This window comes from Dromaius novaehollandiae, chromosome 1, assembly GCF_036370855.1.
Source record: "Dromaius novaehollandiae isolate bDroNov1 chromosome 1, bDroNov1.hap1, whole genome shotgun sequence".
NCBI classification, from domain to species: domain Eukaryota; kingdom Metazoa; phylum Chordata; class Aves; order Casuariiformes; family Dromaiidae; genus Dromaius; species Dromaius novaehollandiae.
Genome location: NC_088098.1, coordinates 64,375,710 through 64,846,808, shown reverse-complemented (window position 1 = coordinate 64,846,808; position 471,099 = coordinate 64,375,710). Strand labels below are relative to the sequence as shown.

Here is a 471,099-nt window from a genome sequence, read left to right as displayed (position 1 = left end):
CTCATCCCTACAGCATGGCGAGGCTCATCCCTACAGCCAAGCGAGGAGCCATGCGAAGGCTGTGGGCACGAGTTATATTTAGTTGACAAATCTTGGTTCCGCTCTTTTCTCAGGCAGACTGCAGGCTGTTGCACCTTTCTCACACTGGGTCCAGCAACGGCTCTGCTCTGGATTCAAGGTGTCGTGTTTCTGCCAAACCAACACCAGAGGACCCTTCAGAAGGCAGAGTAGGAAGTGCAATTCGTGGGGCGTAATGTCATCCTTGCGATGGAGGATTTCGAAGGCTGGCCTAAACACACCAAGGGAAAATAGTTTCTTCTATCTGTGCTCATTGATTATTTGCACTTCTCATATCACTGGGGCAGGAGAATCAGGAATTTTACACTATTGTATGATTAGAAATAGTTGTGACAAAGTTTGCAGAAGCCCGAGTGGACTGAGCAATTTAATCTAGTTCTTATTATCTCCTCCTCAGTGACCAGCATCATCATTTGTCCCAGGGAAGTGTTTCCTCCATTTGTCACACCCACCTGATAACCTTGCACACCATCAAAAGTAACCAGCAAACCCCTCATGTTCAACAGTTTTGACCTTAAAGAAGATGATAAAAATGGGTGCTACTTTCTGAGACACACTGCAAGTTGGCATTACCGAAAAATTGGAAGCTGCTGCCTTAAAGCATTTTGTAAGTATGTCATCCAAACAGACAATACAAGCAATTGAGTTACTGCTGCTTAACAAATTGCTGCATGTTAGCTGAGCTTTAGTAATTGGTGGTTATGCATGCTCTTAGCCCAATGCAAATCTCAGTGAAGTATGTCAGCTTAAGTAGTAGCTGCCAGCTACCATTGTCCTCGCCTCTCTTGCTGAGTAGCAGAGAGACCTCACCATGGTCATATATCATCTTCAGTGGAGACTTTTCTTCCCCCCTCCCCCAAATCTTCTGTTGTAGGACCTGCTTTTATGTAGAGAATCAAGATAACAGCGTGACTTGCCATGCATGGGATGACTTCCTGGTTCTTTTTACATCCTTGGAACCCTAAGCATCTGTAGAAAGATGAATATGAACCAGTCACGCTAGGTGCAGTAAACAGACCGTCATGGGAACAAAGCCAAATTCTCTGCACAAACCAGTTAATATCTTTCTTATCACTTCATCTGCATTCTGCTAAAACATGTTTTACCCAAAAAAATGAGGAAAGAGAATATCCTGTACATGCATATTTCTGCTGGATTTATGGATAAGAGATTAATCCTCCCAAAAAACACATTAGAGTCAAAATTATACAGGAAAAAGCCATTCAGTACTGCTGGACTTTTCCTCCACATGAGATCAGGTGAGGCAGCAGCAGTGAAGACATCCATTTTTTTTATACTGCAAAAGGAAAACCAAGTGATCTAACTCCCATCTTCCACTGAACACTAACCTTCAAGAAAACCAATCTGCTTTGGGTATGCAGTGTACAGTACAGGCAAAGACAGTCACAAACTACCCTCTTTGGTCAGAATTTTACACAGATCCCCATCTAACACAAAGCTACATTATCTAAGAGGAGAAAGTAGAAGCAGTTTTTGTGGTGCCTGGTAAAAATCATGGTGTTTTCAGTTCTGCTGAAAGTGTTGCCAAGAAGGTTTAACATTTAACATCAAGCAACTGCTGATAAGGCTCAGGTTGCCAGCTGGCTGGACCAGGAGAAGTGACAGTTTTATTGTATTTGCATGTTTGATCTTACCTACTGTAAGTGATGTACAGAGGGCCTTCCCTAGGAAGAGCTTAGCTTACCTTGTCTCTGAGGGTGCCACAGGCCTACAGAGCTCCCCAGCTCTTCCAGCCCGGGCTGCTGCTGCTGAACCCTGGTTCCCTGTGAAAATAACCTTACAGAGTTACCGCTTGAATTGGGAAAATACACCTGAAGCCAAAATACACTACAGCAATGAACGATATCAACCCGGCATACCCCTAATCTCAAAAGTAGCCATTGTTCAAAATATCCTTAGTAGTCTCAATGTTTGCTTTCTCAAACTTTAATGACCAGCACCACAGAAGTACTAATACTAAATATTAATGCTAAATACTAGTTCATACCAGGAATGGTATGAACTGATGACTGAAGTCATGTGGTGACCAAAATAATGAGGAGCTGAAATCAAACTTGCCTGTTTCTACACTTTGCATCCAGCCGTTACATCACACGTGCATGTATTTCACATGCCCACCAGGTCATTAAATATCTGAGATAGCATCATGAAGATGTTAGTAATTGCATTCTACAAGCGGATACAGATACTTGCCCCCTCTGTAATATTTCAGTCACTTTATCTACCAGGATGAAGTCTCAAAAAGTTTATACAGAACTTTGTAGGAGACTTGCACTGCTGCCTGGAACGACCAGGCTGTGAAAGGCAATGCATTTTGTAGACAATAAGGAAGACCAGAGTAAGGACATTGCTACTAGGTCTCCTTCTATGTCTTTGGCTCCCTAGGAAGCCTCAGGCAATCTTTGCGGGGCGCTGGCTGCGGTGTCTGATCATAGTTAATGTTCAGCCATGCGAGGAGACAAGATTCCTTTTTGCTATGTGAAGATTTCAATTATCAAAACCATTAGAAATAAGTGGGGGCAATTGAAGTTCAAAGATTCGTTGCACAGGGAAGTGCCTGCATGCCCTGGGAGCCACTGCAGAAGCTGCTGCCGTGTTGGTGCTGGTCTGTGTTCAGCGAAGGTGTGACGGTAGAAGCAGAGTTATGCTCACAAGTGCTGCTAAATTGCAGGTCCTTTGTGGCCTTAAGCATCCTTAACAGATGTTTTGCACAGAAGGATCACATACCTCTGTCAGGAGAAGCAGATGAGCACATAAGCAAACTGAAGGCTTGGGCAAGTGGCTGAAGGGAATTAAATCGCATTTTTACCCTTGGAAAACTAAACTGAGCCAAGTAACCAAATAGGTGCTTGATGCACGTCTCCCAGGAATAAAAAGATTGTTCTAGTTAACTTAAACAAAGGAACACATATATAGATAGAAGAGGTGAACCAAAATTTAGCTCCGGATCTGGATGATATATATATCATATGTATCACATCATCATATATATATATATATATGCATGCTGTGCCAGACCAAATCCCCTGCTCCAGGCACTTGCAAACTGTGGAATTTGATGTATAGGTCTTCCTAAATGTCAGGATCTGGTTCATTTTAGAAACAAGTTAAAGCAGATATGAGCTCATGTCTTGTGAAAATATGGAAGGACTTCAGGGCTATACCTCCTTTATTGGAGCGAGTCCCTTGATTTCTAAGAGGTCACTAGTGTGAGGGACAATTTAAAGAATCAAAGTAACAAGAAGCTTGCAACAGGAAACTGGTGGTCTTGGGAAAGGCATGGATGACAGCGCTACTAGGATTTGTGTAATTACTGTTCTGAAGAAATCATTTCATCTTGCACACTTAATGAAGGAAAAGTCAAACAAAAAATAGTTATGTAAATACATCACTGAAAATTGCATCATAAGCCTATTATGCATGAAGTCATGTAGATTTTCTGATTTCCAGACCTTTGAATTTGCAAACTTTGTATTCTTTAAACACAGTTTTTAGTATTCAGCTACATATATATATATATATATATCACACATACAGAGATATATATGCATGCATGCACTTCAATACATTGGCCTACAAGATGATATACTGTTCAAAGCTAAAAACAGTTTCTATGCATTATATAATAGAGTTTAAGAGCATTCATGTAAATTCAAAGACTTGTGGTTCTCCAAAATTGTCCACCGTTACAGAAAATGAAAGGTTTACTCAAACTGAAAGAAAATCCTTTTAGGAGGGGTTTTGAGTTAGAGCAGCAACCCATTGTTTTTCTAAATACACGAAGAAACCAAATGTTTTTAACTTGACTTGTCACAAGGTTTGCTTCCATAGACAGTCCAGCAGCAGCATTCCCACTGAAATAAGTAACACATTCATGCAAACTGGCTGCATAGCAGAGGACTAAACGTTTCATCTACTTAGTGACTAATTTTTGCAATTATAACTCTTTGGTAAAAGCTACTGATCATGTACTTTAAAGCATCCAGGTTTAAGGCTCATACCAACAGGACCAATTACTGTAACCCTGCCACTACACCTAAGCTGGTCCCAGCCATTCCACTTACAAATTATAATAGATCATCAGAATACTCAGAAATACAATCAGCAACACAAGATTTGGCTCTGTGTGCTTGATAAGAAAATTTTGTTCATAATTCTTTTTGTTGTATATGTCCACAACTACAATACATTTAGTTTGACAGGGCATGTTCCCTTTCTTTGGATTGAGGTTTTTTTAAGATAGGAGAAGGAAAGAGGACTTTGGTCATTTGCCCAAGATTTCTAAATGTCCTGAAGCCTGGTGAAAAGAGTGGCTACTTGATATCTCAGTCTCAGTCTAAAGGTCACCAGGCACATGCAGATCACCTCATTAGTGCAGACAATTAGTTCGTAATATCTGTTTTTGGTAATCTTACATACGTGCAGGGGATCTTATGCAGCCTTATAGCATCAATCTGTGTAAGCAAGAGGCATCTATGCAGCACAGATATAGCACAGCCTGTTGGAAATGGGAGCCTAAACATGTCACAGGTCCCGGTGGATCACCAATACAGTTTCCGCACAGTTTCCTGGAGAGGTGTAATTTAGACCTACATCCCAATTTTATGCTAGAGCAGGTTTTTATCTAGTATAAAATAGGATTTACAGAATTATACTCACTAGAATGCTGAAAAACATGTTTAATCAGGATTCTGGATAACACAGAGGCTCCAACACACACACGTGGCTCTGAAAACCTGGTTGTCATGCTGAGTATGGAGCTCTGTGTTGGTGCTCTTTGGGGTAACTCACACTAGCACGTTACAGCGCGGTTCCCACCGCCTGTAAGAGCAGCAAGTGCTCGCTCGGTGGCTGCAGGTGGTCTGCTGCAATACAATGGATGGGAACAAAGGCGGCAGGGAACGGGAGTGTGTTGCACTCTGCAAGAACATGTGCATGTGGGATGTGAAAGGCCAGCCAGCAAAGACAGCAACCTTTCGCTATAACCTGTCTTCGCGATACAAGACAAAGATTAGAAAGGAAAATGTTTAAACCTGTGTGTGCTCGATCACGGGGTTGAGCATTTTCGGTTTTCACTGCAGTCTTGCCTGCTTTTTGTCACAGTAACAGCAGTCAACACAGACAATTTTATTCAGATGCCTTGTTGTGTTTTACTGCACAATACATAAAATGTAACCTGATAATACACAAAAGGGATTTGGCATCTTTGCTTTGTAGCATGAACAATGTTATTGTTATGGGCCATCCAAAATATGAGTCAGCCTGCAGGGATACAGCGGTACAATGTACCAAGTAGCGAGAGCCAGTTTGTGCTGCAAAGTTAATGGTCCTGCTCTGCTTGCAGATGTGCTCTCCCACTGATGGTGCCTGCGAATCTTGCCTTTTGATTGTGCTTGCATTTTGAAAGGACGAATCATTCGGAAATGGCACTTATATTGCCTTCAAACTGACAGATATCCCATTGTACAGTAATTGGTTAAATTTATGTGGCATGTGGTTTCATTCAGCTGATCTGGACTCCACTGTAAAAGCCAGGCACACCCTGGCCTGACTGAAATCATGAATTCTCTTCTCAGCCAAAGACACTAAAGTGAACATAAAACAGACTAGGAACCAAAAGGCCAATGGACTCTTCCTTTCAAAGCTCCTGAGACCCTTAATCCCCATGTATCCTTTCTCCACACACTGCTTTATGTGTTTGATTGAAGACCAAGTGATTGAAATCCAATTAGCAGAGGGAGTGGGACTTCCAGGCATTCAGATCAGGATGCCTTTTCCTGTCGCATGTGAAGTCACTGTTACAGAAACAGTAAGTATCTTAAGAGTCCCTTGAAATGATAAATCTACAGAAAGCAGAAAGGATATGGCCAGCAAGAAATTCCGGGGAAAAAGCTGCTGCGCAGATAGACAAAAGGAGAAAGAAACAGGGGGGCTTTAAAAGAGAAATTCATTAGAAAGCAAGTGTTCTGACTTAAAGAAGCCTATTCTCTCGGGGTTCAGTGATAGCTGGGGAGAATCTGGTGGAGTGTGTTTAAAATGCACATTTTTCTATCACCGAGACCCAGTGTTGCAATGCTATTCTCTTTAGAACAGTTAAAAATGCCAGAAAAAGGAGATTTTATAGTGACATTACTCAGGCAATTTCCTGTGTCCTCAAAATGCAGCTGGAAACTGGACACTGGGTGGAATCCATTTCCTTCAGTGTTGCAGTGGGGCACGGGTCATTTTATGTGACAAAGCTGTAACTCTCCTATTTTTATAGCATGCGATGCCTTGGGAACAGGACTTGCATTCTGGTTTCGCGTGGAACATGCTTGCTGGCCTTTGCACAGCGAGTCTTTCCAAACACATTACTCCATAAGATGCGATCCCAAAACTGACTCAACACTGGAGGCACATCTGGGATTCAGTCACTCTTTAGCAACCTTTAAGTCACATTTATTTGAAAAACAGGCAAGAGGGAGAGACAATAGAAACAGCTCGTTCTAAACAGCCTCGCTATATCCACACTTACCTGACCCGCGAGGTTTCAGGAGTAATTGGGACACTCCCGTGACTTGACACTTGCTCACCTTCACCTCACTGGCAGCCTGAGCTGAGGCCCGAGCGCATTGCCAGCCACATGGTGTGGCTGAGACCCCCCGGCAGGGTTGTCCCAGGGGCACCCCGGTGGTCTGCAGATGGGCAACATATCGCACCTCAAGCCTGGTCTCAGAGAAGTGCCACATGGCAGCGGCCAGGGCCACCCAGGGCTCCTCAGCACCTCCAATCCTGCCCACACAGGCAGTGGGCATGGAGCGAAGCACACTGAAATTGACTGAAAGGAAGACGCAGCACAGAGTTTTTAAATAATTTTATAATTTCCTGATGAACTTAGTCTGTGAATAAAAAAAGAAGAAAAAAATGAACAAAGTGTTTATATTATCAAGGCAAAGTTGAATATAACACATTTTCTTTGCAATTTCATTATCCTGTCAGTAACATGACTCCAGCAATAAAACACATACAAGTTGAAGGCAGCGTGTGCACTTGCATCATGGACATCAATGTCTCCCGCTGCTGTTATTTCAAAAAGGAATTCAAGTACACGAGATCCCACACCCAAAGCCTGGCTCCCCGTCCACTAAAGTGCAACGCGTCTCTTCCAAAGCAAATGAGGGATCCATGTCTGTACAGTGGATGCAGCACCCCACAGATTTTTTTTACTGCTTAGGGCAATCCCCTAGATTGTCCCCATAAACAATTTGTAAACCAGAACCTGGTGTGCGGCCCTCATCATTTACTGACTTGGAGGGAAACAGCAATATACTATTTCAGTGGGCTTGGAGCAGCATGTTAGACAAGCACAGAAATTATCCCCCTGTTCATGGTCCCATCTGATTCACTGTCCTTCAGAATTTGAATAGATAAAGGCATTTGCCAACACAACCTTCCCAGATATACCGTAACAAGCGTTTCAGTAAGGGCCAAATGCGACTGCCTCTGCGCAGGCGTGGAGGACAGACATCTTCCCCTCTATTGCTAAATGAAATGCAAAGAGTTGTCGCACTTTGCTGGGACTGAGATTTAGCCACAGCTGTGGAGAGCTGGGAAGATGGGGTAGGTTACAGGAGCAATGTCTACTCAAGACTGGCTGCAAATCTGGATTTTAGACAACCACGTTTTACAATGTACGAGACTACACACAGGTGATAAAGAGATCCCTTTTTTGTCAGTTTCCAAATGAAAAAAAAAACCACGTTTTGAACAAAAACCCACCATAGCATTCAGAACCTAAAGTGGAAATGCAAGAAGTTTAAAAGCAAAACTGATCCACTTGATTTTCAAGATCCAAACTAGAAGTGCAAAATGCAGACAAATAGCATGTGATAAATCAACTTGATATAAAAAATACATTCATTTAACAAAATTCTTTACCTAGCATCACAGGTAAAGTGATTTGCGTGGGTTTTTTGTTTACATTGCATGATGGTTTATCCTCACATTGTTCCTTTAAAGCAGTGCAGTCTTTGCTGTAACGGCAGCAGAGGCAGCTGCTAGTCCTTTAACGTAACACAATCAATTGTGGATATGCAATCAATATGGGACACAAAGAGATACAATTTTTTAAACGGGCATGCATGCAACTAATAACTGTATTATGCAATCTATGCTTGTACATGTCCCTGGCATTTACAGATGTAATGCAGAAAACAGTGAAAACTTGGCCAAAAATATTTGACCATTTTCATCAACATTTCATAGTTTAAGCGACAACCAGTGTAGATAATTGTCACTAGAAAAGACTGGTTTCTAAAATACTGTTTCATTTTCCCCATTTCTGTATGACATGTGTAGCATGTACAGTATAAAACTGGGAAAGCTTGAATTTAAACTACAGGGTTCGTAGCATTTCCTAAGAGGCCAAGCTGTCTTGGACCTCAAAAGCCTGTTAAAGGCAACTGGTTATAATTATGAGCCCACAAATCCTTTTCCGTACAATCCTGAGAGGAGGAGTCATGGCTTTGTTACTCTTTACTTGAATTCCTTTTGATGAAATTTATTTTTATATATTTTTAAAACACATCTTTTTCAGTTCTACTACTATCTTTTTTAATCCGACAACAGACACACATTGTTGGTAACTGCCCCAGCCTTAGGACCACACAGACAATATCGACAAGCAGAAAACAAAACAGGAAAAAAAAACCCTGCAAAAGTCAGGAGAGGTACTGATGACAGGGTTACAGCACTCACCACACACACTGGAAAAAGTCAGGATTTTTGCGTTTATGCTTTTGACACTAAAAAGTTTTGAAACAGTTTCTCTTTTTTTTAAAAAATAGTCAGCGGACACAGCCATTTTGTTCAGAAGGATTTGCTTGTTGTGTAAGGTTCCTTCCATTTACGTGGAAAAAACAATTAAAAATGTTGCTCTGTTTAAAAAAAACCCCCGGCACTTGTGTATTCCTTGCCACCCTGCCCGGACTGGGAGCTTGGCCGAGAGCTGCTCTTGCCAGCTGCAGCAGCCCAGGGCGCCCTTTGCCTGACCCTCCCACCCCACTGGCTTCACTGGGGCAGTGTTAGTTATCCATAAACCTCCGGTTCCTCTCTCTCGGTCCCTGTTTTCAGTGCAGATGGGGAGCTGAGCAGAGGCTTCGTTCGCTATCGGATGCCTTGTTTGTACTATTTCCCTTTTCATTTCATCAGTCACTGAGGAATACGTGCATTACTGATCTAGCAAAACTTGTACTTTACAAGGGGATCAGCACACTGATTCTTTACACCCTTGGTAAAGAACCCCTCAGTGGCCACCATTGGCAGTTAGTGCAGGAGTGGGGATGCAGCCCTGTTAACCCTTTAGCAGATGTAGAAATTTCCCAACATATTGAGCATTAGCAGCAGAACAGGTGGGAGTTACGGGGCTAAAGAAAACCGAGGCCCCTTGGTTCAGAAAATAGGGTTAAGTGTACAGGATCTTTGACATTAATGCTCCTTTGTGCAAAATACTGAGAGCCACAAAGTACCAGAAAATCTGATAGAGAAGGTATATTCCAGCAGTACAATCAGAAACAGCACATACGGCACGTGCATCACGTGACCATCACGTTCCATCCCCTGGACTTGGCAAAAAATAGATAATCCAAGGAGGGTTTGGCATTTCCTAGAGGGAAAGCTGGTTAAAGGCAGTCAAAATGAGAGATAATACCAGAAGCTTAGAGTTTCATTTGGGATGCACTCCAGTCAGTTCTTCTTCCAATCACAAAACAGTGCTAATGCTCTCACGCTGCAATTCTAGTGTTGTAAAGTCCTTTTAGTGTTTCTAAATGAGGTTTGATTCAGAGGAAAATATGACCCTGGACTCCTGGAGATCATGAACAAGCATAGTAGGAGAGTCAGCTTTTACACTGTACATGGGCTTCAGGCTTGAGTTATTTTTTAGCTAAAACCCAGCTAAAATAACCTACTTAAAATCTTCTACAGAGAGCTCCTCAAGTCCTTACATCTCTCAGGTTCTCTATAAATAACAGCTTGAAAGGAAAAAAATTAAAACAATTAAAACTTTCACAACTGTCTTAGCAACTGTAAATTCATTAAACAGGAGGAGAAAAAGCAAGTTTCCATAGATGCCCTGGGAACTGCACTCTGGGGTCAAGAAGCAGGAAAGGCACCTGAATTTCCTAGAATTACCACTGTGTTGTATGACTGTTGCTCTAGGAAACTGTCCGGGTCTCCCTGGCTGCTGACATCTGGATATAAGATTTTGAAAGAGTTGTGGTGGGCTGGGCAACTGGATGAGCATCCCAGTATGTGCACACACGTGCCCCTTCTGCCTTGTGCCTGATATGCCACACCTTGATGAATTATGATGACAGAGTCCATCACTTAACCTAAGGCCAATGGTGTGGTATTCCATGCAAAAGAAAAGAAAAACCATCACTTGTCATGTTCGGCATTAAATCATGGCCAGCAGCATCTCCCAAACCACATAGTTCCTTGAGCTATTCAACATGACAAGATCTCTATCTAAGCAGGATGGAGAGTGTATTCGAAATATTTCAATGGAGATCAAGTCAGATCAAGTCTGTTCCCAGATGAGATCTGCTTTCTCCATGCAAGCCCTTTACTGAGGTCTAAGATCAATGCTTAAGATGGTTAAGTCTAGAAGCCCTAGAAGATAACAGTAGTTAATGACAAAAATTGCAAAGGCCCAATAATCCAGATGGGAGGAACAGCAGGTGTGTGGCTTGGAGATAAAGACCAAATGGCCAGTGTGAAAACTAGCCAGGTTTGACAAATCCTTTCAAGGAAGAGGCTGGGAGACATGTAGAGTGTAAACAGTGAGATTCACCTGGTTTCAACTGTGTGGGTCTTGCACACGCTGTCAAGCCAGCAACATGCCCTTTGCTGAGGCACTTTTGATTCTAGAAATGTAGCCACAGGCTGGCAGCTGAGTTAAAGACCCAGAAGAACCAGCACTGAAAACCCAACTTTTCCTGTGATGTCTGGGCTAAGCAGCAAACAAGTGGAACTGAAATAACAGCCAGAAATGACCACCCCCGCCTCCCCTCCCCTCACCCTTCCCCTACAGCAGAAACACTATCGAGGACCATCTCAGTAAGAGGTTTACAAGCAGGAGTCATTTGAACCATCGATAAGGGAAATTCCACAGCCTCTCACAGAGGAGGGATTGTTTTACAGCAGGGAACCAGGGCAGCTGGAGATTTGACCATATAAGTTAATGAGATAGCCAGGACTGGTGGTGGTGGTGCGATGATGTTAGGCTGATGGCTGTGATGGTTTTACAGGCAGCATTAAATTCCTTGAGTGAGTAATTAGGGGTGATGAAGAAAAAGCAAGAGGAAAGATTTCAAAACAACGGCTTCTATCAAAACGTGCTGACTCAAATAATAAGGCCAAGGGGGTGGTTCTGGTATGAGGCACGGCTCACTGGTATGTACAGTCACCGTCTACATGCCTTCCGGTAGTTCCCCCTCGCAAATGTTTGGGTTCCCATTACTCTCCTGTTCCACGACAAAAAAAAGCTGCAGACAGAGGCTATTACTACAGCAAGAACTAAAGTTACATTTCCTGATTTGCAAAGCACTGGCAGTTCAAAACATGCCAAAGGTGTGAACCACTTCTGTTCTGGAGACTTAGTTATGGTTATTGATACTGTTTATTCTTCTGAAGAAGACTGCAGGTGAAAACATTCTTTTGGGTACCCTAGCCAGAAAGGATTTTACTGATGGTGTTGTTTATCGCAGAGTGTTGATGACCCACTAGATCCTTTGATAATCATTAAAGTAGAACAAATTTGGATGCGACTTACTTTAAATCAATTAGTTTTCAATATAGTCTATATAGGTATAAAAAGGATCTGCCAATCTTGCCCAATGTGCTGGTTTGAGAAAAACACGGTGCATTTAACTTAAACTTCTGCTGATCTCCTTTCCATTAGAAGAAATCAGTCATTTCTAAAGATAAAAATAAGACAAAGACATACAGGGGACCTCTGCTGTGGATTTAAAAAACAAAGAAATGAAGTTTTCCTGAAAGTGACTGAGACATTTTACTTAGCATAACAGTTTAGTGACTAAGCTCAAAATGTAGTAAGTTATATGAAATTAAACTGCAGGCTCTGAATGGGAGGTTTACTGAGAGATGGACTATGAACACTGTAATCAGCTGATATTTCTAGAATTTGTAAAATCAGTTAGAGCTACAGCAACAGCCGCAGGAGTCAGGAGATTCATAATTAGGAAAAAAAAGAGACTAGGAAGCCAAGATTCCTTCCACTGCCGTGTCAATGGTTGCTCTCCTTTCCTCCTCCTCTTGTTCTCTTAAGTAATATGAGAAAGTTAAAGGGGAATAATTCCTCTAAGGAGCACCTGGGGAGTTGTTAAAGGGTTCTGTCCTGCAGGTGCCCCCAGACACACACAACTGTTAGCAGCCGGGAAAGCATGCACCCCCCCCCATTAATGCAGAGTCCCAGAATGAACACCACGTCCTACTCATAAAATGGGATTCCGATTTGTTCCCCCAGTGACAAACCAATCTGCTCTTGGAGGTCATGTTACCTGTCAGCAGGGGCTTTAACAAGAGTCAAAGACTGATGAGAGCAAGACCATGGCCTCATATACATCAAGAACTGCATTGGTTTAACTAAAGCTGTGATGTTATACCTACGTATTCAGCTGGGTGCCAACTCCAGCAGAGATGCTGCTCTTTTTATGGATGGGTTATTGCTCTGAATTCAGACTGATTCCCTGTCAACCTAAGCTAAACCAAAATAAATTAAATTTTAATTATAGTAAGAACTATTTACCAGTTTACCTAAATTAGTTTTAAAATCATACTTTTAAATGATGCAATTATCTCCTGTAGGAAATGCCTAAGACTATTCTGATGGCAGCTAATGTTCACAAAGCTATTGCCTGAAAAATTATCAATGGGCAAACTATACAAGTTAAGTCCGGGGGGCGGACCTGCTGACCACACCTGCTTGAAAGAAGAGAGCTCTCTATAAAATAGGAACTTTAGAGATATAGGGGATGTAACCTACGATGGGAAAGCTCAGCTAAAAAACCCAAGAAGCCAACAGATGAAAACAATTACCTGAAAATATGCCACACTCAGCACTTCAGAGTCAGATCAGCGAACAATAAAAATCAAAGTTAAGTAAACAGAAAGTACCAATATGCCTACCTTCTTCCCCAGCTGCTAGATGAAGTAGCTAACAGAACCAAACAGGGAAGCTTTCCTTTCCTCTCTTTGCTAGTTAAGAACATAAGAACATTGAGATAGGCAGTGAGACCTGAGCTAGCTAGCTGATGCTGGCCAATTGTGAGCCATAATCACAGCACACTCGGTTTTAGGTTTTAGCACTACGAAATTTAGGCTTTCAGCTTTTATGAAAAAAAAAAGAAGCAATAAATGAATAAAAGGCAAAGTCTACCCTTCCGCAACCCGAATTAGAGCTACTTGGATTCAGTGGCTCACCTCTTTTTTGCTTAACAGACTTGGAAGAGCTCTGCTTAACTGTATCTGAAAGTCACAATACCAACAACAAAATCGACGGGCAAGTGGATTATAAAGTAGAAAGGCAGTGAGAAGATGAATGCAACCATGATTGACTAATCATAGACTGGAAGAACCTAGGGAGCACATAGTTTTTTGAGTTTTTTTTGCTTTTGTTTTCTTTGCAAAAGGTGCACCAGAAGTTTCTATTCCATTTTCTGTCTTTCATGTTCCTCTCCATTCTCATGACTCCTTGGACTGACTGGGTTTGGCCACGGGGTGCGCTGCTCCGCTGAGGCCGGTGGCTGAGGTCATGATGACTCCTCGAGTGCATTGACGACTTGCTCCAGGATGTCAGGGCAGTGATCAGCTATCTGCTGTAAGATGGCATTGGCAAACTCCTGCAGCTCCACGCTTTCCTTCTCACCCTTTTCTAACTCGTCGTGAAGCTGCAAGAAACAAACACAGCCCCTTTTATTCACTGATATTAAACACGCTCATTGTATCACAAGTCCTGCCCAGAAGGCTCAGCATTAAACTGAAACAATATTTTTAGAAAGGGAGCTAGCAGCGGTATAACATGCTGGACACTTAACAGGATTGATGTCTTTCCTTGGTGACTCTCTCATCAGCCTACAGAAACTGGCCAAGTCCCCCCTCTTTGTTTCACGTTATCACTCTACAGGGACCGGGCTTGTGACCTTCCCGGTTAAGGTCATGTCAACATGGGGAAACTAAGTGGCTTAACTGTTCCAGAATAAATTGTTTTATGATAACTATCTAGAAAAGCTTCCTCTGTAGAATACTCTGCTGAAAGCAACTGAATTCTGGAAGAAACACGGCATTTTGCTAGTATATTAATTATTTTAAACAATGTGACTTTTACTCGGGAATAACAGGATGTTTCACAGGATACTACTTTAGAATTACTTCCTACATGAAATCAATAAAAATGCCATATTCACTGTCAATCAGAATTCTAAGTTATATACAGAAATACTCATTTTGCTCAGAGACTATACTTTCTAACTCAGTCATAAGCATACTATCTGGGATTGTGCTGGGGCACACACATTTTTTGTTTACTAACTATAAGCTTCCTATTTGATTATTCTTTGTTCAGATTAGTACAATGCCAGTCAGAATTCAGCTCAAAATGAGACATGGAACTTTAAAACTTTGTCTTATTCATTTTTTGTATAGTCTATAAACTGCGTTTTTCCAGCAAGTGGTATTGCAAACCTGCCACCCATGTTGGAGTATATGTGAATACAGTGTCTAGCTCTGAGTCTAACACCACTGCCATAATTAGGGGCCCACAGAATCTTAATGAAGAGCAGGAAACGTCTGCCTTTAGTAACCTATTTATCCAACCAGGAACTGATAAAATCCATGCTAGTCTGTGAACTGTGCAGAATCCCAGGTAAGGCTGTAATTTGTGCAGGCATTTTAGGCATTGCTGTAGTCACAATGGTGTAAGGAGCTAACAGAACAAGGAGAAGCAGCATCTCTTATTAGACCATTATTAGATGATACAGTCAGATAAACTGGACAAGCTTTCGAGCATATACCTCTTTCATATACTATATATTCAAAACAAAACCCTCATCTGCTTTTCCAGGGATATAATTTGTTCTAATAAAATATACTCCCTATGAATGGAAGGCAAGCATGTTTGTAGCAGGTACATACAACTCTTAGATGGATTCTGAAGTTTACTGTAAGCTTTTGCATTCAAAGTTCTTTGTTATTTTGAGCAGCTGTAACAACTAGTTTATCTATTTCTGAAGCTGCATTTTTAAACTTCATTGTTTTGAGTTTCTAGTATTATCTGACCATCCTGCAACATTTTTTTACCCTTAGGTTAGTAATATGCTATTTCTACTGTTGCAATACATTTTTACTGGAACTGTACAGTGTCCACATGCGACATGGAAAGAATGTCAAATCGGAATTTTTCATCCATGAAGGGATAGTTGGTCATTGCTATATGAATTTCTTGATTTATATTTTGTACTTCTGTAACATTGCTCATTATATAAACAGAGAGACCTGCCAGCCATCAGGACAAGAGAGTTTTGTGTTCGCCTTAGTAAGAGTACAATGCAGTGGGAAAGGTTATAGTTCTACAGTTGAACTTTTAATCACATACAACAGAATGTCTCTAGTGATGGTATCAAGCAAGACATAGGAGATGGTTATGGGATTAACAGGGTTACTGCAAGAAATACCGCATAAAAACAAAGAACCTAAGAATGACTACAGAATAAATACAAGAGCATTTTAAGGAAACTATAGTATAGACTTCTATAGACAAAAGTGAGAGAAAGGAAATTAAAATGGTAAGCCTGCTGCACTATTCCCTTTACTAGGCAGAGTAGCATATAGTAAATTATTTGGGCTTTGCATGCAGAATGTTAGTTTAATGCGTTCTTATGTGCTTTGTTCCTACTGGCTGCTGTACTCACAGAACAGCTACATGAATTTGAGGGGCTTATGCCAAGAATCACAATGCAAGAGCAACCTGATCCTGCTTCTCAGAGTGACATGAGCTAGGGAAGTGGGGAAAATGAGAGGGAGGGGAGTACTCTGGGCTCTGTAAGAGCTCTCAGGGGAGAAAGGGAGGAGGGAGGGGATTCAGAAGTAACCCATAAAGGCTCAGAAACGGCATGCTGTGGATATGTGATTAGCTCAGTTCCAACAGCCTGGCAGAATTATTAGTCGGGAACTTGCAATGGATGGATAAGCCTAGGAGAGATCCCGTCAGCAAACAGGATTGAAAGAGTCAACACAGTCAGCTAGGAGCAGGGCTGAATATTAAAAGCCAGGAGACTTGGTGTCAGGAACTATGTTCCGAGTCTCAGGTTGCTCAGTCTAGCAAAACTCCAGCAGCTCACATGGCCCTGGCTGTAGCAGCCTGCAAACCACCTACTGCTGGTAAATTCACACGATTGGTTTTAGTATTGAACTACGAGGTACAGCTTCCTTGGCTTCTCAGGCCACAACAAAAGATTTCATGGTGATATTAATCAGAAGGGTGTAAGTCCATGGAGGTGAGGGAAGAGAGGAAGTAATGGGAGAAGAAGCAAATGATGTATTTCTCCTTTGCTTCCTCCATCCCCTTGCAGGAGTCTCTCCTCAGCTCTTGATTTGAGAGAGCAGAACCGGGAGAGGGCAGTGTTAGCAGGGAAAGCAAGACCGCGCTTCCGTCGGGCCGCCGGGCTCCTAGCGGGGATGTGTCCTCCAGGCATTTCAGCCACATCTCTCAGGTGAAACCCCAGGACAGGATAAAGCAGTTAAGTAATCAACAGAGAGTAATCAAAAGACCGCAAAGGGATTCATTTTCGAAACAGAAAAGAGACTGGTGGACACAAAAGGATCCTATAGGTTATCTTCTGCAGAGTAACACTGCAAAGTCAGTGATTCCTTGGTTTCTTGCTGTATTATTTATCACATGTGCAAATGTATGTGTAATACCAAGACTGCTTATAAAATCAAGATAAGCACAATAAAATGAGCCCATGCTGGAGCTAAAATAAATCAAATGAAACCAAAAGTAGCAAACTTAACCAGATGAAGAAAATGTTTCTAAGAAATAAGTTCTGGAGCATCAAAAAGGAGATTGTTCTGAACACTGAAGTCAAGCAGTAATGCTTTGCAAATTAACATATGCTGCCTTGCATGTGCCTGCGCAGAAACGCTTTTGAAGAAAGTAGCACTGAGGTTGCTAGCTTCAGAACACCTAAGTTTAATACTGTGACCTTCACTTAAACAAAGCCATAGTAATTCGCTGTGTAGCTGGTCACAGCATTTCTATATCATCCATATAATCTCCATTTATATCATTCATTTTAGAAACATCTGGGACCAAAATATGTCACTTCTCATTCAGACAAGCTTCTTAATGGGGAACATCCAGTTCTCCATGGTATAATTTGATTCAGTTTGCAGTCTGAAACGTTAGTGAACTTTCCCTAAAATTATTATAATCAATTCTGCTCCTGGTTTCCCAGATGATCTTGTTGTGAATGCAAAAGAAAGTAGTGTTATCCTCCCCAGGCCCTTTTTCTATGAAAATAAGGGAGTGTTAATACTCCATCTTTTTTGTTGGCTTTTTCAGCCCAGGATATGATGAAATTCATACACTTCCCTCATGGAAATGAGAAGAGAAAAGAAATCATAAAAATGAGAAAAGAGAAGAAAAAGCCAGGTATATATGTCTAGCTGATGACAAGTGAAAAAAGGCAACTCAGAAAGAAACAGATAGAAAGGACTCCAGAAGCAGCTTCATAGTATTTGTATTTTATCTACAGATAGAAGAACAAGAAGTACCTTCAGTGTCTCAGGGGAATATAAACTTTCAGATTATCAGCAATAGATTCAGACAGTTTGCACCACTGCTGCCTTCCTGGATTTAGAACAAGTCATAATAAGAATACCTTGCCATTTGCAGTTTCAGTGCATTAGTGAAAAAAAAATCACCATGAATTTAGCTTGCATTGTGCTTCTCTGGTCCAAGATATTTCAGAGACTATTTAAAGACTGAAGGACTGATTGACATTCATATTTCTTAGATGCATTAGGTGAATTAGAACCTTACTGACATTTGCTTATTCTATTATGCATTAGCAGCTTATGCTAAGAACCTTTTAAATGTACTTTTATGAACCTCAAAGTGTTACTTTCCTCCTATTAATAATTCTGAGCAAACACTGATAAAAAAAAGGCAAACAAAAATAAAGTTATATCCCATATAGAAGAGTTTGAGGCTTGGACAGTAAAACTCAATGTAGGACATGAAGTACTTGTAAGAGAGCAAAAAAGGAAAGTTTACTACAGGACTTCTGTAAGGCTACAATATAGGGATTGGAACTAGGTTTCCGCCAAAATTTGGGTATTTCTAGATCAAACTATGATTAGTCTGAAAAATATGTTTAAAGCTTAAAATCACAAAAATAAGTGACAGAAAGAAATTCAACTGATTTGATCTTAACCTCTTTTTTCTTTTAAACCAAAATAAATATAAGTCACACAACACTGTATCTTAGGCAAAAGGTCAACAGCTTTTCCATCTCCCCAAACCAACTTATGTAAATAGGTATGTATGAAGTAGTAAGAACCAATTACATACAATCCTTTTTTTCCCCTCAACTTTATTAGACATATAATAATGCCAAAAAAAGGTATAGGGATATTGAAAAAAAAAAGTTTGGGATTTCCATGTAAAAAGAAGAAGATTTTTTTTCACATAGTCTCTTAAATACTTCTGTTCTATCTGGAAATTTTTTTTCTTTTAGCTCTTTAAAAATATTTAACATGCTATTTAAAAAAATTTCAAAGTGAACATTTTGACTTGTCTTTTTAAAATAATGTAAATTTTAAAAATGTGTTTAAATTTTTTTGGTCAAAATTATTTACAACATTTGAATAGAATTCACAACCGATTTTGAGAAATAAACCACCAGAAATTGGTTGAGGGCTACTGTGAAATATATTTGAAATAATTTTGTACATGGGATTTATTCTGCATTCCTGAGCATCTCTAAGCCTTGCCAGTAGCAGAAATCTTATTATTTCCTTGCTAATTAATGAATTGCAAAAGGTCAAAAATGGGAAGAAGGAATAAAATAAGTATCTGTAAATCATATTTTGTATTTGATTAGGGAAGTTTGTGAATCCTGCACTTGCAAGTAATACAGCCATTCTCTGTAAACAACAGCAGTCATTTCAGAGTCAGAGGACAATTCTGTGTTCATGTGAATTCTGGTTCACATTATGCACTGAAAATAAATGCTGTTAACATGTACAGAAATGTATTATTCAGCGGATAAGCAAAATAATAATCATTGCCTGTATCACAGGGCTACCTGCTAGGACACCCCGCCCCACTTTGAACTAAGCATACATAATACAGGCAAACCCCACAATCCTAATCCTTAAAAATTCACAATTCTGCATGTTAAAGGGATTGTGAGAAAAGAGGTTAAGCAACTACTCACACTAATTTCAGTTTTCACATGTTACCTTGTATGTCAAGTCACTTTCTTGATGCCAGATTAGTAGACACTACAATCACTCTGTAATTTATACTTAGCACATGCTGCTTCATTTCTCTACTGGTGAATTAGGCATGTTTCCATAGGAACTATACATAACTATTCTAGGCAGTAGTGAAAAATCACAAGCTGGGGAGAGCTTACCTGTCTACAAGACAAATCTGAAAAACTCTCTTAGAAGTCCTAATTTACGAGTTTTGAAAAAGGCTTTTTAAAGGGTAGAACAGAGGGTGGGGGCCCAGCTAAAATTTTGTATCTGCACAGGGCAAAACACGTAAGAAAGAACAAAGCAGGAACTACTTAAATGAAATTACTATGTACTGTAACAACTTTGTGTTACATGCATCTGTTTACGTCAAGATCAGAACTTCAACTTCCAACTCTTTCCACACCATTTGTTTCTCTTTAAGAGAAAGGACAGATCCCAGCAGTTTGTTTATTACAAAGTGATGAAGAATCTTTTTAGGTCTAAAATTTTTGACAGATATTCCAAGAAGGAAATTTCAGCGGAGTATTTTGGTTTCACACAACCCAGTGAGCTGAACTCAAGCAAACAGAGGAGGCAGCTGCCCCTGCCTGTGGCTCCTTTTGCAGTCACAGGATGCCCACGGAGCCTCCCACATGGCCCCCTGGCACAACCAGCCACAGTCAACAGCGGTATCTCACACTTCCATCAACTTTCCAAAAAATTCCATGAGTACCGCAGCATCTGAGCAAAGTACAGAGTAACAGATGCTTCTCAAGAGGCCCTCTAAAAAATTAGGCTCAGGTTGGTATACCTCCTGCTTGTAGCAGCCACTTGAAATGACACCATGGTAAATTTTAGCCAACACACACACACACACACACACACACACACACACACACACACACACACACAGCACTTGACTATATCCTGAAAGCACTGTTTTTCTTTTCATACTGGTCCTTTTGAGTTAAGAATAATTAATGTTACTGATTGATAGTTATTACATTATTAATACTGATTGATATTTTATTCAAAATGAATAATAGCAATTCCATGGACAGATAAGAAAGGATAATGGTATGCTAGAGTCAAGTCAACTTAGGGCTAATGATTGATTTCTATTACAATTTAAGAACTGTCACACTGATCCCAGGTTCTTATCCTCACCTGTAAAGACAATTTCTTATGAAAATAAAAAATGCTATAAAACGTACACATTTTAGAGAGTTCCTGCATCAATTATTTTCTTCACTGAACTCAGGAAATACATTTGTACACAAAGTAGTATATAAATTGTTGTAATTATTACTTATAATTTCTAACAGAGTCCAGAAGTGGGCTGCTTAACTTTAAAATACATTACGCATTCCCAAAAGATTATAAATTAAAAGCAAATGACATAAATCAGGTGGGCAAGATAACAAGCTAATAGAAGAGAGGTCAGAGAAGGAAGACGGGGCAATATAGTAATTTAGAAAGGATAAATACAAAACAGCAGAGTAAGTAATTTCTTTAGAGAAACTAAGTAAGTTGAACAACTTGTCATAGATGATACAGAAGTAAGAACACGAGAAATCTGAACAAAAAAGCATAATAGAAGTTTATAAAATATCTATTTACAATTTAGAGTTAAGTTTATCCTGCTTACAATATGGCTTGCATAGCAAATCAAAATGCATGCTTAATACCTCCAAATTCAGTAGGGACATACACAATTTTAAAATTGTATTTTAAAGCCAGATATATGTGGTCTGGTGTCCTTTCATATGAAAAGCTTAGCAATGGATGTTGTTACAATAAACTTTGCTGACAGTGAAGTTAAGATGAAATGCAAATTATGCTTTTTGGAGCTAGGCCATCACTGCTTAGCCAATATTGCAGGTTGCAACTGATATAGGAAAGTGACATTATCACCTTTTTTCCTTCCTCTACTTTTGAGCAGCAGTGCAGAAAAGAAATTACTGATTTCTTAGGAGAAGATGAACAGCTAGGAACACTGAGACCATCCATGCTTTCTCTGAAGCTGCTATACAGGGAGAGGGAAGAGGAGCTTTCTTTCACTGCAAAGGCTCTTTTTTAGGACAGTGAAGATTTTCGAAAGAGCCTCTCTCTGTAACTCACAGCCCGAGCAGCTGCAGGATGTGCAAAACCACATCAGCAGTGGTATGAGACAAGCTCCTGCAGCAGGTGTCCGCTCAGAGAGCATCTCATGGAAATACACCTGCCAACATGGTACTGGCTGCCCTCAACGCGCAGGTCACAGCGCGAATGCTGCTGGAAACACACTGGGGAAAAAAGGGAGTAGGTTATGCAGGATGGGAAGAAAACGGTGCCTGGGGGCAGCCAGAAACAGCCAGGACGCCCAGCAGCCTGGCTGCGGCCAGGACCCTGTCTGACATGGCCGGCAAGAGCCACGGCTGGCAGGAGCCGGTCAAATGGAGCAAAGGGGACAGAGAGGGCAGGGATGGCTGTGTACAGTGGGCAAAATGTTTCCCACTACTACTCCTACACTAAAGAAAATTATTTTAATCCTCATCTATTACAGGAAAAATTTTTTAAGAGCCACCTTCATTTTATGACCTATTAAAAATAAAAAGCTCTCCCAAATACAAGGTTCCACACTTTTTCACAGCTGGATTGGAAGCAATGAAAAACATTTTTAATACTGGTTAAGCTATTAATAGAACAAACACGGTTGTATATTATTAATCTATCTGGTTGTCTCTGCCTTTAAACTTTCTCAGATTGCTGCCTTCCAACCACAATACAGCACACCAACAGCAACATTTAAATGTTGGTTTTCAGCAAGTTCCTTTTTCTTGTCTACTTTTTTCTTTTGTGACAATAAGAGAAAAACAAAAACTGAACTGTAAGTAAAATGCAGAATATATTATTATGTTCTTAATGTCATTGCCCTTCATACAGGAACAAAATCCCTCACTTAAAGGCAGCCATCTGAAATGTGAAACATAGTAGTAGTTCTACAGAGCCCAAGAATATTAACATAATGATACGTTTAGGACAAAGTGAAAGAAAATATTGTATTTAATAGAAATTGCTAGGATAATGCAATTATTTTTAATGAATGAAAGGAATGTTTATTTCTCTGTGTCAAGACTTGGAACATTCTTCCTCCTTTCTGGTAACTTCAATTTTATAATAAAAAAAGATGAACAAGACATGAACTGGTCAAAAGAGGACAGATCCAGAAACTGTGCTGGTTAACACATTTGGAGACACTGGGTCAGAATTGACTCAAAGAAATATTTTCCACCAAATGCATAACTTAATAACATGGTTCCCAAGCATGAGAGATTCTTTACTGTCCACAACTTAGTCTAGCGTACCCAGTTTAGATCAGTTTTTGAGATACCATGTATTCATAAAGTACTGGCTTCAGGCCTTCATTACAAAATGGACTGAAATTTTACTACAGTAACTCAGCTTTACAAAATGTGTTTGATAAAATGCCAACAAATTTAATTCAAAGAATTATATAGCACGTTGGCCACATATTTTGATTAAAATCAACTGAAGTCACTAAGGAACACAGTTGAATTCCATGGTAGCATAAAGAAAATATTATACCTGAAAGGTACCAATTATCAATCAGACTTCGAGAGTCCACAAAATTATTTATGTGGCAACAAATTCCCCCTAGAACCATGGTGTTGATGCTGGCAGACACTATTCCAACAACTACTTGTATATGAGATTCCACGGATCGCTGTGGTGACGTGCTGGAAGAGTGAAGAGCTTACATCTACTTCATATACTAGTTTTACCTATCAGAAGAAGCCACAGAAAACTCCTAGCTGAACCTCCCTCAGCAAATGTGAAAGACCTACAGAGTATTGGCTATGATGAAACACAGCAGGACCAACCTTTGCCAATAATAGTTGCTGCAATGGGAAATCACAGCTCTAAAAGCAGCTGTATGAAAATGAATTCTGAACTATTTATTAAAAAAAAAAAAACCAAATCCAACGTATTGGTGAGAAGTGGATACATTTGCATCATTCCTAAATACTATTGGTTTGCAATTTAATGTATCCTCCCTAATCATGTTAGCACTACTTAACATTCAAGAGGATTATTTTTTTCCCACTGAGGCTGGAGAAGCATTATCTACAGAAGATCATATTAGAAGGGACAGGAGTGAATTTAATGCACTGGATTTGAAGTAATTTACAAAACTCATTAAAATTCCAAAGTTGCAAAATAGGTATTCTATCATGGGCTCCTGTGAATCTGGAGAACTAACCCCCACCCCTCCCATGGGAATATTTTAAACACAGAGGAAATTGTACAGTTAGAAAGGGAAAAGCTCTAAGATCTAAATAAACAATGTGCTTTGTAAATCAAAATATATGATTAGTTTGCATTTTTCTACTTACGTTCATTAAATAAGATCTAGAGTGAGTGTGGGGAAAACTACTTAGATGGTAAGCTAGTTATTTATACATAGGAATCACAAATGGAGTAGTAATTTTAAACAACCGTGGGGACAGTAAGCAGAATTAAGACACTAATGGGAGAGGATAGAAAAATGTATTTCCTTCTTGTCTCCAAGACAACTTAGATAATTTTTTTTCCCCTGACAATTTGCACTTGATTTCTTTGCCATGCAGCACATGACTGTTGCTAACAGACTAGCAAAGTTTGAAAGAGAAATAATATATTTTATTAGACCAGTACACATCTGGAAAAAACAGACGATGTTTTGGGCATATTGTCTATTCAGGAGGACTATTTGCCAAAGAAAATCTTTTCTGTTTTCTTCACCTACATCTCTTGATCTAATGGAAGCTATCACCTATTCCCACAGACCCTGAATATATTTAAAGACCATCACAGGTATAATAGACTAGTCTGTCTATTTTAGGGATATCCAGACTTTGCCTTATTTTTACTTTCAGAGATGCCTGCCATACACGCTACAGGTTTTGGCATGCAGTGCTCCATCCCAGTCTGAAAGCCAAGGTGGTTCGAAATGGCATGCTTTATATTTTAATGTGTAGTGTAGGAGCTGTGCCTCTCTATTGTATGAAGACGGCATGCATTATACTGAAAAAATTCTAATCCCAGATCAGTGATTACAGACTCCATGAGGCACAAGATGCGGACTCGTTGGGCGCAGGGGCTAGCAGGCGCTGCAGGAAAAAAGAACGTGTCAGGTCTGTGGAGGCAAATGTAGATGTACAGTAAGGCAAAAAGCCTACAGTCATCCAAATAAGTGTATGGAGAAGACAGGTACAAAGACCAACTGCCTCGTACCATCTAGGTCCTGTTACAGACATATTTATCTCTAGAGGTCTGCTCTTCTTTCAGAATTGTTAGACACGCTTCTGCTACCTTCCTGTAATTTGGCTTCTGAGCTGCTGCCTCAAATTTTTGGATCACAGTTCAGCCTTGAGCTGAAAGTGCAAGGAAATGAGCAAAAATATCACAAAAGAAGAAAACCAGAGCTGAAATGTTCAGGCTAGAATCAAGATAGCGTTCACTGAACCACAAAACCACTTTTAACTACATAGGCCTTATATTGGTTTGTGTACGTACTTGATATAGTTCCATATATACATATGAAAATGAGTAATTTTGTGAAAAAATTGGCATTATAATCCACTGTGTCAAAAAGACAAATTAAGTCAAATTTATTTCTGGTATAAATTCCTTAGATTAGTTTAGCTAAAAAAGTTTATGCATTCTGTACTATAGCAGCAAAACTATAAATTAAAGAGGTGAGGAGACAACCAGGAAGGAGTGAGAAAAAAGGGTTGTGGGGAATCATGAATTACAGTAAGAAAACAGGAGATAAAAGCTGTCATTGAAGGGATTAAGGAAGGCATGACATCGTCAGAGTTGGGAGAAAGGAAGATTATTTCAGCAGCTGAATTATAACTAGCCTGACAGTCTCCATAGAGACTTGACCGGACAAGCCATTACTGAACCATTTCTCTCAGATCTGTATGCCAAAGCTCCTGGAAATACACTGTGAAGACTTCTGAACTCTGTGTTAGAAGACAGGGTGTATGAATGCATGTGTACGCATGTGCACGTGTTTATTGCATGTGGCACAATGGGTCCAAATCTCAGCTTAGGTTTCCAAGCAAGGTGGCAATACACAACCCTCCAAAATTAGTAGCAGAGCATACTGTTATGAAATATAAGAACATTTCATACATTTACATAGAGTATGTGACTCATAAAAATGCACCAATTGTAATTTGAATGATTAATGTCATTAATCATTAATTAAAGATGTAAGATCCCTAGCCTACATTAAGGTATTGACTACAAGTTCTACATTAAGCAGCTAAAATCTGTTAACAGATAAAATATGATAGAACTGGTATCTTGCAGTTAGATTCCCAATAAGCGTGCAGATGCCTGCCCTCAAATACTGTAGAACAGATAAAATTTCATAATAAACGTTAAATGGCAATGAGTCCAGAAGGTATTGTATCCTTCCATCAGCTGAAGGATGGATCCTTGCTATCTGTATTCACCACTTAGGGAATGATTTCACAACACCTCTTTGTCACATGTCAGTAAGATCTATGCCAACACTTCTGGCTTTCATTTAGAGCTTCAGACCACAAACTCACCTGCTCCTGAGTCATCTTCTGCAGCTCTTTCTCCCAAGCTGCCCGGTCATCATCCAGGTGGTAGGAAGCAGGTGGGGTGAGTCCACGCAGAATCAGGGGGTCACGGTCATGGCAGAGGGCTGTCAGATGTCCAATGTACAACTTCAACTTGCTGCGATTCTGATCAAGTTCTAAAAGGGGCTGAATTATCTGAAATAAGAGAACAGGAATAGTGAGGAACAGCCTGAGACCCAAGCAACAGGGAAGGCAGAGATCAACCACTAAGTTACAATCTTTATACTGTAAGAAACCTGAACACACAATATTCCTGCCCCACAATATTCCTGTGACCCAACAACCATCCAGCATTGAAGCAGAAAGAAATCAAGCACATTAGGGGAAGGGGACGTGGTGATGATAGCTGGCTTATTAATAAATGAAATAATGATGATATGAGGTGAAAAATGAAATAGTATTAATTGAATGAGTTAAATCTATTGATTGTCCAGCAGTGCTTCAATCAGCTATCACAACTCCTTGCTTTAATGAACATTAAATCTTCTGATGAAAGGTGTCTGTTCACAGTGAAGGCAATAGCAATGTAGATTCTACCGTGTTTTACAAATAAACGTTTAATTGTAACATACGTATGCACTACACGTGTTCTACAGACAGTAGTTTCTAATGATGTCAAGATGCTGGTTTCTAAAATGAACACATCTCTATTGTAGAAACTAGATGAAGACATACTTTAATCAAAAAGTCTTTTATAGTCTTGAAAAAGCAAAGATTTCTATTTATTATGCAGGCCAGATTCTATATTGTAAGACAAAAAAACTAAAATCAAAGAACTCTAATAAGAACTATTTTATTTCATTACATCCTGCCTAATCTGAATCTAATCCATGCTGCTCATTTCGATCCGTGGAATCATCCAGTTCCCGCAAAAAAGCATCTGAAGAGCCATTTTTCACTTGTTTTACCAAAAAGTAGAGTTCAAGTGCATATATACACACTTGGGAGTCCCTCATTATGCTCCAACAAGAATACTGTTCCAGGTGTTCATGGGCATATATTCAAAATCGCAGTATACAGAACTCTGGCTCTAAGGCTTATAGCTGATCAAAATCAAGGAAAAGTCAGGCGCTGTACCTCTGCTCCATGAGAGGAGGTGCCGAAGCTACAGGCATTGAAGTGCACCAGCTACAAGAGCCTGAAAGCCTTGCCATCATACTGGCAAGCGTCATCGTGCTGCCAGGCAGGGGCTGCACCTGCTGTTTGCTAGTGGGCCCGGGATATCTTTTCAGTATGGCACCTCTGACCCTGCTAATGAATGGGGAGCGAGATAATCTCTGAGTCAACAGAAACAGGGTGCTGGCATTACTTTCAACAAAGACTCTGGCTCCAACCCCTTCTAACAAGGCTGTCAGGGCTCACTTACTTTGTTTTTAACACTGTTCTACATGGATTAATTTCCATAGCGTGAGAGGACCTGAAAGCAATGGCTAAGCAGCTAATTAATGTTAAACTCCTTGTCCTCCAGAGAGCTGGCTGCACTCAGGAGCCTACACCACAACATTAGGTTGGCAGCAGCTGAGAAAAGCCCTGGTGACAAGGCGACAGGGGCACAGCGGATAGACAAGAAGCCTGCAGAGAGAGTAAGCTCACAGGCTCTATTTTAAATCCTTCAGCTATGTGCAGCCTTGGGGCAACATCTGTTTGAAGATACCTGCAGATATGAAAAAATGGTTTGATATAGCAAGACTGCAGTGTTGCAGAATACTTTCGTGTACAGGGCAGTAGGAAGGGTTATTTTAATAGCATCCACACAGTTACTCCCATTTCACTTTCACCACCAAGTACAACTGTTTTTAACCAATTATATCCATCAACTTTGGTTGTTTGGTGAGTATGCACTACCTACTCCTATTTCTGATAATCTGGATCACATGTATTATGATCTGAAAGTGTACTGCCTGTACAAGTGCAAAAACACATAGAGCATCTAATTTTCTTGACATCTTTTCTATCTTTCTGACTATTCCGCTTGCACACAGAGAGGAAAATGACAGATTGTTTCCTCACCCTGAGAAAACAATGTTTAATAAAAATGTAAAAATTAAGCAGTTAATGTCTAATAACTAGCTGTCCCACCAATGTACTAGCTATCCTGTATTCTTTCAGATAATAGAGTCTATTGAATATCTATCAGATGTGCAGATTTCAGTCCGAGAAGAATCTGAATCGCTAACCTTCCTAGCTGTCCTTTGCAAATGGAACCCCTCTCCGATGAAGAAAATAGCAGAACTATCTAACAAAAGTTACGGAAGACTTTAGTACAACATTTGAATTTGATAGCTCAGGGACAAGTTCCCTCTTTCTGTACCCTTCCCCCCTTACCTCGAGAAGCATGTTCCCCTCTCTCTGGAAATAAGCCAAATGAGGCGTGTGAAAGTTCTTAGCTAGCAGTGCTCCCAAAGCTGTTCAGGGAGCAATCATTCCTCTCACTTGGGATCCATTAAACCCTGCCAGTCAAGTAGGAAATGCCCTTATATCTGCGTTCCTGCCATATCTAATTTGAACTAGCCACTTAGCAAAAGGTGCTGTGCTTCCCAAACAGCAGAGCTGCCACCGCCTTATCTTGAGAGGGTGTAAGAGCATTTGCTAAGTGGGAAGGCAGAGCAGCACTGGATTCATAAAGCAGATCATGTTCTCATGACGAGCTCAGAGCTGCAGAGCTTTCTAGGAAAACAATGGCTGAACAGACTTCCCTACAAAACCGGGATTATCTTCCAAACCAGCCAGTCTTCATTAATTGTAGTGATACACTTAGGCCATCCTCATCAAAGCATGGAATGAAGTCTGCATAATGTATCCTCGAGCTCAGAGCAGTGTTACTGGCCGGTTAAGTTTGGAAACGTATTTCCCTAAAGAAGGCAATCACTGTAACGGTGAAGCAGAAACATGAAATGCCTGACACATCTCCAACATAAAAACAAACCATTTCTACCAACTGATAAAGACATTTGGGAATGTATTTCAAAACAAATTCAACTCAGAAACAGCAAGCTTTTTGAGATTTCACAGAAAGTTTTAACTTTGAGCATGAAAAATGTGAATGTGACTGAAGTTTTGCAAGTTATCAGGGGCAAAAATAAGCTTTAGAATGAAACTACTACTGCTTCTTCAACTATAGTCCTGCTTTTGCTGTAAAATGGCCAGCTTAAATATGAATAACTGTATTTATAATTTGTTTAACGATAAAAGTCTGTATTCAAACTCACGTATGTTCAGCATAGATAAGAAAAGGTACTTGTGCTGAATGCGGTTGGAGAGACCTATCTAAATGTTTGGTCACTTTTACTGTGAGAGATGAATACACCTCAGATACAGAGACTGTGGTGTCTTAAAGTTTGTCTGAATGGTGTCTAATGTAAATATGCAAAAACACGTAGGTGGTTATATGAAAAAGAAAACCAGTGAAGGGGTGGTATAACTTCAACAGCACTGAACTGAGACAAATGTGATATTGACTATCCATAAATGTCTGCAGAGTAAAGTATGGTTTTAATCAACATGTAATAGGACTCACTCACCACAACCACCAGCTTTAAATTATTGGTTCTCCATGCAGAAGGACTAATGACCTAGTCACCTTTCTCCCTGCTAACATCCCCTTCTTCTAAGAAGCAAGCAACCACTCTTTTCTTTCTTGGAACTATGTAATAAACGTTATTTAGCTATTTCAGAGTTTCTAAACTTCTACTTGGCTATAAATCTGCAGCTCCCATTTTGGAACTGAAGAAACTCTTGTATGCAAATCTAAAAGCTTGTCTGTTTTTTCTTTCCAGCTACATCAGTTGATATAATAAAAATTATCTCCTTACGAAACTTGCCTTCCGCATCAGAATCATGCATGTGGACCAAAATCCTTCTTACAAGCACATGCAGATGCTTCCTCTAGGCAAAAATAAAAAAAAAAAGGAGAAAATAGTATCTTGATATAGCAACTATATTTGCTGTACATACACTTGGCACTGGCAGGACTGTTCCCATACTCTCTTAGTAGCTTGACTGTCTTGCTTGCATGTATCTTGTGTGTACATATTCACTACAAAACACTAAGAGGCAAAGTAATACAGATAACTGGCTTTCATCTTACAACCTAATAATTCAGTAAGTTCTTCTCAACTTACTGAGAAATGATTAAATATTTGGAAAAATCCCAGAAAGAATAGAGTTATCAAAAAGGGAATAAAATGGAATTGAGATACATTCTGGGGGTGAAAGTAAATGAAGTGAGGATATAACTGGTTTTGTACCTTGTGTTAGAAAAAATTGTACACAAAAGGAATCAGAAAATTTCCAAGAAATGAACTGAATTGAGAAGTGTTCTAGCTTGGCCTATGGAACTTGACTGATCCCTGATTTTTAGAAGTCTTTGTAGATGCTGTAAAGTCAGAAAAAAGAAAAAAGAATTCTGCAAAAAATCCCCTAAACTTTGGACTGGACATAGCAAACACATTTTGAAAACAATCAAATTAAACTGAGCTAGGCCTTTACCATCTGTCAGTCACATCCTCACACTCTCATGTGAGGATAGGAAATTATTTTCAGCTCCAGTTTTCAAACTTTGTTGCATACAGATGCCAATTTGCTACCCAAAAAAACTTGCTTCCCAAACTACCATTGCACAAGAGAAGATGGGCTGAAAGTCTGGGTAAATATAGATACTTGTTAAAAAGAAATTATTCCAGGGAGGATCTGAAAAGTCTAGATGGGGTGGATCATAGTGGCTCCTCAGATGTCAAAAAGAAACCAACAGGAAAAAAAAAAAAGCCCAATCCCCACCAATTTCCCCCAATCTTGTTTTTATTATAGATACTATGAGACAAGAAAATTTTGCCTATAGTGCAAAATTTCCCATATTGTAAGTTATGGAAATAAGCTAAGAAACAGAATGATATAGTCTGGAAGTATTTGCACAGGAAATTGAATTACACCTTCTCCTTAGTTCAGGCCATTTGTGTTTGTTTGGCAACAAATGCAAGGGTTCAAACAAAACAACATGTAACCATTGAATGCAGTGGAGTTTTATGAGGCATGTATTTGGCTTAGAAAGTGCAAAGCTTTCCCAAATTCAGAACAATTTATCACTGATGTCTTCCCTTCATTATTTTAAATGGAAACAGAAGAAATTCTCAAAAGACACTGCCTGACCCCAGTTCAGTTCAGCTCTGTTCATTGCTGCCTAGAAATACTTGGTTTCTTCGGAAGACCAGAAGAGAAAAGCTCAAGGACAGGCTCAGTTTTCCTTAGATTTGTTTTAAAGACAAAAATTGATTTAAATCTACCCTTCATCATTTTGTCCTCATAAAACAAAACAACACAACATGCGCGAGGAGTTGAAAGAGATTGTGGCTATTTTGACAGAGCTGTCTCTTTCTCAGCTCATTCCTGACAAAATCAATTAGGAAATCATTTTTATAAAGCAATTTTTTTTGAAATTTTTATACACCATGAACAAATCCCATGGATTAATGATTTCCAGAGTTCACCCTCTTCACCTTGGGAGAAATCCAGACCAGAAAAAAAGAATGGAGAAAACACCAAACAGGGAAAGTAGTTTTTTCATTAGTTCCCTCCATTCAGATAAAAACTTTTCCCCATAATGTAGGTGAGAATCAAAGAATTGCAATGGTTTGGTAGGATTCCTAAAGTACTGAAAAAGCAGTTCACAAATATTTTTCAACATAACAAATCCAGACACTGGCAATTTTTGCTTACATGGGCTGTGGAGCAAAGTTTTGTGGGGAGCCATGTGTGAAATAGTAGGGACTACTGTATATCAGAAATGAAACACACTGGCAGGTCTGTATGACGACTTAGGACTGGGACATTGGGGAATGCTAATGTTCAGGAATGAGGCGCTTTGGCAGAGCTGAAGAGGTTGTCTACATAGAGCTAATACTTCCTGAATTTTACCTGTTTCCACAACTCCTTACTTTTAAGAGCAAGAGCATTCGCAAGAACCCTCACCCCTAAATATGACGAACTGCACTGTGCACACAACACATGGGGCCTCTCATCCCTTTCTTCTGCAACAGTCCATGCTGTTAAGGGAATGTCTCATTCCTAGCTGAGGCAAAGGAGAGAAAACTGTGACTTAATTGCAAGACGAGATCAGGACATAAAAATTCAAATACTGTTTTTATTTGTCAAAGATCTCTTTTGTTTTCAAAATTTCTTGGGAATCCAGCAACCCAGAAGCTTACTTTTAGAAAAAGCAGGTCGGACAAAGTGGGGTGAGATCCACAGAGATTCTGAAAGTTTACCCCGTTGTTAAATCTGTTAAAATCTCCTTCAATTGGGAATTGAATTCATTTCCATAAGTTGTGACAGTTATCAAGTTAAAATTTTCAACAATAAATTAAATTATACAAAGCTGTGAAACTGAGTAGTCAAACTTACGAGATACTGAGAATTAGAATATCAGCAAAAAAAAAGAAAAGTATTCCCCTAGCAAATGAAAATGATGCAACAAGTGTTTGCAGATTGTACAATGAAGCTACAAATTTAAAGAGTATTATCCTGATTGAACTTTTGCAGGTATAATTAATCAAGTGAAAGTTTTGATTGCACAAAAACAATTAGATTTGATGTTGATTCTTCTTTTTTTTAAACAAGAACATAGCAATTTGAGAATAAGTAAGAATACCAACCTGTTTAATTGTTTAATTCATTCAAACTTTCTACCACTTCTCTAAATAAGAGTGAAGAAAGCAGCACATCTCTTCCTTGCTGTTCTGTATTTCATTTTTTACATCTGCCTATTACAGGGGACAAAAAGAACCAGTGGCTAATATGCTTTTGTTTGAAAGCAGAAGAATTGTATCCTGTACATTGGGACAATCTGCCCACGTGAACGCATATATCAGTGGCCGCATTCTCTTGTCTCCCAACTGTCTGTTACATTGCTAAGGGAGAACAGAAAGTATTTCCTAAGTGCTCTACCAGAGCACACAATCAGCGCTCTTCTAGTCAGATGAACTATAACCTCCCTGTCCACAGGTGATACGAATCTTTGTCTTGTCCCTCTCTAACACTGAGTCCTCATACTGTCTCTCTCACTACCTGCTACATGACACTTTCAAAGCAAAGTCACCTGAAGCCATGGGATGTCTCGTGGCTCCTCTGTCTTCAGGAATTCTTTCTAGGGTTGTTTGCTCTACATTCAAATGCATAATACCATGAATATATGTATTTATATAGCTATAAATAATAGTTCTCATCTATGTATTGCATTAAACAAACATGTAGTTGGATTGCCTGTGGTGAGCCTACTATGAGCTGGAACTATAAATTCTGGCATCTTTCAGTAATTATAAACTTTACCAGCCAGGAAAATATAGCGTCTGGATTGGCTACATGCCCTTATCACTTTTTATTTTAGTCATATTTCTCTCAAGCTTTTACTCTTAGTTAACGCACTGGAAAGCAGGTTTGGGCTTGATTCTTTCTCTGTTCTAATACCATTCATCTCTCCACCACTTCCCAAATAATTTCCGCTCCTCCTAACTTCCAATGAAAAGGTACTGGCAATGACATCAACCAGCCTGGCTGCAGCTATTCCCAGTCTGATTTTATTTTTTCAGTGAGTGTCAGAGCTCAAGCCCACTCTCCTTTATGCTACCAACACTCTTCAATGAACAATAGTTCACAGAAACTTCTCGCTTTGCATGGTTGCATTCTGGCATGTGGATGAGGGCTACAAGAGACCTCAACAGCAGAGTAACTGGAAGATAGTACAGACTATCACATAATCTATAAGTGATACCTCTCATGGAAGTGGCCAGGTACAAATAAAAATGTCTGAATACAGAATTCCTAGTTGCTACAAAGACTAAGCCACTAGTGGAAGAAGAACATATTCAGCTGTAAATCAAAGAAGAAAATAAGATACAGACCTGAAATAATCTCATTTAGTAGAAATGAATGATGGCCTTTTTTGCAATTGTTTTGCTGAAAAGCCCAAATCTTCACAAAAAGAAACCAGCCATCTGTTTTGAATGTTTTAGACTATAAGTATCTATTTGTGTTCCTCTTTGATCTATAAGAATAATAGGAAGATAGTGATACAATCCAGTTACACCTCTTGTGATCACTTAATTCATCCCAGAAGTGAAGATTACAGAATTCCATCTGGAAATCTCAGCCTTATCATTCTGGGATCAGAACGAAGACTAACTATGTATCAAGATCAGCTCTTTTGTGCTGGTAGATAAAACATTCTTGAACAGAGAATATATTCTTCAAACACAAAATAGTCATTTAGATAGCAAAATAGTAGAGTTAAAAAACAAGCTAACAAAAGCATTGTTCCCAGAAACAGGGAAAGGACTGGGAGCAGAAGTTAGCAACATTTTAAGGGGAACATGCCTCTCTAGGCTGACAGTCTAACAATAATCCTTACTTACTGGGTACAGGATTACATGTGTGGGTACAGAATGAGAGAGAAGGTGCAAAGCTGTCTCCAAATCAGAAAGGTAGAAGATTAATCATAAACAAAATACTATTTAGTTTGATATCTGCATTGGTTAAGTTGGCCACTTCATCATAACGAGAGTATTACGACATAGGAAAAGCTTTGCATTATTCAGAGGCATTACAGTCAGAGAAGAAAAAGGCTATTCTCTGAAGAAAGGAAAACCTGGAAAAGGCTTGAAAAGAACACATAGTTGTATGATAGTAACTCTGGATTTTGAATTGCAGGCATCTCACTCTAACCGTATACTTCTTGAAAGCGGTAATTGTCAGACCATGCACTCTCTTTGTGTCTCTGCACTTGAGCTTAAAGGCACTGACGTCTTTCGATTGCATAAATAATTTTGGTGCCCAGATAAGCAAGGTTCCAGGAAAAGAGCGGGAAGGCAGGTCATATGATCAAGCAGGACAACTGCATTCAAAGTGCTACCCTTGTAGTGATTACTTAGTTATCTTATATCATCACATTCGAATGCATCGCATTATGGATCTTACTACAAGTTTTGCCCATCTGGGAAGTGGGATTGAGGAGTCCTGTCATCTGTACTGACAAAACAAATCTGGCGTCTTATCTCTCAGTCAGGCCAAGTGATAATGTTTAAAAAAAGTAAGATTATTTCATCTAGCTGCTTTCAAATTTTGGATATGATACATCTTTAAGCCAAACTGGATACATTTCTTTCACAGTGATTTTACACATATGAAAGAACTATAACAGACATATTATAACAGACATATCCACTACATAATTAATTTGTTAATTCTTCGAGAGGAAAAGCGATCCTTTAGAGGACAAAAGATGACAACGAAAAAGAAGAGGCAGCAGTCTAAAGAGCTTTGCTCAGTATGCTAGAATGACAGCTCCTTGAAATGTTTAACATAAGGGTTTTTTTCCTTCTTTTGGAAAGGATAAGGTCTTGGAAAGAAAAATAAGAAATATTAATAAATTGAATCAAATACAAATCTAACACAATTTTGGGAACAAATTCAAAATGAGGTATTAGAATCACCATCATATCACTGTAACAACACTATTTTAACGTATCGTGTAATAATATTACCTAGCTCTTCTATAGCACTTTTCCCAGGCAGCACTAACACTTTACAAAAAGTTCAGCTCATTTTACAAATAGAGAATTTGAGACAGAGAGAAGGAGAACAAGTGAGTGGTTAGAGACAACGCCAGGAAAGAATTTATCTTCTGAATCGTGGTAGAGTACTCTGTCCAATAAATTATACTGTAATACAAGTCAGGCATGAAAGCTTGGTGTTTTTTGACCTAACAATTAAAAAGACCATCTTGAAAATAAATTTGTTTAAAAAGCATCCATAGAGAAGCTTATGAGGTCACAATGTAATAAGTGACAATACTGAAAACCTAAGCAGAAGTGTGGCAGTAGATGAACTGCTCTCTACATACTGCAAGGATATAATGTTTCTCATGTTGAGAGAAAGATCACATTTATCCACTGCACAAATGCCTGTGTAATCACTCAAAAATGGAACTCATTATTCATATGTACTTCACTGAAAGAAATCACTATATTAATTTAAACACTAAATAATGTAGAAAAAAATCAGTATTCTTCTCAAACTTCCCAAACTGTAGACACTTATAGTTCTGCAGTGATCTCAGAAAAAGTTCATCGTGTTTGACAGCTGTGACAAAGGTTCAATTAAGTCCTGAGATGGCCGCTCCTATCTCCCTCAATGTCATTATTGCTATCCCTCTAACCTGATCATCATAGTAGTCACAGTTCTTCAGACTATGTTCAGTTGTCACCTACTTCTGCCACTTTCCTCTCCATCTGTTTGAATAGGCAGGTGTGCCGACTGACTACATGTCAATTCGTTGTGTATTTCCTTTAAGTTGTCAGATGGAAATAAGCAAACACCACCTCCAAAACAAACAAGAAGCAAATTGTGAATGTTTATTCTGGGCATTCCTAAGGGTCAGATAAAATTGCTCTGCAGACACTAGTTAGAAATACACGGTTTACAAACTTGAGCATTCAAGTTTTTTGCATAAGTCTACTAAGATCAAACTCTCTGTGAGATTTAACTGTTAATCTCATTCTTTACTTTAATTCTATCAACTTGTCCTAATAGATGGCATGCAGAAATGCTGTTCAAGCTCCACTACCCTTTAATAATCATAAATGGCTATTTAGAATGAGACTGTTCTCAGAAACAATTCATTTACTAAAGATGTCCTTCAGAATATTATAATTTCTCAATGAAAAGCTAGAGTTAGAAGACTTAAACTGAGTTCATCAGATGAGAAACATGCTTCTCACTGATGACTTTCCCTTTATTTCAGTTCTTAGGTTTAGAAGACCCTTGTCTACCGGGAAACTTAAAGTCAAACTACAACATTAAAAATGTAGCCTTTGTTACACAATGTATAGTGTATATCATTCCAGTGTTGCTGCAAATTACGATTTATAGTATTTTTGACATGAAATCCACGAATCTTATTTGAATTGACTGTTTCCCTGTTCTTAAAAAATTATTCAAATATTTTCCCATTGTGACTTAACCCTCTTTCCACCACAGACATCACCTCTGAAATCTTTGGAGACTTGCTAAATTATGCTAGTGTATTCAGCAGTCAATGCACAATACTTACTGTTTCTGTGTTAAAACCTGTAAAACTCAAGTATGAACAAAAAATGTCAAATGTAACAGGCATTTCCTCTTAAAATAGTTTTTACAGTAAGTAATAGGAACTTGCCAATATTTTCATCATCTTGAAAAAAATTTTTTTTTACACATTCCTGCTAAATGCTAGCTCTTTGACCATTCCACTGTTCTCTAAGAAGCATAACATTTGTTTTCAGATTTTAGTTCCTGGAATTCAAGCACAGCAAAACCAAATGTTTTGCTCCTTAAGAGGCATATCTGTGACTTTAGAGATTTTTGGCAGCCGTTAATACAAAACGCTTCCACGGACTGAGATCCAAAAAGCTTGTATGGTGAGGACACTCCTACTTCAAACCAGGAACTATGGAATATGGGAAGGACGGTGCTATACAACAGTGTGCACTTAGCAACACAGAGAATGTGCATAAATTATACATTGGGATAAATCAGTTCTCGGTGTTCCAGTTTTGCTTCTCTTCTGTTTTTGCCCTTAGCACTTTTACTCTTTTCTCACTTTCTCCCTGTGTCCTTTAATTTGTCTTTCACGTTTACAGCAGTTTGCTGTGATCCTATGCTCACTACACCTATTCAACAAAATCACTTCTTCTCATTTTTACGAACAGAGGTAATATGAGAAGATTTATGAACCATCCCCACACTTTCTCACATAGCAGATAGCCCGGCCATACTTAAGAAAACTAGATGGATTGAACAGCTTGAGAAGTTTATGTATGAAAGCTCTGTTTCCTCTATATTGTGTATAGCCCAGATGTAATACCTATGTACGTGGATATATACACATGCACACATATAATATATATTAGATATCACAATATCATTAAATTCCTATTATTTTTGATAACCGTGAATAATAATTAATTAAGCCATTGGCATTGGCCAGACTATTTTAGCATTTGAGAAATATGAAAGCGCATCCTCATAAGAAAGCATAGGTGAATATGCTTGAATATAAAGAAGCACAGAGCTCCATCTGGGGAATAAAAAGAGAAGTCATAAGAGATTCAGACAGCAAGGGAACGAAGCCGGAGAAAAAGGCTAGGAAAGACTATTCTAATATTTCAGGATGAAAAATGGTATTTACATTGAACTGAAATGTAAACTACCATACTCTGAGACTATAGGAAGTGCACATACATTTAGAAGCAGGGCTCCATTCCAGGGGAGCTATATACAATATTGTGGTCAAGCACAGAATTGACATAATATTAACACTTTGGGCCAATTCCAGAATGCTACAGGGAAAAAAACATAAAAATGCCAAAACATACAAATAAATTAATGCAGTTTGTTATTCTACATATTTCAGTGATCTCCACTTTATCTTCAGTACTGACCAGAGGTGACTGCCTCCTCAAATCTAAAGGAACTTTAAAAAACAAAGTTAGCTCAAAGCCTTATGCTATTAGTCTCTTCTTCACCACTGCAACACATACATTGTTGTATATGTACATTTAACTTAACACCTGCAGGTTATGGACTCTGTGGTTTATAATATCTTCTCCTTTTACAGAAGTGATGAGAAGGGCTTTTTCTTTGAATGGACATGGAGCAGCATGTTAAAAACATCTACTTTGTTGGGAATAACTGCACCTTTATGCTTTTCCCTGTTGACTGCATACAAGAGAGACCTGAGGCTGACATGTCTCTCGGATGGGATGCACATAAGGAGAGAAGGCCGGCTGCCTCATTACTTTGATCGGGATATTCTGTAGCACACTTGCTTTGCTTTGCTGCCATAGTGTGGAAGCTGAGGAAAATGTGTCAAGTAGAAAGTGGAGGGGTACACTGTGTTTAATTGGTATGTGAACCATCTCTGTCATTATACAGTAAACTAAGAGAAACCATACTTCTTTGCTCAGTTGCATTCATAAATGTGTCAGCAGTTGGGAGAGGAAAAGAGAAGTATCTTTCAATCAGTGTTTACTACACAACCTTCATTTTCGCCCTAGAATAAAAATCAGAATCATTCCTACCTTCAAAGTGAGCGTGCTCTTCCTTTTCATCATTTACTTACCAGGTCCTTCGTGTTTAACTGACATGCTTCAGCAAATCTTTACAAGCATCGTAAGTCTCTAAAACGTCTAACATCATATACTAACACACAACCCTTAAAAGAGCACTGACTCAAAAAAAAAAAAAAAAAAAAAAAACGTGAAATCAACAATGAGTGCAAATTAACGAAGCACATTATCATTTTTCCACAAAAGAGATTCTCTCAGTTCAAATCCCAAGGCATGAAATTCAAGTTTGACACTGCCACAGCTGGATTACATTTTTCAGATGGTTGACTTGAAAAGAGGGATCTGATCTAAGCAGTCAGACGGATATGTAACTCTGCAGTTAATTGAGCAAGTGTGAAGAGATAAGAGCATATCTTATTTTTTTATTTTAAAAAAACTCATATAAAGTAATGATTTTCAAAAATGCAAGGGTCCAAAATTTCCATGGAAATTTTCAGAAAAAATACTTCCAATGATTGATAAAAAATCAAATTCTGAGAAAGACCTCAAAGAAACTCCTGTGAAATATTTTTTCTTGCAAGGATAAGTGAAAAAGTGTCATATAAATTTTTAAATATTATTATATTGCAATCCCTTAAAATACTTTAAGTATTTAAAAAAAATCATTTTCCTTTAAAACCTATTCTGTAAGATGAAAATGAATCCTATGTATTGTAGCCTTATAATCCATATTTGATCTCTGTAATATGTATTGAGGCTCCTGGTCAGTAAAGGGCATTGGCTTTCTTACTAGAGAACAAGAGTGAGGACAAGGGTTCTTTCCCGATCATTGCCTTCTCTTCTGGAAATGGGGGTTGTTGTGGAGATAACTGGACAGCAGAAAAGGCAAATTATGGGGATAGATATAAAGAAACAAACTGAGGTTAAATGACAAATAGGTAGGAATTTTTTCCCATTCTTTTTTTCAGAGAACAATGGGGATGGGGAGAGAGGAAGGTTAAGGAGATGTTCTCTTCTGCCTTCAAAGTTTATATAAAATTATATTCCTAGTCCAGAATCATCTATTCTGAGTGGATAAATATCTGTGACTATTTAGGTCAGCTTATGTGGCAACAATCTCAGCGGCACATCTCAATGTACTTAAAACCAACAGTCTCCTGGAGGAACATTATCTCTGAGCAAATTCATTACTAACCAGAATCAAAAAAACATACATAGATTTGGCTACAGTGCAAACTGCTTTGAAAAAGAATCTTACTGAAAACATATCCTCCATGAAGTTAACGACAAATTATATGAGAGACATTTCCTGCTCTCTCAGATGCTTCAGCAGCTCGCTTTGCACATAAACTCAATGACATGCCCTGGAAAGTTCTCCCCACAACAGCATGAAACAGTGGCTTGATTATCAGAAGACAAAAATTCCAATCTACAAATAAATACACGAGAAACACCCACATGCAGAGGCGACATGCTCAAGGGAAAAGGAGCACGCTGGGGTTTGGCAAGCACACGGAAGCAAGGGGCAAGAGTGACTGGGGGAGGCTTTTTGACTGGTAGGAGAAGGGGATTCTCACCGTTCTGAACAAAATGGCTGCACTAAGAGCATCTGACTCGTTATGCCCAAATACCCTCCTCCTCATCCTAGCGGTGCAGAGATGGCAAGGGGAGGAAAGCCCCAGAGCAGCATGGGAACGAAATAAAGACTTGGTTAGTATTTAAAACACATAATGTAAGTACAAATAGTAGTAAAAAGTGTTCTTTTAATTCCTGAAGTAATATTCTGAGCCACCTGGAGGTGCAGCTTTCGTTGTTTCCTTGGAAGCTTTCTTAGTTTTTAAAATGTCCCTATGCACAGGCAAAGTGCATTTAGACCCTCATCCTCCCCTCTCGACTGCCCTCCCCACCCCCATGAGCTCCCTGCAATAACTTCCTTAGGGATTTAATTTTTTATCTTTCCATTTCATCTGTGAATGCTAACTGTACTACCTACTTAAAAATGAACACAGGTATGTTATGAAAATGATTTGATTTCACTACAGACTTGCAGTGTATAAACAATAGATACTCTAAAATTTCCTCCACATTAGGATTAGGAAATCAGTTTAACCTGCAGTATTAACACTTCTGCTCTCCCGAAGAAGGTATGACCAACATTTTCCAAAAACATTCCAGAAAATTCAAGTCAATCAATTTACAGGTCTTTATTTATAATCTAGTGGAGGGTATTAATACCAGTTGTGAAGGAAAGGTGATTTGAAACTGAGAATTTTTCTAATCATCCCTCTTTTTATACCCCATATTATTTTCTGATACAGACAAGAAAGGAGATTTTTAAATACCTGTTTTTGGAAGGTGAATATGTACTTGTTTGTTTGCCATCTTCCTCTCACACCTTACTCATAATTTCTGTATTTCACTGAGCTGGTGCTTAAAGGTCTAGAGTGAGATGCCTTCCTTCAGACCTCAACAATTTCTAGATCAGCCAGAGGGCAAAGAGGAGTGCCAAACACTCCTTTGCTTTGTCAAGACAGTGATTAATGATTGCTAATATTTTAATTAAACTGGACTGGATGAGATTACAACATGGGATATGCAATTATGTTGGTATTTTGTGTGCTACCCAAGGGATAGGTAATCTCTCTGATAGTTATCAAACACATGGCTGTGCTTTGTAAATGACACATGAGGCTCTACACTGCCTTGGAGATGGTAAATTGATTTTCCTTCAGTTCATGGCCCATTGACTTTGAGAGGGAGCAGTCTGTGCTTGTCTGGCACAGAGGCCAGGACTCGCTCCTGGGAAATGAAGGGAACTGCTCACATGCAATCTATAGATCAGAAAGCTGAACCTGAGCATGATTTCCTGCTACTCAAGACAAGAAACAGTCCTGGACACTGTGCGTACTCAAGCAGTGAACTTGAGTTTCTAAAATCCGAATATGCTAGAGAAGAGCCCAATCCTGCATTTTAAGACAGTAACATTTCTTTCTCTCCTTTCATTGTCTGCTCTTTCTTCTCCACCCACTTAATAACAGCTTGGTACTGGGAACAGTTCGTTCACATTTCAGGAGTTTTCAAGGAAGCTGACAAAACAGCAGCATCAATTTCTGTTTTATAACTCTGCTGCGGAATGTTATTTTTGTTCCAAGGTACTGCAAGCATGTCAGGGAAAATTACATATGACTCCAAATAATCAGACCCTGTAGTAAAAATTAGTTCAAAAGAGAAAAAGAGAGACATATTACCTGGTCTGGGGAGGGCCTGTGGTTGGTTTGGTTGGAATGGGATGAGGATTTGAGGTGATCATCCTCATAGTTGTCCGCCATCAGCTTCATGCGGTTTTGAGTCTATTCAAGAAAAAGAAGAATCTCAGTCTACCTTCTAATATAACCATAGGGACTAATGCAAATAGGATATTTATGCTATCCTGTATATCCAAAATCCATATATGCAAAAAATAGATATGTACATAAAACGTCAGTACAAATTACTACAGAGAATTAGCAAAAACTGGTAGACACATACGAACCACTTCACTTTGACGCTAAGTAAGCTTTGCAATTAACTGGCTCATCTGAATAGCACCTACTAAAACTCGTGCTGTCATGTATGTACAAAGAAACTCATTTCTTGTTAAAGAACCTTAGAATTAAGGTTCAAGCACCAGTCTGGAAAACAATTCATTGAAGACATGTATTACATGTGCAGGAATGAGTTGAAAATAAAGCAAATGATGCAGTTAGATTTACAAAAAGAGTAAAAGAATTGGTAATAATAAAAATGCTGAATATGACTTATTACATAAGAAAAGTTCATTCAGTATAAACATTCAAATCAGTTTTCAATGGATATAGCAGGGAGTAGGAAAAAAATCCTCAGACTAGGAAGAAAAATCTGAATAACAGAAAAGCCTTCATGTGAGGAGATTAAAAAGAGAGTAATACGGTGATGTAATTGAGATGTATAAAATTACAAACTGCATACAGTCAAGCTGAGAATTATCAAAATATGAAGCAAGTTTCTTAACTTGTTCTTAACTTTTCTTCAACTTCTTAGGAAACTGCAAAATTACAAGAATATATAATTTTTTAAAAACACAAAATATAAAATACATGTGGAACTCTTGACTACCAGATATGTTCCAGGCAAATTTTTAGTAAGTTTAAAATACAAATGTAAACTCAAGGGAACCTTGTGGTTATACAGGGACAGCTGATTGAATATATATTGTTCCTCTTCTCCTTGTTCAAAATAAATTGTTTAAAAAGACAGGTATGAATAAATGGAATACTACCTGAACAATTTGAGGTAAGCAATTGCAGTAAGCATTAAATTATACCACATAACTGTGACTGCGAAGGAAAGTGCTACTGACATAAAGCTGTGTTAAAATATACTACCCTGAAATGAGGTCCCCAAGTGCCTACAGACACACACACACACACACACACACACACACACACACACACACACACACAGCGCAGCAGGGCTGACAAGGCCCATTCAGACAGCAGTAACAGTATAATAGTAACATTAATAATAGCAGCAGCAGCTGCTGCGTAGAGGGTCCAAGATCCAGCAGAGTGAACAGTTGCCCCTGTGCATGTGTTAGCTGCTTCCCTAGAGCATATCTGGATGTCACTGTCATTGGGCACTCACACCTGGAGCAGACCCACACGGGAAAGGAGGCATTTCTCCTTGCACCTCAGAAAATAGACAAAGCCCCATTTTAAGCTTTGTGAAATCATTGAATTATTAAAAAAATAAAAAAAGCATAGACAGACATATGAGATATGATACGTAGTAAATTATGTATATGTAGACATATTAAATTATCAAAGATTCACTAAAATTAAATGTCTTAAAAAGAGTCCAAAACTTTCTGTAAAAATGCCAGTTATTAATTCATTCCCTTCATAACTTCATGGTTTCTCACCAAAAACTATAATTTTAATGTGTGCCTCGAGGCTAGAGAATGTAGATCCTACTTGACTGTATTCAGGTCATTATAGAAAAGGTCCAGGGTTTGAATCCGGATTTGATTTTATTTTGGATTAAAAAAAAGTTAATACCAAATACTCATTTCTTTAATAACTTCTTTGCAACAAGAGCTACAGATTCCAAATTATTTTACATTTTTTTCGGATTTTTTTTTCTTCATAATAAACAACTTGCTACACGATTTTCAAAGTATGTGTAAAAGAATCTATTAAAAAGTAGAAAAAACATCAGGCTAGTAGGACATTAGTATAGCACATTGACTTTTCTATGAGAAAAAATAGCTTTGTAAAGTTATTCCCAGAGAGGGGCAACACACTTCATGATACTGCATGTAAAAAAACTGTCTTAGCTCCATTACAGGAAGAGAAGAATATATGGACCCGAACATTTGAAGCATGGTATCTCTCACAGAACCTTCTAAAGTGGAATTGAAGAGGTTGCATACTTCAGTTACTTAATTTCAAGTAGATTATCCTACTATTAATACTTAGCAGGACGTATGAGGCTGAGAGAACTGGGCTGGTTTAGCCTGAAGAAGAGAAGGCTTCTTTAATTATGTTCTAGGAGAAAACAGAGAATATGGAGCCACACTCTTCTTGGAGGTGCACAGTGACAGGGCAAGAGGCAATGAGAGTAAGCTGGAACACAGAAAATTCTAAGTAGATATGAGGAAAAATCTTTTTCCAACGAGGATGATCAACTGCTAGAACAGGTGCCCAGAGAGGCTGTGGCATCTCATCTTTGGAGATGCTCAAAACCTGACTGGACATGGCTCGGGGCAATCTGATCTAGCTGGACAAACTTAGAGCAGGCATTTGCACTAGATGACCAAATCCAATCTAAATTATGCTTTAATTCTAATTATTTGGGCGTTTCGTCTTCAGATAATTTTACAGATAGGAAGGCTGGAGTTTTCAAAAGAAAAGGAAATTAAGTTGCCAAATTCCATTTGGTTGCACAACTGTGATTTAGGTCCATGACAGCCCGCTGAAAAATCTAATCCAAATGGATCCCTGCAACATCCCAATGATGATGAACACACAGGACCAGTTCACCTAGAAAGCCATTTTCTGTGCTCCCCTTTAATCCAGCCTGACTTTCCCACGGCTTCTGCTGGCAATCTCTGAGTGCCTGTTTGGCAGGTACAAGTCCTGGCAAGAAAATGCCACGTTCAACACTGAGATTTCACAACAGGAACTACTTACCACATATATATATATATATATTTGGAATTAGGCAAAAATCAAGGGGGGGGGGGAAAAGAAGTTTACTTACTGATAGATACCACTAAAAATTATTTTCCAACATTAAACTTCCAAGCGCTGTTGTAGAATGTAGGATATTTTTCTAATCCTCCTCCTGTCAAACATGGAAATAAAAAGCTGCTTCTTTGGACTCGAATGCTAACTGAGCAACTTCTAATTGGGAATTTTCAAAACAACTGGAAATATATAAACTGAGTTTCTCTCCTACTGCTCCCCTCCTAAAAAAATTTCAAAAGGTTGGAAATTTCTAGAATACTGGCATAAGGCTGTTGGAATGATTTAAAAACAAACAGTTTATTTTACTGCGGGGAACCACTCCAACATCCTGCAGTCCTAAACTGCTTTGTCATTGTGCTATTATACAAACTACTCCCACCTTATGAGGTTATGGCGCAGATTCTAGGGCAAACGTTTCTACATCGCTGTAAAAACTATGAACAACAGAGTGGTTTAACCACTGTTTTCCGTGTGAAAATAAATGAGCAATGCAGACAAATGGGCTGCGCAAGGAGTGCCTTTGTCTAAAACCTATAGAGCTTGTTATCAAAACTAGTGACGATAAGAAGTCGATGTCAGATCCACTGGGACCAGGGCCTTCTTTATGCATGTAAAGATAAAATGCCAGATGGAAGAAAAAGGGACAAAAAACTATAACTCAATAGGTTTCTTGATCTTCCCAGAGGGTTTTTTTTTTTTTTTGACAGAACAGACATCCTAAACTTATTTCTTGCCCTCCAATCACTAAAAATCCAGAAAGCAATAAGATAGATCTTTATTACATAAAGTTAAATAAAGCCACCTACCTCCACATTATAAACAGAGATTGCCCAGGTATAGTACTGTCATTCACTTGGGAGCATTTCAAAGCCTTTGAGACTTTAGTCTCCCAATAAATACTACACAGAGGAACAGTCCCCAAACCTTTTAGACTAGAGTCAACCCTCAAAATCACCAAAGAACCATTGCACACCCTTTTCAAGCTTCTGACTGAAAGCCTGGAATGACTGTGGATAACCTGCCACAAGACACTTGCAGAGCACAGCCTGTGAACTGCAGATCTAAAGCATAACATCTGAATGGGTATTGTATCTAAAAAAAAGTTTCCTCCACCTATGTGATTGTACCAGTATAGTGCAATACAGCTTGCCTCTTTTTTTTTCTTTTTTCTTTCTTTCTTTTTTTTTTTTTTTTTAAAAACCTTCTACAATCTTGCTCTTGCCTCTCTACACATTTCCCTATTTCCCTTCCTGCTTCTTGTCATCATGTAGCCCTGGCCTCTGTTCTGTCCCTTGCTATAGCAGGCTGTTATACTGAAAGAGAATGCCTCAGGAGAAAATATGAGATAAACTTGTTTTACTCATAAATGTGAATGCTCAGAATCACCACTTTTTTTAGACATGCTCCCTTCTCTTTTGCTGCTTTGTACACCTGCAGGGATTTCACATTTACTGTAATTATATTTTCCCCACACTTTTTCTCATTATCATATAGTTTACTTCTGCCTGTATTTTGTATTCTTTAGATGTTCGGGTAAACAAGGAAATTACCACGGAGTCAACTATTTCAATGCAGCCAATACCTGAAAATTTCCATTCCAAATAGCACTTGAATAAAATTTTAGCTGCCAAAACTGTAGCCATGGTGAATTTTGTTTGAGAACCACTAAGATCCTACTTCATGGATGTACTGCTTCAAAGCATAGTCTCACCTGGAGGTGCCTAATAGTAAGCTGTCTTATGTTCACTGCAGGCTACACTGGTAGCTTGTTTGTGCACCCACACCCTAAACACCAAATTCTATAGATTTTATCAAAGTTGAATTATGATATGAGAAAAAACCTGAACTGAAGCTGATGTACAGAGTGTAGAGAGAAAGTAAGGGAGATATGGTGGAACACAGCTGGTAAAACAGTCTATAGCAGTCCTGCCCAGGACTAACAAGCCCTTTATAGTGGTATTCTACATATAAATCTGAAAACCACAGATTTATCTGCATATATGTTGTTTATAAAATATTTTAGAGAATATTTTTATTTGAAAGCTTGCACTAAGTTAGATGTTATAATGAGAATACATACCTTTCTTAAGCATTTCTCCAGAACAGCTAGTATTACCACCAGTACCCTGGCAAGATTTTGAAATCAACTTTCATTTGTAGGTATAACACATTTCTGTATCTCTAGACAAGACCTCTAATAAAAAGCAGATACTAGCTAATTAGCTACGCATTCACTTCATTAATCTAGCCTGGTTCATACTGACATTAGTGTAACTTACTCAACCAGTTCTCATCAAATCTGTTTCTCCACTATAGAACACAGTGGAAATCATGACATTACAGGCTACTTTCTCATTTTTCGTAAAATATTTGAGTCGTGTAATTCTGGCTTTGCTAACCAGTCTAAACAAGCTTTATTAATCCTTTAATGTAGAGTTGAAAAAAGCCCACATTAAGTAAACATTAATAGAATGACTGTACTTGTGACAAATGGATATGTGGTGGAGACACTGTGTCAGTGAGTTAAAAAAGTCATCCCATTTCTCTCAGTTAGAGTTGCATGTTTCACCAAAAGCAGAGACATGCAAATGCAATATTCTAAAAAGGTTTTGCCCATTAAAAATGTAAAAATTAATGGAGAAACTGAAGCAATTTTTTTCCCCAAGTCCTGAGCAGAATTCATTATCTTTGAAAATTACACTCTTGTAAAGACTTTCAAATAGTCCTCGTTTTACTTTCTGAAAATATGCAGCAAGCCATACGCTCTGTAAATACACAACCATTGACCTACTGGAATCTTGCTGTCAGAAGGAGAGAGAGAATAAACCTCACCTGTTATTAGAGTATGATGCCCTCCATAACTACTTTGAATATATATTTACCTTGAACACAGGATCTCTGAAAGATTCTATAAACTATTTTACTATATGCACCCTTCACATTCATAGTATCCATGAGACATTTTTCAAGTTTGTGATGTTACATGTTACAAATGTTACATGCTGAGTTGTCATTTTTGTTCATAAGGTTTTAAAGACATATCATGGTGGCACTGGGATTGGGATGTGGAGATACTCAAAAGCCATCTGGACATGGTCCTAGGCAGCCTGATCTAGGTGACTCTGCTTGAGCAGAGGGGCTGGACTAGATAATCTCCAAAGGTCCTTTCCAACCTCAACCATTCTGTGATTCTGTGGTCATTAGTAAGGTTTGGCTTCCTTTTAGTGATGTTTAGCATTAGCAGCTAAGATTCTACTATTAACAGCAAATGAACATGATGTTCAGCTGAAAACAAATGCAAAATCTTCTCATTAACTACAGATGTTGCACATCCTGTATGCTGTGGTTTTATAACTCCAAAGAGTATGTGCAGCATGCAGCTGCTAGGATTTTCAAAACCTGCAAGATTTAACATAAATTCTACCTGAGATATAGGCTTCCACACCAACTATTGGCAATGCTGCAACAATGTTATAAAATGAAAGACTTTATCAACCCGGTTAATTTCATATTTAATTCTTTCATTTTTTCTGTTCACTTCCCCATGTGTGATAATTACCGAGAAACTTCATTCTGGAGAATGCACATTCAAAAACCTTTGAACTAAACTAAAGGAGGCAGATCATTTAGATATAGAGCTGTCTTGAGGCCTGACATATGTGGACACATGTGGATACATTTAAAAAAGCAAACTTTGAACTGAAATCTTACCTGTACAGGAATGTGTTGCTTGCTTGGAGCTTTATTAGTTCCTTAGAAGATGAACAAATAACTAACTACAGAATTGCCTACTGACAAATTTAATGAAATCTATTGTTCTGCATCCTGGATAGAGAAAAGCAATGGTACAAATGACAACCCGAATCAGATCATGTGTTTGGGAATCCTTATTGTGGTATGAACACTCTACTGTATGTTCCTTTAGTTCTCCTCTACTCACTTCAGAGTCAAGCTGTGTTTAAGACTAACAGAACAATGGTAATCCAACTGCCTTTCCCTTATTTGTTTCACAAGAGCTGGAATCTGCCCAGTCAAAGACTTAAAAGAGTAAAAATTGTGCTTTCAGTGCAACTAATTGTTAAAAAAAAAAAAGAAAAGAATCCCTTCTTTCATGACTAACTACTCAGGAAAAACCAAATATGTTAGTTTTTTGGTATCTTTCCTTGCACTACTTGCAAGGGTCCTAGGCAGAAAGATGGGTAAGGTGTGTTTTCCTATATCTAGAAAATATCTGAACAAGGGCTGAAGTCTGAAAACATTCACCACAGTATTGTATCACTGATTTATACTGACTGGGTGGCCTATCCAAGATCAAAGAACAAATGGTATCCTATTACAACATCCTGAAAGAATCCTGGATCCTTTGCCCTAAACCAAGCCATAAAATTTATTTATTGAAATTGATCTGAAGACAGCAACAGCAAGCAAAATAAACTGCATGCTTAATTCTTAGGATGAAATAAGAGAACTAGTTATATTTACCTTCCAATAGTAAGCATATAAAACCTTTATAATCTAGGTTTAAAGTATGCAGGTAAATGTTCTTTGTTTTATGAGCCTGCCCAATGGTACAGTTGCTGAGGGCAAGACTGATCCCTATTCCATGCCAAGGCAGGAAAGAAGGGCCTTACTATAAAATTTCCTGCCAGAGAATATAACATCAGTAGTATCCATGCCCTGAAAGAAAAAAAAAACTCATTTATTTAAATTAGCTTAACATTAACTGTTTGTTGCTAAATCACACTACTATTTCCATTTGCCATCTGTTGTGCCCTCTTCACTGCTATTTTCATCAGTGAAGAACTGATTTCTTTTGCAGACAGCATACCTACCCTTGAAGAGTATAGGAGTCCACTTTACTACCTATTTTGTACTGGCTGATGAAAACTGTGTGCTTCAGATTTGTGTCCTACATCATCTAAGCTTGGCCTTCCACCCTTATAACAATGTCCTTCCCCTGCCCTCCTTCCCCACAGTGCCTCCAGGCAAGAGTCAGCTGGGACCAGTGAGAGAATATGTATGCTCTGAATGGCCAGCCATATGCATATGCTATAGCCAAGCAAAATACATCATAGCTCAATTCTTATTGCCTTTCCCTGCATGGGAGCACTACTTTGGGTTCTTATTTTCTCCTCTACCCAGCTGTGGATGTTAAAATTAAGTTCCTATAAGATTCAAGATCTTTGAGGCTTCTTTCCCGCTGACAAATTTCATTGAAACTGGTCAACAGACTTAAAAGTTACTTGTTGAGGACTGATACTCAGATAAGCAGATGGATAGTGCTGTCATTTAAACTCTGCTTTGGATAATGTTAGGATAAATGCCTGGGCCAAATTAGTATATTTTGTTCAAGTTGTAAGAGTCTGGATGTGGTCTCTAAATACATCCCTGCATTAAATGCTGCAATACCCTAGAAGTGGAGTTTTCTGATATCTTACTTCATGCCTTTCTAGGATTCTGGGAGGCCAAATTGCTATAACTTCTCAAATGAAGAGCAGACAGCCTCTCATGTTTACTTCATATGTCTGCTGAATGTTTAATATATACAGTTCATTCAGTCTCTTTAACCAACTTTGATATACACTAAGAAGGACAATTCACTTGAACAAAAAAGTGCAATGCTACTTCTATAATAATGTAAAAGGAGAAAGCCATCTTTGTCAAGGTCCTGATTACTCAAACCGCAGCAAATTTCTGATTCTACTTCTTCCCGCTCATTTTTTTCTCTCACAGTATGTCTTTGGGTCCAAGTTAAAAATTTCATTACATGTTTTATAATTTGAGAGAAAAACAAAGACAAAAAACAGAGAGAAAAATGACCTGAAGCAGAGTTTGGAACATAAACACTCCTAACAACTTCGATAGGTTGGTGATGCATGTTATTTTACAAAACAAAATGTAAGCTCCTGGAAGAAAATGTCTAAGGGTAAGCTAACGTTGGAAATGCATGCCAACATTATAGGAATGTTGTGATTAGTTTAAAATTGTGCAATTTAAGAACTAGGGTTAAGCACCAGAGACAAGGTTAGTCTTACAAAATGCTCACATATCTGAATGCAAAAACCCCCTAAATTACCTACATTGTATCCCATAGATACAATATATGTCCATAGGGATATATTTTTATTAAAAAAAGATTTCTAGTTGACACAGTTGATTAGTCATAACAAGCTAGAAAGAGTCCATTTACTTGAAATTTCTTCTTCCTCTTTCACTTCAGCTTCACTCCACACCTTGCTCATCTTACTCTCTTCTACCTTACTCTGTCACTCTTTCCTACATTATTCTTTCCATTTGGCTCTCCTTTCTAAAGTAAACCCACTAGCTTATGCTCAGAGTAACAAAGCTGTTCATTTGACACAACTGCCTCATTCACTCTGCTTTTGTGTTACAGTCTTTCTCCTAATCTGCTTTCAGAAAATTTCTCAGTCAGGGATATCTATGACAACTGATTGGCAAAATGTCATCGAGGAGTTTGTACAGCAAGTTTCAGCCTACTGTAAATCTTAAAAGCTAGTCATGACCACCTGCTTTGACAAAAACCATTTGCAGACCATTTGCTCATGGATATCTACATACACCTTTACTAGTTGATACCATTAGAAAGTTTTCAAATCTCTGTCTATTGTGACTGTGTCTTTATTATAAATAACAGTAAAAGTATTCCTTTGTCCAGGTATTTTGAATTTTTGGAAGGTGCACAGCAGTGTTTTCACCACAGCTCTTAGCCTTGCATACTTTTTTTGTTATATGGCTCACCACTTGAACTGCCTTTGCCTGCAGCTTCAAAGAGTCCTTAATAGCAACCCCCCTCTATGCAGGCTGTTCTTGGCATCAAAAAAAAAAAAAAAAAAAAAAAAAAGAAGTTATGTACAGATACAAATTCCTAGATTCTAAAGCGATGTGAACTGCTCAGTATCATCTCAACACAGACTGTTTGTAACTGCCCAGAACCTAGGCTCTGGGTGTATACATGAACGTGTCTGTGTCTGCATGATATAAACAGTGTTGACAGAAACACTTCCAAAAAAGAAAAACAAAACCTCAAGACTATTTATGCCTGTTCTGAAATTAATTTTAAAAGCTGTTGTGTAAAAAAGATGGAAGAATAATACTATTCTTTTTCCACCTCAATTTCATCTTTCAGTCTGGCCAAAATCTTCCATGATAATTGTTGGAGGGAAGAATAGAAAGGGCATTTCCCTTGTCAACCAATGGAGCTTTGCTACCCTAAACTAAATTAACATTAAGAATTTACTTTTTACAGCCAATTATTAGGGTTAATATCCACGTAGAACAGCACTGCCTCATGAGTTTCATCCACACACACAGACATTACATTCCTGTCTGTCCACACCATCTGTGTGTGTGGTCTGCAGACACAGGATGCCTGTCCATCTACACTGTCCCTGTGTTTGGTCCAGAGAGGCAGAATTCCTGCCCAGGCACATAGCAGCACATGTGCGATACACAGAGTTGGACAGATGAGTCCTGTCCATCTGCTCTGCTCTTGCATGCAGTACACAAGCAAAGGGAATCACAATAAACCAACATTTTTTTTCTGCAGAGGTTGATTTTTCTTATTAAATCTGCATCAGAGCTTAGATAATAGTACTGACTGGAAAGACTGGAGAAACATTCAGGGTTTTTACTGTATTATGTCAAAAATATTCTTACCAAGGAAGGAAGTTCTCTTCCTCTCTATAAAATTCATGGCACGCAATGTGTAGGGATGTGCCAGTTTGGTCAGATGAATTTCTCCTAGGAGTCTGCATTTCAGACAGTATCTCTGTCATTACCTTCTCTATTCGTAATTTGTTGTTTTCTTGTAAATTATATTACATTATGCCATTTCATATCAGTTATGGTGCTGTTGGGCACCAAAAAGAGCACTGTGAAAGTTTAAGAAAATATATTTCACCTCTTGTACAGAACTGCCAACAGAAAAAGGTATGGGGGGCAAGATGAAAAACTGAACAGTCATACCTCTTCTGTTTTATCCTTAAATATTTTCTCAGTGCAACGTCAATAAACTTAGACAGGTGATATCACATATTAAACAGCTCTGACACAGCCAAGGAAGTAGTGGAGATGAATGAAGGAAAGGACAAGGGGCAACCTAAACAGGTTTATTTGCAACTAGAAGACCTAGGAGGAAACAAGGAAGCCTTTATACTTTTAAAGTCCTTTTTGTATCATAAAAAGACTGCTGACTGACAATGCAAGACTGGCTGGTTTTGGTAATAGCGGAAAATCAATCAAGAAATCTTCTGATCATCTGGCATTGATGAAAAGGAGAGATAGACAGTAAAGACTAGTCTTAGCCTATATTTTCCCACATCTCAATCTGGATCCTTCTTTTTTTCCAATCAAGCAGAACCCACTGCAGCCTTACCCCTGTCTTTGTGAGATATGGAAGAGACCTGAAAAGCTCACAAAATGGAGATTTGTGTATTGAAATTAATGTATTTCTCCTCAAAAAAAAAAAAAAAAAAAAACCCACAGAAAATAAAAAACAAAACAACCCAAAACAAGAAGGTACAGTACTTACTACTTCCACAGAGCAAATAAACCCCTGCAGTCTTCCAAGTTTTAAACAACTTATATATGTATGTTTTCTTAAGGATCATTATATTGTTTCCATTATTTTTTCAACACCATTAAGTCAGCAGTTGGCAGAAGTTTGGCATGCTAGTTCAAATAAGGGAGGCAAAGCCAAGGTTTTATCTATTAGTATTTTGGAGATGGAGGGCACCCTGGCTTGGTATCAGAAGTTACAGTTACGTTTCAGGCTAATGTGAAAAAGGCAGAAAGATTTGTTTTTTAAACTGTTAAAAAGATTAAGTGGAGTACAATGGTGAAATTGAGTGTTTAAAATTTTAAGTTCCCAATAAAAATAAAAATCCCACTGTAAAAACAAGAGAGATACCTAGGTTATTCAGCTCTTACGAAGAACTTGGCCAGGCTCAGCTGTGAGAGTTCCATTTACTTTTTGTTTACTCAATTACAGGAAATATTTGTATTTACACTAGGAAAGACAAGAATTGGTGGTAAACAGAAAGAAAGAGAACAAAAGACTAAGTTCTATTATTGTAAAGTTGTGATCCGGCAAAGAGAACAATAACCCTAACAAAATGGCTATCCCTTAACCAGGGTTGTATTCAAGACAAAAGACCATTCCTTCCTCCAGCACAAGTACTGTGATCACAGTTTAATACACATTCGGAGACAAAGCCGTTACAGAAGCTGAGATATTAATATTCAGCTATGATATCAGCAATTTCAAACTGTGCAAGACGTTAATGCAAAGGTCATTTTATTCATCCTTGAAACTGAGGGTGCTCATCACTGCTCATAACTGCTCATCACTGATCTTTTGTCCATATGATAAATGTTTGATTACACCAAGTAAAATCAGACAGCAATCTTTTGATAACTGAGTTTGAGACCTGCTTTGCCCTTAAGCACAATCTTGGACTAATCCCTAAAGCCATCTCTTGGTATTGAAAAAAATCAAACCTTTGGTGCCACTTTGTGTTCAGTAAGGGTCCACTCAGGGACAGCAGTACACAACTGCTGTAAAGATGATCTGTGAAAATCACTGCCTTGCATTTGACAGCATGGTCCACAGAACTCCATTCAAGGGATGGACTCGAGGCAAAATCACCACCACTATCAACTTTCACATCCTTATCTTTCAGAGTTGGCAGCTGTTAACAGAGTCATCACAGCTCCCCAAGCTAGAAATGAGCAGAAAAATCTCCATCCTCTCTGTACACACATTTGCAAGCGTCAAAAACATTACCTCTAGGGAAAAAAATACACACCTTTTCTTTGGCCTTGCACATTTTTTCACCTTACAGAAACAGGGTGAAGAGAATAGAATGTACTTATTAAAGAGGAAATCACCTAACTTCATTCAGCACCAACACATGAATGATAATTAACTAATTTTTTAAGACTTGGATTCTTTAGAACATAATACCATGAATTCAACAGAACTGGGAAGAGGCTGGAGACATCAGCTGCAGTCCATTTTCAGTAACTAACATAAATATCTGGCATCTAATTTCATAAACCTATGACTCCTTTTGATAAATCTGATATACTATCCTGTCAATTCCCAAAATACAATATGTAAAGCAATGAAGACTCAGTATCAAGAAACTCGTTCTAATTCACAGCATATATCTCAGTTTTCCAACTGCAATATGACACTTTTTCCCCCCCTGCATTATCATTTATTTGCTAGCTTGCAGTGTGGTGTATTGGACTAGACTCTTTTGCATTGATTCAAAAAGAATTATTTTCTATATTGGAAGGAGCTAAAAACAGTGGATGAGGAAAAACCTATAGACTGAGAAATATTTCAGGGCAGAAGCTGAAAATACCCAAGATCAACGTTTCTTAACACGTCACTGTTTACTGATGATGAAGTTCATTGTGAAGAACTAAGACTTAATTTTTCATAATCAATTCTTAAGAGAGTGGGGATTCCTCTGGATTAATGCTCTATTACAGCCACGTATTTTTCCTTTCTCAAAAGAATCATTGATTTACAATTTTATTCCATCAAAAATAAAAATCAGAATATGCAATATATGCCATCTTATAGATCACTAATTTTATTAAATATTTCTAGGTCCCTCATTCTTTCCACCATTCCTCCATCAAGTAAAGAAAACATTTTGACATGTTAAATTGTATAAGCATTAATCTACAATGTATTTGAAACCTTGTATATCTTTAGCTTATCTCTATAAAAGCAAGTAATCATCTCATATCTTTGACTTCGTCTTTTCCTTAAACGTTTTTGGAACACATATTGTATCATCTATCACCTCACCAGTTACAGACCCTATACAAATTAAAACCAATATTAAAGCTCGTAGAAAGGTTGTCAGCAGCCTTTCTGCTACTACCTTTCTACCAGCTATCAATATGTGAATTGCTTATCAGCTGCAATTCAATGATAGCCTTCACAACAGATTGAGAAGCCCTTCTCAAGGAATATCCTCTTGAAGACCAATGCAAGGAAGTTCCTTAAAGTCATTTTTGATTATTTGTCAATTCTTATTTAAAGTACTGGAAACAATGGGGCTTCTACCACTTCTCCTGCAGTCTGTTCATAACCATTTAATGCTGTAGTCGGAAAGTTCCCCAATTTTTCCTTTCAGTTTCTCTCCTCCCAGTTTTTGAAGCAATGATATTAGGTCTTACTTACTGATGATTATGACACGTTTTAAAAAATACAGACAATTGCCAAAGAAAGGAAAAAGTGGTTAGCTTAAACTAATAGGAATCATTTAGAAAAAGATGCCATCCAATCAATGAAATATTCAGTAAGGACGGTTACACACTTATCTTGGAAAAATCACTGAATTTTTACCAAGTTCAAACAAGTGATTAAAGCCTTGCTATATGAGAACTGAAATTTCAGTGTGAAATTCCTGTTTCTCAGGAGTATACTCATGGGTTTATTTCACCAAGATTCTTCACGAGTTTAAGTGAAATCCTCTCTGTCACCAAAACTTCAGAGCTCACTAAACAATTTGTCTGAATGAAAAGTTTTAAATCTATTCATAAACTCAATGTATTTTCCGGTCAGTGCTCAAGCATCATAAATTCAAATACTAAACCAGTGATGCCAAACCAACCCAACCACAAGAACTGATTGTGGGAAAGTTTCAGATATTTTATCCCTGAGGCACATCCTGTCAATGGCCAACAAACAGGAAGTCGTTGCACATGGATCCTTCCCAACTGTACCACACAAACTACAGACTTCAAGCAAAAGAAGATGCACTCATAATTTTAGCCCTTGAATTAACAAGGGATAAAACAATTGGCAGTCCTGAGCCCTTCTAAACAGCTCTTTTTGAGCTTCTGCATCTGTCTCATAAATTCATCTGCTAACAGAAAATAAAGACTGTCAGAAATTGATTGGGGATAACTGTTCTCAATATAAAATTTAGAACACAGAATTCTCATAACAACTAAGAAATGCTCTGTTTGGGGTCTTTTCTAATATATCCTCTTTACTTAGGTGAAAAATAGTGCCTATCAGATCAGTTGTCTGTGCAGAGATGACTACAGAAAACCACCATTAAATATAGTTATGGTGGGAAATGACAGTGACTATATTATTTACATAGCACTGGTGTCCAGAAATCCTACTCACAGACTAGCAAATTATTACTTTTCAGGCCCAACATCAGATTTCCTAGTGCAGTCTTCCGGAGGAATCAAGCTCATCTTCTAGTGCTCTTAACTCTTTGTTACCACTAACAAACCTGTTTCTCCCAGTGTAGGTTTAACAATTTTAACTGATGTCAAGCACAAAAAAGCTGGTTGCTACTTAATGGAAAAGGCATGAAAATGGAATACAGGATCTCTTAACTGCTGACTTAGACTTGTCCAAAAGCTAATCATATCATTGTCCTTGATTAGCAAATGAGGAGATACTTAAATAACTTTGTACAGAATTTTGTAATCTTTGAATGAGGGATACTTTAAATGTGGTAATGGATGCTGCCAACAATTATTCTATTAATTTACATTTATTCATGCAAAGTTTTAGAGAATTAAACAACTGTAACTAAAATGACAATATGAAAATCTTAATATAATCAATGAAATGGAGGAATGTTTCTAATAGACCAGAACAGTTTTTCAAAAACTGACATTGAACTTGGGAAATATTAGTCCATGGAGTATTTTGTAAAATGTTATGAATGCCCGGAAAGAAAGGATAGCAAATACTGATTTTGTCATCTGAATTTCCAAGTAATTTTATAGACCCTAAACCTCAATCTGTCAATGAAGTAATGAACCTTCCCCTTCAAACAAACCTGCATGGCCAACATTGCAACGCCCTAAAAATTACTGATTGAAATGCTAGTCAAGGTACTAACAGAAAACATTCACAACTGTTTAGAGCAGGGCCAACAGCCAGTTTATTTCTCTGGCACCATGAGGCCAGCTACAGTAAGAAACTAACCTGAACATATATTTTTACTATTCAGTAAAACAAGAGGAAAAGGCTAAAGGTAAAAGGAGGAAGGAAAGGGGAATGAGAGCATGTAATACCATAGGAAGATGAAATGCTGCCACAGAAAAGATTGCTGACACTGCCTTGAATGCTGTCACTGTGATAACTAATAATTAAAAATGATGGGAAAAAAGTCTGGAACACATGGCAGGGAGTGCAGTTTCTTTTAATCTGGAAATGCTTCTTATGTTGTGCTTCAGGAAGCTGTGTTCAAGGGCATGACACAATCTCACTCTGTGCCTGCTTGGCTGTTGCCAGGTTCCTCGGGTCCGTTTCTGGCACAGTTCCCTGCTTGACAGAAACAATTACTGAGGAGCAAAGACTGGCAAAATAAGCAGCGCTGTGATTGATAATCTGGGTGGATTACAGGACTTCGACAAAAGCCATGATACTTAAATTTGACAGCTGGCAATGCTTGATGAGAGCCAATTAGTGGATATATATTCACTTCAGCCAGAACTTTGTTCTGCTCCTAGTCTAATAGCTTCCTGAATGGGAAGTGTACAGAGTGCTTTCCCTCACTTCTGTCTGCTCACATGTATGACAGCTACACTGTCAGAAGAGCTAAAACCATACTAGAAAAACTACGTATTCTGCCATCTTTGTGTATACTAAAGATGGTAAACTCACGTTTTTTTAAGCTGTATTTGACCCTAAAGAAAGTGGTCCTACTGGTCCTGAAGAGAGATCACTATACCAACACTATACCCTGGGGAGGGTGTAGATAAGATTGTGACTGTACTATTTGGGTAACAGGTCCACTACATGTGACAATATTTCTCAAAATGCTTCACCATTTCCTGAAAATTTCCTGGCAAAGAATGTTAATATGTCCATGCGTATGTTGCTGTTGTGAATAGGTTAATGTGGCATTCAGAGGTTACCGAATGCCTTCTGTTCTGCTCCACGCACACTGGAACCTCTGAAATGTAAGTGCCCCCTAAAACTCTTATCTTAACTACTATCTTAACTTTCTCATCACATATGTTTTCTTTCCCCAGTTCTGCATCTATTTCCACTTTTGCTAGTGTAAGTATGCAGATACCATGATGATCCGAGGTCCCTGAATCACATCACTTGCATTTTAAACATTTACTTTTAACATGTTTTCCCAACTATGAGGAAGACTACAACAACAGTCAAACAATTTGAATACTTGTCCCTTCACTTCCTACAGTCCCCTCTGACAGTGCCATGATTTAAAAGGTACCTCCACTCATTTACACTTCAGTGCGCACCATTCCACTGCCAGGAACTCTTAGATGCTTTTAGGGAAAAACAATAGTTTTGTCGCAGAAACAGCAGCACTTTCAGTAATTACTTGCAGTGATTGCCTCCATGATACCTGAAGAAGAAATTCACTTGCTGACATGGTAATCACTCTCATCAGAGACAGTTTCAAACCAGAGCGGCTAAGGCAAAGCAGAGATTAACTGCCACACTTACGGAATCTGTATTGTTTCATCAGGCAGGGTGGTAATAAAAACTGGCAGAAGTGTGGTAATTCTGATACAGCTCCATGGTAGTCAGAGGAAAATGCTTGCCTGTCAGTCTCCCTGGACCCAATTTTACATTCTCCTCTTACAAAGAGAAATGACTTTAACCAGTGGAACTTCACTTTGGAAAAGTTCACAGGAGAGTAGTGTCAGGTGTCAGTGTGCCTGGGTTTCCAAGGAAACAAGTAACAGCAGAAAATGAGTATTTTGGGGGGGAGAGAGGCTATTCTAGAATTGAAAATGCTTTGCTTTTCCTCATGATCCAACGAGATGCTTTTATTTGAGAAACAAATCTTTGCAGTACCTTGGCTTCATAAGGAAATACAGCCAAAATCTTCACAGGGAGGAAGCACAGCACAGCACAGAGAAAATAATTTTGGGACTTGCATGGATAGGTGAAGACTTCTGACACTGTTTTACACGACACACTCACAAACAAGTACAGCTAAGGAAAGGCCTCATTTTGAGTTTTGTGTCCAGGTTTGGATACCACACAGAGAAAGAAACAGAGAAAGAATCAGAGAAAAATCCAAGAAAGAACAACAGGAATGATCAGATATCTAGAAAATAAGACACACAAAAACTGAAAGAACTGGGACTGCTCAGTGAAGAGAAAAACACTGAGGAGGCAACCACGACATTCACCATAAACCTAAAGCGCTGCTAAAAAGAAAAAAGAAATAATCTATTTTCTATGCTCGTAACAGATAGAACAAGTAGTAATGAGCTTAAACTGTAATAAGGGAGATTACACATGAACGATGACATTATAATGATAAGGAGAGCTGAGCAATAGAAAAGACTGTCCAAGAACTCAAGGCCTCCTTCACTAATAGTCTTTAAGAACAGATTATAGGTATAATTGGTTCTGCTTTGAAGTGAGATGAGTTTTCTGTGATTCAGCTACAAAAAAGCAGGTACAAAACTGTTTGGGAAATTATACTCCATAGCAGTTATCAACTGTTAACTAATAAAATAGATGAACGAATCAAGTGGGTTACACAGAATTCTGTCCCGTGTTCAGTACTATTCAATATTTTATAATAACAACCTGTGTCAGAGACTAAAAATATATGTTTATGAAATATGCAGAGCAAACTTAGTTGGATGATTCTGCAAGCCTGCTGAAGAACAGGATCAAAACTCAAAATGTTCTTGAAAGACTGAAGAACTGATCTGAAAATTATTTTTACTCTTACTTAAAAAAAGGTTGTACAGTACAAATGCACCCAGCATTAACACAATCTGGAGTCATACCACTTAAAAGTGAAAATTTTGAGATCCCATCATCAATAACACCGAATCAAACTTCTGCAAGAATATATTAAAATTGAATTGGGAATAATTATGAAATGTTTACATAATAATGCAAGTGAATACAGTGATTTACAAACAATTCAACTGAATAACACTCAAAGCTCTCAAACACAGACACTGATACAGTTCAGAGCCTCCTAACAATTTCATCCCCATTACTAAACATTTATAGCATAGTAGTGCCTAGAGATGTTGGTCAAATTGGACCCCCACTGTGTTAGACACTGTACAAACACAGAAAACGACAATCTTTGCTCCAAATACCTTCTTGCAGAAAACCCCAAATGTCTAAGTTTCAAAGCCCACAGACCGGAAAACCTCAGCCCATTCATATATGCCTTCCATTTACAACTCAAAGCTGCAGAGTAAACTTTGCGCTGCTGCAATAAATGTACGCTCATTGTTAAAACTTAGCTTGCAAAGAAAATGAATAAATGGCAGATAGGCTACTCTCTAACAGATGAGTGGTGGCTGGGCTGCCGTAAGGCAGGCCAGCGTTCCTTGGGTCTCTCTCAGTTCCGGCGTGACACGTTGCAGGGGCTTCTGTACGGCTTATAATCTGAACACACTGGCTGATGCTCGCCACAGTACATCTGGACTTTGTTAGACACCCTCCAGCTCTGTTTTCTTGCATCAGCCCCGGCCGCCTCTTTTGAAGCGGCCTCCCAACCACTGTTACACCATGAACTAGTCAAGGAGACAAAGTACTTGGGGAGGAAGTAAATTGGGACCACATTAGCTGGTGACCCTCGCCCTGCAATTGGCCTCCCTTTCTGACGATAGAGGAAATCCCTCATAGAGACTGACAACCAATATGAAACAGGCAGCTCCATTTACTGGAAAGCCTGGTCAATGCTGACTGCCTCATTAGGAAATGGTCTCTATATTGAGGCACATTCCTGCAGTTCAGAGCCTAGAAACTCTAAATTAAAACAACATTGATGCCATATCCTCTTTCTGAAACGCCTCTTTTCATCCAAACTTTAATATACATACTTAAAGAAATTAAAGAACCAAAATGTCTTTGGCAGGACTCCTTCCTTCTCTTTCACAGTAATACGCTTCCAATGTGAATCACTTGGAATGTGACAGTGTTCAGATGGGACAAAGGAGAGGTGAAATAAAGAATCACCATAAAATCCTCCAGATTCATCATTTCCTTGTGTCTTCACCGACATTTTTTAAATACACAAAAATCATGCTAAACTGCAGCGCTGACGAATTTTTTAGGAAGTTAATTGAGGCTCATCATTAGACTGAGTTCTTGTTTTAGGAGAGTTATATCTTTACACAATCTAAGACAGGTCAATTAGCAGTAAGCCAGTCCACTAACAGCGGTAGCTATTATAGCAACTGATTGATATACAGCACAAGTGATAGAAACGCATAATCTGAATCCTACACAGACAATTAGATCCACTCACATTCACTATTGCAGTGCAGATGGAAAACTTCTTCTGAAGAGGTATCTCTGTTAGAGGCTTTTTCCAGTTGGCAATGAGATTCAGAAATCAGGCCTATGGTACTTACCACAGCATACATAAGTCTTCATAAAAACCACCCCATTCCAATATTGCTCAGCATCTCTGCATCCTACGGACATGAAAACTGGAACCTTTCAGTCAACAGTGTCTGTCAGCCAACTGAAAGAGCTGCTTTCCCAACACAAACCGTAAGCATTTCCTAAAAGTGGGATTGAAATATGAAATGCTCAGCAGCTCTGAAACAATGTTAAAGACGCAAGGAAGGAATTGCTGAGGTCAGGATCCCAATTTTGAATCTGAAGGGTTGAATCAACTTCTAAAGTTCCAGAATGTTTTTTTAAAGTCTTCCAGAAGATCTTGATTAACTGGTATCAGTTGCCTTTCTGGGACAGTTGTTTTTAATACATCTACAAGTTGGTAAGATTTTTCATTCACAATTTCTACCTGAAATTTAGGAATAATAGCTAAACTTTTAGGAAGTCCCTGAAATCTATACAGTTCCTTGCAGCTACTAACACAGATGGAGCTTGGTTTTCTTCAGATGTAGAGGAGGATACATGTAGAGAAAGCTCAAGCTGATGAAACTGCTCTTTCTAAGAAGTACAGTGCTTTTGCTGGAAAGTATGAGGCTGTTGACCTGGATGAAATGTGTTAACTTAAGAAGACCATAAAGGCCCAAGTATACAGATTACTCGAAAAACATGTGGAAAAGTAAGATTCCCTTTGACTACCCCAGTAATGAGGATCCTGGAAAATCTCACAGCCCTTTCTTCCCTCCCATCTCCTATTTCTGAAGCTGTCAAAGTTGGCATGATTTGAATTCGTGACATCAATGTGGAGAAAACACATATCAAAGTTATTGGTAGTGAACAAGTAAATGTGATGGTAGATCCCCTGCAACCTATAGAGCTGCTGAGTTTTCTGTCGGTAGTATTACCATCCCATAATAAGTAACTTTGAGTGGCTCTTCTTTCAACAATATTGAAAGGTATACACCAAAAAGGATGAAAGATGATCTTTACATCAGTAAGATCTAGCATAGGTTTTAGGGAGGATGCGTGGAATCTCTGCTAGGTCAAATGAGTATCTCTCATGAAACATTTAAATATAGTTTATATTGTTTATATAAAAATACTGCCTTGGGGAATGAGGATGCACTGGATGATACCTTGCAGCTTCTTTATCTATGATGTTACATGTATACATAAAATTACTCATACCAGAGACCTAATAAGGATTACTACTACTTTTCTTTGAGCAAGTTCTTTTTAAGAGGAGGAACAATGAAGAGTTTTCACAGCTGATGGTGGTTTTGGAAAGAGAAGCTTCCAAAGCACCTGGACATTCCAGGTAACTTTTTGAAAAAGGACTGCTGTTCAGAAACGGTGTGTAAGTCCAGATTTGAAATTGGTCTCTCTTCAGAGCAAGAACAATTTCAAGTGAATCACCCTTGTATTTTAAGTCCATTTGGGAAACTGAAGTATATCACACCTAAACACAAAAGCATCATTAAGGACGGGCATCATTAAAGGAAAAGGCCATGTCTTTTTAGGGACAATAAATGCAATTAAATTTTTTAACAGCCATGAAAACTAATGATGCAAACTAAATCAATACCAAAAATCACCTAACTAAAACCTAAGTTACTAGTTACCACTACTAACCACAGTGATAATATATAAGTTAAATATATAGAAATTTTCAGTAGAAAAAAATTGCTAAAGATTATTCAATCTACCAGCTAAGGATAGTCAGAAACAACCTGGGAAGGGCAAGGGGCATGAAGGACTTAGAATTTATACTCAAGCCAGCAAGAACTGCTGGTAAAAAAAGTTTCCAATTTCTCTTGGAATGAGTGGTAACATATATTAAGAATGCTACACATACAGACAATTACATGAAGAGGAAAAGTACTTTACATGGCTATGAACACTTCTGAATCCTGTTCTAGCAGGAGGCCATCTTGTTGACAAGTGAGAGTAATTACAACTGTTGCTGAAAACTAAATAATATGAGACTGTAAACTACACTTCTAAATTGTTGTTTTAATACTTGTGTAGCTATCAAAATTACTGTTCTAAAATTAAACCTTAAGTAAGTGTTAGCTAAAAATTACATAGCCAGTAACATACTGCTGTTTCCTAAGGAATAAGCAGAGAAATCCCTTATCAGAAAGCAGAAATAATCTGGCTGACAACGTTGTACATAAAACTTCATGAAGATGGGATCAGGGTACTGAAGAAGCTGACACTGGATTGGCAGTGGCAGATGTGCTATTATGGGGAATATGGCATGGGAATAACTCAAAGGATCCACCAGAACTGCTGAAGTGAAAAATCTACACAGATTTTTCAGATCATATATCTTTTACTGCCCAGGATGCTTTTTGCTTCCTCAGTGTTTTATTAGCAATGTATTTTTCACTTTACATTTAATACTGAAATACAGTATTAAATATTTGAATATACTTTTTCTGATTATTATCCCTACATAAAAAGATCATAGAAATGTATTTTACAATTTCATAAGTCTGTTTTAGTTGGGAGAGGAACAGAACTAAGAGGGGACCAATCTCCTCATCAGCATGAGACCTCCCAAATTCAACTCAGCTAGCTGGCATTCCCTTAATGGGGCTCCTGTCACAAATCAGAAACCACAACAGAGATTGAGGGGTGTAATACATTTAAATTTGACCTTTACAGGAAGGAGAATTTTCTTCCATGTATGATTCCTCCCTGACAAGGCAAATACATCTTTTGGTGTTTTGTATCACTATACTTCTCTGAATCTGTGGTTATTTGTGTCTCTAGAAGATAAAAATTAATTCCTTTTTCATACACTGTTTCCTACGCATTCTATCAGACATTACTACCCAGGCAGTGACATGAAGAAACTTCCCTCAACATTGAGGCTGCTTCTTTCCCACAGTGTTTCATAGCTTTCAAGATCAGTAACTAGTTTGAAATCAGTATTTATGTACTTTTTGTCCCAACATACAAAGGAATTATACATTATTCATTTATACAGTTCCATAAATCAAGATCCTAATCTCACAAAACCAGATTATTAACTGTCTTTTATCCTGCCCACCTCTACCCACCTGCTGCTTGAGCTGTTGCACTAGGCGGTCTTTCTCTCGTTTCAGTGCAGCCACTTCATCTTGGGTCTTCTTCTTAGAGGATGAAAGTTCCAGCAGAGCAATATTGGCATCTTTTTCACTAATGGCAGCAAGAAGGGCTTCTTGTCTGAAAAACACATATAAATACGTGATTGTCTTGTAAAACTTAAAGGAAGCATCTACAGAGAGTTGAGCATACAACAAATGCTGTAGCAGTGTACAACTCCGCTATGTAGAAATAAATAAGATTTTCACAGCTATAGGCCTACCAGTTGTGCAGGAAGTCAATCTCTCATTCTTGGCTCCCCCAAACCCATTGTGCTGATTATCAGATTATTGCCTAAAGGATAAGGATAACATATAATAGAACCTCCTATTCTGCACTCACTTTCTCAGTTTTTAGTATCTATCATTGTTACTTTGAACATTTTGTTTCTTTATAATGGTCTAAACATTTCCAGATTTTGAGAATATACACACATATGCCAGACTAATCAGAAGACTCCCGTGTTAAATTTTATTAGGTTATACTGCCTATTCATTCAGCTATTTCAGAAGAAAGGTGGTCTGTGACAAGTTCATTGAACTCACTCAAACAATACTGTGTATCCCAGAAGCAAACGATGACACAGACACTTTCCTGCTACATGCTGAAATAGTCTATGGCAGATAGCACAGGAGTTAATGAAGAGCCAACAAACAGATGCCCTGAAGGATGCTCAAGCTACTCTGACTTTTCTTGCACATAACCAAGGTAACAATGAGCTTGTCAGATGAATGTCCTGAGAAACTAAAACAGAAGTAGACCTGCCCTCATTACAAACCATTTGTAGCTTCGCGGAAATGGTGTAAGAGATTTAGCTGATTTAGCTTCCTCATCCTCTTTCTCTATCTTGACATTCCTAGTTAGGAATTTTTAATTGTGGATAAAACAAAATACATACTTGCTGCAAAAAAGTACTCATCTGGCTCAATGTGAAAGCAGGCATGACTAAGAAAAATTTGAAAAACAGCAGAATAAATGGACAATGCTTTCATTTAAAATTCATGCATTTAAACATACTCATACTCATCCAGCTCACTGAACTTTTAAATCAAGCGCTTGAAAAAGTAGAGGATTGGTACTATTGGAGTACAAAACATTTTAGTTGTTAGATACTGAAAATTTTACAGTTTTTGTGACCTTAGTGAGCACTAAAAGATGCATTTAATTACTGCAACATTTCTGAGAACGGAGAGTGAAGTTATTCCATAAGGCACTTTAATGCTTAAGTCAAGGGTATAGGGAGACGAACACTTAAATATGTAGGATGCTGTCAGATAGCTTGCTTTGGCCATAACTGAGCTGGATGAAGAATTTATTGCCCTGGATACTTGCTATTGCTCCCCTCCAGTCTTTAAGAATAACTGCCTATATATTTGCTTCTTGACCTCATTCTCCTAAAAGAGCTGAACAACATTTTTCTTTCTCAAAAAACCCTTAATAGATCATTTTAGTAGAAAGGGGCTGGGAAGCAACTACATGTGCAGTTATGCTGACAGATCCGGGAAGACAGTAGCCTCTGAGAAGCAGCTCAGGGCTGTAACCTTCTAACCCAGCTCAGTAGTAGCCAGAACAGCACTTCTGACCAGAAACTAAAAAGAGGTACATGGAAAGCATGCTAGCTCCACAGGCCTGGATCAGAAGCCAAAAGGTTCTGAGGTAGTTTCTCTTTGAAAGACAGTTGTATTGATGAAATATCATGAGTAAAGAGCCCTCATTGTTTTTACACATGAGAAATAAACACTGCTTTCACTTGAAAGGTGTGAAGTTTTGGTAAGACAGTGGGTGAAAACTGATTTGCTGATGAGAAAGTCCATGACTAATTTCAGATGAATGACAGATGGGGATGGAAGAAAAACTTCTTCTTATGCCTTACAGACTTAGGCAAGAAGAGGGGATGATGTATGACCTGGCTTCCTTCTGATTCTAGTCAGTGACCAAGCTCCTAGAAATGTTTATGCCAGTTACATCTGGAGACAGCTGTCACAGTGCAGGTAGAAGGAAGTAGGGCTTAAAAGAACATGGCTAAGATACGATCTGTTTTTCTCCTCAATCCCTTCAATGACTACTGGAGTTTTGCTGGAGCTACCCACATACAGAAGTTTGCTATCATAACGATCTCAATTGAAGCCACATATCCTGCATCAAAAAATGTGAAAAGAACCATGTTCTTTGTTCAAGAATAGAAAGTGTGTCTTTCAACAGACAAAATTTCACACTCTCTGGCAGAAGAACGGACTTGCTGCATGTGGAATTCATCTCTGGATTTATACAAGTGTTTCTTGCACATGCTAACAGAATAAGCTTATTCTAAGTAGACTACTAGCATATCAGAAATTTGACAGACCCAGTTTAGAGAGTACCTGCATCTTGCCTGGCTCTTATCTAGCAAAGCTAGCACCTTAAATTTTTCCTTGTTTTTCAAGACATGACAAGTGTTTTGTGGATGCTTTCAGATAAACTGAAGGATACTCTAAATACATTTATTTTAAGAAAAAAAATACAGACATTTTGACAATTAAACAGAACTGAAAAAAAGGAGAAGGGAAGAGCTGAATGTCAGATTCACAATTGTAGTGTCAAGACTGTAGATGTGGGAACAACTGCTAATGGCTGCATTATTATTGCAACTTTATTTTTGTTGCTTTTGCTTTACGGAAAAGTATCCAGCTTTGGATGTCTGCCTGAAACATGAAAAAAAACCCAAGAGAATGAAGTGACAGAACATGATACATTTTCTCTGCTTTTTCTAGCTATCAGTATCCTGGGAAAGACAGACTGGATTGGAGTTCTGGTCATTTTCAGTTTCTGTAGAGTAATCTATTTTGATTCTAAAGAAACACTTATTCTTTTAATAGTAAATCCACAATCCTTGCTGATGATTCAGGACCAGAGCCAAGAATCTCTCTGTAACATTATCTATGTAGCCATTACTCTGGTATGGAAATTTGAGGTGCCTCAAATAGCGTGTAGAGCATACCTTCTGCAACCAATCCTTTGTCGCTCACCTCTACTTCTCAAGTGAAAACTCCAGGACCAGGACAATGAAATGTAGCTAGCAATCCATTACTAATTTATGGCTGTGTAATCCTCACCACAATGGCTTAGAAAACCCACATCCTTCTGCCTAATACTTCAGTGCTGCACTGTGTGTGAGATGGGGGTGCTGGTCAAGTAATGTGGTGAAAGGAGCTGTGGTCTTCTGCTTTTCTGCCCAAATGAAACAAGATGACAGTTTGAATCAAACAAAGAAAAGTATCCTGTGATGTGATAAGTATAGTCTATATGCTCTTCTGAATTCTACAAGTTAAATGGATAAAGGTTAATACAGGAGAAGTGTAGGGGTCACTGTCACCTCTGCTGAAAGAAGACATGTCTGTAATGGCGCACTGCTGTGCTCAACAGAACTTGGAAGGAAAGTTCTACAAGACAGGAAAGAGCAAGTATTACCAAGTAAAAGACAGGAGGTATGTATTTCAAGAGTAATACACAACTGACTTGTTTTCCCTCTTTGATAGCAATTATTCCCAGGTTGCCGAAAGAACATGCTGTAAGATTGGTGAGATTGACAGATGAGGAAAATGAGCTGCTGCAAGAACGGTGCTAGTAGCATCAGAGCAAATCTGTCAGGAGTACAGTCAGCAGTATAGGCTTAGCTTCTTCACCAAAGCATGTCTCTCCAGCTAACAACACCAGAGGTCTTAAGGTATCCTAAGAGGTAGGAAAAGCATGTACTTGTTCCACAAACCAATTTGGTTGACCTTTTAAAATGTTGTCTAACGTGAGAGTCACTACAGCTCATATAAACATAGTACATATAAGTTAGCTTGGGTATTTCAGATAGTGTTAGCAGTGTCACCATGGCAACATCAACTCAGCAGAGGGAAACTGTCTATTTATCTCTCCATTTGGGCATGTTTTCTAGCCTGTGCTGAGCTGTACAGCAGCTCACAACAGGTGACAAGACTTTAAAACAGCCCAGACATTACCAAGAGTGACCTGAAATGATAATAGCGTAGAAAATCCAGTGAAAAAAGGATGAGGATTAACTCAAAGTCGGACAAAAAGCGCACCAGAGAGAAGAGGATATTTTTTCCACAGATATGCTGAAGCCTTTCACTGAATGTGTATCATGATGACCACTGACTGGAGTGGTACCAAGACTAGCAGGTTCAATTCTTAAGAGATAGTGCTGCATATATTCTTAAAATCAGTGCCACTATTATTATTTGTTCTGCCTGCAGTTAAAAAAAAATAAATAAAGGAAAACAAACTGAAGAACTATGGTTTTGCCTTTTTTTTTTTAATGACTCCAACCCCAAGATATGGGACTAGAGGACTGGAATCTCTCTTGGAAGGCAGTGATGATGTCCAAGCTGAGAAGTTACTGAACGCTGCCATGACTGAATTCCGCTGATGCCAAATATCCTGAGCTTTTGAAGGATTCCTGATGAGGGTGTTCTGTAGCCTTTACAGGTCATCCGAATACTCTTGCGAATACACGAAAAAAGATTTTGTGCGAAGGCACACCTCCTTCAGACCGTCAACGTAAATGGCTAACTTTCGGAAGATAACTGGCCAAGATGGCAACAGTTTAAATTGTAGCTTGGTTTTCACTACAGGCTTTGATCAAGGAAAGGCTTTAAGAAGCTCAACCACAGAGATACTTTTTATTTTGAATTCAAAGTTAGAATTAACTATATACTATTATACAATTAAGTATTTCTAATACTAGAAACTGTAGAAATAGAAGACAAATTCAGCAAATCAATATCTTCTAATTCTCTCTGTAGAAAAGAAGATAGAGCTTAAAGTCATGGGAGCTGTACTGCATAATTCTTCAGATACTGAATAATGTTATTCTTAGAGAATACTTTAGCAGCTGCAGTGACGTCAATAAAAATTGCAGGCGCTAGCATCCAGAAACTTGTTTACAGAGGCCCTTGAAAAAGACACATCCAGCATAGGTGATATTTCTTTTACGGGTTTTTGTGAGGATAAGTAAGTGATTTGGTAGTCTGAGTGACCAAGTATTTGAATGAGCCTGGAAAAGAAGGAACTACAGCTCGCACAGGTTCAGTTACCAAATACCATTAGCACCAAAGCCCCCCAGCATGCTAGATGTGAATGCACCAACTGCAGTGCAGTCAAGACCATAACTCTACTCCTCTGAGTATTGCAGACACCATTCTCCTTTCATTTCTCTTTTTCCTCTTTGGTGAACCACAGCATATTTTTGCAAATGGGGACATGAGACTTTCTAACTACTCAGGAACCCTCAGCACTGCAGGACTAATGTGCTGTATTCCTGGCTAATGAGTTATAGCACAGTAAGTCCAATAAGAAGTAATAAAAAAAGGTCTATCCACAACATTTTTAATGCTTTAACTACCAGAGCAGCCAAGCTTGTCCTCTGACATACAAATATTAATAAAATAAAGATGTCTTTAAATGGTTCTCTACAGCATTCAGACTATATAAATTCTTTCACAGCTCCCTCTTAGTAAAGAGGATGAATCCTTTTAGTAAAAACAAATAGAAAGTGAATTTTAAAAAGAAGTTTTATACTTCACAGTCCAGTTCTCAGGACTACAACACTGGAATATTTATCAGCTGTATAATCAGAAAGATTAGTAACAGACTGCAATCAGTGCTGAATTAATGATGCTTCAAATCATAAATGCTATACATATTCATTAAAATAATATGCTTACATATGTAAGGGAGAACACAAATTCCATACAGAAATGTTATATATACTTTGTTCTAGATTTTTTTTATTTCAAATCTCTTCCAAAGTGGAATCTCTCTGAAAATGTGGATGAGATAATATAAAAGCAATAATGAGATAATCAGCAGCTTTCATTTTAATGTCATTGAAGAACTGGGATAGTTCCAGCAGGTCTAGTTTCATTATCAGGATGAAATCCATTTTCTTGCTAGGTGGCATTAAACGATACCATTTAACGTCATGACCCAAATTTGGAGAGCTGAAGTAGACACTGCTCCTAGTAACCCAGTCGATCCCTTCAATAGAGACTTGCTGTTTTCAAGGTAGTGTATTAAAATAAACTCTAATTTCAGTTGGTAGGCCTTACTACACAAGGCTTAAAACTGGAAAGGTTCTGCTGCTTCATAAGCTGTTTAGTCACTCCAGCCTTAAGGGCATCAATCTCCATAGAAGGGCAGAGCTGAAAGCTGGGCAGTACTTGCTTCAACTGTCTCATTTTAGTCCACTGCATTTTCCCCAAAGCCTACAGAAAACCCTGATCAGGTTTTTAGTTCTTTTCTGTCAAAGACATTCGTAAGACTTACAATGCCAAACCACTGTTACAATAAGATGTGTTATTTATTGTTGCTAAAGAACAATCTGATAAAGGACATTAATTCTTTTCATGTGTGGTGGAATCCAGTTCTTGCAATATCTAACACATTTTGTTTCTTATCCATTCCTCTAACTGACCATGAAAATTATCTTGATCGAAAGTAATATTTGCATATAAATTAAAAAAACTCCAATGAAGTGACAATATACAGAACTATTGGGCAAAGAGATTCTGATAGAATTTGCAGTATTATGAGAGCTAGATAGACATTTAGGTGACAGCTTAGAACTTAAGAGTGCTAGAAAACAGCATTCATTAGTTTCATATGTTTAGTACCATGACATAGCTCTCGAGTCACACTTGCTAAACTCTTAAAGTAATTAGTAATATAACACACCAAACAACTGATCCAATACGAGGGTTATCCTGCACTAACACCATCCTTTTAATAATAAACCATGCTAGCACATTTACAATAGGAGTTCCAAATGCAACATTTTTTTCTGATTTTTTGCTGGCTATGGAGCATTTTCAGAAAGTTAATAAGGGACGCCAACTGCTCTGAATAACGTAGGAAGTAAATTTCAAATTCCAAAACCCCGCAACCCCAGCCATTAAGAGCAATAAGCCTATACTCTGCTTACTGAAACTATAGTATCTCATGAGGAAAGAGACAGTCCATGCAGGGTTCTAGGTATTAGAATCAGTTTCTTCAAGTTACCTTGAAAAACACAGGCAGTCTGACCACAAAACACAGATTTAATATGCTAATAAACCAGTACCTTACTTGATACACAAGTTGCCAAATTCTGTGCCGGCTACAATTTCTGCAGTATTCAAGATGCAGCCATTAGAAAAGCACAAAGTATCACCATAATCCCAAAGTGAGTAAAACATTTATCCAAAAGAAACAGTAGCAACCTCTTGCTGCAAGGAGCTGGGAAAAAAAATGTAACTCGGCAATATGTACTACCTGCTCTTTTAATTACAGCTGGGAATCATCAAACCTCAGACTGCAAATTAATTTCCCAAATGCGGACTTTCACCCGCAATCAAAAGGGATAATACTACTCCTCCCATTCCTTTACTTGTTTCCTGAATCAACAAGATACCTTTGTTTTGTCTGGATGGAATTTCAGCAATCTTTCTCACCTATGATCTAAACTTGCAAAGCTGCCATAAAAGGAATTGCATATTCAAGCAAATTAAGTGAGACAAATACAAAGAGTTGTTTGACCTGAGAAAATTGAAGCTTCCTTGATTTACACTTTTGCACTGTTATTTTCAATGTCCTTACACACACAAGTGAACACAACTTGAAAAAACAGATAAAAATATAAGTTCTTTGTGAAAAAGTAGTACGGTCACAAAAGAGATCCCCCTTTAATCATGCAAATGAAACATGAATGGTCCAATGATAATGCATGTTAATTTAGACACAGGAAACAGCACCACTTGTGCTGTCCTTGTTTAAAAATGATACAATATATTTGGACTTTCCTACATACATTTTTTCTCTAACATCCTACATGGCTAGAATCATAGAAGCATCATTCCTTACTAGGATGGATAAGCAGCAGACGCTTTTCAAAGTCCTTCCCCTCAACATATTCAATATAGTCACGGGTAATCCTATAAGCATTTTATACTACCTTTTTCACCAACATTTCAGCCTTTCTTTTCCTTAAAGCTTTTCACCCTAATCTTACCACTTTGGTAGCTGAAGCCCAGATTTATGATTCCTAGTCCTGTTCATGTCTCAGTTCTGAGTACTCAGAATTTCAATATAGCTGCAGACTGTGTCTGTCAGCAGCTTCAGAAAATAATTAAAAGCTTTCACAGAAGGACTTTCCAATCCACTAATAGTTTCCCAAAGTATTTTTATTGATGGTATTCCTCCTATGAAAAAGAAATTGCTGCATATCACAGCTGGTAAACTGATTGACACTCTATGAGCCTTACTAATTGCCCCTGAAGAGCAGGAGTTCTCAAAGATGGCCCATTTTGAAGGAAGCTACAATCCTGGCACCTGATGCTCTTGGTGGTTTGTCCCTAGAAAGGGTAGTAACTTTTTAAAGACAGCTTTCCTTGTTTTACCAGCCTTGAGTGTAGAAGCTAGATGCGAGACAGAAGTACTCACATGAATCTTGCATTCCCCAGAAATGATTTTTCTGAGAAGGAATTCCTGAAACTTTCGCTGTCTTTCTTCATCTGCAGTATAACAGCAGTGCAAATAGAGCACAAACTTAAGGTACAATTTTCATCCAGGCAATACAGGCCACCAGAATATGTCCACCAGATTTTGAAAAATAACCTTCTAAGAAAAGCAGCTCTTGTTTCTTTCCCTGTGACACAGTCAAGTGCAGGTTGAGCTTTAGCTTAGCATGTGGTTTCACAATCAGCCCAAACTGACATAAGACAGAGCTCTTGCTGAAAGAGATGGCTCTGCCCTCCCATGTTCAGGTTCCTGACCCCTCCCTGGTGTTAGCACTAGTGATTGCATATCCCTGCAGCTTGTTGATCCATTTAAAACCTAGCCCTGAAAATACAGGAGAAACCCAGATCTGACCAGAAGTTCCTTATCCCTAGAATAACTGCGGTTCTTCAGGACATTGCTACACCATGAAACCCTTCGTTGCCAAAGCCAGTGCTGCCAAAACACAGGAACAGAAAGTGAATCACAGAATTCACATTGATTATAACATATCAAAGAACCACAGTTAACTAGAGTGAAAGCGATTGTTCTTTAACCATGCCAGTGTGAATCAGGCTGCAGGTGAAGCTGGCAGAGAGACACTTCAGCTGTACCAGGCAAATGATTACAATACTGCAGCCTCAGTGTGGTTCCTGATCATGTAAAAAGCCTACATCATGACTCATAATACAGCTGTTTTTAGAAAACTGATTGATCTTTAGACTTGAATCAAAGATGTAAACCAATGGAGAATCTGCCTCTTTGCCTGCATCTATCTATATCTATCGTGACTGTTATTCCTAGCTAGTATAACTTACCTCTCTTCCTTTTGCCTGTATCTTGTTTCCATAACAACATATTCATTCTGGTAGGTCATCATACCTTCCTTCCATTACATTTTATCGTTCTCATTATTGAAAACTAAGGTAAAATGACTCACTCAATTTTGGGACCATATGCATGCTATCACTAATCCTAGCCCTCTCCTCAGTGCATTGTGGTTCCAATTCTTTTCCTGATCTTTTTATTTTTGTGGCTACAGTATGTTTTACTATTTGTTTCAATTTCCTTTGGAAGGTCTAATTCACCATGACTTTTGATAAAGCTCACTTTATTCCTGTAATTTTTAGCCTCCCAGAAACAGCCCTCTTTCCTGACCATTTTTTAAGATGATGTACAAGCTGCTACTTTCTCATAATTTCTTTTTGGATGAAGTTATACAGACAGTCTTTTTAAGACAGACTTTCTATGTCTTTCCTCCACTTTTCCCCCTTTGTTTGGATGTAAATACATTATTGTTTTGCATTTTTCATTTAAATAAATTCCCCACTTCCTCTGTGTTTGAATCCCTGAGTCCTTCTGCTCAGTTTACTTGCTAATCAATATCCTTAATTTTTCAAAGTTTACTTTTCTGAAATTGAAAACTTTACTTACTTTTCAATTTTGGCTTTATTTTTTCTTTTCTTTCTTTTTTTTAGTAAAATTTAAATCTACGCAATTTGTGGTCACTCCAGTCGAGGTTGGCTTTTTTTTATGATGACGTCTCCTTTAGCATTATCAATATTTATTAGAATCCTGAGCTCTGAAACAGCATTACTTCCTGGTGATACAGTAAATATTAAGAAGTCCAAGAGTTTCTCTGATTTGTATTTAATAAATTAATGTCTCCCATAAAAGAAACTTGCACATTGTTATTAACGTCTACCATAACTCCACCCCTGAAGTCCATAACAGGCTACCAAGCACTCATTTTGTAAAACTCCTTTATAGTCCTTAAGTTATTTTGACCCAAAATAATGCTGTTTCATTAATGCTATTGCTTTTTTTATTTCTACAAAATCTCCTGTATCATTAATGTACATCACATGCACTTTCATTTGTAGCTTTTCTGAAGAATTTGTATTCCGCAGTCTAGTTGCAAATATTATTCTATTAGCCACTATTTGCCATTATCTCTATAACATCTGATTTCATGCCATACACAAAAAAAGGTATAGCTACTTTGTTTTATTGTTCTTACACTAGTATACAAACAACTCAATTTTCCTTTGATTTTGTATCTATTTTCTTGCTAGACTTACAGATTCCTTTCATTACCTATTGCCTATCTATCTGACTAATTCTCATCAGTGCTGTCACTGTTTCTCTCCTGGCTGCCCACTCTGCTGCTTCTTTATTCCTCTGTATTCCTTTATTTCTCCATAGCCTCATTAGTTCAATTTCCAGATACTAAGACCAATCTGAAGTCTCTCTCCTAACTTCCTCTCCCCCATTCTCTGAGAGTCCTTTTCTTCAGATTGTGTATGCTCTTTTTCCAGAACCACTTTGTCTGATTTCTGAAAAGGTATATTTTCTATAAGGTCAGCCACAGTATATGGGACTGTTTATATTAACTCTGCAAAAGATGTCTTAGCGTTTGGTGGTAGTGACAACAGGACCACTCATGTCGACATCTGTTCCATCCCAATCCTCGCACTAACTACCTGCTTTTCAGTCTTTTCTGGTTGCTGCTGCTGCCCAGGAGATGGATTGATAAGGGAGCACTAGAAATGCCAAGTGGCTGGATATGGCTAGAAATTGCAGCGGCAGAAGAAAAAAGATGATGTAAGCAGTCTTTAGGCATCACTTTGCCTCCTGCTCCTGGCAGCTGCTTAAGCATTGCCAAAGAAGTGTTCCTAAGCAGACAGAAGGCGTCACAAGGGGTGAGGATAGGAATGGAACAAGTGTCAGTGGCTGTGGATAAAATGTGGGTACATTCACTTCCATAATTGCAGTGAAAGAGGCCCGAGAAGTCTAGTTTCCTTTCTGTTTTCAGATCTAGGTGTAGTTACTCGCAGTCTCTTCACGCAGGAGATTTCTTTGAATTGGCACTACAGTATGTTCTGATGGGCTCTGAAGATACACAACCTTCAAGATGCCTAGTTATGAGCAATTTGCTTTCTGTACTAAATAGAAGGAGTCCTACTGTCTTCTCTTGTCTTTTAATATCTATCCAGTCCCTGTTCTTTGCAGGACGAGCTAGAAGAATCTGGGGCTGCATACTGCATGCTCTGTTCCAGAACAAGCACAGTGAGCCTCATCTAACCCATGGAAACAGACTCCTGGCAACCCTTTTTCATCAGATCCCTGCTAATCATAATGACACATTCTGTTCTACACAGCTTTTGTTCAGGTACAAGTTTTTAAGTGTTTTATAAATAAATGAAGGAAGCCCGACAATCTTGCAAAGTAGGCTATTATTTTCCTTGTTTTATAATGAGAAACAAGTACATGAAACTTAAGCAACGTGTGGGAAGTGAGAGAACAACTCATTCGCATGTGAGTGAGTCTCAAAAAACCTCCCCACATTTTTAGCACGTTCTCCAGCTACCAACAACATTTGTATTAGACAAATTTGAAGCTGTGTTTATCCTCTAGTTTAAAGTTACATGAAACTTCCATAAAAATCGCCTCATTGAGGAAACATTATCACATGTACATTTACAGATATAAATCTAGTATATTACAAAAAGTAAAAAACTCAAATTCCAAGCCTGTGAAAGCCTGTGAAATAGGAGGGAGTATTATTACCTTGAAACAAACTTAACCCAGCTTGCTATCACAGCGAGAGACTGGCTCTTATGAAATCTTGTCTACGCTACAGATATAAGAACTTTCACTGAAGGAATTTCTTGCCTGTTTTGATAGAGTTGCTCTTTAGCTGGTTGTACTATTGCTAAGAAGTATAGTTTGGCATCTGCTAAGGTACTGAGTCTTGTGGCTAGGCTAATTTCTTGCAATGACTAAATTTCAAATTTTTTAATTCTATCTGCTATATGGAAAAATGGTGCCTACTTTCCCAAGTTGATTTCAGGCTGAGAAGGTGAAGGCAGAAACTTGAGAATATTGGAAGGAAGAGGACTGCTTTACAGATAACAGTGTCTTCTTTCTAACAGTATTATTTATAAACTATTAGCGGAAAAATGGCTCTGCTGTCAGTTCCCTATAATGTCTGAACAACTAAAAATGATTAGACAGATGAACAGACAAAGCACATATAACAGATTTACACCTAGTTGTAAGGTGTCACATTCACAGGTGACAAGGGCAGAAAATCACTGAGAGGCAGGAAGAACACGAGTGAATCAGACAACAACTTTTAATCCTAAGATTATCCTGAAGAAATGGGTACTTTGCACAACATTGGGAAAAATTCTGAGCCATTTTCTGAGGTGTTAGGGATGACTGAAAGTATCTGAAAGCATAAATATGCTTCATGCAGAACAAATCTATAAAAAAGCTGAGAAGGAAAGACCACCAACACAGATTTTTAAAACTAAGAACTGGTAACTCCAAAACACATAAACAAACATAGTAAGATTGAAATGGAAACATGCCTTAGTATTTAAAACAGAAATAGAGCTGAGAGTCAGGATCTATTCTTTGTGCCTATTACTTCTGGCTTGACCAAGAGCACATCATTCAACTACCTCTATAAATGGAAACACTACTATCTACTTTACCCAAGAATTGTAACAGTACATTTGGTAACGTCTGTGAAACACTAACGTCCTGAGTTGAAAACATTCAGGATTCAGGTTCTATTATTAACTGAAAGGAAACAAGTGGATTACCAAAATCTTGCACACCTAAAGCTCCCTGATCTTTGCTGAGAGTAGTATGATTGCACAGAGATTTTCACTTTTTCACACAAAAAATTCAAGGGGCTACCCAAGGCCACAAAGCTACAAAGAAGTAACAGAACACCTGAGAAGCATGAGGATTTCTCTATCACCAAATCCCTAACAGATACATAGCAAAGAGCTCTTGGGAAAGACAAGTGAAACTGCCAGCTCTGAACAAACTTGCTTTATGGATTTATGGCAGACCCCTACCTAAAGGCCCATCTGGGTTGGGGGGGGGGGCTGGGAAGACCATGTGCTGTCTACATTTTTGCCATTCCTGCTGCGGTATGGCATGAATAAATCACAGGGCTGAGGTCAGAACAGCCAGCCCATAAAGTGATTCATGGACCCAGCAGCACATTCCCCTAGGACTATGTACTTTATTACAGTAAACCTCAGAACAAGATACAATTTCCTGTCTCAAGGAGCAGCCTTTAAATCAGGACACCTGGACAGCCCTGGAACCACTTACAGAAACAATAGGTCTCAGCCCCACCACTGCCTCTTGCTGCTGGCCTGCACTTGCCGGAGGCCTGTTGCATTTAACACTAAATACTACCTCTAGAAATGACCTCCTTCTGCAACAGATTACTGTGGTGACAAGACTGGGGGATAAACTTACTGATATAATCCTATTCTTCAGCCATAGCTCCCCACCCAAGAAATAAATATTCTCCATGTTACTGTTCTTTCCTTTTTAGTTTTTAGTACTCTTCTGCATTATAAGATTTCACCTAATGTTAAAACATCAAAGGAATCAAAAGACAACTCATTGGTTTCTCTATCAGTGAACAGAGCCTTCACCTAAAGTATTCTGCAAGCTGAAGAACCTCCTGTGTAATGTGGGTTGTAATTTAGATGTTCTCAGTGCGATCAGGTGCATTGATCTGACTTCTGGTTTTGGCACCTTGAAAGAAATATAAATAAGTGGTGACAAGGATTACAGTATTGCAAGACTCCTGAAAACTCTCATGTTCAGCTAAGAGTAACGTTGCTCTTAAGCCACTGATTAAGTTTTCAGGAAAAAGAATAACAGGAAACCCAATTTAAGCCAAGAAACAAAGCAATAAGCACTTTCTGTTGTAAATATTCTGGGGGAGTCCAATCTTTAAGCACTCCTATTGCACAGACCTTCTGGGCTGTAGTAGAGCAACTGATCATGACCTGTCTTGTATTTTAGCAGTCCCTCAGATGGCATGCACTGATTGTCTTTTTGCCGTTCTCTGTGGAAACAGTAGGAAACATTTCAAACGGAGGCTTCCTGTGCTCACACAAAGTAATAAAGCTGGAGAGAAGAAAAACTTGCTTTGCTCCCTTCAAAACTACAATAGTTCATAAATATCACTGAGAATTTCATTCAAGTACATTTGTTGAGTATGTATCATTTAATAATGAGCAGGATGAGCAAGAAAAGGGAAGGAAGCTTCCCTTCAGGCATTTCATGGCAAAAGGCACGACCCTCCTATGGCCATGCTCATACTAAATCTTTCTGTACAATCACTCTGCAAATGGCGGAAGAGATCCTGATTATTTTCCCTTTTCAAAGTTCTTTCAAATCTTAAAATTATAGATGTAACAAGGCGACATATCCCTGAGGAGCAGCTTTACAAAAATATAGCTAAGAATAAGAAACTCATATGTACTGGGACACACCTGGCAGACTTGAAGACTTTCAGGGAACAAGAACACAAGGGAAAGAGAGAGAGGAGAGGAAGTTTGGGGAAAAGTTAGGGAAGAATTCATCAAACACTGTAACTAAAGAATGTCATTGAACTGGTAAAAGTAAAAAAAAAAAAAAGAATCTAGATAAGGAAAGAGGAAAAGAGATGGGTATGGGAAGGATGCACAAAACAGATGTAAGCAAAGGTGAACACATCAGATATGTCTGAGATGGAACTCTCCTGAAGCCATTTGTTCAGTGATTAGCTTTCTTCAACAAGCAAAAACAGCTACGTGGAAAACTATTTCCACCACCTGCTTATTTGATTTTGTTTCATTCTACTAAAAGGGTCTCTTTCACTTTTATGGGGTTTTTTTTGGAGCTTACAGTAGGCAGAGTGAAGGCTTATTCCTAGATTTTATCCTGCCTGATCTCCTGTACAACACAAATACCTACATTGCATACAGTTACTCCCACTGAACTGAGTAACTTGCCCTAGAGTGTAAGAATATCTCAGAAAGGCATCTACTTACAATTGAAAGGTATGAATTAACTGCTACCCCTGTTAGTTCATTCCAGTGGTTAGCCATTTTCACTATCAAAAAGTCCTGTCTATTTCTATCTTTAATTTTTCTGGCCTCGGTTTCCAGATAATGATCTTTGTTTTGATTTTCTCTGCTGGAGTAATGTGTTTTAATATCATTATTATTTCCTTTTATAGACATTAGAACTACATAGAATATTGTAATAACAGTATCAGCTAGATTGTAAAATACTCATTTGATTCTGAGTCATTAATTCTCTTTTTATTTAGTCAAAGTCCTTCTGGCCCCAACATCACATATCACATTCCTCCATAACATCCCTATATCTTTTCAAAGTCATTCCTTTCAAAACAGTCTACAATTCCATATCATTGTAATTTTTATTTCTAGTGTTCAGAAGCACTTTGTGTAGATGAGTTCACATTAAGAGGCAATTTAAATTGCTCTACATGACTGTCCTCACCATTAGGCAACACTATGCTGTTTTCTTTATCATCTGCTGGTTCTGTTGACAGTCATTTTATACTTACTTCCAGATCACTGATAAAATGATTATTAGCATGAAGTCTAGTGTCAAAATTTATGAAGCTCAAAAAACAATTTCTGTTCAATTTTAACTGTAACTGGTAAATGTTGACAACTAATGCTCACTTAAAGCATATTGTCTATACAATATTAGTATAATAATGTCAATTGGTCCTTTACAGAAGTCTAATTATATTTCAGCCAAAAAGTTATTTTTATCATTCAAACAAGTTACTATTACCGAACTTGTGAGATAATCAAGGAATGTTATCACTTTTGTTTGACATGACATAACTAATACAAACCAAGCTGACTGTTATTATTAAACTTCTATTCTTTAATTCTTTTCATAATCAAAACCCTTTATCAGCTTATCCATTATTTTACTCAGATTGTAACAGCTAATCAACCCATAGCTACTTAAGTCATCCTGCTTGCTATTCTGCAATACTTCCATAACTTTAGCATTTCCAAAACTTCTACAATTTCACCAGAATTCCAATATTTATTAAACTTTCAAGGAGCCAAAATTCTCTTCAGCCAATTCCTTTAGAGTTCTTAGATACAAGAAATCTTGGCCTGCCATCCCTAACATATGTATAACATCTTCAACAGTTTCTTATACTGTAAGTGAAGAGCTGCGGAATGCTGTAGTGCATTTCTAAGAAAAGAAGCAAGAACACTTCTGTTCATGGATGATCCATGCTAATAATAAGGAATGTCATAAAATACCAAAATGCTAATTTATGCGTATTGCAAATACCTCAAAAGGCTTAATGAACTGAAGGAAAAAAGGAATAAGTGATCTTGCTAGACTCTGTTTTTCCAATAATTTTTATGACGCTGTTTTTTTACTACTAACGGAAAACAGCAACAATTTATAATTAAACAGGTTTGTAATAATTAGAATGCTGGTATTAGAAAAATGACAGTCATACTGTCACCACAGCGAATATGAATGGTGTTCTCACTGGAACCAAAGACAAAATTCCCATTGACTTCATATAGTAACAGCTGTATTAAGGGAAAGAATTCTCTCTGCCTTCCCTCTGCCTTCCAAATGGCTTTAAATTTTCATTAGGTATTACTGAAAAATAGATCAGCATTCCATTTATTTAAAAATACACATAATTCATACTTTAAAAAAACACTATAAGGTTGCAAAATGAAATTTGCAAGGGTTAAGAAATGTAATCCTGACACTGTCTACTTGTGGGTATGCTTTATAGTACCTTTTTTGTTAGGTGAAAATATATAGGTTTGACAAAGGACCTATATGTCATTTCATCTTGAAAACCTTATTTTCCCATAACGGTAAGAGCACCTACAGTTGTTTAAAAAAATCATCATCAGATGAAGCAAAAATTAGCATTGGCAGATTCCTAATAATTTTCTAGCTAATCATCTGCAATGAAGTTTTAAACTGTGACATACAGAACTATACCTTTTTTTTTCTTGCTCAGGTGCCTTGTTTTTTTACTTACTGGTCTGAGAGGGGCAAAGGGAAGATAACGGTAACTAGGTAGAATAATTTGGAGAAACGAGAAATACCTCCTCTGCTCTCTCCATGTTATGGCTGTACGTAATAATTTTCTATTCAAATATAATAATATCAGATCTGTTTCAGTCAAGACGTCCACCCTCGGTGCTTAGACCTGAGCACTTGGCTGTGGAACAATAGCGAGGGTGCCAGAGGCGCAGGGAAAGCGCAGTAACACTAACTTCACTAGCTTTTACCAGGTGCTATTCTTTAGGTTACAGCAAATACCAAGTGGACTTTTTTTTTTCCTTCTCCCCCTCCAGACGAGTGTGTCCTATGAAAGCTTTACCCTTGGTATAATATGGTAACTACAGTTTACCGCAAACCATAGCAAGGGGATTAATGCTGCTAACTTTCATGTGGTTCCAGAGCCGTTACTATGCTCCTCGGAGAGCTCAACGCCTTTTTGTCTCGCTGCAAAGAGAACAGTGTGTTCAGAGGTGTACGAAAGCCCCTCTTCCCCATCAGGATGCTGACAGAGGCCAGCGCACGCTCACAGCAGAGGTCATGCTGAGGGGAGAAAAGCAATAACAACCTGACCGGAACAGACACCTTCTTCACAGAGAAGTCAGTCATTCACATTTGCTGTCGTGTACACCTCACTGCAAAAGATTTTGAAGTAGTTCATTTAAAAATAGAGCAGGGAGTCTGCTCTCGAAGCAGAAATAAAATACACATGCTAAATATAACCTGTTCCAGCCTATCACAAAACATGGCAAAGAGTAATAGCCCAAAAACTCTGGGAGAAAGTATGTTTCAGAACAAGAAGGCTACCATACTATACCAATTTTACAAGATTAAGGGTAATGGTAGCTTTTCACTAATATGGCCAGTCAATATTATTTTCTTTAAATTAGTATTTAACAATTTTTTGATATCTTGAGTTGGCTACATTATTGTAGACATTTTCTTTTCCTTTTCCTCTAGCACAGACTGCTGAAAAAACAGTGGAAGAATACTATGTAAAGGAGAATCCTTAGTCTTTATTAAACTCTCCAGAGTGAGAAGTAATGTCCAAACAAAAGGAGTGGATGAAGAAAATGACAGCTGAGAAGAGAGCCCACATTCTCAAAGAAAGGCTGGAATGGGGAGCAGATGACTGAGGGACCCCAGACAGTGCATTTCTCCCCCCCTCAAAAAAGTACTTTATGACTAATGAACAGTTCAACCATCACAAACAACATCAGACAATTTGCCTCCCTGAAGGACACAGAGAAAAGCTGTGTTTATATTAATCGACATCCTCTCTTTAATTTTCCATGCAGCTGAAGCAGTAAGAATCCTCCTATGTCCTATGGAGTTCTCACAAGCATGAAGTAACAGTCAAACCCAGCAACATAAAATGAGCTGATCCAAATAACACGTGTGTGTACAATGCACACCCACGCATATATTGGACTTCAAACAAGCACAGCTGAGTAAGGCAGTAACTCTCTATAACTCTAAACAGCATTTCCTTATAAAGTCTGAGAACTTCTTCAGAATCAGAACAGGTAACGCAGAAGTGCCTGTGCTACTCAGTAATTTTGGGACAGGAGGGCGTGGGTAGAGAAGAAGGGGTTTTTTCAGTGCAATTTGGTTACAAAGCTTGTTTGCGCAGGGCTGTGCTGGCCTCATGGTGACTATTCATAAGAGATCCCCAGAAGAGCTGTAAAGTCTGTCCATAGCCCAGGTGCTGTCTGTCAAAGCAGAACTGTTTTCTCAGCAAACATTTCAGAATGCCCAATGCTGAGTCGATTAGTTTGGGGGCTTCTGGGGAGGAGTACGAGGATGATGATTGAGGGACAGAGTCAAACTGATGACTTGGAGACAAAATTTTGATTTCATTAAAACACTCCAGGGAGTGTTTAATTTCTCACTTGAAAGAGAATTGCTGTCCTTCGCAGGCAAGTGAAGCAGACAATAGGAAAGAATTGTGACCCATAACATCCAAGGTCCCAATGTAAGAAACGTGAATCAGTTCAAGACCCAAATGAGCTCAAAGGCAAAGAAAACGGCTTGGCTGCCCTTGAGCGTAGCACTCAAACAGCGTAACAGTTCCTGTCCTGCAGAGAAGACGACTCCCTGTCGGTGCCCTCTGCATTTGCTAATATGAAATCTCTTTCCTGTGGCATTCCTGAGGCTTTCCTTGTGTATAACAGCGTTGATAACCTCCAGCTTCACCCTAAACTTATTTTGAGCCCAGCTTGTTATGTGTTTGTAATGTGGAAAGACAGATCTGGTTCCCTCAGGTGCTGGCAGCAGCACTGACCACACAGAGCCTATTCAAACCACCTAATGAGATCATGTGCAGGGCTTTAAACAGGCTGAGCCTGTGCAGGTTCCAGACACCTGCGTATGTGAACTCCATAAAAAACACTTCTTGCACGAAGCCTCATGCAGAAATGTCAGGCCTGCGAGAGGGGGGTCGTGGGTGGAGTTGGCATGAGGGAAAAAGGAAGGAAATTAGGAGCACATAACTGAGCAAGACTTCAGCCATCGTTTGCAATTAAAGAAACTATTTACAGACCCTTAAAGTGGCAGAAGGCATTAGTTGTGCATTTAGGCCGTGACTTACAACCTCCTACCTGCATAGCACGGCTAAGAAAGGCAACGCAGATGGAATTCATCTGCAACCATAGTAGCTTCTTACAGCCCTCCTTCGGAAGCACTTGGTGAAGCAAGTTTTTAATGGCTCTTCCTGTACATTATCTGCACTGCTGTGTTTTCCATCAGAAATCCTTGCTCCTGAGCATCCCCAGTATTAAAGCAACTTCATTTGTACTGCTCAGGTTACATCAATGTCAATGCTTGCTTGACGTCCCATGGTTTTAGGGGTTTGAAACATTGCCATAAAAATTCACTCTGAGCTGAAATGTGGCAAATGAGGGCTCAACCCTTCCTCATTTCTCAAGCAGTTTCATATAAAAATTTTTATAAATAACCTGCAAACATTTAAGGGTTTTTTTTGTTTTTTTTTTTTTGCTTTTCTCAAACCAGAAACATCTTCAATTATTATTGTATTTGACAAAGATTAATTGTGGAGTCTCAAAGCACACATTAAATTTTTTAATTAAAAACAAACTTTTTCTTAAATCCAGGATAGCATAGGTTCCTACTAGAGTGCATCTCCTTATTTTAATAATACTTCATACATCTAATGACTACAGAGGGCATGACCATAGTTAATTACAAGGGTAGACCAAATGGTATGGAAAATAAGTGATAACATTTTATGACTATTTTTAAAAATACTTAAAAGATAACTAAAACATGAACTGCTTAAACATTTAGTGCTTAAACATTGCAGTCATTTTAATAAAAATTCAAACAATGCAGTGAATGGATTTAACATTTTTTACTATTTTATTTCATCTCTCTGTCGTCATTGGTTTAACAGACAAAATTCTCAGCTCTTTCTTTCATTTTCTTTCCTTCCCAGTTGTGGTTATTTTGTTATCAAATCTTAAAAATTAATATAACATATGCAAAATGAACTGGATTAAAAAGTTTGGAAATTAATGCATAGAACAATTGTATACTAGCGCGAATGGTAGCAATGGGAAATTTCTCTTAATTTTCTGTTAACAAACTGTAAATAGGATGGTCAAACAATACATACAGAGAAAACATCATACTCTAATACCACTCTCTCATTGATCTCTTTTAGGTTTCTCATCATAGCTTATGCCGAAATGAAATCCTTGAGCCAGCAAATAAAAATTCATCCATGAAGTCTAATATTTCTCAGGCTGATGAGGGAAGCCAACCTAGACTTGCCAATTCCTGTGCTAGTGCACTTGTAAATAGACTACTGTGGAAAAAATGGTTACCTCCTCTATCATCTATCCTGAGAAATACTAGGCTAATATTATTATTAGACTTTTTCAAGCTAATGGTCAGTATACAGCACTCTGCAAATGCACCTGTGAAGCAGACATCATGCCAAAGGCTTTCAAAAAGCTCTCTGGTCCACTTAGAAATGCATTCACTTATTTTATCACTCTCAGCACTGCAATGCCTCAAATCAGGTACTAGCTCCACAAGTAGAATTGACCACCCAGAACTAGGTGCACAAGTTCCCTATGCAATGAATTGGGAAAGTCAGGCTCCTCAGGGTGGAATTAATGACAGGCAGCAAAATGGAGGAACACCTTAACTAATTGACAGGAGAGAGATGAAGGACTTGTTTCATTCCTGGCTTTAGGAACTAAAACTTTTGCCATGAGAGGGTCTGTCTGTAAAACCGTGATGCACAGCCTATAACTGCTCCTTAGGATATGCATCCAAAATACCCATTTCTGTACAACTGACTGGATCACCTTCTTTTACAGCATGTATGGGAGAACAGAGTGATAAGGGAGGAAAGACAGAGAAGTGACGACCCTATCTACAGCAATCTGTTTTTTTCTTTAAATAAACTGACAGGAACTGTGAAATTTAGTTGAAGTCCTTCATTAGTCTGAGACAATTTGAAACCACACTCTGAGACAGTTGCCTGAGTAACTGGACTACGATGTAGTCTACGATGGCACCCTTTTTTCATTTCCTGTTCAGGAGGAGATCCCTAATGGCAATACTCAACCAGATTCCTCATTTCACATTAAGCTACTACAAATGGTATTTTACTTTTTATTAATTTGATGGTGAACATATGATCTTTATGTTCTTGCTGTACCAGGCAAACAGAATGTTCTCTTTATAAAGGGTAGAAGATAGCTTTGCATTTAAGAATGGTAAAAGAACAAGTGGATTCTGCAGAAATTCTACAAAGTCTCGTTGCACATCCAGGCAAAGGTGAAGTTTGAAAGTTAGGCCTCTGCACTCTGAAAAGAAATGCATCAGATCTAAGGAATTGCCACTGGAAATCTTCTGTTCCTCAGGATTATTTTCTAGATTAAACTTTGTTTTGCTGACTAATTCTAAAGGATTAAGCCTTCAACTTCCCCACTCTGCTTCAAACCATAGTGACCACAAATGCATAATAAGAGCTGTTCCACCCTGCTCCAGAAGGGTCACAAAAGGCCTCTAAAATAGCACATACGTGGGTTTGGAATGCTGTGATCTAGCAAACCAAGTACTGATAAAAGCTGCAGCCAATGCTCCTGAAAAAATGCAAGGCTGAATGGTAGTCAAGTTATCAGTCAGCCTAACTGACTAAACAGGCTGTTTTCCATTCTAGAATTTGTTTTCCTTCCAGCTATCTCACACACTCTGCCCTTTGAATCAAGGCCCACTCACACCAATGAAAATGCGTTACTTCTGATGCCTTTTATATAAAATTCCATAATCAATCAAAAATACCAGGGTGTCATTATTTGCAGTTGCAAAATTGGTGATAACACTAACACGTCTGCAATCTAAAGTCTACAACCGATGACTAAACTCGCACGGGATCTGAGCAGTCAGCTTCAACATAGCAATGGTCCAGCATGAAATACAGTAATATAGCAGAGAGGAAATGTTAGTCAGATCAAGAGCTCATATTACATGCTAAGAAGCTACAACATTCATGATCTGTGCGTCTCTCAAAAGAGACAAAGAACGGACACATAACATGGCCCTGTACGGACACCCTTTGTCTAAATTACAGGTTAGTGCACAGAGACCCATATAAAAAAGGACAATATGAATGATCAAATTAATGTTTTATCATCTAAACGGATGAAACCCACTCAGATTTTTCTGTCTATTCCTATTTTAGTAAGGTCATGAAGTTCAATCCCATGTCATCATAGACAACTATACCATATAATCAATTTTAAAGGCTATTCAATTCACTCTTCAACCCACTGTGGTGATCAGAACACTGTTCCAGAAATGCCACTGGTCTGATGTCTCAGACAACAGAATTATATCTAGAACTAAATTGTGGCCCATAGCTTCAATGAGAAAAGATTTTCTGAAGCTTGATGCAAAAGATGGAGAGGTTTACAATTCAGAAATACTCTCCTTTAGTTTCAGTTTACGATTAGGAAGGCTGTTTCTACTCAAAGTCACATTATACTGCTAGTTGTGCTAGCATCATATATAAAGAGAGGAACAGCAGGGAGAAGAATTTTTCATATGAACTTCCTTGAATAATCTAGATTCATACAACAATAAAGAGGTAAAATTTCCCAGATAGTCCGGAAATCTTAACTGGCCCATAAATGACAATTCCTACATATGCTTGACAAGTTCCAGTGAAGATTACATAGCTCAAAATGCTGTATGTAAGAATCTTAAATACTGCTTGCAGCACTGATAATTTTAAACACTAAAACTGAATAGATCCAGGATTGGGCCCCAGTCAATTCTGTAGCCCTTCTAGTATCATGTATGTAAATTATTTGCATTTTCTTAAACTCAGCAGACAAATGGACACCTGTGATAATCTTTGCCACTCTAAAGCGGCTTCTTTTAAATACAGCTCACATTGCTTTTTTCCATACAAATAAACAGTAGCAGGCAGGATATGATGGGGAAAGTTCACCCTACAAAAAAAGAGGTTGAGATGTCTCATTGCTGCAGCCACAAGACAATAAAAGAGATTGGTTGAGACTTTTATAAGTTCTGACGGCCAATTCCACTACTGCTGGCTGGCTCATAGGATTTAAATATCTCCATCTCAAGTTTTATAACTTGCCTCCCTAGGGAATTACTAAGCTTTTTTCCAGAGTCCGTTTAGAAGGGAAACCATTCACTTTGGAAAATACAGGACTAATGCCCTTACTCTAGGGGCTCTGGTTTTGGCTTTGCCCCCTATGTTCCCTATCAGACACAATCCTAATCCATACAGTTCAAACATCAGGATGCCAAGGACCAGACTTCACTCACAAGCATTAACTATGTCAGGCTCTTATTTCCTGAAATTAATGGAAAAATCTGAGGTAAAGTAAGATAAAGTTACAAGAAGGAGGAATGCAATCAATGATTATAGTTGTAGCAAACAGGAATCAGATGGATATTTCCACTGTCAGGAAACCTAAAGCAAACACCACCTTCAGGTTGGAAAGAATCACTGTGTGGTCAAATTGCTTAAATATTATCTGTAGCCGCTTCTGAAGAAGCTCCAAATCTGTTTCCTCCAATCAACTCTTGCTAAGTTTTTATTAATAGCCAGTGTAATTGAAGTGATCTCAACTTCAACTAACCACTTTATCTGACCCACTTTGACACTTGATGATACACAGAAGCATTGTATAAAGAGGCATTCTTAAGAGAGACAGGATTAAAGCAATACAACAAAAAATCTGTCAATTTGTAATGATATTGCATACCTAACTCCAGAAGAAACAGAATTCTGCTGCTTGTCTTTTCACATAGAAAAACACGATTGCCTCAAACTTCTTCCTTGAACTACACCACTCATTCCAAATTCATTTTGGTTAAAATTGTCTTCCTAACTTCAACACCTCCAAGGGCTTACTCCACCTTTCCCAGGAACTCGGTCTCTTTCTATTTCTTAACTTCATATTATTTAGAATGAACTTTTCTTTCGCTGTCTGTTGCTGTGACTACTATTCAGTTACTGCTCCTTTAAACAGTTTTATCTTTGCCCCCTACACTAAATATTCTCTCATTGCCTGTATCTCAGGTTCTTCTTTTCATTTGTTATATTCCCCTTTTAATCTTTTGAAATAACATAAGGTTTTTTGATGATTTTTTTACATAATCTTTTAAAATCCCTCAGTGTTCTCTAGAATATTTTTTTTGTAACTGCAGCCTTTCAGATTTCACTGTTACTCTTCTTTCTTGGTTGCACTTTTCCTGTTCTGAAGCCATCCACCTTGTAGGATAAGGCGTATGCATACATCTAATTGTGTTACTTCGTAGCTTTGGACTGAAGCTTTAATGTTTTTCATCTTTCTATGGGACCGTAACAGCTATTTGCTGTTACTGTTGCTACTACTATCACAATCCAAATATCTGATCTGGTATTTCTGACTTCTTGTTCCTAGTACATTCTGTGTTTTAGCTGCAGATTCTACTGCTACTAATTTACAAAATGTTAATGCAACCCACATATGAGAACATACGAACATAAGAAATGCTATGCTGGGGGAGACCAGCAGTCTATCTGGCACACTATTCTACCTCTGACAGTAGCAATGAGAAATGCTGTTTACAGAGCACACTGTGGTTTACTTCCTCTGCCAACATCCAGAATTAAGGTTATTACAGGGTACAACCCTGTCTAGTTTTTCTAGTATGCACTTGTGGATCTACTGTCCTTGAACCTGTCTAAACCCTTCTTGAACCTGCTGACCGTGTCTGTCTCTACAGTATTCCGTGGCTGCAATTTCCAAAAGCTCTTGACCTGCCACACCACAAAGTGCTCTCTGTTATGTGCTTTAAACCAAACTTCAGACTCACTGAGAGATGCCCACTTCTACTGCAAGATTTGATTAATGACAGTTCTGCAGTGAGCTTATCAACAGCCTCCATGCACCTGTAAACATCCATCCTATTTCCCTCTCACCCAGCCTTTTTGTCTCAAAACTAAATAGTCACAGCTTCTGTAGTGTCTCCTCACAATGCAACTTCTCTACTCCCTTGATCATTTTAGTTGTCTTCTCTATACCTTCTCTTCACATTGCATCCTCCCTTCCATGTGGAGACCAGCAGTGTGACAATACTGAAAATGAGGTTGCCTCAAGGTTTTATACAACAGCAAAATGACACCCCTGCCTTGTTCTTGATAACCTTGCTTTTCTGTATGGAAACCTATATTCTTGTTTTCTGAGCAGATCACTGAGATTCAGTTTGCAGATCAGCCATAGACCTGAGACATACTGGTAATGTCACTGAATCCCACTATGTTTATCCTTGATTTACCCACAAACAATACAGAGATAATGTGAACCTTCTCCATCTCAATAACTTAATTAATAGTTGAAAAATACTTTTAGGTAATTTTAATTGCTTTATTGAAAGAAGACAATTCCATATCTCAATTTGCACTAACAGAATAAATATCTGTTGCTTCTGGAAAGAGAAATAGCTGGAAAACAGCTCTTTCTTCTAACTGCTAGCTTCCTGAAGGCAGTAAACAACTTCATTTACTCTGTAATATCACTGAGATCTATGCAACCTTGGTTATATACCTAAGCAAAATATAACAACTAGCTAAATACAATATAGAAAGCACTACAGGCTTCACTCATTCAGAAATATAAAGGACGAATAAGATAGTCACAAAGAATAAAAAACCTTAAGAATTAGGATTAAACTCAACCTGGAATTATTATAGCAAAGACAGAGGTAAAAAAGGCTGAAGTCCTTGAAATGAGACACACATATATCCTATAATTTAAAAAGTTCTCCTTTATCCATACAATCACCTTAATTTTCATTTGGTCAAGTTTAATAGCTGTATGCCTGACTGCATAAAACGACCAGCTATAGAATCTAATGGCTAAAATAACATAGGTTAATATGAAGTAGCTCTTTCTACTGACAACATCCTAATAAGGCTTTGATGCATACCTCACACGTGGCCTTTTTTAGCCACTTCATGCTACTGAACAATGGGAAATACAGCATGAAATGGAGGGTCATTGCACAGGAAAAGTCCTTCCTTTCAGCTGAAAATGTAAAAAGCCCATCTTCACCTCAGCCTTCCATTTAGCAAACGCATACAGTCTCCTCAAGTAGCCCTGTCCTCCCACACAAGTTTTCAACACCTGTGCAACAGTCAATGTCCAAGGTTATAAATTCCCTCCCCCGCAGCAAGAATACATTCTTTTTTCTTCAGCAAGTGGTTCATTACTACATTAGCATGCACTGTTACACTGTCATAATTTCCCCTATAAAAACATAAAAAAAATTGGTTGACATATTTATGTGCTCAAACACTAGTGTATATGCAGGTAAAGTCTCGTTGGAAGTAAAAGTGCACATTCATATTCTAAAGGTGGTTTTTAAAACTGTAGATAAATTTTCTGTTATGAATCTTGGCTCAGAAGTGGGCTTGCTTAACTTTTCAGGCGGGAGGAGAAAAAGATCAGTTTTTACGAAAAGGGTTTGACTGCATTCATGGTTATCATGGAATATGGACAAATGAAACAACTCTCACCATGCACCACACTACAGAAAGAAAACTGCAGTGGATCAAGCAAGATTTAGTTGACCAGTAGGAAAGAACAGGGGCACTTGCTCTCTGAAATGAAACTCCCTTGAAGCCGTGAGCCACAGTAGGGAAGTGCACGCAGTAAGTTTACTTTCTGTGCACTGTAAGTATTCAGCAAGGAAACATTATTCTTTCTTTAAAAGCTCCTTCACACAGCACCTCTGCCACAAAATATACCAAAAATAACAGTGTAAAAAAAATTAGCTTCATTTCTAACATGATACAAAAGATAGAACAATCAGTTTTTAAGTCTCAACAGTATTCCTCATTTTGCCAAAAACCCTTTCATACTTTTTTCCCCCCTACTTGCCATTCAGCCAAAAGCAACAGTGATTCTGGCTCTACGCCATTACTATAATCAGTGATATCAAGAAACTTAATCACGATGGCAGCAATGTCAGTAAAGTCCTTGAAGAAGCCAAGAAAGTTTATGTACAGGCTTATTCAAAAGGAAATGTTCCCTATACTGAAGTGCTTCTCTTCAGCTCTACTGTTACAGTCACACACAATTCCATGAAACACGCTCTCACACTATCCACATACTTCTGTGGACAAACAGCCACCTTGGCTTCTGAGGACAATCTTCCAGAGGGAAAGAAACATTCATTAAGTAACAGTAAAAAATTACAGCAGATTGGAATGGTTACTGGGCAGGATCAGCAATTCTGACCAACCGTTCCTCATGAGTATAGTTAACAAAAAAGGGAAAAAGGAAAATAGAAAGGGTGAGTGAAAAATTATTTCTGGGCAGATAATTACTTGGCATTTTCTAACCCATAATCAAGTTTAAAAACAGCGCACTCGGTTTCCTTGAGAGATGTCATGGGAAGCTTAATGTGAAGGGGCTGTGAAAGTCTGGCAATATTCATCAGTATAAACTCCTACCTAGAGCACTAAGAAATACTTTTAATCAAGAGATTTCTTTTTCTACTTATTTTTTTATTATAATATATAGCTCTCCCAGCTCTCCCAAGAGTTTGAAGACCTTACCTGTGTGCTATAAACCCCAAAATATTGAAAAGAGAACAAAGGATTAGATGGGAGCCAAAGCTGATTGCCTTTGTCTCCAAGTCCTGCACAGAAGGAATCTGGAGACAAATTCTGACTTTTCTATGCAGTGGCTTCCAGCTTCCCCACAGACCTTTGATAAGGAGAGAGGAAGGAGAAGACAAAGCTCATATGGATGATGTGACCAAGAGGACAGTGTCATTCTGAAGTCCACACAAGGAGTCATTTTCCTAGGGCAAACATTTCTATTGTGTTCTATGCATCAAAAAGGTTTATGTTTTAGGCATAAATAGCAGGCACAAACCATGAATGAGTGAAGAGTCATTAGCGCTGTTTTATTTCAAATTATATGTCCTTACTATTTAATTATGGAACAGGTGAGAAAGTTGTAATTCTGTTCAAATGAGAATGTTTGATTGTGGTGCTCTAAATCATTTGGGGAAAAATTTTGACAATACTGATTGTTTAAAAAAAAAAATCCTTCTCTGTGACAAATTCAGGAGTGTTATTTGATAACCTTTCATTCATTCTTTTAGAAGATGATGATGATTAAAGAAATAGCATGCCCCAAAATTATTAGCAACTCTACCCAACACCACTGTTGGTATTATTTGAGGGAGGCTCTTGAGAAAGAGTTGCAAGTGGGCAGACTACTTTTGGTGATTCATTATTGGGCAATTGTCAACAACATCTCATTCTATTCTACACAGGAGAGCTTTTGAACAAGAAAAGAAATCCAAAATCAATAGAATGATATAACAGATGCATGCGTTATTATTTAAATTTATTTGAAAACTATGAAATACAGTCATCACTTGCATAAAACAGACTGTTTTATCTAGTCATAAATGCCAATCCATTATACTAGCTCTCTGCTACTTTCGTCCAAATATATCAGTTTAAAGATAATTTCTTCCTCTTCTGAATCACAACATTCAGGCTGCAAATGAGGCATCATGAAAAGAGGGATTCCTGTGGTAGTGATGAACACTGCTGGAGCACTGACCATAATCCATACAAGAACACTGGTACAGCTAACACAACAGAATAACTCACCAGTTAAGAAAGGACAGCTCTAATCTCAAAGTAATTAATTTCTTCAACTGTATAAGCAAGACTATTTTCATCCATATTTTTGCTAACATTGGTAAAATTCACTAAGAACAAGGCTGATAAAGCCAGCATTTCTGAAATTCCTGAATTTCTTCCTGTGACTGGAGTGGCAGATAGAGAAAACAGATGAATTGCATTAAAATATTTGTTTTAATCTATCTGCTATCAAAAAGATATCAAACAAGGTGTTTGTAAGGCCTTTAAATGTTTCCCTTCAGCATCAGCACCCTCCCACACCACAAATCCAACCATTACGGTTAATGTCAATTTTCGAGGTTGGAGTTACTTATTTTCACTTTTTTTGGACTGGTTTGTACCTACAAAGCATTACGTGTGTTAGAGTAATTTACACGTGCAATCCCATGAGTGCAGACATTGTTATAGCCATACAGACATGTTTACACAAAGATAGCTCAAACCTATGGATTTAGGAAAAGAAGCTCCATCAATGTAAGTCATGCCTATAATGACAAAATTGCATTCAGTCTAAGGGTTGTACTAATGATTGTGCTGAGTTAGCCCTTTCTGTTGGGGGCAGAAGAGGGGGGTAGGGGAAGAAACACCTTTAACCATAATAGTTAAAGTGCTATAAAAAAATCTGTGCGTGCAGCCCAGGTCTTATAAGGAAATGTTCTTAAACATTTATTTCACGAAACACAAGGTTTCAATCAACAGCCACTGGAGACTCTGGGGTCATGATCTTCCCTGAGCTCAGCCCCCTCAATCTTCTGCATAAAGGTCAGAGAGGTTTATCCTCAAAGAATGAATTTGCCTTCCAAACACTTTGACTACGGAATAAACAGTTTCTAAGCCAGCTTGCAAAACTCTTAGCATTGTTTTCTAAGAAATATACAAATCCTGATGCAGCATACTAATAGATTTCATATTCATACTCTCTGTGGACTCTTTACAAATTAAGAGCCTGTAAAATCTTGAGTCTTTATTAAGTCTGTCAGCAACAAGTAAGTTGAGAAGAACACCATATGTTAACTTTAGAAGTCCACTGGGTGCATACATGGTATTCTTCAGCTATCCCACTGGCTTACAGTGCTTCTTACATCTTGATGTGTTAGCTTATCCATACCATGCCAGTGAATATGTATTATGAATGCTCATGCTTGGCATCAGCTGGACTTGCATCAAAACTGAAATATCATGAGGCTGCTGGAATATGCTCTGATGGGTGACAGAAGTTTGAAGAAGAAGTAGAAATAATAACACTTTATAGCACCCAATGCAATAAGGGAAAACACAAAATAATGCCTTTAAGATGTATTTGCAAATCCTGATTTGAATACTTTAGGGATTAAATGTTAAGATTAAGAAATGCTAGTAAATGCCACTTGGTCAAAACTAAAATGGAAGAGTTCTCTTCAGCAGAACTTCATGTGGTATTTTAAAAGAAGTTATGTCTTATTTTTCATTTGATAAAACATTCCAGCCCCGTTTCCACTATTGCTTCTATTTGATTGGGCTGTCTGGTGCCTGAACCCTACAGAGTTGCCATGCTGCAAGTAACATGATATATATTTCTTTAGTCTCTGCTGGTGATAAGTTACATTACTGAAAATCATCCAGGAAAGTATACCTGTTAATTTTGCTTTAGATGGATTGCATTAAAAAGTGCAAATCTTGGCAGGAACTGGGGTGAGACTTGCCCACTGTCTGGGTCCCTTTCCCACCTAGCCAACGGGGCAGACTTTTTAGTTCATTATCACCTCATCAGTGTTCCTGTCAGCTGCCAACAGTGAGAAAAGACTAAGCCACTCACTAATTCCTGGCCTTTCTGCCTCCACTGACGCAGCAGTAAATCCAGAACAGATGGACGCTCTTTAACCCTCTCAGTTCAACCACCTAGTTTAATCAGTCTAATCAAGCCACTCAACTCAGAACAAGGAATGACTGACAGCTGCAGGATGACTGAGGGACTGAATTGTTGCAACTCAGATCCAGAACAGAAAACACCACTTTATCTCCATTATACTATTGCTTTGGGAGGCAGCCGGCCAAAGGCACCAGGCCCATTAGGTAAGGCACAAGCGCAGACCTTCTGGTGAAGAAGAAAAGGCAGTAGAGGAAGAGATGATAAGAATGGGAAGATTATTAAACATTAAGATCTCATTACACAAAATCATTATATGAGCTATGAATGAAGACCAGAAGGCATTTACTCAAAGCAAGGGCTTTTTTTGTTTTGTAAGTGAAGTTGCAGTTCAAGCCAATCTAATGGCTTACACTTGCAGTCTTTTTTTTCCACAGGCCACAAGACATAAGTTTCCAAACTTGCCTTGTGCTGTCTGGCGCTTATCTGACCATGGATTGCCATTTCAGTGCACTACGCCAGCAGAAAACTAACTTCACAAAAATGTGGACATCTTTTCGCTAGGTTAGTGATCTGAATTAGTTCTGTTTAAGGGAGGAACAAGGAGGGGGGAGAAGGACCGGATGGGTCAGCAGTGGGACCAACTCAGACTGCTCCGCATCCTGAACACAGTTCCTAATGTGCCCTAGAGCATGTTTTTAGTATTTGCCTGTATACCAGAGAGCACAGCTTCACTGACACAGTAAGGTACAATGAGAAATTGTACGTAAAATTTAAAATGCTTCTAAAAGGGGATTTTACTGAATCATAACTTCAAGAAGAATTCTTCTGTTTATTTTCATTTTCATATACTTCAACAAGGCCTAAACAACTATGTGAGGAGAGCATGGCAATTCTAATACTTTGAGAGAGAGAGATTTTCTTTTTAAGATTCTCTGTATGATTTTATTTTCCTTGACCTAATGCAGAAGGTATTAATAAAGAAACAGTATTATAACACTGGGGCACCTCAAAGAGTTCTACATATAGTAAAGACTTCAAGAAAACTTTCACAGAATTCCTATGAGACAAGGTAGTGGTATCTTCAGCTCAGAGCTCGGAAACTGTTAAGTGATTTGGCTAAGGTCAAATTGTATGTCAGTCATGGCATTCTGGAGCATCTGATGTATAAAAAGAAAGAAAGAACAATGAGGAACTAGTTCAAAGAGCAGTAACAAAATGATAATGTATTCATAAAATCAAAGTCTAAGTCCAGGAAAAAATCAGAAATAAGTTTGGCCATGGACCAGGCCATATCTTTACTGATTGAGAGGCGCACAGCCTTTGATACAGCTAACCAGCGACCTGCTGGGTCAGCTCTATCTGACAGCTCTGAATACAGATAAGAGCACAGCATAAGTCAGTAGGAGCAACAACATGGCTTAATTATCCTTCTGTAGATAAGACTGCAGATAAGACTTTTTAACCTCAGAAGTCTTACCTGTGAGACTTTTATAATTTTTCAACATGCACATGTAATCATAATGTGAGGAACAGGATAATAAAGGAGAAGAAAAACTGACGAGTCAGTTAGCATCTTGCCCTATATCATGTAAATACTAGATATGAACAATATTATCTCCTGTTTATCTAAGGCCCTAACTGAAACCAGTTTCCTGAATCCAGGAGAGGTTCATGAACACGATACGGAAAAGGAAGCTTTAAAGTACAAAAATGAATTTCAGCACTTCTAGAGACACTAGTCGTAATTAAAGAATATGAACACCATTTTGCCCCTGTATCTTTGATAAGGAAATTGCGCCCCTCTCTGAATTTGGATTTTTCAATCATGAGCCATGCATTCCCGACTTCTTGACTAAATCACTGTAAGTTTTTGAATTTAACTACATAATCACAACTTCAATAGTTGTTAGAAGATGATAAATCATAATGCTCTGTGTATTCACTAATGCAATGTGCTTAGGGCACATCTTCATCCCTAAAACTGGCCTTCTACATATCATTTGATAAAACTCAAAATTTTGCTCCTTATCTTTAAAAGTCTTCCACAGCACTAACAAATATTTCCAAGATTACAATGTTCTTGTAGAATAGTGGAACAGCCAGCCTTGTGTGAGGACGAGAAAGACTCATCTTTGTTTTTTGTCTTTTTGTTACTGCAGTCATATTTAAGAAAACAGTAGTTTTGAATGAGTTTTTCTGTAGTTATCAAGCTTTGTGATATCCTTAATGGTAGTCTGGGAGTGAGTTCTAGTTTCATTGGCCAATTGCTGAAATAAAGATGAGCTTCTTGTAACTGTGAAATAGAGTGGGAGAATATTTGTGTGTTTTTAATATTATAATTCTGTGAAGCACATAGATACACTGTCATAAACAACAAAAATCTTGATAATGTTGAATTTTAATTTTGAAAAGAAGACACAGCAAGAATATCTAGCAAGTATGCAAGGATATTAAGATGAATCAGGGATCTAATGTTCTTTGTCAAAAAAAAAATTGCATAAGATAAAATTTAAAAAGGTAACATTTAGTTAAATCATTGAAAGAGGTATCAAATATATTTTCCAATCATCCTCAAAGTGGGAGGTGAAAGTTAGTCAGCTACTAGCAATGTTTTAGGATCCAATTACTCTTCTACAACTCCATGGGAAAAAAACTCCATTAAAAGACTCGTTCAGCCTCAGTGATTATGACTAACCTATGGTGTGGGAGTGGCTTGACTGGAAGTGTTTTGGAAATAATCACTCCAAAGCTTTTAGGAAAGTATGTGATCTGAAATATTACCAGAACAACAACTCCTACTTTCCATGAGCCAGGGCACTGTGCTTCTGAATAAGAAATGGAGGACCCTAACTGAGAACCTGCCTCCTTAGATGTGCCAAAAGAGATGACGGAAGTTCAACTGAAACTCTGAGGTCCTGCAGCACCGAATATGATTATGATGTCAAATTTGGGGAAGTCAATACATCTGCCATCACTCCAAGATGACCTCTGTTAGTGCTGAGAACCTGTCTGACAAGAGTGCAGTCTAGTCTCTCTAACTGATGCTGACAGGGATGATTCAGTTCCTGGTGCATGTTTTGGGATTCAGTTGCCTAAACAAAGGCATCGAATGCCATATGAGCTGTCCTAGGATAAGTGAGACATTCAAAAGGCCAGCCATGTGACATAGAATATATGGAAGATCTATGCCTTTCTGAAGTGGCATTTGGAGGTCCAGTGGGATATCCCAGTGCATCTGAAATGGCAACAGAGTCCTGCGCTCAGACAACTGCATCTCTAGGTTTTGAAGGCCAACCAAAGAAAGGAGAGAAAGTGAAGACTTGAGGAACAGAAAAGATGGGGAGTGTGTACCTCTTGATCTCTGTCAGAACAATTTTGTATCACGAACAAGAAAACTAATTTTAATATTGCCCTTTAAAAATACTTCAGTATTGCCCTTTATTCATTTGCAATGGAATATAAACTGGATTTGTGGCAAAAAAATCCCCACCTCCTTGTAAATGAAATCTAATATCGGAGCGCAAATGACCTTTTGGTAGTTTGGTGTCTTGAGTGCAGTCTGGAAACCACTCCACTACAAGCAACCCAAATGATTTTTCACAAGTCATTTAATTTTTCTGTGCTGAGTTTTACTTATCTATAAATAAAAATAATACCTATTTTTTCAGAGAGGTATTCTGAGAATTAATATGGTGTTTGTAAAGGCTTTAAGATTCTCAGATGGAAAGTGCTATACAATATGAAGTATAATCAGAATTGAATTAAAAGTTCTAAATTATAAAAGGCCACATAATTAAGAAAAAAACCACACCTCTATTCCTAGAAGTATTTTATGATCATGAGGAGAGAAGTTATCATACCCCATTTGGGTTGGCAAACTCATCTTGCTCACTAAAGGTGTAGGCATGTATTTTTGTGTCACAGTAGTCTGCCTTTGAATTCAGCTGGAAGAGCTGAGAAGCTGGTAATGAAATAGTTCCATTAGACTCTCCTAATTCTTACCTCAAAGCAAGACACACACGTACAACATAAACTAGAAAAATGTGCAAATGCAGTTCATGAATTGCAAAAAGGAAAGTGATTTTTTTGTTGTTTCTTCAGTTAATATTTTTAAAAGCTCTAACACTTCTAGAGTTGAAATGATCATGCAAAAGTAGGGCAGATCTGAAATAGATTCCATTTATAGTTGACGCCATTTACAAAATGCCAGCATTTGTTGTTAGATGCTAAGATCTCCAATGGTGAGGCTGAATTTACTGATTGCAAGCAGGAAGAACTTAACTATATAATAAGTACATTATTAATTTTACTAGTAGGACTAGTATCTGAGACCTGGAATGGAAGGACAGTTTTGTAATTTGATCACCTACTTAACCAGTCTGTTTAGCAGGTAAAAAAAAATTACTTTTTTTGTGCTGCAGAAATTGAGTTTGTGCAGAGAGACAGCAGAATTGTTTAAGGGAAACTTTCTGGTGAAGAGAATTAGCTAATATTTTATGCAGTTGGGCTGAATTTGAAATATTTTACCTACTGCTGTCTTCTAACAGTGATGGCACATGCTTCACAAGAGAGAAAAAATCTGAGGTGTAGAATGGACTGGGTATTAAGGAGGAGGAGAAGCAAGGGCACCAGAAATTGCTAAGCAGTAGTATTTTTAAAAAATGTTGGTAGTTTACTGCCAACAGTTGAGTACAGCTGCACTCTCCAAATCAAGTTCTTGTATGACAACTGCCAACACTCAGTGTGCTCTGAGTATTATCTAGTCCAAATTATGTGTCAACTTACTTCGTAATCCTCTTGCAAACCTGGCACTTCCTAAAAAGACTACTGAAAAGAAAATTCCTAGAATCTCAGAACGGGTTCCCCCCCAGACTGGCTCTAAGGAACACACATTCAGTGAAGGACATTCAGACTGCAAAATGCTTCTAAAACAGAGGTATGAAAGAAATTAAATTGCATTAGTCTCCTAGGATTAATTTTCATCTTAGAAGGAAAGGATTCTTTAAGAAACTAGGGCTTGAATTCAAAGCCTGATAAAAAATATCGTAGCATTGGCAAAGCAGCACAAACTTCTGGGGGAAGAAAGTGGCAAAGTGGTTGAGAAGTAAGAAGAAAACAGTAGGGGGAAGAAAAAGGAAAATCGTACAGAAAAAAAAGGGGGGGATGTAGAGAAAGAATGAAAAAAAGAAAACACAGCATTTTTCTTTCCCCCCAGTTAGACTAGACTGTGTCTAGAGTTCAGGTAGTCTGTATTTGAAATACTGACCTTGTTACAAAGATAAAGGATTTCCTTGGGAATACAGCAACTGAAAAAGATATATTTTGTCCTTTACAGCATCTTTTCCAGACCAGCAGTATCAGTAGGTAGAATGGGTATGACAGATTAACTGAAAATCTGTGGCTACTGGTCATGAGGAGTCAAAGCTTCCCTCTTTTCCAAGCAGGCTTATCCTGACAAGAAGATTATGAAGCAAAACTTCCATTGACTAAGGTGCAACTGCTTCAAAAATCAAATGACTTAGCAGTGGAAACAGAGTGTGGAACAACTCTGGAAGAACAGTTGAGAGTTTTATCCCATACCTTGTACTATAATCTGACAATTATTAAACAGGTATTCCTACACTGTAAATATGTGAAATGATTATTAAATTACACATCTGATTATCAGAATCTACAGAAAATTAATTATACTCCTTTATAAAATAAAAATGACATGTACTCTAGACAGGTCACACAAAACACAAGTGATGCACGCACATTGCACACACTTGAGTTTCTGTACCAGGAAAAAAAAGAACAGCAACTGGCTAGGCTAAGGGTATGCTAAAGAGTATGCATTTCATTGTTAGGACTCAGTGGTGTGAATAAAGCATATCTTATTGTACTTTTTATATACTAATTCTACATTGTCATTTTTATATCAGTTAGTAAAACAGAAAAAAAAATCAGAATGGAGATCTATGAAAATATAATGCATCTCCCATCTATGGGAACAAAACTTCTTGTTATTTTTATCACTGAGATGAAAACCAGATTGCTACTCAGTGCGATTTCTGTCCTTCTAAAACTATACTTTTATTAAAGGTCTACAGATTCTCTTTCAGAAACAGGTAACAAAAGAAGAGTTTCATACACTTGGTTATATTTAAGTTGTCTTGAGAGCATATTTGTCCATAAAATGGAACAATTCAGCCTTTCTATAAATAATGAGTAACTGCACTTAGGGCAATGGAGATATATTCATATACATCACAAAGTCATTTGGAGCACTCTATCTCCCCAGAATTAGGGCACAAAAACTACAAAGGATGTGTTTTTTCAGCTAGGGTCTTTCTAGGCATCACTGACTGTACTTTTCAAAGTTACAGCAGTTCAGACTACTGGAGCGAAGCCTTGGTGTGAGGCTGCTTGAAGTGGCTGCGTATGACTACCTCGCTACTTGATTAACGCTGACTTTAGTTCACAGGCTCCTTCTCTTTGGGCCAAATATAATGCTGACACATTCTGCAGCTCAGCACCAGATGCTCTTTTCATTCTCCAACAGTTCACCTGCATTTCTGCATAGGTGCTGGTTTCTTTTGGCTTCAAAGAGAGCTTCACCTGCATTCATCTTTCATTTTTCTGTTTGACATCTTGTTGTTGATTTTCCCTTACTGCACAAAAGAACTTGCTCCAGTGCCTCTCTCACAACCGCCTCTTTGTAGTAAATGAAAGCCTTAATGATTGTATTTTGATTGTAGACTTGATTAATTTTGACTTTGTTTAATTTGCGACCTTTGCCGAGATCTTGAGCACTGGGAATTGGAGAGCACACAGTACCACTGTACTTTGGACACTGCAGGTATGCCAATTTGTTTCATGCCTCATTTGTCACAAAACCTATGAAATTGTAGTCAAAAGTCAGCTCCATATTTTTCAAGGCAAGGCAAAATGGAGTTGTTTTTGTTTCAGATTAACGTCTTGCTAAATTCATCTAGTTTTTCAAATTTCAAACCAAAGCCCTCACTGACAATGACAATCTAGCATGCAAGACAAACTGGAAATCAGCTTAGCGAAAGAGAACACATTGCCTTTCTCCACTTACAGCACTGGTAAGGTAAGCATATGCAATTTTATGTGTAGCCATTTAGTACAGAGAAAGATGAAGATGTAGAAAGGGTCTGTATAGGAACATGTTAGAAGAAAAAAATAAAAATGAACATGTATGAATCTTACTTGCACAGTATTTTCTATTAAGCATTTGTCTCTTAATATAGGCTCCCTACAAACCCACTAGCTTAAGATTTTAATCTGAAATTCTGTGGCCATGGGTGAACAAATCATTATGTCTTTGGTTTCAGTTTACTCATTTGTGGAACAATGATAATATTTCTCTCTTTTTATAAAAAGACTTTGACATTGAAGATCCTTAAATGGAAACAATTCAACTGCAAAATATTATTAATAGTTGCATTAATAATGCTGTTTTGAAGAAAATGTGGCTAGTTGAGGCCATAAAGGCTTTCTCCAAATATCAGCATAAAGAACACACAAAATGGGATAGATATGAGTGAAATTTCTCATTAGCAATTGAATCTACAAGCCAAAGTCAGTGTTAAAGAGAAAACCAAGCCCACAGAATAATACATAAAATAAGCACACATGTATAATATATATATTTTTGCAAGATACATTTTTGGACTTACAGACATTAATTCAGGAAGATACATAATCTGTGCTAAAGAATCACAAGAACTGCAAGATAACACACTGTCTATCCTCAATTTCATCTAGTCTACCCCGAAGCACATCCAACTATATCTAAGCTATTCCTGGTATGTTGATGTAATGTGTCTGTAAAAACCTCCAGAGAACAGTATTCTACAGGCTCCCTAGACCCTCTCTTCACTTTACTGAGATAATTTTGAATTCTCATCTTGTTCTCCAAAGAGCCTGAATACCCACCTTGGCATTCTCTGGCAATGCATATCCTTTGACTCATCAGCCACATCGCAAACGAAAATTTTGAACAGTAGCAGACTTGCAAGAGACCTCTAAGGAAACCATGTAATGCAGCTTTCCATTTTGACAATCAACTACTAATTATTCTTTTCCAAATATCTGCTTATTCATTTTATAGTAGTTCATACAGGAATATAATCCCTAGCTCCATGATGAGACAGTTCTGTGAGACAATGACATAAATCCTCTTGAGATCAAAATATATCATATCTACTGCTTTGCCACAACTACTACTTGGAATATGGGGACACCTAGTTGATTTGTCATGATTTAGTCTCAACCAATTCAGGTTATCTGTTATTTAATACTGTACTATTTTCTGAACATTTACAAACAGTATTTTTGATTATTTACTCCAACAACTTTCTAGGAACTGAAGGTAGGCTGATGAAATCTGTGGCTGCTCAAAGCTACATGCACTAGTCATCTTTTCACAGTTAGTCAACTTAAAAAAGAACGAAGTAAAAAAAGTTGGGGTGGGAACGGTATCATTGGTTTTAAAGCTTTACACATGACATTAAACTAAATGATTAAACTAGTTGATTCCTAGATTAAATAGTGGATACTAGTTTGATCATTTGGTTTAACCTCATGTGTAAAACTTGATTCCTTGATTATATAGCAGAAATAAATTGGCTCAAAAATTTGTATCAGTTTTGTTTAAATCAAACTACAATGCTTTCTTAACATCAATTTTAAAGAGAATAAAGCTGTGAAGTGCCAGTGGACTGAAAAGGAACTATTTGTTTATAGACAGCCTTATCTATTTAGATCTATCAAAGATGACACCATGTCAAATCATGTTTCAGTCTTCCCTACAATCCTGTAATGTACTACATCGTACATGTACTACTACTAGTAGCAGTAGTAGTACTAGTACTACTACTACATTGTACAATGTACTACTATGAAAGATAGTTCTCCCTATCCTGTAATCTGCAAAAACTATAATGCTACACATTGGACTGGGGGAGAAGTGACTCAAAAGCAATAATAGTAAAATAAAGTAAATGGTAAATAGTAAGTAAAGCTTAAGGAAAAACACTTTTGGGATGCTTAGTGTCTACTCTTACAGTTTCTAAATTAACAGTTCTGGTCAATTTTCATGTTCTTAGCTTCTGTATATGTACGCACTTGCACTGCACATAAGATACCATCAGACAAACTAGTCAACTCCTAAACCCTCTCACTACAGAGAGAAATTCTGAGCTTTATCAGAAATTGTATAGCCTTGCAGATGATGTTTTTTATTTTGTCTAAAAGAATTCAGAAGTATCTTTTGGGAAAGGAGAAAAACAAAATGATATATTGAAGATTCCCATACAGAACGAAGCCAAAGATTGTAGCAACTCCTAACAATTTGAATTTTTTATCCAGTTTTTATTATATAACTCCCACTTGTTGTTAGTTTGTCCTCCAGGACTGTGGGGAACAAATTACTTGGTTCGGAGGTTCTTTCTTAATTAAAGCAAATTGACCCAACTCCTCTGGAAAAAGGAAACTTCTGATAAACTCCAGAGCATCATATGAGGTTAGGCTCCATCTTACCTACACCCCACAAAACTACGCTGCTATTCAAAAACAACAAAAGAATGACTTACATATGCACAGTGGCCGTATGAGCCCATCTCACCTTTGAGATTTCTCTCCTTGTATTTTGAACTATGTTGATGATGTCCGGATAGGATTTACAATGGCTCAAAGCTAGTATTGTTCACACTACATTAAATCTACAATATACGCAATGAGATAGCATAATATTTTCACTTGGAACTTCTATTAACCCACAACTTGGCTGTATTTATTGAAATATGTAGTGCTCACAGAGTTGATTTATATGCATGACTATTTACAGTGCTCATTTATAAAAGAGAAAAAAGCAGCCTAAGGAACTTGCGGTTCTTTTGACTTTAACAAAAAGTAAAAAGTACCTGATTTGGCTTAGCTCAGTAACACCCCTGGAAGACCCAAAATCTTATAGCTGGATTAGGTATGGCGACAGGAATAACTGATGCAACTGGAACAACTAGCATAGGAAAATGTGCTATTGCTACCAATATTGAGCCAAAAAACATTTGCATATTTTCATTTAAAAACAAAAAACACAGGCATATTTATGTTTGTGGTGTATATGTGCATGCAGAGACGATAAAAAGGTCATGCTGAAGACCTGGAAGCCCACTTTTGCCAGTCTTGTTCTAGAAATAAGTGGAGTGGAGGATTAATATTCCCAAGAAAAATTACAGATTCTCTTGAACGAATAAACTTTTGCTTCTAACAGAACTGCTGAATGTATTTAATTACAGAAAGTGTATGTGAGAATACAGTAAAAGAACTGTGTTTTGTACTGGAAAAGGAATGCAGAAATGACTAAGACTAGCTCTCTCAGAGCTATCTTACAAGCAATCCCTTTCATACATTAGTCAAAACTCTCTCTCCTTTTCTTCACCAGTTTAACATTAGGTAACTTGAATAATTATCTCCAGAAAAATGCATTATTCTTGTTCTTCTTCTTCTAGGTAAGATGATCTACACAATATGCAGGTTATGGTAAAGACAAACTTTTCCCAAAGCAACGCCCTTTGGGCAGCAAGGAACCCGGGGCACTAATGAGTTCCAGGAAATTACCTTGTGCTGCACCTGCCCTAAATTCACTTGCACTAACTCATTAGCAAAGTGAGAAAAGACAAGAGGGGTATTCATTCACCAGTGTTAGGACTGTGTAAGCCTAAAAAATTATATAGTTTAGTACTCTGTGTATGTATATGAAAGTTCTTCTACTGATGAGATTTTTCATGGTAATTTCTATACGAATGTTGTAATCTATTAATAGAAAAGAAAAATATGACCAAACTGTGCATTCCTAACACTGAGGTTACATGCTATGTTTTTCACATTCTGACTTGAAAGAGGTCTAATTTCATTGCACCGTCTAGAAATTATGGTCCAACAACTACTGAAGGGATCACTTGCACTAAACCCAGTCCCCGGAAAACACATCCAGAAGAAAAAATATCTCCAGTGGAAAGGCATGGAAACAAGAGCACAGTGTAACTAAACTCTCAGGAAGTTGATGACTGCACCTCTTTTTCCCAGCTCCTCCCAACAACATTAATAGTCTTAGCAATTACTGAGTGAAACAAACCCCTTTAACACCACCCGGTGCACTTTTCAGGAGTTGGTCTTGCTTCCAGGCCTGTCATGGCTCATTAAGATAGTACAGTGCTTTCTCTCTGCAAGACTGTTCTTGAGGACCACAGAGTTCAAGATAAAATGGGAATGAGGGTTTTATCATAAGACAGAATGGGACCGGGACGTATAGTGCCAAGACTTTAGTATCTGAGGAAGCCACAGACAAAAAAGTTTTTCAAGGAGGGTGATCAGTAAAAACAAACTACTTACAAAAGATATGCATAACTTGCTGGTAGTTAAAGAAACACAGTAAACCACAACGATCTCTTTCTGTGTATGCTCCTATGGGGCACCTCATTTTCACAGGCTTCACTAAAGGTTCCACTGCTTTGCTTTGCAGTTTGCTCCTTCTGTGAAATTTTGAGATTCAAATTTAATAATTTTTTGACCTAAGAGAATCATTCGACCAAAGATGCTGGAGAACAGAAAGGATAACAGACTTCAACCCATATTTGCCAAAAGAGATAATGTGTGAAAGAGATGATGTTTTCTCTCAAACTTTCAGCTGAATTAAATAAGTAACAGCAGAACTGACCAAATTCGAAGGTAACAAATATGTACAAATTACATTTACGGAAAGCCTAATGTTTCATTACACTGAGGACAACTGTGGAGTTAAAAAATGCAAAATACATTTTTTGGCCTTTCAATGACCTTTAGTCTTAGAAGATGTACAATACATATACACATGGTGTTTCAGCTTTCCTGTCGGATTCTGTGTGATTCATTCTGAGATTAACAGCAGTCCCAAGATCAGTTTTTTCCCAATGATTTAATCTTAATTTCTGTATTTTCCAGTATCTGGAAAGGGATAACTTTTCACATTTCAGACTATTGCAACTTAACTTTTTACAGCTTAAAAATGTCAAAATTTAACAGGGTGACAATATATACAGTTAAAATAAACATACCTAATTATATATTTTATGCTTGAAAGTTAAAAAGGACAAAACAATGGCAACAGGATACTGCTGTGGCCATTTTCACTGTGTGCCTTCCCTCTGAAAAAGACATTTTAAAAAAAGACCTGCAGACTGTAGGTGGGAAGGGGACTGATGCAGATGCATTTGCTCGGCTTTGCCCCAAGCAGTAAATTGTGCAGACATGGAGTGCCCCCTGTGGGATTTTAGCCTATTTAAAATCACACAAAGTAATTACAGGGTGTGTGTTGGTACCACTGCTGTGATTGCCTGATGACCTGATACCAAGTGGCCCATATAACTTACAGCCCAGTTCAATACGAGGAAGCGTTTTTGCTGGGCGTAGAAAGCTACACCTTGTAGATGCAAGGTTAAGATACTACTATTTCATAGCACAGAAGACAAGTGTGAACAGACTTCAAACTAGAGAGACAACTGTTTATCTATGTAGAACATATGCATACTTCTTTTGCAGCTAGGAATCACTCTTCTCCTCTGGAGAACTGTTGCTAAATCATGGACACCAAACACTATTTCTGTAATGATTCAAACAAAAATTTCTTTAATTTTCATGAACACATTTTCTGGATGTTATTACTGGATTGGACATTGATAGTATTTTTTTGTTGTTGTTGGTTCTGTTCATCAGGGATGCACATAATATGAAATATTTTCATTGGGCGAAACTGTTTGCTGCATCTGAAATGACTTCACACATCATTTCGGATGAACCAAAATTGCTTTTCTAGCAAATAAACTATATGCCAATTAATCAGTTTCTTTTGGACTGCTTTCAATCTCAACCTCATACTCAACTCTCTGGACAATACTGCTTTATTGCTGAGAGGATGAACTTTTCAGAAGATAAATAACCTTGGCTTCCACTGACTTCATTTTCAGCTGCGAGTGTTCATATATGGTGGTACATGTTTCTCATCTTACAGCCAGAAAATGTACACACAGTCTTATCAATCATCTACCAAATATTTTAAGTTACTTGTATATCATGCATGAATAGTAGGATGAACAGTCTTCCTGCATGGCACTACCTAGGTTGGCATCTTATTTTTAATAGTAGCCCTCATCTAGCTCTCAGCATGCCTTCGTACTCCTTGATGAATAAGAAAAATACAATAAACAGCTTCACTAAGCTACATAACCTTGCTTCATCTGTGATCACTGTCTACACTCTGTATCAAATGAAACAGCATCCTCTGGAAAAATGGGATGTATTCATGTAATTAAAGACTACTGTGATAAATATTCAAAAGACTATTCAAGCAAAGTTACATGAATAATTAAAAGACATTTTTGAGAGCTTGAATTTGAAACATAGATTATGTTCTATTATAACAATTCTTTTGTCTGTAGTATCTTTGATTATTTTTTAAAAAAGATATTAAATTATCCTTGAACAACTAATAATCTTTCTGTTTTGTGCCAGAAGGATCGAGGATTCAACTCTGAAGCGCCAACTGCACTACAGAAGTCTGCATCACTTTAATTACAGAGCTAGCAACAACGGCAACCAGCAAGAAAAGGCATAGCTCAGAAAAGGTGAATGGCGTATTAGACAACTTTCCAGCCCGCAAGAACAGACTGAGAAATGCTCCCACTTGGACTTTTCGACCCTGCAGCAGATGACTAGGGAGAATCTTTTGGTCCCTCTGACCATAACCAAAAGGCCATAACCATAGACCAAAAAAAAAAAAAAAAAAAAAAGAAAGAAAAAAATCCCTTCTCTACAAGCAGACAGTGTCTGTTCCCCTTCTCTGTAAGTGCAGTGTCCACTGCTACAGATTTGGCAAATGCCTGAACTTGGCCCTAGATTAGAATGTTTGTGTTCAGTTATTTTCACACACTGCCAAAATTTGCTGACAACACCAGGAGGAAAAAAAGGGAAAGGAAAACTGGTGATTTTCAACAGTTTATAACTCAGCTCAGCCTAAGCAGGTTTTTATGGGACAAAGAACAGAGATTTCTCTGTAGACAGCACTTTATTCCTGCCTAATTTAAAAGATTTGCTGTGAATGATGGAAACATTAGAACTTCTTAAAGAAAACAAAACAAAACAAAAATCCTTGCAGTTCACTAAGTTTTTTTTACAGAATATCGCATTTGGTGATATAAATATAGAGAACATTATCTACCTTTCTCATAATTATTTACAATGAAAGTGTGTGCTTTTTTTTTTTAAGAAAACAAAAACATAAGATTTAAAGGAACAGGGGTTCAAAATACACAGTACATTTTTAAGGACTGAAATGTACTCCTTGGAATAGTTCACATTTCTGGTATCCTTTCTAGTGACACAGGATTCCCTAAAGAGCGTTAAATGATCTTCTCAGGGTTAGAGAGTCAGCAGTAAACGGAAGTTCTACTCTAGGCAGCAATATTTTAAATATATATTATCATTAACGTAATATCTAACAACTTCCTATTACACAAAGAGGTAGCTTTCTAGAGTCCTCTTGCTGACTTAATACCTTGTTTCCACCCATATCTAGAATTTCTCAAAGCAGCATTTTCTAAGCTATTTTTCTTGTATGCTTCCTTCACTTCCTTCCACCCCATTAGCTAACTGTAGTGCCATATTCTCAAACCTACAACTCTTTCAATTGTAGAATTTAACCATTGCTGCTTCTGAGCACCTGAAGCTTTTCCCAGTGAAGCACATCCTAAAATATGGGGGGCAAGATTGCTTTACTGAATCTCTGAACAATATCTATACCACAACTATTGCTTTCAGTTAAGGATACCAAAATCAGCTAAATTGTTTCACAAAATTGACTGCTCATTCAATTACTGTTATTTTTGAGTTGAAATAGTAGGAAATATTTTAACAAGATTAGAAATCTCTGCAAAACTACAAAACAGCAGAGAAGAGTACTTTTCAAAAAGCATGGACTGGGAAGGTAGAGTAGCAAAGAATATGCTGGGGTTTCTTCATATTAACGTTAAGATATTTAACTGCCTGGGAGTCATCATTAGAGACCTTTCAGCAACAGAGCTTCATGGTCAGGGAGAGTTTTTGAAGTTTGGATGCCTTTGGCAGCTTTATAGAATTTTAAGACAGATCAGCTATGTCTAAAACATGTTCAGCTAGTTAACTACACAAATTTAATGTTTTTTCCATCTTTCTGTCCATGTGCTGACAGCATTACTGTTCTCTCCAGTGTTCTTCTTCCTTCTGAGGTACAATGGATCTACCAGTTTATGTAGTTCCTGATATTAAATTTTCAGTACAATAACTTTCGAACAATAACTTAGTAAGCTAAGAGAGGTCATCATTTAAAAAACATGAGTAGTTATATTAAATGCTCTAGAGCTACACAACTCCAAATACATTTCAGGATATACTGTACAATATGTGTATATTTTAATGAGAAGGTTTGGCAGAGCAGATTGGCTGAAGAAAGGGCTGCCAAGTGATTGGATATGGATATATCTCCAGTTCCTTTGGAGTCCCACATCACCTTAAGAGCTATTCCTCCCATCCCCCACTACACCAACTCTCAAGGCAGTCAAATTTATAGCTCAATAAAAACTTTTATTAAAAATAAAAAGTGTGGTTTTTAAGTACTGCAGTCTTCCAATATCCTTATGCCAGGTCTAGATCAGACTGTAGTAGCTGAATATGAAGCCGGGGAGGCTTGGCCCACTTTACACAGCACTCCTAAGTTAGAGTTTCAAGATCTAAGCCACTTCTCTTTCCATTTTGTAACAGCTGTTTTTCTACCCTTTCATTAAGAAAAAAAAAAAAGGAAAGAGGTAATGTAGAAAAGTTAAATAAATAAATAATGGCTCACAAAACCACAGTGGAGGAACCACTGCTGGCCCTGCCAATAAAAATGTTCCTTCTCTTTAGGGCTGGCTAAACAACTAAAAGTGTTTCTAATGAACTGCTGGCAGCACTATCCATCACTGCACTAAATGGATTCATGTTGCCCTAAACTAAGGATAACTATTTATCTATAATGTACGGTCAGAAACTAGGAAGTATTTAAGCCTTAGAAGTCTAATTCCTCACTTTTCCCCACCTCCTCAAAGCTTGGTTTTATTTAGGTCTCCTTATATAAAGATGACGAGAGAAGTCTGATTGATAGAGAAGTTCATACTCAGTTCCAGCTAATCATTCACTTGAGTTTAAAAATACTTTAACAGACCAAGCAGACATCTGCCGTCTGATTTCAGTGATTACAGCTATCTGGCATTATGTTCATCTTTTCTCCCCTTCCTTTCATCATTTATTACACTCACTTGTGCCTTGCCTGAAAGTAGATTATAGGTTACTCCAGGTAAGATGGCACGTTCATAAAACACACAAAATAATGGGGTGCCCATAATTATTTAGGATCTTTTAAGATGCTTTTGTGCAAAAAATACATGTCTACTACCCATCTACTACCAGAAAATGAATGACCGTAAGGAAGAAATGAAGTCCCTGGTCAGAAGTTGCTTCTGAAGGCTTGACTGATTACCCAGATAACGGAGTATCTACAGAGAAATATTCATACAGTGATTGTCTTTACATCATAAGGGAACAGAGGAGAATTCAGAGATATCAAGAAAACATAGCTATAAATAATGGAAGGGAACACTCACTTCATCTCTAGAACCTCCTCCAAATGTTTCCTTCTTTCTGCTCGTAGATTGGTCAAATGGGTTTCCTTCTCAGCCAACGACTGTTGTGTGGAGGACAGTTTTGCTTTCATTGACTCCAGTTCCTGCTTAACTTTCTCCATGGCCATCATCAACTCTTCTACCTAAAACATTTTTGGGGCAGGCAAGAGGAGAGAAAAATAGTATACTGTGATCAGCAAGAACTCAGTAAATGTCACAACTAAGTTGGCATCCAAAGGTTACCAATGCTTGTGCACTGCATGATGCTTCTGTAGACTAGAAGAACCATCTAGTGCTGTGTAAAGTATGTCTACACTCCAATGAAACAATATTATAGTCTGTGAACTAATCTGATCTTGTCACTAGAAACTTACTATTATAATAGCAAATTACAAACCTTCAACTCTTAGATCATTTCTATTTTAGAAAATGTACCAAAAGGATAAATAGATGTCTATATATCTTAAAACTAGATTAGTAAAATGCTAGGTATGAAATGGAATACAACTATAATATATATTGTGATATACCAAAAGTATAAAAAACCTTGTCTGTAAATAATCTCTAAAAAACTACATACGTGCTTTGAAAATGAAGTTACAAGTGTCTTCTAAAACAGGGATAGGATTGGGTCCCCAGAAAGATATAAATAAGACTACTTCCCTCAAAATATCTGTTGAACAATGCTTATAGCTACACTTTGTGATTTAGCAACATAAAAGATGCTCAAAGAGCAGCTGATGACAGACACGTATGAAAGAACAATACTCACACCTTAGACAATTATCAAATGGGAAAGTTCAGAATTAACATGACTGTAAATTCTAGCATAGTTATTAAACAGATGTACCTAGTCATATTTTATTCTGCAGTAGTAGTGAGTTCGGTGTTGATCAGAATTTATCACTTTAATTAATATGCTAAAAACACAATAAACGTTCAAGTATAGCTCTATCTAGCATAAAAATACCTCTGAATATTCTTTCAATAATTTTATAATAATGTTAATAAGCACACAGACTACTTTCACAAACTTCTTCCATGTAGATCTTCTCTATCAAACCAAGTGTTCTTAAATGAGAGAAACTTAGATGTTATTACTGCATATAGTCAAATGTTGGTATAAATTTAGTGTGACATTACAACACTGCATTGCATTTATATCCCTGCCTAACAATAAACTTGTGCTCTATTCTGAAAGTGAATTACTAAAAGTTCAGTAATTATATTAAGCTCCAATTATACTAAGCACAATTCATACTTACAAGTGTTTACAAAGAGAGTTGGGTATGTCACTCACTATACAGGTGCTGGAAGATGCCAGGTATGGAATATACCACTACTTGCTTTAATAAATTTTGTACTTCTAAAGGTAGAGTTACTAGCTCAGGACAAACATGGATGACAAAATTGTTTTTTATCCTCAAGCAGTGACAGAGCAAGAAATATTATAACCCAGAATTAGTATGATTATCAAATGTAGCACAGACATTGTGCAGTGCTTACTACAGAATGCATATCTACTTCTACTCAAATGCAGCTGACAAGAATTCTTCCTATATCCAACAAACTAAGAAAAAATTTTAAAAATGCAATTATCAAAACCTATTCAAAGTGTACAGCTAATAATTCATCCAGCGATCAAGTGACTGAAGGAGAATTTCAGTGACACGTAGTCCAAACTGGCTAGCATACCTAAAATAATCGAGTTTTTCTGGTCTTAATAGTTATTTTGCAGGCAAAACAAGACCAAAACCTCTGTCAATTTTGCAAATAAAGAGAAAATTCCATAGAATGAAATAGAGAAATATGTCATAAAAGAATGTAAAGAAAAACCGCATAACCAGTGAAAAGCAAAAACAAAACTAGGAAGGGAACAGATGAGTATTTCTAGAAAAACAGCAATGTGCAGGGGAAGCAAAGGCATACTAGTATATCAGCTTTTAGTTCTGTTGGATGGATCAGAATGATCTATATAAACATTTCCCTTTTAACTGAGGAAAAAAAGGGGCATGTCAACTACAAAACCTGCTGCTTATAACAAAAACCAACCTCAACTAAACATGTCTCCAGCCAACTGCAACAATCAAAACAGTTTGTGTCAATCTGTCATGTGCCAAGATAAAATAATTTTTGGAGCAACAAACTTTTCCATAATGAAGTTGGAAAGGTTTTTGACATCCATCATTCCATTCCCAGTCATAATCAAAATCTGTGATACGAACACTGAAGGACTGGCTTGGTGCAGATCTGAAGCCTAACAACCGTGGGCTGTTAACAGCACACAGTGATGCTGCTGGCTGGTAGTTAGTGCTAGATGGCAAGATGATCTAACTCTGCAGGAAAGGATTATATTCTTTGGAGTACTGATCACTGCAGCTACTTAATCTTTTTCTAATTGCTCCATTTGGTAATTCTTTTAATTCTAGGGTTTTATTCTGTACTTTTGAAGGCCAACAGAAAATTGATCTAATCATATATCGGGGATGGATGGAATGCAAGTGGCTTTTAAACTGTGCCAACAACTTAGTTCACTGAACTATCATTACCTTCCATTCTCTCTAGAAAGTACCATTTGCCACGCTATTGATTAAAGACAAAATTCACCAAAATACTGATGACCATTTATAATAAAGACTTCGTTTTTCAGATTCATCAAGTAATAGACATTCCTCTGGGAGCATTTTAATTAAACATAAGATAAAACATTTTATGTAGTAACTTATTAATCTTAGTGCAGACCTGTCTATATATGTCCCAGTAAGCTGTCCTGGAAGAAATGATATAAGGAATTATTTCCTAGAAGCAACTTGCTTACAATGCACGTCTAACTTACCTATTCAAATATAATTTTAAATGTACTTGATTTTTTCACCATGAGAGCCGCTAATTATATAACAAAGAAAAATTATTTGCCAAGAACAGAATTTTTTGAGAAATGCTGTTGACATATACACTTTAACTGTAGGTAAGCTTGTGCCCTGTCAGTCATGTTTCCATTGGCATACAGAGTGCACTCTTGCTTCTCTTTTCTCCCTAGTCAGCTGATAGCACAGAAGGCAGAGTGTATTTTCTATCACTTCTACATCTCTTGCCACAGACCTTGCAATTACCCAATCACTGAATTAGTTGGTGAAGGATAGCACTACCTTTACTCAAACATTGAGAAAATCACTCCAGCAAATACTGTATCAGCTCTTAAAAATCTCAGAGGTAGAATAGTTTTTGAGGAAGGTATGGATGAAGCTTCAAACAGCACGTGCATGGAAATGAGGCATTCCTCAGTCCTAACATCAATCACTGGACTGCAGGTGGGGATGTAGCCGCTACTCATTCTGACAATGACTGCAAGAAAATAGAACACTTAGACCTTCCAAAAATGTGCACTAACAAATTGCCAGACTTCTAGAAGGATTTGTATTTGCAAAGGTAGGAAAAATGATTCCCCTGACATCAGTGATGTAAATATTAGATCTAACCCCAGAAATGTGATGTTTAGGAAAGAAACCAGAAGACTACTTCAACAGAGGAGGAACTTTGGTATTCCCTTAGAGAGTATACCCATTTGCCTAAAGGGATACTATATTCTTAAAGAAAAATATCTAACGGAGACCAGTCACAAGGACATGAACCTCCTAGCAACCTCCTAGCAGAGGAATGTCCACCAAGAAAGTCACCTTCTGGAACAGAAGAGAAAGGTAGAAAGAAATGGGTGGCTTAAACAGAGAATTCATCAGAATCAGCAGAATGAAATTAGAATAATGCAGTAATTTAGGTTGGAGGGATCTCTGCAGGTCATTTGGTCCAATCCCCTGCTCAAAGCAAGATCAACTTGGAGCAGGTTGTTCAGAGCCTTGCCCAGTTGACTTCTGGAGTATCTCCAAGAATGGAGACTCCCCGGCCCTTGATGGGCATCTGCTCCAATGTCTGACTACCCTCACTGCAATTTTTTCCCCCTAATCTCTAATTAGAACTTCCCAGGTTGCAATTTGTGCTTGTTGCCTCTTGTCCTTTCACCAAACACCTCTGAGAAGAATCTAGCTCTGTATTCTCTCATTAGGTACCACAGTACAGTCCACAGTACAGTCTCTCCGAGCCTCCTCTTCTTAGGCCTGAACATAGCCCATTCTCTCTGTCCCTCCTTGTATGTCATGTGCTCCAGCCCACAACATCTCTGCCTCTGAACAGCAGTCCTGCTTTCCAGCATTTTGGCCACTCTCCCCAGTTTGGTATCATCTGCAAACTTGTGGTGGTGCACTGCGTCTCATCATACAGGTCATTAATAAAGACATGAAACGGTATCAGCTCCACTATCAACAGCTGAGGACCAGGCTAGTAACTGGTCACCAGCTGGACTTCATACCACTGATCAGGACCTGGCAGTTCCCATCTCATTCCAAAACAGGATGTTAACAGGAAGGTACACTTTGACTCTTAAGGAAGTTTTGAACAATGTACAGAAAAATACAGGATGCTACTTGACAAGTGAGCAGAGACACAGGGCACAGATGGCAAGCAGATATTGGTTAAGCGTACCAAATGGAAAACCTAGTACATATGGAAATACATACTGAAGAATTTTTTCATGATATCTGGTAGAATAGTTTTCCCTGGTGAAGAGAAGGAGCTTACAGAGAAGAGAAGTATTCAGCATGTATGATATGAAATGCAATGCTCCTAAATCGGGATGGAACAGGTGAGCTGATTTCTGAAAAAACTGGTCCAAGAGGTGGAGAAGAGGTCTAATGATCCATCACAGACAACTGAAGATACACCTGGAACTAAAATTATCTCAGCCATGAAGGGAAATTAAGATCAGCAGGGTCTTGCACTATTTTAGCTTTATCAGAAGTTTTGGAAGCAGGGCAGGGAGCAGGGAACAAGAGCGGAGCTCAATTACAGTACCAGTAACGCATTCTGGAGAAAGACTCTGGACTCTCATCTGAGCTCAGATGAATCCTATGAGAATGCTTAGAATGTGGATAAAAACACAACTTGCACTGGGTTCTTCCTAACCCCAGAAGATCAAGAAGCTCATGCTGCCTGCTAGAAAGTTGGATGAAGCTGATAAAGGTATAATCACAAAAGAAGTGCTGTTGGCTATCACCTAAGTCCTGAATCTAGATGAACCCTGGTCAAGCAGAAAAGACCAAGTTCCTCCTTGACTGTTTAGGCATGCTGAGGACAAGTTGTCTATCATCACTTATCCATGATTCAGTTCTCTGTAGACAAGGCTGAAAGGTCTCGCGTGTATTCTGAGTAGGATGGATCTGCAAGGAATTTATGAGAAGACTATTCTTTCATGTGTTTTAGGGCCTGAGTAGCCTGACCAGGTAACAGGCTGTCTTTAAGGAAGAACATGAAGTTGAAGAAAGTTTCCATTAGGGGAGAGGGTTCCTGAGAGACTGATGTTGAACAAACTATGTGAAACATGGCTGAGAACACTGGAAATCAGGTCAGGAAGTCCTGATATGGGTAACCACTGTATCTGTAACTGATGAGGGAAACATCAACATGAGATAAATTTTCTGCATAGTATTACATCTCCTTAGAAAGATCTTATCTCTTAGAAAGATCAGTGAATTGCTATCCTGGAAGCAAGATGCATAGCCTTGGCAGTAGAACAGGAGGCTTTAACTACCACGTCAACAGCAGCCTGTCAAGACACAGAAGAAACCATCTAATTCAAAAAATTAAGCCCTTTCCAGGAGACTATCTAACCAGGTAATCTCCGTGCTTCTACACACTCTGACTGTAGATTCCTCTGATGCAACTGTCATGATCAGAAAACAGATAGTTGAGCAGACATACAAATACCACATTATCTCTAAGTACCTGGTGTTTCTGGTCAGCTGTCTGGCCACTGGGTGATGTGAAGCCAAGGGCTTCCAAAGAGCTTGGTTCAGCTCCAAGAAAGTCTTAATGATAGACAGTAAAACTGAGAAAGGGGATGGATGTGCTGAATATGAATGAAGTTGCGGACCCTACCAGCCTCTGTAATAGCTCCTGATGAACAAGATAAGCAAGCTGAAAATTCCACCTGGTATGAGGAGGACTAATAACACTATTGAAGATTTCTGAGACAGGGTAGATATTTCATGGCAGGAAGAAGGCCACATCAACTGATGTGGTTAGTAATTGATTGCCTCTTAAAAGCAGTGCCTAAAGACTCCTGTACCCAAGGTCAATCCATCCAGCCAGGCTAACTAAAGCAGCCTCAGGAGCCCCAAATACTTCACAGTGTGTTCAAATGACAATGTGGTGGCCTATTCCTTTTGCTTCCCAGTGTAAAGTTCTTCCTCAGTGATGAAGAATCATCTGAAGAGAACTTATCTACTTCACAGCAAATTGAAAAAGATCTTCACAGCGCTCTCAGGAAGACGTCTATGGAGCTTAATTTTATACTCATGCCCTGTCAGAGAAGCAGAGTAATTTTGTACATGTGGCCCTCATCCAAGCAACAAAGGCATCATGTATGCAAGTAATACAGTGTGATTCTCTACAACTACGCAAATATAAAGCAGACATGGACAAAGTCATCAATACGGCAATGCAAGGAGCAAAATGCTATGCACTTGAAAAACACTTGCAGTGGCAGAGGACTCTGTCTCAACAGAGCAGTTGAGAGTAATTGAAATGGTGACCCATGCAATCTACTTTCATATGCTATGGGCCAGAAGGGTAGAGGAAAAAGCTAAATGCATGCCCTCCACAGACACTGCAAAGGAAAATTTTCCAGTCTCAAGTGACAGGACATGAATGCATCCATAGTTCAAATGTATATGTAAACTGGCTTAAATAATATTTATTAAGACTAGCCAATATTCCGATTTTGACTAGTACACTATATAAAACTGTGTTTTATGTTAATGTTAGAGGATAGGGCTTTTCCCCACCTGTAGATTAACAAATCTCTCTTCACAGAATAGACTGCATTTCTCTCAGTTATTCATTTTCTTACTGATTGAGCTGCAGTTTCAATCATCCAGATGGCCCAAGGTAGCTTTTAATCTTCTTTCCTCATTCTTTTTTCCTTTGATCAAGCATTTCAATAATTTTCTGGTCAAGCAAAGACGACTGTACATCAGTCCATAATTAAAAGTTTGAAAGGGCAAGGCAAAGCAACTTGAATATTACACGAAGAATCATGCATACTCTTCTACTGGAGATACAGTTCTTCAGATGCAGTGATATATGGAAAACTTACAGGTTCATGTTTATTTACATGCCTAAAAACAGACACATTTTTTGTTGTGAATTTAAGGAAAGAAATTCAATTTCTTTCCTATTACAGACATAATTGGTTATGAGATAGCTGTTTATATTCATTATGTGTCTTACAAGTTCCAGGAAGAATACAAAAAGATGGAATTTTACAGAATAAAGACACAAATATATTATAGGTCTCTTTACACTAGCATTGTGTAAGTCAGTCACAAGAGATCTTATTTTCAAAACCACCTCACCAGGCTAATCTGTATATTTAAAATCATTAATTTTTTGAACACAGACCTTCCTTATGTAAACAATACATTGGCATCACAGTATACAAGATGCAAAATGTACTAGAAATCTATATTTTTGACCAAACAAGTAAGGCTACCAAAACAAAAGGTCTTGAAATAACAAGTCAGAAGTAAGAATACTACAAGGACAAACGAAAAAAAACTAACATTCCTCATAAAGTGCCACTCACTCTCTCAGAAGACTCTCTCTTACTTCTTTCAGATCTTAAGTTTTTAAACCATTTTTCATCTCATTGTGTACATTACTGAAATGATAAAAGGACTGCAGATTTCTGCATTAGCTTTTACTTAGTTGGACTGATTAGATTGCAAGAACAGAGAGAGAGAAGAGGAAGAAATAGAGATGAGAAGAAAGACAAAGACAAGAGTTCTGGCTCCATGTAAACTTGTTTGGGTCCCAGAAAATTTTCCCAGAACAGATGTTAAGACACGGAAAAAGCACAGGCCAGGCTTGGGACTTAAGTATGTAATTTAACTGCCCCAAGTAACATATTACAGGGAGAAAGCACCGAGTCTGACATAACTTGGATTGCCAGCAGGACCAGATGGTTTGCTTAAATCACAAGCTAATAAACCTTTACACAAAATAAGAAGGAAATGAATTATGGTTTCATCACAGACCCATTTTTGTTAAAGCAGTAGGGTGGCTTTAGGTACTCTTAAAGACTACATCCAAGACACAACTAAATACTTGGCCATTCTGAAACATGGGAACAACTTTTAAATTTTTAGACATATTCAGAAAACTGTTAAGCATAGTTTCATGAGAGCTAAGAATACCAGAGAAAAATGGAGAAATAAGTAAACAGTAACAAGAAAAACCTTATTTTTAAATAAAATTAAAATGCAATTTCTAGTCTGTACGGTAAGGAAAGCCATCAGCTAAAAGAACTGTTGAAAGCTCGGCCATTCTGTTAGCAGAATGGTAAAAAGCAGAAGGGCAAAAAGCAGAATGGCTCTGCCTCATCACACAGACAGGAGCTTTGGCTCTCCATCAAGCCCCTGTAATTCAATACCAGTGTATGAGTACGCATATGTACGTAGGTGGACAGAGGAAGGGCTCATGGCTACTGGGTTCTCAGTTATGACAATATGACCCCCACTAATCCTTGTGAGGCAGATAAAAAAAACATTGAGATCCTTTACCTTCTTTTTTATTCTGCAACTCTAGGCACTATAAATATATCCTAAAGTGAACAGATGTTCAGCACCTAAAGAGAGCCTTCCTCCCTACACTATCTATACATCTCCACATAAAGCTACTTCACTTGTTCTGTGTGGTCACTGTTAATTAATGTTGCCCTAAGGTCCTTTGCAGACAAGTGAAAAACTATTTTTTTGAAAGTTGGAATTACTTAGTTGAAGGTCCTATCTAAAGAAACTGGGAAATAAACACAGCAGACTGTTGTGCAACAGTTAAGCTTTTTCTATATATCACATTTATCAGCTGATGCTGTCAACAGCATATACACTCTGTTTCTCCCAGCCACAGAGACAAACTTCACTGAAGTATAACTGTAAAATACTGCTCAAAATACACTGGTAAAAAAATACACCTCCATCCCAGAAAGGGTGCCAGATTTCTGACACCACATTGGCCAAGGTCAACTGTGTACAGTATTAGAGGACTGTGGCAGACTATGCACATAAAGCAGTTCTGTTTTGTTCACAATGAAGAGGGAGTTAGTGTCAAAGCTGCGAAAATGTCTGGTAGATTATCATTCCTCCAGAGACAAAGCAGGATCTTCTGGTTATCTGCAATGTACAACAGTTATTTTAGGGATAAAATTGTGTGTTTCTTAAAGTTAGCGTGTGTCTTTCTTAAGTCTTTGTGCCTTCGGTTTTTAGGTTGCTAGGATTCTGTACCTTCAACACCCGCGATAAAATACAGTGTTTTGGTGGCTTAACAGAACTGCAGCCACTCTCCCATTCTTACATTATTAATTGGGAAAGAAAAGAAATAGAAAGAAGACAAACAGAGAGAACAAAAGACTGGTCTAAAAAGCTGCAGGATACTGTAGTTGAGTGCAAATTTTCTTATCATTGTGAAAATGAGATACTTGGAAATAAGAGACTCCAACTCTCTTCCTTATCTGTGAGCTGGTCCCCAACAAAACTTTCATTATGAAAGAGTATCTGATAATGAGGAGGAGTTAATGCTATGTATTGCTCCCTTCTGTTTCCACTGATGGCTCTAGGCAATGAAGAGCACTAATAGTAGACTGACCAGATGATATCTGACATTACAGTGTTACTCCTACAGAACCCACAGAAATAGAAATACAGGAGTCTTTGTCAACAAATACATTGTTTGAGTATCATTAAGAGTGTTTTTTGCTCATACTCCAAGAGCACTGAGTTATATGTTATGTTCTTGTATAAAGCAGGAACGATCAAAACTCACGGATGTTTGGAAAAGAAAAAACTCTCAGAAATCTTCCTGAGCTGACATACTTCAGGACTGAAGAACTGACAGCTGGGTCTTGTTAGGTTGTTTGGAGGTAGCTGTGACAGTTGTATCTCCTAAATGAGAGCCATAAGCCATATAAGCAAGCAATGGTCTGCTGACAGGACAAGAACTCTTGAGAAGGAAGCAATAATTGTCTCTGCTTAACACACAAAAAAAATTTTGAGTCCGGCCAGGGGAAAAGAAATGAAAAACTGAATATCTGATTTCTATTGAGGACAGAAACCTGTTGTACCTGTGGTATCTGAAGACTATAAAAAGTTACAAATTTATTTTTGCATTTCCCTCAACTGGAACCTTTATCAAATGAAGTATTTCCATTATGCTTTTTAATCCTTGCAACCACACAGAAGGAAGCTGATCTGTTATATTTTATGTGGATCTATAGCTTAAGGAAACTGTCTTGTGTTTGTCTTGTGTGGCTAGGATTGAAACTCCCTGAACCTGTTGGGAACAAGGCAGCAATTGCTACGTCTAGGGATAACTAGCAATGTTGCAAAAAACTGGGTTTTAATCGCCACTTAAAAATCCCTACAGAGGCAGAGAGACTAGAATTAAGCACATTTAGCATGATTTATTACATCCAAACAAAATTTTTAAAACAACAGTTAACTCACGATACTCCAGTTGCAACTGTACACCACTGTACACCTTCAAAATAACTTTTGAACTTTCTTACTATAGTCTGTGATTGCTGCTAAGGTAGCAGTTCAGTTAGGTCATAGGAAGCCTTTTGGCTCAGACTAATTGCCCAAGGATTTAAGCAGTTTTTCACAAGCATTCTCTAGAACAACCTGATCTCCATTTCGCTGCATTTTAGGCAGTTTCAGGTTAACTAGGATATGTCATCATGGTAGACTGAAGTTTAGACATAACCTAATGATATTCAAGGTAAATATTTAATGCTGTGCTATACAGTATGGATGGACAATATAGACAGCATACATTGATTCTCCAAAGAAATAAATGATATAGAGACAAAATAACTCACTATAAGCACTGAAAAAACGTTATGCTACTTCCATATATACCTTTAACACTCTTTTCCCAAAAGACAATAAGGGTCATGCACATCAATATATAAAAGCACAGTCATTACAATAAAGCACATACATGTAGATGAAGGTTGAACTTGTGGCTAAGTTTAACTGAAGAAGCACAGTCTCACTGCCAAGCTCAGGAAAGTCTCCTCTTGCACTAAACATATGGAAACTAACCTTTAGCAATGGAGTTAACAGAAAGCACACAACAGAATCTAGCCACAATAACTAAAAAGTAATCTCACTATACTGAGCCAGCTGAACTCAGACTGCAATTTAATTTAGGGTTTGAAGGATGATGAACATCAGTCCAGCAAAGTCTGGAAGCTTTTGTGTGAGTAGGAAATGTTTCAGAAAGAAGAGGAATCCTCAATATAACAAACCTGAAATTTGTCACTTTCCCATACTTTTCTGGACAGGAGAATGATCTGGAAAGGAATACACTTTCCTTTCTTACACTTCATGGATGTGAAGGAAAAAATCAATTATGTCAGAAAAAGGAATGCATATTTTTCTGATGAATCTAATGAACTTTTCACGCTAATGTCAGTGACAACATTTAATAGTATCGTAATTACTTCTAAGATCACAATTTAAGATCGTAATTGGAAAACAGAAAAGAAATTCCAAATGGAAAAACCACAATACTAGCTTTAAGCAAATACTAGTGCAACTATTGGCTTGGATCTTTACAATTCCAAGCATTCCTAAAGTAACCAAGTGTGCATGACATAATAATACTTCAATAACCAAACCAGCCTGGAAGGCAACTCAGACTTTGACACAACAAATTCAAATACAATCTAGGGGTGAGTGCTTGAAAAAATAATACAAAAGGCAGAGAGGTGCTGAGATGAAGCCTTCTTTAGAAAGCTTCACTATCATGAAAAGGATAATCTGAAATCCCTATATATTTATTAAAAAAAAAAAAGCGGATAACAACCCAAACAAACAAAATAACCTGAAGATCAGCAGTGGAACCAAATTTCTACATGACAATTTTCATCAACATTTCTCATTTCACCAAAAGGAAAAGGTGATTTAAATGGAGAAATGTTCAATGTGTATTTTCAACATAAGCAGATCCTCATTTTGGTGTCAAGACCTCTCCTAAAAGTCACAAATTTTCACCCACTTCTGCAACCTTAAACAAGTGCAAAGCTTTAAAAAAAATTCAAAGATTATGAGTTCTTTAGAAGTGTTTTCTCCTATAATGTTAGAAAAAGGTCTCTGTCCCAAACTTTTCTTGGAGGATGATTTTAAAAGCTTTTTTATTCTTTGTTCTCCACTGTAGGCAAAAAATTCCCAAGACCCCAACTAGATAGAGCTGAACACATCTAGGACAGAGACGAATAAAAATTCCACTCTGTTGCCTCTTAAAAGCTACGCTATTGAATACAGAAGGAATTACATGTTATCCCTGACATACTGAATCTCCCTTCCCCTGTAAGGAGTGTGTCTCAATATAAATCTGAATACATTTAAATGAAGAGACTGCACAATCAGTTGAAACACTCTGGGGAGAAGCAGTGAAATGACTGACAACATTAACTGATGAAGACACAGTGCATGGTTTCTTTAGTCAAAATACTTCTTCTAACTAAAGGAAAAGGACGGGACAAAAGAATGTAAAATTTCTGGATCTTGAAGAACAATGGCAAGATTATACTCAAGGCTAAAAATTGAGTGAAAAATATTTTAAAACCAATTTATATTGGTAATTTCTTTTACCAAAAGAAATTCAAATCTGAGTTTTTAGCAGCAATTCTTTACTTAATATGAATTAAATGTACCTAGTACTTGTGCAAAAAACAGATAAAGTTGGGCACACTTTTATAGAAAGGAGTGATGCAGAAAATACTCAAGAGCAGTTCAGCCTAAGAGAACGCAAACTGCTTAGAAAAAATCAGTGGGGAGCAATCAGGCTCCAGCAGCTTTACCCCCAAGCCATAGCTTGGATTACTGCCTTGACCTCCAATCACTTGGTTTATCAAACTTCTCAGCAGGAGATAATACAAGAACAGCCAAAACCACTCATTAAAAGCAAACTATCCAGCATCTGTTACAGATGAGTCAGAATTCTGACAATTCTAGAGTGTATAGTCTCTGATACCTCAGAAAACAGCTGTAGGTAACTGGTTGATGAGAAATTCCACTTTTAGAGAGACCTATTGGTATCAACTTAATGTGCAAAAATTCATGCTATGAAATACTCCCAACACTCAACGCATTAAAAAAAAATATTTTAGATAGATTTCAGTTACAGAATGCTCAGCAAAAAGGGGATGTGTATAAATTTATTATCTGTTCTTAACAGATTAAAATCACTGCAGAAGAATAAGGTCCAGTTTATAATAATTTTGTTGTAAATTTATTTTCTCTTCTTACAAAAAGAAAATGTAGTCAATAATAAGATACAACAGGGTCAGAATGGTGGCCTGATGGCAGGTATCATTCAAAGCTTGTCTATAGTTTCTGTATAGTGACTTCTAGATAAGAGAGGAAGGGCTAAACTCTTGGAGGTTGGATTTTTTTTTACTTCAAACCTCTGCAGAATTTGTACTTATAACAGGGAGATCCTGGGGAACGGGAGATGGGGTAAAATGAGAGAACTCCTACGAGTCTCTGATTCAGTTATTAACTGATTCCATATTTTTTGCTTAACAAATGGATATGAATTCTGAAATGGGCACAGATTCAATGAGTCTTGTTATCAACATATTCTACTTATGCAATTGAGTATGAAAGAACATTAAATCCTGCTGAAATATCTTATAAAGATACTGGAAGGAAGAATTAGTACAAGAAAATACATTTAAACAATACTTTACTATTACAATAGTTCAGTATTTTATTTCTTCTCAACAGGCAAGGCAGAGAAAGCTGCCATGTGTAGGATAAAAAGGTACAGTGAATCAAGATATAACTATTTATAGGTCTAAGTTTATATACTTAACCTCTGTTAAAATTTCCCACTAAGAACCACAACTTCAAATAAAGTTGATGGAAGGCCTCAAAATCAGACTGGTACTCAGAAATTTCAGTTTAGATAACTTTTTAAGGGAGGAAGGACAGAACAGGAAACGGTCAGTGTTTCATATATTTATTTGCCAAAACATTTTAGGACAAGGAGTTAGATGTTAGCTGATATGGTAGAGGGGGAGTGAACTTAAGCAGGAGTTGACATTAGAGACTAGAACTAGGCTATTGTCACCAGAGGTGACCTACTGCTGCTAGAATTTGAAGGAAACAAAACGAGGGAACGTATGTTAACGTCAGGCAGTACACCATCTCATTCGCATAGAAATAGCAGCCTATTGTAAAGGCCACGATAACAGCTTTTGGTAAAAATATTTTTGGTAATAAAGAAATTTCTGTCTCCATTTCTCAGTCTCGCCCCCACCGTTCAATGCCTCCTCCAATGTGCTCTTACAGTTCTATGCAGGACTGTGAACTAGATAAGTGAATTGGTCCACATGAAAAAATTCCTTCAAAAAATAAGATAATCTTTATTGTATGTCACGTCACTGCTCCATTTCACAGTATGGCCTCAGAAAGACTCAGGCTGGTGAAACTGAAGGGATGCACTGAAATATAGAGATGAAAGGGAGTAAAGAAAGGGAGGGCCTAATATCTTGAGTCAGTATGGTTGCTAATTTCCTGTATTTGTGAACTATGTCCTCCAATAAGCAAGGCTCAAACTGCAAGCAATTCTAGCACTGTGCTCCTTGAGCCAAGGACCTGACACTACTCATTATTGATTGACACTGAATTACAGAATGAGCAGACCTAAGAGCTCTGTGATTACGGTACAGCTAAAATATAGGAAAATAGAGTTTTGTACCAACGAATATGGATCTTCTGAATACATGTAAGTATTTGTCTTCAGCTTCCTGTTACTACTGTGTGCACAAGTTTTCAATCCTGGTAGTCTTAAGAAAACTTTACTATGAAGAATTCCTAATTATCAAAACCCTGATTAATTCTGAATGTTTATCCTCAGCATCCTTGGGAACGAACACTTCTTTTAAGGGCTATCTTAGAATACCTTCCCTGTATTTTGATTAACTGGTTAAATGCTAAATACTATTACCTAAATTCCATTTAACGGATGGAAAATCAAGATCATGCAAGAAGTATAGGATGCATTTCACCTAATTCCAGCCATTTACAAGTTAGCTATCTATTCTAAGTTGGTTGTGTAGGCTCCCTTTATCACCACGACATACAAGCATCCTGAGACAGTGACTGTTTCCACTCTTCCTGAACTAGGAATGTCCTAGCATGAATCGTCACAGGGAAACCACAGTTCGATACGTATGTTCATCAAACCACATCCGAACTTCTGTTGTAGTTTGTTCCACAAAAAGGGCCTTATTTTTTCATGAAGACTGAAACATATTTCTAGCATTGTTCTGGGAATGGTGCTGATCATGGTCATGCTGATATATAAGACAAACTCCTGCTTCTTACTGGAGGAGAGGAGAAATAGTAAGATGCAACAGAACAGTGAAAAAAAAGTTTATGATCAAGATGGGGCCTTTTGTCAAAGATCTCCAGGAGTTTTTCCTAGCAAAGCAAAATTACCACTGTATTTGTGAGCAGGGGAAAATTTGAACTTAATCCTTTTTTTCTGAAGAATGTTAGGACAGCTTTATTGAAGTAAACTCAGATTTGGTTAATCCAGAAAAAAATGCCTGGAACCACATTTGTCTTTGCCACCTCTAATGGACAAGTAAGATCTGTATGTTAGAAGTGTTTATCCTAGAAATCCTACCTTGAGCTTTACAGAGAGTACCCAAAAAAAGGCCTCTGTATACTTTCAGACCTTTAACCTAATGGGTTGAACTAACGGGATCAATCACAGTAGTACATAATCCCATAGCCTTAAGGAAGTTACAATAATATTTACATATAGGATTCCACAAGTGGACCAACAAAACCAGCTGAATCTGTTCGAAATTAAAGAATTTGTTGAAGAACTTCCAAGTCTTTATACTGTATAAGTCTCCCTCATCTACTCCTGTATGGTAGGGTTTCTGTTATACAGAACAATAAGGTAAACAAAACTAGGCCCAATCCAAAGGATGCACTGCTCCTAGCAGGAAATGCCCGTTTTTGGTTTTTTGGGGTATTTTTTTTTGGTAGATGAAGGAAAGAAAGAACGAGTCCAAGACCCTGAAATAAACAACAAGCTTTTATCAGCTGGAGAAATTTGCCATATGTGGATGGTATGTTAACACAGTTAACATACTGCCACAGTTAACACACGTTGCCAGAATATTTTCAAACACTGGACTAAAGAGAGCAAGATTTTAATCTCAGATGGAAATCAGAGGACCTTGAAATCCTAAGTAGCTTCATGGACATCATAATTTGAATTTGAAGTCTGTAAAACAGAAAACCAAACCTCATGAGATGATGGAGGGTAGAACTACACAACACAGGCTACAAAAACAACATTAAAGATTGAGGCAGAAATGCACACACAAGATGTCCTCATACCTTGAACCACTTAAAGCCAAAATGGTTGACCTCATGCACTGATTCACTTAACAGCTTCAGACAGGCAGTGATGTGGTAGAATGGAAGAAAACAAGATAAACAGAAGAGAGTAAAGAAAAAGCATGCAATTAAAAGCAAATTCAGTTTGGATAACATCAAACTTTTAAAATCCACACACAACATTCATACTTGGTCTAAGAATGACCCTAACCTTATTATCACAATTTGTAAAAGATCACAGGATTTGCCATCAATTTCCTATTAAAAAAAAGAAGAGAGAGCCCTGCATTTGTAAACTCTTAAGTCATCTAAGGGAGGCTTTCATAATTCTACACAAAATCTCCATGGAACATGAAATGAGGAGAATATTCATTTAAGTAATTGAAGGAATGTGAAATGAAAAACATTTGAAAAAGAAGTCCCCTCCCCACTTTGGAGAAACAGCTACTTGCCATCCCTCTGTTACCTGATTGTATTTAATTGATACTGAAGCAAAATCCTGTTGGACAGAATGGGACACAACAGTTTTTTTGATGCTAAATGCAACACGTCACTCAGGTTGCTTTTCTTTTCACACTGTCTTCTTACTGTCAAACCAAAAATGTGCATGCATTCCATAAGCAGTTCTTTTTCCACATTTTAGCTTTAGAGCCTCTCATGCAAATAAAACTTTATTTCCATGACAACAGTTCCCTATTTTACTAATCCAGACTCATCTCTTCTCCTGTCCATAATAAACCTGTTACCAACAGCTCATGATGGATAGACATCCATGAATAGTTTATGCTCAACAGGCTGAAAAGGAGAACTCCTTCCCATCCTGTGACTAAAGTCTTCCTCACTACTCCCTTTCTTTTTTGTGTAGGGAGGAACTTTCATATTTTTGTTAATCTTGATGTCATCTTTGACTCAGGCCTCTTTCTAGTCCTTGCATAAAGGTTATATTTAAAAATCTGCAGTATCTGCAGTCTTCTACCTAATATCTCTAATACAAGCTCTTCCCAATTGCATCTATATAGCCGAAGTTCTTTGACGGGATTAGATTCTTGTCTGAATCTTTGAAAAAATCTTTCTTGTGCAGGTCATGCCTATTTGTGCAGTAATCTCCTTGTCTGTAGCTTTGATCATGTTAATCCTACTAGCCCTCCTTTTTGCTAGTGAATCAAATACAAGCTATCATCCTTTGCAGGATGCACTTAACCCACTTTTCATGTCTTTCAACACTGAGATGACTGGCTCACTATGATCAGTCCCTGATACTAGCCTACATTATGCATGCATAAATTTTCAAATGTTCACCTTTGTGCTTACTTACATAACTTCAGATGCATTAACAGCTACAAAATTAACACACGGTACCCTTCTTCAAAACCATCCCTCAAAAAATTCATTGAACCTTCTGCATCTTGTTCTGTATTTCTAGCATAGCCACCATAAAAGGATGTGTTCTATGGATTTCTATGTGCTAAAAGAATACAAAGAGTAATTGCCTCTCTGTCTTGTAACAAAGAAATTAAAATGCTATGACAAGCTAGGCATTGTATAACTTACTATTTTGGTTACTTTTGCATCTCGGCATAAAATCTGTTTCTTTGTGAGATAAACATTTTTCTTACAAGGAGATCTATGCTTTGATATGGTATTCACTACCTATTTAACATTTCTTCTTTATACAGTTTTTTTTAAGCCTACAGAAGGGTTGGAAAGAAGACATCTTGCTAAGTGAATTCCATAATGTTGTCTAGAATCTTAGGGTACAGCAACCAGAATGATCCTTGGAATAGGTCTACCGGCAAACAGTTGAGCTTGACTTTATCCTAAAGACAGAAACAGTGGCTTTCTTCCTGAAAGTCTAGATTATTAACTAAAAGGAAGACACAAATATCTCAGGAAGAGTATGCAACATAAGAATACATTTTGTTATGTTAGTCAGAACTTCTTTCATTTAAATAACAAACAGAAAGAGAAAATGCCATTGCAACTTAGCTGACCAAATGCTCCTATTTGCTAATTAAGGTCAAATAAGGAACAGTGTAACTGTGGAAAAACACAGAAGAGGCTCAGAAAAGCACAGTGAGAATGTCAGGTTCAGCTGCTTCTACTTCAAAAGCACTATCAAAACCTCAGGGAAGTTTACTCACCACATATGGTATGCTTTCTTGATGATTACTTACGGGAGTCAAAATTGGACACACATATGATTCTTCAGCATTTCTGATCAGTGATACAGAATAAATCCATGCATAAAATCTTACACCTGTGGCTTCAACAGACAAGGGTGTATTTTCTGTGTGTAAGTTTAAGCCAGAGGATTTGTCTCTCTGTCCAGGAGTTTTGCAATTGCAAGCACAATGAGACTGTGGTCCATAAACAGGACTTCTAAAAGCTTTGTGAGTAAAAATCATCTTCTTCAAATATGTGCAATGAACAGCACAGTGTATGTATATGTTTATACATAGGAAAATAGATGGCCAACTGATGGACAAGACAAGTCAGAGGAATTTTTACATAAAATAATGTTTTAAAGCACAGGATACCTTACATTTGTTTTTTATATTCACAAAAACATTACTTGGAAAAAACACATTCTCATGAAAGCTTTGCTGACATTATGGGCCCTGTTACCTAATGTTTGAACAGAGATTTAGGATCATCAAACAAAACCAGCTGTGTTTTGCAGTAAAGCAGGGAAAATACTACTTTACTGTCAGGTTACTTTCCTAAGAGGATTACCAGTGACTTTATAAGATTGCAGACCTGTTTCTCAGCATTGATCCTGGCTGACTCCTCTTGTGCTAGCACCATTTCCCGCTCTGCAGTTATCTGAACACTTTCTCTGAGTGCCTCTTCCAATTCTTCAATCCGATCATCCTTTTTACGTAGATTGTCCTGGAAAATGACGGGAGACCAGGTGAAGATGACTTGTTTGAAGTCTTTTAATCAACCAAGTTCTATGCCAACCAAATTGTGTTTCTCCCTCCCAAGGTGCAACTCCAGGCAAAATATCTTCACACAAAGGAAAGAAAGATGAAGTGATGCAAGAGAAGGAAGAAGCATTTAGTAAAGTGAAGGAAAAAGCTAGCAAAGCAAGACAGATGTGTTTGCCCTCGGTGTCAGACATATCACAGTCTTTTCAGATTATGCAGCATAGATACGCAGGAGTTGTTTGTAAATAAAGATTAGGGTGCAGTTCCAAAGAAGCATAGTAGCCAGAATTGGTGGGAAGGTAGCAGGCGTTCAGATTTGCTCATTTGCTCACACCAGCAGATGAGGTAAAAAGGGAAACACAGCAATGAAGTTTTGCAATTTGTCATTTCCGGGTTAAGGGGTAAAGAAGCAAGCATTAACGCAACAGAATTTTCTATTGTTCAGGTAACTCTTTAAGGAAGTCTTTCATCAATAACTCTCTTGGAATTATGAAATGTCCATCTGGGCAGTCTGAATCTTAGACATACAATGTATCAATATTCCCTGAAAATTTATTCTTTGATTGAGTGCATCTTCGCAGTCGCAAGTTTAGATGTCCCACCTACATTCAAAGGCCACTGAAGAAAACTGTACTGCTCCTCAGAAAATACACCATTTGATAGGTTTATACAAACAATGCAGTTTAGAAAAAAGTTATACAAAACAAATGGTGTTCTTGTTTGTACAGGAGAACCTGCTTATCTAAATATTACTAAGAAAATAAACATGTATCTCCTGCCTCTGCTGTAGTGGCTTGGACAAAAGACTGCGAAGGAGGCTGCCCTGATAAGTATGTACGAATGTCTTGGAGCATGGCAGCTTAACACATTCACCAGAAAGGAACAGGTTGAAGCAATATTTATGTATTTTTTATCCTGCAGATTGGTTTAGTTAATATGTTTAAGATCAGATGTTTAATGCACATGTTTAATTTACCACAAGGGCTTTTTAGCCATCTTAGCAGCAGTGGAAGAATGAAAAGCATTTTTGCCTTTGCATTGGACTTTTTGTCAGATTTACACCTTTGCCTTCCATCCTTTTTTTCACTTAGGATTGAAATTTTCCACTGTTTCCTTAAAGAATAAGGAAAAAGATGACTGACTTGGAAGAAACTTGACTTTGCAACCTTCATAATGCTGAAATTATTCTTTGGATTTTAAGGAAAGATCCTGACTTACTCCTTCATTCCTGCTTTCCAGAACTTGGAATACATCACCAGGGATACTGACATATGAGTACCATTTCTGGCAGTCTCAGGACTGCCACTTTCAACTAGAGTGTTTCACCAGACACACAAAGCTTTGTGTCAGACCAGGGCAAGACCTCTGGCACCACGGCCCTCAAGTAGAGAAAGGCTAATATTCAACTACTAGCGCAGGCAACAGTATTTGTTAGGCTTTGCAGTCAGAGGAGCTTTCAGAGTCGTACTTTTCAAAGTAGATTCACAGGGCAAGTAATTGCTGCTTTATAAAAAAAAAAAACAAAGCAAAAAACAAATGGAGATATTTTCATTTCAAAAATATGAGTTGCAGAGCATGGTTTCATATCTTTTGAATCTTTCGGAAGCACTTAAAAAAACCTTTCAAAATTACCTCATGGTTACAATTAGCTTAACCAGAGACTCTTCAAAAAGATGAAGAGTGAGTTCCTGGAAAATTCAGCACAGAATACTAACACTGCCAGACACGAAAAATATTTACTTGCCTATCTGCATTACATGAAAACTATCAACTCCCCTTGGGTTATTACTCCTGGATAGGAAGTGTACCCCTCCATATCAATCAATAGAACTGGGACTAGTTCATTTGAACAGCTGCGTGTAAAACGGATACTGGTTTAAAAGAAGGAAGCAGAATTAAACATTCTGAGTGTAAGTTCTGTATGTACACTCCTCTGTGCTCTTTATCACAGGCAAGCAGTTGAGAATGCACATTCAGAATATACATTCAGACAGCTGAGAGTTCAGACAGTACACTGTTCAGACAGTTGAACTCTAAGGGACAGCAGCAAGAACAACTGAATTCTACTGATGGTATCAAAATGGACCAAGACAGTGCCACATTATCTGCTGTTGAAAAATCTCCATTCATACATAATGTAATTATTTTCTCTAAAGTAATACGCAAAATTTTATATATACGCTACAGATTTGCAAGTTTAAAGAAAATCTAGTGTTGCAAATAACTGCCAATGAATTTTTAACCATTTTAAAATTTAGTCTATGAACTACTAATAACCTATCTAGTAAGGAGAGTTTACTTAGGAATTTTTTCTCAGACAAACATACTTAAAGGAGCCATGACAGTTTACTCGTGTTCCTAATAGCAGCACAATAAATCTACCCACCTGGTGCTACAAAATGACATCAATGCCTGGAAGGTGCAGCAAATTGTTGCATAGTCAGATAGTACCAACACTGCGAAGTGCAGAATAGTTTCAAGAGATTTTTAAATAATTATTTTGTTTCTAGCTCTTTGTTTCATGATTGATTAGTATTTGATATTTTCTAGTATAAACTACAGTTTCAAACAAAATAAATTAATAGAGAAAAGTTAATACAAGCAAACCAGCATTTTCCTTTTAAAAAACTGTTATGTTTTTCCAATTGTTTGGCTCTAAACTCTAATGTGAAAAGCTCATGCTAAACTTTGACCTGTGCTACCACTGTTTTCCTCTTTTTAATTACATTATTGTGATAAGCATTAACCTTTGAAGAAAGAACTGTGTTAATTATAACTACCCACTAAGTTATTTCAGAAGTTTCTTATTACAAATTGTTCTGGAAATCTCAAAAATTTTCTACCAATTAGGCTCAAAATAGGAATTCTAGAAAGGAACAGAGACTTGAAACCTTTCATTGTGAATAGAAAAAAAATATGCCTTCTCCAGCTGAAAAGGCTGTGACAAAACAGGCACTATACTCGCCGCAGGAAAAAGAAAATCATCATCGCATGATTTATCATATGCTGATAAAACAGGTAATTCCTGATAGCCGAAAGGACTGATCCTCTGAAGTAGTGGACTAGAGTATAACTAGAGTTGTTTCATAAATACTTTAGAAAGTAACACTGAGGGCAAATTCATAATCTTGTATTTTGATAAAATTGCAGAATGATAGACTCCTTTCATGAAGCTTATATAGATGATTATTCAGAAAGAAAAAACCTGTACAGTAACTGGGTTCTTCATTGCCTACCTATGTATCTCCATGGCCCTCCCTGGCCGTCCTCTACTCCCAAGTTGCAAGATTCCACAGCAGAGATGGCACTAAACTGGGATACAGAAGATGGCTCGGCCTTTATGCTCACTGGTGATAGCACAAAGAAAACGAAAAACCCAGCAGACACTGTGGAAGTGCTGAGTTCAGGCACAATATAAATTTTTGCTACAAATATTGTCATCCTAAAGTTGATTTGTATGCAAACTCCATCCCCAATACTTAAACATGTATTACTTAAAGCCTTGAAGGAAAGGAAGAATGACAAAATTTGGGGCTTCTTCTATCACTTCAGGAAAGAAATAAGTGGTAGGATGTCCAAGTGATATATGTTAACAGCATACATCAATTTAATCTGTCCTGCATTCATGTAATGTGCAACCTGCCATGAAGTTTTATGAAAGTGCATGAAATAGGATCTCTGTTTTCACCAAGTAGTTTAGGTTCAATTAAATCTGAGATAACCTGGCAGACTACTTTGTAACTATGTTTTGAATTAGACTCAAAGTGGCCTTAAGGTCTAATTTTACCCTTTGAATTGGAATTAACATGGATTTCTTTAGTTAACTCTTGGAAATGATTAGTTAAAAGCTTGATAATGCAATGAACTGCTTCTTCTGCCTGCTAAAAATATTTCCAGGACTAGACAATCACCCAGGTATTGAAAGGCCATTTTCACGTAATCCCTTAATTAGCAATAGCTTATTTTGCCCTTGTCCTTTCATATATCAGAACAGAAGAACACAGTATTGGAAGTGTTCCTAACTAAGGAAACGGTGAAATTATTACATTGCGGCAACACACAAGCACTTATCCTTGTGAACTACTCCTCTTCCTTATCATGTATTCCCTCAAGGAGCTCCCAGATAAGGAATCTAATGATACTTAACTCTGTCCATTTTAAATCAGGATAAAACTCTCCTTAGGAAGAAAAATCCCCCATTTTGTGAACTGAGTTTCCACTAGATAAGTGAAACCTAGGAACTCAGGACTGTCAGCTGCCTCAATACAGCTTTAAGCTTCATCCTGGATACAAACTGTCATTTAGTTACAGATAGAGAAAATTCTTCACTAACATTTGGAAGCAGCCCACCTACAAATGTTAAGAATTTTTCACAGTTTAAAAATATGAAGTCTTGGTAATCTGCAATTCTAAACTACATGCTGATTGAGTAACATATATTTCTTTCACAAATTAAAATCTTATTGAGATTCTTCCATAAAGTTGCCTTGTTTTCTGTCTTCAGCTATAATGGGAACAAAATGTGAAGAGCAGAAAGTCCTACTGTAGCCAGCTCACTGACGACTTCAGATTTGTCACTGCTGGAGTCTATGATAAAATACCTGCAGTCAAAAGACTCTCACTAAAATATGGAAGGTGGGTTTCTGCAGTGTTGGCTGCATTATTGCACTGCTGAAGCCAGAAGCAAAGATGTTATGACAAAATGGGAAGGCTGCTCTCCAGAAGAACACAATTTGTTAATGAATCACTACTTTTCTTTTCTCTGAAAAATATCTGTAAATACCTGCAGGCCTTTTAAGAAGGTCCTGAAGCTTTAAGCTAAGATACAACGTGATGGATGGTACTAGTCTCATTCGTTTTGAGAAGCAAATAATCACAGCGCAGCATAGCTCAGCTGAGTGTGGCAGATCTATTTCATTTAGTTCCTTATGCTGATCAGCTACTTAAGTAAGTCTCTGAACAAGAAAAGCAAGAATAATTTCTCCCTTTGTGAGTGACAATATCTTTTATACAGAGGAGATAATACTTTGACTTAATGTATTTTGAAGGATACACACAGGGTAAATGCTGAAGGACAGAACACTGTTGTACATGTCTAGAATGGTAGTTACAATAAAATCTAGCTCAAGAACGCATGCAAAGCAGGAGAAGTCCATGGTAAATAGTTTCTATCTCCATTATCACTTGCTGAAGAAAATGGCAATAAAAAAGAAGCATTCAGTCTTGAAGAGTGGAATAAAAAAAGACATTGCAAATCACTGAAGAGGAACTACCTGAAGGTAGTGCATATCTTGATTCCATGATGTAGTGTGAACCACAGATAAACACAGATCCAGTACTAAAGATTCGGAGAATGAAAATAAAGTAACTGGGAGGCAAAGTACTGTGTAATAGGACTATATACACTGCTGGACATGAGAGAACAGTGAAGCTGATAGAATGATAACTACCAGTACTGATTCATCCAGTGCCCCAGTAGCAGTCACAGCCTTAGTTAAAAATCTTATTCTAGATAGTGAGGTAGATAGCAAATACTAGTGTAAGAATCATCAGTGTTGCATACCACTGCCTTGATGCCCTCAAATTGTGTAAGAACTAAAGCAGAGGGATTACTTGTGATGGCAAACCCCCTGCCCCTCTATTTGAAGGTGAGAACATTGAAGTATTAGGGTTATATGATGTCTCTTTCTCACAGAATGAGCCAGAAAGGGCTTCTTCCTAAGTACAGCAACAGCCTACATAGTTAGTATGAGCTCCTGCATGAGAGGAGAACTTCAATAGTCTGAGAGCTGAACAGACAGGAACTGCCAAGCAGGAGATCCTCAACCAGTGTTTCCATATCTTTGGAGAGATCAGAGATTGAGATGCATGATGACTGTCTCATTAGGACAACATATGACAACATTTGTTAAACTGTATCTGCCAAATAAGGAGTATGGATGGAGATTCAAGGCTTGCAAGTTGCATAACTGCAGAAAAATAACTTTAGGAGACAAAAAGAGAAAAATCATAGTAGAAGAATTCAGTTCCACTAGGGGTTGAGAGGGAAGTGAGATGAAGCTGGCCACAGTGCTACATATGCTATATATAAATATATATGCCATATTGCAAATACGAGGGACAGCAGAAATGGATGAGCATCTTCTCCTAAGAGTACTACAAGGGAAAAAAGAGAAGACGTATACTTCCAGAGTATGCATGTACGCATGCACTTGTGGATCATCAGCTGCAGAAAGAACAAGAAATATACTTATAGTAGAAATAGAAATTTGATAAAAATTGTTTCCAACAGATATATAATTATAACTAAACTAGCGCAGTAAAATTAGCATGGTGGAAACACACAAGGAAGCCAACAGTTCATGAGGAATGGCTAGTGAGTTTCTATGACTGAAAGAGAAAGGCAGTAGAAAAATGGAGTGGTTTTTGGACAGCGTGGCCCTTTGGGTATCATTGCTGCAGAGCAGGACACTCCATAGTGAAGCAGACCTGCAAATGAAGTTGACAAAAAAAATCTGCTCTTCTGTACCTGGGATGGATGCACACTTTAAATGTTATATGTATGGACAATCACTTCAAAGAAAATCATAAAATGTGCTCAACCACAAAAGTTAACAAAATGCACAAACATGTAAACAACTAGGCAGTTGCTCCCTGCACAAAATCCTCATGACTACCTACCTCACTGAGGAAGAAATAGAAAAAAAAACCCCACATAGTAAAATACGTCTGTAAAACTTCATGACAAGTACAAACGGCTCTAAAAAATGCACTTCTGTCCATGCTAAGAAAATAAATACAGACACAACTAATTCACATAGCTATCAGAAGGTATATGAACTCATTTTTGTTCTTAAAGATATAGACCACAAAGAAGCAGCAAAAAATACACACAGAACAACAATATTTTACAATGGCATTATGCACTGAATGACAGCTCTTGTTGAAAAGAATTATTTTGAGGAAAATCAGTATGTATTGCACATAATGCAATAGTGCATAATGTCGTACATGTGACGCATAAGGACAAAACATGCTTGTGTTTGTCCCTAAAACACATTTACATGGAATAAGAAAAGAACATTGAAAAAGTAATATATGAACTATAAAGCTGGACCATAACAGATACTGCCCAGTATACATTATGATTAATGGATCCAATTTAAACAAAAGTGAAATAAAAGGGAAAAAACCCTAATCCACTGAAGACAAACAATTTTCCACATTGTCTGCACATTGAATGCACACAAAAATCTCACCAAAACTTGTGCATATTCCTACTTTTGCCTGAAAACTGGTACAAATATGTTTCAGAACACTACACAGTGTGTCTACAAAACATGTGAACAGCTTTAGCTGCTCAGAATTTTTGTTCCAAGGTATTTTATGTGCCAGCACTCACAGGTGTGATATTTTCAAAAAGTGTTTCAGAAATACATAGCAGTTGTGTTCAACAGCAGCAGCAATCTTAAACGTACAGAGATTGCAGGTAACAAGAAGGAAGTGTTCTAATCAATACTAATTGAATTATGTTGATCATAACACTCTTCACTTCCCATTTCCTTCTATTAAAATAAAGTGCATTGCAAGCTAGATATTTATACATTTCCTGAAGGAGGATGGAAAGTGAGAAGAGAAAGAAAATGGCAAATAGTAATAGATAGTATTACACAGGCAGCCCTAGAAGGAAAAGGAAGAACAGCTTAAATCTATGAGAAACTGGCAACTTCTCTTACTGATAGCTACCCATCCTTTTGACACTTCTTTCGTGCTACTCTAAGCTTCCCACCCCAAATACAGGAATTAGACAGGTATGTTCATTTTGTATAGGCACTTTTCATTAGTAACAACCTAGACAGACTAAAGTACCCTGCCAATACTAACAGCCAGGTTTACCATTTAGCAGCTCATACAGGGTGCCAACAGCTTTAACATTTCACTTCAGCTGTTACAAATTACCACTTTTGTATTTTTTAAAACCAACAGGGACTACGTTTCCCTGTAACAATAGTCACTCACTACACTGACTACTGGAATGAGACCCAAGGCTGACAATATAGCTGTGAAACTTCCAAAGTGAGCAAAACCAATAGATTTCTGGAACTGTACTTTTGTGAGAGGCTAACGGGTGAAAGGCTACTGTAAAAAGATTTCTTCTTCACATATAAATCAACAGTATGACTCAAGACTCCTAAATTCATATGGGATTTCCACAAAACAGTGACAGTTATAACTAACTGCACTATTAATGAGAGGCCCGAACCCATGATTCCCTTGAAACACTCCTACTCCTCCGAACTCTCCTTCCTGACATCAGTCCTGTCACCATCACTACACTAATATACTACGGCAGTTGTAAGACGTACCTTTCTTTGCCCATTTTCAATTCAATCATTCAGCCAAAAAGAAGAGCAGAAGCAGCATGCATGGATAACCATCTATAAAAGTTCACTTCTGTCTTTCCTCTTTTTCATAGCTGAATGTATGGCAAAAACTGCTGGTGACACAACACTGGTGAGGAACTGTTTACACAGCAGTGAAACTGAGGATTCTCTTGAATCTCACTTCTAAATTTAGAGAATTCCTGCAAGTTATCTTGCATCTCATGCATTCATTTTAGTCTCTGATGCCCCTTTTTTGATTTTCATCATAGTAGAGTAGCTAATGTGTTTGTAGTAGGACTGAAGAGCTGCTTCCTTTGAAGCAGACATAAGTTGCTGGATAGGACTAACATTCTGGTGAGATGCTAATGCTAACCACTATTCATTTTACTTAATATGAAAGGACTGTAACCCCCCATCCCTTCCCTTCTCTCCCCATCCTGGGAAGCCAGATGCATTAAGTGAAGTTAATTTCAAGGAAAAGATCTGTCTTGGTACATACAGGATTCAGCTACTAACCAAATATATCTATACAGAATTTAGGGAAATGTTTTGCTTAAATCAAAATACATAAAAAAACCATTTTCTGTTCTTCTTCTCAATATCCTTTCCAGTAAATGCACTGATCGGTTTTACCACATCTGATCTGATGTAGTAATGATGCCAAAGCTGAATATCTAATGAAGGAACCTATTTATATATTAAAAAACCTTATCAAATACCTTAAACTATTAAATTCAGTAACTGTTTATTACATAACCTGGTATCATGCAATTAAGAGCTCAATAATAATGATTAAGACTGTCCAAAAAGAAACTTTTTTTAATTTTAAAACAATCACAGAAAAGCAAAGAGATAAAAAAAGTAACAGGCCAATAAGATGCAAATCTGTCACATTATTTGGTCAGAAAACAGAAAGCATGTTGATGGCTTTTAGCTAAGATTTGTTCTTTCCGTGTGCCAGTCAGAGCTTATGTAAACCAACGTGAATTATACTACTAACCTAAACTCATTTAGAGAATGACAATCAGCCTATAATCTTCACTGTAAATTTATGTATGACATCAGCTTGATGTGGAATTTGAGTCTCTTATTCAATGATACTTTCTGACTTGGGTACAGTAACAGAAACTTTAAAAAAATTCAGTAATATTGTTTCAGGAAGAACTGAATGGCTCAGTCAAATAACATGCTTGTATGAAATGCTAAACGGATTAGATACCACCAATAAGAACACAATACTGAAAAGAAAAAGGTAAAAGGTAGATTTTTTGATAGTAACATCACAAGAAAATCATCAGTCCAAAAATATTGACATGAATATTTGAAAAGAAAAGCTTCTTGTCAGTATATTTTTGGTGTTACATTGATATTATTATTTGAACAAACAACATAACATCATAACATTCAGAAAAATTACTATTTAAATTCACCAACAAAAGAAACAAAAGGATGAGCAAGTGGAAACTCCTCACATTCTGAGAGATTCTCCATTTTTATATATCATTTCAATTGTTTCTATAGAAGCCTGAAGTAGTCCAGAGGAAGGGGAAAATGGTTATTAATGTTTCTTTAGTCCTAAATATTCCAAAATGATTAACTGTGGTTTTGAGCCTGTGAAGTTGGTAAAAATACTCCCTGGCTCCCGAAGAATAAAATGGCTATTAGTAGTTTGAAAACTATTGTCTTTTTCCATATAAGTTTGGAGAGATTAGTTTGGAGAAATTCTTGAGACTCTTCTTCAACTGCTTCTCCAAACATCTCCATCTTGGGAGCACAGGATTAAGAGGTACTTCTTCAGTGTCTGAGTCCAGAAAAAGGACAGACAGGGCTTCTATTACAATGGCACAGGAGAGGAGGAAGCAGACGGAATGGTTATCACATGTACTGCTGTGCCACAGTTCTAGGGAGGCTGTGAAATCTCCGTCTGTGCAAATTTTAAAGAACCAGCTGCACCACTGGTTCCCAAACTTCTGATTGCTAAGATACTTTTTTCCTAGATAAAATTGATGGTATCTACTGATCTCCCCAGCCTTTCATATCTCTACCAGAGCAGCTGGGTAGCAGCTCCGTGACCACCTCTTAGCTTATTATACAGCAGATTCTAAACTTGACTTCCAAAACCTGCTCGTTCATCTGAAGGATCAAATGAAGGGAAGCCAACATGATTATGTGCTGGAGAGACTTAAAAGATAAAAACGGTCTTTGGAACTATCAACTGACCGATAATAAGGACAATTAAGGAAAAATCCTACCTTAAGGCTGTTGATATCTTTGAAACTCTTCGACCACCAACATCAGCTACCAAAGCCAAGAAAACTATTTCAACTTCAAATGTATAGTTTACAGACTGGAACATTCCTACTCACAGAAAACCAAATAGCATCCTTAAGTCCAAAAATACAGTATTACCATGTATACATGTAATGATTTCAATTTTATTAGAAAAAATTACAACTGACCATTTTTTAACTAAGTTTTTCAAAAAAAAAAAAAAATTCAGAACTCTAAAGGGTCAGACCAAAAGTCCATCTAGTGAGAAATACCAACAGTGACCTGTAACAAACACTTAGGAAAAATATAAAAACTGAACAAGTACACAGTGATATTCCGTCTAGTTGGGAAGTCATCAATTTTGACGCTTTCTCTATTAGAGAATATCAACTTTACCAAGCAATGGGAGTAAGAAGTGCACTGCAGCAGACCGGGCATTTTTATTCTCGAGAAGATATGAGTTAGAAACAATTTTCAACAAAGCACGTAAAAAAAAGAGTTCAGAGAGAGAGAAAACCAGAAAAGGAAAAATGCAAATTTATTGCCATTTCTCAAGCCCAAGAAATAAAACACCAAAATGAGTAGAAAGCTGTTTTTCTCCTTGAATGTACTCCCATTGTTTTGCTTAAATCTAGCCCTCAATGTTTTCTACTCCCAGGAGAGACCTCCTCACAGGAACCACACTATGTTGTCAACAGTTACATTAATCTCTCTGACAGTTTTTAGGAAAGGAGTTTGAACTCAGATACTAATCTTGAAAAAAAAAATCCTTGTGAAAAACATCTAGTGGTTAAGGTTGTTGGCACACATTCAGCTGTCCAGTCTTCACAGCACTTAAGTTTCTGGCATATCATAAAGGGTACCAATGCTCCTCTTTGCCAAACAGGCAACTGAGTACAAATAGCAGATTTCATCTTCCACTGACACCTAATGTTTCTATAGTAAAGGCTGGGAGAAAGTGTGTCTGGAGAATAATATTCCCAATGGATCACAGAGGAATGTTAAGATGTAAGGAGTCCTCTTTCCTCTGCTAAAAACTCAAGCTTCATAATGGTTTTCTCTCACTACAAATCTCAATTTGCAGTTAAGGAAATATTGGGATAATTGGGAGACTGCCTAATTCCAGTTGTAAATAGCTAATTTTAGGATTTTTTTCCAGCTATCTTTTCAAAACTGCAGAGTATTTTTACATTATATAAGAAGACAGAGTTAAACAGTTCATCTTTTTTAAAGATGTGTGAGCAGTGTCTAGGTCAAACCTGAACATAATGGATGTATAGTAAACTAAACTATAAAGTGAAAATAAATAGAGCAGATGGCTAAGTGTCTATCAAGGGATACACTTATCCATTCTAAATGTCAAGTCTGTTCTTGGGCTTAGTCTCTGTAAATGTTATAGTAACAAGTATTCTGTAAGGAGTGCTCTCTTCTGGTCAAATAAAGCTGGTGGTAATTCCATAACAATGTATTTAATGTCATAAACATTGATTCCTTAGAAATGACAGATTCTGTCTCTGTAGGAGTCGTCATATCAAATCAAACAACAAGGGCATATATGCTGATACTCAAACATGTATGTTATGTTTCAGAAGGAGGAAAAACCTGGACCTCCCTTCTTTAATAACACAACCAAACAATTCATACGAGCTACAGAGAAATCCATGAGACAACTCATTTTCCATTCAAAAGTATATTATTTTTGTTGTTGCTTCAGCATGCAACCCTGCACACATAACCAACAATAAAGTTCAAGACCTTGTAAATATTCATCAGAAAAGAAGTCTTTGTTAAAACTGGAGATAGGACTGTCACCACATTTTTCTCATGGCTGACTTTGCAAGAATGTTAAAAAAAGTACACAGAAATTCACAAGTATCAGAAAATGAAGAAATGCCAAGGCAAATTTGCACTTTTTTAGCGGGCACCCAAACTACTATATACTCTATCTGTAGGCAGACGTCTGAAGAAATGTAGATAGCAGATTTCTGTATGGACAATTGGGAAAGATAGTATTAGAAAGAACACGAGGTAAGCACTCTTAAGGCTTAATAAGCACAGAAGTTTGTCTTGATGAGTCTCCTTCTAGTAAATGGAGAATCTACTGTTTTGCAAAATCCAGCAGATCCACTTTTAAGAGGATGAGAGACGAACAAGACTAATATTCCTAAGAACAGGACCTCCTCTGAGAAGACGCGGTAGTCAGGGTTAGACTTCATTCCTTCTTGTTAGTCCAGATATTTGTCCTACCTTCTCGAGTTTATTTTCTGGTAATCTGTTAGTAATTTTTCACAATATTCTTTGGAATAAAGTTGCACTTTATGATTTCAAAAGAGAAAATGGAAGAAACCTTAACTTTTATTTAGAAGCTCATTTTTTCTGAATGTTGCCAATGTGCACTACTGTCTTGCTGAAATCAAAATCCAGCAGTGTAACTTCCACACGAAAACATAATTTCATAATATTGCTAGTTCATATTATACACTAATTTTTGGTACTATGTAAGATTTCTCCGTTGTTCAATGGATTACGATTTCTTTCCAATCCTATTTCTGTGATATTAAATGAAAAAAATTTAAAATATTAAATTAAAATTTAAGTTTTTTCATTAGAGAACACTGCACATGCAGAAATCTGAAAATTGTTCTTAACTGTTGCATTACTTCACGCATATATTACAAAACAGGAACATGAAGTGGGGCTGTCTATTCATCACCCATACAATGCCTATCTACTTTATATAAGTAGATGCATGCAGGAATGCTTAATTAGGAACTTTCAATTCCTTAAAAAAGGGTAAAATTCAAAGTAACCACAAAAAAGAAACTTTGCCTCACTACAAGTTGCAAAAAGCTTCACTAAAAGGTCATAATTTTTGGAATTTCTCCCACATACCCGGAAAAGTTAGGAAAAGCTCCCTTGGCAGGTGGAGTTATGACTCGACAAGAACAAGAGCTAGTTTTTCTCCAGGTGTATGCTAGGGTTAAACTTTTGCTTGTGCCTATAGTAAATGCACACACTGTGCTGAAAATTACATCTCACCAAATAAGTATAGACTGTAACATTTGTGGAACACTGTATTTTCTGTAACATACTGTAAAAGCGGATGGAAATTAAAATGGCTACTAGAATGCCACATCTCTTAACATACCCTGGTTTCCGCTGCATAGCCAGATGTCACAGAATCTCTGAGAGAGGGGTTTGGAGGGTCAGTTGATCCCAAAACTACTGACTGGCTACCACTGTGTCCAGTCTAAAGCAAAAGGGAGGAAGACTTTGCATACTTTTATTCCATTTAGATTTGTATGAGGTATGATTGTCATTTAAACCCTATATTTGTTCATACAAGTTGCATGTTTGTTAATAGAAGTTCTATATAATACTGGGGGAACAGACAGTACAAATCTGATTCAGATCATGTGTGAACTTAGAATCACATTTTTGCTTAATTACCAAGAACATAACAACGTTAGCTCCATCCTTTATGCTGAGCTATGGAACGATTTGATGACTGACAGGAAAAAGTTACCCCTTCAAACAATGCAAACAAATTTCTTAAAAACAGAACTACAAAGTGAATTCATACCATCTCAGCGCTTTATGTCAGGGGGTTCTGTCCTCAGGTCCTGGGTGACCTAGACCTGGATATCCCATTTAATGAAGTCACAGCCACCTGAGTAGGTGACAATGGCACCTAGTTGGACCCAAGGAACAATACCACCTCCAAGGCCGGACAGCACAGAGAATTGCCCAATACCAGGAAGGCCAAAACTTCTTCCAGATGTAATCAATGTCTAAACAAGTACTGGGAGAGGAAAGGAGAGAGAAGGAACATTTTGATCTGAATAATTCCCAAAGATGGATCTGATCTCAAAGAGAAACTATAGGTCTTAAATGTCAGATTATTTTCTGGAATAAGACCTGTGGATGCAAAGCAGCATAAAAAATAGATCTCCACCAGGCTGCAGTTGAGCATCTGATAGTTGTATGTGCCTTAACATGCTGAGCTGGGCTATCCAAGGGATAAAGAAAATACACTTCACTTACTGAAAGGGAAGGCTGGGATCTGATATGGCAGTGGTCTATATGGAAGAGAAATTCACCAGCAATTCAGCACTTGAAATTCACTTATCCCAGAAAAGCATGTAACACCATTTAACTAGTGCAGTTTGCTTCAAAGCTGATGATGCCTAGTAAGTTGGGAAGGAAATCTTGAAATTTAAGTTGGAACAGTTTTTCCTTAAATCTAAGCTTTTCAAAATTTCACTGCATTATAAGTACACAACATATTTTCATGTCAGAAAACAATTTTCTATTTTAATCATCAAGAAGTTAATTCAAGAAGTTAGAATTATTTCGCCTCAACAAGGTTATATATTTAAGGCTTATTATGAAAGAATACCTTGAGGTATTTGTTTTGAGACTTTCCTTTAATTACGCATATCGAATTCCAAGTTGTAGAAATTGTGAGAGAGTTAAAGGGAATAAAAAACAGTAAAGAAAATACTCTATAACAGTGTGCCCAAAATATTCACTGGTATTACTATTATTTCAAAATTTTTGGATATTTAAAATTAAAACTCTATAGTACTGAACATTTTCTACACTTAGTTTCCAAAGAGAAATAACTTCTCATACTGTACTGTGAAAACTAGTATTATGCAATGATCATTGCTAATGGGAGTAGATTATATTTTATCTGAAAATGAAGAGGGCTGCAAAAGTAACATTCTGTTGGTGGTGTCAATCCAATTGTTACCTGAATCGCATTGTGCATATGATCTCTGAATGAGTATGGGTTAAAAAAGGAGACTAAATATTTAACCCAGGAAACTTCAGCAGTCTGATTTACAGTGCAGCTCTTCAAACACCTATATCAGTACAATTAAGGGGGAGACGAACTATAGCATGATATTGAGAATAAGTGCCTGCAAAAAGAAGAGGTTTCAAATTCTTAAGCTGGCCTTGCTACCAGAGAGAATGTTTGTGCACCTAAACTTTTAAGAGAGGGACGCCTATTGCAAGAAATGACTTGTCTACATTATATAAACTATATTGAATCATTTTCTCTCTTTTTATTAAGTCACTGTTTATGATATCACAAACATTTCAATACCGCATTTACACTTTACAAGAGTATGATTTTTTCTTCTGTCTGATAGCAATTACAAAATATCGTTCTGCTGAAAACTTGATTCATCTTATCTTCGGCCATCTTTCCCTCTGAAAAAGTTCATTTTCTTTAAACTCTCAAATTGAGAGGGAAGTGTAAAGTTTATCAGACCAACCTGAGTACTCCTGTGCAACTACTGCCTTTACTTTCTTTTTCTTTTTTTTCTTTTCACTTGAGCTTTCACAACTATCATTCTTATAGTTTGGATGGAGGCCTTCGCTAGAGCACAGGACTTCCCTAACATAAAAGATCCTCTAATACATAAAGAACTTTTCTTCTCCATATTCTCACTGCCAAGTACTTGAACTCTCAATCTAACTGATTTTGTTTACTGATAGTAGTTTTGGAAAAGTCTCATATTCTGTATTGCAAAATTTCTTTCATTGACTCATTTCCTGCAGAAAATTCATGATCAGGATGTTGATATCAACATAGCCACTTTCCTCCAAACTCCTGTTCATTATCTACATCACACGATAGAAAGAATCAACTTCTGGATTCCCCAGAGACCTTGCAAAATAAACACAGTGCACTAATGAATCTCTGTAGCTAATGATTTCTTCAGTGGTTTTGTACACATTGTCCAAAGGCAAGTTTATAGATTAATTAGGGAAGTATGATCTTTCTTTACCGACAGCTGAAAGAAGATGCATCATTTTCTCTTTCATCATGGAGAGATCCGTCAAGATATCAGGCTATATCAGCTACCTTAATCTCAAAATCCAGCCATAGCACGTTAAGACCAGATGTATTTCACTTGGGCTTTGAGATTTTTGAGTGGTTACACTGGCTGTATGTACATGCTATAGTGTCTCATGACAAATAGTTCCTGATAAATAACGGATTCAGAAGTTTCATTTGATGAGAAGACATTTGGCTGTCTTTCAGTTTCATCTAGCTTGATCTGGGTTGTAGTAAAGACAGTGCTGAACAAAAGGTTTTCTTTAAAACCCTGTACAGTTATTTAGATGGAAAATCCAGTTCTTTCCACTTCAAAGATATATTTCCTATCTAATGCTCAACAAGATAGAGGAATTATATAAAGACAAGGACCAAGCAACATAAACTTGCCCACTTACATATAATTCAAGGATTAGGAAGTACACATTAGGTTATCTAAACTTCGGTGTATAAAAAATAGAAAAAAAATGAACAATTTTATTCGGTGTTACAGCTGTTCATTAAAGAATTTAAATGTATTTTACACAGCTTCCGGATATACAGATCGTCAGCAGCAATTAGAGATTGCTGGATAGCTGCTGCAGTATGGATACAGTGGTAGACAACTCAATGCCACAAAATATTCTGAAAATTCCTTCCAAAAACTCTGGAAAAGCGTTAGGTAAGAAAATATGCATACTACCTTCCATATGTCCGTTTCAAGTATCCACTCAAATTTCTTGAAATTTCAGTAAATGTTACCTTTCTAGGACAAGATAGAATATCACTTCCTTTTCACAATACTCTAGCTTCAGTTACTTCAAGCAAAAATTTTCTATTCCAGTCCAACTGCCTGTTTTTTTGTCCTGTTTATAGACCAGACACTCGTTAACCTCTCAAATCTCTGGAGAATTGTGGTTTCAAGGGAACCCAGGAGGAAAAGACAAATTTGGAAACCCATTTATCCAGCTCACTGGAATTGAGACATTATGGTTTTCATTCTTCCCCCACTCCCCAAAATACCAAATTTCCATCATCAGAGCTCTCTGAATAAACGAACATTTTGTTACTGGACTCAGGAAGAAAGAAACCGCATGCTTGTCAGGGACACAGCGAGGAGGGGTGGAATATGTGCTTGGGAGTGTGTTTATTTGACTGGATTGCAGACGGTCAACCGAGGAACATGCATATCATATATTTTTAAGCATTTCATAATGTCTTCTTATTAATTCCAGCCAAAACCACCAAGACCAAAATTATCTGAAATTGGTGCTTGTGTGTCCTGACCCCAAACCCAACAATGGTTGCATAAAAAAAATCTGTTTTCCTCTCAGGTTTGTTTATTTTTTTTAATCAATTAGAAGGCAGTGCTCTTTAGAGTCTATGGAGAAGACAGGTCTCCATAGCTAACAAATTGAAATGTGGTACTGGGTAAATTTTACTTCCAGGAAACGAAAACGCTGAAGTCCTTGAATGAGGGAGGCTATAAGCAGAGAGCTCTTCTAAAGGAAGGAGCTTTTATTGAACCTGTCACTTGTCATTAAACACTCCATATTTTACCTTAGCCTGATATTTTCATTAGAGCCTAAAGACCTTTTTCATCTGTGAATGAAAGCATTCCCTTCAGCCTTGTGCTGTATATGAGGAAAGACTCTGAAAATGAGCCCACCCAAACGGGACAATTATGTTCACAAAAGCAGGAAAGGCGCTAGGGAAAATCAAGTAATATTAATATTGCGATAACTTCTACATTTCAACGCTGAGTATTACATGCCACTTCAACTTTAAATTCTTAAATTCTTAGACATTTGTTAATTTTTTTTTGTCTCATAAATACTTATTATATTGAAAGTAACACTCCGATCGAAGAAACCAGTGCAGAATACAACACAACATAAGCAAAGTGAAAAAAGCATATACTATTGTACAAAAATGTATAGTTGTCTCTAATTGGAGAAACTGAATAACAAAAGGTAATGATGAAAAACGTATACTTTGACATCTCTTCTCAACTTTAGTTTCCCTATTAGACCTCAAGTCCACAGTAAGGTATCACTGCAGAAAAACATACCCAATTAATTTGGCTTCTTCATAAGAGAAAATCGGTTATTTTTTCTAGTTTCTGGATATAAGTTGGCTATTTTTGGATTGAAATTGAAAAGAATAAAAATATTTACAGGAAAACTATGGTAATTATGCTAGTCATAGTTTTATATCTGTGATATCTCAACAGCTCAACTACTTTGGTAATAAAGAATGTGATAGTACATCGTGAGGACAGCTATACATTCTTAAACAACTCTAATATAAAGCAGCACCATTCCTCAACCTGCCACTTGAATTCTCAGCAACAGATGCCTCACTACTGCCACCACAGCTGTACAATCACTGAAATATCAGAAACCGGTGTGTGAATCTTTACAAGAGTCAGCTTCCAAACTTGAAAAATTGTAACAGGACTTAAAGCTATCAGTAACCAGAATATTACTGTCTGTCCATTACTATGTGCAATTGTACAAACATATTACCTAATTTACTGTTTCTAAAAAATAAATGAGCAATTTTAATATGCTAATAGGATCTGAGAAAGAACAGATTTCAGGCTTCTTCCAATACATTCTGTTTGCATAAATGAAAGGAAAACTGAAAGGGAAAGAATAACAGCGGAGGAAAAAAGCAAGTAAAGAAAATGGTACCTTTTCAAACCTGAAAAAAACCCCCAAAAGATGATCTTGTGCAATGGTATCATTTGATAAATACAGTATGTACAAAATTGCATGTCAGATGTCAAGTACTACTTATCTTTTCCAACTTAAAATATATATTTATACAAATACAGATTAGAAATCTAACCAAATATTACATTATTTTTAGAAATTTTTAAAGACATTTCACTAATATAAGGAGTATTGTGTTATTTGAACTTAAGCTGCCACATAACTACAGCCTTGTGGATCGTTGTAGCATTACAGCCACAAAACTGGCTGCAGATGCAGAATTCCCACATCCCAGTCTTTTATAAAAATCTGTAGTTATGAAATTACTTCATACACTTAACCATTTCAGTGCACTGTACGTATAGGGCTGGAACTGAGGGGGAAAACCACAAAATAGTGCATCTGAGAGCATTCCACATGGACACATGTTTCTGTGGTTCTTTTGAAAGTTCTTAAAGAGTTGAAACCATCCCACTGGAATTCCACAGAACAGAGTAAAGAAGTATCAACTTAAATTAAGGAGGTGATTTGTCTTTTCTATTGAACTACTAGGTTTTACCGCATGTCTTTATTGTAGTTGTAGTATCAAACACAGCTAGTTATAGGAACCAGGATTTAACCTAGGGCAGTAGAAGAAAATACCCACAGAAAGGTTTGCTCTGTTAAGATTTCAGAAATAATTTTTAAAGACTCCTATGTCCATTTTCTCTAGCCAAAATGAAAGTTATTTTTGTAAGTTAAAGAAATCACAGGCAAAACATCTATTGTCTTCTCACTTAGCATCATGCTATCTTTGCTTTATGCCATGGCTGTAGTTTAACATAACTATGACAGCACTTGATAACTTACCGCTTGATAAAACATCTACATCTCGCAAACTGAGAAATATTTCACTTGGTTTCAAACTGGTGATTTTCATTTGTCTATATAGATTTGAGGGAATCAGTTAACTCTGTGGGGCAGCACCATATTATGATTTCAAAAATAAAGCAAAATACGTAAGTGACTAGTGAGAATACCAGAACTCACGAGATGGAGCAGGGTTTCATTGTCAAACAATGTTGAGTAAACACCGAAAACACATGATTCTCCAGTTACCTCATAATGATTTCAATTTACTGTAAGAATACTTACTGATAAAGGCTTGGTTATCTTTTGTTTACTGAAGAAAAGGTAGCGATATAAGGTAAAACCAGCTGGGAAAATACACACAACAGCTAAAGAAAAAGGCTGTTAGAACAGCAGTGAAGAAAGAAATGCCATACCAGTCTCAAAGCCAGTAAGGTAATATTATCTCAATGATTCATTTCATAACTGAGTTGACAGTTACACCTTTTTTATTTTTTTCTTATTACAAAAATGGAGTAAACTATAAACTATAAAGGAAACTGAGAGGCTGCTATCCTTGAAGCCTTCACCTTTTAAACAAACAGTAACAAATTTCCTATTGGAAATTATTGGAAATAAATCAGGAGGTACAGCAGAGAGTGAGATAGCCAAGACTGGCTCATTGGCCATATCCCTTTAACTCGGTTCTCATGTTACCTGAAGCTGTTGGGAGCTGTCATTGAGATTATCCTCTCTTCTCCTGGCCTCCTCCAGCATCTGTGCGCTCTTCTTTTTCTCCACTTGCTCCTTGTGCTTCAGATTTGCTACTTTCTTATTTTGATCTTTAACTTGCCTGTAAAAGAAAAGCACACTCAGAATGCAGTGCAGGGGACACCTCCAACCAATGCCAGGGTTTGTGATCTGGATTTCGAAAAGAGCGGAAACCCCCAATATAATCACTTTTTCTGCAGTAGTCCACCCACAGGCCAAATGTAAATGTTATCCTCAGCTGTCAATACAACCTAAAGAACATTTCGTTTTGCTTATCACTATCAATGTAAACATGGAAATTTCTACAACAAAACCCTTAAAAATGATTATTTAGTATAAACTGATAATCAAAGGGCACACCTGCCCTCTTGCAACTAGGTGGTATGTGTTACACAGAAATCTTTTTTCTGTTCGTACACACATGCACATAATAAAAAAAATACATCTAATAGTTTATTTTGCTTTGAGTATTACTGTATGCAATGTAAGGTATGTAGGAAGATTAAAAAGAAAAAATAATCAAACACATCTTGAATGTAGAGGACTATCTAAAAGATCTAGGCAATCTGTTTTCAGAAGTAAAACTATTTCTTTGCAACCTCAAATTCTACTTATTTACTAGATATTTTGAGGGATTTCCTACCCTTTCTTTCTACAGAAACAAGCAAGACAGAACAAGCAAGAACAAACTATTTCAGAAAGCATGCATAATTTCCTTTTCACTTGCATCTATGAATTATTTTTGATGATCCTGGCAACTAGCATTGCCTGCAGACAGGGTTTGGCCTTTCTGGGCATTAAGACACACGGAGTATTGAATCTAATTACAGACCCTTTAATCTCAGCCTCCTGACCACAGAGAACTTAAGTCTGAACTTTTAGTCCAATCAAAACAAAACAGGCTAGCCTTGCTTCCTCAGCCCTTTTCTCCATAATTATATCTGGAGTTTGGACTTTGGAATAGAAGACAGATTCTTTGGTTGCAAGATTTCCCCCAAACATCATGCAAGTAGTAGAGACAGCTCTTTAATTTACTGTTTAGAAAGCAGAATGCTATACCAGCTTCCTATCTGGTATGTTATCCACACAGAGAGAGAAGAATGTTTCTTCTGTCTTTCAGAAACACTTTTAGAACAGATCACAAACAACTCTGATTGCTTTAATATTTTCTTCAGAACTCATAACAAAAGTATTATCGAGAACATATCTCATTACAATATATATGTTTAAATTATGTGGCATATGGCTAGTCAGTGCTTTGAGCTCTTTCAAGAAATGCAAATTTAACACTGAGTTCTGTTTTTTGCAGTATAAGCCAATGGCAGCTGGGAAAATTGCAAAGATAACAATTTTTCCTTGGTGTTACACAAACTTCTGTTACTGAGAAAAAGTGCTGATGACCTCCAGAGACTCTCTTCTATATTTCTATAAAAGAAAAAAGTGAATGTCCTTTTCTGATGATGTCAAAAAATTACTGGCATATTTAACTACCTTTTCCAAGAGTTAACAGCTGATTCGACTCAGGATGCTTTTTAGACATAACTAGTATAATTGTTAAGTTGTTCTAACCCAGTGCTGCATATTGGTAATGGGCACATTGCCCAGTTGGAAAGCAGACTTGCTTAGTGATTAAACAACTTATTGGAAATATGTTGGCACTAACTCAACTTGTACAATACACAGTTCTATCTGTACTATAAAACAAACATAGAAGGTACACCTAAGTTAATGCAGAAAATGAAAATATGTAAGCCCAACACACTCAGCTCCCCACGAGCATTCTGATTCTACTTCTGAATGAGAATTAGGGAAATGAATTAACGTTGATAAACTTGCAAACCTAGATTTACCATCTGGCAAACTATTCTGCATTACTATAATTCATTGGTTAGATTACAGACAACAATATTAATAAAGCCACAACCCTGATCAAAATATAAAGTAGATCATCTTTACGGTCTGAAATATCTTCAAATAAAATGTGCACTTTGGAGAAAAGAGTGGTTATAGGGGTTTGTGCTACAATGTCTACCTCCTATGGTCTGAACCAAGATTAATGTTTTTTTAATATATTAGGCAAATATTTTGAGACAAAGTCATGCTCTTCTAAAGCAGTTTAAAAGATGCAACTCTAAGAATTACCTAGCGCTTGTAATACTCAGATCAATGCTTACAATTGCCATACAGTTAGGAAATCTGAATTCTTGTGCAGTATACAATGACCACTCTGTATCTTTGATGCTAAAAAGCAAAAAAAGTTGGACAATAAACCTTTCAAATGATTTACGTATCTATAGCATTACCTAAATTTGTTCTGATGCTTAACTGTCTCATAAACTGAAAAGCTCATGTGAATCTTGACATCCATAAATCTAAAAGGCTTGCAGTCATTTGAGGCATGAAAACACATCCCAGTTTATCCCACTGCCCACGGTGCCACATGATGAATCTTACTTTTACAATATTTCAGACAAATAATCACATGTAAAGTTTATCATATACAAGCCTTCAACCTTTGAACTTTTGCATCATGATAAGTTTTGTGAAACTCAATGTGTAAAGAATCCTCTTTCTTCCCTGCCAGATGACTTTCAGTTATCAAAGCCAGAATCGGAGGATCATGCTTGCGTGTATGTGCATGTGTGTGCGTGCGCATGCGAACACACAGTATATACAGAATTTTTTTGATACCAACATGTCTTAAAAGTTTAATTAACAGGAATCACTCAAATCACTACTCAATATGACAGATCTGTTGGTATTTGTGAACACTTAGATACTCTAATGATGTCATAAAATGATTTCATCTTCACCACTGAATGATATCCAGAATGAGAGCACATACTGAACTGGGAAAATAATATAAAATACAGAATGTATGCTTCTTAACTGAGCACATTACAACCTGTACATTTTACAAGGAGACAGTCAAGAGGAAAATAAAGATATGTCATAATATATGTGGAAACTAAGGAAGTTAACTAAGACTGCAGAAAGAAACAAAACTCTGGAATTTCCTCAGTTTGAGAGCTTGAACTTGTAACCTTACCAATGTTGTTTTAGTGCTTCTGAATGCAACTACGCATATATAGCATGTAACCTTGTCAAAGGGACAGTCAGGTTTTACAGAAACCCTTCTCCTGTAAGAGTAGTTTTATTAGAACTGGAATAACTGCAGAAGATTAAAGATAGCAAAAAAGAATGAATTAATTACACCGATGGCAGCTGTTTAGAGGTTTCTGAATATTTTCTAATAACCATTATTGGTAGTAGGTACTACAACTGACTAAAAACTAATTTGCAGTGTGCAGGTGGAATGATCGTCATAAAATAATGACCATGTGTATTTCTCTGAGAAATACAGAGCATTAATTATTACTAGATATTCCTTCCGAAACATTTTTATATTGGACTACAAAGAGAAAAATATGTTCACGATTCTAATATAAATCTGAAAGCCAGTTCATTTTCAACAAGGTAAATATTTAAAGCAAGAAGTCACAGGAACCAACAGAGGCAATAACAAAACCTGCAAAACTACTTCATCACAGAAGATGTTAGTTCTCAGAGCCATCCTCAAATCAAAACCTAAAAAATTTTCTAGTCAAATATTAAAAAAAAAAGCAAAATCTTAAGAGAATGTTTATTATCTTGTCTTTCAGGGAAAAATGCCAGTCATTTTGGAAAAAAACAATTTATTACTGTTTTTAATAGCAAAATGGCTTCCATTGCCAGATCAAATTTTCAGATCATGACATTTTTGAGATACAATTCCTAAAAAAATTAGGCCTTCAAGAGTGAAAAAATCTTTTCAATATTTATAATAGCAATATGTCATGACATGTACTGGTAGAATGGAATATATTAGAGAAAATTAAGTAGAATCAAAATCAGGCTTCTAATTAAAAAGGAAACTAGACACTAAAGATGACTATTAACTTTTATGACTTTAGCCTTTTTTTCTTTTTTTCAATGAAAGATACACTTACATTGCTTAAAGAAACCTTTCCACTTCTCTATCAAATTCTTGAATTTCCAGGGATGGGGTATAGCTGAATACGATGGGGACTGAATTAAGATAATCACAGTAAGCAAGAAAAACTTTCAAACAACAGGGCTTCCAATTTTTAAATAATTCTAATAGGGGAAGAAGAATCCAAACAATAGAAACCAACAAACCATCAAGTGTTCTTAAAAAAAAAATAGAAAGGGGATTGATCTAATTCACTTTATTACCTGCAAGCCCTTTGGAAGATTTTTCCTCTCTATTAAGATTAATTGCTTTATAGTCCCTATTACTTATTAAGGTTTTAAAGGAATTAATTTATTCAGTGCTAAAGAGAATATTTTTTGCATTTTAATACTAATCTCATTGTATTTTACTGTAATGCATATCACCATGTATAGCTGTTAATTTTTTCCTTATGTGAAATTTCATGTTAAAGTGACACAAGCTATTATCTTCCTCTGGCTATCTTTTCTGAGGTAATTTAAATTAAAATAAAATTAAAATAAAAGGTGATAAAATGTTAAGCAAAAATATGCAGAATTTAATTTGAATTTTATAATTATATTTTAATATGCTTTTCTTTCAGTTATGTGCCTAAACTACAACAATATTTTTATAATAACCCAAGAATAAGTATACATCTACAATGCACTGCAAAATACAACAGTCCAACCACCATGAGAAGCTTACCTTCAAGATAAAATGTATACACACACATTATATTTCACTAAGGAATACATGCATCAGAAAAATATACACAGATCTTGTGCACTGCAGTAGAAAGAGCTCGTTTTATTCATCTGACTTAGATACTTGGAAAATATTCCTACGTTAAAGAGTAGACATGCTGTCAGTCAGCCATGTCAGAAGGATGGTGTGTAGCTAGAGCCTTTATTGACGTAGCATTACCACCACCCACAGGACAATCCGCTGTTGCTGCAGCTACTAATCCTCATGCACAGATGAACTTCATTTGCTTTAAAGCATACTTTCCCCCTCAACATAAGTTAAACTGATGCAATACATATGCAGTTAATGAAATATTACTGCAAAAATTGCAAAGAAAATTGTATGCAATGAAGTACTGAATTATTACCTTAGTTTAAAATTGCAAACCAACATTGTATTATGCAATACTAGATTTTATAATACGTAATATCATCCAGTAAGACCTCAAAGCACTTTGTAGTCCTCAGAGATGCAGAGAAATACATTTATTCACTTGTGGAATGAAACAGAGCAGCCATCTGAAAGAGCATAACACTAAGAACAGTTTAGGTCAGAGAGAAAAGCATCCTATAATCAGAAAAAATTCCAGAAGGAAATGCTGGAAGGCAGAAAACAATGAACTAAGTTGTCCAAAGTTTTATTAGGAGTCTCGTTCATTAATTATTAGATGGGTGAAAAAAATGAAGTTGTATCACCTTATTCCTGTGAAAAATCAACATCAGCACAATGGGATGCTAGGAATCTGAGCTGGATTGATTTAAAACCATCTTGGAGGAAAATGTCGAACTTACAGAATCACCACCACCACTTCCTTCACCACCTGCTCGTTTTTTAGGTCTCCCCAACCAAATATTTTAGTTGGCCATAACCTTTACCTTAACTTATGAATTACAGAGATCATAAGCACAGTGATGTTCTTGAGATTTTACTTTTTCTAATGTTGGTACACAAAGGAAAACATTTACATTTTGAAAAGCATAACAGAAAGAAGTCAAAGAACAACTGTTCCCAATAAATACTTCTTAATATTGAAAATAAGGAAAAAACATTTTCCAAAAGGTTTTGCTCCAGCTTTTAGTTCCAAACTTGCTTTGCCTTACCTGTGGTTGATCACCCAACCACAGAGAATAATGGCAGCATTTGAAAGCCTAATTGAAAGCCTCAAGAAAGAAGAGTGTGATGAAAGAATGCTAAATAAGTGATGTAGTTGGTCTTGTTTCCTAGGACTGACCACATGACACAGTCCCATCACCACAACAGGGTGTCTGATCGACAGTCAAAGCAAAGTCACCAAAGGCTGCATGGACCAAGTTCTCTGTCTTACTCACTGGAAAACTAGGATCAGGGAAATAGTTTATTGCTAAGGATCTATGAGGAATTTGGTATGACTGATGCTTTCATTCCTCCACTGTGATAGAAGACAAATCTTCAGAAGCATCAATCATTTCAGGAATAAAAAGCCAACAGAGAAGGGGGGCATGGGATTTTTCTAGCCTTTTGTTCATTTGTGCATCCAGGAACAGTCACTCTGGATACCGACAGCTGTTTTTTTTTTTTTTTTAGGACAGTATGTATTATTTGGGGTTCTTCCTTTACTTTGCTGGGCTCTGCCTGGCAATCCCTGCATCTTAAGTAGTTTTACACTATTCTTTAACATTATAATAAGATTGAAAAGTGGCACATGGTTTAAGTTACCAACTAAAAGAAACTAATTTCATAATGCTTTTCAAATCGCTTAGTCTAATCTTATAATGTCCATTCCACTTTGTGTCTGAGCTAACAAACAGTCAAAATTCTTTCAATGAGCTGCTTTTGTTGAGATGGACAGCTGGCAAACTCAAGCATTCAATTAGCACTTCTCCTTATGAGTCTCTCCTCCCACAACCTATCATCATTTTGTTACACGGTTTGTCACTGTTCTGCGACATTTCTATGACAAGGTAACATATGCCAATGAAAGCATTAACAGATCCTGAAAATTTAACTGGCCTGCTGCATATGAGTCAAGAAGTCCCAGAGGGGCTTTCAGAGACAGAGAGAGTGGACTTCATTTCCTGAAGCATAGGAAAATCAGACTTTTAAAACAAAGTGTATGTTTAGAGCAGCACTGGAGGTAGCAAAGGATGAACATTAGAAAGGCTAGGGGAAACCAGTCTGCCCCGAATTTTAGGAACAGTAGCTTAGCAATGTCTGAATCAGCAGGTGCAGAAGTCAAAAATAAGAAGCAGATCTCAACTTTACACCAGTCTTCAACTTTGCTTAGCGTTAAGAATTATGTGCATGCTATCAATGCACACTTTCTAATGTAGTCAGCACATCTCTGTCTCTAGTTAAAGTGACAATAATTTTTTTCTTCCAGAAGCAGCTGTTGGGAAGATATGAGAAAGTGGAGCATGTGGCATATGAATCAGACACAATCTAGAAATTCAATATAAATAGAAATGTAGCCTAAAAATTCCTATAAACTAAAACTTCCTTAGAAAGAAACCCATCACCTGACTCGTTTACAATGCCTAAAGTTGACAAATTTCAAGCACTGATGTGGGACAAGTTGTTAATGCTATGTGGTATATTTTATGAGAGGATATTAGCAAGTCCTAACCAGCAAAAGAAACCAGCCTGCAATACATACAGTCTGTACTAAGATACTACCCTGAAACATAATTTCATTAGGAGGAACTAAATGCATGCAAACTCAGGTCTAATATTCTTTGAGATAAAATGAGTGTTAAATGTCAAATATGATATCATCCCATATTTGGGCATACGTTGCCTGATTAGAGGTTAATATAATTTGTTTGGGTTTTTTCATCTTCTTGTATTAAACTCTGACTTGCACAGTCCAGCAGAAGACCAAGAAATGTTATCAAAACTAAAAATACCAAATCTGAATGATACAGGTGCTTCCTCTGTGAAATATGATTTCTTGGAATGATCTGATATACTGTAAAAGGATCAGTGGGGAATACATTTATGGAAAAAAATTTTCTCATGATGGAGTGAGACAACACAGCATCAACAGTGCTGTATTTAGAGCAAGGTGCATAACAACTACACTAACAGGAAGAGAAGCTTTAGTAAGGATGGGAAGCATATGTGTCTCAAGCATACTCTAAAGCACTATCAAACTAATCTATTTCAGGAATAACAGATTTTCTTCAGTCCCTCAATCAAATGAAAACAAAGAATAAAACAGGCTATTCTCCAGTCATGAAGCAGTACCCGTATTACACACCAACACTGGTGAAGTCAAATGTTATCTTAGTATTCTCAAAATAATTGGGGGAAAAGAAAAAGGTGCCTTAACAAACTGGCTAAAATTGAGGGATTAACATACAGAGATTCTCTGTTTTAGTACAACAAGTTCATGTCAAACTAAGCAAATCAAAGATTCACTTTTAGACAGGGCCAGATACAACATGCTAAAACAAAACACTCTAAAAGCTTCAGTTAAACCTTTACAGCACCACATGTTTTGACTAATCTACAGTTCCAGCTTTGTAGATATAATCCCCTGCATCTATCCATCCACCCCACTATTATATTTTAAAATTAATGTGCAGCTTCCCAACTGTTTAAACTCTCAGCATCTACTTAGTAGGTAACAAGTTTTGTGATGAAAATAATGAAAAAATTACTGTATTTCTTAATTGATGTGTAATTCAAAATCAGGTTTCAGAGATTAAATATCAAATTAATTATACATCAAGTTTTAAAATTATTTTTGAAAGCTGATGACAATTCAACCAGAAAAGAATCCTTTAACACTAGACCTTGTAACCTTTAACTTTCTTGAAGCTAAGAATGTTAAAAATATAAACTCAACGTGAACCCTGAAATAAAGTTGTAAGATAGTGATATGGCTGTTCCTCTATTAAGAAAAATACTAAGAATTTATGGACCTTAGTAACAACATTCAGTAGTTCAACAAATAAGTTTGTTTTGTTGTATTTTTTCTTCTGCTTTTGTTCATTGAGCAAACAGCTGCAAAGCCAAAAATGACATTTGTGAAATGGATGACTAGGCCTCAGCGTGGATTCCTTCTCCCTGCTACATGCTGAGTTAGTTGAATTTGGCCCTAATGGTGTGGGCAGAACTCCCGAAGGTGCTGTTCTTTCTACCTTTAACTCCAGTGCATGAGCCAACTACCCTGTGAATGGATCACACACAGCCAGTTACTCACTGCTCCAGAGACCTGCATGATTTGGCTGAAAAAAGTATTTTCTAAACAGCAATAAAATCTTCTTTATGAATGACATTTTATTGCAGTTGCAGAGGGTATTTTTGTGATCTTAGATCACGTGTCTCTTTTAGCTGCCGTCCCATTAGCCAGAAAAAAAAAAAAAGAAAATACAGCAATTGGTTTCTTTCAGAAGGGTATTCAATCTTTCCATTCCCTCTAGAATAATACCTCATACAATCAGTGATTAAAAAAAAATTAAAAGTAAAAATCAGCCATTGAAATGAAACAAAAGTTAATGTAGAGAGAACAAAATTTTAAAAGTAAAGCATTAAAAAAACTGTGCTAGAATAGCTTGTATTTATCTTACAGCATATGTGGAAAAAATTATCGATAGAGAAAAGTCCTCTCCTAAAAAATTTCCTGAATTTGAGTGCATGTGTTGAATATAATCCTGTCATTTTGAAATAATGTATGCTAAAGAATTAACATATATCCCCATACCCTTTAAAACTGACAGCAACTGAAAACGCAGTCTTTAATGAAAGTTGCTAAGGACAAAAAAGAAAGCATAGTGAATGTACCAACTCAGAGAAAGAGGATTTCTGATACAAAAGAAAAATCTGCATATGAGAACACACAGAATCTTGCCTTGGTTGGGAAAAGTACAAAGTAGCTCTAAGAAAATGATGCAAAGACAGTGATGCTAGCAGGACCATTCTGAAAAAATACGAAACAGTCTGTTACAGGGCTAAAAGCCTGACATTTTTAAAGTTGCTAGGATGCTCAAATAAAAAAAAATTTAATTTCGCTTACTCCTTAAAGACAAGCTTTTTTTCAAGAAGAATGTTCCAAACAGATTCTCTCTCTAGAGATGAATGGATAACTCTTTAGGCTGTTAGCTATAAAGCAGCAATGTCAAATCTGACCCTTTTGACATGACTAAACTTGATCATTGCCAGAGACTATACTGGGAAAAGTATGCAAAATGATGGTGATGACTGAAAAGCAATGTTATCATGACCATGAAACTGTACCTTGCTCCAGCATCTTCACCATCATGGGAATCAGCTCTATTCTGGTATTTGCTCAGTGAGACCTACTTCTGGTAAGGAATACAGGCTAAAATGTCTTTCTAAACAGAGTACTTGGCATATTTCTTCCTAGTGCCTAGCAAATAGTTTTATTAAGACATATTTTCTCTTACGAAATATGCTCTGTAGCACTGTCTCATCAGGTGACATGAGTCCTATGAGGAGTCCTACTACTGAAATGATTTGCTACAGACTTTTGACTGCCTGGAAAATGGGGGTCAGCAGCATTATTCATAACAAATATATAATGTATATTTAAATAAATATGCCATGTATATTTGTTATGAATACCCTACTTAAACAGTGCAGATGGCCTAGTTCTTGCTCCTCTAATACAGCTGTAATACTGTCTTATCAGTCTGTTAGCTGTAGGTCTCCAGAGTACAGATAGGAATACTTTGCACATCAAGTGAATGCCACTAGGGCTCATGGATAACGTAGTGAGTACAGACTGTGTGTTGAAAGTAAGAACAACTCCATTAATCTCTGGAAGGTAAGTTTTTTTGTTTTTTGTTTTTTAACTTGCTACAGCATCTACCATCGTCCAAAATAGCCTGAAAATAATATCAGGGAAGCAGCCCAACAACTCTAACAGTGGTATGAATAACAACAAAATAACTGGAAAAAAACAGAACAGCTTGAATGGACAAAAGAAGGCTGTTTTTGCTTTAAGATGTTAGCAGTCAAGAATACCTGGAAAGTAATGGATGCAGCAATGCTGTACATTGTTCTGTACAACAAAAATCACTGCCAATATCCTAGCAGGAGAATGTAACTGTAGTAGAGGCAGTATGGAGAGAACATGCTGCTGCATCTCATTTCCTTGGACAAGACTTTTCTAAACAGTTCTAAGAATCATTTTGCAATCCTTTATTACTTTGTTTAACAATAATAGTGCATCTACTGAAATATGCACATCAGGTGCTGACATCCAAATCAAGCAACGCTGAGAAATTCAAACTAAGTTGCAAGTCTTGCTTCTAAATGGATCTTCAGGTATTGTATGGGAGATTTATCCAAAACAGGCATTGCTATCAGAAGCCTCACATCTCCTACTTTAGGAAAAAAAATTAGAATAAACTGGGAATAGCATGTACTTACCCTTCTATTTAAGATTAACCAACAGAGTAATACTTTAAAACAAACTTCCAAATGTTGGACTTTTGTTCACACTATAAGGGTTTTGCTCAAGCTATAATAATGTTTGAAGCTTTAAGCATTAAAAATAAAAACCAGACTCCTCCACCTACATTTCAGCTGTCATTTGTTCATATGATCCATGTATACTCCAAAAGAACAAGGAAATAAGCAGTCAAAGGAAACAAACTGTCAAATACTCTGTGCTATAACCCATCTCTTTGAGCAAACACATATGCATATTCCATATAATAATGTAAAGTCTGTGTTGAAAGCAAGAGGTATGAGAAAGGGAAGAAGGTGTGTCTTAAATTAAGAAGTAAAAACAAGAGTTATCTGCATCTCATTGACAATCTTGATATAATTCAAGAGCGCAGTCTCTACAAAAAGTATGCCTATTACTTATAATTTAGTGAAGATTCCTTGTAATTAAGAGATGTGGTCATGATGCATTTCCTTTAAGAAGAAATTATATAATATATGGCAATTACTATGTAAGTGGTGTATACTAAACGCACCAGAAAAAAGGTCATTTTTTCACTAAGTCAATGGCTACTCTGTCTTTTTGCAGTAGCCTAATAACGCATTCACTAGCAACTTCATTTACTGCGCTCTCCCAGCTTTTCTCATACAGGATGGCCTCAAAGTAAAAGGCGAAAAAGAAAAAAGCAAGATTTTCTATGCAGGATGCAAGGAAGAGGTTGGAAGAGATCTCTGTAGATCATCTAGTCCAACCCCCCTGCTCAAGCAGGGTCACCTACAGCACATTGCCCAGGACGCTGTCCAGACAGCTTTTGAATATCTCCAAGCATGGAGACTCCACAACTTCTCTGGGGAACCTGTTCCAGTGCTCTGTCAGCCTCACAGTAAAGAAGTTTTTCCTCATGTTCAGTCGGAACTTCCTGTGTTTCAGTTTGTGCCCATTGCCTCTTGTCCTATCACTGGGCACCACTGAAAAGTCCAGTCCCATCCTCTTTACACCCTCCCTTCAGATACTTATACACATTGAGAGGGGATCTTCCCCTCTCAGTCTTCTCTTCTCCAGGCTGAACAGGCCCAGCTCTCTCAGCCTTTCCTCATATGAGAGACGCTCCAGTCCCTTCATCATCTTAGTAGCCCTTCACTGGACTTGCTCTGGTAGCTCCACGTCTCTCTTGTATTGGGGAGCCCAGAACTGGATGCAGCACTCCAGATGCGGCCTCACCAGGGCTGAGTAGAGGTCCCTCGACCTTGCTGGCAATGCTTTTCCTAATGCAACTCAGGATATCATTGGCCTTCTTGGCCACAAGGGCACATTGCTGGCTCATGGTCAACTTGTTGTCCACGAAGAAAACGGAACAAGCAACGCCAAAAAAGGAAAGTCACCATATGTTATCAACCCTTTAAAATGTGTTGGCATATCAAATAATGACGAGATGTTTGCTATTATATCCTTTATATATATTGCTAGGGGGAGTTGGTAATAAAAAGCTATTTCTAAACTATTTCTTCAGGTCTCTATGTGACACTACTACTGTACTCTGCCGGATTTATCTATATAAAGGAAAAAAATCACACACTGAAAGCAGCATACCCAAGAATCTTGCTTGCTAAGAATTCAAAGATTAAATGCTTTATTTTTTTTCACTGCAGATTGCAGGAACTAAGTGAGCATATAACCTGGATTGTTATCCAGAAAGACGGGCCTGGAGAAAGAACCAAAAGACATGCAACACGACATTGATAAAGGAGAGAGAGGTGTGATATGAGATGCCTTAAAAAGAAGGTATTTTCAAGGAGAAAGCATCTGCACTGAAGTCTGGATGGCTAAAACTCTCCACCCTTATCATACTTGTAAAGTTGACTTATGTCACCTCTCTTTCACTTCCCAGCTTTATATGACTTTGCAAAACATGGTATGAACCCCTCAAGGCATTAAAAGAGCAATGGGAAGTTTGCAGACAATCTGAATTTTGCTGGCATCCAGAATGGAAACAATCTGGTCAGTGCTGTTAGTGCCAGCAGGATTGATGAAGCTAAAAGTTGGACTGATGGTGAAGCTAAGGAAGACAACATATGCTTTTAGAGCTATTGCCATCTGGTGAGCCACAGTTAATCCACGGCTTTGAGAAGTCATAAGTTTACATGCTGAGAAGGAGCTGAGCAGCACAGGTGAGTAGGAACTACCAGGAAAGTAGCACCATGTCAATTTTCTGTTGGATTGGAGCCTTTTGCCATCTTTTGTCAAGGATGGCACTGAGCACTCCAGCTTTTCAACTGCCAGGTGTTGGCAGCTGTAAACTCTAGGATTAAATGAGGCTCTTCTGGTCGTCCTAAGCAGAGTGTTTTGCAACTCAAATTTCTAGCTATTTACCATTCTTGAGTTTAAAAAAGGAGATAACTTCAAAGGACTGAGTTTGTTACAGAACGCTTGAAAGCAGGACATTGGTAACAAATACGTTCAACACCACTGTCATCCCAAAACTGCAATCATATTTGGTCTCAGTTTGTATCAAATCTATTCATTACTGTAAATAAAGAGAAAACTGGAAGCATTTTTTACTTCAAGAAAATGACACAACATTTATTTTGATTAAGAAGAATGGCCGGACTATCTCCTGGACTAGAAGGAAATGGAGTAAGTTTCTGATTAAATCTATGTAGATTACCTGAAGTACTTCAAAAGGAAGACTCATTATAAAAGCTAAAATATTCAACCAAGAAAGGGGATCTCTATTGTTTGCAACTGAAGTTCAAGCTATGCAGGTGGAAAGCTAGTTTCAGAGGAGTCAGGATGAAAAATATTTGTCAGTGACCAATGACCAGTGCTGACAAAAAATGCTCCCAATCAAAGAGTAAAATATTGAGAAGAACATCTGAAACACTCATCTGAGGCAGTACAGTCACCTTGTGCACAGGTCAAAAATGGAATTTGATCTTCACAATTAACATAAGAACAACAGGTGAGATTTTTAGTCACAGATGCAGACTAAACACACGAGTAATAACTTCCTAAGCAGCTGAAAATCTCACCATAGAAGAATGGTCTGCCTCAGCAGGACAGTTAGGGAGAACTGTGTCAAGTATGCTCCCTTTTATTTGCCCGTAATTTGAGCAAGAGAAGGGCTGCAAGTACTGCAAATGGAAAATAGCTCTTTCAATCTGAATAATAGCACATAATAGCATACCTGGTAACTGTAGACACAGACTATCAAGCCTCCACACTGTCAGATCTAAGGTCATTCTTGCCTTATTCTAGCCCACGGCCAAAGGTGGATGCTTACAGAGAGCATACGAAGAACAGGGGAAATATAGTGATCATTTTATCTTCTGTTATTCTGTAAACAGCAATAAGGTTTGACACTGTTTATGTTTGGGAACGGGGAGGAAAGTGACCAAACAAGAAGGAGAAAAAGATGGGAGGAACAAGCTAATATTCTGGATGGATGAGAAACCTGACCCAGCTACTATTGTCCCCAGGCACTACATGTGTCTATAGAGGCAACATAAGAAATCTTTAAAGAAAAAAAGCCTAGGTAAATAATTATTTATGAAAGGACAAGGCTATTAATATCATACTGTCACACATCACAGTGATGTATTATCCCAGAAAGCAGCAACATATTATTTAAAAATTGAGAATACAAGTAGAAATTTCTGAGAAATAAAAGTACAGTGGGAAAAATTCACTATAATTTGGCTACTACTTTTGTTTCTTCCAGCCGTTGTGCTATGAAATAATAGACAAGCACTACTTATCTTCCATTTTTTGATGTCAATATTACGCAGCAAATTCTTAGCAAAACCCCCAAAAATAATTTTAAAGTTCCTAGAAAACAGAACAACGGAGTAACATAGTTTGGAGGGATCTCTGCAGGTCATTTCGCCCAATCCCCTGCTCAAAGCAAGATCAACTTGGAGCAGGTTGCTCAGAGCCCTGCCCAGTTGACTTCTGGAGTATCTCCAAGAATGGAGACTCCCCAGTTTCTCTGGGCACCTGCTCCAGTATCTGACTACCCTCACTGTGAATTTGTTTCCCTAACACCTAATCATAACTTCAGGTTGCAATTTGTGCCTGTTGCCTGTTGTCCTTTCACCGAACACCTCTGAGAAGAATCTGGCTCTGTACCTTCTCATTAGGTACTTTTAGACCACAGTACCATCTCCCCTGAGTCTCCTCCTCTTAGGCGTGAGCATACCCCATTCTCCCTGCCTCTCCTTGTATGTCGCGTGCTCCAGCCCACAAACATCTCCCTGGCCCACCGCTGGACTCACTCCAGTATCCCAATGTATTTCTTGTACTGGGAAGCCCAAAACTCGATATAGTATTCCAGACACAGCTCCACAAGTGCCAAATAGAGGGAAATAACCACTTCCTTTGACCTGCTGGCTATGCCAGCCTGGCATGCAGTTGGTCTTCTCCACAACAATGTGATACTGTTGACTTACTGTCAACTTGTTGTCCTCTACCACTCTCAGGTGGAGTTTCTGCAAATCAGCTGTCTACCAGTTGGCTCCCAACCTGCATTGATGCAGGGGGCTATTTTATCCCACGTGCAGGATTTTGCGCTTGCCTTTATTGAACTTCATGAGCTTTCAGTCAGCCTATTTCTCCATCCTGTCAAGGTCACTCTAAATAGCAGGCCTGATCTCCAGCATATACTGCCCATAACCACTCCCCCCATTTTATTACCACTTCTGAACTTTTTGAGGGTGCATTTTGTCTCCTCATCTAGATCATTAAGAAGACATTAAGCAGTGCTGATTCCAATATCAACCACAGAGAAACGACACTAGTAACCAGCTGCTATTTGGACTTGGTACTCCTGATCACAAGTTGTTGAGCCAGGTGGCTCAGCCAATTTTCCACGCATGTTATAGTCAGCCTATTCAAACCATACCTTGCCAATTTGGCTACGAGCAGATAATGGGACACCATGTCAAAAGCCCTGCTACAGCCAAAATAAGCAACTTCAACTTCTCTTCATCTGAGTCAGACATCTCATCACTGGAGGCTTGGTCAGGCATCACTTACCCTTGCAAATCCATACTGGCTTTTCCCTATCACTTTCTTGTCCATGATGTGCTTTGACATAGCTTTCAGGAGGATCTGCTCCATAACCTTCCCAGCGACTGAACTTCGTCTGACTGGCCTTCCAGATCTAAGGATACAGATTCCTTGGATCCTACTTCTCATACTTCTTGAAGATGGGTATGTTGTTTACCCTTCTCCAGTTATTAGCAACCACTCTTGACAGCCATGAGCTTTTGACGGTGATAGAAAGAGTCCTCACAACGACATTAACCAGCTCCCTCAGTAACCTTGGATGTATTTGATTTGACCCCACAAACCCTCATATTTCCAATTTGTTTAAATGGTCCCTAACTTGGTCTGCCATTTCTGAGGTTATTGCTTCCCTCCCTCAGACTCAGCCCCCTAGGCTCAGGGAGTTGGGCAATCTGAAAGCAGTCCTTATCAGTAAAAATTGAGGGAGAAAATGTATTGAGCTCCTCAAACCTTCCTGGACCTTTTAAGAAGGTCTCCTGCCCACCTGAGTTCTCTGTAACTATGGTATTATTGCTGAGTCCAAAGTCTGTTAAAGCCTTTGGTAGTGTCACTTACGCAAATGTTCATACAAAAAATAATTTAAAACATAAATACACACTCTGGCCACATAGTAAGGGACAGCCTGTTTGTTCTTACTGCAGTAGATAAGTTACAAAAAATTGTTTCTGTCAACTAAAATTCAACCTACCCAGCTTTTATAGTTTTGATAGAAATAAAAATCTACCTATTTTTGAATAAATTTTTGCACATAATTTACCTATTAAAGAAGAAATATAACCTTTGAATTTTATTACTTTGACTAAATGTGATCTGACACATAATGGATTAGTCAAAATCTCTAACGTTGCATGAAGTTTGAATGTTATTTTCAATTAATCTTCTGATGATGGCACTCTAGATAATTGGTCAACTTTGGGATATATTAAAATAAGGATATGTTTTAAAATGAATTCTAAATAATGTTGTATTTTAATATTTTAAATAGTATGGTAATAGTATGGTATTCTGTTATATCCGAAAAAGAAAATTGTGATGGATTCCTCTGATCCCTCAAAGCATTCCACTCAGAGCTCTTCAGAATTCACAGCATGATGCTGACATACACATATCCCCGTAGTGCCATATCCCCTCCTGTATCTTTCTAATGCTACCTCAGTCCTAATTCCCACAGGAAAACCGCAAGCTTTGTGAATACATGTGTTAAAAACAGAGCACTAACAAAAAAAAAAAAAAAAAAAAAAAGGAAAAACAACTCATCAGTGTCTCATGTAATAAAATTAATTTCAGCAGGTAATAGGAAAGAAATCAGATAATAGAAGATTGAAGAAAAGGTAGAATTCTGACATGATGTACACCTGTGAATGATTTTGCTTTCTTAAGATGCACTGAAATAAGCCAGAAAAACAGAAGGACCCGGGGCAGAAAAACTAAGGTTCCACTTCAAATGAAGGAAGAAAGCTCTGATAATCACCTAAAGCAAATCTTAAAGACTATGCCAGTGATCTGTTTTAATGAAAATCACAATGGTATTTTGTGTTAGAGTCAGCCCAGCCTTAGCAGCCAAGGAGCGAAATTCCTTCATTTCTTCCTCTCTCCACTTGCAGATGCCTTACTTCTCCTCCTCATTCACAAGGAATGGACCATTTTTACAAGCAGAATGTACTTTTTATGTAAAGAATTCAATAAAGCCATTTTTGCTCCAAATAAAATAAAACCAAAGATATGCTAAATAGAAAATAATTGTTATGGGATCATTACTTTTTAGAGGTGACTAAGGAAATGTATTTGGAAAGTCCTTTGAACACAGTGTATCTGGCTCTACTGAACTAGAACCAACCATTGCTGACTCAGTGTGCTAGATATTTTGATCACTGCCTGATGTGGTTAAAATCCAGCATGGCGGCCGAATGAAGACCAGAGTCCTCTGAAGGTATGAAATCAAAGAGCAAGCCACACTTCCCATGAAATTTGTCCAGATTGGCCAGGGTCTTTTTCCAGTATTCAGATACATAGCTTCCTGCAGATGTAGTTATATGCCACAGAGTATAAAGGTATTCCCATCACAACAAAAACAAAAACCCCACAGTAGCACAGATATCTGTTCAATTGTATGCCTGTAGCTAACTATTCTGCTTTTTTTTTTTTTTTTAACTTTTTATGTAATATTATCTATCATTTTCTTATGTAAAGGTGCTATGTTTTAACTATTTCTTTTGTGGTCAGATATGTTCTGTTTAGAAGAAACTTAGGAATCTGGAAAAAGGATTGTGAGAATACTTCCCTCAGAAACAGTATTGTATTTTTACTTTGATTTTATAAGGCTATAATATCCTGGAGTTACTACACTGACATTTAATTTTACATGGGCACTCATAACAGGCTTTTATCTGGACACATGCCACTAGCCTGCACTCATCTAATCACCAAGCTACTTTGCACTTAGGAAATAAGGTCTACAGTATTTTTTTATTGCTTCCTATCGCACCTATGTTCTCTTTGGTATAGCAAAGATTCCAGAAAACTTCTTTCTTTCAAGATGTGAATCATTTCCTTCAAAAGATGACAGTACAATTAACCATGTGATGTAAGCTATTAGAAAACCTGACAGTAAAAAGCAGGGCAATAAAAGACAAGCCCCCTGTTGGAGGCATAGCATTCTTATTCCAGGAAGTAACTTCAGTTCCAGCTATTTTTCCATTCCAGTGCTATATTACAAAGATTAAATTGTTGACAAATATTATGTTCAACATTCTTCAGTAGACAAGATATAACGATGTGATAAATTAAAGTCAAATGTAAAAAAAAAGAGAAAGCTAAGCTGTTTGCTATTCAATTTGAATTTAGAAATCTTGCTTTTGCTTGTACTGATATAGCTCATCGAAATGTTGTTGCTCACTACAGCACTTGATTTTGTCTGCCTCGATTTCTATAACTCATTACCTTTTTCCATTTTATGGTAATAATTCTAAACAGTAAGTACCTGTCATAACAGTAACAATGATACAGATAACACAAGTATGTTCTGGTTCACCGACTTTATCAACAAGAGAGGCTTAACAGATTGATCTGAAAATTCAGAAGTTTTGCTCTGATTACAGTAAGCAAAGCTGTTCTTGATGAGAACAGATATAATTCACATTATTTCTTCCCTTTTCTGGAATACAGACCTATCAAACATATTTTTTCATAAATTCAGTTCTTTTTCAGGAAGAGGCACTTGCTTTGATGTTCCCCCCCAAAACCCCTACCATTACACCGTTAAGAGAAAAATAAAGTTACGGCCCTCATAGTAGCTTCAGGGTATAGCTACTTCTTCATATGCTGAAGCTAACAGCAATCAGGCAAGCAATAAAATGTACAGAAAGAAAACGAGCTGTACTACAACCTCTGTAATTTTCCTGTTTGTCCTTACGCGAATCTCTTAATTGTGTTTTTGGCCACCGAGATTTTGTAGTTCCAAAAGCAGTGACTCCATGTACTCCCTTACACTCTTGGCTTATTTCAACAAATTTATGAAAACCTCAGAACTTATCTATCCTAAAAATCAATACAACTATCAAGAAATTATGCAATCAGAAGAGACCATTTCTTTAAGGTCTTATCAATCAGAAAATTCTCCAAAAATTGTAACACTTGGTCACTCAAACTCCAGTTTTATCTTCTCTAGCCACATTTTACAATATGCTCTAAATGACAGAAAGAAAAATTATGAACAGTTTGGCAGGGGAAAGAGAAACCATGGCAGTTCTCAGACACCCCTCCCCCCCAAACAGTTCCTTTTCTTATCCGTCACGTCCAGCATAGGTGCATGTATTGACAAAACCCTATAGTCATATGGATTGAAGCAGAAGTATCTCTGACAGGTAGATTTTATGATTTTTGTGACTTCACTGGCCAAACAAAGCACATCAAACTCAACCCACAGTGGCAACTAGCACAGACTACACAATATAACTAATGTTCATGCAATACAAGGCACTATATGCATTTCACATGAGAATGCTCACATGGCAGAAAAGCTTCCCAGCAGTTCTATTCTCTGAGATCTGAAAAAAGAGGGTCATTCAAGGATAGCCCTTCTCTCATCAACAAGTACAAGTATGTCAGTACAACACACTGAACACAGAAGGTATTGATGGACCAACGACATGATTAACTTCCATTCTTTTTCCAGTTTGTGGAAGAAAAATACCCAGCCAATGCCACAAGTGCAAATTCTGTGCCAAACCAAGGTCAGAATGCTGACACAATTTAAAGGCGTCAGCAGCATCACAGCATCATGGGATTCCATTTACCACTACATTTTTCAGTGTTAACCAGGAGTAGAAAAGCCAGACGTTGGTCGATAAGTCAGAACTTCAGTCATTAAGCGGTGGCTTTCTGGGCAAAGACGCTGCCTAAAACAATTAGAATCATTCCCTCATCAGAAGTCAGAGATGGTATCTACCAAACAGACTTTATCAGCAAAGACAAGAATCCAAAAGGGTTTCAAAGCTTTTTAAAGGTGACTGTGGGTCACTAGATCATGAACTCTGACCTCTTACTCTATACGGGCCATAGAAGTTTACTCCTTTACTGAAATCTAAAAATCTCTGTTTAACAACTGCTTAAAAAAAAAAAGACATGGTTTAAAGACTTCCACACATCTTGACCCTTGGCAGTTTTTTTTTCCAGTACTTTATCACTTTGTACTTTCAAAAAATTTATCTTCTTGCTAATTTACTTGTCCCTAACTTCTAATCCTGGATCCTTTCTCAGTTAAAGTACTGAATACTTGCTGCACAACAAGCTCAAAGTGCACCAAAACTAGTTCTGCAACACCATACAAGGTTTCAGACACAGATGCAATGATAAAAATTCAACATTAACGAAGTATGGGTGACTAGTATGTAAAGCAACTACTTTTGCACTCAACAGCATGTATCAGAGAGTATGATTAAGTTCAATCTTTTTCTTCGGGAAGTAACAGATAAAACCACGAATATTTAAACTGTAATGCTTCAGCTTCCTGATGCTGCAGCTCTCTTTGAAAGCCTTCATTAGTAAGTCTTTGCCCTTCTTCACCAGGGTGCTATGACTTTGATTTATGCAGTTTTGATACAAATTCTTCCCTTCAAGTCCAAGTTTCTTCTGTGTACCTTATCCAACCCGCTCTCCTACACAGAGTGGACCAAATCTCTGATCTTTTATTTTATGGATCATGTAATTTAATGCATGATCTTCTGTAAGATCTCAATTTTAGCTTAACACAAAGTAGTCTGATAAATACCCTTATTAAAAATGGATACTGACCTTGAGGTGAAGCTGAAGGAAGCAGCGAATCCAGGAAGGAGATGCGAAAGAGAAAGAGTTAGAGTTTGTGAAAACAGTGTCCAGAGATAACAGAGTTCAAGAATACAGGACAAAACAAGCAGATCTAAATTAGGTAATGACATACAGACACATAACTCTTCACAAACACAAAGAGCTGCATGTTTTACAGACATCTAATAAAAAAAAAGAAAACGGGCATTTAAATTAGATTACACCATTTCACTTAGAGGCAACTTTCTGTACAGAAAATAATCTCTAATACATAACAGTTCTTGAATAGGGGAATAAATCAACTGTAGAAAACTTTGGATTTATATCACAACAGCAGCAAGTATCCTTCTTCAAGAATCCTAACTAAGTTTTTGAAAACGTGGAGGTTGACTAGCTGAGATGAAACAAGAATTCTGATGTGTTCCTTTAGGCCATCTTCTTCTAGGGGCTTACTTTCTCTCCATGAGTGAGAAAGATATTTTATCACTTACACTGTTGATGACCCAGACTTGTCAGAAGTGAATAGAAGGGGAAAAAAAAATGGAGTAAGTCTTTGAGTTTTAGTTCATTTTGTCAAAGCTAAAGTTCATCGTCCTTAGTTTTGACACCAAAGTCACCTTTCCAAAAGCAAAAAGAAAAAAGAAAAAAAAGCACCTGCCCCTTCTGCCTATATTGTTGCTGCTATCTCCCATATAAGGTGCAATCTAAAATCAATAATGACCAAACAGGCATATCTTTGACAGTTCTCTCCAACATTGCTCAATAGCAGGATTGACCAGGACAAAATGCTGGAGTTTCCTGTATAACATGAGGCCCTGTAGGTTCATTATTGTTTTTTTCATGTATCCCCAATATCTTTTCATAGGCATCTGCTGTCAATTTCACTGATAACAGCAATATAAGTCAACAAAGAGTCATAAATACAGATCTTTTTCATCTGATTTTCAACTTTATTCTTTTTCAGTAAACAGCAGAGAGGAAAAGCAAATGTCCTGTTCCTGCCAAAAATGTCAATTGGGCTTCCACAAGGTAAGTTTACATCTTCCATGGCAAGATTTCACTACATAAAGGCCTGCAGGAAGAATATGGTGTGGAGAAAAATATTTATATAGAATAGCTTAACTACTATGCAGTTTATTACTTCTGGTATAAGTAACTATGTAAACAAAATTTAAAGTCTTTGTGTCTGGCATATATTTTATGAACAACAATGTCAGTGTATCAAATTCGTAGAAGCAGCATTTTTTAAGTGAGGTACAGCTGAGAAGTGTACTGTTGGTATATAAAAGATAAACCAGTGTAAAGACAATTTTCTTTGTCTTTTAAACTAATATTCTTCAAATTAAGTTCTTAAAGGATAGTTGCTGTACAGGCTGTATTATTTGGGGATTTCAGGAAAGATGAGACTTGCAAAGGCCAGAGTTACCACGCACTCACCGTATGATCAAGTCGTAATGTTCCAAAAGCCTCAGTTATTTCTTATGGAAAACTGTAACTGTAACAATCCTGAGTGAAATCCAAGCATACTTTCCTAAACTGAACTGTAGAATTGTAACTGGTCAAATAAATTTAGCAAAAGAAAAAAAAAGGGAAAAAAAACATTGCTTTGCTGGATATGGGACTAAATAAGGTAGGAAGAAAGGGATCTTTGTCTTTTTTTATTGAATCCAGATTATGCAGGTTTAGAATTCACATTTTGTGTTTCAGGGACCCTTTATAGTTACTATTTTCATAGTGATGTTATTATGGCATTGTTTCCTTCAGTATAGCAATGGAAAAAAGTATAGTAGAGAATTCAGGATAGCCTTGCAGAATTTCAATGAACCATTCTCTTCTTTCAACTGGCATTAAAGGTAGCCTCTTTTGCTGGCACAAGATGAAGGCAAAACAGTATCTGAAAAGCTATGCTGAGGTCACTTGCAATTTTCTCTACAGTACACAAATGTTATTTAGCCAGCTGCACAAGATTTGTATGGAGAATAATTACTGCTGCATCTTCATTCTGTTCTAGACTAAATTCTTTTCTATTAAAAAAAAAAATGTTTTGTGTAATTGCTAACTCCTTTTCCATGTTCTTTACAAGGGTCTGAAATACAGAAAAATGTGAGCTAGGATTTTAGGATAATCTTAACACTTACCCAAAGAGAAAGGAATAATATGTCAGTTGCCTTTGGAAGTACACTAAAATTAAAAGAAAATCTGGAAACAGACTGTTGCTTAAAAACTAAAAATGCACCAGGCATCTAGAATTGCCCTCTATTAGGAGGGGACAGGCGGATCTGCTCCAGACTCGGGGGTGAGATCTCGGGGCACGGAGGCTGCATCAGTGAAATTGAACAGAGGAGCGCAGCAAGCATCTGCCCCAGAAAGCAGGCCCAAGCAAGCAGCGTCAGACACACAAGGAGCCAGGTTCATTACAGAGCAAAGGACTCATTTTCATTTTGCGCTATTTCCCTTCAAGCAAGAGCACCCACTCGCAGCCCTCCTTACAAGATCCAGCCGCAGCTCTTCTGCCCAGCCCCATTAACTGTGTACTCTGATGCACCAGTCACGCAGGGAGACAATACAGTTGTAACATCAAACAGTCGCTTCAGAGAAATTCACTCGCTTTTCAAATTCTAGCTCATTTACTTTAAAGATGTAGCCAATTTAAATAGATTTCTGGGTGCAGGTCAAAAAATTTGGTGAGACGTGTACACTTTAGTATTTTAAATAAGAAGAATACATATTTTAAATCTGTTGATTATTCTAGCTATAATGTTTTCCTCATGTTTGAGTACTGCCGGGAGTGAAATAAGTCTCTTACATTAATTTCAGGTGTTTTCAGGGGAAAGTCTATGCAAGGATTCCTAGTCAACCTTTGCATTCCACTTGCTTGACAGTGAGTGATTGTGTATATTTAATACTTCTTTGTATTCCCTTCCAATTTGTTAGACAGGGAAGAATACACACTTGATCTTCCTTATATCAGTCTTGAAAGGTTATTTATGTTTACTACTTTTGACGTCTTTTATTGGTGAAAAGAAAGACGGCTGGTCTTTTCCTTTCATTTTAGCAGATTCTGACAGGGATGGGGGAAAAAGAGAGACAGACAGAGGATGTGCGTGTGTGCCTGCATGCACGCACGTATCTAAGAGCACAAACAAGACTACAGATGGTCAGGGAACACTCTTTCACTTGCATCCTGGCTATTACCGGATTTTCCTTTTTGTTCTTACTGTACTCCACAGACTATATAGAAATCTATCACTTTTATTTCTACTGTATCAGTAGTGCAAAAATGGATTTTTTTTTAACTAGCTAGTGAGTAATGGACACACTCATATAGCTTGAAGATGTTCAGTGCAACGAAGTTACAAGAAAGCTTTTGCTGTATATATATATACATATCCATGAGATGACAATGAAACTCTGATACACAAACAACTAGGCTGCATTTTTATATAATTTTCTTTCTAATTTTACAGTTACCTTAATTATATCATAGCTCTTACACTCTACTGATCTAGCAGTTGTATTGGGAGATGATTGGTAAGTAAAACCCATCACCATTACAATGCAGGCAGAGTATAAATCATCAGATGACAACTCCTATATTCATTATAGATAATAGACTTAGGCCTGCAAAAGAATACCTCATAACAACCTTGATTTAATGATAAAAACAAACAGAACTTTTCCTCCCAAATTTCCTGTAGCATTAAAGAAGCCTTTATAAAAGTACACAATCAATATTTCTCTCTACTGGTAAGTATTTCTCCCATGCAAGGTGCTTCTTGGAGGATCCAAGATCAGGTCCTCAGTCTGCAGAAGAGCATATCAACAATTGCTTTCAGCCCCTTGCTGAATTTAACAAAAGAGACAGTTTGTACCCAGTTCAGCAGAGATGAATCACTCTGTTTAAAAGTGTCAGTCCTGCCTCATTCAGCATAGAAATAATCTTGGGGCAAGTATTTAGGCTTAGGCCTAATGATGGAGTACCACATCTAATGCTTTCAGCCAGTGCCTGCACCAGCCCTTACCTCTTGAAATGTGAAGGACTGGATCAGGGTTCAGAGTTCTCTGACCTTATTTTTTTTAAATAGTTATTTTTGCAGTAACACAGGGTTTCAGTTCTCCCGATAACACAGGAAAATGGAGAGAATGGAAAATAAAGAACAGCTACAGACAAAATGGAAAAAAGATATCCTATATTATGAAAAAGGTGAGAATGGATTGAGAAGTCACCATAAAATCACTGTGATGGCTTTTAATCTGGCACTCTTTACAAATGGATTTGCAATTACTGGCAATCTCTCTCTCTTTCTACTTTTTTTAAAAGATATATGTTTCCAAAGTGTTTAGTGAGTTTAGGTGTTGATCTTAAGGCACTTTAACAAAGGATCAGTTTCAGAAGCCAAACCTCTGCCTTCCGAAAATTGGATTGCTTTCAAATGTCTGAAGTCAAACACCTGTGAGTAAAGAAGCCCAAGAAACAACAATTTTTTTTTCTAAATATATGCCTTATATTCTGGGTGTTTAGAGCAGCTATGTTGATACAAAACGTATTACTTTTTCCTCTGTGAAACTAGAAGGGGGACTTCAGATCTAATGTTCATTTTGTATGAACGTAAAGCAAGACTGAAAAAAAAGAAATGAATTCTTCCTTTCTTAGCTTGAAAATGATGGAAATCTTAACATGTGATTTGTGAGCTCAGAGATGCAGCTGAAAGTACTAACTACAGGCCTGACAACTTATTTTCATTACAGGACCTTGCTCTCAGTTGCTTGTCATTCTGCCAAATATTAACAAATTGTGCTGAAATTTTCTGTGACAGGTGTCAGCTTCAGCCTGTTTTTCTGAGAGACAATTTCTGCTAATTCTTCACACAAAAGTGTAGATTTCTTGTGGAAAAAAAATCATCATATGGTTAAAGACTTTATAACAGTGCATGCTGAGATGAGAGGTGAGTTAACATTACATGCTGATCTTAATTTTGAGTGATCAACTTCAGAATCTTAACATTCACTTAATCTAGGGTTTTTTGAGGAGAAGGGGATGGGAATCTTTGTACTTTGAAGGATGGGGGAGAAGCAGAGAGGGAGAGAAAGTGAGAAAAAGACAGAAAGAAAGCACGAGCATGTCCATGGATGTGCATGCATATGAAAATGTGGTTAAGAAAAACAAAAATTTAATTCTGCCTTGTATTAATACCATGCAACCATGATATAAATATATTGTTTGCTTTTATGATTTATGATACCAAAACAGACTGAAGTGTTTTAAAGAGATATTTAAGTGATAGTTTTAAAGTCATGATTAATTATTTTAATTTTTCCTTCTCCCAAAGCAGAGATGGATTTATTTTTGGAGGACTTTAACAGGCCTTCCCACATGTTAATATGGAACTATAGTCATACTGCCTCTTAAGGTGAACTTTAACTGTGATGATAATGATGCCATAAACACCTTTCATTAAAAAAATTAATAAAATCCCTTTCACTTTAAATTACTTATATGCACTGATGTGGTTCTTGCTTAGGAATTCTGTTTTTAAATTATTAAAAATTTCTCACAAATACCCAACTGGAAAACTGAAGAGAATTATAAGATACAAGTATTTGTCTGAAAAAAATTATTTCAACTTCAAGTTGTTGACGTAAGAAAAGCTAAGGGCATAATTTACTAGTATTGCTTCCTTCACACTGTTCTACAAAACCATCAAGCTGCTGGAATACGCAGTTAATTTCTCTCTCCCTCTACCCTTCACAGACCACTACACAAACACATCACCATCTTACAGACATACAGAACAAGATACTCCCTTCTACTGTTCTCATTTTCCACCATTCTCCCTAGATCACCCTATGTTTTTGAACCTTTTATTTACTGTTAAGTATATTCGGTTCAGAAAGATTTAAGATGAGGAGTATGTTTTGGCTGTTACACATCAAAAAGTTGAAGGTTTCACCCTGAACAGGACGTACTTAAATTCTTTTTAGGAAAATTTACCAAAATCTGTCTCTTAAAATAGCCATCATGTGCAACTGTCCTTAATGAGACTGATGATATTCCAAAACCAGACACTTCCTTTGTTCTCAAATGAAACAAAGTCAATTTACCTTCGGGAAGAAAAGGTGGTCCCCTACCTCCTTAGGAGAAATACCTATCATATCTAGTGAGCATACTCAACTAAATTCAATTTCAAGTCTGTAACTGGAACCAGGGCTTCCACATATATATGTGCCTTCAGTGCTTACTTCTGAAACAACACATACATATCCATTTACCACCATCTCTCAAGCATATAGAGTTACTTACTGTCTTTGGAGAAAAATATACACATACAAATACATCTGTGTCTAAACCACTTATATAAAGACTGTGATGGCCATATGCCAGACAATTAGCATCATCCTTCATTTTTTTCTCTTCTATTTTTTTTTCCTCACCACAGGATAATAATCACAGTGAGACATTAAGAATGAGGCAATGCTGACCTCTGTCAATGATATGTTTTAGAGCACTTGCGTTTTAGCTGGTTCAGGCAGAATTGATAGTAGAGATTAGAACCAAAACCAAAATGCAGCAGAAAATCGGAATAAAAAGCAACAGCTTCTGCAAAATTTAAATCATGAAGAGTAGCAGCAAGCCTACTCGGGACTGTGGCCATAACCAGTGTGACAGGTCTTGAACACACAGACTGTTAAAGCTGTACTTGACATAACTAGATCCTGTTTAATCTAAAAAAAAAAAAGAAAAAAGCGTAATTGCAGCAGACCCAAACAGCAGCAGCAGCAGCAGCCGGGCAGCCAGCAGTGACATTCCATCCCGGTATGAAATAGTAGCCTTATTTAACACTCACTTTCCCAGGAAGTCCCACACAAACCCCCCTACGTGTTGCGGTGCAGGAACTGACACCTGGTAGGGAGGGTGCAATTTGCAGGAGGTGTGCTTTCTGAGAAAAGGCACAGTCAAAAAAAAAAAAAAAGAAAGACCACACATACGAAAAACCCAAAACCTCATGGATCCAGAACAGGACAATAAATACGGAAAGAAAAAGCGAGGAAGGAAACAAAACACAATGAGAAGTTACAGACAGAGAGGTGATTATGGAATGCCAGTATAAAAAGCAAACAGTTAGTTAAAAGAAAGTGAATAGCCAGACATCTACAACACCCTCTACAACACCACATTCAGGCGACAGAAACAAAACTGGTCGAGCTGTTCACCCATAGAGGAAGTGTGGATTTCGAGCCCATCTCCCCATGTGAAAAAGCATAATCCTACCCACAGAGAATATGAATTAATGAGCTGGTGCTTTAAATCTGATGTTGACTCTAGAGCATTTTTTAAACTTTTGCATAGCATGCACTGCATTTGACACATGATTTTCAGATATCTTTCCTCCCATTCACATATGAAGAACAACCCCCCTCAGACAGTAATTGCAGTAGTTACTAAAGAGTGAAAACATTTCCCTCTTTATTTTAATCTGAACCGAAGGGAGTTTTGCCATCTTTGAAAGGTGTAAGACAGAGTCTTCTGCTTTTCATTTCATCTTCTCCTCTTATCCTTTCCCCTTCTCTGTTTACCTGTACATAATTCCCTGATACTTGGCTCATTTCGTCTCTTCTATGGATGAAGCCATGTTATTATTTCTCTTCTCCTCATGACATATGGTCTAGCTGTCAATTAAAACCAGCGTGAGGAAAGACTCCAGGGAGGGACTCTTACTCTTGAAAATTCCCCTTTTCATTAATACATTTCAGCTCTAAATGTGACTTATTTTTTCTCATCTTGCTCTAGATGTTACAATAGGAGTCTGTAATAGAGGCAGCTATATTCATTCTTGCTTGTTTACAAATGGTTCTGCAAGCACCAAGTTTCTTTTTTATACAGAAGAGTTTGATCAGCTGTAGAAGCACCAGAGGGCCAGATAATTTCTAGCTCACTCTGCATGTACCACAGTTTAAGAAGGGCTTTTAAAAGGTGAAATTATCTGTTCTTTTCAGGAAACCAAGACTGTAGCTCCAGAATGTCCATATATAACATGTCTAGATATATCAGTTCGGCATGAAAGAATGCTTTATAAACAAGCATGGTAGACAAAACCAGAACCAACCTATACATTTCATAGGCATTTTAAAACCTCTGCTCATGTATAAAAACTCATGAAGAAGAAGAAAGCTTTCAAAGAACAGGAGGGCATGGAAGCAGTTGAAAACAACTAAGGCCAAACAGAAAGTTCAGCAGCTATTCAGAAAATCAGAAGTTATTAGTCAAAATCTCACCATAAGGTATCCAAAGTCTTGAAATCTTTTTTTCCAGTGTTGTGATTATATTACAGTTCCACCTGAAACACCATGTCAGGAATTGATACTTTGCTAATTCACCACACTCACGTGATTCATTTTAGCTCTCTAGACCTGTAAGATCTTTTCCATCTCTATTTACTGGGCTTAGAGAATGTGAATGTTCTTAGACCTTTGTTCCTTGTTTTACATGGCTGATCATCACATGATCACAAAAGTAATCTTTTCTTTGACATAGCTGAAACAATAAAGAAAACTAGTACACTAGAACCCCACCTATTCAAATTACTAGGAATAAAAGAAATACTCCATTCAATATCAACAACTGGCAGAAAAGAGAAAAAGCTAAAAAGAGAAAAGGGCCACTTATTTTTATTTTTTTCATAAGAGCAAAGATCAGGTGGTAAGAAGGAATAGGAAGCACTGAATAGATAAAACATTCCACCAAATTGTTATGGAATGCTGTCCAGTCATTTTTGGGTTTTATGCTTTCATTGACATAGCAAGAGTGTGGTCTGTGACTGTTAAATACCAAGAAACTACCACTGTAACATTAAAAACTTAATGATTGCTTCACAGACCTCTGGAATTGCATCTTATCAAAGCAAAAGTTGCTTTATAAGTCTTTGAAGGCTAGGTGCCACTGCTTTTATCTCTAAGAGAGATAAAGGCCCAGCCTCATTTCCCTTCTTTTTATTTTTGTTTTGTAAACTATAAACCCTTTCGATTATAGGCCATCCATATGTGTTCATTCAGTGCTTGAAGCTGCAGGTCCCAATCTTGATCAGGAAGGCTAATGTAATAAAAATCAGACTTGTATCAAAAATTTGCATAAAATAAAATTCTCTTCCTGCCATTCCAATCTCCTCTAGGGATTAGGTTGTGAAGAAAGATGAATATTTCCAACTTGCTTCTCCTAAACAGGTAATTACTCTTGCACACAGAAAGAAAAGCACTAAGAACATATTTCCTTCTCATACATTATTTCTATTAGAAGTTTGCTGCTTATTCCCTGAGCCCTAGTCTGCTTGCATGCCCTAGGATGGTGACAGAGCAAACTCTATGCCTGAGATGGGCATCTGTACAGGGTCTGGAAAAACATGCAGAAAAATATGACACGGAACTGCTATTTAGCTTTCCTCATGTCTATACTTAAATGTGTCTAGTCTATCAGCCTATCATCTAAATGCTCTGCTGAATACAGAATGTGTTAAAGGGCTGAAAGCTTTATCATTTAGAAAATTGGGAAGACAGACAAAAAGGACACATCCTCAGTTTCAAGTGCTCAAGCTTATATCATGGTATAAAGAACTTGGGGTAAGTAAAATAATAAGAAAAATTAACAGGATGCTGTGTACAAACATGAAGGGAGAAAAACTTAGCTGACATGTTGAACTGTTTCAGAGTGGTGTCACTTTTAAGAAAACAGTAACGCATCCTACCAAACAATAAGGCTGGGTAAAGTCATTTAATCCAGTAGGTTCATCACAGTATAATTAATTGCTCTGATTTGAGTTAGCACATTCAGAGTCTTCTTCCCAGAGGATTTATCATTAGGCTTTCCTTGCACAGGAAGAAGAAAGAGAAATGTGAAGGCATACAGCAGAGGCAGAAGAAACGAATTAGAAGAGGTACCTGGACCTTTCAGTTAATTCTTTCTCTGAACATGGTAAAAACACAAAGTCAGATCCCTAAAGGTGGGCTTAGTATTAGCAAGACTTCTTAGAAAAAAATTTTTCAAACTGTTCAGAGGAGCCTGCAATTTGAGTATCCTCAAGCCAGTGAACGGTTACCATCTGCATCATGAAGAACCTGAAATGTCCTTTACTCCCATAATCTTCCTGACACTAAAATGCGGTGCAGTTAAATCGTGATAGGCTAAAAATTAGAATATTCTGGCACAAGGAAAATGGAAATAACCACATTTCCATTTTGCTGCTCCAAGCTAGTGATTCTTTTTAGTGAATGGTACAGTAAACACAAAAATCTACATGTAATTCTACTTAGAAACTCCCCCTTGGCACATAGCAAGGTTGGAAAATGACAGAAAGCAAAATCTGTTTCAAGCCTTTCCCAAGATCTATTAGTTAGGATTGTGATACATATGATGTAGAATCATAATACATTATCATTTATGTTTGTGAAATTAAAGCTTAAAAAAATATCAGAGCACCTTGGCTCCAACAGGAAGATGGAAAGTGTTAAAAAGTGATGAAACATTTGGTTTGGACAAAAGCAAATCTATTCATGCAGCTTTACACAAGCTGAAGTTTACCTGTGTCTCTACCAGCACAAAGAGTTTCAACGCCATTTTTCAGAAGAACCTGTTTAACTAATATTCCAAGCTTTTTAAAGTCATTTTCTCTGCTTGGTTTTTGGAGAACCATACCGGAGGAATGCATTAAATTGAACAACCAAATTGTTTTCCAAACACATTATAGTGCTGGCACCTTTTTCTACCATCTCCATTCCCTTACAGCTCCTTTTACCCCTCTAGTTATATCCACATCAGCCCTATTTTTGAGCAGCCAGCTAAAGAAAGTACACAGTACGGCATCTTTACATTTAGAGAAAAACTCTAAACAGATTTTCCCCAAATAGGCACTCCAAGGTGTCTGAGAGAAGAAAAATGGAATAATTTATCTTTAACTTTGGGCAGCTATTTTGCTCCTCTAGTAACGGTATACCATTCTCACCTCTCCAGTTCTGCTATCTTCTTATCTTTATCATTCTTCTCATTTTCCATCTCTTTCAAGATTTCTAAAAGACGATCCACTTCAGCTTGAGCCTTGCTAGATTCTTCTCGGTATCGAACTACCTCCCTTTCCAGCTGTTGCATACGATCACTCAGCTCTGGGCTGGCCCTAGCCTCCAGTGCTGCCTCATGAGCCTGTAAAGAAAAAAGTTCAAGAAAAACACTCCATTCACATATACATATTTTACAGATACTATAATGACTGCAAAACACTGTCTACCTAAATTCTATTTCAAAATGGCAAGATTAATTATTAAACAGACATAAACATACTGTGCATAAGCTGCCTTTAAGTATGGGTGAATATTTTCTAGAAAAAGGAAAATTCAGAAGCAGATTAAAAAAAATTCATTCACTTCAAAAAAAACTATGAAAGGGATTTTTTGATCTGAAACAGAACTGGTTCTAGAATATCAAAGAAGTTAAACTTCCTTAAAACAAAGGAAAAGTGTGAGGTGGGTATGAAAATTCCTAAAATGCACCTCTAGCGCAATCAGAGAAGAGACTGGAGGATATGTAGAGTTAGTTACCTGTGATATATGTAGATAACCTAGAAAAATGAATCAGAGTTTAATAACCTTCAATAACTAAATCAGTACACTAAGTGTCAGATAGATTTGTACAGACTGTGCTGATGCACTGAAGTCCTTGCTAGTTATCTAAGCTATTTAGATTAGGGCTAATATGAGTGTGGCTACCTACTGAAATCATCTTTGCCTTGCTATTTAAGAAACATAACTTTGAAAATCAGGTTGGGGGACAAGAAGTACCCCAAGACTGTGGATAAAATGACTCCAGTGAAGAGCCAGTTTTTATTTTGAAATGACCTGTTTTGTTGTAAAAATCATAAATTTATTAGTAAAATGAATTAAAGAGTTCCTAAGCATAGTAAAGACAAAGAGAAGGCAATATTTATACTGGAGTTTAAACCAACAGACTGAGGATTAGTTTTTCAGGATCTCAAGTAAGTTCTCAGCTTTTATGAGGGGAAATGGACAAAAGTTACTTTCACAGGGTATTTTCATTCCACCCTTCTGCTCCTGCATCTTTAACTGATCTTTGATATTAGTTAAAGCAGTTTTGGAACTGCTCAAATTTGCTTAAGTGAATGGTAGATCTGGGGGAGCTATTCTGCCAACCAAGACTGCCTGCAATCTCAAGGCCTTTCTCTCCTCTGGAACAAACCTATGACAGAATATAAAACCATTGATTTTTTTTCCCCTTTGTGCAGCTGTGGAAGGTTCTTTTACAAGCAGCCAATATCCTGCTCCAATGCGCAGTAAATCTAAATCCAAGCATTTAGAATTCTGTTACTGTTAAAGGTAACAGGACAGAACTGCAGCAGCATAAACCTCAGGGTTACAGCTTGCTGCTTCCAAAGATCCCAATAATGGCAAAAATACACTTGGAAAAAGCTGCTTAGTTTTTCAGCAAAATGAGACTGGAGGAAAGTACATGTTCATTGACCCCTACTTTTTACCTTGAAACCCCTTGGCTTTAATTAACTCCATTAAAGTCAAGGCCATATTCTAGTGAAATCCTATAAAAGCTCTGAGCAGAATATTCTCGGATGGAAGGATCCCTTCCTTACTGGGTCTATGGCCTTAGGCTTGATCTAGGCTGCACCAAGGCTGGAATGCTTCAAATTTTAGGACCCTGGTCCTGCCACAGCCTGCCCAAGGGTCTATCCTAAACTGTTCTGTTTTTTTGAAACAGGAATTCCTGAAACCTGTATAGCCTGCACAGTAGCTTATCCTAGAATGAAACACCAGACAACGGCAAGTCTCCCAGGCAGTACATTCAGCAGGTGTGCCCAACAGCTATTGATCCTGGAAGAACAGAACCTGAAGCACAGTGTTCAAGAAGTCTTAAAAGGATCTCCACTTATGAGACACTTTCATGCCAAATCTCCCAGCTCCACTGTCACCGAGCTCTAACTGTGAAAATCCTGCTTCTGAGTCTGTAACCAAGATTCAGTTCCAAGTGCTTCCCTGGAGAGCCTGGAAACACTGAGAGCCCTTTTGGACTTAGGGAGGTCTATGCTTCCAGGTTCCTGACTACACCATAAGCACTCTGAATTATAAACCCTTGGAAAAGGCTAAGGCAAGCGAGAGTCTACAGAAGGTGCTACCAAGATGATGCAGATTCTGGGAAGCCATAGCAGCAATGAGACTGACAAGCATGTCAGGTCCACTGAGCAGCTGTAGGGATCTGGGAACATATTTTGCTTTGGAAAGAGAGTGTTATTGGGTGTTCCCGAAACACTGGAATTTCCAGCCTGCAGGAAATTTAAAGTATTTAATTTCCTTTTCAACCATACCTAAATTCCAAACAAAAACTCCACCCTCCTCTCCCAAATGCTGTTTTGCTGGAACCGGAAATACCATTTTTGGGGGGCAGCTTCATCTATAAGTAATGTATCCTAAAAGACAGCGTAGACAGAGTTAAGTCTCGTTTTCACCAGAGGCACAGCCTAAATTCTTCTGTACTGTATTTGGGTACGTTTCCAACATTTCAAGTTGTTTGTTTTAACAAACACTCCTCCAGACACTTTAAAGTCATCCAAAATACATAATCAGATAATCAAGAAACTTTTTTAAAAAATGCAAAGCTACGCTGTTAGTTTGGATTACTGAGCTCTCTAATTCTAAGTTTTAAAACCTAATGCAAATCTACTGTCAAGACAGTCCTGATTTATATTGCCCTGGGCTAATAAAAGCATCTCCACAACAACCCAAGAGACACTACTGAGAGGAGGAAATCAATTTTCTTTTTTAGAAAATTAGCCAGCAAGTCAGTGTGTCTGGTTCTTATAGAAGAAAAGGCCTATTTACATGACATAAATTATTAGTTAAGACACATAACATGTTATTTGTATATGATGCACATAAGTATGGATACTTTCACCTAACACAAAGAGAATGTTATGTGATATGGTGTAAACTGGAGACCACTTCCTGAGTTGTGAATTACAGACTGAGTGACTTTGGTCCATTCTGTGGGTTATGTATAAAATACGTGTTACATGACCATATCTAAAATCCTACTGGATTCATTTATTGTATAGGAGAGAAAACCAATGCATTTAGAGCTTTCCCACAAACTTGCATGAAGATTTGGAACAGATGAAATTGGCTACCTTCCCAATGTAACTGTGAGAAATAATTCAGCAGTTTTTTTTTTTTTTTACAGGAAAAAAAGGTTAAACACAAACAATGAATTCTTATATGTAAAGCACATACAATTCTCTCCATCCCCCACTCCCCCAAATAAAGGTAGAAAAATTCCAAAAGGAGCCAGTAATTTCATTTTCAAGACAGAATGGACAAAAAGTGACAAATGCACTAAAGGCAGTTCTTCTGCTGTATTAAGAAATCATAAGAAGTACATTTGGTAGGTCCAGATATCAAGTCTGACTGAGACAGTACTCCTAAATCTGCAGCCTCCTAATACATTTATAAGCAAACATGAAAACGTATGAAAAAAAAATATATTGGAAAAAGCAACTTGCTTAGGGTGAAAAAAACACTGGACTTTCTCCTCTAGTTTCACAAAAGATGTAAATAAGAGATGGTATGTCTACACAGGCTACTGAGTTTACTCAATTACAAGATATTTCAAACCTCCTAACTACTACTAACCCTGTCATTAGTTCCTCATGTCCGTTTCAGTATGGAGCTGAACAGGTGAATTTAAGCTACTTTCAAGAGTGATTTAAACTTACATGTTTGAATCTACATTGAAAGGCATAAGAAACATATACATTTCAGCTAGCAGAGTGCAGCTTTTTAAACTGTGTTTTTATTAAAGCTCATCTGAACACTATTAATGTTTTCTAGTATAAATTTAATTCTAAATTCAAAGTGGTTCAGGACTGAGAACAGCTTAAGCTTACTACTCTGGATTTGCTCTCAAAGTTCTCACAATGACTATCAACTAAGAGCTGGTTTAACGGCTTTCTGCTTTTCTGCTCTTAGCCATCATTTCCCATCTGGAATGTGGTAAGTGGTTGGGTGAGTGCTTCAGGTACCTGAAGAATAAAAGAAAGAGTGATTGTTCATCAAATAAATGTACTATAGCTTCTATTGCTTCCACACAAAATCAGCTGACAAAGCCAACTTCTACAACTAAAACAAAGATAACCAAGGTTTCACAGAAATAGCCTCTATTTACAGATGGAGAAGGGAGGAAGCCATTAAAAACAATTTCGTAATTTGATATTTCTTGTGCCAAAAAGCTCTTTACAAGGAGGAAAGGTGATCTTACACACCTTTAAGTGTGCCAGAGGTGGAGAAGAATAAAATAGCACAATCCAATTAAAAAAAGATCTAAAATGTAAATAAAAATTCCAAACATTATGACTAGGATTCCAAATCAATATTCCTAAAGGATTAACTAAATCAAACAGCAAATAACTCACAGCAAACACTTTCTACTTTTACCTATGAATTGAGACACTAAATTCAGTTTAACATTTCACATACAAATGCTGCCAAGAACTTCTGGCCATGAAGTAGAAATTCCCAAGAACATGAAATCCCTTTTTAATCCATCCTCCTACCCCCAACTGTGCCTCACGTCTCCTAAAAATAGCAAATCCACACACAAATACAAAAATATATTTGGATTTTTTTATTCCAAGACACAAACACATTTGATTATTTTCTTCATCTTTCCTGTTGTGAAGGCAGCAAATCAAACGATAAAACACTTGCATTGCCTTATATCGTATCTTTATTAGATTCAACAAAATTATAAATTTAAAAAACAACCAGACTTGCTCCTCTTTCAGTTCCAACACTCTAAACAATATGTACTGTAACATCCTTTCGAAAAGGCTGTGTTGGTATATAAGAGTCTCAGTGAATTCTCAGATACACTATGTACCAGAAAAACTTAAGTCTGTCACAGAGTTGTTCATTATCTTATACTTAACAAAATCTTCTAAATCCCTTCCAGGAAATTTACAGTCTTTGTTAACTTGACTGCAAATTTTTGGTACTGAAGAAGCAAGAATGTTGTTGGAATCATTTAATAAAGGCAGCTAAAAGTCAAAATGAGAGGAAAATGTCTCAAGAGAACCCACTACAGAAAAAAATGATCTCTTCATAAAGGTATAAGTGCCATACTCATGATTAAACATTGGAATTTGCAATACAAAAAGTATACAAAGACAGACAGGAAATGCCCAGATTAGGGTTGTCTTTGCAAGTGCGCTTCAGCACCCTTCTGCCTCTTCTCAGTCAGTCTGTAGTCACATGACCACACACTGCTTTATTTTATTTTATTTTATTTTATTTTATTTTTCAGAAATAGAGCTCTATTCAATGACCAGAAGGAATTTACTCAAGTAATTAGCAGGTAGTCAGTACTGATTTTTCATATTTAATGTAAAGCTCTGTGCCTTATTTACCCTAAACTATACAAACCCTGCTCTGAAAAACAGTTGTTTTTTTCCTATGATCTTTCCTACCATGCTGATCATTACTGTAAGCTATTGCTTAGCAAACAGTAACTAATTTCACCTCATAACATCATCAGTGGGAAATGATGATGCATTATCATCTTATTGTGCAGGTAACGAACTAAGATGCCAAAAGATTAAGCTATGATATACCTTGCCTTACTCGAAACTTTCCAACTCTTGGAAAAAATAATTTAATTAAACATGGCTGAATTTCTCCAGACAATAATCTGCTGTCTTATATACCTCTGGCTTCTTCTTTGAGCATTTTTCACACAATACTCAAAACTGTAGGAGTCTTGCAGATAATAATTTAGTTATGAAATATTATAATGACCACCTCAAAATGTAAAAATGAGAAAGGCCACATAACGTAGCATACACAACTTTGATTTTGCCATTTCCTAGCTTGTGGATGTTTAATTTTTCAAAATGAATGCAACCTTAAGGCTTAGGGGAGGGGTAGAGTTTGTATGTACAATTTTCCAGGAATAAGCAAATGGCATCTGGGGGAAAAAAACACCCAGACTTCCCATAACATGAGATGCTGTTGACATTGTCATGGACCATCACCAGGACTGGAAGTTTTAGAGTCACCACACAGCCTCTGCCCAGTCAGCTAATGGAATGCAGTACTTGTACCTCATGCTCTACGGTGGCTGTATCACACTGCTGAGTAAAACACATACTTCCTTCCCAGAGTTTGTATTTTCTGGCCTCAGAGTAATGCTGAGACTCAAAAAATTCGGGTTGTTATTTATAACAAAGTGTAGAGAATACACTCTCCTGGGCACAGATTCTTCTGCCTACTTGCACCAAGTATAACCTTTTGTACTATACCTGCCTCATTCCTTCAACCTACATTTATTAACATTATTTAGCCAGGTTGAAATTTTACTCCTCTTATTCAAGAAGATTCCACTAATCTGTCAGATTCCTCATCCTTTTCCTACTGCTTTAGTTCAGGTTTGGGGGCTTTTTTTTTTTTGCACAGTCAGTTCTATCCACCAACACCTTTGGCCCCACACCTTTTGTCCTATGCCACCCCCAACTCATAGCATGTCCTTTCCAAGTCCCAGGTTCACTACAGTTTTCATGGTAATCCTATCTACTCATTCCCCCAACAACATCCAATCTGCTTTTCTCTTCCCACTGCCTAACTTCCAGTACTGGCTTCCAATCCTAACAGATTATTTGTCCTAATCTGCTCTTCACATCAAGATGCTGATTCTTGCTTCTGCTGTATTTGTATCAAGCAGCTGCTTGGAAACAGCCCGGTGTTTGGTGAATAGTGACTGTGTGTTCCTGCAGCGCAGGTGGAATCGCTGGGAAACGTCACTGCTAAATCTGCGATACCTCTGCTGAGCACATGTGAATAGACAACGTGCTTAAATCTATCTAAACTGGCTAACAGTTAAACAGGGGCATCAAAAGTCTCTGGTACAAGGACCAAATTTTTTCATAAAAGATTACCGTTGTGAAAAAAGATAAAAAACATTTTTTCATACTTTGTTCTTGAAAACACTGTAGTTCAGTGAAAGTACTGATTCTTTCAAAAGGACACAAAACCAAACAAAATCTCAGATTCAATCAAACAACATGAAATTTCAACTAAAAAGATTAAAAGCTTTTGCAAAACCATAAACAATTGATCAAAGAAGCTACTTAATGGGATACACTAAACAGCTTTAATAATAGATTGTACTACTAGCTTAACCAATGGGATAGGAGGCTGACAAATTATTTTAAAGAGATGTATTTATTTTCTGGAAAAGTCCTGAGCATCTACTTTTCAGACCTGAACACACAATACTTTTTGGGAAAAAATATTCTGTCATGAAATACTAAATAAGGAAATCTTTTCAACACCTTATCCACTAACCTTACATCCATTAAGAAAGTTTGTTTATTCATTTTCCAGTATTTGTGCTCCAAAAACATTACAAAATTTCATTTATTAATGACTGTTTTTACATATAACAAACATTTTTGACATGCAGTGTAGGAGTTTTTATGTCTTAATGAACTATTTTTATTTCTGATAGTCCTTCCTAAATAGTTTTTCCCTATGACACACACACCTCTTTTCCCAAATCCAGTCATGTAAAAACCTTTTATTATCTGTTCCATTAGAAGAATTTTAAATATAGGATGTCATGAAGACTGAAACTAATAAAAGCACCAGAAATTCTCTGACCTTCTGACAATTATTGTCAAGACAGATAGCTATGTTGACCCTAAACATTGTTAAAAATAACACAGATATCAGCCTTCTGATAGTTTTGTAACACAGTTTTATATACATGCAGTCACAAAAGAAATCTCTGAGGAAAAACATCTTGGATTAAGAAATTTACTATGTCAAGATATTATTACACAAACACTCTTTGAAAGGAGTGCTCTTTGACATTGAGCAGAAGGCTGGTCACAGAATCCAAAATTAAACTGACATTGTACCAATGATCTCAATGGATATACAAGTTGTGAAGCAATCTTTTACTTGCTCTCACTTTATTATTATTTCTAATGTGCTGCTGCACGTAGCGTTACAGAGCGCTTTTGCACAAGAAGCCCGATTGGTGTGGAAATTCTACTGCAATCTTGCTCTGCCAATGCATGGGCAATGGGGTGAAAGACAAGCTGCAGGATGTCCCAAGCAACTGCGGCAAAGGGAAGCAAAAACATGGGCACAATGTTAAGCTGTCCAAATAAAAATGAAGTTAGACTAACACAGCCAAAAAGTAAAAGCATCTCAGAAGGCTGTTTTCAGCATGACTAATCAGATGTATACTACAGCACGTTGTTTGTACCCATACCATCCATATCCAGTAAAGCAACTCACCATATACTCTGTGGTAGCCCAAGTACATAAAAGCACAGGTGAACACACATGCAACACATACATAATCACATGGGGTTGGCAATAGCTTCTCAGTTTGCCAGGGAACTTACTAGCTTGGATGGATGGCTCAATAAAACTTCAGGGTGCTAAAGGGAGAAAAAAGATAGGAAAAGAAGGGGAGAATTGGGGATAGGAACAGTGTGAGAGAGAAAAAAAAAGATGTAACAAGAAAACAATTTAAAAATAGCTGCAACAGTAATTTACTAAGGACAGAACCTTCATTTGTGGTTTTAGGACTTAATACTACAAAGCTTTTGAAACAGGAAAAGTGTGGAGAGCTACTACAGTGCAAGTTCCAAACTTTATCTTGATTTCTTATGGTGACAGTTTTTGTTCAGTCCTCACATACTTAATATAGTTCTGTGTTCAGGCTTAGAGATGGCAAATAGGTTGAGCAGAACTCTTATTTCTAGTGCTTCACTTATATGAATTACAAGATAGCTAAATGGTTTAGGAAACTATCTGAAAAATTGACACAATGATGAACACAGTTGCTGGGTTTTTACTTTTATTTTTAATAGACATCCTGATTTCCCTGGCAGCCTTTCTCTTTCTAGGTTGCTAAGCTGAATACATCATTTATACTGCTTTTTTGAAAAAAACAAAACAAAATAATCCCAAACATAACCCGCTGTGAATGAAATGTAGCATTTCTATCTCAACTACCAATATATCATTGATATTTCTGGTTTGGACAGGAAATTCATGTTCACAAGAAGAAAAGCACCAGAGCCTGTACTAAACTAACTGAGTCAAATCCTAGGAAACATACAATTTGGAACAAGACTTCAGTCAGTCATTTCTTGCTGTCCCTTGAAAGATGTTATCCTCCTTAACTTGAAGGAAGAACACCACAGCACAAGAAAATCCAATGAGTGAGCCTGTTGAATCTAGAGCTATATTCCTGGCAGAGAATCACTGTTAATATTCTCTGGTAGAAAGTCCCTCGAACTGCACCAAGTGGAAATTTATTAAAATATTGTCTTGGATTTTTTCCTTTCTTTAACCTTGATCCCTTTAAAATAAGCCAAATAGGTATAGAGAGAAAAATATACACTGGAAACAAAGAAAAAAATCTGCTCATCTTTGCTGGAAAGTTTTCTATTATCATTAGGTCTCACCCAGATTAAAAAAACAAAACAGAACAAAATACATTGAGTGGGAAAAACAAGAGGCAGAAAAAGACAGGAACAGAACATCCTGGAGAAGCAACAATGAGAAGGAAAACATTATCACTAGAAAAATGTTACATTAACATAGAATTTTGAAAAACAGAGTTTCCTAAAAAAAACCCCACTTCACAAAAAAACAATCTTAAGTGAAATCTTTGGAGAGAATCCCGTGCGTGACTGCCTGCTTTGAAACTTTAGTGATTCCATCTCAGCAAAAAAGGAGGTTGTGTAAGGCAGCACAAGAGACCAAGTAAACCCAGCAGGGATTTATGGCTTTCTTCCTGTATTCAGACTCTCCTGTTGTATCTCCTGCTCACAGGGTGCTGACAATTGAGCACAGAGTAAACGATAGTGGAACAATCAGAACATTAAGCACACACAGGTTTGCATAGCCATAGTATCATTATTAAAAAGCAAACAAAACAGAAAAAATCCCCAGTGAGTATGAAAAACACTGCACTTTTATTACCTAAATAGGTATCACATCCACACAGGGATCACCATAAAATATTTATTAGTAAGAAAAGAAACAGTAACCAAGAGAACTGGACATCTAGAATCAGATACTGGAGACTGAATATATGGAAAGAAAGGTATCATCATCAACTCTTCAGCACCACTGCAGTCCACTTGGCTAATAATATTTAATTTTAGTGTAATGTTAAATACTTTTTACAGAAGAAGTGGAAGCCTGCAGTGTTCATGAGTTCTCAAAGGCTCACTGTTTAAAGATTAGCAAAGGGATTTTCCAAGGACTGCCCAAATCTTTTTTATCTAATGGTTTAACAGTACTCTGATTCAGCCTCTTGTGTCAGGATCTTAGTGACTATGGTGATTAAATTTAACTGAAAGTACTCAAACTGTTCAGTCGAAATAATGGAAAGGAAAACACGACTGATGTTAGACTCACCTCTATCCAAACTGCAAGGGCAATAACCTGAAAGGAAAACTTCTTGCCATTTGCTGCTAAGAGCTACACAAGACAGAGTCCTTCTTTCACGTAAGTACCTCGTGCAAAACAGCACTAAGCTAATGCAATAAAACCTAACATAATACACTGTATAAACTATAATATAACTATGACAGTTATTTGCAAGAGTGGATAATGCAGATGTGTAAAATAGTGTTCAGAAGACTTATATTGCAGCTGGATTATCTATCATACAATTGTTTCAAAGATGACAGAAGAAACTAATCCGCTTTGAAAATGTCAAATTGCTTGAATAGCTATCTGAAATGCATTGAAAGAGAGAAATCCTTTAAAAATACACTTTCCTACTTTTCCGCAAACAATGAACTACATTGGCAAATTAAAAACAACTGGAAAGAGGCTCTGAAAGAAATATCCAAGCATATTCATAAGCTAAAACATATTCCAGTGGTTGCTAATGATATTTGCTTGAGTAACTAGGAGTGACCGTGATGTGGTTCTAGAAACCAAGGAGGATCAGTACAACTTGAGAAAAGAAAGTCCCAGTTAACTGCATGAAAGCATATCTCAGTCCTGCAGTTGAAATTCCTTCTAAACTATCATTCCAGGCTGACTTATTAACACCAAAAAAACTTTCCCTTGAATGAAAAGAATGCAGTAGCCCAACATCACAGGGTATTTAAAAAAAGGAATAAGGTATAGATGATTTTGTCTCACTAGGACTCGAGAGAGTAGATTAGGGTATCCACATAGGAGATAACTGTCCAAATGTCCTAGTATGTAATAATGCCTGAAGCAGAGGAGGAGGAGAAGATATCCAAAGTACCATGGAAGGGCTGTACATAGGCAATGGTAGGTTATCAGTTTCATTTGCTTGTAGAAATGAAACCATCCTAACTGAAAGAGAGAAGGTGGTTTCTTTGGATGTGAAGATGAGAATGTATCTGTGTTTATAATACAATGAATTTCTATTCCATTTTTCTGAGAACCAAACAAAGAATACAGTTATGTGTACAATAGCTGTTGTGAATAGTTAAAAGTGTATTTTAAATTTAGCTGTTTTCCTATTTTAAGCCTCAGGAAAAGGATCACAGGAATCTTCTTAATTACTTCCTGAAACAAAGAGAATAGACTATAAAAACATATAGTCTTATGAACTGGCTCAGGTTCCTTATGTAATGTTCCTAGACATCAGCAACTAAGAACAATCCTCTCTAAAATCGAATGAGCAGAGGTAGGCCTAAAGGAATTATAATGAAGAGCTGTCATTGCAGTGCAAATTAACCTAGCTAGCAGTGCTTCACCACGTTTTGGTCAACCTCTACACCCATTCGTGCTATTGAGATGCTGACTGCATGTAGTGAGACAGTCATCTCTGGTGAAGCAGTGACAAGCAGTACATTCACAATCAGTAAATACATCATCACTAATCATTCCCTAAATAATTTTATTCCCTAAATAATCATTCCCTAAATAACTCCCTAATAATTTTATTCCCTAAATAATGTTTATTCATAACTTAACTTTATTTGATATGTGCTCTCCTAAGTCAGTACTGTTTCTGTAAAAGTAATAAAGGTAACAAAGGTAACAAAGGTCTTCATTGCATCTGTCTCTACAAAATCAATACTATTATCCAGTTGCTACAATAACCTCTGGCAAATCTTAGCTATGATTTATTCCTCAAATCATTATCAAAAACACACTGTCAAAGGCTGAAACTGCAATTCGTGACATCTAGAATTCAAAATGAAAGGGTCCTTCAGGACATCTGAAATACTCACCCACTGTGTGGTACACTGAAAACAGCCTGGTAAAAGTGTACAACTCTCTGTTCTTGCTATATGCACTTTGCTGGATAACAGCAAAGTTTTACTTGTAATTGTTTTATTTGGTATAATAGAACCAAAAAGAATGGCAAACATGGGTCTAGATATGAGTATATGGAGTTCCACTCACACAGAATTCTCAAGTGCCTTAACACCCACTTTGCACGCACACAGTAAAAATGCTGAAAAGCTCTTAATTGTTGCCTCAGAATTTGTTCTCTAATTCAGCTGAGGTTCAAATGTTCTCAAATCAATTCTCAAATTCAGCTAGGAGAGCTCCAGACTACAGCACAGGCACTCTTCTTTTTCACGGCTAGATGTAAAGAAATAGCTAGGACTCTACAATCCAAGAGTTAAATTTCTTTAAATACTGTGTGCTGCATTTTGCATTTTTTGTAAGTAAAATTGTCATCACTATTTCGATTAATGGTTTTGATGCTTCTATATTACCAGGTATTTTAAGTTAAAATAAAATTTGTATTCCTCTAAAAGGTGCAGTATAAGGACTATTCACATCTAAAATAAAGGAGGCTTGCAACCCACAGAAAATCCAAAGATTCCGTTCAAATAAATTAGCTTGCCTGTAATAATGTATTATTCTGCTATACTGCAAACTCCTACAAACTGTGTTAGCTGTGACTGGCAGTGAGATTAAAACAAAAGACTACGTAGTTCATCAGTGATCTACTCTTTTCATTTGTTTTTATGCATTTCCATGTGTCAATTATGCATCTGAATCTATCACATTAACACCTACATGCATTGACAATTGATACTTATGAAATGTTTAGCCTATAAATTTTTAGCTTGTATACCAGTTCAATGGCACATTTATCGTTGCATATAGTACTGAGGCAGACTAAGTCTGTAATTCCTATTACCTGTTAAAAAAAAACATAGTCAGCACCACTGTCATTGTATGTAAAAAAATTCAAAATTAGCGCTAGTATCAGAAAGTTGCTTTCTGACAGGCTTAGCTTGTAATAAGTTTTGAATTGACAAAACTTCAGAGTACTTTGGTAATAAGCAATTTACAGAACTCAAGCTCGAGAACCACAGCCTTGTGCATAAACATATCTAATTTGTCTAACACTGCTTACTTATGCTACATATGTAACTATGAAGGAAGATTACCTTTTTCAGTTGAGTTTCCATTTTCAAGCATTCTTCCTTTTTCTGCTCCAATGCAATTTCCAGTGTCTTGAGTCTTGAATCTTTCTTCAGTCCTGATGAAGCTAGAGATGAAGCATGTTCTTTCAGATCCAGTAGTGACGTCTAAAATAAAACATGTAAAGTAACTGTAACAAGAAAATATTCTTTACATGCAGTAGCTAGCTTCTTTTTTGTCTGTTTTCCTCCTATCCCTTCACATTGTGTTCAGGATCCCAATTTAGAGCAAAACATTTTGTTGGAACGTTCACTGGATGTTCATGGAGTTGACTTAAGACAGCTTAATTCAGATTTAAAGATCAAAATAAAACCTTGTCTAAGTCCACTTTAAAATCATTTTTAAAGATGAAAGATTCTGTAAACTGGCACTGGTACTTCAGTATAGTGATAGTCATGTTTAAGTAAAATTATGTCCAAATAAAATTAATTATATATATTTAGCAGAGTTGGCCACTGTATCTAAAATTGCGAGTATGCAAAGTTTTTCTGTGTACAGCTGCTATGGGGGGAAAATGATTCACACTACCTATCACCAGTGGACTTCTCAGCTTCTTGTTTCGTGAATCATTTTTGTGTTAAGCTGCTCATTTCTTTCCTGCCAAATGTCGACTTCCATGTAAAAAAGAAAATCTTAGCAGTTGCTAGGTGCAATTTTCTCATATTGATTCAACTTGATTGAGTTTTGAAATAAGATTGTTAGTTTGAATTTTACAATTCCAAGAGAGGAACAGAGAACATTTATATTTCTGTGATATAATTAGGTTAATTTATCTAGCCAGTAGGCATCAACATCAATAGCCCACTTAAATTTTGACTCTTCAGAGTCAAAAGAGGTAGTAATATTGTTTGCATAAAGGAAGAAACATTATCTGTATGCTTTCTGTGCTTGCAGCTTTGCTCTACCTCTGTCCTTGCCTCCTTATACTCAAACTGGAACAAGCTTGTTCTTTACCTTCAGCTGTATATAAGCATTGCTCCAGTAAATGCTATTGTTGACGACTGGTCGTTCACTAGTACTACTTATGATTAAACTGAAGCAAATAATGGGACCGTATGCTATCCATAAAAAGATGGTTCTGAAATATTTATGTTTGAAAAGTTCCCAAACAGTACATTTCACTAGATAAACTTGTTGAAGGACCATTACCATGAAGGAACAGTTTACTTCATGTAAAATATATGCACATAACATATATATATATATATAACAAACAATTCTAATACAACAGACTCATTCTGTTGCTCTTAACCTCTTTCTCTGTGAGATCTCCTTGTAAAACGCTGACTTTCTCTTTCAAGTCCTTAATATCTTTCTTGTAGTTGTCGATCTCTTCCTGTTTTTCTCGTTCATCTCTGTCTCGTTGCTCCTTCAGGCGCTCAATGGTCCTTTCCTGACAAAAGAAAGTACTCTGTGAAGAAAATTCCTCTCAATCAGTTCAACTTTTGAGTATTATCACAACACCTCTTACACACAGTAGAGGATGAGTGCAAGATATGGCCATTTTCTTTTCTTTACTGTTGTACAACAGCTTCTCAAGAAGGAGGAAAACCGACTTGAAAAATCTATGGATTCATTTGCTAAGATGTATCAGGCTGTTCAGTGCTGCAGTTGTCTTATGTCTGAATGTTCATAGTGCTGCTGCAGTGTAATGTAATTTATCTATTTCTGGTAATCAAAATTCACTTACAAAACCTAGACCAGTATATAATACACATTGCTTTCTTACTTATTTAAGTTTTATTTTTCCAAAATGTCCAGATAAGTCTGTAGCCCTTCAGAGAGAAAGAGCTGCAGTGCAGATGAGACACCAGGATGAACGTGGGTTAAGAGAAGGCAATAAAAACAACTTTCCTGTACACTAGATACCAACAGAGCCTTGGCTATCTTGAAGGGTGAAGGGATACAAGTGAATTTCATTTATAAAACCCTGAGCTTAGGCTAAGCTTTATGAAAGCTTTACATGTATAGAATCTGACAGACTAAAGGAGCTGTAACGCTGGTTCTCCAGGAATTAAGAAAAAAATACACACTAATGCTAAAAAGTTGTCCCACCAAAACAGAATAAATACTGCTGTTTCCTCAGTCAGCTATCTCCTGAGAACTGAGCAAACATGAAAATACAGTGAGAACAATAAAGCGGAAAATATAGTAAGACTGAAATACAGTTGCACCAGGCTATTCATGTTGATTCAATATTGGGAACTAAAACCTAATTTGAAATAACAAAACTTTAAAAATAAATTCATCATTAAAATATCTGAGGAAAAAAGATATAATGAAATGAGACACTGGTCTGACTTAAAAAAGAAAAAAATGCAGAAGAATCCACGGCTGAAACATACTGCGTTCCGCAGCAGTACCAAACATGCATCATACAAAGAGAAAACAGTGCAAGCAGGATGCCAAGAATATGAATGTAACAAAGAGCACTATTTTCTTCCACACAAAGTTATGGGAAGTCGCTAATGACTACAGCAATAGCCTGTGGCTCAGCTCTACCTCTTGCCTTACTCACAGTACTTAAAACTGCACAGCCGGCTGATTATATAGGATGGCAACACAGGTCACCACTCAGAATATCCTCCACTGCCCTCTAGTGAGGGATCAGCTCCCTCCGCAACAGACTCTCCTCACTCACTTGGCAGAGACAAGGAATGTCACTGCCATATCGCATTAGAGATTTTTTATGCAGAGTTCAAGAAACATATGGAAAAGCTGACTTTAGAGACATTATTAATAGAAGGACTTTCAGAAGTAAGGAACTTTCTGCTTTTCGTACTCACTTTTTCTGCAAGTGCTTCTTCCAGAGTGGTCAAGGCAGTGTCTGTGTTTGTGGTGTCAGCTTGCAGGGATTTCACTCGATCCTTCAAACTGCTCATCTGCTTCTCCTTGTCTCTTAACTGCTCTTGAAGATTTTCAATCTTAAAAAAGAAAGGTGAATTTTAAGAAAAAAATACAAAACCAGCTTAGAAGTATACTAAACTCAGGAATACTCACTTCAAAATGTTCTTAAGGCAAGGAAACTAAGCAAGGGCTTAGTCCCATAAGCCTCTATCAAAACAACAAGCAATGCAACCAAAAATAATGAATATTAACAAGGCATCAGCAACCTTTTCAAAAATTAGGAAAGACTTCAGAGCAAGAAAGTCTAAATAATGTTTACACAAACAATATAAACTGGGTTTTATTCATAATTTCTCAGGATGTTGTGTACTGGCTGACTAAACGAAATAATTAGCCTTGAAATTAAGGAAAAACTGTCGGTGTAATAACAATACTATCGGAAAAATTTGAGAAAACATTACTGTACATAAAAAAGGCACTTGATAATTAAGAAGTTGTGGAGAGGACTAAGTTTTTCCTTAGATACTGTCACATTCTTCACTGTATTTGCATATTGCTTTTTGTCTTATATGATGGTTTGCTAAATAGTGAACAAAGCATCATTCCTCAGGCAGAAAATATCTTGGCCTTGTTTTCTGCAGATTTAGAATTCCAATAATTTATGAGTTCTGCATATATCTCTTGACAGACCGAAAATCTTTTATTCAAATGAGAAAACCCAATAGCAAAGCTAAACCCATTTTATGCATGCATGTACACCACAAGAAGCAAACACATATTGGCACATTAACATTACAATAACCCATCAACAACAAATTTTTCAGTGAAGGATTGGACTGGGTACAGATTTTTGAGCTGCTTCCTTTTTGCTGTTGTTGCTGACAATTTCTTTTTGCATCAGCAAACGTCCATCACAAACGGAGAAAGCCACGTGGCATATAAGGTACCTATCTCCAAAACACTTGTAGCAAGATAATCTTTCAAAGAAATTTAGCTAACGTGACAACCCCAAAGGCTATCTAGTCCGGCATTTAGTAAATTAAATGCAAGCATCACTAGCCTGCCTTTTTGGCTCACCTGTCTTTCTGTGAGCTCATGAATCAAATGCAGCTCAGTTTCTCCAAGGCAGAAAACTGAGCAGCTCCTACAATGGCTGAGTGCAAGTGTTTGTACTTAAGGCGCTCACACAAGAGAAAATGAGCTGCTGCCAGCACTTAACAGCAGTTAGCAGCTCCTTGCTTAGTGGAAATACAGCAACCACCCCCACTTTTCACTCTCCAGCCCTGGAAGAACTGAGCTGCTGGGAATACAGAGCAAATGGCTACTTAGATCGATCAACTACCTTGTTGCCATCTGTATTAAAATCACTCCTGGGCAATGGTTTTAGAAAAAGGTCTACATCAACAACGATGAACTTAAAAGACTGTGCAGGAGGTTGAATGTTTAATCACAAAAGCTGATTAGATGTGTAACAAGTGGAAGCACGGAGAAGGCAGCAAGAAGGCCCTAATTCCGGGAAACCCTTGCTGAAGTTCCTTTGTAAACCATGGCCACTGGAGGAGCCTCCTGGCATATTTTTCTCCATATGATTTTTTTATTTCTATTATGCAGGCATATGTGAACTTATGATCCAGCTTTGTACACAATCTCTATATTAGTGACAGCACAAGAACTATATACAGTTTTTTCCTTTTTTAGGTATGTACTGAAATTGGCTTTGGCTTATCTTCCTCATTAACTTCTCTTAAAAAAAAAAAAGTATTAGGCTTCTGAGCTATGCTTAAAATTTAAATCAGAGCAGAGCACAAATGACACTATAAAACAAACTTTAAAGAGCATGCAAAAGCATGACAAGTATCATCTCATGTGACCCAGATATAGATGTAACATAACACTGAAAACCCCTATTTCTTTATACACTCCTATCTATTATTTAATGCCTTCCTAGCATATGCTTGCAGCACAGGGAGCTAAAAGTTACCAGCCTCAGACAGAATGCTAATCGTTCTGAATGAGAAGTCCTCATGGCACCCACACATGCAGTGACTGAACTAGGTAACATCCCCAAGAGTAGCCTACGTGGCTGCTCTTGACCTTATAAGCTTTCAGAGTGTCGTCAGCTGTCTAGACAGACTGGCTGTTTAGATAGCCAACCATGAAAATATACTACAAAGAAGCGTGAGCTATTCTTAGACTCATGTTTGCTTCTGGAGGCGAAACACTCTAGCACAGGCTCCAAGTGGCTGAACAGGGGATAGTGCAGAGTGACTTTCTGCTGTGAGCAAACTGCACACAAGAGACACAGCTAAATAATTCAACATCAGCATATGTTAAGCTGCTTGCCAAGGCATGCGGCACAAAACTAAAGGGGGCACATGCATTTACATGTTTCAATAACACACTGTTTATTGTGACCAGAGTAAAATGTCAGCTCTATAACAGTATTATATATGACTACTGCATCTTTTCATTACAACTGCACCATCCTATACACCGAGAAAATGTAACGTGTACAAAGTGTAAACCTGTCTCTTCTTTCAGCCTCCAAGCATGCTTTATCGTGTCTGGAGTAACAAATCATTTTTTCTTTAGTCTGCAGGGAACTGCAGGTACACTGAAATGTTTCAAGTCACACTAATAGATGTATGCCATCAAAAAAAAAAAAAAAAAAAAAAAAAAGAAAGAAAGAAAGAAAGCTACACACAGAACTGTGTTTTTGGCAGGGTTAGACAACTGATAGTTCCCAACAAGGACATGCCCTTAAACTACAGAAAACTAGATATTGGCTCAATTCATGTGTCCAAATTCAAACATTTGTATAGTAACATAGATGCAACATTTCCTTTATGAAACCATGATCAACAAAAACATAATTGCCTCTATTCTGTTTTTCTCCCAAACCTGCACTACTGTAGCAAATAGTAGCTAAAGTATTGGTTCCCCAAAATTATATGAGCTGAACAAAAAAGTGAAGGAAAATAGTCTATGCTTTGTCCATCTAGCTAATTAATGAAGAATTTTGCTATTATGTTTTTGCAAGCAGTTTGATACTCCTTTTCAGCAGGATACATAACATAAGTCACATAAAGATACTGGTTTTATTATCATCTTTTCCTAGAGAACTGAAAAAAACCCAGTAATTCTGAACAAATTATGAAATTTAGGTGAAAAATAGGTGACCAGATTTGGTCTATCTTTTGTCCTGAACAAAAGATGAAATAAAACACAATGGCATCTCCAATATCTTCTGGGTGACAGAAAGGGACAAGGCTTAAGGCAGCACTGTTTAAACATTCTGAAGAGGACAAGTTTCCTCTGAAACAATCTCCAAACCTAAGGAATATGTATTACTGTCCAAACTTTCTAAGCTGGAAAAATTAAAAAGATTATCATTTAAATTATTAAGAATCTTTATTCTTGCTCTGTATCCTTATTTTGCTGGGATCTATGGTAACTTAGAAACAGTAAACTTACTGTAAAGGTATACATACACTGGAATCATCTGCTCTGCAAACCAATTCCCTCATCAATAAGGATTTACTGACATCTGTTTTTTCAGTGAAATCTGTTTTTTGGAGGGGAGTGGGGTGTTTTTGTTTTGTTTTGGTTTGGTTTATTTTACCAACATTGCCAGTTGTCAGGCACTATTTTGTTTCAGCCTGGGTGATTTATTCCTAGTTGAGTGGAACTAATTATTTTGCCTTTCAGCCCTGAAGCACATGATTAAGTAAAGAACGTTTTCCTCTGGCAACCTATTCCAAGGGCAAGGAGGCAAGTGTACTTTTTGCAAACACCAGTCTCACTGAAAGCTCCACGCAAATACAAAAAAGAAAAATCAGCCTAGGAATTAAGGGAAATGCATCTAATTAAATACTCATAAAGACCATTAGAGCCCCAAATTCCTCTAGTTACAGGTTATCAGTAGATCCTTTACAGTGTGCATCAGCCAAAAAATCCTCTTGTAGAACCATCCTCAGCCTTTTGGGTATGTCTAAACTGAACATTGAGAAACTGATTTCTCTTGCACCAATGACTTCTCTATTAGAATAAATGAAATGGGTTTGCACTGATCATTCAACTTTTTTCTCCTTCCTGTTTTTGTAAAAGGGTTCCCCCTCCTTTCAAAATATTGTTTTTTAATCAAAGATAGATACTTTGCAATTAAAACTTTTCTTCCAACACCCAAGATAGAACAGAATTAACTACACTTCTTTTTCATTTCCCTTTTTTTCAGTTTTCTTTTTGCTACTCTGTTTGACTTCTGAAAGGAGCAAATTGGTTAAAGGAAAAAAAATAAAAGTGGTAACAACCCTTTAACTTAGTTCATTCTTTTGCATTCTGTGTCAATAAGAAAGAATTGAAATAATTCTCAAAAAATTAAGATCCAAGAATGTTTGAAAAATATTTTTAAAAATGCAAAATGACCATTTCAATTCAAAATCTTTTTCATTATTGAAAAAGTTCGTTATGTTTTCTACCATTAGTGTGTATCTCCAATTTCTAGTAGCTAGCTATATTACTTACCAGCAGACAAATCTTTCACTGTACTTTTTGTATAAACATGTGAAAATGTCTTTACTTTGCGCTACTCCAGTGCAGCTTCATGAAGATACTGTTTTGGTCAATAACATGACACCTTCATCATAATATACAATGGACAATCAGTGTAACACTGGATAATATTCCTTAATGATATTATCAAGAGCAGATGTACAAAAGAATATCTCAGAGACTGCTAAGCCTTTGACTTTTCCAATCCTTGGTTTCATCCACTGTGGGAGCAGTACTATAAAATGCTATCTAAATAACCAGCTGGGTTGGGATGTTTTGTGATCTATTTCTATGGCATAGCTGTCCAGATAAATAAAAACTTCATGTAAGTTACGAGCTTTCAACACAAGTCTTCCATGGTGTTGTACTGACACTGCTGGCAACATCAGCTAGAGGGTCAGTAACTACAAGGAGATGAGAGAATCTCACCAGTCACACGCAAAGGTGATTCTGTCCATGTCAGAAATATTCACATGGGGGAGAAAAGAAGCTCGTGTGCGAGCAAAAGTTGGCAAGTAAGTAGGTATATGATGATAAATCAGCTAAAATTCTTTCTAGTGAGATGCCACTCCCTGCACTGTAAGAATACTGATATCATGATATAAAGTTGATAGCCTGTAGTCATACTTTATTCTGCTACAACCTGGTGATATCTGAAAAGCTGGGAAAAGTGGAGTTGCATCAGAACCAGGATGAGAACATAACATTTCCCATATACAAGATCATATCGCTGTATCTGACAAGAAAAAAATAGTTGCTTCTGAAGAAAGGGTAAGACATTTACTAGATAACTGAAAGAAGTCAAGAAATTTTGTTCCTAAAATGTAGTAAAGAGAGGTCACCTTAAGCCCTGAAGAATGTTCAAGAAAATTATACTAGTGAATTTGTAAATAATACTGTTTTTCTGGAAGCTGTTTTTTATATAATAAAAGCCTATAATCAAATATTACTAGTCAATTTGATAAGATTAGGCTCCAGTTTTACAAATGTCACACTGCAAAAACCATCATTATGCCTATCTTTGTACTGCAGATCTTGCAAAAGCACCAGTACAACAGTTCTGCATAACTTGCAAAAATCTGCATTTAGTTTAGTGCCAACATAAATTCCTAGGAAAAGAATGTAACTCACCACTGCATGAATGAAAGCAAACACAAAACTTGATCTTCTTTATGTGTTTTGGCTCCCTTTGAACCTCCAGTATAAGGTGTTGCTGGTGACCTTTAAAGTCCCCAGTGAAACAAGATCTGTCACATGAGTGGATGTCATTCATATTACCAAGTTGTATTAGCTAGACTGAAGGTAAGGGTCTTGCTATTAATTTACATAGTTAAATTCTTAAGACAAGCAACAAGATGCTGAGCTGAAGTTTCAGGCATATCATGTCTTCTTGTTGTGAGGGTAAGATTTTTAAGTAGTTTTAAAATTTGGGATAGACCTAAGCCATCTGTCTGCTTTCACTAATGTTTTGGCAAACACTAGCCATGTCCAGTTGAACATCTTGGTAAACCTTCAAGCTATGTGTCCAGGTAGGCAACTCATCTGTGTCCTTACTTCTTTTAAAGACAAGACCTGGGTGTATCACAGCGCGCTCTGCCCTGAAGTTTCTGTGGGAAGAAATCTGCGGGCTTGAGGGCAGGAAGTCACAATATCTACTCAGTGTGGAAGGACAAGGCTCACTGCTAGGTACTCCCATGGCAGAGTTCCTTCCAAAGTTTGACTGTATTCAGTGTGCTCTTTTTACTTTATGATCCAAACCATTTGCGAAAATATGGTTGAACTGTTGCCAAGTTATATTCAGAGATTCTTGTTCTTGAAGGATAACAGAAAATTATTCCTCAATAGTTTGTGTATCAGTTAGTTTTGTAAAGCTTGAGAAGCACAAAGTAAATTAAAAACACTATGAAATGCGAGGTATCAGTGGTCATCTCTCTCTCTTTCAAATTTCAAATCTCAGGGTCCATATTAACACTTCAATGTAGAGATGGTGAACTGTTCAATTAAGCAGTATCCACTGACAATATTTGTTCATTTTACATCCATTTATTACCCAGTGAAGGCATGATTAATTTTTATTTTGCCTCACAAATAGGTTTTCTTCTTTTTACCACTGCTCTAGTTCAATGCTTATCTGGAACATTTCTATCTTTTTAATATCACCACACTGGAAATGTCTCTCTCTCATATCACTGCACTTTGGAAATGCCCTGATGTTACTAAGCCTAGTATAACAGGATTCTGTGACACCTTGAACTGTAAAGGCTCAAAAAAGAGAACATGGCTAAAGGGAGTGCAGAGAGCATGGAGGAGGACAGGACAAAAACCAGAATTTGAAATGGGGAAACTCCAACACAGTGGTTCGCCATGCATAATATATTCCTATCTGCTGATACTCAGGTCCAGTTAAAATTCAGAATAGCTTCCAAAAATATTGTTACTTGCTTTTTCAGATGAAGTCTTTTTTTTGATTCTTACTTCTGTGATCTCCAATCTGCTCAAAGTCCTTTGAAATTAGCAGAAAATTCTACAGTTTTTCATTTTACAAATAAGGCATTCTGTAGCTATATAGCTTAGAAACCACAAAAAATTTATTATTGTGATTTCTGTCATAAAATACTTAACTGTCAAGTAAATGTATGGGCCGCAAACAGGCACATTGCTACTCTAAGAAGAAAAAATTGTGCACAGACTGAAGAGGAAGCTTAAAAAATCTAGGAATTACAGAACGCCTAATACAACTCATGCATTATCCTTGACCTAACTTTGCATTCATGCTTATGCAACACGACTGACTTGAGAAAAGAATGGTATGGAGAAGGAATTTCTGCTATAACAAAGCTCGACTTAATAACTTCTATGGACAGTTCATTATTTTATACCACAGACAACTGGCACTGATCCAAAAGACTATTCTCTTTTCAGTGCTTTTTCACACAAACATGTCTTGCAAGTAGATTTATATCAACCAGAGAAACAGTTCACTTTTGTTTGCTTTGTTTCCTCTTGTCCTCTTTTCCTTTGCATACTTAATCGCCCTTTGGTAACACCATTTTGCTGACTGATCAATTCAAACTAGACCCAACAAGAACAGTCACCATAAACCAAATTGCAATAGTAAAGAATTTCTTCTGTATTGTCGTATTATCTACCCCAAACAGCATTTAAAAAGAGATGCTTAAAACCATATTCTCACAGTATTATTATTAAGTTTGCAATTGCTCTAGTAAACTAGCTAGTAAACAGCTGGCATCATCTTCCAAACCTTTACGCACAATTCCTGTCATTACGTTTTTCAGTTTCTGAAAATTGATAGTGAGAGGCAGCTCTTTACATGGCTCTAAGGAGACTCTGGCATAGTCTAAGTTGGTAAAAACAAAAGAAATGAGGACCTCAAGACTGGAAAATGATTTTTGACTTTGTACATGAACAGAAATACACATTTTCAGGGGAGCCAATTTCGATGTTCCCAAGCATTGTCTCAGTTCCACAGCTTTTGCGTAGAAAAAGTTACATGTTAGCAATGAGTCACATCCTTAGACAGCTGTAAAACAGTTAAATTTAGTTAAGAAATTTCTTCATTCTGAGGAGGTTCAATAATATCAATAGCCCAACCTAGTCAAAAGCAGAGTCCTTGTGTTGTAAAATCCTATATTTGACACTGGCCAATATGAAAGAGGATTCTGAAGTGAGGGGGTGCAGGAGGAGGCAGTCTTTCTAACCTATAGATATTGGTTATGTCACAAAGCATACAGGCTTAATACGAACACACAATCCTTTATGTAAAATGCAAATTTTTTAACAAAAGCATAAAAGCTGATCATCAGATATTTGTTTCAGCAATATCTAAACTAATTGGTTAATCACCTATGGTTAATTACATAATCCATTAAAAAAAATCACTGTTTTATCTTAAAGCTTCACTTAGTGACTCCTTATTTTTGACACTATTGATCAGCTAAGAGACAGTCAGTATCCATTATCCACCAACAGCAAGATTTCAAACTGGGTTGTTTATTAAGACAATTTGTTGGCTCCAACCTCAGGGCAATACTCCTATCACTCAAGTAATTTTAAACAGAACCCCGCCATCACAAATAGCAAAACAAATTCATATAGATTCTGCTTCTCTTCTCCTCCTTCAATGAAACATTAAGTTTGTAAATTTAGTTTTGATGTCTTTCATATATGTTAAAGGGTCACTTATATTGAGAACCATAATTGAAATTATGTGGTAATTTATTTCATAATCTAATTCTGGATAACATCCATTTTGTTGAAATCTTGGCCTAATCATGCAGAATAGCATCATGCTAATTCTTCTTCCAGCTGTGTCCTGACATTATCAAGCAATCTCTTTTCACTATGCTTTCTAGAGTTTTATTCCTAAGACATATCAAATATGAATGGATTAAAAAGACAACTATTTTGGGAACGATTGGTCCCTCCTGTACCAAGTCCCAGAATGGACTTTGCTGATATATGTATGTAGATTTGATTTAGGAAAAAATACAAATACTATAATTCAGAGCATTTTCAGAATGGTAGTTCCCAAACATTCAAAATAAGGAAGACTGAAACTACTTCACCATGGAAGAGCCTCTCTCTTTCTTACAAAAGGCTGATAAAAAAAGGAAAAATTTAGAACCAGTGCATGTTAACTTAGATTTTATATTCCATTTTGCAAGAAACAGAGTAAAACTGAGAAGCTCAGACGTTGGTTTTGGAGTAGCTTAAGCTTTACAAGGTTATATATCATGCTTACAATGTGTCAAGTGAAAAGCTTATTAAATTATTAATTAAAATTTTTCACCTGGATAAACTCCAAGTACAGTGATCCATTGCTTGCTATTGTCAAACAAATACCTTTCATTCCATGACAACTTGATCTCATGTACTTGGGAATGATAATGCTGTTTTCCTACCTTGCTTTAGATTCTGATTTGGTTGTATAGAGAGTAAAGGTACCATACCTACTGAAATACCTCTGCTTAGATACTTTCGTAGTACATACTACATATCATATGCTCTATGGAGAAGAAGATGATGAGAAGAGGCATGAGGACAGGAAAGCCTCAACTCATCACAGCACTGCAATACCTAAGAATGAAAATCAGGGAACAAAGACAACCAATCATTAAGACAGACAGATGGACAGGATGGGAACATGGGATTTAATGTTGGCTATAAAGGAAATCCTGACAGCAAACTAAATTTCATCTACATTATCATTTAGGATCACTCAAGCAGAAGGCTGTACAATTTGAACACAGATTTTAAATGAGACTCAGATTCACACACTGAATTACATTTTTCAAATCAATGATTTAATACAATGATTAAAGACATAACATAAGGTAAAATTGCCCTAAACCAGAGGAGAAAGCTCCAGAAAGGAAGGATGTTTCCAATTCCAATGTAAAATATGGCCAACCAGCTGCCATTCCCATTTTATTCTCTCTGAAAGACTGATGAATACAAAGGGAGAAGTAAGGTATTACTGTAAATACTAAACACAAGAGTATATATTGTTGTTGAGTATTTTGTTATCACTGCTATTGCAGAGGTACTTCAGAACACAAGGATAGGTGACAGAAAAATCAAACTTCAAAATAAAATTCATTCAAGGTCCATGTTCCAAAAATGTATGAATTTAAGAAGCCACATATGTTAAATTACTCCCATAATTTGATCACACTCTTTCCCATTTTATACCACAGACTGCTTTAGACAAATCAACACTCCAATCTCTACTAAAAATAAAGGCTGAGAGGGAAAGAGTGTGGTCCTCTTCATCCAGAAGTTTTCTTTAGAACACTCCACCACCCATCACTGGCTGAAGGTATAGGAGCCCTTCAGCAGGAAGAGCATCACAACTGTTAAGCCCACATGTTATTCTGGGACAAGGTGATTCTCATTTCTCCTGGTGACACTGTTCCATCTTGAGCTGGGACTGGAATGCATTTTTCTCATCCCTTGGATAGGTGAAATCACAGGCTTGAAAGCCATTCATATACTTGTGCGTTATGACAGTTCTAATGACTTGAATATTGAGTCAAAACTCACCATAGAACATTTTCTAACCTAGTGGGTTCAAAACCACACTTGAATCAAGCAAAACATAGATCTGAACTGAAAAGTGACTCCTTCCTTGTTCTAGTGCAGTTCACTGAGTTGGCTAACCCAATCAGTAACGGCTGCTCCAGACACAGGTCAGACAATCCCCCGAGGGGCAGAAAATGCCTGAATAGCAATTCAGCGGTGACCAAAGCGTCGGAAATTGCAAAGTCTTGCAACCCAGAGAGCAATGAAAAGCCATGCAAGGAAGACTGATGTAAGCAACCTCAAAAATGGTACACGCCCTTGCTTTTCCTGCCTCCTCAATCATCGAGGACTTTGTATTTGTCTAGTACGACAGTGAATACACCAACAAAGCTTATTAGCTTTATCTTGCCAAAATACCTACACATTTAATTTATAATGAAGCCAAAAGGCCCCAAAGTTGGCCGTTTTCCCAGATCCCTTCAAGAAACCAGTATTTGTCAGTCCCACTACCTATGAGTAATGTTCTGTGTTGCCAATCAAGAGGTTATCTCAAAGCACAAGAAGGACATAATATTAAAATGACTGCTGCTCTTTGAGGGATACTCAAAAAAAGATTCCTTTCATATATGATAGATCTGCTAAATTGTGGTTTCAGTTTTTGGAACATTGGAACACAGATAATTCCAGGAACTCCATGAAGTTCCCTTGTAACTTTGCTATTGCTATCCATCTTCTATAACACTATTACAGCAATGCATATCAATTTAAAAACCTACATTAGCCAGCTACAACAGCTGAACTACACAACCAACAGCATTAACCTCACAGTCCTGCTTTCCTTTGTAGTTTGAAGCTACTTATCTAAAAGGAGGACTGGATATTCATTATTTCAACAGATAAAAATCAAGTACTTTAGTAACTAAAGGCAATAGGCAAGATCCTTTCTTTAATAACATCAGCATAAATTGAGAGAATTTTCCATATGTCACTAGATCTTAAGATAAGAAATTGTCTTGCTATCTTTCACACACATCAAAACAACACTTCATTTTTGAAAGAATATTCTCATTCATCTGGGAATATGGGTATATATGCTGCATATGGTCCAGATATTTTTATTTTTGTTGTGGTATCATATAAAACTCCCAGTAAAAGAGGGGGTTGTATAAAAATAAGGCAGCATATTCTGCATATATAAATTACAACTTTTAACATGCCCAGTCATAAAACTCATTAAATCTTAATACCAAATAGCCATAATTTTATTTTGAATTCAGTAGCTTTCTCTAACAGGGATGCTGCATTGGTAATGATAACTATACACTGAAAATCACTGTAATAAGATACAAGTTTCTTTATTAAAAATCAGTTTTTCAAATTTAACTTTTACCTCCTCCAGCAATTAAGAAATCTCACATAATTTACTAAACAACCTTCAGGTGCATGTTAGCATGAATTAATTCACTCAAAAACAGATTTTACTGCATTGAAGTTTAATAGAAGTGAGTCCTACACAACCCTGAGATTTATTTTTAAACTGCGTATTTAAAAATCACATTTTTGGAGTTGTTATTTTCCAAGTCCATGCAGTATTTATATAAGGTTCTCCACGCATCTTATATTTTAGGTGACTAGTACTGAGAGTTACTTAGATTACAGTAACAGTATTTTTCTGAATGATTTCATAATACAGCAGAAAAATGAGGACAAATGATGGAATCCATGTGGCTCACAACATGTCAAACAGTCCAGTTGCTATTGGTAAATGACCATTTTTAATACTTTTTAAGAATGACTGGCCATATTCATTATTAGCTCTTAATAAGCAAATGTTTATAAGCCTGGAAGACAGTAAGAGGGAAATTACTTGAATAATGATTACAGAGGTAGAGTGGGCCAAGTACAGTCACTACCCTTACGAAAGAATAATTTTGCGGAAGACAGCAGTAAATGCATGAACTCAGTTCACGTGTGAAAAGCTAAGTGTAGCTAACTTATGAGAGAGCCATTTGTATAATTTTATGTAAATATAAATTGCTCTTTAATTGTTCAAGAATATCGACAAGAAGCCTAGGTGCTCCTGAATAATTTTTTTGGTATCTAAATAAAAAGACAGTATTTCTAGTATGTAGTAGCATCCAAGAGCATGTCATTCTGGTTAATGTGAAGAAAAGAAAACCAGAAGGCAAGTAAATTTAACATACATAGAGCTCAGAAACTGTCTTCAGAATGACTTCTAATGAACCTAAAGAGACAATATTAAAAAAGAACACTGTACAGGCTCTAGATTTCTCCCACTCTGCTGCATGATATAATCACGATCTTTATACTGATAAAACAAGGAACTAGACGCTAGCATCTCAAAGACAGAATTCACGAGAGTCCCAGAAATGAAAGTTATCTCCTAAGGGGAAAAGGGACATGTCAAGAGATTCTAATAGAAGCAGATATATTCTGCAGAGTGCAGACTACTATCTCCAGGAGATAGTCCAGAATGTAAGAGGCAGGGTGGGAGGGGTAGATCTGCAGAAACATTAAGATAAGAACCTCATTCATCTAGCCAGCCAATGTGCCTTGTGCCATCCTGTTGGTAGAAGAACCTCTCTTACACAACAAGGAAGCATGTTTGTTGACAAAGCCACTAGCATTGATGCCATGAGATGCAACATGGCAAGGTGTCAGACAGTGCTAAAAGTTTTTGTAGGGCTGGAAAGAGGAATCGAGTAGCTGGGCATGACAGTGGTATACTAAAAGAATCCTCCCACTAGAACTAAGCCATGCTCATATCAGTAACACTTTTCCTGATCAAAATTCTTAGAACAAGAGAAGTCAGAGAAAGGGCATAAAACAGTTTGCCATGAAACTACAAATGCATGCAGCAAAGACCCTTAGGAATAGAAAGCCTGGTGCTTCTTGTTGATACTCAGGATAAACACTTCTTGGGATGTTCTGAATAGTAGAAGTCCGTACTTAGGTCAAGTGTACTGAGTTTCCTTCTTCCGGCTTAATGACATCGAACAATTCCAACTCAACACTACAGTGCCAAGAATGCCCAAGAGATGATTTATTGTTGTCGATAACCAAGTTCGAAGTTCCCAACACAGAGAATGGAATTTCAACATGTACATTAATACACATGGTCACATACTGTTTATTTTATAACCTAAACAAGTTGCCTATTACTATGGGCTATAAACCCACTGGTGAAGGCCATACAAATTACTAACATAGAGCTGTGAAATACCTGCTCTCCTGGAAACCAAAAACCCAGTACAATAAGAATATTGGAGTGCACCTCAGTGTACAACAAGGCATCTGCCATGATGGATCTGGATTAGGCAAGAAGATCAAAAGAACATTCCTTGGATCAGTTCCTACAGAATATACTGTCACCTCTACCAGCAGTTGTAACTAAGGGATATTTGTCATTGAGAAGACTCTCTGGAGCTAAGCTTGTGGACCTTTTAGGACTGATATTCCAAATCAGAAAGATGTATGTTGCTATACGGCTCAGAAATGTTAAGATCAAATCTCATGGTCTAAAGCCTCTCTTGGGAGAGAAAAGATTTTGCTGACACTGAAACCAAAGTTGCTCTAATGAGCACTAAGATCTGGATGGTAATCAGTTCCCTCTAAACCTAAACTACCACAGATTTGAAAGGTGGTATGAAGAAACTGAGATATCCCCCTAACCCAATAGCCTCTTATTAGCTGTACATTTAGGGGGAAAAAAAAGACATGCCATTCCATTTTACCTGGGCTGCAATTGCTCTGAAAAACTCTTAATGGATTCTCAGAGAAGTGGAAAGTCAAAATAGAAGGATAAGGATCCTATTTTCAAAGTGGTCACGGTTTAGTATAAAATGAAGATAAATTCTGTAGTCATCTCCCATGTGGACTAAACTCCTCCCTGAATGGTGAAAATGAGAAAACAAGAAAAAAACCCAACCAACCAGGATAATTATGCTGAACTCACATAATAAAGACTTTCCAGATTTCTTTGGTATTTTCACTGCATTGAGAGGCATCGATATGAACAGTCATCAATGCCTGCTGAGAGCAAAATCTGACTGAGAGCAAAAGTGATAGATGCCTGTCGAGACTGAGAGGTACCAATGGTTATTGATAGGGACTGATATCGACAGATATCATTCCATAGTGATACATCTTGAAATCAACAGTCATCGAGGCCTCTTGATATTGAGAACAGTCAATGTTCATAGTCGTTGGTGCCTACCAAGAGCAAAATCTGTCTGAGAGCAAAAGGATGAGGGAACGGAGTGAAGATTATCTTTAAAGTACAAACACTGTGACATTAACATTGCTGTTGTAGTAACTATGACCACTACTGATTTTAAACAACTGAATTACAAGTTCAGTTTGCAGTCCCTCTCTCCTGCCGCTCAGTATTTCCTGTCATTAAGCATAGGACATTCAATTCCTAAGCTTTCTGAAAACTAGAGAGCATTTACTTCCTTTGAGAAAGGTACTGCCTCTTATTCAAAAGAGCAAGACAACTACATCTAGAGTCTTTCCAAATACTGGCTAAACAAATAACATCAGCACAGCCACAACGAATCTGTCTTCTTCCTCTACTTTAATCACAGGTCAATTATCACATGGTGCGCGGGGAGCTGCCAAAAAAGACCCCTGCGTTGAGACACTGAAACTTTTATTTTGACTACAGCTGCATTACACAATGAAGGCAGAATTATCCCTCCCTGCCAAAACAAAACGTGACCTCCCCACAAAGCAACAGGTGATAGATTCACTGCTTCTTTCTCTTTCAGGGGAACTGTTATTTATCTTTTGTCCCAAAAGCTATTTCTGTAAACTGCTTCGATTACACAGTATTGATTTTTCCCCCTATGCCTTTGCAACCGAGCCTACCAGCACAGACAGACAGATGTTCTTCATATTCAGATTTGCCCAGAGTACTCCCTGTTCTATCTTCCAACATTCTTCCCCTACCTGTGACTCTAACAACTCAAAATAAGATTTTATGCTACATTTATTTTCAATGAAATGAAAAGAAAAAAAAAAACCCAAACTCTGTAAAACTAAGTTTTTGCATGAAATTTCAGACAGGAAGACAGTAAAAATCATTTTTGCAGTCTCCAGATTTCTTGCATTTGCTTTATTTCTTTTGTTTCAAATAAAGGTGCTATCAAGCAGCTTAACTGTAAAAACTTTAAATTGGAAAGTTTCCAGAATTTAAAATGTGAACACACATGGTTTTCTCAGTAACCTACTCCAGTATTTTAGTGCTTACTCGTTATCGGTAGTGATGCCAATTGTCATGTTAATTTTTCTAATCTTTGTTACTCATAATCTTCTAACTGCTTCCTTTATTTGATCCTTAATCAGTCAGCAAACATTCATTACTTTCCTCTTCTGGATTTCAGAATGAACAAAAAGCATACTTTCTAGTTCACCACCTTTATCAATATAGCAATGTTATTGACAGCACATAAAACAAACTACGCAATTAACCTGTGTTAACAAATCAAACAGAGACCCAGTAGCCCCAAGAAAGAGTGCATCTCAAATTGTTTTTGCTTCAGTGACAGAAATTGCATGCATTTAGTACAACACAGTTTTGGGCACCACATGAACCATTTTCTTGTCAATGTGATCAGAATAAGTGACTACGCATCTGAAACAGTCACTGAAAAAAAAAAATTATGAACAAAAGGATTTTTTGACTAGTCCAAATGCCCACATAGCCATATATGGCTTGGCTATTACTATTATTAGAAGAGGTGACCTTTCTAAATTTTAAAAGAAAGCAAACAACTTTTTCTAAATGGGTAAGTTATGCAAGTTAATAACTTCTCAATAAATTCTTTCCATTTGAACCTCTTTATGATTTTAGTATGTGTTACAAATTATCTTTTTACTTAGCATTAAGAATATCCTAGTGTTCAAAATTTAGAGCAAGAGCATGCCCACTGCAAAAATATTCTCAAATTTGAACATATGCTGCAGGAAAAGCATTTGGTAAAAAATGATTGAATACTATCCACTAATCTGAAACTTAATTCAGTTAAATTCTTGCCAACACCTGTGCCCCCTACCTCTTCATAACTACAAGCAGCAGTTATATATGCTGGTGATATTTCCAAATATCTAAAGAAAAAAAAATCTCTTACCTCTATAAAAAAGCAAAAGCTTTTTTTGTGCCATACTTCTTTCATAGTCTTTCACTGTATGCAATTAAAGTGCCTAAATTCCACTTATTATTGGAAAACTGAGCCAGTAAAAAATACTACTACATACAGCTTCTCAAGATACTTTCAACTGTACCAGAATCATCCAGACTTTCAGGTTTTAATTTGTATATTCTAACTGATCTGCCTGAAAATAGCAGTTTTTAATCAGAGAGAGGAATAAAAGAACTATTGTGCATGGAAGCAAAAGTTTAAAGGCTGTCCTTTTTACATGAAATAAAACTCTGAACTATCACTGGAAGCTCTGAAAGGCAGCACTTGGACAAATCAGAAAACAGGCTGTGTACTTTAATAAGAGCATAAACTCAATACAATAAGGAATGCAAAAAGAAAAAATAAATCTATCAGAGGTTACAACATGAAGTTTTAAAAGAAAAACATTCATATGAGAGGAACTATAGGCTCCTCAAGTTCCAGACAGAGGGCAGAAACAGCTGTCTGTACAGTCAAAGAAGGACAGCCATAACAAAATGAGAGAAAATCTCAGTTTCCTCTAGCACATGAAAGAGATTTAATGCAAGTTCTCGTGACTAGATTGTCAGCTGGATTCTGTGCAAAAACATTCTAGTTTTGCTAATTATAGAAGCTGAACACAAAATCTTTGGATTTAAAAACCTCACAGTTCATGCTAACTGTTCATGCTAAAGTAACAGTTCCAACAACTCGAAGGCTAAAGCAAATTCAAATCTGTATATGTGCTTCCAGTTGCTAGAAGGAAACAAAGATATTTTTCCATAGGCAGGTTGTATGTCTCCTGTGTTTAAGATGCTCAGAGACAGGTTCTGAATCTCACAACTCAAATTACTGTCTACTGCAGTAGTGTTGTCCTCTGTCGAGCAACCTATGAGAACAAGACATCAAAACCTTTACATCTAGAAGTCTACGCCCTTACTTTCTGACCTGACGCATCCAGGTGCTTTTACTTAACGGCAGCAGCAAACAAACCTCAAAAAACAGGCTAGCCACTTGAAGAGACAAAGATGAAACTGTGATAATGCAGATTGCAGTGGTATGAAAAAAAAACAAGTACTAAAAGTGAGCAAAACCAGAACCTTCAGCACTGCTTATAAATTAACCAATGAAAGAGCATTCTAAAGAGTTAAGCAGACCAAATGAGAAAACATGTGAAAAAACAGTTTAAGAGTAAATGAAAATAAAACAAGTTCACTGGCATTTAACATTTGCACGAATGTCAGAGTCCCCACTTCCTGGTTAAACATTCAGCTGGCATCTCAGTATTTGGAGTATGCCTGACCCAATTTGAACGCAGAGAGACAGCGCAGAGAGCCAACTCAACAAAAATTACAGACCTATGAGTGCTCCTAAAAAGACGAACAGTCAAAAAATGAGACCATGAAGACTGAGAATAGGGCTCTGAAATTCTAGAATAATGGCTTATTTATAACTAACCTCCATATCTGATCTTCCATTCCTGTATGAGGTCTGCTCAAATGGAACTTAACCTGTCCTAAACCCTCATGATTGACAGCTGTACACTAGAAGAAAAGTCACTGAGCAGGCATGAGAAATTCATCAGTATTCTGAATGATTAAAATTACAAGAATTCTGTGAAATTGTTTAAGGGTCTAGAAAAAAACCACATTCACAAGTCGAGTATCTTGAACACAAGTTCCAAAAGCAGCTCTTCCAAAAATACAGAAGAAAAAATATTCTGCAAATTAAAATTTATTGTGATACACACATTTCTCTCTTTTTACCATGTGCAACAGCTGCCTGGGGAATACTGTATGCAGTGTGACAACGATCATCCATAATGACTTGCTTTGCCCTAGGATTCATTTCCCTTTGGGAAACCTCCCTTATTTCTCTGACAAGTTAAACATTTTCTTACCCATAAAGATATGCAGGATGATCTGAACCCTGATTACCCTATTCTATTACCTCCCAAGAAATATCAAGTATGATAAAACAGCATTTCTAATGAAAGTTATATATACTAACTTCTTCCTGAACTTTTCTCAGTAAGTTACAGAGGAATCATCCTAATTACTTCTATTGATATAACCCTTCATTCATTTATTCACATACTGATGTCATAGTCATTCCAGTATCCTATGCCTCAAATCAGTGTGGCTTTGTTAGGTTGGTGAGTGTGAAAGGATTAATTTTCCACCAGATCTGCCCCCCTACAATACTTCAGTCATTGTTAATAGTGAAGTGGAAGCAGAAGAAGCACATGCAAGCACTAAAAAGCAACAACATTTGCTTTGAAATTTTTCTGCTTTTCTTTCTTCAAAGCTTTGACTAAACTGAAATGTAGTATTCGCTGTCTTCCCATTACATGAACAGACTGAATCATTAACCTTCAAAATGTAAATACTTGTTCAGACTTTTTGACAGCCTTAGGAATGAGGATGTGTCAGACGTATTCTATTTCGACATCTACAATCTTACCTTCTTCTGAAGAACATTAACTTTGCGTTCCTTCACATCTAACATGTCCTTGAGGTCATGGATCTCTCCAGCTTGAGTCCCTTTCTCCTCTGCCATCTCCTGAATCTGCTTTGTCTTCTTATTTAGCATAGTCTCTTTCTCCTCCAGACGTAACCGTAATGCGTCCACCTGGATTTAGACATGCAGAAACAGTATTTGTTTAGCAAGGAAGGAGAGAAATTTTAGAAAAGAAACTGCACTTATACAAAAAAGTGAGTGTTGTTAAACTGCAAGTAGATTCTGATAACTAACATCCCTTCCTTTAAGACTTCAACATACACCAAAACAGTTATTACAAGTGGTAGGACACTGAACAATGAAACTAATCAAATGTTTTGTTCCCAAATTACACATGACTAATGCTCCTTCTAGGAACATCTGAAACCATACTTGTAACATCTCAGTCTTACAAGATACAAGTTTGCAATTTTTTTCCTCAGAATAGAAGCCACTAGAATGCATTTCTTGCAAGCAGCAAAAGTTCTCTCACATGTAGCAAAACTGTCCCTTTATTTGAAACATTACTAATATTCAGATTTATTAAATATTGACTAGTAGTACCAAAAAGTCACTTTACAGTCTGTCGTTTAATCAGAATATTAGCTCAGGCTGCAAGTAATGACAGCAAAGGTCTTTGTGGCTGCTGCAGATCAAAACATAGAAAGAGGACTACCTTACAATGGCTAAGAGTATTTTGGTTTAAATAGCAACAAAATAGTTTTAAAAGTAATTCTTTTTCTGCAGGATGCAAATAAAGTGGAACAAATGACACACTACAGAATACTGTGGGTGCAATTTGGACTCATAAAGATACTTAGAGCTCCCATGGCATCAATAAATATAGAAACGCACTCTGAGAATAGTGTGGCATCCCCAAACTTCAAAACTGCATCTTGAGAAGCTTCTGCTTGTCCTTCTATATTTTTCTTGCACAAATGAAACAGTGCTCACAAGACAAAAAATGGTAGAAGGAATCAGAGCTATCTGAATATAAATTTGATGAGAGGAAAAAGGTCACCACAGAGCACAGACTAATCTCAAAGACCGTTGTAGAATACGAAATCCAACACCCCCAACCTGCTCAAGATACCAAAAGAAACCCACTGACCCCTATCCACTTGGCATTCAAGCAGAACTCAAATCTGCCAGCTTGGCTGCTAATCTTTTTTGACAGTATCAGGTTTGGTCCCTATTAGCTGAATCCATTACAGGACATCAGTCACAGTGAGTAAACAGGGTGATCTTTGAATTTCTTGGTCCTTCTAAACAGCTCAGACCAGCAGAGACATAAAGCAAAAAGAAGACTTGGACAAGTCCAACTAGAGAATGAATTTAAAGACAGGCAGTACGTTTACTGTATTTCGGACAGCATTTAGTTTTAATGTGTCATTCTAATTCCATTTTATTTTAATTTGCTAATGGAAAAGTTGCCTCTAAGGCTCAACATTTACAGTACGTAACTCTTATACAAGCCTTTGTTATTTTGTCTGATTCCTTTTATGTAGAGCAATAAGCCCTTGCCAGTGGGGAAAAGAGCAGCCCTGCTCTTCCAATCAGCACTGCAATCCTGCTGCCACCTCTACATCTGGAGCCTTCTCACTTACACATACATTATTAAAATCACATTCCTAACCTCTCACCCAGCGAGTGGGGCATGGAACAATTGTGCACTGATATGAGAGTAACAGGTATTATCCATATATGATATATAGGACTGATAGTTTTTATAATGGAAAGTTTAACAGGTGGATCAGACTTTGTCTTCTATTTAAAAACAGACGTTTTGATTGATCAGGTATGTCCTACTCTGGATACATCTAGTACTGAAGCTAAGAGTCACTTTTATTCATTCTTGAAGGGAAACTGAAAATCTCCCTCATAAGAAAATTCACATACCCTCAACAGTTGTGTTGCAAAATACTTGAGACACTCCAGATGCCTACAGCAAAGCATTAAGTGAACATTCAACATCTGCAAACAAAAATTTATCCACAGAAAGCTTTCCATTTTCTGATTGATTATTCTCTTTGAACTCTATATTAGCTTATGGTTTGGGATAACTTGCATTCCTGGTTTTATTTGCGTGAGGTCCCTGCCTAGGAAACCACAAGAAGCACTTTCAAGAATATTTTCAAAGGCTGACAGGACACACAGTCATCACCTTAACACTATTCCTGGCAGAACACTCCACTTGTTTATTCATGTCAACTCAGTTTATGTATGGCATCCACCCACAGTGACAAGAATTGAGGTCTCTGGCAGTCAGGTGATGCCAACTTCAACAAAGTCAGCTTAAGATTTTCTCTGCACATGGAAACGACTAGGCAAACAGCCACTGAGGTGCTGACGCCTCTTCTCCTGACTTCTGCGTCTTGGATGGTGTTGTCTTAACCCAGGTTTAACCTAACTACTTGCACAGTAATAGTCTGCCATGCCTTTAATTATGCATGGCAAGTAAAATATTGAAGTGCAGCTCAGGCAACTGCTAGTTCTTCATATGACAAGGTGCTTGCTAATTCAGCCTGCACGTACCATCCAATCTGCCACAGAGCTTTAGTAAAATGAGCACATTGGTTGCCACCTTCAACACAACAGCCTTCCTAGACAAAGACACAACAGGTACACAAAAGTCCTCTTTTTGGCCGAGTACCATACCTAAGACTACAAATCTCTTCACTGTAAGAACTGTAGGAAAAACTGAGTTAGGAACCATTCATCCTTCTTCACTGAATTTTCCAGTAGCAGTAAATAATACTCTGCAACTCTGTTCCCAATACGTATAGCCATACATTAAGCACATAGAATTTTGACTGGAAACTAGGACGAGAACATTAGTACCTCCATCAATTACCAGAAAAGGCAATGACACATATAAATTTATTCTAAAGCCTTTTTTTTCCCTGTGATTTTGCAGTTAGATCAAAGTCTTAACTTTAGGAATATTACCAATTTATATCTTAGGGAAATCACTAAAATTTTCAAATGTCCACAGTGGAATAGAAGTTTCTGTTCCATTTTCAGAATTGACTTAGGAGCTTGAATCAATAGGACTTGAGCTTCAAAACACATAGTTTTTAAAATCATTTTTACCAACATCTCTACTGTGCAGTAGTGATCAGGGTATTATTATGACACTGGTGATTCCCACACAGGTTTAGGAAGATGTCCTCAATGTCCAGAAAAGGTAGTGTTCTACCCTCTTCCTGAGATTGAGTGATTCTTCCCATCTAACTGCCACCTGTGCAAACCACGGCTGAACCATTGATTTAGATCAATGAACAAAGCCATAGCCCATTCAGTAAAATCAGAAAGTATAATCACCCATAAGTTATGACCAAGCCTCATGGTCTCTCTCTAATGGCAAAATTCAAACCTTTTATTTTGTATTAGTATGACTATGTTATTGATAGCAAAAGGAACAGATAGAATACCAATCCTGAAATATATGTCCAGAGGTTGCTATAATTTCTAATAAGGGCTTAACTACTTTTTAAAGTAGAGCTTGAAGTGATTCTGTTCTGTCTATGCCAACACTCAGAATTCAGAGATAATTGAGAAATGCGCTGAAGAAGTAGTAAAACTATATTTTGTATGAGATGTGAAATGTTGCTTTTACCCTACTATACACATTGCTAGGTAAAGTATCCAGCTACATGAAATGAGAAACTACATTTTAAAAGGATAAGTTTTATGACATTCTATTACTATCTTTCAAACAAGTTAAAACACAGAAATGGGCTAAGCTGTTTCCTGGTAGCGCGGTCAGTAGTTAAGATTTAAGAACTATGTTTAATGACTGATTTTGAATTCAGTAGTGGTTCACAGGCCTTAATTCTCTATTTTCAACATTGATTTTTTCTTACAAATTGTGTTGGAGTTGACTCTTTATCATCCCATACAAATTGTAACAATATCCATTCTGGTCTGTAGAAGAGTTTAGCGTGAATTCTCTGTGAACATACAACTCTTAGTTATCTGGACAACTCATACACAATTACATGACCTTCTTATGGAGGAGAGGCTCACACACTCAGCTTTGTGCAGAGCCTGTTTGGTTCTTGCTGGGCTTATAAACTCAGTGCAGGACAGATGTACTATTTGCAGGGCCTGCCCAGGTCAGAAGAATAGTTTGACTGTTCTACAATCTCGAGCACAAGGTGTTAATACCTGAACACAGTGAATTCAGCCCTGTGAACTGAGCTCACTGTTTGCAGGAGTCAGCACAGGTTGTGGTGTAGCTGGTGCTAACAAGCCTTGTTGGAAACACCCAGGTCTCATTCACACATTCCTCATCAAACATAATGCACTCCCTAACTGTCTCTGATATTGGGAAAGGACAACTATAGTTTCAAAAGGACAGTGCAAGCCCTAATAAGGAAAGACCCTTAGAAAATTTTACGTTCTATTAAGACATTCAGAGCAACTAATATACTTCCTGAGGACTGGATTTATTTCTCTGCTGAATGCAAATCTGAATGTACCATATGGAATAGCCTAATTACAGATTCATGCCACCTTGGGCACTACGTAAAAATAAAGGGGAATGTTCTTACCGATTGAACTAACCTTCCTTTGAAGCCACATACTTGCCAGCACAGACCTAAGCTAAAGGGCTCATTGGGGCTTAATACAAACTTTGTATGGATGGAATCTTAACTCCAAAATAAATATTGATTTATTTTTTGTTTTATTTGCAAAGAGATTGTAAATTTATAGAACTATTTTTAAAGGTTCTTTCACAAATTGAAAAGTTAACCAGCACATCGTCTCCACCCAGTAGCCCTCAAGATAAACACCCCACAAACAGGACACTGTTCTTTGTAGTTCTTCTATGGCAGGTGTAAAATCTAATTTTTGAGATACTGTACCAATGTCTTTTTCCCACCTACCCCCAGTTTTCCTTAATGGAAAACTAAAAGGCAAAAACCTTATGAAGGTATGCTCTTTTCTCTCAAAATGTTTATGTAAACATGAGGTATTTATTATACTTTATTATATTTTAACACTGACCAGTGTTGTTAACAAGTGGGACCATACAGAATCTCATGCTCCTACCCTATTCTTTGTGAAAATTCTTGGATAGAAAGCTCTCTTTGCCTTTAAGAAAAAGGTACATCACAGGACATAGCAGCAAAAATCTCCTCAGTGTTGTATTTCATTAGCATGTTTCAACCTTAGGCTTGAGTGGACTACTTGTGAAGGCAGAAGAAAGGTTACTCTGTATGATGATTTAATTGTTGGGCTTTCTGTCAAGAGCATCAGCAACAATGAAAAAGATAATCAGCAACTCTTCATATGCATCAAATCCACACCAGATTGCTACATTTTACTGTGGAGAACATGCTAGACTGGAGCTGAACTAGTGTTGCAGAGGTAAGAGCCCACATATCCATGTTTATCTCTGTCATGGAAGCACCATTCTAAACCAGTATTGTTAATGTTTCCACTCCACAGCAACAACTTAGTGAAAGCCAAAGACAGAATGACACACAGAAAGAGGGAAAGACAAAAAAACCCATCATGTTTCAGAGAAAGAGTCATGTTTGGCTTTGTATTGCATCCTGGTGCTATATAAGAATCTGATTTGGAAGAAATCAGAGGAAAACAAATATTCTCAATGATTACTTAGTAATATCACAGGTCAGAGAATAGAATATAATTTACTACATTAAAAAATTACTGCAGCCTTCAGCTAAAATAAAATCCAAATGTTTCTAATAACTATTCTATTGAGAGTATATAACAATGTCTTGTTTCTAAATATTTTAAATTACACATTCTTCAATAAATATATTTACTTATCGTAAGAGTTGAAATTATGACAATATATGCCGAAACATGAATTTTACTATAATTTATGAATATCTTTTAAACTTGTTAATAAAGTAAGCTGCAATAAGAACGGCTTCTCATGGGCAGAAAAGTATTCATTTTTTAAAAGCAAGAAGTGGAACATCTCTAGCTTTGTAGATCTGTTACAATGCTGTGCAGGGAAATAATATATCAGTATTATTTTCAATCATTACAATGGATTGAAAACTACAATTTGTCTTTTTAAAATGTTTAGTTACCTAATTTCTAGTTCCAATAATATTGTGAATTCTTATCTCTATTCAATAATTTTTTTAAATAAACAGGCACAAATACAGGGTACAATCTTGACCAGCAAAAAAGAATGAACAAATTTAACAAAATGTTTGTAATTGTAAATGAACACATTTTCATAGTCATACCAACCAATGAAAATGAACCTGTATCAAGTAAATAATCCAAATATCAATGTAAAAAATACAATTATCAATATAAAAAAGATAAAAATAGATAATCTAAATTAAGCTTTCTAGCTTGTAGGAGTAAATCACAATTAAAATTGGTAAATTTTTAAATTAACCCATTCTCTTTCTGTCCAATAGGCAAGTAGGAAGGCAAGATTTTTGTTTGTGTTTTTTAAATTCTGTTAAAAAACAAACAAACAAAAAAACCAGATAAGCTTCTGGATGCGCATTTTTCTCTTTTTGTTCCAGAAAAGCTAAGGACCTCAGTACCTTTTCATCTGCTACCTCCTCCCTATTCAGTAACCTCAAATTAATTATCCACCTCAAATTATCTAGTAATACGATCAAATTTAAACACAGAACAATTATTCTCAATTTAAACTTCAAAATTGCTGTCTTTATTTCAGTCCTGGAGATGAACTTGTGTACCCTGTCTGCTCTTCTTTCCCTGTCTATGCAAGCTAAGTCTACTGAAGATACTATCTCTTCCTGTAAGACTTGCTTCACTTACAGTCTTCGACTATCATTGCTACAACGCTAGTAGATTGCAGATTCTGCACTACCAGAAACAGATTCTGCAATTTCAGCCTCTACATAAATCTGAGAATTATCACAAAAGCTATCTTAGAACAGCCATAGATATTTATTATACAACTTTTATCTCTGCATGTCAAGAAATTGCACCCACAGATTCACTGAACATAGCTAAAGAAAAGCTACATTAGAATAAAATCTTCAAAAAAAATTCTATCACACTCTGCCTTATGGAATATTTCTATCAATGTTACCCCCAAATTCTCTTGCATTCCTATCTCCTAGTTCTTTTGGCTTTTTATGGTTTTAGCTGTAACAACTCAAAGATTTTTTGATGCATGACTGCCATCTTTTGGACTTCTCCAAGCACTACAATCTTCCATGCCAGTGGATTGAAATGCTGTCATTATACAACATTTCATATTTGTTGTTCAAGAATTTCCAGAAGCAATAAATGTATATGCTTTACTTATTAACCATTTGACATTCTTAACTACAGTTGCATCTTACGTAATATGGGAATTCATTAAACATTTGTTACCAAGTCCCAAATTTCTGAAAATACGTTTTCTTTGTCTTGGAATACACACCATAAAACACGAAAGTCTGTATTTCAGTTGTAAGCACAGGCTTACATGCAGGAGTTCCTGTACATGTTGACGGTAGCAGTGAAGCCACAGTGAGTTGTATGCCACTGGATCACTCTTTCTTTCTTTGCTCTCTTTTAGCTATGAGGTCATTGAAACTATCTCCCCCACCACTGCAGCTTCCAGTTTAGCATATTGACTGCATGTTACTGCAGCATGTAGTAGAAGTGTGCATTCACCCACAGGGAGATGTGTGCACCTATACACACATATTTTCTTTTTTCCTTTTTTTAACTATCAATCCCCTAGCCTAGAGAATCTAAAATGTATAATCAAAGAAACAATGTGCAGCCACGTGTTCAGAACAAGCAATATTAAATCACTATGGGACAGATTACAGTGCACTACAGATTCCTCAGAGAGAAAAATTCTAAGTAAATTGTGTAATCTAATCAAGAAGAAAAGAAATAACCCTTTTGTCTCTTCATCTATGGAGAGCCAACAAGTACAGAACTTCCCGTTTCACCTCTGTCTGCAGGATGGCAGCTCTCTGCTCTTTAGCTGTAAGAGACTCTTTCAGAACTTCAATATGCTGCTTGCTGTCCGAGAACTGATTTGTGAGGGTCTCCAGCTTTGTCTGCAAGGCGAGCAACTCCGTATCTTTGCGTGATAGCTCCTGTTTCACCTGACCAATCTGAACAAGAAAGGAAAGGTGGAAAAAAGAAAAAATAATTATCAATTTATACCTTTCCTACAGCAATAACTAAAACTTCACACAACTACCAACAAAAGGTATGATACTCTTGACTCATCCCACTGAGTTTTAAAGCCTTCGGCTATCTTGAATGGAAGGTTAGCAAAAAAAGTATGTCATGAGCAAAAGATACCAGGAAAAACAGGGGGAAGCAATAGCATTAATTTTGCAAGAGAGGTTCTTTTTAATAGAGTCAGTCTTTTCTTAGTCATCTTTCAAAGGACTGACAAAAGCCAGTTACTTAGTAGGGATAAGCTTTTAATGAAGATGAACCAGAACTGTAATGAGAATGCATTACCCAACAGTATCAGAAAAGATGAGACACCTACAGATTTTCTCTTAAAAGAATGATGTTTGCTTTTAAATGTCAATCCAGCGAGTTTTTCTCTCCCATCTTTCCATTTATCTGTCAAATCGCATGTTTGCGGAGTATGTAATCAAAAAACACATTTATTTTTCCCATTATTTGTGAAACTAGCATTTTGCTCTTTTAAGAAATACCCTCTAATTTAGTAAACTTTCTTAAAGCAGGTGCAAATATACATCAAAACTACATCACAACTGTTTTTCGAATTGCACATTGTTGAGAGCAATTTCCTAGATTTAATTAGTAAATTAAATCAGTATGGAAATTCCAATATATTTCAACAAATGTAGGTTGGATTGTCATTATAATAGGCAACTAGGAAGAAATTTTATAAGTAAAGCACTGAGATGAGATCACATCGCCTTCTAAATGCAATCATTATCCAGAACAACTCTGATGCAAACTTGCAGAAAAATACACATTTTTAATAAAGAGGACAGCAAAGTCTAAACACAGACTTATATCCAAGTTTTAACTAACTTTCTGGTTTGCCTTTAACATCTTACAGAATAAAACAGCAATTTGCTTTACTTCTACATATTATTTAGTAGAGGTGGACACATCTTTAAAAACATAAAAGTTTTCTCTTTTTTAACTTGAACAAATTTGCTTGTGACATAAAAAAACCCTTAACCCTCGATGTGTGGTGTTCGATACGTCAAAACGGAAACTGAAGGACATCATAAATAAAAAAAAATTGTCCAGGTCATCTTCCACTTTTGGGAATGTGTCAAGAATAAAAATAAATCAGTATAAACTATAGAGTAAATTACACTGTAAATTGTAATAAACTGACATCCTATTAGGAACAGCTGGAATAAAAGGCTTGGGCAAATGTGCTCCTATCTTGACAACACTGTTTCAATAATAGACTATTAAATAAAGAAAACTCTTTACCAAAGGGTATTAAAATAGCATCAAAAGATGTCATCAAGGACTCCTGTGTTCAAGTGTGCAAAGGTGTAAATAAGGAGATAAGGAAAAAGGGCAGAGGAGGAAGGAGGACATTTTTCTCTTAAAAAAAAAAGTTCTGTTTTTTAAATGGAGAAATGGGACAGAAGATAAGGAGAATTTTATTTACAGAACTATTAAATAGTGTATTGTTCACTTAAATCAAACATAATAGGTTGTTTTTTTCTACTTCTTTTTGCTTAAAGCAAATATAATCCACAGTACAGTTTCACCATCCTTTTACAAAGATACAAAAATATAGATGGTAGCATTACTCCTCCTGTCAGATACTGATCAATAAAACCAGTTGCACTGTACTGCTAGGCACAGTGGGAAGAGATAAACTATTTAACAGTAATTATGTTTTCTGCAGTCCCTAACTAAAAAGCTTTCGAAAAACTGCAGATGACACACACTTCTTCAATTAGTAGGTAGCATGAATTACAGCAAAACTTCACCAAACCAGTTTGGTCTTTCTTTGGAAAAAGAAATTCTCTTTTGGGCTATCTTAAGAGATACCTAAATACTTTGATCTGATGAAATGTTTTCATCTGAATACAACCATTTTCTATTACATTAAAATTCCCAAGCAGCTCTGTAAGACCATTCTTTCCAAAAATCCTTGTTTCAGAGCTGTAAGCTCGCATCGCCAATGTGCTAAAGCTCTTTAGAAGAATGCAGTCTATACCATTTCAATTTGCAAAGGAATTTAAGGTAGCATTAGGTGCTCACATCTCTCTGCTCTATGAGGCAGTCCGATCACTCAGCAAAATTTTCACAGCAAAGGAAGATCCTAAATTCATGCTGCTAAAATTATCCTGTCCATTTTTAAGAGTTCTGCATCCAATCTTTGCTGCGTGTGTGTGTGTGTGTGTGTGAAATAATGTTAAGAGGGTTCAGCACATACTTTTTAACAGTTATTAGATTATTTTTGTTCTAGGGAAAGCAAATCTCTGAAAGTCTAGCCCCAAAACGGGTGCCGAATACTTTTGAAAATCTGCTTCAATAGAAAAGGATAAATTAAAGCTAAAATGGATCATACTGTTAAAAAACAAGCAACTGCGCATTCTGAAGAGTGATGTTATGGACACTGAAATGGTGTGAACAAAAGGCAGCTACAGAATTGAGCAGGCTGTTAGTTCTACTGTTACATAAAGTTGTGAAGAAGGTAAGGGAAGAAAAGCATAAGCTACCCCAAAAGCCAGAGAGCTAGCAAGCCCCAGTGAATGGCCACTGCACACAAAAGATAAATCTTACGGCAGAGACCTCGGCCTGGAGACCAGCCACTCTTTTTTTCAGGTCCTCCCCTTGAGCCTCTTTGGCACTTAGTTCTTCCTTCAGTTGTTCTACCTGTCACGACATTGTTATTCTTTTAAATGTTTAACATTTGTCATCTTCTAGTTGGCATGTTTCAACCCAAGTAACTAAAAGTGACAAAGAACTGAACAGAAAGATCAACATTGCTCACTCATTTTCTCCTCCATTCTTCATCAAGTCTTCTTAAAAGTTTAATGTCTCTGTAATTTCATATAAGCTGCCAGACATGAATTGATTATGAAACAAAAATGGATTCTATAAACAGAGTTACTCCTGTGTTTATGTGTGTCAAATATTGGGCACTTTACCCATCAGTTTTGAAACCCGGAATCAATGAGGAAATTAGGACAGGAAGAGGGAGAGAACAGTTTTTCCATTTAAGAGAAATGTACAATATTGAAAAAACAAATTTTGTGCATTTACAAAACAAGACAGGATAGCAAGACATGAAGATTGAAGCTGTTCATGAGTCACAAGCAAAAAGCCATCAAAAAGGAGCAAATTTTCTGCAGGAAAAGAAATGAGCAGACACAGATGATGAAACAGATCCAGAAATCAATTAAATGGCTGAATAGACCTAGTAGACCCCTAGAGGGAGAGAAGGAGAAGTAAAAGTGAGTTGCTATTGAGGAAAGAAGAAAGGAAGGAAGAAAGAAAGGAAGAAAGGATGGAGGGAAGATGTGCTACAGTGTTCTCTCCATTCCTAATTTGGAAGGTGGTATCCTTCAGTTTCTAGAAACAATTCAGTGGAATGAAGGACAAAAGTGTAAAAGAACAGACATCCTTATCCTGAGGTGAATCACTTGGCTGGAGTGAGAGAAGTGGAGGAAAAACACTTATTAAATGTTTCTACCTGAGGGAAAGAAATACTTGTATTTCTCCAAGAAATTTTCTCCAATGTTCCTTCTTAAACAGGTGATATCAAATAGGACAAGTGCAGTGGGTTAGAGCTCTTCAGGACCTAGTAGTGTAATTTTCAGCCTCTGGTCCAAAGATTCATGAGCTGCTTTTAAGGAGTAAGCAAAAGCTAACTAAGAGAAGCAAGACTCTTGACAATATAGTTATGTTTACTGGACAAGGTAGTCTGTATCTCCATTAGAAAATTCTAGGGTCTAACTAAGACCAAGAAATATTTCTTTGGAAGAAACAAAGAGTGAATTGACATTTGATTACAGACATTCCAGTAATCTGTATCCATCTTTATGCCTGAGGACCAGTATGTCTCACGGCTATGTCTGTCCTGAGGCACATATATTCCGAACTGTATAAATTCATATTACCACCACTGTCGTAGAATCTATTCATATTCTTATTCCACTGTCATAAGGAGAGTGTAAAGGAAAGCCATTGCAGTGATGGTTCATGCTCTTTTCATTCTTTACATAATAAAAAGACATCTCAGTTATAGTACAGTTTATTCAACAGGTCATGAAAAGAAATACCCTTCTTTTTCAATAGACTATATTTGAAAAGACTTTAGATAAAATAAAACCTAAAAGCATAACGGATTCTCGATGGTCTAAAAGATAAACACAAAATCCTTCTGAAATAAAAGAAAGTTGGGAGTGTGAAAGTAAAAGCAGAATTTGTCCCACTGACCTTACAGAATCACCATTACACCATTCTGAAATTTGAGTTTAAAATTCTCTTAAATATTTTAAAGTTATCCTAGTTGCTTCAAGGCAGAAAACAAATACTTTTCTACTTTTTCCTAGCATTTGCACGGCAACCCAGATCCTAACTGCTTTCCTTAGTTGAGTATGAAAATTCTCAATCTATTCACTATGGCTCAGTTTATTTTACTACTGTTACTGCTTTCTCAATACCTTATTTTTCATGAATTTGGAATGACTACGATACACCTCCATTTGCTTCATTTCCTCTTCACGTTCTTCTGTGCTCAGAGCTCCATTTGATTTCAACATTTGAATCTCCTCTTCCAAATCCCGAAGGCCACGCTCCATGGAAGAAATTTTTGAATCCTGGAAAGGTTCAGAAGAGACAAATAGTGATACACAGTTAAATGACTTGTTAACACACCATGAGACGTACAAGATGAAAGAGTTTTTTAGAGACATGTATCTGCCTCTGAAATTTATTTTGATGTTCCTACAGAAAACAGTCTGCACCTCTTTACAGAGCAGCTGGCTGAGCGCTCAAGTACTCATTTTTCAAATTTTTATACCTTTCTCAGAATCACAGAATGGTTGAGGTTGGAAGGGACCTTTGGATATAATCTAGTCCACCCCCCCGCCCTTCCAAGAAAAGCAAGAGTTTAGCATTGAAAGAAAACATGGCTAGGGGAGGGACGCAATATAAACAATAAATAAGGGAATACAAAAAAACATTGGCATGTAAATCAAAGCTAGCATAAATTAGAGAAAGTTAATTCTAACTGAATATGCAGCAGAATGTGGCTGCAAGAACGGCAAAAAATGAGTTTCAGCTACTAGTAATTTGAATGAGGTCACAAATGGAGAACATTAAAAGCACCATAAGTAAGGAAGAGATGCAGCAATCTAGTTGAGAGTGAATAAAGCAGCAGAGGATGCTCAACTATCCTAGTTCATACATAGAATATTTAAAATATTTCCATAGTTAAAAAATTTACACCTGGAACAATAAGAAAGTCTATCTACCATCTTCCCCACAGTTTTACAGAATGAACAGAGGTTTTCAATCTAGTTGGCTTACTGTTTCTTTAGAAGCCTCATGCGTTAGGAACAGCATGAACTGTTTCATACAGCATATATAGTTTCATGTGTACCAGTGAATATGCATACGCATTTATGAAATGCAAGTCTCAGAGCAGTCATCTGTTTCACTCAGTTACTCAGTTTCTCCAGAAGATTTTCTTTTTCTTGAAATACAGGTAGTATTTCAAAATATCCTCCATTTCTTCACAGACCAATCATTCATCATTTATTTTTGTCTGATAAGCAAAGTACAGCTGAATAAAAGCATGAAAAATTTTCATATATGGGTTTTCATTCATGAGACAAGATTGTTCTAAAGTGCCATTATGAAGATCAGGTCTGATCCCCTGATTAATTTTTGATGCTTAAGATAAAACCGGCAGGGGAGACTTTTGCAACAAGAAATTATAGAAGGAGTAAGGTGAAGTGCAATGTCGTAATTTCCAACAGCATTTTATTTCAGCACTCACATAGTTTCCCAGAAATACCTGTGTTTCTCTTTTGATAGCACAGACAACTTATTGTTACCTGACCGTCAATTATCTTTAACTGCCATGGACCACGAAAAAGACTAATAAAAGAAAGACAGTAAAAGATCCAGAGCAGAAAGAAGGGAAATGGCTATGGAAAACATTAAGATGGAATGGAAAGAAAGAGTTGGAAGGGAAAAAAAAGAAGGAAAATAAAAGAGAAAGGGGCAGATAGAGAAGGAGGGAGAAAGTGAAGGAAACAGAAGAGAACGGCTTCCGATTTTTTAAACTGTTTGTCCAAACCCTGCCTGTTTGATCTATTTTATGGATCACACAATAAGAAATATGGTTACATAAAGCTGTGTAAACCACACACTCCACTTGTGATTCAGTTCTTGACAAATAGCCATTGTTCCACTAAATATCTGAGCTAATGGTTTAAAAATTCAATTATATACATTCATCTAGAGAAGCTGGGTTTAAGCTGGTATATAGGCATCTCTCTGCCTACATCACCCATTCTTTAAGTCGGTTTGGAGGTTACAAACTGCTAGCTTTGTTGACACATAGAATGCAGAGCAATGACATTTCAAAGGCTGATATTACAAAAATAAAATAGCCCATATCATTGTAAAGACCTATTAATCCACCATTCCCATCCTCATAATACAATGGACTCTTGATTAACTGAAAGAAATCAGTATATGCTTCTGCAGGCAGACAGAAGGCAGATTTCTATAGTATCATGAAACAGTTTTGCATCTTCATTGATCAACAAATATCTTGAAAAGATTTCTTTTAAATTAAAAGACTGACACAAATATGGTATTTGAAATAACCAGCTTTCTTATGAAAAAACATATTCCAAAGAATATGGAATCATTTCAAAATATATGGAATTATTTACCTTCATCTCAATCACAGTTTGCAGAGCTTTTGTCTTGGCTGAGTCAGGAGCATTTTCAAATCGACGATGCACCTCCTGTACCAGTAGAAAACAAAGCAAGAGTTAGCCTAATGGCATCTTGTCTCACTTATCAATTACAAATAAAATTACTGCAACATTCTCTAATACGTAGCATACTTCAATGCTGTCTTCTGATGTTACCAACTCATATTTTGCTTTAACATTTTTCATATCAAAGAAAGGATAAATTAAAGTTCATTCAACAGAATCACCACCTCAATTACTACGGCACAGGAGCAAATGCATATTTGACCACCTACTCACTCAAAATAAACGGCTGAAATGTCAGTCAAACCTGCTAAAAAACTCTACCATCTGCCCAGTAAAGTAATCTAAATTTTTACTAGCTTCTCATAGAAGACAGATATGCTTTCATTTATTTCACTAGATGCTTAATAAAAATAACAATGCTGTGGTTTCTGTTTTAACAAGCCATAGAGTGCAGCTGTGTTGATAATTCTCTTTTTCAAATTTTTTACTCCAGAGTAGCAATGCTTAGTTACATGTGATGAAAATTCCCACCCACAGGGGCTAGAAGGTAGCTGAAAGTACATGACTGGATAGCACATTGCTCTAGAAGCTCAGTGTGTGCAAAGAGGAGCATATAAATGCTCACGTGATACTGCTGTTGATGTGAATTCACAAAGTTGGCACGTTTCAAAGAGCTCTCTAAGGAATAAAATGGCAGAGAACTGAAACACCTCGTCCTACCATGTAAAGTTATTAGAGGTTTAAACCAACAAGTGGGAATACAGGAGACACTCCACTTTTTCATTTTGCCTTAAAATAATATTATACTTATGCCATACACAAATAGTAAATCAGCGCATGTTAATACTGTTAGAATGTTAGTATTAAATAGATGAAAGTACTTTGGTGCCCATAGAATATGAGCGACAATATCAATTAACCTAACAACAAATTGCATATAAAAACATGCATGAACTCATACCATTCAGCCATCTGCTCCCTCACCCCATGCCCCTAAAAGACAAATCCAAAAAGCCCTCCACCAATTTGTATTTTCACAGAGATGGTGAAGAAAGATAACAATTACATATGGTAGCCATAAATGTAACTTACTCCATATAATGAATTATTTGAACAAGAAAGGTAGAGTTGTATAGTGCTTTTCAAAATATTGAAACCATTACTCATCCTGTTGTAAGTTAGAGCTAAGTGTTCTTAATATTGCTGCTGAAGTGAGCAAGGTGGAAAAATGTAGTGATTTGATGAACAAGAATTTTGCATAGATTTGGCACAACAAGATTTGCATAGGTTTATGCCTGTGAACGGTAACAACAAAATCCAGTAGAAGGCTTATCCATCTTTAAAAGCTGTATTTGTGTATTTCCTGAGAACCTGTTTTTTACAGACAGGTTTGCAGTTTTGGATGATGTTTTCTGGTAACAGCCTCCTGGAAAAATAAATCAGAAAACCCCTCAAAATATCACAGAATCACAGAATGGTTGAGGTTGGAAGGGACCTCCGGAGATCATCTAGTCCATCCCCCCTGCTCAAGCAGGGTCACCTACAGCACGTTGCACATGATCACATGTAGGAGAGTTTTTAATATCTCCAGAGAAGGAGACCCTACAACCTCTCTGGGCAACCTGTTCCAGTGCTCTGTCACCCTCACAGTAAAGAAGTTTTTCCTCATGTTCAGACAGAACTTCCTGTGTTTCAGTTTGTGCCTGTTGCCTCTTATCCCATCACTGGACACCACTGAAAAGAGTCTGGCCCCATCCTCTTTACACCCTCCTTTCACATATTTGTATACATTTGTATACATTTGTATACATTGATAGGATCCCCTCTCAGTCTTCTCTTCTCCAGGCTAAACAGGCCCAGCTCTCTCAGCCTTTCCTCATATGAGAGATGCTCCAGTCCCCTAATCATCTTAGTAGCCCTATGCTGGACTCTCTCCAGTATTGCCATGTCCCTCTTGTACTGGGGAGCCCAGAATTGGACACAGTACTCCAGATGAGGCCTCACCAGGGCTGTGTAGAGGGGGAGGATCACCTCTCTCAATCTGCTGGCAACACTCTTCCTAATGCACCCCAGGATACCATTCGCCTTCTTCGCCACGAGGGCACATTGCTGGCTCACGGTTAACTTGTCCACCAGGACTCCCAGGTCCTTCTCCACAGGACTGCTTTCCAGCAGTCAGTCCCCAACCTGTACTGGTGCATGGGGTTATTCCTTCCTAGGTGCAGGACCCTGCACTTGCCTTTGCTGAACTTGAGGAGGTTCCTCTCTGCCCAGCTCTCCAGCCTGTCCAGGTCCCTCCGAATGGCAGCACAGCCCCGTGGTGTATCAGCCACTCCTCCCAGTTTTGTTTCATCAGCAAATTTGCTGAGGGTCATCCAGGTCATTGATGAATAAGCTGAACAAGACTGGACCCAGTACTGACCCCTGGGGGACACCGCTAGCTGCAGGCCTCCAACTAGATTTCGGGCCACTGATCACAACCCTCTGAGTTCTGCTGCTCAGCCAGTTCTCAATCCACCTCAATGTCCACTCATCTAGCCTGCACTTCCTGAGCTTGCCTATGAGGATTTTATGGGAGACAGTGTCAAAAGCCTTGCTGAAGTCAAGGTAGACAACATCTACTACTCTCCCCTCATCTACCCAGGCAGTCATTCCATCCTAGAAGGTTATCAGGTTGGTTAAGCATGATTTCCCCTTGGTGAATCCATGCTGACTACTCCTGATCACCACCTTTTCCTCCACATGCTTAGAGAGGACATCCAGGATGAGCTGTTCCATCACCTTTCCAGGGATGGAGGTGAGGCTGACTGGCCTGTAGTTCCCTGGGTCCTTCTTCTTGCCCTCTTTGAAGACTGGAGTGACGTTGGCTTTCTTCCAGTCCTCAGGCACCTCTCCTGTTCTCCATGACCTTTCAAAGATGATGGAGAGTGGCCTAGAAATGATGTCCACCAGTTCCCTCAGCACTTGTGGGTGCAGCCCATCAGGGCCCATGGACTTGTGGATGTCAAGTTTGCCTAAATGATCTCTAACCCCATTCTCCTCCACCAAGGGAAAGTCTTCCTCTCTCCAGACTTTCTCCATGGTCTCTAGGGTCTGGGACTCCTGAGGGCTGGTCTTAGCAATAAAGTCTGAAGCAAAGAAGGCATTCAGTAACTCTGCCTTCTTTGTATTCTTCGTCACCAGAGCCCCTGCCCCATTCAGTAGCAGACCTACATTTTCCCTAGTCTTCCTTTTGTTGCTGATGTATTTAAAGAAGCCTAATGTATTTAAAGAAGCAGAGCCTCTGGTCATATATCACTGACACCATATAGATCAGAGTGGAGCAATACTATTATTATTCTACTTATCTGTACCTGCATTTACATCATTGGTATACTCAAATCCAAGCAGCCTAGCCAAAGACTATTCTTTTGGCTCAGGATCTGCTCTATCTGCCTGTAACATATATGCCCAAAGAAAGGGCAGTGTGATTCCTCTCTGCTGTTCTTCTCAAGTGCTGCCTGAACCGTAGCAACACCACTGTCTCTCAGTGCCAGCCTTCCACACTGTTTGTCTCTGAGACTCTTCCACTTTCATGTCTGGCTTCTGCTATAGCATTACGGGCCTGTTTCTTTTTGCCCACGGTTACACTCCTTCCATCTCTCACTGCTCTCACCAGTAGCTGTCCCGAAAAACGTGACACGTATTCAGCATCCTTGGCCTTTTGCTGTAGAGAGTGATCTCACCAATTGCTTTCCTCAAGGTAGCTGCGGTATATTGTTTCCACCTGACAACTTTCTCCAACTTGTTGATGCAAGAATTACACCACAATTTTAAGATATTGTGGCTGCCAGTGCTTCTCATGAGCTGTGGATGTAACGATTTTCTACCTTACCACCACCCACCGTGGTGTTAAGGCACTTCTCTTGGCATTAGAGCAGAAAAACTTTCCTTCTGATGCAAATCTTCATTCAGGTTACCACCTTAATTTAATGCCTGTACCAACAACATCCTTCACTTCACTGTATGTTCTTACACTACTTCAAGTTAATTTACAGTATTTTTATCTGTTTGCCTTCCTAATAGAGTGCAGTTCACTCTGCCTCTACTTGACTCCCTGGATCCTCACAAGCAGCCACATGGAAGGCGCCAGAATCACGCTGGCAACAGACCAGAGGACTACGCTCCTCACCACCGCACCTCCTGCTGTCAAAGCGAGCACCTTGTTTGTTAGGACATCAGAAGAGTGCCAGTGCCAGCGCAATCATACTCTGAACCCAATCTCTGTTTCCAGCATTTTTTCACAGAAAGACTCTGGTATTTTTACACAGCTTGGCAATGTGTAAAATTGCCAAGTGGCAAGAGGGCAGGACATGCAGTGTCCTTCTGGTGACTGCACATGGGCCATGTAGAGTGAGGCAGCATCTGAGCCCACTTCCTCTTCCACACCCGTCCTATGTGCCCTCATACCAGACTATTCAGTAACCAGCGCTTGGCTATGAGAGACCCTAGTGCACGAATTTCTGTACATAAACACACATATATACATACATATTTATTATATATAAACAACACATCTCAAGGAAGGTTACATGACTCTTTGGAGAGGTAACTACTAAAAAGTGTCCAGAGTTGAAGATACCCCATTCTCATCTTTTAAGGCACTCTCAAATTAATGTCTATTTGAAAAAAAAAAAAGTTTAATGGGGGGCAGGAAAAGAGGGTTTGAATCCTCCAAGATCAGCATTAAAAAGGAGTTGCTTTTGCTGTGGTTTCCTAACTTCAAAACACATCTATGTAGAAAAAGGGAATAATTTGAAGATGATTCTTCACCTTCTAAACATAGAAAGTTGATGTCTCCAGCTGTTCCTGTCACACCATTTGTACAAGCATCCAAGGACTGTTTTAGTAGGAAAAAATGAAACAGCTTCACAACAGAAAAGAAATTAAAACAAATTTCAGCAAACTTTTAGAAAACAAAAGATAAGAAGGTCAAAAAAGAACATGCCAAAAGTCTATTTTGAACAATGTATTATTTTCTAGTAGTGCAACTATGTACTGGCTAATTTCCAATTGTCCAAAGACACAGTCTCTGACCTGAGAACGTAAAACCAATTACTACTATGAAAATGCAATAGGTGAAATACACAGTATAAGAACAGCATGTCACTAAGGGATGCTGACACAACAGTCTCTGCTTTTTAGATTACACAGCATTTTCTCAAATAGAAAAACTCTTCTGTGCTTTTTCTTTAGAAATGCCTGCATCTCCACTGTCTGAAGCGATGCTTTGCACTTCAGCACAAGAAATGCCCTACTTCTATCATCGCAAGTAATTCTGCTGTGATTTGGATGAGTTACAACCTGCTGAAAAACAACACCTCCCACCTCTGGACTGTGTAGCAAGGACTTAATTTTGGCAGCACGCCTGGAATTCTAAAGAGTCTAAAAACAGGGCCACGGTCACACCAAACCTCTCTGGAACAAAGATTTAAGTGTGGCTGCTGAAGGAACATGGTGCACAGACATTCTGCTTTATTGTAAAATATAGGTTGTGCACTCCCCTTTCACTGCCAGAATGGAGAGATATTAATAAAATACATCTTTGAGGTACTCAGAGCCTATTGTGGACAAGCACCACAAAGCTGACTGAAAAGGAATACTTTCCTATTCAAAACAGTGCTCTGCGCAATAATTAAAGCATAGGGCCACACGCAGAAATCAGGATCAGAAAAATACAAAACTAATCCTTCATTCCTTGTGAGTTGCCTCTTTTGATAAAGTAATAAAATATTCTTCCTTTGTTCGATGTTCATGTAGAAAGGACTTGTGACATGTAACTGATGCTGTCACATAATACATTCGTAAACTTCAGCATTTTCTAACTTTTGACTACAACTTAAATTAATTTAACAAGAGATCCTTTTATAAACAGCACATCAAAATACAATGTACTTAAAACTGGTCTGTGAATCCTTTATTTTAAAAAGAAAACCACACAGAAATCAAAACAAAAAATAATCTACTTATTCCCAAGTTATCTGCAATATATATGCTTTTCATCATTAATTATTATTACTATTAAAAACATACACCATATATCTTTTTGAATTTAGCTAGTGGAATCTTCTAGCCACCCGATATTGTCACAACATTGCCTAGAAGATTGAAGAATGCTCTATTATCAAGTTTCCTGTCCAAGTGTTATTTTTATTACAAGATTATTATAAGTTTTACAATTATTTGATATAAAAAAGAAAACCTTTGGGTGGAGGGACATCTTATTACTGCTTGGCAGTAATGCTACCATTACTGGAACTCTGACTCAAGTGTGTGTCTAAAATTTGAGAAGGATTTTGCTATATAGAAGAGAGTTCAAAGAATGAATCCAGGAAGACAATTTGTCTTTAGAAAAACAAAACAGAACAAATTATGGTGCATCTTGATAAAGTGATTTTAATGCACCATGAAATATCCAAAGAACGACAATTTCTAATTGCGTTTTTTTTTCTGACCGATAAATGCCAAAATAATTGAAAACTAAAGATTATAGTTTAGAATGGAAGGCATCCTCAATACTGAGCAGTAGCAGCATGACGACTGAAAAACATTATAAGTTATACACATGTGCATAATAATAAAGCAGGAACTTTAATCAGAACCTTTCTTCCTTAATAACCTGAACATATCATTCACTGTTACTCTCTCAGTAATCTTCCTGCTTCTGATTTTGCAAGGGTTTTGGAAGAAATGTGAAGGCCTAAAGCAATGACATTTTTAGGGGATCAGGCTGTATACTTAAAATACAGCAGCTTACACTGCAGTAGCACCACAAGATAAGCACTTTCCCAATGCAAAAAAGATGTTCCTGCCATTTCCTGTTGGTCCTACATAACTAAACAGTATGAATCACATGAAGAATGAGATAGAAAAATATTCAAAACAGGTACTGTTTCATATATGAATTTCTTTTTAAGAAAATTGACAAAAACAATACTGTGTGCAATGAAAAACTCAAAGGCTGCTGTAATCCTGCCCCCCCCCCCTTTTTTAAATCTTAACTAGCCTCCCCATGTCTTTATATGATCAAATATGATGTTGCTTGCAGGTATTTTCATCATTCACTGAACTGGATAGTTATCTAATATTTATTTATACCCTCCAACATGTAGTCCAGGCCTTACTCAGTGAATATTACTTTTTGTATTTAAAGTTTAGTTTCCCAGCTGGCTTTTCTGTCAGCCTTTCAGGCCTAAATCTGCGAAGGAATTTAGCAATCTAGTTCCTATTAATTATAATGAAATGCAAGGGTTAAAAACAAAAGAAACAGTTTATGAACATATATCAGTTCTCTATTAGCATAACGCACTACTGTTAATTTTAAAAGTCATTTAATGTTCCAGATAAATGTATAATTGTGTATAAGTGCAAATTATACTCGACGGATCTGATTTCCTTCTGCAATGAGATGACTGGCTATGTGGGTAAGGGGAGAGTAGTGGATGTTATATATCTTGACTTTATTAAGGCCTTTGACATGGTCTCCCAGGATATCCTTATAGCCAAACTGGTGAAACACAGACTGTATAAGTGGATAATATATTGGGTGGAAAATCAGCTGGACTGTTGGGCTCAAAGTGTGGTGATCAGCAGTACAAAGTCCAATTGGTAGCCACTTATGACAGAAGCCCCACAGATGGTGATACTAGGGCTGACACTTTTGAGTGCCTTTATTAACGATCTAGATGATGGGATAGACAGCGCTCTCAGCAAGTTTATGCATCATGAAATTTGGGAAAGATATGGATTGGCAGTCAGCAGTGAGCCCTTACTGTAAAAAAGGCCAACTGCACCCTGGCCTGTATTAGCAAGAGCATAGCCACCAGGACAAGGGAAGCAGTTACTGCCCTCTATGCGGCTCTCTAGTACAAAGATGACATTGATGAGCTGGAATGAGGCCAGCAGACAGCCACCAAGATAGTCAGGGGGCTGGATGAAGTAAGAGAGGATGAGAGAACTGGGTTTGTTCCGCCATAAGAAAGGAAGGCCTAGGGGGTAATCTTGTTGCTGTCTAGATCTACCTAATAGGAGATTGTTAAGAAAATGGAGACACACTCTTCCCAGAGATGCACAGTGGAAGGACAAGAGGCAACAGGCAAAAGCTGACGTGCAGTAAATTCTGACTTGTCAGGGAAAAAAAAATTACCAGGAGAGTGGTCAAACACTGAAACGGGTGTGCAGAGGCGTTGCAGAATCTCCATCATTCTGATTTGAGCAGGAGCCTGGATGAAATGACCCCTGGAGATCCCCTTCAATCTACATGATTCTATAATTCTATACAATACAAATATCTCTGCTAAGCAACTGAGAGCAGGGGGTGACTGGAAAACATTATAGATGCTTAGTTTCAGGGTTTGACTAGTATTTTTCAGAAAGTCCTCAAAACCAGTATTTTTAACTTATGTTTTAGCAAAACATAAAACTGAGGTAAAAAAAAAGTCTTCTATAATTTATCTCATATTAAAGCTCTGCAACTAAAAATACACAGTTACACAAGTTTGGAACTAATATGCATAGTTTCTTCAGAAAATACTTCTGTATTTTCCATTTGCCTCACTTTCTGCATTTGTGAGCACAAGCAACATAATTCCATGAAAAAAAAATATTGTATTAATAAAGAGCATAACTTTGAAAGACTTGCTGAAAATTACACACAAACCAATACAGAGGCTGTCAATTGCTTTGAAGTTCACTTACTGTCTAACTAAAGAAATTCATCTCATTATGTTTTGCAATTCTACAAAATACATTCGGTCAGTGATTTCAAAATCCAACCAGGAACTCAGACGTTGGGACACATATAAGTTCATTATAAAGATCTCATCTGAAGTGAAAATTAAAACACAGCTTCCAGTTCATCTTGGTGTTCCAATCAGCAAGAAACAACCAAAATCCCCCACAACTTCAGTGATAGATTAAAGGCAGAAGACAAAGACAAGCGAGACTGATTCAATCCATGCTATTAGTTTTAAGTAACTTTTAATTGTGTTGAAATTTGACTAGAGGAGTGAGAATTTAAGCTAACGAAAAAATTCATTAAAATCTTACACATTTAGAACTTTCTTTATACACATGTTATTAGTTCTTCATTCTTCCTTGCTTCCCTTTTATCACCTTAAGGAGTAAAAGCATATATTTTCTATTTGTTTCTTAAATTAGCTTCCAAATTGTTAATGGTATTTTCAAATTCTACTTTTACACTTTCTTCTACTGCAAAGTTTCACACTTAAAAATATTCATCTGTACTAAAGAAAAGCATAAGATAACATCGACATCTCCAATGTGAGTATACCTCAAGCTGTAATTTGTAAATTAAAAAAAAGTCATATTATATATGGACAAACAAAATCTTCTAATATAATAAAATGCGAAAAGACATTAAAGCGGAAATATTTTAAATATATAATCCTCAGCCAGGTTTCTGTATTTCTAAATTGTTTCAGATGGTTTTGAAAATCCCACCTATAAGGTGATAAAATGGACTAGCTAGAAATTTTGCCTTATGTGAATAAAAAGAAAAAGTCATCTATTTGAAGTCTAAGTAGCTCATCTATATTGAAAGAATTTTTGTTTGAAATAAATATTTAATATACTACAATAAAAATTTAAAATCTCTTTATAATTTTATATCCTATGCTGAAAACACTCTTCATCATACGAATAAATCCACTGCAATCTTGTGGATTATTTGACATTGATGGGAACATAACAGAGAAAAAAAGCCTCATGGATGACTGTAGTTCTGCTTTGTTTCATTCACTTAATTATTAGATTAGAGAAACACAAGTTACAGTTAATAATGCAAAAGTGATTCCCAGCATACTTTAATAAACTATTATGTAAACCCCATCAAAATCAGAAATTTGCTATACAAGAATCAGAAGCTATTTCCAATTTCTTTATAGTCTGGAAAGACATAAGGCATATGCTATCTATCACCCCAATTTTTCAACTTCCTAAGAACAACCATCATACTACCAAACTTTGAAGTGAGGAAGTATGAAAATAAAAATGATATATACATTTAAACATTTTTGACTGTCATTATAGAGTTCATATAAGCCATTCTCAACTACAATGGTAGTTAAAAAAGGGCACATATCATTTATTCTTTATGCATTTTGCTCTGAAGCTGCAATAGCCCAATTTCTCAAATTTAATTGTGCAAAGACTCAACTTGTTTTCAAAATATCAAACTATTTCTAGAGAAATCAAGTGATTCTAATCAAGAGATGTGAATTATTTAAATTATCTTGATTTAAAACACTTCTCCCTTTCTTCCAAAAGGTCAAAAGAATAAAGCGGCAGCAGAATGAAGCAGGAACTTCATTTTTTAACTCATCGGAAAGATGTCCCCTACTGTGATGCTAGTAAGAGTTCCAATTACTGAATTGATCTATATTCTCCAGGAAACCGAGAACTCTCTCAAAAAGCGTATCTTATTTACGTTGCAAAATCTTGGAATCAGACAAAAGTGTTCTTTGAGATAACTCTAATTGCTCCAATTAAAATTTTTAAACCTTCTCTGAGCTTGGAGCAGAAAAGGGTAAGAATTTTAACACATGCATGGAAACAGAAGTTCTTTGCAAAGCTTGTCACAGTTGATTAGAATCTTCTCAGATAAAGCAAATAGCCTTTCTCTTCTGGGCGATTTATAACAGTCACATCACTGTTCAGCAGTACTCTGATGGTAGGTCTATGCTGCACATCTTACCTGTCTCACCGAGCTCTGTGCTGCTGCTGTTAGAGTGTCACAGCATCAAGTTAGTTAATTTAAAGCTAGGTCAAGTACATCTGTATTATACAGTCCAATGAATCTGCTGCCTATTTTGACAGAAACATATCCCAAGTGGGGACATAACAATGAGCGCTCATGGAATTTTGGTATTTCTTCCCATAATAAAGTAAGGACTTCTTGCTTCAAAACAGCTAAGCTAAGATCAGCTTACTGTTCTATAATAAGACCATACTAAATAAAAGAATATTTACTGTAACACAATTCATAAATGGGACTTTGTGGGGTTGTCATTTCAACAAATACTGAAGATGAAAAAGATTAATTGCTTTTACTACCATAACCTCTTTTTCAAAGTTCAGTTTTGATGTGTGCCCTTATGAATGATCCATTTCAGTGACTGCTTGACATATAAATACCACCCTGCATTCTTTAAGCACTACATTCCTTAATCCTTAGTTCACCATTTCGCACTTGTTTGAATTAAAATGCATACTGTTTGACTGGACCCAATTAGTAAAAAATTCAAAATATCATTCAACTAAAACTGTAATTTACTACCGAACACCAGTTTTTCTGACACAAAATGCAAAGCTAATGCTGATAATTCTTTCCTTGTTCCATACCACTGTATCATACAACTCTTGAATCTAGAACTGACTCCTGAAGACACCTTTTAGAAATACATCCCTCTTTATTTAAAGGCTGTGTCAAGCCATCTGTTTCATACCTGGATTCACAGTTCAGATCTCTCTCCTACATTCACATGTCTAATCTGGGTCTATTGCATCAAATGGCTGTTTTGTTCTTTATGATGAAAGATGCTGCCTTTCTCACTACTGCACTAACATCTCAATGAAAACCTCACCCCACTTTCAGTACCTCCTTAGGTTGAAAGTTCAAACCAGCACTCATTTCCCAGGAGAATGCCTTAGCTACATGATCACAGTTTAATGTAAAAGGAGAGTTCCTTTTCACCTCTTTTGCTGAAGATATTAATAATAGCCATGCACAATCTGTCACAAGTCACCTGCAGGACTTGCATATCCTTCATTATAAATACGTGGTAAAGCTTTTCTGAAGGAAGAAGAACTAGCACTGTGAGTAACTTTTGTTGCATCTTTTTAGAAAAAAGCCAAGGGTCAGGGGCATGCATATTATCAGGTCTCTGAATAATGTTATACGAGCCATCTTGAGGTTACTAGCTTTATCGGAGTATCAGGCTGACACTGATAAGTATATTGGCCAATAAAAGAGAAGGACACATTTGGAAACTTCCTCTCATACAACCTCCTTACTTCTTAGGATTTGAGACATTATCAAAGGTATCCCCTATCTGAGCAGAAGAAATGCAGCGGTATGTCAGTATGTTCTGGACAACACAATTTGTATTGCACTGATGTGAACAAAGGTGTATTTGACTTGTAATGTATGAGAAAGGCTAATGAGAAGAAATTTGATCAGTAATTAGCCACAGACAAACAGATCATCATCTAATTACTGTTGTAAAGTCTCTGCTGACTTCCCTTTTGGAGGAGGAGAATGGGAAAACACTGGCAAAGTTTAGTATATCTGACAATAACATAAACTAAGTAGCTTTTATTGTTCCCCCTGCGTAGAACCAATAGAAATAGTTTTGTTTTTATCCTTTCCTTTAGACAGATGGGAAATTTTGTCTAAATTCTTTTCTCCAGAAACTCTCAAAGAGTTACCTCTTTACTGATTGTGACACTAGAAGTATATGACCTTAGTTCTTTCTTCAGATAAATATTACTAAAGACAGATAGTAATGAAGAGTTCAAAGAAGAAAGGTTTAACCAAGTTGGTGTAGTGAAGTTGGACTGTCCTTGTGAAATACAGTTTGACCATAGTACCCCAAGTCTCTAGAACAGCAGATGTGGATGTAATCATGTAATATTCTCTCACAAGTCACACTGTTACATGGTGTAACTACTGCTCTGTGTAGCAGAGAAAAACATTTCTACAGGGTGCATTTAGCCTTTCTGGAGGGAGGTGGGATGTCAAAAAGGATACAGCAAACTATTATTTTTAGATATATGTGCTGTCACTGCCATCACTAATAAAGTGAGTTTTGAACAACGAGGTTGCAGTTAATAACTTCTCAGCTATTCTGGAAGTTGTAGGTCCAGCTGCTGGATTTAATCAAGCATTTCTTTCTGGTTTGATAATAATCTTATTTCTGAAAGTTAAGCCTAGAATGCTAACCAGCAATATAGAATAATATTGTCTAAAATCTCAGAAGGGATATTAAAAAAACAGTGATCTTTTTTATAAGCTCATGAAGCTGGAGCTTATTTTCTAGGATGGAGGAATGTGATACAGTCACACTATCATCTGCTGAAGTCAGAGCATCCAGATGCATGTCTATGTTCACATGTTCAATAAAACATTTAGTTTTCATTACCTCACATTAATGAAAGATTGTCTTCTCTGTCAGTGAGTTGCCAAATACATCCTGCACTATGCTGGTTACAGAATCTTTCCCATAGATTTGTAAGGAAAGATTGCTTGAGCCACCTGAAATTCTGGACAACATTTGGGAAAAGTCCAACAGAGTCAGAGTGCTTATGGAGATACCTGCCACTATCCTCAGGAGAATCTCTTTCATAACCTGGATAAGGGAGGCTGAGCTAGTGCTCTGGGAGACAGTCAAAGGTGATGGATATCTTCTACGTAAAGGATAACTGAGTAGCCTAGGACTTTTCAGCCTGAGAAAGAAAGAACTTGGAAGGGATATAACAAAAGTCTAAAATCACGGGTGGCACAGAGTGTCTGTAGGGATCACCCGTTCACTGTCTTCCAGTACAACAAGAGGCCATCAATGAAGCAAACGGGAGCCAAGTTCAAAACCAAAAAAGATGAGGCAGGTTCTTCCCACAACAAGTAGTAGGCCTGCAGAAACAATTACCAAACGATGTTACAATTGCAAAAAGTTTACATGGGCTCAAGGAGACAATGACCAAATACTTGGATGACAGATCCATGGAGGATACCAAACTGACAAATCACAGAAAGTTCAGGAAATCCCTGATCTGTAAACAGTCTGGAAGATGGGAGAGCATTATGGAGAAGTATTGTGTTTGCCCTGTTCTTATTCTTTTCCGGATGTCTGCATATGGCCATTGTTTGAAACAGAATACTGGACTAAATGGATCCTTGGCCTCAACCTGTACAGTTATTCTTTTGTTATGTTTTTACAGAACCACTAGTCTGAGAGCTCTCTCAAAATATCCTCTCCTTAGGAGAGGAGAGCATTAATTCCATAGAAAGACAAGAACCTAGTGTTTGATCCAGTGAAAACTTTACCAGAACCATTTTTTAAATCTCTCGAAAACAGAAAGGCAAAACAAAGAAGTTGCATTTTCACACAAAACCAGAAAAGGTTCAAGGGTAAGCTAGTAAGCTAGTGTTTTCCCAGAGGGATTTGCGTAACATAGCAGAATGTCTCAAGGTTTGCATTTTTTCATTCTACTTATTAAAGAGTAGACAGAGAAGACATTCTCCTCATGTCTTCCTGACACTCATGGCATAAGCTTCCACACAAAACTCCTCATCTGGATCAGAATAAAGGAACTGAGCTAGTACAATCACAGTAACAGCAGGAGCTGCAGAAATCAATGAATTCACACTTAATTTTCGAGGGCAAACTGCTGGTCCCTGCACCTGCACAGCATGAGAAACTATCTGATGACCTTGACTCTCAGCATCATCCTTTGAATTACATGTAGGCTTCGAACGTGAAAAATGGAGGGATACTTTTGTGCTTCCTGATGCAGATATTTAATATTATTCTCTGCAAGCATTTTTACCAAAAGTCTAATGTGCTTTTAAGTCAGAGGCAGTGCTGGTGGATTCAGACATTTCAGAAGTTCGGCTAAGATGGTCAAACTTCTACTGAAGGTTTGCTCAGCTTTTCTGTTGTGTTAGAACACAAAGTATAAGTGGTGACCTCCCAGCAAATGCAGATCCCTTTGAGAGACAAATGTTTACTTTAACAGCAGTATTTAGAGAGCAGTCTGACATTCCTTTCCAGATACTAGGGATGCTACATAGAGAACTGTAAAGAAAGTAGATGTCTTTCATCAAGGCATCTCAAAAACTGCATAGTATTTGTGGTAGCAGAGGGCTAAAAAAACCTAAAAATGTGGAAATACAGATAAATACATAACAGAAAATGAGCTGAGGAGTGTAATGCAGATACACCTTAGAGGATTTGCACTCAACAAACTTAAGAATGCGACAGTGATAGCAACTCTGAACCATCTCCTGCCAAGCAACTTGGTGTCCAAGCTTTCTTCAAGTTTACTAGCTTGAGCTAATAAACTTTAATAGTTTACTAACTTTACACTTGGTTCAAATGCAGGCAGCTACAGCTCAGCAACATCCCTTGATTTTCTCCTGCCTCATGGAACCCAACACACAACAGCATGATGCAGAGAAACCTGAGTGAGCTTATAGTGAACTCAAGTAGAATAGGTTGGTGCCAATTACATATGGAGATAGTTTGTCACCTCTGCACATGGCACCATGTTCCCAAGGCTAGTAGGGTGCTCAGCTTCAAGGTTGGATTCCACACCATATCTATGGTTTGAGCTACAAGTTACAGCATGCTCTGCTTATCCTTCTCAATGCATTAGAACTAGACTGGCAGCAAGCAGTAATTGGTTTTAAAATATATTAGGTAAACTGCATTTGTGCTTTCAAAATCAGTAAATGATCTCTACCTTCTCCATGAAATCTTTTATTATAAAGGCTACGATTTAAATGATTGATGATATCCAGATACATGTGAATGAAACAAGAATTCTTATCTCTCAACATCTACACATCAGTGGCAGACGCAAAGGAAACCCCATTCCTAAAAAATTACACATTTCCTGCCAGCTTTTCATTTATGTTGCTGGACTTAAAGCAGAAACAAATGGAAGCCATTTGGGGCTCTTCCCAAAATAGATACAAGAATTGGAACAGAATTATCAGTGGTTGCTAAATAAAGGAAAAACTGTAGTGTAGGAACTCTGAAAATGTATTATCTTCACTCCAGACACTCAAGAGATTACTGCTCTAAAAAAATAAATCTGGCCTAAATCTGGCTCTGAAATGCAATGGGCTCTAGCTTTCTTATATAAATGCCTGCAGGAGCACAAATACAATGGGTCAGGCCATGGAAAACATAGTAAGATGTATTATGAACCTGCTGCAGACAATCATCTCAAAAAATTTCTGTGTATGATCTTGCTCCCCTGCCTTCTTAGAGAGGGGGTTTACATCTTGCGTATGTGTGAAGTGTTCAAAAAAAGTTGAATCACAAAATAGGCATGCAATGCACAAAATAGGTCATCAATTCACATGCACATTATACTTGTATGTATTGCCATCATTTCATGCATTCAGTCTACAGAGGTATATAAAACAGTCTTTATGGAAAATCTTATCATTAGTGAATGCACACATAAACATACAGACCTGTTTACATACCCAACACACATTGAAATACTGGGCTTTTAGAAATTAATATTAGAATGTGTCAGAAGGCTGGTTGACTACAAGAAGAAAACACATTTAACAAAGACAGGAAATTCAAGGACGCTGGCTATGCAGCATCTACTTTGTTTTCATTTATTTTTCTAAGATACTCAGGTATTCAAATTCATAGGATATGTGTAGCCTACATTATATTATAATTAGTTGTGGATGCTAAATACTGAAGAATGCTTGCCATCTTACACCTCTAACACACAATACAGATAAAATGGCAGTTTTTCTTTTCTTTCTTTCGGAGGGAGGGGGAAGGGGTTACCATGTTTGCAGCAGTGTCCCTTTAAGTAATCTTTTTTTTGGCTGTGCATCCAGGGCAGCTAATAGTTTTATCAAATACCCTTCACAGCAAGATGACTGTTTCCATGGAAACTGTAGAGCAATCATCCATTACTCCTGCAAAGATTTCTCTAAGCTCTCTCCTAAATACAGGTAGCTACTCTATCTCAAACTAAAATAGAATGGAAGAATGAATTTTACAGCCCATGTCATAATTCACCTCCAGAGCTTCACATGGGGACTAAGAAAAATGGGACCTGAAACACAAAACCCCCCAAACCTCACACGAGGAAACCATAAGGAAGTTTTAACAGAGGGACAAACTCTGCAAGCCTGCAATGTAAAATAAAGCTTATAGAGAGGATGGGAAATTCTTTCCTTACAGTTGAGCAATGGAGAGGACAGGAGAGGGAGTAAAGATGGAGAACTAGAGATTAAGACTGGAGATGAACCCAGAACTGGATCACTTACCTCTCTCAGCATGTTGTTTTCTTTTTCCTTCTGTTCCAGAAGGCTCTCCAAGTGGTGGACATGCATCTCTGCCTCAGCCAACCGTCTTGTTCGCTCATGATCTTCCTCAGTGGCTTTCGCCGACAGACCTTTACTCTGCAGCATCTCCAGCAGCTTTTTGATGGACTCATCACGTGCATTTAAGGTCTGTTTCTGTGTCTCAATACGCAATTCCATCTCTTCTAAGGTTTTACGTAGCAGAAAAAGTTCCTTGGCCTGGCGTTCATGCTCTGCATGAAGCCGTTGGAAGTTTTCCTCTGTGAGTTCTGCCACAAAGGGCTCGCTGGTTCTAGTACTGCTGTCTTGCTGGAATAGCTGGTTCAGGTCCCGCTGGATCCGAAGCTCATCTTGGAGAGCCTGGATAGTCATCTGCATGTGCTAAAAGAACAAATACAATCAGATGATTCCCTGCACTGGAGAAAAAAGGAGAACAACATGAGCCACTTCAGCCCTCCTAGACTACCAACCAAAAGGAACCCACATCATCAGCCAACGTTCTTTCTGAAAGCAGAAAATTTCTTCATGTTCTTTTTAGAGGAGGAACGCAGATATTCTATAAAAAATTTCAAATATCTCCTTTTGTGCTTGGTAAAGTTCGTTTAACATTAGAAATCTCTTACTCAAGTTACTCTCCCAGTTCCACCAGCCTGAGTGAGTCATCATTTAAAACACGAAAATGTTGGCAGGCAAAATTTGAGTGCTTCAAATATAAGTCTATCCTGTAAAAGAATGCTGTATGAGAAGTCCTAGACTAGAATTACTATCTTGATAAAGCAGAGGGACCCATGACTATTAGAATTTATGTATAATCTAATAAAATGGAATCAGCCATGAGGACTCCAGGGGTCTTCAGTACTAATATTACTCATAGTACAGATTTTCCAGTGGACCTAGAGATGAGATTTTAGTATGTTAAGAAGAAATATAAGAACAACTACAGAAAATTAGATATACACTGACTGGGGAGAATGGTCACACCATACAATTTTATGCATGAGGAACTTTGTAAAAAACAGAAACTACCGCTTTATAAAGAAGAACATGCAGTCAATCAAATGATCAGCAGTAATTTGTGCTTGTGCAAGACAATAAATCCTGTCTAAATGACTTTGAGTACAGCAGAATAATATAGGAGAAGGACAGGTTTTCTGGAAAAACAAGTCCTTATATTATATTCAGAAAAACATTATTTTCTTCTCTGTAAGACAGAAAGATGAAGACAGTAAGATGTAAGTACTATGAACAAACATCTGATTACCAGGGATGAGATATCCACTGAGCTATATGCCTCTACACACTTCTTGAGAGTGGCAGACATGCTTACAATTTAGTGTGAATGTGAACAGATCAGATGGACTGATCTCTGGGGTCTACTTTTATATTACAAATATCAGTGTCTGCAATATAGTTACTCTCACTATTCACTAGGACTGAAGCATTAATTAAGTCAGGCTTTTTATCAGTCTATTATCAAGCTTGATGGAGGAGACACTCTTAAGGTCTATAATATAAAGATGGTGCCAATTTAATATGTCTGACATAAATCTAAGTATTTAATTTCAGTATAATATTTGTAAAGAGAAGACATGTAAGAAGATTTGGGTTGAAGTCTTATTTCAAGAATATATTCACCAGAATTCCTACACAAAAGGCAACAGACAGGAAATAGTACTTGCTACCTTACAGATATCTACCTTTAACCTGTTTCAGAAGTCTTAAGTTAGTTTGGTTGTGTGGAATGATGCATAAAGGTAGGCCAATCCCATTTTCATTACCAAGGTCACAACTCCAGACCTAGCACTTTCCCTGCTTTTGCATTCTGGCCTAAGAAAAGCTTTTCAAAAAGGTGCTGCTTTGCATTCAGCTCCTCTAAGTTTACACTGCCACTAAAAGGAAGAGTCCACTTCTCTGCCCTTCCTTAGGTGGCTGGCGTTGCCAGCTGCTCAGCTGCCAGCCTCACCTGGCTGAAAACTAGCCGAGCCAAAAACAAACAAAAAGTCTCTGTGGCCAGATCAGATTTCTGATCCAGCTGATTGTGCGTCTACACCAACACTAATACTGGCACAGGAGAGTTGGGAATATGCAGCCAAGGGGCTGGTGGAGAAAGGAGGGGAGCTACACTTTTTGGTATCAACATAAACTGAGATCAGCTTAAAGAGGTAGCTTCATGATTGATTTAAAGTGCTCTAATTCTTTCTTGTCTACTTTAATAACAAAATACCTACCAGTTACTGATTCTGTTAATCTAAAACTGTAATTCAGATTATAGAATCTATGTGATAACTTTGCACAGGTATATTAGATGATGGGATAATGAATTTCTTCCTAAAGGTACATTGCATTTATATGGTGGTGGGTGCTTATAGATTTATTTTTTAAGTTGGCATTAGCAATACAAGAAAACAAGTATCTCAAGGGAATTCATCCATACCCAGAAAAAGTTTTTAGCCATCACTTTTTTGGGAAAAATTTTCATTTTCATTTATTGTCATTTTTCCGAACAACGGTCAAGGTAAGAATGTCAGACAACCTCCCCGTTGTAAAACTGAGGCACTACTGCAAACATGCCAGGGGACAGATACACAGTCAAAGCTACTATGATCTGTTCAATTCATGTATTTTGACTAAGCTGGAACAGAAAGCCTATTAAACTGATGAAAAAGTTTGCCTTACCTGTACCTATATGACACCAAGAAAGCCAGCAGTATTACAGTAAGTGTAGTAAGAGCATTTAAAACAACTTCAAAATAAATAATCTCACTACAGATAACTTAGTACTTCCACACATGAGTTAATTCCATTGGTGTTTGAGAAACCCTACTTATCCAGCCCAGCTGTGCATTGTCCTTCCAGCACCATATTCCCACATGCTTCCACCTGCCTCTCCACATACTGCCACTTCAGCACTTCCTTTCTCCCAGGCGAGAAAAGAGCTTCTTCTCAAAAACCGCATCATCTACTAAATGAAATGACTTCCTGTACTCAGTGTCGTCTCAAAATCAAACTTCGGTTATTTATAAACATAAATGGAACAAAACACCACAACTGAGCTCCTGCATTAGAATTGTTACCATTTGATCTGATGTGAAATCTCAGTTCAGGTTTCTTAAGGAAACACTACTTCTCATAGTCCCATAGAAATTATTTCCCCCCAAATTTCCCACACGGAAAGCCCCCATACAACCTTTGGGCCAAAGAACCAAAAGCTATTATATGATTCAGAAAGCACAATGTGAAAGAAAATTCAATACCAGTGACAAACAGCATTTATGGGAATCTGTCAGACTGTTAAGCAAGGACAAAGGAGTTATGTAATACTCAACAGAAATGGTCAGCAACTGCCTTGAATTCAGTTTCCCAGGAAAAATGAAGAGGTGGGGGGAGAGGAATGGGTAGCACTGTGCTTATGAATTACTATCACTGTTCTCTAAACTGCTCAGCTGAAAAAAAAAAATTTCGTTGTGTGCAAGGTAGCAGGAAAATAAGTCATAGAAAATTATTCTATGCTTTTGACACCCACTCCTCTCCAATATCCAAGAGATCTGTAAAGTGGGTTTTTTTTCCTCTGCTTTCCAAGTGATTTTTACAATTTTTAGAATAATGGAACAATGCCTTTTAATAGTTAGCATCATAAATGAACTGATTTTTCAGTTGACATAGCTTTTCTTTCATGTTGTTTTACAGAAAACATCCATTTCCCTTTTAAGCAGCAAGTAAATCTTTTCAGCTTCTCATCCATTTCTTAGACTTCACTTTTAAATCCCAGAACTATCCCAGAAAGGCAATATACTTTTCAAATTCATGTGATATTAGCTACTGATGCTTAATCCTATTTCTAGGACCTGACTAGAAACTCATTCACACTTGAAAAATACCACTAAAATTATCTTATCTAGAAACAGACAAGCAAAAATACAGGCCTCACTACAAACCAAAACTACATCTGCAAATCGCAAAGATATTTTTGTGAGTAAAGTTCCCTAATAAATGTCCTTCTGATCATGCCTAAGGTATTTCTATCCTGACAGTGCCAGTCACATCTAGGTCCACCTCAAATGCAGGTTCTAAAAGGCCCAAGGCGCAGACCCAAGCTCTACCAGGTGTTCTTCTCCCTGGGTTACTCGCATGGGGCAATTTAATGTTTGTTCATTGGGCTCTACACAGGGACAGGTGTTGCCTCTCATCCAGCAGCACAGAATTTAAACTCTAAGTAGCAGAACGTGGTTCAATTTCCTCCTCTGCCTAACAGGAATCAAATCCACGTTTCCCGCACGCTGGCACATCAGTTAACGGCAACAGTGAGTTCCCAAACTACAGTATGAATATAACTGATGATACAGAAGTTCCTTTAATAAGGGACATGAAAAAGTCCTGTTGTTGCACACTCAGGGTGACAGAACACACCAACTTCTATATTGGCAAGTTTGGGAACCTTGCTACAGGCAGCTCTTTTCATCTCCCTGTTGAAGATTTTTTACTTTTGTACGACATATTTAAAGATTCAGTAGGTCTGATAGAAAATTCTAAAGAGGGGATAGCTTCATATTCTAATGGGTAGAGCACAGAAGAACACAAAGACCAGAACAGTTTTACTTCCAATTAATTTAATGTTTATAATCTCATCATTCCAAAGGAAGTGGGAGACGTGGATTTGAACATACTCAGACAGAAAAAGGGAATTTAATTGATATCCTACCCCCCAGGGCTGTAGAAAAAGGGAATTTAATTGATATCCTACCCCCCAGGCCTGTATTCTAACCTACATTTTAGATCCAAAGGACGCAACCATTGCTACCATCATGAATTTGTAGGAAAGGATTAAATTGTGACATGCTTCTTAAAGAAAGGATTTACATGCTCATTTCTGCAAGGCAGAGCTTGCCATACCAAGCTACAAGTGTTTAAGATTCCAATAGGCACACGTGTGTTTGTCTTTAATTGTCTGACTTAGGCCATTCATACTGAGGATATTGTCTTTGTAACTACCTTAATCAGATATATAACTCTTACCATACTTTATTCAGGAAATCCAAATGGCTAAATTAGTGCGGTAGCTCCTGCAATAGAGGCAACGCACCTAGGCATTGAACAGTTCTGTAGTTAAGTTCTTCTTAATCTCCTCCTGGATTTAAATTCTAGGAAGTAGGTTAACCAGGGAAATGACTTTAATTTTTTGAATTAATTTAATTACTTAATTTTTTGAAAAAATACATTATACTCAAGAGATACCTTTTAAACAGGCTGGAAAAAGGGAGAGAAGATTTTACTTTTTCCCAGCAACAAGGGAAAACATATCATACTGTTATATGACACAGTGTTGCAGAAATGTGTCACAATGAGGTGGGAAGAATTTTTACATTCCACAGAACTCAAAGACAAAAAAAAAAAAAAAGACACACAAACACTGGGAGAACACTGAAACACTGAAGCCTCTCAAATTAATGAGAAAGAATACAGAGCGAGGGAAAGGAAGGGGAGTAAAAGGGAGGTTGCACCAGAATCCTAGTGCAGTGTTCGAACAGAGCTTCAGTCCGTGAGATTCAGTTTCAAATTCCTACCGAGCACCTGCACAAATTCCAAATGAGGCTCTACTCACTAGGCTACCGCTAGAGATCCACCCAAGATATTCTTACAGGAGGGATTGAGAGATATTCTGCTTTGTATAAGTATCTGAATATTCATTGGCTTAGAGATTTGAACCTACATCTCAAACATGAGTGCCATAAATCAGCCCCACTCTCTAGTGATATAACTACTGTATATTAAGCAAAGGAGTTTCGTCCTTTTCGAAGATATGAAATAGAATCCCTATAGAAAAGCAGTGTGGTGGCTGGTACATTCTCCCGAGAAGCTGGAATCCAGGCTGAAAGTCTTGGTTGAACTAGCCCAGAGGCCAACGTGCATCTCCCACACTCCAGTGAGTATCCCTGACCAACTCTATTTCCTGCTCAAGGGTTGAGCCCATCTCCCTCTTTTCTAAGTCTTAATCAGAAGTTCCAGTCTGGAAGGGAGAAATTTTTTCCTGCTAAGTTTTGCTGAAATAGGTAGATTCAATAGCAGTATCTCCTAAAAGTATTATTGACAAATTTAGTTACTGAAAATTCGCTCACTAGTTTTACTGTTAATACAGTGCCAGTACATCCTGTACTGGATGACAGTTTCATGATGTACATCTATTTGGCAGCATTCTGCAGGTCTGTTCAGCCATCAAGCTGTTCTTCACGTAGAAAACAGTAAGTGCTTGGAAAGACATAGGACAGCTTTGCATTTGTTACAACTTATCAAGTATTTCTGTATTCAGCATTCAGGATACAATCTGAGAATAAAGGATAAAGAAAGAGACTGAGATTTAATGCAATAACTGACCAAAAAGTAGGTTTCTGAAGAGGACAGTTTATATATTGAGGTAACCATTTTAGTCAGCCAGCTACTTCTGTAGTTGGAAAAAAAGAGACAAGCTTCAGCTACACAAGCCCTTCAAGGTCTGAAATAGATGCACTTCTTTACCTACAAGCATTGCCTTACTTTTGTCCTTAGATCATCATGACTACATTGTGACTATTCTGAAAATATAAGATGCAATACTTACGACATATTTTATGGCAGAAGGAAGATTTAGTAAGATTTTCCCTCAAATGTACACACAAACAATACCAGAAAATGATAGACTCAACAGGAGATCTTGAATGTGTTTTTCTTGCCAGTGAAGCTGCACATATAATCACGACTTCAGCATTATGATGATTACTTCAATGTTCTTCACAACAAAAACGTTTCAAACATTTGTAAGAGGATGAGCTGCGTTAATCTCAAATGCAATCACATGCCAACTGCTAGAATATTGTCTGGTCACTAAGGGCCAACGAAGTCACAAGGAGGGAGAATGTTCTCTCTCATTCTCAAAGAGTTAACGTTTTGGCACTGTTTCTGGGAAATAGATTCTGCTGAATGCACAGTAGAAGCAAAGGCCTGGCTGTCTGAGGGAGCCCCTGCTGACATTCAGCTGCAGCCCACGCAAGGAAACTGAAAAAAGGGCTAATGTCAGGTGTCCAGCAGAGTCGTGACGAAACAGAACTTGCTGATTCCAAAAATGCTTCATGTTCTCTGTAAGATGGATCGGGGCTTCAAAACCTTATTGGAATGGAAATGAATGGGTGATTTTTATAGTTTAGCTTGGACTGAAAATACAGCTATGACTTTAATAGGATTTAAGTTGTGAAAGCCACAGGAATTGACTTGTATTTTAAGACAACCACACACTGCACTATCTCTGAGACAGAAGGGCAAGATGATAAAAAAAATGCTATAGATAAAGAGCTTAAGTTGTCAGTAATACATTTGTCAGCTGAACTAGACTCATACAAAATAACTCATTTGGTTTAAGGGAGTAGTGTGCAGTAGCTCAATTCCCTCTCCCCCGCTTGTGCAAAAAACACACACAAACCAGTAGGAATGAATTCAAATTCTAAAAGTAAAGCAGATCAGAAGAAACTGAATAAACTTAGAGCCACAAAAGAACCAAAACTGCAGTGCAGATCACCTTATACTAAGTGTATGGGTATGTGCATTAAAAAGGCTGCAAGGTAATATACAGCATGTCAGTTATTTAGTGGTAAATGTTCATATGCAGAATCTGACCTATGGTAAATATGAGGCAGTTTATCCTGGAAAGAAAACAGGCAAGCTATCTACATTTTCAAGGAACAAAGCAGGTATATGAACAGTTACTATGGAATGCCTGATGCACTGTAAAATTATGACTTACTCTGAAGAAATTTGTGCACATACTGGTGTGATAAGAATATAAATTCTGATCAAACATAGGCAGATCTAGTGAAGCTCTGAATATACCAGTTTAGCTATCAAACTATGAATATAATTCTGACAGCTCTGGCTGTCTAAGGTATGAACCAATTTGAGCTCTATGGCAGATATCACACAAACAGCTGAGGTGACAAGAATATACAAAGGAAAAAAAAAATTCAAAGTCATATCATTTAGCCCCAGCTACCACGTCTCCACATTTCCAAAGGTGCATCTACATTAGTAGTTTAGCATGTTTCAAAGAGCTTTTTTTCATGCAAATCCTCCTAGCATCTACATTTCACATGCTTTGAGTCTCAGCGTGGTATGACCCTGGACTGCAGAAACTGGATTATTCTAAGTGCCCTTCATCTTTCTTGAGAACAGGCATCTCAGTATTAGGACACATTTTTAGAACTTTTCATGAAATCCTATGTTTTCCTGCAATGAATAGGAGAAAGATATCGCAGAATATATTATGTTTAAAAGATCTAGAATTGTGGCTGAGAGTAAATAAGACCTCAGGCATCACTTCTTAGGACAACTCTGTAAATTTTATTTCCCAGAGGCTAATGTCTGTATCATTACAGTCCTGCTCTTGAATCACTGGGGAAAAGAAAAAGGGGAAAGCTTACATCTTGACAATCTGCATGGGAAACATTCCCTGCTACTTCCAGCTCTGAAGACCAGAATGACCACTTTCTATTCATGCCAGTCATTGTGAAGGCTTTGTATGAACCATGTAAGACAGTATAGAGATAGGTGAAAACTCCAACAGGAAGCTATAATTAGAACTCTTTATAACAAACTCAAGTGGCAAAGAGCAAACTTTAAGATACCATTGAGAACTCATAGCCACAGACAGTAAGAAGGAAAAAAGCAGCAGTTGCTTTTCAGTTAACTGGGGGTTTTTGCCTGCAGCTGGGGGCAGAAGGATGTTCATGGCATACATACTCCTTCTGTGGGTACTTCTAAGAGTCTTTTAACTTGGGCGCACTAGGCAAACACATACCTAGAGAAGATCTTGTGGGAGTACATCTGATCACGAACAGAAACAGTCTCCCCTCAATTTCATGAGTGACCTAGAGTCATTCAAGAGGAAGGCAAAATCTTAGCACTACCTGCAGAGAGCCTGATAGTAAAAATAGGAAAAATTGCCCTAGAAGTGCACAAGTGCTTACAACTCCTTAGGCAGACAGATAAAAATTACTGTGCTGTGCTCTGGATGAGTCCAGTTCTGAAGCCACACTCTTCAAAGCTGGATTAACATCCAGGAGTTGGAGCGCAACCACATAATGAAGTTGCCTTTTCTCAAATTCTGTAAGAAGCTCAGTATTCTGACTACATAGCATCAGACTACCAAATTAGAGGCCTAACCTCTGCAGAAATATATTATGGATTGCCCTGTAGGAACTACATACATTGTTAAAGCATAATTAGTCTGTAGAATCAGCATTGCGTGATGGTGGTGGTGATTTGTGACAGCAGAAACATGGTTACAGCCACTTTAGATGACAGAAGTGACATCTACCTAGTTTAATGAAAGCTCGAGAACATGGGATTTCTAAACTGTGACAGAATCATCAATAAAGGTATAACATGTCCCTCCAAAAGCATAAAAAAGTTCATTGACAAATATGATGTTACTCCTAGATGATGATTCTGATGAGCCATTGTACAAGGTTCTTGATCTATCCCTACCAATAAAACACATAATGCAAGCTTTTCACAAAATCCTATTTAGTGGGGAACTGGTTAAAAAAAAAAAAAAAAAATCACTCCAGTGTAAAGTGCAAACATGAACAGAATTTCCATTCAAATCTCATTCTAAGCACATCAACATATTCACTCTCACCACAGGTATAAACCATGCAGAAGTATAAGCAGCCAGGAAGAAAATGGTTGAGGTATAGTTTTTTTTCTGCAGCTGCTGAAAAGTGCTTATAGGCAGCTAAAAGCTCAGCAAAATACACTTAAAAGTGCTGAAAGTGCAGTAAGAAAACATGTTTGTTTCACCAGTATCTGACGGTGAGAAGGAAGAGGGACATGAAAAAGGTTATCTTGCCCTCTGAGTGGAGAGCATGCATTCAGTGTTATCTAGGTTGTTTCTGCAAACAGCACCTTCATTGACGAGTACTTGGTTGACTGGAGCACCTCACATCTTAACTTCATCTGTAAACTGTTTCAGGAAGATTGCTTTGGTAAACTTAGTTGTGTGCAAGTTCTGTGCTTTGCTGTCAGTAAGACCAATGATTTGGATTTTGATTTCTACATCCTAGGTGAGATATGCTACCTATCAAGTTTTTGATCAACCCAGAGAAAGCAAGTGCTTGCCTTTCCGTCAAAAGTGGTACATGCATTTTCATAAGAAGTTCTGTTTTTGAAAATTGTCTAAAAAGGCCTTGTATCAGAAAATTCCCATTTTTCCATCTATACCTGACTTAATGACAGTTCAGCCTATACACTTATTCCCTCAACAGATTCTCTGTTTAACTTTTTAAAAAGCATATCAATTGCATGATTACTTCTGGTAATAAAAATACTCCCCTTCTGGGATCTGGGCACAGGCCAGTAAACGACTAGAAAACAAGCATCTTTTGCAAATATTTACCTGTCATGGACTACAACTGATAGGTAATCTCATGATTGTGATCATGAGAAAATAATCAGCATTAACAAAAAAAAATATTCTTGTCCAGTATAATTCAAGAGATTTTGGATACCAGGCTAATCGTTGACATTTGTTTCTGTGTCTACATATAGGTATCAAGTATTCCAAATATTTTAATATGGCAGCTTAGTAACTGTAAGAGATATGGAGTTGTTGCTCCTGTCACCCAAAATTCTAATTCAAAGAGACCTGGAAAATCATAAACTCGATTTGGATAACTTTGGAGCACCTGAAAAGGGGGAGGAAGGGGCATAAGTAGAAATATAAACGTTATAAAAATATAATTTTAATTTTCTGCTTCTAAAGCCATGTTTTTCCTCACCCAAGCAAATTTGCCCCTCAGCCTTCTAACTGGCTAGCTCAGATATACTCTGCAATACAAGGATGCAAACAAGCATTAGCTGCAGAGCTGGAGTTGAAAGCAGCACAAAAAGATACTGAAGGCAATACGCATAATGTTTGCCAAACTTTCAAGAACAAGGAAGTGTTACTTCTAACTCTGAATACTATTCTAAATCAGCTAACTCAAAACTGTAATTTCACAATGTTTCCCATAAGAAAAGGTTGCATCTCTGAGTAGAAGATTAAACCTGGCAAATATTCATGAAACAGAAGATGGCTGAAGATGACTGAGGTTCCTGGCACAACTGTATACATTACACAAACAGAACGGAAACATAAAATAGTGTGGTTGTAAAAAATCAAATGAGTACCTCCAAAGTGAAAGTTCTGCTGCTGCAAGCATTATTCTGAAAATCAGATTCTCTTTCTGACTAATAAGCATTATGCCCTCATGCACAGGTAACAAAAGTAACAGGTTCCAGGTTTGAAGGTGAGTTCAGTTCTGTCACTGGATGGAACAATGAACCAAATATTTATCGTGAGAACCGCAGAAGAAACAATAAAGATAGTTAGAGTCCTTGATTTACAACAGCATGCCTGAATCTAGTTTCAGAAGTCTACAACCCTGGATGGAGGAGAGGTGAAACAGGTGGGCGTAATGTTCTGCAGAAGCTATGAATGTATGTTCATGCCAGACAGTTGCTTCTTAAGTTCTGCCCTCAGCCCTTTATAGAACGTACCTCACCAATCCACAGGACTACCAAGTAGCAATACTGAAAAGCATAAAATGATGCAGAATGCATTTTTTCCGTTTCAGAACTTTTAAGTGCACTTTAATCTCAAAGCCATGAATAACAGGGCTCCTCACTATCACAAACTACATTTCTCTCCATGTAATACCAACAGAAATTAGAAACAAAGCATAAAGGATAAAAATTGTCTGGCTAACAGAAGAGGGCTGAGAATAAATTTTCCCAGTTGAATTGTCTCAGACGTGATATTTATTTCTGCCATCTGCTTATCATTGCCCAGAATCTTAGGACATCCTGAGAGGACAGTCTTAATCCCTAGTCTTGCAAGTGGAAAAGAGAGCTCATCCTATTCCAGCTTGAGGTTTCCTTTATTTTTCTGTATTAGGGAAAGGAAAGGGAGACAATGAGAGAGAGTGAACAGCTTAATGGACAGATCTAGAAGCTCAACAGATAGAGTACTCTTTAAAGACACCTACTATATATGCCAGTTAATACTGGGAAGATCCCCGCTCAAGATATTTTCTTCATGTTTTTGTTCCTATGGCTAAGATTGTGACATCTAGAGCAAATCACTAACAAAGATGATGAGAGAGTGCCCTTAAATATCCATTTCAGCTTTTTAAAGCTGCACTTTTGCTGGAAAAAAGGATCAACAACAGATAAACCAAACGAATGACCAAGACTGCTAAGACAAGTGCGTCAGGATTCACTTTATTATTGCCTTATTTAGCGGAGCAGGCCTGCAAAAACACCTTTTTCCATGGCCAGAAACTGTCTTTGATGGACAAGAAAAATAAACCTGTCATCGTTCCGAGTCATGTAAAACGCAAGGATGTAAGCCACATTGGAGACAGTATACAGAGCAAGACGAAATCAAAGTTGCCAAAAGGAAAACTGTAAGAGGATGAATATGTAGTAATACTTTTCCAGTATACTCTCCCAGCATTTGCAGCTGAGTGATTTCTTGATCCTGGGATACTATCTTTGTGACAAAACAGTGAAGAAAAACAAACATCTGTATCCCTGCATTGCTCTTCACGTGGAGGAAGACTGGAGGTGAAGACAGCTGCTCTACCAGGCAGCTATATCAAGGTATCAAGAAGATATCTTGTGAGTATGCTGATGTTTCCACAGGAGAAGAAAAACTAATTCACCCAACTTAAAAAATATACAAGTTGAATTATTTAAACAAGAGGCCATTATCTTATGAATTACCCATCAATCTAAGGAAAAATATGACATGTTCTACAGGACATAAATGAGCAACACTGACAAATTCCACACTGATTTTAACCTCATTTTATTTTTTATTAAGCTATCCGAATTGGGTTAGCATCACACTATTAAAAAAACAATTTTTATTTACATACACATACCAGCTTGATTATTTTCTCTTAAGATGATAAAAACACAGAGCCCTTGTGCATATGCAGTTTTCATACACTGCAATAAGATAATTCATTACAAGTTCAGTTTCCTTTATCTGGCAAGCACAACTTCTTTTGTCATAAACTGTGTTGATAAAATGGATCCTCACGTAAGAGGTTTCTCTAAAAAAAGTCAACACAAACATCAGACTGATCTATATTCAAACCAGCCATGATACAAAGCTTTCAGAACTTGATCTTTAGCTGTTTTGCAAGTGTGTACAACACAGTTTTTCACTGGAACCCAGTTTCACTCACAGGATAGATTACTTCTAAATGTTGCATACATGGAATAGTATTTAAGTACCAAATCAAGCTTTTGTGACTCTCTTGTTCCATGAAAGGAGTTTGAAGTTAATACGGTACTGGAGGGAAGCAGAATCTTAGTACTTACATATGTGACTAATATTTTCAAATTAACAGCGTGTATGTGAAACATGGTCCGTCTTTTTAATAGATTAGCAGCTCTTCTGCAAAAACATATTCTTTTTAGTCACCTCTATTAAAGACGTCAGCAAATATATCTTTCCATTAGCTGATGAAAGAAATCAATCCAAGATAAAAGGTGCTCTGCTAACAACCTTTGATCTCGTGTTCAGTATTTTCCAAGATAGGAGCACACATCAACACTAGACTTACAAAAGGAAAAAATAGCTGATGATTGATAATGAAAGATTAATATACAAAAAGCTGATACACAAGAAAGCTGTTGAGTGCTTTATCCACATCACCCTCCCCCCCGCAACTTACAGCTTCTTTTATACTAGCTGGTTTAGGGAGATTACTGTGTGGATTTCAATGCACATGTGCATGAATCCCACAAGAACGAGAGCAAAATATTTTGAATAGCTGCATCCGCATGCATAAACCCTATTCCTCCCACATAAGGGTGTAAAATATGGGCTAGCCCTGATCTTTAAAGCTTTTTCAATACTGCAAGCTTGTGGTTGCTGAGCACTGAAAAACAATCACACGGTAAGCTTTGATAACTAAACTGGTAACATTTCAAAGAATCAGATTGAATATAAAACAGTAGGTTTTCCAATTTCTGCTTGCCTGAACACAGCAACATACAGTAAGCAACTTACTGCAAGTAAATACACTACTTTGTTCTTCCTGTCCATCTGCAACAGAGCATAGTGGCACCCTTGGGCCACAAGCAACGCTAGAAGATCTCATGATCAATCTGCTGCTTACAAACTACAGATCGGGTACCACAGCACTTAAGTATTCTTTCCTAACTTGTGTCATTGGTGGTGGTTTAGGAAATACTTTCTCCAGATGACAGGAATAAGGATTTCCCAAACTACGTTAGATTAATAAAAAGCATTGCTCTCCAGAACTTAAGTTACTGACCAGATGAAATATTGACAACCTAATATTTGGGTGCCCACCTGAAGAAACTGAAGATTTGCTAGCCCTACAACACTGAACCATGAGCCCTGGACAGAGAAGCTCACCAGCAACCTGGTAACACTGAAATTTAGTGTGTTCTTTTCAGAGATATTGTTTACCAAGAAATGTATCGAATGACCAGATATGACCAGAAATGTGAGAAGACTGTGTGAAGGACTCGATCCTGTCAAATCATAGAACAAATGTGACATTCAGGATCTCATCAATAACATATGGCTGTGCTGCATTGAAAATATGACACACGAAGATTTCTTGTCAATGGAGGCTTTGCACAATGATTAAAGACAGGGACAGAACCAACAGCAAAGAGAAGCTGCTGCCTCCCAGCTGCTCTGCCAGTCTGTACAGTGAGGCTTTGCCATGCTGGTCCTGGCCCATCGTGTGCTGGGCAGCTTACGACAATTTGGTGGGAATTCATCTTGTGGCCAAGGGCTGGAATGGGCAGCAGGGAGGGAGAAAAGTGTAGGGAATGGCAGGCAGGAGTGAGGACAATGCATTCTGGGTTTAATTTTCCTTGTGCTGGTGGGGTGGTGACCTTGCAAGACAAAAGTCAGCTTACGGAGCTGACTTAAGAGTGCTGAGAACCTCTACGCCCAACACACCATCCCACTGTTTCACAAGAAGATAGTACTGATTTGGCTACATCATGGTAATACTTTCATTCTTGCTTTACTTGTTCATAGTCTCTCTAATACAAAGAATGCCTCCCTAACTGCTTTCTATCCTATACATAACTGTACACATGGCATCCTCTCACATTTGTCATCTCATCAACGATTTGGGGAAAATGAGGCAAGTTTCCTGGAAACACATTTGCCTGTGTTTTACTTGTTTTAAGCCACAATATGGAGCAATTGCAGACTTCCATGCTCAACCGGCCCAAAATCCAAAACGCCTAAAGTGGTATGTGGAAACAAGAACATTGCCCAGGTACATCAGCCACTGTTAAGGACTATAATTTGTGTGCTGCTGTGTGCATGCACGTGTGCATGTGTGTATACATAAAAACTCATTCACTGTCCCTTCCTGAAGGGGGTATGTAGAGGCCTTTTTACAGTTATTGGTACACTCCAGTCAGCCACAGTAGAGCAATTCCTTTAAGTCTATTTCGCAAGATTATGGCTTGAAGTCCTCACAAGTGCCACTTCTTGCCAAACAGATAAAACGTAAGATGTGTGTCCCTTTCATCTTTATAACTTTTCTCATTCTTTCAGAAATGCAAGGAGGAAGAAAATAGAATTCTGTATTTGTAACAGAATTTGCAATAAAAACAATATATATGAGACTTCACTAGGCCTTTTAAAATGTGTGGCTTTCTGACACTATACATTCTATCCTCTCAGCTATATGCCATGAAATACTGGCTACGCTAATAAAGAAAGGTGCTTTAAAATGTCTGTTCTGGGTATGTCAAGTGCCCTATGTTGAGTATAGTTTTGGGAATTCAGAGAGATCCAATGTGTTAATGAAATTTCAGGATAAATTTAGAATATGGCTGCAGTAATCATTGCTCCTGTGAAAGAACACATAGAAAACCTCTGATCTTAATGTTCTGGAATCTACCCTCCTGCTGAAATGACAGCAGCTAAAAGAGATCTTTAACAGCGAGGCAGAATTCAGCACATTACACTGAGTTCTAAAGGAGTTTCTGCCATCTTTAAGAGGCAACACAATGTCCCCTTGAGGGAGTTCAATGTCTAAGTGGTAAGAAAGCATGAAGAACTGGGGTAGCGATGGAAATGAAGAGACCTAGCACAACCTACCAGAATAGGAGGCATTAAAGTTACTGCAAGATGGACCTTAAGAGTGGTAAATGCTAGGCACACATACTGCCTTAGAAACACAAAGTCAAGGATTTTCATTATGAGAACCTTCAGTGAATTTTTGGTTGAGATGAAAATACCCATACAGAATTTTTTTTTTGTTCAGAAGAGAGCTTCTTCCTCATAGACAATTTTCTGCTAGGTATGAGAATTTTCAAAGCAAGAGGCAAATGCCTCTGGCAGCAGTGCTCAGTCAGCCAACACTCAGGCCATCAGGTGCAATTAAGCTGGGCTCTTAGTAAGCATCAGAAATGCATCTGATTAGAATGTGAATCCGACAGAAGCTAAAATGGACTTCTGCAATAGGACTGACAGCTAGAACGACTTGTTTTAGAAAAGCTTTAATACTGACTTGTCTGATCTTGCACATCACTGACAATCAGAGGAACCTACAGAAGAATCTAAAGGAGTTCTGCATACATTGTCATAAATATAAAACTATCTAGCACTGAGAACAGCCTTGCATTTCCCATAGATCAAAATGGACACTTGGTGTAGACTGTATTGATAAAAACATCTAGAGTATATCTCTCACTGAATGCATACTGGCTCTTGATAAACCTTTTCAGGAACTACTTATGAATCACTGCTAATTGGCCATTCAAGAAGTCTGTGATGCTATTAGCTTTATTGCAGCACAGTGACTGAACAGGCACTCTTGCTTCTTTATGTATCAGACTGAGAATACATAATTGTTCAAGATCTGCAAAAACAGATAAAATGGATAGAAATGCTATAAAAACTAGTCTTTTGGTTCTGGTTCAAAGGCATTTATGCAAATCATCTCCTAACCAAGTGCTTTTTCATCTAAAAATGATTCAGAGAAGCATCTTGACCTGTTGATGCATCTGAACAAGCAGCAGTCAGAGACAGCGAGAAGAATGGAATTCCACGTTGTGAACTCTAGTTGCCAATCTGTCAGTTCTAGCAAGAGCTTAAGCACGGCACAAGTGTCTGAAACAAGGATATTAATCTCAGAGCTGCATGTTTTACATGAGTCTGTAAATTCAGAACTAAAAAAAATTGAAAAGGGCTTGTAACATTGAGGAACTGTAGAGCTCATCTGTCCGGTGTTACGAGTTTTACTTCAGGGAGACAGAAGAAGGTAGCTTCTGAAGCCCCAAATTCTCCTCATCTGCTGGGTATAGTCTGGAATCTAGGAAAAATTAGAGAAGGGGCTGCCTCTTTTTAATCCATCTCAGTGAAAGCTTGAAAGGCCAACTGTGATCTTAATTTAAATGAAAAGTTTAAGGCATACCAGCATAAATCACTGTGCTTTGCCTGAGACACAATCCCATATGCCTCCTCTCCCCGTCACCACCCCACTTTCTCTTAGCCTTTGCAAACGCTACTCAATAGTCAGGAAACAGAAAAAGTAAAATTGTAGCAGAGTTTAATACCCCCCCTCTTTTCCCACTCAGACAAAATGAATGCCTAGATCAGCTTTACTAGACAGATGATTTGTACATCTAGTCAACACAGAAGCCCTGAACATATTAATAAGAAAAAAAACCATAATCCTGAGCTTCATAATCCTTGCATTCCTTTTAGATTCTACCTAGCATTTATATGTTTTACTTATCAATAAAACACTTGCTCACAGTTGGTAACAGACACCCTTGCTGTGGAGACTGTCAGCAGATGATCTACAGAATTCAGGCCTAAAATGAAGTGTCCTGAATTCTTGAAAAAGCATATTCATTGCTCCCCCGATCATACCCACAAACTACCTAGCATTGTAGGGCAGACCTCAGACTTCCTCATAGCACAGGTGCAGCCCACGCCTTCCAAAAATTCCCACCATTTCAGAGAACTAGTCCCATTAATGCAGCTGCAGTGCATACGTATACGTTCCAATAGCTATTTCTGACTAATGGACACTGACCTGACATGGACTGAAGCTATCGGGACTACTTGGTTTTGGTGTTGGGGAGGAAGGGAGAACAGGGTTTTGTTTTGTTTTGTTCTTTTTAGAAACTTCTGTAAAAAAACACACTCTTCATGGAGAGCAAGGTATCAAAGAAAAACCTTTGATTTGCTGTATGCTTTTTGTTACTGAAAGTAGACATATATTTGTCATCTTGTTCTGCTGCCTCAGGCTAACTGATTATTCACATTTGTACCCTAGAACAAAATGTTTTAGATTATGTAAACTGATAATTACATACCTAATAGCTAGCTTCAGTAATAAACTCCAACTGATAGGCAGGCTATAAACTAACCTATACAGTCACAGGATTATTTCCCGAACAGTCCCTAGCTATTGCACATAGGTAGGCACATGCAAAGCTGGACAGAACTCCTCCCTGAGAAAGCACACTACTGTCATCGGTTTCCAGAACAGCAGGGCCCAACACTGTCTCAGAGGAGGCAGTGCTGATTTTGGAAGATCTTAGCATTCTGCTCTCTAGGTAGAAGCACCCAGAATCCAATTCTCAGAGAAGCTGAAGGTATACGCTATTTCAACAAATGGAAAGTAGAAATTCATCATGTCCCAAAATCTGTCTCTGTTTCCACACAAAAGATTTCTACAATTTTATCTTTTTCTAGCATTGATTTCAACTTATCTGATTTTTCACAAAAGAGCATCTTTATGTCGGTACTTCAAATTTCATAATTACATATCTCAGTCTTATCATTCTTTATAACTCATCTGCAACTCTGCATCTCAAAATAAAAGCCATTTTGAAAAGTCAGTATTTCACTGCAGGCATGCTTTTTGTCACTGCCAGCAATTGTTTAATTTTTGATTTTACTTCTGAGGAAAACCTTGTTAATAAATCCTCATGTCATATAACGCTCAATAAATGTAACCATGACATGCCACCCCAAAATAAAACCCCATTATTTGATTAGTTTTACAGTGAAAGGACAGAACAGCTCCTCTTGATTAATCTACTATGATTGATTCAAGAAAAAGTCAGCATCAATTTAATATAAAGACAATGACTAATTTAAGTGACAGCAGTTGAAAAAAAATAACCAGTACTAAATGACTCCAGACTGCCTATTATGCAGAATGGGTGGGAAAAAAAAAAAGATCTATATTAAAGAAATCAATAATTGGACAAGAGTGATTCATAACCTCAAATTGCAGCAACTGTCAAAAGAATGTTAAGCAAGTGATGCACTCACGTTTCTACTTAGTCAAAAATCACGTGATACCACTTTACCACCATTGCTTTCCTTGAACTTAGATTATCAATACTTCAGGCAGCAACTGTCATTTTGACATACGTGCTTGGAAAACAACTAGCACAACACAGCCAGCAACCCTTAAACACAACCACAATATAAATAGTGAATCAAACTATAATAGCAGAAGAGGAGTTGAGAGCAGTAAAGAATGAATATAGAAAGGCTTTCACAAAAACATTATAGTTCTAATTGTCTAAATGTCTGAGCACGATTTGTACAGACAAGTGACGACTTCTACTCTACCAACTGATAAAGCAAAACCAGCTTTCAGCACAGTAGTCTTTCTTCAAGTTTTGCTGCTTTTGTATTGTCTTTGAAACTATATACAAGTAAATAACAAATGTTGAATTAATTTTAGTTATGTACTATAAAAACAGTATTTTTACCTAATTTATGACTTTCAGAATTTAGTATTGTTTCATCCCATATTATAATTTTTTCCAGGCATATTTAACTCACAAAAGTTAGTGATTTTTATAAACTCACCCCATAATATCCCCTCCTTACCTGCAGCTACTGTTCAGAACTTTGTACACTGAAACTGAGTGACATTACTCAGAGCAACATTTCTCAACTTGCTCTTAACTTGAGAGCTGCTGCTTCTGTCCCTTCTCCTCCCATAAAGGACAGGATTTTGAGTCCAAAAGTTTGTTTGCTCTTTTCTCAGCTACATCAGTTCATCTAATAAAAAGTTTTATTTCTCTACAAGCATTATCTTGGTAATCACTCAGCATTTCCTTGTCCCTGTTCTTCCTCTCAAAAAAAAGGGAGGATATTGTAACACAGAAGAGCAGAATATTTTTACTCTACCCCAAAAAGGGACAAAGTTTTACTGCTGTAACACATACATATCAGTAGCACAACTTTATGACAATCCCTTTAGCATCTATTTTAAAGGTAAATATGACAGTTCAAGCCTGTTGCCAATATAAGGTTTCTTTCTGAGTTCTCTGAAAAAAAAATCCTTGAAACAAATCTGCATATTAATAAATATCATAATTACGTCACGCTTAGATACAAGGGCACCCAAACATTAAACATACCTTAATTTTGCTAAAAGACAGTCAGATAGCTTTACTGGAACATTTGATGATTTACTTTGAGAAAGAATTTAACCCTTGAAACCTATATGCATCCTTTTCCTTGTAACAGAAGTATCTATGACTCACTGTTGACACTGGCCAGTGGCATGATACATCAGCCTTCCTCTGCTTCTCAACACTAAGCCTGGCAACGATTCACCAGCACTTCACTCAAGTCAAGATTTGCTGTGATGCAGACTTTCTGCATACACTGGTTCCTCAGGAACCCTGCTTACTCTCAGTTTAGTACATCAGACACCCACAGGAGGGTAAACAAGGTGATGCCACATTATCTTTTCTCTACTACATAAAAGCAACTGTATTTATTCAGTCTGAACAAAAGCTTTGGCTACATATCCTGTATCTATCTGGGCAGCACAGAAAATTTTAAAAAGACAATTAAATTATAAAAGCTAATGCTACATCAATACAAGCTTCTCTTTAGAGCATGCAAACTGAGGTGTCTGGTATGTAGAGATATATACCAGCAAAGCATGTGTCAAAGAGGTAAGTCTTCAACACACTACCTCAATATGTTCAGGAAGGTAAGGTGGGGTAGAAGAGTTTTGAGATTCAACTTTGGTGTAAATAGGTTAAGAAGGTTTCTCTTCCATTTCTGTATGTTGGTCTTTTATAAGCCATTTATAATGGTGTTCCTTCATATTTATTCACAACATTTATTTACTTCTAACCAAGCATGTTTGCAGGGCAGCTTTTAGGTGGTTGAATTGCAGATCATTCCTCACTCCAAGGCTGTAACACATTTATAAACAGAACAATATTTTATACAGGGATTTAAGTAGTGTTTCAGCCCGTAGCAGACTTCTCTGAATATCCAAATGATAACAATGTACTCCCCCAGAAGACTAACGGACCAAGTTAAAAGCTAGAAGAAACATATTCCAATGAGCAGTAGTAACAAGGAAAGCTCTGCAGCTTGCAGCATGGTACTGAACAACCCACCTAAGTAGACCCTGAGATTTCCTGAAAGCTGGTCACACAAACTGTAGAAAAAACATCTTTACAGAAGAATGAAAGAATACTGAAAACCTAAAAGGGCTGACAAATGATCTTGGATGAAGCTAACAGGCCCGTCTTATTGAGATCTATTTTAAAATCATATAGAGAAGACTTTCTTAATAACAATGGACCTGCCCAGAAACCCACAGAAAACCTTACCATTTCACCTTGCCACTAGTATATGTATGCTATCCTATCATTCATAAGGAAGCATGAAAGGAGCCTCTGTGGAACTCTGAGGCAGCCCTGCTACAGTCTTGAGTAACTGCACCACGAGGTGCACAGGTTCTACCTTTGACCAGATTTCCTGCACTCCAAGTTTATGAAAGAGAAAGTTGTTCTTAAAAGCAATGGTCAGGACATCTGCATGAAGACATGAAGGTCCCAAATCCACAAATACCCCAGTCATGCCTGCACAGTTAAAATTGCATCAGCTACAATCTGCATCATCTCTTCCAACACCCTTGGGGCCTGCAGACGAGACATACATTAGCTGGTCAGACCCACAGAACAGAAGTAAATCCGAGATGATCCTGGAAATTGACCTGCTGTGGAAGAGAAGAATCAACATTCCTTCCTCTCCTGAATCTCAGAGAGGTTGATCTCAAGTCATTTTGCAAAATGGAAAAAATATTACCCGATAAAGGCATCCTGAATGCCTCAGTCATGATGTGTCAACTGAAATGTCTCATCATACAATCAGGATAGCTAACTTTCCCAGCAAGCAGATTGCCAACCACTAGCTCTAATTCTAGATATGTCAAAAACTAGTGCCATGAGAGTGGGAAATTGAATTCTCTTTGTTTACTGAAAGTGTTTTACTCATGTTACTCATCACCTGGAAATGATGCCTTATAACGGAAAGGAACCTGTAGTGTGTTTTTCAAACTCCTTGTATCTTGAGAACATTTATGAAAGCCAAGCATCTTTAGCAGACCAAACATCCCAAGTAATATGACCTGTCATGGCAGGAGGTCTGCTTGTCTTTTCCTTTGACGCCAATAAAACAACACTGTAGTATTCTTCATACAAACTGATTCTAGCTGTACGGACCTTTTACGGACTTATTGGAGAGGTCCATTAAAAGGGAGGGTGAGAAAGAAACTGCATGTTATACCCATGACTCTCAGTATCCAGCACACAGGAATCCAAGATAAATGCATTTCAGCCAGACACGTGACTTCCTAGAACTGATTACTGAAGGGGGACAGAGATTGAGGCAAAATTAGTCATATGCTTCTCAAAGCACACTCAAAACATGCCAGTGAGGGAATGTAAATGGAGCAAGAGGCTGGGTTGTAACTCACAGTCTGCATAAAGATCACCAAAAAATGGTATTCAGATACACTGTGATGTCTGCCCCACATTTAAGAAGCGAAAGTAGGAAACAAGGATGGCTTCTGTATGCAATAGGCTTCATGGCAATATCCGCCCCATCTAAAACTGCCTCAAGAGAGCAACCCTTCAATATGGACTTATACATCAAGAGCTATCTTAGCATGGGGATCATTCTGGAGTGCCTTGAGTTGATCCAACTGAAAGTGAGTATAAAAACAGACCAGGCTTCATATATTTCACAGTCCTACACAGGATTATGCCAGAAGATCAGGTTCCCCCTCTGCCCTCAATACATCCCATCTCTTACACATCATCCTGATAGACTTGTATATCTAGTGAACTCCCTCTAATTTCATCACCACAACAAATTCATTCAAGAACAGGTATGAAAAAAGAAAATTTGCATGAATGCTAGGATTTAACAACACTGATCCAGGCAAGGCCATATGGAAACAAGAATTTCCCACAGGGGAAAAAGCTGGTTCCAGCATGCTCAGCTTGTCTAGTACGGCACACAATTCAAAGTAAACATGTACAGAGTATCTCTCAGAGCACCATGGAGAGGGCAGAGGGCATGTTTCTGCACAGACTTTGTGGGTAACTAGAGTGCACTGACCACTTGCCACAGAAGATCCATGAATACTCTAAGCACATCTCATAGAGCCATCCCCTTCAGCCCAGGACACAAAAGACCAATGCTTCTATCATTTAATAAGGTCATAAACTCAGGTAGGAAAAATCCATCATAGAACACTTTAATAAATCAAAGCTTTATCCTACAGACTGGGGTTACAAAAGCTTGTAATTACACAGAACTGCCTACGTCTTAAAAAAAAAAAAAAAAAAAAAGCAAGAACACTCAGTGATCGTAGGGAGCATGAAGTAGTAAAACTTTAGAATACTGAACATTCACATTCAGTAACTTTTCTGTCTAGATATTTTGACGATTCACCTTGATTAAAATTAAACCAATGCAAGAAAAGGGAGTAAAGTTATTACATGTAAAAAAGTTCATAAAACCCTAACAGCAGCAAAGTCCAGAAATATTAGGAAAATAAAATCAGTTTATAAAGACTTATGCCTTCTAGACCACAACAATGCTGCACTTTTCACCGAAGATCAATAAGTACCACATCTTTCAAGGCACCATCTCTTGCTTTTGTAAAGCTCCCTCAGGCTGCCTCATTTCCTTTTCTTTTTATCTGTTTGGAACACTGGCCAGCTTCTACACAAGGCAGACCAGAAACCAGCTCAGCAAAGGACTTGTTTAAGCAACCGAACTGGGAACAGCTGAAAGGAAAACAAACAAACAAACAAAAAAACCCAACCATTAGTTTATTAGAATAATGATCAGCAATGTTGGGATTTGTAGAAATTTACGTGCACTTAAACAAGGCAGTGCAAAAGGAAAGTAATACAAGCTTCAATATGGAGAGTCAATTAAAAAAAAAAATCATAAAAGATGTTTGCTTCTCCCAACTAACATTTTAGGTTTCTTATTACGCATTATTATAATGTGTCTAAATCCTTACTCCCTCCCTCTCTTCACAAATTGCCTTCCAAGAGATGCTTTCATAGGGCAAGCTATTAAACTAAGCTATACACAGCTATTTACAGTAGCTATTTAGCAAAGTCTATTTCATATACTACCAGCCTTTTAGCAATCTGGCAGCCCACACTTAGAGTGCAAATGGAATGAAAGCAGTCTCAAGGTAGCTGCTTACTAATCAAAAGTGAATTTCCTCTGTGCCTAAATCCCATATGGAACAACTTAATTGGTAAGCAATGAGCAATTAAAAACACATACAAAATATGGGTCCATCCTCAGAAGGGTCTGCCTCCTGCCATCGTCATGACTGCAAAGACACTGCTTTTTAAAAGTTCAGAATATTTCTTTGGTGAGACCCTTTGCACCCTCAGAAGCTCTTCTATCCAATGAATGCAAATTCATGACAGTATGGCTTAAATACAGATATGGCATTTGTTACTGCTTCCTCAGTCTTTAAACACTGTCTACTGCTTTTCCTATGTGTCTCCTAGAAAAGTTCTTTAACTCTCCACCTGTTTTCTATTTACATATGTAAGAATACACAAAATTCACATATATATGTGCAGATAAGTTAAAAATAAAATAATGAGATGAACAATATTGTTAGAGTATCTTTATTTCTGAGAAAACGATGTTCCAAAGCAAGTTAAATTTCCAATCCCTCCCTCAGACGACTGTATCTCAGTGATTTTTTTTTGAGGTAAGACAGAAACGGAACACCTTAATTTTTCCTAACCTCATTCATGAGGCATGAAGCTTTATTTCTACATGTTATGTGCAGGAAACAGCAGTTAAAGAAATACTCAGTTTTCACCAACACAAATGACAATGACTTTGTTGGGACTCATAGGCACTGACTTAGTATTACTGTCTGTGGCATTTTTGAAGTCAAGCTGACTCTGTGAGATTATGTATTTGCCTGTCTGACTAAAGGTTTTGTTTATTTTTTACTTATAGATTCAATTCTAACCCCAGCACTCTAGTGCCAGGATTTCAGCAGCTGCATATTCCATACCTACAAACACAAAAAAGGAGATTATCAGTTTCTTAGCATACAGCTGTTCTGAAACGTCCTGTTACTGAGGCTGTCTGGCATTGCAGGTGCTAGTTGAAGAACCTACCGCTCAGATTACCTGTTGGTGGTAAGCTAGGAAATATATATATATATATATTTTTTTTTTTTAAAAAAAAAAGTGCAGATGGTTGTAGATGATTACTTTGTTCATGAATCAAAAACGTCATTCACTGTAAAAGCACACAAACTCAGTAGAGACCACATGCGCTAAAGAGTTGATTCAAAAGACATACAACCCAATGCATCTCTATTTCTATTCTGTTGTCTAACTAGTTCAGAAAGAAGAGAGTCAGGGTAGGAAGGAAGGCTTTTTATTGCTTGCCCATCAGTAGCTAATCTTTAACATGTGATCAGTTTAACTTAACAGAAAAAGGGGTAACAGCCAAAAACTTTGTACATTTTGTTTAATGTTTAGATCTGTATTAGCGAAGTGTCACATCAGTAATTAAACTATATAGTTTATTTAAAATCCACCTGGATATTCTAACATCTGTATAATTCATAATGTATATCCATCATATGATATATATAAGTATTGACACTCATATAAATATAAACAGTTGCTATTACCTACATGTCCATTAATTTTTTCTGTTCCTTTTACTACTGTCCACAAGCATGTCTCTTCTAATTTTCTACGAAGTTGGTAGAGAAAGGGTGACACAATGGGAAACATCAGCTTTTAGGTTACTTGATAGTATTTAGCAGTAAGAAGTAACAGTATGAACACTAAGAAGTGCAAATAACGCAGTAGACCTCTGAATCACCACTATGACATGAAAGTGCATAACAAGTCCATTATCAGCTGGTGCTTATATTTATCAAAACCTGAAGAGTGCTCAGATTCATCCATATCTGTGGAACATACTTTAAGTTTTTATAATAATTTATGTTCTTCACTGTGTATGCAACATCGTGAGTTTCCCTCAGAGAAATATATTCTGAAAGACAAGAGGGTTTCAGTTTAAAAAAGGAAAAAAAAACCCAAATTAAACCAAACTTCAGCATGCAGCATTTTTTGACCACAACGAAACGTAATTTTGGAGCCAACTACAGAAATAGGACACTCCATTTCAATTAAATACAAGCATCAGTCTAACACATCAAACCATTCTCTAGATTATAATGAACAAATATCCTTAGAAAAGCCTCTGCTTTGACTATGTAGTGGTTGAAAAAAAACTTACTACTGCTTGGTGAATTAGCTGGTAAACACTTACTAGCAGATCAAAGCTCACATTTACTTTTTCTGCAGCTTTGAGAATAAATTCCAAGAATGTTTTACCCCTCCAAGTTTGAAGTTCTTATACAATAAATTGAGACACACAGGTCAGGAATTTTTTACTACTGATAATTCTAACATGGCAGATTTTTTAGTTTTTATAAGTCTTGAAAAGCAAGTCTCATATCTAAATTAAAAAAAAAAAAAAAACAGAATCAATAAGTCAGTGGGAGCTAGAGGAAAGGAGATGCACATCCACAAAATTGCCTCAGATTGACTTCCTTACAGATATCTGAAGAATATTCCAAATATATCAGAGCAGAAAATATCCTTTTCAGCTACATATTTTTAAACAGTATCTTGAATGCTGCGACATGTTTACTAAATCTGAAAATATTACTTATCTTTTAAGAGTTCACACATAACTCTGAGGATATTAAACAAGGAAATTTAAGTTTTCTGTACATGTAAGACTTGAAATAATACTTGAAAAAGATTTGTTAAATAAACGTATGTTCTTGCAATATAATTTTAAAGATCCAAAGTAGTATTCAGTTGTATACTGTATATTTTCAAGATAGACAATATTTACGAGAGTCTTTTTTTTGTTGTTCTTTTTAAAATTTCACTCTAAATTCAAACCACAAAGCTGCCCGGCCTAGCTAAATATACATGTAACAATATCTCATGCATATTAATAAACTGTCAAAATTGAAAGGAATTACTCTACAATAAGGTCACTGTTACTCTAGAATATAGCATCCACATCACAAGGTACTTAGAGCAGTTTCTCAGTACAGATATGCCAGTTATTCCCCAACTCCATAGAAAAGGCTTAATCTTGCTCACCTACAGACTGATCTATTAGCTAGTAACAAAGTAAGCATTTTACTGGTGGTTGCAATTATGTATTGACCAGATTCTGGAACTGCTTCTAAAATCTTTCACTGTTTTTATATGGGTTCAATAAAATCATGAATGGCATGAAGAAGGGGAATAGAGGACATTTAGTCATTTGCTTTACAAGAATACAAGAATCAATGTAAGATTTTAGCTAGCATGTTATGAAAAAACCCAAATGGGGTGAAATAAAAACTGTGACACACATTGTCACAAGATGATACTAGAAATTTACACAAGCTCCTTCATGGCAACCAGTAACTGCAACATCTATAACACAAGATACACAAAATAAAAACTAATCTTTCATTTTATAAATGGGTAAAATTTTCAGGCTATATATAACAATTTCTACCTGCTGCCAGGATAACTCAAGACAGAACTTTAAGAATAATAAGCTACATGAGCAAAAAAACCCCAAGAATTTCTAGGATAAAATAATTCTAATACATAACTTGATCATCTCAGATACCACCCAAGTCAAATAATGTTTTAACTTCCTAACTAATCATCTAAACTTTTAACCATATTAGAGGAAAAGACTAATTATGACAATAGTTCAATGCATTTACTTGACAGCCTTCTCTTCTCCAGGCTGAACAGAACTAGTTCTTTCAGCCTCTCCTCATATGCCATATGCTCCAGTCCCCTAATCATCTTGGTGGCCGGCTGCTGGATAATGTCCAAGTCTTTCCTACACTGCAAAGCCCCAAACCAGATACAGTACTCGAGATGTGGTCTCACAAGTGCTGAACAGCAGGAATGATTATTCCCCTTGATTTTGATGGCTATACTCTTGCTAATCCAAAACAGTATACAGCTGGCCTTCTTCGCCACAAGGGCACACTACTGATCTATGCTGACTTTGTGGTCCACCTGGACCTCCAGGTCCCTTATTGGAAAGCCACTTCGTAACCAGTCAATCCCAGTCTGTCTGAGTGGATAGAGTTTTCCCATCCCATGCACAGGATATTGTACCTGCCTTCGCTAAACTTCATGAGGTTCCTGTCAGACTATTCTTCCAGACTGTTGAGGTCCCTCCAAATAGCTCTCCTGCCCTCAGGCATATCAGCTGTTCCCCTCAATTTGGTATCTCTGCAGACTCTGAAAGTGCACTCTGTGCTATCATCCAGACCATTACCATAGACATTGCACAATAATGACCCCAGTATTGCCCAGTATAGAACACTGCTAGCAACCAGACACCAGCCAGATTTTGTACTGCTGATCACCACCCTTTGAGGCTGGTAGTCCAGCCAGATAGTGCATTTATCCAACCTGTATTTCACTAGTTTGGCAACAAGGATACTAAGGAAGACCATGTCAAAGGCCTTGCTCAAGCCCAGGTAAACAACATCCACTGCATTCCCTTCACCTGCTGGGCCAGTCGTTTCATCACAGATGGCAACCAGGTTGGTCAGGCATGATTCGTCCTTGGCAAAGCCTTGTAGGCTGCTCCCAGTCACCTGCTTGTCCTTCATGTTCTTATACCTAGCTTCCAGAAGGATCTACTCTGTAACTTTTCTGGGAACTGAGATTAGGCTGACTGACTCTTGGTTCCCTGTATCCTCTTCCTTCCCCTCCTTGAAAATGAGCCATGACATTTGCTTTTTTCCAGTTATCAGAAAGTTCCCACTATCCCCCTCATTCATTTCAAAGCGCAAAAAAGGTAATAGCAAGGCAGAACACAGTTGGATAGGCTAGAAATATGTAAACAGGATATGGGTCTTTAAGAAGTGATATAAGATATGACATGCCATATAGCTCTTAATTTAAAAATCTCAGAATTTTAAGGACCCTAAGCAAGATAAAAGGGAAGCTAACACATACATACACAATGCATCCACTTACAGATAAGTGAATCCCTCTTCTGCTTTGAATGATAGCCCACACATACATTCACACTGGGTAAACAAGCATCGATGTCAAGCTATCCACCAGCATGTATGAGTCTTTCATGTGGCACTGACCCTTTCATGTGGAACAACACATATCAGATAAAACATTCATAAGTCTTGGCAAGTTGACGGCTGACTTTTAAATGTAATATCAGATGCACAAGTTCCAATATTGATTCTCTCTCCCCTTTGGAGATAGGGATTCTGCATTTTATTTGTTAACATAAATGTGGTAGCAGTAGTGTCTATGTCTAACATCCGATAGCTCTGAATACAGAGTGAATATTCAAGCAGAAATGATACACATGCTGGGCTCTACAGAAGACCACAGATCTCATGTCACTGACATATGCTCATGAGGTCCTCAGGAAACAAATAGCAAAGTTATACAAAGGGAAAAATATAACTCACTCAGCCGTTTCCCTTTTAAGGAATCATACTACTAAGGGTATCTGCAGCAGCATCCCCTTCAAAGAATGGCAGGCAAGTCAGCACTCCCAGAAAAGACATATATGGTGCTACAGAGAGGCTGAAGGGAAACACTGAACTGATGAGTGGTAATCAGAGCAACTAATAACTGCAGATAGTGTCTCAGCATAACTTTGATTAGCATGCAAGAATAAACATCCTGCAAGTTAAGAGGGAAGAATCAATCTTTCCATTGCAGGGACTGTACCACCACTGGCAATATTATCATCATGAACTTGAGATTCAAGTGAGAGGTACTCAGTCCTTGGAAAATGAGGATGAAAATCCATCTTGGATTTTCCTTCTGGTACTTGAAAACACTGTGAATAGCCCTTTCCCTAGAGCAGCTATGAAGAAACAAGTTTTAGTTTCTCAAACAACGGCTAGGAAAAAAACTTACAAATGCAAACTCATGTCTTCAGAGAGGTCCCTAAAAAGAAAAGAGGGTGGAGAACTGAAGAGTCTGAAACTACGCAGTAACTTACAGATGTTTACAAATACTCTCTCTAGTGCAAAAATGCTTTGCAAAAAATGGTCTAATCTAGGTTGAAACAAAAGTCTGTGCCCCAAATAGGGGTTACAGCTGCAAAAACAAGAGAAAAGACAAAAAGGAATCATGCCTTTTGGATATATCAAAGCTGTTTAATATAAAGAGCTTAGAAAAGAGAACATTTCCACTATTACAATCTCTGCCATTAAAAATGAAGTTCTTGGCAGAAATCAGCAAAGAGATCCTCAGTGTCAATAAGTGGTATGACCTCAGTACTGAAGGGAATGGGGGAGAGTAGGCTCTTCTGAACAGAAACACCAAGCTGAACTGTTGAGAGGAACTCAGAGATAGAAATATTTAAGCAGGTGCAGACAGGTATGTGCAATATACAAAAAGAGTGCAACAGTGTGTTTGTACAGTGGGGACTAATGGCACAGGAGTATCAACAATGCAGAAGTGGGCTCTCCAACAAATTCGAGAGTATGAATGCAAGAAGAACTCAGAAGTTCAAGAAAGAATGATAACATAACTTGTACGAACAAACTGATCAAAGGAAATAAAGCTACTTCCCTACAAACCAATTTTACCAAAATACAGTGCAGCTACAGAGGGAAAATTCAAAAGAAACGAGCCACATATGGAAGAAAATGGATTTAACAAAAAGACATGTTGAACAGTTTTAAAGTAATTAAAATAAATTTACATTTTATATATATATGTATGTATATCTGTATACATATATATACAAACACACACTTATATAAACGTATTTAATAGAAAAACAGAAAAGAATGTCCTGGCATACCCCAAAGACAGATTTTGACAGTCAGACTTGTGAAGGAAGTTAAGGAGTAAAGAATGCCATTAAAACTAAGGTAGGGAAGGAGGAAGGAAAAAAAAGGTATTTTCAGGACAACAGCTCCTGACAAAAGCCAGAATTTTCAAGTCCAACTGAATACTAGATCTGAGAAGAGAAAGATGTCCATGGAAATAAATGAAGGTCAAATGACTGAGTAAAGGTCTTTCACAGCACAAAACCAAGAACAGTATATCACTTTCATGCAAGGTACTTACACAAACTAACATCTTTACAAGACCATCATATGGGAACTGAAGTAGTGGGCACTGCAACACAGGGGTGAAAGATGCAAAACCGGATTGCTTGCTGCGTATTTACTTCATAAACCGTGAAAGTGTTTCTGATAGCACAAATACTTCAATTATCTGTAAAGTAATGAGACACTAGTGAAATCTATAATGCCCTATTAATATAGAAGTCATTTGTAATGAACCTGAATATTCAAAAGTTAACGACAGTACTGTCTGAGATGCAGAAGCGTGAAATAAAAGCTTCTTTCACCAACCTTTTTCTAGCAGTATCAGTATGAAATGAGAAGAGCAATTGGAATTTAAAGGCAAGTGAGACTCAACGTGGCTTATCCCACTTGCTAGAAGGCAAATACAGCTCCTATCTGCTGTGTGGCCCAGAAGCCGCAAAAAATAATGAAGACAACAGAGACTGGAATGGGACAGTTGAGAAATTAGAAAGAAGGAAAGAAAACACGTTGAAAGTAAGTGGGAAAATCAGATCATCTATACAAGCATAAGCCTAAAGGTTATGCACAATGGAGTTGGCCAAGCTGCTGTCCTGGATGTTTTGTATCCATCCAGGGGCACTGAGAAAGCTCTCTTCTAACACTTAGAAAGCAGAAGTAGCTATAACTCAACCAAATCAGTTTAGAACAAAACAGACAAACTGAGTTAAATTTTAGATTTTTAACAACATGTAATTTTGTTTTTAGCACATAAGATTTATCAGATATAAAAAAAAAATAAGAAGTTCAGGTCTTTAACATTGAAAATCTGTCCAGAGACATGCATTTTGTAAGTTGGTTAAACAGATAGCGAGTGATGAACTACAAGGAGTAGGTCAAAATAAAGTGATTAAGTATACGCTGAAGAAATTGGACCGTAAGACAGTCCTAGAGAAAACCCTCAGGAAACTTAAGAGGCAAGACTACTAAAAACGCTAGCATAAAGATGGTCTGACCTGAATTGAAATTGAACAGTGAGCCAAAGGCAAGCAGCTATAAAGCTGTAACGCAGGCTGTACACTCCTGAAGTTAAAAAAAGACCAAGTGACAACATAAGGCTTACCACAAACTCTCATACAGATATGCCTACATATTAATTAATATTTTAAATGTACTGTCACCATCTGTAACATAAGAACAACTTCCTCCCTCAGAGATGTATTTAAAAATAAATGATAGTCATGAACATTTGTTCAGCGTTTTGAAACATAAAACCTTAATACGTAGGTTGTTAACAGTAAAATTCTAACAAATTTGAGAAAAATGCATCCAGTGAGTAAGCTAGCCAACCTTTTTAAATAAATCTGCAACAGAATCAAAGCTAGCGAGAAGCTGGGAGACAAAATGAATCAAAATGACCTGTCCCCTGAACCCAGGATTGGAGAAAACAATTGTTACACTGTTACAAACGATCTTGAATTTGTAGGAATACTGCCAGACATAGGGCATGAAGTCAGTCTGGATCCAATAGATCTGGACTAAGACTCCTCCCTGGAAAGCCTGCACGCTTGATGAAGAAAATTAATATTGGTGCTAGCAGTAGTGCAGTAGCAGTAGACACATCCGATATTCTTTGATTTTACTTTTAACAAACAAGGTGAGTACTGATACATTGACTATCAGGCCAGAAAAAAACAGTCTAGTCACTGACATGCACATCTGTAGCAATCTTGTAAGCCTGGGCAGCTGGTATTCTTTTGGGTCTAGTACATCGCAGCAAGAACACATCAATGATACTGGTGATAAAAGCAGGTAAGTCCCAGTCTCAGCAGGACCAGTATGCTCAATATAGCTTTGCGGTGCAGTGTGTTGGTTGTCTTAAAGTCAACTCAGTATCACTATATTTTATGCTGCATTTTTCCGGATAAAGTGATACAGGAAGCCTCAGTCATTATGGAAGAGCAAAAGTCCTTAAGGTCTTAAGCTACTGTCAAGACTTTGATAACTGGAAAGCTTAGATTGCACTAACAATGGCCCCAGAGACTGAGAATGCTGCCTTCTTTCACTCAAGCTCTTACACGGGCTTTTTCATTTCTATAATCTTATGCAGATGAAGCTACAGCTGCTAAAGCACTGATGGATGGGAGATGCACACTTCTTGATAAATCCCAGGTTAGCTTTCGTCAGGAGTTAAAGGCAAAGACCTCTTTCTAAAGCAAGCATAACTTTTGCATCCATTTAGAAAAGATTTGCAGAAACTGCATCTATTCTCTACCCAAGTATGCTAGTGACTTTTACTATGCTTATGAGAAAGCATAACTGAATCACAAGATGGGGACTTTTCAAAGCCTGACAATTTAGTATACTTTTAACGATACATAATTTGACAGTGATACACCCTGCATATATATATGATTCCCTCCATACCTTTCTGACATAAGATGAGTATAGAGAATCATGTTTGTTTATGATATAGGTTAGAAACATAAGCAGACATAACATACAATACCAACCAGTGTTTCAAAACAGAATTATGGTAAAATAATTCAAGTTGTAAAGGACAGCAGGAGATCATCCAGTCCAACCTCTTGCTCAAGGCAGGGTCAGCTATGCAATCACACTGGGTTGCTCAGGACTCAACGCAGTCAGATCTTGAAGACCTCCAAGGATGGAGACTACGCAGCCCCTCTTAGCAAGCTGCTCCAGCGCTCAAGTATCCTCACAGGAAAAAAGGTTTTCCATATATTCATTCAGAACCTTACAGTTCAATTTATGCTCACCGATTCTCATCCTTCCACCATGCACCACTGTACAGAGCCTGGCTCCATCTTCTCAACAACCTCCTCATTGTAGGGGAAGGCTACTATTAGGTCCCCGCAAAGCCTTTTCCTCTCTTCACCAAGCTGAACAAAGCCTGTTCCGCCAGCCTCTTCTCAAAGGGCCTGTGCTCCAGCCCCCTGATCAGTTCAGCAGTCCTCTGCTGAACTTGCTCTATTTTAATTGATGCCTTTTTTGCACAGGGGAGGCCAAAGCTGAATGCAGTATTCTAGATGTGGTCTAACAAGCGCAAAGCTGAAAGGCATCATTACTTCCCTTGATCGGTTGATACGGTCCAAGATTCTGGCAACCTTTTTCACTATCAGGGTGCACTGCTGGTTCACATTCAAGTTGTTGTCCACCTGGCCCCCCAGATCCCTTTCTGCAGAGCTGCTGCCCATCTTGTTAGTCTTCAACCTGTATTGTTGCAAGGGGCTCTCTTCCTTCCTACTTGCATGACTTGTCTGTGCATATTGAACTTCCCAAGATTCCTGTCCACTTGTTCCTGGTCCCTCTGAGCGTCAGCCTTGCTCTTGAGCGTATTGACTGGTTCCTCCAGTTTGGAGCCATCTGCAATCTCAGTCTCACCCTGTCACCTCCTTCCAGATCCTTGATAAATTTGTTAAACAGGACTCCACTTTTACCAGCAACATGGTAGAGTTTGGCCCATTAATCACTACCGTCAGAGCTCAATTGTCCAACCAGCTTTTTATCCATCTGGTTGTTCACCCATCCAGACCATAACATCCTAACTTCGATACAAGAATATTACAAAATACAGTGATAAAAGCCTTGCTAAGTCAGTGTAAATAACATCCACTGCTCCTCCCTCATCCACAAATCCAGTCATTTTATCATAGAAGGCAATGAGTTTGGTCAGACATGACCTCAGCATAAATGCTTCACTCATTTACCCTTGGTAAACCCAAGCTGACTGTTTCCAACCACACTCTTGTTCATGTGTGCAGAAATGTGTTCCAACAGGACTCTCCCCACAATATTTCCAGGGGCTGAAGTGAGGATGATGAGTCTGTAATTCTGCTGTTGGAGACCCCTCCTCAATCTCCACAATCTTTTAAAATGATAAAAGAAAAAGCCTTGCAATGGCATCACTCAACTCTCATAGCACCCTCAGATCCATCTTGTTTAGTCTCACAGGCTTGTACGGTTTGAGTTTTTTCCAAGTAAAGCCTGACTCGATCCACATTCTCTGCTGGTAGTTCCCCTCCTCCTTGAACCTTGCCTCTGAGCATAGAGGCAGGCCTGGGCTATCTTCTTGGCATAACACAGAAAGCTGCAACATTTTGTTCAGATGTGTTATCTCTGTATTTGCATACTGTAAGAGAATGGAGGAAGCCAAGTGGGAAGGCTGAAGAAATTGAGTAATCTGTTCAGGGGATCAACACTAGTCTACGCTACACACTAGAAGTTCTTCAAGAAGTCCCATAGTTCCACAATTAGGAATTGAGAAAAGCCTTCATTTGTTTCCTTCATACTTAAGCATGGGAATTTTCAGAAACCAAAACCTATTTTTTTTTAGTCAATTTGTAATATTAAAAGGAAAATTCAATCATGTTCTACTTTTTCTGTCCAGACTATGTTCTAGAAATAGCCATTCTGAGCAGGAAATAAATGATTCATTAGTGTCAGCATAAGCAAGCTTTATTCATTTTAGAGTTCATTACAAAACACGGTATTGTTGCTGTAAAACATTTTTACAGTTTTATTTTTTAATCTTATTTCCCCTAGCACTATTTTTTAAATGGACTGAGGTGAAAATTAACCTTTTTGCCAAGTTACTCTTTAACCAGATCAGTTCTCTGAGAGTCAGTTCACCTAGAGCTGTATAGAACTAGTACCAGCAGAAAGGAAGGGGACAGTAATGCCAAGTCACTGAAGATTAACAATAGTGGAACTACAGCATTTTTAAAAATCAGTTACATCCAAGAACCACATTAAAAATACATGCAAAGTTCAGGACTTCCTAGGATTTGGGTGACTGGATTCTGCTGAGCTCTCCACGTGTTGAATATGTATTCATATCATTACCACAGCAACTCTGCATTCTTTGGTGCAGAGACTGAATGGTACTAATTGGGGGGAAAAGTCATAATGATAGGAATTACTGATACGGTACACAGGATCTGGAATTTTGCTGCAGAAATTAAAGATGTATCAAGAATGAGCAGAAAACTGAGATTAATGGAAAAATATGTTTAAGACAACAGCTATATTCTCTTTTCAGATAGTTCTTGCCAGGTATGGTTAAGCATTCCCATTCATTTTTACAATGATGTTCACACTCTTCCGTTCTTCACATGACTGTTGACCGTTGGAAAAGAGAGAAAATTATTTGCAACCATGAAGTCAAGATAAATTGTGGTGTGAACATAAGGCTTTATAAAAATTCCATTAAAAAACTGGGCCCTTCTTGTCTCTTTTGGGCATTTCAGTTAGTAGCTTGGAAATATACATGTATGCACCTTAAGGTGTAACCTGTCGCACAAAACTGAGCTTGTGCAATTTAAATGATTCGAACATCAAAAGTGACACAAGAATGATTGTGCTACTTAACTCCTTACAGCTAGCCCAAAGATGATCAACTCTGATAGGAGAAAAGAAAGGAACTAGATTAAAGGAACAAGAAACCAGACAGAAAGTTCACAAATCAATATATAAAAGACTTTTGGATGAAAAGGCAGCAGTTCTTAACTATCAACTCAAGCACAGTATATGACCATGCTGTTAATAATTACCAATCATCTACTTCATAAAATCTCTTATACCTTATACTTAATGTTTTATATAGGTTTTCTATTCTCTTGATTTAATGTTGTACTTTTTAATATCACCTTTTAACACTGAAGAAAACTGATGAAGTAGACAAGAGTTCTGAAAACTGAGAAGTTAATTCAGAACATCTCCTTCTGGAAACTGATAATTTACAACAGCAATATCAATTTTATTACTTGATGAAGTACTAATAGTGTTGCTAATTATCTGTATCTTCAAGCTTATCACTCAGTGTACAAGGGATGAAGTGTCAGCTATACCTGGAAGAACCTCAACTAGTTACTTTAGGATTAATAAAGACCATAAGCCACCAAAATCAAGGAATCATGTTCTGCCTTTTTAGTTATGAAATATCTTACTAGTTACTCTATGGAAGTCATTTTCTTACTGGGCAGTAGATTTGCACACAAACTCAAGGTAGGCTTTTTACCAGGTCTCTGATCACTCTGATCACAACTGGTGAACAGTTTTGTAAGTTATTCACTGCTTTGCATTGTTGGTATTATATATAACCATTAGAACCATTAGAAATAATATATTATATATAACCATTAGAAACAAAAATAGTAAACAGGGATTTTATAACTTGAAAGAACAAAAAATCCTAACTGAACAGAATATTAGAGGCAGAAATATTGTATATTAGGTAGGAATTTCCAAAAAAGTCAGTAAAGAAAAGAATAGTATATTTCCTCTTGAAATGAAAGAGCAGTGGAAAAATATAAAAATACTCAGTTTAAATAACCCATTTTCATGGAATAAATGTCACTTCTGTATTTTGGTAATGAAGCCTGCTGTTCATGAAATACTCACTGGCTGATCAAATTTGAAGTCCAGAAAATTAAAGTGTTCAGGAGCAAAATCTTATCCTTTCAGTTGCACAGAAGCCTGTATTGAGTATTGACCTATCTTGATTGTTATTAGTATACTATTAGAAATTAGTACCTTCATTCACATACAATTAACAAGATTAACCATGACTGAACCACTCAAGCAGATATAATACACATCAACTGGTGAAGTTGATGTGTATTACATTACATTAACAAATGAAGTTCCACATCCTTCAAGAAAAGGTGGCAAAAATGAAATATGGGCTTGATTCAACACTATACTAAGGGCACTACAGTGCTCTCCTAAATACATGAGCTTTGAAGAGCTCACAGCATTTAAAGCATCAAGTTACCTTATATAGGAGGAGGTGATTTTGCTTTTTAATGGTTAACACAAAGGACAAAAAATTGTTCAAGATTTCATGTCAACTGCATGATTTTCAATAGATTATGTTACCTCTTACCCAATTTAATGGTTTGAAAACATTTTACAAGATGCTTTTATTGACAGGAAAGTAACACATACCTCCTAGAGTGTTGAAATGTTTAATTTATCAGTATTTAAGTCCCTTCAGAGTCTCAAACATTAGTAGTTGTGCAAATGTGACTACGTCTGCAGCAGACTTATTTTGGAGCAGTGGCACTGTTTTGAAAGGGCCTCAGAGAGGTCCCACTTACCATAGGTTGGTTTGTTTCACAGCATAAAACCACAAGTACAGGGGGAATGTTTCAAAAGTCCAACAGACTGGAATATAACTAGTCAAGAGTAAGCCTCCCAGATGGTTGATGAAGGGGTCTCCTGTAGAAGTAATTGGTGCTGTGACCCCTTTATCTATCTATAATCAGTTCTTACTTCACCAGATTATTTGCTAACAGGCACAACATATAAAGTACAGATCTACTTTTTTAAAATCACCCTTCAAAGATGGTCTAGCATACAGCAGTTCACGAGGAAACATTAACAGCCATGTTAACTGTAAAAGAAAATGAATTAATGCTTTCTTCCACAGGTTTGCAATGTTTCAGATTAAAAGAGTCTGACATGAAACACTATAACCAGTTAATTAACAAAGTAGTGATGCTAAGTATGAATTAATGACAATTCTCACACAGTTTAAAAAAAAAGAAAAAAGACAGATCTCAGATGTCTTAAAGACATACAGATTTGAGCTGATTCAGCTAACTGAAAAGGAGACTGATCATTTCTGAATGAGTGGACGCTAAATTGATTCTGCTTTGAAAAAAAAACAAAAAAACAAAAAAACAAAAAACCACAGCGTGCACAGTTTTAAAAGGCTAGTCTTGAACGCATTCCCAGCCTTCGCAAAAACTCTTCCCCTGACAGAAATGCTAACCTGGAACCTTCCTTAAATAGCAATTACTGGATTTTGAATCTTATTTCTAGGAGGATGGGGGAGAGTGAAAGTGATGGCAGCAAGACAACCAAATTAGTTCAACTGTTTTCTGTTAAGCACAAAGTCTGATTTTAAGTTAAACACATTTGGATGATTTAAAAACAATACAGCTCAAAAAAGTCAGACAGGTTTCATAAAAATAATTAGAAAGCATACTATTTCCATTTATTATGGCTTAGTGTTAACAGTGGAACTACTAGCAGGATCCTGTTAGCGTGGTACAAAACTTCAAAAAGCTGGGAACTCAGGTGTTACAGATCATAATGCAGTCACGCACTGTAGTGCCCATGTTCACTTCAACTGTTTGGTCCAGCATTTGCACACAGCTTCTCATGAATCATTGCCAAAGAATATTTGTTAAAACTCTCCTTACTGTCAAAAAGATCTGCCAATTCAAACCAAAATAGATTCAATATTTACAGAAGTTGGAATCAATTAACTTTATTGCAAGGTGAATTATAACATGACTTCCTCTCCTCTTGCCCCAAATACAATATTAAAGATAATTCAATTTTTGGGAATCTTCCAAACACAGTGAAGTGATCAGAACAAGTAAAACAAGTCCAAATGCTCTTTGCACAGCGGATGGCTAAGGTGTTTAGTTTTTCTTAACCTGTAAAAAATGCTGTTGACTGCATATATAGCACAGTGTATTTACTTTCCAATATGAAAATAAACCTATGCTTCCTTAGAAAGGTCTCTCCTTTGAGTAACTAGGCTTGCAGATCTATTAAAATGGTTACACATTAACAGGCTCACAATCGTCAGACTGAATCTGACCTGCTAGATACTTGCTGAAGGAGAATGCCTTAAAAATTGTCCTCCAAATAAACTGTTAGTCTCCAGAAGCAACTACATCTATGAATTTTCACACACGCAGAAGATTTCAGATAAGCATATTTTGTTATTTGTTGTGCTAATGTAAAACACAGACTCCCATATTTGGTCAGATCAAAGAATTATCTAGAGTTTACTTCTATGCTCTGAAGATTCTTCTCTCCTTCCTCATCAGAAACACTAACCAGCATAACCAAAAAATGCTTAGATATTGGTGTGCAACTGTGCTCAACCTAGTAGACACTGTGCTATTATTCATTAAACAAATCTAATTCTCCACATTTATCCAAAACAGGGAGATAAGCCAAAGTTACTTCCTGAAACTCTGCCAGTCTGTGCAGGACACAGCATTTCCTAACAGTCTAATTTTTTTAAGCCTTTATTGTAAGACCACTTCTTTTCCTTTGAGCCTATTTCCCTTTTCTAGGATTCTTCTGGGATTAACACTTTCACCTAATAGCACTAACTCTCAACCTAAAACCTTTGTCATTGTCAGCACAGATGTGCTTCTGTCAGTCAGCAAAGAAATACTGAAGCTTCTTGTCAGGCAAGCCAAAATCACCATTAGGAACGTCATATATGCATTTTTAGGTGAAGTACAACCCAAGCCAATAATTAAGCTATTAGTTAGGAATCCACTGCAGAACCTCAGAACAATGCTGATATCGTACAGCAATGGATATTAACAAAGCACTTGAAAATGTAGTAGAATATGTTCACCACCTCTCTGCTGTATTTGCAGAGCACTGAAAAACATCTTTTAATTGCACAGCTGACTTTAGTCCCTCTCTCCCTTCCTCAAAAGGAAATACATCTCACTGTGTTATGTATGGGACTAGACATAGCATCACTCCCATGATCTGCTCTTTTCTGTTGCCAATGAACTGCCTGAGACTGCGTGTAAACTATATATTGCCTTTAAATTTCTTTTGAGTCAAATTCTGGAAAAATCTTAATACCGCTGTACAATTGCTCACCCTTGTTAACTTACAGTATTTAGCAAAATAGTAACTACAGTCATTAGGTCTTAAAAGCAATCCATGCAGGAACTGCAAGCAGCATAGAGCAGCAAGGACTAGTTCATTTTCCTCCGTCTGCTTCAATGGGATTTTGGATCAGCGGTCCCTATCCAAGGAAAAGGAAAAGCAGCCTACTGTAGATAGGAGGATGTACATGCTGATTTACAGAGCAAACTTGAAGAAAACCTTATGAACACACTGGCTTAGATTGGGAGGATGGGAGAATTCTCTGGTATTGAGAACTAGTTCAACTGTGGGACCAGTCAGTATCAGGAAAAGACTCTAGAAGACAATTCAGAAGTTGCAGGAAATGTTCCTGACTAAACCCCAAATAATTCAGAGTTGCAAAATAACTATATGAGCAAACAAATTCATTTTTGTGTTTCTGTACAAGTCTCATTGTTAAACACAATGGCATGCTTAGAAACTCGGTACACTTATTGTACTTGTGCCCATATCAATGCAATGACACACCAGATTACCAAATACTGCGTGCACTCTTCCAGCCCGCCCCAAAAAACAAAAAGACAAAAGAGCTGCACCTCCAGACAGTTCTTTCAATCCTAGCTACTCTGTTGCCTGGCCAGCTTCAGTACTGCAGAGATTTTGCAGAAACTGAACTGAAAAAGTAGAGCCCAACTTGGGTCAGAATGCAAGACAAAAAAATCCACATGGGTAGAACACTACCCACATAGCCAGACAAGCTTCCCAATGAAACACTGAGAAAAGTCTTTTGCTTCCAGCTTTTCGTGGCCTAGTTCTCTTCCTAAAACCTACAAGAGCACCAGCCACTAAATAGCCCAGAAATGAGATGCAAGAGAAACACCTTAGAAACTGACTGCAGGGAATAAGATCCCTTATCAAATTTGTAAGAAATCAGAAATAAAAGTTTGAAGTTTTCCCTACAAAGACATAATGCTATGTTGACTGCTGCAGAAGTCAATGAAACTGAAGAAAACTCAGATACACTGAATTTGCGTTATGCAGACTGCTGCCATTTACTTAGGCCATGATTTCTTATATACCTTAAATTACTGTAAAGCAGCACCTTCATAAGAAGCCAATCCATTCTTTCACCTCCACAAGCTCACCCCTGTTGCTACACTACCACTTGGTCTGTGCTAGTCCAAGCACTCATAGCTATACCATGAAGTGGTTTCATTCCATCTGTCACGCATGCAGAACGAAACATTCAATTACAAAGAACACGTTTTAGTTTGTTGCTCTCCAGTCTTGAGGAACTCTTCAGTAAAAACAAGAGGAAAAACCTTCTTGTAGAAGAGAGATGCAAAACCTGAAATTCCAACAATTAGAAACTGAACAAGGATTATAAACAGACATTTAAGACATTTAAATAAAAACAGCAAAAAGTCATAACATGTAAATTCAAACCAAATTAAAAAAAAACTTGTGTATAGATGAATACACATTTTCAACAGGATGAAGAGCCATCAAAATATTAGGTTTACTGATGACTATATATTACTTAGTATGTCAGTTTAGAAACAAAGTTACTAAAATTAAACTGAAGCAGCAAAGTTGAATGGTATTTATTCCTACACATTGCTGTAAGCTTAAGTCCTCAGGTGTCTTATGCAACGATAATTGAAAGCACTCTTAATAGGTGTTCTGTGCCAACATTTTGGCTCTACGATTAGGCTTGTTCCAATCAGCATGTATACTATAATGTGACTGTTTTTATGTTTTTGTTTCTAAATCCAGTCTCTTTCTAGAGTGAATCCATAAGAAGGCTTTCTTAATAAGGTTAATAGACAGAAATTCAAACCATCATAAAAACACTTCAAATATTGATCTAGATGTTATTAATGAGGCTTTCCAACGATGTTTTTTATTTATGGTTTGAATGTAAACATCAACTCTGCAATCGCAAAATGATGCATGTTGGTATGCCCCAACGTCTCCCAGTCAGATCATTTTTTGGTGTTTATTCTAAAGTTATAAAAGAGAAAAGATACAATAATTGTCTCAGGATAAATGAATGAAAACAGACTATTTAAGTATTCTTTGGAAACAAAGGTGACTGTACATCGGGCACAACCAAGCTACAAAGCTTTTCAACAGTTAAAAAAGCCTAAATCATGGTGGTTTTTTGGTGAATTACTATGATCTGTTAAGTTAGAATGGAGTTAAAAAAAAAATCATCTCTGCTACCTGCTTCCCAAGGCTGTTTATATAACCAAAAACACTTTCTGTTTTAGTCTAAGGTATTACTGCAAGTCACTTAGATATAACAAGTGGTTTCAACACAGAAGGACAGCAAGTAAATATAATCTGACAGAAAGTGAAAAACAGCAGCATTCTACTAAACACAAAGTCATAATTGTAGCTTTTTTCTCTCAAGGTAACAATTAATATACCTTGAAAAGAAAAATCATTTCAGCAAAACTTAGTTTCATAACCAAAAAGATCTACATAAGTGTATTCTTACAAAGTATTTGGAGGCATATACTGGGATCTTCTTGGAAGGACTAGAGTCATCTTTTGTACTGAAAATAAAAGAAAAGGTTAAGAAACAATTATGACACTGTGTTTGGTAGAATGCCGTCATCTTTCACTTTCTCTGACAGATCATGCTGAAGATGATACCAAAGGATAACAAAGCATTATCCCTGTAGGAAAAATAACATAATCCCAAATAGTTATGCTTACCTGCTGACAAGCCACTGTAAGCTGATTACTATTGAGGAGCTCAAATCACCATGAACTACTATTATCCAAAACATTGATATTTTCTTGTGTTCACTAAACACAAGGATACACCAAATGAATTCAGAAAAGTTTTATATCAGAACACATCATGGTATTCCATGGTATTTGGAGAAAAATAGAACACTATCAAGCTGCTCCTCCTCTTCCCCCTCCTGCCAGCTGAGGTTTAAGTGGTATTTCACAATATTTTTCTTCAATTACTAGTTCAGATAGTTGGCATTAATAGCCTTGGTAATTTATTCAATACATTAACCACTTTAAGAGTACAAAAGTGTCACCTCAACTTTTCTACTTTTTAGCCCTTATCTCAAAACATATGTTTGTATTCATCCTAAAACCAAAAGGTTCTTTTTTCACTAATGCCTCAAGAGTTATACAGACTTAACAGTATCTTATATAGCCAGTTTGCTGGGGGGGGGGGGGGGGGAAAAAATCACTTTCAACAACAACTTAGAGATTGTGAACTACTTAAGCTAGTCTCTACTGCAGCATCTTGAAGTCTACAAGGCTTCTTAGTATCACCACATTACAACAAAAAATAGGCTCAATTTTCCCTTGTGTATGCCTGCAAGGCCAAAAAGAACTGGCTTGTGTGCATTACCAATTTCACTTCAGCTCTTTTTCCATGGACTGGCAGTTCCATTGCAAGTGCTTCTCTCCTTTCTACTTAAAATCAATACCACATACTGCAAGAAAGACCCATGAGAACACCAGATTTGACATTAGAAAGCTATAATATATTTAGGAAGTTTGACCTGTTCCAAACCTGAGCCTTACAAAGTTTCAAGTTACATATTTCTTTCTTGTACAATAAAGACATTTAAGATAACAAATTAAGAACTCTAATATCCAAATTAAGATAATGTCAAGAGAGACAGTACAGCGTCTAGAGAAACACAGTAATATAGAAAAGACTCTTCAGGAATATGCATACTAAATGGTTGGGGAGGAGGGGGAAATATCAGTGCAACTCTGGGTAGGGGAGCAATGTCTGAACAGTCTCAATACATAGCAGCCCAAGAATTTTGGAGCTGAGTGGAGGAACAGAGTCTATTACAAAGGGGACCCGGTATTTAGAGGACAAGAACACTCCTCCCACAGCTTAACAACAAAAGTATAGTTAAGCTACTAAGAAGTTCAACAGTACCATTTACCCAAGCAGCTTTCTATAAAAGGGGTGAAGTTGGTAGTATTCCCCTCATATGTTTAACAGGCCAAGCAGAGACCAGCTGCTTAGCCTATCCAACAGTTCAAAGCAACTCAAGGTATTCGCTCCTCCTCCCTAGGAAAATGGGGGGGGGGGGGGAGCATTGGGAAACAGGCACAAAACTTGTAGTTTTCTTTCCTTTTAGGAATGCAAAGGGGCAGAACACAGAAAGCCCAACTCTTGACCCATTACACGACAATTTTTTGAAGTCACTAGACAGTGCTGCACCTTGACAACACCTCAGATACTAAGCTCTCTTGAGGACATAACTTCAAGTTACTCTAAAAGAGAGTTAAGTTACAATTTCATGCATGACCTGGGGAAATAAAGGGAAAGCACCTTAAAGTTGGCAACATTCTAGAGAGCTAACAAACATCTGCCATCGACAAGTTATTTAAGTGTGGTGCTGGAGGATACCTACAGTGCCTTTAGGTAATGACTACGCAACTGCATATTGCACAATCAAATATCCATAATGGGAGAAAGTCTAGCTTTCTATCAATTGACAACCAACTCAAGAATGGAATCAGTATTTTGATGATACTGTACTAGGGCAAACAAATCAAAATGTTATTTTAATATAGTTAAAAAATAAAGTCAGTGGAGGAATGAGAATTATTTGGTTTTCAGAAGAAAAGTATACTCATTAGAAGTTCAGCCAGTCTCATAATAGCAGCAAACACATTTAAAGAGACAACTATATTTTCAAAAAGGGAGATGCTCATTCCAGACTACTGTGAAGGAGAGCCTCTTTCAGATGGTGGGGGATGCAAGAAAAGTCTGAAGAGGAACCCTGCTGGAGTATACCAGCCACACTTTTCCATGACAAAGTAAGGGACAATGATCCGCAAGAGCTTGCCCCAGTAAGGTGAAACTCCTTCCAGAAACATTTTCTTGGTTAAACACTCTTATGCAGACATCCAAGGCCTCTAACCACAGAGGCATCAAAGTAAGAATATATTTTCAGTGGCACCACATTATTTTAGCAGAAACATAATTCTGATCTTAACACAGATCAGTCAGCATGGGAAGCCAAACTTCGGTGTAGGATGTTAGTATAAAGCAAATTCAACACCTAGTTATACTAAGAGACAAACACCTTGGTATAAGCAACTGAGAGGAGTACCTTGCTCTCAAATTCCACAGTCCATCATGGTCTATGATTTTTTAAGAGAAATAACTTGTACCAAAGTACCAAAAATACTCACTGCCTTTCCTTCCCTTTTCTGGCTTGTGATGAAGGGATTTCAAGGCAAACTTTAAACCACACTCAAAGTGAGTTTTTCAACTGAAGAGAAATACAGTTCCTAAAGCACGCTGTGGAGAGCGATACTATGCCAAAAACAAACTCCTGTTTATTGGCTCCACCAGTTCCTCCTCAGATACTCATGGCTTTGTTAACTTTGGAGAAATCACTAGCACTCTCCCTTTGGCTTCTAACAAAGCATAATTGGTTAACTAACCCAAACTGCATTGAAAACCATCATATTTTTTCCCCAAGAACTTACTTTAATTACAGGAATACTTTCTATGTTAAGTTTTAAGCACTTCAAAAAGAGATGGCAATGATATCCCCAATTTACCAGAAGAAAGGCATTTTCTAGCTCTTCAAGATCAATAAGAAAGGGTAAAAATAAAGCTCAGCATATGCTACACTCCAGAGCTAGAATATTTGCTCAGATGAGTATCCCATGAATACAGCTGTGCTGCACTCACAACTAAACTGGCTGCAAACCAATACAGCTAAGCAAGGCCTAAACATTCTGGACCCAACTGAGACCTATACAGATACATCTGCACTACACTCTGTGCTATGCAAGATATCCCATCCCTGCTTCTTATTGCCTTAGAAGGAAAAAAATGCATGCAACTGCATGAGGACAGGTGATGATCTCCAATATCCCTATTAGGTTTTTCAAAAGTTGTTCTCTGATCTTTACTGAACCTAAAAACTCAAGAGAAAAACACGAAAATCTGAAATGCGAGAAAATCATGATTTGCAAATAAGTTCTCAGAAACAAAAAACTCAAATCCCAAAGACATCAGTGCGTCTATGAGAGACTAGAGGTGATACTATGAGGTGATAATCAACCAGATGTCATGTTTTTAAGTATTTTTAACATCTTCCAAAACAAAAGGGTAACTCAATCATTCAAAGGTGACAAGAACAGTAATAAAAATTTAACCAGGGACAATCAAGTGCGCTCAGAGGAATAATGAGCCAGGATCACAGCAAGGAGACTGAGATGACTATCAGAGAATGGCATGAGTCAGCCAGCATCTTGGCTCTGTGAGTTGAGACAATTTTTACCACTGCATTTGTCCTTAGCTAAACTCTGTACAAATCACAAGTCCTGCCCATGCTAGAAGGCTTTATTAAAAGTGATGTGCTGAAACACTGGTGCTGAGATCTAAAACACCAGCTCCTCAAAGTATGCTGAAAGATAACGTAGCAGGAATAAATTAAGCTAGTTTTATAGGGGGTAATGAACAGATTGTTCTGGTTCCCCCACAGATGACAGAAATCCCTTGTTCGGTGTCTAAAGAGAGAAGTCTGTTTAATTACAGTAAATCCTATTAAACTGATCTTTCTTATAAAGGCTGAAGTGACCAACTCCAGAAGGCTATAGACTACATAATGAATTCAGAGTTTAATTAGGACACACTGTTAGCTAACTATAATCTATTAATTAGCATTCTCCATTTTTACAGCTCATTGCAATAATACCCTTTTACTTTTAAATTGCACCCTTCTTTTTTTGGACCAAAGTTATATAATTACTACCACACTGGTGGAATTGTAATGATTGCCTAGAGAACAGCGGCCTGGAAATATCTGTAAATGTTTAATTAGGGAATAAAGGAAAGATAGGAAAAACACTGGGAAAGAGGAACCAGTGTTCTCCAATTTATACATATTCAGTAACCCTGCATTCCATTCCAAGCGATACACTCACTATACTTTTCTTGCAGGATTTCCACAGCAGCCTCAAATATCAAAACTGATGTGTTAAAAGTGTTGTCACCTTCCAAAGGCATTTTCCTCAGTATGAAAATGCAACTTTCAAAACCAGAAAAGAATTTAGGAATTAAAATACTTAGCTGCAACTGAAATACATACAACACCAGAGAATTTCAAGAGTGGATGGTATTTAATGTTTCATTCAGGTACAGTACCAGTATAATGAAAATGACTTTTCACTTTTTTTTTTTTCTTCATTCCAGCAAGACATACTACAACAACTACTAGAATGCTGCACATGTTAACAAATCTCATGTTGTCACACTACCAGAAAGCAAGAATATGGCTATGAAACAGCATGACAAGTTCATTAAGTTATCTCATACTAACTCAGGAGAAGCAACTTGTTTGCTGCATCTAAGTTCTTAAAGAAGTAGAACAGACAGCTTCAGTGTAACAAATTGTCAGTAATCAAAATGAATCTACTATTTAAATTATAGGTCACCTGAAAGTAGAGTATAACATATTAAGTACTACCACTACTTTTTCCTCCAGTGCTTTCCCTCTCCTCTCCATCTTCCAAAGCAAAACCAAAAAAACCCACTGCCTAAAACAGCAAGTACACCAACAGAGCTTCAAGAACACAATCACACCTGAATTATGGAAACCATTTCATTAAACTTTATTGGATATCTTTAAAATCCAAGGGGGAAATTAATTTTACCATGGTGAAAGCCGACTTAATTTTAGGGAGATGTCAGGAATTAGACACTAGGCCCATCTTCCACATGAAAGGTGGGATTTCCTACATGAGAAAACAGAGAGCTTCCTAACTCACATCTAGCCAAAAACTAAACAGGAAGGTACTAAATGAAAGATGAGTTGTTACTTCAGAATTTGCTAGAAAGGAGGTCTAGACGGGAAAACTAAAAAAGCTCTTAATGACAAGTGCTGACTACAAAAACAACTCAGTTTTAACCAACCTCTCTATTTCATTTTAATCTGGGGATGCTTTCAAGAGGGACAAGATAAAAGAGCAAGATGCCCAAGATTCTTGTTCTCCTGCCTGTTCTCCAACTAGCCAGATCACCACAAACAACTGTAAGGTGTTTCATGATAGTCGTATAACAAGATGTGCAGAGCTAGTGACAAAAGAATAGATAAGCAGGTATTAAACAGTGTTACTCAAGTGTAGCCACATTTATAACTGTTTGTGAAAACCCCCAGATCTGGAGGTTTTAACTAGAGCTCTAAAATGACACCAGCGCAACGCAAACTTTGTTTTGCTGGCAATCTGTCAACATTCATCAACAATTCAGTTGTGTTTCGGGTCAGCAGCTGGTACATTCTGCAGCTCAGAAAATGCTTTAAGTGGTTAATGCTACAGAAATTTTAATAATGAACAGGGTAAAATATTTCCAAAAGGAAATACAATGGTTAGTATCAATTCTAGACCAGAAGTAAATGACATATAAGAGTACAACAGGAGAAGTGAACCGTCAGAGGGGGCTTGTAATTCTGACAGTAAACATCTAAAGAGAGACTTGCTAGTTGAAAACACATCTCATTCATACCAGTTATGTGGGAAAAGCACCAATATATTTTGTCTGCAAGTGTGAGGTGCAAGTTTGTTAAATTCATTTAATCATGCTATTGCATGCATGAACACACTAACACAATTGTGACAATAGATGACAAACCTGGTTTTCTTCTTGCAAAACTCTATATTGTTCCTTCCAAACAGTGATTTTTGAAGCTTCATCTTTCCTCAGGGCTCTCTCCTTTTTTAGCTCAGGGCTCCAGAAGGTCTTGATACTGTTCATAGAAGAACTCAGCTTGCTTTCTTTCACCTCCACATCCTTGCGAAGCAGATCATTTTCCCGTAATACTTCTTTGAGTTGCGTCTGCAGATCCATTATTGTGTTATCCCTGGCCTGGCGCAGCGAGTGAGGCACAGTGGATGCCATACTCACTGGAGGAAGGTGGTGCTCTCCAAATGCAATAGTATCGCTGGCAACTCCACTACTGGCAATGTTAGGGCTGCTACCCATTGCAGTCATCCTGACACCATAAGGCAGCCGCCCCCCAGATCGGCCCAAGGTCATGGTGCTTTTGGGGGTGTCTGCACCCACGTTCTCATGGTCACTTAGGTACATAGGGCCAGATGTAGCATAGGCAGCATTTAAAGACTGAATATTTTCCATAGAAAGGGTTTTCCCACTGCCACCCCCAGTACTACTTCCAGAACTGCCCCCTGTGCTATTGGTTCGACGATGGCCCAAGCGTGGTGATCGTGGCAACCGTGGTGAACGCCCTGGACTCTGGTTGCTTGGCTCAACCTTACCAACTGACCGAGCACTTCCATACATGATTAAGCTGGTGCTGTGAGGCAATTAGATAGGCGTAAAACAGGAATGAGAGAAGTCCTGTGAAGTTCTTCAACAGTTGTAAGTCAGCTTAAGGCCAATCACAACTTGTAATAGATCCAGTTGTCCATTTTTGAAGTCACATGCTCATGATGTTCAGGACCATATCTGTATTAACAAAAGCAACATATTAAATACCTAGTTTATCACAAAATATGTTGTCCCACATTAGCATAAATTACGTTCCACTACCGTTACATTTCTTCAGCATGCTTTCAATTCCCTCTCTTGAAAAAGGGGATCCATTATTTACATTCTAATATTTGAACTCAGAAAGGGATTTTATTCTTGTTTTTCTGTTACTATATTATCACAGTAAAGAGATAACCCCCCCCAAAGGATCCATCAATTTTAAGTCAGAATTTTGTTAGTCATGAATTGAATTCTACAAAAGCAGTCTAATTTTTTTTCCTACTTCTAACAAGCCCTTATCTTTTACCTGCTACTTTTCTGAGTAAGAGAGACAATCAAAATTGAAAGCCTACTCAGTAGTAATTTTTCCTTTAAGTACTGCTAGCTTCTGTAGGCCCCTAAGTTTCTAAACCCTGACACTGTGAAAAATCTGTCAAATGTGAACATAGTATTTAGTGAAACAATTCTGATAGTCCTCCGCAAGTCACTTTACGTTGCTGTCACCCCCACTCAAAACTTAGAAGTGAAACTGACAAGAATCACAAAATTGTTACTGACTGCAAAGGCTTAAGCAGCTACAGATATAACCCTGTGAAAGAACAAAAAACACACAACTAAACCAATGAGGCTAACCAGAAAAAGAGAATTATACCTGGGCTGAAAACTGGTTTCAGTCTCTTTTTTCTCTTGAAATGGAATTAAGTCTCAAACATGACTTTGAGGTCTTTGTTCAACCCGAACAAAGATCTATCAAAAATACACTTTTATTTATGACCTCAGATTAATTCCATTAACCCTATCATTCCAACAGCAGGGACATCTTCAAAAAGAGGCACCTCTACCAGCAGAGCAACAACGTACTGCAGTCCCTCCTTCCCTCCACTTTCTCCTTATCACCTGTACAGCTCTGGCAGCACATGCAACAGAACTCCTTATATTTCTGCACTGTAACAACAAGCTGTTCTGCAGCTGCTAGCAGGGACCTCTTTAGCACAGGGGAACTGTGCTGAGACTACAGTTAGTACTCAAGATCTAACAGAGGAGCAAGAAGCAGGGATTAAATCCACTCTTGTGGCTGAAACACTGCACTGAAGGACTATTCCCACTACACAGTTCTCATTCTGGTGTGAACTATTTCAAGCCACTGTTGGGCTCAATTGAAATGAAAACTAGAACCACACAAACTATTCTTGGTCTGACCTCCCCCAGCTTGATGTAAGAACACCAAATAGTGTCCAAAGAGCATCATTATATATAGCCCAACTCCTCTCCTTTTGTAGCAGTTTTTGTCCAACCTATTTCCAGATATCAGGAATCATCCAAGTTTTCCAAGCCAATGAATGAGGGCATGTCTGTGAGACAGTAGCTAGGCAAACAGATGAAAAATTAGATTTAAAGAGGAGTACATTTGCAAAAGAAGTTGTAGAACTGGTGGGGGGGGAGGGGTGCAGGGGGGAGTGTTAGACCAAAAATGGTATTTCAAAAAATACTGGAAGAGTCGGGGGGGGGGGGGGGGAAGGGAACAGCCTAATGAAGAGATGCAAAGTTTTCCCTCTCAGAAAAAATAGATAATATAAGAATAAAAAAAAAATACAAGAAATATTTTTTACGTTTTAAAGAGAAAACAAAACCAGAGTATCAGAGTAAAACAGTAGTTTGTCATTTATACACTATTTCATAGAAGATGCAAAAGCATGAGTAATTTTACACAGCTTGTAGAAGTTGATACTGTGTTTTGTAATCAGTGCTCAAAAAGTTCAAATGCCCTTCCCCCCCCCCCTTCTTTTTTAAATGACAATGATAGCTAGTCTACTCAGTCTGGCAATGATATTACAACGAAGTATTTTAAACGTTTATGTAAAGAAAAACAGGTGGGGGAGGAGAAGATAGCCAGTTGCATTAATAATTGAAGTTTGCTACCAAAACACCATCTACAGAATCCTTTCCCTAAAAGACAAGTTAGAGACAGGAAGTTTCTTTTACTTCACCTGCATATCCTCATGCAAGCCAGTACAGAAATAACCTCTATAACAAAATCTACAGTGTTTTGCTGGGCTGACTTCAATTATCAAGACACTATACCCCAGATCTGGAAGAAAAACACTCTTTCCAAATAGAAGAGTTATTTCAGATTAATCTGTTTGAGATATCAAAGTGCTAACAATGCTGCTGTGACAGCAGCTGAGCACTCAAATCAAGCTACATATGATTTCTTAAACAGTATGTACCATACATTCAACTGAGAGTTTGTATTCACAGGAATTCTCAGGAAAATTAATCCAAATCAAAGCATTTAATTTATTTACTAGAAACTTACCACATTAAATCCTTGTGAACACTCATTCTCTTAACAGCTATAAATAAGTTTCACTCAAACTGACAGACTAGATAAGTTTTATTCTGTACATTTTAATGAAAGCACTTTCTCCAAAACACCAGAAAACATTTTAAACATTGCTAAAAGTATGTTACTCTTACTAGCTGATACTTCTGATATAAGTGCCAAACAACATGTAAGAAGCACAGAAAAGATTTTTGATCATTTCTAATGAGTCAATTACCCCAAAAGGAAATATTTAACTTAAACTCATGAAATTGCTTTCTGTTTGCTTTAGCTAGCATTTTGTCAACCTATTAATAGCTTTTCAAAGAGTGAAAGTGATTAATGTCCTTGACAGAAACGTAACTTCCCACACAGCTGAAAGCAGCTGGTACCACACAATCTGCTGTACAGTAGCAATGTGCTAATACACCATAAAATCAGATTAATTTTCCTCCACCTTAAGTGAAAGTAACAGTTATAAACTAATTCAATTCTAATTTTTGTTTTGCAGGTAGGCACCATTCCTTCCACTCCTACAGAAAAATCAAGTAATTCAAACTATAGATACCAGCTGCTAGAACTAGCTGTCTAGTTAAAACACAGAGTTACAGAAAGGATTCCAAGACTGGGCCCATGCAAAACTCAGGGAAAGCTAAGTACTCTAACATAAATTCCATGCTTTACGTTGCACTCACTTTCCACAAAATCACTAGTAGCTTAAAAACAAACAAAGCCACCTGTCTTTGGAGACTGGAAGACCAAAAACCTCAGTATTTTTCTTGGGGGCTTAGAAATGAGAACTTCCATTACACAGTTTTTAGACTTTACAGTTGTGAAGACACCTTTCCACATATTAACTAAATATACCTTTCTACCCATGCAGCCTGTTTCAGTGTTTTTACTGGCACAGAGATTTGCCATCGGTCAGGGCGGGGAATAGTCTGTTAGAAGATAAATCAGCTTCGATCTTTTGTTTTGGTTTTTTTCCACCCCCTACTAATATTTATCAGCCATTTCACTTTATTGTTATTAGGAAACCATAAGCAGAAGTAGATATTAAGACAATTCACACTAGGAAAAACATCCCTCATCCTGGAAACAAAAAAGTCGAGGAAGTGACAGAAACGCCTCTCCTCAGTCACAATACCAATCAATCAGGAAGAGCAGCGAGCTCTAGTTTCCTACAGAAATCCAAGCAGTGTTACATGGAAGATTTATTTCAGATGGCAATAAAGCCAAAACTGTTTAAGACTTTCAGTAATGTGGTCCACACTAGTATCTTACCAGGAATCTCAGAAGTGTGGTCTCTTACCTTTTGTGACTCCAAAAATGCAGCAATATTTCTCCTGCTGCTTCCCCCACAACTCTAAATTTATTCCCAGATAAGTAACCGCTTAATCTTACAGGATGGTCTTAACCACATAGGAACAGTGTCCAACTGTGACATGAATGTACTGAACCCTACAGAAGTGCTCACAAAGGAAGGCAGTCAAAAACCTTTGGTCCTTTCCATCAATACAGGAACTCTTAACCTAAGATTAATAGACTATAAACTGAAAGCATATGAAAAACCAAGCCACTCAAGCTAGTGCTAAATAATTTTCTCCTCAAGATAGCCTACACACTTTCACACCTGAGGGATTTAGACAGTGACAGGTTATGGGCATCTAAGTCAACAGAAACTTCCAAAGAGCATCATGTATGCAAGCCAAATAAAAACCATCCCAAAAAATTAACCTCAGCCAAGGTAAAGATTTCATGTAGATATCTACAAGTTGGCATAACAGCTTTGCAAGGATAGACATATGCGATAAGTGTGCTTTAGTTTTAGTTGAAAATGCTGTCTCAGAGATTCTGGAAAAGCTTGAAAGAAATAAAGGCTATCAGAAGCATAAAAAAAAAAGATGAGTTACACAATATTGTAAACAGAGGTTTTAAATAGGAACAGATATGACCATATTTTCTATAGGGAAGTGATGAGATACACATCAATATATCTTTCCAATAGACTGAAAGTGACAGGCAAGAAAAACATATTCAAAAAAATCACAGGTAACTGTCTAAAAATACTCAAAGATGAACATCATGAATTGTGAGAACATGCTTATAGTTTCACAATGTTTAAATGTACTACGGAGCAATTTGAGGCAACTACAACAAATCTGTCCCGTAATAGTCTTGTCACAGTCAGTGAATAGCAATGGAGAATTCAGTTTCCTTCAACAGAGCAGAGCAGGTACTATTCCAAGAAGTACAGCAATATCCAGAATCATCAATACATCAATAAAAATGTTTATTCAAAGCAGCATGAAAGCTGCTAACAGATGCCTTGGAAGCTGCCATGCTGAAACCATAGTCAAATGCAATCTGAACAAATCCACGCAGATTTATTTGTAAGACAGTTAAGAAGTGACAGAGGGTAGGAATACCATTCCCTCTTGAAGCATGAGGGAAAGAAAAGTGGGGGGGACACAAAAAACCATTCCTTCAACTCAGCTTTACTAGTCTTCTCCAAGGATTCAGTGGGTTTCAATTAAGTTAGCTCTTTCCAGCACGCTACGAGTTTAAGAAGCTCCGAGAGGATCAGATTAACATGAATTTCAAGGCAAAGAATCCAACAAAATGAGATATGTTTATCAACACTGTCATGCTCAATCCTGATTTCCAGTATTTTATGTGAACCAGCAGCTCGGAGAGCAAACACTCCTGGCTATGCCTGACAGAAAACTAAGTGTCATTAACACGACGTTTTGTTAACCTCTGGAGAACAGCTCTTTTTTTTTATAAACATAGGAAGCCTCCCATACTCCCCTCACTCTAGGGGGAATAGTAGAACCACAACAGTTACATATAGGTTAGCACGCAAACCAAATACAGAGAAACACACTGCAGGAGCATAGGCAAGTCTCTGTTTACATTTGTAAAAACATTTTACAATTGTAACAACATTTTACATTTGTAAAAGAATTTAAGAATAACCTTGGCAACCTTCACCAAGTAACATTTTCTCCTCATTTCTTTTCTGCAGTTTCTGTTCATGACTGACATAAGCCAAAATACCAGATTTACAGAGTGAACTTTGCAATGCTGCCAGTGCCTTATGGTCAGGAATCAAGCAGCTTGATCATAAACTAGGCAGGAAAGTACATCTTACAGCGCAATAACTCTTCTGGTGTCTCCTATCAGCATAATGGAAGTCATACACTCAGTTTCCAGGACACTGAACTTTCTTGTAGCACTGACCCCTGTTTGTACAAGGAAAGCTTTGAATTTCAGTTCTATAACAGCAACAAAAGAGTCAGCCTTTACAAGAGCTATCTTAATTGGACAATATAGCATAGCAGACACATTGAACTTCATTAACAGAGGTAGTAATCTTTCATATTGCATACTGTAATGGTTAATCAAGAATGATAACTACTATGTTATAAAAAGGGACCCAGACTCCAGAACTGAAGGGGAGGGAGTGAGAGAGAGAGAGAGAGAGATTCTGAAAGAGAAAAGGTTACATTCCAGTAAAAACATGCCAGATACTCACTGTTTGAGTGGCAGGGTATGGGTATGATGAGAGAACAGACAAGATTCACAACAACTTAGAGGTGCATGAACCAAAATGAAGACAGAAGTTGTGAATTGCTGTTACTTTCTGGTGCACACCACAAACTACAAAAGCTGGAGTTGCTACCTTACTTTATATAAAGAATGTACAGAATCTTAGTACTATATTATAGATTTTGCATTTGACTTGGTTTAGAAGGTAAAAAAAAAGCTCACTACTTTTCTTGTTAAATTAGTGACTACAACACAAAAAAAGGACAGAATGCCTACAAGCCAACCGATGCTGAACACAAGGCACCGAATCCATGGAATTCAGGCTGTTTATCCATATCAAAATATTCTTATCCTCACAGCCTTGACAGCAAGAGAGCTAAATGGGTGAACAAAATTAAGATGGAAAAAAGACAAAAATAGTAACTGCTCATACTATGATTGATTCTCATTCCTAGATACATGGTGCAAGAATTGATGCCAAAGCACCAACGTGTGCTTGTGTCCAATCCTTTTCAAAGTTTTTTTTCTTTTTTAAATAAGTTCCCCTACTTGAACATCTGCCAAGTTCACTGAAAGTAACAGTGCTCTTGTTCTGTCTCAGAACCATGAGAGCTGTGATTTGATACATTTCTCTCCCCCTCCCGCCATATATACACAGAGAAGTCTTCCCAGAAAAATCTCTCAAAAGTCACTGAGAATCTTTAGGTGACTTTAACACACTGAGAACCACGTTTTGTTAAAGGCAGGAATCCATAAACTCTGACCCTAACACTTTGAGGAAAAACCCAACAGCCATTTGACAAAGAAGTGGGGTTTGGGGTTTTTTTTGTGTGTTTTTTCTAAACCCAAAGTGGCAGTCCTGTTATGTACTTTAGAAAGTTGAAAGGTTAGCATAAATGGCATGCCTGAACTTTATAAGTCACCACAGAACATGGAAACATCCTGATTATCTGCATCTGTGTGGTGGTTTTTTTTTTTTTTTTTTTTTTTTTTTAAACACAGCTCTGCTTCCCATTCTTCTATTCCTAGAAAACAGTACAGTCGGAACACACCACCCATGAGTCTTGAAGCAGGAACCAGAACTATCTATTGGCTTCCTAGTTAATTTCAGTCACCCTCAAGTATGTGTTTCCTTTCACCAGATCTACTTACTCCACAATGAGTACACAAATAAAAAGGCAGAAGGTGCTCTACTCTGTAGGGGCTTCTTTGAAGATGCATTTTCCACTGACATTAGTTTTTGTTTCTTACAGTTCCTGTAGACATTGTTATCAACAAAGAGTATGCTTTCTCCACCGCTTCAATCCTTTACACCTTCTTCCCTCCCCCCAAAAAAGCGCCACAAAGAGACAGTCATTATTATAAAAGTGTATGCATTATAGCTAAATCTTTGTTTACACATATGTATACTCCTCACTATGCACCACTTGCTTACAAGGATTTTTTTGTTGTTGTTGAGCTCTGGAGGTTGGCCTCAACTAGAGGCAGAACACAAGGAAGGTGCCAGAGTTGCTTCTAAAGGCCTTAACATGTCTCATTGGTCAGTCTAAGGTGGCTCTGTTCACAACTTACTAAGGGTTACCCTGGCCACTAAATTTAGGTGCTAGAGCAACATCTTTCCCTTTGTCAAGCTGCTGTGTACCTTTGGAAATTTTTCTGTCCTGCTCAGGAGAGCGGGGCACACTTTTTAAGAATACCTGGAAGTTGCATTTAAAGGCTTCCCAGATTTGACAGAAGCCTTGGATATTGTTCAAGCACCTGTTCTGTCCTATAGCTTTTAAGTCTCTCACTGTCAGCATTAAAATTGCTCTAGGGTGATTGGCACGTGGTGCAGATATATCATACACCTTTCTCAATTCCAGATTCTTGCTTGGGTTGCCAGGATTGGACCCAGTGACCCACACGGTCCCTCCAGTCGTAAGTCCTTAACACTGACATGGGTAGGCAAACCAGGACTTGTGCTGTGCAGTGAATTGGAGCTGACTGTAAATCTCTAAATTTAAGTAAACAACAGCCAAATTAGAAGATTTGACATTTATCTTTCTTTCATTTTAAATAATAGCAAAACACAAAGAGCCACAGAAGTCAGAACACACACATGAACTTACTAGTGAATAAGCTCCAACTAAAATAACCCTTGCCCTTCTAATCACCTAGAAGATTAAAGACTTGTAGACATGAATTTTCTGTCATTCTAATGCTAAAAAGTTTAAAGCCCCATTTTCAGTTTTTAGATTACACAGCCAGCAGATATCTTGTGCCCACATGCACGGCTGATTGTCTCTTTCCAGAGGTGACATATGACCAACAACTTCCCACTAGAGCAGTGGGATCACAAAGAAACACAATGCTAAAGAGTGATAAAATGGGGGGATGGAGGGTCAGGCACAGGGCAGGAACAGCAGGAGAGTATCCTAGCATACAAAATAAGCAATAACAGCAAGGAACTGATGAGCTGGTTGCAATAGCATGGTGAAACATTCTCTCCATATAGCACCACAGATAACTGCTACCAGGAACTGAGAATGTGGCAGATTCAGCCAGAAGTAGGTTTCTCTCATGATCAAGAATTGCAATTCAATAAAAAGGTGCTGGCCATAAAAATACCAAACCTGGGTGGGTTTTTTTTTGCTGGCTTTTTTGTGCATGTGTGTGCACGCGTCACTCAAACCATTAACCAGATGTTAGACATGAGAAGTTATGGACAGAATCTAATAAGAGCTTATGACAGGATCAAAGAAACAATGCCAACACTTATGAAAAATATGATGCTTTAATAAAGCCCAGATAGTCGAAACCCAAACTGAAGAAAAACTGCTAACACCCTTATACTGATCTGGTAAGAGCTAAATTATTTTCCTGGATAGCATGGAGAAAGTCTAAATTGTACCAAGTATTATGATAAACTGATGTTTTACCCACTAGCTCCCAAACTTTTTCTAGTTGCAACTCCACTTGCAGCTTGATGGAGTCAGACAGTTCCAGATTTCTGGAATACATAGCAAAGTCATAAACCCAACTATTCAGAGAACTACTACTCTATACTGAAGTTCTGAACCATGTTTCTAAAACTAAAATACACTCAATACAGCTGTCTCACCTTTGTTAATTAGTCATTTATTCTGGATATTCCCCCACTGATAAAATTCAACTACTGTACTACCAAGCCTGCTTATACTAGTGTGGGCAAGGGGGCAATTTTTTTTCTATTAATCTTGCTTGATATGGCTGTAAAGGTGCTGACTCATACATGACCCTGAATTGGGGCATGCATCTAAAACTGTTGCAATTTTCACTAAGACAAATCAAAATAAACTTCATGTTAATATATTAGACTGCAAATTGCAGTAGCTTAGAAGGAGATGCATGTTCAGCCATTTGCTGCTACAGATGCAGTAACCTTTAGGAGAAAAGGAGGGCAAGCAGCTGGTGGAGATTACTGCTTCAGACATCCTAGCGTAACTGGCCATTGTTTAAGAATCACAAATCTGCAGTCAAACTAGACAACTTTCTTTTGGTTACAACCTGCTGGATTTAAAATGACATATTACTTAGCTACAACCACCTGACAGAAGTCAAATGCTCCCAAAATAAGTGTGGATAAACCATCAAACATACATTGGTTTTTAGGACCAATTCTACTTCTGCCCCTTCGATTTTATTCTGTTAGCTTCTGCACTTCTTTTTCCACTGCCATGGATGTTCTCACACCTTTGCTTCCTATCCCTGAATTTCTCTCATTTCCACTGGGGTTTCACTTAAACCATTTCTTACCCTATTGGCATGAACCATAACATGAGCTTCTAACTTCCAAGTAAAATAATTTGTATGTTCTCATAACAAGAATTTAGAGTTCACACTATACAAATGAAACAGACATGGAAGGACAGCAGTCCCTGACCCATGCTTCAGGATGGCTGCAGACGCAGGAACAAAGCATTATGTTAGCTGACACTTACTTTGTAGTGAATTCAATAAAATAAATACAACACAACTATTTGGCATTCACAGGAGGGAAAAAAAAAAAAGGAAAAACAGCAAAGCCTAGGTAGAAAGACACTGGCCATCACTACCTTAGATGATGCGACAGAGACAACAAAAGCATATGCTTCCCAAGGACAGGCTAAATAAACGGGGCGGACGCAGGAAGGCACGAGACGGGGAAGAGAACGAGGGACCTGCTCCCGCGCCGGGCAAGGCGCCCACCGGCACAACAACGGCCAGCCCCGAGACACCCCCGCCGCAGGCAGCGCCCGGCAGGACGTGGGCCGGCGAACACGGCGCCCGGGGCCATGCGGCCGCCCCGCCGGGGCAGCGGGGGGGCCCCAACCCAGCCCCCCACTCCGGCGGTGACAGCGTGCGCGGGGCCCGGCACGGGCGAGGCCTCTCACCCCCGGGCCGCCTCCCGCGGCTGCCCCCTGCTCTCCGCCGCCGCAGCCCTCGGGGCAGCAGCCCCCAGACCCACCTGAGCGGCCGGCAGCTCCCCCCGCCGACAGGCCCCACCGCAGCGCCTGCCCAGTCCGGCGGCTGCCCGCAGCTACCGGCTCCCGCAGGCCACGCCCCAGCCCTGGCTCCCTCCAGCGGCCGGTAAAAGACGTTACCCCCCCTCGCCCCTCCCCCCCCGCACCCAGCGGGGCCCCGGCCCGGCCCTCACCTGCGTGTCAGCGCGCGGGGAGGGCGCGCGCGGCCGGGCGACGGCGGGAGCGGGGCGGTGGCGCCCAGCCGAGGTCGGCGCCCAGCCCGCTGCTCCGCCTCCGCCTCCGCCTCCCCCGCTCGCGCTCCTCAGCTCCCGCCCGCGCGCCCGGCGCGAGACGCCCAAGCCTCGTCCCGCCCCTGCCGCCGCCGCCGCCGCCACAGCGCGACGCCCCGTGGCCCCGCCCCCCTGACGGCCGCGCGGCGCCCCGCCCACGGCGCTCGCTCACTGGCCGGGCTGCCTCGGGCACCCCTCCGCGTGGGCGTGGCCACGCCCAGCCTCGCCTCTACGTCAGCGTCTGTCACGCGTGTAGGAAATTTTGACTCTTCTTCCTTGCCGTAGCGTCAGCGCCGCTCTGGGTCCCCCTCCCTCTTCTACCTCCCCTCCCCCCCGGGCGGGAATTGCGGAGCGTTGGTGGAGGAAGGCACTTGCCCGCGGCCCCAGGTACTGCGGCAGAGCCGCCACTCTCGCCGGGATCGGCCGGGTGGGACGCACTCCCGTACTGGCAGTGGCAGGGGGACCGCTGCAAGGAGCGCCTCCCCGCAGCCCCAGTGGCGGGGGACAAAGGGGCACGCGCGGCTCGGGCGGCCGTTAGCGCGGCTCGCGCCTGGTTCGCGCGCCGGGGGGGGGGGGGGGGGGCGGGGCGGAGTGTCCGCGCGGGCGCTGGGCGGTAGCGGAGGAAACCGTCGGCGGCCTCTCCAGCCTCTAAACAACCTCCGCTCAGGGTTCTTCCTACTTTCTGTGGTTTCAAGATGTAAATAATAAAAACAACAACACCGAAGTCCTTAGTATTCCCTTGGGACGCTCAAATGAGACATTATAGTACACTGAGCAGATATGTAATCCTACACAAGGAATGACACAGTTAATGTTGCTGACGCATAAATTGTCACTACGTGGGTGAATATCTTCTTGTAATACAGTAACTGGGACTTCTCACAGTCACAGTAGCTGGCATAGAGATCTCAATAGCTTAAACTTTCTTTTCAGCTGTAGAAGTACTGAATTCATTTTAAGTGAATTTTGGAGAATAATATAGTTCAGGTAAGGTGCTGCTACAATTATATACAAGCAACACAGTAAAACCTACATGGGCTATTTTACATTGCTATCCATGAAAGCAGAAGGATGAAAATAAATATAGTCTGCTTATTCTGTTAATTTCAAATATAAATAATTTTCCATTAAAGAAAGCCCATGTCAAGCTGGGGCCAAGCAGAAGAACAGAGAGCCTGACAGCTTAAGGTGGTTGATCATTACTTAATCAGCATGCCAGTTTAATGTAAGCTATGTGGTCTTGCTACTGGAAGTGTCATCTATGTCCGTAATCACAGTGTTATTTTGATCTGCAGTTTGACACATCTCCCACGGCTTCTTACAGAACTCAGATGTTTTAGATTCTGGCCTGGATTCATTTCTTGTCTAATAATGGCATTTGGCAAAACTACAGACTTTTTACTGTTACAATTGGATACATTGCTTTTCCCTTTAAGTCTCAAACAACCACAGTGTTACTGTGTTAAAAAGCCTGCTGTCTTATCCTTGCAATGACTAACGTGTATGTTTACAGAAAAAAGTACTCACATAAGTAACTGATTCTAGAATATCTGAGTAGTATTTCTGTCAGGTCTGGTCTCTCTCTTACTCCTTTATAAATGTGAAACTAATTTTTCAAAAGAGTGGACTGTTCACTTTTTGGTTTTGCAGCTGTGAGGTGCTATTGTTTTGTACCTGGAAAAGAGCTTGTATGCCCAGTAACTTGTTTCTCCTTTCCTTCAGCTGCACCAGTCAGCTTACAAGAGAGATCACCTCTTACCACAAGCCTAGCTCCTCATTTCTTGTGATAAGAATTTTTATATAACATCATTAAAAGATTATTTGTAGGAAGTACCAGTTAGTCCATTTAATGGAACATTTTCTATACAGAATTGTACAGTAATGCAAATAAAATGAGAAACAGAGTAGGATTTATATTCTTAAAAAGCAAGTATATTTCAAATTCTTTGCTTTAGAATGGGTTGGAATGATCTGTTTCATAAGCTGTTACTGATACATTTTTAAATAATGAAACTTATGCACCCTTTATAAGGCAAAACTGCAAAGGAGGCTGAATTTTAAAATAGTGCATATGTAGGAGAGAAGTAATTTATATTAAAATTGCTGCCTGTGAAGAACATGTTTGGAAGTATAACCAACACAATCAGAAAAAGTATTTAAAACACAGTAACAAATGAGTTAAACTAACCAATCTGGAATGGAATTAGGTTTGGAATTGCTGGAGAAGTAGGGTCAACAACTTGTAATTGAGGTATTGATGGGGGTAGGAGGCAACCTCTCAAAATACATTTTTATGAGTTCTTAACAGCCAGAAAACTGGCTGTTATGACAGGAAACTTGGCATAATGAGTTAGGACAGTATCTTCTCATCCTGTTTTCCAGAAATATAGGAACTCACCAGTTAGGCATAATTTCAGATGCTAGATGTACTCAAAACGTTCTTAAATAGAAATACTCCTCCACAAATCTGCTATATTATTCTGCTAAGCTTGAGTAAAGGTAAGGAATAAAGAGCTTTTACACTGTGTTCATGACAATATCAGTCAGTAAAAACTGTAACCACAATGAGAACTTTCTGCTAGAAGGATATCATCCTTGACTTACAAAAAGTAAACATTTCTGATAAAACTGAAGGTTAAATTTTGCTTTTGAGCAACATATATAAATTCCATTGAAATAAATGGGAATGTTTGAAGGTATGTCAAATCTGAACTGTGCCTTAAGTGATGAGAATTGGTGTTTATATTCCTTGAAATTGAGTATATGTAAACTACTTTAAATAGCTCAAAAGTTTTCTATATTATACCTTTTCATTCTCTTCCTGGGTGGTTTTACTACAGAATGTGGCCTGAATCAATTCCAGTAAGGTGCATTTATATCAGAGGTTATATATACCACAGAGTATCAGAGGCCATCTTTAGTCTAAGATAGACATCCAGTCTTGTGACCCACTTGCACTTTTTCTGGTATAAAAGATAAAACACTGAATATCTTTTTCTTGTGTTGAAGTCAACAGGATTAAGTCAACAGTCACTCTTTTCAAGAGAGCAAGGATATTTGACTATCAGAAGTCAAAACTGAAGAGTTATATTGTATGTAATTTCTCATGGCAATTTCATAATTTGTTTTCCCATCTCTTTAAACTGTTGTGTAGCGCAGGCCTGCTTTCATTAGGAACGTTTGGCCCATTACACGTTAAAGATGTGCATTTCTTCTCAGTGTTAGGTAAAGCAAGCTTTGTATAACAAGTTAGTCAATTTTAAAACGGTTCATAGTTCCTTCAGGAGAGAATACCCCATAGAAAAGTAAGAGTCTTCGGTATTTTTGTTTTGTTTACAGTAATATGAACTTTAGGTTAAATATGAGATACTATTTTTAGTGCTTGCTAAATCACTCACTCCTACATGCCTAGCCTGATTGCTCTTGATGGGCTCTGTGGAATTACATTTATTGAAAGAATGTTAAAGACTTTTATTCAGCAAACTATAGCTTCACTGTGAAAGCAGCTTAGCATGTAGAGAAGGATGGGGTTGAATGCTGAATAAAAAGCCCTCTGAAAGTGCATAGTCTGTGTTAAAGTTATAGCTTATGGGATATATGGTGCTATAACTAATTTTCTAAAAGAGCCATATTCTACCTCAGGGTTTTCCAGGTTGTGATACTTTTAAAACTAATGGTATACAAGCCATTTCAAAGTGATGCAGAGTTACCTACAGAAGGAGAGTCTTCTGCTTCCACCTATGTGCAAAGAGAATTGGGAATTGACACTCCTAACACAGGATTAAGGCAGAGTACGGGGCTCAAAAACATGTTTTGTTAAGAAAGAGGGGGAGCTAATAGGAGGGTAAGTGACTTAGAACTAAAGTCTCTTTTGGGGATAGGATAGGGACTGTATATTAGAAAAGTGTATGAGGAGGTGTTTGTTTAGAAAATTAGAAGGTATTGCTGCTGTCACCTATAGTACTAGTGGTACTTGAAAACATTACATACAATATTATGTTCCAGCTAAATGGCCAAATTTTACATGGAAATTTGTGCATCACCTAGGTTTTTGTCAGCAGGTGGTGAGTTCACTACCACCTTATAAATGATTGCCTAGTTTTAGAATTCTGTAGAAAATGAGTATTTCTTATCTGGTTTCCCAAAACTGCCATTTTTTTCTGTGTACCTAATTTGTGTTATTGACATTTTAAAAAAATAAAGGGTTAAATATGGTAACGGTAAATGCTGATGAGATTCTTTGTCTATCTAGTATATCAAGGTAATGTTCTGGAGCACAATTGAAAACCTGTAGTCTTGTGTGTGCTTTTTTTCAGTGATAAGAAAACTGTCAAGAGAACATTATCAGCTAAACTGAAAATAATTCCCTGTAAATAATAAAAAAATCAGTAAGAAATGTAACAAATGATAATTCCTAGATGCCTTTTACTATTTAAATTGCTTTTATCATTCTGCATACAGAACAACCATATATGAAGTTGAATTTTTAGTATTTAGAGATAGTTTGAAAGTATAGCTTTTTTAACACTTGTTCTTGAGTAAGGCAGCCTCAAAAATGCCCTGACCGAGGAGGGTTTTTGAGCTCTGTTGCACTCTATTCAACAGCTTTTTATTATCTACCTCAGTGTTAATGTTTCTTGTGAGTTAATATATTGAGGGGAGATGGCGGTACGGAAACCATGGAAATGGAAGCCTTCTTGCTCTCCCTAGCACCTGGTTCTGATTTCAAGGTAGATTAATAAATCCATTTGCAGAATTAATTTTCCCTTCTTCCAAACACCTACTCTAATAATTTTGATGTTGAAACTGTTTCTCTGAAGTGCTCCGACAATTGCTTTAGACACAGGGCTTTGCTCTGCTGCACTTCACTGGATTGGAAAACCACATTGCTCTAATACAATGTATGGTTTATTTAAACTAGGTTCACAGCTGAAGCAAACTGTCTCTCTGAGCAGGAGTAATTCATGATTTAAATACATTTAAATACAGTTTATGATTTAAATACATTTAAAACATTGACATGTTTTAAACTATATTTATTGCACAAAAAGTGTATTGCTGTATTTCTCTAGTGGAAGCTGATTGGTTGGATTAATACTGTATGTTGCTATTTTTAACAGAATTCTGTACTTCTTCCTCACTCTCATTAAAAATCAACCTCCATACCTCATTCAGAACTTCATTAAGTGTGCATCTCTTTACAGAATTTAGATTGACAATAGTGTACACTATATAGAAACTTAAAAGATATAATGCTGTTTTAAGTGAAAGTAGTTTTGTTTCAAAATGTCACCCATATGCTGTATGTAGAGATCTGGGGCAAACTACTAATTGGGTTATGTAGGCAAATGCACACATTTCTTGCATTGGTTTTCCCAGGGGCTTTATAATTTACTCGGATCTGATTTAGGTTGCTTAGAGAGAGAGAAAAAAAAGTAACATTGTTCAAACTTTGATTCCCTCTGCCACTCACTGCTGATACTATTTATATTTGCTCTCCAAATGCCTCCCTCGGGATGCAGTGAACTCTCTGCTTAGAAGCAAGAATAGTCTGCTTAAATCATGAGTGTCTCCCCTCATGATATTAATTTCTGTATGTTCTCTTCTAGAAATAAATTTATTTACCACAAATTGCAGCTAAACTTTGATCAAAACATGTTGAAATGCATAAAAATTGTACAGTTATACAACTTTAGACAGAAGGTGAATAATTATAGCCAACCAAAATTGAAGAGAATTTTAGCTACACCTAGTACACTAGTGTTGGTACCTGCCAAGGAAGCAGCTACTATCACTTTCTGAAAGTTGTTTGCCAAGTTCTCACTAAAACTTCAGCTCCTTGTTTGGAGAGTAGAAAGACAACTTCTCTAGAAGAGTGCTGAACCTGGAAGACAGTAGCAAAGCATAGTATTAGCCAGGTTCTTACTGGCTGTCAACACTGTTGAGGATTTTATACTTTCTGCAGCTGGAGTCTTGCATGTATATTGAATTGTCTTATATTTGTATTGCATGCAGAAGTCTTAGGGATAGACTAGAGCCAGCTGTACTCAGCATTTGTGCAAGCATGACAAAAGATTGCCTCTGTGGGCTGATATACATGTGTCACTGCAACGCCTTTGCACTCCCGTAAGCCCTTGTCTAGAAGACCACTTCACCATGGTGTGGCAATGTGATACCGGGCAGTTGTTGGATACGGACTTGGAGAAGGGTGCCATCTACTGAATTATCAGCATGACTTCTTAAAATAGTTACAAGTTCTGTATATTTTTCAACTCTGCTTAGTTTATATGATACCATCGTGGCCCGAGACAGTATGATTACAGTCAAAATAGTAACATAAAATGAAGACTGACTAATCATCTTATAAACAGGTACAATTTTAGAAAGTTGCTGCTTCTTTTTTGTCAAGATTCTCAGTATTAATGGATATTGAAGATGATTTAGGGATATAGCGTTGAAAAATTTGGAAGGGAGGGAATTACTTTGTATTTGCTTACCTAGAATAATAAAAAATGAATTCATATATACCTAAAAGGAAAAAAAAATCATTTGTTAACGGCTTAATCTTTAGATTAATGACGACTCAAAACATTATTAATTTTATGTTCTAGTCTCTACTTCTTATGCAAGATTCAGATGTTGCTGAAGCTGAATTTTCTTTTCTGACAGGGATAATTTATTTAATCTTTAAATTGAATGAGTGAAATAGTTATTTTATTTAATGGGGTGGCTAGCAGAAATGGAAGTAGATAACAGAAAATTCAGATAGGTTTCAACTGCAGTCTTCCTCTTGATTAAATTTTTTGCTAATCTCTCAACAAATGTAGATCTCTTACAAGAAGAGACAGTTGCTAATAGGAACAGTCCAGTACAGCACATGTACTATCAATATTTTTACTGAAAAGCAGAAACTACGTATGAGACATGTAAGTCAAATTTTGTTTTTTAAAAAATCTTTTCATCCACCACAGAAATGTGATTTCTTCTAGTTATCATTTGACAAGTGCTTAAAAAGCAAAAAATGAGTGAAGTAATCCAGACTGACACTAAGGACAGCAATGAATAGAAATGTTAGTAGTTCTGTGAGTTGCCGTATAGATTTGCACGTATCCAAGGAAATCCAGCAGGAGTTATTTTTAGCACTTTCAGTGACTTTTCTTGATTCTTTATCAGCTCACTCACACTTGATGCTTTTACGGATGGAAGACCAGAACAGTCCCTCTGTTTCTAGCACGAAACTAAACATTTCTGCATACATAGTATAACGCATGTTTAAGAAGAGTATTTTTGACTGTCCTGAAGTAACATTAGAAAACAGGTTTCCATTGGGACTGCAGCAGTTCCATGAAATGGGAAGTAAGATATTGGTGTAATATCCAACATATCATCTATTACAGAATATTGTTTTACTTACAGGCAGTGGCCTTCCATAGCTTTTTGACATGTCTTCACATGGACTATTGGTTCTGTTACCTGCTGTTCAGTGTTGTATCTCCTCTTATCTTTAGGGATGCCTGAAAGTCAAAGGAAAAACAGTGAAAGCCACAGCAGCAGCGGTAGTTCCAGCACTGGCAGTTCTGTTGCTTGCTTTGGACAGGTCAGTTCCTTTTTGCCTGAGAGAAAAGCGGAGGTTCTATACTTGCACTTTGGCTTTGTATATCTACTTATTTTAACACTGGGTAGAATTACGTTGGAGTCATACCCGTACACCCAATTTTACATTACATGTTTTTCTGTAATAGTGATGGCACACCTCTAGCTATGCTAAATTGATTTGGATTCTTCACAAAGTGTTTTTAATTTTGTTCCTTAAAAATGGGGCTCATTTTTATTCTCTTTCATTCCCAGATGGCTTGGCCTGGCTTTTGCCTACATACATTCTCCGTACTGTTTCAGAAAGTCAACTACTTTCACTTAGCTATTTTATATATACATATATGCATATCTATATTTATATATTAAAAAAAAAAGCAAACAGCTATGTCTAGTCTGAATAGATCCTTTGCATTAAGCGGTAAATTCTCTTCTCTGTGACACACATCTGTACATAGCTGCTGAATGCGGTGTATGCGTACTCTCCCTTTTCTCTTTGGTTACAGATTTGCATTCTGGTTCCGAAACCAAAGTTGTTCCTTTTAGTTTAAATGGAACCATATATAAACTGGAGAGGTTTGGCAGGCATTAGAACTAAATAGCATACACTGTTAAATTCTGTTCTGCTGAATGATGGGGCAACCAATACTTGCATGCACAATACTTGCCATCAAGGCACTGGAATCGCTCTTCTGTCCCACATCAGAGCATAGCAATAGAAACTTATTAGTGCTTGAACCCCTGAAATATATATTTAGGCCTCTCTCACCTTTGCAGACTGTAAATTGTATTTCTATCAAGACAGGCATTACCAGTTACATTGCTTTAGGCTTCCTACTGGTATCATTGGTGCTAGAGTTGTCCAAAGAACTTCTCCTGCATTAGGGGAATTTGCTGAATGCTCTTCAATAAACTTCTGTTCTGACTGCTAGCCCAGCCTGCTATCTTCTCTGTCCTGATGAAATAGATGGAGTAGAACAAGGTTAAACTTTGGTTTTGCTGGGGTTTTCAAAGACACTTTTCTTGTTGGTTACAGAGATCCTATATTTGATTTTCGAGAGGTGAAATATAAATTGTGTATAATTGTGTTCCTGGCAACCTTGACTTAGGATTATGGTTGCAGTAAGATTACGTAGAATACCAATAGGCCTGGCTCATTTCAGTTCTTTGAATGGAAGTGATAGTTATAAGAAGTGGAAAAGAACTGCTACAGCTCAATAATTAATGCTTGTATAGCCACCAATATGCATGACTTCAAAACTAATAGAAGAAACCAATATAATGCACCTTGCTGGGGCAAATATTCTTTGCCCTTCCCTCTGAACTCCTTCCTTATCAGTTACATCCTGAATCATAAAAATGGAGCATGCACCTCTTGAAAAACTGTATGTAGAAAAATGAGATTAAGAGTTGATGTTAGGAGGAAAGAGAAAGCTAATATGAAGAGAGTGAAAAACCTTGTCTGTCTTTGCTTTCCACAAGTATCAATATACAGCAAATGAATATCAAGCTATCCAGCATGCTCTGCGTCAGAAACTGGGTCCGGAATATATCAGCAGTCGGCAAGCTGGAGGAGGACAGAAGGTAAGAACAAACACATATAGATGTTTCAACTCTTTTTTCCAGGAAAACTTTTGTAAAAAAAAAAAAATCAAAACAAAAATATTCTTTAGAGTTCATTTCCCACTAGTAGGGTAATTTGCAGATATGAAAGCAAAGTTGGAATAGCATAAATTCCGGTCTTACCTTAGCCACAGGGTCTTTTTATGCTGTAGACAAACTGCAGCTTATCAGTGCTTCATCTTTTAAATGAGAATATTTATCTACTTATGGAACACTGAGAAGTTTTGCTTAATTTTTCAGAATTGGAATATATGAAGCATTATATAAACACTAGCTGCATTTTCCCCTTTTCTGTGCCCACCAGCTGTACTTCCCGTAATTCAGTCATGTTTGTTTTCTTACCCTATCCTGGCAACTGTGATGAGGGGAACCTAAAGCTGCTCTATTTTGCTTTCATTCAGATTTTCTGAGTCTTGCATTTAGCTGGGTTTCCACACTGCAAGATGCTCTATGTGATTCCTCTCTTTTTCATTAAGAAAAGAAAATAAATATATGTGCATCTGTATGTGTGTATGTATAATATGCTTTTCTTTTCAGGTCTGTTACATTGAGGGTCACAAGGTAATCAGTCTGGCCAATGAAATGTTTGGCTTCAATGGCTGGGCTCATTCAGTAACTCAGCAGAATGTCGGTAAGTGTCTCTTGAGAATAAAGTCTTTCCTCTTGTTTCACCATGATGCTTTAAAGGGACAGTTTGTCAAATAAGGACCAGGCTATCTATCCTAGAACTTGAACATTCCAAACCGGGACAAATATGTATTTTAAGATACTTTAAAAATGGCAGAACCTGATGAGAAGCATGTGGAATTTTGAGATTTCTTGGCAGCTGGGAAGGTTGGGAGAAATTGAATAATAGAGCAGCTTCTGTTTTCTTTTTAAATGTTGTACTGGAATACGTTGTAGTCATAATTTAAAATGAACATAGGGTTATTCTTGAGGTACTCTAAATAAGTTTTCTGATCTTTGTGGAAATACCAGTGAAGAGGTATTAGCATAAAACTATTTTTTCTAACACCTGATAGCCCTGAGCCAACTGTTGTACTCACCTGCAATTATTATATTCAAACAAATATCACAGTTAATTTTTCCCTAACCTTCTTCAAGTACTAGCTTTTTCCTGCAGATTCCTCTTCTAACACATACCTAGTTCTGAGATTTTTATGGTAGAAAGCTTTAGAAAACCTCTTCTAGAAAATTATGTACAAGTTTAAAGCTTGAGTTTCCTCTACCTTGATAGCTGAACTAACAACTACTAGAGAAGCATTGTCCTCACTTGCAGGTTTGCTCTGCATAGACAGAAGTTGATGGTAGTTGAGTAGCTCAGCCAACATGTGTAAATGGATCTGCTTGCTTTTTTTCTTCAGGATTTTTTTCTTATCTTGGACTGGTAGATTTTAAACATAAAACAAATTATTTCATGCATTTTTATCTATTGTGTGCCTTTATAATTAAGAAAGGGCTGGCATCCTTCAAACATCTATCTTTTTCAAGTGATACTATAAGAAGTCCTGCCTTAGTAATTCAGAGACAGAGGATTCTGTCCTATTTTTTTTCCTCAACTCTTGGCTAGACAAAAGGCTTGCACTTCTGGCAGGTTTCGAAACAACAGAGCAAATGGACTAGATGAGTGCAGAGGAACATTGAGACCTCAGAGTACAGTTGCTGAACTTGAAAGCATCTCACTTCAGACATTTGTGTCATGTGTCTAACAACATGTGAAACTTAGAGTGCCCTATGTATATTATTTAGCATTACTCTTGATGTAAAACATGGTACACTAAAGATTCTGGATTGAGAGATGTGTTGCAACCTGTTAAGCTACTCAGACACCCTATCTTTAAGTTTGTGCAAAATTTCCCAAACAAGAGACTTTTTGTGGGTAATAGGAAAGAAATTGCTTTTATAGACAATCAAGGTTCTTTTCAATTACTGTTTTTATAAATTCATACTTAAAATCTTTCCTTCCTGCTGAAAAATTTGTTACGCCATGAACATTTAGGATATGCAGCTGAACGAGAAGTAACATTTACAACTTTTCCTTCTTTCATATGTTAAAGTTTATACACCTAACACCAGGGTGCTAGTGTTTGTCAAGACTATACACTGATTACTAGAAGGTATCATGTTATTGTACCCAGAGTGTATGTGCAAGTCAGCATTCTCAAACTACAGTTAATATTTAGTAGGTTGAGCTCCATTTTATAGGTGATGAAATAGTATCTTTGGCACATTCAGCAAGTATGCTACAGCTGTATGAATGTCCTCAAAAGGCAAAACAGAAGATCTAGATGTGCAGAAGTCTTCTGCAGTGTTCTTGATGTTACTATCTTTTCCCCAGATTTTGTTGACCTCAACAATGGCAGGTTCTATGTGGGGGTCTGTGCATTTGTGAAAGTCCAGCTTAAGGTAAGTGGATTTTTATTTGCTCTGTCTATAATTGAGCAATTGCTTAAAGTGGTGAATGAAAGTTCACACACAGGCCAGACTGTGGTTCAGAAGAGTACTGTACATCCAGCTTGGGAATACTCAGGCTTAGGAAAGCACAGCATCTGACTAGAAGTGTTGCATGTGCAAAAACTCCCTTACATTTAGTATTTTTTTAAATTCTCTTTCAGGATGGGTCATATCATGAAGATGTGGGGTATGGAGTGAGTGAAGGCCTAAAATCTAAGGCCTTGTCCTTAGAAAAGGCAAGAAAGGAGGCAGTAACAGATGGACTGAAGAGGGCACTCAAGTAAGTGAAGATCAGTACCTGTACGTTTTCAGAAGTGAGGTGAGAATTTAGTATTATTTTCAATCACAATGAGCTCTCGTCTCACAGGTGCTTTGGGAATGCTCTTGGGAACTGCATCCTAGACAAAGACTACCTACAAGCTGTCAATAAGCTTCCACGTCAGGTACAGTACATGGGCTTTTGAAGCAGGGACTGGTAGATGTTCATTGCTCCTAGTTCTTCATGTTAAAAGGAATGTAAATAATGATATTTATATCTTTGTGTCTCATCCCTGAATATTGCCCGCTATGAGAGCTGTAGCCTTGTTTGCCTGCTAGTCTGATTGTATGAGCTATACAGAATTCTTCCTCAACATTTTATCGCAACTATATTGCTCTAAAGTTGGACCATTACAATAAGCAACGTCACTAAGGTGAAGAAACAATGTCCGACTCAAGATCTCATGACGTTTATTGCCATGTTGTCTAAGTTTCTCTGTTCAGTGCTAGTAATGAGTACAGTTAAATCTGTGTTCATAACAGGTTAAATGCTACCACAAGAAACACTAAACAGTTTATTCTTGGTGCCATTCTCTGTGTGCTGCAGTTCTTAAGGCCAGTTAAGCTCTGTCAGTTGCAGCAACTGAGCTCATCACCCTAGTCCAGCCATTTGTACTTTAAATATGTATTAGCACTAATACCACTGTCAATGCATATATGCATGATGTAGGTAAGATGGAAATCTTTAGGAAACAGTGTCCTTACTACCCTATGTAAGGCATAAGGCAGAATAGCTCTTCTCTTAGTTTGCTCTTATTGTTGGTGGCAGCATGATCCAGTTTATTATTTTGAATTTTAAGCTCAAACTTATTTGTCATTTTCATAGTCCTCATATTGGACTTTTCTAGAAACAAACAAACAAAAAAGGATGGAAGATAGCTGAATGCTATTTGTAATTGTGTCATTACACAATTGCCCGTTTCTGTAACAGGTCATAAAACTAGAGATTGTAGGCAGGGCAGAAGAATAGCCAGACAGATCATCTATTAACCTATGTATCCTACCCTAAAGCAGGTAAAGCTCCCACATGCATTCCTGCAAAATAGGACTATTTCATTTAGCCCTGAAGCCTCTCAAATTGCCAGCTTGTATGTCAACTGTTGGGTATCAGGAAAGAGGATTGTTCTGTAGACTTTAGGAAGTTCTGGCCCAAAATAGGAAGTTTTCCACTGGAAACACTTCCTCCTTCAGACAAAATTTTCAATGTGCCTGGCCCAGCATATCCTAGAAACAATACCAGGTGGGTCAGATACCAAAGCTGCTTGCTTTTTGTAGTCTGAACTATCACTTAAGATTTAGCAAAATCTGTACAGTAGTAATTTTGCCATATCTATTGATAGTGGCTTTGTCTTCTTTTTAATCAGTATTCAGACTCCACAGGGGATAATGCACATCACAAGCTAGATATACTCAGTATTGTCCTTGTAACAAAATTTACCGTGTACCCCTATTTCAACCCTCAGTGCTCAGTTTATTTTTTATACTTGTTATTCTGTAACAGCATGTTTGTACTGAGGTTTCAAGCAAAGTTAATTTCAAAAGGTGGTTTCAACTTTCAGTTAACCAACTTGGATTCTTCCCAAAAGAACATTGCAAAATACTAGATGTATCTATGATATAATGGAGGAACCAGGATTTTTAGACCAGACCCACAACTGCTTTTAGTTGTTGCCAGTCACTTCCAAGTCTTACCGCAGAAAAGCAAAACAGGTAACAGTATATTTTGTTGCTTCATGAGAAGTGTACATCTCCCTGCAAATGTCCTCTGCTTGAATTCAAAACGTGTTGGTACCTAAAATCTGCAATTGAATTTTGAGAGTAGTATGTACTAGATTTGGCTGCTGGAGGATGAGAAATAAAGTTATGAAGACTTACACTACAGTTTTGTGTTGTTTTAAATACCTGATGCTATATTACTGGCAAACAATGGTTCTTGAATGTACAAAGAATTAGTGTCTCCAACTATGTACTTGAAAGATTACTTTCCTTGCCATGACTATGATTCTTACCTTCACTAAACAGTAAGAGGCCATGTTACCTCTAGCTTTGCTTTTCAGACTCCTTACCTACTTTAGGTTTCAGTTTGCAAGGGAAGAGCTGCGGTGACTTCACCCTCTGTAAAGCACTTGGTCAAACTGAACCTTCTGAGGTGATCAACCAGACTTAGCATAACACCGTGGAGAAATGCCTCTTACTGTTGGCAATCTTTGGTCCAAGGAGAGATAAAAAATAGTGATGTACATCTCCGTCAGTGACTCCCATACTGTAACTCCATTCTTTCAAAGCTATCACACTTTCTGTGTATGCTTTAACATAGCACAGAAGTCTTCATAGTATTACAGCTGTCCTGGCTGTTACTCGGGTTGCACCTACCAGCCTCTGTCTATTTAGCTCCTGCTGTGTACCAGTTGGGGGCAGTAGGTTTGCAGGCGGTAATCTTCTTTGCACATTGAGGAAAAACTTTTGCAATTGATGGTCCATAGACTTTCATAGGGACTTCTTCAGCCCAGGATTTAGCTAATCAGCCTAGAGCTGTAACACTGTTCTCTCTGGCAAACTTTGATTGTAGGAACTGGTCCAAAGTGAGGCCTCACCAAGATGCCACAGATCTCTGCTTCGCCAGGGTCATTGTCTGTTAGTGGCATTTCCACAAGTTTCAAAATTACAGAGCCAAACCATCCTGCATTTAATAGAAACAGAAGGGTATACGCCCCTCAGTGACCTCATGATTACAGAACTGAGTATCAGGTCTGCCATGACCTTTAATACAAGTGTGAAAATGGAACGGGCAAAACTAACAGACACCAGGGACAGACTTGTGAGACTGCCTGTGAAGCTGTAGAATTCTGAATCATCTGCATCTATTCTCATATGCAGACAGCATATTACAGGCAACCTGGGATAGCTGCCCTGAAGCACTGAACTACCAGTTAAAACTAACACAGAGTTGTATGAAGTCAGTGATTAACTGAGTGACATGACTCTGCATATTTCATTAAGTTGATGAATGAAATTTCTGAATTAGTTTTCTCTATTCCTTTCCTAGATGCCACCTGAGTTGGATTTGATCAAAGCTAAAAGACAGGACTATGAGCCTGAAGTAGAGAAAGCAAGATACGATAGCTGTTTGGAAAGGCAAAGCACAGGATGGAGACAACATAGCGAGACAGTATCTACTTGTAAACCTGGTCAGATGGAGGCTTCCACAGATGCTGAAGATCAAAACCAGCCAAATAGTTCCAGGTAAGACTACTACTATGAATTTATTTTAAAAGGTATGTTAGAAGTTATTTCCCCTCTTAAAACACATGGAGAACCCAATTTGGAAGATGCTACAAAATGCTGATTTATTAGATTTTCCTTGCCGTTATTTCTTTATGCATTTCTTCTCCGTAAATGGTAACTGCTGAAATCCTATTCAACCTTGTGCTTATTTGGGTGAGGTGCAGAAATATAGACTCCTCAGCTATTGAGCATGATGCTACTTACCAGCGGAAATTGCGGCAAAAGCAGCTACAGCAACAGTTCTGGGAACAGATGGAGAAAAAGCAGCAGGTCTCAGTAGTTACTCCAGGCAGCGAACAGGGTAAGGCTTGGCATTAAAAGTTGACAGTTGTAATGATAGATACTGGCAGGAACGTATTATCCTCAGTACATGAGTCTGACCAGTTTCTTTTGCTTCTCTGTTATCACACACCTTTGAGAACAAAGGAAGGAAGATTGTCAGACTTGTTTCACATATTTTTAAAGTGGAAGAAATGTGGGCTCAAGAATAGCATCATTAAACTGTAACTTTCCAGCCACCCTAGAGCATCATGTAGCACAGCCATGCTGCACCCCAGCTGAGGCTGCAGCACTTCACCAAAGCAATTGGAGGCAAATAGGCATCGTATTAGCTACTAATAGGTTGTTCTTTACTCATGGGAAGTCCAGACAGCCGTGTCATAAGCAGGAACTGGGGGAGGGTGGAGGGAGGTATAAACAGGCCAAAACCAGTTTAAAGTAGTGCAATTGCACTTACCAGTCGTCATCTTGCCATTCCACATACTGCTGCCAACGGATAAAAATCAGCTTTGGGAGACGAGGGTACCTGGTGGCAGCAGCTGCTTATTGTTTCAGATCCACGGTCTCTTTAGAAGGAGGGAAAGGGCTCTTCTGTTTTTCTGTCATTAAAATCTTCTTGTGTTATCTTTGTCCAGCAACAGCCGATCCTCCTGTAAAGCACAGCACTCCAACAACAGCACAACAGGAATTAGCAATAGAAGAGGAATTCTTTGCAGGTCAGCCAAAAACTGATGAAAGATAACAAAATGTTAAATCAATTAGCATTTAAATCAGCTCTTTAGAGCCTGAAGGCAACATTTGTGAAGAGAGTGGAATAATAGAAGCATAAGTATCATTAGCTTATGATATTAATATTAAATAATAGCTAATAGCTAATAATCAGCTAATAATATTAAAATGTGTAGGAGATGAGCAGCTTTCCATCACTAGGAGGGGTTTCATGCTACCATCTTCAGTAGAGAGTTGTTATACCTATTTAGTATACCTTTTTTCCTGAAGTAACATTTCAGGGGAGCGGAATCTTCTTAACACAACTATGGCTATTTAGGTCACACTTGCATCGTGGAACCCTGACATTGCTTAACTCCAGAGCACAAAGGGGAGCGTCAGCTTATCTGCCTCAGTTCTCATGATATATGGCAATATTTTTTTTTCTTGCATAATTTTCCTGTTGTGCACTGACAGAGATGTTTATAGTTTAACTTTTAGATTGGCCAGCATTATAGGAAGAGTGTTTATAGAAAAAGGCATTTGAAACATTTTAATGACTCCAAAGTATATTAAATTCTTGATGGTAGCTTGTATTAAACTTTTCTGTGTTTCATCATCTCTTGTTTAATTTGATCATCTTTTGATTCATTCTAGATGACCCTGAAATTTGGGATATTTCCTTGGAGACCACTGATCTTAACATAGTGGGCCACAAAATGGCAGGCCCATCAACTGGACACCAGACATCTGAAACACCCCTCGGACATCATCAAATGACTACTTGTAACAGCACGCCTCAGAGAACAAATTATCACAAGTCTTCTGCAAGGCTTGCCCAATTGCAGCCATCTACTAATCTCATGAGCAACAGCCACTGTGCCAACTGGCCTGTATCAGGTATGTGCTATGAAAAACATGGGAGCCAATAACATGATTTCTATCTTAACAATAGCACTTGGCTTTGACAGGATCACTGTTAGATTAGAAAACTGGAGCAGGAGAAACAGCCTTCTTTTTCTGACCTTGTCTGCAGAGTACTGTGACAGTGGAGAAGAACTATCCTCTTCTCCATCTAATAATCCTCTCAAAGAAGAACTAGAGAAAAATCAAGTTGAAGAGCACTTTTTGAAGCAGAGAAAAGCTTTAAGAATTTTCTATTTCTCACTGTCTCCCTGTTTAGCAGAGTGCACTCCACATAGAAGTCAAAGCTTGAAGAAAAGAAGGCTAGAACCTACATAAGACATCTGGTGGTATCATTACCTAGACACTGAATTACATCAGAGGACTGCAGTTGGCTGTTCAAATTATGTGGGGAAATAACGCATTAATGGATTTTCCTGTATATTATGATGATGCAACACAGAAGAGAGCTTAATACAACCTACCATGAAGACCTTAATGTACTTTAGGGTCATTAAAATGTTTAAAATCCCTTTTTCTATAAACAAGTAATTATTAGTGCTTCTACAGCGCTACATTTGTGGCTGTATTACAAATTGAATTGAAGTTACAATTAACTTGCTTGAAATGATAGCAGAATTAATCCTTGGTATGAGATGCAAGTCATTGCTTCTTTCTTCCTCAGTGTTGCATTTCAGCATGAAGGAAACCATTTTTCAGTAAAGTGGGGAGAAAGTGGATTAAGGTCGCATGATGGAAAATGTACAAGCTGTGGCCTCCCATTCAGCAAGGCTGAGTGCTTAAAATCATTGGTGTCAGCATCCACCTCCAAGCGCAGCCTAGCTGCCCCCTGTGGCTGCACTGGTGAGGTTGGAACCACTCACACTGACAAAATTATCTTCCCCAGGGTGTTCCTCAGCCACAGGAGCTTCCTGTGCAGCAGCACATTCAGCTGTGCCGCTGCAGCAGGACAGCACAGGACCAGGAGCGCTCCGGGACTGCTGCTGAGGAGTTGCACATGGAATCTCAGCCTCAGACAGTGTTTGCTTGGGCCCTTCATAAAATGGATGGGAATTGAAGTTTTATTCCTTGAAGTTTTTAGATAAGCTTTCAGTCCTTTTTAATATTAAAATAAACATGAAACTTGGAAAACAAATCCCATTTGAAGCTGTTCATGACTCCATGCTGTTCAAACCATTACAACTAATTTCCTGTTTAACAGGCCCAAAGAAATTAACACACATTGAGTAGGTATAATGAGGAAGCTAAAGGCTATCACTGCCTTTCCTTTAATATGGGCAGCAAGTAGAAAAAAGGTTCAAGGGAGTTTTTAAACATTAAGGCAAAGCAACTGATGTTTCTTTTATTAGAAGGTGGAAAGAAAGGTCAAAAGAAGAACTTAAGTATTATTTGAGAAATACTGCTATAAAGCCAGTATAGTATCCAGAATCCTGCTGAACAACTCTGGTCTTTTTCTCTCTTCTATAGCAAAGAGATGCAGCAGCTGCGGCTCCTGCTTGGCTGGGCAGGAACCTGGCACCACTATAGGAGGGTTCAGGCTGGCTCCTGCTCTGGCAGCTCTCACCCTGGTGGCACTTTGAGAACTGGGGACCTCTAAGAGGGGGCTTGTATTGCAGAATGACCTCCAGTATCAGAGACAAGGATGTAAGACAGAGTGCAGCATCCAGTTAGAGCTTAGCCAGAAGAATTATTTACACAAACTCTGATTATTCCAACCCTGAAATCAATGTCAGACTTGAAACAGGACTTTGTTCCTGCGCTTTGTCGTCTCTGGTCAAGTTTCTTCAAACAATCTAGATGTAAATATATTTGAAGTATTAAGAATTTACTCCTATTCCTTGCCTGCTTTTACCAAAAGCTTTACATTTTCCCTTAACCAGTCCTTTTTCAAAGACTCTCTACTATCCATCTACCTCCCAAACAAAACAAAGAACAAGGATTATTTTTGTTATGTAAAGACAAGACAAGTTATAATTATCTGTAATAGATCACATGGTCAGAAGCCACCTAGAAAATAGTTTCACATTTCACCAAACTAGTTTCCAGCTCAGTGGTGATTCAGAACAGCTCTGGGAAGAAACACATACCACATCTTCAAGTCATATACTGACAGATGAAATAAGATACCTGTTAGGGAGGGAATGTGCAGACAGCACAGAACAACAAAGCATTGCCAGACTTTTGCAAGAAAAATGTAACAGCCCCATACATTCAAAACAACAGCTCTTGACTCTACAGAAACAGTGCAGATGTGGACATGCCTCCTTTAAAAGAATTCACTGAAATACACCTCTCAGGATATGTCCTTTTTTTAAAAAACAGCAAAGCTACACTTGGGGCTTTTTTTTTTTTTTCTTTTTCCCCCTTTAAGGACTTGAGCAGCATGAGTCATAACAGAAGCTGTTCTTAAAATGGAAAGAAATGCAGCAGTAATTAGTGCTTAGAAATACCAGATAATTCTTGCAACTCTACAGCTGTTTGAGAATGACCCTATAAAGTAGTTCAACTCTTCCTATTTATCTACCAGTATAGTCTGGGGTTGGAATTCATATTAGACCTATACTGAAGAGTTTCTTCTGCCCGGCAGCACAGATGTACACCCCTTTTCTTTTCCTCTCCAGAGAGGAGAGTAATGGACACAGCAGCAAAGGAGAAATAGGATTATGGGGAGTGGGGGGGCCTTTCCCAGGCCCCTTTCAGCACACCCTACTCTAACTTCATTGCTAAAAGGAAGCACAGAACTTCTGCATGTTAATGCATATCTGTATTTCAAACTAGGAGACCTGCTAAGTTTTTGACTATCATATTTAAGTATATTTCACTGCTATTTGGCAACTTCACAAGTCAGCCATACCAGCACCCATACCCTTATGTCTTTACTTATCCTTCACCTTCCTCTCTTAAACATTTATGTTCATCCTTTCATAAAGAAGATTCATTCTATGAACTGTTCTTTATAGTTTCTTACTTTAGAGTATTCTATTAAAAAGGTCAAAGACTCATTACTGATAACTGCTTTTGAGAAGTTAAGGATCTCATTAAAATGGGTTTCTTGTACTTTCCTGTGATAAACTGGGTAACAGACAGTTAAAATTACTCCATGAATAGGAAAGAGAGGTTGGAACCTGCTGCTCAACAAGAAAACCCACAGCTCAACAAAAGCAGGTTTGGTTTATTTGAATGATTTCATTAAATATTCTACAAAGGTAACAAATTGCAGCACAAAGCGCAGTCATACAAGAAGCGCAATGCCTGGTTTTAGTGCAAAACATACAACTAACTACGGCCAGGGAAGCCCAAAGTTTGAATTCATTTTATTTTTTTTATTTTTTTTTTTTTACAGTGTACATTGTTAAATAATGTAAAGAAAACGCTTGTAATTCAGAAACAGATTTTATGTGGAAAAAGATACTCAAAGTGTAATATTAAACAAAATAATTTAACAGTTCAGTAGCATTAGTTTATTCCTCTAGACTTCAGTTATTCATCCACAGGAGGGAAGAAAAAAAAAATCAATGGTAAATAAAACCAGTTCTTGCATAACATTAAGTGAAAAACGACTTCAAACTTACTAGATCAAAATTAAATAACCATGTGCTGCATTGAGCTGATTAGTTCCTCTGTCATGAAATATTCCCCTTGTTTCATTACTGCCTCAGGTTTGTAACTGCTCCTTTACATAGAGCATGCTTCCGCCCTACACTTAGTGTATTCAGGAAACTCTTCTCTGCATCCATTCAGACCAAAAAGCAGAAGGTTTCTGTTCAACTTTAGTAGCAGGGACCTCCCTGCCATTTTCTTCCTGCCTTTCCATTGCACTCACAACTATGAGCCTCCCCTCTCATTCTGTAGTTCTCGTCCTCACGTTAGTTACAAAGAGTAAACCCCCAAAGCCGAGGAACTGTTGGAATTCAGCCACCTTGCCACTAGCTTTCACCCTCAGACTTCCATCTCTAGCTTGTGCATGCCCTTGCTGCCAAAACTGTTTAAAAAAAAAAAAAGTGACACAAAACAAACAGATCTTGCGCTTTTGTTTTTTTAAAGATAAGAGTGAGAACATCTAGAGACAGAAAAACTCCTTATTAAGGCTCCACAAGGGAATAGCACTCCCAGAAGAAAATTCAGGCAAGTAACATCTCCTTGATGCACCAGCTTCCAGGATGCGACTGAGCTACTCCCAAGTACCAGGAAGCAGTACTTTGACCCTTCACAGCTTTTTGCAGCACTATATAAATACTGGTTGGTATTATTTTTACTTTGAAGAAGGAACCAGTATTTTTAAATATGAAAAGGGAAAATGAATAAAGCAAAAGGTACAGTACAGTTACTAAGAGGTGACGGTTGGTTACAGTCCTGGTACCAGTTTGAAATTCTTTAAGTGAACAAAATCATAAATCCTCCAAATAAGACAGAGGAAACTTCTTGATGCCGGCTGTTTCAAGTGCATCCATTGCCGGCAATGGACGTTGCACCAGGACAGTCTATTCCTGGCTTTAACGAACTAAGGAAAAAAAAAAATAAAAATCAATCCCAGCAGACAAGCCCACACCAACGAGCAATGACACCTCTCCCTCATACCACATCCTGACCAAACATTTTCACCACTTCACAGGTGGAGTCAAAGCCACATCTTAAGTTGGACCTTTCCCAAGACACATGTTCTCCCCATTCTCTCTGTTTCTGCTCCAGACCTCTTAACTCTTTAGATAAGACCAGTTAGTTTCACCTCGGCTTCGCCCACCACCCTCCATCCCGCCCCCACATGGTCCTCCTCACACCAGCGACTTGAGATCTGCGCACTTGGACAAGTTTCCCCACCACCCAGAACTTTGTTCCAACCTACAGCCTCAATGACTTCCCCCTCCAAACACCTACTCTAGACAGTTGCAGTAACACTAAATAAACACTCCAATTGTTAACTCTTTAATGTCCCAATCACTAAGTACACATCCATCCTGCTCTGAACTTGCCCTCTGTCCATCTGGGGGTCTGCTGGGAAGATGATGCTAACTGCAGAAGCAATAGAAGTCCAAGGCACTAAAATATCCAGCAAGCATACTGGGAGAACAGACAAGTATTCAAGTACATTAATTTATACAATTTTACATTCACATTTATTTATCTAATACAATGAAAATACAAAGGAAAAAGTTAAAGTGTCTCCAATAAGTATAAGGATATAGCTAGCTTTTTTTCCATTTTTTCTTTTTAACTTTTTTAACCCTCTATATTCCACTCATTTTTAAACTACTGTTGTCCAACAACATTTATATATCACAGTGTTTCCACATCAAAACTGATGGTAAGTACATGTCCGCAGGGAACTTTTAAAATTTTTAAACAATTTAAATTGCTCTAATGCTGCAGTCAAAGCTGTTAATATCTTACTTAAAGCAGTAATGACCTATCAAGCACGGGCTGCACTGCAAGTCCATTTGTGTGCCCCATCATTCTGGAGCCAAATACGATTGTTTGGGGAGAGGGAGAGGAGGGGGATTTGGACAGCTTTTCTCCTGGTCTTGGTTCTTCAGGGAGAGAAGAGAAGTGTGCTAAAGCCTCATGCTAGGATTCCTCTCTCCCATCTCAACACATGTGGATTCAGCCTCAAACCACAGAAGAATTTTACAGCAAGACTGCATTAACTGACCCCATGACTCATCTTCACAGCTCTCCTTCCATACGAGAGCAGGACCACTCAGTCAAAAGCACTGTCCCATCATAAGGATGCTGATCATCCTCCTCCCCCTTGAAAGTGTGTGGGGAAACTCCCTTTACAGAGAGCTGACAGCAATGGTTGGAAAAGAGAAATTCATTCCCAGTCTGGCAAGCTACCAGTTCATTGCAGCACTAGTAGTTGATACAAGGCCCCATCTCCCTCCCCATGTCCTGTCCCAAGGTCTAGCCAGCGTGGTCTCCAAGCATGGCTAAGTGGTCCGCAGGTTGGAGCCTGGGGGGTTGCTGATAGATTTCTGCAAATTGCTGATGTTGAAGCTCTGCAAAGATGCGGCACCTACGGGCTGGAACTGGCCAAGTGGCTGCTGTGCTGGACCACCTGTCCCACTCCATGGAGCTGCAAAAGATGCTGCTGGATAACCATACTGCTGCGGAGGGCACATAGCCTTTGTGAAGGGACCTAAAGAGGTAGCTGATGCTGCAGAGATGGGCGTAGCACCCAGGGAAGATGTCATAGAGATACAGAGTTGACCTGGTGCCGAGAATTTTCTTGCCATTCCAGGGCCCTGAAAGAAAATCCAGCCCCCAAAAGAAGTTATACAACTGTGCTTAAAAATCATAGGCTACCGCCTCAGTCCATAGGCCACACCGAATGGATGTTTACAAGAACACATAATGGTTTTCCTCTCTAGTCATCCCATTCCCTTCCATAGCAGGTGGCATAATCCCACACATGAAAGATACAGCCAGCATGTTTCTAGAGCAGTTGTCCAGGCTACATGGAAACTCTACTCTAGCTGTGTTTGGTATCCTAACAGATAGTGACGACACCAACAGTGTTTTGCCGTAAGTGTTCATGGTTTAAATCTTACCTCATAGTTGCTATGCCCTTTGCCAACTTTCTTGCCAGAAAGGTTCATGGCATCTCGGGCCCAATTATCTACCAGCTTGTGCAGGTCATCTGTGAAAGTCCCTTTTCGGCTAGAGGCAATAGCAGGAGGCTGAGACTGGGGTGCTTGACTGTTCACTGTAGCCCCGACTGTGTTAGTGCTGCTGGTCCCTAAAAATACAAGAAACAGGAATCAAAACTCTGCTTAAGAAGGAAAAAAAAAAAATCACATTTCTCTAGTAAATTTAACAACTGTGGTAAAGGCACAACAATAGAGAGCCAGTTAAAATGCCATGCACATTAATCCTACATTTCAATTCCAGGACGCACTGAACAGGGAATTACAAGGATTCCTACAGTCATTTTTTTCAGATTAATAGTATTTTGTAGATATGTTTACTTTTCAAGAAGTGCTGCAAGTAGTCATCTTAAGAGGGGAATAGCAGCAGCCCACAGGTCTTTGTAGAGGAAGGAGGAGATTAGATTTCAACACCAAATGACAGTACCGTCATGTCATTCTTTCATCCTACACCTTTTAATCAGCAGCAACCACTATCAGCACAAATCAATTCCACTTTGGAGGACAACGCTGGGTGCTGAGTAAGGAGCAGTACAATCAGCATAGCCAGCTGCTCTGTAGAAAGTTATCTCCTCTTCATAGAATGAAGAAAAAAATTCACCCAGATTACACAAAGAAACACAGTGAGAAACAGCAACTGTTGTTTCCAATAGCTGCCATACTTATGTTCTTGAGGATAACCAGATGGGACTGTCTTCATCCACCAAACAGCCAGGATCAGCAGAAGTCTGCACTGCATTAAATTTTGCTTTTTGCCTCTGAAAGCATTTTTTGGCCATTATGTTCAGATTTCCTATGTCAGAAGAACAAGCATTTCAGATGCAAACAACTAACACAGCTTAAAAGAAGGCAGAAATGAGAGTAGTTCCTTGAACATGCTTTACAAGTTTTTCCATTCACTGGGCTGACTGCAAGAACAGAAAATGCCTTCACATAAATACCAGGCTTCACTTCTGTTAGAAAACTCGCTGAAAATTTTCCTGTAGAAAATACCTAGAAGCTTCATTTTCAATAGCCTTACTGTCCCCCTCACACTTGTAAACAAATAACTGCACTCAGATGTAAGCTTTTCAAAGACAGATACTGTATCAGTACTAGAGGAGACTGTATTTTATCAAGTAAGCTTCCTAAATTCCTAGCAGTATTGCAAAGTATTCTCATTTACATATGTTAAAGTTATGGTCAACCATTAGGCCCATATGTCTTTTTTGAAGGATATGGTAAAAGCAGAACAAATCTAGATTTTTCAAATCTGTTTAGTACAAAACCAATCAAACACAACAAAATAAGCACCTTGTCGCTGCAGCACCAAACCCAGCATTTGTTGCAAGCACATATCCTCAGCTACTTGTTTCTTAAAGTTACTCAAACATTTCTATTCACATGCTCTTAAGACTGCAACTGGGAAGTCTAGGAAAACCTGAGTGTATGGCAGACAGTTGTGAAGCAAACTGGCTAAAAGTGGAGCATCAAAAAGCCCAGCAGTGAAATCACCATCTCTATTGCAGAGGCCAAATGACAAAGAGTCACTGTCTCTTGCCAGACAACTAATTCATCTGTACCGCTTTCCCTGGCTAAGAGCCACAGTCCTTGCAACCTCTGTATCTCTGAAAGAATGGGCTCCAAATCCCTGCGGGAATGTTTCATATTAAGGAGTGAATTAGGTAGGTGACATACTTACTATGCAGGACAATTAAGCAAAGTGTTACTGCCTCTAGTAGTGCTGAAGAGGAAAGGATACGTCCCCCTCCCACCAATTCCAACTCAAGCATGAAAGTGGCTCCCGTGAGGCTGCCCACAAGCAGGGCAGCAGTCACCACAGGCAGGCAGACCCATGCAATGGCACATGCGAAAAGGAGGGAATAAAGGTTCCCTGACCAGGGTATGCAGCAGCAGCTCAGACAAAGAGTGATAGGAACATTAAGAGTGGCAAGAAAAATCTACAATGAAATAATGAGAACCTTAAGCAGGCAAAATGTGGAAAGGGCTTGGAATACACTTATTAAATAACAGCAATGATATGAAAAGTGAAATTAAGACAAAACAGGCAAAAGCAACAAACAGATGTACTCAAGAAAAGCTGTCAGTTGCAGTAATAATCACATTCCACTGTCAGGGTTCATGCAGGGATTGACACACTCTCTCTCATCCTCTTCATGATGGCCAATATCTGCTTTTGATATTTTACATTTCCACTTTAATCAGTAAGCTTACAACCTGGGATCCAGGACCTACTCTAGAGAGCTTCCTCAGGCCATGAAAGGGAGAGAATTAGCCAAGAGAATTAATCAACCAGAGTGCATTCATCTGAAGATGTGAAACAGAGTTTAGGAATGTTTTTGAGTGGTTTTGAAAAGGGCTGGATTTGTTCAGGGTTTGGGGGAGGTGGCAAAGGTGGGAGGCAATGAAAATTTTGTCTACAAAAGTGATTTTGTTAGGAAGCTCCCATCTCAGGTCACAGACAGTCAAAGGCAGATCAGCCTGCGCTGTTAAAGGTGAGCTATAAAATTACTAGAGCTCCGACAGTGTCAGTTTAGAAAATGACTTCTCAGGAATTTTGTATTTCAGCTCCCATGTAATGGCTACCTGCAGAGGTCGCCATCCAGAAGAGTGTGAAAGGGAAGTGCTTCAACTTGTAGCGTTCAATGGAAACAACCCCCCACATTCCTGCTCAGTCACAGCAACCGTCCCCAGTTCTGCTCTGACATGAAGGATCTGAAATGAAACAGGCTTCTCCCTCTTCAGCCTGCTACCTGTAATACCTTCATTCTGCCCTCTTATTTTTCCCCGCCGTAAGCCAACAGTCAGAAGACACTTATAAAACAATCTTAAATCACAAACACACACAGGCATTTCTAAGCATTACTTGCTTTGGGAGACACTTCTGAGATCTCCAATGGCTTACTCTTACTCATTTAAGATGTTGAAGGAGTCTCTGCAATTGGGTCTGTCACAGAGCTGGCAAACCCAATCAGATCTGTAAACAAAGCAGCTGCTCAAAGGCACAATTTTAGCATGTTACCGTGAGCAACTGACCCTAATGCTCAATTTACTGCCATGAGCAAAGAGGTCCATAGCGAAGGTGAGCTGCTCCTTGCCTCCACTTGTCTGCAGGAGTAGTAGCCAGACTATTATATATGCTAACAAAGGAGTACACATTAGAGGGCATAACAGAGACAGACAGATGCTGTGCTGGAGACAGAGTCAGGGAGCTAAGGCTTCAGTGACCAGAAAAAGCTGATGAATAGCTTTACGATCAGGAATCGGAGATAACAAACAAGATAATTACTACAGAGCTGGTTGCAAGGACAGACTTTTTTCACCATCTTCCCTGAAGCACAAAGAGAGAGTAATTTGTTAAAAGGTAAGAGAAACAGTGAGAAATGTTTAGTATCAGCAAACAGCACGAAAAGCTCAGTGAGAAACAGAGGACACAGCACAGCAGGGCTCTGCTTGTGTTGTAGTAACACCCTTACAAGATACTACTGGGACATTCTAGTAAAAACCCAAAAGATTGGTCTGACAGTTCAACCTGTTGGACTTTCAGAAAAACCCCAGCCTCCTGCATTTGTTCTTCAGAATTCCTAAACCATGGGGAAGAATGCTAGGAAACGTTATTGTTACAATTGGTTACCACAAAAGGAAAAAGCAGGTAAATCTTCCACCTCAGTCAGGAAGTAGAAAGCATTTTAACAGCTCTAAAAGTATGATTACTTCACAAAATGAGGAGAACTTGATAGGTCAAGTGCTTTCGTACTTTGTTCCCCCATCTTCCCAAGTTCTCCCGGATACAGAGGAACCGTTCAGGCTTTCCCTGCCAAGCTGTACCACTCTGTTTCTCCAGCTGCACAGTTAAAAGCATCAGTTACTGCACTGTTTCCTCAATGCTGCTGATTCTAAACGAGCATCTTTCCAGTTGTCACTCTCCGCAATAGTCTGCGATAGCATCTCAAGGACAAGACTCCAGGAAGCAAGCAACCTGGGACAAGCCAAGAGCCAGGCCAAGCTGTGCCATGCCTTTACAAGCATTACCTGCTTTTACAGGACAGCTACAACAAACTTCTCACAAGAAATCCATTTCACTTATCACCCGTCCCATGAGCAAGAGATACACATGCCAAAGGATTCCTTTTATAACCAGATGATGTACAATTTGCAGCAAGTCAAGGCCTTATAAGTACATGATACACTCTCATACATTCAGCTCACTGCCAGTTCCAGAAATGGAATGGCTGTTCTTTATACTCCCACCCCAAAAAAGGATAGGCCAGACTAAGGATAATTTTTAAAAGTTAGCTTTGGTAAGAATTTAACTTCTTCCAAGAAAGAAGCCATAAATCTTTGAATTGCAATTGGCAATTAGTGCACCTCTGCACATCCTCCAACCAAAACTGGTTAAGGATACTTGATTTGAAGGTCCACAGAAGAATTACATACCATTAGTACTTAAATCCCCAAATCCAGTGAAGTCAGACCAAGGTATCGCTGCAAAACCCAACTGCCAGGAGAAGCCTTCCCCTTCCCGACTCCCTCCCTTCCAGAGGATGAAGCTGGTTGCATTGCAGCTGTCTCTGCAGAAGACCAGGTCAAGTTGCTGCACATGTGTATCTGGCTCAGCTGAGCTGCAGCCTACTGCAGCAAGGCAGATGCTACAGATGCGTGGGACTAGCAGGTAGTGCGGCAAAGGTCTCTTCAGAGCACTTACAGCTTTCTCATTCCAAGTCATTCCAGAGGGTGAGAAACATGTCAGAGCATTCAAAGGGTCCAACCTGCAGAAGCAGCATGGGAGACGTGGCAGCACTCCCAATAAAAAGCATCACATTAGCAGCCGCAGCTCAAGCATATCAATACTTCAGACGATCACATCAGAAGTTTGAGGATCTCTTTTTAATCTGGCCTAATGCAAGTTCAAGTGAAAGGATTTTAAAAATGGCTGGAAGATAACTTGTGTGGGTTGACAGGACATCTGAAGACATCTAATTCCCCATCTTCACTGCTATTTGTGGCATATTTAGTCCATCTTCTAGTCACAGAAAGAATTTCTAAACCTGGGCCCATTAGTAGCTAAGGATCTCCTGAGTTTTTCTGAACATATTTTACAGATATGTTTAAACCCCTCAGCACTTTGATCTTTAACTATCCTTCTGCTAATGAACATAAGTCAGTTTTAACTGCCTACAGGTGGCATCAGTGCTCTGCACTGTAGTCTGCATGCTGTCAGCACTAGTGCTAAAATACATTCAGCTTGCACAATAGTTTTACTACTGGAAAAGGTAAACCTTTCCCCTATCAGTTATAACAATACCACCCCAATGAAAGAATAATTTGGGAAACACAAACCTTCCTTGTTGTTTCACTAGAAAAACACCTCCCTTCCAAGTTTCATGTTTGGTAATACACGCTGAAGTGCAATTACTAGGCAGGCCAAAAGTAAAGGCCCACATACCCACATCTTGCAACCTCTCCCCAGTTTCTGCCATTTCACTGAACTATCCAGATAGGTTTCCACCCAAAGCTTCCACCCAAAGCTTACATAAGTCGGTGCTTGTCACTATGAGTTTACTAACAGAGAATACCTAACACGAGAACCCAAACTTCTAAAGGTGCGCCAAGAGCAGCTTAGCTGAGCCATGGGATGGGAGGGAATACAAAGTGGCAGATGAGAATGGGCTGCATGAAACAGTCAGATCCAAGCAGCAGAAAAAAACAGAGACAAAACAAAAAACAGACAAGGAAGGAGTAAAGGTGTTACACACAAAGAGCCAAGCAGGGCGTACTCAGAAATCGGGTCCTCCTGCCACCAGGCTTGAACGTCACTCTCTCAGATGCACAGTTAAACTTCGCACAGCCTGTGAGAAAACAAAAACGGGAAGAACAGAGAAAGGAGAGGAGAAGAGACAGAACACCACTACAAGATGTTAGCAATTTGAGGCTGGAGGGGTGAAATGCATTAACATGACACACAAGAACAAGCCTCAAAGAGTGGACCAAGGAGTATGCAGACACAATATACAGAGCAAAGAGATTCCTTCCAAAGCATCCAGACATTAGGCCAAGTTTGCTGTGTTAATCTCCAGCACATAACCCAACTATAAGGTTGCAGTCAATAGGAAAGACAAATCCTGGCAGAAGTATCCAATTAGAAAAGGCACTGTGCAACTCTAAGTACAGGGAGGCACGAGTAGCTCCAATGTACTTGAAACAGTTCATTAAAAAAAAAAATCTCTATAGAAAGTTTCTCCCAAAAGCCTTTTTCTATTTTCTGTTTTTACTTCTCCAGTTCTAGCAAAACCACTTGTTAAAATTGATGCATTCAATCAGCCTATGGGAAAGCTTTTCAAAATGGTGTTAAAGGATAAAAACTGAAACACTTAAGTCCATAGAAGTACAGGAATCATAATCTATGATCCCCTCAATGACTGGCAGAAAAAACCTTCCCTCCCAAATAAATCAGAGATGAGTCTTTGAGAAATTATTTAATAATATAACAACAAATTACAAGTAATCCATGACTTGAGTGAGGTGAGCAGTTTATTCCTACCACTCCATCCTCCCATGCAAAGTCTTCCTTCCAGAATAACTCCTGAATGCACAATTGCAGAACATGAATCTTTTTTTCCACCTCAGATTACTAAAAACTTCCACTGATAGAAACAGCCAAAGCAGTTTCGACATCTAAAGGACTTTCACTGTCTTCTGAAATTTCCTAGCATTTCAATTATCTGTTTGCACAAAAGCTGCTCCTCCCCTTCTTTAAATCTCACTTCACATTTGCCTTCCCATTCTCATCTGTCTCTTTATCCTTTCAGCTTTTAGCTAACGCCTTTCTTCCAGATCAGAATACCGCTGCTATCACACTGCCTTCTTTTGTATTCTCCTTAGTGTTTTCATTAGAGGAGAGGAGTTCATATACTATATATTCATCACTTCAGCAAAAACTTCAGCTCACTTCATCTATGCGAGAACACAGAAATCTAGTTGCAAAAAACCATTCTTATTAGTCTCCAAACATAGGTCAAATTCCCAATCTACTTTACAATATGTTTTAAAAATCAAGTTTCATCAGGCTGAGCATTCCTCAAAAACAACACTGATGCAAAACTTGACACTAACTCCATCTAAAGTCTTACCTTGGCCTGGTGCAGAAAGGCTTGGTACCGAAAGGGCACCATCACTGGTAAAGGCAGAGTAGAGATTTTCGCTAGAAGGTGAAGGTTTGAGGGGCTGTAACAAATGGTTCTGTCCAGTCTCTGGCCCGCTACCAGGAGGATGAAGAGTCTGCTGTGGGGGCAAGACCGATGGTGCACTCTGAGCTGACAAATTGCCTACAGGAAGAATCAAGATGAAATACATTTAACATTTCAGCTTTCCCAAATTATTTTCCAAGTTTTTGTCATTGCTCCCAATGGATAGGAGAAACAACAGAGGAAAGCATGATTGAACATTTAGGGGGGAGTGAAGTCACTAGCAAGTAGCTCAAATGCTCATTTGAGCTATTATGCCAGTGGTACAGGGAAAAAAAGCCACCTGAAGGACATCATCCTCTGGTCAAGCATGACAACTGGGGGGGGGGGAGCCACACACCACAGCAGGGAGGGAACCACTATATAAGATTGTGAAAAGTAATATTAATTTGATTTAATTTAGTTTCAAGGCAACTATGTCTCAGCTCACTGCCACAGGCTCATACATAGCTCCTCTATTACATAACAAAAATAGAAGTGAAACCCTGGGTGACTGAATACATATGTACTCTGCTGAATTATGTGGATTTACCAAAAATATGCTGTAAGCAGTAACAAGTACTTCTGCTCACAGTGCTGGCCCTCCAACATTGTTTACTTGGTGCCACAGGATTTGAGGGATATCTACACCTACATAGCAAGGATCTGAAATCCATGCCATTCAAACAGTCATAGAATTATTTTTCTGAGTTCTATTTAGTACGAAAATAGTTTTAATAAGAATGCAATCCTTCACTATTGAAACATTTTCTTATTCAGTTTGGAAAGTATATAAAACCACTACTCAATAGAAATTCTCTACTTTGACATCTATCAGCTATTATTTTAGTTTCTGAAGTGTAAGGATACCAGCAGTACTATGCTCAAGTGCTGCTAAAGTGGGGGGGGGGGGGAAGTATTTCAGTATGTCAGTATGTGAGTAAAGAAACCAGTTCCATTCTGCAAAATCAGATCCAGAAGGGAATAAGACAAGTTTATCTAAAAACCAAAGTTTTTCCCTGTACTTTAAATTTATACTTTTGACTCTGGAAAGCATATTCCCCAGTCCTCCTAATCAGAGTCCTGAGACTAGTCTCTACAAAATAAGACCCAAAACTTTAAAATTACTCTTATGAAACAATATAGTAACACTGATCTTTCAGTCCACAAACTAGCAAAAGCCATTTAGAAGTTTTTAAATTTAAAGGTCTCTCTTTAAAGATCATTTAAAGATCTCAGCATGAGACAGAACCAACAACGTACTATCTATATTAGAAGTCATACTGGCACTCAAAAGGCTTGGGGAAAAGTCTTACCTGATAGCTGAGGGCTCTTATTTCCCTGGGAGCTGCTACGACTGGATTTGCTGCTTTTTCCTTTAGTGGGGCGTCTCCTCCTTCCCGAAAGAGGTGCAGCCGGGGGGATAATTACTGCAGGTGGAATCTTTCCCAACTTCGTGTATAGTGATTCAATCTCCTGCTTCTGGCGGCTCTGCAGCTCCTGAATCTCTTTAAGGTGCCTAAAAAGTTACAGAAGAAAATTACTTAAAAAGTATAAGTATATACATGCAATATATTGTATAATATGTATGTATATTGTACATATACAATTACATGTATATACATACAATCCCTCCCCCCCCCCCCCCCCAACATGAGCATCTTTAGTCAAACTCCCACTAACATGCAAGACAGGATGAAATATATCTTGACCACAAATAACCACTGAACACATACAGCAAAATACTTGTCATTTTCCATTGTGGTCTCATTGTGGCCAGAATTCCAATACGAAGTTCCCAATGTTGTAATTGTAAAGCCAGGAAAAACAGAAGTACAACAAAGGACACACACCTACTGTAGAAGGTCCGATCATTCAACATAAATGCTACAGAAATAACTAATTACTCATTTTGAGAGGTATGGCCTTGGAGACTTCCGTGTTACTACTGTATTAAATTTTCAGAGCTGTTATATACACAAGATATGAAATTGCCAGGTGCCATTTAAAAAGTTTGACTTTCAACATAAATAAATTAGTGCATCACATTCCTTGACTTTTAAGCTTCTCTCTAAGCCAACAGAGATTCTTCAGGAGGAGAGAGAACCATCAGAAATGCCAGGAGTGCATGTTAGAAATGCAGAGCTGTTCGTCATTTAAAGTAAGACATCAATATTTCCAATAGCTACTAAATTTCAATGGTATGCAAGAACTATAAATCTTCAGAGTTTCATCTCATCCATACTGTGACAAATAATCTACATATAAACCTATGCAGCAAGGCTACAGATTAGAAAACTAAGCTCATCAAGTGCGCACATGCGTTTTTGGAACAATTAATGTACTACTTCACCTCTAAAAAAAATCTTACTTACCATGCAAAGACTGACAATCAGTCCTGACATTTAGCAAAAGTTTAATCTTTTAAAGTAGTCTATCTTTCTTTGTTTAAAATAAAAAGTACAGTCTAGATGAAATGAAAAGAAGTTCATATAGTCTCCGTTACATACATTGCACACTTGACTACTTATTTTACTCTCAAAATGGAAGGGGGAGGAGGAAGGAAAAAAAAGGCATACTTCTCCCGTAACCGACGGAGTTCCAATTTCAAGTCTTCATCTTCAATATCCGACTCGTTGTCACTGCTCATGTAAGAAGAGTTGAATGAGTTGCTAAGGCTCTGAGCAGGGAGGCTGATCTTTGACCCCAGAGGCTGGTGGGAGTCTGGGCTCCCCGAGCCATCATCCAGCTCCTTAGCCATCCCGCTCAAGAAGGCGGCCTCCAGCTCCAAGGACGGGCCATTCATGTGTGGGGACTGCCTTCCTTCCAATTCTTTCTGAGGAGCTGCAGCTGAAGCAGCAACTTGTTCCAAGTCCACAGAGAGAGGAAGAGTCATTGGCTCTTTCTCTGCACAGGTGATCTCATCCTGAGTCTTGGACACTGAGAAGCGCCCCACTTGATCCGTTGTTGTTGTCACCTGGAATCGCCCAACCTTCGTAGGCTGACCAACATCTACTGGCAATTGCACCACATGAATTGAGCAAGGAGTATCATCTACCACATCCAAGGATGAGCCAGCGACAGCCTCACTTTTCCGACTACCAGCCTGCTTTACCAGTGTACTCTCTGGGCTACTGCCAGAAAGAGATGAAGATTCAGAGGAGGTGGTTTCAAATTGCACTGGCTTAGTTTCAGGTTTGTCATTCTCTTTTAGCACATCATCCACTGCCACTGAGACCTAGGATAAAAAGATAAATCAAGCAGACTTTTATTTCTTCCTTAACATGGTGCTCCGATTTACCTCTCAAAAGTAACAAGTATCTGAGAGGGGAAAATAACTAGTTTCCTTGCAATGTCACATGGAAAGTTTCTTCCACCTTCCAAGTATCATGCTGCCACTCAAAAACAACAGTTCTGGATAATTTGGACGATTTAACTCCAAAAAACAGAAGATTCAGAGGAGACTTTCTTCACAGACAAGACCAAGTGAGTATCCCAACATTAAGTTAGACAAAAAAGCAGTGAACATTAAAGACCAAGGCCAAGAATCACACAGCTAAGCCCTGACACGATGAAGTGCTGTCTTCACAAACTAGACCTGTATGACCTAGTGCAACCTCTGCCTTGAAAGAGAACAGTGTCTGAACAAAACACCGCATTCACAAGCTCAGTATGGACACTTTCTCTCAATAGGAAAGTCTCCCAAGAGGCAAACTGAGCCGGCAATAGGCAGTAACTGCTCGGCAAGGATTCTGGATCAACAACCAGATCAGTTTAACATTTCCTACCTGAAACCGTCCCATCTTAAGAATACCAGCTCCTGCTGTGGTAGCCATAGCACTGCTCTCTCTACCACATGATGCTGAAACTATGAAAGAAGAGAATGGGACAGAGAAGAAAATTAGAAACAAATTATTTGAATTCCAACCATTTCTTTTTTATCTAGTTCAAACTTATCAGTTAACTTTTGGCAGGCCTTTGGATTCACTGAACCTGATCTCATTTCTCAACTTTATCATTTAGAATATAAAACTGCAGTTTTAAAATGAAGTATTTTTCTATCAAGTGTTCCTGCAAAGTACAGTAGCCAAAGAATCAAAAACAGACAAAATTTATGTAAGGCAGAACTGGTAACAGGGATTTTCTTCATTTTTTATTTTAAGTCAGTACCCACAGTGATTAGCTGAATTTCACAAATGCCAAAGACAATGTATTAACAGAAAAGTGGTTAAGTTAGAGAAATGCTATAAATCACATTTTTTTTTCAAAGCAGCCTATCTGAAGCCTTCAGAGCTGGATTCTTGGATGTCAGCTCCAAATTTTATTCCTATATGCACTGATGGTATAAGGTTACAAAGCTTAAAAAAAAGCAATCTATTTTTAAACCAGTTGTATTGGACAACTTGCTATGTTTATTAAGCAACCTCCCTGTTCATTTAGTTTTACCATATAAACTTCAGCAGGCAGAAAACACCTCATTTTCTCATAAGAAAATGAGTTCTATGGTACAGTTTACTATTAACACGCCAAAATGGAACTATACTATTTTCCTATTGGTTTTATTCGCTTTTGAAGGTTTGCCATTGAACTTCAGAGGCATGTGCAAGTTCTCAAATATTGTTTACTAACTAGTTTAGAAATAATTTTAGTACTACATTGACAGTCTCTAAAAAAAATTTTTTTTTTTAATTAAAATAAGCAGGGGAATACTGACTGGAAAGTCTCAAACTCCCCTCCCCCCCCCCAAACTGCACTTGTTTTATACATCCAACACATTCTAGAAGTTCCCAGAACAGGTAAACTTTAAACTGTTGAACTTCTTTAGATTTGAAAATTATTGATCATTCAAGCTTCAGTTGTTCATCATCCACTCAAACCTCAGTTGAGAAACGAGAACACAGTCTTTTTCCTACTATCTTTAATTTTTTTGATTGTTTAATTTTCATTTCTCCATCTATATAGGAAGGAAACTCTCTTAGGTTAGGAAGAGAGCGCTACATATAGGACACAACATAATGACACAAAATGAAAGGCCTTAGTCCTGTTGCCAAGAATATATCACAAGACAGAAAACAGTTCCTTCACATCCTGAAGCTGTACCTTAGCAGCGTACTTGAGATTCTTTGCAGGTCTTAATTTAGCATTTTGGATGGCTTTAAATCCTAGATCAATTACTATAACATGTATATATTATTCCCATCTCCTGGCCTACAGTGGAAAATTTCAGTCTAGTTATTAAAAACTAGTACACTTCCTAAAAAAAAAAAAAATTGCCATTTTCTGACTTCTTAAAAAATTCCATATCCTTCCAGCTTGCTAGTCCGTTCAATTGGTGTTATATCTCCAAGTTGAGGAACCATCTGAAATAATAAAAGGCTGTTTTACCATCTTTTTGAGACTGTGCTGCTGTAGATACCAGCCCGGTAACCGTTGTGGATGCTACTGAGGGCACAGACTAAGTTCAAGGAAAAAAAAAAAAAAAAAAAAAAGAAAGAAAAATTAGTTTGATCGAACTCCATCTATCACTTTGTGTAATATAGAATCTTTTAATTCCATCAGGACTAAGATATGACCCATGACAAGAACAATGCAAGAGATTTTTTAACCTCCAAAGCAAGCAACATCAGGAACAGGTTTTGCACACCTTATGACCTGAGACTGCCAGCAGAACCTCCTTTTTTTCATTTTGCAGAAGTAAGGCATAAGTAGTCACTTGGAGATCACTATGTCAATCATTATCCTGTTTTCTATAGAACTTTTGTTATAATCTCTAAAAAAGTTCAGAGCCACAATTTAAACATCTCTCCCAAATTAAGACTGACATACTGCTCATTTAGTATTCTTTTTCCCCTTATTCCATGGTTACTTCCCCTTCTAATTTGATATAGTTGTCCAATGACTTCACCAGAAAAGCTGCACTAAGATGTAACACCAAAATTAGCCTCTAGAAACACAGAATCCACTGCAACCTATATGTTTTTCTCATAACATGACGGCATCACATCTGGTTGCCTCAGTCCCACAGTCTAAAAGGTCACTCTTCAGTCTACATTTACAGAGTTGAGTCAAAAAGCAGAATATTGAACATTTTTATTTTAAGAATTTAAAAATTGGCACAGTGGTATTAAAGACAGTGACCTAAGAGCACAAATGTGAGAAAACATGGAAGTTATTCAAGACCACTAATTGCTAGGTTTGCAAACTTACACAGGCAGGAGCAGACGTCACTGGAACAGTCTCTGGACTAAGGGTTCTTCTCAGCTTAGCATCCAGATCTTCCAATGGCTGCTGGGACTGATGAAAAAAAAAATAGTAAACAGCTGCTCTAGCACAAGAGAAATACACACACTGCATTTCAGAAACTGCAGCCATGTTTAATATTCAAATTTAAAGCAGTCGGTACAGCTGCAATATTTCTATCACCTTTAGTTCCTACATGGTTAAATTTCACATGTATAGCAAAGCAAGACTGGAAGAAACTGAAGTAACACATTTATTAAAAATAGAAAAGAAGTGTTAACTGGTATTTCTATTATTCTTTAAGTTGGATTTTTGCATTCCCACTCTGCTGAACTGTGTAAACACATTATGAGCCTCCAAGTTCTACAGTTTCTGATCCATAAGGAGGAGGTGGTAGTTTATATTATGGATTATGCAAACTCTTGAAGTAAGGAATTAAAAATCACAAAAACAAGCTCTTAAAAGACTTCAAACACATACTTATTATTTCAAAAGCAAACATCCTCTTCAGATTGAGGATAACACAAGTTTAAAAAAAATCAATTTTTTCTTAATTTTGAGTCAGAAGTTGCCTCAAAGACGCTATCTGGATGGACTGACTTTAAGAGAAAGAGGGCAGTAGGGGCAGAGTCTCTCTGAAGTAGAATTGTTACTTAGATTTCAGCTGCTTGAGTCCTCATTCAAAAAGACTCAAGTTTGGCTAAATTACTAGGAGAGGAAGGGACAGGGAAGGCTACGGGGAGGGAGATATCTAAAATTATCTTAAATATGAGAAAAGCTTGCATGCACTCAAAATTGTGAATGAGGGCCACATCCATAAGATAAATATGAAAGAAAACAAGTGCTGGCAGATGTCATTAAGTTGGAATTTTGACCCCATATAGTAGAAATTTCCACCCAAACTTCAGCATCATGAATCTCTCCAAGGCTTTTATATAAAAAAGCCAGGACTTGATAGGGCTGAAACTGAGGGCATGGCAACACAAAAACGTTACCTTCCACTTCCAAGAAAGTTGAAGTTAGAGGTACTCCATAGCAAAAAAAGAGATTTAACAGATTTGCCAGGATCACATTCCTCCTGAATTGTAGACTTCAAAACAAGCAAAAAACACAAAACAAAAAACTCAAGAACAAAAACACCCCATATCAACTCCAAATTAAAAAAAGGGATACAGACTGCAGGACTCTGTTCAGGAATCAAAATCTCTAGCAGATAAGTGGACTAAGTTAATTCAATAATAACGTAAAATAAAGAGGAGATTTCGTCTGGAATACTGTACAGGTTTTCATCACTCATGCTCACAAAACGGAGGAGCTGAAATAAAATGGTCAGGGTATAGAGATTCTCTTTTATGGAGGAAGGGTAGCAAAAATTAAGCTTGGGAAAAAATAATAATCTGAATATACTTTACAGACAAATTTAAGGAGTAAACAGAGAACAACTATTTAAGACTGAGGAAGAGCCTGACCTAAACTGGTCTTGAGATACTCCGCACTCTGTTGGCAAATTAGGGGTAGATCACTAAGCAAAGAGAAAAGTTTGCGCACGGAGCTACTGACAGGAACAATAATGAAGGCATGCTTATCTATTTTAAGACAAATCAATATTTTTTCAGACAGTATTTATGTGATGGGGCCAATGTGCTTAACAGTGGACTAGATTTGATCCAGTTGGTTTCCTCTCATTTTGTCTCATGCTCCCAGATCATCGCCTCCAAGTTCAAATGAGAGGTGAAAGTAGGTAAGCTGTTTGCAGAGGACAAGCAAGGGGTCTATATTAGCATCTTTTCTGTATCACAGATCCTACTAGGAGGACCTATAATAAACAGGAAGATGTTTTCTGCAGTGGTATGGTGCTCAAGTCATGTAGGTGGCTTCAAAACCTTTGAGTTCTGGGGAAAAAAATTGCTACGATACCAGATTCCAAGTGACAACTAAAAAAGTGCCATGAACTTAATGTGACTGGTTTTAAACAGCTGCTTCCAGATCCATTTGCTATAACTGCCTGTTATGAGAACACAGATAAGAATAACCACTAAATTGTTTTTTCTTTCCCTTTAACAGAATATTGCTTCAAAAAGAACTGGCAGAAAGTAGCTTCCACCTCCAGCAGCTGGAGAAAAAAAAACCCAAAAAGTTGCTTGCTAACACTACCATCTCATGGCTCGATCACAGGATAATCAGCTTCTTGCACAGTTCAGAGGCAGGAGACACCCAAATCCCAATTACTCACAGAAGAGTATATGGCTCTTATTCAGACTGCTAGTAAGAAGCCACATGAAACCAAATACAGGAGCATTCTCTTTTCCATGACAGTTTTGAAAGCAATACATTCACGTACTTTCCACAAGTGATAGACTGATCCTCATCACTCAGAAAGTTCAAACATGCTTTCAAAAAAAAAAAATGTTTGGGGCATGGAGGCCATCTGCAAGAACTCTTTGATTCACATTGGACATACCATCACTGATTTGTGTTTGCTTCCCCAGATGAAGACTGAGAAGGTGGTAGAGCAGGAACACATAGGATGAGGTCAGCTTTCAGCACATTGTAGTTTAGGTCCACTAGAGTGTTCCTCCTCTTACCTCTAAGACATATTCTATGCAAATTTGTCTATTTTGTGATATTTTAAGAATCTCTTTTAACGACTTTTACTAGGAAAACCAGAGTAACTGCTGAATAAATACACAGCTTCTACAGAGGGAGCCTCTGCTTACTGCAACAGAGAGGAAAAAAATACTAGAAAGCTTAAAAAGTGACTATTAGTGTCATAATCAACATGAAAATCACAAGAAAGCAGCTCACACATTGCCTGCTGCTCAATTCTACTCATGTCTTTGGAACCAGGTAATGATGTATCTCATACTTGAAAGAGAGGAACGAAATCCTATTCAAATGGTATCTTTGAAGATTAGCACCCTATTACACATAGCTCAGTTTTTACAGTTTTAGCTGTAGCATAATGTGACCCATGACAGCTCATTAACCAAAGCTGCCTTAGCACAGCTGAAATTAGTCTTCTAGAATTATTCCTTTGCATGACAATCAATTTAAATGCTTTTACATAGAAAAGATTTCACACCATGCCATTGTAAATAGCAAAAAAGAAAGTTTGCAAAGAACTTAAGAGACCTTTAAATTAAATTTTAAATACACTTCCACGGGTGAAATTTGAATTTAAGAGCTCCATCTCAAGAGATAAGCTAGAAGACCATTACCAGGCTCAAGTACCAGAACTCTGTCATGGTTAGTTCAGTCTCCATTAAAATTCTCGGTGATCAAGAAAACAAAAAAGAAATCTGGTCACGCTGTTAATACATATTGCACAAATTTTTATATTGTAGCTATTTTATTAGAATTACTTTAAAATTATAATTAAGACAAAGTAATAATTCCTTTCTTCAAAAGGACTGATTCCAATTCAAGTGTAGTTTTTCAATATGCATTCTAAGGCTACTTCACCGTGGACCCAAACCACAGATGGGATAGGTCAATACTTTAAAAAGTTACATGTACATAGGAAACACTAGATTTAAGACAAAATTATTCGGAGCCTTAAGCATGCACCAGTAGATACCCACTTGAATTGTATCTTCTTTACAGGTTTGAATATAAAAATTGGGATGATGTTTCTGTGCAAATTGTGCTTGACTTCAGTTCTGTAAATGGTCTTCCTTGTATTTATTTGACAAATGATTCTTTCTTTTAGAAATAGCAGATCTCTACCTCATGATCTCATGGCTTTTGTTTGGTTATTTTTTCAGCTTTTCTTTGCATATTGAAATGCAGCATTCCCACGTTACATTTCACTGCACAGCATTTAAAAGATCCATAAAACCAATACAGTTCTTCTCATTTACAGCTGTTTTGGGGTTTTTTTGTTTGCTTTTCATCTTTTGGGCCCCTCTTTTCCAATTTACATATAAAACACCCCATTAACTATTGCACATAGGAATAGAAACTGAGCAAGGTTAAGCCACCGTTACACTTCAACTCCTGCTTTGAATCAGGATCTTCAAAGTACTTTTGTAAATGTTGAAGGACTATAAAATATGAGTCTAGTAATTGTAAAAAAAATAAAACAGGAATTCTCAGAGCCAGCAATCTTGTGGCTTTATGAACATTTAATTGCAGGATACACTGCTTTCCTACAGAGCTATTATTTCGCTATTTTATCCTTTAATTGCAGGAAGAAAACAGGTTTAAGTTTTACACACACACACACACACACACACACACACCTGTATTACTTTTTTAAAAAAGCTCTCAAGTTCAAATTAAAACATTAAAAAAAAAAAAGACACCACACACGAGAGAGAGCGCCTGATTTATTATTCCTGTACTTCAGGAACCAGGTACAGTGACCCAAAGGGCAAGCGACATCTCCAGCTCTGAAAGGACTTTGGTCACTGCTACAATTACACAAAAGGGGTTAATCAGTCAAAAGAAAAGAAAAACAAAGACATTAATAACATGCAATGGAGAGTTTAATTGCAACATGCTCTTTGAAAGGAAAAGGAAAAGAAGCAGATAAGATCTGCTGAGTTGTGTAGCACCTGAGTTAGTGAAGGTCCTGGAAAAGGTGGCAGCGGCTCACTGGACGGAGTGCCAGCTGGAAGTTCAGAACCTACTGGTAGCACCTAAGGATAATGAAGAGGAAACGCGAGTCCATCAGATATGGAACAACAGAAGGATCAGATACCAAGTTACTTTAAGTCATGTCGTACCACAGAAACCTCAGGAGTTTTTCTGTAGAGACTTCCTTCCTGGAAAGTTAGCATAGGCTCCTTAGGGATTTTTGCAACAATTAGATAGCTAGATTTAAGAAACAGAAAAACCGAACAACTTTGGCCACAATTTTGTCAAAAGAAGCTGCTCTGTTCAGAAGCAAAGCATCTTGGGCATTTCAATTTCAAGTTTGCAAGAAATGGTACTATAATAATTCCTCGAAAAAGCCCTTATGCTTCCAAGATACTTAATCTATAAAAGGGTGCAAGAATGCAACCCTACTCAATCTCCTTGCGACAGACCTACATTTGTATTCTGCTGCCAGTAAACAATGGCAAACTACATGCAAATTGTTCCAAGCAATACAACTTGAGAACAGCAACTGGCATGCCTGAGAAAGTCTCCAGTTGTTGAAAAGCTTATTTTTAACCTTTTACACCAATCTTCGATTCATCATCTTTTTGAACCCAAAGGGTGCCGATCACCCATGAAAGATGACTACGCCATGCAACTGGATAGGGAGAAGTCATCCAGGTATGTTGAGGAGGTTAGAGAGACTGGAGAGGTTAGAATGAGGCACCAAAGCCTCACAGCAAAGTCAGAGAGCACATTCCAGTTAGTTATCTCAATTGTTACAGAAGTGAAAAGGTCTAAGAATTAAGTGACCCATTACACAACTTGCAATTCTTTTTCTCAGCTGTAACCTACAGGCTTGACCATGACTTTTAAGATTTCAGGAACTGCATGATAGCCTTATGAATTACAGTGTTGGTCAGCTCACTTCTCTTTTATGACAGCAAACACTGTCAGATACTGTAATTGACTCAAAGTCTTCTGAAGTCCTCATCAAGCAGAACCCGTTCTAGCTTGCCGTCATGTCACCACAGCTTACTTAGTGGTTCAAAGTGCAGTAATAACCACCCAGGGAAGACATCCTCCATAACTCTCTACTCTCCCAATAACACTTCATCAGGGACTCAGTATGTTTCACCAGGGACTAAGTCAAGCTGCATTACCTCAGGTTTGCTGTGCACTAGGAACATACATGTGAATGTTACCTGTTCTCCTGATACATGTTGACTTGTTAAGCTGTGGTAAGTTTATAACATAGCTTATAAATAAGAGGCAAAACCTGGTTTAAATAAATTCATAAGACAAGTCAAAACTTATTTACTCTCTGAGTTAACAGACTGGCCATAAACGAAATACACCCCTCCCCCCTGGATTTATTAAATGTTAGACAGCCCAAGTGTTAAGCTCCTTAAAGCTCAAAAACAAACAGAAAAATGAACCTAAACTTAAGCTAAGAAAAAACACACAGTAATTTATAAGTGAAGACTTCAGAGAGGAGATAGTTTTCGCATAACAGACATCAACCCCCCCCCAAATATTAATTATATTTAAATCCAAGCATTTATAATTATGGGTTTGTAGTTAACAGGTTTCTAACAGCTCCAACAGTTTCCACACCAGGGCCATTTTTTTTTCTTAATTTTTTACATCTTTTTCTAATTCTCAACTTAATTTCAATATAAATGCTTTTTTCCCCAGCGTCCTTGGGACATGTTCCCTCTCTGTTCCACGGCAGAGTTTTCCTACTTTGTGCTTGAACACAATCTAAAAGTGAAACAAATGCCACACTGTGCTCTATCAAAATTTTGTTCTTAAAGTGAACTGTAGGGTGCCACTTAGTGAATTATATACTTACATTTCAAGACAAGTGTTACACATATGTGATCTACACTAGTCACCAGAAACCTAGACCACTTACAACATCTACAAGGGGTTGGAAGGAAAAAAAGGGGACAAGAATCTCCACACTCTTTGCTCCATCCACCCACTATCCCCTTTCACCCCTCCACCTCTAGTTCCTACTTTTCAGCAAAGGCTGGAGAAATCCTCCAAGTTGACTGCTATGGCAGCTGTTACATTTCCCCCAAATCTTACACAGATTTTATGTATTGGTCTAATAATACACTGTTCTAATTAGTGGTAACCTCCTCACTGCATATGAAATTGGTGAAATAATTTCATCAGTTCTTTTGCAATGATCATCTCTGGTTTTGTCTCAGACAAACACATCCATCACCACAAGGGAATGGTACCATATTCATTTCCCACCTGTCCCTTCACTTTCGCAAAAAGGTTTGGGAAAGGAATCACATGAGTCTGGTTGGCAAGGCACACAGATGAAGAGCTCTGCTCCCTAACTCAACTTTGGAACATTTAATTTATTTATTTCAGGGTATGGCAAGAAGCCTGAAATTTATTTTGTGTTGCCTTGCTCTCCTGATCAGAGCATACAACAAGATTTCCCCATGGGGAAAAGCATTAACGATTCTGCTTCTAGTAGAAAAATACAGCAGCAATAATTTTCACTCTGGGCAAGAAGCCTCCAGAGACATGGCTGTGCTTCTCAGAGGAGGTTTATCAAAGCAGAGAAACACAGAAAAGAAAAACATTTTGTCTACAAAGTCAAAACTCAAAAGATGAAATCTGGGTAAATTCCATTTACCTCCATGTCCTAAAGTAGTACTGAGTAGTACTCAAATACTACAGGGAGAAAATTTTCTACCACTACTGCATATACAACCATGGAGGAGGTATGGGGAAGCTGCATCAGTAAGAGTGCACGGGAATAAGACTATTAACGAATAGAGATGCTAGGAGCATTAACTTAATTAGAATATCCTGAAACTGGTTAATAGAAAGGCTGGCTACAGAGACCAACACAATGGAGTGGGAAACAATGTTACAAAAGTAAAAGGAAGTGGGTATTAAGGTGTCTGGTTTGTTAAGGACCTGAGAAGCCTCTTCAATTTATTTACACTTAAGACTCTGAACAGGCCAGAAATAGTTTAAAATGCAGAAATACAGGTCTCCCAAAAAAGGAAGCTATTTATAAGAAAATGGATAGTCTGTTTTCACACCCCGACATTTCTGGATAGTGAGCATACATCAACTTAGACAAAATGTCTCACTTGCTACCACATGTCACAAATCAGCTCCTTATGAAACAGCATTTGTTTGAAAAGCATGATTCAGTAAACAACAACAAAAGCTATGTTTAAGTTTTCATATATTCAGACCTCTCAAACTCATCTCAAGGAAGAGAGTATCCAGGCACCACATAAGAAGCAGAGGACTTTTAAGAACAGTTAGATCTGCCCTTGCCTTCAAGAAACAGGCTAATGATAAGAAGCAAAGCTAAACTATTGTGACTACTTTGTGAAACACACACAACCACCCTTGGCTCATTTTAGTGACCCTATATAAAGTAAAAAGCTATTTAAAGCAAGATTTCCAAACTTCTATTTGAAAAAACATTTGCTTCACTCCTCACAGTTTAGGAGAAGGAAAATTAACAGCGACATTAGAGAGGCATCTCAGACACAATATAGAATAGGACATTTGTTTCAACATGGACAGAATAAAGCGCTCTCAGGAAAAATAAGTCAACCAAAGGATAACACTTTCATTCAAATATTATAACAAGCAAAGCCACCTCTGCCTGAATAAATGCTTTGCTTTAAAAAAGGATTCTGATCAAAGCCATTTTCTACAATACTTAAATATTCACACGAATGTTGCATTTCTTACCGGTACTCTGCTTAGAGGCGGCTTTGAAGGAGAGGTCCCTGGTTTCACTACTGCTGTTGCAATGCTGCTTGATGCTGCAATATAGCTGACCGGTGTGATCACTTGCCCAGGAGTGGCAACTGGTGTCAGCACAGGCAAGCCAGTCGGTCCAAGAGGCAAACTACTCGGTGGTATACAAGTGCTAATGGATGTCAGGGGTTTAGTTGGTGCAACAACAGTGGTCGGTATCCCAGGAATGACAGTAGTTTCCATTACCAAAGATGTCTCCAGAGATACTGATGGATGTGCTGTTCCAACATTGCTGTGTTCACTGAAGAGAGATCGTAGCTTTTCTTCCAGAGTCTTTATATCATCAATACCGGGTGCTTTAGACTGAGCATCAGCATCAGCCTCCAGACAGTGAGTATGAGGTTGGTTGGGTAATGGAGCTGGCTGAGGCTGACTGTGTATCAGTGTTTGCTGTACTGCAGGCAAGTTGGTAACTGGCTGTGGCAAGACACCAGGTAAGGGAACCTGGGGCAATACAGGCGTAGACATCGCACCTGGAATCTGGGGTAGGACAGGCGTTGATGTAATTGCTGATGGGATGAGTAAAGGATGTATCACTGGCTGAGTGACTGAACCACATATGCTTGTTGCTACTGAAGAGGATAAAGGTGCAGAGACTGGCAAAGATAATCCAGCTGCACTGCAGAGCTGTGATTTATCTATGGATTGCCCATTTTCAGATATGGATTGTGGAGCACTTACAACTGTTGTTTCTGCCAGACTGGAGACAGAGCCACTGCTAATACTAAGTTGAGGAAGCTGCAAAACCACATTCTGAGGCAGAGACAGGGCAATAGATGTCTGTGGCGCTGCCAAACTACTCACGATCTGAGGAGTAGATTGAGATGTCACAGCTGGTGCAATGATACCAAGACCAGTGACCCCAGGAATCTGGGTAGATGGCAGTGCCAAAGAAGCCAGTGTGCTGGTACTAGGGGCAACGTCTCCAGCCAGTGGCTGAGCAGGCTGAGACGTGGTAGGTAGGGAAAAGGAAGCAGGGGTGCTCACACTGGAAGCCACTCCACTAGTCGATTGCTGTCCAGATTGTGAGGCTGGAGGTGGAGAAACAGAGCTTGGCACACTTGTGCTTGGTGCAGCTCCAACAGTTGCATTTTCTGAAGGCAAAGTAACAGATCCTGGAATAGAAACACCTGTGGTGGAAGGAACAGATATTGAAGAAGCAGTTACTGATGCTGGGGGTGCACCACTGCCTGCCATGGTAGAAAGCGCAGGTGGAAATGGTGGTATACTTTGGTTGAACACTGGAGGAGCTGTACTAGGTCCTTCTGTCATTTGAGCATGCCTGATCTCAGAGAAAGCTTGCTGCAAGCTCAGTGATGATGCAGAGTGGGAGAGATTCATTCCAGGACCATGTAGTGGAGATGCAGCAACTGAAAGAATAGAAAAATGTCAGTCCTGGGTAAGTTCATTACAGTATATCTCCTATTGCTAGATTAAGACCTCTAGGCATGACGAAAAGATTATAAATTCAGGCACACATTAAAAATCTAGAATTAAGGTTCAGTCTTGCAGACAGCCCACTGTCATTCTTTTCTGAGAAGCTTACATAGTATCACCCAAATTATCATCACATCTTGAAAGCATAGTCAGGTCCTTACTTCCAGAAGTACTTCAAGAAGTGTTCAGGAACTTGTCAATTTAATTAATCGTCACAGTTTGGATGAACATGTATTACCCATCAGATTTTAAGAGCTTTAGATAACTTACCCACATCCGGAGTTTCCTTTCCTCCAGGAATAGCAGAGGTGAAAAAGCTCTGTTCTTTTAATCGACTCTCAGGAACAGGGCTGACAATAAACCGCCTTCCTGCAGAATGGACCACCTGAGTAAAGGAGCTAGGAGGAACCCCTAAACAGAGAGAAGTTGGATATTTAATGATACATGGTTGCAACAATAGACACAATCTGCAATATGGAATGTGCACTGTATCATACAAAATAAAAAAGTGGCTGCACTCATCCGCTGGAAAAAAAAAAAGTAACTGGTGAAAAAAAAAAATATCACAAGAGACTTACCTGTTCTTTGTGGCATGGAAGATGAAGGATCTGGCTGTTTGAACTCTAATTTCTGTAAAGTAAGATAAAATTTAAAGTTCTATTCTGAAACACAACCCCACAAGATAGTTCTTAAAATGCTAGCTTACTGAAATGTGGGTATTTTGGGTAGGCAGTACCACAGACCCAATTACCATTTTCAGACTAGTGGAATTCTGCCCAGCTAAATGGCAACTACAGTGCTTTTATTAGTACTGTGCTTTTGTAGCTTCACAGTTTAGTGATCCTCAAACTGATCCAATTATCCTTTTCTTAACTGACAGTCCAACTGAATATCCAACAAATAAATGGATGTTTCAGAGTAGTTCTGGGTGGAAATAATGCAGAGACTCCAGAAACATCACCCCTGCTTATTCCCAGCAATCAATTTCAAAGCCTGTATTTCCCAACCTAGCCAACCAATCTCTTAGCCACTCACTGGGTAGAGGGTCTGAGCTCAAACTCTCAGGTGTTTAGTGAGCAGCACAGAGCTGGAGGTTTTAGTGTCCTGCTCTCCCCATAAAAACCTCAAACCCAAGAAGCTCCAGCACTTAAGCTTTTAGATTGTCTTCCTAGCAGAAGACATTTTTAGGTTATTATTAGGAGCTTCAGCAGCTTAGGAAGTGTTAGAACATGTCAAAAAGCAAAGGTCTACATAATTTAGCTTCCTAAATGAATTTTAGGTTTTCACTCTGATCTGAAGCTTTCTCTGGTTGTTTTTTTTTTTCATTTCATTTTTATGCTTTGATATTTCTCATGAAAAAAGGTGTCATATTCTAGCTAGGTCTACTCACAAAACCATAGCACCCAAAATGGAAAATATGGACAGCTAAAGCAATCTGGTTTGGGGGTTTTGTTTGTTTTTCCATACCTGTGACCCTGGAAAGAAGCTATCATCTTTTGTCCGCATACTCTCCAAGCCCTGGTCACCTTCTGGCTCCACACTTACATCCTCACTCAGCATTTCATCTGCTTTCTCAATAATCTCTCGTACCTGTTCTACAAATGAGTCTCTCTCAGTTGCTAAAATAAACTCATTCTGCACCTGTAAAGAGAACAAAGCAGCAATGACTTTTCACAAATCTCTTCAAAGCTATGTACTGAATATTACTTCAGTAACTGTCATTTACTTTCAGTGTTATTACTTACTGCTTGTTGACCATTCTTACGCACAAAGCTAAAGCTGGTGACCTCTTAGAGAGAAAGAATTGTTTCTAAATTATCTCCAGAACAGAAATGGCTGCCCTGGTTTATTCTGTACTGTGGAACAACATTCAATCTCACTTTTTGCATGAGACTGTCACCTCAGAATCTTTGCTTGTCACAGTGAAATTGAAAATCAGCAACTTAATTCTACTACAGTCTCTCATATATCATATTAACAATCGCATTTAAGGAAAATAATAGTTAATATAAAAATTTGGAGATTGTATATTGCATGATGTGTTTAGTGCTATTCTCTTTCTATGTTATGTAGAACTCCTCTTCTAAGCATGTTTCATATCACTAACTCTCCAAAGTTTGGCTGAAGTACATAAATGCAAGTACTAATTAAGTTCCCTATACAGAGAAAGGAAGAGCGTTCAGCCTATCTCATTTCAATATTTTGTTTCGGTATATAAAAATACATCTTGCTGCTTATGTTGGAGGAAATGAGCTTAAACAAGTGTGTTTTGCATTTAGAATACATTCTTAGTTCCTCACTTTAACCCATGAGAAAATTCTGCCTCCTGAAATAACGCACTTTATAAGTCTCACAGAGACAATTACACTGTGAAACAGGAGTAAAGTGGTCAGCCACAGTACCTCTGCTAGGAAAGAGTGAAAACATGAGCCCTACAGGTAAAGGCTGAGATACTGCTTTTATATCAAGTTTCTAGGAAGCAGCCTTTGGCAGAAGGAAGACAAGCACATGCTTACATTAACCCCTGCAATGCAGAGTTCTGAACTAGTTAAAGTATCTAGTGCTCTAAGCTTTAAGCTCAGCAATGCCCAATTGATACCTGCGATCCATATGGGATATGGCTAATAGTCTCCCTATTAAAAAGCCTACCAGAAAGTCTTACAGTCAAGTCTCTTGAGCATTCAACATGAAATCGGTGAGCATGAAATTCCAGGCTAAATTAGTCTAAATGAGGTTGCAGACTTTCAACCTAGGAGACTGCAGCTTGGATGCAAGGTTCACTTATTTTTCTTTGTTAATTTTCAACTTTCTTTTCTTTTAATTAAACAGACTATTTTACTCCCCCAGTTGATCACCTTAGGTATGAGGTGACATAAGACATCCATGTATTCTTTGCATATTTCTTGGCAACAAGCTTCATGTAATTGACCTGTTCACACTGCCAATACACATACATAGACAAGAACCAACTTCCTTCTCTTTCTTGGAAAGCCACTAGTGGTAAAGGGATCATTTCTCCAGTGTCACTTGTTCGGCTCCTTCCGAAAGGTATGAACCCAGCGTACACTACCTATTCTGCCACCTCTCTAAGGAAGTTGAACGCTGATAGCTTATGATGAATACCACAGCAGTGCCCATGAAGTTGAGAATAGAATTGCTTTTTGTTCCCCTGTTAGAAATGGGAATCATTCACCAGTAACACTAAAACAATTTCAGTTTCATCCAGATTGTACGAGTCCAGGAATATCAGCTTAAATTAAAATAAAGGGAGGTTCCATTCCATGCTACTCACACAAACAAATCTATACCAGGTGAGTTCTTTTCTATATTTGATCACCACATGCTAGAAGGAGAGTTTTTCCTTTGAGTGGTGCACAGGCTAGTTTAGTTAAGAGTAGTATCAGTGATTTTCAGAAACCTGAAAGCAATTCCCATTCCTTACTTTAAGGGCAGAATCTGGCAGTTTCAGTTGAGCACAGCAGCAAGCATCTCACAATTTATGTGAGAGTTTTAAAGATTCAGTAATATTTTGGTCTAAAAAAAGCAAACAAAATTTGTTAAACCTGGTGCTTCCAGGAAGTTGTTTGCAATTTTTCCAAATGTTAGATCGCAAACAAACAAAAGCAGGTTTATTTTATAAAAATGAAGTACCAGGGTAAACACAGACACAAGTCATGTGACCTGAACATGCAATACTAACTTTGGGACACTAGTCTTTGTGCCCAGAGCCTCTATTTCTTCTTGCATACTCATAAAATGGGTAGAGGAAAAAGAGAAGGGCCATACAGCACAGAAGAGCAATTCTGAAGGGGGGTGGGGGGGGAAACACACACACACACACACACACTATTTATATTACTACTGTGATTAAGACTGGATTCAGTTCTTCATCCCCAAAATATATCTTACCATGATTGAAGCTATTTCCTCAGGGTTGTCACCATCCAAATCAAATTTGAAAGTAACCATTTTCCGATTGTGTGTCTCTAGCTGGCATTCCACTACCCGATCACCTTTATTTGAAACCTAAAAAAAACCAAAAACAAACAAAACCATTCAAATGAAAACATGAGAAGACAAAACTTGTGTTTTAAAGCTCATCGAGACAAATCAAAAGTGCTGCTCCAAGAACACCACATTCTCCTTTCCTAGCCTAATATCTGGTGCAAAGTACTGCAGCATTCTTCTGAGCAACTACCAATCACTCAAGCCTTCAAACTTATCTTGTCTACACTCTTCTCTTTAACACTAGATGTTCACTTGTCCCCTTCTAGCTTTTATAGAAGCAAGATGCTAAGGAAGTTGCCCCAGTATTTCAGAAAAAACACAAGAGACATTGGTGAAGTTATCCAGTTAAACTCTTGCCTCTAAATTTACATGTCACTAGTCACCCTTTACTAATAAGACTAAGACAAATAAACTGGACTTGTCTGTAGAATCACTAGTGGCTAAGCAAGCTAATTTTGCTATCTATAATACTGTACAAAACTCTTAATAGGTGACTTTTGGAATACTGACTCCACAAGCAGAAGAAATAGCTTATGTGCTCAGAGGAGTTGGCGTGGAACAACAGCAAGCCCACAGAAGGTACACATTCTTCAAGAGAAAGCTGCTTTTGAAGCTCAAAAAAGGCATCACCAGTACCATGCTGTCACTAAAATAAAATATACTCACATTCAGAATTCTCAGTTTTGGCCTAGCAGTCTTCTCATGTCGAGAGCGGCTGCGGACAGACCTCCGCATATGACGTTTGGCAGTCCTCCCTTCGTGCCTTCCGCTAGAAGCTGGAACATTCTCATTGCCATCACTCATCCCTGAAGCAACATCAGAATGTGCACTAAAAATAAAAGCAACTTTAAGTTAGTACCCATGCCTTGCATACCAGCAACAATACCATTTACCCTACCCTTCTCCTCTTCAGGGTAGCAGTGGATGCCTGTTAATGGCAGAGTATGGGAGAAGAATCCTTTCAACATACAGGGTTGCTCAAATAATAATTGCAATAGTAATTATTTAGCTATGTATCTTTTGCAAGTTAAGCTGTGTAAGTGTATCTTCTGAACGCTTTCTCAAGCTATTCAGGGTTTGAAGTTTGTGGTAACAGAAGTACAGACAAAAGTGTCCCTGATGATCTGTCTGACATACTAAATACAAAAGATTTTACACTAGATCACTATACACGATCCTATTTACTCTCTCCATTCATTGCTATAAAACAGTTTTCTGCAGCTCTTATAAGCCTGTTTTTCCTCTAGCAAGTTTATTTCTTCATGTCCTCAAAAAACACCTCCAGTGGAAAAAAAGATACCTAGGGAAAAAGATCACCCAGGGAAGAGTAACTTAACAAATCCAATTCAATTAAGTGAAAATAAAACAATGCTTACCTATCCATAGAGGAAGCCAAAGGGGTAGACTGAGCAGGCTGTGTTGATGGCAGAGACTCCGAAGCAGCAGTCTGTGAGACTCCCTGAGTACCCTGTGGTAGAAACACACATCAAGAACCTACCCCCAAAATCCTGTTCCTTTCTGAGTCACCACATAGTCTTCAATGTTTCCTCCCAAGTCAGTTGTAAAGCTGAAAGCATGACCTCTCTAGAACTTTAAACAACCGGCATTGAGGCAGCTCTAGTTTACAAAAGATTCTAAAGCAAATTGCAGTGAAGCAAATTATTATCTTGGGGAGGGGTGGGGGAAATAAAAGTCAGCCATCCTATCTACTGCTTCGTGTCACTACAGTTTGCCATGCAGTCAGAAGTCTTACTAACAGAATGTGCAAGAGACAAGCCAATGCAGAACAAAGACAATTCAAATCTCTCCCCAGCAATAACAATGCTGCAGGGAATGGGCATAATGAGAGAGTTTCAAAGGCTATCAGTTGCAGTTTGTCTTTTATATGAAAAAGGAGCTACAGTACTAGCAAGAAGTGAAGTGTTAACAGGTTTTTGCCTGTAGGAGGCACACTCACTTCCCAACAGAACAGCCAGTGACAACAAGGTCCCCACATTGGCATGACATTCTGCTGCAAGAAAAAGGTCATTTGAAATATTAACATCCATCTGAAGACAAGCACGGAAGGGGTCAGTTCCCCACACATATCGTTGTGTAATTCAAACATCCTAAATGTTTTGTTGTTTTATTGCCAACGCATCACACTTACCTCCAAAGTCGCCTGCTGGGAGGAAGCAGATGAGGCCTGTTGCACTAAACTCACTGTAGGTGGGGGCATTTGAACCTGTCCTCCTAGGCCACCCATAGGAACTAAAACGTTCTGTTCCACATATGGCTGCACAACACCAGCAAGGTAGCCTGGCTGAGCCATTGCATCTGTGGGTAAGGGAGGGGACAGTACGGCAGAAGGAATGCAAACAGAGGCCACAGCAGAGGAGGGCGCCACATTTGAGTCCCCTGAATATTGCGGTGGCAGCCGAGATGGGAAGCCCTGTAATAGAAATGAGGCAGTCAAGTTAGTGCATGTCAGAGCAAAATAAGAAACCAAAAGTAACAGTGGAAAAAAAAGCAACTCCAGGGGCACCTTCCAACCACTTCCCTTCTGTACTGTTCAAGTTGACACTTCCAAAGACCACCTTCCCAGAGAAGAAGAGCAGACGGCTCACATAGCCAGAGCTCAGCTTGTGAGCCACCATGCTTGAACCAGCAAATTCCCACTCAGATGTTTCAAGTCTTTAGCAAAAGAATCTTTACCTCCCAACTCTCCCCTGTTGCCTACTTGACTTAATATGTTAAGACCTGAGACCTGAAATGAGTTTGAAGAATTTAAGCTGAACAGCCACCACTCAGAACAGGTTATACAATTGCTGTCGATTCTCAAGACTGATATCAAAGAATCCTCCTCTGGTCTTTCTGTCCTCTGGTGATGAGCTGACACAGGAACCAAGCAACATTCCTACACACAGCTTCTGTTCTACAACACACTGCATAATCCCAACGCAGATATGCCTTTTTTTTTCTAAAAGAAAGAGAATTCTTCTTTCTAAAAGAACAATCACATGCTGAGTCACTATTTTTTCCTATTCAGCTTGACATTTTTACATTAATTGCAGAAGGCAGCTGAAGCAGTCCTTGCACACCAATCTAGCATTTCATAAGTAGCATCAGGTACTTCATGTTCAAGATCCATGCAGTCTGGCTTATTGCTACATATATTCACATTTCCCGCCCTCCTTCCAGACTAGGAATGAAATACTGGGGTTGCTGAATATGCTGCCACATACTCTTTCCAAAACATGGCCCTCATTTTTAAAATCATAATCAGAATGTTTCAGTTCTATCTTTTTCCATGTTGACAGACCTCTCGGATATGTAACTTCCCTCCTACACTCACTCAGTGGTTGACTAAAGTCCTGCAGCAACATTTTTCACTTTAGACAGATTCCAATGCCGACTAAGAAAAACCTCAAAATAACAGGCAGTCCAAAGACCCCCCCCTTTTTTTTTTTATTTATTTATTTATTTTTTTTTTTTAAAGTCCCTTTGCCACAAAACAGAACACATCTTTGTGGCTTAGTGGTTCTCCTATGAGGAGTGAGCTGGCCAGGGCTTACAGTTCAGATCTGGTACCTCAGAGGAACAGGTGAAAATGTGGAGAAGAGCTCTGCTGGCTTGCAACAATACCTGGTAAAGAGCATCTCCAGCAGGAAGTGAAGCTTCAGCAGCTTGTCCAATGCTGGCTGGCAATCCCACGGACTGGACAGCTGGCTGCAGGAGCTGCGGGAGAACCTGGCTGGGCAGCTGAGCCACAGGCTGCATCAGCGTGGGAAGCTGGCTAGGGACAACAGTCGATCCTACAGGGATAGCGGCTGCCGCAGCAGATGTTGCCAGCGTGAGCAGTGGCTGATTCATGCCAGCTGCCATTGAATTTGGCAGCGACTGGAAGCCTGGCTGAGCCACTGACACATGAGGGACTGCTATGGGCAACTGAGACACTGGGAACTGGGGAAGCATGGAAGTTGGCAAAGGCTGTCCCATGGGTAGAAAATGAGAGCCAACAGGGACTGGCGGGGCAACTGAAGGCTGAGGGAGAGAAGGTGCTGCAACAGGTAATTGAGGCTCGCCTTGGATGATCGACACTGGTTGGGAAACAGGAAGCTGGGGAGGTAAAGAAAATAGAGATAGATTTTTGGTTTTTTAGGAAGCAGGGTTGCAGAAAGCAGAATTTTTATGCATTAGTCAAAGAAAGAATTATTCAAGTTATAGCACTCAGTTAAAGTGGGTGGGGAGCACAGTTGGCAGAGTGGCTGGGAAGTCAGCTGGTGTTCCAAAAGGTCCTCACATTGCAATACTTCCCCTGAAGCACCCAACATGCTCTTAAAACAAACACCCACAGAGGGTGAAAGAGCAATGTGTGAATACCCTGAAGCACTGACTTGCACATAAACAGAACCCAATTCCCCTCAACTCTGTCCCCAGTGCCAAGCCTGCCTTCTTAGTGGGAAGAAGTGCAAATCTCTCAACAAGTCTGTCCACTTCGGGTATGTGGACTAAAGTAATGGAGAACAAAAAGCCACTGTGCCAGCATTCAGAGAATGGCAGGGGATATGCCAATTGAAGCTAGCAAATCAAGCAATTGGAGAGGCAGTTTAGACGAACAAAGCAACAAAACAGTATTTTAAAAAAAACAAAATCAAGGCTCACATGTTCAAGATAGAGATAGAGCCAAAATGAAGTTATATTCAGTAACAGAAGCTTCTTGATCAAGGAGTAAAGGAGAAGAGTTGAATAAGAAAGATGACAGAATGGAGAAGGCAGTCCTTACGGCTCACTACCTAAGTGAACATGTTTTACACACATAATGGTGCAGAAGATGTACATTCTATGGGAAGCAGAGAAATGACAAGTTCCTGAAAATGCATTCATAGTACTCTTCATATCTCATAATATTTTTGACTATTTAAAGATCTTTGTGCATGGAAATGCTATTCTTCCCTCAAATTATCATTCATGACTGCCATGTGTCCAAGAAAGGGTTTCCAATACATATCAGTTTCCAACAAAATTGGCAGTTGTAGTACACTAAGAATACTACTATCTGGATGACTGCTTTGGAACCATTAGAAAAGAAGACAAAAGTGAAAATAGCAGCATGTTGGATTTTCCAGCTGTCGAGAGGAAGAAAATATTTTGTTAGAAGAATATTGTTTACCTGTGTCCCAGCTGGTGCCTGAGGCACTGGCATAATCTGTGAAGTCTGAGTTTGAGAGACCGTTTGTGTGGGAGTGGCGCCAGTAGAAACTGATGGCTGCTGCAGCTGGTATTGCCCAGTCTGTTGGGAAGAGGCTGGCAGCTGCACATTCTGTAGCAGGGAAAAGAGGCAGAAGCTTTTTACTCCTCCCAAATAGAAAGCTTTTAAAGAATAATACAATGTTATTACCAGCACCAAATCTTACTTTCACAATTGAAATAAGAACTCTGCTGCAAGAATGCAGATTCTACAAAGGGAAAAAAGGCAATTAAGAGGATGTTGAAGAAGAAAGTATTTCAAGTCAGAAGAAACTATCAGAATGCAGTCTGCCTGTCTAGACAGTAATTTGCAAATCCTGAGGTGCCTCTCCTTCAGTGGGACCTCTGCTGCAAACTCATGTGGGAGTTGGGGGAGAAGGACATATGAGAACAAGCATTAACACGATTGTAATAAAGTAAACGTCAAAAACTCAATGAAGTTAGTCTCATAGCACATTAGATTAAGTGGGAACCAGCGGATTCATTTTCTGATGTCTAAAACTATTGGGTTGATGAGGGAACTGGGAAAGGGGATTGTTCTTGAAAAGTCATCAAAATTCTATACTGAAATTATTTTAGCCCTGGGTTTAAGATCTATGATCTTACCTGCTGAGTGTGTTGGCTAGGCTGGGATGGCACCGATACACTGCTTGAGGCTGACTGGCCTTGCACTTGTGTCTAGAGGGAAAAAAAGAAAAAGAATGAGCTTAAATGAATCTCTAGTTTCCGCAGCTGGCAGTTAAAACCATTTCTGCCTGGAACAATTTGGCTGAAGAAAGTTTCTAGCTGTCCTTTTGGACAAGCAGTACTTTTGGCCAAATTCCACTACAAAATCCAGAGCAAAGCAGAGCAATCTGGAAAAGTACTGAACTCAGTTTCAAGTCTTCCAAAACAACCAGTTCTTTGTAACCCAAATGCCCCTCAACATTAGATAGATCAGCCTACCAGCTTCTTCCTCCAGTGATGATGCTTTAAGATCGAGATGCCTTGGTATGATAACTGGAAGTAGAGGCATTAGATTTTACCTTTACATCTGTTCTGAACACATTTAGGTGGGGGGATAGAAGGAGGCTAAAAAGGAAATGAAACTGTATCTGTAAAGAATCAAAGAGATACAGAATTCCAGACCAGTAATAAAATATTCAGTGCATGTACATATCACAGGCTCCCTTTGAGAGGCATGTCAAAATCCAGGCTAAAAATCATTTCCACACTCATTACCATTGAAAGGCCAACAAAAAAATCATATATTGAAGACGTTGGGGGTCTCAGTCCAAGCTAAGACAGAATTTTGAGTAAGTAAGCAATGAAAAAAAAGGGTGAACGGCATTACAAATGAATGTGGAAGATGCAGAAAAAATGGAATGGTGATCAGATCTCTGGAGTTTCATTATTATTTTTGCAAGTATTATGTTTTTCAGTAAGATCCTGGGACACAACTAGGTAACAGAGAAAAAGACCTACAGGTGAGGTTCCTGAGCCTGCACCACGTCGGTGAATTGCCTTTGTAAGAAACATACCTGGTGCATGTGTATTATATTAGGAATCTACTAGAACTCCTTAAAGCTATGATTACTCAGTTTGCAGAAGTTTATTAGCAAAAAGCTTATTAAAATGACTTTATTACTATAACAAATTCAGGGAAAGTGGAGTGCCATGAAAAGAAAAGTTTTTTTGTCTTTTATTTTAGAAGCTTTTTGAGGCTCTAACTGCTAGGAAGATTAAAATGAGGCTGGGATTAAAATGTGTTCTATACTCCATTGGTATAGTATTTATTCACACTGACTCTGTTTATGCCTTTATATCCTGCTCTTGAATGCATTGGAGAAGAGCTCCCAAAATATAAATTCTGTAAAATGATCACCCCTTATTACATTTTCCAGACTTGTTTTGAATCCACCTGAAGTCACCTACTAAAGTTTGTTAACAAAGGCCGTTTATGGAAAACAATCCCCAAGTAGTTTTCAAACCTCTGGCACAGCAGCTTCACTCCGTAAGTTCTCCTAAAGCACAGAAATTACTATCTAATAGATTAATGATTAAAGCTGTTTGACAACCACTGCCTTGTCCTCTCCTCAGACACTGGAGATGGAATAAAAGACCTTTATTATACCACAGAGAAAGCTCCAAATTCTTAGTTCTTGATCTCACCACAAAAAAAGCAAAGGTTCTCCTCTATTTCCTTCAAACAAATCACAAACTTGACAATACTCCAATAACTAAAATTGGAGACAGCCCTTAATTTCAAGAACAACAGAAGGAGCAGGTAAGAGAAATGTGCTTAAAGTAAACCCTCTCTTTTCACACAAAAAACACCTTGTGAGAAAGTTTCAGAATACAACTGCAGACACAAGGTATACACATACACCTCACACATCCACAGTGAGCATGCATATTACTGAAAGATATTACACTGACTACTGCAAGTGAAAATATCACATATGCTGATAAAATAAATACCTCCAGCTAAACTTCAGGCTGCAAATTTTGCTTTTTAAAAGGACACCATATTCGTAGCTTATAAGGCGGCAATACCTATTAATAACAACTATTCGTGCCACTAGTTTACTACTCAGCTTCTTTAGTTTCATGACCCCTCAAGTACATTTCCAAATCAATGAATGGGTAACATACATCTCCTCCCATTCCTCTTCCTCCCTGCTTCCTTTCCCCCAGCGTTGTCTGACAAAACACTGTTTGTATCAACGTTCAACTTCAAATAACATATTCTCATTAAATGGCTACAGAGCAGGAAAAAACATACAAAATAAGTTCTACTATCACTACCGATTCAAGCAGGGTGGAAGATGCATTTCATTAAACCCACTGTTAAAAGGTCAATTTTGTATTGAAGCTACCTGTTTCCAAAATAACTAGCCCAAGAAGAAACACTGACCATTTGTTCCCCTTAACACAAAAGCCCTACCAACATTTCACCTGAGGCTGAAAACAGAGCAAGTAGTTGCTGCTGCTTCATTATTTAATTACAGCCTTTTAAGTTAAAAGCATCCTAGTATACTACTGACTTAGAGACCCCCATGAATGCCAAGATTTAGAACCACATGGAGTGAGTGTATGAGCAAGGTTCCCCTTTTAGGGTGAAGTGTGTGACTTATAAAAAGCAGAGAAAGTCTGGAAGGGCTTGCTCCTGTAACCTGAGGATAGAGTGCAGGTGGTCCCGATGAAAGTGAGGTGGACAAGGCCTGCTGACTTGAGGCTCCCTGAGGGAAGCAGATGAAGAGCTGGGACTCCTGCAATACCTTCTGAGGCAGCTGAACAACAGGCAATGAGAAGTCTGAACCAAAAGCAGAAGATGACCCCCCTGTAGGAGGAGGAGACTGGAAATCGCCAGTGTCAGAGGAAGTCAGCTGTGAGGAATCACTGGAGTATTCTGGGCTTCCTTCCGGCCAGCTCTGCCTGGCAGAACCCCCTCTGGGACCTGCTAACTCAGGACCAAGATAGTTAGACTGCTCTTCTGTCACAGGCTGAAGCCGACCATGCAACCCTATGCCTTGAGCAGTTTCCTCTTGACTGGTCTCCATAGAGCACCGACGATTTCTGTAGACCCGTGGGGGTAAACCCCCCCCATCTGCTGGAGCAGAGCTTGGCGTGTGCACATGGAACTCGAAGACACAGCTCGTTCTGCCATCCCCACTGTGCGAGAGCACAGCTGGAGCCGAGTGTGGCACAAACACCTGGTGGAATGTCATCTGAGCAGGCTCTGCACTCAGAGGAGCTGAAACACTAGATAATGGAGAAAGAGGACTCATCCCAGAATCCAGTCTCAGGTTCTGAACGTGTCTTGCCATGTACGTTTGCCCAGATTGATAGTCGAACACAGAGCTTTGTGGAGGAGCACCTTGCACGTGCTTTGACTCAGAGGCCTGCTTCAAATGTTGTTCAGTCACATGGGAGTTATAAGCTACTTGATCATACTGCTCCTGTGATGGATAGTGCATGCCCACCAAATACACAGCTTCTGGATGCATTCGGTAGTGAGCATCCTCTGGAGGTGTTGGTCCAGATCTACAGTCACCGTGTACAGGAGCTGGCTCAAACACAGGATTGACTTGCACATGCAGTGGCTCTCCAGTGACTCTGTGAGCTGTTGTGCCCAGCATAACCAATGCCTCTGGTGTCCAATTGGTGGGACTACCACCAGGTGGAACTAAACTCTGGCCAGTCTTCAGCACTGGCTGGAAGTGGCAAGTTTGGGCTTCCAAAAATGAAGTGCTCTTGCGCCGCTGAGCAACTGCCACCTTCGGCGGGCAGACAGGTGGTGGTGAGAAAGACACCGGCCGTTCATGAACGGTTGGGAAAAATATCTGTGAATCTGGGAACGTTGGTGTTCCCCCACGCGGATGCTGAGGCTGTATTGACATGAACAAGACAAGTAATTCATACATTAAAAGTGAAAGCACATTAACATGCACAGTTCACTAGGCAGTTCTGTGAAGTAACTTTATAGAATGGCTACTCAATTCATGGTCAAAAACATACAGTACTTAGGAAATTTAGATGTGTTCTAAATATCCATTAAATACATCCATGGCAGGCACAGCTACAAATGGAAATATTTGCTTGTGTTATAGCTGCTTTTCCAGTCCAACCCCAATCACTCACAAAAAGAAACCAGTTTTGCTCCTGACAATGAAACGGGATACAGTGCCATGGGCTATCCAGTAATATTAATGCTTGCAGTCCAATCAAATCCCTAAAGTTATTGCTACACGTGAAATAAGAATTCAGAACTTGCTAGCAGTAACAACGCAGAGCCTCCATTTTGCATTTACAAGACAAGAATGACATGAAATCTTATTATCTAATGTAAAAAACACAGTGCTATTGTCCTGTCAGAAGCCTGTGTACTATATGATATCCAGAGAGCTAATGAGACCCTTTATGAGACAAGGCTGAACAATTTCAGCCTACAAAAAACAAAACAAACAAACAACAAAAACACCCAAAGGATCATCCCTTTTGATCATTTTGGCCAATTTTGACCATTGCTTTTCACACAGGAAATTAGCACTCACTGAGACAAAATATTGTTCTAACTTTAGCTTTTGCCTTGATGGTAAAACATTCACAGGATTATTAATAGCAAAGTCCTTAAGCAATTCCACTCCATCTGATGTACTACTTCAGATTAGGCTCATCTTTGTTAAGAGCTGTAAGAAAATTTCACTGAAGAGTTCTACAGAAGAATACTACACAAGTTCCGTAATTGTTCTTTCTCTTTTAATCTCTGCCTACAGTATGCTGAGATATACTACAGTAGGCTGAGAGGTAATGTATTACGGATCCAAAACACAAAAATTGTAGAAGTCTGCAGCAAGTGTACTGTCAAGACAGGTGCTATTTATGACTTTTTCAAGTTGCTGTTTCCATTACATTGTTCTGTTTCTTTCCCACCCCTTTCCAGAAAAGCAGCAGCAAATTTCCATATTAAACAATACTAGCAAAACGGTCCTACAGGATGAAGAACTTTTCCTATGTTCTGAAAAGTGGCTCTGTGTACTTCAAATACAGAGAAAAATTTCTCAAAGTTTATTTCATGTAAGTTGAAGAACCAAACCAATTACTGAAAAGGTCCACCTCTTGTCCTTCCTTTAGCCATCCTGCACCTGACCTGCAAGTAGCTACACAGGAAATAGAAGAAAAATATGAAATTATGGTTTCCTCCCATGAAGAAGCTGAAGTAGTATTTCCTATCAAAGCTTAGAGAAAACCCCTCATAAGTATTCAAATTACAAATTTTTAGTACCACAACCACAGCTAGCCAAAGCTTTTAGGGTAACCAGCTGCAGCAACTAAGCTTTAAGAGCTAGCTGTTTCGTGTCTAATTAACATTCAATTCTTGCTTAGAAGTTGGAAAATAAAGAAATAATAAGACGTCATCTTCCCTTTACCTTCTGTGATACACTTGAACAATTCACATTTATACTAGCCTAAAATACTAGATCAAACATTACCAAACGGTGGTTGACCATTTAAGTGTACTGCTTCTCAGAAAAGATCAAGACACTAGCAGCTTAGTATACAGGACAAAGAATCAACTTTTCATTTTGTCATTTTAAAAATGCCCAAAGCCAAGGATGTATTTAATGATAACTTATCTTACTGTGCCAGGAGGCAAATGGTAACACATACAGGACTGACAGAGAGGGAGGGCAGGCTGGAGCGTCGGTGCTTGCGTGGAGAGGCAGAGTGCATGGGCAGGACACTTTCCAGGGCTTTAGAAAGCTTTTCTGCAAAGGTTTCTTCAGGGACAGTCCGAAGGTAGAAAGGAGAAAGAGGTGCAGACAGCGCTGGTGGTGGGGTGGGAGGAGCACTGAGAGGGATGCAGGACATAGAGGGAAGAGCAGGAAGGTGGGGGACACAAACTGACATGCTACGACCACGTTGAGGCTAAGGAGGAAAACAAAAGTTAAGAATTGAACACTTCAAAAAAAAATGAAAAACAAAACCAGCAAAACTGTAATGGTAGAAAAGAAATGCAGACACACAATGATAGGCCCAGTACTAACTACTATGTGTGCGAGAAGGTATGAGAATGCTGAATGAGTGCCAACATACACAGGGAGCAAGATATATGCACCTTTGAGGACTCAAGTTTATCTTAAATTACTGAGCAATGAGGAAGGTTTCCTAGGGCCCTTACAGGAAGCATACTGAGGGCACAACAGACAGGAGAGAATATCTGCTCTGGTGCCACTGATGTGACATTTGCAGCATTTGTTAGTTTGACAAATGAAAAAACCCTAAACATTTACTGACCAAGCTTTCAAACATCCCTTCTTGCTTTGGTGAGTGGATGTATGTTTATACATATTGCCTCACCAGTCTCTCTGCTTGGGCCCTTCCTGAGTTAACCGGACTAACTAGATACAGCTGGTTCTTTATTCATCTAAGGCATTACCATAAAAATTTAAACATTACAGATTCTACAACATGAGCTGCGGAAAACTGTTGTTTCAATATTTGTAAAACGCAGTAAAAAAAAAGTCTTTCAGAAAAGCATTTTCCAGATGCTGGGCCAATAAAAGCACCAAGATTTTGTAATCTTGCCACAACCCAGAAGACAGTAGGTCAAAAATCCAACCAAACTGGAAGAATATGAATTACTTTTAAAAAGAAAATGAATAGAAAGATGAAGTTTTAGGGAGGCTGTCTTCAACTACAAGATTTCCTTTTCTAATGGTATAAGCTTCCTGCGGATATCTCTGCACAATTTCTTAACAAAACTGAAATCCAATACAAGCCTCCAGGAAAATGAATTCAGAACTCTAGTGGAAATTTGTGGGGGGGGGGGGGGTGTTGTTTTTGGGGGGGGGTTGTTTTTTTTGTTTGTTTTTTTTTTAAGACTTCTGATAAATCTTGCTAAACTGCTCAAAATCTTGGGAGAGGGGGACAAAAGGGAACTCAAAAGGTTAAATACTTTACCCTTCGTCTTCACCCTGTCCCAAAGCAAGCCTAGTTACACATCATTCTTGATTAATTTGTCTAGCCTGTTCAGAGACATCTCCAGAAACGGAGAGTGCAGTGCTTCACTATTCTTGTTGATGAGAAAAAACCTTTCCCAAACAAATTTTGCTGCAATTTAGGCCCATTATTTCTTGTCCTCTTTGACAAGGATGTGGAGATCAGATTACTCTCTTTTTCAGCAGCCTTTACATACTTAAAGCTTTGTCTCTCCTTAATCTTATCTTCAATAGATTCAACTTAATTCTTTCAGTCTTCCCGCAAAGACCGTATTTTATAGATTTCTGGTGATTTTTACCACTCTCCTCCAAATTCTCCCCCAATTCACCCTGATCTTCCCTCAAGCAAGGTGCCCAGAACTGACTTACCAATGGTCAGGAAGGGTAGAAGAATTACTTCACACAGCATGTTTGTCTTTTTCACAACAACATGATGTTTTTGACCATGTCCAGCTTGTGGTCCAGTGTAATCCCTGACCTTTTTGGCAGAATTGCTGCCTAATCAAATTGTTGTTTATCCTGTACTCGTGCAGCTGATTATTCCTGTTTAAGCATGAACCTTGCATTTATCCTTATTGAACTGTATTCTACTTCTTTTTAAGGTTATTTCTCCAGATGTCAAAAACATTTCGACTTGTCATTTTGTCTTCCCAACAAAACTGTCAGTAGTTCCTGTAGTGTTCTACTCCATTCTGTCAACCTTCTGGAAGTGCTGTCATCATCATAGAGCATGAGCACATTTTAGTAGTGTACTAAGCAGCTTGACTATGCATCTGTTATGTGGTTGTTCTCCCATCCTCTCTCAAAAGATTATGGTCTTTCAACCTGGAAGCTAGCCATCCCAAGAGAGTGAAATGGCTTCTGGTCCAAAATAAAAATGCCCACACACCAAAATATGGTTTACCCAGAGCAAGAGCTTGTTTAGAGGGCTTAAAAACTCATTTGATCAACGAGTAGCAGTACCACAAAGCTTCAGGTTAAGTGTCTTTGGAAAGGATGGAGAGGCTTTGCTTGTGAGTGAAATCAACACGTTTTTTAAAAAGCTATTAACACCAGTGACTCTTCAATCAAGTTTACAAGCACAGGTACAAAAAAAAAAGTGAGGACCCTTAAGTCTTAGAAGTGTTGCTTCTTTTTCCATCATGGTATTACTACAATAGCCTATCTGCCTCAGGTTTAGCTTTTTATTTGTTTTTAAACAAAAGACAAGGGAACCACTGAAGACAAAACAACAGTAGCAGAAGTTCTACTCTAGAGTTGGAGTAGACTTCTGCATATTCTCAAACTAGGTTCTAAAACATACCAAGGAAAAAACATACCAAAAAAAACAAAAAAAAAAAAGGGGGCAACACAAATGAACATAGGAGGAAAGGTATTTGTGCCCAATGCAGACTTTCCAGGGAAAAGTAATATGCACGGCAACTGATGAGCAAATCAACACAAGCTAGAAATAAAAGTGGGTACAAGGATGTGGGGTCTTTTCAGTCTGGAGTTCTCACATGCAGCATTCTATAACAGTTAAAAATCTTACCTGCAGAGTCTGCAATCAAAGCCTCACAGAACATACATAGCAGTTTCACACTTATATAGCAGCTCAAATTATTCTAACCCCTTCTTCAAATCAGCCCAACAACTTGATCCCTGGTAACTTCATATATGCACAAAGTAGCTCACATCATCTTCCTAATTGAGATCAAATGCTCATTTTCATGAGATAACCTTGCTCTCACGATGTTATATCTGTCAAAAAACCTACTAACCTATTAACCCATCAATTTTGCCTCAATGTATGCTCAAGATCAAATAAAAGCTTATGCTTTAAAGACAAATATGCCTTGCATGTTTTTACTAGCTTTAGCCCCACTGCAAAAACATCCCATTTACTGCCCCAAAGCAGAATTTGAATCACATGCAAAACATAAAAGCTGGGCTGTCAGATTTTCCTCTCACCTTTCAAGAGAAATACAAAATGAAATAATTCCATGTGTTTGTGATACTGTAAATTCTGGCTTACCACTGTAGGTGGCTGATATCCTCCATGCTGTTGTGACTGTACTTGGCCAACTGAAGCTGCGTATCCCTGGACTGCAGCTGTTGAAATTGACTGGTCATGCTGGGAACCATAGGACACAGTTTGTTGACTGCTCACACACGATTCAGTATAAACAGATGACCCCTGGCCACTGTCAACTGTCCCATCAGCTGCAGATATTAAGGATAAAAATCTACATTTCAAGAACTGCACTCTGGATTCACAATTTGAAGATCCCACAATCAACCAAATACTAGATTGTGTTTGTGTCATGCTACGTCGACATTATCAGCCTTTTATTTCCTACAATTTTTAAGCTAGTGCAAAAATATGAGAATTCTTTCTCAGTATAGTAATTCTTTACTAGTATGCCTTCCTTTAATCCACAGAAAATCATTAATTTCAGAAGGTTTCTGGAAAGATACTTTAAAGCAAACTATGCTTCCTATAAAATGCTGGCCTGGGAATAAAAACTTAAATTCCATATTGTTATAGACCTCAGCTGATCTTTCAGATTTCTTTTCTCCCTAGAAGTATAAAGCAAGCCTGTTGTGTTTGGCTGGCAGACATCTCTCAAGTAGGTGTAGGTGTCAGAGAACTTGAAATCCCGATGACCTACACAGGAGATAGTAACGTGCTTTCTAATCTCATCATTCTAACATGGAAGTTCTCGTACCATCATTATTCAAATACTGACGATAAAATGGTGGGTTGGCAGAAGAGGGAAAGTTAGGAACGTTAATTTATCTTGCTATGTATCATCTGCAAAACAGGAGATGAAACAATTTTTCAGAAACTGAATTTATGCCGAACTGCATGTATCAATCTAATTTCCACCTGAAACAAAAGTTAACAAGCAAACAGCTGTTTCTGGTGGCTCTAACTGCACTGGTGTAAGTGTAGGCAACTGTCTACAGGACCAGAAGTTACTGTCCTTAATAGGAGGGCAGCAAAAACTAGGACATTTGTTCACACTTCAGGTGCCCCAGTTAATTTAGTGTATTAGCTTAAAACACAGGAAAATACTTTTGTGCTAAGATGCTATATTGTGGATTGTGTCATGATTTGGCTCAGCTAAGGCACAAAAATGCATTTTATTTTGCTATGCTTTCTAGTGGGCTAATCTTCTTCAGGAGTCAGCAATGTCTTAAGATATTTATTACTATACCCATCAGGAGTTTAAGACTCCCTAAGCAGGGAAACAGTAAGTGCACAAGAAAGATACAAAACAAACCAACTGACACACTTACAAAGAATAGATATACTGGGTTGCTGGAACTGCAGTTGTTGGTGTTGATCAGCTTCTGGTTCTTCAGGCTCCACTTGTGTAGAAACTGAGGCTGAAGTAGCGGGGACAGAAGTAGTACCAGTGACAGACTGAGGATGCTTTGACCCTGCGTGGGAAGCACTTGATGGTTGCTGTTGCTCCGGCTGTTGCTTTTGACCACTTTCTTCCTGCAGCTTCTTCTCCTGTTCTTCTCGCACCAATTGACGCTGCTCTCGCTTTCGCTTAATCAAAGACACCCTGTCCTTGATAGCTTTTGCCATTGTCTTGTGATCCCCTTCACAGACATAGCCAGATTCCACCTGAAGGAGGATACATTCACAGAAATCACACTGTCAAACACAGCCACTGTTGCAGTGCTACAAGAAAAGTTATCACTCTCTTGCACTAACTTCTCATTCCCAAACTTCTGAAGAGGTTTTATTTCAAGACAGTAAGAGAACAGTAAATGCAGAGGCTGACAGACTACATTTCAGCATCGGAGAATGACAGTACCTTCAATGCTTTATAAGACCACCACTTACCATTTCCTGTGCTACATCCTCCGGGACATCTCTCTCTAAGTCAAAGGAAAACTCTATTGCCTCATTATCTTTATATTTGCCCTTGAGTTTTTTGATGTCTTCAATTCGGAGCCAGAGTTTAATAGCAATTTTTTCTCCATCATCTTCCTCTGCTAGTTCTACCCGTACTCCAGTCTCTTCTTGGAAGAAAGCATGATTCAAAAGATCCTTAATAGCATATCTAGCATATTGGGAAAGAGTGTAGAAAACACATACAGTTATTAGGTTTTGATAAAACATTAAGGAATATCCTTGCCTGATAATCCTCCAAATTTATTTCTCTACATTTCATGCTTCTCCCATTAATCATTTCATAGTGTATAGTTCAAATTTCTCTTTTAAAGTATGCTGGAGAAATTCAACACAACGATACTACAGATACACAAAAAGCATGCACTGGTCAATACAATGGAAGTGCCAAGAGGTTTTAAGCCAGCTGAACAGAATGGGCTCTGTACTAATTAAAATAACGAACAAGAAACTTTCAAGAAACAATTTGGTTTTCCTGAAGATTAAGATCCAACCCACAACCTTTACTCCCCAGATCAGTACAGTAATCTAAATAGACTAAATTATATATTTTAGGATAGCATCCAAAATCTCATCTAGTTAATTCAGCACTGGTTAAGCACCACATCTTTCCTGTAGATTTTGTACTAACTTTTGAACCACTTCATCTCTCTTTGGCATAATTAGAAGTTTTATCCTGAACTTGCGATGCTACTTATATCTTCCAACAGTAGGAATTGAGCTTGGCAATAACAGGCTTCAGAAAATTTTAAGTAGCAGAAAAGGTCATATTGAGAATCAGTTTTCATTTCATGATTCTTTGCATTTAAATTCTAGCTATGGGCACATTTAGGAGTTCTAGGATTTAACGCTGCTCCAGAAGCACTATTTTCAATTATGCCCCTACACAATAACATCCTCTACAAATTAAGATATCAGACAAGATAAAATAGAGCAAAGCCACCACCCTATACTACAGAGCTGAGTAAGCTTGACTTGATGCCATACTAGCCGAGAGCGAAGCCACCACCCTATACTACAGAGCTGAGTAAGCTTGACTTGATGCCATACTAGCTGTACAAATTTGTGACTGGTATATGACAAGTGCAAAGGTTACCAGTTACCTAACCAACACAACAAAAAGACAATCTATGCTCATACATGCAGTGTAACGGCAGTAGTCTAAAAGTTAGTTGCTGAGGGGAGGCTAAATGGCAAGGAGCAAGTGATGTGCAGCCACAAAATTAGTTTGTGGATAGGAAAAAATACAGAACTGTTTAAAACAACTGAGAAAGAGGACAGAAATTAAAAATATGCAGCAACATCATCAAATGTAGGACTTAAAGAGTTAGAAGGGGATAAATCAACATCCATGAACTGACAAAAAAATGGCTCTGGGTAGAAGGCCGGAGGGGAGGGTGAGGGGCACTAGAGAAAGGCAGAAGGCTGAAGTATTCCTAAATCAGACCTTCAGTAAGCAACAACTGTGGGAAAGCAGAAAAAACCTCAAACGAATCAGCAGTTACACTATTACAGAAAATCTGTAAGTTAAGCATTTCAAGCAGAAATCATCCCACAGGAAATGTGAATAAATATGACCAGAAAGAAGTTAGAACAAAGAGCCCACAAAGCGATTGGCCATCAGATGCCAAGAGAATCAAACACATGGTGAGGGGGAAAAGCATGAGGAGGAGAATGAGGAACCCAACAAACAATCCAAATACCTGGGAACCTGGAAGGATTGCCATCACTGTTTTACTGACTAGCTCAAAGCTGTAGTAAGAGTGGTGTATTTTTTGAATGAACTGACAACGATGGTTACTATAACATTAGCACTTCTCCTGACAGCATTTGCAAAGAATCCCCTAACACAAGCATCGAATAAGAACCTACCAAAGAACAGAACTTGCAGAATTAGCAGTACACGCATCCTAACTTTTGTCAAAACAGTTCATCGTAACAGTTATAAAATCAGTGTGTACAGAGGAGAAAGAAAAGCTTACCTTTCACCTTTGTTTTGCCGAATGCATCCCTCAATAATCTCCTTCACTTCAGGGATTGCTACTTTATCAAAGCTGGCTGGCTTGACACCCTGGAACATACAAATAACAACAGAAAACCAGGAGGGCCCATTTGATTTAGGTTGTGATTGTACAAAAATTTACTTACAGAACAACTATTACTACTCAATAGATAATTGGCCTGAATTCCTTACTAGTGCAAACTAAAAACTAAAACTCTGACCCCAACCTTACTGTTCAGCTGTTTGTTACTAGCTTTTTCAAAAGTGGACTTTTTTGCCCGTTTCTCAATTACACCTCCATGACAAAAGGCTCTGGCACTTGGGTACTGAGTTATGCCAAGAGTACCTTTAAATTCCTATGGAAGGAGTGTTGGTTAGAGGAACATACACTGACCAGACTGAGAAGGGAAGGAAGTGTTTTCTGTGTAATAGTAATGCACAAGTGCACATAATTAACAGTTTTTAAAGGATTCTGTTGTTTCTTCTAATGTTTCCAGCATACCATTATACGAAGTAATTTGGACAGAGACTCATTTTACAGGAACTGAACTTAGCCAGAAGATAGCATCTAACTGGATCGTTAGGAAAAAAAACCAAAAAGCAAAAAACACAGCAATAAAAAGCCCCACCATACACACTTTCCTATATCTTCACCCTTCCCAGAAGACCTACTAAACCCAAACCACACTGTTGTATGATTGTTGCTGTGAGTTCAAAAAAGTGAACTTTGTAATATGGTCCTTTTCAAAAGCCCTTCAGCAACATGATGCAATCCCTTCTCCAACGCACAATAAAGCCATCAGGGACAGAGGAAACAAAACCTAAGTATAAACCCTTCTTACAGCAAAATCAGCTGCTTATACCAGTCAACTAAACAGACCACAAGCACTGACCAGTTGGGAATTCTACAAAATAAGGCAGGCAGAGAGCCAAAACCATCATTTCCTTATGACCAGAACCTCTATTTCAGGGACAGTTGTGCACTGAGGCAGAATCTGGCACTCAGTTGCACTTGATTGAGCCTCTACAATCAAACCTTTAAAATAGCAGATTGAGTGGCTGGAGCCACCATGTTTAAATATCCTTATCTAAAAGGCCTCAGTTTTCAGACCAAACAGCCTGGACATCTGTATCACTTGAATTCAGTAACTAAAAGCCGGTAGCACTACTGTAGAGTACTCATTATCACGTACACTTGATACATATGACCCTGTGTCACTGGTGAATCACAACTAAACAAAAAAAAAAAAAAAAAAAAAAAAAGAGGAAGAATGATAATCACAGAATCTGAGCTACAGAAATAAATGTAGTAGTAGCACAAGCAATATCATTTGCGCCCTGACCATGTAGTACTTCTCTCACTGTACAAAACAGTATAACTTCCCATCAAATAGGGACATCAAGATATGACCCTTCATCTTTCTTCTATTGCCAGTGGAAAGGTAGTCCTGAAATGGAAAGGCTGAGAGTCTCCGAACTAGACCCTTTGCAGCTACAGACCTTTATTTAACTGAATATGGATTTAATATGATAGTGAGTTCCACCTACTTTTTTCTTGGCCATACAGGGCAGTACACTGACTTCACATGCTCACTGCCTAGGATGCTCTGTACCCCACTCTGCCAGGAGAGGGCATGCTGGACTTCAAGAGGTGCAAATGCAAGACTGGGGGAGCACAAGAGTCCAGTCTTTCAATGAACGACAGTACTATTTCTGGTTATGTTTTAAAAAAGTGTTGTGTGTGCATCTGGAACTAAAAAAAAAAAAAGGAGTGGAGGACAAAAACTGAAGCACATAGGTCTCACTTGATAAAAACCTCCTATCTTACAACCGCATTCTGGATTATCTGTTTCTTTGCACTAAAATATGCTCTTATGAAATTCTGGCAATTGAGATTGACAGAACTGAAGAGTATATTGTGACAAGAATAAGCCCTGAAACACAGCCCTTCAGTGAACATTAACTTAATGCTTTTAAAAGCTTCAGTGAACATAAGACTTTTGGAGATCAATGCCTCAGCTGATAAGACACTGGACCGAAGTTTGTGCAAGTGAGCTTAAATACAGTAACGAGGTCATGTCGTAAGTCTCCAGCTTTCCAGCAGGACATCAAAAAGCCCTACACTCTATTACAAGAGATGTTTTATATAACTGGTTTTAACATTTATTACTTGCATTGAATTCATGTTGCATTTCTCTGCTTATATAGCAGAGGTTAGTCACAGTGATAGTCACAGTCACCTTTTACTATGGCCAAGCTTGAAATGGTCCCAGGAATTCAGGCTCATATGTGTATGGATGGATCTCTCTATATAGTGTTCCCTCTCTCTGTATATACATAATATAATCTCTACAATAGTTATTTTTACTATTTATTGTATCTAAATTCTGTACCTAAATTTGCCAGACAAGTCTAAAGTTTAACACATCTGAGGCTCCAAAATAACTAAAGCCCCAGAGGTAGCAAGAGCCTCTATGTGCGTTCATTTACATTGTGACAGTAAAGGCAGATGTCAAATCTGATACAATCTTATTTCAGAAAAACAGAAAAGCTAAGATAAACATAAGATAACTGGTATAGCAAAATACTAACATAAGGAAACCAGAACATGAGCTTTCTGTTGAAAGAACAAAGCATGTGGTAAAAGAGTCAAGAAGTCTGAAAAGGTGAAGCCAAGAAGAGATTTTAGAATCAATGATCTAGTCTGCTAGCCTACATATTCCTAGCCTGAAAGAAATCAAATACTTGTCCAAAAACCTTTAGGCCCTTCCATGAGGGCTCTATCCTACAGTACTCTATTTCGTGAACTCCAAAACAGGAGTTCAATTAAAAAGAAAAATGCTCTCCCAAGCCCCCTCCACCATATTTTCCATCTTCCTAACTGTTCCTCAGAAAAATCTGGGCAACCCTCACACTGGGGCCTAAAACCAATATGGGATGAGCTACAAACAGCTCAAACAGCTACGCCTATTTCTCAGTTTGTTCCATAGTCCATAGGAAGGGTTGTCTGAGCCTAGTCTACCACACTGGCCCAAGGCCCCTTATGCTGAAGGTCAGACCACTTAAGTGTCATCAGCTTTAAAGAATAAGTAAATAAAAAAAATCTTTTTTCCCACTTTCAAGTGCTAGGGAAAGTGTCAGACTATCTTACATACCACAACAGAGATGAAGACTATTTTACACACTAAGACCTATCATTCAGATATGAATGACAGTAATTAAGAAATCTGTGACCCCCCCCCTTTTTTTTTTTAACCCAGAACTGACTACAGCTTAATCTTTCCATCACAGAGAAACCAAATGGAGGCCTTGCAATTCAAATGACCTTCATATGTCCTTAAGAGCTCATGTGAGTTGTGCAACCAAACTGCTTTCATTAGTTTGTAAACACAAAGACACTCAAGGACATGCCAAGCTACTCAGTATTTCCAGGCTCAAACACTTTAAACACTTTTACTCCAAGATAGTTACCTTCTTGTATGCCTTTCCCCTTGTACCCCAAACCCGCTTGGAAGAACCACAGGACAACTCCAATCTTTAAATCTATTGCTCCCATTCCCCAGTGGCAGCTTAAATAGAACTAAATACTTCAATCATGTTTGCATTTTTTCCTGAATTTGCTAGGAGGGAAGGGAAAAAAAAAAAAAAAGGAAAGAAAGCTCTTGCATAGAAAAAAGTGCAGAATAGGTATAACATAGATGCACAAGAAAATCAGATTTTCTGAAACTGTAGTCTGAAGTAGCAAAAACTGACACTGCTACCAAAAGCAACAGACTTCTGTTTTCCATCTCCCATTCCCACACCCCTGCCATTTCCTCCCTTTTGCCAGCACAAGCATTTATACAGCTGCAAAGTGAACCACATCTTGATATTTATCAAACTGAAAAGAAACACAGACAAGAAGACTGCAGCAGTTTTCAGCGAGATGAAGTTCTCCATTGTGGTTCCCTGCACAGTTGCACTAGCTCTCAGGCTTACAGAAGGCATGTGTGAGTGCAAGAGGTAACCAGGGCAGAACTGCTTCTTCTGACCACAGTGCCAACTTAAAAATAAAAACTCCTGAACATTTACAATCTGCGAGAACATCCGTACCTTTATAATAGGGTTACATATGTAGATACCAGAAAGTGCAACAGCCCAGAAGTAAACTAAATACTGATCTTACAGCATAAGCACAGATTTTGTATTTGACAAATCTTACATGTGCTAAAATCTGTGATTTTATCACATTTGATCAAAAGAAAAAATCTTGTTCCAAGATTTAACATCCACATTTGTACAGTTGTATGATCCATTAAAAACAGGTAGGTACTCTTAAAAACACTAGCTTTTCAAGATGCTTTAAAAAACAAAGTAAAGGCTACCCAGGACACCTCTGAACAACTTTTATGTACAGACACGTAATATCTTGCATTAGTTAGATCAGGATCAGTGGTGTACCATCTCATTCCAATGCAAAAGATATTACAAATATTTGCTTCATAAGAGAAGGTACAAACAATCAGTGCTGAGTTTTACACCAAGACAAGCTAGAATAAAAGACACAGAAAGCATCTTGTACCCTTAGCACTGCTAGACTAAAAGAAAAGCAAGCTGAACAACAACATCATAGACGGGAAACAGCAGGAACAATAATTGTTCCAGCCTGGCTGTTCAGAACTCTAATTTACATTTAAAAAAAAACTTACCGAAAAAAAGCACAGCCAGCTTTGAAAGCTGAAGACCTAGTTTAGGCAAACTGACCAGTTCATCAGTTCTGTGGTCAAGAATTCACCTCCAAAAGCCTTTACTTTGGCTACACATACTCATCCCATACAGTGAAATTCATACATACCTCTTTAGCACAATCCTTGTGAGCACAGCAACAACAGTGGGAATTAACAATTACAAATACGGGACAAATCTCTCTTTTTGTGAAATCCATCAGGAAAAGAGACACATTCACCAAAAAATTGGGTGCTCGTTTCCAACGGGAATCCGCTAAGCTGCCGCCTTAACGTACAGCAGAAGGAAAGCAGACATCAAAGCTAGAAGGGAGCATTGTTTTCTGTTTGAGACCTCCTGTACTTTTCCAAGTCCAGTACATGAGGCTGCGGAGATTCGAGTTTAATATCTGCTTTTGCCACTCTCAAATTCTTAACAGTGAGAGGTAAGCCTGTTCTCTTCTGCCTGCCCAGCTACCTCGGTGGAGGAAGAGGAGGAGGCAGAGGAGAAAGAAGAGGCAGCGCAGGGACACTTTACTTCCTGCATGTCCCCGCCTCCCCGTTTGGCTGCTCTGCCTATTCCCCACCCCAGTTTTCTGCCGCCGGTTAAAAGCTGTGCATAAGAACATCACCCAGTTGCACTCCTGCTCTGGCAAAAGGGCACTTTTGAACTGAGGGGAACGGGGCAACAGAGTTATGATTAAAATTTGCTGGCACTGATTTTATACTTGGGGGGACAGGGGAAGGAAATAGGGGAAAGGCTGCTGGTTTTTCTCTCCTCTTCCTTCCACAGAGCTACCTAAATATCCCTATAATTGACTAACTTCAATTTCAGCCTAACAGAACACAAATCAGCACTTTTCACTTAGCCAGCTCTAGGATAATATAATACATTCCACCTCCCCGGTCCTTCCTGACCACCACATTCTGCTACCAGTAGGGATGTCATCTGCTTTTCTATTCTCTTACATTAAGCACACAGTGAGAGGTGTTTTAAGGTGATTTTCAAACTGTTGGACAAAGGCAGGAAAGAGCATTGTCGCCTGTTTTCCACCACATGTGCACATATGATCTGCAGAGCTGTATTTTCTAGCACCTCTTGCTCTATACCAAAACTAATCCTCAGGTCTCACATCTTCTGTCCCTGGTATCTAGTTTGAAACAGACCTTATAAAACTTGCTCACTAATGAAGTGAGTTGTCTACAGCATCAGGACTTTTCGGGGGGGGGGGGGGAGTGGGGAGTGGGGGCACAGGGAGCAAGGTAAGGAAATCCATGCACATCATTTAAGGTGAAGTGTGCAAGTGAAGTCTGACTGACCAGTGATGATAAAACTGTGATGAAATCCAAGTACTTTTTAAGTTTTCAAGACCACTTTTTACCCCCACATAGCATACTACTTAGTTTCTCAAGTATACTACAATTATATCAATGTTGTTGTTATACCATGCAATACCAATGTTACAAACCAACACTTTTTGATACTTCGCTATGTATTTCAGGATTTCTCTCAGTCAGCTGCAGTGAAATAGGGCAAGGGATCAAGAGGGGTCAAGGGAAAAAGGAGTCAGAGACACTGCTATGCTGAGCAGCCTACAAACTGCAAGCTAGAAATTTTCACCTATGTATCAACCACCTGCTGATTATCATCTCATTTTTAACAGTGCTTGCTGTTATCTTGAATAAAGCATGTTGGAATTTTGCTTATAATTTTGTTGTTGTTGTTACAGTTGTGCTCAGACCAAACTGACACTCTGTGGTCAAAACAAATCCAAATCTACTTCACGGGAACAGAATCTAACATGTTACTCCACTTAATTAAGGCTACCTTTTTCTGGGGGTGCACTGCACAAGTTGAACAGAAGGTTTCGAGAGTTTCAGCTTTTAAACCCCGCTACCTAACCATGTTTGCACTCTTTTCAGAAGTGCTTTAGCTATGGAGCTTGAAAGGAATTCTACTGTAACTGATTAATCTTCTCAAACAAAATGTTCAGACTTTGCAGTCCAGAGGCTAATAGAATCAGCTGCAAAGTCAAATCGCAAAAACAAAGTAATTAAGATGTCCATACTTTCTTTTTGCTAAGTTGTTACCAACTAGTTTGAACCAGACTCAGGCTGCCACAAACCATTAATTCCAGGAATTTACAGAGAACAAAAAATTCCACTGGAAAACAAGCTAGTAAGCCTACCTCCTTCCCCATAGTCTCAAAAAAGCCCCCAGGCAACACTATATATAGGATTTAAATTGGTTTACCCCATGATCCTCTAAATATCACCACCTACTGTTAGTTACTTTGCCTGGCCCTCAAAACCTTTAACCATTTAAATGGTTTAACCACTTCCTCCCTTCCCCACCCTAATCCTATGTCTTCTTTAGAAACACTTCCAGTTTACTTCCTTCCTTCAGAGTACATCTACAACCAAAAAAAATCCAGACTATATCATAATTCTCATCCCAGTCCAATTTCAATACCTGCATTCTCATCTCTTATGAAAAGGAAGACTTCAGCTTAGCATTTACTCAATTAAAAAGAGATACAGGTGCCTACAAAAGCTAGGTTTTATTGTTCTTATTAAAAATCAAGATATAATAGTTGTGATTGCACTAATAAAATTAAAAAGTCAACAGAACACATGACAGAAATAAAAATTTAGCTTCTCTGATATCAGCATTTCAGCAGTAATTAATTCTGGACAATTGATAACTTTCTCTAGAATGAACTCAGTTAACCCTGCAAAATAAGTCCTGCACAAGATGAATATCTTAGTGAACAGCATTACTGCAATACAAGTAATAGGACCAGATGAAAGCTTTCAATGGGCTAGATTTAGCTCATAAGGCACTATTTAGACTACTGTATTAGCTAAGACAGGCCTAGTTTTCTTCTCCTCTGATCAAAAACAAACATTGATTGCACATTTTTGAACTGAAATTAAGATATCTTTCAACTCTGACTAGTCTACCATCACACAGACCAAATTACCTCTCTCAGCTATTTGAGTGCGCTCCTCTATCACTGAAATTGCTCAACCAGCCCATCTTCAGTCAGGAGATGCTGGAGATAAGAAGTTTCCCCTTTGTCATACAGGTCTGTAAGTAATCCAAGTCCGATGATTCTTAAATTTTCCCAAACCAGCAGCCTTAAAGACTTGCAGCAGATTATTGTGCATGCTCAGGCTTCGCAAAAGCATTATAAAGGTAACAGAGGTGAGGTAGTATTTATACAGGCCTGCTTGCTGCAAACCAACTGATCAGAGTCTGGAAACTGTTTTCCTCCTCCATTTACCAAACAATTTCAAGGTGTTAATAAACACAAATGGCAAGTCATATACTGAATGGTAAAAACAAACAAAAAACTCCCAAACATACAACATGATGAGAGTTGTTACATGCACACTCATACTAACTTTTTATTCCTGAAGTTTAATTTGTGAGGCTGCTTAAAATTAAGTATCCAGTAATTTGTATGAGCTCATCTTTGGTAAAAAGAAGAAAGCAGACTCCTCCCTTTTGATTAGCCATCATTACTTATTCTCCATCATTTCTGTATTTGTATTCTGCAGCTGACCTCTAAGCTTAGAAGCAGAGGAACACTACCTGCTTATCCAACAGCTTTGTTAGTGCCTCAATACTATCTACTTATTTATTAAAGCCAAAACATTACAATGTTAAAAGCCTTACAGCTTCATGTATTTGAAAATCCATCCTATCAACAAAGCTAATTTAGGACAGATGCATTGGGCTAAGGCTCTGTTGTTTGGGTTACATTGTTTCTACACAGTTAACAAGAATAGCTATTAATTCTTTCTAGACTCTGTTGGCTGTGATACTTTCCAGCACTCATAAGTAAAAGGTTATAACAACAAAGCAAGCAAAACCACCACTCTATTTGTGATAGCACTGAACTGTAAATTACATCGTGTACTACTGTTGAATATACACCATGCCTTACAACTACCCCTTGACTAATTATCTAGCACAGTACACGGGCATTTTAAGTTTTCACTTTAGACACACGAGTCCTCTGTATTTCAGAATTGCCCAGTAAATGAAAGTACCAATCAATTTCAAAGGTCAGAATCCAGAGTCCTCTGAATCTGAAGAGAGAGTTTTAGTTAAAAAATAGATGAACTAATTCACAGGACCCCCTGTAACCACAGCACCCTTCTCTAGCGAGCAGCATAAATTATATAAGCTTTACAATAGCAAATTCTGTAACTATAAGATGGAACACAATTCTGCAATGTATAGCTTTCAAGCAATTACAGTATTGCTGCATTTAGTGCTTAGAAAGGGCATTGTTCAGAAATATGCAGCATAAGGATACAAGTTCTGATGCAATGGTAAAGACTGATCAGACAAGTGGACTGAGCACAAACTTTTCAGTTTTCACTCTTGCATGAGAATGAAGAGGTAAGATCAGTTTAATCTTCATACAACTAAATGTGAGGGTAAAAACTGTGCAACTACCTTTGCTTTTTGAACAAGAATACGCAGTAATGTAAAACCTGAACTAGTTGAATGAAGCCTCTCTTTTGTCAGGAGTTCAGCTTGGAAAGTGTTTTCAAAAAAAAAAAAGAAACAAATATGCCTAGACATACATTTTGGCACTATAAATTTAGAAGTGTGATGATGAAAAAAATCATAAAACAAGAATATCTATGTTTTATTTTCAGTCTGGAAAATACATTCTTCATAAATAAATAAGTTGCGTTCTCTGCTTTAACAGCTAGCAATTTGGCAAAAAAACCCATCATCTAGCACCTATCTTAAAAATACAGCAATATTAATTCTAAAGCCACAGATTGGGCCCAGGTGGACCTGGAACTGAATTAAAAAAAAAAAAAAGTACATGTAGCAATCCAACATTAAATCTTCCCCATAGGCCTGAAACACATTCACTACCTGGACTATCCCTTATAAGATACCTACTAACAGGACCAGGATAATGGTGCACTGTCTGAATTGTGCACTATTTTCAGAATTTGCAACATGAACACTCCTCAAAACTTACCGTCCCCTTTATTTTATGACTTCTTCTAATAGGAGTGAAGGACCTCTGTTAGAGTATCTAATATTCAGAAGGGTCCTAAAAAGTATTCCTGCTACACAGGGAACTTGGTGGGGAGGAATGATAAAGTAGAAATGTCTCTGAAAGTTGACCTTAAAACAAAGTCACAAGCTCATAGTGTCAGGAAGCCTCTAAACACCATCACTAGACAGAGAAGCAACAACTCCTTTAGGAAGAAAAATATTACGGGCGACAGGCAACAGTTTTAAACACACTTTCTAGCCTCGTGTTTCTCTCTACTTTTAGGAATAAATTATTTCTTCAAAATCACATTACAGTTCAGCAACTCTGCAAAAAGACATACATATCCATATGCCTGTGCCTGTTTGAGAACAGGGCTCTGAGTAACCTAGGGATAACTACCAGAATTTTTCATAAGCTCTGGGTGGAGTTCTGGCCTGTGAATCACATAAGGAGTAAAAAATAAGCTATTTTGAGACTAACACCACTCTGAGCTTCCATAAGACTAAACCTTTCCTGGACTCACCCCACCTCTATCCTTGTAGAACTACAGCTGTACAATTGGTAGGACAAGAAATACCAGCCCATCCCTTAACATCAGTATCTTTGAATAATCTCAATGTTATTTGCCAGCAAAGTACCATATCAGTCTCCCCACAGCAATGATTAGCGTGTCATTTCAGTGATTCATTAATGATTCCGATAACACTGCAAAGCCAGGGATTTTAAAACACTGACCACCTCCCTGTTCCCAAGAGAAGAGTCATCTTCCTGTCTTTTTTTACATTAATTTAACCCCAAGTAATAAGAGCTAAATAGATGTCAGGACAAGGCAGAACAGAGCCAAACTTTTCATAGCATCACAGTTCTCGGAGGCCTGACCCTTACAAGATATTGAACCTTTTTTTTAAAAAAAAAAAAAAAAAAGAAAAACCCATTATCCTGCTAGCTTATTGAGGTTTCTAAAACAAACAAACAAACAAAGCAAAAAAGCCACCACATTTAGGAAAACCACAACACAAGCAAATTTTAGAATTTCACACTGAAAAAATACATTAAAATACATTAGATCTCAATTTTATGCAACTCAGTTGAAGTTCACAGTCCCTGCCCTTATTTTAATTCATGATCATTTTAAAATCATATTAGATATGATTTAAATCTAATAATATCAAATCATATCTAGTTCAAAGTTGTAAAGACATGCATTTCAGGCTCGGAGGTGAGCAGTATGAGTAGGAAAAATCCTCTTTTGCTTCAAATCAAGTTTGTTTTACTGCACCAGTATTGAGGAAGCAACTGTTGTAATCTGGAGTGTTTGGTGTGGAATAATATGAACACTTCTAACATCACTTGCAAAAGTGAGCTACATCTAGACAGAACTCATTTGAAGGAGAATTCATTTTTTCCTTCCAACTTCAGACATAATCGGTCCTAGCTCTGTAAATACTACAGTCTGTTGTAACTCAGTTCTAGCTGAGTTCCTTCATGTTCCTTATCTAGATTTTCATTTAAAAAGGCAAACCTAAAACAAAAAAAAATCAATTTTTTCCATCTTCCATTCTTAAGGCTTGTACATCTGAATTGATGAGCCACTGACTGAACTTCCACACAGGAAGACTCCTCACTGCCTTTATGTATTTCTTTAAAGTCTTATTAAAATGGTTGCAAATGACACTGTTCTAAAAACAAAGATCCCCCAAAGCACACAAAAAACAAACCAAAAAAAGGTGCACAGGAGAGAAGATAAGTGGTGGAAGCGCAGGTATTCTTTAGTCCAGTCAGAGTGATGCTGAGGAACTGGATCTGATGTGCAGTTTTTTTTCCTTTTGATACTTAAGTGCCTGAAGTTTCTTTTTTCAATGAATACAATTAAAAGTTTCCTCTTTCCATTAACCTGTTTCCTGTATTGGTTGAAAATGTACAGAGTTTTTCATCATCTGCTTTAACAAAGGACTCCATTTGCACTTTTTGAAGATTGCCTCCCCTACTTTTTCCAAATTTTGTCCAAGGCTTTTTCCATTAGAAAACTTGCTAGGAAGAGCATCTCTAGATCTATCTGAATCAAACCAAGAAACCAAGTCATCCACAGTAAAGAAACAGAGCTTTGTGTATGCCTAACAAGTCCCATATTGATTCTAGAAAGCAAAAGAGTAACTTGCATTAGAGGAAAGAGCAAGCAACTAGTAGCTTAATTTAAAAAAAGATGCTCGATAGCAGAACTGCAGGAAAGGGGAGGACAGGAACTTTTGATCTCTTCAAGAGACAGCAAAAATGCTTAGAACATGACTGAAAGCGAAGAGATCTTCCACAGACTGTTTCAGTTTAGATAGGCTGGTATTCATCAACTTTCATTATACACTGCAGGTAAGATTAATCAGAAGTCTAAAGGTCAGGCATTTACATTTGCTGCCCAGGACCCCTCAGCACAAAAAAAAAAAAAAAAAAAAAAAAAAAAAAAGACAGAGGTGGAACGAACTGCCCACCTTCCGCTGGTGAAAGTAAAGGAAACAGATGACTAGCTTAGACAATTTACAATGCCTAACTCTTAGGTCACTATAGAGGAGATTAATTTCATCTCAACTGACCAAACTGCAAAGCTCAGTAACTGACTAGTTTCCAGCCAAGAGAATGACCTTGACTCTAACCAGTGAGCTTCAGTTCCCACAAGCCAGGGAAATTATGGATTTTAAAGCCAGTTAGACACTGCCTGGTCAGGTTACTCATTATGTACCTTGTTCCTCCAGGCCTTTTTTTAAGCTCTGTAGAACAGAGAAGAAAAGTGATGCCCATTCTGTGGAACACTTCAGTACAGAAGAACTTTTTTGAAGTCAAAAATGCAAAATGCTTTTTTTCTTCTCATCCTAAGGCCAGCTCAGAAGGTAGACATTTGTTTATAAAGAAGAGAGTGGATTTTTGGTGAAAGCAAGGACAAAACTTCACTTTATCAAAGTAAGTATGGAGAAATACAGGTAGGTATTTATACACATATATATATTCTTTATGTATATATAAATATATATGCACACTATATATACACAACACACACATATATATAAGTCTACCAGGAAAACTTAAAAGGAAAGTTTATAAAATGGGAAGGGGAGAAAGTTTTCTATTCATACTCTGTTTAGATAAGCAATATATTTCAAACTGAGGACAGTTCTTATTAGTTTTTTTGGAATGAGTATGTTTGAATTTTTATTTCAGTGGTAGATATGGAATAATGACTTAAATCTGCATAATAAACCTTGTTAATTGTGTTTTGACTAGTGCCAGATGGGTAAACCACCCGGAAAATAAGACTTAGCCATCCAAGTATTAGAGATTGAGAAAACAGTACCTCTATACATTTAGTAAAATAATCTCTGTGCTGAGAAAACTCAAAGGAAATATGGTGTAGAGGTAAGTGAAGTCTATGTTGCCTCTGAGAATGGTGACTGCAACACAAGCAAAAATACCAAGCCAACTTGAAGCAACAGCAGGGGTTACATAGGTCTCAAAGTCTCAGACAAAGCTGATGAAGCTAGCATAGTTGTGCTTCCAATGTACTGCTTCCTAAACAGGCTAAATTAAGAAATTAGATTTAAGATGTCCATTCCACAACTACATCTCTGCTTCAAATTATATACAGCATAGTCCATTTCAAATATTTCTTGTGACGAGTTGACATAAATATGCATGAAACAGGTCAAAGAAGGAATAATACTCCCCAGAGAGGATTGACAGCAGACAGACAGAAAAACCTTCTTGAATTTTAGCAAGATCTCGTGCCACTTTTTATGCATGTGAGTATAAAACAGAATTAAACACCTTTACTACATTTTGTATTGGAACTACCTATAATTGCTGTGATATGGTGCAGACTTGCAAAAAAGAGGGCCTGTTCTCTAATCTAGTAGTTCATCATGCCCCGAACAAACAGCTGTCTCTGTACAGACTGGGGGCTGAGGGAGAAATCGCGGGAGCAGGCAAGGCTATTTTAATAGTGCAGTTTATTGTTTTCAGTTAATTACAGGCCTAGGTGTCTTTACTGAAGCATAAGTTCCCATGGGATATATTCAATTCTAGATGAAGAGGAATACCGCTTAAATCTTGGAGGTTTGGGAGTTTTCTTTAAACAGTAAGGTTAAAAAAAAAAAAATCCCAGGAATTGTAATTTGTTTAAATACTAACCACTAATGCATTTAGAACCTTTTCCAAAGTACAGCAGAGAACAGTTTCTCAGAAGAAACTATGGGGGTTTTTTGAGACAAAATTACAACACTGATTTGATGAAAACAAAGAGGGAGGCAACGCTCCTCTATGCTTAAGTGTGAAGACATGCAGAGATCATTTTCCATTCAAAAGAAACTGCAAATGAAAGCATCTAGATGGAGCATACTGGAGGGTGCAAATACAAAGGTCAATACTTTGTCACAAACACCTGCTGAGTCTCTACCAGAATTGTAAAACAAATTTAACATAGCACCTTGAAACTACAGGCAGCTATTTTAAACGAGGCATTTACCCAGCTTCTTCTATCGAAAAAATTCTTCTATTCAAAATGAGCCAGAATACCAGTTTAAAGTCTTGTAATTTTTTTCTTGGGCCAGAAAAAATTCAGGAACATTGCCTCAACACTCCTTTGCTACAGAAAAATTGGAACTTTTCAGTGAGATAACATAAACAGTAAAGACAGTCATTTTGAAAACCCCAGACTCACGAAGCAGTGCTGCTTTCAAGAAGTGAAGCAACAGCAATTCGCTGGGCCAAAGAACATCTTAACTCAAGGAAGAACTTCAGCCCTTATGTAAGCGAATGTCTAGATATCAAATCTAACTGCATTATTTAATTAGAAAACTGCTGGTAACAGGAAAGACCTTGAATAGAAGAGATAGAACACAACTGAATATTATAAGCAAATGCTAACATTCCATCCAGGCATCAGTTAGAGCAATAACAAAAGGAGTAAGATCACAATGTGCTGTGGCCAAAGGCCATTACAGAAGTGAGACCAAAGCATGGACAAAATGGGAGATAAGAATTTAAGTTTATAGTACCAAGTCTAGTCCTGAGAGGATGCCCTGGACACTGAGACACCTTCTACAGGTTTCTAACCCAAACAATAGCTAGAACTTTAGGTAACAGAGCAACTATCCTTTTTACTAAGCCTAATAGCACATAAAAAAGGGGTAAAAGGAAATCGATTAATTTAAATATCTATCTCCCGCACTGCATGGCTGCACATTCTGATCTTACTGCCTTCGGAGTTTCAGTGGTTTTTAGCTCCCACATGACATGTTTTTTCACCACTGTCAATGACAGCCCATCATAGTCTTTCCTTCTGGTCTTTGTGTATGCTCCTGGATAAAATAACCCTTTAATTTAAGGCACAACAGGGCTACAGTTCCTACCTCAAAATATTCCTAAGCATTCCTATGAAAGTAACAGACTGAGGAGCTGAATTGGAAATGCTAAGCAGCTACCACAAGCCACATTAACTTATGCTGGAAGGAGAAAGGGAAATGCACTGGTAAGTACCATTAGGTTCACCCACACAGGAAGTTCTCTGACTACATTCTGTCACTGATGATTCACATACTATACTTTTAAGTACTGAATTTCTTAACTGATTCACCCCACACCCACAACTATAGAAACTGTCTAACCTCCTAAAATCTCTTTTGAAAGGACAGTAAGAAAATCTTGTTTTCTTTCACAAAGAGCAAGGAACAAAACCAGAAAACTTTAGGGGTCTTTGCATAGGTTTGAAGAGCTTTCATGGATTTGTAAAAAGGAGACAGTATTTCACTTCACTTTCATAACACAGTTCTGCATTTTGTGTTATGAAAGAAACTCTGAATTCTCCAAGCTCAGTTAAGACAGATTTGTGTTTTATTCCCCGAGAAGACTGTCTTTTCTTCGTAGAAAGTCTTTCTTGAAACCTATTCAAGTTTTTGTTTTTTTTTTTTAACTAGGAAATTGCTTTGCAACTATAAAGAGATAAACAAACCAAATATACCAAAACACAGCCTTCATTCCCATCCTAGAAGCAGACACACATATGCTCATTTTATCTTCCCATCCTTTTCTCCTTGTGAAAGGAAACAGTATTTCCTTCATTTTATACCAAAGGAGATTTTAGACTCTCTCTAAAGTGGTAGATTAAAAGCTGAAGAATTCAGTATCAAAAACAATATGCTGGACCACACAACCATTCAGTGCTTCTCATCTACTCAGAAGTTCAACAGTTGATCAAAAAATGATGGGAAGAAAGATGTATCAAGGTTGCCAAAGTTATAACAAATGAGTGGTAAGTAAAACCCTGGTAAGTTTCTAGACAAGTCTGTTTGCTAACAGTCACTTTAAAACTTTCCACTTGCTAAGAACATCACAAACCAACAAAAAGACAGCTCATTAAGACCCGGGGACTTCCAAGCCCAAGATTGTCTCATAAGCTAATTCTTCTCTCCACAACTCTGTTCCTACCGCTTGCTAAGGAAAGGGCAGGGCAGTTAGATCAACTTCAAATGCTACTCTGTTCCAGGAAAATGTATCCATCAGTTCCACACTGAAATTACGTTTCTTTGGCTCTGGCTAAGATGCATATATAAGGACACCAAAGGATACCACTAAGACTGTTTTGACAGTAAGTGCTGTAAGTAGAACTGCTAGATTTTACCCTTGTTTCTCTCAGTTTAGTAAATTATGGATGACAGTTCACTATCATAGCAAAAAAATATGCTCGCTCACTCTTAACATTTCTTCAAAAAAAAAAAAAAGCCATTTTTTTTCCTTCTTTTTCATCCACCTCTTGTGCCTCTACCACATTCCTCTTCAAACAAGGAATCCTCTTTTATTTCATCAAGCCTTCCTTCAGAATTCACTGCTTCTAACATGAAAAACTTCCTTTATTCCACGGTGGTAGTAAGTAATTATGTCTGCTTTTAAAATGCGAGGCATCAGAAATAAGAGAGCATTTTATTTTTCCAAAACTAAGCAAGTCTTTTTATTATTAAGTCCTCAACTTCTCAAAGATAATACACACCAAAAGACTAATGGGAATACCTGGTCTCCCAGCTGTAAATAAAGGACAGCTCTTTTTCTCCTGTGCACATGTGTACACGTATTTTGGAAATTCCAACATAAAAGCAAATTTTGCTTTTTTGAGCAGCCACCTCACTCACTGTTCTTTCCGAATGCTTAGCTCAGAAGGTTGAACACGTTCAGTTTTATTTCCTGCATTGGTGTAGTTTTTATGAAACTGTTTTAGAGACTACAAAGTAAGTCTAGCCACAAACATTCTTAAAATTTTTTAGCATTATAGTTCTGCTTCGTATGTTCAAGCTCTGTAGGTTCCATCTAGCCTAGTCACATGGGCAAATTCAAATCTCTTGCTTCTTTTCTCTCTTTTATGTGGTTTTACTAGCAACACCACCACCACTACTACACTTACCAACTTTTTTCAGTGTGAAACACCTGCCTTCTACTTATCAAGTATTTCCACTGCCTGATTATGAGAAGTGCACCTGACACACAGTAACTAAGGACCACTTGGTAAACTATTAACTTAAAATCATTGTAAGTAACAACTTGTGATTTGCCTCAGCAAGCAGCTAAGCGCCATAGTGCTCTGAATTTGTGGTCTGGCTTTATTTCAGTGAACAAGCTTACCAGGTAATCTTCAAGACCAAAACACTTCCCCTACAGTTTTTTTGACGCCACAGTGGCTTCAAAAATAATTTGTGGAGTTTTTTGGTTTGGGGTTTTTTTCTTTAAACCCTATGCATTACCTTCTTATATTTTGAAGAAGTATCAACACACATGAAATTTTATTTCCACTCACTTCTACAGGCTTCTGACTAACTGTTTGGTAAGTTGCACCATTTTATTCCCTTCCAACCTGTCCCTCTCTCCAAAACTCTTGTCAGCTTGTCTTCTTCCCCCCTACACTTGTGCAGTACCATGCTAGCCAGCTATAGTCCTTTGCTAGCTGTAATAGCTTTAAGATCTGTAGTGGGGAGGAACTTACACTGGTCACTCGTCGGTAGATCTGCGCAGCATTTTGGCACTCAGAATAAGGATACTCAGACGTGGCCATCTCTAGCATACACATCCCAAAAGCATATACATCAACGGATTCATCGTATTTCTCCTCATACATCTCGGGGGCCATGAACTCTGGGGTACCTTAAATTAAAAGAACGATTCAGACTCTAAATGTCTCAAAGCGAGCAGAGGCTGCTGGCGTTACTCACCGCAGGAAGAAGCAGATGGGCAGACCTGTGAGACAAGAGAAAGTGGAGGCAAAAAGAAGAGGGAGGAAACCCTTAGTCACTCTGTTACATCAACATACTTTGTGAGTCTTACATTGCAAGGCCTTTATGGAATAAGAATGTCATGAAAATGCTGAGGTAATTTCTGCTTTATGCATGTTAGTCAATACAAGTATCAAAACAGATTAGATCGGGCTTGAGACAAATGAAGGGGTGGGGATAGAAAGAGGGAAAACAGTCAATCAGACTAGCCATAGGCTGCAAACCAAATACTAAGGAGAGTTAAGGCACTTACCTTTTCTCCCTGCAAAAAAGGAGGCATATTAAACCTTGTTTCAAGAATTACCTGACTGCCCTCTGCTGCAAAAGAAATAGCATTGGTAAGAGCCCACAGCTAGTCTCTGACCTAGTGCTCGCCATTTACTTTTTGAAGTAGAATGGTTCAGGAAAGGCCTTGCAATGAAAAACTCTTACAAATATAAATCTTCATGAGAAAGAAGTAGTAGTAATTTTCTGCAAAGGCCACTCACCAGAGCCCTTTTCTTCACATACTTACCTTCCCACCTGCAGTATATTTATAGGCCTACTGCAGATACAGGCATTAGTGAGGGACATCCTACAGTCAAAAATACTTAGAAATACAGAGAGATTGAGTTACAGGCACAGAGCGTGAGATTCAACAAGTCCCATTTAAATAGTCTGCAGAAAATTATTGCCCAGTGAAGCATCAGAGCACCCCCCTCTGTAAGCAAAGAGATGGCATTGTATGATCAGATTTACTTTAAGCCAGAGATGCAAGTTTGCTTTTTGCAAATTTAAGCACAGAATTATTTCCTGCAGACACCAGATTCAAGACAATTTACAGATCATTCAATATAGCCACATTGCTTGTTTTCACCATACTAAACCAAAAACAGAATGCAATTGTAGTCAGTTATCCAAAGGCTAACCATTAATGGTTAACAAGATAAGAAGTGGTAATTTTCCAATTATAAGTTTGAGGATAAGAATAATATGTTTAAGAAAATTTAGTTTGTTGATACTGTATACATTTCATTTCTATTAATAGTCCCAGCTGGTTAAGAAGCAGGAAATATTTTTAGTGATAGTTCGCAAGACAATTAACAGGTGTGTATCATTCATCCCATCAAGGAATTCAATATAGGACTGTTGAGCAATATTGTATTTTAGCAAGCTTTAAATATTAGGAGCATGAAGAACAACTTCATTCCCTGCAGCCTATTCACACAACTATAAAAACAAAGCTGATAAAACCAATTCTTTAAAGGAGTCACAAGAATGACTATAGTGGTTCCACCCACCCAAAAGCCTGCATCTGACACAGGCCATTAGTGAACGTTTAAGGAAAAAAACAGAGCAAGTATAAGGCAATACCTCCCCAATATATCCTGCTAACTTACAGAAATCCACATTCTAGGGACTTCCCAAAGATGATAGTGTATTACCATCCTTGTATTTAATAGCTTTGACTTACTTTCTTCGATAGACTTTAGTTTCTGCCTACTTACAAACTACAGTGTAACAGATTGAATATTAAAGCCTGGTGACAATCCAAAGAATTTGGCTGTGTAAATTAATGCTAGACTAAATATCAAAATGTTGTTAGAAAAAGGAGCTATGTCACCAAAACACATTCGTATGTTTCTTGAAGAAACATTGCTCAGATTTACATGTAGTGAGGCAAGAGTGGTTTTATCAACAATGTTGCACTAAGCCATTGGGCAGGGGAATAAATACGTATTCCAAAATACTTAACATCAATATAAAAATACCAAAAGCACAACCAATAATCTTATCAGAAACACAGAATGACCTCAACAGCCCAGGAACAAAGCCTGCACAGTTTGGGGCTTTGACCGTGTACCTTTAAAAACTTTCTTAAAAGACTCAAGTTTCCAAGTAGGTGGACTGGCTCACCAGTCTCCAAGACAAGAGAGGCTTACCTATCACACTTTTGGCGAAAGAAGCTCGTTTCAGAGTTGCCAGACCCAGGTCTCCAATCTTGACTGATCCAGTGGGGCCAGTAATGAAGATGTTGTCACATTTTAAGTCTCTGTGGATAATGGGAGGAGTGCGTGTGTGTAGAAATTGCAAGCCTTTCAGTATCTGACGGCACCAGCTTCGTAGCACTTTGATTTTCATCACTTTAAATCTTTTCAAATACCTAAGGAAAAAGTAACAGTAGGTTTATACATGTTCCAAGGTCAGTCATTACGATAACTAGACACCTGACTTGCTAAGTTTAGAGACATACGAATACTTACAACTGTATGCATTACAATATCACATTATCTACTCATTTAAGAGTTCGCTCTACCTTTTATATACCTGAAGTGCCCAAAGCAGTTATAGCCTTTTCCTTGACCAAATAAAAGGGGTGGGAGGGGAGAAGAGGCAGAAAAGAGCAAAAAATGCAAATGATGCTAAAGCTATGAAGTCAAAACAACTGAGATGGAACTATCAATATTAGTCCAAGGACCTCGGCCAAGGACTCCACACTAAACTGGAAACCTGCTTCAAGTTTACTCGTCAAGTTTGTCAAGTAAGTTAGAAATTCATGGAGATTGCTTCCCTAGGGGAAGACAGGGTTTGATCACTTGAATCAGACTGATACTACTCATTACTTCACAAAAATAGAGCCAGAGGGAAGGGGAAAAAAAGCAGACAGAAGAGAAGCAGATCTTTATGTAGACTGTGCCAAAGAATTGGTGTGGAACAGTTTATACATAAAGTCAGTATCTCTTTGCAGGAAGAACACGGCCCATCCTGAATTGCTCTAACCTTGCTCCTTTTACAGTCCATAGCAGAAGAGTCAAAACTGATCTCAAAAAATATTTTCCAGTGCTTGTGACATAAGAGTATGATCTTATTCTACTCCAGATTTGAGATGCCATAAAGTGAACAACCTATTAGAGTATCCAAATGCTTTCTGGTAGCACAGGAGGTGATGCACATGTCTTAAACTGGTATATTCTCACATTCTCTCTTTGGGTAAATTCATTTAAAGCAAAGAACTCATTCCTTTTTCTCTTCCTTTTTAAAAAATATGGACTAAAATATGTTTGAAAAAGGAACTGTTGAAAAGGTAGGCTTTGTACAGGGAGGACTTTAATTCTTATTCAACTAGGGTAGCTCGGTTCAAGTCTGACCAGTACATTATCCCATGGCAGCATTCACTCTCTACATATCCACTTGATGAGGAGAACAAGCCCTGATGAAATTACTTGGACTAACGCCAACATAAAAACTCAAGACATTAGTAATCCCTGCTATTTTAATTTCTGCAGTTCAAAGAAAGACTTGGAAATTAAGTTGCTAGCAATTATCTTGCTGTGGAAACAAATCTGTAAAAGCAATCAGGACCTAGTGCCATACGGAAATCACAAAACAGAATGTAAAGAAAGGCAGGGAAAAAGCCAAGCCAAGGAAGGAGACAAACCAAAGGAGGTTCTGGATCCCATCAACTACCACTTGAATTTTTGCTGTTGACACAACCCTCATTCATCTCTCTCGAGCCTGTTCCAAAGATCACATGGCAGGGGCACTTCAGTTCAGCATTTGGAATCCCTAATTACATTCTTGGTTTCAAATACACTAGCCTACTGCCAGCTTCTCACTCTTAAAGGACCTGGGCCCAGACCGTCATCCTGCGGTGTTGCTATAATTTTTCCAAAACATTGTCATGAACTAAGTCACATGTCACTTAAGGCAGAAAACATTTTAAAATGAGATCATGTATAAATATACAAATGCAAAAGACGACCATATCAGCTAGCATGTTTTTATTTTTCTTATAGTCATAGGATAGCTCAGGTTGGAAGGGACCTCAGGAGGTCTCAGGTCTAAGACATGGACACCATGATGTCACATCAGGTTGCTCAGGGCTTTATCCAGTCAGGTCTTGAAAACTGCCAAGCATGGACACTGCACAGCCTCTCTGGGCAACCTGTTCCACTGCCTGACCATCCCCATTGTGAAAAAGTTTCTCCTTAAATGCAATCTGAACCTCTCATTTCAATTTATGCCTGTTGCCTCTCATCCTCCCACCATGCACCAATGTGAAGAGCCTGACTCAGTCTTCTTGATCTCCTCATAGGCACTGGAAGGCTTCTCTTCAATCTCCTAAAGGCTCCTTTTCTCCAAACTGAGCAAGCCCAGTTCCCTCAGCATTTCCTCACACTAAGTGCTCCAAGCCCCTAGCTGTCTTGGAGGCCCCCTGCTGAACTTGCTCCCATTTAACTGATGTTGCTCCTGTTTTACAAGGTAGTGGTCAATAAAAAAAAACAAACAAGTAATCATTGATCTCTGCACAGAATAAAAGCAAAGATGAGAACATAAGGCTTTCTTCATGAATTAGGAGGTCAGATTTGAGCTTCAATGAACAGAGAGAAATAGGAACTAAAATTTGGTGCTCTCTATCAACCTCTTTCTTAGCCCAAAGGCTGCTGATCTATCATAACATTTCATCTCCGCAAGCCAAAGAAATGCTATTAAGTTAGCAGAAATAGTTGCAAAAGTATGTGTCTTACCAGAAAACTGCCACATTCGTGTAAAGCAGAATAGGAACACACACTACAGTGGCCTTAGGAACAAAACCAGTGGCTGAGATTTAAGCCAAAAAGGAATCATTGCCTTCTCTAGTAGTATAAATAAAACCAAAATAAACAACTGAATTCAGTTTTTCCAATATTTTAATTCCATGAGAGTATACATTATCAGAAAGCAATTAAATTCTTACAATACTTGAGTTGTGTAACTCTTTCTATTGCTATGCAGATGTTCATGGATTTTTATTTTGTACAAAATTAGAAATTTGCCCAGACAGCAATTGAAAAGGATGAATCCACAGTAGTTTCTACATTATGTGTATATACATTTAAAAGTATACAAAAACGATAAGGCATCAGAAAAAGTTACTTCAAGATGCCACCACACTTTTCTTGTGTTCATAACCTTCTTTTTCCTCTCTCATCAAGCAGCTATAATGCCTATGTCCCACACCTCAAAAAGAGGAAAACATCACTTGGATTAAAAGAAAATACAATAAACATACTGAAAAACATGGAAGTGATACTTAGTTAAATTTCACAACCAAAAATGAGGCTGCAGTAGAAGTCTAGGAATATGGCATAGGTACACAAAAAACTTAATGATATTAATTGTGAGAAATCAGAAAATTCTCAAAAAGTCTGTCAGGTCTCAAGTAAAGTAGACAAGAATAAACTAAACTACAGTTATAGCACATAAGCTATATAGTAGAAAAAATAGCACAGGTCTACAGCTTTAAAAGATCAAGTTAAAAAGAACATTAGTTCTTTCTGGATAAAATAAATATAGCTTCCAAATTTAGAGTGTAAAATAATCTTACAGCAAGCAAGTCTGAGTTATTTCTTCCTACAAAACAAGTTACTTCATAATAGTCTACTAGTCTTTCCTTATCTTGTTCATGCAAATTCAGACATTAAGATGTCCTAGGGAAAGGAAGGAGAAAGAAAGGGAGAAAAAGCAGTTAAATTTAAGACCATATATTCTTGCATAAAGAAAAGTAAAGTGAACAAGTTCCATCTTTAAATAGAGGTATCCATAAAGAGATGTAAAACCTTTATTACTGCCCTAGGCACAGAACTTGAAGCAACAGATCTATGATTTTATCTTAAGTATCTTAAAATTAATCTCCAAGAAGTCTTCCCTGAACATATAAAGAAAATTACTGCATCTTTAGCTCTCCAGCACTATTTCATGAGACAAGCACAGTTCCCTATAGTTGCAATCCAGAATCCCAATGGACATTTTTTTCCTGCTTTAAGCATGTCCATTTGTGGCTATCAATAAGCATCACCAAAAAAACAAAAAGAAAAAAAGAAAACCCACACACAACCACAGGACATTCAGGCTATTTTAAACAAATGGATTGCAAATTCTTTCCAGCCTCTACAGGCTGCTTTGACTGCCTCTCAGAGACTTAAATGGCACTGAATTCAGACAAATGACCCACAATCCCTGAATTGCAAGCCCTGGCGATTTTATTTGCAATAGATTACCTGTAACTCGATGTTCCTGAACAAGCTCACAGCTCTGCAAGTTTCGACAGTGCAGGCAAAGGTGTAGGATTTCACTGCAACTCCCTGTAAGCTTTAGGCACCACTAGGAGGCTCTCGCAGCAGTTTAATGTCCTAGCGTCTACTTAACGCTGTCTTAAAGATAGATTCAGCTTCGCTCAGCCACTTCACAGCTTGAAGTTCCACGCATCGGCTCAATTTCAGCAACGATTTCAGATTTTTGTTAGGTACTACTTCATAAAGTTTAAACTAAATAAAATTTCTTTTCTTTACATATTATTTGTACCGTAGTAACACCCAATACCTTCCAAAGGAGGTGAATTCCATTGTGCTTTGAACTTTACAAAGTAGCTCACACTCTAAACAGAAGACAGTTTGAGAGAAAATGAAAGTTTTGAAGACAAGGGAAAAGACAGTGCCACACTCCTGAACTCTCAAAATCTGAAAGTTTTCCTGTATGTGCTTCCTAGGAGGTCACAAGCAGGAAGATGACGAGCTTGCTAACTTAAAGCATGTTTCACCGCACCCTGCAGTGCTAGTAGGACTCTTCTTGACCAAAAATCTCCCTGTGTAAGTTTAGCCCTCAGTGAAAGGACTCTGTCCTTACTTATCCCAAAATATGACTTTTTTTGTGTGTTCTTTATTATCATTTGCTTTGACATGCTTGCATTTACTTACGTTTTCAGTGTTCCAGATGTCATGAGTTCTGTCACAAGAACGATACATTTTTTTCCTTTGACTGTAGACTCCCAGGAATCATAGAACCGGACAATGTTGGGATGCTGGAGCCCTTTCAGCATCCCAGCTTCCTCTTTAAATCTTTGTCGTTCTGACTTGGACAGTTTCCGATCCTAATGAGAAAGAAAAGGTAAGAAAGAAATCTTTGCTTTATTTCTGAGCCAGATTGCCATCAATTTGAAAAACAGACTGACAATTCTTACTTGTCCATTCATAGTACACAACTATCTTTTAAAAACCATTTTGTCTGCAATTGCACTTAAAGAATCTATTTGGAAGAGGCTATTACAGCCTTTTATTTCATATAATTTTTCTTACAATCCAATTGCTCTCGGAGGTAAACACAGTGAGTCTGTAGATCATCTTTTTGCGTTTCCTCCTCCCCTATCTGAAAGCTATTTTCACCAGAATTAATGTTTGACTGGGGGTGGGGGGAAATGTAACCACTTAAAATATTAAAAATGTTCAAGGCTAGGCAAAACAAAATCATTTCTACAACTTGTTGCTCAGACTCTGTGTGTGTGTGTGTGTGTGTGTGTGTGTGTGTGTGTGTGTGTGTATATGCATGTGTGCATATGTATATAAATAGTACATAAATTTATACAATATATAAATATACATTTTATATGCATGCACACACACATATATGTATGTATGTTTAGAAAATCTTTTGTTATTCCTATGCATATAATATCCAGACCAGCAGTAACAGACTGAATTAACTCTCCACATAGGGGGAAAGCTTGTTACAAGAACAAGCAAAATTGGGTTAGATATTCTTTTAATTAAAGCATAAGCTCACAGCTGAGGAAATTTCCTGTAATCCAGTATCAAGGAAAACAAAAAGAAAGTTACACCAGAGACGGACAGCAATCTTTTGGCCAGAGAGCTATCATCAAAAAGAATTCCTGGACTTCACTACTGTATCATCTAGCAACAGCCAGCTTGCCAATATAATCGAGACTGTGACCTGCTATTACCAGCCTCAGTTGCACATCCCAAGAGAAAAGCGTCTCAATGTGTTACTCAGTTTAGTAATGCATTAGTCTCAATCAGATGGGTCAACTGACATAATTTGAATTCATATGCAAGTAGTATTAAAAAAAATATTTCAGGATACACTAAAAAACACAGGATTTTAGAATCATTGTTTCAAGCATAGTCATTTATGAATAACTGGTGAGTTCTTTGTCAAATCTGAAGGATAACTAGGTCACTTCATTGCATATTTCCTTTTCAATTAAAAGGAGGTGGTATAAATAAGCAGAGTTGACTTATACTGTTCAAAATCTCCTATCGTCCCCTGGGGCAGCAATTCCTCTTCCTTTGTTAACAGTTAATGTGTTTTCTCAATACTATTCAGCCATACTAATGTCTAAACCATCCTCTACTCATTTAGATTATTAACTTTTTCCAAGATGTCTACAGAGGATCTTTGGGCACCAAACAACTTGGATTATTTCCAAATGAAGTCCTCTTTTCCAGAATGGTAAAAGATTTCCAGGTGAAAGTTTGCAAATAGATCTGAATTTACTTTGGGATCAGTAGCTTATCAGTGCTTATAAATATCAATAACACACGCACACTTTTACAGTTCTGTTTAGGAAAATGCTGAATTGTTAAGTGCTACAAATTAAACCTACAGATATCAAAAGCACTCAAACCTGCAACTATTTCCCTCTGCAGAAATTAGCACTACCACTCCCTCTCACTCTTAGGAAAGCATACTTAAACAAACATAAGCTTTGATGGAACACCTTTTTATAGAAACATTCAGCAAGCACATTTATTTAGGTATTCACATCTGCTTAGGTTTTTTGAATGTGGAAGTGATCCTTCTATTTGAGCTGCCTTACACATCCAATACCTTTCCTTTCTTCACAAGAAACAGGGCAGTACAAGTTCTGCTCAAGAGCAGTTAACTGAGTGTTAGCAGCAGCTGTGATATAAAAAAAGCAGTGAACTGCTAGAGGTACATCAGTCAACCTGGCATATACATAGACTTCTAAATAAACTCTCAATACATCAAACAGAATGCAAAATTACAATAAAATAATCATTTTTACAGTGAAAATGAAACACAGCATTCTCAGATTCTGCACTGGATCTACATTTTACAACTAGCGTATAGCTGTAAATTCAATTGCTATACATGGCAATTTTAAAAAACACTACAACAATTACTTCTCTATTACTTTCAAATTTAGTTAGGTACTATGAACACCCACATTCATTTTAGGCCACCAACTAGATTTTAGATACACATTTGGATTAAGTTTCCTTTATTTTGTGCTTTCTAACAAGCCATCTCCCACAAACATTGCTAGCCATTTTTAGACTACACTTGACATTAAGTTCTCATTTTAACTATGCAAGTCTAATCCCCGTTAAGGACCTCATTCAGTTTTCCCTACCACTATACTAGTAGCTCCAAATAGAAACTAACAAGTGCTAATCACTCTTATCAATGACCAGGCTCCTAACGGGCATGCATATTTTGAGTCATTTCTCTTTCTGGTCACATCAACAGCATCATCATGTTCCTGCAAACATATCTGTGACATCTGAAACAGACCTTCAACACTTGAAGGCCAGCATTTAAAAAACACACACAAAACAAACAATGGCAGTATACTAAGTAATTCAACATTTCTTTGAAAGTCATGGTGCCCCAATAAACTGGGACAAGTTTGGACACAAACACAGGCCAACAGATTTTGCTCAGGGAATAACAGCTATGTTTTTGCAACCAAGGAGACACTGCACCTTACAGTAGCATACTACAGCAGCAAAAGCTAACATTAAACAGAGCTGTAAGAAAAGGATAGAGGAGCCACTTGTTTCACCTGACCGGTAACACATACTACCTTCAACAACCCTCATTTCCTTGGCTACCTGATCCATAAAGGAATATTAGTAACTCGGTTACGGATGAGTTTCCCTAAAGAAAAGCTAGTGCCAGCTTTAGGGGAAGAAAAAAAGTGCATATCTAAAAAAACTAGTTTTCAAGAAGATCACGTGTAATTACGCCACCAAAACGCACAACGACCAGTTATACTTGTACAAATTACACACTTAGTGAAACCTGAAAATAGTTTACTACAGCCTAATGATTTTTAAAAAAGTTGCAAGTACATTTTCAAAATGTGAATATTTCATATCCCAAAACCTCATAACCCATTAGTTCTACAGTAAGATTTTCCTGTACATGTAGAGATGGGCTCAAACAAAGCCCATGTTGAACATTACATTTTGGCATCCTTTGAGCTGTTAGCAAACATGACAACTTCTGTCTTAAAGGCAGGAGTTGCTCCTTCTTGTACGAACATGCCATTCAAGCAGTTGCAGCTACTAAAACATGGAGGGGCAAGAAAACAGAACACCATATTTAATCTGTAAGACTGAAAAATGGTGCTACAACCCCACATTAGGTGGGAATAGTTGGGGAAAAGCAGCAGAACGGAAACTTGCTATCGCATGAAATCCACAGAGTTTCTGTGCAAGAGAGCTCTAGCAGAAAGAAGAAAAGCTGTAATCATTTAAAAAGAATTTAAAAGGATGTTTTTCAAGAATTTGGGAAGGGCAGAGCTGTCGTGATCCTCAGTTACAGGCATATACTCTAAGAAACTCAAAATCCCAGATCTACCTTTCCAAAAGGGAGCTACTTGGGGCACTATTCAGATTCCCCACAGACCACATACGGCAACAGGACCCTGCAGGAATGCAATAGCCACTCTTGCCCCAGCTCTAACCCTACTTCTACAGAGGCAGAAAAAAGTTTGTGGCACATCATTCAAAATAAACTACTGCATTTAGTTAATTTATATCAGTGGTGATTCAAATAAACAGACCTATCCTCTAAAGCCTTTTTCCTGCAAGGTCTAAACAGGTATATAGATGGATCGTTTCAGTGTAGCTGCTGTTTTGCTCCAGTAACAAAACCAGAGGTTTCACAGTTCAGTATCAAAACTGTAGGACTGGTTAAACCAATTTAATGCTTTTTCCTCCTCCTTTTTTATTTTCTAAATCAAACAGAAACTAAAAAATAAAAGATACATGAGATGCTTTAAGTCTGGAAAATAAATCTTAAAAATATACAAGCTGTCAAACTCTGGGAGAGTTTGCTTCCTAAAATGGATTTAACTCGCCCACAAAATGGACAGCATTGTTCTTCCTGAACTTGACAGCTTCCCCCAAGGACTTCAGTATCGCATCCCAATCACTGGGCTCCCCTTACAGCACACTGAAACAGATGCATCAAGCCCACTCTGCTCATTTCATTCATTCCTTTCCACCTACATTAAATTGTTTTGACAAGCCAGAACAAACAGCAAGGCTTGCCAGCACGTGACCAGTAGCTCTGTGGTGCCAGGGGCCTGAACAGAGGCAGGCAGCAAGGGAAACAATTGTTCGGCTCAGTACCATTCAACAATCTTTTCTTGGCAGATTGCATTTATCCATGTACTTCCCTCCGATTTCTTTCGGTCAGAAGACAGCTATCAGAGCTATTTACATTATTTAACATAAAACAAGGATCTTGGTCATTCATGGTGAACCAGGTACAGGCTTACCCTTTCATTACTGTATTTAATTCACAGGAGAAAGAACTACACACAACTATCACTCTCCTCCTACTCCTGTGCCAAGGTGCTTTATATAAACGCAAGAGAAATTAGCTGTGTACCAAGCCACAAAAAGCGAGGCTCATCTGCTTAAAGTGTCTATATTCATCTGGTGAACCTTTTACAGCTTAATGTCTATTCAGCCCGCTTCTTAACTGAGGACAGGGAACACATCTTTGACACCTAAACTAATCTTAAGTTTCAAACAGGCAGCTTATACACCATTCAATAGGTTCTAGTCAGGTTTTTTCCTTCAGTTTTCATTACTAGCTTCCTGCAGTCCAAATTTTGTCCCAGGAACACCATGACAAGAAGTCACACATACCTGCATGGCTCATCACAATGCTGCACAACCTGGCTCAGATACCTGAAGCAACAGAACTGCATTAGCAAAGCATGGTACTCTATGCATGCCGAATACAGAGCACAGCTGGTTGGCCCGAGCTCAAGTAAGGGTCTCACCTCCACTGTCCAATTTTTACTACTGGACACCAAAGAGCACTAAAACCACTTGACCTAAATTTTAGGCCAATTCAGCAATTTTAAAGAAAAAAAAGTTTCAAAGCTAATACAGTAGACATTCAGAACTGCCGGTCAAAGACCAAGCTTTAGAAGTTAGTTAAGGAAACCCTACACGTTAGGAAAACTGTGAATAATCAGTATTTTATACTAACAGAAAGAACTGGCATTTACACTCAACTGGCATTAAACAGACACAGCTATGCACTAGAGCCGCACTGCACTTTGCTCTCAAGCACATAGCAGGAGAGACCAATATAGCAGATGACAGGAGAAACACTCTACGTGGACGCAACTAGATCCGCTCTCTTCCAGGTTGACTGCCCTTTCTCAGTATCTAGTACAATTGGCCTCAGGGCATCTTTATGCACATCAGAACATTTCTGACGTAGAAATCTTCCCAGGTTCTCCGACCTCTACAAATAAGTACCCTGATAGGAGACAGAGGCTCAGTTTAAACTGGATTTTTTAAAGAGTTCAATATGTGAATTGCTAAGCTAACTTTCCCTCTTCTATAATATCTGGAAGATGATCATGAAAAAGGAAATAGAGACCAAGCACTTTACCTATTACAAAAGGTTCTTGCTAGCTTTTGGTGTATCATAAAGTTAGATACAGAAATTCTATATATAGTGTGGCCGGGGAAACTTTTTTTTTTGTCTTTTTTAAATCTACAGTAGAACGATGCTATCTAGCTTCTATCCAAGAGAGATAAGAAACACTGGATAAATTAGCAGGAATGCATCATCTTTATGTGATGTGCTCTGCAAATGCAGAGTAATGACAGACTCCAAAGTGCTGCTGAAATACAGATAATCTGAATCATAACCAAGGTAAAATATCCAGCTGTGCTGAGGTTACATCAAACAGCACTGTACCAAGCTTTCCAAATGTCTGAAAACTCGAGGTGAAGACACTGGTGCTTCCAGCCTGTTACACAGCAGAAGTCGTATATAGAAAAGACAAGTGTTCTTCTGTGTGCATTTCTGCAGCATATGAGAACGGCTTGCCAAGCTTTTTAGGCAAGGTTAATGAGGGGTCATCAGAGGAGAAGCCAGCAAGACAGCACACTGATATTCAGAGCTGTTAATGGAACCAAGGCTTTGTGGGCTGCAGTGTTCTCATCCTGAAAAAATCTAGTAGTTGAGAGGAAAAATAAGCACAGCGACCACTGAGCTAGATTAACAAAATGTGAACAAAGAATCTACCGAGCTTAAAAACCACTCAGAGCATTTTGCAGTTGGTACCTAGAAATGGAAGCCTAAGTACATAAGAACTGCATCTACTTTCCTGTGTCAACACCTAAGTCACCTTAGACTTTCCAATATTAAAAAGCTAGGCAGAAAGGAAGAAATAAAAAAGAAAGGAAGGGAGAGGAGACAGTTCAAAGCATGTCTCTGTACAGCAATGGGCAGGAAAATTGATCAAGGACCTCCATAGCTCCTTCCACTAATATATCTGTCTATAAGCCACAGGATATGAAAAAAGTGATTAAATGAATGCAGCTGAACAGCTGCTGTTCCAAATGTAAGCAATTTTTTTCATATGACCTAATGCAGTTTCCCAAACATTCAGAGCATACAAGCACCCTGTTTGAAAGCTTAACGGTGTAATATAATGCTTATAGAGGTACATGAACCTGTAGCTAACCACAGAATTAAGAGTCAGATCTGCACATCTAATAGAAGTTTTTATTTTCAGGCAACATCTTTGTGTGTGCTTCTCACTAAAACTCCTACCCTCTGATAGTCCAGCCTTTCACATCAAGTCTCCACAGCTTAATATTGTCGGGGTTGGTTCCAAAATTTGAGCTTGATCATAACAACTTGGGGGCTCTCAGCACACCTTGGGAAAACAGTCAGCTACCAAGATTATCAGCTACTGAATAAAAAGAGTTTAGAAAAGCAACACATTAAAACAGTGGCTATTGAGGAGTATGAGTGCCAGAACAGGATACCCTCAAGAAGTGCATAAGTCATCCACTATTGTCAATACTTCCAGACTGCACTTCATACATGTACAGAGTAAATACTAAAATGGATTGCGTTAGCATACACTGTTTGTTCTTTAGATAAACCAAATGTTAATTTCCCTCAAAAATAAAAAGGCATTAGCCAAAAGATTATTAAAAAAACCTACCTGTGAAACAAAGATAACAAAAAAGTCATCATTCTTGCCATAAAGCTGCAAAGTCTTACACGCTCGTAATCTTTCCAAAGGTTAGATATCTACCAGACGTGAAATTCCATAGCTATCCCTCCATCAGTCCAGGTCATTCATTCCAGAAACTGCTCTGCAAAGATTTCTGGAAAGCTCTTGCAACAAAGGGTGTACTTGCTAATTTTTAGTGTTGCTTCCTTATTCACACTTACAGGATTTAGAGTAAAGATCAATCTTTGCATCCGTACAAAGTCATAGTTTGGAAGAAGAAAAGAATATAATGCACACCCTCTCCTTGATCTTAGGCTGCAGAGTCCCAGCACAAAGGCTTGTAATCAAAGAAAAACAGGTAATCATATAAACACAGAAGTAATAGTTAATAAGTAAGTGAATCTGAAGAAATCAGTATTCCTCGAATATATTCTGGATGCTACTAATCGGTATTTTTCGGTCTCATTCCTCCTCAGCCTCATCCTAGTTTGAAGATAGAAGATAAAGGTCTTAGGGACGGGGAGGGGACTTACCAAAACACTTACTGAAGGTACCAACTATTTCATGCTGCTGCTTAAAAAGTCCCCACAAAAAGAACCAGGTTTACATAGGCTACACACAGTTTTAGTGGAGTATGCAAATAATCTTGAAAAAGGTAGTGCTAAAGTATAATATATATATCTAACACAATGAAAAAGAGTGTGCTTAAAATAGTTACCTATTATACCTTTTAAGCTTATTAATTAAGGGTAATTGTTTTTATGGATACTTCTGACTCAGGTAGGATATTCAAAAATGCTCTAGATTCCAGGAAAGTACACAAGTAGTCAACCTGAGTGAAAGGTTGTGGGATCATTCACATTAGTTGTATGGTTGCCTGGTGAAAAGTACCTTTTGCATTTTCATTTGTAATATTCCAATGCATAGATCTCTCCCAAGTAGCACAGCACACAATTAAGTAGAAGATGCAGCTCTTTTGTTAAAAAACACCATAAAAAATAGAATTGATTCTTGTTCTCTCTCCTGCCATTGATAAAGACAAGAGCAACAGCAAATATATGCACAAGTTTAGTGCTGCTGCTCAAAGGATACAATTAAAGCAGCAAATAATATGTATCTGGACAGAGATGACGCTTGGGTAAGCCGCTGGGAAGAGGAGAATGCAACTTTGTCTTTTAATAATCAAAAGAAAGGGGAACAGACATATCTGCAACTGAAGCCTTGAATCAGCAAAAACTTTGATAAATTCCTTTTCTGAGAGTTCAAATATTCTGGCGAATCAATGGAGAAAAAAAGTCAGTAAGAACAGTTCTAGGCTTTCCTTGTTGACTTGTATTTCACAGAGGAGATCTGATTACTCATTTAAGGCTGGAGTCCACACGGCTCCTCAGTTTCATTTTTCCAAAAACACCCTCAAAAAACCCACAAATGGAGATCTAAGCTGGTAAAAGTTGGAGCACACAGGTTAGAAGCATTGATAGCTTCATAGCCTGTACTGGAAGACAAAACAAAGTTTATAAAAGTAAGTGCCACACTTAAGTAGTTAGAGATATTATGCACATACACACACACGAGATAGGTGCTGTCATTCAAAGGATTTAGCTTGAAGAAGTCAATTACATATGTCCTGAAAGAGGTGATGCTCAAGGAAGCCTTAGAAAATAAGAAATGCAACTTTGTCTTCACATGAAAGGGGGAGCATCTGCAACTGAAACTTAGGTACGTGACTGAAAGACATCAGCACCGATCCTCATTTTTTCCTGCAATTGCTCATCAGTCTTCATGAAGCTATAAAGGTGGTGGAGAAAACAACTGTTGTATTTCCCTGGTGTGGTCTCTTCCCATTTTTACATATGCAGTGGCACCTGTGCCAGTAGTAGTAGTTGCAGCATTTAAGACACCTGGTGGCAGCAATGTCATAGGCTTAACCTGTATTACAAGAGCCACTATTCTCACTGAGGCACTTCTTGGTAACAGAAAAGGCATCAGAAATGACATCGGTGCTTGTTTGCACCAAGTTCTAGCACCGTTAAACGAAACCAATTTGTAAATAGTCACAATTACAAGGTCCTTACGGTATTCAGCTAGAAAAAGGAAAGTTGGCTTTCTCCAGCTTTCAAGGTCCCATAATCCACATGGATGTGAAAAGGTCAACTGTTAATACTGTTACTGCTGTAAAGAAAGCAGAGAGTAAGGAATAACTAGAACATGCAAAGCCAAAATTGCTTCCATAAAAAGGAAGTTAACACCACATCAGGGAAGCTCACTAACTCAGTAAGATATTAAGCCATTCTGCATCACTTCCTCACACTGAGGTAATGGCAGAAGGGGCACCAGAAGTGTAAGAAACATGTAAATGCAACATGCATTACGAAAGCCTCAGCAGAAAAACCACGTTTGTCTCTCTGCAGGATAGCAGCTGATCAGAATGTTTCCTCTTTATGTGGACAAGGTCACAAGAAATCTTGAAGTATGAAACCTAAAAACAAAGTTTATCTTTTGTTATAGTAGCATCAAGGGCATTTTTACTTTCTGTAATACCAGAGATGCCTACCTTGCTACACTAGTGCACATACAATACCACATACAAATTCTAGGTGGTAGGCTCATGCTCAGTGCTTGCCAGAGAAAGGCAGATGCAAGCATGCAGCATAACAGCCAGGACACAGATATTTCCAAATCTCTCTAGAGAAGATACTGACAAAGCAGATAAAATTCACAAAGGCCTAAATCTGGCTGAGAGACTTCCAAAAACTCAGCACTGTCTGAATTCTTAGGTCACCACATAAATTTCAGTGCAGACATGACAGATCAGACCTAGCTTTTTACAGGAAAGTCAAATATGAACAAAATTGTTTCACCTGTGAACCTCTACTGGAATATTAGCTTGTTGCAGAGCTGTGCTGGAACAACGTGAGGACAGATACTAATACAAGCCTATACTACTTCTCTCCCCACTCTCTCACGTCAGCAGAAACATTCACAGGCAAAGCAAGGAAGCCAGGCTGAAGAACTGATCCAAACAAGGACAAAACTTCACTTCTGCAGAAAACAATGACTAAGACTAAACAGTACAATGCCTAATCCCCAAATTTCCATTGGGAAATCTGAAATATTTCACTTGCACGCTTCAGAATACAGTTCTGAAAACTGTAAAGTAGTTTCAGAATAAACTATGAGAATACTCATGCTTTTATCAAATTGGTTATATATTTTTTTCCTTTGCTTTCTACAAAACCAGTAACAGAAACAAATATGAAACAGTAGACTGAGGCCCATGGCTTTGACATGACCTTCTCTGGAATCTCTCAGGTCCTCAGGAATCTGGTCTAAGAATGGCAAGCAACTGTTTAGGCTTCAGTCATTTCTATTGCAGGCTTGTTCTAAGCAGCATTTGTGTTTCCTTGCACAGAAGGGTGAACAAGAGATGGCTGAAAATTTTATTCAATTTATTCATCCTGAAAGGCTGAACATAAGGGACAGTAATCAGAATGTCACGCTACAGAAGAATAATCAGTGTTAGAGCAGAGAACTCATCCATTTATTTTCACTTAAAATTGCCTTTTGATCCATGGAAGAGAAATGCATAAGTTTGCTATCTGATATGAGTTCACAATAAGGCATGTTTATTACATATGGATGATTACAGAGGAAGTGCTAGCTGAATTGAATTTCTGATGAGCTATTAAACCAGCTGGACCATCTTGTCACTTGGCTCAGATGCCTCATTAAAAGTTTTCTGGAGAGCATGTCAATTCTCATTTTGTGTGAATTGATTGCTTTGTCAGCGAGAGGGAGGGTACATTCAGTCATCTCAGTTCAACTTTACTGTGAAAATGCAATTCTCCATTTAGGTGGGAACAATAATACAAGAAAACAGCCTCCTCCACAAGCCATCCCGTTTACCTGATAGATCTATTAACTCATTGCACCAAAAGAGCAATGTAATTCTGTTTTCATTTCACCTATTTCTATGTGCCCATAAGAGTCCTTTATGAGCAGGTACACATGTAAAATATTAAGGAAAGCCCTTAACAAATCCTCATAAAGACAGTTCAATTTAGAGAATCATAAACATGCTACAGCACACCCTATATACCCCACAAAGTTAGCAGCAGAGGGGAGAGTCATCTGTACAATTTATCAGCATACAAAAGTGTGGGTATCAAAATGCTGGTTTGAAAGTGTGGAAAAGAGTCAACATGACCACGAAGATTTACTAATGAAGATCAAAATTACAGAAGACCAGCAAAATTGGAGGTGTGCAAGGATTAGGAGTATTCCAGCACCACTGACTAGTTACCTTAAAAATCCTAGCATAAAAACTAGAGGTAACAAACTTAAAATGGCTATTCAATATTTAAGCAGCATTCCCTGCAAGACTGTCCCTGCACTCCTCCAGTTGTAAAATGAACTCAGTACATATTAGCTGCAAGCTTACACATTACATACGCATTGCATATGCAGCCTACTTGCACTAAAAAGGTCATTCTTCCAAATTTTGCTTTTTTCCCTGCAAATGCATCTGAAAAAAGTACTTCATTTAGTTTACAAAATTGTGCATTACTACCAGTTATGACAGAATGACATAAAGTCTTGTCCAAATATTGGCAACCAACAGAGAATCCTCCTATAATCACTGGAAGCTTTCCTGAGAGACATCTCACAGTCTTACTTCAGGGATCATTCATGACTACCTCAAATATTTGCCAGGTGTATGTTCTTGGAAGCCAGAGGAAACCAAAAAGGGATCTCCTCAAGGGAAAGGCTAATGAGTAACAGGAATGGGGGTAACCAAATTTTTTTTTTAAATGAGGTCTCAGAAATACCATGCATAAGTATTTGTATCAGTACTAGTAGTTCACGTGCATGAAAGTTCTCCAACACGTTGGAGGAGCATTATCAGCTTTTTCTTAGGCTCACTGTGTCATTGACATAGCCCTCCTGCAATCTACCATAGTGTCTATCTCAAGCTTCTCAGAAAAGGAAGCAGTAATAATTCTTCTAGGCTTGCCTGAGGGGTTGGCTTATGATATCAGGTTCTTCTACCACTCACACATTTACAGTAGATTTTCATGATGATATAGATGATATAGACACCTATGTTTACCCCTGACACTGTATGGTCTTTGTCAAGGAAATGCAGGTCTAAAAAGCTATCCACAAAGTCAGAAAATTTTCTGAGACAATATCAAATGTAATAAAAATACATGTTTAAAAATATGCACTCTATCTTTCACAGAGTGAGGAAAATGAGCAAAGCTGAGTCAGGAGAAAGGAAAGACTCAAATATTTAACAGTAGGCAAGTGGCAGGAAGAATAACTAAAAATATTGGCATGATCAAGGATACACAGTATCCAAAAGCATATCTGGTCTTAAAGTTCAACACTGACTAATTGTATAATGAGTACGCATAATCGAAACACAGCTGGAGGAACCAGTCGACTCCTATTATCTAAAGCAGTTCAGGATACAATACATGAAGAAGGGTAATCAAGGTAATAATATCCACACCTTGGTTGTAAAAGGGCTATCTTTATAAAAGCTGGAAAACAAAACAAAAAACCCTCAAGTGTTGGACTGACCTGCAAGAAAAGGATTTGACAACTAAAATGTATTATTATAGGTGACCTGAGATGAAAAATTGTGAGTGAAGTAATCTTTAAGGTGATTCAAGGCAGACAGCTAGGAAAAAAAGCTAACAGAAGTTTAGGATGAATATTCAGGCATTTTGCCTTAGAATTTAGGGACTATATATGGTAGCACTGCCATTATCAGGATTGCTCTCTGTATGACTAAGGCTTTCTCTGAAGAAAGACACTTGGAATACCCTGCACTGCCAGGAAACCAAATGTGACCTAAAAGATCTGAGATATTCAAGACAAACTACCCACAAACCAGATATTCAAACTTTTATAACTTATCCAAAAAGTCTGTTTCTCATTATTTTGCACTTTAGTCACATACTGTCCCTGGTCTGATGCCACTTTATTTCAGTTGTTTGAACAGGAACACTGAAGGAATTACTTGAAGACAAATCATAACATCTGAGGATGTCATGGTCCAAAGGACCTACCTGAGATGGGTCATCATAACCTGTAAATAGACTTCCTTCTTTTCAATTTACCTCCTACTTTGTCACACTGAAGAACTCTACCTGCAGTTCAAAATGAATTTCATTTGTAAACTGAACTGAAGAGCAGGGTTACACACCATCCAAAAAAAGGATTTAAAAGATTCATACTCTTTCCATAAAGTATCTGCTATTTTGTGCATCATACACCTGAATTACTCGAGATTAACACTGAAAAAAATTACCTAGCCAAAAAGTCATCTGAAAATGTTATTTTTAGCATCAAGGTTCCATTGAAAAGACATTCTTACGAGTTCATCAAGTCTGCAAACATAAGATGACGCAGCAGAGGTAGTTTATATAAAATGGCTTGTCGGAAAAGCTGCACAAGTATTCTAGTACTGCATCCCTTGCTTCAGTGTGCTCCAGTTTTGTGGGGTAAGAGAGGGCCAGTGGATTTGAGAGAAACTTCATATTTCTGTTTACAGTAAATTCCTTGCCCTACTATAACACCCCAAACAATATCCCAATAAAACAATTTAATTAAGCAAAAGATAGTATCATAAACATAATAGACACTCACTCAAAGCCAGTTTAAGTTCCACATCTTCTATTTGCTACTTCAGCAAGTCCAGTCTTACTCTTGCTAGAAAGGACAGTCAAGAATTATCCCTCTCCACTCTTGAAACAACTGAGGTTACAAAAGAAACAGGATCCAGTTTCCCAACAGAGCAGCCATACTCATTCTAAGAATGAGACTCTATTATGCAACAGGATAGGAATAAAAGCAAAGTCAAGTCCACGTAGGCAGCAACTTCTAGCCTGAAAGCATCTGAGAATCAGCTCCTTTGCCCATCTTCTGTTTCAGCTCCCACATCTTAGCATTCAGTTAACTCAGAAATAACCTGAATGCCAAGATGAACTTTCTGATCAAAGTTATCAGAGCCTGAAAGCCTAGTATCTACAGATATCGATGAAAACCTCACCATTTCCATGTGAAGAGTGTCACGTTACTTTGGATTTTTTTCTCCTTAAAACCATACCAGTACAATATAAAATAATTTTTCCACCAAATTACTTTGATCCAAATAGAGACCTTGGTACTTCAAATGGACAGCTTTGGGAAACAGTCTCTCAGGAGTCCAATTTTCAATCTCTTCTGCTAGGGCATCAAGGAATAGAAGTGTGATAAGAAAGTTCTACCTCCTCAAAACACTAGAAAGAATACGTGAGAAGAGACAACAATCTTGTTACCACCACAGATATTCACGCTTAGAACTGAAAGTTTCAACACATCACATAACACTTCATGCTAGTTAAAGAAAGGAAGATAGGGAGAAGCCCTACGAAAAGCTGGTTTCTAATCACTACCATTGACCTATAAAAGGGGAGAACAAACTGGAAATCCCCAAATAAGTCCTCTTAATGGTTCCACTCTGTCTTTAAACTTGCTTATGAACACCACCAAAAAAGTAGGAAACAAGCAGCCATTATTGTCTGATGCAAGTAGGGTTAGGAGGTAAGTAGGAACAACTCTAAGTTCTGCTATTATTGTTATAAAGAAAAGGAGCACCACTCAGTGCCACAATCCAAAATTCTCATCTCTTCCATCACAGCAGAAGGTAGTGTGAGCCTTTTTCCCCCTCCCAACTCGCCCAGTTTGGGCCACAAAGTTGAATTCTTACCAAAAAGAAAAAAAACCCACACACAAACAGAAAGGGAAGAATAAGTACTCTATCAATTTCTATTTTATTTGTTTACCAAAAAACAGAAGCCAAGTATAAGCACCTGCTGCTGCAGCACTGCAGAAATAAAGGCAATAGGCTCCAAATAGCCACCAATAAAGTACAAAGTAGTAAGTTTTAAAACCAAAAACTTTTGATCAACTCCACCACCATCGATTCTTAACAGCCTGCAATTGTGAAGGCAGAACAAAACCAGGAGGCTGTCCAAGAAGCAGTAGGAGGACAGATTAATCAGTCTCAAAGTTTCAAAGTTTGAAGTTATCTTCAAAGCTGTTATCAGGCTGAAAAAATTTATCACCTGGCTTCTTCAAAATTAGTTGCAACACATCTGTCCATCAGAAACAGACACTCCCACTTGTGATTTTGCTTTGCAAGAAATAAAACCCAAACTGCACTGCAAACAAAGAACTGCAGTTCCACCTCTCTGCTGCTGCCCAAAGACTTTGGCTACAGAGGCTGCTAGTTTTCTGATACTATTTTCATCTCCCCTATGCTTCCAACACATGCTGAATTTCACAAAAATCTTCTTGGGACTTGCCATTTCAGAGTATGCCTTCTCAGACACAGTCAATACTTTGATATCATCTGTTGAAGGTACATAAAACCAGTTGGTTTTGCTCTCATTCGTAGAGCAAGGTAACGCTCAATACAGATGAAACCAAGATAGCCCAAACACTTTCAATCTACTAAATTGCTGACTCAGTCCAAATGACTACATTTCAGAATTAGTCACATATATAAGGCTGTAACATAGAAACAAACTTCTGTGCCACTGTGAACTTTTCCTGTCTCAACCGATCTCATGACACTTGCACGTAAATAAAGACTTTACCAGAAATACCAACTGGCAGTGATCAGCTTTGAGAAAAGCATCCTATTTCTAAAAACTCATCTTCTTTCCAAAGCTAAATGGTGGAAGATGATGATATCATGAGCAAGAACATGGTAAAATCTCAACACAGTAGAAAAGACTATGGTTATGGGTACCCAGAATTACATAAAAATTGGAAGGGATCAATTCCCAGCTAATCCAAGAGATAGGTAACTGTGCCTTTGCTTACCATAAGCTCCTACCAATGCTTCCTTCTGAAGCACCTTTAAGTTTGTTTGCCCCTCCTGGGCAGTGTAATGTCAGACATAGCACAGACCCGAGGCTGCATATGCAAATTCCTTTCTAATTAGCTCAAACCATGTGTTAGGTTCTAAACACTAGAAGGAAGCTAAAAAAAGTCAAGTACTACTGTGATTACAGCTATGTTTATACTGTTTGGATTTTTTTGCACTTGTCTCATTTATGTACATTTCTACAGACTTTTTTTCTCTGCAAAATCAAAATGACTATTATTATACAAAAATTAAGCATTTTTCCCACAACCTTGCAGTTTCTATAGCAACAGTGTTTGCTGGTGGTCCTATTTCACTTAAACCCTGCACATCAAGGGTCTAGCTTGATGTGAAAAATCCAAAAGGTATTTAAAAGGCTAAACTGTAAATATATAAACTCTGGTATTTTAAAAATAAACTAGACTGAACAGGGATTTCCTAAAGATAATTGCCAAGCCTATTTAAAAAAAAATCCATTTTATCCATAACCTCTTTCTCTCAGACTTTTGAGAAAGCAGACAGAATGACAGGAATATTTGCTTCTAAAGCAATTTTTTTTAAATATTTTCAAGATCTGAATATACTAGAAGTAAAGCCATCTGAGCCATAATTAAAGCCATTTTCATAGATGTTAGCATCAGAAACTAACTACAACATACAGAAACCAAAGCTAGTCCTCCATCATTTGGACACCGACTTAAATAGCTGCGGGCTTTCCAGCTTCTACAACAGTAGAGACTGCTATTCTACAAGAGGTTTTCTACCTGGAAAATTCAGTCTTCACTCCTCCAGCGAAGCCTATCATGCACTGATGAAGCAAGCATTTTCTGAGGAGATCATACACTATTTGCTTAAACTGCTGCCACAAACAAGGGAACTGAATTATATTGCACAGACAGCCTTCTATCTTGCATTTCCCATTACGATGGCTTGACACGCACATGCTATATGCAAAACCAACATGCATTGTATAATTACTTATGTTTTAAAAAAGGATATGAAAAATTCCTTCATGGGCATCATATGGATACTAACACGAACATGCTTGCACAGATCAAGTCCCTGGAGTTTAAAAAAATAGTTTCTAAATAAATCTGACCTAGAAAATACTACCTCTTTTAAAGCTTTATTATCCAGGGAATAGTTACATGGAAACACTTCCTGAGTGTGCAGGCCACCTGTCTCAACACCGCTCTCAGGTCCCCTGCATCACAACTCTGAAGCACAAGCGCTTAGGAAGGGAACGAATGTGTCAGCTCTTCTCTCCGAAGCACTTGCACCATCTTGGCTGAAGCTCCCTAAACAATTAAGCTTGAGACAGACCCTTGGCATGGAAGGCTGCAGCCCAGGTGGTTAAAGCATGCCAGTTAGGCAACCAAAAGCAGGATCTCATGACAGGAATCAAACCGAATTTAAGCAGTGCTACATAACGTAACAGTCCCAAGTGCCCCAGTGAAGCACTTAGCAGTAGTCGGCTATTTTATAAGCGTCGAGTGTTAGCAACACCTTTCTTCCAAAGCCAGCTTGCAAAATTACAGACCATTACATATCCAAACTCCAGGAAAGTTATGCATTTATGCTCTAAAGCTGCCTTCTCAACCTACACTTTTTGGACTGCACAGTTGATCAAGCACTAACCGAGTTCAATGAGCAACTTCCTAACACTGGGTGACTGAAGTGTACCTCATACTGCCATAGAAAAAAAAATACCTGACTGACATTCATGTTAAGCACATGCATCACAAGCAACACTGCAACAATTCAGAGTACTATAGCAACTGAATACAACTGAATTTTCAGTTCTGAGCTCTCTGACAACAGACTTTTCATTTCACCAGAGCCTGGGTTAAAACCAAATAGTTTCATGGTATTAGACAAAAGGTTTTTCAAGTGAATTTCCAGCTGAGTTTCATCTTCGTCAGTCACTAAGAACAGATGTGTTGTCCCCTAGACTAAGTTCAGAGGCTCTACTGAAGGAATCCAACTCATCATGGACCTGAAGGACAAGTGAGCAGATTTTCATAATTTCACAAGAAGCAAAATGAATATCAACTTGCACATTATGCATGCATATGCTATATACAGCTTCTAGCCATTTTGACCATTTTAGGCATTGTCACTGTGAGTCTTCCTCTGAGTGTCCAAATGCTAAAATTGTTGTGGGTGTATTTTTTTTTTTTTTTAAACAAGCAATATCCAGTAGAGCTGCAACAATAAGTAAGAGGTCTCCTCATGTCCCTGTATCCAAAGAACTTCCCAAAACTACTACGCAGTTTCCTTCTTTTGTAGCCTCTTCATCTCACTGCTACTATAATGCTTGGATTTTTAATTACTCGGCATATAAGAGCATGTTCCTCTTTGATGTCTTTAAAACAGAATTATTGGAAAGGCTAAACAGCAACTGTTGTTTCATCTGCAGATCATTTTCTGAATAAAATCAGAAAGCTACTGATGATCAACAAGGTGTGTTATCTACAAGTACAGCACTCCAAACATAACACCTGAAGCTCAGTCCTTTGTACAATTGTTTAATAACTTGGGAAGGTGTTTTCTATACAAAGCTCCACAGCTGCAATATCCAAGTTAGATCCACAAATAAACTGTCAGGGTAAGTTTGCTTCTTCAGGAGAGGTAAGAGGAATCAGAAAAATAGGAAACTAGACAATACATATCATTTGCTTGACCTTCAGAATCCCAAAATCACTTGAACTCCATAGCCTACAAGAAACAATAACCTAAAATGAGCCTGCATCAGCAGCAACTATGAAAAGTAACTGCAGTGTCACCCAAGTTTTCTGGTAAGCTTTCTTTTGTCCCGAGTTTCCTCTAAACCACTTATTTCAGGGTAAGTGGTGTATTTGTCATGGAATAAGCAGTTCAGTCCCAATTGCTAGCTTATATGATATCATTAGTGCTAACCAGACATTCAGCTAGAAAACAAGGTACCACACAAAACAGATGAAACCAAGACTCCTCACACGATCAAACTTTCTTCTACATAGGCACTACAGCGGGAGTCATGCGGAAACATTGGAAGAAAACAAAAATAATTGCAAGTATTTCAGCAGGAAAAAAACAAAGCTATCTATTATTATTTGGAGTCCTCAAGCCATGTCATTAGTCACAGTCCCATTAGATACTCAGAGGTAATGTGGGATGTGGCTAGATACCAATAGCCTCTGTACCTCTGCTCTTCAAGGAAATAAAAAACAAACAATTAAATGCAACAGCCACAGATGCTTTAAAAGAAAAAAAAAAGCGAAACTAAACTGATAAAAAGAAGAAGTAATTCAGTCTTGTTTCCCCAATAAGACAGTTGACCCTTCTTATCTTTGGTGAATGTATTCCAAGATGTTATGAAGCACATAGTGCCATGACCCTTGACTCCTGCGCTACGCATAACGCAAAAGTCATCATTCAGGGCTCAAGATACTTTATTATCCTACCATGTCTAACAGACTGTTCAAAACCCACAAAAGACAGCCAGGCTAACAGCAATAGTTGCTATTTCCAGGAGTATGGACTGAAGATTCAAAGACCCTCAAACTGTAAACCCGATACTAAACTAGAAAATGGATGTTCAGACGAGGTTCCAGTCACAAAGACTTCCTTGTGCTTTAACATGAGAGAAAAACATCACACATCAATACATGACTGAAAAACTACTGACATTTATCAAAATCTGACCTATTGCAGACAACTTATCAGTTTATAGAAAAACAAAGAAAAAAGCAAGAACTGAAGCCCATCATGATTCTGAGGCAACTTTCTTGCATACTTTAAATGTTATCAATTTAGTATGTATAAACACCACCAGTGTGACAGTGGAAAGCATCCTCTCAGCCACCATCATCTGGACCAACCATGCAGATTCAAATGGTAACAGAAGTTTTCACTGAAGCACAGTCAATTCAAAGGCCACAACGCCCTTCCATTCATTAGAGAATTCCAGAACAGCTTCAGCCTCCTTAATTCCCATTACCCCCCCACCCCCACCCAAAAAAAATGTCAAGAGCTGCAAGTCATTCGTTTCATACTGGCCTCTATAGTACTGGCACTGCATTAATGAGCTCTACAAGCCAGAAGAAATCCGTTTCTAAAGCACGGGATATACATGCAAGCAAAGGTGAGATCTATGCAGACAAAAAGACTCAACCAGACACTTTTTTATTGGAGGCCGATGAACTGAGTGGCTGACAGTATGATCAGTCACATTTATAGTTTATTTTATAAAAATGCTAATCATAGACATTCAAAATATATCTTCAGCACCCCTTTGAATTTTTTTTTTTAAAGCCACTGCACAACTCCTCTCAAGGCTTCACAAGCAGGTAATTCCACTAAGACATGGCTGATTTCCCCCTTTTTTAGGGTAAGTCTGTGGCTGTTTTTGCAAGTTTTCATTCTTTAATCTCTAATTCAGTTTTAGCCCTGCACACTGCAGTTTTCATTAGCCAAGAACTACCATCTCACTCTATAAAAGCTTTCTGCAAAGAAGCTATTCTAAGTTAATGACCATGCCCACTCTCCCATTAAAGTGTTTTTTCAGTCATTTACTTAGCACTTAAGTTTTTTTTATGGCACTTTGTTTCACATTATGCTCAGCAGCCCATGCAACACATTGCATTTTGCAACGACACAGCCAATGGCCATTGGCAGACTCCCACCACTACCCCTCATATTATTGGAATAAATCAAGGCTCACTTGCACATAAACAGCAGCAAAAACTCTGCAAACTGCAAAGTCAAGTTAACCCCCTTAATTAGCAGTGTCACGTAGATTTACTATGAATCTCATTACAGTCGATTCATTGTTAGCTAGGATCACATCAGGTGTCCCTGTTTTCACTAGAAATCAGCAAACACTTTGAGGATTGCCCAATGGCCAAAAGACCACTGGGTAACAGTTTGGATAAATGCTCAGAACCAATAAAACTGCTAAGGGAAAGGAGACAACTAAAAAAAATTAGAGCAATCCTTCTAGCTACTTTTGGAACAGCACCAGTGCAACCAGCTTCAGCAGCTAAAATATGATCATCACTGTAAGAGCACTTCTGTAATACCCCAAAAAAGCCACTTACAACTTCACCTGAAAATGGAATTCACATTTAAGTGGTTCGACCTCATTTCTTCTTCATTCAATGAGTCTTGCTAGTTCTAAAACTTCTTCTGGTAGTTTGATAGTACAGAACTGCTCCTAAACATCCTGTGACTTCATTTACTTCAAATTAGAGTGATGCTTACAACCCTTTTAAGTGACAATTCGGTCACCAACTTGTGATCCCAGCAACTCTTGATAGTTCAACAGCTGCTGAACTGAGTATTTATACATGAAACAACTGACGTATTTCCATCTGGCCTTCATGTCAAGGGGCTGACCGTATAGAATGGCAAATCACTACTGCTTCCAAACAAAACTCAGGGAAGAGGAAAGGGAAACTGCTGAGTTGGAACTGCCCTTGACCCACCACACAAACAGGCTACTCAGCTGTCACTTATGTTTTGGTCATCTGAGAAGCAGCAGAAAGTATATCTGAAATGAGACACCCCATTCAGCTGAAGCTCAATCTAGTCCATAGATTTTTTTCCCCCTTCCTGGAAAGAGATTTGGCCTGAGAAGGGGGAGGGAAGAAGGCATGGGTATAAGGCAAATTCCCAAGAGAACTATAAGCACATTTCCATGGATAAGATTGATTTACCAGATGGAAAAATCTAAGTTTGGAAGAAGGCAGCTCTAGGAGTCAAAATTTAGATACAGGTTTTCACTCTGCTCACTGTTCTTTTACAAGTGGTAGTCTGAACACAGCCACAAAATCCACTTCATTCCAGAGTGCAAAGAGTAAAATAAATAAATAAATTAATTAAATTTAAAAAAAATCCTTTTTTGCCAGATTGCATATACAGGGACCACATGAAGATTCAGGAAGGCCAAAAAATAGGAAAGCAAAGAAAGTTACATGGGCAATGACTGACAGTGTTTTGTTTATTTGGGGGAGAGGGTGGGGAAAAAATAAGAGTATTTCCTGAACAGGTAAGAAGCAGGAACAATTACCAAGTCTTACTCACAGGAAGAAGAAAAACAGATGCCATTTCCTTACATATTATCGCCAGAGAAGGTAAGGGTAGAAGTCAAAGAGAAAGCGCAAAATACTACTATACATTAACAACCAATTCCTTTTTCCATTCTAAATTCCAGTGCCAACTTCCTCAGATTTCATACCCCTTTTAATTGTCAAAATATGCCTAAAGCATCACTGTCCTCATAGCCTGCAGTTTTCTTTTTTCTATTATGGCACCCAGCCACACCTACCTAGTTAACAGACATATCAACTCAGTCATTACCTAGCAATTATCAGTGATTTTTATAGAGAACAGACATGTTCTTTCAAATTTTACAGGTCTACCCAAGCCACACGGTTTCTTGCAAAAAGTCACTAAGATCAGAGGTTGAGGAACATATATTGTTGGATATGGTAAGAGTAGCATATTTTAGAAATCTAGTTCTGTGACATGAGCTGCCACATTAGACATCATAACAGAGGTCAAAAAGCACTGAAGAGCTTCAGTGAAGCAAACCTTTAGTTAAAAAATGCAGTCCGCTAACCAGTAATTGGCAATAATGTTAAATAGCAGGGACTACCACAAAAGGAATTTTAGGATCTATTTCGCCTATGTTGAACCTACAACTAGCTGCTCTAGCACAGCTGATCCTGACATGCTTCCTTTTTTCACCCCTCTTAATCTAAAGCTACTTACACTTTCTTCACACAAGTGAGTCATTCCTTTGCTCCACCATTCCTAGGCCAATTGCTCTGTTTTCACTTGTCACAGGGTTCACACCTGAAAAAAAACTATCAGAGTTCCTGCTGATCCTTTTGAACCAGTTTATCAGCAACCTGAAATTCAAAGTCTTATCACTTACATGGTCGAGAAACCAAGAATGTTTTCTCCCAGCTGCAAAGGAATAGCAGTATTTTACAATATAAATCTATCAAATGCGGAAACCATATACAATGTTGCTGCATTACAAGTTTCCCCGCATCTCTGCACTTAGGGCAAAATAATCTGCAAAGCTTTTCTCACTGCCATTCATCTTACCACATAGCACTCTTATCTACACACCTGATAACTCTCATTAGAAAACAGACCCAGAAAGCCTTCTGGAACAGCAAGTCATTCACCACTAAGCAGGCCACAGAGGCTGCTTTGGGACTGACTTCCAATTCCAGAAAGTCTTTCAAACATCTAAATTATGATCACAAAGTTTTACCTCACGCACAAGCTGTGCAGTTTCATAATGTATGACAAAATAGTCAAAACAAAACAAAAAAAAACAAAAAACCCCCCACACCCCACAAACAAAAAACACTCACAACAAATAGCAACAACTCTTGCCAGTACTGGCTGCTGCCATTTTATAGCTCAGAGTCTGGATGCATGTTCAGAATGGCTTTTCATGATCAGCATGTTTTATAAATATTTAATCTACAACAAGCCTGCAAAATAAATTACAAACTGAGGCATATCAAGGTTCGGTAGCTTATTCAAGGAGGCATTACTAAATTAAGAAAACAAAGGAAGATATTTTTGGCAAGAAGTAGTGACGCACAAACTTCAGCAAAAGCATTATAGTAAGACTACTTTCATTATATTAAGCCTACTTTCATGAACAAGCAGTTCATAGCAATGGCAATTTTCAGAAGCAAATTTGCGTGGTCCTAAGCTTTATGATTCATAATTCATACAATCTAAGAATCAAGTTGTTGCTACTCCACACCTTTGTCTTGTAAATGCCACTTCAATTCTCAAAGCTCCTTAAGACAAACCACTTCAGTCAACAATAATGATAAGATTTAAGCATCTCCCACATAATAAATCTGACATCAATTCTGCATAATTTTCTGGGATTCTCAAATTTGAGAAAGTTTCATACTGGATGGGAGGAAGAAAAACATTTGTTTGAACCCAAGTCCCAAAATATAGACAAGAAACTGGCTATTTTTTGCAGAAGGTGCTACTATACACATTTGCACCTCCAACAGGTCATATTTGGTTGCACTGACATGCCATAATTAGTGCTGCACTACAGTTGTGGCACCTCCCCTCTGACCCCCCCAAATAAAACCCCACACTGTTTCATGACAAGCACTGTATCCTATTTGATGCAACCGTGCAAATACCCTGGCAACTCTGAGGACACCAACTATAAGGAAAATCAGTAGTCTGTTAAAAAAAAGCAAAAAAAGGAAGTGAAGACTATATAATATTAACCTACATTAGCACAGATTGAGTGCAGCAAATTTTGCTTTATAGGCATTACTACCTGAAGACCATTCTGATCCCTGAATAAATCAGGAGATTAATATTTTCATTATTAATACCCAGATAGAAGGCACAAATTATAAGATATAGGGAGATTCTTAAATATTTGCATTTTAATCTAAAGCAACTGAAAGGATTCACTCTTCTACACAGACAGGAGAAAACGTAATCCCTAAAAGCTTTGGATGTTAACTACTTGCATTTGTCCTGCACGTGGAATTCACCTCCCACACAAGTGCAACTCAAACCAGCATTCCTTTGGACCGTTTCACTTTCTGCAAGCACAAAATGACCACTGCAACTTGAGAGGCCAAAATTCCCTGCTCTTCCTCCTCAGGATTCTCAAGACTTTTTTAGTTGCCACTACCACTGAAAAGTACTGAACATTCAAGCAGGTAGTCTACAAAACCAAAGGGGGCATGCAAGAGAAACAGAGATGCTTTTTGCTAGAGGATTACCTGACCAAAGACAATTATTTATAGACAGATCTTAACAATCTATTAATGTACTAGGGCATTAAAGACTTCAGCAGCAATCCAGGGCATTTATCGCCTCAGCAGCAACTCAGGACCTCTTCACTGTACTTTGACTCCTGAGGGTAGTGCTGAACCTCTCAGATACATTAGGGCTTGTCTAATGAGAACAGCAAAACAACCATACCATCACCCAGATCTGCTCACAGTTGCCATCAAGAGGCAAGATATTCAAATTCAAGTGCCAAGTGTAATTTTTTCCCCCAGATGCAGACAACCTGAAATGCATTCAACTTTTCAGTTGCTTGTCTGCAAACCAAAATGTCAAGCTGCATGCAAAGGAAATAGCGAAAACCGCAAAAGAAACATTCTAAAAGTGAACTTAAAAAGTCTTACTGTTGTATCACACATTTCTGCAGCTTCTCCACTTTTAGCACACTGTTCCTGGCAAACCTAACAATGCACTAAGCCCCAAAACAGGATAAATGCTAATAAAGCCCTCGAAGGCCATTCTATATACTGTTGCTCTCTATTGTCTATGGTCTATACCCAAAGAGGGCAATACTAAGAAACACAAAACAAAACAAACAACCCTCAAACTCTTTTCAGTCAAGATTTCTCACGTTGGGATGGAGAAACGGACTCCTGTCACCTGTATGAACTGCTTCTCAACAACTCTCTCTAATCCACGTTTAGCCTCACTTGTCATAATTTCTCTTTAGGGAAGCCTCAAAATCTCCAAGTCCAAATCAGTTATAGTAAAACAGAGCACATCAAGTTGGCATCTTGCATTTTATATACAAACACAACCTTTACTTCCCAAATGAAGGTATACTGTAAGCAGCTGAATAAAGGAAGAGGCAAACCAAGAATAGTTGCACATTAGGAGATATCCTTAAGAATAAAAGCCTAATTTATAGGAAGCAGATTTGAAGAGACGTTCTAACATTTTGTAACATTTATCCAAAACCTGCTAACAGTTCAGAAAATGCCATTAACAGATGTGTATTACATAAGCATGCACAGATTTACAGATCCTTAAGATAATCAGCCTGGATTGCTGAAGCTTTTAATAGCAATATTTGTGGGTTATTGTTTGTATGCCATTAGTCTTTGCCAGGATAGAAGCTCTTTTCACAGAAGTCAAAATACATTCATACTGGGGCCACAAACTTGCCAGCAACAGTCAGCAAAGCAGAAACAATGGTTACACATGGTTAGTTTAAGAGAAGGTGTGCAGGAAAAAAAAGAAAACCCACCCACCAATTGGATAGACTTGCATCATCCTGAGACAATACCAACTGGCCAAAACCACATGAAAATGTACTTAACTGTCAGTATTAGTTTTCTATCATCCGATGAGCATCCTTATATAGTTGTTTCAGATTTATTCCAATTATATTGAGATCAGTATTCCTGTTCTTTTTACAGATGCTAAGTAGGTTTGACTGCATTTGACATTCTTCTAAATGGTGGCAATAAACTCTCAATCACCTAGGTGAGTTTTTCCGTTTGTGTTTGCTTGCTTTTGCTAACCCCAAATCTGCTATCAGAACCCACTATCTTCAGCTACTGATGCAATGAAGTTAGGAATAGCTGAAGCCACACAGATGAAAAAGATTATATAGTACAGCTAAACAAAAGCTACAAAGTTTCTCCCTCCTATAAGGAGTGTAATGGAACTTTTTCCCACTCCATCTGCTGCTCTAAAGCAGAAAATAGCAGTTCAGTCAGTACCTATCAAAAGTTTCTACTGATGATTGTTTATTGATGGAAGCGATAAGATCCTCACTGTCCTGGACTATGGCTCAAAACACAGCATCCATATTGCAAGTTAGCTAAGTTGCCAAAGCTTCTTCTTCATTTCAGTCTCACTCATGACATGCAAGATGGAGTCCTGCTAACAACTTATGAAATGAGAAGACACAAAAAACATCATAGTGATCTTGTCCTAAGAAGTTACTTCACAGCACTGATGCCCAGATTACTGCCAAAAGATGGATTAGATGATTTCAGTATCATAGGTTCTTGGGCACGTTAAGCACAATCAGAAATGACATCCCCTACGTTAAAACACACAGCACTGGGCAAAACGTTAGTTCCAGTGTCATTGTCACATCACTTAACAGCTCATAGATATTTTCCACTACAAGCCAGATGTCCATCAAGTACAAATATACTTTGGTAGGATTTCTAAATTCTGAATGACTATATAGATAACAATTCCAGAGATTCAGCTTAGAGATAGAATAATCAATCCAAACTTGGTAAGTTTATTGTCTCCTCAAGCATTGTAGAATGTGTTATCCTTGTAAAAAGTCCTTATTGCTTTAGGCAGACATTCATATTTAAATAGCTTCTGAAAGACAAAAAGCACCAACTCAAATCTATCTTTAGTGGGCTGCATTTTTTTTTGCTGAAGAATGAACTAAGGACACGTTAAGTTGCATGTGATCCAAGCAAAGTAACACATAGCACAGCTAGGAACTACCCAGACAAATACTCAAGTGCTTTAAAATAATTTGGATATGCACAACACACCTCTCATCACCAGGTGAAAATGAAAACTGGGATATAGTTCCCAAGTCTGAATCTGGATTCTTCCAGTTACTGTATCCCATCCCAGTTATTCTACTCTGGTTTATTAGAAGAAAAGAAAACTTAGCAGCATTTGTGATCATCGTGTTGCAAGGATCTCCTCTGAGGTTAAGAGGATAGCATCACATAGCATAGAACATTATTAACACAAAGTTTATCCTTTACAGTATGGAGCTGAGGAGGAGCCTGGAGGTTGTGCCCATCAAAGAAGAACAGAGCAAGCTCCCTTTCTCTGAGCCACAGATTCAATTCTGGTCACCTCCCCTGGCTCTCCCAAGGCACGTCTTAAGGGCAACCAAACACATACGTTAAAAATTGCTAGCATGAGAGTTTCTAACTATGCTGAGGAGGTTTGACATAAGAATGGAATAAGGTTATCGGTAGTATCTTTACTAGAGACATTCAGACACTGTTTAAGAATCAGTGGACAGCCTAAATCAGCCTCGAAAGCTGCTAGAGCAGAAAGTCATGAGGACTGTGAGCAGCTCCCATAAAAATACTTATGATGCCAATATAAGTTGAGTCTCATTCGTTAGAGCAAGAATTTTAACAGCGTATTTGAAAAAAAACGACCAATGCCTTGGGTTAGATAAAAACCTTCAACTACTCTAAGAAATTGTTTTGCAAGCAGCACTACAAATTCTGCTAATTAAAACAGGAATTGTGTATTACATACATAGGAAGAACATCCTTCCAGACATGGTATACACACACACAGCATCATCAAGTTAAAACCATGAAGTTATTATCCAAAGTTTAAGAGTCAAGAATGGGAACTTCGTACTATTTGCTATTAAAAAACACATGCTCTGCCAAGGGAAAGTCTTAAGACCAACTGCAGAAGTTCTGTCAACTTGCATGACATTTAGAATTTTTCTTAAAGCCCAAATATTATGGCCATTATATCTGCATTTCCATTTTTCAGAAGTTTAGATTCATATTTTCAAGCTTGTTTTAGTCTTGAGGGTTATAGAGATTGAAATGGGAAAATATTCAACTTTTTATTTTAACTCCGTCATGATTTTGGGAGAACTGTTTAGTGATCCGAAGGGGGGGGGGGGGGGGGGAAAAAAAAAAAAAAGATAGTGCTGCCAATCTTTACAGGAAGTGAAAGTTTCTGAAGGCATGCATGACAGGAAACATCAAGGCAGCCACTGCTTAGTACAGATTTTGCCACATCCAGTATTTAGAACATGGGTGACAATTGGAGCTGTACTATTTAATAAGCTACGGAAATGAAAACCAAACCAAAAGGAACTGCAGCCCCGAGGGAAGCTACTAGCCAAATCCACACTGCACCATGCACTGCATCCATGGAGACAGTACCAAAGATCTATCACTGCTTGTTTTATTTATTACTCTGCTAGGCAGCTCTCAAAGGACAATATACAGGATGTCTCCAAGGAGCCTTATCAGCTTCTTTTTCTTTTAAGGAAAGATTAGGGTCCTAATATTTTTCCTTTAGCCTTCAAAAGTTCAGTTATGGAGTTAAGAATTTTTATTTTGTACCACAGCAGTCCAAAACAAATCTCACTTAAGAGCAGAACTTATTTCAATTCTGTAGCTTTTTGCAGCCCACCTGAACTGACAAACAGGAATATATTTACTTCCATAAGTACTTCCCGTAAATGCAGTGTTTCTTATATTCATATATAACGCAGTGTTTCTTATATACATACTTATCTTATATGCAGTGTTTCTTACATTGTCTCATAACCAGCTAGTTACAAATTGAACCACAGCCATACCCCAAAGTGATATTCCTTTGAGGTAAGATTAGTTTCCTAAGTAGAGGTCTCCTAACAGCTGCAGCTCCAGAATGTACTTTCAAACTCCCCTCTCTCTTTCAGGGTCACCTTTGTAAAATCTGAGCAAGTCTGACCACTGTTTATACTTCTGCAGGTAATTAGTCTGGGTCCTTTCCCATGCCATTTATCAAGTTGTCAATTGTATCAATTACAGCACAAACACTCAGGAATATGGCTATTCTTTATTCTTTAGCCAGAAGAGGAGTTTTCACATCAGAGATTTAAAGCCAGTAAGCACCAGTAACTTGTTCTGCCCTATCACCTGGAAAAGCAGTAGAGAATAAACTTACACTTCACTGCCAAAAATTTCAAGCTCCCTATCTTGAAGGCCCTTGGAAATCTGGTGTAACCTGGAAGTGTTATAAACAGACTATACATCTACAGTGTTACAATTTTTTTGCTTTCAGTAATTTGGAATTTGTAGAGCGGAGAGCAGAAAAAGAGCTAATAAGGACAGAATGAAGTTCACAGAAATTTTTACATATGGCCCCTTTATTAATCTGCATTTGTGACAATTATGCATCTGATCCTGAAGAAGTAGTGAACTGGACGCGTATTACCTCTGTTACAATGGTTATAATCAGATATAGTTATGCTCACAGACTATCAGACTATTTTATTTGCAGATCTGCGGTGCAGGACACTAAGTAGGCATGGGAATCACCGTAATGGATTAGACTAGAGTTTGACCCATTCCAGTAAGTTTCATAAAATATATAAAAAGTATATTCACATTTAAAACATAGTTACAGCTTTCAAAGAAGGTATGTGTATTTCAGGACATTGACTATGCCTCCAGAACCAGCAGAATGTAATCTTTTCCAATAGCGAGTTAACAGATGAATTCCAGGTCTACACTGCTCAACTTCCTCTCACCGTATAAAGGTTTTGATATGGTTTTCCATTTTGTTTTAATGAAGGTATAAGATCATGCATCAGAGCTAGTATCTCTGCAATCAGGCCTCACAGTGAGCAATGTGCAACAAGCTTAAAAAAAAAAAAAACCTACAAGATGCCACAGTTATGTGATACAAGACCTTTTTTGGTTGTCAGGCTTGGACATGCAGCTTCTGAAGCATTCCCAACTCAGTCCAGAAAGCAAAGAGATTTTTAGGAATCATACTTTGACTTCCATAGGCTGATATTTATTATGGTGAGCCTGCAGCAGAGTCTGTACTCTAGAGTATAAAAACTACATTCCAATGTTGTCTGCTGACCTAAATCTCAATATTAAATATAGCTTTAACTCTAAGAGACAAGATAGATACAGTTTACTTTGAAATGTCACTAAAAGATAAAATATACCTCACATGTAAACATCTTCCTGTATTATATTTTGAGTTTTAAAAAGTCACCTTTTATATATTGTTACAGCCAGAGCAATTCTGACATATGGAAATATTATTTTGCACCTCACTACTTCCTGTCATAAAAAGTAAGAATCGGCTGCATTATCATTTCTACCAGACTGCACTAGAGAATCTCATGGTTCACACACAGGTATGATATTGTGTCTGTTCTTAACTCTTTTTCCACAGTTCCTGCCTATGCAAAGAAAATCCACTGGTAAGTTGGAGCATCATGTATACTACACTTAGTCTACAATTTAGTTTACAGTCTTCAGTAGAATTGCACTTCTATAACCTAGACCAATTCATCACCTAGAAGACCTATAACTAAAGGCAACCAAATTCACCTTCAGCTTTGCTTCATATGGCGGCAATGAGTACAACATACTCTTGCACCACTTGCACTTCTGGAGCTTGTTCCTTATGTTGAGAAGCTGTGCCTTGCTCAGGGACAGCACTCAGCCTCCTATTCCCCTTCAGTAGTTCACACTTCAGCACAATAACCTGACTAATGCTGCACTGATGCCAGTGTAAGAATGGCAAAAGTGACATAGCAGGAAGATGCATTTACGAATTGTAACTGTTGACTGACTAACCTACCTTTTCCACCAAAGAAATACAAAGGATAGCAGTGACATAGCGCATATCCAGACAAGTGTGGAAGCTCTCCAGCACATAGTTCACCAGCAATCTTGTCTTCAACTACAGAATTTTCTAGTGAGTTTCTAAATCATGTTTCCTATAAAAGAAGATTCTATACAAATAAAAGACACATCTTCAAATCCCTGACAAATGCAGAGTTCAAAGATTTCAGTTTTCCTTCCATAACATCAAGCTTACTTCCATATCTGAAGAACTACCGATCTGAATGACAGAACCCAAAGCAGTAGTTCTATGCACACAGTTATGTAGTCCAGCAAATGACTGCACCAGCCTGTATTACTCTAAAAACCAGAGCTGAAGTGATAGTCTTAATTTGAAACTAACTCAAACTGAAACAGGGACTTAGCGGATGACACATGACCCCTCCAATTTGGCTTTTCACAGCTAACTATGTGACACTTACTTCCTTTGACACAAAAGTATTACTTAGCATAGTTAAATTTAATGCAAAATGAACAGGTATCACATTTTAGCCACAATGTTACCTGAACAGACAAGTGACAAGATTTACAGCTTGGGAATGTAATCTAAAAAGACTGCACAGTAACATGATTGTATGGAAAGAGATATTTTCAATTAAAAGGGAAAACAGTGGCAGCAGATATTTTTGCCAACTTCTACATCCTTAAATCTTATTAAAGCAGTAACCCTAACTACTGCTTCACTGAATTTATGAGATGAGCTAATGACAACAGTAGGAGGCACACTTGACTCAGAATAACTAGAGCTGAAATGAATACATACAATGAGAATAAAAGTATTTGAAAGCTAAGACTATACCAGCCATTTCCTTGCAGTAACTGAAGCTGAGCACTGGCCCTAAGTAGTTGCTGCTCAGCTCTTCATAGCTCCACTGTGCTTATGGCAGGGCAGCTATTTCAAATTTAAATACTTGCATCCAATATTTAAGCTAGTTCATCTACAATTTGGTAGTACAGACAGGCTGCAAATTAAACTAAGATAGGCTATCAGCCTTGTCCTCCTTTGGATTTTGTTGCACATCTATCAGCAACCATGAAATACTTGATTCCTTGAAATGAAGTCCTCCCATCTTCCTCAAACAGGTAAAGAAAAATTAGAGTCTTGTCTAGGACCTCCCTTACAGAGATATTAACAATGCCATTAAAACACGCATAGAATTTCCACTCATTCTCCTTCAGTTTGCTCCACAATGCAGTACATCAAGCATAAGGGCCATTAAAATGCAGTTCAAGAGCCTTCTTAAGGATATGGAGCAATATCCTCCAGAATATCCTCAGCAATCTGGGAAGCCAAACTGTATTTGATAAGCAAGACTTAAGCACCCAAACTCCTTGATTTTAACCTTTATCTCTGAGGAGTATGTACATAAGAATTAGGTATAGTTGCATTATCCAGGGTTAAAAAGTCATTTGGCCAGAGTCCATTACAGACTCTCCTGTAAACTCCTTGTGACGAGATCCCTACTACAAGAGTTTCTTCTGCTATTCAAATGCTGTCATTAAACTGAACTGAAAGAAGCTAGCTTCGTATTTCCTTCCATCTTCAAGAAACTGAAGCATTTAGAGTATGTTAGAAGAAAAGCCTTCGAAGAACATACCTCCAAGGATTCTGCTGAAGTGTGAATTTTTCTTTCCCATGTGGTTATGTGTCTTGCAATCAAGAACTGTGATACACCTTTATCAGCTTTGAACAAGACAGGAGAGGAACAACTGAAGTTGCACAATCATGCTGAGCAGCCTTATTCTGGCAACACTACAGTTGCACTACAAAAGACTCCAGAAAATGGGACACCTAGGACACTCATATTTGCTAGCATGAACTACAGATTAGAAAAGCTGTTCTATTACCAAAGAATGCATCTCAAGGCAATTAAAAGCAAGTATGAATGAGTTATGGTAGCTGTAACATGGCATGGAAGAAAGTCATTCACGCTTTTATCGGAAAAAAAAGTGTGCTTTGAAGGTTCACTAGTCCCCGAGCCATGACATTCTGGAAAAACAGTAGGACACCTAAGTTTGTCTGTCTTGGTGAATCCAGATTGTATTTTGTTACGAAACAAGTACAAGGAATTTCCCCAACCTGTCAACAGTTACAGTTTCCTAGAGAAAGGAGATGATGTACCTATCACACCAACAACTTCCAAGTTCCTCCTTTTATTACTAGAAGCAAACAATAAAACAGGATTTAATCTTAAAATACTCTAACTGGAGTCTAGCTCCTTTAGTAAATACTTTAACAGCTACAAAGTTCATATTCATGTCTCAAAATTGTCATTCTGTATGCAGTCTCCTTATGACAGGAAAACTGCAGTCTTCAAACTAATTTAAACCACAATGCACTCCCGCCATACTGCTAACCTCCAAGCAAAACATCAACCATTTCCCCATTATGAATATTTTCATTCATGCTTTTTGCAATCTCATTGTCATTACTAAATACCATTTATGGAATTTTTTAATCAACTGAAAACTCAGCAATATGCTCTTTATAAATATGCTTCTTTATACAGTTACTTCAAAGAAACTGCTTGTTTAAACAATTTGTTCACGTGGTATTGAAGATGGTTAGGACATTTCAATAGAGATAACGTTAGTGGGAAGCAACTGATTCCAAGCTGACATTGGTTTCTGATCAGCAAATACAGCATAAAGATTAAAACAGATTTCAGGGGTTAAAAGTCAAGGAACTCTAACTGCAGAGACTAAAATTTCAAATAAGAGTCCCATCATTTTGGTGGATTATTCATCTCCTCTCAGTACAGACTGCACATGCTTAAGCAGAGCCCAACACTGGATCATTTCACCTTTTTATTGAAAAGTAATGCCTGGAAGAAAACCACAGCAATTACATAGCTTGCACAGAGGAAAGGGGCATGCTTAAGGGTCACAAAGTAAATGGGAAGTTTACTTTCACAGTCAGTAAGTGTGGCATACTGGCAATAATATAACTAACCAAGATACTGGTAGGAAGCTTGAGAAACCATCCAAAAGCAAGCATGAATACAAATTGAGAGATCTCTTCATAACGTCTCTCGGTTTGACAGGAATAGTTCAAAAATTACTTTTGGCAGGGGAAGTTTCAATATATTACTGCAATCATTCACTTGTGAGTGACTAACTGCTTAGATCCCCCTCAGAAATTTCTGGGATTTTCATGTAATGCTCTTCTTTTGTCTAAAATAAATTGGATGTGAACACACCCAATAATAAACCTGTACTACTGAACCCCTCTCTAGAATTGCGCTGAAACCCAACTCTAAGCAGCGAGCACTATCCTTTTAACACTGAGGCTTTGAAAGCAAACCTGTGCGCCAGGTATTTGTTACTGGTACTCCATGCTCTTCCCACTTCTTTTCAGCTTGTTGCACAGCAACCTGCCTCTCAGTTATACAAGCTCTGACTCGCGTGGAACTAAGAGTGCTCTTGCCATCATTAGACTAGGACTCTACTAAACTCTGGCTCTGCTGCGGCTAAAAACTCAGTAGAAGAGTTGCCTTATTCCAGTTTAATCCACCAACCATTTAGAAGTGTCGAACCTCAGCTTTTCTACAGCTTCAGAAAGGAGACAACTACTCTTTTCCTAGTGCCTGTATCAAGTGAGAACCCTGGAACTTAGAATGAAAAAGAATGTTTGCCACACTAAACAACATGACACACTACATGACTTTGTATATATTCTGAGATTACCTCCTACAACTATATACTGCCATAAATAGAGTTAAATGCCTGTGAAATTCACATTTTAATATTTTTCTTTAAAAAAAGAAGAAAAAAGAGCAGCTTAAACACATTTTGAAAAGCGAAGTTTACCTCAAGTTGACATTCGCTTACATTGCAACAGGCACATTACCTCTTAGCCTCCCTGAAGCCTTGCAAGTATTTTTATAAACCTCCAAGTTACATTTTGGAGGTGTAAAATGAAAGACGCTGTAAGAAAGAGAGTCTTAGTACAAATTCTGAGGATGAAAGGCTAAAAAAATTTCTTCAGAGAGCAGAGTCTTTAAAAGGACTAACAGGCAAACAGACTGCAAGGAAAGGCTGCACCTTTCTTCCAAAGGAGTGGCCCAGGCAGGTCTGCAGTCCCCTGCCTGAATAAAGCTGACTTTGGATCAACGGATTTTACCTTCTTCAAGCATGCAGCCTTGCACCTGGGAGAGTGACTGTGCCATGGTAATTTACTGTTATTATTATTATTACTGTTTACCTGTAGCTCGCACCAGGCGACTTCCACAGTGGTCTCTGTATCCAGTCCTTTATAGACAGTTTTGAAAGAGCCTCTTCCGATCTCGATGTCAAACTTCAGGAAGCGACCGTCCGGGGAGATGCCCACCGCCTTGGTCTCGAGCTCTTCGATGTCTTCCTGCTGCGTCCGCCGCTCCTCAAATTCCCGGCTGGCAGCTGACGCGCTGCCAGCGGTACTGGTGGGGGGCAGCGTGGCGGCCTCTTCCTCCTCCTCCTCCTCTTTGGGCAGCAGCGGGGCGGCATCCTTGGCGGCAGGGAGCTCCTGAGCGGCCTGTCCTTCAAGGGGGAGCGGGGCGGGCGGCGGCGCCTGCTGCAGCAGCAGCAGCGAGGGGGCCTGCGCGGCGCTGACAGCGGTGCCGGAGCTCCGGCCGGCACCGTCGGGCGGCGAGACGAGAGCCGCGGCGCTGCCTCCAGAGACGGGCGCCGAGGGCGCTGCGGGCTGCAAGCTGGGCAGCTCCAAGGCGGTGGCATTGGAGTCGCAGATCACGCTCCGGCGGAAGAAGCGGTGCTCGGTGGCCGCCGCTCCCCGGCTGTCCTTGTCCATGGTGTGCCGGCGGCGCCGGTACTCCTCGCTACGGCCGCCGCTCACCGCGCCGCCGCCGGCCCCGGCGGCCCCGTGGTCGGCGGCGGCGGCGGCTCCCAGCTTCTCGCCGACGGAGCTGTCCGAGCTGGAGCCGTTCTTGGGCGGCGGCGGCGCCAGGAAGCGAGGGGCCGCGGTGCCGCTCTCCGCGGCGCCCCCCGACATCGCGCCGCGGCGAAGCGCTGCGAGGGCGAGGCGGGGCCGGCGCAGGCGAGGGAAGGGGCCGGTCACTGAGCGCCGAGCGCGCCGGGCCGCGGCGGCTGTCGCGGCTGCAGCAGAGGAGGGTCCCAAGGGCTCCTCGCGGCGGAGCTGGGAGGCGGCTGCTGCAGAGGCTGGGCCGGCGGGGTGGATCCCCGCTTAGCGTCTGCATCCATCCTGCAGCGGGGAGCCGGGCAGCGGGGCCGACATGGAGCACCGGGAGCGGCGGCGGGAAGCGGAGCGGAGAGGGGAAAAGCCGGGGGGGAGGGGGGAGCCCCGAGGCAGGCCCCGGCCCGGGGGAGAAACGGGGGAGCGAGGGCCTAAGGGGGGGAGGGGGGGCGCAGGCCCCGGCCGCAGAGGAAGTCGCCGCGCTCAGTCACCCGCACCGGGCGGGGAGGCCCGGGCAGGCCCGGCGCCCTCGGCCCCTGCCAGCGGGCAGGGAAAGGGGCCGCGGAGCTCAGCCCCGCCTCGCAGGGGCGCCCATGGCGGCCGCGGCCTCTCCCGCTAGGTAGGCAGCCGCCGCCCGCGCGAGGCCGGGCCGCGCTCCCTGCGGCCGCCGCCGCCTCGCGCGGAGCCGGAAACCCTCCTCCTGCCCCCCGCCCGTGCCCGGGGCTCGGCGCCGCTCCTCACCGGGGGCCGCCGCCACAGGTGAGCCGAGTCCCGCAGGCGCCGCGGCGGGAGGGGAGAGGAGGGCGGGGGAGCGGAGCAGCCACGGCCGGCCCGGGGACGTCTCCGCGCTAAATGGCGACGGGAGCCCGAAACCGACACACAGGGAGGGCGGGCGGCGGGGGGAGGGAGCGCGCCCGGCCGGGCACGCCCCCTTCCGCGCCCGCGCCGCGCATGCGCGCCCGCCCGCGCCGCTAGAGCTGGCGCCCCCTCCCACCCCCCGCCGCTCGTTTTCCCCGTCGCCGCCTCGGGGAGCTGGCAGCTCCCGTCGTGCCCTGCGCCGCGCGCTGCGCCTCACGGGAGCTGTAGTTCCCGCCGGCGGGCGGGGGCCTCGCCGTGCCCTCGAGCAAGGCAGGGCCGCGGCGGGCCGGGCGGGGGCGAGGGGGGCGACGGCCCGCGGCTCGCAGCAAGGGGAGGGACGGAGCCCCTCACCGCACCCGGCAGCGCTAAGGGGGCGGGAGGGATGATGCGCTGTGGTGGAGTGAGGCTAAGCGATGTCCGAGCTGCCCCCAACTCTTGCTCTTTCAAAATGGGGACGCCCCGAGGGTGTGTGGTGCCCCCCGCGGCCGCAGGCTGAGCCAGGGGCCTGGGCGCCTTGGTGAGGCATGGCCAAAGGAGATGAAAAATGCAGTGCATATATTGCCATGGCTTAGCTCCTCCAGTCCAAAGGAAAGCAGTTTTCTGTTGAGGAGTTAGGCTGGCGTTCTTCAGTCTGCAAGGACGCAGGCCTGGGTCTTCCAATGCAGCAAAATAACCATAGACCTGAGAAGCATGCCTCTACGCTATTAACAAGTGTTCTGCTTTCACATTTCAGCCAGTGAACTGTGCTTGAAAATCTTGCAGATGAAGCTGGCTGACCACATGTGAAAAAACGCGAGGTGGTGGAACAACACGTTCTCGTTTACGGAAAGTGAACGCAGCAGAAACGCAAAGCAAAGAGCAGGAATGGGAAAGGCTGACAGCAAGGTGTCCCATGCAGCCTGTGTTAAATACACTTAGTGTGTTAAGCAATAATTTACTTCGTATTTTCAATTGGCCTCCTCATTTTGCTTCTTTAAAATTGCGTTTAAAATGCAAGGATAACCCCGCGTATGTGCGTTCTGTATGAACAGGTTAGTATGAATGGGGGGAGTTGTCTCAGTTTAGGTCATCAGAACATTTATTATTTGGCCAAGCAATCTAAAATGCAAATAACTGTTGTGTAAATGTGTGCTCTCAATTATTTAAAAGAAACACCATTTGCAGACTTTGCCCCCCAAGCGATCATTATCCTGTCACAATTTGAGTCATGACTTAGGTTACTGTAGTTGAATAAAGGATGTTCAACAGTCAGAACACACGAACACTGACACAAATCGGGAACTTTCAGGTTAGCAAACCATTGGTACACACTAGTCATCTAGTTTATTTATAACATGTTCCTCTTTTGTATTAATATATCAAAACCAAGCACTTTCCTTCTTACAAGTGCGGTGTTTTGAAGTCAATGGGAAGATACTGCAGGAGGAGTGAATGATTTGGTACCATGCCTTTTAGGTGACTGCAATTCAGAAATTATGTGAAGAAAAAAAGCTGTTGGAAATTTCCCTATGTAAATAATCTGTTCCTAACAGATGCACTAGCATTTCAAATACTTTTTTAAAAGTTACTTTTAAACCAGCAGTTTAGAGGAAGTTATGCATTGCATTACTGATATGGGGCCTGAACTCATTCTGCACAGTAGAACAAAAATGGCTCTTAGGGAGATCCACAAGCCCCACCCACACAATACCAACCCAAGCAATTCTCACATACTCATATTCCTTATATATGAAGTTTAATACCACACAGCAATGGAAACATCATTGTTTTCTGTACATCTATCTATTTCTCTTTGTAACAACAAACGAAATGATGATACTATCTTCACAAAAGGGGTGAAGTATACTTCATTGTACAGCTCTTGTGTAAAGATGTCTGTACTGCTTAAGCCTCCTAGAGCTTGCCTTCACTGCAAAAATTAATTTGTGTTAGTGTATTCTATTTCCGCCACTTGAACTGCATTGCCTGAAGTAAGTAGACACTCTTTAAAACAGTGCTGAACTAAATGGAGTAATTTGATTAGCAGCAAAGAGTGACAAGATCAAAACTAAGTAACTCATAATTCAATCTGCCACATCCCCCACTGCACTGCCAGTAGACTAGCAATAGACCATCAATGTCTTAAATAGCAAGCAAGGTTCAAATTCATCTAACACTTGGCTACAACTTTTTGTGCATCTCTCTAGACAACACAATGGAGATTCATCTGTAGTATTAGCAGATGTATCCATGCTAGCTTTATACTGACAAGAGTATTAGGGCACAGTAGCTGAGCTACAGCAAGGCCTTGCAATCAAGGCCTCATTACCTACCCTAGGCCTGGTCTATGCCACTCTGCCTTCACTGCTGCTGTTGCCTTCTGGAGCTGGGTTAAAGCACAGGTCTGCGTTCCTCCACTGCCCACTGCATTTTTACTAATCTTTTGGATGGCATAAATAGCAAACCTGGGACTAAACAGCAAAGTTTACTCCAGCTTGATGCCCTTTGTAACTTCATGAGCATATACCTAAAATAGTACAGTGATAAATCAATCCTTGTGGTGTAAGCTTATACACTTAGGTGAATTCCACTTGCAGCATCAGCAATCTTTGGCAGACAGCTCCCAAGTCCGTGCCCAGCCATGTACCATAGATCTTCTGCACAAGGTACATGGGCTGCAGTTTGGGAACCACCTTCCTGTGGTCTAAACTGTGGTTTTAATGAGACCTCGTGTGTAGGCCATCTCTTACTCAAGTGAATTTCACCCATTGTTCTTAAATATATTTTCCCCTAGTTAATTAAGCAAAATCTTTGTAAAAGAGACCTGAAGCTCTGCAGTGCATAGCCACAGGGGGCCTGAGGCAGTCTCTTGCTAAAAACTGTGGTAATTATGTAAAAAAGCACCACCCCAGTGTTTGATCCAGTACACTCCTTAGTGCCCTTGAAATTCAACAGTTAGTCACCTGAGCACATTTTAAGTATGAAGTCCCTAACACCCAGCCCTTCTCACCAGCACCTCTTCTGGGCAAAGACAGAAATAGCAATCATCTCTGCAGAAAAAAACTGAGCATCTGACCTGGAGGTGGGAATGATGGATTTTGTCTTCTTTGGCTCTGAAAAATAAAGTGGAATCATACTGGTAATTACATTTTATGTGGGTGCTGTTTTAATTTTGTCATTCTAAAAAAAGAATTTAATAAAGAGCGTGGGTTTGCTTTCCCTTCAATTTGATTTCTTTTAATCTGTAAAACTGTGCTTAGGCTAGATGGAAATTTTCAGTATTGCTGCAAGATTTAATAAAGTATTAAAGTAAATTCTATATGTATTCTGTGTTTAGAAACAAGTAATTAAAATAGTTTCAGTGCCAGAGTTCCTCAGCCAATTAAAAATATTTCTTTCTCCTGTTGCTGCGCAAGGAAACCCACAGAAATAAGGAGTCTGACTGTACTTGAGAAATTGCAGGCAAAGAGACTTAAATGATCTTTTGATTAAATCCAAAGGGCTGACACTTGACATCATTGTAAAAATATCCTCCATCTCTCAAGCCTCTTTTATTTAGAGTCATCTTGCTTGGAACAGTAATACCTTAAAAAATAACTCTGAATGAAGTGTGATTTTGAAGTTGACTGAATCAGAAACTTTTCTTCTGTTTTGCTTTCTGCAGTGAAATTTCATTCACTGTTGGCATTCATGACTGCCCATGTGACAAAGTATTAATGTGAAACAGCTATTTTCTCTTATGCAATACATTATGCAATACAAAAGGCAATGCCATTACTTTGATGCATGTCATTTTATTCCATAACCTAAATGCCTTTCAACAAAAACTGTTCATCTAATTTTTATTGCACATTACAAAGTTGCACCTACAGTGCCATATGAAGATAGTGACAAGCCCAATTTTTCTACTACAATTTCTTCTTTTTACTTGATATTTTTCAAACCTAGACTTCTACCACAGTATTCATTTGTGTTTCTTAATGGTGGAAGTTAGTGAGACAAAGTGTTTCCTGACTGTAAGTTTGAAAAATGAGAATATTTAACTTTCCAGAAATTCTAGTGCCTTTTTTTTCCCTGCAAATCATATTCCATAGGAAACTTGTTCCAAAACCTTACTTTTTTAAATTCTTTTATCTTTAATGAGGTTTTGTACTTTCAAGTAGCTCTGGAAGTGAGGTAGTTCATGCTGAAATCATTAATTCTGAACTTTGGAGACATCTCTAGGCTCTATAAGCAGATTTAAGTCTTCAGACTTTGTAGTAGGTGGTAGGTGTAGCAGGTGTTACACGGTAAGTCCTTCCAAAACTTTTGAAAGAGGGTGGTCTGTCTACAAGCATAGACCATAGGAACTGACAAAGGGCAAGAACTACAAACCTTCCCAGACTCAAAACTAAATGTCCCTCTTTGAGGTCTCCTAGCTTTCAGAGTCTGCAAGTTTTGCAGGAAGATAAGCTACAGCAGCCAAACCGTACAAGAATGACTGAATTCAGAGATGATTATTTTATATGATTTTTCTTCTTTATTTGTTGAGAAAATGTCAACAACCCTGCCCCATAAAGCTGGAATATAGTGTGTGCTTCTTCATCAAATTGAAGCTTACATTGCTGTTTCATCCTCCCTTGTCCTAGCTACTAGAATAGAAAATGTAACTCTCTTTCTTTCCCTTCTCTCACTATTCTCACCATTCATTGAGCCACATTAACAAATATATCCTAGCCATATGAAAGTAAACCGTTCAGAGAACTAGTGCAAGGACATATCAGTGGTCTGCTCTCTGTGTTTTTAAAGTACAATTTTCCATCATATTAGTAACCATCTTTAGTCTGGAGCTCATTGTAAGCTATGCTGCTGGCTCCCTGTTGTTTTTATCCAGTCAATTGTTATTAGCATTTATTAGCTATTTATCTATTTATGCTCTCTAAGTATAATTCCTTCAAATAAAGTCAAACAACAGGAACATGATAAAAGGATATTTGAAAAAACCTCAAAACACTGAATTTTATCAGAGATAAGACTCAGTGATTGTTCATGCACTATTTCAAACTGTAGCAAGCCATAATGGCAGGCACTGTGGCCAAATTCAGTGTCACTCCCTGTTGGGGGAGAGGAGAAAGGTTGATTGTTGCTCGGTTCCTTCTGTATGTCATCTTCATGTCTATTCTTGCGACATTTCTTTGTTTAACATGTTTGTGAGGTAGTCTCATAGCGAGTGTTATGGAAGCATGGATTTTTGCTGAAACCAGCATTTTCTTCTCCCTTTCTCTGGGCCTGTAGTGATTGCTTAGGATGTCTCTTTATCTTTTTCTCTCTTAGGCTTTAGGGAATTCTGTACTTCACAGCAGTGTCATAACACATCTAAAGCAAGCACAGAAGCAGGGGCACTGCTTTAATGAAGAGAAGCTGTTTGATGAAGGTGGATGGGGGAAAGTGTGAAAAGATGATGCTGCTGGGTTTTTAACTGAATCTGTTAGTGATGCTGTGGAGCATGCAACCTGTCTTGCTTGCCATTCACCAGTCACAAGCTGATGAAAATCAATCACACTCACAGCAGGTCCAGTCCTGCTCCCCTCTGCATCAACGTACAAAACTAAAATACTACTCACTTCAGTCAAAGCAGGAGCAGGCTCATAGTCTGGCATAAAGAACCTCCTTATGTCCTTTACAAGCATAGCCTGGACCAAAGGCAAAGCATTAGTTTGTTTTTGCGTTATTTATCCTAGCTCCAATGCTGGAAGGTGCTCAGCATTTCTGAAAGATACTGAACATTCTCGATGGATGCTGAGGGCTCTCCACAGCCACTGATGGCAGGGAGAGCAAGACCACTTGGTCCCCCGCAGGGGTGCTCAACATCTGGCAGAACTGAGCCATTGATAAGGCAGGGGTCCTACAGAAAAAGTAGCATGTGGTCATTTGACTGAGAAGAGCAACGTAAATCTGTAGTGACCTCATCAGATGACTCCTCCTCCTCCTCCTCCTCCTCTTCTCTTTGCAGAATACTTTGCATGCCATAGCCTGTACGAGGAGTAATCAGCATGGTGTGCATGTTGCAAAACTGTGCACACAGGCCTTGCCTCTTGACTAGGTCAATCAGTTCCTCTTGCTCTCTGTGAGGATCAGGATTGAAGTCACACAGCTGAAACATAACCCATTGTGGCAATCCACAGCTGATGCAGGGCCTACACTAGTGGTTTGTCATCAGAGAAAGTCTTTATTGATGATATAATCACATTGGTATTAAATGTGACTTAAACAAAGTTCTTTACCTGAATGAGTTCTGCTAATACAAGTCATCTCTTACACACATGCAAAGTTTTTGCACGTATGTAGTTTCACTGGTGTAATTGCATTTTAATGAAAAAATATCCACTGTATACAAGCTTTTGGGGACCACTGCCAGATGCCATAGGTCAGAGCAGCTCTCATGTTGCTCAAATCTATATCCAAGGCTGGGCAGAAAATCACGGAACTGTAGCTACCTCACAGATATCCCTAAATCTTTTGTCATGCTTGATCTCAGTGAAATGCTTCAGGGAACCTACTTCATGTCCATCAGAGTTCTTGTGAGGCTGATGAGTGTCTAAAAGCTGCAGGAGAGAAAGCACACTGGGGAGGATATCTGTATGGGCTTGAAAACTGATATAAACTTGAAAAGTTCTCAGTTGCCTTTGTACCCATGTGATACTACCTATCTTTCTTATGTGATGTTACCTAAATGTGGACAGCCCTGACAGGACTCACAAATTGTTAATGACTAGCTCCATGACAAAACACTAGCCTCTCCAAACTAATGAAGCATGCATAAACTCACCAAATAGCGTCAAATAAAGCAAAAATTGAAGTCCGTAGGCCAAAACATCTTTGAGCTGTGACAAAAATGTTTTTAGAAGTATTTTCAGTGTGTATATGACACCTGTATTTTAATATCTTTCTCTCAGAAACACCTTGTCCAATTCATGTCACCTCTGATATCAACACAATGGGTCTGCTGTTTCAATCTTGAAACCTTTGTTTTTAAAAATATTTTTGTTTCATATTTTCTCCTGAAAAACAACCTCCCCTTTCTTTCTTATGCCTCCTACCACAAACTATTAACTGCCACCGACAGCAGGAATGCAAAGGTTATGCCTTGTGGGGACACAAGCAACATCAGGCTAAAGACCAGACTCTGAAGTGCAGTAAGAAGGGTGTCTTACTGGTCAGATAACTCCTCAACCGCCTTAGGTAGATGGGACAAAGCCTCAGGAAACGGATATATTTAGATGCAGCCATGGCTTCAAAACTTTCAGCTACACAAAGTTTAAATAGACAGATTGTCTACAGCAACCCAGGTATAGAGGGCAAATTATTAAGGCTTTTTGATGAGTCAGACTGATTTCCTCTGATTCGCCCCACCCTCTCTGGGATGTGGTGCTTAACTTCTCGTGGTGCCTGCATCCCGAACCACAAGCTATTTATCCGCAGCACCTTCAGCCCCCCTCAGTAGCTTCTCCAGAGTGGCTGGAGTCTGGCACCAACTATGCAGTGTCAGGACCTGATTCTGCAGATGCTTCAGTTGGCAAACAGCATGTAGTCCTGTGAACGGTCCCATTGACATTTTACATTGCACGCAACAGTATGTGTATGAAGAATCAGGCTCTTCGTGATCATGCAGTTACAGGTACAGCAAATACGGTTCACAGCAATGCATGTCATGGAAATGCAAATCATTCTCCTCTCTCCTGAAGTATTAAAAATCCTGAAATCAAACATCAGTACCTAAAATTAGCTCCACTACCAAGTGACGGACATTACACAAGGTTTGCCAGGATTTTCAAGCAAAAAATCCCAGAAGGAAATATAGATCCGCTCATTAAGACTTCCAATATCACAGTGACTAAATTACATTTAAAAAAAATCTTGAATTACAGGGAATATATAATCTCAGGGGAACTGAACAGTCTCTGAGCAGCTAACACTTCTGGCAGCAGTCCAAGATACTGTGAGCCATAAATCACAGAAATGTCTGAGTTTGTATAAATTCTGTGCTTAGCACCTACAGGAGGTTTCCCCCAAACTGTAAAAAATTCCTAGTTGATGCTTTGTTTCTTTACCCAAAATACAAACATCAGTGATGTTATCAGACATATCAGACATATGACTGTTATTCCTTGAATCTGAACCTTTTGCAACCCCTCACTCCAGGAGGTATGTAACATATCTCACATGATATATCATGTATTGACAGTCAGTTATAACATAAAACCATCAAAAAGGAGAACAACGACAGTGCTGTGACGGTTTCTTGTTTATGGAGCCATTATTTACCTGCTTAAAGTGCTTAAAGTTCTGTTAAAATTTAGGTATTACTATCATTATTGTTATATTATTCAGGACTTGAAATGTGGTTATTTGGGCATTAATAACAGTCTATAAATATTTAAAACATTAAACCCCAGAGAGGGTTAATGTAATACAGGAACGTAACATTATGACTACTGGGATAAATTGTGGAATGGAAAAATGGAAAACTTTGACTATGTATGAGTGTGGAATAATCTCCCAATAGGATGGAGCTGATCCTGTATTACTTGACACTGTTTCAGTGACAATCCCAAAACAGCACTCAAAATCTACTGCATTAAAATATGTAAGATGAGAGACAAAATGGGAATATGTTAGAACATGAAACTGATTACTTACACTAACTGGTATAAACAGAATCAATTACCCAGCTACTAACAGAATAATAAGTTTGTCATTGTCAGCAATTGGTATGGTTACAAATATTTTGTTGAAAATTGGTTTATATCTCTTAATTTTCACATCCCGAATATGGACACTTTGTTGGTCAACCACCCCTCCTGTTTCAAAATCAAGATGTACACCCCCTTAGTGCCTGTGAAACTGGTAACACCTGTACACCACGCCAGGGCGTTGAGCTGTTCATATCATTTTATCAGTGTTGCTGAGATCTTTGTATGGGAGAGAGAAGTAACCACCACTGCGGTGTGATTTCTGGTCTGCTTGTTAGCAGCTTGGCTCACTCAGCTGGCTCGTTCAGAGTTTTCGAAAGTGCAAGCTGACAGCAATATGCCTGAAATGTTGGACTCAGCAATTTTGGAACGTATATTTAGTTCAGTGTCTTGATTTCTTTTTCTTTCAAGTGTGCATAGTAAGAATGCAATATTTTGCCTTAAACAAAAAAGATAGTATTTAGACAGACACCTTTTATCTAAGCCTGTTATACACAACGCAGAGGCTGTGCTTGTGCAGGGGATAGTCTTAGTCTGGACTTGTGAGATTGGGAACACTAGAATCCTAACTACTCTTCTTTTGATTCTCCATTAAGCCCTCCTGAATTAAGTAAAAAGATATCAAATATGGGAAATTCCATGTTAAAACCTCTTTTACCACTCATAAATATTTTGGATTTTTGAATATTGATATTTTGAATATCAAATAATTTGAATATTTGGATTTTTGAAAACTTTATACTTGCTCGGGATGTGTAGATGTCCTGTACTAAAAGTTGCTTCCTTCCAAAGTGGCTCATGTACATCCAGGATTTTGAGAAGACAAGCACAAAGCCCTTCAGAAAGAGATAGAATATTCTGGGTGCCATAGTAAAAGATGGGGAGGAAGTCTGAACATATCTGGCCAAGAGAAAATTAGGAGAAAGGCTGCTCTCAGACTTTTGGAGCATTTTGAATGCAGAAGGAGGATGAAAGACTGAGACAGCAGGTGAAAAAAGGATATTAAAACCCTCACAAAAGCTTCTGTAGTGTTTTCAGTTTAGACAATATGGTTTTCATAGCATGAATAAACAGCACTGTTTTAATAATGAGTTTGACACTACATGGTGGATGAGATCTCTGTCAGAGGGACAGGAAGATTGCCGAGGGCAGACTACTGAGGATTCTCATGAAGTCGTGAGAAAGTAGCACAAAGAGCTTAGCTAAGCACAAGTAACCCACATGTCCATCAGCAGTGCCAGTTAAGTAGCTTCCAGTCCAAACTACGCCTTTACATTCTTCACACTTGCCCATGTGAAATTGCCACACTAACCCAGTCAACCCTATCCCTTCTCCGTGCCCCTCAAGCAAATCACATTGTTCAGATTGCTGAGACACACAGGACCTCGCTGTTAGTCACCTATGGATTGTTTTCTTACCTGAGTCCCAGATTGCACAACAGATATGGTTGTTGCTTACTTAATTTTTGTTATAAAATCTGTGACATCATTTTTTCCTCACAACTCGACAAGAGGAAATAGCATTTTATGTGAAATGCTGTGGTGAGTGTCAACAGGAGAGGTGCTTCAGAAGAGCTGAGAGTATGCTGTCAGGAAAGTGTCTCCAGGCCTACCTTCCCTCCCACATCCAACTGTGTTGAAATAATCAAACGCTGTACCGCTTGTACTTGGGAAGAGGATGACTAACAGCAGCTAATTAACTGCTCAATCTGTTGCCCTCAGCAGCCACTGGGCTGATTCACACCTGCTGGCACAGAGGGGCACAGTCTGCAGCATGGTGCTCTGGAGGCAAATTAATTCTCAGGGGCTCCCTTGGGAGGCTGCGACTGCGATGAGGACTCCACATATGACGGCCCTATCCCGGAGACTGCTAGTGCCACATCTGACTTGGCAGATCCCCCGAATGCCCTGGCTCTGACCCTCTCTGAGTCAGCCCTGTCCTGCCTGGTGCATGGGACCAGCCCATTTCATACTCTCCTCTGAGCAGAAAGGGGAAGGCAGCTACTAATTTCTTCCTGCCACATCTCTCTGCAACAGAGACTGAGCCTAGCTCAGTGGTACTGGATATTAGTTTCTGCTTTGCTCCCAGTTTGCTGCTGCAGTAGCAGAGACTTGGCAGAGGGCCTTCTGTATCATATTTGATCTGTTGACACTTGCAGCAGTGCTGGACTCTAACACCGTAGGAGCTTCCATCTGGAGAAATATGGTAGCCCTTCCTGCCTCTTCATTCCACTCCCTACGGAAAACCTCCTTCTTGTTTTCCCAAATTCTGGGCCAAATAAAATATACCAAAATAACACTGGAGACAGAGAAGGAATCTCTTGCCTCAAACTTGGCCTTTGAGCAACACAGGCAACCATTGCTTGTCTCACAAATGCAGTAACACTGGTGGAATCCAGGCAGGGTTTCATCAGCAGGGACTGCAGGTTCACCCAGGGCTGCCATACAAACAGATGTCCCCCTTGTCTGTGGTGGCCAGAATGTCCCCCTTTGCCTGATTTCATACTAAGTTGAGTTTATGAAAATCAAGGCATTTTACTCTTTATCTGGCTAACTGTTAAAACCTTCTAGAAAAGAAAGCATCGGTACATCTTCAACTGTGGAGTAGCTGCCTGCTGGCCAACATGCTATGACACTTCATTGATGCACAGAGAAGGGGCAGGAAAGCCACACTTTTATCAAAGTTGTCAGAGATCCCACCTCACTCTTAAAGCTTCTTATTACTTCAAGGATGATTTCATGAGTAATCACATAATTCTGCTTCACTTGCATAATGTATTCAACATCTAATACAGGAACCAAAGGGTGGCATTCTACAGCATTACTTGCCTGCCACAAAACAATCATTATTATCCTGTCTGTGCAGAGCACAGCTCTATTATAGGAAGTCTCTTGCTGGTGTGGGAGCTAGGCCCAGCACGGAGATACTACAGAGAGTCCTTTCTCACTTGCAGTTCTTCAGTGTCATTCCAGGCTCAAACCATTATGTCATCTCACCATCAAATAGGTTGGGATTTCGCCCAGAGCTGATGATGTAGCATAGTACTGTTCTCTAGGAAGTAAGATAAGCCTTATTATCAAGCTTCTTTTATCACTGTCTAGCTTGGGACACCTTTAACATAAATGTATCAGACTCCCATACAGTTAGATTAATGGCGCAGTCCCTTTGAGAGAGACATATGGGATTTCTCTAAAATACAGCTTCTTTGTTTATTTCTGCTGAGGTGTGTATTTGAAAAGCACATTAGTAAGACCCTGTTTAATTTACCCTCTCTTATATGGATTTTCATCCCTGTGAACAATCAGAGTCAAAACGATATGCCAGTGGTAATGAATGGCCACATACTTTGTGCTGTAATTTCAGCTCTTTTTAGGGAGTTTTAATCTCTTCATGATCTCCATCTGTCTCCTATTCAAACAAAGGCCATATGGCTCTTCAGAGCTGCCTATTCTGCGGTTAGATGGGATGGGATGGGATGTGTCTGAAGTATAACTGTTCATCTGAGGAGATTTCCGTTTCAGGTATAGGCTGTCAAGAATGGTGTTACCAACAAGTTGTGGGCACTTCTAGGACACAAAAACTTAAAGGCCAGAAGAGCTCATCAACATAGTATGCCTGGACAACCTGTTTAACCTGAGATGTAGAATTTCATCTATTCCTTCACTCCCATGTCATATCCCTAACTGTTTGAACCGTGTTGGAATTGTAGAGGTGTTCGATATCTAAACAAAATCCTGAGAATGCCCTTCTGCAATTTATCTCCATCCCTAAATAGGTGTTGTCAAGGCAGCTAGTACAGGCAGCAAGCTAATTTATACCAGATAAAGTTCTCAGCCTCCATGAACTCCTCCACTCTTATCCTGTCGTCTCCTAATCTATTACTGGTCTACTGTTTTCAGTAGATGCAAATTACTTGTAAAAATGTATATGTAAAATTTGTGATCTCAGGAAGAAGTTCTTCCCATGATTCAACAGCCTCTCAGCCGGTAGCATTATTTGGCAGATCTCCAAGAAGCAACTTTGTGTCACTAGCTAGGTTTTTCATACTTGACTATATTTTGGTCTTACCTTTATACAGAAGCATTTAAATGCTGATCATGAGACCCTTACTCATGGGCCTCTCTGCTTCAACAACAACTAGCACACCACAGCAATTCACAGAATGTGCTCTCTGTGTCTACAGAGACTTCAAGTTAACAGTCACATGAATGTTCACATGATCGTTGGTCAAACAATAAGAAAAGTACAGTTTAAAAACAAACAAATAATGAGTAAAATGCCCAGGGAGTTCAGTATGAGTTCTCCTTTCCTCCTATACAAGTTTTCATTTTCTTACGTAACTTTCCCCAATGAACTTCAGTTTTTCTCAGCTAAGTCCTGAAAACAGCTTTGCTTTGGTTTTTCACATCCTACGCCCCCTGTTCTTTGGATTTTTCTTATAGATGTTATGGCCGAGATTTTTCATTTTTTGGTTCTTTTCATCACATTCCCTTGCTCTTTTACTCAGCTCCTCCAGGTTAACTGGTTGGATTATCCACCTCCATCTGACTTTCCATCCTGCCACTCCACCTTGCATGTCATCACTACCTTCATCTCCTCTAAGCTTGCGAAGCCTCTGTCAGTGGAGGTCTTTAAGAACAGGTTAGACACACACTTACCAGAAATAGCATAAGTATAGTTGATTCTGCCTTCAGGCAGGAAACCAATTAAAGGACTTACTGAGGTCCCTTCCAGACTTGTGTCTTTCTGATTCTATTATCCTCTGCATTAGTGGGAGAGCAATAATGGAGCCATACTTCTTGGCACAAATATTTTCAAGAGATTGTTATCGTTCACTCTTGGGCTTTCAGCTGGAGCTCTCCTTTTGCCTGTTTGCAGGGTAGCACAGGCTGCAGCTATTGTGAGGGCTCAGGCTTGCTATTTCAGCTTCAGCAATGACTTAAACATCTGAGCTTCCTCTCTCCATAGAGTTATTGACTAACTTTCATTTTTAGTCATTTGACGTTTTCAAAGTACACATTTGTAGAAACTTCTCTTATTTTAATAAGGGTCTTTCTCTGGAACTTCCCTGTTAGTCATTTGCTATTCCCTCCCGCTCTTATTTTAGATCTTTTGGGGCAAACATCGCTCTTATGCACTAAAGCCATGCAAACCTGCAGAGATCAGTTGGACAGCAGATATGTAACTGAGAACAGTTTCATTCTTTTTGTTGTGTTGAGAGTTTTTTCTTTTCCTGTAATGAGAAAATTCTCATTGTCGTGCAATTCTGTCAATAGCTGTCTTTGTCTTTTCTGGTAATTCTGCAGGAAGGATACAACACTGCACAGTGCACCCTGCATTACTTTTTAACTACTCTTCCAGTCAGGGACCAAATTGTCAGGTGTGGACCCAGAATATGCAAGTTAAAAAATTAAATCCTTCCAAAATTATTAATTTTCTTTTGTATTAAATTGCTTGGTAAATAGGCTTATAAAGAGTAAAAATTTGCTTTCCTGCACATAAAAACATTCCAGAATGAATACTACATTATACCCATCCAGCTGCAAATTGCTGTTATCTTTTATGGACAATTAGCTTGTTATACTTCCTCTTAAAACCTGATACCATCCCATAATCTTGGAGCCCTAAGTATAAAGGCATCCATTAACTTCCTTATACTTTGGATCAGCCTGCAAAAATAGCTTAGTGTTCCAGGGTTCTTCTCAATAGGGTTGCTCATTATCAGCTATCAACTATTGTGCTAACAGTTCCACACTGAGTACAAAAAGAAGCAAAAGGGTTTGCCAGCAGTTTTCTGTTATTTTAAGCACTCTGGACTGAACTTACATCAATATTGTTATTGGTGTATTTAAAATAATAGTCAAAAGAATAGATGACTGGAAAAAGGTGAGGTGAGTAGGGAGGAGTAGGAAATGCCGATGCTGCTGGAAAAACTTTTTTTTAAAAAAAACCCAGCATTTCACTGAGGCAGGTTTTATGACAAGCACCATTGACTTTTACAGAGATATTCCTAACTTGAACTGAGAAGAGAACAAAGGTTTTATAAAGGTAGAAAAGAGTTAAACTAAATTTTAAAAGTTCAAACAAAAGGGATATTTGAAGCAACCAGAAGTTTTCAGAACTCTGTACAGAGCACACCAGGCTCAAGAGGCTTCCAGCCCTGTGTAACTTGTGAAGTAACTCAGTGCAGCTCGCTGTGCAGGGAACTCACAGATGGCAGTTTCAAAACTGAAGGTCTGACTCGTGTATGGTTTCCTTAGAAAGTTATGGTTGTCCTTGTGCCTTTAGCCAGTATTTATTCATGTTTAGAGTACAACTTCCTGGGTACTAGTGGGTTGGCACAATTCTTTTTTTTTTTTTTTTTTAAATTTTTGCCTATTCCTTGAAACTGCTTCTGTCTACTAGCCTGTAGTTTGAGAGGGAACCTGTAAGTGTAAAGAGGGAATCCATATGTGTAAAATGTGATTATTTCTTTAAAAAGTTGTGCTCTATTTTATATCCTTGTATTCCTTTTCTCCAGTTCAGTTTTCTAGTTGCTTTTATTATCCATTGGATCTCCATCATGCTAGGATACAGGAGCACCTCAGATAGACAGATACAGTTAGGCAGGGGCAAAAACAAAACAAGACCAAAAATCCTGTGGTGTGAATGGAATTTCTTTTTTTCCACCCATCACTTCTGAAGAAAAGCTCATCATTGTCACACCCTGCTTCACACCTGAGACAACACAGAGCAAGCTGCTCACACCAGGAGAATCCTCCTCTGTCTCCCAGGGCTGCTGATAGCAACATGACTCTCTTCTCTTCTCTTCACGTCTGCTGCAAGGCTGTTGAAAGATAAAAGGCAACTTCCTTTTTTTGGTCTGGGGCTGGTAGAAGGACACATTGTCCCTCTCCCCCAGGTGCTGCTTATAGCAGGGCTTGCTGGCCCCTCTAAGAAGCTGGCAGCGCAGCTGGTCCAGCTCTCTAATGAAAAATGCACAGGTGCTGGGAATCTGCCTGAGGGTGTGGTTCTCAGATGAGAGATGCAAATAAAGAGGGGTAGATGTGATACTTTGGAAAGGGATGGATGTAGAGGCTAGCCCAGCACAAAGGTGGCCCTTCCCCTAGGGTATTGGATGGGCACTTCTGCCTGGGCTGAAGGATGACAGGGATTCTTCTTATCTGATGAGCTGAATTGTTCCTTTCCTTTGATTCATTACGGAAAAAAACTTAAACTGAGACACTTTCAGGGGAGTGCCTATGGTATTCATTGTCATAAGCTGGCAGGAGGCAAGACTGACCTGTGATGGTAAAGAGCTGGGATCTGCCTCTATCAACTTCACTACATCTGAGCTGCTTGTAAAGCTATTCTACTTTCTCCATCCCCTTTCTCATTAGTGCTTGGGGGATGCCCACTGCCAGCAGCCTTCAGTGATGACTGAAAGCATCTGGCTGTGATGTTTCAAAGCAGGGAGCAGATACTGCAGGCTCAGAGCCTATGTCTGCAGGTAACTGGGATAAAATACCAGTTTCCAGGGAAGCTGTTTTCATTCAGATGGCTGGTGCTGTCTGACAGGGAAACTCTCTAAACCAGTTTTCAAGGAAAGAGAACTGCTCCTGAAATGGTAATTCTACTACAAAGAGAAAAATAAAAGTGAGCCAGAATGAAATTTGATAGTTCTGAATAGTGGATTTTGGAAGTCTTGTGTGGCAGGGGTCTATAATCAAATGGCTACCCTAATCAAATAGCTACCTTATTATTTTAGCTCATAATTCCCCCCCCACACACACACACAGACACTTCGTGTTTGCTGTGGATTATATATTGGGAAAAGGCTGTGATTCTTCTTTGTCTGTTTAGGTCGTGGTGACCTTGCAACTCCTACACGATGGGCAGTCACAGATGCCTGACATAATCAGGTATCATAGTCAGTGTTTCCTCAAGACTGGTGATGTTTGTGAGAAATGCTTTTGTTATCACCTTTCTTGGCTTCTACAGTCCAGGCTTTTTTGTCCAAAAAAACCTTTTCATATTAGTTAATGGGTAAATGAAAAAAAAAAAGTGTTTTCCTTTGGGAACAATTTTTTTCTAGCATAATGACAAATTTCATTTGGAAAAAAATTTGCTTATTCAAAAACACACAGTTAGCATTCTAAACCATTTTTGTGTGTTTCTAGCTCTTACAGTCTAATCATGTCTATTTTTAGAACAGCAATGAATAATAATATTAGGCAGCACTGTTTTCTGTGAGACAAATTGAGACTCCTAGTCGAGCTTCTGCTAGAGAAGCGTATCATAAAAAGTACCATCACAAATTTGCACCTTTGTTACAGAGGCAGGCAGACAGATCAAGGACTTGGAGGGCCTGCCATTTGAAGTCTCTTCAGTATGAGGATGTACTGTCGGGGATCGGTAAGGAGGAGGCTTTGTTCTGCTGCTGGAATAAGTGTCTGTAGATAAAAGGAGGACTCCTGTGCCTGGGCCATCAACCGGACACTTTTCAAGACATGAATTGCACTTAGAACTAAGCATGAGCTGCTGGACTGAAAAATAAAATGCATTTGTTTTTACTTTATTTACCACCTTAAGCAGAGTCCCAGTCACTTTGTAAATGAATACTGATGCATAGTTAACCTACTGGAATGGAGGCTTTTACAGCATAACTATCAAACATTTTAAACTGCACGAGCACAGTAGCAGAATGAAGTCTTTAGGGACTACATTATAGTCACTAGGGATATTTCCATTACCTTCAATTTTGATCAAGCCCTCAAAACTTGTGGAGCACATGCATTCAGCCACCTGTCACTCTAACATCCATATGACAAAGCCATCACCCTAACAGACTCTGATAACCCTGAGCACAGGTGTGATGTCACCTCTTGCTCCTGGAGCAGCCCCTGCAGGTCCTGGATGAAGTATGCCAAGGAAGACAGTGTAAAGGGGAAGCTGTTTAAAGCTACAGTTCATCTTGCACTATGGTTAGAGAGATGACTTTAGTTTTTTGATTCTCTCTGATGCCTGTTACTTATATAATACAAAACCCTTTTTAAATGCACTTTCTTTTTAACATTGAAAAATAAAGAGTATGAAAAGAGGAGAAAAGATAGCTCCCCTAAGCCTCCAGCTTCTGTTATTAGATTTTCAACACTCCCAGCATATTCTCACTTTGCCCATCATCTACAGCCTAAATATGCCCCTGCCAAGGAGTGGCTGCATTTAAGCTGTATCTTTTATCCAAAGATCTCAAAGCACCTGATGAACTTCACCAGCTGATTATTTACTATGTATACAAAGAGCATTTTGCTCACTGCAATTCAGCCACCTCTACGATGAAAGGCAGTTTTTCAGTCAGACAGCATATATTACTTTAGGGATCTAGGCATAAAGTAGTGAATATCAACTTCTTAGTGAAACTGAAAGGAAATTTTAGACAGAAATGGTTTAATTACCCATCCAGGATGTTATCTGGTAAGATAGATTTAGACTTTTCCAAAAAGTGACACAATTAGTTAAGTCCCTGAAAGCCACCACCCTGCAAAATACCACCTGCTAAATACCATTGTGGAAACTGGCTCAAAGGAAAGTACTGTCTGGTGAACTGCCAACCCTGTTTTCTACTGAATTTTTCCTTTAGCATGAGGGGGACTAACATCACGTGCTAACACATTTTCAGTGCACAGAAAACACTAGTACATCATAAAAAGAATTTGTGTCTGAACAAACAGACATAAAGAATGATGATACTGATGTAAACCCACTGGTACATGTCTGCCGAGAGATCTCTGCTTTCTGCCAGAGAATCTGAGTTATGGATCCCTGTGAAGGAAGGCTGGTATCAAAAGTAGCACCTTTTCCCCTCTTCCTTCTGTCTTGGCAGACCCCTCTTTCACAGCTCAAACAGGATGGACTGGCTGTCGCACAGAAACACCAATACCTGCTTTCATGCACATGGAGGAAGGGCTGGATCTTGCTTCCATTGCTTCATTAGGATGCAATTTAATGAGAGCAGCAGAAAGTGGACATTCACTAGAGTAGATTCTGGTGTCATCTGTACCAGTGTTAATTTGAGGTAAATTTTGGACATGAAGTGACCAACTTTAAATATATGGCAGTATAAATGAGGGCAAAATGTGATTCTAAAGTACCAAGTTTACTCTTGCTGCATGTATGACTCTCAATGCTTTAAGAGATGTTTCAAAACATTTCTCATCCCAAAAGACTAATTAAAGACACAATCTTTTAGCAACAGCTCACCCTTAAAAACTGAAAGCTAATTTCTGATGGAATACACAGTAGAATAGCAATGTTGATGCTTTCTGGTTGCTTTTTTCCATTCATCCATTTCCTTTACCTGCAACCTGATCTTCAGTGGCAAGAGTGAATGACTTACCTCAAGATGGGCAAGAACAATTCCTGGTAACTCCCATATGCAGTGAAGGAGTCTCAGATCATTTAGACAACTTTGTGAGTAGACAGCTATAGTAAGGCCACAAGTTTGAGCACAAAATAATCCAGGTGAACACACACAGCCTTGGTTTCCACATTCACACAGGGCCTGGTTGAGCAAGCTGAAGAGCAGAAGAGATATTTGGTCCCCACTACTCGAGCACCTAAAGCTCAGCACTGTTTAATGCTTTGCTGTTTTTGAGATTGGAGTGGCCAGCACTTTGCAGGTGTGAACCTGTTCCTCCTACCACATCAAAGGAAACTCTGGCTATGCTGGTGCAGATTTGGATCTCCCACCAGTTTTCACTAGTATGAACTGAGTTATGCCTCATTTAGCCTGTAGAGAAAAAGCAACCAAGTCTATAATACTTTGGAACTGATAAGTAATACCATGGTTCTAATACCATAAAAGTGATTAGAAATCCAGAATTTGTACAAGATCTATCGCAAAAGTTGTGTATTCAAGGACCAATAAAAGCTAGAATTGAGTTTAGCACAATGATCCTGATAAGGAACTACTATAATAAAAGTACTTATACTAGGAAGGATTATAACCTCACTTCCCAACTGTAATCTGAAATAGTCCTGCACAAATAAATAGTTACACTGGTGTAAAAGCTCAGACTATGGGACAAGAGAAGACCGTGCTTTGTTTAGTGAATCCCTATAATCTATTTCTTTACAATATTCCCTCATCTCAGAGGCACATCTGGTGTTTTAGGAACATTGCATTCAACAGCGGTAAAAGTACACCAGGGCCAAGAATAACAAATGAAAAATGAAAACACTCGGGCCTAATGCTGATCCCATATGGGTGTAAATCAGAGGGATTCCAGAAAAACCATTGGAACCACACCAATGCAATACTTGTGTCTGATTCAGAATCAAAACTGTAGAGACCAGTGATTTTCATCGAGTAAGACTCACTGTCAGGGCTGAAATTCTCTCATTGCACTAGAAAAACTTGAGTGCGTAAGATCCTTAAAAAGGCTTTGCACAAATGTCTCAAATGCTGTGGAAGTGACAAAGCTAAAGCAAAAACATTTTTGTTAGCTCTTGTGTCTGCACCACATAATGCAATGTACCTGTCAAAGCAAATTAAGCACAAGTTTTTGATTTACAATTTGCAGAACAAAAAGGGAGTTTGTGAGCAAATAGATGTATATTTTGCACCTCGTTATTGGACTGGTATGTGGTTGATCCTGAACCCTTTAAAGCCAGAGAAAGTCTTTCTACTGACTTCAGGGAGGACTGGATAAGGCCCTAAATACAAAGTCTTCGATAACATGAACTTCTTAAAAATATACATCATTGCACTTTGTATTTCTGGTGTTGGCTTTAGGCATTGTCATAACAACACCACTTGTAACATATGGCAATTTAATTTGAAGAGACTGCCTTTAAACAGGAAGCAGTTCTCAGCTGGTTATTGGCAAAACTGTTTGAAGACATCAGAAATTAAAACCTCTTAGTCTGCTGCTTGCTGCTGGGAGATCCTAGATGGTGTATCCATAAATGCCTGTGCTGAGATCATTCTTGAGGCTGAAAATTCTGTCTCCCCTTGGAATCCAGCAGCAGGGAAGCAAAAGGACACTGAAGACAGAGATACAATAGTTGAATTAAGTTTCCTAATACCACCTTCCACTGTAAGATCAATTCTTTTCTCTTGTTGCTGCATACTTCCGAAGGCCAAATCACATCAAATTAGAACTATCACAAAAACACAGGCCCTCCACTTCCCAGAAACACGATGCCAAAATGCAATTAATTTTGTATAATTGCCAAGTATTGCTGTTTTAATTTCATCTTTTTGTACCTATATTTTTACCTCCCTTTCTCCCTCCTGTTTCAAATAGTGGTTGAATCTGCCCTTCCCCTGCTGTCTCCCTTCAGAGCTGCTCTGAAGCTCACTATAGACAAAATGACTTTCAGTGGATTTAAAGGAGCTTTGTAGGAGGTACTGACTTTAGCTATTCTCCACATGCTTCATACTTTGCTTTTAACATACTTCTTTGCAAATGATATCTTTCATTGCCTCCTGGTCACTGCTTGTTGAGTTGTCTGCAGTTCATCAGCACTTGAAGGCAAAGCAGCCCATTAAGGACAACATTCCAGGTACAAAGTCTCTCCCTATTTTTCCCTACTGTCCTCTAGTACTTTTCCTACCTCAGGATGCCCTTTTAAAGTCCATTTTGCTAGGAATCAATATACTGCTTGCTTTGTAAACAGAGGAATAACCTACTCAGGCTTGCTGTTTGACTTTGCATTCAGTGAACATCAAGGCAAACAGCAGCTAGAATACCTGACCTTAAAGACTGAAGTTCACTAAGAAGCACTAAGATCTTGAGGCAAAGGGTTTCATATTGCTAGCTTGTGTGTCTTTCACTGATTAGAGCTTTTACAACTGATAGTGTGTTTCAAGGTTTATTTGGAGACTTTGTCAGGAGGGCAGAGGTGGGGGGAAGGGAGAGACTATGTGAGTCTGAGTGTTTCTTTTATACCTGAAGTGTGGCATTAAGATGGGAATAAACAAAGGCAGCAGAAGGAAATGCCATTAACATACTGTTTCCAGATTTACCACTCAGCTTGCTGCTGGGTCAGTTCTCTGCAGGAGTGAGTAGGGAGATGGGTGAGGTGGAGGCCTGGGCACTGGAAGGAGGGAGAGCACAAGAGAGGGAATCTAGGAGTTGTTCTTTCAGAGGATTTCTTCATTTTCTGTAAAATGTTTTCAACTCTTACTGGAGCAAATGGCAATGATTTGAATATTCTGAATATTCGGGTAAGAGTAATCCAAGATCATGTTTGAGTTTCACATTCTAGGCTCTTAGGAAAGTGACTTACAGGTGAAATGTAGTTGCCATGTAGGAGACTCTGCAAAGTTCATTCACAGCATGCAAAATGTGTCCGTGGCAAGCTCTGCTACCAGGGTTAGATTCAGGAAAGACTCCAGGAGACTCAGGAACACTGGGAGCAGTATCGATAAGAAAGAGAACAGATCTATATTCTGCCCATTTCCCAAGGGCCAGATTTAGAGGAGACTTCCAGAAGAAAAGTAAATGGGCATGTAAGGGGAGTCTTAAAGTTTCCAAACTTTACCCTGGAAAATGGTTTTCAAAGCTGCCAGGCACAGCAATGCTAGGAAGCACTGCTGAGGCTGAAATTAGATATGGACCAAGGTGGTAAGCACTGAGGTCAGTAGAGATATCTGCAGGGAAACTTAGCAGCAAATTTTACATTCAGAAGTATCATTGAAGATGTTCTGGTAATCACTGTAGGACTCAGAATGAAAGAATTTATTATGGCTTTCTAATGACCATGACCTGTTAGCAGTGATCGTGTAACAGGGGTGTGTGCATGTGTCCTAACCCACTGATGTTCAAAAAAGGTTCAAGTGTACAATTTGTCTTGAACTAGAGAAACTAAAAGAGAGCACGAAGCAGCCTCTAACTTCTATAGGCTATGGCTGAGGTGTTAAAGAAGAGGGGGTGTATACTGAAATGCACATAACCCTTTTTTAACCTCACATGCCTGCCCTTGTACAAGAAAAGGATTGACAAACGAATTCTTTGTCCACTTTCTCAAGGAACTCAAGCAAGTGCCATTTAGGCTGTAGTCTGACTGTGCTCCCTATTTCTTGAGTGATATCTTCTGCCAGGCCTGTGGTTAATTAATGTTCTTAATCTACATTTCCAGTGACAGGTGTCTATCTAAGGACGAAAAAATTCAACAGCCTAGCATCTAGAAAACAGCGTTCAATCTTCAAGAACTACTCTCCAAATGGGATGTGGTTTCACTACTCCAAATCCTTCAGCAGAGAATCAAAGTGAAGACTGGGCTGCTCAGATTGCTGGGAATTATCAATAGCTGCTTAGTTACATGAACTTCAGCTAGTGCTCAGGAGATGACCTTCAGCTCCCTACAGCCTGATCCACCTTTACTTTGTTCTCAGTCTCTGACTGTGGTTTACCACAACTTTTTAAAAAGTTGAGCATTGCTGAAAGAATCTCTTTCTTGTCTAGCATCTATCCTGGCCTTCGAGCTGGAAGCAGTGGTTTTCTCTCAGGGACAGACAGAAAATTCACTCTGAGTC

At 38.3% G+C, this 471,099-nt stretch overlaps 3 protein-coding genes and 3 long non-coding RNA genes across 32 annotated transcripts; 2 read left to right on the top strand and 4 right to left on the bottom strand.

Annotated features, from left to right (window-relative positions):
* Nucleotides 1-6,937: 6,937 nt before the first annotated feature.
* On the bottom strand, nt 6,938-316,261 carry ERC1 (ELKS/RAB6-interacting/CAST family member 1). 7 transcript variants are annotated; one of them, XM_026117004.2, is made up of 20 exons: nt 316,029-316,261; nt 304,642-305,475; nt 254,782-255,198; nt 237,648-237,722; nt 235,401-235,556; nt 233,524-233,607; nt 230,712-230,879; nt 222,751-222,918; nt 203,452-203,589; nt 201,918-202,058; nt 200,632-200,772; nt 195,616-195,651; nt 187,141-187,334; nt 154,596-154,731; nt 133,679-133,810; nt 114,366-114,526; nt 66,094-66,238; nt 42,628-42,729; nt 26,232-26,420; nt 6,938-14,048 (listed from the first exon to the last, which is right to left on the bottom strand). In XM_026117004.2, exons 2-20 carry the CDS (start codon nt 305,308-305,310, stop codon nt 13,911-13,913), a joined length of 3,390 nt encoding a protein of 1,129 aa, XP_025972789.2. In that variant the 5' UTR covers nt 305,311-305,475; nt 316,029-316,261; the 3' UTR covers nt 6,938-13,910. The 7 variants fall into 7 exon arrangements, with proteins under 7 accessions (XP_025972789.2, XP_064371085.1, XP_064371094.1 ...); XM_064515015.1 differs by lacking the exon at nt 316,029-316,261 and adding an exon at nt 315,840-315,975; XM_064515039.1 differs by lacking the exons at nt 6,938-14,048; nt 316,029-316,261 and adding exons at nt 40,957-41,023; nt 315,840-315,975 and having other exon boundaries at nt 26,288-26,420.
* A 119-nt stretch (nt 316,262-316,380) lies between these two features.
* Nucleotides 316,381-334,443, top strand: RAD52 (RAD52 homolog, DNA repair protein). 8 transcript variants are annotated; one of them, XM_064514966.1, is made up of 13 exons: nt 316,381-316,511; nt 317,058-317,111; nt 323,633-323,721; nt 325,200-325,301; nt 325,878-325,971; nt 327,679-327,746; nt 327,956-328,074; nt 328,162-328,237; nt 331,159-331,355; nt 331,556-331,698; nt 332,312-332,392; nt 333,042-333,284; nt 333,421-334,443. In XM_064514966.1, exons 3-13 carry the CDS (start codon nt 323,635-323,637, stop codon nt 333,624-333,626), a joined length of 1,416 nt encoding a protein of 471 aa, XP_064371036.1. In that variant the 5' UTR covers nt 316,381-316,511; nt 317,058-317,111; nt 323,633-323,634; the 3' UTR covers nt 333,627-334,443. The 8 variants fall into 8 exon arrangements, with proteins under 8 accessions (XP_064371036.1, XP_025972678.2, XP_025972679.2 ...); XM_026116893.2 differs by lacking the exon at nt 317,058-317,111 and having other exon boundaries at nt 316,382-316,511; XM_026116894.2 differs by lacking the exon at nt 317,058-317,111 and having other exon boundaries at nt 316,383-316,511; nt 331,562-331,698.
* Nucleotides 317,894-323,637, bottom strand: LOC135328861 (uncharacterized). The gene is made up of 3 exons (XR_010390000.1): nt 323,539-323,637; nt 322,622-322,652; nt 317,894-322,008 (listed from the first exon to the last, which is right to left on the bottom strand). It is a non-coding gene; the product is annotated as an uncharacterized LOC135328861 (long non-coding RNA).
* Nucleotides 334,444-336,460: 2,017 nt separating the features above from the next.
* On the bottom strand, nt 336,461-447,920 carry WNK1 (WNK lysine deficient protein kinase 1). 13 transcript variants are annotated; one of them, XM_064514884.1, is made up of 31 exons: nt 446,305-447,919; nt 410,632-410,804; nt 405,838-406,058; nt 403,630-403,787; nt 385,860-385,948; nt 383,809-384,028; nt 383,250-383,586; nt 381,982-382,169; nt 375,639-376,853; nt 373,090-373,161; nt 372,407-372,556; nt 370,879-371,352; nt 369,404-369,685; nt 368,631-368,722; nt 367,921-368,083; nt 367,156-367,272; nt 364,714-364,887; nt 363,825-363,876; nt 363,517-363,657; nt 361,741-363,179; nt 357,969-358,052; nt 353,380-353,466; nt 352,558-352,627; nt 350,961-351,040; nt 349,752-350,410; nt 348,489-348,691; nt 347,080-347,274; nt 345,706-345,798; nt 343,239-343,280; nt 339,854-340,041; nt 336,461-339,547 (listed from the first exon to the last, which is right to left on the bottom strand). In XM_064514884.1, exons 1-31 carry the CDS (start codon nt 447,085-447,087, stop codon nt 339,233-339,235), a joined length of 8,556 nt encoding a protein of 2,851 aa, XP_064370954.1. In that variant the 5' UTR covers nt 447,088-447,919; the 3' UTR covers nt 336,461-339,232. The 13 variants fall into 13 exon arrangements, 12 of the variants coding, with proteins under 12 accessions (XP_064370954.1, XP_064370958.1, XP_064370960.1 ...); XM_064514888.1 differs by having other exon boundaries at nt 345,727-345,798; XM_064514890.1 differs by lacking the exon at nt 343,239-343,280.
* Nucleotides 398,376-412,080, top strand: LOC112993342 (uncharacterized). 2 transcript variants are annotated; one of them, XR_003261706.2, is made up of 4 exons: nt 398,376-398,567; nt 399,306-399,403; nt 410,699-410,821; nt 411,520-412,080. It is a non-coding gene; the product is annotated as an uncharacterized LOC112993342 (long non-coding RNA). The 2 variants fall into 2 exon arrangements; XR_010389996.1 differs by lacking the exons at nt 398,376-398,567; nt 399,306-399,403 and adding an exon at nt 401,629-401,910 and having other exon boundaries at nt 411,520-412,073.
* LOC135328862 (uncharacterized) lies at nt 408,568-410,623 on the bottom strand. Its single transcript, XR_010390001.1, has 2 exons — nt 409,936-410,623; nt 408,568-409,365 (listed from the first exon to the last, which is right to left on the bottom strand). It is a non-coding gene; the product is annotated as an uncharacterized LOC135328862 (long non-coding RNA).
* Nucleotides 447,921-471,099: the final 23,179 nt, after the last annotated feature.

What these genes read in the sequence shown, in the direction of transcription:
- ERC1 (XM_026117004.2), bottom strand. Translation starts at nt 305,310, where the DNA reads ATGTATGGAAGTGCTCGGTCAGTTGGTAAGGTTGAGCCAAGCAACCAG. An exon ending in TTTTGCAAGAAGAAAACCAG is followed by an intron (nt 255,199 to 304,641) that starts GTTTGTCATCTA and finishes TTGTTCTTTTAG; the next exon opens with CACATGCAGATGACTATCCA. An exon ending in TGGCTGGTCTCCAGGCCGAG is followed by an intron (nt 230,880 to 233,523) that starts GTCTCTGCCGTA and finishes TTTCTTGTTCAG; the next exon opens with ATTGGTCAGGTGAAACAGGA.
- RAD52 (XM_064514966.1), top strand. Translation starts at nt 323,635, where the DNA reads ATGCCTGAAAGTCAAAGGAAAAACAGTGAAAGCCACAGCAGCAGCGGT. An exon ending in AAGCTGGAGGAGGACAGAAG is followed by an intron (nt 325,302 to 325,877) that starts GTAAGAACAAAC and finishes TTTTCTTTTCAG; the next exon opens with GTCTGTTACATTGAGGGTCA. An exon ending in TTGTGAAAGTCCAGCTTAAG is followed by an intron (nt 327,747 to 327,955) that starts GTAAGTGGATTT and finishes ATTCTCTTTCAG; the next exon opens with GATGGGTCATATCATGAAGA.
- WNK1 (XM_064514884.1), bottom strand. Translation starts at nt 447,087, where the DNA reads ATGTCGGGGGGCGCCGCGGAGAGCGGCACCGCGGCCCCTCGCTTCCTG. An exon ending in TCGCCTGGTGCGAGCTACAG is followed by an intron (nt 410,805 to 446,304) that starts GTAAACAGTAAT and finishes CTTTCTCATTAG; the next exon opens with GATCGGAAACTGTCCAAGTC. An exon ending in TGACGTCTGCTCCTGCCTGT is followed by an intron (nt 352,628 to 353,379) that starts GTAAGTTTGCAA and finishes CCTTGAACTTAG; the next exon opens with TCTGTGCCCTCAGTAGCATC.